Here is a 576,716-nt window from a genome sequence, read left to right as displayed (position 1 = left end):
GCACCAGAGCAGAGAGCGACACCCCAGGCAGGAAAGAGGAACTGCACAGGACTTGAAAGGTGCAGGGTGCTAGAATGAACACTAAATGTCATGTGACTGGAGTCTAACATGGCTGCCCCCATGAACACACACAGAAGGGGAATTAAGTACTGTGAAACATGTAGTAATGGCGGCGGAGGCCGCAACAGCAGTACTTCATGCGCCCAGACGCCACAGGGACAGGAGTGACAGCAGAGGCAGATGGATGACGTGCATCCAGAAGGGAAAATGGAGTCTCAGTACCCGGATCGTGACACATATAAGATACATATAAGCGGATTGTCCGGAACCTTCGGGACCCAAATGACATTAATGTGTTCTGAATGTGTATGACCATGTACTGAATGCCCCAGTTGTGGATCTGACAGGAAACCTTATAGTCGACAGAAAACCTAGCAATCGTCGACAGCAGGGAGTAGTAACCAGGCAAAATAACATTCTTACGACCCCGAGGGGTCCGAGGGAAGTATACATTTATCATTTTAACAACATTCCCCCACAAATACTACCATGTCTGTGCTCGAGCTACAGGCTCATGGAAGCGAATCATATTAAATACATATATATATATACATACATACATACAGGTATAAGTTAGTTACAGCATGTCAATTTACACCCAGTAATAACAGTTGGTGCCGACAGGGTCACCCACCTACTACTGTGTCTCCCATACCGTGTTACTATGAACAAGTATAGCACAACCGATCTGTTGACTCAGTATCTACAGTAACAAGCACCAAACAGGCGTCGACGATGCCGACAATGAACCCCAGAGGCGTTTGTGACAGAACATTCACACATGTCGACACAAGTGTATATCTGACAGGGAACACACAGAGTATACACAACCATGAGTACATGCCCATTTCCAAATCAAATAGTGTTATACATTCCTACACAACACTAACAGTATGTGCCCCCCCTTGTTTGTGCTATACACATGTGTTGGCGGGGACATTGAGGAAAAATGGCGCTGTATCTAGCTGTGATGGCTAAGCCACGCCCCTTATCGGGGCGCGGTTGCCCGTTATATTATAACCGTTATATGCAGGCAGGGGACCATATACAGTGGCTACCCACTGTATATGTGCTCTGGAAGTAAAACATACTGTCCAGGGCCCCCCCCCCGCGCCCTGCACCCGATACCAGCCAGCGGGACCGATGCGATATGCTGGCGGGGGTAGCGGACACGGTGCCCGAAACCGAAGAACATCTTAAGCCAGCCTAAAAAAGAGCCTCAGTAACTTGCTGCCCAGGGCGCACCCCCCCCCCCCCCCCCAGCGCCCTGCTCCCTGTGAGTGCGTTGGTGTGTGGGAGCACGGAGCGCAGCGCGACCTGTTACCTCCGTTACTGAAGTCTTCTGCCGTCACTGAAGTCTTCTGTTCTTCTCATACTCACCCGGCTTCTTTCTTCTGGCTTCTGTGAGGGGGGTGACGGCGCGGCTCCGGGAACAAGCAGCTAGGCGCACCAAGTGATCGAACCCTCTGGAGCTAATGGTGTCCAGTAGCCTAAGAAGCAGAGCCCTTGAACTAAGACGTAGGTCTGACTTCTCTCCCCTCACTCCCACGATGCAGGGAGCCTGTAGCCAGCTGGCCTGCCTGAAAATAAAAAACCTAACAAAAGTCTTTTTCCAGAGAAACTCAGTAGAGCTCCCCTAGTGTGTGTCCAGTCTCTCCTGGGCACAGAATCTAACTGAGGTCTGGAGGAGGGGCATAGAGGGAGGAGCCAGTTCACACCCAGTTTAAGTCTTTATAGTGTGCTCAAGCTCCTGCGGATCCGTCTATACCCCATGGTCCTTTTGGAGTCCCCAGCATCCTCTAGGACATAAGAGAAAATAATAATAATAATAATAATAATAATAACACGACACCACAGGCTCCTCCTCCTGTATAATAATAATAATAATAATAATGCTGCTTCCCCTGTATAATAATATTATTATTATTATTATTATTATTAATAATAATCTAATAATAATAATAATAATAATAATAATAATAATAAAGGACACCACAGGCTACTCCCCCTGAATAATAACAGGACACTACAGGCTGCTCCCCCTGTATTATAATAATAATAATAATAATAACAACAACAGGACACCACAGGTTTCTCCCGCTGTATTATAATAACAACAACATGACACTACAGGCTACTCCCCCTGTATAATAATAACGAGTTTTATGGTAAGAACTTACCTTTGTTAAAACTCTTTCTGCGAGGTACACTGGGCTCCACAAAGATAGACATAGGGGTGTAGAGTAGGATCTTGATCCGAGGCACCAACAGGCTGAAAAGATTTGACTGTTCCCAGAATGCACAGCGCTGCCTCTCTATAACTCCGCCTCCCTGCACAGGAGCCCAGTTTTTAGTTAACCAGCCCAATGCAGTAGCAGGAAAAGAGACGACAAAGGTTAGTAGCCACATACACCAAACTCGTTTTCTGCTGCGGGATACACTGGGCTCCACAAGGATAGACATAGGGGATGTCCTAAAGCAGTTCCTTATGGGAGGGGACGCACTGTAGCGGGCACAAGAACCCTGAACGTGTTCACTGAGGACCACGTAGCCGCCTTGCACAATTGTTCAAGGGTCGCACCACGGCGGGCCACCCAAGAAGGTCCAACAGACCGAGTAGAATGGGCCGTAATATGAGCAGGAGCTAACAGACCAGCCTTCACATAAGCATGTGCAATCACCATTCTAATCCATCTGGCCAAAGTTTGCTTGTGAGCAGGCCAGCCCTGTTTGTGAAATCCAAACAGCACAAAAAGAACATCAGATTTCCTAATAGAAGCAGTTCACTTCACATAGATACGGAGAGCCCATACCACATCCAAAGACCGCTATTTGGGAGACAGATCAGGAGAAACCCGTGCCGGAACCACAATCTCTTGGTTAAGGTGGAACGAAGAAAACACCTTAGGTAAATATCCGGGACGAGTCCTAAGAACCGCCCGATCACGGTGAAATATCAGTTATGGGGAACTACAAGACAGGGCACCCAAATCAGACACTCTTATAGCTGAAGCAATAGCCAGCAGAAACACCACCTTAAGGGAAAGCCCCTTAAGATCAGCTGAACCAAGAGGTTCAAAAGGAGACTCCTGTAGCGCCTCCAAAACCACTGACAAGTCCCAAGGAGCCACAGGCGGGACGTAGGGAGGTTGGATACGCAACACACCCTGAGTAAAGGTATGCACATAGGGTAAAGTTGCAATTTTTCTCTAAAACCACACCGACAAGGCAGAAATTTGAACCTCGAGGGAGGCCAGGCGCAGGCCTAAGTCCAGGCCCTGCTGAAAAAAAGCCAACAACTTGGCTATACTAAATTTGGAAGCGTCATAATCATTAGAAGTGCACCAAACAAAGTAATAATGCCAGACTCTATAGTAAACCGAGCCGAAGCCGGTTTCCGGGCCTGCAACATAGTTTGAATGATTGCCTCAGAAAACCCTTTAGCCCTTAAGACGGAAGCTTCAAGAGCCACGCCGTCAAAGACAGCCGGGCTAGGTCCTGGTAGACACAGGGGCCCTGAACGAGGAGATCTGGGTGTTGTGGAAGTAGAATTGGACGCTCTGACGATAAGCCCTGCAGGTCTGAGAACCAGTGCCATCTGGACCACGCTGGAGCTATGAGAAGCAGAATTCCTCTTTCTTGCTTGAACTTCCGAATTACCCTGGGCAGGAGTGACATCGGAGGGAACGCGTACGGCAGCCGAAACCTCCACGGCACCGCCAGCGCATCCACGAATGCTGCTTTAGGATCCCTTGTCCTTGCTCCGAAGACCGGAACCTTGTGATTGTGTCGAGACGCCATCAGATCCACGTCTGGAAGGCCCCACTTTTCCACTAGTAGTTGAAACACTTCTGGATGGAGACCCCACTCGCCGGCATGTACGTCCTGACGACTGAGAAAGTCTGCTTCCCAATTCAGGACCCCCGGAATGAATATTGCAGATATGGCCGGTATATGGCCGTTCTGCCCAATGTAGAATCCGTGAGACTTCCTTCATTGCCAAGCGGCTTCGAGTGCCGCCTTGATGATTTATGTAAGCCACTGTGGTGGCGTTGTCTGACTGAACTTGAACAGGACGGTTCTGAATTAAATGCTGGGCCAGGCTCAATGCATTGAAGACCGCCCGCAATTCCAGAATGTTGATCGAGAGGAGAGATTCCTCCTTGGTCCACCGACCCTGAAGGGAGTGTTGCTCCAGTACCGCGCCCCAACCCCTTAGCCTGGCATCTGTCGTCAACAAGACCCAGTTGGAGATCGAGAATGGACTTCCCCAGCACAATTTTTGGTCTTGGAGCCACCATAGCAGCAACAGACGGACCTCCGGAGTCAATGAGATCATGTGAGACCTGATCCAGTGAGGCAGGCCGTCCCACTTGGCTAGAATCAGCTTCTGGAGGACGTGAGAATGGAATTGAGCATACTCCACCATGTCAAATGCTGATACCATGAGGCCCAGCACCTGCATCGCCGAATGTATCGACACTTGCGGACGAGAAAGGAAGCAACGAATCCTGTCCTGAAGTTTCAGGACTTTCTCCTGAGATAAGAACAACCGCTGGTTGTGAGTGTCCAATAGCGCTCCCAGGTGCACCATGCTCTGAGCAGGGACCAGGGAGGATTTCTTCCAGTTGATGAGCCACCCATGGGCTTTTAGAAACTGGACAGTCATATCCAGATGACATAGGGTAATTTCTTGGGAATTTGCAAGGATTAACAAGTCGTCCAGATACGGCAGTATCCTGACCCCTTGACGTCGGAGTACCACCGTCATTACCGCCATAACTTTGGTGAAGACTTGCGGAGCCGTTGTTAAACCAAAAGGTAACGCCCGAAACTGGTAATGGAGGTTGCCAATCACAAACCTCAGGAATTGCTGATGTGATGCTGCTATAGGAATATGCAGGTAAGCATCCTGTTTATCCAGGGAGATCATGTAGCCCCCAGGTTCCAAGGCCAGAACTATAGAGCGAAGGGTTTCCATACGGAACTTGGAAACCGTCACAAACCTGTTCAATGCCTTGAGGTTGAGAATGGGCCGGGAGGACCCATTCGGTTTCGGGACTAGAAACAGCGGAGAATAGTATCCCCGGCACCTCTGCACAAGAGGCACCTGTACTACGACTCCTGTATCCAGGAGGGTCTGTACCACCCAATGTAGAGTGTATGCCTTTGTCTGGTCCAACGGGATGTCTGTCCAGCAAAATCGATGAGGGGGTCGGTTTTTGAAGGCTATGGCGTAACCTCGAGTGACGACTTCCCGTACCCAGGCATCTGAAGTGGTCTTCAACCATTCCTGGGTATAGCCTATAAGCCGGCCCCCCACCCTGGGATCCCCCAGGGGGAGCATCACGCGGCAGGCTTATCAGTCTTGGAAGCTGGCTGACGGGCCGCCCAGGCTCTTTTGGGCTTTGGCTTACCAGGTTTGGAAGTGCGGGCCTGCTTGTTGTACGCCTGACCTTTTGCTTTACCTGAAGGATGAAATGGGCAAAAGTAAGTACCCTTAGACTTCGAGACAGAAGAAGGAGCGGTACTTGGCAGACAGACGGTTTTGGCAGTAGCCAAGTCAGCCACAATCTTATTTAAGTCCTCCCCAAACAGAATATCTCCCTTAAAAGGCAGTACCTCCAGGGTTTTTCTAGAGTCCAGATCCACAGACCAGGATCTCAGCCACAAAATCCAGCGAGCCATGACTGATGTAGTAGAGGCCTTGGCTGCTAGGATACCGGCATCAGAAGCCGCCTCTTTGATATATCGAGAAGCTGTGACAATATATGACAAGCATTGTCTAGCATGGTCAGAGGAGATTTCAGCATCTAACTCCAAGGCCCATGCTTCAATAGCCTCTGCAGCCCATGTTGCTGCAATAGTGGGCCTTTGTGCAGCACCCATGAGGGAGTAAATAATCTTCAGACAACCCTCCACACGTTTATCCGTAGGCTCCTTTAGAGACGTGACAGTAGTGACAGGTAGAGCTGAGGAAACCACCATCCTAGCCACATGTGAGTCTACTGGAGGAGGCGTTTCCCAATTCTTAGACAGCTCTGGCGCGAGGGAATAGCGAGCCAGCATCTTCTTTTGAGGAACAAACTTCGTACCCGGGTTTTCACAGAATTCCTGATGTATATCCACACTGCTGCTGCCCTTGTAGTCTTCACTTTTTCTTCAAAAAAGCTCTTCTTTGGGCTGCCTTGAGCAGCCCCCCTGTAACGTGCCTGCTATCTGCAGAAGCAACTACAAAACTGAGCTCCTGTGCAGAGAGGCAGGAGGCGGCGCTGTGCATTCTGGGAACAGTCAAAGCTTTTCAGCCTGTTGGTGCATCGGATCAAGATCCTACTCTACACCCCTATGTCTATACTTGTGGAGCCCAGTGTACACCGCAGCAGAAAATAATAATAATAACAACAACAACAACAACAACAACAACAAGACACCACAGGATTCTCCCCCTGTATAATAATAACATGACACTACAGGCTACTCCCCCAGTATAATAATAATAATAATAATAATAATAAAAAGGACACCACAGGCTGCTCCCCCTGTATAATAATAAAAATAACAGGACACCAAAGGCTGCTTTTCCTGTATAAAAATAACAGGACACCACAGGATGATCCAGCTGTATAATAATAATAATAATAATACTAACCGCATGGACACCACTGGCTGCTCCCCCTGCATAATAACAGGACACAACAGGCTGCTCCACCTGTATAATAAAAATAACAGGACACTACAGGCTGCTCCCCCTGTATAATAGTAATAACAGGACACTACAGGCTGCTCCCCCTGTATAATAATAACAACAACAACAACAACAACAACAGGACACGGTTGCGTCTATATCGGAGTGGCAGAAGGGGACTTGTGACGTACCTAGACACATCACCAGGGGGAGGAGCTCCGGCCGAACAGGGTACCCTAAAAGAACGCTCGCCACACTTCGGGCTCGCTTCGCTCGCCTCCTGATTACTAAATGTAATACTATCCCGCTGGCCAAGCTCCTCCCCCTTGTGTCGTGACTCCTCCCCCAGACGGAAAAGGTCACTTAGCCCACTTGATTTTAGCATCTACCAACAGGACACCACAGTCTGCTCCCCCTGTATAATAATAATAACAGAACACCACAGGCTGCTCGTCCTGTATAATAATAATAACAGGACACCACAGGCTGCTCCTCCTGTATAATAATAATAACAGAACACCACAGGCTGCTCGTCCTGTATAATAATAATAATAATAATAATAATAATAACTGGACACCACAGGCTGCTCCTCCTGTATAATAACAATAACAGGACACCACAGGTTGCTCCCTCCGTATAATAATAATAATAACAACAGGACACCACAGGCTGCTCCCCCTGTATAGTAATAATAACAGGACACCACAGGCTGCTCCTCCTGTGTAATAATAATAATAGGACACCACATGCTGCTCCCCCTGTATAGTAAGACGCCATTACCTGATCTCCACGGACACTGGGAGGCTGCAGCAGTCGATGAAAACTCACTTCCTGTATGTGGAACGCACAGTACGGAAGTAAGTTGGAACGCACAGGCAGGAAGTAGGGCATGATTGGCAAAGGCGGCTTTCTAGTTACTGGCCCCTCCCCTACTACACCCCGCCCATAGCCCCGCCCTTTGCAATGAGTATTACAATACATGTACTCAGTGCAGGAGGCCGGCGGCCATTTTCTTGTAGACCAGTCCGGCAGCAGCAATAGGTTCCCTGGCAGTGTAGTGACGTCAGAAGCGGCGGCCATTTTCCCTGGTCTGAGCTCCGCCTTCCTTCTATCATTCCCACAAGGCAGCAGGAGCAGAGAGCAGCCATTGCTGTGTCGGTTGGTTCTATATCGGAGGGGCTGAAGGGACCTTGTGACGTTTGAGGGGAGGAGCTACGTCACCAGGGGGAGGAGCTACGGGCGAACAGGGTACCCGAAAAGTACCCTCGCGGGCTCGCTTCGCTCACCACCTAATTACTAAAGGTAATAGTTGGTGGCGTGGATAGTAGAGGAACTATCCCGCTGGCCTAGCTCCTCCCCCTTGCGTCGTAACTCCTCCCCCTTACGGAAAAGGTCCCTTAGCCCACTTGATTCTAGCATCTACCTTGCTGTGTCTGGCAGTAGGTAATGATATTATTATTATTATTATTCTATAGGCTGAGCAGCTCTGGTGTCAGGTTCTGTACTACAGGGGGAGCAGCCTCTGGTGCCTTGTTATAGTGCAGCTGGAGCAGCCTCTGGTGCTGCATTATCCCTGTACAGGTGGCTGACACTCTAGTGTCCTATTACTGTAATACAGGTAGCGCAGACCCCGGTATTACCGTAATACAGGTGGCGCAGACCCCGCCGTTACCGTAATACAGGTGGCGCAGACCCCGCCGTTACCGTAATACAGGTGGTGCAGACCCCGCCGTTACCGTAATACAGGTGGCGCAGACCCCGCCGTTACCGTAATACAGGTGGCGCAGACCCCGCCGTTACCGTAATACAGGTGGCGCAGACCCCGGTGTTACCGTAATACAGGTGGCGCAGACCCCGCCGTTACCGTAATACAGGTGGCGCAGACCCCGCCGTTACCGTAATTCTATACACCTGACATTACAGGTGTTCTGTCCTTTGTCATTGTGCTGTACAGGGGGAGCGGCCTGTGTTGTCATAATATACAGGAGGAGCAGCCTGTGTTGTCATAGTATACAGGAGGAGCAGCCTGTGTTGTCATAGTATACAGGGGTAGCATCCTGTGCTGTCATAATAGACAGGAGGAGCAGCCAGTGGTGTCCTATTATTATTATTATTATTATTATTATTATGCAGGGGGAGCAGCCAGTGGCATCCAGTTATTATTGTACAGGAGGAGCAGCCTGTGGTGTCCTGTTATTATAATACAAGGGAAGCATTATTTTTATTATTATACAGGGGGAGTAGCCTGTGGTGTGCAGTTGTTGTTGTTAATAATATTATTATTATTATTATTATTATTATACAGGTGAGCAGCCTGTGGTGTCCTGTTATTATTATTATTATTATTATTATTATTATTATTATACAGGAGGAGCAGCCTTTGTTGTCCTATTATTATTATAAAGAAGGAGTAGCTAGTGATGTCCACTTATTATTATTATACAGGGACAGCTGCATGTGGTGTCCTGTCATTATTATTATACAGGGGAAGCAGGCTGTGGTGTCCTGTTATTATCAGTATACAGTGGGAGCAGCCTGTGGTGTCCTGTTGTTGTTGTTATTGTTGTTATTATTATACAGAAGGGAGCAGCCTGTTCTGTCCTATTATTACTTTTATTATTATTATTATTATTTTGCAGAGGGAGCAGCCTGTGGTGTCATTTTATTATTACTATAAAGGGAGAGCAGAATGAGGTGTCCTGTTGTTATTAGTATTATACAGAGGGAGCAGGTTTTTGTGTATGGGTATTATTATACAGGGACAGCAGCTTGTGTCCTGGTATTATTATTATTCATTGGGAGTGGTGGTGATGTCACAGTGACATCACTTATATCTATATTAATAATACAGACATGACGAGATGTGAGGGGGGTCTGGGAGTGTCACAGTGAAATCACATATAGCTATAGTAATAATACAGGGACATGACTGGGGAGGTGAGGGGTTCTGGGAGCGTCACAGTGACATCACTTTTATCTATAGTAATAATACAGGGACATGACTTGGGAGGTGAGAGGATCTGGGAGTGTTACAGGGACATCACTTATATCTATAGTAATAATACAGGGACATGACTGGGGAGGTGAGGGGATCTGGGAGTGTCACAGTGAAATCACGAATATCTATAGTAATAATACAGGGACATGACTGGTGAGGGGATGTTGGAAGGACACAATGATTTCACTTATATCTACAGTAATAATACAGTGACATGACTGGGGAGATGAGGGGGTCTGGGAACATCACAGTTACATCACTTATATCTATAGTAATAATACAAGGACATGACTGGGAAGGTGAGGGGATCTGGGATTGTCACAGTGAAATCCCGAATATCTATAGTAATAATACAGGGACATGACTGGGGAGGTGAGAGGATCTGGGAGTGTCAGAGTGACATCACATTTCTTTTTCATCCACTAGGGGGCTCTGGTGTACTCTTGGGATATGGACGTTGCGATAGCAGGGATAGGCACATTTAAATATTTAAATGTGTAACCCACCTTCCCCTCCATACTCCCAAGATGCCTCAGTGTTTTTTGTGTCCTTCACCAGGGAAGGTTGCATCCTGGAGTAATTTCTGGGTTTACTATTAATTTTTCGAAAGATTTTTTCTTTCATCAATCACACTTCCCAGCTTATTAAGAAGCGTGGGTCCGGGAGTGTGTGCTGCTATTGTGCAGCAAAGGCTTGTTGGTGCTTAGACAGAGAAGACCCGCTATAGACCTTCATCAGCGGTAGCTGATTCAGCCATGGCTGCAGGAGCTGGACGGAGCTTAGAGAGAAGACCCGTTGGAGTCTCCACATTACACTGAGGTAAGGAGTGGGCGGTCAGCTTATGCCGCTCCATTGGGCCAGCTTGTTGCTGTGATAGTGGGGTAGTCAGATCCTTCTGCCGCCCCTCCGTCTGCGGGGAACGTGTTTTGCATGAGCTGCTTACTAAGGTATAGCTTTACTGGCTCAATCTCCCCCGCTTCCCGGCTCCCACCAGCGGTCAGACACATACTGCCACTGGGCACCTGTGTCTCTCCGCACCTGCCCGCTCCCCGGCACCCGGCAGCGCAGCTCCAAACAGCACTGCCGCTTGCCTCTACAATCTGCCCCTCTAGACAACTGGGAAGCGGCTTCCAGCAGAGGTCAAATAATGCTGCCGCTGGGCACCTGTCAGGCTACATCTCGTGGCTCCCAGCAGTGGACATATCACACTGCCGTTGCTGGGCACCCATCACATCTACCCCGCTCTCCAGCTTCCACAAGCGCACAGACCACGGTGGGTAGCTGCTGCTTCTGCAGGGCACCGTCACTCAGAGCCGGTGCTTGGTATATAATGCGGGGGGGGGGCATGGAAGAAGCTAGGCGCGGATTACTGCTTTAAGCATTGGGGGAGGTCATGGTGGTCCATAGTTCAGCGGTTCCCCTAAATATAAGGGATGGTGGCCAGGGCTATAAGGGACAGAACATGCTATTAAGCATATGTTATTAGTGCTTTTGGGGGTGCATAGGTTTTACATCTAGGGTATAGTCAGTTGTCTATAGGGTATAGTCAGTTCACACAAATGTTACACACCTACTTCCTGCTTCTTCCTACAGCAATATGTCCGTCCTACAACACACGGCCACTGGAGGGAGCAGGGGTGTTTAGTAGGTGGCACAGTGACCATCATAGATTTCCTCTATAACACAGTGTGGTGCACACGGTATTATAGACACTACAGTTATTTTCACTGAGTTGTGCGGACGTTGTCTCACTGTATTATTGTCTGTCTGTCTGCATGACAATATGAGAAACAGCAGCTTGTCTGTGATAACGGAGAGAATGCCTGATTTGCAGTCAGAGTTGTCCACTGCACAAAAAGACCGTGAGGCGGCTAAGTCTGATTCACGGGTAATACCGTGTGAGCAGCCAATGTGGGCTCAGGATGTTTCTAGAACTTTGCTGGGTTACAAAGTCCATGTATAGTTCAGTTTCTAAGAATGGTCATCGTTTGTCTCATAATTGTCACAATCCTGACTGTAGGTTTATATTTGGTGACTTACCCCTGCCATCTGTCCTGGATCCTGTGTCTTTTCACTCACGGAGTTAAACAGCTTGTCAGCACTATGAGTATTCCTGAGTTCTCTGCCTGAGAGGTAATCAGCTCCACCTGTGGTGGTCTCCTGTGTGAGGCTGAATTCAGTAATCTAAAAGCAAGCATCCTGTGTTTTGCAGAAGTCCAGGCTTCAGTGTTCTCTTGGCCTGCTAGGCCTCATTCTACATTACAGCCTTGGCTAGAGTAGTCACATGTCAGTGACATCACCTAATCCTGCCCACCAATCATCAAGGACCAGGAAGTATAAATCAGGAGGCTGAGTTACAATCTGGGCCAGTTCCTTGTGTCACATACAGCCTTGTGTGAGTCTGAAAAGCTGAGCTCCCTAAAGGTAACCTTTGTACCTAAGTTCCTGTGGAAACTCTGTTCCCTTGTTACCGTATGGTTTACCTTTGTGTTGCCATTGATTTCACCATTTCCCTGAGTCTCAATGTAAAGGCACAGCTGCAGTGTTTTGTCTTAAAGGCACAGTACAGAATTCCGTGTTCTCCACTAATACCACAGTTGTCGTGTTTCAGTTTTACTACTGTTGTAGTTGGGATCTCCAGAGCTCAGTACCTCCGTGCCTCAGCACCTCCGTGCCTCAGCACCTCCGTGCCTCAGTACCTCCGTGCCTCAGTACCTCCGTGCTTCCAGCACCTCCGTGCCTCAGTACCTCCGTGCTTCCAGCACCTCGTGCCTCAGTACCTCAGTACCTCCGTGCTTCCAGCACCTCCGTGCCTCAGCACTTCCGTGCCTCAGTACCTCCGTGCTTCCAGCACCTCGTGCCTCAGCATCTCCGTGCTTCCAGCATCTCCGTGCCTCAGTACCTCCGTGCTTCCAGCACCTCGTGCCTCAGTACCTCAGTACCTCCGTGCTTCCAGCATCTCCGTGCCTCAGTACCTCCGTGCTTCCAGCACCTCGTGCCTCAGTACCTCAGTACCTCCGTGCTTCCAGCACCTCCGTGCCTCAGCACTTCCGTACCTCAGTACCTCCGTGCTTCCAGCATCTCCGTGCCTCAGTACCTCCGTGCTTCCAGCACCTCGTGCCTCAGTACCTCAGTACCTCCGTGCTTCCAGCACCTCCGTGCCTCAGCACTTCCGTGCCTCAGTACCTCCGTGCTTCCAGCACCTCCGTGCCTCAGTACCTCCGTGCCTCAGTACCTCCGTGCTTCCAGCACCTCGTGCCTCAGCATCTCCGTGCTTCCAGCACCTCGTGCCTCAGCATCTCCGTGCTTCCAGCATCTCCGTGTTTCAGTACCTCCGTGCCTCCACGCACCTCAGTGTCTCCACGCACCTCAGTGCCTCCACGTACCTCCGTGCCTCCACGCACCTCAGTGTCTCCACGCACCTCAGTGTCTCCAAGCACCTCAGTGTCTCCAAGCACCTCAGTGTCTCCAAGCACCTCAGTGTCTCCAAGCACCTCAGTGTCCCCAAGCACCTCAGTGTCCGCAAGCACCTCAGTGTCCGCAAGCACCTCAGTGTCCGCAAGCACCTCAGTGTCTCCAAGCACCCCGTTAGCACAATTATACCTGGTATTCTTCACTGATTCATCAGTGCCTTTCCAGTTCTGTCTTTCAGGAGACCTTCAGCATGCCTCCTGTCTGCCGACCTAATCCTGCATGAGGAGAATCTAGATTCGGCCATCTCTGCTGCGGTTCCTCTTCCCAGTCACCGGAGGAAACCCTGAGTCCACAGCATTTCTGAACCAGGTCAGTGGTAGTATTCACATAATCCTCCAGTCGCCCGCACAGACTTCACTACACCGGGTTCACAAAAACCTCAGTCATGACAGTAGGAACTGGCCACATGGACCCGGCCGAAAGTGTTAGTCTGACGCATGACCTCCTAAGCAATATTGCAGGACGCTTGGAAGGTCTGGAGTCGACTCAGCATCGATTGGCACAGTGTCTGCAGCGGAATTCGTCCTCCAGTGATTCTATGACCTTCTGCTCTAAGACTCCTGACCAACTGCAGATTTTCTACCAGATGTTACTACAGTTACAAGAACTTTTGCCTAGTATTCTCTCTGTGATGCCTGATCTCTTCAGGAATACTACCAACGTTGTTGATCCTGTTTTGTCCCATCCAGTTAATAGAGTCTCTTCCTCTGCGCAAGGGAAAGTTTTTCATCAGAGCTATCCACGGCCCAAGCTCTCTGAAGCTGAACGTCAGCGGCGTAAGGAGCTACATCTCTGTCTTTACTGTGGAAATTCTGGTCATTTTGTTAAAGACTGCATTCTTCGCAAGCCAGGTAATAGTGACAAATCTCAGTATCATAGTGCTCATGTCTACAAGTCATCCACAGTATCCGATTCTTCTGCTGCTGACGGGGGTATCAAGAAGGCTACTCTTCTGAGAGAGACTCAAATTTATGACTGGGGTCCGGTGGTTAAAAGACCTTATCCCAAGTTGGGTGTCCAGAGAAGAATGTTCAAGCCATTTACAGTCACAGAGGAGTCCGTGTCCACAGCCCCAGGAGGGGCGTCTTCAGAGCGTCCAGCCCCAGGAGGGGCGTCTTCAGAGCGTCCAGCCCCAGAGAGTCTTCAGAGTGCTGCCCAGCCAGTGAGTCTACAGAGTGCTGCCCAGCCAGTGAGTCTACAGAGTGCTGCCCAGCCAGTGAGTCTACAGAGTGCTGCCCAGCCAGTGAGTCTACAGAGTGCTGCCCAGCCAGTGAGTCTACAGAGTGCTGCCCAGCCAGAGATTCTACAGAGTGCTGCCCAGCCAGAGATTCTACAGAGTGCTGCCCAGCCAGAGATTCTACAGAGTGCTGCCCAGCCAGAGATTCTACAGAGTGTTGCCCAGCCAGAGATTCTACAGAGTGCTGCCCAGCCAGAGATTCTACAGAGTGCTGCCCAGCCCCGTGAAGAGGGGGCTCTTGCCTCAGCCCAGCCCCGTGAAGAGGGGGCTCTTGCCTCAGCCCAGCCCCGTGAAGAGGGGGCTCTTGCCTCAGCCCAGCCCCGTGAAGAGGGGGCTCTTGCCTCAGCCCAGCCCCGTGAAGTGGGGGCTCTTGCCTCAGCCCAGCCCTGTGAAGAAAGGGCTCAGCCCGTCCCGGTTCCAGCCGGTCCAGCAATACTCCAGGCCCTGCCTGGTCAGTCCGTCCCGGTTCCAGCCGGTCCAGCAATACTCCAGGCCCTGCCTGGTCAGTCCGTCCCGGTTCCAGCCGGTCCAGCAATACTCCAGGCCCAGCCTGGTCAGTCCGTCCCGGTTCCGGCCGGTCCAGCAATACTCCAGGACCAGCCTGGTCCGTCTCCTTTGGCTCCAGCCAATCCAAGTATCCTCGGATCCAATCCAGTCCTACTCGTCCAGCCAAAGCTTTCTTCAGTTTCATCCTCTAAGCTTTCGTCTGATGGTTTTCCACCTATTTACTTTGATGGAGATTTATTGCAATATGCCGCTCTGGTTGAACAATTTCTCTCTCGGATGGAGTCTGATCCTTTAGGTGCAATAACTCCTTCCAACGTTACTCGATATCTGTTCCTGGCATTCAGAGGAAGAGCTTTGGAGTGGGCCAACATGCTCTTTGAGAGTAATGATCCTGTGTTCCATGACTTACAGACTTTTAGTAACGCTGTAGTTAAAGAATTTAGTCCTAAACCTTTGGAACCTTCTACAGTTTATTCCTCAGTCCTTTCGGATGAAGGAAATTCCAGTCTTGTCTATGATGGATGGTCTACCTGTTCTGAAGATGAAGATCAGGAAGACTTCTAAAGAATCCAGCTTAAGTTTTGTTCTGGACCCTCTGGTTTCCACTTTTTAGAAGCTTTGTGTACAAGTTATTCATCAAGTTCCTCTAAGATTCAAGATGGGTGTCCGGAGTCCACCCTTGAAGAGGGGGATACTGTCACAATCCTGACTGTAGGTTTATATTTGGTGACTTACCCCTGCCATCTGTCCTGGATCCTGTGTCTTTTCACTCACGGAGTTAAACAGCTTGTCAGCACTATGAGTATTCCTGAGTTCTCTGCCTGAGAGGTAATCAGCTCCACCTGTGGTGGTCTCCTGTGTGAGGCTGAATTCAGTAATCTAAAAGCAAGCATCCTGTGTTTTGCAGAAGTCCAGGCTTCAGTGTTCTCTTGGCCTGCTAGGCCTCATTCTACATTACAGCCTTGGCTAGAGTAGTCACATGTCAGTGACATCACCTAATCCTGCCCACCAATCATCAAGGACCAGGAAGTATAAATCAGGAGGCTGAGTTACAATCTGGGCCAGTTCCTTGTGTCACATACAGCCTTGTGTGAGTCTGAAAAGCTGAGCTCCCTAAAGGTAACCTTTGTACCTAAGTTCCTGTGGAAACTCTGTTCCCTTGTTACCGTATGGTTTACCTTTGTGTTGCCATTGATTTCACCATTTCCCTGAGTCTCAATGTAAAGGCACAGCTGCAGTGTTTTGTCTTAAAGGCACAGTACAGAATTCCGTGTTCTCCACTAATACCACAGTTGTCGTGTTTCAGTTTTACTACTGTTGTAGTTGGGATCTCCAGAGCTCAGTACCTCCGTGCCTCAGCACCTCCGTGCCTCAGCACCTCCGTGCCTCAGTACCTCCGTGCCTCAGTACCTCCGTGCTTCCAGCACCTCCGTGCCTCAGTACCTCCGTGCTTCCAGCACCTCGTGCCTCAGTACCTCAGTACCTCCGTGCTTCCAGCACCTCCGTGCCTCAGCACTTCCGTGCCTCAGTACCTCCGTGCTTCCAGCACCTCGTGCCTCAGCATCTCCGTGCTTCCAGCATCTCCGTGCCTCAGTACCTCCGTGCTTCCAGCACCTCGTGCCTCAGTACCTCAGTACCTCCGTGCTTCCAGCATCTCCGTGCCTCAGTACCTCCGTGCTTCCAGCACCTCGTGCCTCAGTACCTCAGTACCTCCGTGCTTCCAGCACCTCCGTGCCTCAGCACTTCCGTACCTCAGTACCTCCGTGCTTCCAGCATCTCCGTGCCTCAGTACCTCCGTGCTTCCAGCACCTCGTGCCTCAGTACCTCAGTACCTCCGTGCTTCCAGCACCTCCGTGCCTCAGCACTTCCGTGCCTCAGTACCTCCGTGCTTCCAGCACCTCCGTGCCTCAGTACCTCCGTGCCTCAGTACCTCCGTGCTTCCAGCACCTCGTGCCTCAGCATCTCCGTGCTTCCAGCACCTCGTGCCTCAGCATCTCCGTGCTTCCAGCATCTCCGTGTTTCAGTACCTCCGTGCCTCCACGCACCTCAGTGTCTCCACGCACCTCAGTGCCTCCACGTACCTCCGTGCCTCCACGCACCTCAGTGTCTCCACGCACCTCAGTGTCTCCAAGCACCTCAGTGTCTCCAAGCACCTCAGTGTCTCCAAGCACCTCAGTGTCTCCAAGCACCTCAGTGTCCCCAAGCACCTCAGTGTCCGCAAGCACCTCAGTGTCCGCAAGCACCTCAGTGTCCGCAAGCACCTCAGTGTCTCCAAGCACCCCGTTAGCACAATTATACCTGGTATTCTTCACTGATTCATCAGTGCCTTTCCAGTTCTGTCTTTCAGGAGACCTTCAGCATGCCTCCTGTCTGCCGACCTAATCCTGCATGAGGAGAATCTAGATTCGGCCATCTCTGCTGCGGTTCCTCTTCCCAGTCACCGGAGGAAACCCTGAGTCCACAGCATTTCTGAACCAGGTCAGTGGTAGTATTCACATAATCCTCCAGTCGCCCGCACAGACTTCACTACACCGGGTTCACAAAAACCTCAGTCATGACAATAATCACATTCTGACGATTCAGTGCCACATCTGATATCTCAGCATTGGGTCAGGGGTCAGATAGTGAGGTCACTAATAGCCCGAGCTATGATGATCTCATTAGAGCGGTACGCCAGCTGCTAGGTTGCACTGAAACATAGGAGGTTTTATTGCTAGCAGACTATGGGTGACTGTGTGTTTTTCTTATTCATATCTCTTACTAAGCAGTTAATAGAAGCATGGCTAAATCCAGTTAAACACTTTTCTGGGACAACACGATTTCTGTCTAAATATCTTTTCCCACAGGCTATGACAACTAAATCACCATCGGTGGAGTCTTCAGTTTCTAAACTTTCACTAAAATTGACTATTCCAGTCCCAGGTGCAGCTACGCTTAAAGACCCCTCGGAGAGTAAGCTGGAGGCCATGCTAAAGTCCATGTATACAGCAACAGGGGTGATGCTTACACCTGTTTGAGTTGGAGTTTGGGTTAACAAGGCTGTAGTTGCATGGGCGAAACAGCTCAGGTTAGGCCTACAACAGGGTTTTCCCTCAGACCAGCTTATATTTCTTACCGATCACATTTGTGAATTGGTTGAGTATTTAGGTACGGCCTCGTTGGATGTCGGACAAGTTTGTTCTCGGCTTGTGGCCCGACAGCCGCTGTGGTTGCGTTCTTGACAGGCCGAGGCAGAGTCAAAATGAGGAATAGGGGCGTTCCCTTCTACTGGTGTTATCTGGTCCTGAATAGGACAAATGGAACTCTCAGTCAACGGGAAAGGAAATACTCTGACCAGTGTTCAAATCTTTTAGACCTCAGTCCTTTTTTTAGATAAGAATAATTTATTGTCACTGTACATGGACATTACATACAGTTCATGTCATATACACAGAAGGGAAGAAGCGATTCCTTAACATAGTGGTACAACATCTTAAGCACCTCTAACGTCTCCCCGATGGCAAGAGGGAAAAAACACATTACAGGGATGACCCCAATCTTCAATCATATTTGTTGCCTTTGACAGATTCCTCGCGGTGAGTACATCCGCCAACCTAGGCAAGGGTTGGCCGATGATCCTCTCTGCGGATTTAATCACTCTTTCCAAGGCAACAAGATCCGAACACTTGGCATTACCATACTACACCGTGATCGCGTAGGTCAGCAAGCTCTCAATAACACAGCGATTAAAGTTAACAAGAGATGATTGCTGCAGACCTGCTACTCGGAGCTTTCGTAAGAAAAAAAGATGCTACTGAGCCTTCCCGACCACAGACGTGATATGCAAGGACCATGATAAATCCTCTGTGAACTTAATCCCCAAAAATGTCACATCGGTAACCCTTTCCGCCTCCGCACCATTCAAAAACAGCGGAAAGATGCTAATTTTTTTAGATTTCCTAAAGTCTATCACAACCTCCTTGGTTTTCTTACTGTTTAATAACAGGTTGTTTTTAACCCCCCACTCAGCGAGTCTTCTGTCACGTCTAGCAAGGTTTGAGAATCCAGCAGCTGAGACTTGCCCAAGGAAGTGGTTGTCTGCAGATGAATAAGACGAGGGGGTTGGATGTAGTTCCTTCTCATGGGACAAGGGGAAATGAGGAACGTAGGTGGTGCTAAGAGTCAGTAAGTTGTAGTTCTTGAGAATGAGGCTGAAGTAGGGAACTGTGGCTTGTGGACGATGACTTAAAGACATAGTTGTAGACAAAGAACTGCGGGTTGTGGTTTGAAAGACGAGACTGTAGATAATGAACTGTGGAACTGAATAGTAATAAAAGACGTGGCTGGAGACAAAGAACTGTGGACTGTTGATTGAAAGACGAGGTTGTAGATAATGAACTGTGGAACTGTGGACGGTAGTTTAAAGACGTGGCTGGAGACAAAGATCTGCGGACTGTGGCTTGAAAGATGAGGCAGAAAGACAGAGGCCGTCCATGCCCAAAGGGTTTAACTGGACCGGGTTTTCTTGGAGCGCTTCCACAGGCAGCAGTAGGTTTGGAATGGCAGGGCTGCAGCAGCAACTGAGAACCGGCTAAGCAGGGTTAGGAGAAACCAGAATACGGCAAGAATTCTGGGAGCACAGGGTTAAAACACCTACAACAGGGTTGTAACTTGAAGCACTGGCCTCCCTGTCATAAACCAGCCCCCTTTTATAAGGAGAACTCTCCCTGGATTGGCTGGAAGGAAACAGGAAGCCAAACTATGCCTCAGACTTGGTCTCCAACATGGCGGCGCCCAATAATGCAGACATCTCTGCATAGCCACACAGCTCACTGCCCCTTGTCTCCTAGCAACATTCCGGAAAGAGAGACCCGCTGCAGCGACATCCCGCTGCCATGAGCGAACCCCCTCACGCCGCTGCCCACGGACCCGCTGCGGCAGCCCTCCTCGGCTGCTGCCTATGAAGCCAGCCCCACGGCCCCAGCACACGAGTAAGACCTCGGGCGCTGACAGAACCCCCCCATTTGCGGGTGGACTCCGGACACCTATATGGTTTAGCTGGAAACTTGGCATGAAATGTCCGAAGAAGTCTTGAAGCATGGACATCTTCTGCTCCTACCCAAGACCTTTCCTCAAGTCCATATCCTTTCCAATCAACAAGGTACTGGATGCGACCATATCGTCTGCGGGAGTCGAAGATCTTGTGAATCTCAAATTCGTCTCTTTGTGCTGATGGGATCTTGGGAGATTTAGGTAGAGCAGCTCTAAATCGATTGAGTACCAATGGTTTTAAAATAGAAATATGAAACGCATTAGGGATTCTTAAAAGCGGAGGCAACTTCACCTTGTAAGCCACAGGATTTAATACTTTTTCAATTGGGTAGGGCCCAATAAATCTGGGAGCAAACTTTTTAGTAGGAATGTTCGACCTTAGGTTATGTGTGGAAACCCAAACCCGATCTCCCACCTTAAGACTTTTTACAGCTTTTTGCTTCAGATCTGCATAGGTCTTATACCTCTTGGATGTATTAAGCAGGGCCTTGTGGAGCTTTTGGATGATAACCATAATTTATGAAGAATGGAGAAGATTTTGTAGCAGAATGATAGAGATTGTTATGAGCAAATTCTGCAAATGGGAGAAAGTCCAGCCAGTTGTCTTGAGAGGAGGACATGAATAAACGTAGAAATGTCTCCAGGTCCTGGTTCACTCTCTCTGTTTGGGGATGATATCCTGAGGAGAAATTTAATTTCACACCGAGAGCAGAACATAGGGACCTCCAAAACTTGGCCACAAACTGAGGACCTCTATCAGATATGATTTCCTGCGGTAGACCATAGAGTCGGAAAATCTCTACTATGAATAATTTTGCCAACTGGGATGCTGATGGAAGACTAGCCAGGGGAACGAAGTGTGCCATTTTAGAGAACCGGTCAACTATGACCCACACGGTATTTCGTCTGCCAGACCATTAGTAATAAAGTCCATAGAAATATGCGTTCATGGTCTTTGTGGTACAGGTAACGGATGGAGTAACCCAGCTGGAGGACCTTTGGGACTTTTATGTTGGGCACACTTCGGACAAGCAGCCACGAATTCCTGAACATCAGTTCTGAGATGAGGCCACCAGTAGGAGCACTGAATAAATTTGAACGTTTTATGACCGCCCGCATGGCCCATGAAGGAGAAGTGAGCCCATGTAAGAAGTTTCTTGCGAAGATTTTGGTGCGACGAATATTTTCCCAGGATGAGGAAGTGGAGAAGTATTAGTTGTTGAGAAAGAGGTGGACTCCAAGATAAATTGCTCTTTTGAACGATCAGAGGGTTCTTCAGAACTTAGGGAACGAGATAACGCATCTGCTTTTTTGTTGAGGGAACCTGGTCGGTAACTAAGTTTAAAGTTAAAACGGGTAAAGAAGAGTGCCCATCTTGTTTGGCGTGGGTTCAAACATAGAGCAGATTGTAGATATAGGAGGTTCTTGTGATCTATGGTTACTGAGATTGGATGCTGAGCTCCCTCCAACAAATACCTCCACTCCTCGAAGGCTAACTTAATTGCTAGTAATTCTTGTTTCCCAATAGCGTAGTTCTGTTCAGCGGGAGAAAATCTTCGCGAGAAGAATGCACAGGGATGGACCTTCTTGTCCTCGAAGAGCTGGGACAATACTGCTCCTACTCCTACAGTGGAGGCATCAACCTCCACCAGGAATGGACGGCTGAGATCGGGTTGTCGAAGGACAGGGGCAGTCATGAAGGCTTCCTTTAAAGACAAAAAGTTTTCTAAAGCCTCCGGAGACCACTTGACCTGTTCTGCACCTTTCCTGGTTAATGCGGTAATGGGAGCTATGACAGAAGAATAATTCTGAATAAATCTTCGGTAGAAGTTAGCAAATCACAGAAAACGTTGAACCCCCTTAAGGGTAGCTGGAAGCGACCAATCCTGAATCGCCTGCACTTTAGCGGGGTCCATCGGTAACTTCTGTCCTGAGAGGATGTAACCGAGGAATGGAATTGTGGGTACTTTGAAGGTGCACTCCTCTAATTTACAGAATAATTGATTCCTCTGTAAACGAGTTAGAACCTCTTTGACTTGTTCTCGATGGGTCTTCAGATCCCTGGAAAAGATGAGGATGTCATCTAAATATACCACCAAGCAGTCATAGAGGAGATCTCTGAAAATTTTGTTAACGAATTCTTGAAAGATGTCTGGGGCATTACACAGGCTGAAAGGCATTACCAGGTATTCGTAATGCCCGTCGTGGGTATTAAATGCCGTCTTCCATTCGTCACCTGAGCGAATACGTATAAGATTGTAGGCCCCCCGTAAGTCCAATTTGGCGTAAACAGCTCCTTTAACACAGTCGAATAGTTCTGGAATTAGAGGCAACGGATATCTGTTCTTAATTGTTATGTCGTTGAGACCTCTATAGTCAATAAAGGGGCGCAGATCCCCATCCTTCTTCTTGACAAAAAATACCCCGGCCAGAGAGGTGGAAGACCTGATGAACCCTTTATCCAAATTCTCCCGGATATACTTCGACATGGCCTGTGTCTCAGGGAGTGAGAGAGGATAGGTTCGACCTCGGGGAAAAGTTTTGCCTGGTACCAGATCAATGGGACAATCCCAAGTGCAATGCGGAGGCAAGGTGTCCACCCCATGCTTACTGAAAACATCTTGAAAGGCCTGGTATTCCACAGGAAGGCTGGGAGAACAGAGGGGTCTTACTGAGGGCAAACAATTCTGGAAGCAGTTTCATCCCCAAGAGAGAACATCCATGGTCTGCCAGTGTATGTGGGGATTGTGTTTTATTAACCACGGAAATCCTAGGATCAGTTCGTGAGAGGCTTAAGGAATTACAAGAAAATAGATATTTTCTGAATGAAGAACTCGACCTAAAACTTGAGAGGGATAGAACGAAAGGATATGATTCCCTCAGTAATATGACTTCCATCCACCAAAGTAATTGAAATGGTACGATCCAAACGGACAGTTGGTATTCCTGATCATTTAACCAGAGCTGAGGTAATGAAGCTTTCAGCAGCTCCGGAGTCAAGTAGTGCAGGGATGAGTAGAGAGGAAGAAGGGAGCTCCAGGTGAGTTAACAAGACAGACTCTTTCTTGGCAAGTAATTCCGAGAATTCTCCTAGCTTGACCTCTCCAGCACAGGCTAGGAGCGGGCGTTTCCTGGTCGTTGACTGCAGGATTTAAGGAAATGATCTGACGCACCACAATACAGGCATAGGTTCCCTTGTCGCCGTCTCTGACGTTCTTCGTTGGAGAGACGGGAACGATTGATCTGCATGGGTTGTTCGGTAGTTGGTGATGATGATCTTGGCGGAAGAACGACTCGAGGCTTAGGATGATCAGACCGCGATCTCTCCATACAGCGTTCTCTGTACCTCAGGTCTAATTTATTACATAAGGAAATCAATTTATCCAACTTATCTGGAACGTCCTGAGTTGCAGGTCATCTTTGATCTTTTCGGAGAGACCGCTCCAGAAAGCTGCAACGAGAGCCTCCTCATTCCAGTTCAGTTCTGAGGAGAGAGTACGAAACTGGATCATGTGCTGACTAACCGTACATGTGCCCTGACGCAGGCGCAGGATCTCTAATGAGGCGGCAGAAGTCCTGCCCGGTTCATCGAAGATTCTTCTAAAGGTTGCTACGAACTCTGAATAGTTAGACAGGATGGGATCTGTCTTCTCCCACAAAGGTTAGACCCATTCCAATGCTTGCCCAGTAAGCAAAGAAATTATATAGGCTACCTTGGTTCGTGCTGATGGAAAGTTGGCCGACTGTAGTTCGAGCTGGATTTCGCACTGGTTGAGAAACCCACGGCATTGTTTTGGATTCTCATTGAACTTACTGGGTGATGGCAAATGTAACCGTGGAAGTGATACTGGTACAGACAGAAGCGGGACCGGAGGTGCTAATGTGGGAGCAGCCGTCGATACTTGAGGGGCCGTCATGGCAACACAGAGAGAATCGAGACGTTCGGACACATTCTGCATGAACTGCACATTTTGAGATTGTGTGGCCTCCTGCTTACTAAAGCGAGACCAGATATCTGCAGTTCTATCCCCTACTGAGGCCTGATCACCCTTCGTATTTATTGGGCCAATGCTTACTGTCACGTTTAGCAAGGTTTGAGAATCCGGCGCCTGAGACTTGCCCAAGGAAGTGGTTGCCTGCAGATGAATAAGAGGGGGTTGGATGTAGTTCCTTCTCATGGGACAAGGGGAAATGAGGAACGTAGGCGGGGCTAAGACTCAGTGAGTTGTAGTTCTTGAGAATGAGGCTGAAGTAGGGAATTGTGGCTTGTGGACGATGACTTAAAAACTTAGTTGTAGACAAAGAACTGCGGGTTGTGGTTTGAAAGATGAGACTGTAGATAATGAACTGTGGAACTTTGGTGATAAAAGATGTGGCTGGAGACAAAGAACGGTGGACTGTGACTTGAAAGACGAGCTTGTAGATAATGAACTGTGGATAGTGGTTCAAAGCCGTAGCTGGAGACAAAGATCTGCGGACTGTGGCTTGAAAGATGAGTCAGAAAGACAGAGGCCGTCCGTGCCCAAAGGATTTAACTGGACTGGGTTTTCCTGGAGCGCTTCCACAGGCAGCAGTAGGTTAGGAACGGCAGGGCTGCAGCATCAACTGAGAACCGGCTAAGCAGGGTTAGGAGAAACCAGAACACAGCAAGAATTCTGGGAGCACAGGGCTAAAGCACCTACAACAGGGTTGTAACTTGAAGCACTGGCCTCCCTGTCATAAACCAGCCCCCTTTTGTAAGGAGAACTCTCCCTGGATTGGCTGGAAGGAAACAGGAAGCCAAGCTGTGCCTCAGACTTGGTCTCCAACATGGTGTTGACCAGTAATGCAGACATCTCTGCATAACCTCACAGCTCACTGCCCCATGTCTCCTAGCAACATATCGGCAAGAGAGACCCACTGCAGCGAACCCCCTCACCGCCGCTACCACTGCCCACGGACCTGGTGCGGCAGCCCTCCTCTGCTGCTGCCCACAAGCCACCTGTGAAGCCGGCCCCAGCACATGGGTAAGACCTCGGGCGCTGACTTCTTCTCACTTCCTCTCTTTCACCACTCTCATCTCCACCGGTTATCAAACCCACCAGAATGGTATCATCCACAAACTTAATCACAGAGATTGTCTCCAAATTAGACTCACAGTCAGAGGTTTACAGGGAATATAAGAAGGGACTTAAAACACACCGCTGCGGAACTCCTACACTTAACACCAGTTCAGAAGACAGGTCAGAGCCCAGTCAAGAAATCCAACAGCCAATGACATATGGCCGCATCATATCCGATCCGCAAAAGCTTTTTTACTAACACCGCCGGCACTACCGTGTTAAAGGCGGAACTATAATCCACAAATAACAATCTAGCATAGGTGTCTCTATTTTCAAGATGACAAAGTACTCTACTAAGCACCATAAGAGCTGCGTCCTCAGTTGATCTGTTCGACCGATAGGCAAACTGATTAGGGTCAAATCCCAATGGATGGACCAAAACAATTCTCTCAAAACATTTCATAATCAATGAAGTGAAAGCAATCGGCCTATAGTCGTTCAGACCAATGACCGACGCAGACTTAGGAATTGGAACAATTATTGAAGTTTTGAAGCACCGTGGAACAGTGCATTGACTCAGGGAAAAGTTTTAAATCTTTGTAAAAATGCCTGCCAACTGCTCAGCACATGCCCCTAATACTCTGCCTGAAATACAATCCGGGCCAGGAGCCTTCCTTACGTTCGTTCTGGTGACACAATCCCTAACCTCAACTTCAGTCAGGGTCAAAAAACTATCTGAATGGAATCTAAAAGAGTTACCTGTAGAAGAGTCAACCTCTTCAAAACGTGCATAAAAGTGATTTAGCTCAGCAGACGAAGGACCGCCCATCCTGACAGAAGTAGAACTTTTATAATCAGAGATGTATTTAATTCCTCTCCACATCGTTCTTGCATCACCCGATTCTTTAAAATGGTTTTCAATCTTACTCGAGTAAGCTTCCTTAGCAAGACGAATACCCTTTTTTAAATTAAACCGGGAAATCATATAAGCTAATTTGTCTTTTACTCTAAACGCCCTATCCCTAGCTCTCAATAAGGTACGAACCTCACTGTTCATCCAAGGTTTGTCATTTGGGAAGGTACAAGCTAACTTCCTCTTAGTAACACTTTCTATGCAACAATTACTATACAATGACACCATTGATGCCCAACGATCGTTATCAACACCTAAATCCCCAGTAGCCTCCTCAATAAACTGATCCCAATCAATACACTCAAAGCAACCCTGCAAACTTAATAAAGGTCCCTCTGGCCAGACCTCAACTTCCTTAGTAATTGGTTGATCCCTCCCTAATACCGACAAATACCTGGGAATTAACCAGAGTGATGAGTGATCGGACTGCTCAACGTGACGACACAAAAGACATTTGTATGCATGCTCAACATTAGGGGTGGGGTGGGCTAGAGGAACAACCATGCAGAGGGACGTGGTTTTCAACAAACCACAAACCGTCGTCAGGACACAAAGGCCGTTGACAAGCCAGTGGCATGACGTGCTCCCAGCCCATCTTGGCTCTTCAGTTGTGGGAGCACACCTTCAGACGTTTCACTTCGCGTGGTTTCAGACATCACAGACGGGTGGATCGTCAATTTTGTTTTCAAAGGTTTCAAAATTTAGTTTGATTGTCTACCACCGATGCGGTTTTTCAAGACGGGTCTGCCTGTGTCAGCAAACAAGTGAGCAGGTCTGCAGGCCACTATTCAGTCTCTCGTACATTCAGCAGTTTTGGTTCAGGTTTCAGTACACCAACAAGGTTTTATTCCAATCTTTTTGTAGTGCCAAAGCCGGATGGCTCGGTCACACCGATATGGAACCTAAGGGGGTTCAATCGGTACGTCACTTACTACACATTCAAGATGGAATCCCTACGGTCAGTGATTGCAGGTTTAGGACCACAGCAATTCATGATTTTGCGGGATCTCAAGGATGCATACTTACACATTCCAATTTGGCCACCGCATCAGGCGTACTTAAGTTTGCAGTTCAACAAGCGCCTCGGTATTCACAAAGATGATGTCTGTGATGATAGTTCATCTCAGATCCCTGGGAGTGATAATCGTTCCATACTTAGATGACCTTCTCATCAAGGCTTCATCTCAACAAATACTTCATAAACATGCCTTACTGTTGTACAGTCTACTAGTTCAGTACGGATGGATTGTCAACTTTAAAAAAAAAATCGAGTCGATTCCTGTGTCAAAGAATTCCATTTTAGGAATGATTCTGATTACGGTGGATCAAGGCATTTATCTTCCACAACATTAAGTACATGCTATTCATCATCTAGTACTGCCAGTGCTCAAGCCATGGACAGTCTCTGTGCATTTGTGCATTCGACTGTTAAGACAGATGGGGGCATCTTTCAAAACACTCCAGTTCGGAAGATTTCACTCATGTCCCGTTCAACTGGATCTTCTCGCATAGTGATCCGGCTCTTGTCTACAAACTCATCAGATGGTGCGCTTGTCTCCAGGGCCAGAGTATCAATACTCTTGTGGCTCCACATACACAATCTCACTGCGGGAAAAAGGTTTGGAGTCTGGAATTGGATAATTCTGATGACGGACGCAAGTCTCAAAGGTTGGGGAGCAGTGGTCCAACATTGTCAGTTTCAGGGTCTATGTTCAGACCGAGACAGATTACCGTCAATCAGCGTCCTGGAACTCAGGGCAATTTACAACGCTCTGCGTCAGGCAGTTCACTTGCTCCTGTCTCAGACTGTTCAGGTTCAGTCGGACAACGCGACGGAAGTCGCATACATCAACAAACCAGGAGGGACTCAAAGTCGCATGGCCATGCAAGAAATTGCTCGAATCCTCAATTGGGCCAAACATCACCATGTGATATTGTTGGCGGTCTTCATTCCGGGAGTGCACAACTGGGAGGCAGATTATCTCAGTCATCAAGATTTTCCTCCAGAAGATGTTCCAGATGTTAGTCCAGCGCTGGAGTTACCCAAAGATGGATCTAATGGCTTCTCGCCATAATCATCAGACAGTTACGTGGCCATACAGCCTAGTGTATCTATTTCTGTTTCCGCTGCTTCCTCGGTTGCTAAAGCGGATCAAACGAGAGTCCACGACTGTCATACTAGTGGCGCCTCGTTGGCCTCGGAGAGTGTGGTTCTTGAATCTCCATGGTCTACTCGCAGACGATCCCTGGCTGATTCCGCTACGTCCAGACCTACTACAGCAGGGGTCGTTCCTTTACCCTGATTTAGCGTGGCTGCTTTTTACGGGGTGGCTGTTGAGACCACTCTCAAGACGAGAGGGCATTCCACAGTTGGTTATACCAACCACGTTACGTGCTAGGAAGCCAGTTTCAGCAGCTCATTATCACAGGATTTGGCGAGTGGTTGGTGTGAAGCTAGGATGTTTCTGACATATTCTTTCAAGTTATCCCATCTTTTGCTCTTTTTACAGACGGGGTTAGATGGAGGACTGCGTTTAGCGACACTAACGGTGCAGGTCTCTGCCTTGTCAGTTTTCTTTCAAAGGTGTTTGGCTCTTTGCCAACAGTTCACAATTTTCTGCAAGGTGTCCTCAGTATAACCTCCCCTCACACCACCTACGGCTCCATGGACGTGAATATAATTTTGCATGGTTTTGCAGTCACGTTTTGAACCCTTGCAACATGTGGATGTTAAGTTTAGAACTTGGAAAACCTTGTTTCTCCTAGCCTTAGCTTCGGCAAGGTGTGTTGCACAATTGGGTGCCTTGTCATGCAAGCCACTGTATCTGGTATTTCATACTGACAGACCGGACCTTTGGACAAATCCCGCTTTTCTACCGCAGGTTGTATCTTCTTTCACATCAATCAACCAATCGTAGTTCCTGTTTTTCAGAAAATTCAGGTACTCCGGCTACTTTGGATGTGGTACGCACACTCCGCGTTTATGTAGCCCGAACATTAAAAGTACGTATATCGGATACTTTGTTCTCTATGATGAAGTCAAGATAGGTTGGGCAGCTTCCAAACAGACCTTGGCCAGATGTTAGGCGCCGGGGTCCGCTCGTCGGTGCGGCCCGGCGCCTAGCAACCAGGGACGCCGTACGCGAACAGCCGCCGGCTCCCTGGCAACGCTGGACGCCGGGCGCGCTGAGCCGCACGGACCCTAGCAACGGGGACGCCACTGGCGGACCGAGTTCCCCGTTGCTAGGCTTTAAGGGTTAAGGTTTTCTCCTGCTCTCTGGCCGGGCAGCAAGGCAGCTGCATGGCATTTATTCTAATCAGCCTTTTGGCAGCTGATTGGAGGACTCCTTGTTTAATACACTCCCAGGGCTTCTCACAGACGCCGGTAATAGCTTCCTGCATGCTGTCTTTGTTTGCTGAGAGTCTGTTCCAGTCTTGCTGTATCCGGTCATTCCAGTATTGGAAGCTCTGAACTCGGAAGTTTGTCATCTAATTCCTGGAGTCCTGACTAATCACCTTATAACATCCAGTGGTGTTCGTGAGTCACGGCCTTGCCGTGTGTTGCGGCTTGTCCGCTTTATTATTTATTATTTATGTTTTGGTGCATTTTGCGGAGGGTTCCGCTTCCACAGGTCCACTCTGGTATCCGGTGGTGCCGGGTAGGAGTATTGGACAAGTGGATTTTGGTTGTTCTTTTCCCTGGCGGGTTTCCGCACATACTTTAGGTTTTGTCAGTTAGCTTGTAGCCCCTGGCCTGGTTGTTTAGTCAGAGGGCCCCTTGTTATCACCCTGTCTCGGATTTCCCTTTGTCTCCCATTAAGACCTGAGGGGGCATCGGAGTTGGGCAGACTTAATCCGCCCTTCAAACGCGGCTGCCATGGGCTCAAGCAACCATAGTCTCGCAGGGGATTTCTGACAGCACGGGCGAGACAACGGAGTTAGGGCGCCAGGGGCTATTTTCTATTCCCGCTCCCATAACCAGCATTCCCTTCCAGTACTCTGACCATTGCCATGAGATCTCCTCCGGTCAGGAGTACTGGAATCATAACATTATTACCGGCCAAACCAAAACCTAAAATTAAACTGGGTTTAATTTTTTCCTTATTCAGTTTTGTAAGAGTTATCGGCCTCATGAATCCCACAGGCTTAGGGCCAAATCCTGGTCAGCTCCTAGTCAGCCAGATTCAAGAACTTACTCAGATGTTTCAGGATCTTTCCCTTCGGGTGAAGTCGCAGGAAGATCTTTTACGAACTTCCCCGAGGGTAGTCCCTGAACCAAAAATGCACTTGCCTGACCGTTTTTCTGGTGATAGGAAGGAGTTTTTTAATTTTAAAGAATCCTGTAAACTTTATTTTCGGTTAAGACCGATCTCCTCAGGTACTGAATCTCAGCGGGTCGGAATTATTATTTCTTTGCTCAAGCGAGATCCTCAGACCTGGGCATTCGGTTTAAAAGTAGAGGATCCGGCGTTGTCATCAGTAGACGCCTTTTTTGGGTCTTTAGGGCTTTTGTATGATGACCCTGATAGAGAGGCATCCGCTGAGAGTCAGTTACGCACTCTCAGACAGGGTAGAAATCCTGCAGAAGTTTTTTGTACAGAGTTTCGCCGTTGGTCGAACGACTGTGGCTGGAATGACCCAGCCCTGCGCAGTCAGTTTCGCCTCGGCTTATCAGAGTCTATAAAAGACAGTCTCCTTCAGTATCCCGCTCCTGAGACTCTCGATAAACTCATGGAGCTTTCTATTAAGATTGATCGTCGTCTCAGAGAGCGGAGGGCTGAAAAAGGAGCACCTGTCAGGTCTACTCCATGTGTATTTTCCATTCCTGAGGACGTAGAGAAGCCCATGCAGATGGGTCTCTCCCGGCTGTCTCCAGAAGAAAGAGCCATAAGGCAAAGCTCTGGTCTTTGTTTGTACTGTGGGGGTAAGGGACATTTTGCCCGTAATTGTCCGATCAAGTCAGGAAAACGCCTCGACCAAGTGAATTGTGAGGGGGTTCACTTTGGTCTGCAGCTTATCTCCTCGAAGAACTCCCTTTTAGTCCCAGCTAAAGTTTCCTTTGGCAGCCTCTGTTCCTCGGTGTCGGCTTTTGTTGACAGTGGAGCTGCAGGGAACTTTATGGACTTAACGTGGGCCAAGGCCTTAGGTATTCCTCAGTTAGCCTTGGGTAGGTGTATCACCATGCATGGTTTAGATGGGAGTCCCTTGTCCAATGGGGTTATTTCCCTCTGTACACCCCCTGTACTACTTACGGTAGGAGCTCTTCATTCCGAAAAGATCGAGTTTTTCCTTACCCATTGCCCAGCAGTTCCAGTGGTTCTGGGTCACCCTTGGCTGGCCTTTCATAATCCCACCATTGATTGGCAGTCGGGGGAGATTTCACAATGGGGTACCATCTGTAATAAGGAATGTATTACGTTTTCCGTCAGAATAGCTGCTGCCATTCCCGAACTCATTCCCGTTGAATACCAGGACTTTGTTGATGTGTTTTCCAAGGGCAATGCGGACATTCTGCCTCCCCATCGGCCTTATGATTGTGCTATTGAGCTAATTCCTGGTGCCACATTGCCAAAGGGAAGGTTATATGCATTATCCGGGCCAGAAACTGCGGCCATGAATGAGTATGTTAAGGAGAGCCTAGGGAAAGGATTTATCAGGCCATCTAAATCCCCTTTAAGTGCAGGCTTCTTCTTTGTGGAGAAAAAAGACGGATCACTCAGACCTTGCATTGACTTTAGAGCCCTGAATAAGATCTCAGTTAAAAATACTTACCCTCTGCCGCTGATTTCTGTCCTCTTTGATCAGCTGCGTTCGGCTGTGATTTTTTCTAAAATTGACCTGAGGGGAGCGTATAACCTCATCCGAATCATGGCCCTCATTCCGAGTTGTTCGCTCGCAAGGCGATTTTAGCAGAGTTACACACGCTAAGCCTACGCCTACTAGGAGTGAATCTAAACTTCTTAAATGTGCGACCGATGTATGCGCAATATTGCGATTACAAACGAGTTAGCAGTTTCTGAGTAGCTTCAGACTTACTCTGCCTGTGCGATCAGTTCAGTGCTTTTCGGTCCCGGCTGACGTCAGAAACACACCCTTCGTCGTCACAAACACACCCAGCGTTCGCCCAAGCACTCCCACCGTTTCTCCAGACACGCCTGCGTTTTTTCCGGAAACGGTAGCGTTTTGAGTCACACGCCCCATAAACGCCGTGTTTCCGCCCAGTAACACCCATTTCCTGTCAATCACATTACGATCGCCGGAGCGATGAAAACACCGTGAGTAAAACTACTTTCTTCTTAGTAAAGTTACTTGGCGCAGTCGCAGTGCGAACATTGCGCATGCGCTCTAAGCTAAATTTCACTGCGATGCGATGAAAAACACCGAGCGAACAACTCGGAATGAGGGCCCAAGTCGGGAGATGAGTGGAAGACGGCTTTCAGTACTCAGTCGGGTCACTACGAGTATCTGGTGATGCCGTTCGGCTTGTCTAACGCTCCGGCAGTATTCCAGGATCTCATTAACGATGTGCTCCGTGATTTTCTAGGAAGATTCGTGGTCGTTTACTTAGACGACATCCTGATCTATTCTGAATCAATTGAACAACATGTTACCCAGGTGCGTCATGTTCTTCAAAAATTACGTGAAAATCATCTATATGCCAAGCTGGAGAAGTGTGAGTTTCATGTCACGGAGGTATCCTTTTTAGGGTACATTATTTCCCCTCGGGGATTCTGCATGGAACCTAAGAAGCTCCAAGCCATCCTTAGCTGGGCGCAACCCACCAACTTAAAAGCAATTCAGCGCTTTTTAGGGTTTGCGAATTATTATAGAAGATTTATTCATTCTTTTTCCGACCTGGGTGCTCCCATTGTTGCACTGACTAAGAAGGGAGCGGATCCTACCAACTGGTCACATGAAGCCGAGTTATCCTTTCAGGCCTTGAAACAAGCTTTTGTCTCAGCTCCAGTCCTCAGACATCCCAACCCAGAATTGCCCTTCATTGTTGAGGTTGATGCCTCGGAGGTTGGAGTGGGGGCTATCCTATCTCAGAAGGATCCGGACACTCTGGAACTACATCCTTGTGCCTTTTATGTCCAGGAAATTCTCATCCGCTGAATCCAACTACGATGTTGGTAACCGGGAGTTACTGGCTATTAAATGGGCTATCGAGGAGTGGAGGCATTGGCTTGAGGGAGCAACACATACCATTTCAGTATTGACTAACCATAAGAATCTGCAATACATCGAATCAGCTAAGCGGCTGAATGCCCGGCAGGCTCGTTGGGCTTTGTTCTTTACTCGTTTCAAATTTATTATAACTTTCAGGCCAGGTTCCAAGAATACCAAGGCAGATGCTCTGTCACGCAGTTTTCTTCCGGTTCATGATAACAGTCCTGTTACTCCCATACTTCCATCTTCAGTCATTTGGGCAGGCCTCACACAAGATTTATTTACCCAGTTAAAACAGCTTCAACACCAAGCTCCTGGAAATACTCCTGCTGGTCGTCTTTACGTCCCTGAGTTCTTGAGAGCTACTGTTTTGACTGAGTTCCATGATAACAAAGTTTCCGGGCATCCGGGGATCTCTAAGACATTGGAGTTAGTCTCCCGCTCAGTATGGTGGCCTGGTCTTTCTAAAGACGTTAAGGAGTTTGTTTCTTCATGTCAGGTTTGTGCACAGCATAAGGTTCCCCGTTCCTTGCCTATCGGGCAACTTATGCCCTTGAATGTCCCTCTCAGGCCATGGTCTCATATTTCCATGGATTTTGTGGTGGACCTTCCCCTTTCAGCTGGATGCAGAGTCATTTAGGTGGTAGTAGACCGTTTTAGCAAGATGGCTCATTTCATTGCCCTTCCCCGACTGCCATCTGCCCAAGGATTGGCAGTGTTGTTTCTCCGCCATGTTTTCAGACTTCATGGGTTGCCCACTGATATTGTTTCTGATCGGGGTCCACAATTCATTGCACAATTCTGGAAGTGTTTCTGTGCTTCATTAAAGATGAGATTATCATTAACATCTGGTTACCACCCACAGTCCAACGGGCAAACCGAGCGAGTTAACCAATCATTGAAACAGTATTTGCGTTTGTATTCAGCTAAACTCCAGAATGATTGGTCCGAGTTTCTTCCATTGGCGGAGTTTGCTTACAATAATTCTTGTCATTCCTCCACCAACGTGTCTCCATTCTTTTCAGTTTTTGGTTTTCACCCCAGAGCTAATTCTTTTTTTCAACATTCCTCAGTTTCCTCGCTAACCTTAACCTCCCATCTCAGGGCCATTTGGAAAAAAGTGCACCTTGCTCTCAGAAAAGCGGCCTTTCGAGAGAAATTTTTTTCTGACCGGCTCCGACGTCCTTGCAGTTTTAAGGTGGGAGATAGGGTATGGTTGTCGACTCGTAACATTAGACTTCGACAATCTTCAGCTAGGTTGGGACCCAAATTTATTGGACCATTTCATATCATTAAAAAAGTTAACCCAGTTGCTTTCCGGTTACGTTTACCAAAATCTCTTCGGATTGGTAATACGTTTCATTGCTCCCTGTTGAAGCCATACATTTCTTCCAATAAATTTCCTCGGAAGATCTCTCAGGGAAGATCTCCAGTGGATGTACAGGGGCAACAGGAGTTCCTGGTGGAGAAGGTTCTCGATTCCAAGTTGTCCAGGGGCCGGCTCTATTTTCTGGTTCACTGGAGAGGTTATGGTCCAGAGGAAAGGTCCTGGGTCCTGGATAAGGATCTTCATGCCCCAAGGCTCAAGAGGGCATTTTTTCGGGAGTTTCCTTGGAAGCCTGGCTTTAGGGGTTCCTTGACCCCTCCTCAAGGGGGGGTACTGTTAGGCGCCGGGGTCCGCTCGTCGGTGCGGCCCGGCGCCTAGCAACCAGGGACGCCGTACGCGAACAGCCGCCGGCTCCCTGGCAACGCTGGACGCCGGGCGCGCTGAGCCGCACGGACCCTAGCAACGGGGACGCCACTGGCGGACCGTGTTCCCCGTTGCTAGGCTTTAAGGGTTAATGTTTTCTCCTGCTCTCTGGCCGGGCAGCAAGGCAGCTGCACAGCATTTATTCTAATCAGCCTTTTGGCAGCTGATTGGAGGACTCCTTGTTTAATACACTCCCAGGGCTTCTCACAGACGCCGGTAATAGCTTCCTGCATGCTGTCTTTGTTTGCTGAGAGTCTGTTCCAGTCTTGCTGTATCCGGTCATTCCAGTATTGGAAGCTCTGAACTCGGAAGTTTGTCATCTAATTCCTGGAGTCCTGACTAATCACCTTATAACATCCAGTGGTGTTCGTGAGTCACGGCCTTGCCGTGTGTTGCGGCTTGTCCGCTTTATTATTTATTATTTATGTTTTGGTGCATTTTGCGGAGGGTTCCGCTTCCACAGGTCCACTCTGGTATCCGGCGGTGCCGGGTAGGAGTATTGGACAAGTGGATTTTGGTTGTTCTTTTCCCTGGCGGGTTTCCGCACATACTTTAGGTTTTGTCAGTTAGCTTGTAGCCCCTGGCCTGGTTGTTTAGTCAGAGGGCCCCTTGTTATCACCCTGTCTCGGATTTCCCTTTGTCTCCCATTAAGGCATCGGAGTTGGGCAGACTTAATTCGCCTTTCAAACGCGGCTGCCATGGGCTCAAGCAACCATAGTCTCGCAGGGGATTTCTGACAGCACGGGCAAGACAACGGAGTTAGGGCGCCAGGGGCTATTTTCTATTCCCGCTCCCATAACCAGCATTCCCTTCCAGTACTCTGACCATTGCCATGAGATCTCCTCCGGTCAGGAGTACTGGAATCATAACACCAGATAGATTAACCTGACCATTCATCAGGTGCACTTTCATGCTAGTCTAACACCGACTGCATCTGTTTTAGCACATTCCACGCGTTCTGTGGGAATGTCATGGGCAGCAGGTCGTGGAGCTTCTACGGCGCAACCTTGCTGTGCAGTTACATGGCCATCAGTGCACACATTTGTGCGCTTTTACAAGTTTGATAATTCTGTGGCATCAGCTTCTAGCTTTGGCCGTCTAGTGTTACAGGTGCCAAACCGCTGTCCCGCCGAAGGGGGAAACTTTTGTACGTCCCAAGAGTACTCCAGTGACCCCTAGTGGATGAAAAAGAAAACAAGATTTTGGTACTTGCCAGATAAATCCTTTTCTTTGCACCCACAGGAGGCACTGGACGCCCACCCAGAGCAGTTTCTCCTGGCTGGTGGTAAGTTCAATAGTTCTTATGGTAACACAATTTCACTGACTTATTCAAATGTAAGGTGATTGTTATCTATTGTTGTGTCACCTTTGTCCGTTATGTTATAATGTTATATGTAATTCTCCATTGTTCGTCCTCTCTGTCGCTCCTATTCGGCTCAGCAAAAAAACACTAAGGCATCTTGGGAGTATAGAAGGGGAAGGAGGGTTACACATTTACATTTTCAAATGTGCCTATCCCTGCTATCGCACCGTCCATATCCCAAGAGTACTCCAGTGCTCCCTGTGGATTCAAAGAAAAGGATTTATCTGGTAAGTACCAAAATCCTATTATCTACTGTAATAATACAGAGACATGACTGTGGAAGTGAGGGGATTTGGGCGTATTTACAGTGATATTTATGTCTCTTCCATTTCACAGAGGTGTGAAGAAGACATCTGGTGAGTGTGAGACACCCAGCAGCCATCCCCGTGTGTCAGGAGGACTGAGCAGGTCCCAGAGCCCCATCACGGTGCCTCCACCTCACTCACTGATACATGTGACACAGTGACCAGAAGATCCAGGAACTCACCAACAAGATCATTCAGGTGCTGATTGGAGAGGTGACTGCTGGGAATGGGACATTATACAGTAACACCAGGGGATGTGTCTGGGTGGTGACTGGAGAGGTGACTGCTGGGAATGGGACGTTATACAGTAACACCTGGGGATGTGTCTGGGTGATGACTGGAGAGGTGACTGCTGGGAATGGGACATTATACAGTAACACCAGGGGATGTGTCTGGGTGATGGCTGGAGAGGTGACTGCTGGGAAGGGGACATTATACAGTAACACCAGGAGATGTGTCTGGGTGATGACTGGAGAGGTGACTGCTGGGAATGGGACATTATACAGTAACACCAGGGGATGTGTCTAGGTGATGACTGGAGAGATGACTGCTGGGAATGGGACATTGTAAAGTAACACCAGGGGATGTGTCTGGGAGATGACTGGAGAGGTGACTGCTGGGAATGGGACGTTATACAGTAACACCAGGGGATGTGTCTGGGTGATGACTGGAGAGATGACTGCTGGGAATGGGACATTATACAGTAACACCAGGGGATGTGTCCGGGTGATGACTGGAGAGGTGACTGCTGGGAATGGGACATTATACAGTAACACCAGTGGACGTGTCTGGGTGAGGACTGGAGAGGTGACTGCTGGGAATGGGTCATTATAAAGTAACACCGTAGGACATGTCTGGGTGATGACTGGAGAGGTGGCTGTTGGGAATGGGACATTATACAGTAACACCATGGGACGTGTCTGGGTGATGACTGGAGAGGTGGCTGCTGGGAATGGGACATTATACAGTAACACCAGGGGACATGTCCAGGTGATGACTGGAGAGGTGATTGCTGGGAATGGGACATTATACAGTAACACCAGGGAACGTGTCTGGGTGATGACTGGAGAGGTGACTGCTGGCATTGGGACATTATACAGTAACACCAGGGGATGTGTCTGGTGATGACTGGAGAGGTGACTGCTGGGAATGGGACATTATACAGTAACGCCTGGGGACGTGTCTGGATGATGACTGGAGAGGTGACTGCTGGGAATGTGACATTATACAGTAACACCAGGGGAAGTGCCTGGGTGATGACTGGAGAGGTGACTGCTGGGAATGGGACATTATACAGTAACACCAGGAGACGTGTCTGGGTGATGAATGGAGAGGTGACTGCTGGGAATGGGACATTATACAATAACACCAGGGGACGTGTCCTGGTTATGACTGGAGTGGTGACAGCTGGGAATGGGGCATTATACAGTAACACCAGGGAACGTGTCTGGGTGGTGACTGCCGGGAATGGGACATTATACAGTAACGCCAGGGGATATGTCTGGGTGATGACTGGATAGGTGACTGCTGGGAAGGGGACATTATACAGTAACACCAGGGGACATGTCTGGGTGATGACTGGAGAGGTGACTGCTGGGAATGGGACATTATACAGTAACACCAGGGGATGTGTCTAGGTGATGACTGGAGAGATGACTGCTGGGAATGGGACATTGTAAAGTAACACCAGGGGATGTGTCTGGGAGATGACTGGAGAGATGACTGCTGGGAATGGGACATTATACAGTAACACCAGGGGATGTGTCCGGGTGATGACTGGAGAGGTGACTGCTGGGAATGGGACATTATACAGTAACACCAGTGGACGTGTCTGGGTGAGGACTGGAGAGGTGACTGCTGGGAATGGGTCATTATAAAGTAACACCGTAGGACATGTCTGGGTGATGACTGGAGAGGTGGCTGTTGGGAATGGGACATTATACAGTAACACCATGGGACGTGTCTGGGTGATGACTGGAGAGGTGGCTGCTGGGAATGGGACATTATACAGTAACACCAGGGGACATGTCCAGGTGATGACTGGAGAGGTGATTGCTGGGAATGGGACATTATACAGTAACACCAGGGAACGTGTCTGGGTGATGACTGGAGAGGTGACTGCTGGCATTGGGACATTATACAGTAACACCAGGGGATGTGTCTGGTGATGACTGGAGAGGTGACTGCTGGGAATGGGACATTATACAGTAACGCCTGGGGACGTGTCTGGATGATGACTGGAGAGGTGACTGCTGGGAATGTGACATTATACAGTAACACCAGGGGAAGTGCCTGGGTGATGACTGGAGAGGTGACTGCTGGGAATGGGACATTATACAGTAACACCAGGAGACGTGTCTGGGTGATGAATGGAGAGGTGACTGCTGGGAATGGGACATTATACAATAACACCAGGGGACGTGTCCTGGTTATGACTGGAGTGGTGACAGCTGGGAATGGGGCATTATACAGTAACACCAGGGAACGTGTCTGGGTGGTGACTGCCGGGAATGGGACATTATACAGTAACGCCAGGGGATATGTCTGGGTGATGACTGGATAGGTGACTGCTGGGAAGGGGACATTATACAGTAACACCAGGGGACATGTCTGGGTGATGACTGGAGAGGTGACTGCTTGGAATGGGACATTATACAGTAACACTATGGGATGTGACTGGGTGATGACTGGAAAGGTGACTTCTGGGAATGGGACATTATACAGTAACACCAGGAGACTTTTCCTGGTTATGACTGGAGAGGTGACTGCTGGGAATGGGGCATTATACAGTAACACCAGGGGACGTGTCTGGGTGATGACTGGAGAGGTGACTGCCGGGAATGAGACATTATACAGTAACACCAGGGGACGTGTCTGGGTGATGACTGGAGAGGTGACTGCTGGGAATGGGACATTATACAGTAACACCAGGGGTTGTGTCTGGGTGATGACTGGAGAGGTGACTGCTGGGAATGGGGCATTATACAGTAACACCAGGGGATGTGTCTGGGTGATGACCGTATCACTGTTTGTGTCCAGTGTCTATAAGGTGTCAGTATGTCACGGTCTATGTCTCCATGCAGGACGGGCAGTATATAGAGGAACACATGGGTCTGTACAAGGACATGATGATGGAGAATCACCGGCCCCTCACATCACTAGGTAAGAGGAGACTGTCATGTATTGTACAGGGGAGAGCAGGTATGGGGCCCCCTATATACACACATCACCTGATAATCACATATATACACTATACTCAGTCCCTGTGTGTCTCCTGCAGATGGGCCCAGTAACAGAGATACCCCAGAGAGATGTCCCCGTCCTCTGTATTCCCAGGAGGATCAGGTAGGTGGGATTTAGGGTCTCACCAATATACCAAAGTGACCATCACTATATGATCTGTAGAGAAGTTTTGTACCTTATACACTGATATTATACTGTTATTAATGTATATTGTTTTGTGGGCTATTTAGGATGAATGTCTCACTGACATTATGATAGAAGATACAGAGGGAGAAGAAGAGACGTATGTGACTGATATAAAGGCAGAAGATATAGAGGGAGAAAAAGAGACGTATGTGACTGATATAAAGGCAGAAGATATAGAGGGAGAAGAAGAGACGTATGTGACTGATATAAAGGCAGAAGATACAGAGGGAGAAGAAGACACGTATGTGACTGATATAAAGGCAGAAGATTCAGAGGGAGAAGAAGACACGTATGTGACTGATATAAAGGCAGAAGATATAGAGGGAGAAGAAGAGACGTATGTGACTGATATAAAGGCAGAAGATATAGAGGGAGAAGAAGAGACGTATGTGACTGATATAAAGGCAGAAGATATAGAGGGAGAAGAAGAGACGTATGTGAGGGGTGATCAGCAGTGTAAGGAGGAGGAGATCCCTACAGATATCAGCAAAGGTGAGTAATAATCATTTAATACAGAAAAGAGTCACATATTCTCCTTGCTCAGTCACTACAGCAATCTCTTATACTACACCCTCCTCTGTAAGTACAAACTAATGAGGAATATATATTTTCCCAGTGAGGAAGTCAGGAGCCATCAGTCCCTATTATACTCCTGCTCTCCCCCTTACATCATGTCACTGTGTGTTACTAGCCCAGAGATCTGACCAGTCTCCTCCCTAGACTCTCTGGTGTATCTCATACATGATGAGCTATCAGCCCCTATTATACTCCTGCTCTCCCCCTCACATCATGTCACTGTGTGTTACCAGTTCATAGATCTGACCAGTCTCCTCCCCACACTCTCTGGTGTATCTCATACTTCAGGAGGCATCAGCCCCTATTATACTCCTGCTCCCCCCTCACATCATGTCAGTGTGTGTTACCAGCCCAGAGATCTGACCAGTCTCCTCCCCACACTCTCTGGTGTATCTCATACATCAGGAGCCATCAGTCTCTATTATACTCCTGCTCTCCCCCTCACATCATGTCACTGTGTGTTACCAGCCCAGATATCTGACCAGTCTCCTTCCCACACTGTCTGGTGTATCTCATACTTCAGGAGCCATCAGCCCCTATTATAATAAAAGTTTAGTTTAGGTTTTTTTATTTTCAGTGAGTCCTGCTGGCAACAGGCTCACTGCATCGTGGGACTAAGGGGAGAAGAAGCGAACTTACCTGCGTGCAGAGTGGATTGGGCTTCTTAGGCTACTGGACATTAGCTCCAGAGGGACGATCACAGGTACAGCCTGGATGGGTCACCGGAGCCGCGCCGCCGTCCCCCTTACAGAGCCAGAAGAGACGAAGAGGTCCGGTGAAATCGGCGGCAGAAGACATCCTGTCTTCAGACTAAGGTAGCGCACAGCACCGCAGCTGTGCGCCATTGCTCTCAGCACACTTCACACTCCGGTCACTGAGGGTGCAGGGCGCTGGGGGGGGAGCGCCCTGAGACGCAATATAACAGTATATACCTTAGGTGGCAAAAAGAATACATCACATATAGCTCCTGGGCTATATGGATGTATTTTAACCCCTGCCATTTTTACACAAAAAAGCGGGAGATAAGGACGTCGTGAAGGGGCGGAGCCTATCTCCTCAGCACACAAGCGCCATTTTCCCTCACAGCTCCGCTGGAAGGACGGCTCCCTGACTCTCCCCTGCAGTCCTGCTTCAGAATCAGGGTAAAAAAGAGAAGGGGGGGCACTTTTGGCAGCAAATAACGATAAAACAGCAGCTATAAGGGAATAACACTTATATAAGGTTATCCCTGTATATATATATAGCGCTCTGGTGTGTGCTGGCAGACTCTCCCTCTGTCTCTCCAAAGGGCTAAGTGGGGTCCTGTCCTCTATCAGAGCATTCCCGGTGTGTGTGCTGTGTGTCGGTACGCGTGTGTCGACATGTATGAGGAGGAAAATGATGTGGAGGCGGAGCAGTTGCCTGTGTTAGTGATGTCACCCCCTAGGGAGTCGACACCTGACTGGATGATTGTATTTAAACAATTAAGTGATAATGTCAGCACTTTGCAAAAAACTGTTGACGACATGAGACAGCCGGCAAATCAATTAGTGCCTGTCCAGGCGTCTCAGACACCGTCAGGGGCCCTAAAACGCCCGTTACCTCAGTGGGTCGACACAGACCCAGACACAGATACTGTGTCTAGTGTCGACGGTGACGAGACAAACGTAATGTCCAGTAGGGCCACACGTTACATGATCACGGCAATGAAAGAAGCATTGAACCTTTCTGACACTACAAGTACCACAGAGAAGGGTATTATGTGGGGTGTGAAAAAACTACCAATAGTTTTTCCTGAGTCAGATGAAATAAATGAGGTGTGTGATAAAGTGTGGGTTTCCCCCGATAAAAAACAGCTAATTTCTAATAAATTATTAGCACTATACCCTTTCCCGCCAGAGGTTAGGGCGCGTTGGGAAACACCCCCTAGGGTAGATAAGGCGCTCACACGTTTATCTAAACAAGTAGCGTTACCGTCTCCTGATACGGCCACCCTCAAGGAACCAGCTGATAGGCTGGAAAATATCCTAAAAAGTATATACACACATACTGGTGTTATACTGCGACCAGCAATCGCCTCAGCCTGGATGTGCAGTGCTGGAGTCGCATGGTCGGATTCCCTGACTGAGAATATTGATACCCTGGATAGGGACAATATTTTGTTAACTATAGAACATTTAAAGGATGCATTGCTATATATGCGTGATGCACAGAGGGATATTTGCACCCTGGCATCAAGAGTAAGTGCTATGTGCATCTCTGCCAGAAGAGCGTTATGGACGCGACAGTGGTCAGGGGATGCGGATTCCAAACGGCACATGGAAGTATTGCCGTATAAAGGGGAGGAGTTATTTGGGGCTGGTCTATCGGACCTGGTGGCCACGGCAACGGCTGGGAAATCCACCTTTTTACCCCAGGTCACTTCACATCAGCAGAAAAAGACACCGTCTTTTCAAACTCAGTCCTTTCGTTCCCATAAGTACAAGCGAGCAAAAGGCCACTCCTTTCTGCCCCGGGGCAGAGGAAAAGGAAAAAGACTGCACCATGCAGCCGCTTCCCAGGAGCAGAAGCCCTCCCCTGCTTCTGCCAAGTCTTCAGCATGACGCTGGGGCTTTACAAGCAGACTAAGACATGGTGGGGGCCCGTCTCAAGAATTTCAACGCGCAGTGGGCTCACTCGCAAGTGGATCCCTGGATTCTACAGGTAGTATCGCAGGGGTACAAACTGGAATTCGAGGCGTTTCCCCCTCATCGGTTCCTGAAGTCTGCTTTACCAAAGTCTCCCTCCGACAGGGAGGCAGTTTTGGAAGCCATTCACAAGCTGTATTCCCAGCAGGTGATAATCAAGGTACCCCTCTTACAACAGGGAAAGGGGTATTATTCCACGCTGTTCGTGGTACCGAAGCCGGACGGCTCGGTGAGACCAATTTTAAATCTGAAATCCTTGAACACTTACATAAAAAGGTTCAAATTCAAGATGGAGTCACTCAGAGCAGTGATAGCGAACCTGGGAGAAGGGGACTATATGGTGTCTCTGGACATGAAAGATGCTTATCTCCACGTCCCAATATACCCTTCTCACCAAGGGTACCTCAGGTTTGTAGTACAAAACTGTCATTATCAGTTTCAGACGCTGCCGTTTGGATTGTCCACGGCACCTCGGGTCTTTACCAAGGTAATGGCCGAAATGATGATTCTTCTACGAAGAAAAGGCATCTTAATTATCCCTTACTTGGACGATCTCCTGATAAGGGCAAGGACCAGGGAACAGTTAGAAGTCGGAGTGGCACTATCTCAGGTAGTGTTACGTCAGCACGGGTGGATTCTAAATATTCCAAAATCGCAGCTGATTCCAACGACACGTCTACTGTTCCTAGGAATGATTCTGGACACAGTCCAGAAGAAGGTGTTTCTCCCAGAGGAGAAGGCCAGGGAGTTATCCGAGCTAGTCAGGAACCTCCTAAAACCAGGCCAGGTCTCAGTGCATCAGTGCACGAGGGTCCTGGGAAAAATGGTGGCTTCTTACGAAGCGATTCCATTCGGAAGATTCCATGCAAGAACATTTCAGTGGGATCTACTGGACAAATGGTCCGGTTCGCATCTTCAGATGCATCAGCGGATAACCCTGTCGCCAAGGACAAGGGTGTCTCTCCTGTGGTGGCTGCAGAGTGCTCATCTACTAGAGGGCCGCAGATTTGGCATTCAGGATTGGATCCTGGTAACCACGGATGCCAGCCTGAGAGGCTGGGGAGCAGTCACACAGGGAAGGAATTTCCAGGGCTTGTGATCACGCATGGAAACATCTCTTCATATAAACATTCTGGAACTAAGGGCCATTTACAATGCCCTAAGTCAAGCAAAACCTCTGCTTCAGGGTCAGGCGGTGTTGATCCAATCGGAAAACATCACGTCAGTCGCCCACGTAAACAGACAGGGCGGCACGAGAAGCAGGAGGGCAATGGCAGAAGCTGCAAGGATTCTTCGCTGGGCGGAAAATCATGTGATAGCACTGTCAGCAGTGTTCATTCCGGGAGTGGACAACTGGGAAGCAGACTTCCTGAGCAGACACGACCTTCACCCGGGAGAGTGGGGACTTCACCCAGAAGTCTTCCACCTGATTGTAAACCGTTGGGAAAAACCAAAGGTGGACATGATGGCGTCCCGTCTAAACAAAAAACTGGACAGATATTGCGCCAGGTCAAGGGACCCTCAGGCAATAGCGGTGGACGCTCTGGTAACGCCGTGGGTGTACCAGTCAGTGTATGTGTTCCCTCCTCTGCCTCTCATACCAAAAGTACTGAGAATCATAAGAAGGAGAGGAGTAAGAACTATACTCGTGGTTCCGGATTGGCCAAGAAGGACTTGGTACCCGGAACTTCAAGAGATGCTCACGGACGAACCGTGGCCTCTACCTCTAAGAAAGGACCTGCTACAGCAGGGGCCTTGTCTGTTCCAAGACTTACCGCGGCTGCGTTTGACGGCATGGCGGTTGAACGCCGGATCCTGAAGGAAAAAGGCATTCCAGAAGAAGTCATCCCTACCCTGGTCAAAGCCAGGAAGGACGTAACCGCAAAACATTATCACCGCATTTGGCGTAAATATGTTGCGTGGTGTGAGGCCAAGAAGGCCCCTACAGAGGAATTTCAACTGGGTCGTTTCCTTCATTTCCTGCAAACAGGACTGTCTATGGGCCTAAAATTAGGGTCCATTAAGGTTCAAATTTCAGCCCTGTCGATTTTCTTCCAGAAAGAACTGGCTTCAGTACCTGAAGTTCAGACATTTGTAAAAGGGGTGCTGCATATACAGCCTCCTTTTGTGCCTCCAGTGGCACCTTGGGATCTCAATGTTGTGTTGAGTTTTCTAAAGTCACATTGGTTTGAACCACTTACCACTGTGGACTTAAAATATCCCACATGGAAGGTGACGATGCTGTTAGCCTTGGCTTCAGCCAGGCGTGTGTCAGAATTGGCGGCTTTATCATATAAAAGCCCTTACTTAATTTTTCATTCTGACAGGGCAGAATTGAGAACTCGTCCTCAATTTCTACCTAAGGTGGTTTCTGCATTTCACATGAACCAACCTATTGTGGTACCTGCGGCTACTAGGGACTTAGAGGACTCTAAGTTGCTTGACGTTGTCAGGGCCTTGAAAATATATGTTTCCAGGACGGCTGGAGTCAGAAAATCTGACTCGCTGTTTATCCTGTATGCACCCAACAAACTGGGTGCTCCTGCTTCAAAGCAGACGATTGCTCGTTGGATTTGTAGTACAATTCAGCTTGCACATTCTGTGGCAGGCTTGCCACAGCCAAAATCAGTAAAAGCCCATTCCACAAGGAAAGTGGGCTCATCTTGGGCGGCTGCCCGAGGGGTCTCGGATTTACAACTTTGCCGAGCAGCTACTTGGTCAGCGGCAAACACGTTTGCTAAATTCTACAAATTTGATACCCTGGCTGAGGAGGACCTGGAGTTCTCTCATTCGGTGCTGCAGAGTCATCCGCACTCTCCCGCCCGTTTGGGAGCTTTGGTATAATCCCCATGGTCCTTACTGAGTCCCAGCATCCACTAGGACGTCAGAGAAAATAAGATTTTACTTACCGATAAATCTATTTCTCGTAGTCCGTAGTGGATGCTGGGCGCCCATCCCTAGTGCGGATTGTCTGCAATACTTGTATATAGTTATTGTTACAAAAATTCGGGTTATTATTGTTGTGAGCCATCTTTTCAGAGGTTCCTTTGTATTTATCATACTGTTAACTGGGTTCAGATCACGAGTTGTACGGTATGATTGGTGTGGCTGGTATGAGTCTTACCCGGGATTCAAAATCCTTCCTTATTGTGTACGCTCGTCCGGGCACAGTATCCTAACTGAGGCTTGGAGGAGGGTCATAGGGGGAGGAGCCAGTGCACACCACCTGATCCTTAAGCTTTTATTATTGTGCCCTGTCTCCTGCGGAGCCGCTATTCCCCATGGTCCTTACGGAGTCCCAGCATCCACTACGGACTACGATAAATAGATTTACCGGTAAGTAAAATCTTATTATTACCAGCCCAGAGATCTTACCAGTCTCCTCCCCACACTCTCTGGTGTATCTCATACATCAGGAGCCATCAGTCCCTATTATACTCCTGCTCTCCCCCTCATATCATGTCACTGTGTGTTACCAGCCCAGATATCTGACCAGTCTTCTTTCCACACTCTCTGGTGTATCTCATACATCAGGAGACATCAGCCTCTATTATACTCCTGCTCTCCTCACATCATGTCACTGTGTGTTACCAGCCCAGAGATCTGACCAGTCTCCTCCCCACTCTCTCTGGTGTATCTTATACATCAGGAGCCATCAGCCCCTATTATACTCCTGCTCTTCCCCTCACATCATGTCACTGTGTGTTACCAGCCCAGAGATCTGACCAGTCTCCTCCCCACACTCTCTGGTGTATCTCATACATCAGGAGCCATCAGCCCCTATTATACTCCTGCTCACCCCTCACATCATGTCACTGTGTTACCAGCCCAGAGATCTGACCAGTCTACTCCCCACACTCTCTGGTGTATCTCATACATCAGGAGCCATCAGCCCCTATTATACTCCTGCTCTCCCCTCACATCATGTCACTGTGTGTTACCAGCCCAGAGATCTGACCAGTCTCCTCCCCACACTCTCTGGTGTATCTCATACATCAGGAGCCATCAGCCCCTATTATACTCCTGCTCTCCTCCTCACATCATGTCACTGTGTGTTACCAGCCCAGAGATCTGACCAGTCTCCTCCCCACACTCTCTGGTGTATCTCATACATCAGGAGCCATCAGCCCCTATTATACTCCTGCTCTCCCCCTCACATCATGTCACTGTGTGTTACCAGCCCAGAGATCTGACCAGTCTCCTCCCCACACTCTCTGGTGTATCTCATACATCAGGAGCCATCAGCCCCTATTATACTCCTGCTCTCCCCCTCACATCATGTCACTGTGTGTTACCAGCCCAGAGATCTGACCAGTCTCCTCCCCACACTCTCTGGTGTATCTCATACATCAGGAGCCATCAGCCCCTATTATACTCCTGCTCTTCCCTCACATTCAGAATCCTGCACATTCTGTGTTTATTACCTGTCCCCTCGCACTTGATTGATGGCCTTTTCTCTCTAAGAAATCGGGGCTGTCTGGCATTGGGAGCATAGAGAGAAGTGAGGGTGACACATTTATAATGAATTTTCCTAACTAGAATCCAATATCTACCATTGCAATCCACCCACTTGCTTTCCAGGTGAAAGGGGCAGTATCTATGGGAAATGATGGCTACACCACAGGAGATAGAGCAGGTTGGGTAGTTATTGGTAAACTGAGGGGGAGAGTGCAATGGAACATGTGATTCCTGAGTGGCTACCACCGCCGCCTTCTGGTCAGCGAAATATTTTAATGCAAGACGTCTCTTACGGGGAGAATAAAGACCTTTTACATTAAGACTTAAAAACGTCGCCGTGATAGAGAGAGATCAGATCATGCTATGAAACATCTAGGACCATCTGTGTAAAGTCCAATAGAGTCTGTAGGGCGTGTGCATACTTCAAACTATCAACATAAGAAATAAAATAGGGAACAAATATGGGAGACAAACAGAAATAGCGTCCGTAAAGGAGCTATAGATTCCGTCACTAGGGTACCGTGACAGAAAGGTAGAAAAAGGTGGTGGTCGGGCCTAAAAGGGAAACCCACCGACTACCCCAAGTAGCCATACGAGAGTGCAAAATCTAGTCAGCATAGTAACAATTGTAGAAAGAAATATCAAATCTCAATGTAACCAATGTATCCAAAGGAGGTAAAGTCCAAGAGCCTGGCCTGATATCCAATGTAGGTTCTACCAACACAGTTATAAGGGCAACAGGAAGTTACATGAATCAGTCATGCTTTACCTGAACACCCAAACATTCTAGAAAGATATTATGAAACGTAACAGTGGAAAGAATGTCAGACCATATAGCAATTATATAGCACAGGAAATAAAGATAAAAATATACGTTTTATACCCATAACAAGAGCAAATAAATCTGGGCCAAAAATAGATCCATGCCCAGTAACTTAGTCCCAGTTGGCACATGTTACAGTAGGAAACAGACTCTGAGTGTCTGTAACAGTCTTACTCCTTTAGCATATTACTTCGAGATGAAAGACAACTCCTCCGGTAATGGTTTAGGTAAAGTGTCATGAAGGGCTGTCAACAGGAATGTCCCACTTTTTCAGAATAGCAGGGCCATCCTCGGGTGAAGGTATCACTGTGAAGGCGCCGTATCGCATTACAATAAGCTTAGTAGGAAAGCCCCATTTGTATTGCACATTTCCTTGGGTGGAATAGATGCCTTTTGGCCAGCGTCACAGGAGAAATATACGGAAATAGCGCAGATTATCCAGGCACTAAGCTGTGGATGAGGAAGACAAAGCGGCTTGTAGAATGCGTTCTTTAATGTGAAAAAGTGGACCCCGAGCAGAGTGTGCTTGGATAGAGGCCTGTTTGGACTTTGGGAGTCTATGGATCCTATCAATAAGATGGTCAGCAGCAGAAGCCTTCGGTGAAAGTTTCTGAAAAGAGTACCGTGGCATAATCATAAAGCTCTGCATTTGTAACAGAATCCGGAACGCCCATTATTCTGATATTATTTCTCCGAGACCAGTCTTCTAAATCAATGACTTTATCACGAATAGAGACCAGGTCTTCCTGAAGGGTGTCATGTGCTGAAATCAGATCTTTGTGAGACGCAACAATCTCTTTCATCTTAGTCTGTATGAGTGCCAATCTCACTGATACTGGACCTCAAAGCTTGAATATTAGAGTTAAGTTCTGAGGTTATTTCAGTCCTTAAATCTAGATAACATAGAATGTATAGAGCGTAGAGTAACAGGACCATCTAGAGTGTCTTAAGATGTCTTCAGCCATTACAGCTGGGCTGTGCGTCTGACAAGAAGAAGCAGATGATGTTGTATCAGTCTCAGAAGGACCAACTGAATTTGAGGTACCAAACAGATGCACAGGTGGGGCCGATTTGGTACCTTCTTAACCTTTTTTGAAGGCATGGTAAGCTATCAGGTAAGGTAGATAAGAAGCCCCTTAGTGAGGAGAGATCCAGAAAACACATCTAGATGGACTCAGGCCACGGACCTCTTATTTATTATTTTATATACTAACAAGTGTGGTACATCCCTGCAAAGGCAGATCCAATCTCTTTCTCATCAGACTCTGCTGTCTTCCCTGCACTCTCACTCAGATGTTTACTGTTGCCAGTAGCACACGTATGAGAAGCAGAAGTATGGCGGCAGCTGTATAGATTCTGATATGTCATTCTCTATATCATACTTATCGTACACACATCATCCTTATTACTATTGAGAGAATAGAGGTAAAACACTGATGATGGGGGTGTAAGAGTGGATTATAACCTAGAAGATGATGATGATTACAGGGTATCATATGGCGTATTGCATGTAAAGTACCTTGTTCCACACCTACTCTGCTGTAGCAATATACTTTATATAAGGGTTAGTAACACTTGTACAGGCTTACCAGCGTATGAGCACACACATAAAGGAATGCTTCCTTACCAATGCTTCCAGGAGTAACGTTAGGAGACATTTCTCTGACCCATTAGCTTATACGACTGATGTTATTGTTCAGCTAGAATCTCCAGTTCATACGATATGTTCCCCATCCATTGTTTTACATTGGTGCTGACATAGGACTTGCCGAGTGACTACATCTCCATTTATTCTTCATGGTTAGTTACCAGTACAAGAGAGAGATATATCTAAGTCTTGTTATAATATTACATTTGTTATTGTGAGTGTTCTCAGGAGGGTGGACACAATGATAGTCTGACACAATATTATAAAGCTTCATTAAAAGTTATGTTTTATTATATACACACATTTACAATTAAGTGTCCCAGAGAGTCGTCTTCTCCTATTGTTTACAAGATTAATATTGTTACAGAAAATGTCACATTTCCTTAATGTATTTTATTTCCAGCAGATGGACACACAAGCAGGAATATCACAGAAGGACATCTAATGTTATCCCCGGATTGTGACATAAATGATAATGACAGTAGACAGGATTCTCCAGGAGATAACCCCATTACCCCAATTATACATCCAGCTCTATCAGCTGATCCCTCTGATCCTGGGAAATGTTCTCCTGATCACTCTGATATTGGTGCATCTGTTACAGCTCTGACAGTAGATATGGAGTTTCCCTGTTCTATAGATGCCAAATGTTTTATACAGAACACAAAGCTTATTATCCATCAGCCAGCTAAGGCAGGTAAGAGGCCATTTCCATGTTCTGAGTGTGAGAAATGTTTTACACAGAAATCAGATCTTGTTAAACATCAGAGAAGTCACACCGGTGAGAGGCCATTTTCTTGCTCTGAGTGTGCGAAGTGTTTTATCCAGAAATCACATCTTGTTATACATCAGAGAAGTCACACAGGTGAGAGGCCATTTCCATGTTCTGAGTGTGGGAAATGTTTTATCCAGAAATCACATCTTGTTATACATAACAGAAGTCACACAGGTGAGAACCCATTTTCTTGCTCTGAGTGTGCGAAGTGTTTTATCCAGAAATCACATCTTGTTATACATCAGAGAAGTCACACAGGTGAGAGGCCATTTCCATGTTCTGAGTGTGGGAAATGTTTTGCACGGAAATCACATCTTGTTGCACGTCAGCAAAGTCACAAAGATGAGAAGCCATTTCCATGTTCTGAGTGTGGGAAATGTTTTACACGGATATCACATCTTGTTACACATCAGAGAAGTCACACAGGTGAGAAACCGTTTTCTTGCTCCGAGTGCGGGAAATGTTTTACACAGAAATCACATCTTGTTAATCATCAGCGAAGTCACACAGGTGAGAATACATTTCCATGTTCTGAGTGTGGGAAATGTTTTACACAGAAATCAGATCTTATTAAACATCAGAAAACTCACACAGGTGAGAAGCCATTTCCATGTTCTGAGTGTGGGAAATGTTTTGCACGCAAAGCAGATCTTGTTAAACATCAGAGAACTCACACAGGTGAGAAGCCATTTTCTTGCTCTGAATGCGGGAAATGTTTTACACAGAAATCAAATCTTGTTAAACATCAGCGAAGTCACACAGGTGAGAATCCATTTCCATGTTCTGAGTGTGGAAAATGTTTTGCATACAAATCAGATCTTGTTAAACATCAGAGAAGTCACACAGGTGAGAAGCCATTTTCTTGCTCTGAGTGTGGGAAATGTTTTACCTGGAAATCACAACTTTATACACATCTTCGAAGTCACACAGGTGAGAAGCCATTTCCATACTCTGAGAAGTAAATCAGCTCTTGTAGACATCAGTCAGGTGAGAAACCATTTTAATCTTCTGGGGTATACTTATTGCCATATGATGTTCTTCAAGATTCTTATCCTATCTCCTATGCTTTTTGCAATATACATGCTACCGCATGGTGAAATAATCAGACGTCATGTACTCATCTACCACTGCTATGAAGATGATCTGTCTTTTGCTCAGGGTACTGAGAACCCAGTACCAATCCTAAATGGTTGTCTAGTTGAGCTCCAGGTGTGGGTGATGCCAGTTGGCTGTGACTCAGTCCTGGTGAAACAGGTCTATCATAAGATAGAAGCTCACCAACAAAGGGCAGGGCTACAGTTCAGCTTTGCAAACCAACCAGACTTACGCTTGGAGGTTCAGAGTTACAAAATGCGGATCATGTGTGGAATCTTGGTGTCCTGGATTGTGGAGTGAAACTTAGACATCACGTATCAGCCACAATCAGATCCTCATCTGAGGAACAGAGCCAGACTCCAGCACTTATTTCCCTCAGAAGATCTACCTACAGTCATACATACACTTGTATCATCACACATAGACTACTGCAATGTCCTCTACCTGGATCTCCTAGCAATAGAATTGCACCGCTTGTAGCTTGTACAGATTGCAGCAGCCAGTCTGTTACCTAACCAGCCCGTTCCTGCCACATAACACCCATTCTCTACTCCCTTCACCGGCTGCCTGTAAGATGGTGACTCTATTACATAATCTTACTGACTCCCAATCCTACATGATCAGGATCCATGGTAACAGAAGCAGCTTCTGCCTCATTACTGCCCTGCTTTCTTACTTCCATCTGCAGATGAAGGACTCTTACCAGCAGTACCAAGAATCTCCAAGCAGTGCTGAGATGTCAGAGGGGGAGACAGAGTGGTGGCACTAGTGCTGTAGTGGGGCCTGCCGAAGGCACTGTCAGTGGGTAATATTGTCCTCAAGCAGTGCTGAGGTGTCGGGGGGAGACACAGTGGCTGGCAGTAGTGGGGGGAGACAGTGCGGGTGACAGTAGCCGTGGGGAGACAAGGTGGGTGGCAATAGTGGGGGGAGACAGGGTGGGCGGCAGTACTAGGGGGAGACAGGGCGGATGGCAATAGAGGAGGGAGACAGGGTGGTTAGTAGTAGTAGGGACTGCAGGAGGCAGTGACTCTGAGAATCTTGTCCCCAAGCAGAGCTAAGGTGTCAGGGAGGTGGGGCGGGTGGCAGTAGTGGGGGGGTGACAGTAGTGGGGGGAGACAGGGTGGGTTGCAGTAGTGGTGGGAGACTAGGTCGGTGGCAGTAGTGAGGGGAGACGGGACTGGCAGTAGTGGGAGAGACAGGACTGGCAGTAGTTGTGTGTGTTCTGTGTAATAATCCTGAAAGTAGTGCTGCTACCGATCTCATATCATTTGTAGTAACTTGGAAAAGATGAGATGTGAGGTGCACTCTGGAAGCTTATAGGGGGTTAATCAGAGATGATCGCAGATGTGACATCACAGCCCCCCGGAGAATGGTCCCGGCCCGCCCGCGTTCACACCTCAGGGATGCGACCGCAATGTGTGTGTCTGCGTGGCCGCTGCGCATGTGTATTTTGCCACCACCAGCAAACTGCTGCGGGCCGCTATTGCGGCTGGGTCTGAATGACCCCCATAGGCTTTTGGCTCCTGATATGTATCTGTTTTACTTACCTGCAATACTATAATGTAACTTGAATTGTTTCTGTGCTTTAAGGATATTTCTCTTATGTCCTAGAGGATACTGGGGTTCCATTTAGTACCGTGGGGGTATAGACTGGTTCACTAAGAGCCAAGGACACTTTAAGAGTTTAACACTGTGTGCTGGCTCCTCCCTCTATGCCCCTCCTACCAGACTCAGTTTAGTTTATGTGCCCGAAGGAGCCGGTCACAGCTAGGGGGGCTCCTAGGAGTTTTCTTAGTTTTATTGTGTTCTAGAGTTTGTTATTTTACAGGAGGCTGTTTGGCACCAGTCTGCCGGCTTCATGGGACTTAGGGGGGAGAATGGCCGAATTAATACAGAGTTAATGGCTCCATTACTCCACTGACAGGACACTGAGCTCCTGAGGGAAATGTCCGCAAGCCCCACCATGGCGACCGCACACTCCCGCAGCACGCCGCCACCCTTAACAGCCAGAAGACATGAAGAGTGGTAAGTACAGCGCCGGCGTCCCAGTTAGTGGGTCACCGGCGGGTATGGCAGCACAAGGGTGGGAGCGCAGCTCTGGTTGCAGGCTGCGCTCCTGCAAGGCTCAGCAACATATTTTTCTGCCCTATGAGGGGTGTTCGGAAGCCAATAAGACTACCCTACACTGGTCTGACTGGGGCTGTATCCCACTCTCAGACATAATACCACAAGGCCAGTATAAACAAAAGGGCGGGAAGCTGCGCGTCATTACAGGGGGGCGGGGCTTCCACTCAGGGCAGACCCAGCAGCTCACCAGCGCCATTTTCTCCTTGCAGATCTCACTACAGGATGCTGACAGAGAAGCGCTGCCCCTCCAGACAACTCCAGCAAACCTCTGCGGTACCAGGGGGTTATAGAGGGGGGAGTGTAATTAAATGGTACTAGCTACCCTATTGAGGGTAGCTGGTCAGCGCCGGGCTTTTATCATAATATTAGGCAGATAGGGCACTGTGTGGGTTGTCCCTCATACTCTGTGACACTCTGACGGTGCTGTGGGGGAAGCTGACATTTTCCTGTGTGTGTGTGCGCATATATCTCACATTACCATGGCAAGGGACTGTGGGGGTCATTCCGAGTTGATCGCTCGCTAGCTAGTTTTAGCAGCCGTGCAAACGCTATGCCTCCGCCCACTTGGGAGTGTATTTTAGCTTGGCAGAAGTGCGAACGCATGTGCAGCCGAGCGCTGCAAAAACAGTTTGTGCAGTTTCTGAGTAGCTCTGAACCTACTCAGCACTAGCGATCACTTCAGCCTATTCGTGTCTGGATTTGACGTCATACACCCGCCCAGCCATGCCTGCGATTTTTCAGACATGCCTGCGTTTTTGCAAACACTCCCTGAAAATGGTCAGTTGACACCCAGTAACGCCCCCTTTCTGGCAATCTTCTAGCAGCCTACTGTTAGGCGCCGGGGTCCGCTTGTCCGCGCGACCCGGTGCCTAGCAACTAGGGACGCCGTGCACGTACAGCCTCCTGCTCCCTAGCAACGCTAGACACCGGGCGCGCTGAAGCCGCACGGACCCTAGCAACGGGGACGCCACTGGCGGACCGCTTTCCCCGTTGCCGGGTTTTAGGATTTAATGCGTTCACCTGTTCTCTGGCCGTGCAGCAAGGCAGCTGCACGGCATTTAGTCCAATCAGCCTCTAAACAGCTGATTGGAGGACTCCCTGTTAAGTACACTCCCAGGGCTTCTCACAGACGCCGGTAATAGCTTCCTGCATGCTGCCTTTGTTTGCTGAGAGTCCGTTTCCAGTCCTGCTGTATCCGGTCATTCCAGTCCTCTGAAGTCCTGTACTCGGGAGTTATCATCTCGTCCCTGGAGTCCTGACTGATCACCGTTTAACATCCAGTGGTGTTCGTGAGTCGCGGCTCTGCAGTGTGTAGCGGCTCGGCCGCTTTACCCTTTATATTTTGTGTTTGGAGCATTTGCGGAGGGTTCCGCTTCCACAGGTCCACTCTGGTATTCGGCGGTGGCGGGTAGGAGTATTGGACAAGTGGATTTTGGTTGTCCTTTTCCCTGGCGGTTTCTCCGCACATACTTTAGATTTTTAGTTAGCTCGTAGCCCCTGGCCTGTTTGTTTAGTTAGAGGGCCTCTTGTTATCATCCTGTCTCGGATTTCCCTTTGTCTCTCACTAAGACCGGGGGGCATCGGAGTTGGGCAGACATAATCCGCCCTTCAAATGCGGCTGCCAAGGGCTCAAGAAACCATAGTCTCGCAAGGGATTTCTGACAGCACGGGTAAGACAACCGAGTTAGGGCGCCAGGGGCTATTCCCTTTTCCAGCATTCCGTTCCAGTGCTCCGGTCCTTGCCATAAGATCTCCTCTGACCAGGAGTGCTGGAATCATAACATTATTACCGGCCAAACCAAAAATTTAAATTAAACAGGGTTTAATTTTTTCATTTTCATTCAGTTTTATTAAGGTTTTTTGGCCTCATGAATCCGACTGGTTTAGGGCCGAATCCTGGTCAGCTCATAGTCAATCAGATTCAAGAACTTACTCAGATGGTTCAGAAACTTTCTCTTCGGGTGAAGTCGCAGGAAGATCTTTTGCGAGCCTCCCCAAGGGTAGTCCCTGAACCAAAGATGCATTTGCCTGACCGTTTTTCTGGTGATAGAAAAGATTTTTTAATTTTAAAGAATCCTGTAAACTTTATTTTCGTTTAAGACCAACTGCCTCTGGTACTGAATCTCAGCGGGTTGGGATTATTATTTCTTTACTCCAGGGGGATCCTCAGACCTGGGCATTTGGTTTAAAGGCAGAGGATCCTGCGTTGTTGTCAGTAGACTTTTTTTTAAGTCTTTAGGGCTTTTGTACGATGACCCAGATAGAGAGGCGTCTGCTGAAAGTCAGCTGCGCGCTCTCAAACAAGGTAGAAATCCTGCAGAGGTTTATTGTACTGAATTTCGCCGTTGGTCAAACGACTGTGGCTGGAATGACCCAGTCCTGCGCAGTCAGTTTCGCCTCGGCTTATCAGAGTCTATAAAAGACAGTCTCCTCCAGTACCCCGCTACTGAGACACTCGATAAACTCATGGAGCTTTCTATTAAGATTGATCGGCGTCTCAGAGAGCGGAGGGCTGAAAGAGGAGCACCTGTAAGATCAAGTCCGTGTTTATATTCCATTCCTGAAGACGTAGAGGAGCCCATGCAGATGGGTCTCTCTCTGCTGTCTCCTGAGGAAAGAGCCAGAAGGCAAAATTCTGGTCTTTGTCTGTACTGTGGGGGTAAGGGACATTTTGCTCCTAACTGTCCGAACAAGTCGGGAAACGCTTTGACCAGGTGAATTGTGAGGGGCTTCACCTAGGTCTGCAGCTTATCTCCTCGAATAACTCCCTTTTAGTCCCAGTTAAGGTTTCCTTTGGCAGCCTTAGTTCTTTGGTGTCGGCTTTTGTCGACAGTGGAGCTGCAGGAAACTTTATGGATTTAACTTGGGCTAAGGCCTTAGGCCAGTGGTTCCCAAACTGTGTGCCGTGGCACCCTGGGGTGCCGCGGGACACTTGCAGGGGTGCCTCAGGTTGGTGGTCAAGGACCAATTCAAACTATTTATTGTCATTTTAATAGGCAAAACCAGTGCTGATGGCTTCCAGTTATAAAATATGTGGACAAACAAAAGCAAATCTTGTCCCTCACCACATAACTGACCCTAAGGATGACATATAAACATAATTTACTTAATCTAATATTTTTTTCGAAATTTCTCAATAAGAAACTTGTGGCCTAGGGGTGCCGTGAAAAAAAATCTGACACTCCAGGGTGCCGTGACTCACAAAAGTTTGGGAACCACTGCCTTAGGCATTCCTCAGTTACCTTTGGGTAGGTGTGTCACCATGCATGGCTTAGATGGGAATCCACTGTCCAATGGGGTTATTTCTCTCCGTACACCCCCTGTATTACTTACAGAAGGAGCTCTACATTCTGAAAAAATCGAGTTCTAGCTTACTCATTGCCCAGCAGTTACAGTTGTTCTGGGTCACCCTTGGCTGGCCTTTCATAATCCCACCATTGATTGGCGGTCAGGGGAGATTTCACAATGGGGTACTTTTTGTGCTAAGGAATGTATTACGTTTCCAGTCAGAGTAGCAGCTATCATTCCAGAACTCATTCCTGTGGAATACCAGGAGTTTGCTGATGTCTTTTCCAAAGGCAATGTGGACATTCTGCCTCCCCATCGGCCTTATGATTGTGCTATTGAGCTAATTCCTGGTGCCGCTTTGCCAAAGAGAAGACTATATGCATTATCCGGGCCAGAAACTGCAGCTATAAATGATTATGTTAAGGAGAGCCTAGAGAAAGGATTTATTAGACCATCAAAATCTCCTTTAAGTGCAGGCTTCTTCTTTGTGGAGAAAAAGGATGGCTCGCTTAGACCTTGCATTGACTTTAGAGCCCTGAATAAGATCTCAGTTAAAAACACTTATCCTTTGCCGCTGATTTCTGTACTCTTTGATCAGTTACGTTCGGCTGTGATTTTTTCTAAAATTGACCTTAGAGGAGCGTACAACCTCATCCGAATTAAATCTGGAGATGAGTGGAAGACGGCCTTCAGTACTCAGTCGGGTCACTACGAGTACCTAATGATGCCGTTCGGCTTGTCTTATGCTCCAGCAGTTTTTCAAGACCTCATTAACGATGTGCTCCGTGACTTCCTAGGGAAATTCGTGGTCGTTTACTTAGACGACATCCTGATTTATTCTGAATCAATGGAACAACATGTTACCCAGGTGCGTCTGGTTCTTCAGAAGTTACGTGAGAATCATTTATATGCCAAACTGGAGAAGTGTGAGTTTCACGTCACGGAAGTATCTTTTTTAGGGTACATTATTTCCCCTCAGGGATTTTCCATGGAACCAAAGAAGCTCCAGGCCATCCTTAGTTGGGCGCAACCCACCAATTTAAAAGCAATTCAGCGCTTTTTAGGGTTTGCGAATTATTATAGGAGGTTCATTCATTCTTTTTCTGACCTGGTTGCTCCCATTGTAGCTTTGACAAAGAAAGGAGCGGATCCTACCAACTGGTCGCGTGAAGCTGAGTTGTCCTTCCGGGCCTTGAAACAAGCTTTTGTCTCGGCTCCAGTCCTCAGACATCCCAATCCGGAATTGCCCTTTGTTGTGGAGGTTGATGCCTCGGAGGTTGGAGTGGGGGCTATCCTTTCTCAAAAGGATCCGGAGTCTCTGGAGTTACATCCTTGTGCCTTTATGTCCAGTAAATTCTCCTCCGCTGAATCCAACTATGACGTTGGTAATCGGGAGTTACTGGCGGTAAAGTGGGCTTTCGAGGAGTGGAGGCATTGGCTGGAGGGAGCAAAACATACTATTTCAGTATTGACTGACCATAAAAACCTGCAATACATCGAATCGGCTAAGCGGCTTAATGCCCGGCAGGCACGTTGGGCTTTATTTTTTTACTCGTTTAAAATTTATAATCACTTTCAGGCCTGGTTCCAAGAATACTAAGGATGATGCCCTGTCACGCAGCTTTCTTCCGGTTCACAATAACAGTCCGGTTACTCCCATACTTCCATCTTCGGTCATCTGGGCAGGCCTCAAACAAGATTTATTTACCCAGTTAAAACAGCTTCAACACCAAGCTCCTGGAAATACTCCTGCTGGTCGTCTTTACGTTCCTGAGTTTTTGAGAGCTACTGTTTTAACGGAATTCCATGATAACAAAGTTTCCGTGCATCCGGGAATCTCTAAGACTTTGGAGTTAGTCTCTCGCTCAGTATGGTGGCCTGGTCTTTCTAAAGACGCTAAGGTGTTTGTTTATTCATGTCAGGTTTGTGCACAGCATAAGGTTCCCCGTTCCTTGCCTATCGGGCAACTTATGCCCTTAAATGTTCCTCTCAGGCCATGGTCTCATATTTCCATGGATTTTGTGGTTGACATTCCCCTTTCAGCCGGATTCCGAGTCATATGGGTGGTAGTGGACCGTTTTAGCAAGATGGCTCATTTTATTGCTCTTCCCCGATTGCCTTCTGCCCAAGGGTTGGCAGTTTTGTTTCTCCGCCATGTTTTCAGACTTCATGGGTTGCCTACTGATATTGTTTCTAATCGGGGTCCACAATTCATTGCACAATTCTGGAAATGTTTTTGTGCCTCATTAAAGATGAAATTGTCATTAACATCCGGTTACCACCCACAATCCAACGGGCAAACCGAGCGAGTTAACCAATCATTGAAACAGTATTTGCGCTTGTATTCAGCCAAACTCCAGAATGATTGGTCCGAGTTTCTTCCGTTGGCGGAGTTTGCTTACAATAATTCTTGTCATTCCTCCACTAAAGAGTCTCCATTCTTTTCAGTTTTTGGTTTTCACCCCAGAGCTAATTCTTTTTTTCATCATTCCTCAGTCTCCTCGCTAACCTTAACCTCCCATCTCAGAGCCATTTGGAAAAAAGTGCACCTTGCTCTCAGAAAAGCGACTTTCGAGAGAAGAAATTTTCTGACAGGCTCCGACGTCCTTGCACTTTTAAGGTGGGAGATAGGGTATGGTTGTCGACTCGTAACATCAGGCTTTGAAAATCCTCGGCTAGATTGGGACCCAAATTTATTGGGCCATTTCTTATTATTAAAAGAGTCAACCCAGTTGGCTTTCGGTTACGTTTACCAAGATCTCTCAGGATTGGAAATACGTTTCATTGTTCCCTGTTGAAACAATACGTTTCTTCCAGTAGATTTCCTCGGAGGATCTCTCAGGGTAGATCTCCGGTGGATGTACAGGGACAACAGGAGTTCTTGGTGGAGAAGGTTCTCGATTCCAAATTGTCCCGGGGCCGGCTTTATTTTCTGGTTCACTGAAGAGGCTATGGTCCGGAGGAAAGGTCTTGGGTCCTGGATAAGGATCTTCATGCCCCGAGGATCAAGAGGGCATATTTTCGGGAATTTCCTCGGAAACCTGGCTTTAGGGGTTCCTTGACCCCTCTTCAAGGGGGGGGTACTGTTAGGCGCCAGGGTCCGCTTGTCCGTGCGACCCGGCGCCTAGCAACTAGGGACGCCGTGCACGTACAGCCGCCGGCTCCCTAGCAACGCTAGATACCGGGCGCGCTGAAGCAGCACGGACCCTAGCAACGGGGACGCCACTGGCGGACCGCGTTCCCCGTTGCTGGGTTTTAGGATTTAATGCGTTCACCTGTTCTCTGGCCGTGCAGCAAGGCAGCTGCACGGCATTTAGTCCAATCAGCCTCTAAACAGCTGATTGGAGGACTCCCTGTTAAGTACACTCCCAGGGCTTCTCACAGACGCCGGTAATAGCTTCCTGCATGCTGCCTTTGTTTGCTGAGAGTCCGTTTCCAGTCCTGCTGTATCCGATCATTCCAGTCCTCTGAAGTCCTGTACTCGGGAGTTATCATCTCGTCCCTGGAGTCCTGACTGATCACCGTTTAACATCCAGTGGTGTTCGTGAGTCGCGGCTCTGCCGTGTGTAGCGGCTCGGCCGCTTTACCCTTTATATTTTGTGTTTGGAGCATTTGCGGAGGGTTCCGCTTCCACAGGTCCACTCTGGTATTCGGCGGTGGCGGGTAGGAGTATTGGACAAGTTGATTTTGGTTGTCCTTTTCCCTGGCAGTTTCTCCGCACATACTTTAGGTTTTTAGTTAGCTCGTAGCCCCTGGCCTGTTTGTTTAGTTAGAGGGCCTCTTGTTATCATCCTGTCTCGGATTTCCCTTTGTCTCTCACTAAGACCGGGGGGCATCGGAGTTGGGCAGACATAATCCGCCCTTCAAACGCGGCTGCCAAGGGCTCAAGAAACCATAGTCTCGCAAGGGATTTCTGACAGCACGGGTAAGACAACAGAGTTAGGGCGCCAGGGGCTATTGTTCTTTCCTGCTCCCTTTTCCAGCATTCCGTTCCAGTGCTCCGGTCCTTGCCATAAGATCTCCTCTGACCAGGAGTGCTGGAATCATAACACCGCCAGTGCAAAGAAAAACTTTGCAAGAACCTGAGCACAACCACAAAGGGCTTTGTACCCATACGTCACATGTGCACAATGTGGGGCATACGCATGCGCAGGAATGCAGTTTTTCACCTGATCGCTGCGCTGCGAAAATCGACAGTGAGCGATCAACTTGGAATGACCCCGTGTGTCTTGTACTGCAGAGTGTTTATCTTCTCCAGGGGAGTCCCTGCTATGTACTCAAAACAGTACACCTTCTCAGGCTTCTGGGTCTGAACCCGTTTGGGTGGACTCCATAAAGGGTATGATATAAAATATCTCTACCAGATTATCCCATACTGAGAAAGACGCGTCATTTTAGATAGAGTCTGTGGAGGATCTGATGAATAGGGATACAGCCCCCACAACTGCGCCTCTCACCCCACCCACGTATCCACAAAAGTGTACACTGGCCCAGATAATGCATGCTGACACTGATACCGATGCCTCAGATACAGGGGATGGTGAGGTGGATCTGGTGGGGAGATGCAACTCCTGCCCGAGGGGTACAAGCTATGATTGAGGCCATTAGGGATATTTTGCAGATAACCGAGAAGGTTTCTGTTCAGGAAGAGGAATCTTATTTTAATATAAAAAATAAATCCTCGGTTACCTTCCCTGCATCAAAGGAGTTAAACTCCCTATTTGAAGGAACCTGGGAAAACCCAGAGAAAAAAAATCCAATTCCCTAAAAGGCAACTCATTTCTTTCCCTTTCCCTCAGGAGTATAGGAAGAAGTGGGAAAACCCACCTATTGTGGATGCCTCTGTGTCTAGATTGTCAAAAAAGGTTGTTTTACCTGTCCCTGGTACAGCCTCCTTAAAGGAGCTGGCTGACCGCAAGATTGAGACTACGCTCAAATCACTATACACTGCTACAGAAGTGGTTTAGAGACCCACTATTGCTTGGGCGTGGATTTCTAGGGCCATAGTAAAGTGGTCAGGCACCTTACTAAATTATTTAGATTCCATGAATAGGAGTGACATTGACATGTTTTTACATCACATACAGGATTCTGCAGGCTTCATGGTGGAGGCCATGAAGGAAATTGGCCTGCTTAATGCAAGGGCCACAACTATGGCAGTTTCGGCATGCAGGGGACTGTGGCTTCGCCAATGGACTGTGGACACAGAATCCAAGAAAAGTGTGGAGATCCTGCCCTTCACAGGTGAGGCCCTGTCTGGGGACACACTGGATATGTGGATATCCAAGGCAGCTGCAGGTAAGTCGACATAGGTTAAAAGATTTCAGTCACATCTGGGCGACATCATGCCTAGACCCCTGGATAAAAGATATTATTGACCAGGGGTATAGACTGGAGTTTCAAGAACTCTCACCTCACAGATTCATCAAATCAGGCTTACCAGCTTCTCAGGAAGACAGTACAATCCTGCAGAAGGCTATTAAAAAATTGGTACAAACACAAGTCATTGTTCCAGTTCCACCACAACTACAGAACAGTGGTTATTACTCCAATCTGTTTGTGGTACCGAAACCGGACGGTTCATTCAGACCGATATTGAACCTAAAATCCTTGAACCCTTACTTGTGGGTATTCAAATTCAAGATGGAGTCTCTGAGAGCGGTAATCTCAGGTCTGGAGGAGAGGGAATTCCTAATATCCCTTGATATCAAGGATACACACCTTCACATTCCGATCTGGCCGCCTCACCAGACTTATCGAAGGTTTGCACTACAGGACTGTCACTATCAGTTCCAGGCACTGCCATTTGGCCTCTACAGCACTGAGGGTGTTCACCAAGGTCATGGAAGAGCTGATGCTCCTCCTCAAGCAGTGAGTGAACATAATTACATATCTGGATTGTCACAATCCGGGTATTTGGACGCCATTACTTACCCTTCAGATGCCTCCTGAGGCGGGCTCAGCGTTCCAGGACCGGATTCCGCTGTTCCTGAGTTTCCACATGCAGAGTGTCAGAGTGGTGTTTTCATCAGCCGCGGCCTCCGCTGTGCCCGCGTGGTTAAATGTGCATCTATCAGCCTGGCGTCTCCTGTCTCCGGTGGCCGGCGCCGCCATTACTGTTTCCCAGACCACATGGATTACAAACCAAACTTCCCTCCAAGTGTCTGCATGGGCGCAGCCATCTTGGATTATGTCATCTGATCATTTCCACCAATCTGCTGTCTGTATTATTGATTTGCATAATTGCCTAGCCAACCCCTTCCTTGCTGCAGGTATAAGTAAGCTGTGCCTGAGCAAGGAAGACGTCAGTGCTTTGGTTGTCAAACCTAGTTCCTGTTTGTCTCTCTTCTATGATTGTCTTCCAGGTTCCAGCTCCTGTCTCAAGACTTCCACCATAGAGACCCGCACCAGCATTCCACCTGCGGTGTAGCCTGACTCTCCAATCCATTGTGGATTCATCTGTTTCCAGCTACAACACTACCTGCTTCCAGCCTCAGCTTCCAGCAGAGTACAGCTTCCCTTAAAGGGCCGGTGTCCTTTCTACACTTTACCAATCTCCACCGGAATTATTATTTCTCCGCTCTCAAGTTCTACATTTCAGTTCACATTTCATCGCTCCCAAAGTTCATTTATTATTTAACTGGTTCCAGCCAGTATCCACTCCATGCTAACAACAGTCTGGTTCCAGCCAGTATCCACAGCAGCTGTTTTACCTTCAGCAACCCAGCTCTTCCTGGAACACCAGCTGGTACAATCCTGGATTATCTCCATTGCTACAGCCGGGCCTGGTAAGGACTTTCCATCTAGAAGATCATAAGAACTATCTCACACTACCAGTGCCCTGTGGCTCCTGCCATGCTGTAGTACTCAGGAACTGTATTTATTCTTTGCTGACTTTTACGTTTTCTTTTATTGCTGCTGTGATGCGGAGTTGTCATAATAAACATCATTGACTTTTATCCAAGTTGTCGTGGTCACGCCTTCGGGCAGTTATTATTCATGTTACTTACATGTCCAGGGGTCTGATACAACCTCCCAGGTTCCGGTACATCTCAGCCCCTACAACTGAGGCTGCCTCCCGTCAGCTCAGGCCCTCAGTTGTGACAGTAAGCACTGACCTAATGAATCCAGCCGGAGACCAGGATCAAGCGGCCAGGCCGATGCAAGAACTGGCAGCCCGACTAGAACATCAGGAGGCTGCACAGGGCCACATCATCCGCTGTCTCCAGGATCTCTCTACTCGGCTGGATGGGATTCAGACAACTCTCCGTGGATCAGGCGCGTCTGGTGCGTCAACCACAGTGACTCCAGCTATAACCCCACCCACCTTACCCATTTCTGCTCCACGTCTTCATCTTCCAACGCCAGCAAAATTTGACGGATCTCCAAGATTCTGCAGGGGATTTCTCAACCAGTGTGAGATTCAGTTTGAGCTACAACCTGGCAATTTTCCCAGTGACCGTACAAAAATTGCCTACATTATTTCTCTTCTCAGTGGCTCAGCCCTTGATTGGGCATCACCGTTATGGGAGAGGTCCGACACCCTGCTATCTTCTTACACTGCATTCGTGTCAACATTCAGGCGCATCTTCGACGAGCCAGGCCGGGTAACTTCAGCTTCGTCTGAGATTCTCCGTTTACGCCAGGGATCACGTACTGTAGGACAATATCTTATACAGTTCCAGATCCTGGCATCCGAACTGGCATGGAACGACGAGGCCCTGTATGCTGCATTCTGGCATGGTTTATCCGAGCGTATTAAAGATGAATTAGCTACCAGAGACTTACCCTCCAAGTTAGATGAGCTAATCTCACTTTGTACGAAAGTTGACTTAGTTTCAGAGAGAGAGCAACTGAGCGTGGAAGATCATCTGCTCCAAAATCTTCTGCTCCTCCTCCTCGTCAACTGTCACCATCTAAAGATGAGCCCATGCAACTTGGCCGTTCCCGTTTAACTCCTGCTGAGCGCCGAAGACGTCTCTCCGAGTTTCTCTGTCTGTATTGTGCAGCTCCGTCTCACACCATTAATGCCTGTCCCAAACGTCCGGGAAACTCCAAATCCTAGCTCGCCAAGGAGAGGGCCGGCTAGGAGTAATGATCTCCTCTCCATCTCCTCAAGATTGTAACCTCCCAGTCTCGCTTCAAGTTGCTCAACGTTATCAGAACGTCATTGCCCTCCTGGATTCCGGAGCAGCTGGGAACTTTATTACTGAGGCCTATGTTAAACGGTGGTCCCTACCCACCGAGAGACTTCCTTCGTCCTTTTCCTTAACTGCTGTGGATGGCAGTAAAATTTTTGATACAGTTATTTCTCTAAGGACTCTACCAGTTCGTCTGAGAGTGGGAGTTCTTCATTCCGAACTTATTTCACTTTTAGTGATTCCAAGAGCCACACATCCTGTGGTCCTGGGCCTTCCATGGCTCCGTCTTCACAATCCTACAATTGATTGGACGACTACGCAAATCCTGGCATGGGGTTCCTCCTGTACTAAGACATGTTTATTTAAAGTGTTGCCTGTCTGTTCTTCCTCCCCCAGGTCGTCTGATGTTCCACCTCCTCCATATCAAGATTTCACGGATGTGTTCAGTAAAGCTTCTGCTGATATCCTTCCTCCTCATAGAGAATGGGACTGCCCGATTGATCTCGTTCCAGGGAAGGTTCCACCTCGAGGCCGAACTTATCCGTTGTCTCTCCCCGAGACGCATTCTATGGAGGAATACATTAAAGAGAACCTAGCAAAGGGGTTCATTCGACCTTCTTCTTCTCCAGCCGGCGCAGGCTTCTTTTTTGTAAAGAAGAAAGATGGTGGTCTGCGGCCGTGCATCGACTACAGAGGTTTGAACGACATTACCATCAAGAACCGCTATCCTTTACCCCTGATTACTGAGCTCTTTGACAGAGTTAGCGGAGCTACCATCTTTACAAAGCTGGACCTGAGAGGTGCATACAATCTCATCCGGATCCGTGAGGGTGACGAGTGGAAGACCGCATTTAACACCCGTGACGGACATTATGAGTACCTCGTCATGCCCTTCGGATTGAGCAATGCTCCAGCTGTCTTCCAGCATTTCGTCAATGAGATCTTCAGAGACATTCTATACCGTCATGTCGTGGTCTATCTAGATGATATCCTCATTTTTGCCAACGATTTAGAGGAACATCGTTTCTGGGTAAAGGAGGTTCTGTCCCGTCTCCGTGTCAATCATCTCTACTGCAAATTAGAGAAATGCGTCTTTGAAGTCAAGTCCATTCCGTTTCTAGGGTACATTGTGTCCGGTTCCGGACTAGAGATGGATCCTGAGAAACTACAAGCAATCCAGAATTGGCCGGTACCCTTAACCCTCAAAGGGGTCCAGAGGTTCTTAGGGTTCGCCAATTATTACCGAAAGTTTATACGAGACTTTTCCACCATTGTGGCGCCTATTACTGCTTTCACCAAGAAGGGTGCTAACCCGTCCAAGTGGTCTGAAGAAGCCATGCAAGCTTTTCATCTTTTAAAACAGAGGTTCATCTCTGCACCTGTCCTGAAACAGCCTGACATCGACTCTCCTTTCATCTTAGAGGTGGATGCCTCCTCCGTTGGAGTAGGAGCGGTGTTATCTCAGAGGGCTAAAGATGGTCATTTACATCCTTGCAGTTTCTTTTCACGGAAATTCTCACCAGCGGAGCGCAACTATGCCATTGGCGACCAGGAGTTGCTAGCCATCAAGCTCGCTCTAGAGGAGTGGAGATATCTGTTGGAGGGAGCTTCTCATTCAATCACCATCCTTACAGACCACAAGAACCTTCTATATCTAAAAGGCGCACAATGTCTCAACCCTCGTCAGGCCAGATGGGCACTTTTCTTTTCCAGGTTCGACTTTAAACTCCAGTTCTGTCCGGGCTCTCAGAATCGCAAGGCCGATGCCCTTTCCCGCTCATGGGAGCAAGAAAATGAGTCAGAGTCTTCAGACAAGCATCCTATTATAAATCCGTTGGCATTCTCCACGGTAGGGATGGACTCTACGCCCCCATCAGGGAAAAGTTTTGTGAAGCCGACACTAAGGAAGAAGCTCATGCATTGGGCCCATGCTTCCCGTTTTGCCGGACATACAGGTATCCAAAAAACCCTGGAGTTTATCTCTAGGTCCTATTGGTGGCCAACTCTGAAAAAGGACGTTTTGGAGTTTATTGCATCTTGCCCAAAGTGTGCTCAACATAAAGTATCCCGCCAGTCGCCTGCGGGGCAACTGGTTCCACTATCTGTTCCCCGTCAACCATGGACCCATTTGTCGATGGATTTTATTACAGATTTGCCCATGTGCAACAAGTTCAATACCATCTGGGTGGTAGTTGACCGGTTCACCAAGATGGCACACTTCATTCCTCTCACCGGTCTTCCGTCAGCTTCCAAGTTGGCTCAAGTATTCATACAAGAGATCTTCCGACTCCACGGTCTTCCAGAAGAAATTATCTCAGGTCGAGGAGTTCAATTCACAGCCAAATTCTGGCGAAGTTTATGTCAAGTCCTCCAAGTCAAGTTAAAGTTTTCCACGGCTTACCATCCTCAGACCAATGGTCAAACTGAGAGGGTGAATCAGGACTTGGAGGCCTTCCTCCGCATCTATGTGTCCTCCTCTCAAGATGACTGGGTTCAATTACTTCCCTGGGCCGAGTTCTGTCATAACAACCAGTATCATTCTTCATCTTCTTCAACACCATTCTTCACCAACTTTGGATTCCACCCTAAAGTCCCTGAGTTCCAACCGCTTCCAGCAACTTCTGTTCCCGCAGTGGATATCACCTTGCATCAGTTTGCCAATATCTGGAAGAGCGTACGATCAGCTCTGCTCAAGGCATCGTTCAGGTACAAGAAGTTTGCGGATAAGAAGCGTCGAGCAGTTCCTGCTCTCAAGGTGGGTGATCGGGTATTATTATCCACGAAGAATTTGAGGTTAAGAGTTCCCAGTATGAAGTTTGCACCTCGCTACATCGGTCCTTTTAAAATTGATCAAGTCATCAATCCTGTTGCTTACAGACTCCAGTTACCTCCCTTCTTAAAAATACCCAGGACATTCCATGTTTCCCTGTTGAAACCGCTAATCTTGAATCGGTTTCATTCCTCACTTCCACCAACTCCGAAAGTCCAAACTCAACGAGGCGTTGAGTATGAAGTGGCCAAGATCCTGGACTCACGTCACCGTTACGGTCAACTTCAGTATCTCATTGACTGGAAGGGCTATGGTCCTGAAGAACGCTCTTGGACCAATGCCTCTGACGTCCATGCTCCTGCCTTGGTCCGAAATTTCCACGCAAAGTTTCCTTTAAAGCCTAAGAAGTGTCCTGGGGCCACTCCTAAAGGGGGGGGTGCTGTCACGATCCGGGTATTTGGACGCCATTACTTACCCTTCAGATGCCTCCTGAGGCGGGCTCAGCGTTCCAGGACCGGATTCCGCTGTTCCTGAGTTTCCACATGCAGAGTGTCAGAGTGGTGTTTTCATCAGCCGCGGCCTCCGCTGTGCCCGCGTGGTTAAATGTGCATCTATCAGCCTGGCGTCTCCTGTCTCCGGTGGCCGGCGCCGCCATTACTGTTTCCCAGACCACATGGATTACAAACCAAACTTCCCTCCAAGTGTCTGCATGGGCGCAGCCATCTTGGATTATGTCATCTGATCATTTCCACCAATCTGCTGTCTGTATTATTGATTTGCATAATTGCCTAGCCAACCCCTTCCTTGCTGCAGGTATAAGTAAGCTGTGCCTGAGCAAGGAAGACGTCAGTGCTTTGGTTGTCAAACCTAGTTCCTGTTTGTCTCTCTTCTATGATTGTCTTCCAGGTTCCAGCTCCTGTCTCAAGACTTCCACCATAGAGACCCGCACCAGCATTCCACCTGCGGTGTAGCCTGACTCTCCAATCCATTGTGGATTCATCTGTTTCCAGCTACAACACTACCTGCTTCCAGCCTCAGCTTCCAGCAGAGTACAGCTTCCCTTAAAGGGCCGGTGTCCTTTCTACACTTTACCACTCTCCACCGGAATTATTATTTCTCCGCTCTCAAGTTCTACATTTCAGTTCACATTTCATCGCTCCCAAAGTTCATTTATTATTTAACTGGTTCCAGCCAGTATCCACTCCATGCTAACAACAGTCTGGTTCCAGCCAGTATCCACAGCAGCTGTTTTACCTTCAGCAACCCAGCTCTTCCTGGAACACCAGCTGGTACAATCCTGGATTATCTCCATTGCTACAGCCGGGCCTGGTAAGGACTTTCCATCTAGAAGATCATAAGAACTATCTCACACTACCAGTGCCCTGTGGCTCCTGCCATGCTGTAGTACTCAGGAACTGTATTTATTCTTTGCTGACTTTTACGTTTTCTTTTATTGCTGCTGTGATGCGGAGTTGTCATAATAAACATCATTGACTTTTATCCAAGTTGTCGTGGTCACGCCTTCGGGCAGTTATTATTGTTACTTACATGTCCAGGGGTCTGATACAACCTCCCAGGTTCCGGTACATCTCAGCCCCTACAACTGAGGCTGCCTCCCGTCAGCTCAGGCCCTCAGTTGTGACATGGATGATTTACTGATAAAAGCATCTTCCAGGGAGTGGTTATTGCAGAGTACTACTCTCTCAACTCATCTACTTCAGGATCATGGATGGATTCTGAACCTTCCAAAATCACATTTGGAGCCGACAATGAGACTTCCCTTCTTGGGGATGATACTCGACATGGAAGTTCAGAGGGTGTTTCTTCCATTGGAAAAAGCGTTGGTGATCCAGTCAATGGTCCGGGATCTCCTGAATCCAGCCCGGGTATCGGTTCATTAGTGCATTTGCCTTCTGGTGGAAGATGGTAGCCTCCTATGAGTCACTGCAGTACGGAAGATTCCATGCAAGATTCTTCCAGCTGGATCTCCTGGACAAGTGGTCCAGATCAAATCTTCACATGCACCAGCAGATACGCCTGTCGCCAAAAGCCAGAATTTCTCTTCTCTGGTGGCTGCAGACTTCTCACCTGATCGAAGGCCGCAGGTTCGGGATTCAAAATTGGATTCTTCTACCCACAGATGCAAGTCTTAGAGGTTGGGGAGCAGTCACCCAGGGGGAAAACTTCTAAGGAAAGTGGTCAAGACAGGAAGCCATCCTTACAATAAACATTCTGGAACTAAGGGCCGTATACAATGCCCTTCTACAAGCGGCACATCTTCTGCGAGATCAAGCCATTCAGGTTCAGTCAGACAATGTAACAGCGGTGTCCTACATAAACAGACAGGGCGGAAAGAAGAGCAGAGCTGCACTGTCAGAGGTAGCAAGAATTATTCTCTAGGCAGAAAGACATGCATTGGCACTGTCGGCAATCTTCATTCTGGGAGTGGACTACTGGGAAGCAGACTTCCTCAGCAGACACGATCTCCATCCAGGAGAGTGGGACTTCCACCCGGAGGTCTTCGCGGAGGTAACAAGCAGGTGGGGAGTACCTCAGATAGACATGATGGCCTCTCGTCTCAACAAGAAGCTCAATAAAGGTCCACATTTCAGCCTTGTCCATTTTCTTCCAGAAACAATTGGCTGTTCTCCCTTAGGTTCAGACATAAGGGGTTCTGCACATCCAACCGCCTTTTGTGTTTCCTACGGCACCTGGGATTTTAGTGTGGTGCTACAGTTCCTGCAATCAGATTGGTTTGAGCCTTTACAGGAGGTAGACGTAAAGTTTCTTACGTGAAAGGCTGTCACACTGTTGGCCTTGGCATCAGCAAGACGTGTGTCAGAATTGGCGGCATTGTCGCACAAAAGCCCCTACTTGGTTTTTATGAGGATAGAGCTGAGCTCAGAACGCGTCAGAGGTTTCTTCCTAAGGTCATGCCTGCATTTCATATCAACCAACCTATTGTGGTGCCAGTGGCTACTGACACCTCAGCTTCTTCAAAGTCATTGGACGTTGTAAGAGCTTTGAAGATATATGTGAAGCGGACAGCTCGTCACAGGAAATCGGACGCGCTGTTTGTCCTTTATGATCCCAATAAGATTGGGTGTCCTGCTTCTAAGCAGACAATTGCTCACTGGATCAGGTTTACTATCCAGCATGCTTATTCCACGGCAGGATTGCCGGTTCCAAGATCTGTATAGGCCCACTCTACTCATTCAGTTCTTCGTTTCTTCCTGGGCAGCTGCCCTGGGTGTCTCGGCTCTACAGCTTTGCCGAGCAGCTACTTGGTCAGGTTCAAACACGTTTGCTAAGTTCTACAAGTTCGATACTTTGACCAAACGTTAGGTCCTCAGAGGCCAATCAGTTCTGCAGGACCCTCAGCATTCTCCCTCCCTTCCTCAAGGCACACTAACAGTCCAGGTTTTAGTGATATCCAGGCTTGAACACAGGTGACTTAATTAGCTCAGTTATTTTGATTTCTCTAACGTCCTAGAGGATGCTGGGGACTCCATAAGGACCATGGGGAATAGACAGGCTCCGCAGGAGATAGGGCACTTTAAGAAAGACTTTGGATACTGGGTGTGCACTGGCTCCTTCCTCTATGCCCCTCCTCCAGTTTTACACTGTGCCCAGAGGAGAATGGGTGCACTGCAGGGAGCTCTCCTGAGCTTCCTGCTTAGAAAGCATTTTTGTTAGGATTTTTTCTCTTTTTCAGGGAGCACTGCTGGCAACAGGCTCCCTGCATCGAGGGACTGGGGAGAGAGGAGCATACCTACTTAAATGATGGGCTCTGCTTCCTTGGCTACTGGACACCATTAGCTCCAGAGGGGGTGAACACAGGTTCGTCCTGGGCGTTCACTCCCAGAGCCGTGCCGCCGTTCTCTTTACAGAGCAGAAGAAACGAAGACAGAAGACGTCTCAGGCGGCAGAAGCCTTCGGTGCTTCACAGAGGTAACGCACAGCACTGCAGCTGTGCGTCATTGCTCCATACACCTCACACACTCCGGTCACTGTAAGGGTGCAGGGGGGCCACCTGGGCAGCAATATAACACCTCTCCTATGGCAAAAAGTATATATACATGTACATGTGGGCACTGTACATGTATATAAAAGAGCCCCCGCCATTGTTTCCTACGTTTGAGCGGGACTGAAGCCCGCAGCCGGGGGGGCGGGGCTTCTCAGTCAGCACTCACCAGCGCCATTTTCTCTCCACAGCACCTGCTTTACACGCGGTGAAAAGGGGTTTGAAAGTAGCGGGGGGGCACATTATTGGCGTTTTATACATTTCACAGCGCTACTGGGAAAAACATTCTGTGTTTGTCTCCAGGGGTATATTGCGCTGGGGTGTGTGCTGGCATACTCTCTCTCTGTCTCTCCAAAGAGCCTAATGGGGAACCTGTCTTCAGAAAAGAGATTCCCTGTGTGTGTGTGAAGTGTGTCGGTACGTGTGTGTCAACATGTTTGATGCGGAAGGCTCATCTAAAGAGGAGGGGGAGAGCATGATTGTCAGGTCGCCGTCGTCAACGCCGACACCGGACAGGGTGGATATGTGGAATGTCTTGAATGCAAATGTAAATTTACTGCATAAAAGATTAGACAAGGCTGAAGCTAGGGATCAGTCAGGTAGCCAGTCCATACCTGTCCTTGTGGCACCAGGTCCTTTGGGGTCTCAAAAACGCACCATATCCCAGATCACTGACACAGATACCGACACAGATACTGACTCTAGTGTCGACTATGAGGATGCAAAATGACAGCCAAAGGTGGCGAAAGGTATTCGTTACATGATTATGGCCATTAAAGAGGTTTTGCATATCACTGAGGAACCCCCTGTCCCTGACACAAGGATACACATGTAGAAAGGGAAAAAGTCTGAAGTCACCTTTCCGTCCTCATTTGAACTAAGCGACTTGTGCGAAAAGGCTTGGGAATTTCCAAATAGGAGACTACAAGTTTCCAAAAGGATTCTCATTGCGTATCCCTTTCCACAAAAGGACAGGATACGATGGGAATCTTCGCCGAAGGTAGACAAGGCGCTGACACGCTTATCCAAGAAGGTGGCACTGCCTTCTCAGGATACAGCTTCCCTCAAGGATCCTGCTGATCGTAAGCAGGAGGTTACCATGAAGCACATTTACACACATTCCGGTACTATCGTTAGACCGGCCATGGCATCGGCCTGGGTTTGTAGTGCTGTCGCAGCATGGACAGATTCCTTATCAACGGAACTTGACACCCTAGATAAGGATACCATTCTAATGACCCTAGAGCATATCAAAGATGCTGCTTTATATATGAGGGATGCTCAAAGAGACATTTGTTTACTAAGCTCCAGAATAAATGCTATGTCTATTTCTGCTAGGCGACTCTTGTGGACCCGACAGTGGATGGGGGATGCCGATTCAAAGCGGCATATGGAGTCGTTGCCTTACAAGGGGGAGGAGTTGTTTGGAGAAGGCCTCTCGGACCTTGTCTCTACTGCTACGGCCGGTAAATCGAATTTCTTACCTTATGTCCCCCCGCAGCATACTAAAAAGGCACCTCATTATCAAATGCAGTCCTATCGTTCCAATAAAAGCAAGAAGGTACGGGGATCGTCCTTCCTTGCTAGAGGAAAAGGCAAGGGAAAAAGCTGCATGCAGCTAGTTCCCAGGAGCAGAAGTCCTCCCCTACATCTGCAAAGTCCACCGCATGACGCTGGGGCTGCCCGGGGGGAGTCAGCTCAAGTGGGGGCACGTCTTTGATTTTTCAACAGGTCTGGGTTCACTCACAGGTGGCTCCCTGGGCTATAGAGCTTGTTTCTCAGGGATACAGGCTGGAATTCGAAGACGTGCCTCCTCGCCGGCTTTTCAAATCGGCTCTGCCAGCTTCCCCGTCAGAGAGGGAGTTAGTGTTGACTGCAATTCAAAAATTGTATCTTCAACAGGTGATAGTCAAAGTTCCTCTTCTCCAGCAAGGAAAGGGGTATTACTCAACCCTGTTTGTGGTCCCGAAACCGGACGGTTCGGTCAGGCCCATTTTTAATCTAAAATCCCTGAACTTGTACTTGAAAAAGTTAAAGTTCAAGATGGAATCGCTCAGAGCGGTCATCTCCAGCCTGGAGGGGGGGGGGGATTGGGTGGTGTCCCTGGACATAAAGGATGCATACCTTCATGTTCCGATTTTCCCTCCTCACCAGGCGTTCCTGAGATTTGCAGTACATGACTGTCATTACCAATTTCAGACGTTGCCATTTGGGCTTTCCACAGCCCCGAGAATTCCCTGGTCAGGAACCTATTAAAGCTAAAAAAGGTTTCAGTGCATCACTGCACGCATGTCCTGGGGAAGATGGTGGCATCATACGAGGCCATCCCCTTCGGAGGGTTCCATGCGAGGACCTTTCAATGGGATCTACTGGACAAATGGTCCGGGTCCCATTTACAAATGCAACAAAGGATCACCCTGTCTTCCAGAGCCAGAGTATCTCTCCTGTGGTGGCTGCACAGTGCTCACCTCCTAGAAGGCCGCAGGTTCGGAATTCAGGACTGGATCCTTGTGACCACGGACGCAAGCCTCCGAGGTTGGGGAGCAGTCACACTGGGAAGAAATTTCCAAGGTCTCTGGTCAAATCTAAAGACTTGTCTCCACATCAACGTCCTGGAGTTGAGGGCCATATACAACTCCCTACGCCAAGCGGAGGCATTGCTTTGGAACAAACCGGTCTGATTCAGTCGGACAATGTCACAGCTGTGGCTCATGTAAACCGCCAAGGTGGCACAAGGAGCAGAGTGGCCATGGCCAAAACGACCAGGATTCTTCGCTGGGCGGAAGGCCATGTAAGCACCCTAGCAGCAGTATTCATCCAAGGGGTGGACAACTGGGAAGCGGACTTCCTCAGCAGACATGACCTGCATCCGGGAGAGTGGGGACTTCATCCAGAAGTCTTCGCACAGATCGTGGGTCGGTGGGGACTGGCTCAGATAGACATGATGACGTCCCGTCTCAACAAAAAGCTAAAGCGGTATTGCGCCAGGTCAAGAGACCCTCAGGCGGTAGCGGTGGACGCTCTAGTGACACCTTGGGTGTTCAGGTCGGTCTATGTGTTCCCTCCTCTGCCTCTCATACACAAGGTGTTGAGAATAATAAGACTAAGCAGAGTCAGAACAATCCTCATTGTTCCAGATTTGCCACTAAGGACTTAGTATCCGGATCTGCAAGAGTTGCTCACAGAACATCCGTGGCCACTTCCTCTAAGACAGGGCCTGCTGCAGCAGGGGCCCTGTCTGTTCCAAGACTTACCGCGGCTGCGTTTGACGGCATGGCGGTTGAACGCCGAATCCTAGCGGAAAAAGGTATTCCGGAGGAGGTCATTCCTACGCTAATAAAGGCTAGGAAGGACGTGACATTGAAACATTATCACCGTATATGGCGTGTGCGAGGCCAGGGCTGCTCCTACGGAGGAGTTCCATTTGGGTCGTCTGCTTCACTTCCTGCAAACAGGAGTGGATTTGGGCCAAATTTCGACCTTGTCCATTTTCTTTCAAAAAGAATTGGCTTCTCTTCCTGAAGTACAGACATTCGTGAAGGGGGTGTTGCATATTCAGTCTCCTTTTGTACCTCCGGTGGTGCCGTGGGATCTTTCTGTGGTATTAAGTTTCCTCAGGTCACCTTGGTTTGAGCCACTCAAAACAGTGGAGTTGAAATATCTCACTTAGAAAGTGGTCATGTTGTTGGGCTTGGCTTCGGCAAGGCGTGTTTTGGAATTGGCAGCTTTATCACATAAAAGCCCCTATCTGGTTTTTCACGTGGATAGGGCAGAGTTGAGGACGCGTCCTCAGTTTCTGCCAAAAGTGGTCTCATCTTTTCATATGAACCAACCTATTGTCGTGCCTGTGGCTACACGGGACTTGGAGGATTCTGAGTCCCTGGATGTGGTCAGGGCTTTGAAGATTTATGTGACCAGAAAAGCTAGGATCAGGAAGACTGAATCTCTGTTTGTTCTGTATGCAGCCAACAAAGTTGGCGCTCCTGCTTCAAAGCAGACTATTGCTCGCTGGATCTGTAACACGATTCAGCAGGCGCATTCCACGGCAGGATTGACATTGCCTAAATCGGTTAGGGCCCATTCCACTAGGAAGGTGGGCTCTTCTTGGGCGGCTGCCCGAGGGGGTCTCGGCACTACAACTATGCCAAGCTGCTACTTGGTCGGGGTCAAACACCTTTGCAAAGTTCTATAAGTTTGATACCCTGGCTGAGAAGGACCTCCTGTTTGCTCAATCACTGCTGCAGAGTCATCCGCACTCTCCCGCCCATTTGGGAGCTTTGGTATAATCCCCATGGTCCTTACGGAGTCCCCAGCATCCTCTAGGACGTTAGAGAAAATAAGATTTTACTTACCGGTAAATCTATTTCTCGTAGTCCGTAGAGGATGCTGGGCGCCCGTCCCAAGTGCGGACTTCTTCTGCAAGACTTGTATATAGGTATTGCTTACATAAGGGTTATGTTATATTTTCATTGGTTTGAACCGGGACTATGTTGTTGTTCATGCTGTTAACTGGGTTGTTGTCACAGGTTATACGGTATGATTGGTGTGGCTGTTATGAATCTTGCCCTTGGATTAACTAAAATCCTTTCCTCGTACTGTCAGTCTCCTCTGGGCACAGTTTCCCTAACTGAGGTCTGGAGGAGGGGCATAGAGGGAGGAGCCAGTGCACACCCAGAATCCAAAGTCTTTCTTAAAGTGCCCTATCTCCTGCAGAGCCCGTCTATTCCCCTTGGTCCTTACGGAGTCCCAGCATCCTCTACGGACTACGAGAAATAGATTTACCGGTAAGTAAAATCTTATTTTAACCATCTGTGCTGAAGCCTGGATATCACTAAAACCTGCACTGTTGGTGTGCCTTGAGGGCCGCGGTTGGGAATGCCTGCTGTAGAGGATACTGGGCACCCGCCCAGTGCTTCATATTCCTGCATAGTTACTTGGTTAAGTATTGGTTCAGCTGTTGCTGTTCATGTTTCATGATTTGTTGGCATGGTTTTCCTTTGGTTATGTGTGTGCTGGTTCAAATCTCACCACTGTCTGTGTATATCCTGTTCTCGAAGTATGTCCGTCTCCTTGGGCACAGTTTCTAGACTGAGTCTGGTAGGAGGGGCATAGAGGGAGGAGCCAGCCCACACTATTAAACTCTTAAAGTGCCCATGGCTCCTAGTGGACACGTCTATACCCCATGGTACTAAATAGAACCCCAGTATCCTCTACGGACTACGAGAAAAGGATTTACCGGTAGGTAATTAAAATCGTATTTTTATCCATGTTGTGCAGAGTAAAGTATTTCAGTTTAAAATATAGAGAAAAATCTGTGTATTAAAGATATGAAATAAAGTCGTTTAAAAACAAAAGATTTCCGTTGAGTCTTTTTATGTGTCTGTGTATTATCTTATTTCCAGATAATTGTCGCTATGGTGACAGAAACAATTTCCTGTTAATGTGTCACTTGTATTGTTACTTTCTCTAACGTCCTAAGTGGATGCTGGGGACTCCGTAAGGACCATGGGGAATAGCGGCTCCGCAGGAGACTGGGCACAACTAAGAAAGATTTAGGACTATCTGGTGTGCACTGGCTCCTCCCTCTATGACCCTCCTCCAGACCTCAGTTGGAATTTTGTGCCCGGCCGAGCTGGATGCACACTAGGGGCTCTCCTGAGCTCCTAGAAAAGAAAGTATATATTTTTTTTTTTCAGTGAGATCTGCTGGCAACAGACTCACTGCTACGAGGGACTTAGGGGAGAGAAGTGAACCTACCTGCTTGCAGTTAGCTTGGGCTTCTTAGGCTACTGGACACCATTAGCTCCAGAGGGATCAAACACAGGCCCAGCCTCAGTCGTCCGGTCCCGTCGCCATCCCCCTTTCAGAGCCAGAAGCAAGAAGAACGTTCCTGGAAATCGGCGGTAGAAGACTTCGGTCTTTATTAAGGTAGCGCACAGCACTGCAGCTGTGCGCCATTGCTCCCCATGCACACCACATACTCCGGTCACTGATGGGTGCAGGGCGCTGGGGGGGGGGGGCACCCTGGGCTGCAATTAGAGTACCTTAAATTGGCTAAAAAACACATAATATAGTCAGCAAGACTATATATGTGTAAAATCCCCTGCCAAAATATCCATAAAAAAGTGTGAAAAGTCAGCTGAAAAAGGGGCGGGGCTATCTCCCTCAGCACACTGGCGCCATTTTCTCTTCACAGTGCAGCTGTAAGACAGCTCCCCAGGCTCTCCCCTGTAGTTTTCAGGCTCAAAGGGTTAAAAAGAGAGGGGGGGCACTAAATTTAGGCGCAAATTGTGTATTATAGCAGCTATAAGGGAAAAATCACTGTGGGTAGCAGTGATCGCAAAAACGCGCTATAGCGCGTTTTTTACCCCAAAATGAGAACTGGGGACTCACTTTGTAAGAATGGGCGGGTCCCCGGGGACGCGCTCCGTTAAAATTGCTCTCTTGCGCCTGATTGGTTACTAGCTGACTTTTCTCTGACCTTATTGGTCAGAAGTCAGCGACGGCTGCTGCTGCTGCTGGGCGGGAAGATGTGGCGCCGGGAGTCAGACAGTAACAAGCTGAGAGGACTGACGGGAAGCTGCAGCGCGGCGCTCCGGGGCTTGAGCCACACTTCTCACCCTCTCCCCAGCTGTACTAGTCCACGAGAGGGGAGAGGGGAGGCCCGCCAGATTAAAGATGATACGGGAGATGCCGGAGCCGCCGCAAGATGACATCAACCAGCAGAGTAATGAAGTCGGACCCGCCACCTGTGAAGAGATCCTGGCAGGGCAGAGGTAATTTAGCTGAGCCAGTGTGCGGCAGTGACGTGCGGTGATGCCTGTGGCTGGAGAGGCACACTTGGGGGTGTAAAGGGGAGGAGGGGGGGTTATGCACTTGCACTTCCAAACCCCTCCAACACTTACTGACAGCACAGCAGCACCTCTAGCACTTACCCCAATGATCCCTCCGGCACTGACTCTCAGTCTGCGGCTGTTAGTTTCGGGGAAGGAGGAAGAAATATCAGTGATCCCTGCTGCTCGCGGCTACAAACTCCATGAGGGGGGGGGGGGGGAGGAACAGGCACCAGCGGCTGCAAGCTCCTGCGGGAGGGGGGGTCGGGTATCAGTACCCGCGGCTGCAATCTCCATTGTGATTGGGGGGGGGGGGATCAGACAGCAGCACCCGGCGGGGGGGGACGCGGGTATCAGTACCCGCGGCAGTAAACTCTATTGTGATGGGGCGGGGGGGGGGAGAAATCAGGCACCAGCACCCGGCGGCTGCAAGCTCCTGCGGGAGGGGGGGTCGGGTATCAGTACCCGTGGCTACAATCTCCATTGTGATTGGGGGGGTGGGTCAGACACCAGCACCCGGCGGCTGCAAGCTCCTGCGGGAGGGGGAGTCGGGTATCAGTACCCGTGGCTGCAATCTCCATTGTGATTGGGGGGGTGGGTCAGACACCAGCACCCGGCGGCTGCAAGCTCCTGCGGGAGGGGGGGTCGGGTATCAGTACCCGTGGCTGCAATCTCCATTGTGATTGGGGGGGTGGGTCAGACACCAGCACCCGGCGGCTGCATGCTCCTGCGGGAGGGGGGGTCGGGTATCAGTACCCGTGGCTGCAATCTCCATTGTGATTGGGGGGGTGGGTCAGACACCAGCACCCGGCGGCTGCAAGCTCCTGCGGGAGGGGGAGTCGGGTATCAGTACCCGTGGCTGCAATCTCCATTGTGATTGGGGGGGTGGGTCAGACACCAGCACCCGGCGGCTGCAAGCTCCTGCGGGAGGGGGAGTCGGGTATCAGTACCCGTGGCTGCAATCTCCATTGTGATTGGGGGGGTGGGTCAGACACCAGCACCCGGCGGCTGCAAGCTCCTGCGGGAGGGGGGGTCGGGTATCAGTACCCGTGGCTGCAATCTCCATTGTGATTGGGGGGGTGGGTCAGACACCAGCACCCGGCGGCTGCAAGCTCCTGCGGGAGGGGGAGTCGGGTATCAGTACCCGTGGCTGCAATCTCCATTGTGATTGGGGGGGTGGGTCAGACACCAGCACCCGGCGGCTGCAAGCTCCTGCGGGAGGGGGGGTCGGGTATCAGTACCCGTGGCTGCAATCTCCATTGTGATTGGGGGGTGGGTCAGACACCAGCACCCGGCGGCTGCATGCTCCTGCGGGAGGGGGGGTCGGGTATCAGTACCCGTGGCTGCAATCTCCATTGTGATTGGGGGGATGGGTCAGACACCAGCACCCGGCGGCTGCAAGCTCCTGCGGGAGGGGGAGTCGGGTATCAGTACCCGTGGCTGCAATCTCCATTGTGATTGGGGGGGTGGGTCAGACACCAGCACCCGGCGGCTGCAAGCTCCTGCGGGAGGGGGAGTCGGGTATCAGTACCCGTGGCTGCAATCTCCATTGTGATTGGGGGGGTGGGTCAGACACCAGCACCCGGCGGCTGCAAGCTCCTGCGGGAGGGGGAGTCGGGTATCAGTACCTGCGGCTCGGCACAGTGAAGCTGGGCAGGAAATTAGCTGGTGCTCAGCACTGACAGACAGATTAGTGCTGTCCAATCAGGTCTGCCTGATTGACAGGGGCGTGCTTTCATGTGGGTTGAAGGCACGTCCCTGTCAATGAGGCAGATGTGCTGGTGCCGCTTCTCATAACTTTTTCTGCCCGCAGCTTGGCCCCGCCCCCTGTCCATCTTCAGACTTAAACACTTTACCATTGACAGTGGGAGGCAGAGTTCTCGCTGCCTCCCACTCACATTTGGCTCTTTTTTTCACATCAAGTAGGATTGGAAAAATACAGAGAAGATATTTAAAACACAGAACATGTGTAAATATCTTCTTTGTATTATATTAAACATTGACAGGTGAGGCACTGCCTCCCCTGACTGCACGTCCCTGGTGTGCGGGGCCAGGCAGAAACTGAACAGCAGCAGGCTAATGCTGCCTTAACAGTGTCTGCCAGCCCAGTGTTTCCACCTTCCCTCCCCAACCAGCCCACTGTGTTTTCTCACTGCCCTCCCATCTAGAACCACCCTGTCAGTCCAGACACACTGATTCCCCTCCCTAACTCAGCCCAGTGTTACCTCCTCACACCCCTATATCTCTGCCCCTCTACCTGGCGCAGTGTGTATAACGTGCTCTACCTGGCGCAGTGTGTATAACGTGCTCTACCTGGCGCAGTGTGTATAACGTGCTCTACCTGGCGCAGTGTGTGTAACGTGCTCTACCTGGCTCAGTGTGTGTAACGTGCTCTACCTGGCGCAATATGTATAATATGCTCTGCATGGCGCTAAGTATATTACGTGCTCTGCCTGGCGCTAATAACGTGCTCTACCTGGAGCAATATGTATAACGTGCTCTACCTGGTGCAGTGTGTATAGGAGTTTCTACCTGGTGCAATGTGTATAAGCGGCACTACTGTGTGGTATAATGTGAATTGGTACTATTATGTGGCCACGCCCCTTCTCCATTAAGCCACGGCCCTAATTTTTTTGCGCGCGCCTTCGGCGCGCACTGCCTATTCTTAAGGTTCTAGGAGATAGAGAACCAATTCACTTTCTGCCTAGGGGCACCAAAATGTCTAGTTACAGCTCTGGTACAGGGTGTCCTGCATGCTACACAGCCCAGCAGCACTGTCACCCCCATCCCCCCCCCCCCTGCAACAAGATTAATAAAAACCTTCATTCCGATGGGACCCAGAAAAGGACCGGTAGGACCCCAATTTTTAAAAGTGAGGGGTCCCTGGGACCCACTTTTTTTTTGGCTAAGCGCGATCACTGGGTAGTGTGAATCCCTGCATTATATAGCGCTCTGGTGTGTGCTGGCATACTCTCTCTCTGTCTCCCCAAAGGACTGAGAATGCTGATATTGATTACCTATTAACCTATACCGTATGAGTAAGAGACTAATACGCAATGGGCGTATGATATACCGTAAGGGTACGCACTATGCGTCACAGCCGTTCAGCCGTGGATGAGACGCACAAGCGGCACGTTCGCTTGCGTAGAGGCGAGCACGCTATAGGCTGCCGACTACCGTAATGATACGCTAACAGCGTAGCGGACGCTTGAGACCACGAGGAGATCACAAGCGGCGCATACGCTCACAAGATGACAATCAGTAAACCTTGTATGAAACACACAGAGAGGCTATTCTTATGCTGTAAACCTTGTACTAAAACACTGTAGCGATATAACGCTGTTTGAGCGATTGAGACGCTCCTATTACCCCTTGCAATATAATGAACACACGATACCGTGTTAAGGATCCAACACCTTTTACTAACAAGATTCTTAAGTTATTTTGAAAAGGGAAACAGTTCACAAGTCATACGCTACAAACTAACATATAATTCTAACAGAGTATCTAGACAGTAATATACACAAAAGAGAACGATCGCATTACAAATACATAGACTAAGTGTGAATGGCTAACAATATACGGGTAACAAAGTGGCAACAGAGAAACATACCATACGGGGAACACACGCTGGCGCAACCGGAATCCAGTCCTCCAATTATCAGCGATAACTGTTGAAGAGAGAGTACTGGTTGGCCTGGGGACGGTGACCCTTATATACACTGCACACAATACAGTACAATGGTCCCTATATTCTTATTGTTCATTGGACACAGGAATTCGTCTTCGCATTATAACAAAAGGTCATAGGTTGATTCATACAGGTGGGCTGTGACTATTTCCAACTGCTCAGGTGGGTGGGAAACTAGGTTTCCCGCCGCATGGATAATATAGTGCAAATAATAGTAAAAGTCCATAAACTTCTTATGTCCATAACTATTTGCACGAGCGATTAATCCGCTTCAAACCAACACTGGAATATTGCTAATTAAATACTCTTCCGATGGATACTAAACACCACTGTGTAACCCCTGTCTGACCCTTCGTATCAAACAAAGAGGGATCTCTTTGTCCATGAACATGCTATATTAACTAAACTTTCAGATTCTATCAAAGGGACCATAATCTACAAAATACATTATATGGCTAAAATATGTAACGATCGAGTCGCACGCTAGACGCGCACAAACTCTACCGTAAATGCGCATACCGTGCGCCTGCGGGTGCACGCAACAGCGAGTATGCGCACGCACGGGAGAGCGCATGTACGCGCAGCGGGGACACGCATGAGGTGCAAATATGGCAGTGTGCATCATGATATTTTTCTGACTTTGACAGTCCACCCTTTGGCAGTCACCAATAACTGCCACTTCCTAAAACATTTCAAAAAGAGAAAAATATATGTCATGTGTAAATACATTTCCATGGTCGGGTAGGGGAGGAGAGAAGAAGGTGTGAAAAGGGTATGACCTAGTGAGATAGCGGAAGCATGTGTGTATGAATCCATGTTTGGGGGGTCATGTATCATCGTGCCGTACGTGTTTTAAATCAAGCTTCGAGGTATTGCGAAGTATACATTTGAATTCCTTCTTATCCCGTATTAAGGGTCTGTGGATGGGCTGTCAAACTTTACCGAGCTCTTTTCGGCTTTTAGTTGCAACAAAATGGGGGAGCACATTTTAGTTGATGATACATGAATGGGGGGGATATGTGATTGCTGATATCTGTGCCTGTATTCCCTATCGACTATGTGTGTCATTACCTGAAGGTTGTAGAGATGAAGATAAGAAACAATTATGGTAAATGCAGTGGTATTCTATGTGAGGTTAATATGCATTTGTTGGTTTAAGTCTTGTCTGAAGTCTTGTCTGAAGTCTCCTTTGGGCTTTTGCTATTAACGGTATGCAAAAAGCTTTGTCAATGTCCATAGACTTACAAAAAAAGTTGGGCTAGCGTAAATTTAAAATTTCTAGGGAAACTGGGGGTCTATGGCATAGTCCATCAGTTGTCTGTGTACAAGGTTGTCAAACTTCTTCTTTAGTCCGTCCGTTGTCTGTATATAAGGCTGTCAAATTCTTCTTCCAAGCGGATGTTTTTTCACCTTGGAGAGAAACAAAGGAGAAACAGGTGAAAGAAACGGACCGTAGAATCACATTTTCATCACATCATTATCTCTATCGTTGGGTCATAAATCAAATCCATTGGAATTACAATTTCCTCACTCCTTAGACTCATTACCCTGGAACTACATTTACACTTCGTTAAAGCTTGACCGCATCTAAATATCAAGCCAATCGATATGACAACACCCAGGATACATAGAAGAAACTTCCCTACATTCATTATAACTCCTTGAGCCCATTCTCCTAAACCAGAGAACCAATTTCGCAGGTTCAACCATGACACCCAACCGGTCAGCTCAATACTCACAGCGGCAAGGGTGAGATTGTGTCTCCTGCGAAATTCCCACTTTAATTGGAGAATGTCGTCCATCTTTTGGTCTATGACCTCGGCCGGGTCCTCGGTGCTATTCGTAATATAAGTGCAGCATTTCACGCCGTACTGCGTTGCCAGTGTGACACAATATCCACCTGTCACTGCCGTGAGATAATTAAGAACCATCCTATGCTGAACCAGTTCTGTTTTATAAGCTTGGAGCTCTCTTCCAGTATACCTAAAAGTGTCGTCATACATTTCAGTGATATTGTCTAATAAATTTGCAAGCGCAGATATGTATCTATAGTTCAACACTCCTCTGGCGGTACGAGTGAAGTCTAACGCGAGTAGAACCTGAATCCCGGTGGATTCATGGATCAGATCAGAGGCCGGATGCTCTGTCCTTTCTGTCAGTTGCCTTTTAACTACGTGTTCGTAATGAGTGTGAGTATAAGGAGCTTGGGCACCACGGTAAATATCTTTCATTTTGATATGCGATACAGTCATTACCTCAGGCAGTACTTTTCCAATATAACACAATCCTTCAGAGTTTGGGGCAAGCCACTTATACGCCTTCCTCCCGCATATGAAATATGCATCATCGGGGAGAACATATGGGACTGAATATGTCATTACCATGTTACACATTTTCCATGTGAACTCTCCTAACCCTAATTCTCCCATCTGTCTAGTACACGTATCTGTTTGTATGATATGTGCACAGTATCCTGGTGATACCTCTCCAACTCTCATGATCCTACTTCCTAGGGTATACCTATATCGGAAAGATTTTCCACTACCGGCTATGTGGCGTATAAGCTCTGTATCTGTAGGCATTCTATCTGCTCTATATGAAAAGGTCATGGTTTGGTTACTCCATGACACTTCCCAATTTCCCGGCTTTCGGGGATTGGAAATGTTGAAACATATTAGGGATCTATCCACATGATATTGGTGGAGCTTCAAACTAGGAGGACTGGAGATATTAAACCTCCTGTCCACCGGCCTCCCACCCTTTAGCTCAAGTACCTCCCCTACCGTTAAAGGGAATGGTACTAATCCTGATTTGCTATGACCTTGAGGTACTTGAGAGCATACCCAACAATCTGTCTGATTTAACACATTACCCACTAAGGAGTGATAGTCACTCAATGGATGCCGGTCCATGTGGATATTAAAACTGGACTGACATTTCTTGATGCACCCATCCTCAACTACATTGTGTCTACAGATACAGTTCTTTTCTCAGCTAATCCTTCACAATATTTACAAATAACATGGCTGCTAGATTGTTTCCGGTACTCGCCTTTGCTTGGTGATTGTGTTGCTATTGGAAATTTACACCTCCGTCTCAGTCATCATAAACCCATTCTGGATCCTTTCTCGACCTCACTGGTACTCTCACCGAAACAGACTGCTCTGGTCAACATCATGGTCAACAGGAAAAATCCGTATCACAGTCTCTTGGGGCAAGTCCATCTTACAGGAGGAGAAAAGGAGAAATTTGTAATAGGGGTATAGGAAAACAGTTTGAGGGGGAGAGAAACTTGTTACGATAATTAGTTCTCTAGTCTTGTTGTTCTTCTTGTTCTGCTGTCATCTCAAAGGTGCTGTCTCTCAGTCTTCCAACCGAACACTCTGGTGATACAATATTTCTTCCAAACCAGCGATCTTTCTGTAAGGAGCAAAAATCTTGCATTACCATTTGTTTAACTGATGTGTGACATAGCATCTTTAAAACATGAAAACATGAGAAAGAAGAGGGAGGGAAAAAACAACAAGAGAGAGAGAACCGTTCATATATGCATATATCACATAAATCAACAATAACCAACAACAGAAAAAAAACATTTTTCAAACACTTTAAAACATTGTCAGATCTGTCGTTCAACATCAGGTTGTATCTACATGTCCAATGGTATCCTTACGCAGTCCCTCCCACCAGCATCTCCATATTCCACCCTTTGTATCTGGCCAGGATACATTGATGTGGGTAGGGCATGCTGGGGTTTGGTAGACTTTTGCAAAGACCAAATAGTCAGGTGATGTTGGAGCTGTTGCGGTGAACGTCAGAGATGGGGAAAGAAAACATTTCACATTTACAACGTTTCACCCGGTCATTCCTGTGTCTTCATGGAATGACCTCCCAATTTATTTACTGTTACCTCAGGCTTACCATCAGTCCTAATGATCACCTTTCCTGACTACATGTCATGGGTGTGGCCCAAAATTCTTCCTATATGATCCCTGGTTACAATTTGGTGTGTCATAACTTTTGCTCATTTTCATGTCTAGGGGGTCTGACTTTATGTGGGCTGTTGCAGTTGCTGGCATAATGCCCTTCTCTTTTACAATGATAACAAATCCTTGAGTTCCTCCATGTGCCGTCTCCTCTAATGCTTGGATGCCCATCGCCATCAACCGCTCTTCCTGTGTTTCTCTGGTTCTTTGACTATTATGGTCATGTCGTTGTCTAGAGGGTGTATGTACCTTATGTGTGTTTTTAGACCTACAATCTCGTGCAACATAACCTTCCCTTAAGCAGTTGTAACAGCTTTTCACCTTTGACTTACCCTCAGTAATCTGGGGCTTCTTATCTGTCTGTGCTTTGTTCAGTCTACAGTCTCGTGCAAAATGTCCCTCTTTATGACAACTGTAACAAACTACCACATTTGAATTTCTCGCAGGGGTTTGGGATTTAAGCTGGTGTGGCTTTGTTGCCAGGGCTTTTCTACTGGTAGTCATTTGCTTACTGCCTTGTGACTTCAGGTGTTTGCTAATGTTCAGATCATGATCAATAGCGGCCTCTTTTAATGCAGCCACCAAGATATTTCTCCAGTTTGGGTTGGTGGTCTATATCCTTGTTCTCAACACTTCCTTTAAACCATCCATTAGCACAGATACTAGCACTTCTCTGTGCGGTGCACTTGTTTCAATGTTTTCTATACTTGTATATCTAGTCATGTCGTGCAATGCCCGGTGGAAATAATTAGAAGTACTTTCACCTTTGCTTTGTCTTATGGAGAAGATTTTGTTCCACTCGACAATGGCTGGGAAATATATTTCTAACTGTCGGTTGATCTGCTTAATACATTCCTGATTGTTTTCCTCCGTAAGTGGTACCTCTGTGTTTAATTTACAATCAGCAATAAATTTCGCAGGGTCAACACTGGAGGGCAAACATGCCCTCAGCACTGTTCGCCAATCTTTGTTGGTGGGTTCTGTGGCGTTTCCTAATTCTTTAATAAATCTCTGACATGAAACTAGATCTTCCCTGGGATCAGGGAATTCAGACATGATTGATCTCCATTCTGTCCGGGACCAGGGACGGCGCATTGCACTGTCCTTGACGGGAATGATTCCCTGATCGTCAGTCTTCCCATTGGGGACTGTGATCACCCTGACAGGACTAAATTCAATTACATCACCTTGTGTTGGTCTTACAATATTGGGTACATTTGTTTGTGCGTGATATATAACTCCGTACGTACCTGTGGACACGACCTCACCTGACCCTCCGTTAGGGGGTTTGATTACAGTCTTTACCAATTTGGTCGCGTCCACCTGGATGTCTCGTAGGCTGGATGCTGGAAGAGGTGCCGATATCGTGCTGGGCTCACTTTCTTGCTGGTAATCCTGAGGGGAGTTTAACATGGGGTGCGACTTGCACAGGTTAACAGTTGTACATTTAACAGTTTTGCATTTATCATAGTTACAGGTGTTACTTTTATTATTGTTATATTTATTACAATTATTCTTTTCATTACTACATTGGTTAAGTGCACTCTTATTGTGCACCCGCAAGTCGTTCTCTGCAGCCACTTTGTCCCCCAATATATATGGTGGTGGTGCCGTTCCTATTAGATTTCTACCAGGATTTGAATTTGCTTTCTGAGCTAATTCCTTCTGTATTTCACTCTCCTGTTGCCATAACTGTAAACAATCATTTTGTCTAATCCTCTGCTTGGCAGATTTTATTAGACCTATCCTTTTTCGTGGGTTCTGCAATACCTCAGGGTTCAGACTGCCTGCCCGGGGAAACTGTTCCCCATCATCCTCTGTCATACGTTCCCATTCTTTGAATACCTGTGTGTGTGATCCTTCACACATTAACCTGTGCGGACCCTTTGGGCCAGCAACTACCAACGTGAACCCTTGTTGGACGTCCCTTCTTTGAACAACTGGCCCCCATCGTTTGTAGATATTGCTGTCTTAGCTAATTCTTACAAACAGACCAAATTTGCCCGCGGTAAGGCGACGGTGAAAGTTTAATCAGTGCCTTCACTCACTTCTGCTTTCCGGTAACCTCTATTTACTGGGGCGTGTGGGAGTATGCGATCCCTCCCCAGTAAGTATTGGTCGTTAGAGATTTCCTAAGTGAACAGCGAAACTCCCTTAAAATAACAAACACCTACACAAATCACGTTAGAATGTACAATTAGCGTTTATGATCCCACAGTAAATTGTTAATGGGTATCAAGGTAACAAACTAATGCACACAATTACGTGCGGTACAGTCGCACTGCGTATAAGTAACTATTACTTATCCGCCTTACGACCAGCGGAATCGGTTGTTTAGGCTGCGAAACCTTCAGCCGGAGCTTTTACCTTGACTATATGGGTGCTACGCCAACCCCCCCCCGGGGCTGCGCTTAAATACCTCGCAGTCCTTTTGTCTGCGGAAACTACTTGCTCCGTTACTTTATACAATGTTAACGCGGGCAAGCCAGTCTCACGCCACCAAGTGTCCACTCACCTGATGTGGTCTCCGACGGGATCCCGATTTGTGGGTTCACAAAAATAATACCTTAAGTTCCACACTCACTCCTATTCAATCATATACACTTTTAATCTTTCTGTACAGAAATTCCTTTCATACATGTAAGGGTCCAATCCCTGGGTTTGCAGTAGAAAAAGGTTTTCTTTTAACTAATACTTTTTGGAAAACTGAACTGAACAACCGTGTGCTATTTATCAGGTGGCTATACTATACCGCCCACCCTAAACAAGGTTATTGTGTGATTTGAGTCTCAATGGGCGTATCCGTACGCTCCGTTGCGTAAAACAAGCCACGTGCGTATGCCTTTGAGTCACGTGCGTGCTTTCGCACGTTGTCCGAGACACTTACGCACAAAGTTCAGATACGCCCACAGCGACGCAATCAACACGTTTCTATCAATGTAAACAATATTCAACAGAAATCGCTTACCGTACACCACACAGTATTTGCTATGCTGTGTGTGTGTCCTTTACACTTATACCCTTAACAATTTTCCTTTGTAATCTTAACTAAATAGAACTAGATTCCTCAGCACGTGTCTAATAATCAATTCTAATGGCAACAAGAAAGTGAGCTGCAACAATGTAGATGCGTGCGTGCATGCGTGTGTGCGTATGCAAAAGCAGAAATAAACAGTTTTAAAAGATAATAGCGTATTGTTCTTACCTCCAGTTCCGGGTTCCACCCCAGCACTCCTACAGCGTAGCGAAACAGACGCTCATCTAGCCAGCACTACTGTATCCCTCACCACCAATACGGATACGAAAGGATACTGCGTTCCCGCCCTTTGCTGACAGACAAAGTCTGTTTTCGCTAGTGCGGATGGATGTGTGGAGGACGGACGAGGCCCCAATTGAGAATGCTGATATTGATTACCTATTAACCTATACCGTATGAGTAAGAGACTAATACGCAATGGGCGTATGATATACCGTAAGGGTACGCACTATGCGTCACAGCCGTTCAGCCGTGGATGAGACGCACGAGCGGCACGTTCGCTTGCGTAGAGGCGAGCACGCTATAGGCTGCCGACTACCGTAATGATACGCTAACAGCGTAGCGGACGCTTGAGACCATGAGGAGATCACAAGCGGCGCATACGCTCACAAGATGACAATCAGTAAACCTTGTATGAAACACACAGAGAGGATATTCTTATGCTGTAAACCTTGTACTAAGACACTGTAGCGATATAACGCTGTTTGAGCGATTGAGACGCACCTATTACCCTTTGCAATATAATGAACACACGATACCGTGTTAAGGATCCAACACCTTTTACTACCAAGATTCTTAAGTTATTTTGAAAAGGGAAACAGTTCACAAGTCATACGCTACAAACTAACATATAATTCTAACCGAGTATCTAGACAGTAATATACACAAAAGAGAACGCTCGCATTACAAATACATAGACTAAGTGTGAATGGCTAACAATATACGGGTAACAAAGTGGCAACAGAGAAACATACCATACGGGGAACACACGCAGGCGCAACCGGAATCCAGTCCTCCAATTATCAGCGATAACTGTTGAAGAGAGAGTACTGGCTGGCCTGGGGACGGTGACCCTTATATACACTGCACACATTACAGTACAATGGTCCCTATATTCTTATTGTTCATTGGACACAGGAATTCGTCTTCGCATTATAACAAAAGGTCATAGGTTGATTCATACAGGTGGGCTGTGACTATTTCCAACTGCTCAGGTGGGAGGGGAACTCAGGTTTCCCGCCGCATGGATAATAAAGTGCAAATAATAGTAAAAGTCCATAAACTTCTTATGTCCATAACTATTCGCACGAGCGATTAATCCGCTTCAAACCAACACTGGAATATTGCTAATTAAATACTCTTCCGATGGATACTAAACACCACTGTGTAACCCCTGTCTGACCCTTCGTATCAAACAAAGAGGGATCTCTTTGTCCATGAACATGCTATATTAACTAAACTTTCAGATTCTATCAAAGGGACCATAATCTACAAAATACATTATATGGCTAAAATATGTAACGATCGAGTCACACGCTAGACGCGCACAAACTCTACCGTAAATGCGCATACCGTGCACCTGCGGGTGCACGCAACAGCGAGTATGCGCACGCACGGGAGAGCGCATGTACGCGCAGCAGGGACACGCATGAGGTGCAAATATGGCAGTGTGCATCATGATATTTTTCTGACTTTGACAGGACTTTGTGGGGTCCTGTCCTCAGTCAGAGCATTCCCTGTGTGTGTGCGGTGTGTCGGTACGGCTGAGTCGACATATTTGATGAGGAGGCTTATGTGGAGGCGGAGCAGATGCCGATAAATGTGATGTCACCCCCTGCGGAGTCGACACCTGAGTGGATGGATGGACATGTGGAAGGAATTACGCGACAGTGTCAACTCCTTGCATAAAAGGTTCGATGACAATACAGCTTCTCAGCCCGTGCCTGCCCAGGCGTCTCAAAAGCCATCAGGGGCCCTAAAACACCCACTACCTCAGATGGCAGACACGGATGTCGACACGGATACTGACTCCAGTGTCGACGACGATGAGACTAGTGTACATTCCAATAGAGCCACCCGTTACGTGATTACGGCAATGAAAAATGTGTTGCACATTTCTGATATTACCCCAGGTACCACAAAAAAGGGTATTATGTTTGGGGAGAAAAAACTACCAGTTGTTTTTCCTGCATCTGAGGAATTAAATGAAGTGTGTGAAGAAGCGTGGGCTTTCCCCGAAAAGAAACTGGTAATTTCTAAAAAGTTACTAATGGCGTACCCTTTCCCGCCAGAGGACAGGTCACGTTGGGAGACATCCCCTAGGGTGGATAAAGCGCTCACACGTCCGTCAAAGATGGTGGCACTACCATCTCCGGATACGGCCGCCCTAAAGGAGCCTGCAGATAGAAAGCAGGAGGCTATCCTGAAGTCTGTGTATACACACTCAGGTATTATACTGAGACCAGCTATTGCTTCAGCATGGATGTGCAGCGCTGCAGCTGCGTGGTCAGATTCCCTGTCAGATAACATTGATACCTTAGACAGGGACACTATGGCCCTCATTCCGAGTTGTTCGCTCGCAAGGCGAATTTAGCAGAGTTACACACGCTAAGCCGCCGCCTACTGGGAGTGAATCTAAACTTCTTAAATGTGCGACCGATGTATGCGCAATATTGCGATCAAAACCGAGTTAGCAGTTTTAGAGTAACTCCAGACTTACTCTGCCTGTGCGATCAATTCTGTGCTTTTCGGTCCCGGCTGACGTCATAAACACACCCAGCGTTCGCCCAAGCACTCCCACCGTTTCTCCAGACACGCCTGCGTTTTTACCGGAAACGGTAGCGTTTTCAGCCACACGCCCCTAAAACGCCGTGTTTCCGCCCAGTAACACCCATTTCCTGTCAATCACAATGCGATCGCCGGAGCGATGAAAAAGCCGTGAGTAAAAATACTTTCTTCATAGTAAAGTTACTTGGCCCATGCGCTGTGCGAACATTACGCATGCGCACTAAGAGAATTCTCACTGCGATGCGATGAAAAACACCGAGCGAACAACTCGGAATGAGGGCCTATATTGCTAACCATAAGAGCATATTAAAGACGCAGTCTTATATATGAGAGATGCACAGAGGGATATTTGCCGGCTGGCATCTAAAATAAACGCAATTTCCATTTCTGCCAGGAGAGGATTGTGGACTCGGCAGTGGACAGGTGATGCTGATTCTAAAAGGCACATGGAAGTTTTGCCTTACAAGGGTGAGGAGTTCTTTGGGGATGGTCTCTCGGACCTCGTTTCCACAGCTACAGCTGGGAAATCAACATTTTTACCCCATGTTCCCTCACAGCCAAAGAAAGCACCGTATTATCAGGTACAGTCCTTTCGGCCCCAGAAAGGCAAGCGGGTTAAAGGCGCGTCCTTTCTGCCCAGAGGCAGACGTAGAGGGAAAAAGCTGCAGCATACAGCCAGTTCCCAGGAACAAAAGTCCTCCCCCGCTTCCTCTAAGTCCAACGCATGACGCTGGGGCTCCACAGGCAGAGCCAGGTATGGTGGGGGCCCGTCTCAAGAACTTCAGCGACCAGTGGGCTCGCTCATGGGTGGATCCCTGGATTCTACAGGTAGTACCTCAGGGGTACAAGCTGGAATTCGAGACGTCTCCCCCTCGCCGTTTCCTCAAATCTGCCTTGCCGACAGCTCCCTCGGAGGGAGGCAGTGCTGGAGGCACTTCACAAGCTGGATTCGCAGCAGGTGATAGTCAAGGTACCCCTCCTTCTACAGGGACGGGGTTACTATTCCACAATGTTTGTGGTACCGAAACCGGACGGTTTGGTGAGACCCATTTTAAATTTGAAATCCTTGAACACTTATATACGAAGGTTCAAGTTCAAAATGGAATCGATCAGGGCGGTTATTGCAAGCCTGGACGAAGGGGATTACATGGTATCACTGGACATCAAGGATGCTTACCTGCATGTCCCCATTTACCCCCCTCACCAGGAGTACCTCAGATTTGTGGTACAGGACTGTCATTACCAATTCCAGACGTTGCCGTTTGGTCTGTCCACGGCACCGAGGGTATTTACCAAGGTAATGGCAGAGATGATGATACTCCTTCGAAAAAAGGGAGTTATAATTATCCCGTACTTGGACGATCTCCTTATAAAGGCGAGGTCCAGGGAACAGTTGTTGATCGGAGTAGCACTAGCTGGGGCAGTGCTAAAACAGCACGGCTGGATCCTGAACATTCCGAAGTCGCAGCTGGTTACTACAACATGTATACTGTTCCTGGGGATGGTTCTCAACAAAGGCCAAGGAGTTGTCATCTCTAGTCGGAGACCTCCTAAAACCAAAACAGGTGTTGGTGCACCACTGCACGCGAGTCCTGGGAAAGATGGTAGCTTCTTACGAAGCAATTCCATTTGGCAGGTTCCATGCAAGGATCTTTCAGTGGGATCTGTTGGAAAAGTGGTCTGGATCGCATCTTCAGATGCATCGGCTGATAACCCTGTCTCCAAGGGCCAGGGTGTTGCTGCCGTAGTGGCTGCAGAGTGCTCATCTTCTAGAGGGCCGCAGATTCGGCATACAGGACTGGGTCCTGGTGACCACGGATGCCAGCCTTCGAGGTTGGGGGGCAGTCACACAGGGAAGAAACTTCCAAGGACAATGGTCAAGTCAGGAGACTTCCCTTCACATAAATATTCTGGAACTAAGGGCCATTTCCAATGCCCTAAGTCAGGCAAGACCCCTGCTTCAACACCAGCCGGTACTGATCCAGTCAGACAACATCACGGCGGTCGCCCATGTAAACCGACAGGGCGGCACAAGAAGCAGGATGGCGATGGCAGAAGCCACAAGGATTCTCCGATGGGCGGAAAATCATGTGTTAGCACTGTCAGCAGTGTTCATTCCCGGAGTGGACAACTGGGAAGCAGACTTTCTCAGTGGACACGACCTCCACCCGGGAGAGTGGGGACTTAATCCAGAAGTCTTCCAAATGATTGTAAACCAGTGGGAAAGGCCACAGGTGGACATGATGGCGTCCCGCCTCAACAAAAAGCTAAAAATATATTGCGCCAGGTCAAGGGACCCTCAGGCGACAGCTGTGGATGCTCTGGTAACACCGTGGGTGTACCAGTCGGTGTATGTGTTACCTCCTCTGCCTCTCATACCCAAGGTACTGAGAATAATAAGAAGGAGAGGAGTAAGAACTATACTCGTAGTTCTGGATTGGCCAAGAAGATCTTGGTACCCAGAACTTCAAGAAATGATCTCAGAGGACCCATGGCCTCTGCCGCTCAGACAGGACCTGCTGCAGCAGGGGTCCTCTCTGTTCCAAGACTTACCGCGGCTGCGTTTGACGGCATGGCGGTTGAACACCGGATCCTAAAGGAAAAGGGCATTCCGGAGGAAGTCATTCCTATGCTGATTAAGGCTAGGAAAGATGTGACCGCAAAACATTATCACCGCATATGGCGGAAATATGTTGCTTGGTGTGAGGCCAGGAAGGCCCCAACGGAGGAATTTCAACTGGGTCGATTTCTGCACTTCCTACAGTCAGGAGTGACTATGGGCCTAAAATTGGGTTCCATTAAGGTCCAGATTTTAGCTCTGTCCATTTTCTTCCAAAAAGAACTGGCTTCACTGCCTGAAGTTCAGACTTTTGTAAAGGAGTGCTGCATATTCAGCCCCCGTTTGTGCCTCCAGTGGCACCGTGGGATCTCAACATGATGTTGGATTTCCTGAAGTCGCATTGGTTTGAGCCACTTAAAACCATGGAGCTAAAATATCTCACGTGGAAAGTGGTCATGCTGTTGGCCTTGGCGTCGGCCAGGCATGTATCAGAATTGGCGGCTTTGTCATGCAAAAGCCCTTATCTGATTTTTCATAAGGATAGGGCGGAATTGAGGACTCGTTCCCAATTCCTGCCTAAGGTGGTATCAGCTTTTCATGTGAACCAACCTATTGTGGTGCCTGCGGCTACTCGGGACTTGGAGGACTCCAAGTTGCTGGACGTAGTCAGGGCCCTGAAAATATATGTTTCCAGGACGGCTGGAGTAAACTGACTCGCTATTTATCCTGTATGGAGCCAACAAGCTGGGTGCTCCTGCTTCTAAGCAGACTATTGCTCACTGGATCTGTAGCACGATTCAACTTGCACATTCTGCGGCGGGACTGCCACATCCTAAATCTGTAAAAGCCAATTCCACGAGGAAAGTGGGCTCTTCTTGGGCGGCTGCCCGAGGGGTCTCGGCTTTACAACTTTGCCGAGCTGCTACTTGGTCGGGTTCAAACACTTTTGCAAGATTTTACAAGTTTGATACCCTGGCTGAGGAGGACCTTGAGTTCTCTCATTCGGTGCTTCAGAGTCATCCGCACTCTCCCGCCCGTTTGGGAGCTTTGGTATAATCCGCATGGTCCTTACGGAGTCCCCAGCATCCACTTAGGACGTTAGAGAAAATAAGATTTTACTCACCGGTAAATCTATTTCTCGTAGTCCGTAGTGGATGCTGGGCGCCCATCCCAAGTGCGGATTGTCTGCAATACTTGTATATAGTTATTGTTTAACTAAAGGGTTATTGTTGAGCCATCTGTTGAGAGGCTCAGTTATATTTCATACTGTTAACTGGGTATAGTATCACGAGTTATACGGTGTGATTGGTGTGGCTGGTATGAGTCTTACCCGGGATTCCAAATCCTTTCCTTATTGTGTCAGCTCTTCCGGGCACAGTATCCTAACTGAGGTCTGGAGGAGGGTCATAGAGGGAGGAGACAGTGCACTCCTAAATCTTTCTTAGTTGTGCCCAGTCTCTTGCGGAGCCGCTATTCTCCATGGTCCTTACGGAGTCCCCAGCATCCACTACGGACTACGAGAAATAGATTTACCGGTGAGTAAAATCTTATTTTTGTGTCCACATAATATCAGTGTTGCTGTGTATAAATATCCCGTCTGGTGTATAAAGGTGGGTACACGCGCTGCCATTGTGACTGTGTGATTTCCCTTGAACTGGCCGGAGCCCAGAACCACCAATAGTGACTGTATGTACTTGTGATTGTGGCTATATGCGATTGTGACATATTATGTGAATAGTGGGTGACATTACGGGGTGGAAGTCTCTTTCTGTGTAACTAAATAGTGGCAGACATTTTATATCAGTGCGTTTATGTGGAGTGAGGGCAGTGGCCTGGCAGGAAGCTGAAATTATATCATGTGACTTCCTCTGGTTTCCATATTCCGCAGCCCTTGGATGGGGGGAGCAGCCTCGGGCTTCACCCCTGGCCCTTGGGTGGCTGGAGGGGAGACCCCCTGATTGAAGGGGTCCCCACTCCTCCATGGGTGACTAGTTGGGGATTTTATGCCACGGCCGCAGGGACCGATATAAAAGTGTCCCCCGGCTGTGGCATTATCTCTCCAGCTAGTGGAGCCCGGCACTGGTGTTAAAAATACGGGGGACCCCTACGTCTTTTGTCCCCCATATTTTTTGCACCAGGACCAGACGCAGAGCCCGGTGCTGGTTGTAAAAATACGGGGAATCCCCTGTCAATTTCCCCCCCGTATTTTTACAACCAGGACCATTTCAAAGAGCCTGAAGCTGGTTATGCTTAGGAAGGGGGACCCCACGCATTTTTCTCTTGATTTTAACCCATTCCCACCCCTTCCCACCGAAAACCATGCTCTCTCTATTTTAATCAGTTAAAAAAAATTTTTTTTTAAAAATCTATAAATAATACTTGTGTCTTCTAATAGACAAACCAAGCACATAATCCCTTCTAATATAAATAAATATGCTATTAGCAATAAAAAAACACACAAAAAAAACATGTTTTTAATTTTTTTTATTAGATTCCGCCAGCAAAGTGAGGCGGAATGAAACTGACAAAATGACTGTCGAAAAGCACTGTTGTCGAATAGACATTCTTCAATTGAATATACTTTTGTCTAAAAGCCACATTTTTACCATTGCAGACATGTCGAATTTGACAACTGTCGAATTTCAAAAAGTCGAAACTGAAACGTTTTTTTGTCGAAAAGTACTGTATTGCATTGTCAAATTTTTTTTTGTGTTAAAAATGCCCCGTTTTTCGACATTTGCGGTAATTCGACCGCATTTGCATATACCCCAATGTATTTTTTTAAATATATTACATTACAATGAGTCACCGCTATTTTGTTAACACAGCTGTACAATGCAGAACAAATACAGTATGGGGTTCTCTAAAAACAAATACGACGGTGTGTATTATAGATGGATGATAACTAGTTGAATAATGCAGTGCATTTTTGTATTAAAAATATTTACAAATTGATTAAAATAATCATAATATAATAGATAATATAATCATAATATATCAAAATATAAGAGATATACCCTATTCAAACACAATCAGCAAAATAATATGTACAGCGTAGAAAACACATCACAACACCCATAAAAAGAGATACACATTCAACCTCCCACTGTGCTACAATTCTCTAAAAACAATTACTGCTGTATGTATTACAGAGAACACCCGTAACTTGTAGAACAATAATATAAAGCACTTGATGGCCGCATTTATTCATAATATTAATAATAGCGAGGCGCACACATATGTATCATTTTAAATCCCATAGTATGACACAGATTTATCCAATCGTGAATACAAAAACTTAACACTGGTATTTTAGGGCATGGTTTATCTGTTCCATTCCAGTCCAGATAAACAGACATAATGGGGGTAATTCTGAGATGATCGCAGCAGCAAGTTTGTTAGCAATTGGGCAAAACCATGTGCACTGCAGGGGGGCAGATATAACATGTGCAGAGAGAGTTAGATATGGGGGGTTATTTTATTTCTGTGCAAGGTAAATACTGGCTGCTTTATTTTTACACTGCAAATTAGATTGCAGATTGAACACACCCCACCCAAATCTAACTCTCTCTGCACATGTTATATCTGCCTCCCCTGCAGTGCACATGGTTTTGCCCAACTGCTAACAAATATCCTGCTGCGATCAACTTGGAATTACCCCCACTGTAAGAGAGGGCACTCGATCCATCACAGAAAAACGCTTACTTTTTATTCTCACCCATATTGGGCATTCAAGAAATGAACAAGTCACGGTGGCTCAGCATGGATTATCAAAAAACATCATACCCAACCAATGTGGCATCCATAATGCCTACACAGTACTTCCATAAATATACTTTAGGACAAAGAGGGTTCAGAAGGTAACTTCTCAGTCCGTCGACCTCGGTCACCGAATGACCGTTGAAGACAATTGCATCATGTCATTGCCCCTGCTTAGTGTGGAGCCATCTGTGAGTGAACAACCACAACACATCATCTAAATACCCATACAAATCACAATTACTTACAGGTGAATCGGCTGTCCGCCCCGCTCCCCCCAGCGTGCATTCCATCCCTCTGCACATGCCTCACCATCCAGGTAGTGCACTCTAGTTCAGCATATCTCATCCGCGTTCCACCGGGCTCTCTACTTCCTGGTTTTGCATCTCAGATGCCGCTACGTCACTTCCCGTGATGAGCACTGGGCACACCCAGACCAGTAGTTTATCCAAATCATCTCCATGGATACAGGGCGCCGTGAGCGTCAGACTACTGCCCGCACATTACTGCCCCGACTTCCATCATGTATTATAGCAGCAATATAATATGCCCACGTGGAATATATATAAACTAATTATTTTTCAATTATTGGTATTCACATTGAGGATCCATCTCGGAGTGTTATTCACCACAATCTAGTGCAGCACATTCAAGGGACACAACAACAACAACAATGGGGTTGCTGAGGACCACCCATGCCAGTATCAACTGAAGTTGTATTGCCTCAAGTTAATATCCAATATCAAAGTACATAAATATAAAAAAGTGCAAGTTGTAGTCATTACCAATTGATTGGTCTGGCGCTGATTATGATTATTAATACTAGGATTTTTATTAGATCTGAAGTAGTGAACTAATTCCTGAACTAGTTGGGCTTTAAGCATGGGATTAAGGAGGACCTTATCATTTAAGCGCCACGAGGGCTGGCGAGCGGAAACTAGAGGCTCAGTAACATCCACCGTAATTGGGCCATGGTCAGACCAAGTGCTGGGGTGTATGGAGGTATCCAGTATGCATTGGGCTAGTTCGGTACTCAAAAAGATCATGTCTAGCCTAGTATATATGTCATATATAGGTGTAATCTCTGGCAGTGGGTTCCTTCACTCTCCAAGCGTCAGAAGAGCAATTGCTCTTCACCAGGCTTAATAAATCTGCCTCTGAGTGTGCCTGTAGCTGCTGTGTGGTCTCCATTTCGTGTATCCCACCTCTTGCTATCACTATATTCTGTACCCTGGGGGGCTAGGTGCGTCAGGGTCCATTCGTTATATATTGCTACACAGCAAATATGATTTCTGGTATTTATTCTGTGTTTTCAGTCACCTCATATACTTAAATCCTCTGTTGTGCTCGTATTTACTAACGCATAACTCAGGGGGTTATTTGCTGGTATTATATTTGTCTGGCTATATTGTACTGTTACGTCCTAGGGCTACATTTATAATAATGTCTGCCACAGAGGATGGGAAATCCACGGACACTCCTGCATCATGCAGCGCTAGAGCCATGTATTTACCTGAGGGGGAATTTTTAATGGATGGTTCAGGCACTTGGTGCCATATGCCCTCCAGTCAACCCGCAACTGTTGTGGCCAATCAGGAACCACCGTGGGCAGCATTCTCAAGTATGCTGAATACACTAATGGCACGTCTTGCGCCCCCTGTTGGACCTCCTATGTCATTGCAGCCACATATTGTCCCTGTAGTTCAGATACCCTGTCTACCCAATTGCAACAATTAAATCAATCTCTGGTTAGACAAAAGCCTGCTCCACGCCCTACAGGGGCCACCTAAGCGGCCAAATTCCTCCTCACAATCCACAAATATTTCAGATAATTCTGATGAAGACGGGTAATGTACGGATCTATCAGACACCGATACAGTTGCTTCTGACGAGGATTCTACAACTCATATTGATGTTTCTGACCTAGTGGAGGCTATCAAGCTGATTTCCCAAATAGATGATGAGATTGAGCCCACTACTGTGTCTAAGAAACCTGATAAGTTCAAACATCAGAAGGTTGCTAAAGTAGTCTTACCACATTCTGACCATTTAATTGAAATACGTCAGGAACCCTGGTCATCTCCAGGTAAGAAATGTTCCCTGTCCAAGAATATGCTAGCTCGTTATCCTATCCCTGCAGAGTTGAGTAAAAAGTGGGAAACTCCACCGCTGGTGGACTCTCATGTTGCCCGTCTTGTGGTATCATCTACTCTGCCGGTCACCACCATCACCGCACTAAAGGAACAGACGGATAAGCGTGTGGAGTGTTGCCTGAAATCTATTTACACTCTTACTGGTGCTGTACATAGACCCACTATAGCAGCCTCCTGGGCCGCAAAAGGAATTGAAGCATGGGTTCAAGCAATTGAGGAGGAGCTACCTCAGGATATATCTGACACTGCCAGACAATACCTGTATTATATCACCACAGCCTCACACTATGTACAGGAGGTGGCCTCTGAGGCAGGTGTAATGGCCGCCACAGCGTATACTACGGCTATATTGGCTCACTGAATTTTGTGGTTAAGGTACTGGAAGGTGGACCTGGATTCCAAAAAGACTTTGGAGGTTCTCCCTTTTAAGGGAGACATCCTATTTGGGGAGGATCTAAACAAGATTGTCACTGACTTGGTGTCTGCTAAGACTGCATGTCTCCCAAGTACTAATCCTTCTGCTCTGAAGGGTAAGAGTACCATTTTTCGCTCCTTTTGACTTACAGGGAAAGCGAAGGGTCAGACGTACATGAGGCAGGCTTGTGCTTCCAAGAGCACTAAGCCCAAACCTAAACAATCCTGGGCCACCCGTCAGCCTGCTTACAAGCAAGATAAGCCTGCTGCATGACGGGGCGGGCCTCCCCCTGGGGGACCCCAGGGTGGGAGGCCGACTTCTGCAGTTCACCCAGGTCTGGTTAAAGACCACTTTGGACTCCTGGGTGCGGGAAGCTGTCTCTGATGGGTAAGCAATCTCTTTCCGGAGACGTTCCCCTCACCAGTTCTGCTCAACGGTTATCCCTTCGGATCCGCTGAAAGCGCAAGCTCTACACTTGCTTGTGCAATCCCTCCTGGATACAGGAGTGGTAGTACGGTTACCTCTGCCACAGAGAGGCAAGGGCTACTATTAGACCCTGTTTCTCGTTCCAAAGCCAAATGGGTCCTTCCAGCCTATACTCAACCTCAAATCTTTGAACAAATGTGTGAGAGTATCCAAATTCCGGATGGAAATGTTGTGCTCTGTTATACTGGCCATGGAACCCAAAGACTATATGGTATCCCTGGACATACACGATGCTTATCTGCACATACCTATTGCCATATCACATCAGCAATATCTGCAGTTTGCTATTGGCAACCTACATTACCAATTCCAGGCTCTGCCGTTTGGACTGATCACGGCTTCTTGGATCTTCACCAAGGTAATGGCCATGATGACGGCTCATCTCCGCCATCAGGGAGTCAGGATCCTACCGTATCTGGACAATTAACTGATCCTGGTGAACTCCCAAAATGTTCTCCTCAGTCATCTGGAACTGACGGTCCAATTCCTACAAGCCCATGGTTGGCTCATCAACTGGAAAAAGTCCTCTCTGGTCCCTGCTTGGAGCATGGTGCACCTGGCAGATCTACTGCACACACACAGAGATTGTTTCTGTCTCCAGAGAAAGTCCTGAAACTCCAGGACAAAATCAGATACATCCTCTCTCACCCAGGAGTGTCGATACACTCGGCGATATAAGTACTAGGCCTCATGGTGTCGGCTTTCGACATGGTGGAGTACGCTCAATTTCATTCACGCCCTCTACAGAGGTTAAGCCTCTCCAAGTGGTATGGCCAGCCTCACGGGTCAGGTCTCACATGATCTCCTTGACTCCGGAGGTCAGTCTGTCACTGAGCTGGTGGTTACAGGACCGACAGCTGAGCTAGGCCCGCCTTTTTTGGATCTCCAACTGGGTCCTGCTGATAATGGATGCCAGTCTGAGAGGTTGGGGCACTGTGTTGGAGCAACACTCTCTCCAGAGTCAGTGGACCAAGGAGGAATCTCTCCTCCCCATAAACATTCTAGAATTAAGGGTAGTGCGTTAACACTTGCCCTGCCTCTGGTACAGAACAGGCCTGTTCAGGTACAGTTGGACAACGCCACCATTGTGGCATACAGAAATCATTAAGTTGGTACTCGAAGCCGCATGGCAATGCTGGAAGTATCAAAAATCCTCCACTGGGCGGAACGCCATCATCCAGCAATATCAGCAGTGTTCATTCCCAGAGTCCTCAACAGGGAAGCGGATTTCCTCAGTTGTCAGGATGTTCATGCTGGAGAGTGGAGTCTTCATCCAGAGGTCTTTCAACTCCTAGTAGACAAGTGGGGCCTACAAGATGTGGACCTGATGGCGTCTTGACACAATCACAAGGTTTCGGTCTTCAGATCAAGGGATCCTCAAGCAGCGCTTGTGGACGCACTGGCAATTCCATGGAACTTTCAGCTGCCATACGTGTTCCCTCCAGTGTCACTCCTGCCCAGGGTACTATGGAAGTTCAAGCAAGAAAATAGGATTTTAATTACCTACCGGTATATCCTTTTCTCGCAGTCCGTAGAGGTTGCTGGGGTCCACATTAGTACCATGGGAATGTACCAAAGCTCCCAGAATGGGAGGGAGAGCGCGAAGGCTCCTGCAGAACTGATTGACCAAACTTGAGGTCCTCAGAGGCCAAAGTATTGATCTTGTAGAACTTAGCAAATGTGTTTGACCCCGACCAAGTAGCAGCACGGCAAAGCTGCAAAGCCATGACACCCCGGGCAGCCGCCCAGGAAGAACCCACGTTATGAGTAGAGTGGGCCTTAACAGATTTTGGGAACGGCAATCCTGCCGTAGAATATGCATGCGAGATAGTGAACCTAATCCAGCGAGAAATCGTCTGCTTAGAAGCAGGACACCTAATTTTCTTGGGATCATAAAGGACAAACAGAGAGTCCGATTTTCTGTGACGAGCAGTCCTCTTCACATAGATCTTCAAAGCCTGCACAACATCCAAGGACTTTGAAGCAATTGAGGAGTCCGTAGCCACTGGCACCACAATAGGTTGTTTGATTTGAAAAGCCGACACAACGTTAGGAAGGAACTGTTGACGCGTCCTGAGCTCCACTCTATCTTCATGGAAGATTAAGTAGGGGCTTTTACAGGACAAAGCCCCCAATTCTGACACACTACGCGCAGAAGCCAAGGCCAACAATGTGACAGCCTTCCACTTGAGAAACTTGACCTCAGCCTCCTATAAAGGGTCAAATAAATCCGATTGCAGGAAATGCAACACCACGTCAAGATCCCAGGGTGCCGTTGGTACCACAAAGGGAGGCTGGATATGCAGAACCCCTTTCAAAAAGGTCTGAACCTCAGGAAGGGCAGCCAATTTTTTTCTGGAAGAAAATGGATAAAGTCGAAATCTGGACCTTTATGGATCCCAACCGCAGGCCCATATCCACACCTGCTTGCAGGAAGAGGAGAAACCATCCAAGTTGAAACTCCACCGCAGGAAATTTCTTGTATTCACACCAAGACACATACCTTTTCCAAATTCGATGGTAATGTTTAGACGTTACTCCTTTCCTAGCCTGTATCAGGGTAGGAATAACCTCGTTCGGAATACCCTTCCGAGCTAAAATCTGCCGCTCAACCTGCATGCCGTCAAACGTAGCCGTGGTAAGTCTTGATAAGTGAACGGCCTCTGTTGCAGAAGATCCTCCCGAAGAGGACTTTTTCAGTAGTAGATCCAGCAGATCCGCGTAACAAGCCCTCCTTTTCCAGTCCGGAGCAATGAGGATCGCCTGAACTCTTGTTCTTCTTACAAGCTTTAGAATTCTTGGAATGAGTGGAAGTGGAGGGAACACATACGCTGTCTTGAACACCCACGGCGTTACCAGGGCATCCACCGCCACTGCCTGTGGGTCTCTCGAACTGGAACAGTACCTCCGAAGTTTCTTGTTGAGACGCGAGGCCATCATATCTATTTAAAGCACACCACAACGACTGGTCACCTCTGTGAACACCTCCGGATGGAGGCCCCCTACACCTGGATGGAGATCGTGCCTGCTGAGGAAGTCTGCTTCTCAGTTGTCCACTCCCAGAATGAAGATCGCTGACAGCGCCACTGCGTGCCTTTCTGCCCAGAGGAAGATTCTTGTCACCTCTGACATTGCAGCTCTGCTCTTCGTTCCGCCCTGTTGGTTTATGTAGGCCACTGTCATTTACATTGTCTGACTGTACCTGAATGGCCTGATCTTGCAGAAGTGGTGCTGCTTGTAAAAGACCATTGTACACGGCTCTTAGTTCTAGGATGTTTATTGGAAGAAGGGATTCCTGACTTGACCACCTTCCTTGGGAGGTTTCCCCTTGGGTGACTGCGCCCCAACCCCTGAGACTTGTATCCATGGTTAGAAGGATCCAGTTCTGAACCTCAAACCTGCGGCCCTCCAGAAGGTGAGGCAGTTGCAGACACCAGAGGAGTGAAATCCTTGCTTTCGGCGAAAGACGTATCCTCTGGTGCATGTGTAGGTGAGATCCCGACCATTTGTCTAGGAAATCCAGTTGGAATGACCGAGCATGAAATCTTCCATACTGTAGAGCCTCGTAAGAGGCAACTATCTTCCCCAGAAGGTGCATGCACTAATAAACTGATACCCTGGCAGGCTTCATGACATCCCAGACCATTGACTGTATCACCAACGCTTTCTCCACTGGTAGAAACACCATTTGCACTTCCGTGTCGAGGATCATCCCCAGGAAAGACAATCTCCTTGTCAGCTCCAAATGTGACTTTGGAAGGTTCAGGATCCAACCGTGTTCCCTGAGCAAATGAGTCGTGAGAGTAATGGACTGTAACAACTTCTCCCTGGACGATGCCTTTATCAACAGATCATCCAGATATGAAATTATGTTCACTCCCTGTCTGCGGAGAACCATCTTCTCTGCTATCACCTTGGTGAAGACCCTCGGTGCTATGAAGAAATGGTTTCTTCATAGAAGGCGGAGCTGAGCGAAGAAAAGGGGACTTACCCGCGGTTGCCGTGGAAATCCATGCATCCAACACTTCCACAAATAGAGCCTGACCTGTGTAGGGTAGGTTCTCCACACTTCTCCTGGATTCCGCGTCGGCAGACCATTGGCGTAGCCAGAGCCCCCCGCGAGCTGAGACAGACATGGAAGATAACCTTGCATTCAGCGTACCCAGATCCTTCATGGATTCCACCATGAACCCCGCAGAATCCTGTATGTTGCGTAAAAACAGTTCACTTCTATCCATTGTATCTAAGCCCTCTAGTACCATGCCTGAACACTTTACTATAGCTTTAGAGATCCATGCACAGGCAATAGTAGGCCTTAATGCCCCCTGAAGCAGTGTATATGGATTTGAGCGTAGTGTCAATCTTATGATCAGCCGGTTCTTTCAATGCAGTAGAACCCGGGACAGGTAAAACCACCTTTTTTGACAGTCTGGAAACAGAGGCGTCAACTTTGGGTGGGGTCTCCAAACTTTTCCTATCCTCTTCAGGGAAGGGAAAAGCAACCAGTTCCCTTTTGGGGATCTGGAATTTCTTCTCCGGGTTTTCCCAGGATTTAACTTTGGACACAGGGAAGTTGTAATGGCCTCAATCATCAGCTGCACCCCCTTTGCAAGGGATGCCGCCCCCCTCAGCACATCCCATCACTGTCTGCTGTGTCAGAGTCGGTATCTGTGTCATCTTGCATAATCTGGGCAAGCGCACGTTTCTTTGGGTATACGCTAGGGAATTTAGAAGGGATGTAAATGGAACCGGACCAAACTGCCATAGACTCCTTTAGTTTCAGTCTCAGTATGGTCTTCCCTTGTAGAGATCTGAGAGATCATTCCCTTAATAGAAGTCAGCCATTCTGGCTCAGAAACAGGAATCTGAGACAATACATTATATTCCTGGGTACATGGAATGGAGTCCTCTGTAGAAGCATCCTCTGCAGCATAAGATATGCCAGACATGGGTCAGTGAGCAAGCATACACCCACACTCACACAGTAAAAATGTCAGACACAGTTCCCCCCCAAAATCGTTCAGAGAAGCACAGAGGTTGGAGCCAGAGCACACAGCGCTTAATTAGGCAATATATCCCACCTGGCGCTGACTGTGTACCCTTCATAGACTACACAGCAATACACAGCCTCCCCCCCTTCTGCAACCCCTTGGTACCGCACAGGATAGCTGGAGTCGTGTGGAGGGACTGTCAGCGTCTCTGGAGCTACATCTGCAGGGAGAAAAATGGCGCTAAACGCTGCTGGGTCCACTCTGAGGAGAAGCTCCGTCCCCTGGAAATGATGCCTCTTCCCGCACTTTCAAAGGATTATACTGGCCTGAGGATTCTGCTAGCAGCGTTACCGAGGTCCCTGATAGCCTTGATGACCAATGAGGGTATCTGCGCTGGATCAAGGCGCCCCTCAGTGCCACACTGTGTACCACTGAGCTCTCCGGAGTGGTTAGTACTGCGCTCCTACGCTGTAGCCGCCATTCACATCAGCTCCCCTCCTGTCCAGGGAGCTGGTGACTCACTCGCCACTGGAAACTTCTGGCTTCATTAGGGGGTGGCGGTATGCTGCGGGAGTGAGCGGTTGTCTCGGGCGGCTAACGATCATCACCCTTAGGAGCTCAGTGTCCTGTCAATAGAGATAGTGGCCATTAACCTCTCAGGGTTGGACACTACTGCCCCCCTAAGTCCCACAAAGCAGGGAGGCTGTTGCCAGCAGCCTCCCTGTGCCTAACACTAAGAAGAAAAAAAACTTGAAAAATTCCTATGGAGCTCCCCTAGCTGTGACCGGCTCCTCCGGGCACATTTTCTAAACTGAGTCTGGTAGGAGAGGCATAGAGGGAGGAGCCAGCCTACACTATTAAACTCTTAAAGTGCCAGTGGCTCCTAGTGGATCTGTCTATACCCCATGGTACTAATATGGACCCCAGCATCCTCTAGGATGCAAGAGAAAATAAGATTTTAAATACCTACTGGTAAATCCTTTTCTCGTAGTCCATGAGGGATATTGGGGACAGGCAACAACAAGCCTGGTGCAGGACGCAAGCTCCCGGGGAAGTCTGGAACAAGACCAACCGAGGACGCAGGCACGGTAGACAGAGCGGAGTCAGCCCGGAGCCCCTGTGTTCATCCTGAACAATGTCCGAGTCCCACCGTCTGAGACAAACGGTCGCAACGGTAGCGCTGAAGACTACACAGACTTGTAGCCACTGTAGAAACACGGGTCTCTGGTCTCTAGCACCGATAGTGATCATTGGATATCTCATTCATCTCCGCATTAGATGCTGAGTGCACGGAACTTTCACATGAACTGAATGATTTTGCACCACGGTACTTTATATAATTGATTCATGTAATATTGATTTCTGCATTAATGCACTGTATATGTATGCATACTCCATCTCATATAATCATAAGTAAAGGTTCCAGAACCGGTTCAGGATATTGCATTTCATTGGCAGATGTCAATCATTACACAACAAAGGCTTTAACAAGCCAGACTACAGGCATCAGACACCGAGGGGCGATAGCGCAGGGAGGATAAACCAACCTTATCCCAAGTATTTATAAAGGGGAGTGGACATCCCCTATAACTGCAGCACACCCAGTTCACATTAACTCAGTGCGCAGACCTTTCCATCCCTTCACATGTGAGATAACGCCTCCTGTCAGGTGCTGTCTCCCAAATGTGCCCCCACCCACCTACCAACATCACCAACCCATGCAATATGCGACGGGAAACCCCCAACAGATGAGCTGTTTTCTGCCGGGACCCACACAGCCCGGGGTGGGCTGTGTGTGTCCCGGCAGAAAACAGCTCATTCCAGTGCGTCGTCCAGTGGTACGTACTTTAGCTGTGTACACACGGTGCGATATTTCTTTCGATTTTCACCATAGTCAAAATCATAAGAAAATATAGTGCATATCGCACCGTGTGTATAGTCCTTGTGGTGCCGATGCGCGGGATCAGCATCGCAAGGAATAATAGACTGTGCAGGCAGCCCAACATTGACTATATTTGCGCGCGCCATATGTACACAGTCTTAGACATGCTGAGTACACAGTCCTCTGTACTGGACGGTTCTCGATTTTTTAATTAATAATTCGTTTTTTTCAAACAGGATTTTCAGTTGTGTTTAAAAAAATTGTTGCTGCCCTTACCCTAGTCTCTTGCTCCTAGTGATCTGTATTGAGTTCATTAGTACCACAGCGTTGGTTTCTTGACCTCATTGTCCCGGACTTCTGATCATTGTGATCTATGCACTTCTTGTGTTCCTTCTAAAAGCACTGTTCAGAAATCTGCCCTTTATCTTCTCTCCCCCATGTATGGTGGCAGCACTGATATTCTGTGGGATACGCCTGGTTCCTCTACTGCAGGGCTGGCCAAACCGGTCCTTGAGATCTACCAACAGTTCATGTTTTCCAGGCCTCCTGGAGATCTGTAGAATTGTCAGTTAGGAATGAATGCAGCACATCTTAATTAGTAATGACTACACCTGTGCACCAGCTAGGTGGTCTGGAAAATGTCTACTGTTGGTAGATCTCGAGGACTGGTTTGGCCAGCCCTGCTCTACTGGTTACTGTTGGCATAGTCCTTGCTAAAAAGTCTCTTGTTCTCCTGATAGAGTCAAGTAGTCCAGGCAAGAATTGGTGAATTTCTTTAATTTTTTTGTATCTAAAGATTTTTTTTTTAAATTGTGTTGTGTTTTTCTAGCCTAATTAATAGTTGTTAATGCAAATGTCATTTTGTGTAACATATTTTTGCAAAAATCAGAATGTCAGCGAGACGTTATGGAGCCAATGTATCAGTTCATATTTGCTGCTAATTCCCCCAAAACAACCGTACTTCCCAAATGTAAGTAGGAGGGACTTCAGCAGGTATCTCCCATACCTTCATACATGGACATTTCCAGGAAAGGGTCAGGTAAGTTATTTTTTTAAATACAAAAAAACCTAATTCACCTATAAGTAAAATAAACAACATTTGAACAGACATAATTTATTTAAAACCAACAAATGATAAAACTATTTACACAGAGAGACCCCTCCATCCCCCGTAATATCATCCAACTATTTAGATGAGCTGTTAAAATCGGACACAGCCAAAATCACACCGGAAATCTTTTGTTTTTTAACGATTTTATTTCATATCTTTAATACACATATTGTTGTCTATATTTTAAACTTAAAAACTACTTTACCCCCTGCACAACAGCCTATGGGGGTCATTCATAGTGGCCCGCATCACAGTTTGCCACGGGTGGCAAAATGCACAGTGGCTGCGCGGACACACACATTGCGGTTCCATCCCCGAGGGATTAATTAGAAATAAGGAAGCATAATAATTAACTCTAATTATCAACTGGTTCTGTGTGGGACCCATACACCTCTTTACTACCTCCAGCAGCCCCTGGTACTGCACTGCGGCGTTCCACCCTGTGTCCCCCAACTACAGCCACCTACCCTGTCTCCTCCTACTACTGTCATCCACCTTGTCTCTCCCCCACTACTGCCACCCGCCCTATCTCCCACCCGCCCTGTCTCCCCCCACTACTGCCACCTACCCTGTCTCCCCCCACTACTGCCAACTGCCCTGTCTCCCCCCACTACTGCCACCCGCGCTGTCTCCCCCCACTACTGCCACCCGCGCTGTCTCCCCCCACTACTGCCACCCGCGCTGTCTCCCCTCACTACTGCCCTGTCTCCCCACACTGCCGACCGCCCTGTCTCCCCCCACTACTGCCACCACCAATACTGCCAGCCACCCTTTCTCCACTATTGACAGCAACTGGCATCACCAACACCTGGAGCTCAGCAACCATTTAGGATTGGTACTGGGTTCTCAGTACCCAGAGCAAGAGACAGGTCATCTGCATAGCAGTGGTAGATGAGGACATGACAGCTGATTATATCAAAAGAAATTGATGCGGCTATTGTGCCGATTTAAATTCCTGTTACCAATCAATAAATTCTGGCTGAATGAAGATGCAACACTTTAAGATGAACAATCAATATCTTAATTTTTACATTTTTTGTTTTCCACATAAAAAATTATTTTCAACACAATGGTCACACACATATATATACAGGTTGAGTATCCCTTATCCAAAATGCTTGGGACCAGAGGTATTTTGGATATGGGATTTTTTTCCGTATTTTGGAATAATTGCATATTATAATGAGATATTATGGTGATGGGACCTAAATCTAAGCACAAAATGCATTTATGTTTCATATACACCTTATACACAGCCTGTAGGTAATTTTAGACAATATTTTTCATAACTTTGTGCATGAAACAAAGTGTGTGTACATTCACACAAATCATTTATGTTTCATATACTCCTTACACACACAGCCTGAAGGTCATTTAATACAATATTTTTAATAAATTTGTGTATTAAACAAAGTGTGAGTACATTGAGCAACAGAAAACAAAGGTTTCACTATCTCGCTCTCACTCAAAAAAGTCCGTATTTCGGAATATTTGGATATGGGATACTCAACCTGTATATAAAAACAAGTAAATAGAATCACATGTAGAAGCACCCAATGTAAAAGTACCGTATATCTAATGAATTATGTTTAAGCAAGACTCTTTCAGAAAGCACCCTGAGGTGCGAAACCGGTTGAGGTTTATTCCTATCATCCAGCTCAGTCTGAGGACGTCCAGAGGCATCCACACCTATACTATTAGAGGCAAGTGACCCCTCCAGCATGAGACGTGGACCACCAAAAGGGAATCATCCCCTCTGCATTCCAGCAGCACCGCCTATGGTAAGACTACACTGGCTGCCGCAAAGTAGTGGCCCGTCCTATAGCAGAGGAACAGAGCCGCTACTCAAACACCTCCGGCTCAGGAGAGAGAGAGCCAGGAGGTGATCACATCCAGACAGGATACATGCAATTCATCAGATATACCGCACTTTTCCATTGGCTGCTTGTAAATGTCATTCTATTTGCTTTTTATATTTACGTGTGACCATTGTGTTTAAAATAATTTTTTATGTGGAAAACAAAAATGGAGATATTAATTTTTCACCTTAAAGTGTTGCATCTCCATCCAGCTAGAATGTATCACTTGGTAACAGTAATGTAAATCAGCGCAATATCCCCATTCATTTCTTTTGCATACATGGGAAGCTAGAGATCCGCTGAATTGGACCTTTGAGCTGCTACGTTGAAAATCAGTGTTCACACAGACACGACTGGGCTAATTGCTGCTACTAAAATAATCTAGAGATATAGTCATTTTTATGTATTAATATTAGCGCCTGAAAATTCCTTTTTAGTCTGTTTCACCCTGCGGCAGCATGTATATTGCAAAAAGCATAGGAGATAGGATAAGAACCTTGAAGAACAACACATGGCAGTGATAAGTATACTCCAGAAGATTAAAATGGTTTCTCACCTGAGTGATATCTATTGTGTGCAACAAGAGCTGATTTATTTCTCAGAGTATGGAAATGGCCTCTCACGTGTGTAACTTCTCTCATGTGTAACAAGATGTGATTTGTGTGCAAAACATTTCCCACACTCAGAACATGGAAATGGCTTCTCACCTGTGTGACTTCGCTGATGTGTAACAAGATGTGATTTGTGTGTAATACATTTTCCCCACTCAGAGCATGACATGAGGGAAGTCACATGTGTGACTTCTCATGTATAACAAGAGATGATTTGTATGGAAAACATTTCCCACACTCAGAACATGGAAATGAGTTCTCACTTGTGTGGCTTCTCTCATGTTTAATAAGAACTGATTTGTGTGCAAAACATTTCCCACACTCAGAACATAGAAATGGTTTCTCACCTGTGTGACTTCGCTGATGTCTAACAAGTTGTGATTTCTGTGTAAAACATTTCCCACACTCAAAGCAAGAAAATGGCTTCTCACCTGTATGACTTCTCTCATGTTTAATAAGATCTGATTTGAGTGCAAAACATTTCCCACACTCAGAACATGGAAATGGCTTCTCACCTGTGTGAGTTCGCTGATGTGTAGTAAGATCTGGTTTCCGTGCAAAACATTTCGCACACTCAGAGCAAGAAAATGGCTTCTCACCTGTGTGACCTCTCTGATGTATAACAAGATGTGAATTACTTACAAAACATTTACCACACTCAGAGCAAGAAAATGGATTCTCACCTGTGTGACTTCTCTGATGTGTAAGAAGATGTGATTTCCGTGCAAAACCTTTCTCACACTCAGAACATGGAAATGGCCTCTCACCTGTGTGACTTCTCTTATGTATAACAAGATATGAGTTGCATGTAAAACATTTCCCACACTCAGAACATGAAAATGGATTCTCACCTGTGTGACTTCGCTGATGTGTAACAAGTTGTGATTTCCGTGCAAAACATTTCCCGCACTCAGAGCAAGAAAATGGCTTCTCACCTGTGTGACTTCTCTGATGTCTAAGAAGATCTGATTTGAATGCAAAACATTTCCCACACTCAGAACATGAAAATGGCTTCACACCTGTGTGATTTCTCTGATGTGTAATAAGACCTGATTTATATGCAAAACATTTCCCACACTCAGAACATGAAAATGGCTTCACACCTGTGTGATTTCCCTGATGTGTAATAAGAGCCGATTTGTCTGTAAAACATTTCCCACACTCAGAACATATCAGTGACCTCTCACCTGCCTTAGCTGGATGATGGGTAATAATCTTTGTGTTCTGTGTAACATATTTGGCATCTATAGAACACGGAAACTCTGTATTTACTCTCAGAGCTGTAACAGATGCACCAATATCAGAGTGATCAGGAGAACATTTCCCAGGATCAGAGGGATCAGCTGATAGAGCTGGATGTATAATTGGGGTAATGGGATTATCTCCTGGAGAATACTGTCTACTGTCATTATCTTTTATGTCACAATCCGGGGATAACATTAGATGTCCTTCTGAGATATTCCTGCTTGTGTGTCCATCTGCTGGAAATAAAATACATTATGGAAATGTGACATTTTCTGTAACAATATTAATATTGTAAACAATAGGAGAAGACGACTTTCTGGGACACTTAATTGTAAATGTGTCTGTATAATAAAACATAACTTTTAATGAAGGCTTTATAATATTGTGTCTCAGAGTATCATTGTGTCCACCCTCCTGAGAACACTCACAATAACAAATGTAATATTATAATAAGACTTAGATATATCTCTCTCTTGTACTGGTAACTAACCATGAAGTATAAATGGAGATATAGTCACTCACCAAGTCCTATGTCAGCACCAATGTAAAACAATGGATGGGGAACATATCGTATGAATTGGAGATTCTAGATGAACAATAACATCAGTCATATGAGCTGATCGATCAGAGAAATGTCTCCTAACGGTACTCCTGGAAGCATTGCTAAGGTAGCATTCCTTTATGTGTGCGCTCATACGCTGGTAAGCCTGTACATGTGTTACTCACCCTTATATAAAGGTATATTGCTACAGCAGAGTAGGTGTGGAACAAGGTACTTTACATGCAATACACCACATGATACACTGCAATCATCATCATCATCATCTGCTAGGTTATAATCCACTTTTACACCTCAATCATCAGTGTTTTACCTCTATTCTCTCAATAGTAATAAGGATGATGTGTGTACGGTAATGCCACACAAACCCAAAGAAGATAAGTGCGTTGTGGTGGGTGCCCCGTGGAACCCAGTGTACCTCGCAGAAAGAGATTTAACCATAGGAAGTCTACCATAAATCTCCTTTTCTGCAGCAAGGTACACTGTGTTCTACAGGGAAACATTGAGGATGTCCTAAAGCAGTTCCTCAAGGGAGGGGACACACCTTAGCTGGCATGAGAACCTGGCGTCCAAAAACGGAAGGGAGGCGAAAGTATCAAACGCATAGAACCTAAGAAACATGTTCACTGAGAATCATGTAGCCGCCTTGCACAATTGTTCTGTGGACGCGCCACGGCGAGCTGCCCAAGAGGGTCCAACAGACCAAGTAGAATGGGCTTTAGTAGCAGCAGGACCTGGAAGTCCAACCTGCACATAAGCTTGTGCAATCACCATTCTAATCCATCTGCCAAAGTTTGCTTATTCGCAGGCCAGCCACGTTTGTGGAAACCAAACAGTATAAAAACGGAATCTGACCTCCTGATAGAGGCAGTCCTTTCCACATAAATACAGAGAGCCCTTACCACATCCAAAGAACGGTCTTTGGAAGACAAATCTGAAGAGATAAAGGCTGGAACCACAATCTCTTGGTTAAGGTCAAAAGATAACACCACCTTAGGCAAATAACCCGGTCTAGTTTGGAGAACTGCCCGGTCACTGTGAAAAATCAAATAGGCACTATGTCCTGTCGTCCACCCTAAGACCGATACCCTTCTTGCAGAGGCAATAGCCAGCAAAAACAGGACCTTGGCCGTGAGCTATTTAAGGTCCGTCAACTCAAAAGGTTCAAATGGAGACTCTTGCAGGACCTTTAGTACAACAGTCAAATCCCATGGAGCCACAGGAGGAACATGGGGAAGCTGTCTTCTAAGTACGCCCTGAGTGAAAATATAAAAGTTAGGTATGATGCAATTTTCCTCTGAAACCATACCGAATAGGCAGAGATGTGACCCTTGAGGGTGGCCAGACAAAGACCTAGGTCAAGGCCTCGTTGCAGAATAGCCAGGATTCTGGACGTTCCGAATTGACATGTCTCATAATTCTTGTCAGCACACCAGGTGAAGTAAGAATTCCAGACTCTGCAATAAATCTGGGCAGATGCCGGTTTAAAGGCTTTCAGCATAGTCTGAATAACTGCCTCGGAAAATCATTTGGCCCTCAGTAGTGAAGCTTCAAAAGCCACGCCGTCAAAGCCAGTCTAGCCAGGTCTGGGGCCCTGTAGGACAAGGTCCTGACACTGCGGAAGTAGAAGGGGTCTCTCTGTTGAGAGACCCTGCTTGTCTGAGAACCAATACCTTCGAGGCCACGCTGGAGCGACTAGAAGTAGTATTCCTCCTTCTTGTTTGAACCTCTGTAGTATCCTGGACAGGAGTGACACCAGAGGGAACACATAGGGCAGCCGAAAGTTCCATGGAATAGCCAGTGCATCCATGAATGCTGATTGAGGATCCCTGGTACTTGATCCGAAAATCGGTACCTTGTGATTGTGTCGAGATACCATGAGGTCTACGTCCAGTAGGCACCATCTGTCCACTAGGAGTTGAAAGACTTCCGGATGAAGATTCCACACACCGGCATGTACGTCCTGGCGACTGGGGAATTCTGCTTCCCAGTTTTGGACACCTGGAATGAACACTGCCGATATGGCTCGCAGATGGCGTTCCGCCCATCAAAGCATTTTTGGCACTTCTATCATTGCCATGTGGCTTTGAGTGCCGCCTTGATGGTTTATGTATACCACCGTGGTGGCGTTATCTGACCCTACTTGAACAGGCCTGTTCTGTACCAGAGACAGGGCGAGAGATAGTGCATTGAACACCGCCTTCAACACCAGAATATTTATTTGGAGGAGTTATTCCTCCTTGGTCCAGCAACCCTGAAACGAGTGTTGCTCCAACACCGCACACCATCCTCTCAGACTGGAATCTGTTGTCAGCATAACACAGTTGGAGATCCAGAAGGGACAGCCCTTGCTTAATCGCTGATCCTGTAGCCACCAGGTCAGCGACAAACGAACCTCCGGAGTTAACGCAATCATCTGAGATCTGATCCGATGAGGTCGGGCGTCCCATTTGGAAAGGATTAACTTCTCTAGTGGGCGGGAATGAAATTGAGCGTACTCTACCATGTCGAATGCCATCGCCATCAGGTCAAGTACTTACATTGCCGAGTGTATCGACACTCCGGGGCGATGACTAAAGCATTATACTGTCCTGAAGCTTCAAGACCTATTCTGTAGACAGAAACCGCCATTGACTGTGTGTATCCAGAAGTGCCCCTAGGTGCACCATGCTCTGAGCTGGGATCCGCAAGGATTTCTTCCAGTTGATGAGCCTCTTGTGGGCTTGTAGGAAGCCTACCATTAGTTGCAGATGACTGAGGAGGACATTGTGGGTGCCAGGATCAGCAGGTCGTCCTGATACGGCAGGATCCTGACTCCCTGGCGACGGAGAGGTGCCGTCATTACGGTCATGACCTTGGTGAAGATCTGAGGAGCCATAGCAAGTCCAAATGGCAGAGCCTTGAACTGATACTGTAGGTTGCCAATAGCAAACCGCAGAAACTGCTGGTGTGACCTGGCAATAGCTATATGCAGGTATGCATCCTCCGGGTTCCATAGCCAGTACAATTGAGCGCAGTGTTTCCACATGAAATCTGGGCACTCTCACAAACTTGTTCAGAGATTTGAGGTTAAGTATAAGCCTGAATGACCCATTTGGTTTTGGAACTAGAAACAGGGTGGAATAATAACCTCTACCTCTCTGGTGCTGAGGTATTGGCACGACCACTCCTGCACTCGGGAGAGAACTGACACTTGTTTGAAAAGCTTGCGCCTTTAACGGATCCCATGCGTCTGAAGTGGTCTTAAACCAGACCTGGGTGAACTGTAGAAGTCTGACTCCCACCCTAGTATCCCCCAGGGGGAGTCCCGCCTCATCATGCAGCAGGCTTGTCGTGTTCTGAAGCAGGCTGACGGGCATCCCAGGATTGTTTTGCCTTGGGCTTTGTGGTTTTGTGAGCACAAGATTGTCTCGGGTATGCCTGAACTTTTGCTTTCCCTTGAGGATGAAAGTGCAGAAGGATTAGTATTTGGGAGAAAAGCAGTCTTAGCAGCTGCTAATTCAGACACAATTTTATTCAGGTCTTCACCAAACAAAATGTCCGCAGTGAAGGAGTACCTCCAAGGTCTTTTTGGAGTCTATGTCCACCTTCCATGACCTCAACCACAGAATATGGGGACCCAGAACAGACGTAGTCGATGCCTTGGCTGCCAGTACTCCAGAATGTAACAGACGGCGGTGGTAATGTGAGACAGGTATTGTCTGGCAGTGTCAGATATATCCTCGGGCAGCTCTTCCTCTTATTGAAGATGTACAGTTCCGCACCAACTAAATACATAAATACATATAAAGAATTAGAAATATTCAAAAACTAATATAATCACTGCTGATTGCTGAATTCACAGAAGTAAATTATTGGTGGTGCTCCCAAATATTTTTTGTAGATCAAGCTACAGATTATTAGAAGAAAAAGACAAAAAAAGACCCTTTTGGGAGCACTCTTAGAAATCAATTATGGAAAAAGAATAACTTAAAATACAGAATTTTTTTGTTCTGGTGAGTCCTTTAAAACTTAACGTTTATTCTGTTTTCTAAACTAAAATACTGACCATAGGTCTAATTATTAAAATCTTGATTTACCTGGTGATTTAGAAGGATCAAGATAGTGGTGAAAATATAATTCAGGATGCTCAATCCAAGAATATTATATATTATGTTCTAATAGATCAAATATGTGTCGCGTCTGGAGAATTCAAGTATTCTTACATGTATAGTGTACATTAATCACACGTTATTCAAAAATTATATTATTTTACTTCCATTCACACAAAGGAACTGAATTTCCTAAAATAACAAAAAGGTCTCCAATTATGGTGGTAACGATGAGGATTCAAATAACTGGCATATAGAAAGTTCTATGCACCGTCTCCTTATAAATGTAGGGTATTAGATCTCACTCAATTTCACTTCATTTTTGATCATATTTAAGTCAATGCATAGTTTGTTGGAGATCAAGAGTCCTGTATATTGGAATAAATTCTTGCAGCTATTAGCTAGTATAGGTATATACCATTATGTAGAAGAAAAAGATATAAAGAAGGAAAAAACTCGCTACTACTCTCTGTTGTGACCGCAAATTGTACGCTGAAGGGGACAGAATGACCCTAATCCGTACCGCAGTCAGCCAGATGAGAGAGAGAGAGAGAGAGAGAGAGAGATACTTCTTCTGTCTGTTGTGGCAGCAAATTGTACACCGAGGAGGGCAATGCCCTGAACAGTACTGCTGTCAGCCAGATGAGAGAGTGAGAACGTGAGAAATGGTTCGGGGACTGAGTCTCTACTCAAACTCATCCACAGACTGTCTCAAGTATTGCGTCTCTTTCTCATTGCGAGAAAATGTAGAAATATTTGACATCATTTCTTTAATGGATTCCAGCCATACTGGTTCAGCCCCGCTATTCTGGGAAGGTGCACGGCCCCGAGTACACGCTAATGAGCCCCCTGGGGAAGAGGAACACTCTGCCGTACATGAAACACACTCTTTACCTGACATAATATAAATGTGACAGTACACACACACACACACACACACACACACACACACACACACACACACACACACACACACAGGAACAGGTTAAAGCACACTTAACCCACAAAGAGCCCTTCCAGGGAGACACAGATAAGATGGAGCCAGCACACAGCACCCTTATAACTAATGCCAAGCTTAGCCGGGTTGCAGACTAAGTAGCTAGATTAGGGACTAATAATCGTTCCCCACACTGCTATGACCCCCTGGTGCTGCTGAGGTAATCTGGAGTCTCTCCGGAGGAGCTGCACGTCCCTTTCTAGTCAGCGTCTGTGTCCACTGCAGAGGGAAAATGGCGCTGGTGAGCTGCTGGATCCTCTCATAGTGAAGCCCCGCCCCTCTATGGCGCGCAGTCTTCCCGCTTTTTTTATACTGGCTAAGGTATTTTAGGGCTTAAAGTCAGAGCCGTTTTAAGTCTGTGTTTGCCAGTGTGGGTACTGTGTACAGTGTACTGAGACTCGGTTCATACCCTTATAAGCGGTGCATCCGCACTGTGTACCGAGTCTGGAGACACAATCCGCCCCGGTTAGAAGCCGTGCGACTCCATACCCTCGTGCTGCCATAATGGCCGGCAACTCGCTAACTGGGACGCCGGCTTAGTACTCACCACTCTTCAGTCTTCTGGCTCTGTTAGGGGTGGCGGCGTGCTGCGTGAATGAACGCTTGCCGTGGCGGGGCTTACGATCAGTTCCCTAAGGAGCTCAGTGTCCTGTCAGCGGGGAACAAGACCATTAACTCTTCCAGAGGTTGGGCCGTTGCCCCCTAAGTCCCACGAAGCAGGCAGGCTGGTGCCAACCAGTCCTGCCTCAAAAAAACAAACAGATAAAGTAAATGCAGGAAACTCTTCAGGAGCATAAGCATGACCGGCTCCTCCGGGCACATTTTCTAAACTTAGTCTGGTAGGAGGGGCATAGAGGGAGGCGCCAGCACACACAGTCAAACTTGTTAAAGTGCCCATGGGTCCTAGTGGACCCATCTATACTCCATGGTACTGAATGGACCCCAGTATCCTCTAGGACATAAGATAAATATATTGGGATGTCCCAAAGCAAATTTAGTGGAGGGGACGCTCCTGACTGGACAGGAGAATCCTTCGCCCGAATGCAGCGTCCTGAGAGGCAAAGGTATCAAAGGTATAATGTCTAATGAATGTGTTGATGGAAGACCATGTGGCTGCCTTACATATCTGTTCAGCTGAGGCACCACGGCGTGCGGCCCAAGATGGACCTACAGTACCTTACGAGTAGAATGAGCAGAGACATTAGCCAGAATAGGGAGATCAGCACGAGAGTAAGCTTCTGAGACAGTCATTCGATGCCACCTCACCAGCGTTTGCTTGTCCACAGGCCATCCTCTTTTGTAGAATCCATAGAGCACAAAGAGTATCTGTCTTTCTGATGGCCCTGGTATGATCCACGTAGATCCTTAAAGCCCAGACTAAATCCAACGATGCATCTCCCACTGGAAGATCTGGTCCTTGGGAAGCCGGCGCTACAATTTCTTCGTTAAGGTGGAACTTAGACCACACCATAGGAAGATAACCAGATTTGGTTCTGAGAACCGCTCTGTCTTGGTGAAAGATCAGAAAAGGAGGGCGACATAACAATGCCCCTAAATCTGACTCTCTCCTGGCTGAGGCAAGAGCTAGCAAAAAGAGAGCCTTAGCTGTCAACCATTTAAGATCCACTTGCTTCAGTGGTTCAAATGGAGCAACTTGAAGCACCTTTAGGACTATATCTAGATCCCAAGGAGCTGTAGGAGGAACAGAAGGCGGTTGGATGTGAAGCACTCCCTGGACAAGAGTGCTAACAGCCTGCAGGTTGGCAATTTTCTTTTGAAACCAAACCGTTAATACTGACACGTGTACTCTCAAGGAGGCCACACGGAGACCTTTATCCATTCCTGCTTGAAGGAATGCTAAGACCCTAGAAACTCTATAAGACCTGGGGTCCAGCTTCTTGGCACTGCACCATTGGATATATGCTTGCCACACACAGTAATAAATACAATCAGAAGATGGTTTCCTTGCTCTAAGCACTGTGTGAATTACATATTGAGAAAATCCTCTAGCTTTAAGGATATACGTCTCAAGAACCACACCGTCAAAGATAGCCAATCCAGAGGCTTGTGATAACAAAGACCCTGCAACAGTAGATCTGGACGTTGATGCAGTAGCCATGGAGTGTCCACTGACAGCCTCTGTAGATCTTTGTACTGGTGCCTTCTGGGCCATGCCTGAGCAATTAGAATCACGGTGACCTTCCCTTGTTTGACCTTCCGAATCACTCTGGGCAACACATAGGCTAGCTGAAAGTCCCATCTTACAGAGCATCCACGAAGATCGCTTTGGGATCCTTTGTTCTTGACCCATATGCGGGTACTATGAAATTATGCCGAGAGGCAATGAGGTCCATCTCCGGCAGCCCCCACTTGTCTACCAGACTCTGGAAGACCTCGGGGTGTTAAGCCCATTCGCTTGCATGAATGGCGTGTCGACTAAGAAAACCTGCTTCACAGTTTAGGACTCCTGGAAGAAATTGTTATGCACACCAGTGCCTGCAGGAATGTACTGGTGTCTGAACAGAGAGGGATGGAAAACAAATGAACTAACAGACAGACTGGGAAATATGACATCACGTACACAGAAAGTGATAGGGTAACAAAACCAACACAAAGTGAACAGAGAAGCCCAGAGGCTAAGAAACTGGGTGTCTCCCTAGTATTACAAATGCTCAGATGGAAAAAGCAAGATGTTGTGTTTTAATACGTAGAGAACCCGAAATGCTGTTGCTAAGGGCAACAGCAAAACCCTAAAGGGTTACCAACGGGTGTGGCAGCAAACTCCTTGGTCAGAGATGGAATAGTAGACACAAGGAGAGTCTCCACAATCCTAATTCTCCCTTGCAGGGCCCAGGTTCAGCTTACTGACTAAACTGACACATGGACGCCCTGCACAGTGAGAGAGGATTAAGCATGCAGGTCTGAAAGTACAGCCACAAACCTGCTGGGTTCACAGAATAGCAAAAGTCACCTCAGAGGCTAAACGACTGACTCCAGTCTTACTGCTAGGTCTGGATTGGCAGAGTGTAGTACCAAATCCCCAGGCCTATTTGCAGTAAGCAATAACAAATACAAAGCTACACAGTACTGGCTAATTTTCAGGAACTGACTAACCAACAAAGATTCAGCAGCATCTGCTTAATCTGAGAAGAGGCCTTATAGAGCAGGTGCTGTCCACGCCCCACTCAGACCTCACAGACTGTGAGCACAAAAACCAGCACCGGATCCCCTGCTTGTAACCACTGCACAGCAAAAGACCCGAACCGGAGTATCAGCTGCGCTCAGGTTACTCCGCTAGCACTCGTCTCCCGGTTGCCATGACGACGTGGCAGCACAGGGCAGGAGACCCTAACAGTACCCCCCCTCTGACGAGGGGTCAAAGAACCCCTACCACCGGGTTTATCGGGGAACTGCGAGAAGAAAGAGCGTATCAGTCTGGGGGCATGAAGATCACAACTGCGCACCCACGACCGCTCCTCTGGGCCATACCCCTTCCAGTGCACCAAAAATGACAGCCGACCCCGAACCATCTTGGAGTCAAGAATCCTTTCAACAACAAACTCCCTCTGGCCACGTATCAGAAGAGGGGAAGGTCTTCCTCTGGAAGAAGGATTACTAATCGCCCGTTTTAAAAGGGAACAATGAAATGTTTTATTGATACCCAAAGAACGGGGCAGATCTAACTGAAATGCCACTGGATTGATAACCCTGGTGATCTTATAAGGGCCGATGAACCGGGGGCCTAACTTATGAGATGGCTGTCTCAACTTCAAATTCTTGGTAGACAACCAGACGAAGTCTCCTAATTTGAAGCTGCAGGGTCTTTTCCGCTTATCAAAAACCCTTTTGGTCACTAATGACACAGACACAAGGGCTTTCTTCACTTTCCTCCAAATACCTCTAAGGACCGAAACGACAGAGGAACCACCAGGCGTGGAGTCCAGGGGGTCAAAAGAATTGGCCTTAGGATGATGCCCATACACACAAAGGAAGGGAGATATCCCTGTAGCAGAGTGAGCCGCGTTGTTATAGGCAAACTCCGCCATGGACAGATGAGCAACCCAGTCAGTCTGACACTTGGAGACATAACACCTGAGGAACTGCTCCAAGGACTGGTTCACCCTTTCAGTCTGCCCATTAGACTGCGGATGGTAGCCTGACGACAAGCTGACAGAAATCTGGAGATCGGAACAAAATGCCCTCCAGAATTTGGCCACAAACTGGGATCCGCGGTCAGAGACCACATCAAGTGGCAACCCGTGGAGACGCACAACATGCAGCATAAATAATTCAGACAGGCGTCTGGCCGATGGCAGCCCAACCAGTGGAACGAAGTGCGCCATCTTCGAAAACCTGTCAACGACAACCCAGATGGCTGTCATCCCCGAGGATTTGGGCAAGTCCACCACAAAATCCATTGAAATGTGGGTCCATGGCTTAGATGGAATAGAGAGTGGATGTAATGGGCCAACAGGAACCCCTCTAGGAGTCTTATTTCGGGCACAGATGTCACATGCCTGAACCCACTGATCCACATCCTTAGCCACCGAGGGCCACCACACCGCCCTAGAAAGCAACTCCCGAGTTCTGGCAATACCCGGGTGACCTGCCGACTTCTTGGCATGGAATTCCAAGAACACTCGCTGTCTTAACCTAGGAGGCACAAACAAAAGACCTACCGGAAGGTCTGGAGGAGCCTGCTCCTGTGCTCTAAGGACTACTGACAAGAGGTCCTGGGTAATGCCCACTTTAATACATGATGGGGACACAATGGGCAACGGCTCCTCGGTGGTCTCTTGGATTGGAGCAAAACTCTGCGAGAGCGCATCAGCCTTGATGTTTTTTGACCCAGGGCGATATGTTATCAAAAAGTTAAAGCGAGCAAAAAACAAAGCCCATCGTGCCTGCCTGGCATTGAGACGCTTCGCTGACTCTAAATATGCCAAATTCTTATGGTCGGTGAGAATTGAGACCACAAACTTAGCCCCCTCAAGCCAGTGTCTCCACTCCTCGAGTGCATCCTTAATAGCCAACAATTCCCGGTTACCCACGTCATAATTCATCTCTGCAGGCGAAAATTTACGGGAAAAGTAAGCACAGGGATGAAGGCGATTATCAGACACTCCCATCTGAGAGAGCACTGCCCCAATACCCATCTCAGAGGCATCCACCTCCACCACAAAAGGACGCTCTGGATCTGGGTGTCGCAGCACTTTGGCCGAGACAAATGCCCTTTTGAGACGGGCAAAAGCCGATTTGGCCTCACGAGACCAGTGAGCAACATCCGCCCCTTTCTTAGTGAGTGCCACCAAGGGCGCCACTATAGACGAAAATCCAGCGATAAATCGTCTATAAAAATTTGCAAAGCCCAGGAAACGCTGAAGCGCCTTCAAACTAGTGGGCTGCACTGCCTGTACCTTGGAACCCTCCATTTGGAAACCTTCTGGGGAGATAATATATCTTAGAAATGCGATTTGCTGAACTTCAAATTCGCACTTCTCCAGCTTCGCCCCAAGCCGGTGGTCTCTGAGTTTCTGGAGGACTAAGCGTACATGCTTCCGATGTTCCTCCAGGGAATGGGAGAAGATTAGGATGTCATCTAAGTATACGACTAAGAATCTATCCAAATATTCCCTGAGCACATCGTTCATGAAATCCTGGAAGACTGCCGGGGCATTACAGAGCCCAAAAGGCATCACCAAATATTCATAATGCCCTGAGTGGGTATTAAAGGCAGTCTTCCATTCATCCCCATCTCTTATTCGGATTAGATTGTACGCACCGCGTAGGTCAATCTTAGAAAAGATGGTGGCAGTACGAAGCTGGTCAAACAAGACCGAAATGAGAGGCAGTGGGTATGAGTTTTTAATCGTGATACGGTTCAATTCCCTGAAGTCGATGCAGGGTCGCAACGAACCGTCCTTTTTACCCACGAAGAAGAACCCCGACCCAACTGGAGACTGTGAAGGTCTGATAAATCCCTTAGCCAAGTTCTCCTGAATGTACTCTGCCATAGCCTGAGTCTCAGGACGTGACAGGGAGTACAACCTGCTCTTGGGAAGCTTAGCATTCGGCAACAAATTAATGGCACAGTCATAAGGGCGATGGGGAGGTAGTACCTCTGCAACTTTTTTGGAGAACACGTCCGCAAAATCTGCATAACACCCTGGCAATCCTGGCAAACTTAGCTGCGAGAGCCTGACTGGAAGGCTCAAGCAACTCCTGAAACAATCAGTACCCCAACTAAGAATCTCCCCAGAGACCCAGTCAAATTGAGGATTGTGGGCCCTTAACCAGGGTAACCCCAACACCAATGGGGCAAAAGTACAGACAGTCACATAAAAGGACAGTTTTTCAGAGTGTGTGGCTCCAATAAACAAAGAAATCTGGCTAGTGCAAGAGGTAATTTTACCCTGGGATAATGGTTCCCCGTTTAACCCACAAATTTCAATTTCCGACGCCAAGGGTACTAAGGGAACAGAGTGTTTCAGGGCGAATTGGCGGTCCATAAAAACCCCGTCGGCCCCACTGTCCACAAAGGCCTCAGTCATGACAGTTTGACCGAGGATCTTCAAGGTCACCGGAATGATAAAAGTCTTCTTGGGAAATTCTGACTTCTGGCCTGACAGGATATTTCCCATCACCCTCAGGCCCTGAAGTTTTCCGGCTTTTCTGGGCATGATACTACCACATGACCCTTATTCCCACAGTACAAACACAACCCCTGCTGTCTCCTCCGCGTCTTCTCACGCGAGGAGAGGCGGGTAGCCCCAATCTGCATAGGCTCCTCGGAAAATTCCTCAGAGTCTGAGGTTCCCTTGGGAAAGAAGGAAACCTCGGTCTCCCTTTCAAGCCTACGCTCTCTCAGCCGTCTATCCACCCGGATGGATAACTGCATGAGCTGATCCAAGCTATCAGGCAAGGGATATTGTACCAGTTGGTCTTTTATCTGGTTAGAAAGACCTCTTCGGTACTGGTGTCTCAGGGCTGGGTCATTCCACTGGGTATCATGGGCCAACCTCCGAAACTCTGTACAGTAAACCTCAACTGGCCTTCGCCCTTGCTTAAGGATCGAAATCTGAGCCTCGGCTGAGGCCGTCTTGTCAGGGTCATCATACAACATGCCCAGTGCCGTAAAAAAAGCATCAACACTTTTAAGCGACGGACAGTCAGGCTGCAACCCATATGCCCAGACCTGTGGGTCTCCTTGTAGCAAGGAAATCACTATGCCCACCCGCTGAATCTCTGACCCAGAAGACTGAGGCCTAAGCAGGAAATATAGCTTGCAGCTCTCCTTGAAACAAAAGAACTGCGAGCGATCTCCAGAAAAACGATCCGGAAGATTTACTTTCGGCTCCTTAACCCCTGAAGGTGCTGCTGCTGCGGGAGCTCCGCCAGCGGCCTGGGAGGTGTGCATTTTAATGGACAAATCACTAAATTGGCGAGTCAGGACCTGCACCTGATCGGCCACCTGTTGCAACGTATTTTGAGGGGTATGCTCCATATTCCCACAAAATTTCAACAGGAGTATTGGGCTGCTGAATATGTTATGCACACCAGTGCCTGCAGGAATGTACTGGTGTCTGAACAGAGAGGGATGGAAAACAAATGAACTAACAGACAGACTGGGAAATATGACATCACGTACACAGAAAGTGATAGGGTAACAAAACCAACACAAAGTGAACAGAGAAGCCCAGAGGCTAAGAAACTGGGTGTCTCCCTAGTATTACAAATGCTCAGATGGAAAAAGCAAGATGTTGTGTTTTAATACGTAGAGAACCCGAAATGCTGTTGCTAAGGGCAACAGCAAAACCCTAAAGGGTTACCAACGGGTGTGGCAGCAAACTCCTTGGTCAGAGATGGAATAGTAGACACAAGGAGAGTCTCCACAATCCTAATTCTCCCTTGCAGGGCCCAGGTTCAGCTTACTGACTAAACTGACACATGGACGCCCTGCACAGTGAGAGAGGATTAAGCATGCAGGTCTGAAAGTACAGCCACAAACCTGCTGGGTTCACAGAATAGCAAAAGTCACCTCAGCAGGCTAAACGACTGACTCCAGTCTTACTGCTAGGTCTGGATTGGCATTGAGTGTAGTACCAAATCCCCAGGCCTATTTGCAGTAAGCAATAACAAATACAAAGCTACACAGTACTGGCTAATTTTCAGGAACTGACTAACCAACAAAGATTCAGCAGCATCTGCTTAATCTGAGAAGAGGCCTTATAGAGCAGGTGCTGTCCTCGCCCCACTCAGACATCACAGACTGTGAGCACAAAAACCAGCACCGGATCCCCTGCCTGTAACCACTGCACAGCAAAAGACCCGAACCGGAGTATCAGCTGCGCTCAGGTTACTCCGCTAGCACTCGTCTCCCGGTTGCCATGACGACGTGGCAGCACAGGGCAGGAGACCCTAACAGAAATACTGCAGACAACGCTGGATGATGAAGTTCTGCCCTTCTTAATGTGTGGCTTAACTCCTTCATTGCGCAATCCTCCTTGATGATTGAGGTATGCTACTGCCGTCGCATTGTCCGAATGAATTTGAACAGATTTCCCCTGAAGAATGTCCTATGCCTGAGTGAGTGCCATATATACGGCCCAAAGTTCCAATATATTTATCGGCAGGCAACTTTCTTCCTTGGTCCACAGCCCTTGGAAGCAACCAATTTCTGACACTGCTCCCCAGCCCTGAAGACAGGCATCCGTTGTCAGAACCTCCCAATCTGAGATCCAATAGGATCTCCCTTTGTCCAGATGGGATGTCTGTAGCCACCGGGCTAATGACCTCCATACTCCCAGAGGAAGAATCATAGGGGTACATTTACTAACATTCGTAATTCTCCCTATTTGGTGGGAGATTAATCACGAATGACATCGAAAGTGTAAAACTGCAACTTTTGGAATTTTTTACGGCTAATTTACTAAGTTGTCGTATTCTGCATTTTCGTTTTTTCCAATGTCGATGTCATTCGTTTTTTTCCCCCAGTGTTTTACGGGAGTGAATCGCAAAACAATGCTGACTTTAACACAATGGGGTATATTTACTAAGCTCCCGATTTTGACCGAGATGCCGTTTTTTCTTCAAAGTGTCATCTCGGTCAATCTCGGTCATTTACTAAACACTAATCACGGCAGTGATGAGGGCATTCGTAATTTTTTGCTAGTTCAGGTAAAAAATTACGAATGAATACACCATCGGTCAAATTACGCCTGTTTAGATACGAATCTCGGTCATTTACTAAGAAGTGCAAAGCAAAAAAACAGAAAACACTGCCGTGAAAAATTACAAATCGTAAAAAAGTCCTAAAAAAAAATAGACCTGCTTTTTTTATTCGTGATTTGAGATGCATGCAGGGATCCATGAGATCCGTGCATGTATATCAGTAGGAAGGGGTGGGAAAGTGTATTTTATGTGAAAAAAAAATTGCGTGGGGTCCCCCCTCCTAAGCATAACCAGCCTCGGGCTCTTTGAGCCGATCCTGGTTGCAGAAATATGGGGAAAAAAATGACAGGGGTTCCCCCATATTTAAGCAACCAGCATCGGGCTCTGCGCCTGGTCCTGGTCCCAAAAATACGGGGGACAAAAAGAGTAGGGGTCCCCCGTATTTTTAAAACCAGCACCGGGCTCCACTAGCTGGACAGATAATGCCACAGCCGGGGGTCACTTTTATACAGCGCCCTGCGGCCGTGGCATCAAAAATCCAACTAGTCACCCCTGGCCGGGGTACCCTGGGGGAGTGAGGACCCCTTCAATCAAGGGGTCCCCCCCCCCCAGCCACCCAAGGGCCAGGGGTGAAGCCCGAGGCTGTCCCCCCCCATCCAATGGGCTGCGGATGGGAGGGCTGATAGCCTTTGTTGTCAAATAAAATATATTGTTTTTAGTAGCAGTACTACAAGTCCCAGCAAGCCTCCCCCGCATGCTGGTACTTGGAGAACCACAAGTACCAGCATGCGGCGGAAAAACTGGCCCGCTGGTACCTGTAGTACTACCACTAAAAAAATACCCCAAAAAACACAAGACACACACACCGTGAAAGTATAATTTTATTACATACACACATACATACATACTTACCTTATGTTCTCACGCAGGTCGGTCCTCTTGTCCAGTAGAATCCAAGGGTACCTGTTGAAGAAATTCTACTCACCAGATCCATGGGTCCAGGCTCCACGGCAAACCCAGGGATAATCCACGTACTTGAATAAAACAAAAAAACGGATGCCCGACCACGAACTGAAAGGTGACCCATGTTTGCACATGGGTCACCTTTCCCCGAATGCCAGAAACCAACTTTGCCTTCTGGCTAAGTTGGTTTCTTCAGCCAATCAGGGAGTGCCACGTTGTAGCACTCTCCTGATCAGCTGTGTGCTCCTGTCTTCACTGACAGGCAGCACACGGCACTGTTACAATGTAGCGCCTATGCGCTACATTGTAACCAATGATGGGAACTTTCTGCCCTGCGGTTGACCTAAAGTGACGTCACCGCTGAGCAGAAAGATGCAAACATGGGTCACCTTTCAGTTCGTGGTCGGGCATCCGTTTTTTTGTTTTATTCAAGTACGTGGATTATCCCTGGGTTTGCCGTGGAGCCTGGACCCATGGATCTGGTGAGTAGAATTTCTTCAACAGGTACCCTTGGATTCTACTGGACAAGAGGACCGACCTGCGTGAGAACATAAGGTAAGTATGTATGTATGTGTGTATGTAATAAAATTATACTTTCACGGTGTGTGTGTCTTGTGTTTTTTTGGGTATTTTTTTAGTGGTAGTACTACAGGTACCAGCGGGCCAGTTTTTCCGCCGCATGCTTGTGGTTCTCCAAGTACCAGCATGCGGGGGAGGCTTGCTGGGACTTGTAGTACTGCTACTAAAAACAATATCTTTTATTTGACAACAAAGGCTATCAGCCCTCCCATCCGCAGCCCATTGGATGGGTGGGGACAGCCTCGGGCTTCACCCCTGGCCCTTGGGTGGCTGGGGGGGGACCCCTTGATTGAAGGGGTCCCCACTCCCCCAGGGTACCCCGGCCAGGGGTGACTAGTTGGATTTTTGATGCCACGGCCGCAGGGCGCTGTATAAAAGTGACCCCCGGCTGTGGCATTATCTGTCCAGCTAGTGGAGCCCGGTGCTGGTTTTAAAAATACGGGGGACCCCTACTCTTTTTGTCCCCCGTATTTTTGGGACCAGGACCAGGCGCAGAGCCCGATGCTGGTTGCTTAAATATGGGGGAACCCCTGTCATTTTTTTTCCCATATTTCTGCAACCAGGATCGGCTCAAAGAGCCCGAGGCTGGTTATGCTTAGGAGGGGGGACCCCACGCAATTTTTTTTTAAAATTTACATTGTTTAATTATAAAAAAAAAAAAAAAAGAACCTCAGCACGGATCACACAAATCCGGCCGAGATTGATTGTAAAAAAAAACGGTAGTGTTTTGCTAATCACTGCCGTAAAATTAGGTAAAAAAAACACGAATGACATCGACATCGGATGCAAAGAAAAACACGAATACGACAGCTTAGTAAATTAGTCGTAATCAATTCAAAAAGTTGCAGTTTTACACTGTCGATGTCATTCGTGATTGAACTTTGACCTTTTTTCGGAAATTACGAATCTTAGTAAATAAACCCCAATGAATCACGGCCGGATCTGTGAGATCCATGCTGGGGTTCATTGTGCATCTTTTTTTTTTTTTATAAAATAGTTTAAAATTAAAAAAAAATTGCGTGGAGTCCCCCCTCCTAAGCATAACCAGTCTCGGGCTCTTTGAGCCGGTCCTGGTTGAAAAAATATGGGGGAAAAATTGACAGGGGTTCCCCCATATTTAATCAACCAGAACCGGGCTCTGCGCCTGGTCCTGGTTCCAAAAATACGGGGGGACAAAAAACGTAGGGGTCCCCCGTATTTTTGAAACCAGCACCGGGTTCCACTAGTTGGACAGATAATGCCACAGCCGGGGGTCACTTTTATACAGTGCCCTGCGGCCGCGGCATTAAATACCCAACTAGTCACCCCTGGCCGGGGTACCCTGGGGGAGTGGGGACCCCTTCAATCAAGGGGTCCCCCCCCAGCCACCCAAGGGCCAGGGGTGAAGCCCAAGGCTATCCCCCCATCCAAGGGCTGCGGATGGGGGGCTGATAGCCTTTGGTAAAAGTGTTTGATATAGTTTTTAGTAGCAGTACTACAAGGCCCAGCAAGCCTCCCCCGCAAGCTGGTACTTGGAGAACCACAAGTACCAGCATGTGGCGGAAAAACAGGCCCGCTGGTACCTGTAGTACTACTACTACTAAAAAAATACCCCAATAAAGACATAACACACACACCTTGAAAGTATAACTTTAATACATACATGCACACCACCATATACACATACTTACCTATGTTCCCACGCAGGTCGGTCCTCTTCTCCATGTAGAATCCATGGTGTACCTGTTGAAAAAATTATACTCACATAATCCAGGGTAGAAGGCTCCTCTGCTGGTAATCCATTTGTAATCCATGTACTTGTTAAAATAAAAAAACGGATACCCGACCACGAACTGAAAGGGGCCCCATATTTTCACATGGGACCCCTTTCCCCGAATGCCAGGAACCCCCTCTGACTTAAGTCCAAGAAGGTTCCATCAGCCAATCATGGAGCGCCACGTTTGGCACCCTCCTGATTGGCTGTGTGCTCCTGTACTGTATGACAGGCGGCACACGGCAGTGTTACAATGTAGCGCCTATGCGATTGAAGGGGTCCCCACTCCCTTGATTGAAGGGGTCCCGACTCCCCCAGGGTACCCCGGCCAGGGGTGACTAGTTGGGTATTTAATGCCACGGCCGCAGGGCACTGTATAAAAGTGACCCCCGGCTGTGGCATTATCTGTCCAGGTAGTGGAGCCCGGTGCTGGTTTAAAAAATACGGGGGACCCCTACGCTTTTTGTCCCCCGTATTTTTGGAACCAGGACCAGGCGCAGAGCCCGGTGCTGGTTGATTAAATATGGGGGAACCCCTGTCACTTTTTCCCCCATATTTTTTCAACTAGGACCGGCTCAAAGAGCCCGAGGCTGGTTATGCTTAGGAGGGGGACCCCACGCAATTCTTTTTAAATAAAATTAACACTTTCCCACCCCTTCCCACTGATATACATGCACGGATCTCATGGATCTGTGCATGCCTATCCAATCACGGTTACATAAAAGCAGGTCTGTTTTTTTTTAAGCACTTTACTACGATTTGTAATTTTTCACGGCAGTGTTTGGTTATTTTGTGATTTGCACTTTTTAGTAAATTACCGAGTTCTACCAATTTGCTGGCATATTTGACCGATGGTGTATTCATTCGTATTTTTTTTGCAGGACTTCCAAAAAAGTACGAATGCCCTCATCAATGCCGTGATTTGAGTTTAGTAAATTCCCGAGATGACACTTTGAAGAAAAAACGGCATCTCGGTCAAAATCGGGACCTTAGTAAATATACCCCCCAGTCTGAGTTTTTATTGTCTGATGTAACCCATTACATTTGGAAAGGATCAGACGTTGAAGAGGCCTCTAGTGGAATTGAGCATACACTACCATGTCGAATGTCGACACCATATATCCCATCACACGCATAGCTGTGTGAATTGATGCCCTTTGACTGTATAGCAGCTCCTTAATCCTCGACTGTATTGTGGATATTTTGTTCAGAGGTAAAATTACTCTTGAAAGACTGAAATCCAATAAAGCCCCCAAGTGCGTCATCCGTTGTGATGGAACCAGGGACGACGTTGCTCAAGTTATGAGCAACCGTGTCTCTGTAAACAAGCTATTGTCTGTTGCAGATGACAATGAAGCAATTCCTGAGATTGCACCAGAATTAATAAATCGTCGTGGGATTGAAAAATCCTTATCCCCTGTAGACGGAGATAAGTCGCCATTACCACCATATTTTTGGTGAACACTCTCGGCCATTCCAAATGGTAGGGCCTGAAACTGAAAGTGTTGCTGGAGGATAGCAAACCTGAGATAGAACTGTTAGGACTGTGCTATAGGAACATGCAGGTAAGCATCCGGAATATCCAAGGATAACATAAAATCCTCCAGCTCCTTGGCCATAATAATGAACCAAACGTAAAGTCTCCATATGAAATGGAGGCACCCAAATGTACTTGTTCAGCACCTTGAGATTGAGTATGGGCCGGAACGACCCATTTGGCTTCTGAACTAGAAACAATTTTGAATAGAAACCTTGTCCTTCTTGAGCAGGAGGAACTGGGATTATCCCTCCTGACTGAAGCAACCTCTGAACTGCCTCTTGTAAGGCCCTGGCCTTTGTTTCTACTGAAGACGGGCTGGTACAAAAGAACCTTTGTGGAGAGTGTTTCTTGAAGGCAAACGCATAACCGTGAGATACCGCTTCTTGCACCCAGGCATCTGTGGTGGACTGCTGCCAGATCTGTGCAAAATGATGAAGTCTGCCTCCCACCCTGGGGTCCTTCTGGGAGCCCAGTGCTTTTAAGTCTTTGCAGACTTGTCTGAATGGGACGGTTTTCCGTAACCTTTTCCTTTCGCCTTTCCTTGGGTCCGAAAGAACCGAAAAATTAGGTTTAGACTTGTAAGTAGAAGGAAACTTCACTTTCTTAAGAGTCTTCTTCCGACTCCAAAATTCTTTACCAAAAAGAATATCTCCAGTAAAGGGCAACAGAACCTTCTTGGACTCTGAGCCCGCCTTCCATGTACGTAGCCAGACTGCTCTCCGAGCTGTTACTGCTGAGGCTTATGCTTGAGAGGCAATAGTATCCATGTCCAAGGCTGCTTCTTCCATAAACATAGCCGTCTGTTTAATATGTGCAATATGGGATTTTTGCTCTCTAGATGCCAATGAGAGATCATCCTCCAATGCATCAGCCCAAGCTGCCACTGCTATTGCCATCCAGGCTGAAGCCATGGCTGGTCTTACAATTGCCCCAGACAAGGAGAATGTTTTTTTTTAAAACGTCTATTTTTCAGTAACATAATTTAATGATGTTGAAGGCAGAGGTAATGTAGATTTTCGCACCAATCTAATGACGTGCATATCTACTTTGGGAGCCACCTCCCTTTTTAAACAGTCCCCAGCTGAAGGAGGATAATGAGAATTCCATTTCTTTGGAATTCTAAACTTCTTACTGGGTGTGACCCAAGCCTCTTGCATAATCTCCGCCAGCTGTTCTGACCCCAGAAACTCAGTTCTGACTGTTTTAGGATGTTTAAACACAGGAGCTTTGGATTTTAACAAATGCTCTGTTGCCTCCACTAAGGGTAGAATGGCTTTCACAGCACTAATTAGCTCAGGTATAACCACAGAGCTGGGACCTTCATCCTCGTCTCTGTATGCAGACTGTGAAAATGTAGTTTCATGTTACCTTCCACATGCCTTTCAGCCAGTTTTTCTTGAAAGACTGCAGATTCCTGGACTGGATGTGATAAAACCCAGGGGGAATGTTGCATGTAAGAGTTAATAGGGTAACCTATCCCTGGTATACGAGCTGGCATTATCCGCTCAGTAATACTGGATAATGTCTGTGCAAAAGAAGCCCATCGGGGTTCAATTTGAACCTGTGCCTGCCTTATGATCCCTGTGGCCTAGCGCTGGTGCACCCGAGGTGGCAGCCAAATCAGTAGCCTCCATCCCGAAAACAGTGCGTCTGTATCTCACGTCTCCTCCGTTAGGCAGAATTAACGCCTTACCTTCTTCCCGTGCTTCGGCCACAGCCTGGTAACGTCAGCTGGACTTGCTAGTACATCCTACACAGATGACCGCCAGAACAGCACTGTACCCGTGGGTAAGCGTTGTCGTGACCCAGCAAGTAGTTGTTGAAGCGACTCTTTCTAAGGTGGGGTGTAAGACGCTTTTTAGAAAACTCGCTCAAAAAAACCTAAGACTACAAATATAAATTAAACAAGCTTATGACTGTCAAAATCAGCAGCCTAAAGATCGTGGTCCGGCTCCTGTCTCACCAACAAAAAAACTGAATTGTCCGAGTCAGGAGACTGGCCTGTTGCATTCTGGGAGGCTGAAAAGCTTTTGATCATTGGTGCCAATCCGCTGACGATACCTCATATCCCAATGTATATCCTGTGGATACTACTGTGGACCCTGCAGGAGAAAACATAGGTACCACACAGTGACATGATGTGAGGGGGAGAAAAGGAGTATAATAGAGGCTGATGGCTCCTGATGTATGAGATATACCAGAGAGTGTGGGGAGGAGACTGGTCAGATCTCTGGTCTGGTAACACACAGTGACATGATGTGAGGAGGAGAGCAGGAGTATAATAGGGGCTGATGGCTCCTGATGTATGAGATATACCAGAGAGTGTGGGGAGGAGACTGGTCAGATCTCTGGGCTGGTAACACAGTGACATGATGTGAGGGGGAGAGCAGGAGTATAATAGGGGCTGATGGCTCCTGACTTCCCCACTGGAAAAAATAAGAATTTACTCACCGGTAATTCTATTTCTCGTAGTCCGTATTGGATGCTGGGGACTCCGTAAGGACCATGGGGAATAGATGGGCTCCGCAGGAGACTGGGCACTCTAAGAAATATTTAGGACTACCTGGTGTGCACTGGCTCCTCCCCCTATGACCCTCCTCCAAGCCTCAGTTAGGACACTGTGCCCGGAAGAGCTAACACAATAAGGAAGGATTTTGAATCCCGGGTAAGACTCATACCAGCCACACCAATCACACCATATAACTCGTGATAGGAACCCCGGTTAACAGTATGATAACAATGGAGCCTCTGAACAGATGGCTCGCAATAACAACCCGATTTGTGTAACAAAAACTATGTACAAGTATTGCAGACATTCCGCACTTGGGATGGGCGCCCAGCATCCACTACGGACTACGAGAAATAGGATTACCGGTGAGTAAATTCTTATTTTCTCTGACGTCCTAGTGGATGCTGGGGACTCCGTAAGGACCATGGGGATTATACCAAAGCTCCCAAACGGGCGGGAGAGTGCGGATGACTCTGCAGCACCGAGTGAGAGAACTCCAGGTCCTCCTCAGCCAGGGTATCAAATTTATAGAATTTTGCAAACGTGTTTGCCCCTGACCAAGTAGCAGCTCGGCAAAGTTGTAAAGCCGAGACCCCTCGGGCAGCTGCCCAAGATGAGCCCACCTTCCTTGTGATATGGGCTTTTACAGATTTAGGCTGCGGTAATCCCACCGCAGAATGCGCCAGCTGAATAGTGCTACAAATCCAGCGTGCGATAGTCTGCTTAGAAGCAGGTGCACCTAACTTGTTGGGTACATAGAGAATAAACAGCGAGTCAGTTTTTCTCACTCCAGCTGTCCTGGAAACATAAAGTTTCAGGGCCCTGACTACGTCCAGTAACTTGGAATCCTCCAAGTCCCTTGTAGCCGCAGGCACCACAATAGGTTGGTTCAAGTGAAAAGCTGAGACCACCTTCGGGAGAAACTGAGGACGAGTCCTCAACTCTGCCCTATCCATATGGAAAATCAGAAAGGGGCTTTTACAGGACAAAGCCGCCAATTCTGACAAACGTCTGGCAGAAGCCAGAGCCAACAACATAACCACTTTCCACGTGAGATATTTTAAATCCACAGTCTTAAGTGGCTCAAATCAATGTGATTTTAGAAACTCCAAAACCACATTGAGATCCCAAGGTGCCACTGGGGGCACAAAAGGAGGCTGAATATGCAGAACTCCCTTGACAAGGGTCTGAACTTCAGGCAGTGAAGCCAGTTCTTTCTGGAAGAAAATCGACAGGGCCGAGATCTGGACTTTAATAGACCCCAATTTGAGGCCCAAATTCACACCTGCTTGCAGGAAATGTAGGAATCGACCCAGCTGAAATTCCTCCGTTGGGGCCTTCTTGGCCTCACACCAAGCAACATATTTCCGCCTTGCGAAAGAGAATCATCATTTCGGCCATTACCTTGGTAAAGACCCTCGGTGCCGTGGACAACCCAAACGGCAGCGTCTGGAACCGATAGTGACAGTCCTGTACCACAAATCTGAGGTACTCCTGGTGAGGAGGGTAAATGGGGACATGCATGTATGCATCCTTGATGTCCAGGGAGACCATGTAATCCCCCTCGTCCAGGCTCGCAATAACCGCCCTGAGCGATTCCATCTTGAACTTGAACCTTTTGATATAAGTGTTCAAGGATTTTAGATTTAAGATGGGTCTCACCGAACAGTCCGGTTTCGGTACCACAAACATTGTGGAATAGTAACCCTTTCCTTGCTGAAGGAGGGGTACCTTGACAATCACTTGTTGTGAATACAGTTTTTGAATAGCCACCAACACTGCCTCCCTGGCAGAGGAAGTTGCCGGTAAGGCAGATTTTAGGAAACGGCGGGGGGGGGGGGGGGGGGGACACGTCTCGAATCCAGCCTGTACCCCGAAGTACTACCTGAAGGACCCAGGGATCCACCTGTGAGAGAGCCCACTGTGCGCTGAAATTTCTGAGACGGGCCCCACCGTACCCGGGTCCGCCTGAGCAGCCCCAGCGTCATGCTGTGGACTTACCGGACGCAGGGGAGGACTTCTGCTCTTGGGAACTAGCTGTGTGTTGCAGCTTTTTTCCTCTACCTCTGCCTCTCGGCAGAAAGGATGAGCCTCTAGCCCTCTTGCCTTTTTGTGGCCGAAAGGACTGTACCTGATAATACGGTGCTTTCTTTTGCTGTGGGGCAGCCTGTGGCAAAAAGGTCGATTTCCCAGCAGTAGCTGTGGACACGAGGTCCGAAAGACCATCCCCAAACAGTTTCACCCCCTTATAGGGTAAAACCTCCATGTGCCGCTTTGAGTCGGCATCGCCAGACCATTGCCGAGTCCATAACCCCCTTCTGGCGGCAATGGACATAGCGCTTATTCTTGATGCCAGCCGGCAAATATCCCTCTGTGCATCACGCATGTATAGGACTGCATCTTTTATATGCTCAATCGTCAGCAAAATATTGTCCCTATCCATGTTATCAATATTATCCGACAGGGAATCTGACCAAGCCGCAGCAGCACTGCACATCCAAGCTGATGCAATCGCTGGTCGCAATATAATGCCCGTGTGTGTGTATATAGCTTTTAGGGTAGCTTCCTGCTTTCTATCAGCAGGTTCCTTCAGGGTGGCCGTATCCGGAGACGGTAGTGCCACCTTCTTTGATAAGCGTGTCAGCGCTTTATCTACCCTAGGGGGTGTTTCCCAACGTGACCTATCCTCTAGCGGGAAAGGGTACGCTGCCAATAACCGTTTTGAAATGATCAATTTCTTATCTGGGGAAGTCCACGCTTCCTCACACACCTCATTTAATTCTTCAGATGCAGGAAAAACTACTGGTAGTTTTTTCTCACCAAACATAATACCCTTTTTTGTGGTACCTGGGGTATTATCAGAAATGTGTAAAACATTTTTCATTGCCTCAATCATGTAACGGGTGGACCTATTGGAGGGTACACTAGTCTCATCATCGTCGACACTGGAGTCGGTATCCGTGTCGACGTCTGTATCTGTCACCTGAGGTAGCGGGCGTTTTAAAGCCCCTGATGACATTTGAGACGCTGGAACAGGCACAAGCTGAGTAGCCGGCTGTCCTATGTCGTCAAACCTTTTGTGCAAGGAGTTGACACTTTCACGCAATTCCTTCCATAAGTCCAACCACACAGGTGTCGATCCCTCAGGGGGTGACATCACATTCACAGGCATTTGCTCCACCTCCATATCATTTTCCTCCTCATACATGTCGACACAGCAGTACCGACACCCAGCAGACACACAGGAAATGCTCTTACAGAGGACAGGACCCCACAAAGCCCTTTGGGGAGACAGAGGGAGAGTATGCCAGCACACACCAGAGCGCTATATATCACAGGGACCACCTTCTTGCTTCTCGCTCTGTAAGGGGGACGGTGGCGCGGCTCCAGGAATGGACAACGAGGTCGGGTCCTGTGTTCGATCCCTCTGGAGCTAATGGTGTCCAGTAGCCTAAGAAGCCCAAGCTACCACCACTTAGGTAGGTTCGCTTCTTCTCCCCTTAGTCCCTCGATGCAGTGAGCCTGTTGCCAGCAGGTCTCACTGAAAATAAAAAAACCTAACAAACACTTTCTTCCTAGGAGCTCAGTAGAGCCCCTATTGTGCATCCAGCTCGGCCGGGCACAGAAATCTAACTGAGGCTTGGAGGAGGGTCATAGGGGGAGGAGCCAGTGCACACCAGGTAGTCCTAAATCTTTCTTAGAGTGCCCAGTCTCCTGCGGAGCCCGTCTATTACCCATGGTCCTTACGGAGTCCCCAGCATCCACTAGGACGTCAGAGAAAATAAGAATTTACTTACCGATAATTCTATTTCTCGGAGTCCGTAGTGGATGCTGGGGTTCCTGAAAGGACCATGGGGAATAGCGGCTCCGCAGGAGACAGGGCACAAAAGTGAAGCTTTTCCAGATCAGGTGGTGTGCACTGGCTCCTCCCCCTATGACCCTCCTCCAGACTCCAGTTAGGTACTGTGCCCGGACGAGCGTACACAATAAGGGAGGATTTTGAATCCCGGTAAGACTCATACCAGCCACACCAATCACACCGTACAACTTGTGATCTAAACCCAGTTAACAGTATGATAACAGAGGAGCCTCTGAAAGATGGCTCCCTAAACAATAACCCGAATTAGTTAACAATAACTATGTACAAGTATTGCAGACAATCCGCACTTGGGATGGGCGCCCAGCATCCACTACGGACTACGAGAAATAGAATTATCGGTAAGTAAATTCTTATTTTCTCTATCGTCCTAGTGGATGCTGGGGTTCCTGAAAGGACCATGGGGATTATACCAAAGCTCCCAAACGGGCGGGAGAGTGCGGATGACTCTGCAGCACCGAATGAGAGAACTCCAGGTCCTCTTTTGCCAGGGTATCAAATTTGTAGAATTTTACAAACGTGTTTTCCCCCGACCACGTAGCTGCTTGGCAGAGTTGTAATGCCGAGACCCCTCGGGCAGCCGCCCAAGATGAGCCCACCTTCCTTGTGGAATGGGCCTTAACAGATTTAGGCTGTGGCAGGCCTGCCACAGAATGTGCAAGTTGAATTGTGCTACAAATCCAACGAGCAATCGACTGCTTAGAAGCAGGAGCACCCAACTTGTTGGGTGCATACAGAATAAACAGCGTATCAGATTTTCTGACTCCAGCCGTCCTTGAAATGTATATTTTTAAAGCTCTGACAACGTCCAACAACTTGGAATCCTCCAAGTCGCTTGTAGCCGCAGGCACTACAATAGGCTGGTTCAGGTGAAACGCTGATACCACCTTAGGAAGGAAGTGCGGACGCGTCCGCAGTTCTGCCCTATCCGAATGGAAAATTAGATAAGGGCTTTTATAAGATAAAGCCGCCAGTTCAGATACTCTCCTGGCTGAAGCCAGGGCCAGTAGCATGGTCACTTTCCATGTGAGATATTTCAAATCCACCTTTTTCAGTGGTTCAAACCAATGGGATTTGAGGAAATCTAAAACTACATTTAGATCCCACGGTGCCACCGGAGGCACCACAGGAGGCTGTATATGCAGTACTCCTTTAACAAAAGTCTGGACCTCAGGAACTGAGGCCCATTCTTTTTGGAAGAATATTGACAGGGCCGAAATTTGAACCTTAATAGATCCCAATTTGAGACCCATAGACAATCCTGATTGCAGGAAATGTAGGAATCGACCCAGTTGAAATTCCTCCGTCGGAGCACTCCGATCCTCGCACCACGCAACATATTTCCGCCAAATGCGGTGATAATGCTTCGCGGTAACTTCCTTTCTTGCTTTTATCAAAGTAGGAATGACTTCTTCCGGAATGCCTTTTCCCTTTAGGATCCGGCGTTCAACCGCCATGCCGTCAAACGCAGCCGCGGTAAGTCTTGAAATAGACAGGGACCCTGCTGCAGCAGGTCCCTTCTCAGAGGTAGAGGCCACGGATCGCCACTAGTATCGTTCTTACTCCTCTTCGCCGTATAATCCTCAATACCTTTGGTATGAGAGGCAGAGGAGGAAACACATACACCGACTGGTACACCCAAGGTGTTACCAGCGCGTCGACAGCTATTGCCTGCGGATCTCTTGACCTGGCGCAATACCTGTCCAGTTTTTTGTTGAGGCGAGACGCCATCATGTCCACCATAGGTCTTTCCCAATGGTTTACTAGCATGTGGAAAACTTCTGGATGAAGTCCCCACTCTCCCGGGTGAAGGTCGTGTCTGCTGAGGAAGTCTGCTTCCCAGTTGTCCACTCCCGGAATGAACACTGCTGACAGTGCTATCACATGATTCTCCGCCCAGCGAAGAATCCTCGCAGCTTCTGCCATTGCACTCCTGCTTCTTGTACCGCCCTGTCTGTTTACATGGGCGACTGCCGTGATGTTGTCTGACTGGATCAACACCGGTTTTCCTTGAAGCAGAGGTTCTGCCTGGCTTAGAGCATTGTAGATTGCTCTTAGTTCCAGAATGTTTATGTGAAGAGACTTTTCCAGGCTCGTCCACACACCCTGGAAGTTTCTTCCTTGGGTGACTGCTCCCCAGCCTCTGAGGCTGGCGTCCGTGGTCACCAGGATCCAATCCTGTATGCCGAATCTGCGGCCCTCCAATAGATGAGCACTCTGCAACCACCACAAAAGAGATACCCTTGTCCTTGGCGACAGGGTTATCCGCAGGTGCATCTGAAGATGCGACCCTGACCATTTGTCCAACAGATCCCTTTGGAAAATCCTTGCGTGGAATCTGCCGAATGGAATTGCTTCGTAAGAAGCCACCATTTTTCCCAGGACTCTTGTGTATTGATGTACAGACACCTTTCCTGGTTTTAAGAGGTTCCTGACCAGGTCGGATAACTCCTTGGCTTTTTCTTCGGGTAGAAAAACCTTTTTCTGAACCGTGTCCAGAATCATCCCCAGGAACAGCAGACGAGTCGTCGGCATTAACTGGGATTTTGGAATATTCAGAATCCATCCGTGCTGTTTTAGCACCTCTTGAGATAGTGCTAATGCCATCTCTAGCTGTTCTCTGGACTTTGCCCTTATTAGGAGATCGTCCAAGTATGGGATAATTAATACGCCTTTTCTTTGAAGAAGAATCATCATCTCGGCCATTACCTTTGTAAAGATCCGAGGTGCCGTGGACAAACCAAACGGCAGCGTCTGAAACTGATAGTGACAGTTTTGTACAACGAACCTGAGGTACCCCTGGTGTGAGGGGTAAATCGGAACGTGGAGATACGCATCCTTGATGTCCAAGGATACCATAAAATCCCCTTCTTCCAGGTTCGCTATCACTGCTCTGAGTGACTCCATCTTGAACTTGAACCTCTTTATGTACAGGTTCAAGGACTTCAGATTTAGAATAGGCCTTACCGAGCCATCCGGCTTCGGTACCACAAATAGAGTGGAATAATACCCCTTCCCTTGTTGTAGAAGAGGTACCTTGACTATCACCTGCTGAGAGTACAGCTTGTGAATGGCTTCCAAAACCGTCTCCCTTTCGGAGGGGGACGTTGGTAAAGCAGACTTCAGGAAACGGCGAGGTGGATCTGTCTCTAATTCCAACCTGTACCCCTGAGATATTATCTGCAGGATCCAGGGATCTACCTGCGAGTGAGCCCACTGCGCGCTGTAATTTTTGAGACGACCGCCCACCGCCCCCGAGTCCGCTTGAGAAGCCCCAGCGTCATGCTGAGGCTTTTGTAGAAGCCGGGGAGGGCTTCTGTTCCTGGGAAGGAGCTGCCTGTTGCTGTCTCTTCCCTCGTCCTCTGCCTCGTGGCAGATATGAATATCCCTTTGCTCTCTTATTTTTAAAGGAACGAAAGGGCTGCGGTTGAAAAGTCGGTGTCTTTTTCTGTTGGGGAGTGACTTGAGGTAAAAAGGTGGATTTCCCGGCTGTAGCCGTGGCCACCAAATCTGATAGACCGACTCCAAATAACTCCTCCCCTTTATACGGCGAAACTTCCATATGCCGTTTTGAATCCGCATCGCCTGTCCACTGTCGCGTCCATAAACCTCTTCTGGCCGAAATGGACATAGCACTTACCCGTGATGCCAGTGTGCAGATATCCCTCTGTGCATCACGCATATAAAGAAATGCATCCTTTATTTGTTCTAACGACAGTAAAATATTGTCCCTATCCAGGGTATCAATATTTTCGATCAGGGACTCTGACCAAACTACCCCAGCACTGCACATCCAGGCAGTCGCTATAGCTGGTCGTAGTATAACACCTGCATGTGTGTATATACTCTTTTGGATATTTTCCAGCCTCCTATCTGCTGGATCTTTAAGTGCGGCCGTCTCAGGAGAGGGTAACGCCACTTGTTTAGATAAGCGTGTGAGCGCCTTGTCCACCCTAGAAGGTGTTTCCCAGCGCGCCCTAACCTCTGGCGGGAAAGGGTATAATGCCAATAACTTCTTTGAAATTAGCACCTTTTTATCGGGGGCAACCCACGCTTCATCACACACGTCATTTAATTCTTCTGATTCAGGAAAAACTATAGGTAGTTTTTTCACACCCCACATAATACCCTGTTTAGTGGTACCTGTAGTATCAGCTAAGTGTAACGCCTCCTTCATTGCCAAAATCATATAACGTGTGGCCCTACTGGAAAATACGGTTGATTCGTCACCGTCACCACTGGAATCAGTGCCTGTGTCTGGGTCTGTGTCGACCGACTGAGGCAAAGGGCGTTTTACAGTCCCTGACGGTGTTTGAGGCGCCTGGACAGGCACTAATTGATTGTCCGGCCGCCTCATGTCGTCAAACGACTGCTTAAGCGAGTTGACGCTATCCCGTAATTCCACAAATAATGGCATCCATTCTGGTGTCGACCCCTAGGAGGTGACATCCCCATATTTGGCAATTGCTCCGCCTCCACACCAATATCGTCCTCATACATGTCGACACACACGTACCGACACACAGCAGACACACAGGGAATGCTCTTTAACGAAGACAGGACCCACTAGCCCTTTGGGGAGACAGAGGGAGAGTCTGCCAGCACACACCAAAAGCGCTATATATGACAGGGATAGCCTTATAATAAGTGCTCCCTTATAGCTGCTTTATATATCAAATATTGCCACTATATTTGCCCCCCCTCTCTGTTTTACCCTGTTTCTGTAGTGCAGTGCAGGGGAGAGACCTGGGAGCCGTCCTGACCAGCGGAGTTGTGAGAGGAAATGGCGCCGTGTGCTGAGGAGATAGGCCCCGCCCCTTTTTCGGCGGGCTCGTCTCCCGCTATTTAGTGAATCCAGGCAGGGGTTAAATATCTCCATATAGCCTCTGGGGGCTATATGTGAGGTATTTTTAGCCTTTATATATGTTTACATTTGCCTCCCAGAGCGCCCCCCCCCAGCGCCCTGCACCCTCAGTGACTGCGTGTGAAGTGTGCTGAGGGGAAAATGGCGCACAGCTGCAGTGCTGTGCGCTACCTTTAGAAGACTGCAAGAGTCTTCAGCCGCCGATTCTGGACCTCTTCTTACTTCAGCATCTGCAAGGGGGCCGGCGGCGCGGCTCCGGTGACCATCCAGGCTGTACCTGTGATCGTCCCTCTGGAGCTGATGTCCAGTAGCCAAGAAGCCAATCCATCCTGCACGCAGGTGAGTTCACTTCTTCTCCCCTCAGTCCCTCGTTGCAGTGATCCTGTTGCCAGCAGGACTCACTGTAAAATAAAAAACCTAAGCTAAACTTTTTCTAAGCAGCTCTTTAGGAGAGCCACCCAGATTGCACCCTTCTCGGCCGGGCACAAAAATCTAACTGGAGTCTAGAGGAGGGTCATAGGGGGAGGAGCCAGTGCACACCACCTGATCTGGAAAAGCTTTACTTTTGTGCCCTGTCTCCTGCGGAGCCGCTATTCCCCATGGTCCTTTCAGGAACCCCAGCATCCACTAGGACGATAGAGAAATAAATATTCAGCATTAGTTTGTACTGACAGAGGAGGGTGTAGTATAAGAGATTGCTGTAGTGACTGAGGAAGGAGAATATGTGACTCTTTTCTGTAATAAGTGTTTATTACTCACCTGTGCTGATATCTGTAGGGATTTCCTCCTCCTTACACTGCTGATCACCCCTCACATACGTCTCTTCTTCTCCCTCTATATCTTCTGCCTTCATATCAGTCACATACGTCTCTTCTTCTCCCTCTGTATCTTCTGCCTTTATATCAGTCACATACGTCTCTTCTTCTCCCTCTATATCTTCTGCCTTTATATCAGTCACATACGTCTCTTCTTCTCCCTCTATATCTTCTGCCTTTATATCAGACACATACGTCTCTTTTTCTCCCTCTGTATCTTCTGCCTTTATATCAGTCACATACGTCTCTTCTTCTCCCTCTATATCTTCTGCCTTCATATCAATCACATACGTCTCTTCTTCTCCCTCTGTATCTTCTGCCTTTATATCAGTCACATACGTCTCTTCTTCTCCCTCTATATCTTCTGCCTTTATATCAGTCACATACGTCTCTACTTCTCCCTCTGTATCTTCTGCCTTTATATCAGTCACATACGTCTCTTCTTCTCCCTCTATATCTTCTGCCTTTATATCAGACACATACGTCTCTTTTTCTCCCTCTATATCTTCTGCCTTCATATCAGTCACATACGTCTCTTCTTCTCCCTCTATATCTTCTGCCTTTATATCAGTCACATACGTCTCTTCTTCTCCCTCTGTATCTTCTGCCTTTATATCAGTCACATACGTCTCTTCTTCTCCGCCTATATCTTCTTCCTTTATATCAGACAGATGTTCTACCTAAAAAAACACCAAAAAACAAACATACAACACTATAATGACATTTGCATACAGTCTAATTAAACTGAGGTGAAACAGCATAATATCAGTGTATAAGACACACAGCTTCTCTACAGATCATACAGTGACAGTCACTTTGGTATATTGGGGAGACCCTAAATCCCACCTACCTGATCCTCCTGTGGGGTCCTGTGATTCTCCTCTGTACAGTCCTGGGAATACAGAGGACGGGGACATCTCTCTGGGGTATCTCTGTTACTGGGCCCATCTGTAGGAGACACACAGTGACTGAGTACAGTGTATATATGTGATTATCAGATGAGTGTATATAGGGGCCCCCATACCTGCTCTCCCCTGTACAATACATGACAGTCTCCTTTTACCCAGTGATGTGAGGGGCCGGTGATTCTCCATCATCACGTCCTTGTACAGACCCCTGTGTTCCTCTATATACTCCCCCTCCTGCATGGAGACATAGACAGTAACATCCTGACACCTTATAGGAACCTGAAACACACAGTGATACAGTCATCACCCAGGCACATCCCCTGGTGTTACTGTATAATGCCCCATTCCCAGCAGTTACCTCTCCAGTCATCACCCAGACACGTCCCCTGGTGTTACTGTATAATGTCCCATTCCCAGCAGTCACCTCTCCAGTCATCACTCAGACACATCCCCTGGTGGTACTGTACAATGTACCATTGCCAGTAGTCACCACCCAAACACATCACCTGGTGTTACTGTATAATGTACCATTCCCAGCAGTCACCTCTCCAGTCATCACCCAGACACGTCCCTTGGTGCTACTGTATAATGCCCCATTCCCAGCAGCCACCTCCCAAGTAATCACCCATACACATTCCCTGGTGGTACTGTATAATGCCCCATTCCCAGCAGTCACTTCTCCAGTCATCACCCAGACACATCCCCTGGTGTTACTGACTGTATAATGTCCCATTCCCAGCAGTCACCTGTGCAGTCATCACCCAGACACGTCCCTTGGTGCTACTGTATAATGCCCCATTCCCAGCAGTCACCTCTCCAGTCATCCCCCAGACACGGCCCCCGGTGTTACTGTATAATGCCCCATTCCCAGCAGTCACCTCCCAAGTCATCACCCATACACATTCCCTGGTGGTACTGTATAATGCCCCATTCCCAGCAGTCACTTCTCCAGTCATCACCCAGACACATCCCCTGGTGTTACTGTATAATGTCCCATTCCCAGCAGTCACTTCTCCAGTCATCACCCAGACACATCCCCTGGTGTTACTGTATAATGTCCCATTCCCAGCAGTCACTTCTCCAGTCATCACCCAGACACATCCCCTGGTGGTACTGTATAGTGCCCCATTCCCTGCAGTCACCTCTCCAGTCATCACCCAGACACATCCCCCGGTGTTACTGTATAATGCCCCATTCCCAAAAGTCACTACTCCAGTCATCACTCAGACACATCCCCTGGTGTTACTGTATAATGTCCCATTCCCAGCAGTCACCTCTCCAGTCATCACCCAGACACGTCCCCTGGTGTTACTGTATAATGCCCCATTCCCAGCAGTCACCTCTCCAGTCAGCAGCTGAATGATCTTGTTGGTGAATTCCAGGATCTGCTGGTCACTGTGTCTCTCATGTATCAGTGAGTGAGGTGGAGGCACCGTGATGGGGCCGTGGGTCCTGCTTAGTCCACCTGACATTCGAGGATGGCTGTTGGGTGTCTCACACTCACCAGATGTCTTCTTCACTACTGTGTAACCCAGCAAAATGGGGGAGACATCAATATCACTGTAAATACTCCCATATCCCCTCACCTCCCCAGTCACGACCCTGTATTATTACTATTGATATAAGTTATGTCACTGTGACACTCCCAGATCCCCTCTCCTCCCCAGTCATGTCCCTGTATTATTACTATAGATATAACTGATGACACTGTGACACTCCCAGATCCCCTCACCTCCCCAGTCCTGTCCATGTATTATTACTATAGATATAAGTGATGTCACTGTGACACTCCCAGATCCCCTCACCTCCCCAGTCAGGTCCCTGTATTATTACTATGGGTATAAGTAACATCTCTGTGACACACAAAGTTCCCCTCACCTCCCCAGTCATGTCATTGTAATTATACGATCATACTGTAATTCTTGGATACTAATGTTTCAACAATAAATGGATACAAAGTATTTAGAAGAAACAATAATGGTGAATTGTATCTGTTAAAGAAAACAATTTAGTATTATCCTTTATTTATATGGTGCCATAAGGGATCTGCAGCGCCCATTACACAGTACATAAACAAATGAGCAAAAATAAAAAAACACTTAAGAGTTTGAGACAATACAGGACAAATACAAGGTATATACAGAAAACTGGGGTTAGGTGCCATCAAAAGGAGTATGGAGTATAAGATAGTGTAAGTAAGAGTAGGCAAGGCACATGATGGAGAAGAACCTGCTCTTACGAGCTTACAATCTAAACAGTGAAGGGCTAACACACCAGGGTGACATAGAAGGGGAAGACTGTGGGCGTGGACAAGAGGGTTAAGGGGACAGTTGGCTGGGGTTGGTGAAGACGTGGGTCTTGAGAGCCCAATTGCGGTTTTGTAGAAAGGTGGAGAGTGGGATGGGGAGAGGTAGAGAATTCCAGAGACAGGGAGCAGCACGTGAGAAATCTTGTAAGTAGGAGTTGGAGGAGGTAATCAGTTGGCAGGAGAGTCGGCATGCAATAGCGGAGAGAAGAGGACAGGTGGGAGTGTACAAAGAGATGAGGTCACAGATGCAAGAGGGAGAAGAGTGGGTGAGGGCTTTCAATGTGAGAAGCTTGAATTGTATTCTGAATGTGAAGGGGAGCCAGTGAATGTCCTGCATGAGAGGGGAGGTGGATGTAGTACGTTTGGTGAGGAAGATGAGATGGGCAGCAGCACTGAGGATAGATTGGAGTGGAGAGGCGTATGTCAGAGTTGCCAGAAAGGAGATTACAGTAGCCCAATCTGGAGATGACCAGTGAGTGTATGAGAGTCTTACTAGTATTCTGGGTGAGAAAGGATGTGATCCTGGAAATGTTTTTGAGATGGAAAATAGGGTTTTAATTACCTATCGGTAAATCCTTTTCACATAGTCCGTAGAGGATGCTGGGGTCCACATTAGTACTATGGGGCATAGACGGGTCCACCAGGAGCCACGAGCACTTTAAAAGTTTAATAGTATGGGCTGGCTCTTCTCTCTATACCCCTCCTACCAGACTCAGGTGGTCATTCAGAGTTGTTCGCTCATTATTTTTCTTTCGCAACGGAGCGATTAGTCGCTAATGCGCATGCGCAATGTCCGCAGTGCGACTGCGCCAAGTAAATTTGCTATGCAGTTAGGTATTTTACTCACGGCATTACGAGGTTTTTTCTTTGTTCTGGTGATCGTAATGTGATTACCCGGCTAGCAACCAGGGTAGGATTCCCGGATCACTTGATCCGGGTTTACCCTTTTCCACTTGCAAAAACCACGGGTAAATGCGCCCCCCCCCCCCCCCCGTGCATTTACCCGTGTTTTTTGAGCTAGTGGAAAAGGGGTATCAGTGTGGAGCTACTCAGAAACTGCTAAGAAGTGTCTATTCGTATTTTGCTAATCTTTCGTTCGCAATTTTACTATGCTAAGATTCACTCCCAGTAGGCGGCGGCTTAGCGTGTGCAAAGCTGCCAAAAGCAGCTTGTGAGCGAACAACTCGGAATGAGGGTCTCAGTCTAGAAACTGTGCCCGAGAAGACGGACAACTTCGAGAGAAGTATTTTACACAGATAGTGGCGAGATTCACACCTACAAGGCAAACCAAGCTAACCAGCCTGAAAACTCAGCAACGGCTGAACAATATTACTTAGCCAAGTAAGAAAACCAGTACTTAACCAAGAAAAAAGCAGTACTGAACTAAACAATCCCTGCAGGATCACGAAGCACTGGGCGGGCGCCCAGCATCCTCTACGGACTACGAGAAAAGGATTTACCGGTAGCTAATTAAAATCCTATTTTCTCTTCCGTCCAAGAGCTCGGCAAAGCTGTAAAGCCGAAACACCCCGGGCAGCCGCTCAGGAAGAACCCACCTTATGAGTAGAGTGGGCCTTAACAGATTAAGGAAACAGCAATCCTACCATAGAATAAACATACTGGATAGTGAATCTGATCCAGCGAGAAATCGTCTGCTTAGAAGCAGGACACCCAATCTTACTGGGAGCATGTAGGACAAACAAAGAGTCCGGTTTTCTGTGACGAGAAGTTCTCTTCACATAAATCTTCAAAGCCCTCACAACATCCAAGGACTTTGAGGTAATTGAGGAGTCAGTAGCCACTGGCACCACAATAGGTTGGTTAATATGAAAAGCCGACACAACCTTATCAAGAAACTGCTGACACGTCCGGAGCTTCATAGAAAATTAAGTATGGGCTCTTGTAAGACAAGGCTCCCAGTTCAGACACACACCTAGCAGATGCCAATGCCAACAGTGTGATCACCTTCCAAGTGAGAGAGGCTTGAACCAATCTGATTGCAGGAACTGCAACACCATGTTAATATCCCAATGTGCTGTAGGAGGCACAAAGGGAGGCTGGATGTGAAGGACCCCTTTCAATAAAGTCTGAACCTCAGGGAGGGAAGCCAATTGTTTCTGGAAGAAAATGGACAAGGCCGAAATCTGGACCTTTATGGAGCCCAAATGCAGGCCCACATCCACCCCTGCTTGCAGGAATTGGAGAAACCGCCCAATTTGAAACTACACTGTAGGAAACTTATTGGATTCACACCAAGACACATACTTTTTCCAAATGCGATGGTAATATTTAGACGTTACTCCTTTCCTAGCCGTTCAGAATGCCTTTTCGAGCTAAGATCAGGCGGTCAACCTCCATGCCGTCATACGTAGCCGCGGTAAGTCTTGATAAGCGAATGGCCCCTGTTGTATAAGGTCTGGAGTAATGAGAATCACCTGAACTCTTGTTCTTTTTATAACTTTTTAAAACTTTGGGATGATTGGAAGTGGAGGAAACACATACCCTGACTGGAAGATCCACTGAGTTACCGATGCGTCCACCGCCACTGCATGTGGGTCTCTTGACCTGGAACAGTATCTGCAAAGCTTTTTGTTGAGGCAGAGGCCATCACGTCTATTTGAGGGATGACCCAAAGTCTTGTCACTTCTGCAAACACCTCGGGGTGGACTCCCCACTCTCCTGGATGGAGATTGTGCCTGCTGAGGAAGTCCGCTTCCCAGTTGTCCACTCCCGGAATAAAGATTGCTGACCGCACCATCGCGTGCCTTTCTGCCCAGAGGAGGATCTTTGATACCTCTGTCATTGCAGCTCTGCTCTTCGTTCCGCCTTGTCTGACTGCACCTGAATGGCCTGATCTTGCAGAACATGTGCCGCTTGTAGAAGACCGTTGTACACGGCCCTTAGTTCCAGAATGTTTATCGGAAGGACGGATTCCAGACTTGACCACCTTCCTTGGAAGTATTCCCCTTGGTTGATCGCGCCCCAGCCTCTGAGACTTGCATTTGTGGTTAGAAGGATCCAGCTCTGAATCCCGAACCTGTGGCCCTCGAGAAGGTGAGACATATGCAGCCACCAGAGGAGTGAAATCCTGGCTTTCGGTGACAAATTCTCTGGTGCATGTGTAGGTGAGATCCTAACCACTTGTCCAGGAGATCCAGTTGGAAGGACCGTGCATGAAATCTTTCATACTGTAGAGCCTCGTAGGAGGCCACCATCTTCCCCAGAAGGTAAATGCACTGATTAACCAATACCCGGCCAGGATTCAAGACCTCCAGGACCATTTTCTGTATCACCCACGCGTTACTCCACCGGTAGAAATACCCTCTGCACTTCTGTGTCGAGGATCATCCCTAGGAAAGACAATCTCCTTGTTGGCCCCAAATGTGACTTTGGAAGATTCAGGAACCACCTATGATCCCTGAGTAGTCGAGTTGTAAGAACAATGGACTCTAACAATTTATCCCTGGACGACGCTTTCATCAGCAGATCGTCCAGATATGGAATTATGTTCACTCCCTGCTTGCGGAGGAGGTGCATCATCTCTGCCATTACCATGGAGAACAACCTCGGTGCCGTGGGTAGGCCGAATGGCAGCGCCTGGAACGGATAGTGACAGTCCAACAGAGCACTTCTGAGATACGCCTGGTGTGGTGGCCAAATTGGAATGTGAAGGTACGCATCCTTGATATCCCGTGATACCAGGAATTCCCCCTCCTCTAGACTGGAGATCACTGCCCTCAGAGATTCCATCTTGAACTTGAATTCACTCAAATAAGGATTTAACGATTTGAGGTTCAATACTGGTCTGACCAAACCGTCCAGTTTCGGTACCATGAATAGGTTGGAGTAAAAACCCTTGTTTACCAGATGACGTGGAACTGGAACAATGACATTTGCCTTTTCCAATTTTTGATGGGCTTCCTGCAGGATAGCCCTTTCTGTCAGCAAATCTGGTAAGCCCAATTTGAAGAATCTGTGAGGTGGGAGATCTTGAAACTCCAGTCTGTACCCCTGGGATAAAATATCTTGCACCCAGGGGTCCAAGCCTGACGACACCCAGACCTGACTGAAATTCCGCAGACAAGCTCCCACCTGTCCGATCTCCAGGCTGGGAGGTCCACCGTCATGCTGAGGATTTTGAGGAAACAGAAGCCGGCTTCTGTTCCTGGGAACCTGTCGGTGCAGGTTTTCTGGATTTTCCCCGAACATTTCTGAAGAAGGTGGAAGAGGCTTTGGACTTCTTAACCTTTGCGGTCTGAAAGGACTGCATCGTAGAGGTAGAAAAGGACTTCTTTGACGTCGGAGTGGCTGAGGGAAGGAAGGTTAACTTACTCGCGGTTGCCGTGGAGATCCACGCATCCAAAGCCTCCCCAAATAGAGCCTGACCTGTGAAGGGTAGGTTCTCCACACTCTTCTTGGATTCCGCATCCACAGACCATTGGCGCAGCCAGAATACCGTGTCGAAACAGCCATGGAAGACGTCTGTGCATTCAGATCACCAAGGTCCTTCATGGCCTCCACCATGAAACCTGCAGAATCCTGTATGCAACGTAAAAACATTTCAATGTAATTTTTGTCCATAGTATCTAAATCCTCTAGTAAAGTGCCTGACCACTTTACTATGGCTTTAGAAATCAATGCACAAGCGATAGTGGGCCTTAGTGCCACTCCTGACGCAGTGTATATGGATTTGAGCATAGTCTCAATCTTGTGGTCTGCCGGCTCTTACAAAGCGGTAGACCCGGGGACAAGTAAAACCCCCTTTTTAGGCAATCTAGATACAGAAGCATCTACTATAGGGGGGGTTTCCCACTTTTTCCTATCCTCTTCAAGAAAAGTAAAGGCAACAAGAACCCTCTTTGGGATCTGGAATCTTTTGTCCGGGTTTTCCCAGGATTTCTCAAATAATGTGTTTAATTCCTTAAACATAGGGAAGGTAAGGGAGACTTTCTTATTGACAGTAAAAATAAGAATTTACTTACCGATAATTCTATTTCTCGTAGTCCGTAGTGGATGCTGGGAACTCCGTAAGGACCATGGGGAATAGCGGCTCCGCAGGAGACTGGGCACAAAAGTAAAGCTTTAGGACTACCTGGTGTGCACTGGCTCCTCCCCCTATGACCCTCCTCCAAGCCTCAGTTAGGATACTGTGCCCGGACGAGCGTACACAATAAGGAAGGATTTATGAATCCCGGTTAAGAATCATACCAGCCACACCAATCACACCGTACAACTTGTGATCTGAACCCAGTTAACAGCATGATAACAGAGGAGCCTCTGGATAGATGGCTCAAAACAACAATAACCCGATTTAGTTAACAATAACTATGTACAAGAATTGCAGACAATCCGCACTTGGGATGGGCGCCCAGCATCCACTACGGACTACGAGAAATAGAATTATCGGTAAGTAAATTCTTATTTTCTCTGACGTCCTAGTGGATGCTGGGAACTCCGTAAGGACCATGGGGATTATACCAAAGCTCCCAAACGGGCGGGAGAGTGCGGATGACTCTGCAGCACCGAATGAGAGAACTCCAGGTCCTCCTCAGCCAGGGTATCAAATTTGTAGAATTTAGCAAACGTGTTTGCCCCTGACCAAGTAGCTGCTCGGCAAAGTTGTAAAGCCGAGACCCCTCGGGCAGCCGCCCAAGATGAGCCCACCTACCTTGTGGAATGGGCTTTTACAGATTTTGGCTGTGGCAGGCCTGCCACAGAATGTGCAAGCTGAATTGTATTACAAATCCAACGAGCAATAGTCTGCTTAGAAGCAGGAGCACCCAGCTTGTTGGGTGCATACAGGATAAACAGCGAGTCAGATTTTCTGACTCCAGCCGTCCTGGAAACATATTTTCAGGGCCCTGACTACATCCAACAACTTGGAGTCCTCCAAGTCACTAGTAGCCGCAGGTACCACAATAGGTTGGTTCGGATGAAACGCTGAAACCACCTTAGGGAGAAAATGAGGACGAGTCCTCAATTCCGCCCTGTCTGAATGGAAGATCAGATAAGGGCTTTTACAGGATAAAGCCGCCAATTCTGACACGCGCCTGGCCGAGGCCAGGGCCAACAGCATGACCACTTTCCATGCGAGATATTTTAACTCCACAGATTCAAGTGGTTCAAACCAATGTGACTTTAGGAACCCCAAAACTACATTGAGATCCCAAGGTGCCACTGGAGGCACAAAAGGAGGCTGTATATGCAGTACCCCTTTTACAAACGTCTGAACTTCAGGAACTGAAGCTAGTTCTTTCTGGAAGAAAATTGACAGGGCTGAAATTTGAACCTTAATGGACCCCAATTTTAGGCCCATATACACTCCTGTTTGCAGGAAATGCAGGAATCGACCTAGTTGAAATTCCTCCATCGGGGCCTTACTGGCCTCGCACCACGCAACATATTTTCGCCAAATGCGGTGATAATGCTTTGCGGTTACATCCTTCCTGGCTTTGATCAGGGTAGGGATGACTTCATCCGGAATGCTTTTTTCCTTCAGGATCCGGCGTTCAACCGCCCTGCCGCCAAACGCAGCCGCGGTAAGTCTTGGAATAGACTGGGTCCTTGCTGGAGCAGGTCCCTTCTTAGAGGTAGAGGCCACTGGTCCTCCGTGAGCATCTCTTGAAGTTCCGGTTACCAAGTCCTTCTTGGCCAATCCGGAGCCACGGGTATAGTTCTTACTCCCCTCCATCTTATAATTCTCAGTACTTTTGGTATGAGAGGAAGAGGAGGGAACACATACACTGACTGGTACACCCATGGTGTTACCAGAGCGTCCACAGCTTTTGCCTGAGGGTCCCTTGACCTGGCGCAATACCTGTCCAATTTTTTGTTGAGGCGGGACGCCATCCTGTCCACCTTTGGTTTTTCCCAATGGTTTACAATCATGTGGAAGACTTCTGGGTGAAGTCCCCACTCTCCCGGGTGGAGGTCGTGCCTGCTGAGGAAGTCTGCTTCCCAGTTGTCCACGCCCGGAATGAACACTGCTGACAATGCTATCACATGATTTTCCGCCCAGCGAAAAATCCTTGCAGCTTCTGCCATTGCCCTCCTGCTTCTTGTGCCGCCCTGTCTGTTTTCGTGGGCTGACCTTGAAGCAGAGGCCTTGCTTGGCTTAGGGCATTGTAAATGGCCCTTAGCTCCAAGATATTTATGTGAAGTGATGTCTCCAGGCTTGACCACAAGCCCTGGAAATTTCTTCCCTGTGTGACTGCTCCCCAGCCTCGCAGGCTGGCATCCGTGGTCACCAGGACCCAGTCCTGAATGCCGAATCTGCGGCCCTCTAGAAGATGAGCACTCTGCAACCACCACAGGAGAAACACCCTTGTCTTTGGTTACAGGGTTATCCGCTGATGCATCTGAAGATGCGATCCGGACCATTTGTCCAGCAGGTCCCACTGGAAAGTTCTTGCGTGGAATCTGCCGAATGGAATTGCTTCGTAGGAAGCCACCATTTTTCCCAGGACCCTTGTGCACTGATGCACTGACACTTGGCCTGGTTTTAGGAGGTTTCTGACTAGTTCAGATAACTCCTTGGCTTTCTCCTCCGGGAGAAACACCTTTTTCTGGACTGTGTCCAGGATCATCCCTAGGAATAGAAGACGTGTCGTCGGGATCAGCTGCGATTTTGGAATATTGAGAATCCAACCGTGCTGCCGCAACACTACTTGAAATAGTGCTACCCCGACTACCAACTGTTCCCTGGATCTTGCCCTTATCAGGAGATCGTCCAAGTAAGGGATAATTAAAACTCCCTTCCTTCGAAGGAGTATCATCATTTCGGCCATTACTTTGGTAAAGACCCGGGGTGCCGTGGACAAACCAAACGGCAGCGTCTGAAACTGATAGTGACAGTTCTGTACCACAAACCTGAGGTACCCTTGGTGAGAAGGGTAAATTGGGACATGGAGATAAGCATCCTTGATGTCCAGAGACACCATATAATCCCCTTCTTCCAGGTTCGCAATCACCGCTCTGAGTGACTCCATCTTGAATTTGAACCTTTGTATGTAAGTGTTCAAGGATTTCAGATTTAAAATAGGTCTCCCGAGCCGTCCGGCTTCGGTACCACAAACAGCGTGGAATAATACCCCTTTCCCTGTTGTAGGAGGGGTACCTTGATTATCACCTGCTGGGAATACAGCTTGTGAATGGCTTCCAATACTGCCTCCCTGTCGGAGGGAGACGTCGGTAAAGCAGACTTTAGGAAACGGCGAAGGGGAGACATCTCGAATTCCAATTTGTACCCCTGAGATGCCACCTGAAGGATCCAGGGGTCCACCTGTGAGTGACCCACTGCACGCTGAAATTTTTGAGACGGGCCCCCACCGTGCCTGAGTCCGCTTGTAAAGCCCCAGCGTCATGCTGAGGACTTGGCAGAAACGGGAGAGGGCTTCTGTTCCTGGGAACTGGCTGTTTGCTGCAGCCTTTTTCCTCTCCCTCTGCCACGGGGCAGAAATGAGGAGCCTTTTGCCCTTATGGGGCCGAAAGGACTGCGCCTGATAATACGGCGTCTTCTTATGTTGAGAGGCTACCTGGGGTAAAAATGTGGATTTCCCAGCCGTTGCCGTGGCCACCAGGTCTGTTAGACCTACCCCAAATAACTCCTCCCTTTTATAAGGCAATACTTCCATATGCCTTTTGGAATCAGCATCACCTGACCACTGTCTTGTCCATAACCCTCTTCTGGCAGAAATGGACAGCGCACTTACTCTTGATGCCAGTCGGCAAATATCCCTCTGTGCATCACGCATATATAGAAATGCATCTTTTAAATGCTCTATAGTCAGTAATATACTATCCCTATCTAGGGTATCAATATTGTCAGTCAGGGAAACCGACCAAGCCACCCCAGCACTGCACATCCAGGCTGAGGCGATTGCTGGTCGCAGTATCACACCCGTGTGAGTGTATATACATTTTAGGATATTTTCCTGTTTTCTGTCAGCAGGTTCCTTAAGGGCGGCCGTATCCGGGGACGGTAATGCCACCTGTTTAGACAAGCGTGTGAGCGCTTTATCCACCCTAGGGGGTGTTTCCCAACGTGCCCTATCCTCTGGCGGGAAGGGGTATGATGCTAATAACTGTTTAGGAATTATCAGTTTTTTATCGGGGGGGAACCCACACATCATCACACACTTCATTAAATTCCTTAGATGCAGGAAAAACTACAGGCAGTTTTTTCTCACCCAACATAATACCCTTTTTAGTGGTACTTGTATTATCAGAAATATGTAAAACATTTTCCACAGCCTCAATCATGTAACGTGTGGCCCTACTGGAAGTCACATTCGTCTCTTAATCGTCGACACTGGAGTCAGTATCCGTGTCGGCGTCTGTATCTGCCATCTGCGGTAACTGGCGTTTTAGAGCCCCTGATTGCTTTTGAGACACCTGGACAGGCACAGGCTGAGTAACCGGCTGTCTCATGTCATCAATCTTTTGTAAAGAGCTGACACTGTCACGTAATTCCTTCCATAAGCTCAGCCACTCGGGTGTCGACTCCCTAGGGGGTGACATCTCCATTACAGGCAATTGCTCCGCCTCCACACCAATTTCCTCCTCATACATGTCGACACAATCGTACCGACACACCGCACACACACAGGGAATGCTCTGATAGAGGACAGGACCCCACTAGCCCTTTGGGGAGACAGAGGGAGAGTATGCCAGCACACACCAGAGCGCTATATATATACAGGGATAACCTTATAGAAGTGTTTTTCCCCTTATAGCTGCTGTTTATATTATACTGCGCCTAATTAGTGCCCCCCTCTCTTTTTTAACCCCTTTCTGTAGTGTAGTAACTGCAGGGGAGAGCCAGGGAGCTTCCCTCCAACGGAGCTGTGAGAGAAAATGGCGCCAGTGTGCTGAGGAGATAGGCTCCGCCCCTTTTTTGCAGACTTTTCTCCCGCATTTTTATGGATTCTGGCAGGGGTTAAAATACATCCATATAGCCCTGGGGGTTATATGTGATGTATGTTTGCCAGCCAAGGTGTTTTTATTGCTGCTCAGGGCGCCCCCCCCCCCCCAGCGCCCTGTACCCTCAGTGACCGCAGTGTGAGGTGTGTATGAGGAGCAATGGCGCACAGCTGCAGTGCTGTGCGCTACCTTGGTGAAGACTGATATCTTCTGCCGCCGATTTTCCGGACCTCTTCTTGCTTCTGGCTCTGTAAGGGGGCCGGCGGCGCGGCTCTGGGACCGGACTCCGAGGCTGGGCCTGTGTTCGGTCCCTCTGGAGCTAATGGTGTCCAGCAGTGGCGTGCGGTGAGGTCAGTGGCTGGTGAGGCACTACAGCCATAATGCCTGCCACATCCTGCCAATGACCCCTACCGCCGTCGAGCCAATGCCCGCTACTGTCTCTGAGCCGATGCCCGCTGCCACCGCCAATGGCTTACAAACTCGCCCACCATCAACTGACCCAGGCCTCCTAATTTGCATCTCAGTCCAATGCCGCCAATGCCTTCTGCCTGCCTGCTCATCATACTTGTTGTATATTGTACTTTTTTATAGAAATTTTTTTTTTTGTTTGGGACTGGGAAGGGAGTGAGAGGAGGACATGAATGCAATTTTGTTGTCCAGGGCTTCCATTAACTTAATGGAGAAGGGTCTGAATGGGTTCAAAAAAAAATGCGTGAGGTCCCCCCTCCTAAGTATAACCAGCTTCGGGCTCTTTGAGCCGGTCCTGGTTGTTTAAATACTGGGAAAAAAATTGGACAGGGGTTCCCCGTATTTTGACAACCAGCACCGGGCTCTTAGTCCGGTCCTGGTTCCAAAAATACGGGGGACAAAAGATGTAGGGGTCCCCCGTATTTTTGAAACCAGCACCGGGCTCCACTAGCCAGGGACATAATGCCACAGCCGGGGGACACATTTATGTAGGTCCCTGCGGCCGTGACATTACCCCCCCAACTAGTCACCACTGGCCGGGGTTCCCTGGAGGAGTGGGGACCCCTTAAATCAAGGGGTCACCCCCCCCTCCAGGCACCCAAGGGCTAGGGGTGAAGCCCGAGGCTGTCCCCAGCACCCCTGGGCGGTGGGTGCCGGGCTGATAGCCATGTGTGTAAAAAAAAGAATATTGTTTTTTGTTGTGGAACTACAAGGCCCAGCAAGCCTCCCCCGCTTGCTGGTACTTGGAGAACCTCAAGTACCAGCATGCGAGGAAATAACGGGCCCGCAGGTACCTGTAGTTCTACAACAAAAAAAATACCCAAATAAAAACACAACACACACACACCGTGAAAGTATAAATTTATTAAAACACACTTACACACTCACACATACTTACCTACATCCCACGTCGGTCACGTCCACTTGTCCAGTAGAATCCAATAGGGTAGGGGTACCTGTAAAAATGAACATTATACTTACAAACTGAGAGAGAGAGAGAGAGAGAGAGAGAGTGAGGGCGGGATGTACTAAGCGTAATATAGTGGTAAAACCTGTTACCGGCCCGATGTCTTTTCCCCGTATGTTCTATTAATCCTCAGCCTACTGCGCTGTCAGTTGCTTCCGCATCTCCTGTTACACATGACTTCTTCGTCACGGTACTTGCTGTCATAGGTAGCCTATTATTCCACCACAAGCACTGTATGTACGAACGTACAGGACCCGTCACCTCCAGGCATATGTGCCATTGTTTAATGATCGGAGGTGATGGGTCCTGTACATTCATACATACGGTGCCCGCGGTGGACCAATAGGCTACATATGAGAGCAGGTATCGTGCAGAAGTCACGTGTAACAGGTACAAGTGACAGCGTGGCAGGCTGGGGGTTAATTAAATACGGGGAAAAGGTGTTGGGGGGGGGGGGATGTGCAGCTTAAAAAATGTGTGAGGCCAGCTCAGTGATGTAAAATACAAAACAATTAGAGTCAGGGCGGACACACACACACACACACACACACTCTCTCTCTACTACTACCTGCTGAGAGGACACACACACACACACACACACATACACACTCTCTCTCTCTCTCTCTCTCTCTCTACTACTACCTGCTGAGAGACGCTGCCGGAGTAGAGGGAGAGAGAGTAGCTTCGATCAGCGGGACGGCGCAGGATGGTGAGAGCCGCACAGTAGCTCCGGTCAGCGGGAGGGCGCAGGATGGGGAGAGCCGCACAGCACACACCACCGCTTGGGAGCCGCACAGCACACACCACCGCTCGGGTCAGCGCTAGGACGGAGGAGAGCCGCACACACTCCAGCGGCACTGCTCCCTCCCGGCTACCTCCAGCTTCACTCACCGCCGGGACCCGCCGCTTCCAGCGCCGCATGTGTGTGATTGGACAGCGGATCCACCACTGGATCCGCTGTCCAATCACAGGTGCCTCGCTGACATGGGGGTGGTGTCCCTGTCAGCGAGGCACTTGTTTAAGTGCCGCTTTTCATATCTTTTTTAATGGGCTTTTACAGCCCTGTGCTTGGCCACGCCCCCCGCTCCATCCCGTTCCCATTATCCACGGGAGGCACTGCTATCAGTGCCTCCCAAAGTACTTGAAGGACCTACAATTATTTAAATAAAATAAAGAAGATACTTATGACACAGAAAATGTGTCATAAGGATCTTCTTTATATTATTTTAATAATTAATCACAGGGGAGGCACTGCCTCCCCTGCCTACCCTGACTGCACGTCCCTGGTGTCCAGTAGCCTAAGAAGCCCAAGCTGGCTGCAAGCAGGTAGGTTCGCTTCTTCTCCCCTTAGTCCCTCGATGCAGTGAGCCTGTTGCCAGCAGGTCTCACTGAAAATAAAAAACCTAAAACTAAACTTTCACTAAGAAGCTCAGGAGAGCCCCTAGTGTGCACCCTTCTCGGCCGGGCACAAAAATCTAACTGAGGCTTGGAGGAGGGTCATAGGGAGAGGAGCCAGTGCACACCAGGTAGTCCTAAAGCTTTACTTTTGTGCCCAGTCTCCTGCGGAGCCGCTATTCCCCATGGTCCTTACGGAGTTCCCAGCATCCACTAGGACGTCAGAGAAATAAGCCTCCTCGACCTGTTCAGGAACTTTGTCAGTAATGTGTAAAACATCCCTAATGGCATCATGGGCTGCACCCCCTTCGCAAGGGAGGCCTACCCCCCTCAGTATATCCCATCACCATCCCCTGTATCAGAGTCGGTATCTGTGTCGACTTGCATTATTTGATCGAGAGCACGCTTTTGGGGGCATATACCAGGGGATTTAGATTAGGTAGTGGGATTTGATTACGACAAAACCTCTACAGATTGTTTTAAAATCTGTGTTTCAGTCTCATAATGAGCTATCCTAGATGAAATCTAGGATATCATCCCTTTAATAGAAGCCACCCACTGGGGTTCGGATTCAGAAGGCTGAGACAGTACATTGCATTTCTGAGTACATGGAATAGACTCCTCTGGAGCACAGGATACAGAGGATACAGAGTCCCTGGACATTGTAATGTGAGATATATAACACACAGACACAGGAAAATGTCAGGCACAGTTTTCCCCAAGTACCTTCAGAGAGACACAGAGCTCAGGAGCCAGCACACACAGCGCCCCAGTAGGCAGCTGACTGAGAAACCTTAATAGATTACTCAGTTAATGTTGTAAATAAAACACTCTCCCCCCTTCTACACCCCCTGGTACCGTACAGGATAGCTGGAGTGATGTGGAGGGCAGCGCTCCCTGTCAGCGTGTCTGTGTTTGATCTGCAGGGAGAAAATGGAGCTGGAGAGGGCTGGATACACTCTGAGGAGAAGCTCCGCCCCTTGCGTCTTCTCGCACTTTTAAATCTTTATACTGGCCTGAGGTAATAAACGCTGGCAGTAGACAGTTACTGAGAGCTAGTGACCAGTTTGTAGGTTATAGCGCTGGCCCAGGCGCCCCTCACAGAGCCGCACTGTCTGCCTCTGAACCCTGCGGAGCGCAGCGTCAGCGCTGTGCTCCTACCCTGATGCCGCCATTCTCACCGGCTCCCCGCTTGTCGCGTCACCGGTGTCCTACTCACCACCACCATCTTCTGGCTCTGTTAGGGTGTGGCGGCATGCTGCGGGGGCGAGCGATCATTCCACTCAGGAGTTCAGTGTCCTGTCAGCGGAGATAGTGGCTCAGACACCGCAGCGCGGACACTACTCCCCTCTTAGTCCCACGAAGCAGGGAGGCTGTTGCCAGCAGCCCCCCTGTAAAATAATAAACTCTAAAATTAAACTTTACTGTAGAGCTCCCCTAGCAGTGACCCGCTCCTCCGGGCACATTTTCTACACTGAGTCTGGTAGGAGGGGCATAGAGGGAGGGGCCAGCCCACACTGTTAAACTCTAAAAGTACCCATGGCTCCTGGTGGACCCGTCTATACCCCACATGCTACTAATGTGGACCTCAGCATCCTCTAGGACGTAAGAGAAAATATACGTTATGTTAAGAACTTCTCTTATGTTCACAGGTATCCACAGGATAACATTGGGATATGCCGGAAATGACACCAAACAGGTTCACCATATAATGCCGCCCACTGACTAAGTCAAATCAGTTCTTTCCACAGCAATTAGGCAGGATCATCATGTGGAACCCTGTTCAGGCGATAAGAACACACATGCACACCCTTCCATGCAAGAGGGAAGAGGTTTAGTGATTGTAAAGATCCTCAAATCAGGTGCCTCAGGGTGGGAGTCCTGTGGATACCTGTGGACATAAGAGAAATCACGTTATCAATGGTAAGTTCTTACCATAACGTATATTTCTCTGGCTGGGTCCACAGGTTATCCACAGGATAACATTGGGATTCCCAAAGCCAGTTTTAGTGGTGGGGACACTCCTGATTAGACAGAAGAACCTTTCGTCCAAATTCTGCGTCATGAGAGGCAAAAGTATCCAAGGCATAATGTCTAATGAATGTGTTTATGGAAGACCATGTGGCTGCCCTACATATCTGTTCTGCTGAAGCACCATGTTGTGCTGCCCATGAAGGACCTACCTTACGTGTAGAGTGCGCAGAGACAATAGCCGGAGTAGGGAGATCAGCATGAGAATAAGCTTCTGAAATTGTCATTCGGAGCCATCTTGCCAGCATCTGTTTACTAGCAGGCCATCCTCTTCTATGAAATCTGTAGAAGATGAAGAGAGAATCTGTTTTTCTGATGGCACTAGTACGATCTATGTAGATTCTTAAAGCTCGGCCCACGTCCAGCAACGCTTCTCCCGCAGAAAGTCCCGATACCTGAAAAGCTGGGACTACAATCTCTTCGTTAAGGTGAAACTTTGAAAACACCTTCGGAAGATAACCAGATCTAGTTCTGAGAACTGCTTTATCTGGAAAAAAAACTTAGGAAAGGAGACTTACAAGACAGTGCTCCTAAATCTGACACTCTTCTAGCTGACGCCATTGCCAGTAGAAACAGTACTATAGCCATTAACCATTTAAGATCTGCTCACAAGTGGTTCAAACGGATATCCCTGAAGGAATTTAAGAACTAGATTCAAATCCCAGCGAGCTGCAGGAGGAACAAATGGAGGTTGAATGTGTACAACTCCCTGAAAGTAAGCACATCCTGTAAGTCAACAATCTTTCTCTGAAACCATAGAGTTAATGCTGATACTTGAACTCTCAAGGAAGCTACTTTCAAACCCTTATCCAATCCTGCTTGAAGGAAATCCAAAACCCTGGATACTTTAAAAGATCTTGGATTCAAACTTCTTTCACTACACCAATGAATATAGGCTTGCCATATTCGATGATAAATACGAGCTGAAGAAGGCTTTCTTACTCTAACCATAGTTTGAATTACTTGTTTTGAAAACCTTCTAGCTTCTAGGATAGAGGTTTCAACAGCCACGCCGTCAAAGACAGACGATCCAGATGGCTGTGACAACAAGGACCCTGCATTAGCAGATCTGGACGTTGAGGGAGCAGTACTGGTGCTTCCACAGACATCCTTAGTAGATCTGTGTACCAATGCATTCTTGGCCAAGATGGAGCTATCAAAATTATGACTCCCTTTGCTTGCTTTATTTTCCTCACTACTCAGAGAGATTGGAGGGAACAGATAAGCCATATGAAATTTCCATTTTTTGTTCTTTGTTCTTGATCTGTACTTCGGAACTTTGTTATTCAGACAAGACGCCATGAGGTCTCTCTCTGGCAGACCCCTTTTCACTATAGTCTGAAACACTTCTGGGTGTAATGCCCATTCGGTTTCCTGAATGGTTGTCGACTGAGAAAATCTGCTTCCCAGTTCAGCACTCCTGGAACAAACACTGCTGACAATGCTGGGAGATGGAGCTCTGCCCACCTTAGTATGTGAGTTACTTCCTCCATCAATCTTTTGCTGTGAGTTCCTCCCTGATGATTGAGGTATGCTACTGTTGTTGCATTGTCTGAGCGAATCTGGACTAGTCTTCCTTGCAGACTGTCCTTTGTCTGAAGTAGAGCCATGTATATGGCCCTTATTTCCAACAGATTTATTGGCAGGCGACTTTCCCTTATGGTCCATTTTCCCTGGAACCAAAGGCTTTCGAGCACCGCTCCCCGGCCCTGAAGACTGGCATCTGTTGTCAGGACTTGCCATTCCTTTATCCAAAAGGGTCTTCCCTTGTTTAAATGGTCTGTCTGTAGCCACCACACTAGAGACCTTTTTACGTTTACTGGAAACTTTATCATCTGTCTTTTTATTGTCTGATGATTTCCATTCCATTTGGTCAGAATAAGGTGCTATAGTGGTCTGGAGTAGAATTGCGCATATTCCACCATGTCGAAGGTTGACACCATCAGACCCAACAGTGGCATTGCTGCATGGACTGACATTGTCTGAGTGTACAACGCCTCCTGAGTCATGACCTGCACCTTGGCTATCTTTTTCTCTGGTAAGAAAATTCTCTGTAGACCTGAATCCAATATGGCCCCCAAATGAACCATCCGCTGTGACGGATTCAGAGACGACTTTTCCCAATTTATGAGCCACCCGTGTCTCTGTAGACAAACTACTGTCTGTTGAAGATGGCTCAAAAGTAATTCCTGTGAATGTGCCAGGATTAAAAGGTCGTCGAAATATGGAAATATTCTTATCCCCTGCTTGCGGAGATAAGCTGCCATCACCACCACAATTTTAAGAAACACCCTGGGTGCTGTTGCTAGCCCGAAGGGCAAGGCTTGGAACTGAAAATGTTGCTGGAGGATGGCAAACCTGAGGTAACACTGATGAGACCTTGCTATAGGCACATGTAGGCAAGCATCCTGTATATCCAGAGATACCATGTAATCTCCCGGTTCCATAGCCAACACTATGGAGCGTAATGTCTCCATGTGGGACCTTGGAATCCAAATGTATTTGTTTAACATTTTGAGATTGAGAATTGGGCGAAATGACCCATTTGGCTTCTGAATCAAAAATAGTTTGGAGTAAAAACCCCGTCCCCGTTGTGATAGGGGTACAGGGATAATCACACAAAACTGAAGCAATTTCTGCACTGCTTCTTGCAGGGCATTGGCCTTCGACTCTATACGAGACGAGCTTATGCAAAAAAAACCTTTGATGAGGTTGCCTCCTGTACGGGAAACCATAACCGAGAGATACCACCTTCTGCACCCAAGCATCTGTTGTCGACTGTTGCCATATGTGTGCAAAATGAAGGAGTCGGCCCCCAACCCTGGAATCCTACAGGCGGAGGCCCGTCTCTTCAGGCTGATGGCTTCTGTTCAGGCTTGGAAGCTGGCTTTCTACTAGCCTATTGCTTCCTACCATTGGCTGATCTATTGAACTGGGGTTGCTTAGACTCCTCTTTAGCTTTCGCTTTGCCTTGCCATCGAAATGGCCGAAATTTTGTACCCCTAGTCTTAGGGTTATAAGTAGCCGGAAATCTGACTTTAGATTCAGCTTCCGATTCCAGAGTATCTGACAATGGTTTGCCAAACAATATATTACCAATGAAAGGCAATGCTTCCAGAGCTTTCTTGGATTCTGCATCTGCTTTCCAAGTGCGTAGCCAAACTGCTCTACAAGCTGCTACTGTCAAGGCTGATGCTTTAGAAGCAATCGTATCCATATCAATTGCTGCTTCTTCCAAATATTGGGCAACTTGTCTTAAACGGCTTAAATGATACTCCTGCTCCCTATTAGGAGAGAGGCCATTCTCTAGTTCCTCTACCCATTCGCCCATTGCCTTTGCTATCAAGGCCGAAGCCATAGCAGGCCTTACCACCGCTCCTGAGAGAGAGACCCTTCTGTCTGTGACATCATTTAGTGAGGTAGATGACAATGGCAAAGCAGTACAGTACATGTGCATCTACTTTAGGAGGAACTTCTCTTTTTTAACAATCCGCAGCTGGAAATGGATAATAAGAATCCCATTTTTTCGGAATCTTATACTTTTTACTGGGTGTCGCCCAGGGTTCTTCCATTATCTCCGTCAGATCATCTGATGCTGGGAATTCAGTTTTAACTGATTTTGTTCATTTAAACACAGGTGCTTTAGATTTTGACACTGCTTTGGCTGATTCCTTCAAAGAAAGAATAGCCTTCATTGCATCAATAAGTTCAGCTACATCCTCTGAACTGAAACTCTGCGACTGATCATCATACGGTGTATTTGAATATACTGTATCATCATCTGTTGTATCATCTTGTGTAGTCTGCAACATAGACGTATCTGTCTTAGTCTTACCTGTCCCTTGGTTAATCGCCTGGTTACTTGTAGAGGCTACTGGAACCAAACCATAGGAAGTGAGCTGCATGTATGGGTTAATAGTGTAACCTATTCTCTGGGGTGGAACTGCAGGAGTTAATCTGTCCGCTATTGAAGACAAAGTCTGCGCGAACATACTCCATGGTGGCTCTGCTGGTTGTTGAACCAATTCTTCTTTTTTACTTTGCTGAAAAGCAAAACAGTTTGCACATAACCCCTCATAAGTGACCAACTGACCTATTTCTATTAACCCTTTCTTACAAGATAAACATGTTAAGTATGTAGGAGTGCCTGATAAATTCTCCTCGTCACTTTTGACGCTCACAGACATGGTAATATTCTGTTTATGACTACACAATTTGGGACTGAAAATCACCTATATATAAATATATAGAAGTGAGATCAATCTGACCACAACAGTGCACCTGAATTGAGGTTCAGAACAGGACTAACAACATATAAAAGTCAGCACACATACTAGCAGTCAGTCACATGTTAAAATATTAGACATTGTCATATGAGAATACAATCACCATCATAATAACTTACAAGTAAGTGGGTACAATTGTATTTCTGTTTTTAACCAGTTTTTTTCAAACATATCATGCAGAAAACAGTAATATACTGTATAACCCATTGCTCCATAGAGTGGGATAGAAGTAGACTCACCACACTTCCATATCCTTCAATACGCTCCCAAGACGCTGAGTGGAGTCAGACGCTACTAGTATACACAGCCGCTGTTGATGACTGATGAGAGGCACAGACGCTCTTTTGGACACAGACACTCATTGAACGATAAGTGTATGCAGACGCTCCTGCCTGCGACCGGGTCTAAGCGAAAAATCTAGTGTACACCATCGCAGCGTCTAAGCTGCGACCAAGTACCCTCGCGTTGGCGTCTGAGCCGGAAGTGAGGTCATCAGTTCATGGACGGGAGACGCACGGAAACTAGTCATGAACTTGGGGGAGGGGTGGCCAGGAGAGCGTCTAACTCCCTCTGTTGACTTAAACTCTAAGGACCGCGGCCTCACTTAGTCCTGGCGCCTATGATCCCTAAAGCGTAGCGCTGTTGCACTTAAGAGTGGCGGTGCATCAACCACTGTTTGTAGTCTCCTCCAATACAGTGAGGCTGTGTCCTGACCCCTCTAGTAAGGGGAAACCGATGCCTTACTTTCTCCCCATGCTCCGGCCACAGCCTGGTTACATCTCCTGGACCTGCTAGAATCATCCGACACAGACGCCCGTTGAGATAGCACTATACCGCGAAGGTAAGCATTGTTGCGACCCAGTGGAGAGTTGTTGGAGAGACTCTATCTAGTATGCGTTTAAGACGCTGTTAAGGAAAGTCGCTCAAAGGAAAAAAAACATATTAAGACTATAAAAATGGTCCGGCTCCTGCCGCAACAAACAAAAAACTGATTTGACTGAGTCAGTGGGCGGGATTATATGGAGAAGCCCCGATGCATTCTGGGAGGCCAGAATGCTTGTGACCATTTGGTGCCATTTCCGCTGTCGCTCCGGCATATCTCAATGTTATCCTGTGGATAACCTGTGGACCCAGCCGGAGAAAGATGGGATAACTTGAAAGAAGATGTCGGAAACATCCTAGCTTCACACCAACCTATATAAGCTCGCCAAATCCTGTGATAATGAGCTGCTGAAACTGGCTTCCTAGCACGTAACATGGTTGGTAGAACCAACTGTGGAATGCCCTCTCATCTGAGAGTGGTCTCAACAGCCACCCCATAAAATGCAGCCGCGCTAAATCGGGGTAAAGGAACGACCCCTGCTGTAGTAGGTCTGGACATAGCGGAATCAACCAGGGATCGTCTGCGAGTAGACCATGGAGATCCGAGAACCACACTCTCTGAGGCCAACGAGGCGCCACTAGTATGACGGTCTTGGGACTCTCGTTTGATCCACTTTAGCAACTGAGGAAGCAGCGGAAACGGAAATAGATACACGAGGCTGTACCTATGGTGAGAGCATCCACTGCCACTGTCTTTGGATCTCTTGTTCTGGACACATAACTGTCTGATAATTATGGCGAGAAGTCATTAGATCCACCTTTGGGTAACTCCACCGCTGGACTAACATCTGGAACACTTCTGGATGTAAGGCCCATTCTTCTGGAGGAAAATCTTGATGACTGAGAGAATCTGCTTCCCAGTTGTGCACTCCTGGAATGAAGACCACCAACGATATCACGTGGTGATGTTCGGCCTAATTGAGGATTCAAGCAACTTCTCGCATGGTCATGCAACTTTGAGTCCCTCCTTGTTTGTTGATGTACGCGACTTCCGTTGCGTTGTCCAACTGGACCTGAACACAAAACAATGGATGGTTGCAAACTAGCGCTGATTTAAAATAATAAAACTTTAAAGCTAAAAAGACTTGAGGTTTTTATCTTCATCCAAAACTTCTTTCAGATGTTCTCCCGTTTATCAGAAAGACACTCACTTTATAATTCTGTTTCGCTTTCACATAAAGGTATCTTTCTGTCACCAAACATCGGGGGTACATTCATTTAAAACGAGCTGAACTCTTGGAATAACACTTACCTTTGTGTGCACGCGAGACAGGACACTAATGTATCTTTTACATCCCTCACAGTGCGGGTGGCAGGAATCAGGCAGACCGGTGTTAAAAACACAAGATTTTTTTTCTTCATCCGATACAGCAAACAGATGGTCAGATGTAGTATATAGTAACAACTTCAACGCGTTTCGGGGATCCCCTCCCCTTCCTCAAGAAGTAAGGTGTCTGCTCTGGTTATCCCAGATATATTTAAACTTCAAAAGGTCACATGGTACATTCTGACCAATCATACACAGAGAAAAATGCACAGGTGTACATGTTAAACAATTAAGACTCCTATGACATGAATAACTTTCAAATAAGATATACAGTGTTTTTTTCAACAAGGATTAGAAACATAAAAGCACAGAAGCAAAAGCATTACTGATCACTTGAATCTAAAGTTCCTAATTCATAGATATAAATAGAAATGAACCTCACCCGGGTTCAAGAAAATTCAACATTCAGGGAACGAACAGCTCAGTGCCAAAAAGCAGAACTTAGTTTAATGCGCCCATATCGAGCGCTGAGGCACGGAAGGTACAAGTGCTGTCTGTTTATCTGCAGCGCCGGAGGACACGCTGCGTGATGAATGGAATAATACTACATGCCCATTAACGCGCTGTTGTACAGAGCTGAAATAATTAGTTCCTAATAGCGGGCTGTGCTGAAAGTGACGTGTCACATAGATAAAAAAATTATAAAGTCACCTTTTGGCAATTTGGCTATTCCATCCCTGAAAGGGGAAACAACTACACATGTTCACATATATAAATTATCATCCAACATGAAACAGTCTGAGACAGGAGCAAGTGAACTGCCTGACGCAGAGCGTTGTAAAGTGCCCTGAGTTCCAGGACACTGATTGACAGTAATCTTTCTTGGTCTGAACATAGACCCTGAAACTGACAATGTTGGAGCACTGCTCCCCAACCTCTGAGACTTGCATCCGTCATTAGAAATATCCAATTCCAGACTCTGAACCTTTTTCCCGCAGTGAGATTGTGTATGTGGAGATACAAGAGAAGTGATACTCTGGCCCTGGAGACAAGCGCACCATCTGATGAATTTGTAGATGAGGGCTGGATCACTATGCGAGAAGATCCAGCTGAAAGGGACCTGAGTGAAATCTTCTGAACTGGAGTGTGATGAAAGATGCCCCCATCTGTCTTAACAGTCGAATGCACAAATGCACCGAGACTGTCCGTGGTTTGAGCACTAGCAGTACTGGATGAGGAATAGCATGTACTTTCTGTTGTGGCAGGTAAATGCGTTGTTCCACCGTAATCAGAATCATTCCTAAAATTTAATTCTTTGACACGAGACACGACTTGATTTTTTTTTTTTTTAAAGTTGACAATCCATCCGTACTGAACTAGTACACTGTACAACAGTAAGGCATGTTTAAGAAGTATTTGTTGAGATGAAGCCTTGATGAGAAGGTCATCTAAGTACGGAACGATTATCACTCCCAGGGATCTGAGATTAACTATCATCACAGACATCACCTTTGTGAATACCCGAGGCGCTTGTTGTGCTGCAAACTTAAGTACGCCTGATGCGGTGGCCAAATTGGAATGTGTAAGTACGCATCCTTGAGATCCCGCAAAATCATGAATTGCTGTGGTTCTAAACCTGCAATCACTGACCGTAGGGATTCCATCTTGAATGTGTAGTAAGTGACGTACCGATTGAACCCCTTTAGGTTCCATATCTGTGTGACTGAGCCATCCGGCTTTGGTACGTCAAAAAAATTGGAATAAAACCCTTGACCTTGTTGGTGTACTGGAACCTGAACCAAAACTGCTGACTATATGAGAGACTGAATAGCGGTCTGCAGACCTGCTCACTTGTCTGCTGACACAGGCAGACCTGTCTTGAAAAACCGCATCGGTGATAGACAGTCAAACTCATTGAAAACTCTTAAAACAAAACTGCGGATCCACCCATCTGTGATGTTTGAAACCATGCGAAGGGAAACTTCTGAAGGTGTGCTCCCACAACTGAAGAGCCGAGATGGGCTGGAAGCCCGTCATGCCACTGGCTTGAGTCCTGTCAAGAACGCAACCACAGCAGCTGTTGGGCTGCAAGCCGAGAACAAACTTGTCCAACGAAGCCGTACCTAAATACTCAACCAATTCACAAATGTGATCGGTAAGAAATATAAGCTGGTCTGAGGGAAAACCCTGTTGTAGGCCTAACCTGAGCTGTTTCGCCCATGCAACTACAGCCTTGTTAACCCAAACTCCAACTCAAACAGGTATAAGCATCACCCCTGTTGCTGTATACATGGACTTTAGCATGGCCTCCAGCTTACTCTCCGAGGGGTCTTTAAGCGTAGCTGCACCTGGGACTGGAATAGTCAATTTTAGTGAAAGTTTAGAAACTGAAGACTCCACCGATGGTGATTTAGTTGTCATAGCCTGTGGGAAAAGATATTTAGACAGAAATCGCTTTGTCCCAGAAAAGTGTTTAACTGGATTTAGCCATGCTTCTATTAACTGCTTATTAAGAGATATGAAAAACACACAGTCGCCCATAGTCTGCTAGCAATAAAACCTCATATGTTTCAGTGCAACCTAGCAGCTGGCGTACCGCTCTAATGAGATCATCATAGCTCGGGCTATTAGTGACCTCACTATCTGACTCCTGACCCAATGCTGAGATATCAGATGTGGCATTGAATCCTCAGAATGTAATTATGAGACAAACAATGACCATTCTTAGAAACTGAATTATACATGGACTTTGTAACCCAGCAAAGTTCTAGAAACATCCTGAGCCCACATTGGCTGCTCACACGGTATTAACCGTGAATCAGACTTAGCCGCCTCACGGTCTTTTTGTGCAGAGGACAACTCTGACTGCAAATCAGGCATTCTCACAGTTATCACAGACAAGCTGCTGTTTCTCATATTGTCATGCAGACAGACAGACAATAATACAGTGAGACAACGTCCGCACAACTCAGTGAAAATAACTGTAGTGTCTATAATACCGCGTGTACCGCACTGTGTTATAGAGGAAATCTATGATGGTCACTGTGCCACCTACTAAACACCCCTGCCCCCTCTAGTGGCCGTGTGTTGTAGGACTGACATATTGCTGCAGGAAGAAGCAGGAAATAGGTGTGTAACCTTTGTGTGAAAACGGCGTCCCAGCATGTGCATCTGACTATAACCTATGACCCCCAAAAGTACTCATAACCTAGGCCTAATAGCCTGTTATGTCCCTTATAGCCCTGGCCACCATACCTTATATTTAGAGGAACCGCTGAACTAGGGACCGCCATGAACTCCCCTAATGCTTAAAGCAGTGAGCCGCGCCTAGCTTCTTCCACCCCCCCCCCCGCATTGTATACCGTGCGCCAGCTATGAGTGACGGCGCCCTGCAGCAGCCTCAGCTACCCACCGTGGTCTGTGTGCTGGTGGAAGCCGGAGAGCGGGGTAGATGTGTAATGTGGCGGGCGTCCAGCGGCGGCAGTGTGATCTGTCTGCTGCTGCGAGCCGCGCTGCCGGGAGCCGCTTCTCTGGAGCAGTGAGGTGTAGCCTGACAGGTGCCCAGCGGCAGCATTATGTGACCACTGCTGGAAGCCGCTTCCCAGTTGTCTAGAGGGGCAGATTGTAGAGGCCAGTGGTAGCACTGTTTGGAGCTGCGCTGCCGGGAGCCGCTTCTCTGGAGCAGTGAGGTGTAGCCTGACAGGTGCCCAGCGGCAGCATTATTTGACCACTGCTGGAAGCCGCTTCCCAGTTGTCTAGAGGGGCAGATTGTAGAGGCCAGTGGTAGCACTGTTTGGAGCTGCGCTGCCGGGAGCCGGGCAGGTGTGGAGCGACACAGGCGCCCAGTGGCAGTATGTGTCTGACCGCTGGTGGGAGCCGGGAAGCGGGGGAGTTTGATCCAGTAAAGCTATACCTTAGTAAGCAGCTTGTGGAAAACACGTTCCCCGCACATGGAGGGGCGGCAGCAGGAGCTGACTGCCCCACTATCACAGCAACAAACAGGCCCAATGGGGTGGCGGCATAAGCTGACTGCCCGCTCCTTACCTCAGTGTAATGGGGAGGCTCCGACGTGGCTTCTCTCTAAGCTCCGTCCAGCTCCTGCAGCCATGTCTGAATCAGCTAACGCTGATGAAGGTCTATAGCGGGTCTTCTCTGTCTAAGCACCAACAAGCCTTCACTGCACAACAGCAGCACACACTCACGGACCCACGCTTCTTAATAAGCTGGGGAGGGAGTGTGATTGATACAAGAAAAAATATTTAGAAAAATTAAAAGTAAACCCTGGAATGACTCCAGGATGCGACCTTCTCTGGTGAAGGCACAAAAAACACTGAGGCATCTTGGGAGTATGGAGGGGGAAGAGGGTTACACATTTAAATATTTAAATGTGCCTATCCCTGCTATCGCACCGTCCATATCCCAAGAGAACTACAGTGCCCCCTAGTGGATGAAAAATAAATAAGTGATGTCACTGTGACACTCCCAGATCCCCTAACCTCCCCAGTCATGTCCCTGTATTATTACTATAGATACAAGTGATTTCACTGTGAAGCTCCCAGATCTCCTCACCTCGCCCTCACGTCCCTGTATTATTACTATAGATATGTGATGTTACTGTGATGCTCCCAGATCACCCTCACCTCCCCAGTCATGTCCCTGTATTATTAATATAGATACAAGTGATTTCACTGTGAAGCTCCCAGATCTCCTCACCTCGCCCTCACGTCCCTGTATTATTACTATAGATATGTGATGTTACTGTGATGCTCCCAGATCACTCTCACCTCCCCAGTCATGTCCCTGTATTATTACTACAGATATAAGTGACGTCACTGTGACACCCCCAGATCCCCTCATCTCCCCAGTTATGTCCCTGTATTATTACTATAGCTATTAGTGATGTCACTGTGAAACTCCCAGATCCCCTCACTTCCCCAGTCATGTCCCTGTATTATTACTATAGATATTTGATGTCACTGTAACACTCCCAGACCCCCTCACCCCCCAGTCATGTCCCTGTATTATTATTATTATTATAATTATTATTTAAGAAATAAGTGATGTCACTATGATGCTCCCAGATCCCCTTACCTCTACAGTCATGTCCCTGTTTTATTAGTGGAGATATAAGTGATGTCACTGTGATGCTCTCAGATCCCCTCACCTTCCCAGTCATGTCCCTATATTCTTACTAGAGACATACGTGGTGTCACTGTGACGCTCCCAGATCCCCTTACTTCTCCAGTCACGTCCCTGTATTATTAGTAGAACTATAAGTGATGTCACTCTGATGCTCCCTGATCCCCTCACCTCCCCAGTCATGTCCCTATATTAATACTATAGATATAAGTGATGTCACTGTGACATTTCCAGATTCCCATACCTCCCCAGTCATGTCCCATTATTATTACTATAGATATAAGTGACGTCATTGTTATGCTCTCATATCCCCTCACCTCTCCAGTCATGTCCCTGTATTATTTTTATAGATATGTGAAATCACTGTGACATTCCAAGATCCCCTCATTTCCCAATCATGTCCCTTTATTATTACTATAGATGTAAGTGATGTCACTGATGTCCTCACCTTCCCAGTCATGTCCCAGTATTATTACTATAGATATAAGTGATGTCACTGTGAAGCTCCCAGATCCCCCGCACCTGCCCAGTCATGTCCCTGTATTATTACTATAGATATTAGTGATGTCACTGTGACACTACCAGATCCCCTCACTTCCCCAGTCATGTCCCTGTAATATTACTATAGATATGTAATGTAACTGTAACACTCCCAGACCCCATCACCCCCCAGTCATGTCCCTGTATTATTATTATTATTATTATTATTATTATTAAACAACATATAAATGATGTCACTGTGATGTTCTCATATCCCCTCACCCCCCCCAATCATGTCCCTGTATTATTACTATAGATATAAGTGATGTCACTGTGACTTTCCCAGACCTCCTCACCTCCCCATTCATGACCTTGTATAATTACTATAGCTATAAGTGATGTCACTGTGATGTTCCCAGACCCCTTCACCCCGCAGTCATGTCCCTGAATTATTATTACAATTATAAATATAAGTAATGTCACTATGATGCTCCCAGATCCCCTCACCTCCCCAGTCATGTCCCTGTATTATTAGTATAGATATAAGTAATGTAAATCTGACGCTTCCCCATCCCCTCACTTCCCCAGTCATGTCCCTTTATTATTGCTATAGATAAGTGATGTAACTGTGACGCTCCCAGACCACCTCACCTCCCCAGTCATGCCCCTGTATTATTACTATAGAAACATAGAATTTGACGGCAGATAAGAACCACTTGGCCCATCTAGTCTGCCCCTTTTTTTTAATCCTTTAGGTAATCTCAACCCTTTTTGAACCTTAATTCTTTGTAAGGATATCCTTATGTCTATCTCATGCATGTTTAAATTGCTCTACAGTCTTAGTCTCTACCACCTCTGATGGGAGACTATTCCACTTATCCACTACCCTTTCTGTGAAGTAATTTTTCCTTAAATTTCCCCTGAACTTTAAGGAAAAATTACTTATAGATATGAGTGATGTCACTGTGACATCATTACCACTCCCAATGTATAATAATAATAATAATAATAATAATAATAATAATAATACCAGGACACCACAAGCTGCTGTCCCTGTATAATAATAACCATACACAAAAACCTGCTCCCCCCCGTATTATACTAATTACAACAGGACACCCCATTCTGCTCTCCCTTTACAGTAATAATAAAATGACACCACAGGCTGCTCCCTCTGCAAAATAATAATAATAATAATAATAGGACACAACAGGCTGTTCCCAATGTATAATAATAATAATAATAATAAAAGGAAACCACAGGCTGCTTCTCCTGTATAATAATAATAATAATAACAACAACAACAGGACACCACAGGCCGCTCCCTTCTGTATACCTGTACTAATAATAACAGGACACCACAGCCTGCTGCCCCTGTATAATAATAATAATAAGTGGACACCAATAGCTACTCCTTTATAATATTAATAATAGGACAACAAAGGCTGCTCCTCCTGTATAATAATAATAATAATAATAATAATAACAACAACAACAGGACACCACAGGCTACTCCCCCTATTGAAAAAATAATAATTCTTCCTCTGTATAATATTAACAGGACACCACAGGCTGCTCCTACTGTATAATAATAATAACTGAACACCACAGGCTGCTCCCTCTGTATAACAATAACAGGACACGACAGGCTGCTCCTCCTGTATAATAATAATAATAACAGGACACCACAGGCTGCTCCCTCTGTATAACAATAACAGGACACGACAGGCTGCTCCTCCTGTATAATAATAATAATAACATCAGGACACCACAGGCTGCTCCCTCTGTATAACAACAGGACACGACAGGCTGCTCCTCCTGTATAATAATAATAATAATAACAACATCAGGACACCACAGGCTGCTCCACCTGTAGAGCAGGATGCCATAGGCTGCTCCTCCTGTCTATTATGACAACACATGATGCTACCCCTGTATATTATTGCAACACAGGCTGCTCCCCCTGTATATTATGACAACACAGGCCACTCCCCCTGTATACTATGACAGCACAAGATGTTACCCCTGTATATTATGACAACACAGGCTGCTCCCCCTGTATATTATGACAACACAGGCCACTCCCCCTGTATACTATGACAACACAGGCCACTCCCCTGTATACTATGACAACACAGGCCACTCTCCTGTATACTATGACAGCAGAGGATGCTACCTCTGTATACTATGACAACACAGGCCACTCCTCCTGTATACTATGACAACACAGGATGCTACCCCTGTATATTATGACAACACAGGCCGCTCCCCCTGTATACTATGACAGCACAGGATGCTATCCCTGTATATTATGACAACACAGGATGCTCCTCCTGTATATTATGACAACACAGGTTGCTCCTCCTGTATAATATGACAACACAGGTCGCTCCCCCTGTACAGCACAATGCCACAGGACACAACACCTGTAATGTCCCGGGTATAGAATTACGGTAAGGGTGGGTTCTGCGCCACCTGTATTACGGTAACAGCGGGGTCTGCGCCACATGTATTACTGTAATGGCGGGGTCTGCGCCACCTGTATTACGGTAACGGCGGGGTCTGCGTCACCTGTATTACGGTAACAGCGGGGTCTGCGCCACATGTATTACTGTAATGGCGGGGTCTGCGCCACCTGTATTACGGTAACGGCGGGGTCTGCGTCACCTGCATTACGGTAACGGCGGGGTCTGCACCACCTGTATTACGGTAACGGCGGGGTCTGCGCAACCTGTATTACGGTAACGGCGGGGTCTGCGCCCCCTGTATTACGGTAACGGCGGGGTCTGCGCCACCTGTATTACGGTAACGGCGGGGTCTGCGCCTCCTGTATTACGGTAACGGCGGGGTCTGCGACACCTGTATTACGGTAACGGTGGGGTCTGCGCCACCTGTATTACGGTAACGGCGGGGTCTGCTCCACCTGTATTACGGTAACGGCAGGGTCTGCGCCACCTGTATTACAGTAATAGGACACTAGAGTGTCAGCCACCTGTACAGGGATAATGCAGCACCAGAGGCTGCTCCAGCTGCACTATAACAAGGCACCAGAGGCTGCTCCCCCTGTAGTACAGAACCTGACACCAGAGCTGCTCAGCCTATAGAATAATAATAATAATATCATTACCTGCTGCCAGACACAGCAATGGCTGCTCTCTGCTCCTGCTGCCTTGTGGGAATGATAGAAGGAAGGCGGAGCTCAGACCAGGGGAAAATGGCCGCCGCTCCTGACGTCACTACACGGCCAGGGAACCTATTGCTGCTGCCGGACTGGTCTACAAGAAAATGGCCGCCGGCCTCCTGCACTGAGGACATGTATGTTAATATTCATTAGCAGAGAGCGTGGCTGTGGGCGGGTTGAAGGAGGGGAGGGGCCAGTAACCAATAAGCAGCCTGTTTCAATCATGCCCTACTTCCGAACTGTGAGTTCCAGCTTACTTCCGTATTGTGCGGTCCACATACAGGAAGTGAGTTTTCATCGACAGTTGCGTCCGTGGAGATCAGGTAATGGCGTCTTACTATACAGGGGGAGCAGCCTGTGGTGTCCTGTTATTAATATTATACAGGGAAGCAGCCTGTGGTGTCCTAATATTATTATTATACAGGGGGAGCAGCCTGTGGTGTCCTGTTATTATTATTATTATTATACAGGGGGAGCGGCCTAAGGTGTCCTATTATTATTATACAGAGGGAGCAGCCTGTGGTGTCCTGTTATTATTATTATTATTATTATTATTGTTATTATTATACAGGGGGAGCAGCCTGTGGTGTCCTGTTATTATTATTATTATACAGAGGGAGCAGCCTGTGGTGTCCAGTTATTATTATTATTATTATTATTATTATTATACAGGGGGAGCGGCCTAAGGTGTCCTGTTGTTGTTGTTGTTGTTGTTATTATTATTATACAGAGGGAGCGGCCTGTGGTGTCCTATTATTATTATTATTATTATTATTATTATTATACAGGGGGAGCGGCCTAAGGTGTCCTGTTGTTGTTGTTATTATTATTATTATTATTATACAGAGGGAGCAGCCTGTGGTGTCCTGCTATTGTTATTATACAGGGGGAGCAGCCTGTGGTGTCCTATTATTATTATTATTATTATTATTATTATTATTATTATACAGGGGGAGCGGCCTGTGGTGTCCTATTATTATTATTATTATTATTATTATTATTATTATTATTATTATACAGGGGGAGCGGCCTAAGGTGTCCTGTTGTTGTTGTTATTATTATTATTATTATACAGAGGGAGCAGCCTGTGGTGTCCTGCTATTGTTATTATACAGGGGGAGCAGCCTGTGGTGTCCTGTTGTTATTATTTTTATACATGGGGAGTGGCCTGTGGTGTCCTGTTGTTATTACTGTTATACAGAGGGAGCAGATGTTTGTGTACGGTTATTATTATTATCCAGGAACAGCAGCTTGTGGTGTCCTGGTATTATTATTATACATTGTGAGTGGTGGTGATGTCCTACAATACTGGATGAATGGCCAGAGGTGTCCTGCTTTTAAAGACATCTGTTATTATTTTTATACTGGGGTGCAGCCTTTAGTGTCATTATTATAAAATGTATTAAATGTAATTGTGGGGATTGAAAATATTGCTCAGTATGAAGCAAATGTATATCACACACCTGGGAGTGTCACAGTGACATCACTTATATCTATAGTTATAATACAGGTACATGACTGGGGAGGTGAGGGGATCTGGGAGCGTCACAGTGGCATTACTTATATCTGTAGTAATAATACAGAGACAAGACCGGGGAGGTGAGAGGATCTGCGGTTGTCACAGTGAGATCACTTATATCTATAGTAATAATATAGGGACATGACTGACGAGGTGAGGGGATCTCGGAGCGTCACAGTGACATCACATATCTTTAGTAATGTAACTCCTCTTTACCTGGAGGTACAGTGTATATGTGCAATGTGCCTCCACCCAAGCTATTTAGAGCCCAATACTCTAATCGCTTAGGAAATAACCTACCCCTACCTATAACATTAGTATGTGATGTAAGCAGATAGGACTATGCACATTTACCTATCGTACCTTTCCTTTGTGATTTCAGGCTCTTCCACAGATACGGAGACAGTTCCACCCTTAAGTATACTAGTTTTAATATGTAAGAAGTTATAGGCCACCTTATACAGTTATATCATATAATACTCAAACCATGAACCGTTCTTCTAATATACCCCACCTATACATAATATACCCCACCTATACATAATAATATACCCCACCTATACATAATAATATACCCCACCTATACATAAGGTAATGCATGCAATACAGAGCATACGATTCCACAAGAAAGTTGTGGGGCTGCGTTTGAAAAACCACCCGGGTTCTCTTACTATAATCGTGCACGGTTGGGGCCCTTTCGTGTCTGTGTATAAGAAGTACTCTGGGTTATATGGGTATCCACTTGGAGCAATTGTCCTCACGATTGTTGAGCAATCCCTACTTCACGGCAATGAATAGCATGGTTTCCATGGAAGATCTAATTGTAGCGCTCCTAGACAACCTGAAACAGGAAGGTAGTACATGGAGCTCTCCACCCTGGAATCCCTGACACCCGTGATCTACTCGTTACATATAGTGGGGTGATGATCTGTGTTACCTGTCCCAGTATAAGCGTAGCCCCACTGTAGATCCGTGGGGGTGGCTCCAGAACATACAGACGTCCCGGTTATTGGCACCTGTCTCTGATAGGTGGGGGGTGCTTAGTCTCTGTAATGTATAATTTCCAAGTTTAGGTGACCCTGCGCCCTCTCCGAGCTGCTTTCATCATTATACACCCCGCACTCTATGACTGCTCCCCGGCTGGTCATTATCTAATGGATATGGAGTCTCTAGAGGTGATATTTATACTCCTCAGATCCACCGATGCTGCTGGTCCCTGTGCTACTGTGCTGGGGGCTGGTACTTTAATAGTTAAAGGATGATAGGGAAGTATGCAGATTAGCAGGATTTATATGGGGGCATCCTGCACTTACAGTGATAGTGTGCCCGGTCTGGACCTCCCCCCGACTCCGCCTCCACCAGCAACCGGGCTCTTCCTGTCTTCCTGCGGGTTGGATGGGATGAGGGGCACAGCTCTGCCTCGGGGGGAGGGGGGGGGGGTGAACTGTCTGCTACTGCTGGACTCCTGGTAGCTGCTGCCCGAACTGCGATCTCCTTCCATGTACTAGCCTGCCCCGCCAGCGCTCCGCCTCCCAGCACTCTCGGTGACAACCAGGCAACGGGACGTCCCTGCTCGGCGTCCACCAGGGGAAATTAACACAGCGCTTCTCACCCACAGCGGAAGACATCCAATTCCTTTCCCCCACAGGGGCTCTCTCACTCGCAGGGAACCGCCTTCCTGTAAGCTCCCTCGTCTCAGCTGCCAGCCTTTTTCTCTCCCCTTAGTCAGCCCACCAACAAAACCGCCACTACACGCGCCCAGCCACCTCTCTCAGCACACGGGACTTCTGGAAGCTTCTCCATGATCTCCCCCCGCGCACTGCACGCTTACCAGAGTCCCCTCACCTTCAGCAGGCACAGAATAATAACATGCATAAACACTATACATTATTGGATCACTAGAAAGATCCAAGTTATTATCACATATATGGTATACATCAGTTGGCAGCATATCTATTACCTTATAGATCTACACATTCATTAATTGATTTGCCCCCTCATAGTGTCCCAAGGCCTTCAAATCACTAGAGTACTACAGTAATAATACAGGGACATGACTGGGGAGGTGAGGGGATCTGGGAGCGTCACAATAACGTCACTTCTATCTATAGTAATAATGCAGGGACATAACTGGGGAGGTGAGGGCTCTGGGAGCATCACAGTGACATCACTTATATCTATAGTAATAATACAGGGACATGACTCGGGAGGTGAGGGGATCTGGGAGCGTCACAATAACGTCACTTCTATCTATAGTAATAATACAGGGACATGACTGGGGTCTGAGGAGACTTGGGAGTACAGTAACACCAGGATATGTGTCTGGGTGATGACTGGAGAGGTGACTGCTGGGAATGGGACATAATACAGTAACACCAGGGGATGTGTCTGGGTGATGACTGTATCACTATGTGTGTCAGGTTCCTATAAGACAGAGCTGGCCAAACTAGTCCTCGATATCTACCAACAGTTCACATTTTCCAGACCACCTAGCTGGTGCACAGGTGTAGTCATTACTAATTAAGATGTGCTGAATTCATTCCTAACTGACAATTCTACAGATCTCCAGGAGGCCTGGAAAACATGAACTGTTGGTAGATCTCGAGGACCGGTTTGGCCAGCCCTGCTATAAGGTGTCAGGATGTCACTGTCTATGTCTCCATGCAGGAGGAGGAGTATATAGAGGAACACAGGGGTCTGTATGAGTACGTGATGATGGAGAATCACCGGCCCCTCACATCACTGGGTAAGAGAAGACTGTCATGTATTGTACAGGGGAGAGCAGGTATGGGGGCCCCTATATACACACATCATCTGATAATCACATATATACACTGTACTCAGTCACTGTGTGTCTCCTACAGATGGACCCAGTAACAGAGATACCCCAGAGAGATGTCCCCGTCCTCTGTATTCCCAGGATTGTACAGAGGAGAATCACAGGATCCCACAGGAGGATCAGGTAGGTGGGCTATAGGTTCTCCCCAATAAACTTAAGTGACTGTCACTATATGATCTGTAGAGGATTTGTGTGTCTTATACACTGATATTATACTGTTTCACCTCAGTTTAATCAAACAGTATGCAAATGTCATTGTATTTTTTGGGTTATTTAGGTAGAACGTCTTTCTCGTATAAAGGCAGAAGATATAGAGGAAGAAGAAGAGACATATGTGACTTATATGAAGACAGAAGATATAGAGGGAGAAGAAGAGACGTATGTGACTGATATAAAGGCAGAAGATATAGAGGGAGAAGAAGAGACGTATGTGACTGATATAAAGGCAGAAGATATAGAGGGAGAAGAAGAGACGTATGTGACTGATATAAAGGCAGAAGATATAGAGGGAGAAGAAGAGACGTATGTGACTGATATAAAGGCAGAAAGTATAGAGGGAGAAGAAGAGACGTATGTGAGGGGTGATCAGCAGTGTAAGGAAGAGGAGATCCCTACAGATATCAGCACAGGTGAGTAATAAACACTTATTACAGAAAAGAGTCACATATTCTCCCTGCTCAGTCACTACAGCAATCTCTTATACTACACCCTCCTCTGTCAGTACAAACTAATGAGGAATATGTATTTTCCCAGTGGGGGAGTCTGGAGCCATCAGCCCCTATTATACTCCTGCTCGCCCCCTCACATCATGTCACTGTGTGTTACCAGCCCAGAGATCTGACCAGTTTCCTCCCCACACTCTCTGGTGTATCTCATACATCAGGAGCCATCAGCCTCTATTATTCTCCTTCTCTCCCCCTCACATCATGTCACTGTGTGGTACCAGCCCAGAGATCTGACCAGTCTCCTCCCGACACTCTCTGGTGCATCTCATACATCAGGACCCATCAGTCCCTATTATTCTCCTGCTCTCCCCCTCACATCATGTCACTGTGTGGTACCTACGTTTTCTCCTGCAGGTTCCACAGTAGTATCCACAGGATATACATTGGGATATGAGGTATCGTCAGCGGATTGGCAGTAATGATCAAAAGGTTTCGGCCTCCCAGAATGCAACAGGCCAGTCTCCTATATCCCGCCTCCTGGCTCAGGGAATTCAGTTTTTTTGTTGGTGCGGCAGGAGCTGGACCACGATCTTTGGACTGCTGATTTTGGAATCCCTAAGCTCGTTATTAAATTTATTTTTGTAGTCTTAACTTTTTTGAGCGAGTTTTCTAAAAAGCGTCTTACACGCCACCTTAGAATGAGTCGCTCCAACAACTTCCCGCCCGGTCACGACAACGCTTACGCACGTGTTCAGTGCTGTTTCAGCGGGCACCTGTGTAGGATGTACTAGCAAGTCCAGCTGACGTTACCAGGCTGCGGCCGGAGAATGGGAAGAAGGTCAGGCGTCAGTTCTGCTTAGTGGGGGAGATGCGAGACACAGCCGCACTGTTCTCGGGGTGGGGACTACTGAACAGTCGCTGATGCGGCTGCCACCTCGGGTACACCAGCACTAGGCCCCAGGGATCATAGGCTCCAGGGATTAGTGTGAGGCCGTTCCCTGGGGTTGATGTCAGCAGTGGGGAGTAAGACGCTCCCCTGGTCACCCCTCCCCCCGCTTCATGACCAGTTTCCTCTGAGTTTCCCCTCATGAACTGATTTCCCGCTTCCGTCTGAGACGCTGTGTATCTAAAAGGACCCGGTCGCAGTATAGGCGGCTGTGTGACTGGAGCATATGTGTTCACTGTTGCGTTCACTGAGCATTGGTGTACACTATTTGCGTCTGGATCCCCTCAGCGTACCATTGGGTACGAGGAGTTAGATAAGTGCCTGATGCATATGAGTCTGTAAACTATTACTGCTGTTTCATTCACTTTGCGACTGAATACGTTAAATATCCTATACAAGGAAAGGCAGTAATATGTTTCTCCTACATACTTGAAATGTATCTGTAGTTGATTATGTGATCATATTGCTTATAATACTAATTAATAACCTGTGACTGATTGCTAGTGTGATTGCTGACTTTACTATTTCTGTCAGTTTTTTGGTATATTTCAATCCTCAATGCTGGTGCAAAGCAGGGAAGTATCAGATCGTATGTCACTTTATAGCTTGTTAAAGTGATTTCAGTCACAAATTGTGTAGTTAACACCGTACAGGTGTGTGATTTGTTTACCATTGTGATCGGACGGTGCTTACGAAAGCCCTCACCGCCTTGCGTCCCGGCCCCAGTCACAGAATGGAGTTTAGGTCACACGGGACCTAGCCAAATAGGGGATTCCCGCTTACCGTCAGTAACCGCCTGTTACTGATTCCACCCACTACGCAGTGGGCGGATTCTATGCAGCCACCACCAGACTCCTATTTAGTGGGGTCTGGAACCACTGCTCTGCTCTGTATGCGTCAACACGCTGTCTTACCACCCCTGTGTGGTATTGACGAATCTCCAATAGTTGCTTGACCAAGCACGGCACGGTAGCAGGTGGAAGGCGGAGCTTGGAGATGCTGGGTGTACCCTGGAGAGCCGAAAAACGGAGCTAAGTTTCGCTTAGCCCTGCAAGTCACAAGATGAAGCGGTCGTCTTGAGGCAGAAGATTTTTTATTTACCCAGTCTTAAAAAAGACTGTTCCCTATTGCTACCGGCAACTGCAATACAGCAAGTTGTTTACAGCAGAGTGAAAATGGTCTAATCCACCTCTGAAGCTCATAGGCCTCATCTTTTTATCTCAAACCAACATACAGTTCAACAGGGGGTAGTCCCACCCTGAGTCTTTTTAACCAATTGTTTTAGCTTTCACCAAAGCCTCCTTAATAATCCAAGGCAGGCACAGGTTCAAGTTGAACCCCCGTGGGCTTCTTTTGCACAGACATTATACAATATAGCTGAGTGGATAATGCCAGCTCCTATACTAGGGATAGGTTACCCTGTTAACCCTTACAAGAAAAACAGGCTGAAAGGTCTATGGAAAATAAATCACACAAACATGAAACAACATCCTCACAGTCTACACATGTTTCAGAAGGAGACACTTGGGAGGATGAGGATTCCTCACATTCTGGGTCTGCATACAGAGACGAGGATGAAGGTCCCAGCTCAGTGGTTATACCTGAGCTAATTAGTTCTATGAGCCATTCTATCCTTATAGGAGGCAGCAGAGCCTTTGTTAAAATCCAATGCTCCTGTGTTTAAACATCCCAAAACAGTCAGAACTGAATTTCTGGGGTCAGAACAGCTGACGGAGATTATGCAAGAGGCTTGGGTAACACCCAGTAAGAAGTTTAGAATTCCAAAGAAATGGAATTCCCATTATCCTCTTCCAGCTGGGGACTGTTTAAAAAGGGAGGTGGCTCCCAAAATAGATACGCACGTCATTCGATTAGTGTGAAAATATACATTACTTCTGCCTTCAACATCATGAAATGATGTTACGGATAGAAAAATAGATGTTTTTTTCAAAACTATTTTCTCCTTGTCTGGGGCAATTGTGAGACCAGCCATGGCTTCAGCCTGGATGGCAAAAGCAACGGCCGCTGGGCATTGGCATCTAGAGAGCAAAAATCCCATTTTGCACATATTAAACAGGCGGCTATTTTTATGGAAGAAGCAGCCTTGGACATGGGTACTATTGCCTCTCAAGCATAAGCCTCAGCAGTAGCCGCTCGCATGTCGGTTTGGCTACGTACATGGAAGTCTGACTCAGAGTCCAAGGAGTTTCTAGAGTCTTTGCCCTTTACTGGAGATATTCTTTTTGGTAAAGAATTACAGTATATTGGAGTCAGAAGCAGACTCTAAGAAAGCGAAGTTTCCTTCTACTTACAAGTCTAAACCTAATTTTTCAGCTTTTCGGTTCTTTCGGACCCAAGGAAAAGCGAAAGGAAAAGTTTACGGCAAACAGTCCCAATCAGACAAGTCTGGAAAGACTAAAAAGCACTGGGCTTACCAGAAGGCCTGCTTCCAAACCAGAAGATAAGCCATCAGGCTGATGGTGCGGGCCTCCACCTGGAGGACCCCAGGGTGGGAGGCCGACTTCTTCATTTTACACAGATTCTGGCAGCAGTCCACCACAGATGCCTGGGAGCAAGAAGCATTATCTCACAGTTATGCGTTTGCCTTCAAGAAGCACCCTCCACAAAGGTTTTTTTGTACCAGCCCATCTTCAGTAGAAACAAAGGCCAGGGCCTTACAAGAGGCAGTTCAGAGGTTGCTTCAGACAGGAGTGATAATTCCAGTTCCTCCTGTGCAACAAGGACAAGGTTTCTATTCCAACCTGTTTCTAGTTCAGAAACCAAATGGGTCGTTCCGGCCCATACTCAATCTCAAGGTGCTGAACAAGTACATTTGGGTGCCTCAATTTCATATGGAGACTTTACCTTCCATTATTTTGGCCAAGGAGCTGGAGGCTTTTATGGTATCCTTGGATATTCAGGATGCTTACCTGCATGTTCCTATAGCACTGTCCCATCAGTGCTAGCTCAGGTTTACCATCCTCGAGTAACACTTTCAGTTTCAGGCCCTACCATGTGGAATGGCCACAGCTCCAAAAGTGTTCACCAAAAATATGGTGGTAATGGTGGCTTATCTCTGTTGACAGGGGATAAGGATTTTTCCATACCTCGACGACTTATTAATTCTGGCGCAATCTCAGGAATTGCTTCAGTGTCATCTGCAACAGAAAATAGCTTGTTTACAGAGACACGGTTGGCTCAAAAATTGGGCAAAGTCGTCCCTGGGTCCGTCACAACGGATGATGCACTTAGGGGGCTGTATTGGATTCCAGTCTTCAGAGAGTGTTTTTACCTCTGAACAAAATATCCACAATACAGTTGAGGATTCAGGATTTGCTACAAAGTCAAAGGGTATCAATTTATGCAGCTATGTGTGTGATGGGATCAATGGTGTCGACATTCAACATGGTGGAGTATGCTCAATTCCACTCAAGTCCTCTTCAATGTCTGATCCTTTCCAAATGGAATGGGTTACATCAGACAATAAAAAAATAAGACTATGGTACTTCCTCTGGAAGTACGGAGGTCATTAGGCTGGTGTCCCATCTTACCAAAGTGAGTCCCTATTGGATCTCAGATTGGGAGGTGCTGATTACGGATGCAAGTTTTCAGGGCTGGGGAGCAGTGTCAGAAAAAGGTAGCTTCCAGGGGCTGTGGATCAAGGAAGAAAGTTGCCTGCCGATAAATTTATTGGAACTTTGGGTCATATATAGAACTTCCTTCAGGGGAAACCGATTCAAATTTGTTCGGACAATGCGACAGCAGTAACGTACCTCAATCATCCAGGAGGAACGCGCAGTCAAAAGGCAATGAAGGAGGTAAGACGCACATTAAGATGGGCAGAACTTCATCATCCAGCGTTGTCCACAGTATTTGTTCCAGGCGTCCTAAACTGGGAAGCGGATTTTCTTAGTCGACACGCCATTCATGCAAGTGAATAGGCTTTACACCCCGAGGTCTTCCAGAGTCTGGTAGACAAGTGGGGGCTGCCGGAGATGGACCTCAAGGCCTCTCAGCAGAATTTCAAAGTACCCGCATATGGGTCAAGAACAAAGGATCCCAAAGCGATCTTCGTGGATGCTCTGTCAGTTGATGGACTTTCAGCTAGCTATGTGTTTCCACCAATCGCCCTGTTACCCAGGGTGATTCGGAAGGTCAAACAAGGAAAGGGCACCAGGATTTTATTAGCTCCGGCATGGCCGGGAAGGCGCTGGTACACAGATCTATAGAGGCTATCAGTGGACACTCCGTGGCTACTGCATCAACGTCCAGATCTACTGTTGCAGGGTCCTTGTTGTCGCAGGCATTAGGATTTGCTGTCTTTGACGGTGTGGCTCTTGAGACGTCCATCCTTAAAGCTAAAGGATTTTCTCAGGTAATTCAAACAATGCTTAGAACAAGGAAACCATCTTCTGCTTCTATTTATTACAGTGTGTGGCAAGAATATATCCAACTCTCTTTGTGCTCTATGGATTCCACAAGAGGGTATTGTCTGCGGACAAGCAAACGCTGGCGAGGTGGCTTCAAAATACTATCCCGGAAGGTTACTCTCGTGCTGATCTCCCTATTTTGGGTAATGTCTCATTCTACTGGTATAGTAGGTCCATCTTGGGCAGCATGCCATGGTGCCTCAGCTGAACTGATCTGTAAGGCAGCCACATGGTCTTCCATCAACATATTCATTAGACATTATGCCTTTGATACTTTTGCCTCTCAGGATGCTACATTTGGGGCGAAGGATTCTCCTGTCTAATCAGGAGCGTCCTCTCCACTAAATTTGCTTTGGGACATCCCAATGTATATCCTGTGGATACTACTGTGGACCCTGCTGGAGAAATATGTAACTATGGTAGACTTACCATTGATAACTCTATTTCTCCTAAGTCCACATTATCTACATGGATTCTACCCTGACGCACCTGATTTGCTGATTCTTACACCTACTAACCTCTTCCTTCTTGTACGGAAGGGTGTGCATGTGTGTTCTCGCCTCGTTGGGGCTCTCTATGATGCTCTTGCCTTGAACTTTGGAAAATAACTGAATTGCCTGAGCCAGGAGGCGGGGATATAGAGGACTGGCCCATTGCATTCTCGGCGGTCAAAAGCTTTTGATCGTTGGTGCCAATCCTCTGATGCTACCTCATATCCCAATGTATATCCTGTGGTTACTGTGGACTTAAGAGTAATAGAGTTATTGACGGTATGTCTACTATAACTACGTATATTACATGCTATATTATGTACGCTATGGATGTGTATTATTTGTGGCATGTTGCGTCCACTTGCTGGGGTACAGGCTCTGGGTTCCTCATACCATGTGACACAATGCTTAGGAAATATCTGGCGCAGCCCCTGTCATGTAGCCACATGCTCCTGTAACAGCCGGCCTCAGGGAATTGGCTAATGAGCGGCTCCTGTTACTGAGTTGGCAGCATCTGAGTCTTGCTACCGTCGCGTTAGGTATATAATACATTTATTGAGCTTGTGTGTGGGAACCAGCATTCAGAATCCTGCACCTTCCCTGCTGATTACCTGTCCCCTGGCACTTGGATGACGGCCTTCTCTGGCTTCTGATCCATGGCCTTAAGGTCACACCAATGGTTAGTAATAGAAGTATCTTCAGGTGCGTTTACCTCTAAGTACAGGGCCTCTTGCAAAATTCTGTTGCCTTCAGCATCCATTAATATATAATCCTGCAATCTCCAAGGTGGTAAAGGAGGAATAGCGGGAAAAGGCGACCAGGACCCTATCAGAGGGGTGTGATCAGACCATGAAATTGTTGTTGGTAGAAAAATTCAAGCGACCAGGTTATGTGATACAATGTGATAAATATGGAGACTGACACAGGACATATTATAAAGGATATGCATTTATTTCTCTAAGTTACAACAATGAGAACCTGCAAATAACAAGTTATACTCAGTTACAGTAATAGCAAGAACAAATTAGAATACTCAGCTCTTATCTCAGATGTTTCATGATCTGTCCCAGATGATGGTCATCGATTAAGTAGTTTAAACAATATAGTTCAGTCGCCCTCAGGGACCCTCTTTAATAACTCTGTGTTATGCACACCAGTGCCTGCAGGAATGTACTGGTGTCTGAACTGTTATGCACACCAGTGCCTGCAGGAATGTGCTGGTATCTGAACGGATAGGGATGCAAAACAAATGAACTCACAGACAGACTGGGGAATATGACATTACGTACACAGAAGGTGATAGGGTAACGAAATAAACACAAAGTGAACAGAGAAGCCCTGAGGCTAAGAAACTGGGTGTCTCCCTGGTATTAGGAATGCTCAGATGGAAAAAGCAAGATGTTGTGTTTTAATACGTAGAGAACCCGAAATGCTGTTGCTAAGGGCAACAGCAAAACCCTAAAGGGTTACCAACGGGTGTGGCAGTAAACTCCTTGGTCAGAAATGGAATGATAGACACAAGGAGAGTCTCCACAATCCTAATCCTCACTTGCAGTGCACAGGTTCAGCTTACTGCCACTAAACTGACACCTGAACACCTTGCACAGTGAGACAGAATTTAGGCATGCAAGTCTGAGAATACAGCCGCAAACTTGCTAAGTTCACAGAGTAGTAAAAGAACCCCAGCAAGCTAAACGACTGACTCCAGTCTTACTGCTAGGTCTGGATTGGCAGAGTGTAGTACCAAATCCCCAGGCCTATTTGCAGTAAGCAACAACAAATACAAAGCTACACAGTACTGGCTAACTTTCAGGACCTGACTAACCAACAAAGATTCAGCAGCATCTGCTTAACCTGAGAAGAGGATTTATAAAGCAGGTGCTGTCCACGCCCCCCTCAGACCTCACAGACTGTGAGCACAAAAACCAGCACCGGATCCCCTGCCGTGCACAGAGCCTATAACCACTGCACAGCAAAAGACCCGAACCGGAGTATCAGCTGCTCTCAGGTTACTCCGTTAGCACTTGTCTCCCGGTTGCCATGACGACGTGGCAGCACAGGGCAGGAGACCCTAACACTCTGTCTGAATTTATTAAACTGATGTGGGTTAATAGAAGTCTATATCCGCTGCAGACAGAACTAGCTTCACTCGGAACTAACCTGTTATGTGTAAGTCTCTAGGCTTTATACCCTGCAAGGATACGCTGACATTGTCTTACCAGATATTACATTCAGGGTCTGTGATGCTGGGTGCAGTAGTCATTCAGTATAACATCATTTATCTTATCCTGGACAACTGTCCCCTTTCACCTACTTATGTATACAATACCCCAAACATCTTACTAGACAGTTTCCATCTGAGATACTGATAATAGGAACATATATTTATTATAATCAGCCAGCCTAAAAGCTGTGTATATTCTTACACTGTGTCCTTCACACTAGGTCAAAGGTGAGAGACAGCTGTGAATCTATATTTCTAACTGGTATCTAAAGCACTAATCCTAATAAAATGTACATATATAGAGCAATGAGGTCATACATATACAAAATGGAGTTACACATGGACAAAATGGCATCTAAAAAGTGGTTAAAAATATCACCCCATACAGAAATACACTGCTCAAAAAATAAAGGGAACACTAAAATAACACATCCTAGATCTGAATGAATGAAATATTCTTATTAAATACTTTGTTCTTTACATAGTTGAATGTGCTGACAACAAAATCACAAAAAAATGATCAATGGAAATCAAATTTATTAACCCATGGAGGTCTGGAATTGGAGTCACACTCAAAATTAAAGTGGAAAAACACACCTCAGGCTGATCCAACTTTGATGTAATGTCCTTAAAACAAGTAAAAATGAGGCTCGGTAGTGTGTGTGTAGTCTCCCTGTGCCTGTATGACCTCCCTACAACGCCTGGGCATGCTCCTGATGAGGTGGCGGATGGTCTCCTGAGGGATCTCCTCCCAGACCTGGACTAAAGCATCCGCCAACTCCTGAACAGTCTGTGGTGCAACGTGGTTGGTGGATGAAGCGAGACATAATGTCCCAGATGTGCTCAAATGGATTCAGGTCTGGAGAACGGGCAGGCCAGTCCATAGCATCAATGCCTTCGTCTTGCAGGAACTGCTGACACACTCCAGTCACATGAGGTCTAGCATTGTCTTGCATTGGGAGATACCCAGGGCCAACCGCACCAGCATATGGTCTCACAAGAGGTCTGAGGATCTCATCTCGGTACCTAAAATGGCAGTCAGGCTACCTGCGGCCCCCCAAAGAAATGCCATCCCATACCATTACTAACCCACTGCCAAACCGGTCATGCTGGAGGATGTTGCAGGCAGCAGAACGTTCTCCTTGGTGTCTCCAGACTCTCACGTCTGTCACATGTGCTCAGTGAGAACCTGCTTTCATCTGTGAAGAGCACAGGGCGCCAGTGGCGAATTTGCCAATCTTGGTGTTCTCTGGCAAATGCCAAACGTCCTGCACGGTGTGGGGCTGTAAGCACAACCCCCACCTGTGGACGTCGGGCCAATATCTACCATTGCAATCCACCCACTTGCTTTCCAGGTGAAAGGGGCAGCATCTATTAGAAAGGATGGCTACACCACAGGAGATAGAGCATGCTGGGTAGTTATTGGTAAACTGAGGGGGAGAGTGCAATGGAACATGTGATTCCTGAGTGGCTACCACCGCCGCCTTCTGGTCAGCTAAATATGTTAATGCAAGACGTCTCTTACGGGGAGAATTGAGACCTTTTACATTAAGACTTAAAAATGTCACCGTGATAGAGATCAGATCATGGTATGAAACATCTAGGATTATCTGTGTAAAGTCCAATAGAGTCTGTAGGACGTGTGCATACTACAAACTATCCAATCACAGATAGCAAAGGAAAGAAAAAATGGGAGCCAGAAATAGCGTCCATAAAGGAGCTAGAGATTCCGTCACTAGGGTACCGTGACAGAAAGGTGGGAAAAGGTGGCGGTCGGACCTAAAAGGGAAACCCACCGACTACCCCAAGTAGCCATATCACAGTGCAAAATCTAATCATCATAGTAACAATTGTACAAAGAAATATCAAATCTCAATGTAACCAAAGGAGGTAAAGACCAAGAACATGGCCTGATATCCAATGTAGGTTCTACCAACACCGTTATAAGGGCAACAGGATATTACATGGATCAGTCATGCTTTGCCTGAACACCCAAACATTCTAGAAAGGTATTATGAAACGTAACAGTGGAAAGAATATCAGACCATATAGCAATTATATAGCACAGGAAATAAAGATGAAAGGATACGTTTTATACCCATAACAAGAGCAAATAAATCTGGGCCAAAAATAGATCCATGCCCAGTAACTTAGTCCCAGTTGGCACATGTTACAGTAGAAAACAAACTCTGAGTGTCTGTAACAGTCTTACTCCTTTATCATATTACTTCGAGATGGAAGACAACTCCTCCGGGATTGGTTTAGGTAAAGTGTCATGAAGGACTGTCAACAGGAATGTCCCACTTTCTCTTACGTCCTAGAGAATGCTGGGGTCCATTTAGTACCATGGGGTATAGACGGGTCCACTAGGAGCCACTGGCACTATAAGAGTTTAATAGTGTGGGCTGGCTCCTCCCTCTATGCCCCTCCTACCAGACTCCGTTTAGAATATGTGCCCGGAGGAGCCGGTCACAGCTAGGGGAGCTCTCCTGAGCTTTTCTAGTGAAGTTTAATTTAGAGTTTATTTTTTTACAAGGAGGCTGCTGGTAACAGCCTCCCTGCAGCGAGGGACTAAGGGGGGGAGTAGTGTCCACCCTGCGGGGTCTGAGCCACTGTCTCCGCTGACTGGACACTGAGCTCCGGGGGGGTCTGATTGTTCTCTGCCACAGGGGACCGCTCGCCCCAGCAGCATGCCGCCGACCCCTTACAGAGCTGAAGAAGTGGTGAGTGAGTCACTGACAAGTGGGGGGCCGGTGTAAAGATGACGGCAGTGGGGAGGGCGCTCCTGGGAAGGCTCAGCGGCACATGGTATGACGCTGTGAGGGGCGCCCTGGGCCAGTGCTTACCCTTCCACTGGTCCAGCAGCCTGTCAGGGTTCACGGATCTCAGCCAGCACCTTTTCCTCAGGCCAGTATAATCCATGAAGAGCGGGAAGACGGCGCCATTACGGGGGTGGAGCTTTTCAGAACGGACCCAGCAGCGTTCCAGCGCCATTTTCCTTCCTGCACTGCACTAGAAGGAAGAACAGGTCCTCAACAGCAACTCCAGTTATCTATATACGGTACCAGGGGGCTGTAGAAGGGGGGGGGGGCTGTAATAAGACTGTGTGTCCTATTAAGGAGCAGTCAGCGCTGACAGGGGGTCTCCCTTGGCTAGCAAGCGCTGTGTGTGGGTTGGCTCCAATCTCTGTGTCTCTCTGCCATTCTTGGGGGGGGAACTCTGTCTGCCCCTACCTGTGTGTGTGTGGGGTATAGCAGCAAACATGTCTAGAGTCTCTGTCTCATATGCTGCAGAGGATATCTCTTCTCAGGAAGATTTCATCCCATGTAATCAGGATTGCCCTGTTGTAGCGCAGATCCCGGCTAGGTTACCGGAGTGGTTAGTTTCTCTTAGGGGGACTTTTTCTCAGATTTCTGAAAGGGTTGCTAGGACTGATACTGCCACTCAGGTATTACAGTCCTCTATGGCTGTATGTTCCGGTCCTGTTCCCTCGGGGTCCCCTGCGGTACATTCTCACAAACGTGATCTTGCCCACATTACGCAGGATGACACGGATACCGATTCTGACATGGCAGACGGTGATGGGGATGTGTTGAGGGGGAAGGCATCACTTGCTAAGGGGGTGCAGTTGATAACTGAGGCCATGTGGGATGTGTTGAACATTACTGACACAACCCCCTGAGCAGGTTGAGGAGGCTTTTTTCACGGATAGTAAGAAAGCCCCGCTCACCTGCATCTAAGGAATTAAATGCTATATTTTAAAAATCCTGGGAAAACCCAGAGAAAAAAATCCAGATTCCTAAAAGGGTTCTGGTAGCTTTTCCCTTTCCTGTGGAAGATAGAAAAAAATGGGAGACCCCGCCTATAGTTGACGCGTCTGTCTCCAGACTGTCGAAGCAGGTGGTCTTACCGATACCGGGATCCACCGCGTTGAAAGACCCGGCAGATCGCAGGGTTGATGCTACGCTCAAATATATTTACGCCTGTGCATGGCTTTCTAAAGCAAGAGCGAAGTGATCACTCTCTCTGCAGGAGGACTTGACTATAATGGATAAAGGTGACGTTGATTTGTTTTTACGTAACATACAGGATTCTGCAGGGTTCCTGGTAGAATCTAATGTATGAAGGATCTGGGTTCCATGGCTGTGGGGATCTCCGCCATGTCTGTCTCGGCTCGCAGCGGTCTCTGGCTGCACCAATGGTCTGCGGACGCGGAATCCAGGAAAAGTGTGGAGAACCTACCCTATACAGGTCAGGATCTTTTTAGGGATGCGCTGGATGTGTGAATTGCCGCGGCTACTGAGGGTAAGTCTCCTTTTCTTCCCTCAGCTGCACCGGCTATGAAGAAACCTTTTACTCCCAACACGTCACAGGCCTTTCGGCCCGCTTGGACTAGAAAGAACAAACCTTCTTCAGAGGTGGTCGAGCCGAATCCAAGAAATCTGCACCCGCAGGTTCCCAGGACAGGAAGCCTGCTTCTGGTGCCTCAGAGTCTACAGCATGACGGTGGACTGCCCAGCCTGGAGGTCAGTCAGGTGGGAGCAAGACTCGGACATTTCAGCCACGTCTGGGTGTCGTCCAGCCTGGATCCCTGGGTGCAGGATATTGTGTCCCGTGGGGTACAGGGTGGAGTTTCAAACTCTTCCACCTCACCGATTCTTCAAGCCAGGCTTGCTGGCTTTGCTGGCAGACAGGGAAATCCTTCTGCACACCATAAAAAAAATTGGTGTGTCAGAAGTCATTGTTCGAGTTCTGCCTCATCAGCTGAACAAGGGTTACTATTCAAACCTTTTTATGGTACTGAAGCCGGATGGTTCGGTCAGGCCAATCTTGAACTTGAAGTTGTTGAACCCTTATCTAAAGGAGTTCAAGTTCAAAATGGAGCCTCTGAGAGAAGTGATGTGCGGTCTGGTGGAGGGCGAGTTCCTGGTGTCCCTGGACATCAAGGATGCGTACCTCCACATTCCGAGTTGGTCGCCGCATCAGGCTTATCTCAGGTTTGCACTTTTAGACGATCACTATCAGTTTCAAGCACTACCATTCGGTCTCTCCTCAGCACCGAGGGTCTTCACCAAGGTGATGGCAGAGATGATGGTTCTCCTTCGCAAGCAGGGGTGAACAAAATTCCATATCTGGACGATCTGCTGATCAAGGCGTCATCCAGGGAGAAGTTGTTACGGTCCATTGCTCTCACGACGCATCTGCTCAGGGAGCACTGTTGGATCCTCAACCTTCCCAAGTCTCATCTGGAGCCGTCAAGCAGGCTGTCTTTCCTGGGGATGATCCACGACACGGAGGTGCAGATGGTGTTTCTCCCGGCGGAGATAGCGTGGGTGATACAAACAGTGATCCGGGATGTCTTGAAGCCTACCCGGGTATCAGTTCATCAGTGCATCCGCCTTCTGGGGAAGATGGTTGCCTCATACGAGGCTTTGCAGTACAGAAGGTTTCATGCTCAGTCCTTTCAACTGGATCTCCTGGACCAGTGGTCGGGATCTCGCCTACACATGCACCAGAGGATACGTCTGTCACCAAAAGCAAGGAGTTTGCTCCTCTGGTGGCTGCAACTGCCTCACCTTCTGGGGGGCCAAAGGTACGGGGTTCAGGACTGGATCCTTCTGACCACGGATGCAAGTCTCAGAGGTTGGGGAGCAGTCACTCAAGGGATAACCTTCCAAGGAATGTGGTCAAGTCAGGAATCCCTTCTTCCAATAAATATTCTGGAGCTAAGAGTGGCGATGTCAGCAATCTTAATTCCGGGAGTGGACAACTGGGAAGCAGACTTCCTTAGCAGACACAATCTCCATCCAGGAGCGTGGGGCCTCGACTCTGAGGTGTTTGACGAGGTAACCGGTTGGTGGGGGGTTCCTCACATAGACATGGTGGCCTCCCACCTCAACAAGAAGCTGCAGAGGTACTATTCCAGGTCGAGATACCCACAAGCAGTGGCGGTGGACGCACTGGTGACACCGTGGGTGTTTCCGTCAGTGTATGTGTTCCCACCACTTCCTCTCATTTCAAGAGTTCTACAGCTCGTAAAAAGAACAAAGGTTCTGGCAATCCTCATTGCTCCGGATTGGCCAAGGAAGGCTTGGTACGCGGACCTGCTGTTTCTACTACTGGAAGATCGAAGGCCTCTGCCTCTTCGGGAGGATCTTCTAATACAGGGGCCGTTCACTTATCAGGACTTACCACAGCTACGTTTAACGGCATGGCGGTTGAACGCCAGATCTTAGCTCGGAAGGGTATTCCTAGCACTGTTATTCCTACTCTAATACAGGCTAGGAAGGGGGTAATGTCTAAACATTACCATCGCATTTGGAACAAATGTGTCTTGGTGTGAATCCAAGAAGCTTCCTGTGGTGGAGTTTCAACTGGGACGTTTTCTCCTATTCCTGCAAGCAGGTGTGTATATGGGCCTGAGATTGGGATCCCTCAAGGTTCAGATTTCGGCTTTATCCATTTTCTTCCAGAAACAACTGGCTGTCCTCCCTGAGGTTCAGACATTTTTGAAAGTGGTTCTGCATATCCAGCTTCCCTTTGTGGCACCGACGGCACCCTGGGATTTGGATGTGGTGTTGCATTTCCTGCAATCAGATTGGTTTGAGCCTCTACAGGAAGTTGAGGTCAAGTTTCTCACATGGAAGGCTGTCACTTTGTTGGCCTTAGCTTCCGCGCGACGTGTGTCAGAATTGGGAGCCTTGTACTGTTAAAGTCCCTATTTGGTCTTACATGAGGATAGGGTGGAACTCAGGACACATCAACAGTTCCTTCCTAAGGTTGTGTCAGCTTTTCATATCAACCAACCTATAGTGGTGCCAATGGCTACTGTCTCCTCAATTGCTTCAAAGGCTTTGGATGTTGTGAGTGCTTTGAAGATCAATGTGAAGAAGACTGCTCATCACAGAAAGTCGGACTCTCTGTTTGTCCTGTATGATCCCAAGAAAATTGGATGTCCTGCTTCTAAGCAGACGATTTCTCGCTGGATCATGTTCACCATCCAGCATGCATATTCTACGGCAGTATTGCCGTGTCCAAAATCTGTTAAGGCCCACTCTACTCGTAAAGTGGGTTCTTCCTGGGCGGTTGCCCAGGGTGTCTCAGCTTTGCAACTTTGCCGAGCGGCTACTTGGTCTGGATTGAACACGTTTGCTAAGTTTTGCAAGTTCGATACCTTGGCCTCTGATGACCTCAAGTTTGGTCAAGCAGTTCTGCAGAAGCCTGCATGCTCTCCTGCCCGTTCTGGGTTCTTTGGTACCATAATATGGACACCAGCATCCTCTAGGACGTATGAGAAAATAGGATTTTATATACCTACCGGTAAATCCTTTTCTCGTAGCCCAGCGCGTCTTTATCCTGCAGTGGTTTAGTTCAGTACTGCCTGGTTCCTAGGTAAGTTCTGCATTCTTTACTGTTTCAGTATTGTTTCAGCTGTTGCTGAGTTTTCCGCCTGTTGCCGGATTTGCATTGTTGTGTGAGCTGGTATGAATCTTGCAACTATCTGTGTATTTCCTTCTCTCGATGATGTCCGTCTCCTCGGGCACAGTTTCTAGACTGAATCTGGTAGGAGGGGCATAGAGGGAGCCAATGGCTCCTGGTGAACTCGTCTTTACCCCCATGGTACTATTATGGACCCCAGCATCCTCTGCGGACTACAAGAAAAGGATTTACCGGTAGGTATGTAAAATCCTATTTTCTCTAACATCCTAGGAGATACTGGTATTGTCTTAGTACTATGGGGTATAGATGGGGTCCATTGGAGCCTGGCACTTTAAAACTTCTTCAGAGTGTGCTGGCTCCTCCCCTCTATGCCCCTCCTACCAGACTCAGTTTACAAAAATGTGCCCAAGGAGCCGGGTGCATTCTCTGGAGCTCCAGAGAGTTTTCTTCAAAATGTATTTTAATTTGTTATTTTCAGGCAGGACGGGTTGGCACCAGTCTGCCTGCGTCGTGAGCTCTTCCTCACAGCATGCCACCATCCCTAATTGAGTGGTGAGTACTAAACCGGGGTCCCCGGTACAGATGGCGACATTAGGGCAGCAGGCACACGGCTTAAGTGCTGCTGTTGTCCCTCTATGCAAGCCCACACTGGCACTGATGCTGAAAAGGGGTTTTAATCCCATTTTCTTTGCAATTATTACCTTGCCAGTATAAACTATTGCGGGAACACTGCACGCCATTAAGGGGGCAGGGCATTTCCGGAGAGTAGGGCCAGTGGCTCATTGCGCCATTTCCTACCTCCTAGGGACCCTCAGAAGCTCCTTGTTTGGTACAAGGGTGTTTGTGGTAGGGTGGAGCGATATACTGTATGTGTATATAATAATCTAGGTCCCTTATCTAAAGTTCCTAGTTACTGGCCGGCAAAGCACTGCTTTGGCTGTAGAGGCAAGGTGTGCTGGTTTCTCCCTCTCTCTCATTCCTAGCAGTCTCTCTGGGTTACTGTGTTATGTAACCTGTTCCTGTGTGTGTGTGTGTGTGTGTGTGTATTATGCTGTACAGTATGTCAGGTAAGAAGGTCATATGCCAGTCCTGCAGCACAAGGTTTTCCCCTCCCCCGGGGGGATCTCTTGTGTGCACAGTGCAGCCCTCCTTCACAAGGAAGCAGCTCTCAGGAGCCAGCGTGGCTGGACTCAATAAAAGGAATGATTACAGACATCTCATCTGTACTGGATACTGCCAGGCAGGAGAGGCCAGATATTAAAAGAAGTCTATGGCTGATTTTTATGATCAAGAATTCAGAACACAGACCATCCTCTCAGCCCCATATACTTATTTCCCAAAAAGGAACACTACCACCAGTTCTCCAGTCTGTCTGTCTGTGATGTCAAGATGCCAGATCTGGAAGAGGGGGGGTGAATGTAAAAAGGGGCACGCTAATGTCTCAGGGAGTCGAAGCTCTTATCTACTCTATTTGAGATGTAATGAATATCCCTGATAAGGAGACAGACACAGTTCAAAAAAATATGTTTAATTGTAAATCAGAAGCTACTGCTACTTTCCTATCTCAAAGAAATGAAACACACTCTTTAGAGTAATGTGGGTTAATCCTGACAAGAAATTTCAGATCCCTATGAGGTTGCTGTCATCCTTTCCTTTCCCCCCTGAGGATGGGAAGGTGTGGGTAAATCCACCTGCAGTGGATACTTCAATGTCCTGGCTGTCACGTAAACTTCTTGCTGCCAGTGCCAGGAGCTATTTCCTTAAAGACTCTGCTGATTATAACATTGAGACTACTTTTAAATACATTTACACAGCAGTGGGAGTTGCTCAGAGACCCATAATTGCATATGGATGTATTACAAGGGCCATTAGTAAATGGACAAGTAATATACTGAAAGGTTTTGACACGACTCAGGTTTAGCTTCTTACACTCCTGTGACATGTACAGGATTCTGCAGTGGGTAGCAATCTAGGAAATAGCCCTGATCAATGCTCGCTCAGTGGCTATGGCGGTGTCGGTGTGCAGAGCGTTATGGCTGCGGCAGTGGACAGCAAACGCTGATTCCAAGAGAGGTGTAGAGAGCCTTCTCTTTACGGGTGAGGCTTTGTTCGGTGATGAATTGGTCAAGTGGATTTCACATGCCACGACTGGTAAGTCCACATATCCCCCGTCTGCAGCTCCGCCGCCTGGACGTGCTTACCCAGGCACCTTTCTGCAGTCCTTTCAGGTTGCCAGATTTAAGGGCAAGGCCAGAGGTACCTCCAACGCCGCTAGAGGACCCAGAGGTAAACCGCTCAGAATACCGGCCGCTGGTTCACAGGAGCAGTGCTCAGGCTCAGCCTCTTCCATAACCTCAGCATGAGGGTTGGCCCCAGATTCTGGGGGCCTTACATGTGGGAGCTCGCCTCAAATGTTTCAGTCACATTTGGGCAAGCTCCTGCCAGGACCCCTGGGTGACAGACCTACTCTCCCAGAGCTACAGGTTAGAGTATCAAACGCTCCCACCTCAGATTCTTCAGCTTGGGCTTACCAGTTTCACACAAAACAGTAACCTTGCAGAAGACATACGAAGACTGTTACGGACGCAGGTCATTGTTCCAGTTCCGCCTCAACTCCAATACAGGGGTTATTTTTCCGGCCTGTTTGTGATGCCGAAACCGGGTGGTTCGGTAGGGACGATCTTAAATTCAAATCACTGATCCCGTTCTTCTGAGTTTTCCACTTCAAAATGGAGTCTCTGAGAGCGGTGGTCTCGGGTCTGGAATGTCAGCATCCGGAGTCTTGCCTCCGGTTCTGGTCCCTGCGGCCTTCCTGTTAGCTGGCTGGTGTCGCTGCGGCGGATAGGAGCTGCAGCAGCGAGGTCCTCCAGTGCAGCTTCCGGGCGTCTGGAGGCCAGGGTCCAGGTCCTGTGGAGTGGAGCATGTCAGCCGGAGGTGTCTGTTTTCAAGTGTCCTGTTGCTGGAGTGCTGCGTCTGGGAGGCTGAGGCCAGCGGTAGTGGCTGTGTGCTGGCTCCACATGTGTCCTCTGTGCAGGGAGCCACCATGTTGGAGGCCAAGCCAAGCCAAGCCAATAGGTATCCCAGTTCACGTGCAGTCTTCCCTTATAAAAAGGGGTTGATGCTTAGTCATGGTGCCAGTTCTTCAAGTTACTTGCTGCTGTAAGGTACCCAAGCTCCGCGCTCACAGGTTAACCCCTGGTATCCTGGTTCTCTTGAGTCCGCCCGGTGGTCGGTTCTGTTATTGCAGTCCTTTGCTCCTAGCCCACCTGCTCTTGCGGTTTAACCGCTGGGTCCTCATCTGGTAGAGGGTCTCCATGTTTTTTATGGTGCTCACAGCGATCTTCTCTTCAAAAGTAGACTCAAGGCATTATGGGCATCTAGTGATGCCATCGGTCTCTGCAATGCTCCAGCGGTCTTCCAGAACTTTGTGAACAAGATATTCAGAGATCTTCTTTACAGTTTTCTAGTGGTATACTTGGAAAATATTCTCATATTTTTTCTAAAGATCTGAAGGTCCATCGTAAGCAAGTCAAAGAGGTCTTAGGAAGAATTTTTTTTTGCAAGTTAGAAAAGTGCACCTTTTGAGGTACCCTCCATCTCCTTTCTCGGTTATGTCATCTCCAGACAGGAGCTACAGATGGATTCAACCAAGGTCCAAGCGATTCGTGATTGGACTCTTCCTACCACTCTAAAAGGGATCCAACGATTTTTTGGCTTTGCCAACTTTTACCGAAAAATGTATCAAGAACTACTCCACTGTCATCGCCCGAATTACCATATTAACCAGGATTAGAGCTAATCCTTCGATTTGGCCACCCGAGGCTCTGAAAGCCTTCATGTTCTTAAGAGGCCTTTATGTCTGCTCCAATTCTTTGCCAACCCGATCTCAGTCGCCCCTTTCAGGTGGAAGTTGATGCTTCTTCGGTGGGAGTCGGGCGGTTCTCTCTCAGCTCTTTGAAGATAAGAAAAGTCATCCTTGTGCATATTTTGCTCATAGATTCTCCCAAGCAGAGCAAAATGATGCTATTGGTGAACAAGAACTGTTGGCCATAAAATTAGCTTTTGAAGAGTGGCGATATTTATTAGAGGGTGCTCAACACCCTATTCCTGTTATCATGGATCACAAGAATATTCTGTACCTCCAGACAGCTTGTTGTTTAAACCCATGGCTAGCCAGGTGGGCTCTCTTCTTCTCTTGGTTCTCCTTCAAACTCTTTAACCACCCAGGAACTTTAAATCGAAGAGCAGATGCACTTTCTCGTTCTTTTCAAATGGATGATTCACTCAACTCCTCTGAGAAACAATTTATTCTGAATCCGGCTTCATTTGCTTCAACTCGTACTGTTCCTCTAGCTCGTCTGGGGAGAACTTTTGTGGCACCTTAACTTTGCAGGAAATTGCTTACGTGGTCTCATTCTTCATCTTTCATGAGTCATACCGGTGGTCTTAAGACTCTCAAGTTCATTCAGCGATTCTACTGGTGGCCTCATCTTAAAACGAATGTCTTTGAATTTGTAGCAGCCTGTTCCAAGTGTGCTCAACATACAAGTACACGAACATCTCCCTCGGATCATCTTCATCCACTTGCAACACCTCAAAAGCCTTGGCCTCACATCTCTATTGATTTCATAACCGATTTGCCAGTCTCCAGAGGGCACAACACCATTTGGGTCATTGTGTAATGATTTTTGAAGATGGCTCACTTCATACCCCTCACCGGTCTTACCCTCTGCTCCTCAGCTATCCAAATTGTTTTTCTCATAAAATTTTCATTTGCGTGGCCTTCCACAGGAAATAGTTTCTGATCAGGGTCCTCCAATTCGTCACCATGTTCTGGAAAGCTCTCAGCTCTGTCCTAGGAATCAAGTTGAACTTCTCTTCAGCCTACTATCCCCAGACTGACGGACAGACTGAAAGAGTCAACCAAGATCTGGAAACTTTGTTACGGATGTTCATGTCCCCTGCTCAGGAAGACTGGATGGATTACCTCCCATTTGCTGAGTTTGCATACAATAGCCTATATCATTCTTCTACCAATTCCACTCCTTTCTTCATTAACTGTACTTTTCATCCACGAGTTCCTTCTTTCTAATCTCTCCCACCTCTTGAGGTTCCTGCTGCTGAATCCACTCTTCGTCAGTTCACTAAGATTTGGAGACAAATTCATAAGGCGCTACTTAAGACTTCCCAGAAATAAAAGACCTACGCTGATTGGAAACATAGGGCTGTTACTAGTCTCAAAGTGGAAGATCGTGTTTGGATATCCACCAGAAACTTCAGACTCAAAGTTTCTACCAAAAAGTTTGCTCCAAGATTCATCGGTCTGTATCCTATTAAAAAAGTGTTGAATCCTGTTTCTTACAAGGTGAAACTGCCTCCCTATTTGAAAATTCCCAATACCTTTCACATTTCTCTGTTAAATCCTCTTGTACCAAATAATTTTTGGGCAGCCTTCCCTTAATCTCCCAAGGTTCAAGCTGCTCAAAATGATGAATTCGAAGTTCATAAGTTTCTTGACTTCCGCAAGAGGTATGGTCGTCTCCAGTATCTCATAGATTGGAGAGGATATGGTCCGGAGGAAAGATCTTGGGTGGCTGCAGAGGATGTTCATGCTCCAAGACTGAGTTGCGCCTTTCATGCCAAGAATCTCACTAAGCAGCGTGGGTGTTCGGAGACCACCCTAAAAAGGGGGATACTGTCAGCATCGGGAGTCTTGCCACGGGTTCTGGTCCCTGCAGCCTTCTCTTAGCTGGTTGGTTTTGCTGCGATCGATAAGAGCTACAGCAGCAAGGTCCTTCGGTGCGGCTGCCGGGTGTATAGAGGCCAGGGTCTGGGTCCTGGGGAGCGGAGCATGGCAGCCGGAGGTGTCTTTTTCCAAGTGTACTGTTGCTGGAGTGTGGCGTCTGGGAGGCTGAGGCCAGAGGTAGTGGCTGTGTGCTGGTTCCACATGTGTCCTCTGTGCAGGGAGCCACCATGTTGGAGACCAATCCAAGTCAATAGCTATCCCAGTTCATAACCAGCCAATCCGATACAGGCTTCCCTTATAAAAAGGGGTTGATGCTTAGCTATGTTGCCAGTACTTCAAGCTACTTGCTGCTGTAAGGTGCCCTGCAGAGCACTCTGCCAGGTTAACCCCTGGTATCCCAGGTCTGTTGTGTCCACCTGGTGGTCAGTTCTGTTATTGCAGTCCTTTGCTCCCAGTTCACCTGCTCTTGTGATTTAACCACTGGGCCCTCTGTCTGGTAGAGGGTCTCCGTTTACGGATGGTGCTCTCAGCGATCCTCTCTTCAGCATTGTTTAAAAATCACAAGTCATCTTTTCATTCAGTATTCTTCAGCATCGTTTACAAGTCACTAACCTTTCAGAATTCACTCAGGCTTCTCTCCTAGTCGTTGTGTATGATTGAGGTCTCATTAAAACTGAATTCCTCTTTATTCAGTGTATCATTCTCGGTCATTGTCCTCATTGCCTACTCCTCTACATATTCAGGCCCAAGTCTTCAATCCATGTGTAAGAACTACATTCAGCCACCTTGTCTCCTTCCTTTGCCGATAGCTGCTTCCCCAGTCAATGATCAGTCGTCAGATCCCCAACTCAAGCCAAGCGTGACATGGAAGAAGGGGAATTCCTGGTTCCTCTGGATATTAAGGATGCATATCTTCACATCCCAATATGGCTGCCTCTTCAGGCTTACCTCATGTTTGCACTGCAGGACAGTCACTACTAGATCCAGAAGGCAAAATATAAATGGAAGAGAGAATAGCGCTTAATAAAAATGGAGGCGGCCTGGGTGTATTCTGGTGACTCCCAATCACCCAAAATACTAAGGCGGCACTGCATAATCCACCTACCTGCATCTAAAGTACCAGGAGAACCCTACCAGGTCCTGCGGCCGGTGTTTTGCATGAGGGGAGGAGGAAGGAATTCCGTAACCTTCCAATTTTTTGCTCTTCTCATCGCTCCATGCTGGGAGCATGACACGGTACGGTTCCAATTTTACTATACAGTGAATCTGTCACTTTTATTGGATACGAGTATCTTATGAATTTTAACTAAATAAACCAACTTTTTTGAACTACTACACTATATGTGCTTTTCTCTTCTCTTTATGACAAATACCTCCATATAAGGAATAATTCTGAACTAGTTGTGGGAGAAGAATTGTCATCTAGAAAGAAGAAGAAGAAAAAAAGAATTTTCCAAGTGAAACACAGAATTTATTTTTTGAACTATCCATTAAGACTTTCACATAATTTTCTTAGAGTGGGAGCGCCAACGGTGTATTCAACAATTTACTGTTGACTACTAGATCCAGGCCTTGCCTTTCGGTCTCTCAATGACACTGAGGGTGTTATCAGGGGTGATGGCAGAGATGTTGCTACAACTCCACAAGCAGGAAGTGAACATCGTTCCATACTTGGACGATCTCCTCATAATGGCTATGTTCAGAGCACAGTTGATGGAAAAGATCAGCCTTCCAACACGACTACTCACGGATCATGGGTGGATTCTCAATCTGCAGAAATCCCACCTAGAACCTACGCAGAGGCTTCAGTTCCTAGTAAGGATACTGGACACGGTGTCTCAGAAGGTGTTCCTTCCTATGGACAAGGCAAAGATAATTCAGACGATGGTACGTTCCATTTTGAAGCTGAACAAAATCTCGGTACATCTTTGCATATGCTTACTGGGAAAGATAATGGCCTCCTACGACGCAATTCGGTACGGTAGAGACCATGCATGACCATTCCAGCTGGATCTGCTGGACAAATTGTCTGGGTCACATCTGCACATGCGCCAGGTGATATGCCTTTCACCAAAGGCCAGGATTTCCCTTTTATGGTGGTTGCTGATCTCCTCCTGGAGGGTCGACACTTCCGAATTCAGGATTGGATTCTGTTGACAATGGATGCAAGCCTCCATGGTTGGGGTGCAGTGACCCTAGGGGCTTGGTTCCAATGAAGGTGGTCTGATCAAGAGGCTTCCCTTTCAATAAATGTTTTGGAACTCAAGGCAATTTATAATGCCCTTTTGCTGACCTCTTTATATCCTTCATTATCAGGCCATACAGGTATGGTCGGAAAACGCACCAACTGTGGCATACATAAACCAACAATGAGGTCCAAACAGCAGTGCTGCAATAAGGGAGGTGTCACATATACTCCTCTGGGTGGAGCGTAATCCTAAGGCCATTTCCGCCATATTAATTCCGGGAGTAGACAATTGTGGAGCAGACTTCCTCGGTAGACACGATCTGCACCTGGGGGAATGGGGCCTCTACCCGCAAGTGTTTCAGAAGATATTTCATCAATGTGGGCTACCCGCAAATTGACTTGTTGGTTTCTCAGCTGACCAAGAAGCATCTGCGTTACTGTTCTGGTACAAGGGATCCACAGGCCACAGCAGTGGACTCTCTGGCGACACCGTGGATTTACTGGTTGGTGTACTTGTTCCCTCCAGTTCCTCTAATTCCAAGAGTTCTCAAAGGACTTAAAGGGACAGGGTTCAGGCAATTCTGAGTGCCCCAGACTGGCCCCGCAGGGATTGGTATGTAGACATTCTAGCCTTATTACTCGTAGGACCCTGGCCTCTGCCAATTCAGGATGATAGTCTTACGCAAGAGCCGTTCGTCTATCCAGACTTACCACGGCTACGTTTGATGCAATGGATGTATATTGGGAGGATTTTTGCCAGGAAAGAGATTCCGGGCTAGGTTATCTCGACTATGCTCCAAGCCGGCCAGATGGTCGCATTAAAACATTACCATTGCATATGGAAGAAATGTGTCTCTTGGTTTGAGGGTCAACAGTATTCTACTGTGGATTTTCATCTGGGACATATCTTGCACTTACTGCAGGCTGTTGTGGATGTGGGCCTACGTTTAGGCTCCATAAAATTTCAAATCTCAGCCTTGTCTTTTTTTCCATGAAACAATTGGCTGTTTTCCCAATGGTCCAGATGTTCTTGACAGGTGTCCTTCATATTCGACCACCCTTTGTGCCTCCCACAGCGCCGTGAGTTCTCAAGTTGATTCTGGCCTTTCTCCAATCGGTTTGATTGAATCTTTCCACAAGGTGGACATGGAGTATTTGACATGGCAGGCTGTCATGTTGTTGGCCTTGGCCTCAGTGAGGCGTGTTTTGGGATTAGGGGCCTTATCCTGTAAGAGTCCTTCTCTCGTGTTTCATGAGGATAGAGCGGTGCCTAAAATTCGCTAGAAGTTCTTGCCTAAGGTGGTATTAGCATTTCATATCAATTGGCCGATGATGGTTCTGGTTGTCACTGACACGTCTATTACACCAATGTCCTTGGACGTGGTTCGGGCTTTGGAGATTTATGTCAAGAGGCCAGCTCGACTCAGAAAATCAGACTGCTTTTTGTTCTCTATGATGCTTCAAAGATTGGTTGTCCTGTTTCGAAGCAGTCTATTGCGTGTTGGATCAGGCTTACGATCCAACAGGCTCACTCTTCGGCGGCTTTGCTGCTGCCTAGGTCTGTTCAAGCCCACTCACACAGTCAGTGGGTTCTTCCTAGGTGGCTTCCCGGGGTGTCTCGTCTTTGTAGTTATGCTGGGCAGCTACTTGGTTGGGTTTGAACACGCTGTAAAGTTTTAAAGGTTTAACACCTTGGCTACTGAGGATCTTCAGTTTGGTCAATCAGTTTTGATGGGGTCTCAGCACTCTCCCACCCAGTTTGGGATTTTGCAACTTCTCCATGGTACTAAGACCATCCCAGTATCCCCTTGAACATTAGGATTTTAATACCTACCGGTAAATCCTTTTCTCATAGTCCATAGGGGATACTGGGTGCCCACCTCTGTGCTTTGATATTTTTCAGCAAGAGTTGTTCTTGTGTGTTGTAGTTTGGGTCTGCTTTTGCTGTCCCTATGTTCAAGTTGTGGTTAGTGTTGCTATCCTCTTGTTATGTAGTGTGCTGGTTCGTTCTCTCACCACTTCCTTGTCTCTTTCCGCCTTTCAAAGTATGTCCGTCTCCTCGGGCACAGTTTTCCTAGACTATGTCTACAGGAGGGGCATAGAGGGGAGGAGCCATCACACTCTGAAGAAGTTTTAAAGTGCAGGCTCCAATGGACCCCATCTATACCCCATGGTACTAAAACCATCCCAGTATCCCCTACGCACTACAAGAAAAGGATTTTCCAGTAGGTATTAAAATCCTATTATTTCAGAATAGCAGGGCCATCCTCAGTTTAAGGTATCACTGCGAAGACGCCGTTTCGCATAACAATAACCTTAGTAGGAACTACCCATTTGTATTGTACATTTTCTTGGGTGGAATAGACGCCTTTTGGCCAGTGTCACAGGAGAAATATGTGGAAATATCTGCAGATTATCCAGGCACTCAGCTGTGGATGAGGAAGGCAAAGCAGCCTGTAGAATGCATTCTTTAATATGAAAAAAAGTGGAACCTGAGCAGAGTGTCCCTCTGTGCTTGGATAGGGGCCTGTTTGGAATTTGGGAGTCTATGGATCCTATCAATAAGAAGGTCCGCGGCAGAAGCCTTCAGTGGAAGTTTCTGAAAAGAGGACCGTGGCATAATCATAAAGCTCAGCATTTGTAACAGAATCCGGAATGCCCATTTTTGTGATATTATTTCTCCTAGACCTGTCTTCTAAATCAACGACTTTATCACGAATAGAGACCGGGTCATCCTGAAGGGTGTCATGTGCTGAAATCAGATCTTTGTGAGATGCAGCAATCTCATTCATCTTATTCTGTACGATGTATAGAGCGTAGAGTAACAGGACCATCTACAGTGTCTTAAGATGTCTTCAGCCATTACAGCTGGGCTGTGCGTCTGACAAGAAGAAGCAGATGATGTAGTGGTCTCAGAAGAACCACCTGAATTTAAGGTACCAAAGGGATGGACAGGTGGGGCCGATTTGGTACCTTTTAACCTTTTTTGGAGGCATGATAAGCCGGCTACAAAGAGACTGACCTCTCAGAGATAGGAAAATACAAACGATCTATAAATAAAAGGAGCAGTAGTAAGCTGTCAGGATGACTTCGTTCAAAATGACATTCTTAGTGTGACGGGGGCATCCGTGCCAAAATTTCAAGTAAACATGATTTATTGCAACTCAAATAACACAGTAATGACCGAGAAATTCCATTAGAGGTCAGCGTGATCACAGACGTAAAGTACTCAGTCCAGAGAGACACAAATGGCAAAATATATTCAGTGGATAAATCCACAAAATAATGGCACTCATTCCGAGTTGATCGCTCGCTAGCTGCTTTTAGCAGCAGTGCACATGCTAGGCTGCCGCCCTCTGGGAGCGTATCTTAGCTTAGCAGAAGTGCGAACGAAAGGTTAGCAGTTCTGCTACTAAATATGTTCCTGCAGTTTCAGAGTGGCTCGAGACTTACTCCTTCCTTGCGATCACTGCAGTCTGTTTAGTTCCTGGTTTGACGTCACAAACGCCCTGCGTTCGGCCAGCCACTCATGCGTTTTTACCTGGCACGCCTGCATTTTTAGCGCACTCCCGGAAAACGGTCAGTTTACGCCCAGAAACATCCTTTTCCTGTCAATCACACAACGATCACTTGAGCGATGAAAAAACGTCGGTCGGCCTTGTGTAAAACTGCATAGTTTTGTGTGAAAGTACTTAGTGCTGCGTACCATGCGCAGAATTGCCGATTTTTCACCTAATCGCAGCGCTGCGAAAAACGGCAATGAGCGATAAACTCGGAATGAGGGCCAATATACTGTGAGTTGTAATCAGAGTGTAATGAGCTGTACTCAGACGATACTTGATACTGGGCTCTGCATGTAGACTGAGAGGAAGTAGATGATAGTGGTACCATATAAATAGAAGGTAGTGTCACCTCCAGGCAAATGCTTCAATTTAATGTAGTGACCCCGGTCCAGCCATCAGGACACTTATTTATATTAAGCCTTATTGAAGGCAGAAGGCAAAGCATGCGATGGCCGACACCAGGATATAAAATGGCAGCCACCTTACTTCCCAATATCACCGCCGGGCGCCAGTGACTGTGGGCAGCCCGTTCTGTCCCCAGTAGTAGCGGGAGCTGAGCACCCGTGTTATATGGAGAGCAAGTACTCCCGCCTTAGCCAAAAGCGCCTCCAAGTCAGGTGTCTGGAGCGTGCAGGAAAGACCAGGCGTGCACAGCCCCAGAATACAGCCCATGGCTTCATAGGCGTCACTAGGCTGCGGCAGTGAACAGTGCCTAGAGTGAGCAGAGCAAGCGGCTTTAGGGCAGTAGGAGTGGTGGACTTAATAGATTGGGTCTTGGTCCCAGCAGCGACTGAGAGTTATCAGGTACGTTAGATAAGAAGCCACTTACTGAGGAGAGCTCCAGAAAGCACGTCTGGATGGACTCAGGCCATGCCCCTCTTATTTATTGTTTTATATACTAACATGGGTGACAGGTGTGGAATATCACTGCAAAGGCAGATCTAATCTCTCTCATCAGACTGCTGTGTTCCCTGCACTCTCACTCAGATGTTCACTGCTGCCAGTAGCACACGTGTGAGAAGCAGAAGTATGGCGGCAGCTGTATAGATTCTGATGTGTAATTCTCTATATCATACTTACTGTACACACAGCATCCTTATTACTATTGAGGATTTAGAGGTAAGACACTGATGATGGGGGTGTAAAAATAGAATTTTAAGTACCTATCAGTAAATCCTTTTCTCTTAGTCTGTAAAGGATGCTGGGTTCCATTTAGTACCCTTGGGTATAGATGGGTCCTTTGGGAGCCACTGGCACTTTAAGAGTTTAATAGTGTAAGCTGACCCTTCCCTCTAGAAACTGTGCCAGAGGAGACGTACATACTTCGAGAGAAGGAAATACACAGATGGTGAGATTCACACCAGCTCACGCATAACAAAAAGGAAAGCCAAGCTAACCAACTTGGAACAGTTCAGCAACAGCTGAACCAACAATACTGAACCAAATAACAATGCCGGAATACGAAGCACAGGGCGGCCGCCCAGCATCCTCTACGGACTACGAGAAAAGGATTTACTGGTAGGTAATTAAAATCCTATTTTTTCTTACGTCCTAGAGGATCCTGGGGTCCATTTAGTACCATGAGGATGTAGCAAAGCTCCCAGTACAGGCGGGAGAGTGCTAAGGTTCCTGCAGAAATGCTTGACCAAACATGAGGTACTTAGAGGCCAAAGTATAGAACTTTTAAAACTTAACAAACGTGTTCGACCCTGACGAAGTAGCTGCTCGACAAAGCTGAATAGACCGAGACACTCCGGGCAGCTGCCCAGGAAGAACCCACTTTACGGGTAGAGTGGGCCTGAACAGATTTTGGAATTGGCAGTCCTGCCAAGGAATAAGCATGCAGGATAGTGAGCCTGATCCAGCGTGAATTGTCTGCTTAGAATCAGGACACCCAATCTTGTTAGGATCATAAAATACAAATAGTGCATACGACTTCCTGGGACGAGTAGTTCTCTTCACATATATTTTCAAAGCCCGCACGACATCCAAGGACTTTGAGGTAATTGAGGTGTCAGTAGCCACTGGCACCACAATAGGTTGGTTGAAAAGCCGACACAACCTTAGGGAGAAATTGCTGACGCGTTCTGAGCTCAGCTCTATCCTCATGGAAAATCAAGTAGGAGCTCTTGTGCGACAATGCGCCCAATTCTGACACACGTCTGGCAGAAGCCAAGGCCAACAACATGACCGTCTTCCAAGTAAGAAACTTTATGTCAACCTCCTGTAAAGGATCGAACCAATCCGATTGCAGGGACTGCAGCACCACATTTAGATACGAAGGTGCCATAGGAGGCACAAATGGTGGTTGGATGTGCAGAACTCCTTTCAAGAAAGTCTGAACCTCAGGGATAGCAGTCAATTGTTTCTGGAAGAAAATAGACAATGCCGAAATCTGGACCTTGATGGAGCCCAAGCGTAGGCCAAGATCCACACCCGACTTCAGAAAGAGGAGAAAATGTCCCTGTTGAAACTCCACCATAGGAAACTTCTTGGATTCACACCAAGACACATACTTTTTCCAAATCCGATGGTAATGCGTAGACGTTACCCCCTTCCTAGCTTGGATCAGAGTAGGAATATCCTTATTCGGAATGCCCTTTCGAGCTAAGATCTGGTGTTCAACTTCTATGCCGTCAAACGTAGCTGCTGTAAGTCTTGATAGGCAAACAGCCCCTGCAGTAGAAGGTCCTCTTGAAGAGGAAGAGGCCTCAGATCCTCCAGCAGTAATGCTAGAAGATCCGCGTACCAAGCACGCCTTGGCCAGTTCAGAGCAATGACGGTCGCTGGAACTCTTAATCTTTTTATAAGTTTGAGAATCCTTGGGATGAGTGGAAGTGGAGGGAACACATACACTGACTGACACCACTTTACTTTCTTCTGGCTTTGTTAGGGGGTGGTGGCCATGCTGCGGGAGTGAGCAGTCGCCTCGTGGTCTTGCGATCAGCACCCTCAGGAGCTCAGTGTCCTGTCAGCGGACTAGGGAACCATTAACTCTTCAGGAAGTTGGTTCCTATTCCCGACCCCCCCCCCCCTAAGTCCCACGAAGCAGGGAGGTTGTTGCCAGCAGCCTTCCTGAAACCTAACTAACTCTAGAAAATAAAAAACTAATAAAACTTCTAGGAGCTCCCCTAGCTGTGACTGGCTCCCCCGGGTACATTTTCTAAACTTAGTCTGGCAGGAGTGGCATAGAGGGAGGGGCCAGCCCACACTATTAAACTCTTAAAGTGGCAGTGGCTCTCAAAGGACCCGTCTATACCCCATGGTACTAAATGGACCCCAGCATCCTCTAGGACGTCAGAGAAAGTAGATTATAACCTAGCAGGTGATGATGATGATTACAGGGTATCATATGGTGTATTGCATGTAAAGTACCTTGTTCCACACCTACTCTGCTGTAGCAATATACCTTATATAAGGGTGAGTAACACTTGTACAGGCTTACCAGCGTATGAGCACACACATAAAGGAATGCTACCTTACCAATGCTTCCAGGAGTAACGTTAGGAGACATTTCACTGATCCATCAGCTCATATGACTGATATTATTGTTCATCTAGAATCTCCAATTCATACGATATGTTCCCCATCCATTGTTTTACATTGGTGCTGACATAGGACTTGGCGAGTGACTACATCTCCATTTATACTTCATGGTTAGTTACCAGTACAAGAGAGAGATATATCTAAGTCTTATTATAATATTACATTTGTTATTGTGAGTGTTCTCAGGAGGGTGGACACAATGATCGTCTGAGACACAATATTATAAAGCCTTCATTAAAAGTTATGTTTTATTATACACACACATTTACAATTAAGTGTCCCAGAGAGTCGTCTTCTCCTATTGTTTACAAGATTAATATTGTTACAGAAAATGTCACATTTCCATAATGTATTTTATTTCCAGCAGATGGACACACAAGCAGGAATATCTCAGAAGGACATCAAATGTTATCCCCGGATTGTGACATAAAAGATAATGACAGTAGACAGGATTCTCCAGGAGATAACCCCATTACCCCAATTATACATCCAGCTCTATCAGCTGATCCCTCTGATCCTGGGAAATGTTCTCCTGATCACTCTGATATTGGAGCATCTGTTACAGCTCTGAGAGTAGATACAGAGTTTCCCTGTTCTATAGATGCCAAATGTTTTACACAGAACACAAAGCCTATTAACCCACGCACAGGTAAGGCAGGTGAAAGGCCACTGATATGTTCAGAGTTTGGGAAATGTTTTGCACACAAATCAGATCTTGTTACACATCACAGAAGTCACACAGGTGAGAAGCCATTTTCTTGCTCTGAGTGTGGGAAAAGTTTTACCTGGAAATCCCACCTTGTTATACATCAGAGAAGTCACACAGGTGAGAAGCCTTTTCCATGTTCTGAGTGTGGAAAATGTTTTGCACACAAATCAGGTCTTGTTATACATCACAGAAGTCACACAGGTGAGGAGCCATATCCATGTTCTGAGTGTGGGAAATGTTTTACCTGCAAATCACAACTTGTTACACATCAGCGAAGTCACACAGGTGAGAAGCCATTTTCTTGCTCTGAGTGTGGTAAATGTTGTGTAAGTAAATCACATCTTGTTATACATAACAGAAGTCACACAGGTGAGAAACCATTTTCTTGTTCTGAGTGTGGGAAATGTTTTACACGGAAATCACATCTTGTTACACATCAGCAAAGTCACGCAGGTGAGAAGGCATTTCCATGTTCTGAGTGTGGGAATTGTTTTGCAAACAAATCAGATCTTGTTAGACATAACAGAAGTCACACAGGTGAGAAGCTGTTTTCCTGCTCTGAGTGTGGGAAATGTTTTGTAAGTAAATCACATCTTGTTATACATCAGAGAAGTCACACAGGTGAGAAGCCATTTTCTTGCTCTGAGTGTGGGAAATGTTTTACACAAAAATTAAATCTTGTGAGACATAACAAAAGTCACACAGGTGAGAAGCCATTTCCATGCTCTGAGTGTGGGAAATGTTTTGCTCACAAATTACATCTTGTTAGACATCAGAGAACTCACACAGGTGAGAAACCATTTTCTTGCTCTGAGTGTAGAAAATGTTTTACACGGAAATCACAACTTGTTACACATCAGCAAAGTCACACAGGTGAGAGTCCATTTCCAAACTCTGAGAAATAAATAAGCTCTTGTTGCACACAATAGACATCACTCAGGTGAGGAACCATTTTAATCTTCTGGAGTATACTTATCATTGCCATGCGTTGTTCTTCAAGGTTCTTATCCTATCTCCTATGCTTTTTGCAATATACATGTTACCACTGGGTGAAATAATCAGATGTCATGCCCTCATCTACCACTGCTCTGCAGATGACCTGTGTTTTGCTCCAGGTACTGAGAACCCAGTACCAATCCTAAATGGTTGTCTAGCTGAGCTCCAGGTGTGGGTGATGCCAGTTGGCTGTGACACAGTCTTGGTGAAACAGGTCCATATGGTAGAAGCTCACCGACAAAGGGCAGGGCTACAGCTCAGCTTTGTTACCAACCAGACATACGCTTGTGGGTACAGAGTTACAAAATGCTGATCATGTACGAAATCTTGGTGTCCTGGATGGTGGAGTGACACTTAGACATCACGTATCAGCCACAATCAGATCCTCATCTGAGGAACATAGCCAAACTCCAGCACTTATTTCCCTCAGAATATCTTCCTACAGTCATACATGCACTTGTATCATCACACATAGACTACTGCAATGTCCTCTACCTGGGTCACCCAGCAAAATAATTGCACCGCTTGTAGCTTGTACAGAATGCAGCAACCAGGCTATTACCTAACCAGCCCGTTCCTGCCACATAACACCCAATCTCTGCTCCCTTCACCGGCTGCCTGTAAGATGGTGACTCTATTACATAATCTTACTGACTCTCCCAGCCCTACATGACCAGGGTCCATGGTAACAGAAGCAGCTTCTGCCTCCTTACTGCCCTGCTTGCTTACTTCCATCTGGAGACAAAGGACTGTTACCAGCAGTACCAAGAATCCCCAAGCAGTTCTGAGATGTCAGAGGGGCAGAGAGGGTGGTGGCAGTAGTGCTGTAGCGGGGGCTGTCTGTGAGTAATATTGTCCCCAAGCAGCGCTAAGGTGTCAGAGGGGAAGGCAGGGCAGTGGCAGTAGTGGGGGAGGATAAGGAGGGTGGCAGTAGTGACAGAGGACAAGGTGGGTGGCAGTTGTGGGGTGAGATGTGGCAGTAGTGGGGGGGGGAGACAGGGTGGATGGCTGCAGTGCAGTACCAGGGGCTGCTGGAGACAGTAAAGAGGTGTATGGGTCCCACACCGAATCAGTTGATAATTAGACTTAATGATGATTATTCTTCCTTATTTCTAATTAATCCCTTGTATGTGTTACTATTATTTGCTGTGTCAGCCTTTATGTGTGTTCTGTGTAATAATCCTGAAAGTAGTGCTGCTACCGATCTCGTATCATTTGTAGTAACTTTGAAAATATGAGATATGAGGTGCACTCTGGAAGCTTACAGGGGGTTAATCAGAGATGATCGCAGATGTGACATCATGCAGCCCCTGGAAAATGGTCCTGGCCCGCCCACGTTCACCCTTCAGGGATGCGGCCACAATGTGTGTGTCTGTGCGGCCACTGCGCACGTGCATTTTGTCACCACCAGTAAACTGCTGCGGGCCGCTATTGCGGTTGGGCCTGAATGACCCCCATAGGGTTTTGGCTCTCCTGATATCTATATCTATCTGTTATACTTACCTGCAATGCTATAATGTAACTTGAATTGTTTCTGTGCTTTAAGGATATTTTATCCATGTTGTGCAGAGTAAAGTATTTTTTAAATTTAAAATATAGAGAAAAATCTGTGTATTAAAGATATGAAATAAAGTTGTTTAAAAACAAAAGATTTCCGTTGAGTCTTTTTATGTGTCTGTGTATTATCTTATTTCCAGATAATTGTCGCTATGGTGACAGAAACAATTTCCTGTTAATGTGTCACTTGTAGTGTTACTTTTGTGTCCAGTGGGTGGGCTCGGAAATGTTATCCATTTCCTCACAACCCCAGTTGCTGGAGAAAATGAAGGAGGAGCTGTTGGCGGGTCACGTTCCGCTTGAGTTGACAATTTTCTTACCAGCAGGTCTTTCCACCTCTGCAGACTTGTGTCCGGAAAGAGAGATACAACGTAGGCTTTAAACCTAGGATCGAGCACGGTGGCCTAAATGTAGTGCTCTGATTTCAACAGATTGACCACCCTTGAATCCTGGCAAAGCGAATGAAGGGCTCCATCCACAAGTATTTCCAGGGAAGACGTTAAGTCTGAGGGACTATGCACAGGCCCAAATGATAATTGTTTTATGATCCTTATATGTATGAACCAACCGATAGAGGGAATAATCCAAAAGTGTTAATATCAAAGATTAGCTAATCTGGTTGGAGGTGTGCCATTAAGCAAATTGCAATGACTGGTTAGGGGGTTTAGAAAAAAACGCTAGTGGGCTTATATCTAAAGAAGCCTTAATGTGTGGCGCACTCTTTTTTCTTTATGTTTCATGAATTAAAACATAACTTATTTTTATTTAAGATAGATTTTTCAATATGCATGACATAAGGCAATGAATTGTCAGCCTGGAAACAGTTTTACAGCTGCGCCCTGCAGAGCGTTACTACTGCATACAACCTAATTGCTCCCTGCAGAACATCACTACTGCATACAACCTAAGTGCTCCCTGCAGAGCGTCACTACTGCATACAACCTAAGTGCTCCCTGCAGAGCATTATTACTGCATACAACCTAAGTGCTCCCTACAGAACATCACTACTGCATACAACCTAAGTCCTCCCTGCAGAGCGTTACTACTGCATACAACCTAAGTGCTCCCTGCAGAGCGTTACTACTGCATACAACCTAAGTGGCCTTTTCTGGTAACCACTATGTCTTACAATGACCACTTTGTTACTACCCATAGCGTATCACACGTTAAGACAGTGTTACTACCTATAACTTATAACAGTGGGATCGTTCTCAAAGGCACAAAGAAACATATATGTTCAATTCAGCACATATGTAATAATATTGGTATTGAGAGGGAATGTTTTCCTATAACCAACCACCTAACACCAAAAGCAGATCCACCACTTTCTCTCTCTGGGTATTTTCTGAGCTCTCATCAATCATTCAGGAAATGGTTGCATATAAATACTTATAACCTACTATCCTACCTCACTGCTCATGCCCAATACCGTCTGATCCTGGAAGCCAAACAGCTGAGAGCCAGGTCAGTAGCCGGTGGGGGACCACCAGGGAATACCTGGTGCAGTAGGTTCAGAACTAGGAAAAACTCCTGTCTAACATTGACAGCAGATTCACACTTTATCTATTATTCCAACTTTACTATCAGAGGCATCCCATAGAAAATCCATAAGGGTTGAGATATTGGAATATTTACATCAGCTCGTTACAGTATGAGAATGCTGATTTATATACAGGAATGAAAAACTATACCTTAAACACACTTTAAATACACTTTAACATGGAGCCGCTGCGGCCGCTACACTTAATCCTCAGCCTACGTACTTTTCACACCGTTAGTGTACAGAGTCCCGTACCGAGTACGGACTTTGTGTACAAACGTCGCACTGGCTGTACAAAGTACACACAGTGCATACACACCCAATGATACACAGTGAACCCTTAACAGTTATGCAATGTTATACTATTACACTTTAAACCTTAGCAGGGAAAGGAAGACACAACACCAGATTGCAATTAAACTACTGGGTACCGACACCACAGCATATTATTACGGAAAGGGGGTTACAATAACACAGCAATACAATACAAAAGAATAATGGCTACAGTCAATGATACATACTTGATTTGATTTCGCTGCGCTACCCAGTCTGGTCCTCAGTCATCTGGGTAGATAACTTTAAGAGTCTTGTGTGACCAGGCCTGCAGCAGGCATCTTTTATACAATCTTCCAAAACTTAACACAATGGACACTGTAATCTCTTTGTCCATTGGACACAGGGATGGTCATTTACAGTACAGGAGAGGTCATAGGTCGGTTTGAATAGGTGGGCGATGTCTGTTCAAGATGCACTTGTGGGTGGTCTCCTCTGGCTTCCCGCCGCATACATAATGTACAGTAAATACAGTTTATTTCTATATTCTGCTCCTGCACATAACTATTGGCAGGAACATGCGATCTTCAAACCAACACCGGAATATTACCCTTAGAATACCCTACAGCTGGATACCAAACACCACCTTATAACCTTGTTCTGTCCCCTCCTATCCTGTAAAGGTGAATCCCTTTGTTCTGTTACCATTTAAACTGCTGCAACTTACTAATGTGGTGCAGGGAGACTATGTGTACATTGTGCACTATTTGGACTAAATATGTAATGTGTTTTGATAGCTTTCCATGTGTTCACAAACTCTACTGTAAATACTCATACCACGCGCTAATGTGCAGGACCGCGGGAGCGACCATATGCAAATTGCAGATATGCGCATGCACGGCAGAACAAGTACATGCGCTGAGGCCATCTGTGTGTAGTTTGTACGTGATGTGTGTACTGCAATATTTTTCAGCTTTGACAGTCCACCCTTTGTCAGTCACTAATAACTGCCACTATCTAATCAATAAACAGAAAAATATCTACACAAAATATCCACACAATATCTACAGAAGTGTGGATGGTCGGGGGAGAGTTGTAGGTGGGAAATATATGACCTAGAGGGATAGTAAAAAGCATGTATGTATGAATCCATGTCTGGGGGCATGTATCATTGTGCTGTATATGTAATAAGCTTCGAGGTATTGCAAAGTACACATTAAATCCTTCTCATCCCATATTAAGGGTCTGTAAATGGGCCATTAAACACTACCGAGCTCTTTTTGGCTTCTGGTTCCAACAAATTGGGTGCACATTTAGTTGATGATACATGGAGGGGGAAACATAAGTGAGTGCTAGTATATGTGGATATCACCTGTCGACTATGTGTGACATTAACTGGAGGTTGCAGAGATGAAGATAAGACACATATATGAAATACATTCACATAAACATTTTGGGTAGTGCTGATGTCTTTTTCCGGATGTATGTATCTGGGCAGAGGGGGAAACAAAAGAAAAACGGGTGAAAGAAACAAGCCATGAAATTAATTTGCAATCCTTATCATATCACTGTCTCTATGGATGGGTCATAAATTAAATCTGCTGCTATAACAGCTCCTTAGACTCATCAGAGTTGTGCCATGCTTGCGCCGCATTAGAATTCGAACACACCTAAATATCGAACCAATTATTATGACGACTCCCAGGATACAAAGGAGAATCTTTCCTACTCTCATAATAACATTCTGAGCCCACTCTCCTAAACCTGAGAACCATTTGCGTGGGTTCAACCATGAGACCCAGCCGGTCAGTTCATTACTCACAGTCGCTAAGGTAAGGTTGTGCTTTCTCCTGAACTCCCACTTCAACTGCAAGATATCGTCCATCTTTCGATCTATAATCTCCGTGGGGTCGTCAGAGCTGTTCGTAATATATATACAGCACTTCACACCATATTGAGTTGCCAGAGTAACACAGTACCCACCTGACACGGCTGTGATATAATTAAGGACCATTCTGTGCTGAATCAGTTCCTTCTTGTAAGCTTGCAACTCCCTTCCCATATACCTGAAGGTGTCGTCATACATCTCAGTGATATTATCTATCAAGTTCGCTAGCGCATGGCTATACCTATAATTTTTAATTCCTCTGGCAGTGATGTCTAATGCAAGAAGGAATTGAATCCCAGTGGATTCGTGGATCAAATCAGAGGCTGCGTGGTCTGTCCTATCTATGAGGTGTCTCTTGATGATGTGTTCATAGTGAGTATGAGTATAAGGAGCCTGAGCACTGTGGTAAACGTCTTTTATCTTATTATGGGTTATGGTAATGACCTCTGGCAGTACTCTCCCAATATAACACAATCCCTCTGAGCTCGGGGCAAGCCACTTGTACGCCTTCCTCCCACATATGAAATAGGCATCATCTGGGAGAACATAGGGGACAAAATATAACATCACCATATTACAAATTTTCCAATTAAAGAAACCAATCCCTAGTTCTCCCATCTGCTCAGTACAAGTATTGGGCTGGATGATATGAGCACAATACCCTGGCGATACTTTTCCAACCCACATGGTCTTGCTTCCATGAGTATACCTATACCGAAAATACTTCCCACTGTTGGCTATTTGGCGTACAAGTTCAGAGTCTATGGGTATCCTATCAGCTCTGTTTGAAAAGGTCATTGTCTGGTTATTCCACATCACTTCCCAATTTCCCAGTTTTCAGTAATTCAGTAATTGGAAATATTAAAATATAATAAGGATCTGTCTACATGATACTGGTGGAGCTTCAAACTAGGGGGCCTAGAGATATTGAATTTCTTGTCCACCGGTCTCCCACTCCGTAATTCGAGTACCTCATCTATTGCTAAAGGGTACGGTACTAATCCTGACTTGCTCTGACCTTGAGGTACCTGTGAGCACACCCAGCATTGTGTCTGGTTTAAGACCTTACCCACTAGTGAGTGGTAATCACTCAACGGATGACGGTCCATGTCGATATTAAGGTTGCACTGACATCTCTGGATGCACCCATCCTCAACTATATTCTCACAATTCCTACAAATACAATATTCATCAGACAATAACCCCTCACAGTGCCACCGAGCTCCCTGACTACCAGAGCGCTTACTGATGCCAGCCTGTACTAGTGATGCGCTGATCCTGAGATCCTACAAATTCATACTTGCCATCAGAACCCATTCCTGATCCCGACTCGACCTCTCTGGGACCCTCACCAAAACAAACTGTCCTTATCAAAACCAGAATTACTAACAGAACCCGAAAAGTAGTCTCTTGTGATCGATCCATTTCGTTAGGGGAAAGGAGGAAAATAAGAAGGAGAATAGAAAGGAAAAATGCAGGGGGAGGTGAAAAAAGAAAGTGGTATGACAACCGTTCTAGGTCTTGTTACTCTTTGTGCTCAGATGCCATTCAACAGTCCTGCCTCTCAACTTTCCCGGAACAGACACTCCAGTGATACGAGATTCTCTACACTCTGCTCTTTGTCACGAGTTCTCTCTGGGTCAGCGACCTTCTTGCAGTGGGACGAGTGGACCCAAGTCTCTCTTTCGGGGACCTTCAATGCTGTTGTGCTGGTTAACAAGACTTGGTATGGTCCTTCCCACCTGTCTATGAGGCAACCTGAGCATAAGAAATTTCAAATCATCACATAATCCCCTGGCTCAATGTCATGACAATTACTGTTCGGTAGGTCAGGAATCACCAGCTTTAAATTTCTTTGTTGATTTCTTAGCTGCTGGCTCATCCCAACAAAATATTTCACAGTCACTTCATTATTACATTTCAAATCATCCTGGGGGTCTATCATTACATGAGGTTGTCGACCAAAAAGAATTTCAAAGGGTGATAGGTTAAGGGGAGACCTGGGATTGGTTCTGATGCTGTACAACACTAGTGGCAAAGCTTCTGGCCACGACAATCCAGTTTCAGCCATTAATTTGCTCAGCTTGTTCTTAATAGTGCTGTTCATTCTCTCCACCTTTGCACTCGCCTGTGGACGGTACGGAGTATGCAGCTTGCTATTAATTCCCATCAGTTTGCACATGACCCGAAAGACTTCACCTGGATACCATATCTACACACAAATTCCTGCACAATTTTCTTTGCAGTGAACGTAGCAGTATTTGTGGCAGCACGGAACGCTTCTACCCAGTTGGAAAATACATCAATACAAACTAACACATATTTTAAATTGCTACAGGGTGGTAACTGTATGAAATCGATTTGTATTACCTGAAAAGGTCTGTCTGTCGGAGGGATATGGGATGGCTCTGTTGGTATTGTCTTTCCAATATTCTTCCTCAAGCAGATAAGACATGTCATTGCTTTCTTACCTGCATGAGAAGAGAATCCTGGCGTACACCAGTAGGCTCTCACCAGCTTACACATACCCTATTTGCCCAGATGAGTCAGACCGTGTGCCGCATCAGCTAAGCTTGGAAGATATGCTCTGGGGGCCTCGGGCTTACCTTGTCCACCTGCTCACAGTCCTGAGGATTCCTAGCCATACCCCTTTGACCTCCAGACTGCCTTTTCCTGTAAAGAACACAAATCTTGCATTTCAATTAATTGTTGTGTGTTGATCGTGTTAAATGTCATCAGTGATGTGATGTTCATTTGTATAGGGGTGCTGGCTGCTGATTTAGCAGCTTAGTTTGCCCGGCTGTTACCAAGTGAAATTGGGTCTTGGTTGTATGTGCTTTGCACTTGATAACAGCCACTCTGTCTGGTTGTTGTATCGCTGTTAGAAGCCTTTTTATGTGGGACGCATGCGCTACAGGTGTGCACGCTGCCGTCATGGAATTTCTGAGGCACCATAGGGCCCCCGAAATCATGCACTACTCCAAAGGCATACCTAGAATCCGTGTATATATTAGCTGACTTACCCTTGGCCAATTCACACGCTCTGGTTAGGGCACAGCTCAACAACTTGTGCTGAGTGCGTTGGGCCCAGGTGTTCAGCTTCTATGATACCTCTGTCATCTACGACTGCGTATCCAGTACACAAGTCTCCCGATTCTGTCTGTCTGTGGCAGATACCGTCAGTGTAGAAGGTAAAGTCTACTCCTTCCAGTGGGTTGTCACTGATGTCAGGTCTCGCTGTAAAAGTCTGATTCAGGTTTCCATACAATCATGCGTATCAGTATCTGCACTAAATCCTCCTTCACCATTATTCTCCTCCACCCTCTGTGCCTGTCCAGGCACACTTGGCAAGTAAGTTACAGGATTTAGTGCGCTGCATCTCTTAATGGTAATGTTTACCGGGGCCATCAGTGATAATTCCCACTTTGTAAACTGAGCAGATGAGACATGTCTGGTTTGGGCAGAGTTCAGTAAGGCTGATACTGCATGAGGTGTATGGATGGTCAGGTCATGTCCTAACACTACGTCCTTACTTTTACTTACTAGCAAAGCTATCGCTGCAACACTTCACAAGCAAGTGGGGAGAGACCGCGCTACAGTGTCCAACTGTGCACTGTAGTAAGCTACCGGCCTGCTGGCATCACCATGTCTCTGGGTTAAAACTCCTGCCGCGCACCCTGCACTTTCTGTACCGTATAATTCAAAGGGCTTCCCATAATCTGGCATACCTAATGCAGGTGCCTGTCATAGGCACTGTTTGAGTCTCTCAAATGCCAGTTCGGACTCATCTGTGTGCGAGACCCGTTCTGGTTTGTTGGAAGAGACCATCTCTTGCAAAGGTAAAGCCAGTATAGAGAACCCTGGAATCCAGTTACGACAATACCCACACATTCCAAGGAAAGTGCAGATCTGTTGCTGGGTTTGTGGCAGAGTCATGTCGCGAATTGCCTGTATTCTATCAGCGGTGAGGTGTCTAAGTCCTTGAGTCAAGCAATGTCCCAAATATTTGATCCTGGTCCGGCACAACTGCAACTTATCCTTTGAAACCTTGTGTCCTGTTTGGGAAAGATGAAACAGAAGCTGTTTCGTGTCTTTCAAGGACGATTCGAGTGAGTCAGAACATAACAATAAGTCTTCGACATACTGAATTAGCACTGATCCACTCTCAGGTTGAAAGGATTGTAAACAGTCATGCAAGGCCTGAGAGAAAATACTCGGGCTGTCAATAAAACCTTTGGGGAGACGAGTCCAGGTGTACTTTATTCCCCTGTATGTAAAAGCAAAAAGGTACTGGCTGTCAGGGTGAAGAGGGACAGTAAAGAAAGCAGAACAGAGGTCCATGACAGTGAAAAATTTTGCAGTAGAGGGAATTTGCATAAGGAGGACAGCTGGATTGGGCACTACGGGGAATTGGCTCTCAACTATCTTGTTTATCCCCCTTAGATCCTGCACTAGCCTATAATCCCTCCCCCCACTCTTTTTCACAGGGAAGATGGGATTGGCGGTGCTGGACGTCCTGACTAGGATGCCCTGCTGTAGCAGCCGCTCTATGACAGGGTACACTCCAAATTCTACCTCTGGCTTCAGAGGATACTGGGGAATTTTTAGAGCTATCCTACCATCTTTTACTTGTACTACTACTGGAGCTACATTCGCCATCAATCCAGTGTCCTGTCCATCTCTGGTCTAAAGGGAACCTGGTATTTGCGAGATCATTTCCTCTACCTTTGATGGACACTCGTCTATAACAGTAGAATATGACATTAGCCTTTGAGGGGTGTATATTATATCTTGTACTTGATGAGCGTGGTTCCCAGGTATATCCAAGAAGACACCCTCAGGAGTATATGACACACCGCATTTTACACAATAAATCTCTGCCGAGTAGATTAGTCGGAGCTGATGCAGCCAGCAGAAAAGAATGTTTGGTTTGCAAAGGCCCTATCGTAATCTCTGCATGTCTACTCAAAGGGTATTGTTGCACAGTTCCTGTTACTCCCATTGCCAAAATAGTTTTACCCGTGGTTTTTATACCTACCATCGAATTTAACACTGACCTCGCCACCCCTGTATCTACAAGAAAAGGTAATGTTACACCAGCTACATCAACCGTTACCTCAGGTTCACTACCAAGGCTAGCAATCAACTTCACTGGCTGTAGACTACAGGTGTGGCCCAACCCCTATTGTGCGTTGAGACCCTCTTGCAGCGTATTGGCAGCTACAATATGTGAGGAGGGCAGCTGTGAGTTTTCGGAGGCCTGCCAGTCTCTCCTTCGTGGGTACCTGCTTGTTTTCCCTGCATGTGGCTCGTAATTTCTCCTAAGTGGTCCCTGATCCCAATTATGTGACTGTAGTGTGGTTCATATCCTGGTCTAGAGGGTCGGTATACATTAGTGTACCTTTATTCTTACATTTCCTCGAGTAATGTCCTACCTGGTGACAAGCATAGCATGTTACTATACGTGACTAACCATCAGGGATTCAGCTGATATGGCTTTTTGGTAAGTGCGTCTATACTCACTGTCATCAGCTTTTCCCCCTGAGACTCCCTGTGCTTACTGATGTTCCAGTCGTGTGTGATAGCAGACTCTCTCAATGCAGGCACCAAGATACCTCTCCAGTTCGGTAGAGAGGTTTGTACCCTTGCTCTTAATGCCTCTATTAACCCGTCCATTAATACAGTAACAGCTACCTCCCTGTGATGTACATTGTCCTTAATGTCCTCGATCCCAGTGTATCTAGCTATTTCCTGCAGTGCTCGATGGAAGTATTCCGCTGCCGTTTCACTTTCCTTTGGTCTTATGGAAAAGATTTTATTCCATTTGACAACAGTAGGGAAATATACTCCTAATTGCAGATTGATTTGCCGTACATTCTCCTGATTGTATTCATCAGTGAGAGGTACTTCTGCGTCTAACTTACAATCGGTTATGAATTTTGCGGAGTCAATATTTGAGGGTAAACACACCCGTAGCACTGTCCGCCAATCTTTGTTTGTGGGTTCGTTGGCATTACCTGACTATTTAATGAACCTCTGACATGCGACTAGATCTTTTCTGGGATCGGGAAATTCAGACATAATTGACCTGAACTCTGCCCGGGAACAAGGACAATGCATGGCAATGTTCCTGATGGGAGTGACTCCCTGAGCGTCAGTTCTCCTGTTGGGGACTGCAATCACCCTGACAGGACTTAATTCAATTACATCATTCTGGCTTGACTCTATAATGCGGTGAGCTATTGTCTCTGCATAATGTATGGTACCGTACTTACCTGTGGACACGACCTCACTTATCCCTCCGCTAGGGGGCCTGGCTACTGCTCTTGTTTGTTGGGCCATGCCCACCTGAGTGTCCTGTGTGGTGGCTGCTAGAAAGAGTACCGATATTGTGCTGGGCTCATCTTCCTGCTCACAATCCTGGGGAAAATTTAAAATGGGATACAACTGGCAAGGGCTAGCGTTAGTACATTTATCAATTACTCTCCTATCCTGTACCAATGTACCATTGTCTGTAGCCACTTTCTCCCCAACAATATATGGTGGTGGTGGTGCGGTCGCCATTTCTTTCCCGCTAGGTTTGGAACCTGCTGCGCGAGCTAATTCCCTTTGCACATACCCCTCCTATTGCCATAAATTTAAACAATCAGTATGTCTAATCGTTTGTTTCTTGGATTTTATCAGACATATCCTTATCCTTAAGTTCTGTAATACCTCTGGTTCAAAGCTGCCCACCCTAGGGAATGGTACCCTATCTTTGTCAGTCATACGTACCCATTCAGACAAAAAGTCTTCCGTGTGTGATCAATATTTACCACACATAACAAACCTTGCTGACCTCTTGGGCCTCGGCTCTTCAACCTGAACCCTGGCTACAAAACGTTCACCACTTGTGCAATTGGATCCCATCGCTGACTTTTTCCCTTTTTTTATGCAATCCCCAATGCACAATACGAATAGATGGTGAAAGTTCTTAGAGCGCTTTAACCCACTCCTTCTCCGCTGAGTACCATGACTCACTCCAATAGTGACTGTCACAACTGAGGGCCTGAGCTGACGGGAGGCAGCCTCAGTTGTAGGGGCTGAGATGTAGTGAAACCTGGGAGGTTGTATCAGACCCCTGGACATGTAAGTTACACGTAGGAAGATTGCCCGAAGGCGTGACCACGACAACCAAAGTAAAAGTCAATGGGGTATATGCAATTAGCGGCGAATCGCGGCAAATTTTCGCCTGTTTTTTTAATTCGACACAATTCGACCGTCCAATTTCGGAAAGTGGTTGGCGAAGTACACCATATTCAATAAAAAACGGATTCGACAGTCCCGCGGGCGAAAAACGGCCGATTAGGTGGATTTTGCCGCGATTTGAAAAAAACAGCGAAAAACTGGAAAAACCCGGAAAAAAATGGCGTGGGGTACCCCCTACAAACCATAACCAGCCTCGGGTTCTTCGAGCTGGTCCTGGTTCTAAAAATGCAGGGAAAAATTTGACAGGGGATCCCCCGTATTTTTAAAACCAGCACCGGGCTCTGCGCCTGGTGCTGGTGCAAAAATAAGGGGGACAAAAAGAGTAGGGGTTCCCCCGTATTTTTTACACCAGCATCGGGCTCCACTAGCTGGACAGATAATGCCACAGCCGGGGGTCACTTTTATACAGTGCCCTGCGGCCGTGGCATTAAATATCCAACTAGTCACCCCTGGCCGGGGTACCCTGGGGGAGTGGGGACCCCTTCAATCAAGGGGTCCCACCCAGCCACCAAAGGGCCAGGGGTGAAGCCCGAGGCTGCCCCCCCCCATCCAAGGGCTGCGGATGGGAGGCTGAGAGCCTTGAGAAAAATGTCAGAATATTGTTTTTTCCAGTAGTACTACAAGTCCCAGCAAACCTCCCCCGCAAGCTGGTACTTGGAGAACCACAAGTACTAGCATGCGGGAGAAAAACGGGCCCGCTGGTACCTGTAGTACTACTGGAAAAAAAAACCCAAATAAAAACAGGACACACACCGTGACAAGTACAACACACACATACTTACCTATGTTGACACGCCGACTGCCACAGTCTCCGACGATCCGAGGGTACCTGTGAAAAAATTATACTCACCTGATTCAGTGTCCAGAGATAAATCCACGTCCAGAGTATAATCCACGTACTTGGCAAAATAAAAAAACACAAAATCCCGACCAACGGACTGAAAGGGGTCCCATGTTGACACATGAGACCCCTTTCCCCGAATGTGCTGGGACCCCACGTGACTCCTGTCACTGAGGTCCCTTCAGCCAATCAGGAAGCGCTACTACGTGGCACTCACCTGATTGGCTGTGCGCTGTCTGTGCTGTGACAGCGCATCACACAGCTCTCTCCATTATATTCAATGGTGGGAACTTTGCCATCAGCGGGGGGTTACCCGCGGTCAGCGGCTGACCGCGGGTGACCTCACCGCTAGCCGCAAAGTTCCCACCATTGAATATAATGGAGGGAGCTGTGCGATGCGCTGTCTGCTCAGACGTGCAAAGTGCCAATCAGCAGAGTGCAAGGACGTTGCACTCGCTGATTGGCTGAAGAGACCTTTCAGTGACAGCTGTCATGGAGAGGTCTCTGCATTCGGGGAAAGGGGTCTCATGTGTCAACATGGGACCCCTTTCAGTCCGTTGGTCGGGTTTTTGCGGGTTTTTTTTTGCCAAGTACCTGGATTATACTCTGGACGTGGATTTCTCTGGACGCTGGCAGGTGAGTATAATTTTTTCAAATGAATCGGAAAAATTGATGAAACGGAAGAAAAGGGTAAAATGCAATTTGTCTAAAAAGGAATACGAGGCAGTAAGATCACTAAAGGATGATAAGAAGGTTGTTACTAAGCCAGCTGATATGGGTGGAGGGGTTGTCCTTATGGACAAATCAGATTATATAGAGGAAATCATGAAACAACTAAATAAAGGCAATACATATAAGAAATTAAGATTTGATCCAATCCAGAGGATCAGTGAGGCATTATTAACATTAACATCTAATGCATTAAAAGATGGAGTAATTAATGAGAAAGAACATGATTTCCTTAATATAAAAGAACCTTCTATACCAACAATTTATGTTCTACCGAAAATCCATAAGGACCCCCTCCACCCACTTGGTCTCCCAATAATATCAGGGACCAATAGTCTAACATCAAATTTGTCAGCACTAATTGACTTTTATTGCAGCCTATCGTCACAAAAACAAAGGTGTTTCTGAAAGACATGGGCGATGTATTGAGAAAACTTACCAACTTGCAATACACTAGCTCCACCATTTTATGCAGTGCAGATGTATGCACCCTGTATACTGTTATTAAGACTACAGTTGAAAAGGAGAGACAAGACAAAAAAACCCTTGTTTGGGAGCACTCTTTTGTATTAAATTAAATAATGTAGGTAAAGTAAATGATAAATGAGATAAAACTTAACCTTTAATTGTTTCTCAAATAAAAGGAAGAAAAAAGGGGGAATAATAAGACAATTAAAGGACTCGTGTCTGGTGTTTCAGCAAAAAGAAACTTGTTTGACCTTTTTAGCAAATGAGGTACAAGTTGCTAGGAGAAGGTGAAGATATTAGAAGTAATAAATTGGATGGATGTAAGTGTGTTCTAATAGGATGAATGTATCCAGGACAGTCACTATGCATGCCTCAAAACAAAGGTATCCAAATGGAGAGTGATATGGTAGCAAGGTTGAGTGAGTGAAACACATGCATGTTGGAATCACATAAATTCACTTGTGTGTTTAATTCACAGTTAGGTATCTGTATATAATAATAGAACCTTGGAGGCATGGGCGGGTGTGAGGACTGAGTACTACAGATTATCACTGAAATTAGAAAACTGTTGTGAAACAGAAGATATAGTGATTTGTTTACATTGCGATATCTGTGACAGAGGTAAATGTGGTGGTATATAGTGGTCTGATGACCGTTACCACTATCTTAGGGTAGACTGACACCTCTTTACAGACTAGTGGTAAATATAGACATAATTATAGACCCTGATGGTCTAGTGAAATTACCTAGTATAAGTCGTTTGCAAGAAGGGAACACACGGTAAGCGCTAGAGACAATGCACTGTATGATCAGTGTTGAGCAGGGGAAAGATTCCCTGGTGGTCTAGTGTTGATTACCCTGGCCGCACGATCTGCGGCTGATGTTTGCTGTAGAACTTACCTGTTCAAAGTCCTGCTGGTCCCGCTGTTAGTGACGAGCGCGGCCGCCCGCTTCCGGGTTGGGCGTCGCCATGATGACGTCACTGTTGACGATTCTCTCGACGTACGTTTCACCTTTTGGCTTGGTCACGAGAGCCCCATTTTAATTCTCCAAAACTGACTATACCTCTATGTCTGTTTCTGGAAAAACACTCCCGGACCACCTATGGTTGATTTGTACTCAGTACGGACAATAGAATCATCTTCCTATCTTCTTTCATTTCTTTCTTACCTCAGGCCCACGGCCATACTACCCTGAATGCGCCCGATCCTGTCCGATCTCGGAAGCTAAGCAGGTATGGCCTGGTCAGTATCAGGATGGGAAACCCCCTGAGAATACCAGGTGCAGTGGGCCCCCTTTTCTCTCTATCTCTCATACAAGATCAAATTCAGCTCACTCAACCTTGCTACCATATAACTCTCCATTTGGATACCTTTGTTTTGAGGCATGCATAGTGACTGTCCTGGATACATTCATCCTATTAGAACACACTTACATCCATCCAATTTATTACTTCTAATATCTTCACCTTCTCCTAGCAACTTGTACCTCATTTGCTAAAAAGGTCAAACAAGTTTCTTTTTGCTGAAACACCAGACACGAGTCCTTTAATTGTCTTATTATTCCCCCTTTTTTCTTCCTTTTATTTGAGAAACAATTAAAGGTTAAGTTTTATCTCATTTATCATTTACTTTACCTACATTATTTAATTTAATACAAAAGAGTGCTCCCAAACAAGGTTTTTTTGTCTTGTCTCTCCTTTTCAACTGTAGTCTAATCTACAAAATTCCTGGGAGCACCGCCAATCATTAGCAGTTCATAATCACATTTTTTCTAACTGCATTTATATTGGTTTTCCTATACTATTCATACATCTTGCTTAGATCATTAACACTAGTGCGGTTCCAAATTCAACTTTGTATACTGTTATTAAGAAACAGAAGGGTCTGGAAGCAATTTCCTATTTTTTAGACAAAAGTGATTATGATAATTTAACAAAAAAATCATCCTGGATGGTATAGGTTTAATTTTAGATAACAATTATTTCTATTTTGATGGCACTTATTATATCCAACAAGTGGGGACAGCCATGGGTACCAGATTTGCCCCCAGTTATGCCAATTTATACATGTCATATTGTGAAGATCATAACATCTTTAAGGTGGATGGATTGGGGGCAGATCTGGTATCCTGGCATCGATATATCGATGATGTCCTATTCCTTTGGAATGGACAGGAAGTGGACCTCCTAGCCTTCATGGATAGATTGAATCAGAATGATTTTAATCTTAAATTTGTAACAACTAGCAGTACAAAATTTTTTTCCTTTTTGGACTTATGTATATATGAAGAAGACACCCTTAAAACCAAAACCTTTAGGAAGGCAACAGATTCTAATGGATATATAGAAATGGGTAGTTTACATCACCCGAATTGGCTAGACGGTATTCCGTTTAGCCAATTTACACATATTAAGCGGAACTGTAGTGACCAAACTATCTGTAATGAACAAATAATAGAAACCACCAACAGATTTATCAATAAAGGTTATCCAGTAGATCTCTTAAATAAAGCACAAACTAAAGTAGAAAACATCAATAGGGATAACCTTTTAAAAGAAAAAGAGAAGAAATCTAAAGATGAGAGGAATAAGTGGTCTTTTATCAGCCAGTATAATCCTCTGCACAAAGATATTGAAAGAATTTTTAGAAAGAATTGGTATTTATTACAGAAAGATCCAGTTATAGAAAAAGAGATACCTGATAGACCTACTTTCATGTATAGGAAAGCGCCATCATTGAAGGATAAACTAGTAAGGAGTGTGATAGATGACAATACGAGAGCCAGCATCAGAACGAAGGGGTTCCATAGATGTGGCCAGTGTCTGATGTGTAGGACGGTTAAGAGTAAGTCCAGTAAAATCACTGAATTCACGGTTAATAATGACACGTACAGAATTAATGATTTTATTACGTGTTGTTATGCACACCAGTGCCTGCAGGAATGTACTGGTGTTTGAACTGTTATGCACACCAGTGCTTGCAGGAATGCACTGGTGCCTGAACAGAGAGGGATGCAAAACAAATGAACTCACAGACAGACTGGGAAATATGACATAACGTACACAGAAGGTGATAGGGTAACAAAACCAACACAGAGTGAACAGAGAAGCCCAGAGGCTAAGAAACTGGGTGTCTCTCTAGTATTAGAAATGCTCAGATGAAAAAAGCAAGATGTTGTGTTTTAATACGTAGAGAACCCAAAATGCTGTTGCTAAGGGCAACAGCAAAACCCTAAAGGGTTACCAACGGGTGTGGCAGTATACTCCTTGGTCAGAGATGGAATAATAGACACAAGGAGAGTCTCCACAATCCTAATTCTCACTTGCAGGGCCCAGGTTCAGCTTACTGCCACTAAACTGACACATGGACGCCCTGCACAGTGAGAGAGGATTATGCAGGCAGGTCTGAAAGTACAGCCACAAACCTGCTGGGTTCACAGAATAGCAAAAGAACCCCAGCAAGTTAAACGACTGACTCCAGTCTTACTGCTAGGTCTGGATTGGCAGAGTGTAGTACCAAATCCCCAGGCCTATTTGCAGTAAGCAACAACAAATACAAAGCTACACAGTACTGGCTAACTTTCAGGAACTGACTAACCAACAAAGATTCAGCAGCATCTGCTTAACCTGAGAAGAGGCCTTATATAGCAGGTGCTGTCCACGCCCCACTCAGACCTCACAGACTGTGAGCACAAAAACCAGCACCGGATCCCCTGCCTGTAACCACTGCACAGCAAAAGACCCGAACCGGAGTATCAGCTGCGCTCAGGTTACTCCGCTAGCACTTGTCTCCCGGTTGCCATGACGACGTGGCAGCACAGGGCAGGAGACTCTAACATGTGTCAATCAAAAAATTTAATCTACGGCATAGAATGTGCATGTGGGTTGAGCTATGTAGGCAGGACAAGCATAAATCTAAAGACCCGTCTCGCAGAACATGTGTATAACATTCGTAAAGGGCTGGAAACACTTTCTCTTTCAGCCCATTTTAAAACTCAACATGATAAGAAATAATATTTTGTAAAAAGGTTCTGGGGAATAGAACAGATTAAATCCACATGGCGGTCTAAAGATATAGAAAGTAGATTAGCGAAAAATGAGATGAAATGTATTATTAAATTAAGTACTCTGCAACATAAAGGATTAAATACCGATTTTGAGATGAAGTGGTTTTTAAAGTGATTTTTAAAGTGTTTTTGATATATTGATATTTATATTCATTCCTATGCCCTCATCCGTGTATATGTATTCAGAATTTTATTTATTTATATTTTTGTATCATGTATAAAATTAATCATCTATGTATTTTAATATCATAGTACTAACATTATTTATATCTTTCCTTTGGTTTTGCATATCTATGGGACTAATAATGGAAAACTATCAATGGCCGATTGCATAAAAGAACTTTTCTTTTTGAATGGGAACGGACTTATTTAATAAACATGGTGCCGATTTGGACCGCATGTGTAGACATGGAACGCATACTTCCGTATAAGAATGACGCCGGGGGACCTTGAAAGATGTTCGCCACGTCATATCCCGTCCATTTCCATTGACGACGGGAACAGGAAGTACTTGTTCAGTGGAAACCTCGGCACATGGAACGCATTAGACCAGATGGCACGCATGATGTCACTTCCTGTCCGCCGTCAGCTGCGGTGGGAGTGAGAAAGATATGCTCCTATTGGAGGATGGTTATGTCACCACCTCTCCCCGCGAGTTTTGAAAGCGGAAACGGGAGGTGTACTATTGGACACAGCTGACGGATATTATGGGGGTTAATTGGATGGGTATAAATGTAACATTCTGTTGTTTAGCCACAAACGCTTCTGAGGAAGAACCCAGCAGGGTTGTAAATGCATTAAGCGGTGTGGCTATTTCTAACCTGGTGAATAGAGGCATAGGACTGATCCTGGAAATAATCCTAGGAGTATCCGGAACTCTGTGGGCCTTTTGGATTGATGAGTACACAGTCATCTCTAACATCAGTGATATTACATGCTTTTAAAACTTGTTTGTGAGTGCATTTTTATTAAACTTCTTTCCTTTAAGTGGGAGTCTGCACTATTGCTTTATTTGTTTCAGCAAAGCACAGGAGGATATTAAAAGAATCCAGCAGGAACATCTACCTCCCTTCAATGCAGAGATTATTATACGCTTTCATCCCTTTGATATATTGTGAGTGTGGCGTGTAAATAAAATTATTGTTTTTGAATTGGATGTCTACACTATTGTGTGTATTATCTTTTTCAGTCTAAATATTTCAATATGTGGTGATACCTTAGAAGTTATTGCTCTCCCCACAAAGAAAGAGAAGGGAAGTAATGTTAATTTATTATATGTAACCATACAAACAGAATTTGCGCAATTAGTACACTTAATTTCTTGTAGTATTTGGTGTATGGAAAATTAGTGGATTTTTCTGAAGTGTATATGCTGCATTTTTTAACTGTTTATCTAGCGCAAAAAACACAATAATTTTTATCTAAATCAATTGCCTTATGTTATGCCTATTGAAAAATCTATCTTAAATAAAAATAATAAAAGTTATGTTTTAATTTATTCATGAAACATAAAAGGGGAAAAAAGAGTGCGCCACACATTAAGGCTTCTTTAGATATAAGCCCACTAGCGTTTTTTTCTAAACCCCTTAACCAGTCATTGCAATTTGCTTAATGGCGCACCTCCAACCAGATTAGCTAATCTTTGGTATTAACACTTTCGGATTATTCCCTCTATCGGTTGGTTCATACATAGAAGGATCATAAAACAATTATCATTTGGGCCTGTGCATAGTCTCTCAGACTTAACGTCTTCCCTGGAAATACTTGTGGATGGAGCCCTTCATTCGCTTTGCCAGGATTCAAGGGTGTTCAATCTGTTTAAATCAGAGCACTACATTTTGGCCACCATGCTCGATTCTAGGTTTAAAGCCTAGGTTGTATCTATGGACACAAGTCTGCAGAGGTGGAAAGACCTGCTGGTGAGAAAATTGTCAACTCAAGCGGAACGTGACTCGTCAACAGCTCCTCCTTCATTTTCTCCAGCAACTGGGGCTGCGAGGAAAAGGATAACATTTCCGAGTCCACTCGCTGGACAGAAAATATAATAATACAAGTGACACATTAACAGGAAATTGTTTCTGTCACCATAGCGACAATTATCTGGAAATAAGATAATACACACTTAAAAAGACTCAACGGAAATCTTTTGTTTTTAAACAACTTTATTTCATATCTTTAATACACAGATTTCTCCATATTTTAAATGTCAAAAATACTTTACTCTGCACATGGATAAAATGTCCTATAAAGCACATAAACAATTCAAGTTACATTATAGTATTGCAGGTAAGTAAAACAGATACATATTAGGAGCCAAAAGCCTATGGGGGTCATTCAGACCCAGCCGCAATAGCGGCCAGCAGCAATTTTCTGTTGGTGACAAAATGCACATGCGCAGCGACCGCGCAGACACACATTGCGGTTGCATTCCTGAGGGGTGAACGCGTGCGGGCCGATGCCATTTTCCTGGGGCTGCATGTCAAATCTGTGTTCATCTCTGATTAACCCCTCTATAAGCTTCCAGAGTGCACCTCATATCTCATCTTTTCCAAGTTACTACAAATTATATGAGATCGGTAGCAGCACTACTTTCAGGATTATTACACAGAACACACATAAAGGCTGACACAGCAAATAACAGTAACACATACAAGGGATTAATTAGAAATAAGGAAGCATAATCATCATTAAGTCTGATTATCAACTGATTCTGTGCGGAACCCATACACCTCTTTACTGCCTCCAGCATCCCCCGGTACTGCACTGTGACCATCCGCCCTGTCTCCCCCCTCTACCGCCACCACCGTCTCCCTCCACTACTGCCATCCGCCCTGTCTCCCCCACCCCTACTGCCACCCACCCTGTATTCCCCACTGCTGCCACCTGCCCCCCACTATTGCCACCCACCCTGTCTTCCCCCACTACTGCCACCCGCCCCATCTCCTTCCACTACTGTCACCCGCCCTGTCTCTTCCTCACTGCAACCTGCCCCATCTCCCCCACTACTGCCACCTGCCCCATCTCCCCCCACTACTGCCACCATGTCTCCTTCCACTACTGCCACCGCCGTCTCCTCCAACTACTGCCACCGCCCTGTCTACACCAACTGCCACCCACCCTGTCTCCCCTCACTACTGCTACCCGCCCTGTCTCCCCCATTACTGCCACTGCCCTGTCTTTCCCCCACAACTACATCCGCTCTGTCTCCCCGACTACTGCCACCCACTCTGTCTCCCCCACTACTGTCATCACCATCTCCCCCACTATTGCCACTGCCCCATCTCTCCCAACTGCCACCCGCCCCGCCCCCCCCACTACTGCCACCACTGTCTCCCCTCTGACACCTTAGCGCTGCTTGAGAACAAGATTCTCACAGACACTGCTTCCGGCAGCCCCTGCTACAGCACTAGTGCTACAACCCTGTCTCACCCCTGACATCTCAGAACTTCTTGGGGATTCTTGGTACTGCTGGTAACAGTCCTTCATCTGCAGATGGAAGCAAGCAGGGCAGTAAGGAGGCAGAAGCTGCTTCTGGTACCATGGACCCTGGTCATGTCGGGCTGAGAGAGTCAGTAAGATTATGTAATAGAGACACCATCTTACATGCAGCCAGTGGAGGGAGCAGAGAATGGGTGTTATGCGGCAGGAACGGGCTGGTTAGGTAACAGCCTGGCTGCTGCATTCTGTACAAGCTACAACTGGTGCAATTCTTTTGCTGGGAGACCCAGATAGAGGACATTGCAGTAGTCTATGCGTGATGATACAAGTAAATATATGACTGTAGGTAGATCTTCTGAGGGAAATAAGTGCTGGAGTCTGGCTATGTTCCTCAGATGAGGATCTGATTGTGGCAGATACCTGATGTCTAAGTGTCACTCCACCATCCAGGACACCAAGATTCCGCACATGATCAGCATTTTGTAACTCTGAACCCCCAAGCGTAAGTCTGGTTGGTTTGCAAAGCTGAACTGTAGCCCTGCCCTTTGGTGGTGAGCTTAAAGACATGTTTCACCAGGACTGAATCACAACCAACTGGCATCAGCCACACCTGGAGCTCAGCTAGACAACCATTTAGGATTGGTACTGGGTTCTCAGTACCTAGAGCAAAGACAGGTCATTTGTATAGCAGTGGCAGATGAGGGCATGACATCTGATTATTTCACCCAGTGGTAACATGCATATTGCAAAAAGCATAGGAGATAGGATAAGAACCTTGAAGAACAATGCATGGCAATGATAAGTATACTCCAGAAGATTAAAATGGTTCCTCACCTGAGTGATGTCTATTGTGTGCAACAAGAGATGATTTATTTCTCAGAGTATAGAAATGGCTTCTCACCTGTGTGACTTCTGTGATGTATAACAAGAACTGATTTCTGTGAAAAACATTTCCCGCACTCAGAGCAAGAAAATGGCTTCTCACCTGTGTGAGTTCTCTGATGTATAACAAGATGTGATTTGTGTGCAAAACCTTTCCAACACTCAGAACATGGAAATGCCTTCTCACCTGTGTGACTTTGCTGATGGGTAACGAGTCGTGATTTGTGTGTAAAACATTTCCCGCACTCAGAGCAAGAAAATGGCTTCTCACCTGTGTGACTTCTGTGATGTATAACAAGATCTGATTTACATGCAAAACATTTCCCACACTCAGAACATGGAAAAGGTTTCTCACCTGTGTGACTGCGCAGATGTGTAACAAGTTGTGATTTACTTACACAACATTTCCCACACTCAGAACATGGAAATGGCTTCTCACCTGTGTGCTCTCTCTGATGTCTAACAAGATTGGATTTCCAGGTAAAACTTTTCGTGCACTCAGAGCAAGAAAATGGCTTCTCACCTATGTGACTTCTGTGATGTATAACAAGATCTGATTTACATGCAAAACATTTCCCACACTCAGAACATGGAAAAGGTTTCTCACCTGTGTGACTGCGCAGATGTGTAACAAGTTGTGATTTACTTACACAACATTTCCCACACTCGGAACATGGAAATGGCTTCTCACCTGTGTGACTTCTGTGATGTATAACAAGATGTGATTTACATGCAAAACATTTCCCACACTCAGAACATGGAAAAGGTTTCTCACCTGTGTGACTGCGCAGATGTGTAACAAGTTGTGAGTTACTTACACAACATTTCCCACACTCAGAACATGGAAATGGCTTCTCACCTGTGTGCTCTCTCTGATGTCTAACAAGATTGGATTTCCAGGTAAAACTTTTCCCGCACTCAGAGCAAGAAAATGGCTTCTCACCTATGTGACTTCTGTGATGTATAACAAGATCTGATTTACATGCAAAACATTTCCCACACTCAGAACATGGAAAAGGTTTCTCACCTGTGTGACTGCGCAGATGTGTAACAAGTTGTGATTTACTTACACAACATTTCCCACACTCAGAACATGGAAATGGCTTCTCACCTGTGTGCTCTCTCTCATGTCTAACAAGAGCTGATTTCTGTGCAAAACATTTCCCACACTCGGAACAGAAAAATGGCTTCTCACCTGTGTGTCTTCTCTCATGTCTAACAAGATGTGATTTCTGTGTAAAACATTTCCCACACTCAGAACATGGAAATGGCTTCTCACCTGTGTGAATTCTGTGATGTATAACAAGATATGATTTCTTTGTAAAACATTTTCCACACTCTGAACATATCAGTGCCCTTCCACCTGCCTTACCTGTGTGTGGGTTAATAGGCTTTGTGTTCTGTGTAAAACATTTGGCATCTATAGAACAGGGAAACACTGTATCTACTGTCAGAGCTGTAACAGATGCACCAATATCAGAGTGATCAGGAGAACATTTCCCAGGATCAGAGGGACCAGCTGATAGAGCTGGATGTATAATTGTGGTAATGGGGTTATCTCCTGGAGAATCCTGTCTACTGTCATTATCTTTTATGTCACAATCCGGGGATAACATTAGATGTCCTTCTGAGATATTCCTGCTTGTGTGTCCACCTGCTGGAAATAAAATACATTATGGAAATACAAAAATGAGAACACACAATAACAAATGTAATATTATAATAAGACTTAGATATCTCTCTTGTACTGGTAACTAACCATGAAGTATAAATGGAGATATAGTCACTCGCCAAGTCCTATGTCAGCACCAATGTAAAACAATGGATGGGGAACATATCGTATGAATTGGAGATTCTAGATGAACAATAACATCAGACGTATGAGCTGATGGATCAGAGAAATGTCTCCTAACGTTACTCCTGGAAGCATTGGTAAGGTAGCATTCCTTTATGTGTGTGCTCATACGCTGGTAAGCCTGTACATGTGTTACTAACCCTTATATAAGGTATATTGCTACAGCAGAGTAGGTGTGGAACAAGGTACTTTACATGCAATACACCATATAATACCCTGCAATCATCATCATCTGCTAGGTTATAATCCACTCTTACACCCCCATCATCAGTGTCTTATCTCTATTCTCTCAATAGTAATAAGGATGATGTGTGTACGGTAAGTATGATACAGAGAATTACATATCAGGATCTATACAGCTGCCACCATACTTCTGCTTCTCATACGTGTGCTACTGGTAGCAGTGAACATCTGAGTGAGAGTGCAGGGAAGACAGAGTCTGATGAGAAAGAGATTGGATCTGCCTTTGCAGGGCTGTACCACACCTGTCACCCCTGTTAGTATATAAAATAATAAATAAGAGGGGCCTGAGTCCATCCAGACGTGCTTTCTGGAGCTTTCATTACTACGTGGCTTCTTATCTATTCTACCTGATAGCTGTCAGCCACCACTGGAACCAAGACCCAATCTATTAAGTCCCCCACTCCTACTGCCCTAAAGCCGCTCACTCCGCTCAGTCCGGGCACCGTTCACTGCTGCAGCCTAGTGACGCAGCTGAAGCCACGGGCTGTATTCTGGAGCTAAGTGTGCCCAGTCTTTCCTGCACACTCCGGATAGCTGACTTGGAGGCACTTTTGCCTCAGGTGGGAGCACTGGCTCTTCCGCTACTGCTGGGGGCAGAACAGGCTGCGCACAGTCACCGGAGCCCGGCAGTGATATTGGGAAGTGAGGTGATGATCAAGAACTCTTGCTCCGTTGCCCTTTCTCCGAATTCCACTAGCCGATCTGCTAAGATATCCGTGTCGCCCCACCTGGGACGTTGGACCTCCGGCCCTGCTAGGTATGAAACATGGCTGCTGCTAATAGAGAGGGTGGGGCTTGTGGGTCTCACCGGTTCTGTACAAAGGTCCACTGGTAGGCTGCCCTCTTCAATGCCAACACCCTTAGCACTCTACCTCCGCCCAGCAGGACTCCTCCAAGCTCACGAGTGCCGCCCTCATGACGCTTCTGGACGCACTGAAAGGGATATCCACACCCTTCTCCTGATGCACAATCTCCAAATTGTCCTTTGACATTCCACTGAAGACCGCCATCTTGTGCGTTCACCTGCGCTGCAGTTACTCCTCTCCTAACTCGGCTTCTCCAATCAGGTGACCGAAAAGCCACCTAGGATTATCCCACCGCTATGCCAGCAATTTCTGTGACTGGATGGTTCTGTACGAAAGCCCTCACCCTCCCTTGCGTCCTGCTCCAGTCACAGAATGGATGTTTAGGTCACATGGGATCTGGCCAATTAGGGGATTCACAATTACCATCAGTAACCGCCTATTACTGACTCCACCCACTGCGTAATGGGCGGGTACTACACTGCCACCACTAGACTCCTTGTCGCTATGGAGTCTGTAACCATGGTACTGCTCTGTATGTGTCTACACGCTATCTTACCACACCTGTGTGGTGTCGACGAATCACCACTAGTCGCTGGACTTGGCCTCTGCACAGTAGCTGGCGGGAGGCGAAGCTTGGAGACGCTGAGTGCACCCTGGACAGCCGGAAAATGGAACTATGTTTGGCATAGCACTGCAGGTCACAAGATGAAGCGGTCATCTTGAGGCAGATGTTTATTCACCCAGTCTTAAAAAAGACTGTTCCCTATTGCTAGTGGCAACAGCAATACAGCAAGATGTTTACAGCAGAGTGAAAATAAGAATTTACTTACCGATAATTCTATTTCTCGTAGTCCGTAGTGGATGCTGGGAACTCCGTAAGGACCATGGGGAATAGCGGCTCCGCAGGAGACTGGGCACAAATAGAAAGCTTTAGGACTACCCGGTGTGCACTGGCTCCTCCCCCTATGACCCTCCTCCAAGCCTCAGTTAGGATACTGTGCCCGGAAGAGCGTACACAATAAGGAAGGATTTTGAATCCCGGGTAAGACTCATACCAGCCACACCAATCACACTGTACAACTCGTGATACTATACCCAGTTAACAGCATGATAACAGAGGAGCCTCTGAATAGATTGCTCACAACAAGAACCCAATTAGTTAACAAGAACTATGTACAAGTATTGCAGACAATCCGCACTTGGGATGGGCGCCCAGCATCCACTACGGACTACGAGAAATAGAATTATCGGTAAGTAAATTCTTATTTTCTCTGACGTCCTAGTGGATGCTGGGAACTCCGTAAGGACCATGGGGATTATACCAAAGCTCCCAAACGGGCGGGAGAGTGCGGATGACTCTGCAGCACCGAATGAGTAAAACTCAAGGTCCTCCTCAGCCAGAATGTCAAATTTGTAAAATTTTACAAAGGTATTTGACCCTGACCAAGTAGCAGCTCAGCAAAGTTGTAAAGCCGAGACCCCTCGGGCAGCCGCCCAGGCCTGCCACAGAATGCGCAAGCTGAATTGTACTACAAATCCAGCGAGCAATAGTCTGCTTAGAAGCAGGAGCACCCAGCTTGTTGGGTGCGTACAGGATAAACAGCGAGTCAGATTTTGTGACTCCAGCCGTCCTGGAAATATATATTTTCAGGGCCCTGACAACGTCTAGCAACTTGAAGTCCTCCAAGTCCCTAGTAGCCGCAGGCACCACAATAGGCTGGTTCAGGTGAAATGCTGAAACCACCTTAGGGAGAAACTGAGGACGAGTCCTCAATTCCGCCCTGTCCGAATGGAAAATCAGATAAGGGCTTTTACAGGATAAAGCCGCCAATTCCGACACGCGCCTGGCCGAAGCCAGGGCCAACAGCATGACCACTTTCCACGTGAGATATTTTAAATCCACAGATTTAAGTGGTTCAAACCAATGTGATTTTAGGAACCCCAAAACTACATTGAGATCCCAAGGTGCCACTGGAGGCACAAAAGGAGGCTGTATATGCAGCACCCCCTTGACAAACGTCTGAACTTCAGGAACTGAAGACAGTTATTTCTGGAAGAAAATCGACAGGGCTGAAATCTGAACCTTAATGGATCCCAATTTTAGGCCAATAGACACCCCTGTTTGCAGGAAATGCAGGAATCGACCCAGTTGAAATTCCTCCATCGGGGCCTTCCTGGCCTCGCACCACGCAACATATTTTCGCCAAATGCAGTGATAATGCTTTGCGGTTACATCCATTCTGGCTTTTATCAAAGTAGGGATGACTTCTTCTGGAATGCCTTTTTCATTCAATATCCGGCGTTCAACCGCCATGCCGTCAAACGCAGCCGCGGTATGTCTTGGAACAGACAGGGTCCCTGCTGGAGCAGGTCCCTTCTTAGAGGTAGAGGCCACGGGTCCTCTGTGAGCATCTCTTGAAGTTCCGGGTACCAAGTCCTTCTTGGCCAATCCGGAGCCACGAGTATAGTTCTTACTCCTCTCCGTCTTATAATTCTCAGTACCTTGGGCATGAGCGGCAGAGGAGGGAACACATAAACCGACTGGTACACCCACGGCGTTACCAGGGCGTCCACAGCTATCGCCTGAGGGTCCCTTGACCTGGCGCAATAACTTTTTAGTTTTTTGTTGAGGCGGGACGCCATCATGTCCACCTTTGGTTTTTCCCAACGGCTTCCAATCATGTGGAAGACCTCCGGGTGAAGTCCCCACTCTCCCGGGTGGAGGTCGTGTCTGCTGAGGAAGTCTGCTTCCCAGTTGTCCACTCCCGGAATAAACACTGCTGACAGTGCTATCACATGATTTTCCGCCCATCGGAGAATCCTTGCAGCTTCTGCCATTGCCCTCCTGCTTCTTGTGCCGCCCTGTCTGTTTACGTGGGCGACCGCCGTGATGTTGTCCGACTGGATCAACACCGGCTGGTCCTGAAGCAGAGGTCTCGCTTGGCTTAGGGCATTGCAAATGGCCCTTAGCTCCAGGAGATTTATGTGAAGTGAGGTCTCCAGGTTTGACCACACTTCCTGGAAATTTCTTCCCTGTGTGACTGCTCCCAAGCCTCGAAGGCTGGCATCCGTGGTCCCAAGGACCCAGTCCTGAATGCCGAATCTGTGGCCCTCTAAAAGATGAGCACTCTATAACCACCACAGGAGAGACACCCTTGTCCTTGGTGACAGGGTTATCCTCTGATGCATCTGAAGATGCGATCCGGACTATTTGTCCAGCAGGTCCCACTGGAAAGTTCTTGCGTGGAATCTGCTGAATGGAATTGCTTCGTAAGAAGCCACCATTTTTCCCAGGACCCTTGTGCATTGATGCACCGATACTTGACCTGGTTTTAGGAGGTTTCTGACTAGATTGGATAACTCCCTGGCTTTCTCCTCCGGGAGAAATACCTTTTTCTGGACTGTGTCCAGAATCATCCCTAGGAACAGAAGACGTGTCGTCGGGATCAGCTGCGAATTTGGAATATTGAGAATCCAACCGTGCTGTCGTAACACTTCTTGATATAGTGCTAACCCGACTACCAACTGTTCCCTGGATCTCGCCCTTATCAGGAGATCGTCCAAGTACGGGATAATTAAAACTCCCTTCCTTCGAAGGAGTATCATCATTTCGGCCATTACTTTGGTAAAGACCCGCGGTGCCGTGGACAATCCAAACGGCAGCGTTTGGAACTGATAGTGGCAGTTCTGTACCACAAAACCTGAGGTACCCTTGGTGAGAAGGGTAAATTGGAACATGCAGGTAAGCATCCTTGATGTCCAGTGACACCATATAATCCCCTTCCTCCAGGCCCGAGATAACCGCTCTGAGTGACTCCATCTTGAATTTGAACTTCTTTATGTAAGTGTTCAATGACTTTAGATTTAAAATGGGTCTCACCGAGCCGTCTGGCTTCGGTACCACAAACATTGTGGAATAATACCCCTTTCCTTGTTGCAGGAGGGGTACCTTGATTATCACCTGCTGGGAATACAGCTTGTGAATAGCTTCTAATACCGCCTCCCTGTCGGAAGAAGACGTCGGTAAGGCAGACTTTAGGAAACGGCGAGGGGGAGACGTCTCGAACTCCAATTTGTACCCCTGAGATACTACCTGAAGGATCCAGGGATCTACTTGTGAGCGAGCCCACTGTGCGCTGAAATTCTTGAGACGGGCCCCCACCGTACCTGAGTCCGCCTGTAGAGCCCCAGCGTCATGCTGAGGACTTGGCGGAAGCGGGGGAGGACTTCTGTTCCTGGAAACTGGCTGTTTGCTGCAGCCTTTTTCCTCTCCCTCTGCCACGGGGCAGAAAGGAGGAGCCTTTTGCCCGCTTGCCCTTATGGGGCCGAAAGGACTGCGTATGATAATACGTTGTCTTCTTTTGCTGAGAGGCGACCTGGGGTAAAAACGTGGATTTCTCAGCAGTTGCTGTGAAAACCAGGTCCGACAGACCTACCCCAAATAACTCCTCCCCTTTATAAGGCAATACTTCCACATGACTTTTAGAATCGGCATCACCTGACCACTGCCGAGTCCATAACCCTCTCCTGGCGGAAATGGACATAGCACTTACTCTTGATGCCAGCCGGCAAATATCCCTCTGTGCAGCACGCATGTATAAAAATGCATCTTTTAAATGCTCTACAGTCAGTAATATACTGTCCCTATCCAGGGTAGGGAGTCTGACCAAGCCACCCCAGCACTGCACATCCAGGCTGATGGCGATCGCTGGTCACAGTATAACTCCCGTGTGAGTGTATATACACTTTAGGATAGTCTCCTGCTTTCTATCAGCAGGTTCCTTAAGGGTGGCCGTATCCGGAGACGGAAGTGCCACCTGTTTGGACAAGCGTGTGAGCGCCTTATCCACCCTAGGGGGTGTTTCCCAATGTGCCCTATCCTCTGGCGGGAAGGGGTATGATGCCAATAACTTCTTAGGAATTATCAGTTTTTTATCGGGAGAAGTCCACGCTTCATCACACACCTCATTTAATTCCTCAGATGCAGGAAAAACTACAGGTAGTTATTTCTCACCAACATAATACCCTTTTTAGTGGTACCTGTGGTATTATCAGAAATGTGTAAAACATTTTTCATTGCCTCAATCATGTAACATGTGGCCCTACTGGAAGTTACATTTGTCTCCTCGTCGTCGACACTGGAGTCAGTGTCCGTGTCGACGTCTGTATCTGCCATCTGAGGTAGCGGCCGTTTTAGAGCCCCTGATGGCCTTTGAGACGCCTGGACAGGCACAAGCTGTGTAGCCGGCTGTCCCATGTCATCAAACTTCTTATGTAAAGAGCTGACACTTTCACGTAATTCCTTCCATAAACCCATCCACTCAGGTGTCGACCCCCTAGGGGGTGACATCTCCACTACAGGCAATTGCTCAGCCTCCACCTCATTTTCCTCTTCATACATGTCGACACAGCCGTACCGACACACAGCACACACACCGGGAATGCTCTGAAAGAGGACAGGACCCCACTAGCCCTTTGGGGAGACAGAGGGAGAGTATGCCAGCACACACCAGAGCGCTATATATATACAGGGATATCACTATATAGAGTGTTTTCCCTTATAGCTGCTGTTATATGTAATACTGCGCCTAAATAGTGTCCCCCCCTCTCTTTTTTACCCTTTTCTGTAGTGCAGGACTGCAGGGGAGAGTCAGGGAGACGTCCTTCCAGCAGAGCTGTGAGGGAAAATGGCGCCAGTGTGCTGCAGGAGATAGCTCCGCCCCCTTTTCGGCAGACTTTTCTCCCGCTTTTTTGTAGAATCTGGCAGGGGTTAATGTACATCCATATAGCCCTGGGGGTTATATGTGATGTATTTTCGCCAGCCAAGGTGTTAATATTGCTGCTCAGGGCGGCGCCCCCCCCCCCCCCCCCAGCGCCCTGCACCCATCAGTGACCACAGTGTGAGGTGTGCATGAGGAGCAATGGCGCACAGCTGTAGTGCTGTGCGGTACCTTGATGAAGACTGATGTCTTCTGCCGCCGATTTTCCGGACCTCTTCTTGCTTCTGGCTCTGTAAGGGGGCCGGCGGCACGGCTCTGGGACCGGACTCCGAGGCTGGGCCTGTGTTCGATCCCTCTGGAGCTAATGGTGTCCAGCAGCCTAAGAAGCCCAAGCAGGCAGGTTCGCTTCTTCTCCCCTTAGTCCCTCGATGCAGTGAGCCTGTTGCCAGCAGGTCTCACTGAAAATAAAAAACCTAAAACTAACTTTTTTCTAAGAAGCTCAGGAGAGCCCCCTAGATTGCACCCAGCTCGGCCAGGCACAAAAATCTAACTGAGGCTTGGAGGAGGGTCATAGGGGGAGGAGCCAGTGCACACCAGGTAGTCCTAAAGCTTTCTATTTGTGCCCAGTCTCCCGCGGAGCCGCTATTCCCCATGGTCCTTACGGAGTTCCCAGCATCCACTAGGACGTCAGAGAAAATGGTATAATACCTCTGGAGGCTAACAGCCCTCCTCTTTTTATCTTACGCCAATACACATACCACAGGGGGTAAGTCCACCGTGCTGTTCTCAACCAATCATTGTTTACCCATGTGATGTGCATGCCTTGGCCACATGCACAGCTACCATTGTCCTCTATGGACGGTGGGGAGTAGTCACTCTCCTTTGACCGTCCCATCCTGGAGGGTTGGTATCCACCCTGGTGACGCTAAGTCTAGGCTGGGGGAAGTTTTCCCATCTAAACTACTTTCAGGAATCTGCCCAGGTACCTAGCTCACCATCTCCAGTCTAAAATTGGGCTCCAGAGATGGGCAGCCTAGATCCCATGTCAGGCTTTCCTGCCCACCAAAGGTGATCCCTAAGGAGCTCCAGAAAACCACTCAGCTTGTTTTAAAGCTGAGCTGCTCCGCTCTCTCCTCATGATACTTCCATGTGGGAGGCTAGAGAGGAAGGCATTCCATTTTGGGGGGAAAGTACTGGGGGAATCCACCAGCCTACACCAGGCATGTCCAAATTGCGGCCCTCCAGCTGTTGTGAAACTACATATCCCAGCATGCCCTGACAGTTTTGCTGTCAGAGAATACTAAAGCTGTGTCAGGGCATGCTGGGATGTTTAGTTTCTCAACAGCTGGAGGGCAGCAGTTTGGACATGCCTGGCCTACACAGTAATGGATTCCCCCCTCCTGGGACACAACCAAGTGCATTCCACCTTAAATACAATTCAAATACACTATACACATTGGCCCTCATTCCGAGTTGTTCATTCACTAGCTGTTTTTAGCAGCCGTGCAAACGCTAAGCCGCCACTCTCTGGGAGTTTATGTTAGCTTAGCAGAAGTGCGTTCGAAAGGAACGCAGCGCAGCTACAATATTTTTTTGTGCAGCTTCAGACACTACTCCTAGCTTGCGATCACTTCAGACTGTTCAGTTCCTGTTTTGATGTCACAAACACGCCCTGCGTTCGGCCAGCTACACCTGCATTTTTCCTGGCACGCCTGCGTTTTTTTGAACACTCCCTGAAAACGGTCAGTTGACACCCAGTAATGCCCTCTTCCTGTCAATCACTCTGCGGCCAGCAGTGCGACTGAAAAGTGTCGCTATACCTTGTGTGAAACTACATCAATCGTTGTAAAAGAACGCTGTGCGTGCGCATTGCACCGCATACGCATGCGCAGAAGTGCCGTTTTTTTTGCCTGATCGCTGTGCAGCTAACGAAAGCTGCTTGCAAACAACTCGGAATGACCCACATTATTGCTTAATATATATATATATATATATATATATATATATATATATATATATATACACACATACACACACACACAGTGTACGCAAATACGCGCTATAGCACGTATTTTACCCAGATCAGAGGACGGGGACTCACTTTTCAAAAACGTGTGGGTTTCCGAGGACGCGCTCCGCTGCAGCCAATTCCTGGCTCTCAATTGACTGCACTTCCTGCCTGTAAAAGAGGAGGTGGAGCCTTACCACTACCAGTCCTCTGGCGGTGCCTCCCCCTCCTAGTCACATGCAGCCGCGGATTCACACAGGGGCCGGGCAAAAAGTGAAGACGGCTCTACGGCTGCTCTACGCTGTGCTGTGGGCGGTAGGTGAGCGCCGGAGACAGCGTAAGTGCTGTGGGGTAGGGTAAGTAGCCTAGGAGCGGGTGGCTGAACTTGGGTGGTGGCTTTCCTTGCATGCCTTGTGTGTCTTCTGGGAGTGTCATGGGCTTGTAGCCCGACCTCAGTGGTTGTTTCAGGCATCCACTACAGTAAGTTTCCCTGATATTCCCAGCGCCATTCACAACTAGACCAAGCTAAGGATCTATGAGAATATAACATGAATCTAATGTGCAGGCACTGCTGCTACCTGTGGTGCACCCGCTACTTCTGGGATCATCCTGTCAAGCTGCCTAAAACGTCTGCTTCCGTCAAAAGTATTTATACAAGTGATCTGAGCCAGGGCTACATCATATAAGGCTAGAAATTAGAAACCACACCGGCATCCCAATCGCAGCACTGCCGACGCCTAAACCTCCCACTCACAGCCTAACCGTAACCTCCACACAGCAGTGCCAAAACCTAACCCCCCTTACCCACAGCCTAACCCTAACCTCCCCCCAGCAGTGCCTAAACCTAACCCCCCTTACCCACAGCCTAAACCTAACCTCCCCCCAGCAGTGCCTAAACCTAACCCCCTTACCCACAGCCTAACCCTAACCTCCCCCCAGCAGTGCCTAAACCTAACCCCCTTACCCACAGCCTAAACCTAACCTCCCCCCCAGCAGTGCATAAACATAACCCTCCTTACCCACAGCCTAAACCTAACCTACCCCAGCAGTGCCTAAACCTAACCCCCCTTACCCACAGCCTAAACCTAACCCCCCCTTACTCACAGCCTAAACCTAACCTCCCCCCGGCAGTGCCTAAACCTAACCCCCCTTATCCACAGCCTAAACCTAACCTCCCCCCAGCAGTGCCTAAACCTAACCCCTTACCCACACCTAACCTCCCCCCGGTAGTGCCTAAACCTAACCCCCCCTTACCCACAGCCTAACCCTAACCTCCCCCCAGCAGTGCCTAAACCTATCCCCCCTTACCCACAGCCTAAATCTAACCTCCCCCCAGCAGTGCCTAAACCTAACCCCTTACCCACAGCCTAAACCTAACCTCCCCCCAGCAGTGCCTAAACCTAAGCCCCCCTTACCCACAGCCTAACCCTAACCTCCACCCAACAGTGCCTAAACCTAACCACCATTACCCACAGCCTAACCCTAACCTCCATTAGAACACTAAAGTGATGGTTGCTAGAAATGGGCCTCTATACAACTCTGTAGATATTCCATTAAAAACCAGACGTTTGCAGTTAGTACAGTCATTTACCACATCAACAATGTATAGAGTATTTCTGATTCATTTAGTGTTATCTTCATTGAAAAAAAAAAAAGTGCTTTTCCTTAAAAAAAAAGGACATTTCTAAGTGACCCCAAACTTTTGAACGGTAGTGTATGATCCGGGGTATATGAAGATGTGAACCGGACCATTAGCTCAGGAGATCCAATTGAAATATTCTGGCATGGGACCTTCCATACTGGATAGGCTTGTATGCGGCTAACATCTTTCCCAACAATCTTATACAAAGGTGGATGGAGATCCGATTCGGTCGTAGAACCGCTCGGACCACATTCTGGAGCGTCCTTGCCTTGACCTCTAGGAGGAATACTTTCTGAGCCACTGCATTGAGAAACATTCCCAGTAATAGGAGCCGCTGAGTAGGCTCCAGGTAGGATCCACCCATGTTGTGACAGAAGCTGAATAGTGTGGCCTACATTGCGCAACAGAAGCTCCCTGTATCTCACTTTTATCAAGAGATCGTCTAGGTAAGGGACAATACTGATCCTCTAGACTCGGAGCTGGAACATCATCTCCGCCATCACCTTCGTGAAGACCCTCAGAGCTGTGGCCAGGCCGAAGGGTAGCGCCTGGAACTGGTAGTGATCGTTCAGCAGGGAAAACCGTAGGTAAGCCTGGTGAGGCGGCCAAATCGGGATATAGAGATAAGCGTCCTCTATATCCATGAACTCCTGTTCTTCCAGATCTGCAATCACTGCTCACAAGGATTCCATCTTGAACTTGAAAACCTTTAGGTAAGGGTTCAAGGATTTTAGATTCAAAATGGGCTTTACCGAACCATCCGGTTTTGGTACCACAAACAGGTTGGAGTAGTAACCCTTTCCCTGTTGTAGTGGCACTGGAACAATGACTTGGGACTGGGCCTACTTTAGTATGGCCTGTTGCAGCGTAACTCATGTATCCTCCTAAACTGGTAAGCTTGATTTGAAAAATCGTTGTGGAGGAGAACTGTTTAACTCCAGCTTGTAGTCCTGAGAAATGAGATCCTTTACCTAGGCATCCTGGCAGGAGCTTTCACAGATGCGGCTGAAGTAATGCATTCGAACTCCCACCTCCAGATCCCATCAGGATGGGGGGTCACCATCATGCTGAGGCCCTAGTGGAAACTGAACTGGTGCTTTGTTCCCAAGAACCTGCGGAAGCTGTTTTTTTTTTGTCTTGCCTCTAGTGCCTCTCGCCGCGTTTCAGGTGCATCTGGCTCTTGATCTGAACCTGGCAGTCCGAAAGGACTGGGTAGACAGCCCTGGGTAGAAACGCTTAGCCGGCAGAGCCCCAGAGGGGAGAAACGTGGATTTCCCCGCAGTAACCTTTGAAATTCACGTATCCAACTCAACCCCGAATGGCCACTCCCCTGAAAAAGGAAGAGACTCCACACTGCGCTTAGAATCTGCGTCCGCTATCCACTGACACAGCCACAAAGCTCTGCGCGTCGACACTGCCATGGCAGTAGTCCTAGTGTTAATAGCACCTATCTCCTTGAGAGAGTCACACAGGAAGCGTGCACTGTCCTGATTATGCTTTATGAGAGTCACTGTAGTTACCAGGGAAATATCTCCTGCAAGGACCTCTTGAATTTGACCCAGCCATGTGTGAATGGCATGTGTCATCCAGCAACCCGCTTTCACAGGTCTTTGTGATACACCAGCTGCTGTGTAAAATAGGATTTTAATTACCTACCGGTAAATCCTTTTCTCGTAGTCCGTAGAGGATGCTGGGGTCCATTTCATTCCATGGGGTAAAGACGGGTCCACTAGGAGCCAAGGGCACTTTAAGAATTTAATAGTGTGGGCTGGCTCCACCTTCTATGCCCCTCCTACCAGACTCAGTCTAGAAACTGTGCCCGGAGGAGACGGACATACTTCGAAAGAAGGATATACAAGGACAGTGGTGAGATTCGAACCAGCACACACATAACAAGAGGAAAGCCATGCTAAGCAAACCTGAACAGGAACAGCAACAGCTGAACCAACAATACTTAACCTAGTAAATATGCAAGAAAACACAAAGCACTGGGCGGGCGCCCAGCATCCTCTACGGACTACGAGAAAAGGATTTACCGGTAGGTAATTAAAATCCTATTTTCTCTTACATCCTAGAGGATACTGGGGTTCCATTTAGTACCATGGGGATGTACCAAAGCTCCCAAACCGGGTGAGAGAATGCTGAGGTTCCTGTAGAACACACTGACCAAACTGAAGGTCCTTAGAGGCCAAAGTATCGAACTTGTAGAACTTGGCAAACGTGTTCGAACCTGACCAGGTAGCCGCTCGACAAAGTTGTACAGTCAAGACACCCCAGGCAGCCGCCCAGGAAGAATCCACTGAATGAGTAGAGTGGGCCTGTACTGATCTTGGAACCGGCAATCCTGCCATGGAATAAGCATGCTGGATAGTAAGCCTGATCCAGCGAGCAATTGTCTGCTTAGACACCCAATCTTATTGGGATCATAAAGCACAAATAGCGCATCCGATTTCCTTTGATGAGCTGTCCGCTTTACATACACCTTCAAGGCCCTCACAACATCCAAGCCCCATGAAGTAGCCGAGGTGTCAGTAGCCACTGACAATAAGTTGGTTGATATGAAAAGCCGACACAACCTTAGGAATAAATTGCTGACGCGTTCTGAGTTTAGCTCTATCCTCATGGAATATTAAGTAGGGGCTCTTATGAGACAATGCCCCCAATTCCAAGACACCACTTGCTGACACGAAGGCCAACACCGCCTGTAAAGGCTCAAACCAATCTGATTGCAGGAACTGCAACACCACATTGAGATCCCAAGGTGTTGTAGGAGGCACAAAGAGCGGTTGGATGTGCAGAACCCCTTTTAAGAACGTCTGAACGTCAGAGAGGGCAGCCAATTGTTTCTGGAAGAAAATGGACAAGGCCGAAATCTGGACTTTTATAGAGCCCAGGTGAAAGACCACATCCACACCTGCTTCCAGAAAGAGAAGTAAACATCTCAGTTGAAACTCCACCGCAGGAAACTGCTTGGATTCACACCAAGACACATTTTTTCCAAATATGATGGTAATGCTTAGACATTACTCCCTTCCTGGGCTGGATCAGGGTTGGAATTACCTTGTCCGGGATCCTTTTTCCGGGCTACAATCTAACTCTCAACTTCCATGCCGTCAAACGTAGCTGTGGTAAGTCTTGGTAGATGAACGGCCCCTGTTGCAGAAGGTCCTCGCAAAGAGGCCACGGATCCTCTAGGAGCAACTCCTGAATCCTTGTCTTTTTGATTATTTTGAGAATTTTTGGGAAGAGCAGAAGTGGAGGGAACACATACACTGTCTGGTAAACCCACGGAGTCACCAGCGCGTCCACCGACACTGCTTGTGGGTCTCTCAACCTGGAACAATACCATCTGAGCTTCTTGCTGAGATGAGAGGCCATCATGTCGATCTGAGGAATTCCCCACCGACTTGTCACGTCACCGAACACCTCTGGGTGGAGTACCCACTGTCCTTGGTGGAGGTCACTTCTGCTGAGGAAGTCTGCTTTCCAGTTGTCTACTCCCAGAATGAAGATTGCCGACAATGCCACAGCGTGTTTTTCTGCCCAGAGGAGAATTCTTGTTACCTCTAACATTGCAGCTCTGCTCTTTTTTCGACCCTGTCGGTTTATGTACGACACCGCCGTCAAATTGTCCGACTGTACCTGAATGGCTTGATCTTGAAGAAGATGTGCCGCTTATTGAAGGGCATTGTATATGGCCCTAAGTTCCAGAATGTTTATTGGAAGAATGGATTCTTGATTTGACCATTTTCCCTGTAAATTTTCACTCTAGGTGACTGCTCCCCAACCTCTGAGGCTTGCATATGTGGTTAGTAGAATACAATTTTGAATCCCGAACCCGCGGCCTTCAATCAGGTGAGAAGTTTGTAGCCACCAGAGGAGTGAAATTCTGGCTTTCGTCGAGAGGCGTATCTTCTGGTGCATGTGAAGATGCGATCCGGACCACTTGTCCAAGAGATCCAGCTGGAAGGGCCTTGCGTGAAACCTTCTGCACTGCAGTGCCTCGTAGGAGGCTACCATATTCCATAGTAGGCAAATGCACTGATGTACCGATATCCAAGTTGGCTTCAGGACATCCTGGACCACTGACTAGATCACCAATGCCTTTTCCAATGGAAGGAACACCATCTGTACTTTTGTATCGAGTATCATTCCCAAGAAGGGTAGCCTATTTGTCGGTTCCAAGTGTGAATTTGGAAGGTTCAGAATCCACATGTGATCATGGAGTAGTTGAGTTGAGAGGGCAATGCTTTGTAACAACCTCTTCCTGGAGGATGCCTTTATCAGTAGATCGTCCAGGTATGAAATTATGTTCACTCCCTGTTTGTAGAGGAGAAGCATCATCATCTCTACCATGACCTTGGTGAACACCCTCGGTGCTGTGGAGAGGCCAAATGGCAGGGCCTGGAACTGGTAGTGACAGTCCTGTATTGCAAACCTTAGATAAGCCTGATGAGGTGGCCAGATCGGAATATGAAGGTATGCATCCTTGATATCCAGAGACACCAGGAATTTCCCTTCCTCCAGACCGGAGATCACCGCTTTTAGAGACTCCATCTTGAATTTGAATATCCATAAGTATGGGTTCAGGATGGGCCTTCCAAACAATCCGGCTTTGGTACTACGAACAGGTTGGAAAAATAACCCTTGTTCTGTAGCCGAGGTGGAACTGGGACAATGACCTGTGTCTGAACCAACTTTTGAATTGCCTGTTGCAGGATTGTACTTGCTTCCTGAGAAGCTGGTAAGCCTGATTTGAAGACTCTGCGAGGTGGGAGTTCTTGAAACTCCAATCTGTATCCATGGGCAATAAGATCTTTGACCCAGGGATTTAAGCATGATGTTGCCCAGATATGACTGAAATCCTTTAAACGTGCTCCCACCTGCCTGTTCTTCAGGCAGCGTGGTCCACCGTCATGCTGAAGACTTTCAGGAAGCAGAACCTGAGCTCTGTTCTTGAGAACCTGTAGGCAGTGGAGGAACCTTTGGATCTGTTTTTAAATTTTGCTGCCCGAAAGGACTGTAACGTAGGGGCAGAATATGATTTTCTAGCTGGGGTTGCTGCGGAAGGAAGATATGTCGACTTACCCGCAGTCGCCTTGAATATCCAGGTATCCAGTTCATCTCCGAACAAGGCCTCACCTGTGAAGGGCAGGCTCTCCACGCTTCTCCTGGAATCCGCATCCGTAGTCTATTGGCGTAGCCATAAGCCTCTGCGTGCGGACACTGACACGTGCGTTGAGCAGGCCAATTTCCTCCATGGCCTTCACCATAACGTTTGCAGAGTCCTGAATGTGATGCAAGAGTAATTCAATATCACTCCTATGTAGAGAATCTAAATCATCAATTAGGTTACCTGACCATTTTGCAATGGCCCTAGGTATCCATGCACAAGCAATAGTGGGTCTTTGGGCCACCCCAGCAGCTGTGTACAGAGATTTGAGTGTGGTCTCAATTCCGCGTATCCTTTAAGGAGGCTGCGCCTGGGACAGGTAAATAATTTTACTTGACAATTTAGATACAGAGGCGTCCACTATCGCTGGATTTTCCCATTTCTTCCTATCATCTTGAGGGAAAGGAAATGAGGCGAGCAATCTTTTAGGGATTTTAAACTTTTTCTCTGGATTTACCCAAGTTTCTGCAAAAAGAGAACGTAACTCTTCTGACGCAGGGAAAGTAACGGAGGATATTTTTTACATTAAAATAAGATTCTTCCTCTTCTACTGTTACTTTTTCTGAAATCTGCAATACATCCCTGATGGCCTCTGTCAGAGCGTGCACCTCTTGAGCAAGAGCTGCACCCCCCCCCCCCCCCCAGATCCACCTCACCGTCCCCTGTATCTGAGGCATCGTCATCAGTGTCAGCCTGCAATATCTGGGCCAGTGTACACTTCTGTGGATAAATGGGAGAGGTTAGAGGCGCAGGTGTGGGAGCTGACTCTTTATTCATCAGGTCATCCACAGACTCTCTCAAATACTGCGTCTCCTTCTCAGTATGGGAGAGTTTATTAGAAATATTAGTAATCATCCCCCTTATGGAGTCCAGCCAAGGCGGTTCAGACCCAGTAGCCTGAGAATGTGTACTGTCCTGAGTACACTGGGGAGGAAAAACATTCTGCTGTGCAGGAAACACACTCCTTGGACATTGTAATGTGAGGTACACACACACACACACACACACACACACACACACACACACGAGAATATGCAGTAAGCACAATTCCACACAGAGCCCCTTAGAGAGACACAGAGGAATGAGGACACCAGCCACACAGCGCCCCTTCAGCTAACAAATAACTTAGTCAGGTGCAGACTAAATTCCCTTAATAGGGTATTAGTAAGGACATAACTGTTGCCCCTCCCCCCTCTATAATCCCCTGGTACCTTTTAGTTAGTCTGGAGTTGATGTGGAGGGGCAGCGCTTCCCTGCCAGCGTTTTCTGTGTGAGCTGTAGAGAGAAAATTGCGCTGGTGAGCTGCTGAATACGCGCACGGTCTTCCCGCATTTTATAATGGCTTGAGGTACTTTTTATGCTTACACGATGGGTAAGAACCCTGTAAGGCTGTATCTGCCAGTGTCCTGAGTATTGTGACTATCAGCTCGCCCCGCAGCGCGATCACACCTCAGTGTGTACTGAAAGCCTCAGATTCTGAGAGTAAATCAGGCAGCCCACGCTTATGTGGCCCTGAACTAGGGAGAGGGGGCTGTGTATCATCTGCCCTTGCAGCTAGGTCTGCTACAGCCTGCTGCAGTAGTTGTGTCTTTTGCTTATTAGCAGTAAGCTGGGATGACATGTCTGTCATCATGATTTTTATGGCACTGAGCCAGGATGGCTCCTGACCCTCCCCCTCCAGTCTAACTAACTTGGGAAGACTGGCTGCATTGTTCACATGAGAGGGAACCCAACGCAGAGGGAGATAATCTGGTGTGACATACACTGCATAATTGGTGTTTTACCATGTTTACAGTAGACAACAATCAACCACACAAACAGACAAGTATATTCAATAGCAAGCCTGCCCAGACTGGTATGTGAGGAGACACAGAGAGAGGAACAACACACCCAAACCTGTCAGACTCGGTATAACACCGGAGTATTGTCCTTTTCAGGACACTATAGTGTGTATAATAGCGGCTCTCCCCCATATTTACACCCCTGTACCAGTTTCCTGTGTATCCTGAGTGTCTGGAGGAGCTGTGTGTCCTTGCTGCTGCAGCTGTAAGCAGAGGAAAGAGCCAAAACGCCACTGGTCCCGCTCTGAGGAAGCTCCGCCCCCTGTAATGGCGCTGGAGCTCTACAGATATTTATACTGGCAATGTCTCCTAACAGGTGTAAAAAGTAACATAAATGCCTGTTTCCAACAACGCTGCCAGTGTACACAGGGGGCTATAGCGGATCCCCCTGTAGAGCGTCCGTATGCCGCCCCTGCGATAGCGCCCTTGTGGGTCCCCCGGTTTGTACTCACCACTCTTCTCACCTCCCGGCATTGTTAGGGGGTGTGCGACGTGCTGCGATTGCGTTTGGTAATGCACAATGCCCTGCGGTACCAACAACCTCTCAGGACGGTGGTCCTGCAGCGGGGGAGCGGCTCTGACGTCTGAAGAGACCGGTAACCGCCCCCCCCCCCCCTACTCCCTCAGTGCAGGTATACTGTTATACTGTTGCCCAAACAGTATACCGACAATAACAACGTTTAAAATAAACGGAGGAAAAATTCTCTGGAGCTCCAGAGTGGCATCCTCTCCTGAGGGCACATTTTACTAAACTGGATGTAGGAGAGGGCATAGAGGGGAGGAGCCAGCACACCCAATGGAAGAACTTTAAAGTGCACCGGCTATACTCCATCGTACAAAGTCCCCAGTATCCCTTATGGATGTTAGAGAAAAAGGAGTGGTTTATATATAGACCGGCATGTGCTAATAGAGACACTCTCATTGAATACCTGGCATGTTATACTATAGACAGATGTACTGCTAGCACACAGTATGGCTGCTGGTGACACACAGTGACATGATGTGAGGGGAGAGCAGGAGAATAATAGGGGCTGATGGCTCCTGATGTATGAGATACACCAGAGAGTGTGGGGAGGAGACTGGTCAGATCTCTGGGCTGGTGACACACAGTGACATGATGTGAGAGGGAGAGCAGGAGTATAATAGGGGCTAATGGCTCCTGATGTATGAGATACACCAGAGAGTGTGGGGAGGAGACTGGTCAGATCTCTGGGCTGGTAACACACAGTGACATGATGTGAGGGGGAGAGCAGGAGTATAATAGGGGCTGATGGCTCCTGATGTATGAGATACACCAGAGAGTGTGGGGAGGAGACTGGTCAGATCTCTGGGCTGGTAACACACAGTGACATGATGTGAGAGGGAGAGCAGGAGTATAATAGGGGCTAATGGCTCCTGATGTATGAGATACACCAGAGAGTGTGGGGAGGAGACTGGTCAGATCTCTGGGCTGGTAACACACAGTGACATGATGTGAGGGGGAGAGCAGGAGTATAATAGGGGCTGATGGCTCCTGATGTATGAGATACACCAGAGAGTGTGGGGAGGAGACTGGTCAGATCTCTGGGCTGGTAACACAGTGACATGATGTGAGGGGGAGAGCAGGAGTATAATAGGGGCTGATGGCTCCTGATGTATGAGATACACCAGAGAGTGTGGGGAGGAGACTGGTCAGATCTCTGGGCTGGTAACACAGTGACATGATGTGAGGGGGAGAGCAGGAGTGTAATAGGGGCTGATGGCTCCTGATGTATGAGATACACCAGAGAGTGTGGGGAGGACACTGGTCAGATCTCTGGGCTGGTAACACACAGTGACATGATGTGAGGGGGAGAGCAGGAGTATAATAAGGGCTGATGGCTCCTGATGTATTAGATACAATGAAGAGTGTGGGGAGGAGACTGGTCAGATCTCTGGGCTGGTAACACACAGTGACATGATGTGAGGAGGAGAGCAGGAGTATAATAGGGGCTGATGTCTCCTGATGTATGAGATACACCAGAGAGTGTGGGGAGGAGACTGGTCAGATCTCTGGGCTGGTAACACAGTGACATGATGTGAGGGGAGAGCAGGAGTATAATAGGGGCTGATGTCTCCTGATGTATGAGAAACAACAGAGAGTGAGGGGAGAGCAGGAGTATAATAGGGGCTGATGGCTCCTGATGTATGAGATACACCAGAGAGTGTGGGGAGGAGACTGGTCAGATCTCTGGGCTGGTAACACAGTGATATGATGTGAGGGGGAGAGCAGGAGTATAATAGGGGCTGATGGCTCCTGATGTATTAGATACACCAGAGAGTGTGGGGAGGAGACTGGTCAGATCTCTGGGCTGGTAACACAGTGACATGATGTGAGGGGGAGAGCAGGAGTATAATAGGGGCTGATGTCTCCTGATGTATGAGAAACAACAGAGAGTGAGGGGAGAGCAGGAGTATAATAGGGGCTGATGGCTCCTGATATATGAGATACACCAGAGAGTGTGGGGAGGAGACTGGTCAGATCTCTGGGCTGGTAACACACAGTGACATGATGTGAGGGGGAGAGCAGGAGTATAATAGGGGCTGATGGCTCCTGATGTATGAGATACACCAGAGAGTGTGGGGAGGAGACTGGTCAGATCTCTGGGCTGGTAATACACAGTGACATGATGTGAGGGGGAGAGCAGGAGTATAATAGGGGCTGATGGCTCCTGATGTATGAGATACACCAGAGAGTGTGGGGAGGAGACTGGTCAGATCTCTGGGCTGGTAACACAGTGATATGATGTGAGGGGGAGAGCAGGAGTATAATAGGGGCTGATGGCTCCTGATGTATTAGATACACCAGAGAGTGTGGGGAGGAGACTGGTTAGATCTCTGGGCTGGTAACACACAGTGACATGATGTGAGGGGAGAGCAGGAGTATAATAGGGGCTGATGGCTCCTGATGTATGAGATACACCTGAGAGTGTGGGGAGGAGACTGGTCAGATCTCTGGGCTGGTGACACACAGTGACATGATGTGAGGGGGAGAGCAGGAGTATAATAGGGGCTGATGTCTCCTGATGTATGAGATACACCACAGAGTGTGTGGGGAGGACACTGGTCAGATCTCTGGGCTGGTGACACACAGTGACATGATGTGAGGAGGAGAGTAGGAGTATAATAGGGGCTGATGGCTCCTGATGTACGAGATACACCAGAGAGTGTGGGGAGGAGACTGGTCAGATCTCTGGGCTGGTAACACACAGTGACATGATGTGAGGGGAGAGCAGGAGTATAATAGGGGCTGATGGCTCCTGATGTATGAGATACACCAGAGAGTGTGGGGAGGACACTGGTCAGATCTCTGGGCTGGTAACACAGTGACATGATGTGAGGGGGAGAGCAGGAGTATAATAGGGGCTGATGGCTCCTGATGTATGAGAAACAACAGAGAGTGAGGGGAGAGCAGGAGTATAATAGGGGCTGATGGCTCCTGATGTATGAGATACACCAGAGAGTGTGGGGAGGAGACTGGTCAGATCTCTGGGCTGGTAACACAGTGATATGATGTGAGGGGGAGAGCAGGAGTATAATAGGGGCTGATGGCTCCTGATGTATTAGATACACCAGAGAGTGTGGGGAGGAGACTGGTCAGATCTCTGGGCTGGTAACACAGTGACATGATGTGAGGGGGAGAGCAGGAGTATAATAGGGGCTGATGTCTCCTGATGTATGAGAAACAACAGAGAGTGAGGGGAGAGCAGGAGTATAATAGGGGCTGATGGCTCCTGATGTATGAGATACACCAGAGAGTGTGGGGAGGACACTGGTCAGATCTCTGGGCTGGTAACACACAGTGACATGATGTGAGGGGGAGAGCAGGAGTATAATAGGGGCTGATGGCTCCTGATGTATGAGATACACCAGAGAGTGTGGGGAGGACACTGGTCAGATCTCTGGGCTGGTAACACACAGTGACATGATGTGAGGGGGAGAGCAGGAGTATAATAAGGGCTGATGGCTCCTGATGTATTAGATACAATGAAGAGTGTGGGGAGGAGACTGGTCAGATCTCTGGGCTGGTAACACACAGTGACATGATGTGAGGAGGAGAGCAGGAGTATAATAGGGGCTGATGTCTCCTGATGTATGAGATACACCAGAGAGTGTGGGGAGGAGACTGGTCAGATCTCTGGGCTGGTAACACACAGTGACATGATGTGAGGGGGAGAGCAGGAGTATAATAGGAGCTGATGGCTCCTGATGTATGAGATACACCAGAGAGTGTGGGGAGGAGACTGGTCGGATCTCTGGGCTGGTAACACACAGTGACATGATGCGAGAGGAGAGCAGGAGTACAATAGGGGCTGATGTCTCCTGATGTATGAGATACACCAGAGAGTGTGGGGAAGAGACTGGTCAGATCTCTGGGCTGGTAACACACAGTGACATGATGTGAGAGGAGAGCAGGAGTATAATAGGGGCTGATGGCTCCTGACTCCACCACTGGGAAATTACATTTTCCTCATTAGTTTGTACTGACAGAGGAGGCTGTAGGATAAGAGATTGCTGTAGTGACTGAGCAAGGAGAATATGTGACTCTTTTCTGTAGTAAGTGTTTATTACTCACCTGTGCTGATATATGTAGGGATCTCCTCCTCCTTACACTGCTGATCACCCCTCACATATGTCTCTTCTTCTCCCTCTATATCTTCTGCCTTTATATCAGTCACATACATCTCTTCTTCTCCCTCTATATCTTCTGCCTTTATATCGGTCACATACGTCTCTTCTTCTCCCTCTGTATCTTCTGCCTTCATATCAGTCACATACGTCTCTTCTTCTCCCTCTATATCTTCTGCCTTTATATCAGTCACATACATCTCTTCTTCTCCCTCTGTATCTTCTGCCTTTATATCAGTCACATACGTCTCTTCTTCTCCCTTTATATCTTCTGCCTTTATATCAGTCACATACGTCTCTTCTTCTAACTCTATATCTTCTGTCTTCATATCAGTCACATACGTCTCTTCTTCTCCCTCTGTATCTTCTGCCTTCATATCAGTCACATACGTCTCTTCTTCTCCCTCTATATCTTCTGCCTTTATATCAGTCACATACGTCTCTTCTTCTCCCTCTATATCTTCTGTCTTCATATCAGTCACATACGTCTCTTCTTCTCCCTCTATATCTTCTGCCTTCATATCAGTCATGTACTAGAATGACATTTGCAAACAGATTAAACTGAGGTGAAACAGTATAATATCAGTGTATAAGACACACAGCTTCTCTACAGATCATATAGTGACAGTGACTTTGGTATATTGGTGAGACCCTAAATCCCACCTACCTGATCCTCCTGTGGGGTCCTGTGATTCTCCTCTGTACAATCCTGGGAATACAGAGGACGGGGACATCTCTCTGGGGTATCTCTGTTACTGGGTCCATCTGTAGGAGACACACAGTGACTGAGTACAGTGTATATATGTGATTATCAGGTGATGTGAGTATATAGGGGCCCCCATACCTGCTCTCCCCTGTACAATACATGACAGTCTCCTCTTACCCAGTGATGTGAGGGGCTGGTGATTCTCCATCATCACGTCCTTGTACAGACCCCTGTGTTCCTCTATATACTCCCCCTCCTGCATGGAGACATAGACAGTGACATCCTGACACCTTGTAGGAACCTGACACACACAGTGATACAGTCATCACCCAGACACGTCCCCTGGTGTTACTGTATAATGCCCCATTCCCAGCAGTCACCTCTCCAGTCATCACCCACACACATCCTCTGGTGTTACTGTATAATGTCCCATTCACGGCAGTCACCCCTCCAGTCATCAACTAGATACATCCCCTGGTGTTACTGTATAGTGTCCCATTCCCAGCAGTCACCTCTCCAGTCATCACCCAGACACGTCCCCCTGGTGTTACTGTATAATGGCCCATTCCCAGCAGTCACCTCTCCGGTCATCACCCAGACACATTCCCTGGTGTTACTGTATAATGTCCCATTCCCAGCAGTCACCTCTCCAGTCATCACCCAGACACGTCCCCTGGTGTTACTGTATAATGCCCCATTCCCAGCAGTCACCTCTACAGTCATCACCCAGACACGTCCCCCGGTATTACTGTATAATGTCCCATTCCCAGCAGTCACCTCTCCAGTCATCACCCAGACACATCCCCTGGTGTTACTGTATAATGCTCCATTCCCAGCAGTCACCTCTACAGTCATCACCCAGACACATCCCCTGGTGTTACTGTATAATGTCCCATTCACGGCAGTCACCTCTCCAGTCATCAACTAGACACATCCCCTGGTGTTACTGTATAATGTCCCATTCCCAGCAGTCACCTCTCCAGTCATCACCCAGACACGTCCCCCTGGTGTTACTGTATAATGCCCCATTCCCAGCAGTCACCTCTCCAGTCATCACCCAGACACAACCCCTGGTGTTACTGTATAATGCCCCATACCCAGCAGTCACCTCTCCAGTCAGCAGCTAAATGATCTTGTTGGTGAGTTTCAGGATCTTCTGGTCATTGTGTCTCTTATGTATCAGTGAGTCAGTAAGTGAGGTGGAGGCACTGTGATGGGACTCTAGGTCCTGCTTAGTCCACCTGCAACACGAGGATGGTTGCTGGGGGTCTCATGCTCACTGAATGTCTTCTTCACTATGGTGTAATCCTGCTAAATGGGGGAGACATCAATATCACTGTAAATACTCCCAGATCCCCTCACCTCCCCAGTCACATCCCTGTATTATCACTATAGTTAAAAATGATGTAAATGTGATGCTCCCAGATCACCCTCACCCCCAGTCATGTCCCTGTATTATTACTATAGATGTAATTGATGTCACTGTGACATTCTCAGATCCCCTCACCTCCCAGTCATGTCCCTGTATTATTACTATAGATATAAGTGATGTCACTGAGATGCTCCCAGATCCCCCTCACCTCCCCAGTCATGTCCCTGTATTATTACTATAGATGTAATTGATGTCACTGTGACATTCCCAGATGTACTCACCTTCCCAGTCATGTCCCTGTATTATCACTATAGATATAAGTGATGTCACTGTGAAACTCCCAGACCCCCTCACCTCCCCAGTCATGTCCCTGTATTATCACTATAGATATAAGTGATGTCACTGTGAAGCTCCCAGACCCCCTCACCTCCTTATTCATGTCCCTGTATTATCACTATAGATATAAGTGATGTCACTGTGTCTCTCCCAGACCTCCTCACCTCCACAGTCGTGTCCTTGTATTATTACTATAGATATAAGTGGCGTCACTGTGAAGCTCCCAGATCCCCTCACCTCCCCAGTCACATCCCTGTATTATCACTATAGATATAAGTGATGTCACTGTGAAGCTCCCAGATCCCCTCACCTCCCCAGTCATGTCCCTGTATTATTACTATAGATATAAGTGATGTCACAATGATGCTCCCATATCCCCTCACCTCCCCAGTCATGTCCCTGTATTATTACTATAGATATAAGTGATGTCACAGTGATGCTCCCAGATCCCCTCACCTCCCCAGTCACATCCCTGTATTATTACTATAGATGTAATTGATGTCACTGAGACGCTCTCAGATCCCCTCACCTCCCCAGTCATATTCCTGTATTATTACTATAGCTATAAGTGATGTCACTGTGACATCACCACCACTCCAAATGTATAATAATAATAATAATAATAAGACGACACCACAAGCTGCTGTCCCTGTATAATAATAACCATACACAAAAACCTGCTCCCCCCGTATTATAATAATAACAACAGAACACACCATTCAGCTCTCCATTTATAGTTATAATAAAATGACACCACAGGCTGCTCCCTCTGCAAAAAAATAATAATAATAGAACACAACAGGCTACTACCTTCTGTATAATAATAACAACAGGACACCACAGCCTGCTTCCCCTGTATAATAATAATGACAGGACACCACAGGCTGCTGCTCCTGCATAATAATAATAATAATAATAATAATAATAATAATAATAATAATAAGTGGACACCACTAGCTACTCCTTCTTTATAATATTAATAATAGGACAACATAGGCTGCTACTCCTGTATAATAATAATAATAATAATAATAATAATAATAATAATAATAATAATAAGTGGACACCACTAGCTACTCCTTCTTTATAATATTAATAATAGGACAACATAGGCTGCTACTCCTGTATAATAATAATAATAATAATAATAATAATAATAATAATAATAACAGGATGCCACAGGCTGATCCACTGTATAAAAATAATAACAACAATATCAACAACTGCACACCACATGCTACTCCCCCTGTATAATAGGATTTTAATACCTACAGGTAAATCCTTTTCTCTTAGTTCGTAGAGGATGCTGGGGTCATCATTAGAACCATGGGGTATAGACGGGATCCGCAGGAGATTTGGGCACTTTAAGACTTTGAAAGGGTGTGAACTGGCTCCTCCCTCTATGCCCCTCCTCCAGATTCCCATTATAGGAACTGTGCCCAGGGAGACGGACATTTCGAAGAAAGGATTTATTGTTAAACTAAGGTGAGATCCATACCAGCTCACACCTCAACCATACCGCAGAACATGGCATTCAACAGAACACAGGCCAACGGCATGAACAATTGCAGCAACAGGCTGACAAGAAACGTAACACTATGCTGGGGGAAGAGAGATGCAGATGCACACTTTATTAATAGGATGTGCAATCCAGGTTCCCCCCTTTTTTCCACTATATTTGTGTATATATTGTACACTGGTAGGCCGGCTTCCTTCCTCTGGATTTGCACTCCTCCCATTCACCCTCAGGTGTTTTAATTGGCTGGGTTCCTGCATCTCAGATCACACATTGATAAGGCCCTATTTAGAGGTAAGTCCTGTATAAATTTATAGAATGTGATAATATTAGGGATGTTAGGGACCAATGTGATGAAGTCACCTGGCCGCGGTACATGGGCCCGCATATTTGCGCAAATGTGTGCTAAGAACTTCAATTATACTCCATGGTGGTCATTCCGAGTTGTTCGCTCTGTAAATTTCTTCGCATCGCAGCGATTTTCCGCTTAGTGCGCATGCGCAATGTCCGCACTGCGACTGCGAAAAGTAAATTTGCTAAGAAGTTTGGTATTTTACTCACGGTATTACGAGGCCGTTTTATGGGTGTGTGCGGAAAAACGCTACCGTTTCTGGGAAAAATGCTGGAGTGGCTGGAGAAACGGAGAAGTGTCTGGGCGAACGCTGGGTGTGTTTGTGACGTCAAACCAGGAACGACAAGCACTGAACTGATCGCAGATGCCGAGTAAGTCTGGAGCTACTCAGAAACTGCTGAGAAGTGTCTATTCGCAATTTTGAGAATCTTTCGTTCACAATTCAACTATGCTAAGATTCACTCCCAGTAGGCGGCGGCTTAGCGTGTGCAATGCTGCTAAAAGCAGCTTGCGAGCGAACAACTCAGAATGAGGGCCCATGTTAATTGTGAGGGTTTATTTAAATTATTTTTATTATCAGTGTTCTTAGTGCTAAGAGTGTGCATCTGCATCTCTCTTCCCCCAGCATAGTAGTAGAAGCCTCAGCATGATAGCACCTCTTGATATCTTTAGTAATAGGATGTGCAATCCAGGTTCCCCCCTTAAGAAACGTAACACAGCATATGTGTAACCATAACTATTAACTGCAGATACAGTACGCACTGGGACGGGCGCCAAGCATCCTCCACGGACTAAGAGAAAAGGATTTACCGGTAAGTATTAAAATCCTATTTTCTCATACGTCCTAGAGGATGCTGGGGTCACCATTAGAACCATGGGATTATACCAAAGCTCTAGAACGGATGGGAGAGTGCGGACGACTCTGCAGCCCCCATTGACCAAACTTAAGGTCTCCATCGGCCAAGGTGTCAAACTTATAGAACTGTGCAAAAGTGTTTGGCCCCGACCAAGTAGCTGCTCGGCAAAGTTGCAATGCCGAGACCCCCCGGGCAGCCACCCAGGATGAGCCCACCTTCCTAGTGGAATGGGCCTTCACTGATTCCGGTTATGGCAATCCAGCAGTGGAATAGGCCTGCTGAATCGTGTTACAGATACAGCGCGCAATGGTCTGCTTGAAAGCAGGACACCCAACCTTGTTGGGAGCATACAGGACAAATAGAGCTTCTGTTTTTCTGAAGTGAGCCGTTCTGGTGATATAAATCTTTAAAGCTCTGACCACATCCAGAGATTTTGAATCAACGAAGGCATCAGTAGCCACAGGTACCACGATAGGTTGGTTATGTGGAAAGAGGAAACCACCTTTGGGAAAAATTGCTGACGTGTCCTCAATTCAGCTCTATCTTCACGGAAGATCAAATAAGGGCTCTTGTGAGACAAGGCCGCCAACTCAGACACCCACCATGCAGATGCCAAGGCCAACAGGATGACCACTTTCCAAGTGAGGAATTTCAACACCACCTTCCATAAAGGTTCAAACCAATGTGATTGAAGGAACTGCAACACCACATTAAGATCCCATGGTGCCAATGGAGGTTGGATGTGCAATACGCCCTTCAGGAAAGTCTGAACTTCTGGAAGGGAGGCCAATTGTTTCTGAAAGAAAATCGATAAGGCTGAAATCTGAACCTTGATTGAGCCCAATTTTAGGCGCGCATCCACACCTGCTTGTAGAAAATGGGGAAACCTTCCTAGCTGAAACTCTTCCATAGGAGCCTTCTTGGATTCACACCAAGACACATATTTTCTCCAAATATGGTGGTAATGTATAGACGTTACCCCTTTTCTGGCCTGAATAAGTGTGGGAATGACTTCACTGAGAATAACCTTACGTGCTAGGATTTTGCGTTCAACTGCCATGCCGTCAAACGTAGCCGCGGTAAGTCCTAATACACGCACAGAGGCCAGGGATCTCCGATGAGTAAGTCCTGAAGATCTGGATACCAAGCCCTCCTTGGCCAGTCTGGAACTATGAGGATCGCTCGGATCTTTGTTCTTCTTATGATCTTTAGAACTTTTGGAATGAGAGGAAGTGAAGGCAATACATACACCGACTGAAACACCCACGGTGTCACGAGAGCATCCACTGCAATCGCTTGAGGGTCCCTTGACATGGAACAATATCTCTGAAGCTTCTTTTTGAGACGAGAAGCCATCATGTCTACTTGAGGAGTTCCCCAATGACCTGTCACCTCTGCGAAGACTTCTTGGTGGAGGCCCCACTCTCCTGGATGGAGATCGTGTCTGCTGAGGAAGTCTGCTTCCCAGATGTCCACTCCTGGAATGAAGATTGCTGACAGAGCACTTGTATGCTTTTCCGCCCAGCGAAAAAGCCTTGTGGCTTCTGCCATCGCCGCTCTGTTTTTCGTTCCGCCCTGACGGTTTATGTACGCTACTGCTGTTACATTGTCTGACTGGATCAGTACAGGTAGATCTCGAAGAAGATGTTCCACTTGTAGGAGGCCGTTGTAAATTTCCCTTAGCTCCAGAACATTTATGTGGAGACAAGTTTCCTGACTTGACCATCTTCCTTGGAAGTTTTCTCCCATGGTGACTGCCCCCCAGCCTCGGAGGCTTGCATCCGTGGTCACTAGGATCCAGTCCTGTATCCCGAACCTGTGCCTCTCTAGGAGGTGAGAGCTGTGCAGCCACCACAGGAGTGATACCCTCGTCTTGGAAGACAGGATTATCTTCTGGTGCATGTGTAGATGGGACCCGGACCACTTGTTCAAGAGGTCGCGCTGGAACACTCTAGCATGTAACCTGCCAAACTGAATGGCCTCGTAGGCCACAACCCTCTTCCCCAGCAACCGAATGCATTGATGGATTGACACTCTTGGTGGTTTCAGACCAGACTCTGAAGTTCCAGAGCCTTTTCCACAGGAAGAAAGACTCTCTGTAGTTCTGTGTCCAATATCATTCCCAAAAATGACAACCGCATCGTCTGAATCAACTGTGATTTTGGCAAGTTTAGGAGCCAACCATGTTGTTGAAGAACTGTCATGGAGAGTGCAACGTTCCGGACCAACTGGTCCCTGGATCTCACCTTTATCAGGAGATCATTCAAGTATGGGATAATTGTGACTCCTTGCTTGCGAAGGAGAACAATCATCTCCGCCATTCATTTGGTGAAAATCCTCGGAGCCGTGGATGGACCAAACGGCAACGTTTGAAATTGGTAATGACACTCCTGAATTGCAAATCTCAGGTAAGCCTGGTGTGGAGGATAAATGGGAACATGTAAGTAGGCATCTTTTATGTCCACCGACACCATAAAATCCCCTTCCTCCAGGCTGGAGATCACTGCTCGGTGATCACTGCTCGGTGAGACATCTTGAATTTGAATCTCATTAGGTAGAAATTCAGAGATTTCATGTTATAGGATTGGTCTGACCGAGACGTCCGGCTTCGGGACCACAAACAGGCTCGAAAAAAACCTTCTCCCTATTGTGACTGGGGAACCTTAATGATAACTTGATTTTGACACAATTTTTGTATTGCGTCACAAATTACCTCCCTGTCCGGAAGAAAAGCTGGTAAGGCCGATTTGAAAAAACGGCGAGGGGGGACGTCTTGAAACTCCAGCTAGTACCCTTGGGATACTATTTGTAAAATCCAAGGGTCTAGGTTCGAACGAACCCAAAACTGACTTAAAAATTTGAGACGGGCCCCCACCAGTGCGGACTCCCGCATAGGAGCCCCGACGTCATGCGGTGGAATTGGCAGAAGCCTGGGAGAACTTCTGCTCCTGGGAGCCTGACAAGGCTGGAGATCGTTTACCTCTTCCCCTTCCTCTAGTAGCAAGGAAGGAAGAACCTCGGCCATTTCTGAATTTATTGGGCCGAAAGGATTGCATCTGATAATGGTACGTTTTCTTTTGTTGTGGAGGAACATAAGGTAAAAAGAATGAATTACCCGCGGTAGCCTAGACTCCAAATCATCAAGGCCGTCTCCAAATAAGGCCTTACTTTTACATGGTAGAGATTCCGTACTTTTCTTGTAGTCAGCATCAGCATTCCATTGGTGAATCCACAACGCACGCCTAGCTGAGACAGCCATGGCATTGGCCTTTGATCCCAAAAGACCAATAACTCTCGCAGCTTCCTTAAGGTATGCTGCAGCGTCCTTGATATAACCCAGTGTCAAGAGGATACTATCCCTATCTAGGGTATCTATATAAGATGACAAATTATCTGCCCACTTTTCGATAGCACTACTTACCCACGCAGACTCAATGACAGGTCGGAGTAGTGTACCCGTGATCACATAAATGGACTTCAATGTAGTTTCTTATTTACGATCCGCAGGATCCTTATGGGCCGCCGTGTCAGGTGACGGGAGAGCCACCTTTTCAGACAAATGAGACAAGGCCTTGTCCACAGTGGGGGGTGACTCCCACTTTTCCCTATCCGTCGAGGGAAACGGATAAGCTGCCATAATTCTTTTGGGAATCTGAAACTTTTTGTCAGGACCGTCCCAAACTTTTTCAAATAGCGTGTTCAGTTCATGAGAGGGATGAAACGATATCTCAGGTTTCCTTTGTTTATACATACAGACCCTTTTATCAGGGACAGCCAGGTCCTCCGTGATATGTAATACATCTTTAACCACCACAATCATGTACTGAATGCTTTTTGCCAATTTTGGGTCTAACCTGGAATCGCTATACTCAACACTGGAATCAGTGTCCGTGTCGGTATCAGTGTCTGCCAACTGGGCCAACGTACGTTTTTTTGTGACCCTGAGGGGACCTGACTTTGGAATAACATATCCCCCACAGATTTCTTCCATGCCTGGGTCTGAGACTCAGACTTATCTAGCCTCTTACTAATAAGAGGAACACATTTACCCAATCAGGAGTCGGCGGTGCCGACAGGGTCACCCCCGCAGCCGTTTCTGTCCCTAATACAGCCTCCTCCAGGGAAGAGCCTTCAGCCTCAGACATGTCGACACACGTGCACCAAACACCCTCAGACACACTGGACATATAGGGGACAGACCCACAGTAGAGTCTGTCAGAGAGACACAGAGATTTGCCAGCTCACAACCCAGCGCCAAATCACCGGTTCTGAAACACTAAAGAATGCCCCAGACCTGCAGCGCTTTATATTAAATATATATATACACATATATTGCACCAATATTTCTGTGCCCCCCCTCCGTTTTGCACCCTGATACTTATTCAGAAGTGTGAGGAAGGACCAGCGTCTCTGCAGCCGTGTAGAGGAAAATGGCGCTGAGCGAGCTGTGAGGATGAAGCTCCACCCCTTAATGGCGCGGTTCAGTCCCGCTTTTTTTAAATATATATTTATACTGGCGGGGGTTAGGACAGTGCCTAGGCACTTATGTCCCCTTCTGCCAGTTTATTTTGAGGCTTTTCTGCTGCCCAGGGCACCCCCCTCCCGCACCCTGTAGTGTCGCTGTGTGTGTGTGGGTGCATGGCGCGCAGCGTGCGATCGCTGTGCTGTACCTCAGAATGCCGTCACTGAGGTCTTCTGATCTTCTTCTACTCATCTGACTTCTGGCTCTGTAAGGGGGGTGACGGCCGGCTCTGGGAACGAGCATCTAGGCGTACCTAGTGATCAGACCCTCAGGAGCTAATGGTGTCCTGTAGCCAGAAGCAGAGCCATTGAACTCACAGAAGTAGGTCCTGCTTCTCTCACCTCAGTCCCACGATGCAGGGAGACTATTGCCAGCAGTCCTCCCTGAAAATAAAAAACCTAACATAAGTTTTTCCGGGAAACTCAGTAGAGCTCCCTGTAGTGCGTCCAGTCTCACTGGGCACAATTCTAAAACTGGAGTCTGGAGGAGGGGCATAGAGGGAGGAGCCAGTTCACACCCTTTCAAAGTCTTAAAGTGCCCATGTATCCTGCGGATCCCGTCTATACCCCATGGTACTAATGGTGACCCCAGCATCCTCTAGGACGTATGAGAAAATAATAATAATAATGCTGCCACTATATAATAATAACAGGACACCACAGTCTGCTCCTCCTGTATAATACCAGGACACTACAGGCTGCTCCTACTGTATAATAACAGGACACCACAGGCTGCTCCCCCTGTATAATAATAATAATAATAATAATAATAATAATAATAGGACACCAATGGCCGCTCCGCCTGTTTAATAATAGCACACCACAGGCTGCTCCTCCTGTATAATAATAACAGGACACCACAGGCTGATCCTCCCATATTATAACAACAACAACAACAACAACAGGACACCACAGGCTGCTCCTCCTGTATAATACCAGGACACTACAGGCTGCTCCTACTGTATAATAATAATAATAATAATAATAGGACACCAATGGCCGCTCCCCCTGTTTAATAATAGCACACCACAGGCTGCTCCTCCTGTATAATAATAACAGGACACCACAGGCTGATCCTCCCGTATTATAACAACAACAACAACAACAGGACACCACAGGCTGCTCCTCCTGTCTATTATGACAACACAGGATGCTGCCCCTGTACATTATTGCAACACAGGCTGCTCCTCCTGTATACTATGACAACACAAGTTGTTACCCCTGTATATTATGACAACACAGGCCGCTCCTCCTGTATACTATGACAGCACAGGCCACTCTCCCTGTATATTATGACAACACAGGTCGATCCTCCTGTATACTATGATGGCACAGGCCACTCTCCCTGTATACTATGACAACACAGGCAGCTCCCCCTGTACAGCACAATGCCACAACACAAGTAATGTCCCGTGTATAGAATTACGGTAACGGCGGGGTCTGCACCACCTGTATTACGGTAACGGCGGGGTCTGCACCACCTGTATTACAGTAATAGGACACTAGAGTGTCAGCCACCTGTACAGGGATAATGCAGCACCAGAGGCTGCTCCAGCTGCACTATAACAAGGCACCAGAGGCTGCTCCCCCTGTAGTACAGAACCTGACACCAGAGCTGCTCAGCCTATAGAATAATAATAATAATATCATTACCTGCTGCCAGACACAGCAATGGCTGCTCTCTGCTCCTGCTGCCTTGTGGGAATGATAGAAGGAAGGCGGAGCTCAGACCAGGGGAAAATGGCCGCCGCTCCTGACGTCACTACACGGCCAGGGAACCTATTGCTGCTGCCGGACTGGTCTACAAGAAAATGGCCGCCGGCCTCTTCCACTGAGGACATGTATGGTAATAGTCATTACAGAGTGCTGGGCTTTGGGCGGGGTGGAGGAGGGGAGGTGCCAGTAACAAGGTAGCAACCGTTGCCAATCATACCCTACTTCCTGCCTGTGCGTTCCACCTTACTTCCGGACTGTGCGTTCCACATGCAGGAAGTGAGTTTTCATCGACTTGTGCAGCCTCCCAGTGTCCGTGGAGATCAGGTAATGGCGTCTTACTATACAGGGGGAGCAGCCTGTGGTGACCTGTTGTTGTTATTATTATTATACAGGGGGAGCAGCCTGTGGTGTCCTGTTATTATTATTATACAGGGGGAGCAGCCTGTGGTGTCCTGATATTAATATTATTATTATTATTATTATACAGCAGGAGCAGCCTGTGGTGTCTTGTTATTATTATACAGGATGAGCAGCCTGTGGTGTCCTATTTTTATTATTATTATTATTATTATTATTATTATTATTATTATTATTATTATTATTATACAGGGGGAGGAGCCTGTGGTGTCCTGATATTATTTGTATACAGGGCGAGCAGCCTGTGGTATCCTGTTATTATTATTATTATACAGGTGGAGGAGCCTGTGGTGTCCTGATATTATTTGTATACAGGGCGAGCAGCCTGTTGTCTCTTGTTGTTATTGTTATTATTACAATACAGGAGTAGCAGTGTGTGGTGTCCTGTTATTATTATTATTATTACTACTATTATTATTATTATACAGAGGGAGCAGCTTGTGGTGTCCTGTAATTATTATTATTATACAGGAGGAGCAGCTTGTGGTGTCCTGTTATTATTATACAGGGGGAGTAGCCTGTGGTGTCCTTTTATTATTATTATACTGGAGGAGCAACCTGTGGTGTCCTGTTAATAAAGACATATGTTATTATGTTTATGCTGGGGTGCAGCCTTTAGTGTCGTTGTTATTATTATTATTAATTTTATTATATGAAATTGTGGGGATTGAAAATATTGCTCAAATTCTCGGATATATTAAAGCAGAGACCATAATATCCCTGGCATGTGTAACAGATGATAATTGAAGCAGTATGAAGAAAATGTATATCACACACCTGGGAGTGTCACAGTGACATCATTTAGATCTATAGTAATAAAGGTACATGACTGGGGAGGTAAAGGGATCTGGGAGTGTCACTTTGACATCACTTATATCTATAGTAATAATACAGGGACATGACTGGGGAGGCGAGGGGATCTGGGAGTGTCACAGTGATGTCACTTATATCTATAGTAATAATACAGGGACATGACTGGGGAGGTGAGGGGATCTGGGAGCATCACTGTGACCTTATATCTATAGTAATAATACAGGGACATGACTGGGGAGGTGAGGGGGACCTGGGAGTGTCACAGTGACAAGAGAAAGAAAGTAGACTTCTTTGTGGGCGCACTCTTGTGAAGAAATAATGAGATATTCTCAAAGAGTAAAATATAACTTTTATTACAAATGATTAAGAAATTATTCAATCTCCTGAGAACAAATAATGTCTCCTGCCGCCTTTCCCCTGCCTGTCTCCTGCCGCCTTTCCCCTGCCTGTCTCCTGTTGCCTTTACCCCGTCTGTCTCCTGCCGCCTTTCCCCTGCCTGTCTCCTGCCACCTCCACCCTGCAGCCCACCTGCCTGTCTCCTGCCGCCTTTTTCCTGCCTGTCGCCTTTTCCCTGTCTCCTGCTCCCCCTGGCCGGTCTCCTGCCGCCTTTCCCCTGTCTCCTGCCACCCCCTCCCTGTCTCCTGCCACCTCCTTGCCTGTCTCCTGCAACCTTTCCCCTGCCTGTTTCCTGCAACCTTTCCCCTGCCTGTCTCCTGCAACCTTTTCCCTGCCTGTCTCCTGCCGCCTTTCCACCTCCTGTCTTCTGCCACCTCCTTGCCTGTCTCCTGCCACCTTTGCTACACCATCGGCTGGATGTGTGAAACCTGAGGTCACGGAGACTGTCGCCGCAGCTCCATGAATGAGGCCATGAAATTTCCCTCAGGAGACCCTGTCCCTTCACAACCAATTCTCACCCTTACACCACTTCATGGCTGCAGCCATACTCGTCTGACAACTCAGGACACATAGAGCACATGCTCCGTACGGGTTTTGCACATGAGCGGTGTACCGAACATCAGCTCATTGTGACTCCACCCACAATAGCGCTACATTCTAGATCAGTCCCACTATGCAGTACAGCCTTATGGGGCTGGGTCACAGGAACCTCGGAGACACTGACCAGGACTCTGTGGCTGTGAGCAAATAGGAGACTTAATGACCACTCTATTTTATATTTACTATGTTACATGTGCAATATGTTTTATGTATTATATTTATTCCAAGGAACTCCAGCTGTGGGGAACGGAGTCTTTATTACACATCACACGTTCTGTATTCTCTCTGATTCACAAAGGATGGACAAGGACAGGAGTCACAGGACTGAAAAGATAATAAATATCACCCTGGAGATCATCTACCTACTGACTGGGGAGGTGAGTGGATCTGGGAGCGTCTCAGTGACCTTATATCTATAGTAATAATACAGGGACATGACTGGGGAGGTGAGTGGATCTGGGAGCGTCACAGTGACCTTATATCTATAGTAATAATACAGGGATATGACTGGGGAGTTGAGTGGATCTGAGAGCATCAAAGTGACCTTATATCTATAGTAATAATACAGGGACATGACTGGGGAGGTGAGGGGATCTGGGAGCATCACTGTGACTTTATATCTATAGTAATAATACAGGGACATGACTGGGGAGGTGAGGGGATCTGGGAGCATCACTGTGACATCACTTATATCTATAGTAATAATACAGGGACATGATTGGAGAGGTAAGGGGAACTGGGAGTGTCACAGGGACCTTATATCTTTAGTAATGATACAGGAACATAACTGGGGAGGTGAGGGGATCTGGGAGCGTCACAGTGACCTTATATCTATAGTGATAATACAGGGACATGACTGGGAAGGTGAGGGGATCAGGGAGCATCACTGTGGCCTTATATCTATAGTAATAATAGAGGGACATGACTGGGGAGGTGAGGGGATCTGGGAGCATCACTGTGACCTTATATCTATAGTAATAATACAGGAACATGACTGGGGAGGTGAGGGGATCTAGGAGTGTCACAGTGACATCACTTATATCTATAGTAATAATACAGGGACATGACTGGGGAGGTGATAGGATCTGGAAGCATCACTGTGACCTTATATCTATAGTAATAATACAGGGACATGACTGGGGAGGTGAGGGGATCTGGGTGCGTCACTGTGACATCTCTAATATCTATAGTCATAATAGAGGAATATGACTGGGAATCAGAGCATCACAGTGAGGTCACATATCTATAGTAATAATACAGGGATGTCACTGGGGAGGTGAGGGGATCTGGGAGCATCACAGTGACATCACGTATATCTATAGTAATAATACAGGGACTTGACTTGGGAGGTGATGGGATCTTGGAGATTCATAGTGACGTCACTCATCTATAGTAATAATACAGGGACATGACTGGGGGGGTGAGAGGATTTTAAAGCGTTACTGATAAGTAACTTATATCTATAGTAAATACAGGGACTTGACTACGGAGGTGGGGGGATCTGGAAGCGGCGCAGTGATGTCACATATCTATAGCAATAACACAGGGGAATGACTGGGGAGGTGAGGTGATCTGGGATCGTCACAGTGGCATCACATATCTATAGTAAATACAGGGACATGACTGGGGAGGGAAGGGGATCTGGTAGTGACGCAGTGATGTCACATATCTATAGTAATAACACATGGACATGACAGGGGAGGTGAGGTGATCTGGGAGTGTCACAGTGACATCACTTATATCTATAGTAATCATACAAGGACATGACTGGGGAGGTGAAGGGATCTGGGAGCATCACTTTGACGTCACATATATCTATAGTATTAATACAGGGACATAACTGCATAGGTGAGGGGTTTGGGAGCGTCACAGTGATGTCACTTTTGTCTATAGTAATAAAACAGGGACATGACTGGGGAAGTGAGTGAATCTTGGAGTGTCACAGTGACATCACTTATATCTTTAGTAATAATTCAGGGACATGACTGGGGAGGTGAGGGGGTCTTGGAGCCTGACAGTGACATCACTAATATCTATAGTAATAATACAGGGACACGACTGAGGAGGTTAAGGGATCTTGCAGCTTCATAGTGACGTCACTTATATCTATAGTAATAATACAGGGACATGACTGGGGAGGTGAGTGGATCTGGGAGTGTATATATTGATATTTGATGTCTCCACCATTACACAGGATTACACAATAGTGAAGAAGACATCCAATGGGTGTGAGACACCCAGCAGCCATCCCCGTGTATCAGGAGGACTGAGTAGAACCCAAAGCCCAATCACGGTGCCTCCACCTCACTCACTGACACATGAGAGACACAATGACAAGAAGATCCTGGAACTCACCAACAAGATCATTCAACTGCTGACTGGAGAGGTGACTGCTGGGAATGGGGCATTATACAGTAACAACGGGGGATGTGTCTGGGTGATGACTGGAGAGGTGACTGCTGGGAAGGGGACATTATACAGTAACACCGGGGGATGTGTCTGGGTGATGACTGGAGAGGTGACTGCTGGGAATGGGACATTATACAGTAACACCAGGGGACGTGTCTGGGTGATGACTGGAGAGGTGACTGCCGGGAATGGAGCATTATACAGTAACACCGGGGAATGTGTCTGGGTGATGACTGGAGAGGTGACTGCCGGGAATGGGGCATTATACAGTAAAACCGGGGGATGTGTCTGGGTGATGACTGGAGAGGTGACTGCTGGGAATGGGACATTATACAGTAACACCAGGGGATGTGTCTGGGTGATGCCTGGAGAGGTTACTGCTTGGAATGGGACATTATACAGTAACACCAGGGGACGTGTCTGGGTGATGACTGGAGAGGTGACTGCTGGGAATGTAACATTATACAGTAACACCGGGGGATGTGTCTGGGTGATGACTGGAGAGGTGACTGCTGGGAAGGGGACATTATACAGTAACACCGGGGAATGTGTCTGGGTGATGACTGGAGAGGTGACTGCTGGGAATGGGGCATTATACAGTAACACCAGGGGACGTGTCTGGGTGATGACTGGAGAGGTGACTGCTGGGAATGGGGCATTATACAGTAACACCGGGGGATGTGTCTGGGTGATGACTGTATCACTGTGTGTGTCAGGTTCCTATAAGGTGTCAGGATGTCACTGTCTATGTCTCCATGCAGGAGGAGGAGTATATAGAGGAACACAGGGGTCTGTACAAGGACGTGATGATGGAGAATCACCGGCCCCTCACATCACCGGGTAAGAGGAGACTGTCATGTATTGTACAGGGGAGAGCAGGTATGGGGGCCCCTATATACACACATCATCTGATAATCACATATATACACTGTACTCAGTCACTGTGTGTCTCCTACAGATGGTCCCAGTAACAGAGATACCCCAGTGAGACGTCCCCGTCCTCTGTATTCCCAGGATTGTACAGAGGAGAATCACAGGATCCCACAGGAGGATCAGGTAGGTGGGATTTAGGGTCTCCCAAATATACCAAAGTGACTGTCACTATAGAAACATAGAATTTGTCGACAGATAAGAACCACTTGGCCCATCTAGTCTGCCCCTTATTTTTTTTTATTTTTTTTATCACTAACCTTATTTGATCCTTATTTCTTTGTAAGGATATCCTTATGTCTATCCCATGCATGTTTAAATTGCTCTACTGTCTTAGCCTCTACCACCTCTGATGGGAGGCTATTCCACTTGTCCACTACCCTTTCTGTGAAATAATTTTTCCGCAAATTTCCCCTGAACCTCCCCCCCTCCAGTCTCAGTGCATGTCCTCGTGTCCTATTGCTTCTCTTCATTTGGAGAATGTTTCCCTCCTGGACTTTGTTAAAAGCCTTCATATATTTGAAAGTTTCTATCATGTCCCCCCTTTCCCTTCTCTGCTCCAAACTATACATATTGAGATTTCTTAGTCTTTCTGGGTATGTTTTGTGATGTAAGCCATGCACCATTTTAGTTGCCCTCCTTTGTACAGTTTCTAATGTATTAATATCCTTTTGAAGATATGGCCTCCAGAACTGAATACAGTATTCTAGATGAGGCCGTACCAATGACCTATACAGTGGCATTATTACTTCTTTCTTTCTGTTACTGATTCCTCTCCCAATGCAGCCAAGCATCTGACTAGCCTTCCTCATTGCCTTGTTACATTGCTTACCTGCTTTTAAGTCATCTGAAATAGTGACTCCTAGATCCCTTTCCTCCTCAGTAGTTTCCAGTATAGTGCCATTAATACTATATTTAGCTTTAGGATTTTTGAGACCCAAGTGCATGATTTTGCATTTTTTGGCATTAAACTGTAATTGCCAGACTCTTGACCATTCCTCTAGTCTACCTAGATCCTCAATCATTTGTTTTGCCCCACCTGGTGTGTCTACCCTGTTGCATACCTTTGTGTCATCTGCAAAAAGGCATACTTTCCCTTTAATGCCATTTGCAATGTCGCCAATAAAGATATTAAAAAGCACTGGTCCAAGTACAGATCCCTGGGGTACTCCACTGGTAACATTTCCCTCCTGTGAATGCACTCCATTTACCACAACTCTCTGTGTTCTATCCTTCAACCAAGATCTTATCCATTCAATAATCCTAATATCCAATCCCAAACTTTCAAGTTTATTTAGCAGTCTGCGATGTGGACTGTGTCAAAAGCCTTACTAAAGTCTAGATAAGGTATATCCATGGCTCCACCTTTATCCATCACTTTAGTCACACAATCAAAAAAGTCAATAAGATTCGTTTGACATGATCTTCCCCCAGTGAATCCATGCTGTTTGGGATCCAGTAATTTGCCGGATTTGAGATAATCTACAACTCTTTCTTTTAAGAGTGTTTCCATCAATTTCCCTACTACTGATGTAAGACTCACTGGTCTGTAGTTGTTTGCCTCTTCCTTGCTTCCACTTTTGTGCAGTGGGACTACGTTTGCTCTTTTCCAGTCCCCTGGAATTTCTCCTGTAGCTAATGACTGGTTGAATAATTCTGTCAATGGTGCTACCAGCACCTCTTTAAGTTCTTTTAATATCCTTGGATCTAATGTGTAGAGAAGCTGTATGTGTCTTATACAATGATATTATACTGTTTCACCTCAATTTAAATTGTATTTCTCTTTCATCCACTAGGGGACACTGGAGTCTTATACAGTAGGGGTCTAAAGCTTGCAACCGGAGGTGTGGCACAATGTAAAATTAGCATTGTCTGCACAGCCGGCTCCTCCCCCTTCACATCCCTTCTCCCTCAGTTTGAAAAATTGTGCCTAGGAGGTAACATTACAGAAAACTCAGGCTGCGTCAACCTAATGAAAAGGGGCACAAAAGCCTTTGAATTAGAGAGACAATGATCCCATATAAAGGGATCTGCATCTCTCTATGGAAAATCCGGAGCACAGAGTCAGCATTTCCATGGGCAGTGAGTACTGGTGGGTAATATGGGCCTTAGATAGAAAGGCAGAGGCTATTAGCAGACTCCTTCCAATTCCCACAACTTAAAGTTTAAAAAATGATTATTATTATTATCTGGCCAGTGTGCACGCTGCTGCCTCCAGGCTTCCTGTAACTTATGTCCTGGCAGACTAGCAGCGCAGCTCCCCCGCCGCCCGACTTCTTTTATACGCACAGCGAATGCTCAAACACTCCCTGGCCGGCTTCTACTCCCGCTGCATGTCAGCTCCTCCCCCCCCCCCCTCTACATCGGAGGGAGACGCATCGCGGCTGTCAGCGGCGGCATCCTCACATACAGCGGGGACGCGCACTGACCTCCCGCCACACGCTGAAATGGTTTCTCGCCCTCTCCCACCGCCAGCGGAGGGATACACAGCGCTCCTGTCAGTAGCAGCATCACACACACTACGGGCGCTTGGGAAGTGCGTCCACCGCCCGCTCAGATGATCTCTCGTCCCTTCCCGCCGCCAGCGGAGGGCTGAGGGTGACGACAAAGGGGGAAATTAATAGAAACTGATCCTCTTGCTAGTAAGTCCGGCCTGGGGCAGCCGTTAAGGGGGTAGAGTGACCCTAGGAAGGACCCAGAGAGCCTTAGTAATATATATTTATTAAATAAATGGCGGCCATTTTTAAATGAATAGAGGCGCCAAAAGGACTCTCTCAGGCGTTATTACCTTTAGAATAGACGGGCTTCCTGGCCGGTCAGAGCAGAGGGACGGGTTATTATAATAGAGCAACTGCTCCCTCTACTGGACATTTGTATTTAGGACTCTCTCAGGCGTTATTACCATTAGAATAGACAGGCTTCCTGGCCGGTCAGAGCAGAGGGACGGGTTATTATAATAGAGCAACTGCTCCCTCTACTGGACATTTGTATTTAGGACTCTCTCAGGCGTTATTACCTTTAGAATAGACGGCTTCCTGGCCGGTCAGAGCAGAGGGACGGGTTATTATAATAGAGCAACTGCTCCCTCTACTGGACATTTGTGTTTAGGACTCTCTCAGGCGTTATTACCATTAGAATAGACAGGCTTCCTGGCCGGTCAGAGCAGAGGGACGGGTTATTATAATAGAGCAACTGCTCCCTCTACTGGACATTTGTATTTAGGACTCTCTCAGGCGTTATTACCTTTAGAATAGATGGGCTTCCTGGCCGGTCAGAGCAGAGGGACGGGTTATTATAATAGAGCAACTGCTCCCTCTACTGGACATTTGTATTTAGGACTCTCTCAGGCGTTATTACCATTAGAATAGACAGGCTTCCTGGCCGGTCAGAGCAGAGGGACGGGTTATTATAATAGAGCAACTGCTCCCTCTACTGGACATTTGTATTTAGGACTCTCTCAGGCGTTATTACCTTTAGAATAGATGGGCTTCCTGGCCGGTCAGAGCAGAGGGACGGGTTATTATAATAGAGCAACTGCTCCCTCTACTGGACATTTGTATTTAGGACTCTCTCAGGCGTTATTACCTTTAGAATAGATGGGCTTCCTGGCCGGTCAGAGCAGAGGGACGGGTTATTATAATAGAGCAACTACTCCCTCTACTGGACATTTGTATTTAGGACTCTGCTGCAATGGATTTTCAATGGATTCTGACAGGCATTTTTATGCTTTAGATTTTCAAGGAACTTCTAAACAAAAGATCCCGATAAAATGATGGGAACGACTGGATCACAACCCTGACCTCAGAACTGAAATACAGTTGGGTGTGTGAGGCTGGTGATATTATTATTCTAAATTGTTATTTTTTGTTTTGTGTGTAGTGTTTAGAAAGGTCCAGCTAGGGGGATCCAGAGTACCTTTACTCCCATCACCCGTTACCGTCTTTCTGTTCCTATTATAAAGGGGGGAAGCACTGAGGAGCGCTCTATGGGGTACGGCTTCAAATGTCAAAAGCACTAAGACTTATTATGTTTCCACAAAATGTAGTAAGATGAGCAAGGGTGAGCGGCTCCTGGGTATGCGTTGCCTGTCTTGTTAAGGGCGTCCAGCACGGGAGGAAGGCTCCGCCAAGGTCATGGGAGCAAGCCCTAACAGGTATTTCAAAGGAAATGTCAGAATCCTGCAAACAGCAGTCGGAAAGGACTGAGGGATTCTCAAAGACTATGGAGGAATTTCTGATTTAAATTAATCCCTCCTGCGCAAGCATAAAGAAATGCGAACAAGTCGATTAAGAGAACCATCCTCATCTTACACGAAGGAGGAAGAGGGTCTTATTATAGATAAAGTGGCAAGATACTTAAGTCTGCCTTAGATCAGGAGTTTAGATTCCCTTATAGAAGCGGATATAGAGACCCTAAACTTCAGGAAGTAAGAAGTTAAGGATACAGAGAGTTTTCGATTGATTCGTATCCCACAATCGTTGCCAGTAGTGCTCCCTATTCCTAGAACTCTCCAGACTCAGATGGCGAATTGTTAGGGTCTCCTGCCTCTATGCTGCCACGTCGTCATGGCAACCGGGAGACAAGTGCTAGCGGAGTGGCCTGAGCGCAGCTGATACTCCGGTTCGGGTCTTTTGCTGTGCAGTGGTTATAGGCTTTGTGCACGGCAGGGGATCCGGTGCTGGTTTTTGTGCTCACAGTCTGTGAGGTCTAAGTGGGGCGTGGACAGCACCTGCTATATAAGGCCTCTTCTCAGGTTAAGCAGATGCTGCTGAATCTTTGTTGGTTAGTCAGTTCCTGAAAGTTAGCCAGTACTGTTTAGCTTTGTATTTGTTTGTTGCTTACTGCAAATAGGCCTTGGGATTTGGTACTACAGTCTGCCAATCCAGACCTAGCAGTAAGACTGGAGTCAGTCGTTTAACTTGCTGGGGTTCTTTTGCTACTCTGTGAACTTAGCAAGTTTGCGGCTGTATTCTCAGACTTGCCTGCCAAAATCCTTTCTCACTGTGCAAGGTGTTCTGGTGTCAGTTTAGTGGCAGTAAGCTGAACCAGTGCACTGCAAGTGAGGACTAGGATTGTGGAGACTCTCCTTGTGTCTATTATTCCATCTCTGACCAAGGAGTTTACTGCCACACCCGTTGGTAACCCTTTAGGGTTTTGCTGTTGCCCTTAGCAACAGCATTTCGGGTTCTCTACGTATTAAAACACAACATCTTGCTTCTTTCCATCTGAGCACTCCTAATACTAGGGAGATACCCAGTTTCTTAGCCTCTGGGCTTCTCTGTTCACTTTGTGTTTATTTTGTTACACTATCACCTTCTGTGTACGTAATGTCATATTCCCCAGTCTGTCTGTGAGTTCATTTGTTTTGCATCCCTCTCCGTTCAGACACCAGTACATTCCTGCAGGCACTGGTGTGCATAACACGAATGCTTGGAAGCAGCCTGATAAACGCTTTCAAGTGCCAAGGAGGTTTGAATTTAAGAATCCTTTATCAAAAAGTGTAATGGTTAAATGGCCTACTGGGCATTTTCAAACAAGGCAATGTCACCTAGGCCTAGCGTGACCACCTTAAAGGATATGTCAGGTCGCACACTGCATCAAAAGCAATTTTTGTACCAGCACCTTGTCACATGGACTGGGCGTGAATAGGTAGCATGGAGGAGGTTTCTCAGTAGCAGAGCATATTGGAGAATTAGCTGCTTATCTGTGCCAGGCTTCAAAGGACGCTCATAAAATAACAGTCAGTTATTGCAGGTTTGGAACTAGGAGAGTTAATGGTATCCATGGACATAAGGGATGCATTCCTGCATATCCCGATTTGGACCCCCCACCAAGCTTACTTAAGATTTGCACTGGTGCAGGATCCTTTCCAAATGAAGGGTCCTACCATTCGGTCTATCATCAGCCCCAGGACTCTTTTACGAGGATCATGGCAGTAATGGTGGCAGGATTGAGACGATCTCCTGATCAAAGCCTTCTCTCAAGAACGGCTCATCAAGGATGCTCAGACATCTTATCAACTTCTCATTCAACATGGGTGGATGGTGAATTTCCAGAAACCTAACCTCAGACCAATGCAACGGATTCCATTCCTATATCTCATCTTGGACACAGTAAGGTTGAGGGCTTTCTTACCAGAGAATAAGATCCAGGACCTATAGAGGCTAGTGACTCAGGTACTGAGGACACAACTGTCTCCCTGCACCTCTCTGTGCAACTTCTCGGGATGATGGTGACGTCTTTCGAGGCTCTCCAGTACAGCTGACTTCACTTACGACCATTCCCAATGAACGTTACTGCTCAGGGACCAGGGTAACACTAGCTCCTGCATCGAAAGATCCGATTTTCTCTGACGTCCTAGTGGATGCTGGGACTCCGTAAGGACCATGGGGAATAGCGGCTCCGCAGGAGACAGGGCACAATACTAAAAGCTTTAGGATCAGGTGGTGTGTACTGGCTCCTCCCCCTATGACCCTCCTCCAAGCCTCAGTTAGGTTTTTGTGCCCGTCCGAGCAGGGTGCAATCTAGGTGGCTCTCCTAAAGAGCTGCTTAGAAAAAGTTTTTAGGTTTTTTATTTTCAGTGAGTCCTGCTGGCAACAGGCTCACTGCTACGAGGGACTTAGGGGAGAGAAGTGAACTCATCTGCATGCAGGATGGATTGACTTCTTAGGCTACTGGACACCATTAGCTCCAGAGGGATCGAACACAGGCCCAGCGGAGTCCGGTCCCGGAGCCGCGCCGCCGACCCCCCTTGCAGATGCCGAAGATGCAGAGGTCCAGAAACAGGCGGCAGAAGACTTTCAGTCTTCATAAGGTAGCGCACAGCACTGCAGCTGTGCGCCATTGTTGTCAGCACACTTCACACCAGCGGTCACTGAGGGTGCAGGGCGCTGGGGGGGGCGCCCTGGGCAGCAATGTATAATACCTTTTTTATGGCTAAAATACATCACATATAGCCCTTGAGGCTATATGGATGTATTTAACCCCTGCCAGATCTCACAAACTCCGGGAGAAGAGCCCGCCGTTTTAGGGGGCGGGGCCTATTCTCCTCAGCACACAGCGCCATTTTCCCTCACAGAAATGCTGGTGGGAAGGCTCCCAGCCTCTCCCCTGCACTGCACTACAGAAACAGGGTTAAAACAGAGAGGGGGGGGCACTTATTTGGCGATATGATTGCATATGTGAAAATGCTATAAGGGAAAACACTTGTATAAGGGGTTGTCCCTGTATAATTATAGCGTTTTTGGTGTGTGCTGGCAAACTCTCCCTCTGTCTCCCCAAAGGGCTAGTGGGGTCCTGTCCTCTATCAGAGCATTCCCTGTGTGTGTGCTGTGTGTCGGTACGTGTGTGTCGACATGTAGGAGGACGATGTTGGTGAGGAGGCGGAGAAATTGCCTGTATTGAGTCACTCTCTAGGGAGTCGACACCGGAATGGATGGCTTATTTAGGAATTACGTGATAATGTCAACACGCTGCAAGGTCGGTTGACGACATGAGACGGCCGGCAAACAAATTAGTACCTGTCCATGCGTCTCAGACACCGTCAGGGGCTTTAAAACGCCCATTTACCTCAGTCGGTCGACACAGACACAGACATGGACACTGACTCCAGTGTCGACGGTGAAGAAACAAACGTATTTTCCTTTAGGGCCACACGTTACATGTTAAGGGCAATGAAGGAGGTGTTACATATTTCTGATACTACAAGTACCACAAATAAGGGTATTATGTGGGGTGTGAAAAAACTACCTGTAGTTTTTCCTGAATCAGATAAATTAAATGAAGTGTGTGATGATACGTGGGTTTCCTCCGATAGAAAATTATTGGCGGTATACCCTTTACCGCCAGAAGTTAGGGCGAGTTGGGAAACACACCTTAGGGTGGATAAGGCGCTCACACGCTTATAAAAACAAGTGGCGTTACCGTCTCCAGATACGGCCGCCCTCAAGGAGCCAGCTGATAGAAGGCTGAAAAATATCCTTAAAAACGTATATATACACATACTGGTGTTATACTGCGACCAGCAATCGCCTCAGCCTGGATGTGCAGCGCTGGGGGGGCTTGGTTGGATTCTCTGACTGAAAATATTGATACCCTTGACAGGGACAGTATTTTATTGACTATAGAGCATTTAAAGGATGCATTTCTATATATGCGAGATGCGCAGAGGGATATTTGCATTCTGGCATCAAGAGTAAGTGTGATGTCCATATCTGCCAGACACGACAGTGGTCAGGTGATGCAGATTCCAGACGGCACATGGAAGTATTGCCGTATAAAGGGGCGGTCCATCGGACCTGGTGGCCATGGCAACAGCTGGAAAATCCACCTTTGTTACCCCAAGTCACATCTCAGCAAGAAAGGACACAGTCTTTTCAGCCTCAGTCCTTTCGCCCCCATAAGGGCAGGCGGGCAAAAGGCCAGTCATATCTGCCCAGGGGTAGAGGAAATGGAAGAAGACTGCAGCAGGCAGCCCATTCCCAGGAACAGAAGCCCTCCACAGCTTCTACCAAGTCCGCAGCATGACACTGGGGCCGTACAAGCGGACTCAGGTGCGGTGGGGGGTCATCTCAAGAGTTTCAGCACGCAGTGGGCTCACTCGCAAGTGGACTCCTGGATCCTACACGTAGTATCCCAGATGTACATTGGAAATTCGAGACATCTCCCCCTCACAAGTTCCCGAAGTCTGCTTTACCAACGTCTCCCTCCGACACGGAGGCAGTATTGGAAACAATTCACATGCTGTATTCCCAGCAGGTGATAATCAAAGTACCCCTCCTACAACAAGGAAAGGGGTATTATTCAACACTATATTGTGGTACTGAAGCCAGATGGCTCGATGAAATCTGAAATATTTGAACACTTACATACAAAGGTTCAAATCAAGATGGAATCACTCAGAGCAGTGATAGCGAACCAGGAAGAAGGGGACGATATGGTGTCACTGGATATCAGGGATGCTTACCTACATGTCCCAATTTGCCCTTCTCACCAAGGGTACCTCAGGTTCGTGGTACAGAACTGTCACTATCAGTTCAGACGCTGCCGTTTGCATTGTCCACGGCACCCCGGGTCTTTACCAAGGTAATGGCCGAAATGATGATTCTTCTTAAAAGAAATATGGACGATTTCCTGATAAGGGCAAGGTCCAGAGAACAGTTGGAGGTCGGAGTAGCACTATCTCAAGTAGTTCTACGACAGCACGAGTGGATTCTAAATATTCCAAAATCGCAGCTTTTTCCGACGACGCGTCTACTGTTCCTAGGGATGATTCTGGACACAGTTCAGAAAAAGATGTTTCTCCCGGAGAAGAAAGCCAGGGAGTTATCCGAGCTAGTCAGGAACCTCCTAAAACTAGGAAAAGTCCTGTGAAAAATGGTGGTTTCTTACAAAGCGATCCCATTCTGTAGATTTCACGCAAGAACCTTTCAGTGGGATCTGCTGGAAAAATGGTCCGGATCGCATCTTCAGATGCATCAGCGTATAACCCTGTCTCCAAGGACAAGGGTGTTTCTTCTGCGTTGGCTGCAGAGTGCTCATCTATGAAAGGGCCGCAGATTCGGCATTCAGGACTGGGTCCTGGTGACCACGGATGCCAGCCTGAGAGGCTGGGGAGCAGTCACACAAGGAAAAAATTTCCAGGGAGTTTGATCAAGTCTGGAGACTTCTCTCCACATAAATATACTGGAGCTAAGGGCAATTTACAATGCTCTAAGCTTAGCAAGACCTCTGCTTCAAGGTCAGCCGGTATTGATCCAGTGGGAAAACATCACGGCAGTCGCCCACGTAAACAGACAGGGCGGCACAAGAAGCAGAAGGGCAATGGCAGAAACGGCAAGGATTCTTCGCTGGGCGGAAAATCATGTGGTAGCACTGTCAGCAGTGTTCTTTCCGGGAGTGGAAAACTGGGAAGCAGTCTTCCTCAGCAGGCATGTCCTCCACCTGGGAGAGTGGGGACTTCATCGGGAAGTTTTCCACATGATTGTAAACCGTTGGGAAAAACCAAAGGTGGACATGATGGCGTCCCGCCTGAACAAAATTAGACAGATATTGCGCCAGGTCAAGGGACCCTCAGGCAATAGCGGTGGACGCTCTGGTAACACCGTGGGTGTACCAGTCAGTGTATATGTTCCCTCCTATGCCTCTCATACCAAAAGTACTGAGAATCATAAGAAGGAGAGGAGTAAGAACGATACTCGTGGTTCCGGATTGGCCAAGAGGGACTTGGTGCCCGGAACTTCAAGAGATGCTCACGGAAGACCCGTGGCCTCTACCTCTAAGAAAGGACCTGCTCCAGCAGGGGCCTTGTCTGTTCCAAGACTTACCGCGGCTGCGTTTGACGGCATGGCGGTTGAACGCCGGATCCTGAAGGAAAAAGGCATTCCAGATGAAGTCATCCCTACCCTGGTCGAAACCAGGAAGGATGTAACCGCAAAACATTTTCACCGCATTTGGCGAAAATATGTCGCGTGGTGCGAGGCCAAGAAGGCCCCTACAGAGGAATTCCAACTGGGTCGTTTCCTACATTTCCTGCAAACAGGACTGTCTATGGGCCTAAAATTAGGGTCCATTAAGGTTCAAAATTCGGCCCTGTCGAATTTCTTCCAGAAAGAACTGGTTTCAGTGCCTGAAGTTCAGACGTTTGTAAAAGGGGGTACTGCATATACAGCCTCCTTTTGTGCCTCCAGTGCACCTTGGGATCTCAATGTTGTTTTGAGTTTCCTAAAAGTCACAGTGGTTTGAACCACTCACCACTGTGGACTTAAAATATCTCACATGGAAGGTGACGATGCTGTTAGCCCTGGCTTCAGCCAGGCGTTTGTCAGAATTGGCGGCTTTATCATATAAAAGCCCTTACTAAATTTTTTCATTCTGACAGGGCAAAATTGAGGACTCGTCCTCAATTTCTCCTTTAGGTGGTTTCTGTTTTTCACATGAACCAACCTATTGTGGTACCTGCGGCTACTAGGGACTTGGAGGACTCCAAGTTACTTGACGTTGTCAGGGCCCTGAAAATATATGTTTCCAGGACGACTGGAGTCAGAAAATCTGACTCGCTGTTTAGCCTGTATGCACCCAACAAGATGGGTGCTCCTGCTTCTAAGCAGACGATTGCTCGCTGGATTTGTAATACAATTCAGCTTACACATTCTGTGGCAGGCCTGCCACAGTCAAAATCTGTTAAAGCCCATTCCACAAGGAAGTGGGCTCATCCTTGGGCGGCTGCCCCAGGGGTCTCGGCTTTGCAACTTTGCCGAGCAGTTACTTGGTCAGGGGCAAACGCGTTTGCTAAATTCTACAAATTTGATACCCTGGCTGAGGAGGACCTGGAATTCTCTCATTCGGTGCTGCAGAGTCATCCGCACTCTCCCGCCCGTTTGGGAGCTTTGGTATAATCCCCATGGTCCTTACGGAGTCCCAGCATCCACTAGGACGTCAGAGAAAATAAGATTCTACTTACCGATAAATCTATTTCTCGTAGTCCGTAGTGGATGCTGGGCGCCCATCCCAAGTGCGGATTGTCTGCAATACTTGTACATAGTTATTGTTACAAAAATTGGGTTATTCTTGTTGTGAGCCATCCTTTCAGAGGCTCCTTCGTTGTTATCATACTGTTAACTGGGTTCAGATCACAGGTTGTACGGTGTGATTGGTGTGGCTGGTATGAGTCTTACCCGGGATTCAATATCCTTCCTTATTATGCACGCTCGTCCGGGCACAGTATCCTAACTGAGGCTTGGAGGAGGGTCATAGGGGGAGGAGCCAGTACACACCACCTGATCCTAAAGCTTTTAGTATTGTGCCCTGTCTCCTGCGGAGCCGCTATTCCCCATGGTCCTTACGGAGTCCCAGCATCCACTACGGACTACGAGAAATAGATTTATCGGTAAGTAAAATCTTATTTTCACAAGAGATACGGATCTCCTTAATTGGGTGGTCGTTCCACTAAAACCTTGCAGCAGGCAAGAATTTTGAATTTAGGATTGGAGGATTCTCAGAACAAATGCCAGTCTCAGAGGTTGGGGAAGCGGTCCTAGAGACCCATCACTTTCAGGGCAAATGGACTTTACTGGAAAGCGGGTTACCCATAACCATTCTCGAACTGAGAAACAGTTTACAAATCGCTTCTCTTAGCCGAAGATATAGTTAGTGGTCAACAGTGAACCGGAAAGCAGATTATCACAGTCGCTAGGACTGCATCCAGGCGAGCGGTGTTTACACAGATCTTCGACATGAATGTGAGTAGATGGTGTCTACCTCAGGTGGACCTGATGGCGTCTCGACAAAATCATTAGCTGCCCAGATATGTGTCCAGAACAAGAGATCCAGCAGCAGAAGAACTGGACACGCTGACACTTCCTTGGTGTTACAGAAGGGTTTACATTTTTCCGCCTTTCCCACTCATACCCCGAATCCTCCAAAAAGGGGTAATACGAGAGCGAGTATGGGCAATTCTCATAGCACCAAGTTGGCCCCGTAGAGGTTGGTACTCGGACTTACGGGGGATACTAGCGGAGGACCCTTGGCGGTTACCTCGAAGGGAGGACAGGCTATATCAGGGGCCGTTCCTCCACTCAGACCTGAACAGGCTACGTTTAATGGCGTGGCTGTTGAGACCCGGATCTTAAGAGTGAGAGGTATACCAAGAATGGCTATTCCTAAAGATGATCGCTGCTCGAAAGCCGGTGACACCCATGTACGACTGCAGACATTAGAAGAAGTACATGGACTGGTGTTAGGAACATGGGTAGAATTAGACGAATGTCCACTTACCCAGACTTCTACTTTTCACTCCAGCTGGTCTAGATGAAGGACTAAGACTAGGTTCCTTGAAGGTTCAAGTTTCGTCTCTCTCCATCCTATTTCAACAGCGGTTAGCATCCTTACAAGAGGTTCAAACCTTTTTACAGGGGGTTCTGAGGATACAACCTCCTTTCCGTCCTCCCACTGCGCAGTGGGACTTAGATTTGTAGTTGGAATTTTTGAGATCACCATCTTTTGAGCCGTTGGAAAGAACAGACCTGCAATATCTCTCTTGGAAGGTCACCTTATTACTTGCCTTGGCTTCGGCTGGAAGGGTTTCGGTGTAAGGAGCCCTATCAGGTTAGAGTCCTTTGTTAATTTTCCAGAAGGATAAGGCCAAACTCCGTACATGAGCGGATTTCCTTCCTAAGGTCGTTTCGGGGTTTCAGGTAAACCAACCGATTGTGGTCCTATCCTTTCAGGGATTCGCAGATGGGGACGTGTCTTTGGATGTTGTCCGAGCTTACGAATATACTACAAGTTACGTCGTCCTTTAGAAGGTCGGACCATTGGTTTGGTCCAAAGAATGGTTGGCCAGCATCTAGGCAGTCTTTGTTTAGATGGAATAGCTTTGCCAATCGGCAAGCTAATATTTCCTGTGGTAAGCAGTTTCCGGTTCAGACTGGTGCTCATAATACCAGATCAGTGGGTGCCTCATGGGCGGCTATTTGAGGTGCTTCCACTACTCAATTTTGCAGAGCGACAACGTGGTCTCAGCCCACACATTCGCAAACTTTTACAGGTTTGATACCTTGGCGTCCGGAAATTCTAAGTTCGGACGTTTAGTTTTGCAGGCCATCGACAGCACTCCCTCCCTTGGGGATAACTTTGGGACGTCCCCTACTGTATAAGACTCCAGTGTCCCCTAGTGGATGAAAGATAAAAGAGGATTTTGGTACTTACCGATAAATCCATTGATAAAGCTAAATATTTATCTTACTTAAAACCCTTTAAGAGGTCTAAGAACACTGTACGCTATTGACGTATGGAATACCGTAAGGGTACGCACGTTGCATAACAATCGCTTAGCCGTAGTCGAGACGCTCAAGCGTCACGTTCGCTCACGGCCAAGAGATCACAGGCAGGCACGCTATTGGCTGCCGACTAACGTAATGGTTCGCTATTAGCGTAGCAGATGCTCGGGACCACAAGGAGATCACCAGCGGCGCAGACGCTCACAATGTTAAACCTTTATATCTAAACCATAAACAATGTAATATGCAGTAAAACTTTAGTGTAGTGATAGGGTGTAAATGCAACACAGTGTAACCTTATTAACTTAAAAGCTGTTTGAGCGTCACCGACGCTCTGAGAATACTTAGAGATATAAGAAATACACAGATACCGGGCTTAGGGTCTAACGCCTTATATGAATGTTATACTTGCAAAAAGAATAATACAATACAAGTCATACACTACAATATAACATAGACTAACTAACCAGATAACTACACAGGAAATACAATACAATACAATTACGTTTAAGGGAAAATGAGATAGAAAGAGGAGAGAGAGAGAGATATGGCTCACAATAACTTTAAAGACAATATGATTGCGGAAAAAACTTACGCACAAAGGGAATGATCGCATGCGCCTTTCTGAATATCCAGCTCCCGATTATCAGTGATGAGAACCGTTGAAGAGAATGAATAGAGCTGGATATGATCGGCTATTCTATTTATGCCCCACACACAATACAATTCAATGGTCCCTACAATCTCATTGTTCATTGGACACAGGAATTCGTCTTCGCATTATAACAAAAGGTCATAGGTTGATTCATACAGGTGGGCTGTGACTATTTCCAACTGCTCAGGTGGGTGGGAAACTAGTTTTCCCGCCGCATGACTAAGTAAGTGCAAATAATAGTAAATGGACATAAACTTCTTATGTCCATAACTATTCGCACGAGCGATTAATCCGCTTCAAACCAACACCGGAATATTGCTAATTAAATACTCTTCCGATGGATACTAAACACCACTGTATGACCCATGTCTGACCCTTCGTATCAAACAAAGAGGGATCTCTCTGTCCATGAACATGCTACATTAACTAAACTTTCAGAATCTATCAAAGGGACCATAATCTATAAAATACATTATATGTTAAAAATATGTAACGATTGAGTCGCACGCTGGGCACACAGAAACTCTTACCATAAATGCGCATACCGTGCGCCCGCGGGTGCACGCAACAGCGGGTATGCACACGCACGGGAGAGCGCACGCATGCGCAGCGCGGACCTGTATGAGGTGCAAATATGGTAGTGTGCATCATGATATTTTTCTGACTTTGACACCATTTCTCTGAATCCTCTAGGGGACACTGGATGCCCGCCTCGGTGCTCTCAACCTGCTGTGTTCAAAGTTCTTGTTCAAACAGTTCGTGCAAACAGCGTTGGTTTTTCTGTTAAGAGTTTCTTGGATGCTGTTTGCTTTGTTGTACGGTTTGGTTCCTCGCCAAGTGCTATAGTATCATGTCCTATTCTCTCAGTCACGTTTTCCAAACTGAGGGAGGAGGGATGTGAAGGGGGAGGAGCTGGCTGTGCAGACAATGCTAATTTTAGATTGTGCCACACCTCCGGTTGCAAGCTTCACACCCCTACTGTATAAGACTCCAGTGTCCCCTAGAGGATTCAGAGAAATGGATTTATCGGTAAGTACCAAAATCATCTTTTTTGGGGTTATTTAGGTAGAACGTCTTTCTTGTATAAAGGCAGAAGATATAAGGAGAGAAGAAGAGACATATGTGACTGATATAAAGGCAGAAGATATAGAGGAAGAAGAAGAGACATATGTGACTGATATAAAGGCAGAAGATATAGAGGGAGAAGAAGAGATGTATGTGACTGATATAAAGGCAAAAGATATAGAGGGAGAAGAGGAGACGTATGTGACTGATATGAAGGCAGAAGATATAGAGGGAGAAGAAAAGACATATGCGACTGATATGATGACAGAAGATACAGAGGGAGAAGAAGAGATGTATGTGAGGGGTCATCAGCAGTGTAAGGAGGAGGAGATCCCTACAGATATCAGCACAGGTGAGTAATAAACACTTATTACAGAAGTAACATATTCTCATTGCTCAGTCACTACAGCAATCTCTTATTCTACACCATCCTCTGCCATCATCCCAGTTCTCAGTTGGGTGTTTATAACACAAGGTTATCCATGACAAATATCAGATGAAGAGAGTTATTACACACATCACTATAGTGTTATTAAAAGTAACAAGCAGAAGTTTTTAGGGATCATATATAAGTAGTAGTGTGTAATTTGTATGGGATCTAAATTTCTCAGTTTAGCAACCATTTATTAAATAACCTTCATTTTGTTAGATGATGCAGGTATTAAATAACTCCTTGTATATAGTAGACCTATTTGGCCATTTGTGGTCATGTTTACTATATCTTTTCATTTAGTGAGGTGTAGTCGTGGTGTAAAGGACAGTTTGTGATTCCTGATTAGTTAAAAAAACAAATACCAAATACTGAACAACATCACCAAACAGGTAATTTCAACTTTAAACTTGTCATTTATTTTGTACTGTCTGGACATGGCTACTAATAACAGATGCACAGACATAATTCTTAAAGCTATGTGTGCAAATGCTAGGAGATTAGGAGACAAAATTCCAGAGCTAATTGTGATAATGACCAGGGATAACCTGGATATTGTGGCAATTACAGAGTCATAGTGCAATGAGAATCATGACTGGGACATAGCTATACCAGGATACAATTTATTTAGGAAGGATAGAATGGTCAGTGTAGGAGGAAGGGTAGCAATGTATGTGGGAAAAAAGCATAAATGCTACTTCAATTAATACAAAATATTGAAGACAAATCTGAGGCCCTTTTGGTCACCACAGAAACCGGGAAAAAGGACATTATTCGCATTGGGGTGATCTCTAGACCACGTGGCCTGGGGCAGGATTTGGACAGGAATCTATTGTTGGACATCACTAAAATGACTTTAAAGGGAGAAGTCATAATCATAGGAGACATTAATTTACCTGATGCAAGGGGTGGGGTCTTTTGCAATTTCAGCTGCAAGTGGTAAATTCCTTACAGGGAGCATCTCTCAATAAACAGCATATATTTCCCTTCTTCATAGAAGAGCGGTCCGGAAAGAAAGAAGTAAACTTCCTTTTTGGGAGCACTCTTGTTAACTTAATTGCAATTAAAATATAACCTTTAATAACTATTCACTAAAAATTCATATATATGGATCTTACTTACTTAAAAGAAAGATTACTATTGACTGAATTGTCTTACTATCAGTATTATATCAATCAGGGTGAAAAATATTTTATTTAGAAGAAATATATTCATATGTGTAATACTTTACCATCTAGAATACTGCCAGACAGCCGTGGGCTCTCCCTATTGTTTCCTGTAAATAGAATCAGTTACATGTGCATGGTATCCACACATACACCTTATTCATTATCATTTTCATAAGGGAGAGGCTGAGGCTTATATATACTGTCTATGTATGGTAGGTATCCCTTCCATACCTACCATACATAGACAGGAAAACTATGTATATAGGAAACTATAGGTCTGTAAGACAATACAGAAGGAAACTATAGGTCAGTAAAACAATACAGAAGGAAACTATAGGTCAGTAAGACAATACAGAAGAAACTATAGGTCAGTAAGACAATACAGAATAAACCATAGGTCAGTAAGACATTACAGAAGAAACTATAGGTCTGTAAGACAATACAGAAGGAAACTATAGGTCAGTAAGACAATACAGAAGAAACTATAGGTCAGTAAAACGATACAGAAAAAACTATAGGTCAGTAAGACAATACAGAAGAAACTATAGGTCAGTAAGACATTACAGTAGGAAACTGTAGGTCAGTAAGACATTACAGAAGAAACTATAGGTCAGCAAGACAATAAATAAGGAAACTATAGACCAGTAAGACTACAGTAAGCCACGATACGTCAGTAAGACCATACAGTAAAAAACTATAGGTCAGTAAGACAATACAGTAGGAAACTATAGGTCAGTAAGACAATACAGTCAGAAACTATAGGTCAGTAAAGGGCCCTACACACTTAAAGATTATCTGTCCAATCTGGCTGATTGGAAAGAAAATCTGGCGATGTCTGGGAGCAAATGACAATCAACCATTTGCTCCCAAAATCAAGAAAATGGACAAACACACTTCAGATAAATTGGTTTAATGAAACAAATGTAACCAATTTGTCTGAAAGTCCATTTTTGTCTGTTTTCCAATCTTTGAGAGCAAATAGTAAATTGCCATTTGCTCTCAGACATTGCCAGATTTTCTTTCCAATCAGCCAGATTGGACAGATAATCTTTTAGTGTGTAGGGCCCTAAGACAATACAGTAAGAAACTATAGGTCAGTAGGACAATACAGAAGAAACAATAGGTCAGTAAGACAATACAGAAGAAACAATAGGTCAGTAAGACAATACAGTAGGAAACTATAAGTCAGTAAGACAATACAGAAGAAACTTTAGGTTAGTAAGACAATACAGTAGGAAACTATAGGTCAGTAAGACAGGAAACTATAGGTCAGTAAGACAGTGATACAGTAGGAAGCTATAGGTCAGTAAGACAATACAGAAGAAACTTTAGGTCAGTAAGACAATACAGTAGGAAACTATAGGTCAGTAAGACAGGAAACTATAGGTCAGTAAGACAGTGATACAGTAGGAAACTATATAGGTCAGTAAGAAAATGTAGAAGGAAACTATAGGTCACTAAGACAATACAGAAGAAACAATAGGTCAGTAAGACAATACAGAAGAAACAATAGGTCAGTAAGACAATACAGTAGGAAACTATAGGTCAGTAAGACAGGAAACTATAGGTCAGTAAGACAGTGATACAGTAGGAAACTATAGGTCAATAAGACAATGTAGAAGGAAACTGTAGGTCCGTAAGACAATACAGAAGGAAACTATAGGTCAGTAAGACAATACAGTAGGAAACTATAGGTCAGTAAGACAATACAGTCAGAAACTATAGGTCAGTAAAGGGCCCTACACACTTAAAGATTATCTGTCCAATCTGGCTGATTGGAAAGAAAATCTGGCGATGTCTGGGAGCAAATGACAATCAACCATTTGCTCCCAAAATCAAGAAAATGGACAAACACACTTCAGATAAATTGGTTTAATGAAACAAATGTAACCAATTTGTCTGAAAGTCCATTTTTGTCTGTTTTCCAATCTTTGAGAGCAAATAGTAAATTGCCATTTGCTCTCAGACATTGCCAGATTTTCTTTCCAATCAGCCAGATTGGACAGATAATCTTTTAGTGTGTAGGGCCCTAAGACAATACAGTAAGAAACTATAGGTCAGTAGGACAATACAGAAGAAACAATAGGTCAGTAAGACAATACAGAAGAAACAATAGGTCAGTAAGACAATACAGTAGGAAACTATAGGTCAGTAAGACAATACAGAAGAAACTTTAGGTTAGTAAGACAATACAGTAGGAAACTATAGGTCAGTAAGACAGGAAACTATAGGTCAGTAAGACAGTGATACAGTAGGAAGCTATAGGTCAGTAAGACAATACAGAAGAAACTTTAGGTCAGTAAGACAATACAGTAGGAAACTATAGGTCAGTAAGACAGGAAACTATAGGTCAGTAAGACAGTGATACAGTAGGAAACTATATAGGTCAGTAAGACAATGTAGAAGGAAACTATAGGTCACTAAGACAATACAGAAGAAACAATAGGTCAGTAAGACAATACAGAAGAAACAATAGGTCAGTAAGACAATACAGTAGGAAACTATAGGTCAGTAAGACAGGAAACTATAGGTCAGTAAGACAGTGATACAGTAGGAAACTATAGGTCAATAAGACAATGTAGAAGGAAACTGTAGGTCAGTAAGACAATACAGAAGGAAACTATAGGTCAGTAAGACAATACAGTAGGAAACTATAGGTCAGTAAGACAATACAGTCAGAAACTATAGGTCAGTAAAGGGCCCTACACACTTAAAGATTATCTGTCCAATCTGGCTGATTGGAAAGAAAATCTGGCGATGTCTGGGAGCAAATGACAATCAACCATTTGCTCCCAAAATCAAGAAAATGGACAAACACACTTCAGATAAATTGGTTTAATGAAACAAATGTAACCAATTTGTCTGAAAGTCCATTTTTGTCTGTTTTCCAATCTTTGAGAGCAAATAGTAAATTGCCATTTGCTCTCAGACATTGCCAGATTTTCTTTCCAATCAGCCAGATTGGACAGATAATCTTTTAGTGTGTAGGGCCCTAAGACAATACAGTAAGAAACTATAGGTCAGTAGGACAATACAGAAGAAACAATAGGTCAGTAAGACAATACAGTAGGAAACTATAGGTCAGTAAGACAATACAGAAGAAACTTTAGGTTAGTAAGACAATACAGTAGGAAACTATAGGTCAGTAAGACAGGAAACTATAGGTCAGTAAGACAGTGATACAGTAGGAAGTTATAGGTCAGTAAGACAATACAGAAGAAACTTTAGGTCAGTAAGACAATACAGTAGGAAACTATAGGTCAGTAAGACAGGAAACTATAGGTCAGTAAGACAGTGATACAGTAGGAAACTATATAGGTCAGTAAGACAATGTAGAAGGAAACTATAGGTCACTAAGACAATACAGAAGAAACAATAGGTCAGTAAGACAATACAGAAGAAACAATAGGTCAGTAAGACAATACAGTAGGAAACTATAGGTCAGTAAGACAGGAAACTATAGGTCAGTAAGACAGTGATACAGTAGGAAACTATAGGTCAATAAGACAATGTAGAAGGAAACTAGATGAGTAAGACAATACAGAAGAAACTATAGGTCAGTAAGAATAGAGAAGGAAACTATAGGTCAGTAAAACAATGCAGAACAAACTATAGGTCAGTAAGACAATACAGTAGGAAACTGTAGGTCAGTAAGACAATACAAAAGGAAACTATAGGTCAGTAAGACAATACAAAAGGAAACTATAGGTCAGTAAGACAATACAGAAGGAAACTATAGGTCAGTAAGACAATACAGAAGCAACTATAGGTCAGTAAGACAATACAGAAGGAAACTGTAGGTCAGTAAGACAATACAAAAGGAAACTATAGGTCAGTAAGACAATACAAAAGGAAACTATAGGTCAGTAAGACAATACAGAAGGAAACTATAGGTCAGTAAGACAATACAGAAGGAAACTATAGGTCAGTAAGACAATACAGAAGGAAACTATAGGTCAGTAAGACAATACAGAAGAAACTATAGGTCAGTAAGACAATACAGTAAGAAACTATAGGTCAGTAAGACAATACAGTAGGAAACTATAGGTCAGTAAGACAATACAGTAAAACTATAGGTCAGTAAGACAATACAGTAGGAAACTATAGGTCAGTAAGACAATACAGTAGGAAACTATAGGTCAGTAAGACAATACAGAAGGAAACTATAGGTCAGTAAGACAATACAGTAGGAAACTATAGGTCAGTAAGACAATACAGTAAGAAACTATAGGTCAGTAAGACAATACAGAAGGAAACTATAGGTCAGTAAGACAATACAGTAGGAAACTATAGGTCAGTAAGACAATACAGTAGTAAACATCTACAAAGCCTTTTTCTCTTACATCCTAGAGGATGCTGGGGACTCCGTAAGGACCATGGGTTATAGACGGGCTCCGCAGGAGACATGGGCACCTAAAAAGAACTTTTCCTATGGGTGTGCACTGGCTCTTCCCTCTATACCCCTCCTCCAGACCTCAGTTAGATTCTGTGCCCAGAGGAGTATGGGTGCACTGCAGAGAGCTCTCCTGAGTTTTCTGTAGAAAAATAATTTTGTTAGGTTTTTTATTTTCAGGGAGCACTGCTGGCAACAGGCTCCCTGCATCGTGGGACTGAGGGGAGAGAAGCAGACCTACTTAACTGATAGGCTCTGCTTCTTAGGCTACTGGACACCATTAGCTCCAGAGGGATCGGAACGCAGGTCTCGCCCTGGGGTTCGTCCCGCAGCCGCGCCGCCGTCCTCCTCACAGATGCTGGAAGATAGAAGCCGGGCGAGTATGAGAAGATAGAAGACATCTCAGGCGGCAGAAGACTTCAGATCTTCTTGAGGTACCGCTGCGCGCCATTGCTCCCAGACACAACACACAGAGGCAGCACTGATGGGTGCAGGGCGCCCTGGGCAGCAATAATACTCAAAGTTTGATGCACAAAGAGTATGATTAGGCTGCGGAGGCAGTAAATCACAGATCCCCCGCCATTTTATTACAATTGCACTGGGACCGAAGCCCGCCGTCGGGTGGGCGGAGCTTGATCCTCACCACTAACCAGCGCCATTTTCTCCACAGAAGCTGCATGAGGACACTGGCTCCCCGGTCTCTCCCCTGCTGGGGGGCACATTGGTAACGCAGTGAGTGGGAATTGTATATATATATATATATAAAAGCGCTATCTGGTCATTTATTTTTTCCGGTGTTATTTGAGCGCTGGGTGTGTGCTGGCATACTCTCTCTCTGTCTCTCCTAAGGGCATGGTTGGGGTTTTGTCCCTTTATAGGTCTGCACCGGTGGGGGCACGTCTTCAACTTTTCAGCCAGGCCTGAGTCAGCTCAGACCTGAATCCTTGGGTGTTGGAAATAGTTTCCCAGGGTTACAAACTGGAATTCGAAGAGGTGCCCCCGCGCCAATTTTTCAAGTCGGCATTACCAGCTTCTACACCAGAACGGAATGTAGTGTTAGCTGCAATTCAAACGCTGGCTCCCCGGTCTCTCCCCTGCTGAACACTTTCACGGGCTGGAAAAAGAGGAGGGGGGCACATTGGTAACGCAGTGAGTGGGAATTGGATATATATATATATATATATATATATATATCTATCTATATATATATATATATATATATATATATATATATATAAAAGCGCTATCTGGTCATTTATTTTTTCCGGTGTTATTTAGGAGCTGGGTGTGTGCTGGCATACACACTCTCTGTCTCTCCTAAGGACCTGGTTGGGGTTTTGTCCCCTTATAGGTTAATCCCTGTGTGTGTGGGGTGTCGGTACGTGCGTGTCGACATGTCTGAGGCGGAACGCTTCTCCAAGGAGGAGGTGGAGCAAATGAGTGGTGTGTCCCCGTCGGTGGTGCCGACTCAGGAATGGATGGACATGTGGCATATGTTGAATGCAAGTGTGGCATCTTTACATTAAAGGCTTGATAAGGCTGAATCCAGGGAGGCATCAGGGGGTCAATCCTCGGATTGGACCGACTCACAGGGCCCGTCGGGGTCTCAAAAACGTCCCTTAGCACAAATTGTGGACACTACTACCGACACGGACTTTGATTCCAGTGTCGACTATGATGAAGTAAAATTGCAACCTAAGGTGACAAAAAGCATTCAGTGTATGATTGTGGCAATAAGGGATGTGTTGCATATTGAGGATGAACCCTCGGTCCCCGACACAAGGGTACACATGTTTAAGGGTAAGAAACAGATTATTTATTTTCCCACATCTCATGAACTAAATGAGTTCTTTGAAAAGGCTTGGGAGACTCCGGAGAAGAGACCGCAGATCCCAAAAATTATTTATATGGCATACCCCTTCCCTAAACAGGACAGGGGGCGTTGGGAATCACCTCCCACTGTGGACAAGGCCTTAACGCGCCTGTCCAAGAAAGTGGCGCTACTGTCTCCAGACACAGCGGCCCTCAAGGATCCTGCGGATCGCAGGCAGGAGACTACTTTAAAGTCTATTTCTCTGACGTCCTAAGTGGATGCTGGGACTCCGTATGGACCATGGGGATTAGCGGCTCCGCAGGAGACAGGGCACAAAAAGTAAAAGCTTTTGGACTAGCTGGTGTGCACTGGCTCCTCCCCCTATGACCCTCCTCCAAGCCTCAGTTAGATTTTTGTGCCCTGCCGAGAAGGGTGCACACTAGGTGGCTCTCCTGAGCTGCTTAGTGTAAAAGTTTAGACTTAGGTTTTTTTTTTATTTTCAGTGAGTCCTGCTGGCAACAAGCTCACTGCATCGAGGGACTAAGGGGAGAAGAAGCGAACTCACCTGCGTGCAGAGTGGATTGGGCTTCTTGGCTACTGGACATTAGCTCCAGAGGGACGATCACAGGCCCAGCCATGGATGGGTCCCGGAGCCGCGCCGCCGGCCCCCTTACAGAGCCAGAAGACAGAAGAGTTCCGGAAATCGGCGGCAGAAGACAGCTGTCTTCAGTAAAGGTAGCCCACAGCACTGCAGCTGTGCACCATTGCTCTCAGCACACTTCACACTGCGGTCACTGAGGGTGCAGGGCGCTGGGGGGGGGGTGCCCTGAGACGCAATGTAAACACTATATATGGCTAAAAATACATCACATATAGCTCCTGGGCTATATGGATGTATTTAACTCCTGCCAGTTTTTCCTAAAAAAGCGGGAGAAAAGGCAGCCGAGAAGGGGGCGGAGCCTATCTCCTCAGCACACAAGCGCCATTTTCCCTCACAGCTCCGCTGGAAGGACGTCTCCCTGACTCTCCCCTGCAGTCCTGCACTACAGAAACGGGGTAAAAAAGAGAGGGGGGGGGCACTAATTTGGCTAGAAAAACTACATAGCAGCTATAAGGGAGAAACACTTATTATAAGGTTGTCCCTATACATATTATAGCGCTTTGGTGTGTGCTGGCAAACTCTCCCTCTGTCTCCCCAAAGGGCTAGTGGGGTCCTGTCCTCTATCAGAGCATTCCCTGTGTGTGTGCTGTGTGTCGGTACGTGTGTGTCGACATGTATGAGGAGGAAAATGGTGTGGAGGCGGAGCAATTGCCTGTATTAGTGATGTCACCTCCTAGGGAGTCGACACCTGATTGGATGGTCTTATTTAAGGAAAAGACTGTTGACGACATGAGACAGCCGGCAAATCAGCTAGTGCCTGTCCAGGCGTCTCAAACACCGTCAGGGGCTCTAAAGCGCCCATTACCTCAGTCGGTCGACACAGACACAGACACGGACACTGACTCCAGTGTCGACGGTGAAGAAACAAACGTATTTTCCAGTAGGGCCACACGTTACATGATCACGGCAATGAAGGAGGTTTTGCATATTTTTGATACTACAAGTACCACAAAAAGGGGTATTATGTGGGGTGTGAAAAAACTACCCGTAGTTTTTCCTGAATCAGATGAATTAAATGAGGTGTGTGATGAAGCGTGGGTTTCCCCCGATAAAAAACTGCTAATTTCTAAAAAATTATTGGCATTGTACCCTTTCCCGCCAGAGGTTAGGGCGCGTTGGGAAACACCCCCTAGGGTGGATAAAGCGCTCACACGCTTATCAAAACAAGTGGCGTTACCGTCTCCTGATACGGCCGCCCTCAAGGAGCCAGCTGATAGGAAGCTGGAAAATATCCTAAAAAGTATATACACACATACTGGTGTTATACTACGACCAGCCATCGCCTCAGCCTGGATGTGCAGTGCTGGGGTGGCTTGGTCGGAGTCCCTGACTGAAAATATTGATACCCTGGACAGGGACAATATATTATTGACTATAGAGCATTTAATAGATGCATTTCTATATATGCGAGATGCACAGAGGGATATTTGCACTCTGGCATCAAGAAGAAGTGCGCTGTCCATTTCTGCCAGAAGAAGTTTATGGACACGACAGTGGTCAGGTGATGCGGATTCCAAACGGCACATGGAAGTATTGCCGTATAAAGGGGAGGAGTTATTTGGGGTCGGTCTATCGGACCTGGTGGCCACGGCAACAGCTGGAAAATCCACCTTTCTACCCCAAGTCACCCCTCAGCAGAAAAAGACACCGTCTTTTCAGCCTCAGTCCTCTCGTCCCCATAAGGGCAAGCGGGCAAAAGGCCACTCATATCTGCCCCGGGGTAGAGGAAGGGGGAAAAGACTGCAGCGGGCAGCCCCTCGTCTCAAGAGTTTCAGCGCGCAGTGGGCTCACTCGCAAGTGGACCCCTGGATCCTGTAGGTAGTATCTCAGGGGTACAGATTGGAATTCGAGACGTCTCCCCCTCGCCGGTTCCTGAAGTCTGCTTTACCAACGTCTCCCTCCGACAGGGAGGCGGTATTGGAAGCCATTCACAAGCTGTATTCCCAGCAGGTGATAATAAAAGTACCCCTCCTACAACAGGGAAAGGGGTATTATTCCACACTGTTTGTGGTACCGAAGCCGGACGGCTCGGTGAGACCTATTCTAAATCTGAAGTCCTTCAACACTTACATACAAAGGTTCAAATTCAAAATGGAGTCACTCAGAGCAGTGATAGCGAGCCTGGAAGAAGGGGACTATATGGTGTCTCTGGACATCAAGGATGCTTACCTCCATGTCCCAATTTGCCCTTCTCACCAAGGGTACCTCAGGTTCGTGGTACAGAACTGTCACTATCAGTTTCAAACGCTGCCGTTTGGATTGTCCACGGCACCCCGGGTCTTTACCAAGGTAATGGCCGAAATGATGATTCTTCTTCGAAGAAAAGGCGTCTTAATTATCCCTTACTTGGACGATCTCCTGATAAGGGCAAGGTCCAGAGAACAGTTAGAGGTCGGAGTAGCACTATCTCAAGTAGTACTACGACAGCACGGATGGATTCTAAATATTCCAAAATCGCAGCTGAATCCGACGACACGTCTGCTGTTCCTAGGGATGATTCTGGACACAGTCCAGAAAAAAGTGTTTCTCCCGGAGGAGAAAGCCAGGGAGTTATCCGAGCTTGTCAGGAACCTCCTAAAACCAGGCCAAGTGTCAGTGCATCAATGCACAAGGGTCCTGGGGAAAATGGTGGCTTCTTACGAAGCGATTCCATTCGGCAGATTCCACGCAAGAACTTTTCAGTGGGATCTGCTGGACAAATGGTCCGGATCGCATCTTCAGATGCATCAGCGGATAACCCTGTCTCCGAGGACAAGGGTGTCTCTTCTGTGGTGGTTGCAGAGTGCTCATCTTCTAGAGGGCCGCAGATTCAGCATTCAGGACTGGGTCCTGGTGACCACGGATGCCAGCCTGAGAGGCTGGGGAGCAGTCACACAGGGAAGAAATTTCCAGGGAGTGTGGTCAAGCCTGGAGACTTCACTTCACATAAATATACTGGAGCTAAGGGCAATTTACAATGCTCTAAGCCTAGCAAGACCTCTGCTTCAAGGGCAGCCGGTGTTGATCCGGTCGGACAACATCACAGCAGTCGCCCACATAAACAGGCAGGGCGGCACAAGAAGCAGGAGGGCAATGGCGGAAGCTGCAAGGATTCTTCGCTGGGCGGAAAATCATGTGATAGCACTGTCAGCAGTGTTCATTCCGGGAGTGGACAACTGGGAAGCAGACTTCCTCAGCAGGCACGACCTCCACCCGGGAGAGTGGGGACTTCATCCGGAAGTCTTCCACATGATTGTGAACTGTTGGGAAAAACCAAAGGTGGACATGATGGCGTCCCGCCTCAACAAAAAACTAGACAGGTATTGCGCCAGGTCAAGGGACCCTCAGGCAATAGCTGTGGACGCTCTGGTAACACCTTGGGTGTTCCAGTCAGTGTATGTGTTCCCTCCTCTGCCTCTCATACCCAAGGTACTGAGAATTATAAGACGGAGAGGAGTAAGAACTATACTCGTGGCTCCGGATTGGCCAAGAAGGACTTGGTACCCGGAACTTCAAGAGATGCTCACAGAGGACCCGTGGCCTCTGCCGTTAAGAAATGACCTGCTTCAGCAAGGACCCTGTCTGTTCCAAGACTTACCGCGGCTGCGTTTGACGGCATGGCGGTTGAACGCCGGATCCTGAAGGATAAAGGCATTCCGGAGGAAGTCATCCCTACCCTGATCAAAGCCAGGAAGGAGGTGACCGCACAACATTATCACCGTATTTGGCGAAAATATGTTGCGTGGTGTGAGGCCAGGAGGGCTCCGACGGAGGAATTTCAACTGGGTCGATTTCTGCATTTCCTGCAAACAGGAGTATCTATGGGCCTCAAATTGGGGTCCATTAAGGTTCAAATTTCGGCCCTGTCGATTTTCTTCCAGAAAGAATTGGCTTCAGTTCCTGAAGTCCAGACGTTTGTCAAGGGAGTACTGCATATACAGCCCCCTTTTGTGCCTCCAGTGGCACCGTGGGATCTCAATGTAGTTCTGAGATTCCTCAAATCACATTGGTTTGAACCGCTCAAATCTGTGGATTTGAAATATCTCACATGGAAAGTGACCATGCTGCTGGCCCTGGCCTCGGCCAGGCAAGTGTCAGAATTGGCGGCTTTATCTTACAAAAGCCCATATCTGATTTTCCATTCGGACAGGGCAGAACTGCGAACCCGTCCCCAGTTTCTCCCTAAGGTGGTGTTATCGTTTCACCTGAACCAACCTATTGTGGTGCCTGCGGCTACTAGGGACTTGGAGGACTCCATGTTGCTAGACGTTGTCAGAGCCCTGAAAATATATATTTCAAGGACGGCTGGAGTCTGAAAGTCTGACTCGCTGTTTATACTATATGCACCCAACAAGCTGGGTGCTCCTGCTTCTAAGCAGACAATTGCTCGTTGGATTTGTAGTACAATTCAGCTTGCACATTCTGTGGCAGGCCTGCCACAGCCAAAATCTGTAAATGCCCACTCCACAAGGAAGGTGGGCTCATCTTGGGCGGCTGCCCGAGGGGTCTCGGCTTTACAACTTTGCCGAGCAGCTACTTGGTCAGGGGCAAACACGTTTGCAAAATTTTACAAATTTGATACCCTGGCTGAGGAGGACCTGGAGTTCTCTCATTCGGTGCTGCAGAGTCATCCGCACTCTCCCGCCCGTTTGGGAGCTTTGGTATAATCCCCATGGTCCTTACGGAGTCCCAGCATCCACTTAGGACGTCAGAGAAAATAAGAATTTACTTACCGATAATTCTATTTCTCGTAGTCCGTAGTGGATGCTGGGCGCCCATCCCAAGTGCGGATTGTCTGCAATACTTGTACATAGTTATTGTTACAAAAATCGGGTTTTTATTGTTGAGAGCCATCTTTGCAGAGGCTCCTCTGTTATCATGCTGTTAACTGGGTTCAGATCACAGGTTGTACAGTGTGATTGGTGGGCTGGTATGAGTCTTACCCGGGATTCAAGATCCTTCCTTATTGTGTACGCTCGTCCGGGCACAGAATCCTAACTGAGGCTTGGAGGAGGGTCATAGGGGGAGGAGCCAGTGCACACCAGCTAGTCCAAAAGCTTTTACTTTTTGTGCCCTGTCTCCTGCGGAGCCGCTAATCCCCATGGTCCTTACGGAGTCCCAGCATCCACTACGGACTACGAGAAATAGAATTATCGGTAAGTAAATTCTTATTTTATTCGCATACTGGAGCTGTGCTAAGACCGACTATTGCGTCGGCATGGGTATGTAGCGCAATTTCAGCATGGACAGATGATCTGACGGCTGAATTTGATACCATGGATAGAGATACTATAGTGGCCCTCATTCCGAGTTGTTCGCTCGGTGTTTTTCATCGCATCGCAGTGAGAATCCGCTTAGTGCGCATGCGCAACAATGTTCGCACTGCGACTGCGCCAAGTAACTTTACTATGAAGAAAGTAATTTTACTCACGGCTTTTTCATCGCTCCGGCGATCGCATTGTGATTGACAGGAAATGGGTGTTACTGGGCGGAAACACGGCGTTTTAGGGGCGTGTGGCTGAAAACGCTACCGTTTCCGGAAAAAACGCAGGAGTGGCCGGAGAAACGGTGGGAGTGCCTGGGCGAACGCTGGGTGTGTTTGTGACGTCAACCAGGAACGAAAAGCACAGAACTGATCGCACAGGCAGAGTAAGTCTGAAGCTACTCTAAAACTGCTAAGTCGTTTGTGATCGCAATATTGCGCATACATCGGTCGCAATTTTAAGAAGCTAAGATTCACTCCCAGTAGGCGTAGGCTTAGCGTGTGTAACTCTGCTACATTCGCCTTGCGAGCGATCAACTCGGAATGAGGGCCTATATTGTTAATTCTAGCCCATATTAAAGACGCAGTCTTATTTATGAGAGATGCTCAAAGGGATATTGGATTGCTAGCTTCTAAGGCCAATGCCATGTCTATCTCAGCGAGACGATCCTTATAGACTCGCCAATGGACGGGTGATGCGGATTCCAAAAAACATATGGAAGTCCTACCCTATAAGGGAGACGTATTGTTTGGGGATGGGCTGACGGACCTGGTTTCCACAGCTACCGCCGGTAAATCAAATTTTCTCTTACCGTCCTAGTGGATGCTGGGGACTCCGTAAAGACCATGGGGAACAGATGCGCTCCGCAGGAGACTGGGCACTCTAAGAAAGAATCAGTACTACTGGTGTGCACTGGCTCCTCCATCTATGCCCCTCCTCCAGACCTCAGTTAGAATCTGTGCCCGGCCAGAGCTGGGTGCTTTTAGTGCGCTCTCCTGAGCTTGCTAATAAGAAAGTATTTATTAGGTTTTTTTATTTTCAGAGATCTTCTGCTGGCAACAGACTCTCTGCTACGTGGGACTGAGGGGAGAGAAGCAAACCTACTAACTGCGGCTAGGTTGCGCTTCTTAGGCTACTGGACACCATTAGCTCCAGAGGGATCGAACACAGGTACCTAACCTTGGTCGTACGTTCCCGGAGCCGCGCCGCCGTCCCCCTCGCAGAGCCAGAAGTCAGAAGCCGGCAGAAGCAAGAAGACATCGAAATCGGTGGCAGAAGACTACTGTCTTCACATGAGGTAGCGCACAGCACTGCAGCTGTGCGCCATTGCGCCCACACTACCCACACACTCTGGTCACTGTAGGGTGCAGGGCGCAGGGGGGGGGGGGGCGCCCTGGGCAGCAATTAGGATACCTCTTGGCAAAAAGACACATATATACAGCCGGGCACTGTATATATGTACGAGCCCCCGCCATTTTATTTACAAAGACCCGGGACAGAAGCCCGCCGCTGAGGGGGCGGGGCCTTCTTCCTCAGCACTCACCAGCGCCATTTTCTCTCCACAGCTCAGCTGAGAGGAAGCTCCCCAGGCTCTCCCCTGCAGTATCCAGGTAGAAAAAGGGTAAAAAGAGAGGGGGGCACATAAATTTAGGCGCAAATTGTCATAAACAGCAGCTACTGGGTAAACACTAAATTACTGTCTAATCCCTGGGTTATATAGCGCTGGGGTGTGTGCTGGCATACTCTCTGTGTCCCCAAAAGGCCTTTGTGGGGGTCCTGTCCTAAAGTGAGCATTCCCTGGGTGTGTGCAGTGTGTCGGTACGTTTGTGTCAACATGTTTGACGAGAAAGGATACGTGGAGGCAGAACAAGTGCAGATGAATGTGGGGTCGCCGCCGACGGCGCCGACAGCTGATTGGATGGATATGTGGAAGGTGTTTAATGATAACGTAAGCTCCTTGCATAAGAGGTTGTATAAAGCTGAAGCCTTGGGACAGTCAGGGTTTCAGCCCATGTCTGATCCTACAGCTCAGAGGCCGTCGGGGTCTCAAAAGCGCCCGCTATCCTAGATTGTTGACACAGATATCGACACGGATTCTGACTCCAGTGTCGATGACGATGATGCTAAGTTGCAGCCTAAATTGACTAAAGCCATCCGATACATGATTATAGCAATGAAGGATGTATTGCACATATCAGAGGAAAACCCTGTCCCTGACAAGAGGGTTTATATGTATGGGGAGAAAAAGCAAGAAGTGACTTTTCCCCCTTCACATGAATTAAATGAATTATGTGAAAAAGCGTGGTATTCCCCTGATAGGAAAGTAGTAATTTCCAAAAGATTGCTTATGGCTTACCCTTTTCCACCAACGGACAGATAACGCTGGGAATCCTCCCCTAGGGTAGATAAAGCTCTGACACGCTTATCTAAGAAGGTGGCCCTGCCGTCACAGGCCGCCCTAAAGGATCCTGCGGATAGAAAGCAGGAAGGTATCCTGAAGTCTGTTTATACACATTCTGGTACTCTCCTGAGGCCAGCAACTGCTTCGGCCTGGATGTGTAGTGCTGTAGCAGCATGGACAGATACTCTGTCTGAGGGGATAGATACCCTGGACAGGGAGACTATTTTACTGACCCTGGGACATATCAAAGACACTGTCTTATATATGAGGGATGCCCAGAGGGATATTTGCCTACTGGGCTCTAAGAGTAAACGCAATGTCGATTTCTGCCAGAAGGGTCCTGTGGACTCGGCAGTGGACTGGTGATGCCGACTCTAAAAAACACATGGAGGTTTTACCTTACAAGGGTGAGGAATTGTTTGGGGACGGTCTCTCGGACCTGGTTTCCACAGCAACGGCTGGGAAGTCGAATTTTTTGCCATATGTTCCCTCACAGCCTAAGCACCGTATTACCAAATGCAGTTCTTTCATTCAAAAAAAGCCTCCACTAAATCCACCGCGTGACGCTGGGGCTCCAAAGGCGGAGTCAGGAGCGGTGGGGGCACGTCTCCGAAATTTCAGCCACCAGTGGGTTCGCTCACGGGTGGATCCTTGGGCTATACAAATTGTGTCTCAGGGATACAAGCTGGAATTCGAAGTGACGCCCCCTCACCGTTACCTAAAATCGTCCCTGCCGGCTTCTCCCATGGAAAGGGAGGTAGTGTTGGCGGCAATTCACAAGTTATATCTCCAGCAGGTGGTGGTGAAGGTTCCCCTTCTTCAACAGGGATGGGACTACTATTCCACAATGTTTGTGGTGGCGAAACCGGACGGTTCGGTCAGACTCATTTTGAATTTAAAATCCCTGAACATTTATCTGAAGAAATTCAAGTTCAAAATGGAATCGCACAGAGCGGTCATTGCAAGCCTGGAAGAGGGGGATTTTATGGTGTCGCTGGACATCAAGGATGCTTACTTGCATGTCCCCATTTATCCACCTCATCAGGAGTACCTCAGGTTTGTGGTACAGGACTGTTATTTCCAATTCCAGACGTTGTCGTTTGGCCTGTCCACGGCACCGAGAATATTTACCAAGGTAATGGCGGAGATGATGGTACTCCTTCGAAAGAAAGGAGTTACAATTATCCCATACTTGGACAATCTCCTCATAAAGGCGAGGTCCAGGGAGCAGTTGCTGATCGGCTTAGCACACTCTCAGGAAGTGTTGCAACAACACGGGTGGATCCTGAATATTCCAAAGTCGCAGCTGATCCCTACGACGCGTCTGCCTTTCATGGGCATGATTCTGGACACAGGCCAGAAGAAGGTGTTTCTCCCGGCGGAGAAGGCTCAAGAGCTCGTGACTCTGGTCAGAGACCTCCTAAAACCGAAACAGGTATCGGTGCATCACTGCACGCGAGTCCTGGGAAAGATGGTGGCGTCATACGAAGCCATTCCCTTCGGCAGGTTCCATGCGAGGATCTTTCAGTGGGATCTGTTGGACAAGTGGTCCGGATCGCATCTTCAGATGCATCGGCTGATCCCCCTATCCCCCAGGGCCAGGGTGTCTCTTCTGTGGTGGCTGCAAAGTGCTCACCTCCTCGAAGGCCGCAGGTTCGGCATACAGGACTGGGTCCTGGTGACCACGGATGCAAGCCTCCGAGGATGGGGGGCAGTCACTCAGGGAAGAAACTTCCAAGGGCTGTGGTCAAGTCGGGAGTCTTGTCTGCACATCAATATCCTGGAACTAAGGGCCATATACAACGCCCTGAGTCAAACGGAGCCTCTGCTTTGAAACCAACCAGTGCTGATTCAGTCAGACAACATCACCGCAGTGGCCCATGTAAACCGCCAGGGCGGCACAAGAAGCAGGGTGCAATGGCGGAAGCCACCAGGATTCTTCGTTAGGCGGAGAATCACGTGCAAGCACTGTCAGCAGTGTTCATTCCGGGAGTGGACAACTGGGAAGCAGACTTCCTCAGCAGCACGACCTCCACCCGGGAGAGTGGGGACTTCATCAAGAAGTCTTCACGCAGATTGTAAATCGATGGGAACTGCCACAGGTGGACATGATGGCGTCCCGCCTCAACAAAAAGCTAAAAAGGTATTGCGCCAGGTCAAGGGACCCTCAGGCGATAGCTGTGGACGCACTAGTAACACCGTGGGTGTTCCAGTCGTTCTATGCGTTTCCTCCTTTTCCTCTCATACCAAAGGTGCTGAGAATTGTAAGAAAGAGGAGTGAGAACAATACTCATTGTTCCGGATTGACCAAGAAGGACTTGGTACCCGGAACTGCAAGAAATGCTCACAGAGGACCCATGGCCTCTGCCTCTCAGACAGGACCTGTTGCAACAGGGGCCCTGTCTGTTCCAAGACTTACCGCGGCTGCGTTTGACGGCATGGCGGTTGAACACCGGATCCTAGCGGAAAAAGGCATTCTGGAGAAGTTATTCCTACGCTGATAAAGGCTAGGAAGGACGTGACAGCAAAGCATTATCACCGTATATGGCGAAAATATGTTACTTGGTGTGAGGCCAGGAAGGCCCCTACAGAGGAATTCCAGCTCGGCCGGTTCCTGCACTTCCTACAGTCAGGAGTGTCTATGGGCCTAAAATTAGGGTCCATAAAGGTCCAGATTTTGGCCCTATCCATTATCTTTCAAAAAGAACTGGCTTCACTGCCTGAGGTTCAGACGTTTGTTAAGGGAGTGCTGCATATTTAGCCCCCTTTTGTGCCACCAGTGGCACCTTGGGATCTTAACGTGGTGTTGGGTTTCCTGAAATCCCACTGGTTTGAGCCACTTAAAACCGTGGAGCTAAAGTATCTCATGTGGAAAGTGGTCATGCTGTTGGCCTTAGCTTCGGCTAGGCGTGTGTCAGAATTGGCGGCTTTGTCATGTAAAAGCCCCTATCTGGTTTTCCATATGGACAGGGCAGAATTGCGGACTCGTCCGCAATTTCAGCCAAAGGTGGTGTCATCTTTTCATTTGAACTAACCTATTGTGGTGCCTGCGGCTACTCGTGACTTGGAGGATTCCAAGTTACTTGACGTAGTCTGGGCTTTGAAGATTTATGTAACCAGAATGGCTGGAGTCAGGAAGACTGACTCACTGTTTATCCTGTATGCATCCAACAAGCTAGGTGCTCCTGCTTCAAAGCAAACTATTGCTCGCTGGATCTGTAACACGATTCAGCAGGCTTATTCTGCGACTGGATTGCCGCATCCAAAATCAGTGAAAGGCCATTCCACAAGGAAGGTGGGCTCTTCTTGGGTGGCTGCCCGAGGGGTCTCGGCATTACAGCTTTGCCGAGCTGCTACTTGGTCGGGTTCAAACACATTTGCACAATTCTACAAGTTTGATACTCTGGCTGAGGAGGACCTTGTGTTTGCCCAGTCGGTGCTGCAGAGTCATCCGCACTCTCCCGCCCGTTTGGGAGCTTTGGTATAATCCCCATGGTCCTTACGGAGTCCCCAGCATCCACTAGGACGTTAGAGAAAATAAGATTGTACTCACCGGTAAATCTATTTCTCGTAGTCCGTAGTGGATGCTGTGCGCCCGTCCCAAGTGCGGACTTTCTGCAATACGTGTATATAGTTATTGCTTACTAAAGGGTTATGTTATGTGGCATCCGTTGAGTGATGCTCGTTTGTTGTTCATGCTGTTAACTGGGTATGGTTATCACAAGTTATACGGTGTGATTGGTGTGGCTGGTATGAGTCTTAACCTGGATTCCAGAAATCCTTTCCTTGTACTGTCAGCTCTTCCGGGCACAGTTTCCTTAACTGAGGTCTGGAGGAGGGGCATAGAGGGAGGAGCCAGTGCACACCAGATAGTACCTAATCTTTATTTAGAGTGCCCAGTCTCCTGCGGAGCCCGTCTATTCCCAATGGTCGACCGGTGCCCAGGAACAAAAGTCCTCCCCGGCTACTGCAAAACCCTCAGCATGGCGCTGGGGCTCCCCTGAGGGAGTCTGCACAGGTGGGGGCACGTCTTCGACTTTTCAGCCAGGCCTGGGTCATCTCAGACCTGAATCCTTGGGTGTTGGAAATAGTTTCCCAGGGTTACAAACTGGAATTCGAAGAGGTGCCCCCGCGCCGATTTTTTAAGTCGGCATTACCAGCTTCTACACCAGAACGGAATGTAGTGTTAGCTGCAATTCAAACACTGGGTCTACAGCAAGTAATTATCAGGGTTCCCTTGAACCAGCAGGGAAGAGGCTACTACTCGACCCTCTTTGTGGTCCCGAAACCGGACGGTTCGGTCAGACCTATTTTGATATACAAAAAAAGCAACTGAGGCTGCGCTAGATTATTACATAAAACAACAACAATATCTGATAATTCAATGTTTAGTTAAAAATAAATGTATTTAATATGGGAATATAAACCATCAATGGTAGTTCCAAATAATGACATTAAAAAGTACACATGGTAGAATAAATAAAACCAGGGTTACCCATAGGCCAGGAATATAGGTGGTATTGAATTAGGAAAGTCCGTTCCAGATTTGTTCCACCAATAGTTAATATGTCCAGCAACTACAGATTTAGGAGGTGTATATATCCAAAATTGTGGCTTTTACCGCTAGAGGATATGTTGCTCCAAGGTGGTAAATGGTGAGCTCCTCATGCAGTGCGGTGGACAAAGTTCAACAGCTCAGCCAAATAACAGACACCTTCCGGTATGGATCTTTTGCTGGAATGTAGTAGGGAATGGTCCGGACTTTTTAGCAAGGATGCTGGGCGCTCGTCCCAGTGCGGAAACTCTGCAAGACTTGTATATAGTTGTTGCTTCCGTAAGGGTTATGTTACAGTTGGAGTCGGTTTTGGACCGTCACTGTTGTTGTTCATACGGTTAACTGGTTATGTATGATCCAGGTTACATGGTATGATTGGTGTGGGCTGGTATGAATCTTGCCCTTGGATTTTTAAATCCTGCCTTGTAGTGTCCATCCCCTCTGGGCACAGTTCTCTAACTGAGGTCTGGAGGAGGGGCATAAATGGAGGAGCCAGTGCACACCCATAGGAAAAGTTATTTTTAGGTGCCCATGTCTCCTGCGGAGCCCGTCTATACCCCATGGTCCTTACGGAGTGCCCAGCATCCTCTACGGACTAGGACAAATAGATTTACCGGTAGGTTTAAAATCTTATTTAAATGAGTTCCTCCTAACACTGCACTGCAGACATTTGTGAGCAAAATAAAAAACCTATGGAGAATTATCACCAATAACTTTTTGCGGCTAATTGGTTAGGGAGTTTTTGCGATGAACTGAATCCCCCCCCATAAAATGTTTATACATACAGTATGATGTTACATTGAGATTACCGCTGGAGGAAACTCTGCCACAATATTATTAAATGTGTAATTTATCCCATCCTCGTATGGGTGTAATATATTAATATATTCTTACTGAACAGGATTACCAGCACTGAATCAATTATCCCCCAATATAATATACATGCCGATGTTTAACAACAAATACAATTGTCTTTTGATTACTTTATTCACCTTTATACATTTACCTTTGTGTTTTATATATCACTGATTTATCTTACATACTTTACTGTACTTAATAAAGGTTATATATTATTTATTAGTGCGCAAACAGGACAGCACTTTCTCTTCTTTGCTGTTTTATTATTGCAAAGCCCATGTCACCTCCAGTAATCCCACGTGAGCGTCCATGTCACCTTTAGTAATCCCACATGAGCGTCCGTGTCACCTCTAGTAATCCCACATGTGCGTCCGTGTCACCTCTAGTAATCCCACATGAGCGTCCGTGTCACCTCTAGTAATCCCACATGAGTGCCCATGTCACCTCTAGTAATCCCACATGAGCGCCCATGTCACCTCTAGTAATCCCACATGAGCGTCCATGTCACCTCTAGTAATCCCACATGAGCGTCTATGTCACCTCTAGTAATCCACATGAGCGTCCATGTCACCTCTACTAATCCCACATGAGCGTCCATGTCACCTCTAGTAATCCCACATGAGCGTCCATGTCACCTCTACTAATCCCACATGAGTGTCCATGTCACCTCTAGTAATCCCACATGAATGTCCATGTCACCTCTAGTAATCCCACGTTAGCGTCCATGTCAACTCTAGTAACCCCACATGAGCGTCCATGTCACCTCTAGTAACCCCACATGAGCGTCCATGTCACCTCTAGTGATCCCACATGAGCGTCCGTGTCACCTCTAGTGATCCCACTTGAGCATCCGTGTCACCTCTAGTGATCCCACATGAGCATCCGTGTCACCTCTAGTGATCCCACATGAGCGTCCGTGTCACCTCTAGTAATCCCACGTGAGCGTCCATGTCTCCTCTAGTAATCCCACGTGAGCGTCCATGTCTCCTCTAGTAATCCCACGTGAGCGTCCGTGTCACCTCTAGTAATCCCACGTGAGCGTCCATGTCTCCTCTAGTAATCCCACGTGAGCGTCCATGTCTCCTCTAGTAATCCCACGTGAGCATCCACGTCACCTCTAGTAATTCCACGTGAGCATCCACGTCACCTCTGGTGATCCCACGTGAGCGTCCGTGTCACCTCTAGTAATCCCACGTGAGCGTCCTTGTCTCCTCTAGTAATCCCACGTGAGCGTCCTTGTCTCCTCTAGTAATCCCACGTGAGCGTCCCTGTTTCCTCTAGTAATCCCACGTGAGCGTCCCTGTCTCCTCTAGTAATCCCACGTGAGCGTCCGTGTCACCTCTAGTAATCCCACGTGAGCACCCGTGTCACCTCTAGTAATCCCACGTGAGCGCCCGTGTCACCTCTAGTAATCCCACGTGAGCGTCCGTGTCACCTCTAGTAATCCCACGTGAGCGCCCGTGTAACCTCTAGTAATTCCACGTGAGCGTCCGTGTAACCTCTAGTAATTCCACGTGAGCGTCCGTGTAACCTCTAGTAATTCCACGTGAGCGTCCGTGTAACCTCTAGTAATTCCACGTGAGCGTCCACGTCACCTCTAGTAATTCCACGTGAGCGTCCACGTCACCTCTAGTGATCCCACAGGAGCGTCCACGTCCCCTCTAGTAATCCCACATGAGCATTCAGTGTTGATCAAGCTCCAGTCTAAGCATCCTAGCCGTTTTTTGTTTTTTAATAAACATAAAAGCAATGATTACAGGTAAAAATGTCTGTTATAGAATTATATATTGTATCCTGTAACACCCTGAGTCTTGTCTACTCATTTTATATATTAATGTATTTTATTTCCAGGAGATGGACACACAAGCAGGAATATCTCAGAAGGACATCTAATGTTATCCCTGGATTCTGAAATAACGGATAATGACCGTAGACTGGATTCTCCAGGAGCTAACCCCATTACCCCAATTATTCATCCAGCTCTATCAGATGATCCCTCTGATTCTGGGAAATGTTCTCCTGATCACTCTGATATTGGTGCATCTGTTACAGCTCTGACAGTAGATACAGTGTTTCCTTGTTATATAGATGCCAAATGTTTTACACAGAACACAAACCTTATTACTCATCAGCCAGCTAAGGCAGGTGAGAGGCCATTTCCATGTTCTGAGTGTGGGAAATGTTTCGCATATAAATCAGCTTTTGTTACACATCAGAGAAGTCACGCAGGTGAGAAGCCGTATTCCTGTTCTGAGTGTGGGAAATGTTTTGCACACAAATCACATTTAGTTGTACATCAGAGAAATCACACAGGTGAGATGCCATTTTCCTGTTCTGAGTGTGGGAAATGTTTTGCATGCAAATCATATTTTGTTATACATCAGAGAAGTCACACAGGTGAGAAGCCGTATTCCTGTTCTGAGTGTGGGAAATGTTTTGCACGCAAATCACGTTTAGTTATACATCAGATAAATCACACAGGTGAGAAGCCATTTTCCTGTTCTGAGTGTGGGAAATGTTTTGCACGCAAATCACATCTTGGTATACATCAGAGAAGTCACACAGGTGAGAAGCCATTTTCCTGTTCTGAGTGTGGGAAATGTTTTTCATCGACATCACATATTGTTAGACATCAGAGGAGTCACACAGGTGAGAAGCCGTTTTCCTGTTCTGAGTGTGGGAAATGTTTTGCATATAAATCAAATCTTGTTACACATCAGAGAAGTCACACAGGTGAGAAGCCATTTTCATGCTGTGAGAGAAATAAATCTGCTCTTGTTGAACATATTAGACATTACCCAAATACGGAACCATTTACATCTTCTGGAGTATAATTATCACTATCATGCAATGTTTCTCAAGGGTGAATCCTATCTCCTATGCTTTATAAAATATACATGCTACCACTGGGTGATATAATCAGACGTCATGGCCTGGTCTATCACTGATATGCAGATGACCTGCTTTTTGCTCCATGTACTGAGAACCTAATACCAATCCTAAATGGTTGTCTAGCTGAGCGCCAGGGGTGGATGATGCCAGTTGGCTGTGACTCAGTCTTTGTGAAACATAATAGAAGCTCACCAACAAAGGACAAGACTACAGCTTTACCAACCATCTGGATTTATGCTTTGGTGTTCAGAATTGCAAAATACTGAACATGTGCTGAATCTTTGTGATGTCCTGGTATGTGGCTGACACAGACATCAGGTATCTGCCACATACAAATCCTCATTCTTCCATCTGTGGACCATAGCCAGAATCAGGCACTTGATTCCCTCAGAAGTTCATAGACTACTGCAATGCCATCTACCTGGGTCACCCAGCAAAAGAATTACAGAGCTTGCAGCTAGTACAGAATGCAGCAGCCAAGCTGTTACCTAACAAGCTCATTCCTGCCACATAACACCCATTCTCTACTCCCTTCACTGGCTGCCTGTAAGATGACAAATCTATTTCATAATTGGCTAACTGACCTTCCCAGCCCAACATTACATGGTCCAAGGTACTAGAAGCAGCTTCTGCCTCCTTACTGCCCTGCTTGCTGGCTTCTACAGATGAAGGACTGTTACCAGCAGTACCAAGAATCTCCTGTCATTCATTTATGGGTTGAACTTTTAGCTTTGCAGCCCTGACCATGGAACTCACTGCCTTGCACAGTCCAAGAGGCCTCCACTCTAGAGACCTTCACAAGCAGACTGATGACTGTTACTCACGCTTTTCATTAATGTACCTCTATTTACTTCCTAAATAATACATCCCAAATGCTTAGGTCTTTTTTCTGCTGTTTATTTTGTATCTTGTGCTTTGTGTAAATGTGAATGTCTAATACCAGTTTCCACAGTCTGTATTGCTGCACGACAATATGGCGGCCATTGGAACGTGTTTTCACTTCTAGTTTGCCTAACTTGTTGCAGACACTCATCTTGATAAGGAGTGCTGAGTGTTTTCTGATACAAGATCCTGTCCATATATACCCTGTACATTACCATGTGCATTAGAGTCACCCGGGTTCCATCTGCGGTGGTTTGTTGTATGTTACATCTATATGGTGCGGAGACTCCCCTGTGTTTCATAATAAAAGCTTTTGTTTGCATCTAATTATTACATTAAAGCTTTTTTCTCTAACGTCCTCAGTGGATGCTGGGGACTCCGTAAGGACCATGGGGATTAGCGGCTCCGCAGGAGACTGGGCACATCTAAAGAAAGCTTTAGGACTACCTGGTGTGCACTGGCTCCTCCCCCTATGACCCTCCTCCAAGCCTCAGTTAGATCTCTGTGCCCGAACGAGAAGGGTGCACACTAGGGGCTCTCCTGAGCTTCTTAGTGAAAGTTTTAGTTTAGGTTTGTTATTTTCAGTGAGACCTGCTGGCAACAGGCTCACTGCATCGAGGGACTAAGGGGAGAAGAAGCGAACTCACCTGCGTGCAGAGTGGATTGGGCTTCTTAGGCTACTGGACATTAGCTCCAGAGGGACGATCACAGGCCCAGCCTGGATGGGTCCCAGAGCCGCGCCGCCGGCCCCCTTACAGAGCCAGAAGCAAGAAGAGGTCCGGAAAATCGGCGGCAGATGACATCCTGTCTTCACCAAGGTAGCGCACAGCACTGCAGCTGTGCGCCATTGCTCCTCAGCACACTTCACACTTCGGTCACTGAGGGTGCAGGGCGCTAGGGGGGGGCGCCCTGAGCAGCAATAAAAACACCTTGGCTGGCGAAAATACATCACATATAGCCCCCAGGGCTATATGGATGAATTTTAACCCCTGCCAGAATCCATAAAAAAAGCAGGAGAAAAGTCTGCGAAAAAGGGGTGGAGCCTATCTCCTCAGCACACTGGCACCATTTTCCCTCACAGCTCAGTTGGAGGGAAGCTCCCCTGGCTCTCCCCTGCAGTCACTACACTACAGAAAGGGTTAAAAAAGAGAGGGGGGCACTAATTAGGCGCAGTATTAACAATACAGCAGCTATAAGGGGAAAAACACTTATATAAGGTTATCCCTGTATATATATAGCGCTCTGGTGTGTGCTGGCAAACTCTCCCTCTGTCTCCCCAAAGGGCTAGTGGGGTCCTGTCCTCTATCAGAGCATTCCCTGTGTGTGTGCTGTGTGTCGGTACGTTTGTGTCGACATGTATGAGGAGAAAAATGATGTGGAGACGGAGCAGATTGCCTGTAATAGTGATGTCACCCCCTAGGGGGTCGACACCTGAGTGGATGAACTGTTGGAAGGAATACGTGACAGTGTCAGCTCTGTATAAAAGACAGTGGTTGACATGAGACAGCCGGCTACTCAGCTTGTGCCTGTCCAGACGTCTCATAGGCCGTCAGGGGCTCTAAAGCGCCCGTTACCTCAGATGGCAGATATAGACGCCGACACGGATACTGACTCCAGTGTCGACGGTGAAGAGACAAATGTGACTTCCAGTAGGGCCACACGTTACATGATTGAGGCAATGAAAAATGTTTTACACATTTCTGATAATACGAGTACCACCAAAAAGGGGTATTATGTTCGGTGAGGAAAAACTACCTGTAGTTTTCCTGAATCTGAGAAATTAAATGAGGTGTGTGAATGCGTGGTTTTCCCCCGATAACAACTGATAATTTCTAAAATGTTATTGGCATTATATCCTTTCCCGCCAGAGGTTAGGGTGCGTTGGGAAACACCCCCTAGGGGGGATAAAGCGCTCACACGCTTGTAAGGGCTCTACCCTCTCCTGAGATGGCCGCCCTTAAGGATCCTGCTGATAGAAAGCAGGAGGGTATCCTAAAATGTATTTACACACATACTGGTGTTATACTGCGACCAGCAATAGCCTCAGCCTGGATGTGCAGTGCTGGGTTGGCGTGGTCGGATTCCCTGACTGAAAATATTGATACCCTAGATAGGGACAGTATATTTTTGCCTATAGAGCATTTAAAAGATGCATTTCTATATATGCGTGATGCACAGCGGAATATTTGCCGACTGGCATCAAGTCTAAGTGCGTTGTCCATTTCTACCAGTAGAGGGTTATGGACACGTCAGTGGTCAGGTGATGCGTATTCCAAATGGCATTTGGAAGTATTGCCTTATTAAGGGGAGGAGTTAGTTGGGGTCGGTCTTTCAGACCTGGTGGCCACGGCAACAGCTGGGAAATCCACGTTTGTACCCCAGGTCGCCTCTCAACATGAGAGGACGCCGTATTATCAGGCACAGTCTTTTCGTGGACAAGGGGCAAAAGGTTCCTTTTCTTCCCCGTGACAGAGGGAGAGGAAAAAGGCTGCAGAAATCAGCCAGTTCCCAGGAACAGAAACCCTCTCCCGCCTCTGCCAAGCCCTCAGTATGACGCTGGGGCTTTACAAGCAGAATCAGGCACGGTGGGGGGCCCGTCTCAATGAATTTCAGCGCGCAGTGGGCTCACTCGCAAGTAGACCCCTGGATCCTTCAGGTGATATCTCGGGGGTACAAATTACAATTCGAGACGTCTCCCCCTCGCCGTTTCCTAAAGTCTGCTTTACCGATGTCTCCTTCTGACACGGAGACAGTTTTGGAAGCCATTCACAAGCTGTATTCCCAGCAGGTGATAATCAAGGTACCCCTCCTGCAACAGGGAACGGGGTATTATTCCACACTGTTGTGGTACCGAAGCCAGACGGCTCGGTGAGACCGATTCTAAATCTAAAATCTTTGAACACTTACATACAGAGGTTCAAATTCAAGATTGAGTCACTCAGAGCAGTGATTGCGAACCTGGAAGAAGGGGACTACATGATGTCTCGGGACATCAAGGATGCTTACCTTCATGTCAAAATGTACCCTTCTCACCAAGGGTACCTCAGGTTGATGGTACAGAACTGTCACTATCAGTTCAGACGCTGCCGTATGGATGGTCCACGGCACCCCGGGTCTTTACCAAGGTAATGGCCGAAATGATGATATTCCTTCGAAGGAAGGGAATTTTAGTTATCCCTTACTTGGACGATTCCCTGATAAGGGTAAGATCCAGGGAACAGTTGGAGGTCGGTGTAGCACTATCTCCGGTAGTGTTGCGGCAGCACGATTGGATTCTCAATATTCCAAAATCGCAGCTGGTTCCGACGACTTGTCTTCTGTTCCTAGGGATGATCCTGGACACAGTCCAGAAAAAAAGGTGTTTTCTCCCGGAAGAGAAAGCCAGGGAGTTATCCGAGCTAGTCAGGAACCTCCTAAAACCGAGCCAAGTCTCAGTGCATCAATGCACAAGGGTTCTGGGTAAAAATGGTGGCTTCCTACGAAGCAATCCCATTCGGCAGATTCCACGCAAGAACTTTCCAGTGGGACCTATTGGACAAATGGTCCGGGTCGCATCTTCAGATGCATCAGCGGATAACCCTGTCACCAAGGACAAGGGTATCCCTCCTGTGGTGGTTGCAGAGTGCTCATCTTCTAGAGGGCCGCAGATTCGGCATTCAGGACTGGGTCCTGGTGACCACGGATGCCAGCCTGCGAGGCTGGGGAGCAGTCACACAGGGAAGGAATATCCAGGGCTTATGGTCAAGCCTGGAGACATCACTTCACATAAATATCCTGAAGCTAAGGGCCATTTACAATGCTCTAAGCTTAGCTGTTAGGCGCCGAGGGTCCGCTCGTCAGTGCGGCCCGGCGCCTAGCAACCAGGGACGCCGTATGCGGACAGCCGCCGGCTCCCTGGCAACGCTAGACGCCGGGCGCACGGAGCCACACGGACCTTAGCAACGGGGACGCCACTTGCGGACTGCGTTCCCCGTTGCTAGGTTCTATTGTAATTAATCACTGATCTGTTTCCCTGGCCATGCAGCTTGGCAGCTGCATGGTATTTAATCCAATCAACCTCCAAACAGCTGATTGGAGGACTCTCTGTTAAGAACACTTCCTGGGCTTCTCACAGACGCCGGTAATAGCTTCCTGTTTGCTGTATCTGTTGCAGAGAGTGTTCCAGTCCTGCTCTATCCGGTCGTTCCTGTCCTCAGTGGTCCAAGTACTCGGAAGTTGTCATCTGTTCCTGGAGTCCTGACCGAGCACCTTTTAACATCCTGTGGTGTTCGTGAGTCGCGGCGTAGCCGTGTGTTGCGGCTTGACCGCTTACCATTTATTATTTGTTATATTGTGTTTCGGAGCTTTTGCGGAGGATTCCGCTCCCACAAATCCACTCTGGTATCCAGCGGTGCTGGGTAGGAGTAACGGACTAGTGGATTTTGGTTGTCCTTTTCCCTGGCGGTTTGTCCGCACATACTTCTGGTTTAAGTTTAGTTAGCTTGTAGCCCCTGGCCTGGTTGTTTAGTCAGAGGGTCCCTTGTTATCACCCTGTCTCGGATTTCCCTTTGTCTCCCATTAAGACCTGAGGGGGCATCGGAGTTGGGCAGACATAATCCGCCCTTCAAACGCGGCTGCCATGGGCTCAAGCAACCATAGTCTCGCAGGGGATTTCTGATAACACGGGCGAGACAACGGAGTTAGGGCGCCAGGGGTTACTAGGCTTTCCTGCTCCCGTAACCAGCATTCCCTTCCAGTACTCTGGCCTTTGTCATAAGATCTCCTCTGGTCAGAAGTACTGGAATCATAACATTAGCAAGACCTCTGCTTCAAGGTCAGCCGGTGTTGATCCAGTCGGACAACATCACGGCAGTCACCCACGTAAACAGACAGGGTGGCACAAGAAGCAGGAGGGCAATGGCAGAAGCTGCAAGGATTCTTCGCTGGGCGGAAAATCATGTGATAGCACTGTCAGCAGTATTCATTCCGGGAGTGGACAACTGGGAAGCAGATTTCCTCAGCACGACCTCCACCCGGGAGAGTGGGGACTTCACCCAGAAGTCTTCCACATGATTATAAACCGTTGGGAAAAACTCGACAGGTATTGCGCCAGGTCAAGGGACCCTCAGGCAATAGCTGTAGACGCTCTGGTAACACCGTGGGTGTACCAGTCAGTGTATGTGTTCCCTCCTCTGCCTCTCATACCCAAGGTACTGAGATTGATAAGATGGAGAAGAGTAAGCACTATATTCGTGGCGCCGGATTGGCCAAGAAGGACTTGGTAACCGGAACTTCAAGAGATGCTCACGGAGGATCCGTGGCCTCTACCTCTTAGAAGGGACCTGCTCCAGCAAGGACCCTGTCTGTTCCAAGACTTACCGCGGCTGCGTTTGACGGCATGGCGGTTGAACGCCGGATCCTGAAGGAAAAAAGGCATTCCGGATGAAGTCATCCCTATCCTGATCAAAGCCAGGAAGGATGTAACCGCAAAACATTATCACCGCATTTGGCGAAAATATGTTGCGTGGTGCGAGGCCAGTAAGGCCCGATGGAGGAAATTCAACTGGGTCGATTCCTACATTTCCTGCAAACAGGAGTGTCTATGGGCCTGAAATTGGGGTCCATTAAGGTTCAAATTTCGGCTCTGTCAGTTTTCTTCCAAAAAGAACTAGCTTCAGTCCCTGAAGTTCAGACGTTTGTAAAAGGGGGTACTGCATATACAGCCTCCCTTTGTGCCTCCAGTGGCACTTTAACATCTCAATGTAGTTTTTGGGTTCCAAAAGTCACATTGGTTTGACCCACTTAAATCTGTGGAGTTAAAATATCTCACAGGAAAAGTGGTCATGCTGTTGGCCCTGGCCTGGGCCGGGCGCGTGTCAGAATGGGCGGCTTTATCCTGTAAAAGCCCTTATCTGTTTTTCCATTCGGACAGGGCGGAATTGAGGACTCGTCCTCAGTTTCTCCCTAAGGTGGTTTCAGTGTTCACCTGAACCAACCTATTGTGGTGCCTGCGGCTACTAGGGACTTGGAGGACTCCAAGTTGCTAGACGTTGTCAGGGCCCTGAAAATATATGTTTCCAGGATGGCTGGAGTCAGGAAATCTGACTCGCTGTTTATCCTGTATGCACCCAACAAGCTGGGTGCTCCTGCTTCTAAGCAGACTATTGCTCATTGGATTTGTAGTACAAGTCAGCTTGCACATTCTGTGGCAGGCCTGCCACAGCCAAAAATCTGTAAATGCCCACTCCACAAGGAAGGTGGGCTCATCTTGGGCGGCTGCCCGAGGGGTCTCGGCTTTACAACTTTGCCGAGCAGCTACTTGGTCAGGAGCAAATACGTTTGTAAATTCTACAAAATTGATACCCTGGCTGAGGAGGACCTGGAGTTCTCTCATTTGGTGCTGCAGAGTCATCCGCACTCTCCCGCCCGTTTGGGAGCTTTGGTATAATCCCCATGGTCCTTACGGAGTCCCCAGCATCCACTTAGGACGTTAGAGAAAATAAGAATTTACTTACCGATAATTCTATTTCTCGTAGTCCGTAGTGGATGCTGGGCGCCCATCCCAAGTGCGGATTGTCTGCAATACTGGTACATAGTTATTGTTACCAAAAAATTTGGGTTATTGCTGTAGTGAGCTATCTTTTCTAGAGGCTCCTCTGTTATCATGCTGTTAACTGGGTTCAGATCACAGGTTGTACAGTGTGATTGGTGTGGCTGGTATGAGTCTTACCCGGGAATCAAAATCCTTCCTTATTGTGTACGCTCGTCCGGGCACAGTATCCTATCTGAGGCTTGGAGGAGGGTCATAGGGGGAGGAGCCAGTGCACACCAGGTAGTCCTAAAGCTTTCTTTAGATGTGCCCAGTCTCCTGCGGAGCCGCTAATCCCCATGGTCCTTACGGAGTCCCCAGCATCCACTACGGACTACGAGAAATAGAATTATCGGTAAGTAAAGTCTTATTATTTTTTATTCTGTTTTATATTCCCGTCTGAGTAATTACGCCATAATGTCTAATCTCGGAGTGGACCCCAGAAGATGTAAAGAAACCGTGTAAATTTTCCATCATTCTGTTTCGTGTAAGCATACAGGTAAGTGATGGCACGGTGGACACTGCAGAAATAAAAAACTCAGCCTTTATTCTACTTAAAAAAATTACAAAGCCCATAAATCAAGCTTGGTCGGACAAGACAGAATCCACATTAATGGTGGCACATCATATAGGCTGAGGACCCATGTTTCTGGGATATATGGCATAACTCCCTCTTTTCCCACAAAAACCTTCCCTTCACCATTCACAATGTCCACCATTGCCCCTTCAGAAGGGTCACAACTTTCCTTTGCTTGTTCCACCTACTCCACAGAGCCCAGGACCATCTCCATGACCATTTCATGTTTATCTGGAGGCCTGGCATCTGGGAGGTTTGTGGCCTGAGATAGCCACAGAACTGCCAGGTAGTGGGCAAAAAGGATCCACAGCCCCCTGAGGAACTGGAGAGTCCAAAGATCGACCCTGCATGAGGTAAAGAAGGGTCAAACACAGGGTCTGTCTTACCTATTTCCTTCCTAAAAGCTGCTCTTTACCCACTTTGGTACCTGTGGGATCCCACTCCAATTTTCCTTGAGAGTCCTTACCTTCACTAATCCCTTCTACACCTACCAGTTCCTTCCCCTTCCAACCACTCCTTTTTAAGCTTTTGACCACCTGCTGTGTGAGTCCCATCCAACTACTCCATTCCTTGACTCATTGGTGTAGCAACCCCCTTCTCCCCCCCACACCCACCACACTGCTACACTGCAGTTAAGCTGTGAGACTTGCTGCTAGCAGTACTCACTAAGCATACACACTCGCATCATGATTACACAGCTGTGCCATGTCACAACTGAGGGCCTGAGCTGACGGGAGGAAGCCTCAGTTGTAGGGGCTGAGATGTAGTGGAACCTGGGAGGTTGAATCAGACCCCTGGACATGTAAGTTACATGTAGGAAGATTGCCCGAAGGCGTGACCACGACAACCAAAGTAAAAGTCAATAATCATTTATTAAACAAGCTCCATGTGTCACAGCAGTGGTAAAATAAATACTATAATCAACAGTAAGTATATCACAGTTCCTGGGTACTACGGGTTGGCAATGGCCACAGGGCTCTGGTAGAATTAGGTACAGTTCTTATTGTCCTTGAGATGGAAAGTCCTTACCAGGCCCGACTGTAGTAGTGAGAATAGCCCAGGAACACACCAGCTGATGTTCCTTGGAAAGCTGGTCCGCTGTTGATGAAGTAGCTGCTGTGGGTACTGGTTGGAACCAGTCAGGTGTTAACACGGAGTGGATGCTGGATGGTACCAGCCAAATGATCGTATGAAGCTTGGGAGCGATGAAATACTGGTACCGGTGGTTTGTGGAAATCTGCAGGAAAAGCACCGGCACTTTAAGAGAAGCTGATCTCTGCTGGAAGCAGATGGATCTGTAGCTGGAAACTGGAGTAGTCACGGAGGACTGCAGAGTCAGGCTGCACCGCAGGTGGTAGGCTGGTGCGGGTCTCTTAGTGGAGACAGGAGCTGGAAACCTGGAAAAACAACCACAGGAGAGAGAGACTGGAAACAAGGTTTGACAACCAAAGCACTGACGATTTCCTGGTTCAGGCACAGGATATTTATACCTGCAGCAAGGCAGGCATTGGCTGAACAATTATGCAGATTCCAGTAGAGCAGCGGATTGGTGGAAACTGAGGCATATGATAGAAACCAACATGGCTGCGCCCATGTTAGCACTTGGAGGGAAAGCTAGTTTGAGAAACCATGTGGAGATTCAGTAGTAATGGCGGCGCAGGCCGAGGAGGGCAGGAGACGCCACACTGACAACTTGCATACTGGAACCACATGGATGACAGCGGAGGCCGCGGCAGGCATGAGACGCCACACTGATGAATCTGTATACTGGAAACAGGAACGGCGGCAGAGGCCACGGAGGGCTGGAGACGCCATTCTAAGACTTAACATGAAGCCGCTTGTGACATCGCTTTAGAGTGACAGGAGGGAGATGTACAGTATGGACATCAGCAACGCAGGCGAGATCCGGCCCTGGAACGCTGAGCCAGCCTCAGGAGACATCTGAATGGTAAATAATGGCGTCCAGATACCCGGATTGTGACATGCCAGAGACACTGTCTCACTGACAACCAGGATGAGACACTCCCAGAAAGGCATGTATGTATGAGTACGGAGAGAGTGGGTGCAGTGGGGCTTCATGACTGACAGCTGAGCCTGTCACGTCAGTGAGGTGGATGGGGCATCCCATTCCCAGCTGGAACAGCACACTATATGTAAGAGCCGGAGCGGTGCAGGGCTACTGGCTGACAGCCTATCATCTCGGTGCAGCGACAGAAGTCTGTAAATGATGGGAAATAACATCTGGCCCATGGCTACTGTGAGGAAATGAGAGGTCTGTGACAATATAGCTATGCCTCATTTCTCATGTCAGATATGTACTTTTTATCCCCATATCCCTATACATTCAATTCATCTGTTTCCTCATTCTCCATAACATGTCCATTACTGCTCACCCAATATTGTGTTTAAATCAACCTTAATATTGTTAATATATGCAATTGTGTTACGTTATCTGTTACCCTTTAGATAATGTATTCATGTTAGACCTAGTTTTCTATTGTTTACTACCACCACAGTGGACACTCAAAGGGTGAGTCATATAAGGTACCATTGCCCCTTTTTGTTTACTCCCTATTGTCCAACAGTGAGCTGACCAGACATGGTTGCTCTCTGGCTGATGTAATCACCTTGATTAGAATATGTATTGTATTCCAATGCTGTAAGATCCTTAGACAAATATGTCACACACACCCCTGCTATATGAAGCTACTGGTAGAAATAACCAGAGAGTTGAAAGGAAAGATTCTTTGCTCTCTGACTAAGAAGTGATGTTCTGTCAGGAGTTTGTGGTGGGAATTGTCATGTGGAATTGGATTACAGAGGTGTGCTGAGCTGTTTATAGCCCATTCTGTTCAATAAACCACCGTTGTTTTTTCATCTACCACTGTGCCTGAGTGATTTGGAACTCTGTATCGTCACAGCTACTATCAATGGCGGGTAACTTCCTTGATGGTAAAACTAGGTATTATCAGGTAGACCATCAATGGTTCCTGATCTTCAATGGTTGATGGCCAATCCTAGACCGGACCCTGAGAGACCACAGCCATCACCGGATCCACAATGTGTACCTGGAAGCTGCCACATCTGGCACTTTGTCACCTGCCAGCAGATCTACCCTCAACAGCTTTCCACATCTAGGCTGGAACTCTGCAGGTTTCCTTCACCACCTGCTTGGATCTCCTTTTGCATCAGCATCCCGGCCAGCCTCAGACAGGTCAATGAAAGCAGCATTATGATAACTTTTGACTCTATTTGCTGCAGCTGCTGTATAGTTCCTGTGATTTCCTCCAGCTTATTAACCAGCTCCTCATTTCATGTAACTCTATCCCAGCTGCTGCAAGTTTTTTCTCCTGCAGGGTCCACAGGTCATCCACAGGATAACATTGGGATATGATGACGCAACAGTGGATTTGCACCAAACGGTCAAAGCTTTTGGCCTCCCAGCATGCAGTGGGCCCGTCCATATGTCCCCACCTCCTGGCTCAGGCAAATCAGTTTTTTGTTTGGTGTAGCAGGAGCCAGACCATGGTCAAGAGGGCTTCTGGTTTTTAGCAGCCATAAGCTTTCTTATTTTATTTCTATAGTCTATTTTTCTTGAGTGATCTTTCTAAAAAGCATCTTATACGTACCTTAGAAAGAGTCGCTCCAACAATTCCCCGCCGGGTCGTGACAACGCTTACCCATGAGTACAGTGCTGTTTTGGCGGGAGTCTGCATCGGATATACTAGCAAGTCCAGCAGAAGTTATCAGGCTGTGGCTGGAGCATGGGGAGAAGGTAAGGCATCAGTTCTGCTTAGAGGGGGAACACGGACACAGCCGCACTGTTTTGGAGGAGACTACCAATCAGTCACTGACGCTGCTGCTGCCACCTAGGGTGCACCGTGCTAGGCCTTCAGGATCATAGGCTACTGAGGTAGTATGGGATTGATGTCACCAGTGGGGAGTCAGATGCTCCCCTGTTCACCCCTCCCCCCGGTTCATGACCAGTTCCATCCGAGTCTCCCGCCATGAACCATTTTCCCGCTTTCGCCTGAGACGCTGTGTATCTAAAAAGACCCAGTCGTAACATAGGCGTCTGTGTTCACTGTAGGTTCACGGGGCGAGTGTGTACACTATTAGAGTCTGGATCCACTCAGCGTTTGCTAATGTATTGTTCAGTCCTGGAAGCGGGATGAGTCTCCCTGTATCACATTCTACTGAGCACGGGTAACACAGCACTAAGTCTCTATCTACCTTTTGAGTATGAATAGTTGGATAAGTGCCGGATGCATAGGAGTCTAATAATTATTACTGTTGTTTCTTTTGCTATGCGTCTGAATACGGTTAAACTCCTATATAAGGTAATAGTTACATAATTAGTGAGATTGAAAAGAGGCAAAATGCCCATCGGGTTCAACCTGTATTCTGTGATCAGCTGATCATATTATAATGTACCTGCTGATGTAATGGCTTAGTACCAGTTGACAACAATGATTCTTACCACTCCCAGTTTAATGTCACTGTGGTAAATGCTATAACCCTGGATACTCTTTCCAGTTAGAAATTTGTCTAATCGGTTTTTAAATGCATTTACAGAGTCTGCCATTACTATCTTCTCCGGCAGGAAGTTCCAAATTTTTATTGCCCTTACCGTGAAGAACCCTTTCCTACTTTGTATACGCAATTTTCTCTCCTCTAGCCTCAGCAAGTGCCCACGTGTCCTATACAAAGTTCTTTTAATAAACAAATCCGCTGCTAGCTCCTTGTGCTGACCCTTTACATATTTGTAGATATTAATGTCTCCTCTTAGTTGCCGCTTTTCTAGTGTATACATATTTTTCTTACGTCCTAGAGGATTCTGGGGTCCATTTTAGTACTATGAGGTATAGACGGGTCCGCAGGAACCTTCACACTGTTAAAAAGTCTTAAAGTGCCTAACTGGCTCCTCCCTCTATGCCCCTCCTCCAGACCTCAGTTTAGAAAATGTGCCCGGTAGACTGGATGCACACTAGTGGAGCTCTACAGAGTTCTGCTAGAAAAAGACATTGTTAGGTTTATTATTTTCATGGAAGCTGCTGGCAACAGCTTCCCTGCTTCGTGGGACTTAGGGGAGGAAGTAGGAACCAACTTCTCATTTAGTTCAATGGCTCTGCTTCCGCGCACAGGACACCATTAGCTCCTGAAGGGTACTGAACACAGCCCAAGCCTGGCCAGCGCTCACTCCCACAGCACTGCCGCCACCCCCTAACAGCCAGAAGTCAGAAGACTGGTGAGTATATTACCGGAGTCCTACCAGAGAGGAGTCCTCCGGTCATCGTTGGAGGCTCACAGGTACAAGCGCAGTGGCTGGACGCTGCGCAGCCATGTCTCGGAGTGCAGAGCGCACAGAGAGGGTGCACTCTGGGCGACATGAAAAATCCTTACTCTCACTGGCCACATCGCAAATACATGTTAGCCGCTGGTTTGCATACCTCGGCCAGTATAAAAATATTCCATATTGTTGAGGCAAAATCGCGCCATTACAGGGGGCGGGACTTCTCAGCTTGCCAGGATACTCACTAGGCGCCATTTTCTCCTGCCACAGTGATGCTGCTGAACGCTGTCTTCTCATAACAACGCTGACACAAGTACCAGGTTGTTATAGGGGGGGGAGGGAGTGTTTTATTACATTAGGTCAGTGTACCTAATATTGGAAAAAGCGCTGTAGTTTTGTGTAGTTATTATACATATTCTACTTATTAGGCGCAGTGTGTGGACTGGCAAATCCCTCTGTTTCTCTGACAGACCTTAGTGTGAGTCTGTCTCCGATAGCTCCCCTGTGTGATAGTGGTGTGTGTGTACACGTGTGTAACATGTCAGACAATGGAGAGAGCTCTTCCCCAGAGGAACCCATTCTAGATGCACAGGAGGGTAATGTAGTGGCCCTTCCTTCTCAGAAGGAGCCGATGTGGATGAGAAAATTGCAAAGTAATATGTCAAAGCTTGCGAAAAAATTCTCTGAGTCTGAACAACAGACAAAGTATTGGAGAGTCTGTGGAGGACGTACTTTTTCCTGACCCATCCACGTCATCCACTTGGGACCCTTCCAGTTCCCAAAGAGGTCTCTGGCGCAGGTTATACAAGGGGACACAGACACAGATTCTGACACTGAAGTCGACACTGGGGAATTGAGAGGGGTAGACCCCAAATTAGCTAAAAGCATACAATGTATGATAATCGCTATTAAAGAGGTGTTAGAGATTACAGATGCAACACCTGAACCTGGGGCAAAGACTTATTTTCATTTGAAAAAAAAATAAAAAATAGGTGGTGACTTTTCCTCCTTCAAATGCATTGAATACATTCTTTGAAGATTCCTGGTCTAACACAGAAAATAAATTTAATTTCACTAACGTCCTAGAGGATGCTGGGGACTCCGTAAGGACCATGGGGATAGACAGGCTCTGCAGGAGACATGGGAACTAAGAAAGACTTTAGACTATGGGTGTGCACTGGCTCCTCCCTCTATGCCCCTCCTCCAGACCTCAGTTTATTACTGTGCCCAGAGGAGATGGGTGCAATTACAGGAGCTCCCCTGAGTTTCTGTTAAGAAAGTATTTTGTTAGGTTTTTTATGTTCAGGGAGCTCTGCTGGCAACAGACTCCCCGCATCGAGGGACTGAGGAGAGATAAACAGACCTACTTTAAGTAGCCTCTGTTTCTTAGGCTACTGGACACCATTACCTCCAGAGGAATCGGTACGCAGGTCTCACCCTCGCCGTCCGTCCCGGAGCCGCGCCACCATTCCTCCTCGCAGAGCCGGAAGATAGAAGCCGGGTGAGTATGAGAAGAAAAGACATTAGAGGCGGCAGAAGACTTCATGTTCTTCACTGAGGTAACGCACAGCAGCGCAGCTGTGCGCCATTGCTCCCATACACCTCACACAGAGCAGTCACTGTAACGGTGCAGGGGGGGCCCCTGGGCAGCAATAAAACACCTTTCTGGCAAAATAATCTTATATACAGCTAGGCACTGTATATAAGAAGAGCCCCCACCAGTTTTTATTAATTTTGAGCGGGACAGAAGCCCGCCGCTGAGGGGGCGTGGCTTCTCCCTCAGCACTTACCAGCGCCATTTTCTCCACAGCACAGCGCTGAGAGGAAGCTCCCGGACTCTCCCCTGCTTATCTACGGTCAGACGGTTTAAAGGAGGGAGGAGGGCACATAATTGGTGTTTTCCATATATGTAAACAGCGCTATCTGGGTAAACATTTTATTAGGTGTTTTTTCCTGGGTCTTATAGCGCTGGGTGTGTGCTGGCATACTCTCTCTCTGTCTCTCCAAAGGGGAGAACTATCTTCAGATAAGAGGATTCCCTGAGTGTGTGGTGTGTCGGTACACGTGTGTCGGCATGTCTGAGGTTGAAGGCTCTCCTAGGGAGGAGGTGGAACAAATTATTGTGGTGTCTCCATCGACAACGCCGACACCTGACTGGGTGGATATGTGGAATGTTTTAAGCGCTAGTGTAAATTTATTGCATAAAAGGTTGGACAAAACTGAGGCAAGGGTGCATGCAGGGTATCAACCCCAGCCTACCCCTATGTCACAGGGATCTTTGGGGTCTCAGAAGCGCCCACTATTACAACTAGTTGACACAAACACCGACACGGACTCTGATTCTAGTGTCGATTATGATGATGCAAAGTTACAGCCAAAATTGGCTAAAAGTATTCAATATATGATTATTGCCGTAAAAGATGTTTTGCATATCACAGAGGATTCCCCTGTCCCAGACACGAGGGTACTTATGTATAAGGGAAAGAAGCCTGAGGTAACCTTTCCCCCTTCTGTCGAGCTGAACGAGTTATTTGAAAAGGCTTGGGAGTCTCCAGACAAAAAACTACAGATTCCCAAGAGGATTCTTATGGCACATCCTTTCCCAGCTAAGGACAGGATACGGTGGGAATCTTCCCCACGCGTAGACAAAGCATTGACGCGCTTATCCAAAAAGATAGCGCTGCCATCCCAGGATATGGCTACCCTCAGGGATCCTGCTGAACGCAAACTGGAGGCTACTTTAAAGTCCATTTACACACATTCTGGTACCTTACTCAGACCGGCGATAGCGTCAGCTTGGACTGATACCTTGTCAACGTGTATTGATACCCTAGATAGGGATACAGTTGTATTGACCCTAGGACATATTAAAATTGCTGTCTTATATATGAGAGATGCTCAAAGGGACATTGGCCTACTGGGTTCTAGAGTCAACGCTATGTCGATCTCTGCTAGACGTGTCCTGTGGACCCGGCAATGGACTGGTGATGCTGACTCAAAGTGGCACATGGAGGTTTTACCCTACAAGGGTGAGGAATTATTTGGGGAGGGTCTCTCGGACCTGGTCTCCACAGCTACGGCGGGTAAATCAAATTTCTTGCCTTTTATTCCTTCACAGCCTAAGAAAGCACCACATTATCAGATGCAGTCCTTTCGGCCACCGAGAAACAAGAGAGTACGAGGTGCGTCCTTTCTTGCCAGAGGTAAGGGCAGAGGGAAAAAGCTGCCAACCACAGCTAGTTCCCAGGAACAGAAGTCCTCCCCGGCCTCTACTAAATCCACTGCATGACGCTGGGGCTCCACTACGGGAATCCGCCCCAGTGGGGGCACGTCTTCATCTTTTCAGCCACATCTGGGTTCACACACAGGTGGATCCCTGGGCAATAGAAATTGTTCCCCAGGGTTACAAGCTGGAATTCGAAGAGATGCCTCCTCTCCGTTTTTTCAAATCGGCTTTACCATCTTCCCTCCCGGAAAGGGAGATAGTCTTAAATACAATTCAAAAATTGTGTCTTCAACAGGTGGTGGTCAAGGTTCCACTACTCCAACAAGGGAAAGGTTATTACTCAACCCTGTTTGTAGTCCCGAAGCCAGACAGCTCGGTCAGACCCATTTTAAATTTAAAATCCCTGAACCTATACCTGCAAAGGTTCAAATTCAAGATGTAATCGCTCAGAGCGGTCATCGCCAGCCTGGAAGGGGGAAATTTTATGGTATCCATGGACATAAAGGATGCATACCTTCATGTCCCCATATATCCGCCTCATCAGGCATTCCTAAGATTTGAGGTACAGGATTGTCATTTCCAATTTCAGACGTTGCCGTTTGGGTTTTCCACGGCCCGAAGGATTTTCACCAAGGTAATGGCAGAAATGATGGTGCTCCTGCGGAAGCAAGGTGTCACAATTATCCCGTACTTGGACGATCTCCTCATAAAAGCAAGATCACAAGAACAGTTGTTGAACAGCGTGTCGCTTTCACTGAAGATGTTACAGCAACACGGCTGGATTCTCAATCTCCCGAAGTCGCAGTTAGTTACTACGACACGTCTACCCTTCTTGGGTATGATTCTGGATACAGACCAGAAAAAGGTCTATCTTCCGACAGAAAAGGCCCAGGAACTCATGACTCTGGTCAGGAATCTCTTAAAGCCGAAACAGGTGTCAGTTCATCACTGCACTCGGGTCCTAGGGAAGATGGTGGCGTCTTACGAGGCCATTCCCTTCGGCAGGTTCCATGCAAGAACCTACCAATGGGACCTACTAGACAAGTGGTCCAGGTCGCATCTACAGATGCGTCAGTTGATCTCGCTGTCACCCAGGACCAGGGTATCTCTACTGTGGTGGCTGCAAAGTGCTCATCTTCTGGAAGGTCGCAGGTTCGGCATCCAGGACTGGATTCTGGTGACCATGGACGCAAGCCTCCGAGGTTGGGGAGCAGTCACACAGGGAAAAAACTTCCAGAGTCTTTGGTCAAGTCAAGAGACTTGTCTTCACATCAACATTCTGGAGCTGAGGGCCATATACAACGCTCTTCGTCAAGCGGAGTCCTTGCTTCGCGATCTACCGGTTCTGATCCAGTCAGACAACAAAACCGCCAGGGCGGGACAAAGAGCCGAGCAGCAATGGCAGAAGCCACCAGGATTCTTCGCTGGGCGGAAAATCACGTAAGCGCTCTGTCAGCAGACTTCATCCCAGGAGTGGACAGCTGGGAAGCAGACTTCCTCAGCAGACATGACCTGCATCCAGTAGAGTGGGGACTTCATCAGGAAGTCTTCGCACAGATTGCAAGTCAGTGGGGACTGCCACAGATAGACATGATGGTGTCCCGCCTCAACAAAAAGCTACACAGGTATTGCGCCAAGTCAAGAGACCCTCAGGCGGTGGCTGTGGACGCCCTAGTGATACCGTGGGTGTTCCAGTCAGTCTATGTGTTTCCTCCTCTTCTCATTCCCAAGGTGTTGAGGATAAGAAGAAGAAGAGGAATGCGGACAATTCTCATTGTTCCAGATTGGCCACGAAGGGCCTGGTATCCGGATCTGCAGAAAATGCTCACAGAAGATCCGTGGCCTCTTCCTCTAAGACAGGACCTGTTACTACAGGGGCCCTGTCTGTTCCAAGACTTACTGCGGCTGCGTTTGACGGCATGGCGGTTGAATGCCAGATCCTAGTTGAAAAAGGCATTCCGGATGTTGTCATTCCTTTTCTAATTAAGGCTAGGAAGGATGTCACAGCTAAACATTATCACCGTATATGGTAAAAGTATGTTTCTTGGTGTGAGGCCAGGAATGCTCCTACGGAAGAATTCCATCTGGGCCGTTTCCTGCACTTTCTACAGACAGGAAGGAATTTGGGCCTAAAGTTAGGCTCCATTAAGGTTCAGATTTCGGCCCTATCCATTTTCTTTCAAAAAGAATTGGCTTCTCTCCCAGAAGTACAGACTTTTGTGAAGGGAGTGCTGCATATTCAGCCTCCTTTTGTACCTCCGGTGACACCTTGGGACCTTTAACATGGTGTTGAGTTTTCTTAAGTCGCACTGGTTTGAACCGCTGGAATCGGTGGAGTTAAAATATCTCACCTGGAAGGTGGTCATGTTGTTAGCCTTGGCTTCGGCTAGGCGAGTATCGGAATTGGCGGCTTTGTCTCATAAAAGACCCTATCTGGTTTTCCATGTCGATAGAGCGGAGTTGTGGACCCGTCCTCAATTCCTGCCTAAGGTGGTATCATCCTTTCATATGAACCAGCCTATTGTGGTGCCTGTGGCTACGCGTGACTTGGAAGATTCCAAGTCCCTTGATGTGGTCAAGGCTTTGAAGATTTACGTGGCCAGAACGGCTAGAGTCAGAAAAACAGAATCACTGTTTGTCCTGTATGATGCCAACAAGGTTGGCGCTCCTGTTTCAAAGCAGACTATTGCCCGCTGGATTTGTAACACCATTCAGCAGGCTCATTCTACGACTGGATTGCCGTTGCCTAAATCGGTTAAGGCCCATTCCACTAGGAAGGTGGGCTCTTCTTGGGCGGCTGCCCGAGGGGTCTCGGCATTACAGCTGTGCCAAGCTGCTACTTGGTCAGGTTCAAACACTTTTTGCAAAGTTCTACAAGTTTGATACCCTGGCTGAGGAGGACCTCTTGTTTGCTCAATCGGTGCTGCAGAGTCATCCGCACTCTCCCGCTCGTTTGGGAGCTTAAGTATAATCCCCATGGTCCTTACGGAGTCCCCAGCATCCTCTAGGATGTTAGTGAAAATAAGATTTTAAACCTACCGGTAAATCTTTTTCATGTAGTCCGTAGAGGATGCTGGGCGCCCGTCCAAAGTGCGGACTACTTCTGCGAGACTTGTATATAGTTTTGCTTACATAAGGGTTATGTTATGGTTTCATCGGTTTTGTGCCGATGCTATGTTGTTTCATACTGTTGACAGGTTCTTGTGTTCCTAGTTATACGGTGTGTTTGGTGTGTGCTGGTATGAATCTTGCACTTGGATTGCTAAAATCCTTTCCTCGTACTGTCCATCTCCTCTGGGCACAGTTTCTCTAACTGAGGTCTGGAGAAGGGGCATAGAGGGAGGAGCCAGTGCACACCCATAGTCTAAAGTCTTTCTTAGTGCCCATGTTTCCTGCGGAGCCCGTCTATCTCCTTGGTCCTTACGGAGTCCCCAGCATCCTCTACGGACTACGTGAAAAAGATTTACCGGTAGGTTTAAAATCTTATTATTCCTAGAAGGATACGTTTAGCGTACCCCTTCCCTGAAGAGGACAGGAACAGATGGGAATCACCCCCCATGGTAGACACTTCAATTTCTAGGCTGTTTTAAGAAAATTATTTTACCTGCCCCAGGGTTGGCTTCGTTAAAAGAACCTGCTGACCGTAAATTAGAAGTCCCTTTATATGGCTACCAGAACGTTACTTAGACCCACGATTGCTTGTGCATGGGTCGGTAACGCTGTGGAAAAATGGTCAGACAACGTGCTTGCAAATATAGACACAGTTGATAAAGATGAAATGGTCTTAACTCTAGATCACATAAAAGATTCTGCAGGTTACTTGGTGGAAGCTGTAACGGACGCAGCCACAGCTGGCTCTTGAGCAGTACTTTTTGCCAGCCTGTTTCTGGATTCAGTGTGTTAGTATAAAGGGACAGGACAGAACTTGGTTATCACCTATACAGCATGCTGCCTGGATTCCCAATAGAACTGGACATCACATATTATTGTGAAACATCATCCCTCTGTTATATGTGTTTGTGTTTATCAGGGACTAATATGTCTAGCCTGATGTTTTGTACAGAATGCATATGAAGATGTATATATATATATATGAATGTACTGGTTATTGTATTATAGTTTGTAAAATAATGCCCCCCCCATGTGACTGCTTTGACAACCTGTTTGTTTGCTGTTGGAGATACAGATAGTCTCAGATGTCAGTCCATACACCTCCCTCATTCTTCCCCACACAATGGATTCCAGGCCACACAATCAGATTAAGTAAGGTTCATTTAGTTAACATCTATTGTGTGCAAGAGGACATGCCTGGACATGTGAAAGTAGGTCTATCTGAAAGTGTTCTGTAGTCAGCCCCTTTAATGTAACCCACCCAATACAGAGCCAGAAGGTGTCGCCTTATGGTAGGACAGACAAAGGTTTGAGGATAACAGAGGCTATTTGAAACAGAGAGTGCACGGAAGTTCCTGGCCTGAGAGGAGTGATGTGTTTGGCTTCTGAAAGCTACTGGTAAGAGAGTGCTGCCAGTGTGCTGAGGCCTAGAAGCATTGTTGGAATCCACTGGTTTCAAGAGGCTACTGGACGTGCACTGAGGGAGAGATCTACACAGAAGGTCAGAGAGAGTGGATGTACCTCTGGAGTGGAAACACTGACTAGGCATTGCGGTGCCGTCAGTGGCAAAGGGCACTGTGTGAGCTGGTATCCCAGACCAGGGGACATGGAACTGCTGGCATGTGACATCAGGAGACTGTAATTCTAAACTACTGTGGGGACTTAGTAAGTAGGATACCATCCTGGCATGTAATAGTTACTGTTTTGTGTACTGTGTGTGTATATTTACAATAAAGGGCAGTTGCCACTTTACTAAACTGTTTACCTGAGTGATCAGAGAATCCGTATCCACACAATTGGTGGCAGCAGTGGGATTACTCAGTCCCAGTTTACCCTGGGTAAGGCTGCGAGTGGTGTCAGCGGAGGGCACCTAAGAGCCTTGTAAACAGTTTGGCACACAGTAGCCAGGTATCTTGCTGAAAAGTTGTTAGTACATTTTGAAAGTCAGCAGTATGGAGGCAGAAACAGAGGTGTACAAAAACCTCAACAAGAGATTCCTGCATATGGTCTGTCGAGCACGAGGTATTAAGGTGACCGTAACAGATGTAAAGGAATCATTAATTGTGAAATTGCTGAAATGGGATCAAGAACACCCTTGTGATGAGGAGGAGGACTCTGAGGAGTCAGACAATGAGGAACAAGTGACGGAATGGTAGAGACCTACAGCCGGGACATTCGATGCCAGTAACCGCAGGGAGAGCGGAGGATCGGAGGTGGGATCCCGAGGGTTAGTACAACCCCGTCTGAAAGCCCTTGGAGAAGGGAAGGTTGGAGAAACTTTTGAAAGGACACCGGAGGTATTACAGGCCCGTCTAGAAGCGCTGGGAGATGGCGCGACACCCGAGGATCGGATGCGGGTAATAAAGGAGGTCCTGGGATTACTAGACAACAGTCCTACAGTGTTCAATACTCTACAGACTCCCCTGTCTGATCAGGATGTGCTCCAGGAAATGAGCCAGCAAACCCAACCTGGTGTCTGAAGTTTTGCATGGAGGAGATTTGCTAAGCCAGCGACTGGGTCAGAGGATGGATAGCTCGAGCAGTCGGCTGATGGAATCCACTCTAAGGTGGAGTGAACAGACCAGGGAGCAAAGTGTGTTGGATCACTTCAGGAGGCAGTTATCCCCAGAAAGGCGTACATGGAGTCTGGACCATACAGTGTGGGTAAGTGCAGTGAATGCTACCCAGTGCTACCCTATGCAAGGAATATATCAGGAACAGCTGAGTTACAGCATTCCTTTACAAAGGACTAACCAGTCAGCTAAGGTACCTGTGGAGGGAGGGCTCAATGCACCACACACAGAGGACAAGACGCAGAGTCATGATCTGCTTGATACAGCAATAGACCTGGGAGAAATGCAGCTTCCAGGCTTTTCATTTTCAGAGATGGAAGATGAGGAACTGGTGAACGAATGCCAGTACCAAGAAGGTGTTGGTGTCAAGGGTACCAAGGAGCTGATAAGGGCTGAGGACTCACCGCTGCAGGTGAGGTCTAGTCTGTCAGTGGCACCTGAACCAGCTGTCCAGTTTGCTATGCTAGGGGAGGCCCAGAAATTATCAATTGAGGGCGTAGAAGACATTTCAGACCCAAGGGAGGGGGTAGAGGCTTTTGAGGGGGGAGCACGTGTAGAAGAATTACAGATACTCGCTGCTCCCCTGCAGCCAAATTCATCTCAGTGGTTAAGTGCAGAAGAAGGGCCCCAGCCACTGACTATCCCTGCCAGGTTTCCTGATGCAAGCCTGGTGATGCAGATTGTGCTACCCTGTGATATCTCAGAAGTAGAGGGAGTAATGTCACTCAAAATGGGGGAGGGGGAGGCAAACCACTGTCCAGATGCACCAGAGGTGATGGAGGTGGAGTTCCCAGGGAATATAGTGTTGGGGAGGGAGAGTGAGGACCCCAGAGACCAGATTTTGTTGATGCAGCTCACTCCCCACTCTTATGCGCCAAATATAAAGGGAGTGTTGTCACCTAAAAAGGAGGGTGGTGAGGGAAGCACCTCTGATGATAGGGGTTACCCACCACCAATCAGGCTGTTTAAACACAGTGCCTGGGATACTGGAGGGGGTCTTAAAAACTGTGAACTGCTGAGCCCAGACCCTCCACTGCCAGATGGAAATGTAAGCCCACACTTGTTTGACCCAGGCGGTCCAGATGTGATGTCTGCCCATCCCAAATGGGTTACTCTTGTCACTGAATCGCAGCAGCTGGAAAAAGTAGGGGAGGTTTGTAACGGACACAGCCCCAGCTGGCTCATGAGGAGTACTTTTTGCCAGCCTGTTTCTGGATTCAGTGCATTAGTGTAAAGAGACAGGAAATAACTTGGTTATCACCAATACAGCATGCTGCCTGGATTCCCAATAGAACTGGACATCACATATTATTGTGAAACATCATCCCTCTGTTATATGTGTTTGTGTTTATCAGGGAATAATATGTCTAGCCTGATGTTTTGTACAGAATGCATATGAAGATGTATATATATGAATGTATTGGTTATTGTATTATAGTTTGTAAAATAATGTCGTCGTTCCCCCCCCCCCCCATGTGACTGCTTTGATAACCTGTTTGTTTGCTATTGGAGATACAGCCAGTCTCAGATGTCAGTCCATACACCCCCCTCATTCTTCCCCACACAATGGATTCCAGGCCACACAATCAGATTAAGTAAGGTTAATTTAGTTAACATCTATTGTGTGCTAGAGGACATGCCTGGACATGTGAAAGTAGGTCTATCTGAAAGTGTTCTGTAGTCAGCCCCTTTAATGTAACCCACCCAATACAGAGCCAGAAGGTGTCGCCTTATGGTAGGACAGACAAAGGTTTGAGGATAACAGAGGCCATTGAAACAGAGAGTGCACGGAAGTTCCTGGCCTGAGAGGAGTGATGTGTTTGGCTTCTGAAAGCTACTGATAAGATAGTGCTGCCAGTGTGCTGAGGCCTAGAAGCATTGTTGGGATCTGCTGGTTTCAAGAGGCTACTGGACGTGCTCTGAGGGGGAGATCTACACAGAAGGACAGAGAGAGTGGCTGTAACTCTGGAGTGGAGACACTGACTAGGCATTGCGGTGCCGTCAGTGGCAAAGGGCACTGTGTGAGCTGGTATCCCAGACCAGGGGACACAGAACTACTGCTGGCATGTGACATCAGGAGACTGTAATTCTAAACTACTGTGGGGATTTAGTAAGTAGGATACCATCCTGGCATGTAATAGTTACTGTTTTGTGTACTGTGGGTGTATTTTTACAATAAAGGGCATTTGCCACTTTACTAAACTGTTTACCTGAGTGATCTGAGAATCCGTATCTTCACAGAAGCTATGAAGGATATTGGTTTGCTGGGTTCCAAATCCTCAGCTATGGCAATTTTGGCTCGTAGAGCACTGTGGATTCTCCAATGGAATGCAGATGCGGAATCAAAGAGAAATATTGAGGCGCTTCCCTACAATGGTGAGGTCCTCTTTGGCGACAAGCTGGATGCCATGATTTCAACAACTACCTCAGGCAAATCAGCAGTTCTCCCTTCTGCAGCAGCAACCGCTAAGAAAGCGTCTCATTCTCATACGATGCAGTCCTTTCGGCCCAACAGATACAAAAAGGCCAAAAATGCCCGCTTTTCCGCAGGAAGAGGGCGGGGAAGAGGTAGGAAGCCTACCACACCATCAGGCTTGCAGGAGCAGAAATCAACCGCTGCTTCTGCAAAAATCACAGCATGATGCTGGGACTCCCCTGCGGGACTACGATCAGGTGGGGGCGCGTCTAAAGATCTTCAATCAGGTCTGGGTGCACTCAGATCTGGATCCTTGGATAATACAAATATTATCTCAAGGTTACAAGTAAGAGTTTCAAGAGCTCCCCCATGCCGATTTTTCAAATCAGCCTTACCAGTTTCTGTTCAAGACAGAGGAAAGGTCCTGGACGCATTACACAAATTATGTCATGACAAAGTCATTTCCTTGGTTCCTGTACTACACCAGGAACAGGGATTTTATTCAAGCCTGTTTGTGGTACCAAAGCCGGACGGCTCGGTCAGACCGATTCTAAACCTAAAATCTCTGAACCTTTTATTTAAGAAGATTCAAATTCAAGATGGAATCCCTAAGAGCGGTGGTCTCCAGTTTGGAGGAGAAGGAATTTTTGGTGTAAGTGGACATCAAGGATGCTTATTTGCATGTTCCAATTTACCCTCCACACCAAGCATACCTGAGGTTTGCGGTTCAGGACTGCCACTATTAGTTCCAGATGTTACCTTTCAGGCTCTCCACGGCGCTAAGAATATTCCCGATCTTCAGGAGTTACTGGTAGAAGATCCTTGGCCCTGTTCCTCTTCGAGAGGACCTGCTTCAGCAAGGGCCATTGGTTTATCAAGACTTACCGAGGCTGCGTTTGATGGCATGGCTGTTGAGTGCCAGATCCTAACCCAAAAGGGTATTCCCAATGAAGTAATTCCCACACTTATTCAGGCCAGGAAAGGAGTAATGTCTAGACATTATCATCGCATTTGAAGAAAATGTCTCCTGGTGTGAATCCAAGGAGTTTCAATTAGGGCATCTTCTCCTATTTCTACAGGCTGGTGTGGATGCAGGTTTAAGATTGAAATCTATCAAGGTCCAGATTTCGGCCTTGTCCATTTTCTTTCAGAGGCAATTGGCTTCACTTACTGAGGTTCAGATGTTCATAAAGGGGGTTCTGCTCATCCAACTACCATTTGTGCCTCCTGCGGCACCATGGGATCTTAACGTGGTGTTGCAGTTCCTTAAATCTGATTGGTTTGAGCCTCTACAGGAGGTGGAGTTAAAGTTTCTCACTTGGAAAATGGTCATGCTGTTGGCCTGGGCATCAGGCAGAAGGGTGTCTGCGTTAGCGGCTTTGTCTCACAAGAGCCCTTATTTGATCTTTCGTGAAGATAGGGCTGAACTGCGGACGGGTCCTAAGGTTGTATCTTCCTTCTATGTGAACCAATCTATTGTGGAGCCAGTGGCTTCTGACACCTCAGCTGTTTCTAAGTCCTTGGATGCCGTCAAAGCTCTGAGGACTTATGTCACGAGAACAGCTCGTGTAAGGAAAACAGAAGCATTGTTTATCCTCTATGATCCCCACAAGATTGGGTGTCCTGCTTCTAAGCAGACTATTCCACACTGGATCAGAAGTACGATTCAGCATGCTCAGTCCACGGCAGGTTTGTGGTTACCGAGTGCCCAGGGGGTCTCGGCTTTACAGATTTGCCGAGCAGCTACTTGATCAGGGCCAAACACGTTTGCTAAGTTTTACAAGTTTGACACCTTGGCTGCTGACGACCTTCAATTTGTCAGTCAGTTCTGCAATAACTAACGCACCTTCCCACCCATCTGGGAGCTTTGTAACATCCCCATGGTACTAAAATGGACCCCAGCATCCTCTAGGACGTAAGAGAAAATAGGATTTTAATATACCTACCAGTAAATCCTTTTCTCGTAGTCCGTAGAGGATGCTGGGCGCCCGACCAGTGCTCCTTTTTCTTGCATTATGTTAACATGTGTTGAGTTGTTCTTCAGCAGTTGCTGTAATGTTATTCATGCTCGCTGGCATGTTTTCTGTTGTATGCCATGTTGTGCGGCATGGCTGAACGGTGTGAGCTGGTGTTAATCTCGCCACTCACTTAAATATATCCTTCTCTCGAAGTTGTCCGTCTCCTCGGGCACAGTTCCTATACTGAGGTCTGGAGGAGGGGCAAAGAGGGAGGTGCCAGTTCACACTGTTAAAAAGTCTTAAAGTGCCGAAGGCTCCTACGGACCCGTCTATACCCCATGGTACTAAAATGGACCCCAGCATCCTCTATGGACTATGAGAAAAGGATTTTCCGGTAGGTATATTAAAATCCTGTTTTAACTTAGCAAGCCTTTCCTTGTACTCGTGTCTCTAGCCCTTTAATCAATTTAGTAGCCCGCCTTTGAACCCTTTCTAGTTCTCCTATATCTGTTTTATAATATGGTGCCCAGAACTGAACACAATATTCCAGGTGCAGACACACCAATGATTTGTACAGCGGCAGGATTACATCCTCGTCCCTTGTCTCAATGCCCCGTTTTATGCATGCGAGCACTTTACTTGCCTTTTTTGCAGCATTTTGACATTGTGTACTGATAAGCCTATTATCCATGAGCACCCCAAATCTTTTTCCACCACAGTTACCCCTATAATTTCCCCATTTTGAGTGTACGATACTTGTGTGTTTTTTGTCCCAAAATGCATAATTTTGCATTTTTCTATATTGAACCTCATTCCCCATTTAGACGCCCAGGCTTCAAGTATAAATAAGTCATTTTGTAGAGACTCCACATCGCTATCTGAATTAATTACCTTACACAGCTTAGTATCATCCACAAAGATTGACACTGTGCTTTCCAGGCCTATTCCTAGATCGTTGATAAATTTATTGAACAGTAGCGCGCCAAGTACGGACCATTGTGGTATTCCACTGACTACTGGTGCCCAGCTGGAGAACATCCCGTTGACCACAACTCGTTGTACTCTGTTATCCAGCCAATTACATATCCATGTACAAATAGTATATCCTAGACCAAGTAATTCCTCCATTTTACCCGATAGGCTTCTTGCGTTCACAAGCATACATCTTAGCTTAGCCTCTCCATTGCCCGTTTGTTTTAGTGGTATCTTATCTATATTTACAAGAGCCTTTCTAGACTTACCCTTACTGACTGTTATTCTACTCCCTTCCTTTCCACCCCATCATGCTTAATACAGCCTTCCTCACTACTATCTCTATCTGACCTATAAGACTTTCTAAACCCCCCCCCTCCTGATGTTAGTATCCTCCCTTATGCTATGCACATTATTTTCTATATACCGTATTGCTGAGCCATATTCGTCATTAGGTAATACATTGGGAATATCTTGGGCAATACCTGTGTCAGTATTTCCGGTGTCAATACCCATGCAAATACCCATGCCATCTGCTTTTACGTTCCCCCCTTCTCCATCCCCAATTGTTCACTACCCCCATCCTTACTCCTCTCCCTAATTAACTTGCAGCTTCTAGCTAAACCCTCCCCCCAGGCTCCTAGTTTAAAAACTCCTCCAACCTTCTAACCATCCTACTCCCCAGCACCGCAGCCCCCTCTTCATTCAGGTGCAATCCATTGCAACAAAAAGATGGCGTCTGACTGAGAAGCCCACCTAGTGTTCCAGGAACACAAACCTTTCCTTCCTACACCAGTCTCTAAGCAACACATTTACCTCCCTAATCTCCCTGGACTAGCGCGTGGCACTTGTAATATTTCAGAGAATATTACCCTAGATGTCCTTGCCTTAAGTTTCTTGCCTAAGTCCCTATAGTCTTTCTTATGGACATCCCACCTACCACTAACTTTGTCATTGGAGCCAACATGCACCAAGACCACCGGGTCTTTATCAGCCCCGCCCAACAATCTATCTACCCTGTCCGCTATGTGCCGTACCTGAGCACCCGGAAGACAACAGACTACGGCGATCATGGTCCCGGTAGCAGATTGCCCTGTCATCCTGATAATAGAATGCCCTGCCACCACAATCTGACTAGTTACCTTACTATCTTTTTTCCCATCTGCATCGGAGGGACCGCTCCTCTGGTTGCCAGAGGAAATGGTCTCCTTTGGTTCCATTATTTCCACGCTGTAATCCTCAGGATCTTCGTCCAATTGGGCGAATTTATTGGGGTTTGGCAGATCTGAGGTGTCCTGTCTTCCCCTCCCCCTCTTCTTCTTCCTTCTAACCATGACCCAGCTGTCTACCTGATCTTCCTCATCTACCAGTGATCCCCCTGCAACTCCTCCAGTTTGATCCCCCTGCAAAGCTCCACTTTGCTTGAGATTGTGAATGCTCCTTAGTCGCGTAACGGTCCGCTCTAGATCAGTTACCTGGGCTTCCAGGGCGGCCGTATGCTCACATCTCGCACAGATGTACCCGCACTCGGACTGTTGTGCCAGGTGCGCATACATCATGCACGACATGCATTGCGTGAGATTACCAATCTCAGCCACCCCCATTTTTTAATTAGCGCTAACTCCCTGTTACCTTCAGAAAATCAAAACGAGTGGGACAATCAATATAAGGAGTATATACAGAACAATAAATAAATAAAATAAAAGGAATAAGGGACAATTAAAAAAATAAATAAATATATATATATATATATATATATATATAAATAAATGGATAGGATAAGGACACATTTAGTACAAATACAGGGACTCAACAATAAAATGCAGTAATGGACAAAGGAAGACAATCAGTTATACAACACAGTGGGAAAAGCTAATAGGGAAAGTTAATACTTATCTGCTCCACTGATCTGTGCACAGAAGTTGTTCTCCCCGGCTGCAGGCTCCCTTCCCCACCGGCTGCTGGCTCCCTCCGGCCACTGCTTCCTCCTGGCCGCTGGCTTCCCCCTTGCTGCCGGCTTCTGGCTCCCCCCGGCTTGCGGCTCTAGCACCTTGCCGCTCCGTCCTTGTGTGCGCCCTTATGTGTGCGCACCCAGCGTCACTTCCGGTTCCGGTCGCTCGATGCTCTGTCTCAGTAATAGGTTTCTCATACATACTTGAAATGTATTTGTAGTTGATTACGTGCTCCTATTACTTATTATACTAATGTATATTGCCTGTGATTGCTGCATTTACTATAATTCTATCAGTTTTTTCTGTCTATTCCGATCTTTAATGCTTGTACAAAGCAGGGTAGGGTCGGATTTTATGTCACTTTGACAACATTTAAAGTGATTACAGCACAATTTGTGTAGTACACTGTGCAAGTGTGTGATTATTTATCATGTCTAAGAGCAGCAAGGGTGAGGAAAATACACTCATAGCAGCACCAATACTCATATCATGTCTGTCATGCAAAACTGGGTTGAACTCTCAGGATCTAGTTCAGAATAGTTTGTGTGTAAATTTTTTAGCTTTCACCTAAGTATCTTGAAAAATCCAAGGAGGACACAGGTGCAGGTTGAATCACCATGGGCTACCTTTGTACAGGCATTATCCAGTATAGCTGAGTGGATAATTCCAACTCCTGTACCAGGGATAGGTTACACTATTAACCCTTACATGCAGCATTCCACCTGGGGTTTATCACATCCAGCAGGGGAAGCAGCAGCTTCTCAACAAAAACAGGCTGAAAGGCCAGTGGTAAGTAAAAGACATAGACATGAAACAACATCTTCACAGTCTACACATGTTTCAGATGAGGATTCGTTGGAGAATGAAGACTCATTACACTCCGGTTCTGCATACGAAGATGAGGAAGGAGGTCTCAGCTAAGTGGACATATCTGAGTTAATTTGTGATGAAAGCCATTCTATCCTTAGAAGAATCAGCAGAGCCTGTGTTAAAATCCAAGACATCTGTGTTTAAATGTCTCAAAACAGGACTGTGTTTTCTGGGTCAGAACAGCTGAAGGAAATTATAGAAGTGGCTTGGGCTACTCCCAGTAAGAAATGTAGAATTCCAGCAAAATGGAATTCCAATTATCCTCTTCAAGCTGAGGACTGTTTAAAGAGGGAGGTGTCCCCTAAAGTAGATACGCATGTCATTCTATTAGTGGGAATATCTATATTACCTCTGCCTTCAACATCATTAAATGTCATGGATAGGAGAGTTGATGGTTTTCTAAAAAAAACATTTTTTCCCTGTCTGGGGCAATCATAAGACCAGTTATGGCTTCAGCCTGGCTGTCAAAAGCAGTGGCTGCCTGGGCTGATGCATTGGAAGGGGATCTTTCAATTGCATCTAGAGAGCAAAACTCTCATGTAGCACATATTAAACAGGCGGCTATGTTTTTGGAAGAAGCAGCCTTGAATATGGTCACAATTGCCTCTCAGGCATCAGCTTCAGCAGTAGCCGCTCGCAGAGTGGTTTGGCTACGTACATGGAAACCTGATTCAGAATCCAAAAAAGGTTTTGGAGTCTTTACCTTTTACTGGAGATATTCTTTTTGGTAAAGAATGAATCAGTATCTTGGAGTCAGAAGCAGACTCCAAAAAAGTGAAGTTTCCTTCCAAATACAATTCAAGCCTAAAGTTCTGGCTTTTCAGCCCTTTCCATCTCAAGCAAAAACAAAAGGAGATGGCAAACAGTCCCAATACAAGAAGTCTGGTGTAAAAGCCGAATTATAATAAATAATAATAATATAGAGTTCTCCATTGTGATGATATTCAGCATATAGAATTTATTATCAAAGAGGGAACCACTCCCAATATTCTGCGCAGAGGAGCGTGGACCAAGACAGAATTCATCAATGAGCCTGTGTCTTTAGAACACTGACTTTACATTATTTATACCATAACATTATACAATTATTCAGAGCTTATTTACAAACAAGGCGTACATATAGATTAAATCATGGAGATATATTGGTTGATGAACAATAAGGGGAAATGCCAAATATGGTCAGATTAGCTAATTAAAGAGAGTGGTTTTATCCATAAGATGGCAGACTTGTCCATGAATCTTGAATCTCCTATATATAACAATTAGGTTCTCTAATAGGCTTCGTTGTCATAAAGGTCATTCTTGTTCATAATAACGTGTTGTTGTCCAAAGTGAAGGTCCATCAGATATTCCATGATATGTCCTTCTTGTTCTGCCACAAAGTCTCATACAATATCATTGAGCTCTCGTTATCTACACACAGGCCTTGCTACTAGCCACATAAACACCTAATCAAATGATGCTCAAGGGTTGAGGGAGAATATTACTCTGTGCATAGTAACTCTATACTAAAGGAAGACACTGTTTAAGGGAACATTAGAATATCAATAATCATAGCACAATTTAATGAGACAATACAGGATATTTGATATAACTTCAACATTCCACTGTTTTGTTTAATCTCTAAACAACTATCATATAATAAATCAAATACTCACCATGTGTAAATGATTTGTCTGGTGATGAGTGGAGTAGTGTGAGATGTAAGATAGAATAAGGAAAACCCGTTCTCTGGATACAATCGCTGGCACTAGTCCACTGAGTATCGATGCGAAAAGCCTCAACCCTCCAAAAAACTTGTGTAGATAAGAGAAATGGAAGAGGTAGCGACAGAACATGTGGTTTCTTTACCCTGGCTATAGGTTGAGGTTCTTCTTGCTATGTGTGTGTATGAAGCAAAAGCATGTAAGCACCTATTAAGTGTATATTTCTGTCAGTGTGATCATGTGTGGGCTACCGCAGTGTAGGTAACCAGGGTCATCACCATAAGATTAGTTTTTGGCTTTCTTTGGGGTGTTAGTATTTTGCAACATTGTTGACCAAGGGTCGGCAGACATTTGATGCTTACATAGAGTATGAGAATTATAAGAATTATCATCATGACATAATGTAACACTTGATATAGCTACTTAGAAATACTAGCTCCCATCCATCCAAAAAGATCCCAATCAGCCGATTGGTTCATGTGTTCCTGTAAATCTTGTAGTAATTTAAGCTTCTGTTCAATGGGATTGTAATTATCTGAGATATTAAAACACATTCCTTAAATTATTCCCAACCGCTACCTTCTCTGAGCAGCAACTAATGGATGGCTACTCGATATTGAATCACACCTTCTCTAATGTCTCTCAGTTCTTCATTAATGAGTCCTATAGAGGTGCTTGTAGCCTTTATATTTTTAGCTAGTCCATAAAAGTAAAACTTCCTAGGTCGATCACAAGTCTATATAGCAAGCCAAAAGGCATATCAGTAAGGGAATTTTTTATAGTAAATTAATTGTAAATCATAGTATTTTAGCTCTATAACCACGAGATATAAATAGATACTTTGGTAAGCGTGTCTCAATTGATAAGTGATATATTTCTTCTTCTGCTCAAGTACATATTCATCAGTATCTTATCAAAACATCATTTTGTACATATTCCTAGTGTCATTATATCTTCCTATGCCATGGTCAGTGTGGGGAACATACTATATGTTTATGTTATTTTCCTTAAGCCATTATGGCTCATGGTGTAGGGAAAGGCAAGAAAGAAGATTGTCTCTTTGTTGGCGCACTAAGAGAGAGAGAAAATTATTAATTTGTATAAAATATAACTTTTAATGTTAATCATCCCCAATCGTAGTATATCAACACTCTCAGGTAATACCACCTATACAATTCTAGGTCCAACACATTACTGTGGGATAGATCACAATATTGAGCAAGTTATTCGGATCCCACAATATGTCCTAAATCCCTTACAGTATGTCTGTAATCATTGTTATATAAGCTATAGTCGTATTAATGTACTGTAAGTCCAAACCCCTTGAGTAATGATCCCACAATCCCACACTTACTATATGAATTGACACAAGTAGTACCACCTATGCAGTTCTATGTTCAATAGAATATTGTGGGATGTGTCACAATACTACATTTACTGTTCTATCTCTTCCCTTAGGATTGGATTATAATATATCATTAGTCCTTTGTGGTATACCTGTGGTCATTGTTTTATATATACCAAGGGGTGACAGTCACATTCATGTATGGTGTTTTACAGTATTGAGTGATTAATCCAGCCAAGGAGTTATCTATAGTCTCCTAATATTGGGGTATATTACCATTTCTCATTATGGGGTTCTCAACCTAATTGGTTGTCTGAACTGTTTAAATAAACAGCTCATTAGTCATTCTTAACATATCATTTCATTTGTGGATGACTCAAATCGTGAGATAGTGTAAATATAAATGAAGTGGACTTCCGGTTCCGGGACGCATGGAGTAGGAAGCTCACCGCAGGAGCTCCGTCCCCGCCGCCTGCTTTTAAACACCTTTTCAAGGCTATTATAGCCTCTACACCGCCCGTGACACCCCCGCCGGCATTCGCAATCACAATGGACCGCTTTGTGACAGCCGTGACAGCAGCCCCACAGGATCCTGCAGCCGCGCCGAACAGGCAGGAGAAGCGCCGGACCTGAGGTGATTTCCCCAGCTTCCAAAAAAGCTGCAGCAGAGGGCGCAGACAACACAGGCTCCCAGGTATGCCGTGACCCCACAGCCCCTGTCACATACGGAGACGTAGTGGCTGCAATCACTGCTACAATGGCACCTCTCCTGTCCCAAGCAGTAAGTGACATATCCAATAATTGCAGCACCTGACACAGACGGTTACCCGCACTGAAACACAACTTCAAGCAGCTACCCATGACATAGAAGGGCTTCACCATTCAGTAAAAAATCTCACTACAGAAAATTACCAAATATGGAATAAATTAGACGATATTGAAAATCGTTCTAGAAGAAACAATATAAGATTAGTGTGACTGCCAGAATCTATTACAGGCACGGCACTGGCACAATTTGTACGCACTACTCTTCCCTCTCTATTGGGAATTGATCGGGACTGTAGTGATCTCGTGATCGAGAGAGTCCACCGAGTAGGACCAGTTCCCACCCCCAACAGACCGCACCCACGTGTGACTTTGTTCCGATGTCTGAACTACCTTCATAAAATGATATTTTGGTCTGCTTCCCGTAAAGTGAAAGATTTACAATGGGAGGGTTACAAGCTTTACATATTTCAGGATTACTCAGTGGAACTGACCCGGGCCCGCAAGGCTTTTTCACCAATTTGCACGCAACTCGTGTCTGAGGGACGCAAGTTTGGTCTGCTCTACCCCGCACGCTTGCGCATTTATGAGGTTACCTCCCACAAGGACTTTTTGTCACCCGCAGATACAGCAGCATATCTACGCAATGTTGCAAAAGAGGATAGCGTGGACATCACAGATCGCCCTTCACCGGCATTGTAATCTCATGATCTCACTCGGATACTCTCAAGCACCCCCCTCATGGGTAGTGCTCTCTTGACCCTGTCTGCAGACCGTTCAGTGACTGCCACTGCTGAACTCTGATTATACATATTCTCAGTTATATGCACCCATTTCTCTGTATTTTCTTCACACGATTGCATCTAGGAATATAGATAACTCAGCTCACTTAGATATGAGATTATCTCATACAGAGTGATGTACAATTTAGCTGGACATATTTCTAGTCTGCAGCGATAGCTGAAGTTATCTTTTGGTAATCCCCACTCCCTGATTGCCACTCGTGACATATTGCTCCTCACAGATTAGTTTATATATGGGGACTCTTCACTTTTCTTCTCGGCCGGGCATAGATAGTTATGAGAGGACGGTGGGGGGGGAATCCTACCTCACTATTGCTTTCATGTCCTCTAACGCTCATACACGTGGCCACTGTTATTGGTCCTTGTATATGACCGTTAGCCGGAGGTCGCTGGTCAATGCTAAAATGGTTATTAGTACGGTAATGTTTATCATATTGTACGACCTGTTGTTTACTTTTTTTCTTTTCTAATGCTCCCCCCCCCCCTATATTGTCTCTATCCTCCCCCCTCTCACCTACCCCCCTCCCAGGATGTGACTGTCATTATCTGGATAAAGCTGATAGTGGTTGGTGCATATGTTTAATCTTTGACACGACAACATGCCTGACTTAGTAGTGGGAACTTGGAATGTAGGGGGATTTAACTCCCCAGCGAAGAGACGGAAAATAATCCTTTATCTCAACAAACAACGGATAGATCTGGCTTTCCTGCAGGAAACGCACCTCACACAGGAGGAGACGGTGAAATTGAACACCTTAAACTGGCAGGTACTGGGTTTTAGCTCATATAATTCTAAAGCTAGGGGTGTTGTCGTATTGGTAAAAAGTAATATTCTCACAGAGGTGGTTTCCACTTTAACTGACCCAGATGGTCGTTATGTTATATTATCTGCAAAGATTAATGGTAAAATGTACACCATATGCAACGTTTACGCTCCTAATGTTTATAACAAGATGTTTTTTCAGTCTCTACTAGCTAAATTGACCCCCTTTTTAACAGAACCTTTGCTCCTAGGTGGTGATTTTAACCTTATCTCTTCCTCCTATCTAGATAGGTCTCATCTTCCCGCGAGACATCTCACACTGCCCAAACTTGGAGTTCCCTTTTTAGCAGAAAGATTGCAAGCAGTAGATATCTGGAGGGCTCTGCACCCCACAGAAAAAGAATACACATGCCTCTCCGCTGCACATCACACACTATCCAGGATAGATTACATTTTATTATCCCATTCTTTACTTCCTCATGTGTCTGACTCCCAAATTGAGACCATAGCCCTCTCGAATCATGCCCTGGTAACTGCGACCCTTCACTTTCCAAATGTCTCCTCCCCATCTCCTAAATTATGGCGGTTCCCGTCATATCTCGCAAACTCCCTAAAATTCCAACAGAAATTGGAATCCTCCTGGGAATCTTTTCTGACTAATAATGTATCCCATCTAGAAGAAGATCCTATATTGTTCTGGATGACTGCGAAATCAGTTCTCCGGGGTGATGATATATCATACGTCTCAGCTAATAATAAAAAATATGCCACTCAATATTTAGAGTTTCAGAGGCCCCTGTCAACAGCCTACCAGCAATACAAATCCTCCCCTACCCCACAAAACCGCCTCATTTATCTTAACTCTAAAACTCATTTTGACGAATTCATGTCATCTATGGGCAGTAGATTCTCCTTTTCCGTAAATTATAAATTCTTTAAATTTGGCAATAGAACTGGAAAATGATTGATGACTTTACTAAATGGTTCTCGTCCTCTTATGGTCACGCACCCACTTCGCACATCCACTGGTGCGCTAACCACTACTAACCAAGAAATCTCTGACATTATGAGATCCTTTTATGAAGGCCTATACTCCCCAATTCCACCTCCTTTGCCCGAATCTCCCCCTACAGTCTCCCCATGGCCCTCTACCTTTTGGGACACTCTTCCTGTTCCACGATTACTCCCCAATATGGTTCAATCATTGCTAGATCCCATCACACTTGAAGAAGTCAGAAATGTCATTGGACAATTCGGCAGGGACAAGGCACCGGGTCCTGATGGCTTCAGTGCTGATTTTTATAAGATTCGTCTACCACGTTTTGGTGAGACTTTGGTGTCGGTCCTGAATGCGGTTTTGACCACTGACACTCTTCCCAGACATTTTAATACAGCCATTCTCAAGGTTCTTCCTAAACCCGGGAAGGACCTCTCTCAGCCGGGATCATACCGCCCAATCTCTTTACTGAATCTCAATTACAAGTTACTTACCAAAATATTAGCGGATCGGATTAAACATTTACTCCCTCATATCATACATAAGGACCAAACAGGATTTATCTGGCGAAGACACTCTGAGGTCAACGTACGACGGGTCCTGTCAGCTATCTATGCTTCCTCCTCCTCTTTTTCTCTCGCCACTCACCCCGTTATCCTATCTCTTGACCCAGAAAAAGCGTTCGATCTAAGTGACTGGGATCACCTTTTCTCTTCTCTTTCACTTTTTGGCTTTCCTGCCCCTTTTGTAAATCTCCTGAAACTCCTTTACACTACTCCTCGGACGCAGGTCTGGTGTAATGGAGTTCTATCCCCAGCTTTTGAGATACATAGAGGAACCAGACAGGGATGCCCCCTGTCACCCTTACTCTTCGCCATAGCGCTGGAGCCTCTGGCGATAGCCTTACGACAATCCCCAAGATTTAAAGGAATCAAAATGGGGGACGTGGATCTCCGCCTGGCCCTTTTTGCTGATGACGTGCTCTTGTTTGTCTCAGACCCAGTGACCTCCATCCCAGAGATCCTGGACCTGATTCAGAAATTTGGAAATAGGGCAGTGTAAAGATATAGGGGAACTAATACTGTATTTATGGCATTTCAATCTTTATATCGTTTAATGTACTTTTTATTCCTTCTGTTCCCATGTCTCTCTGACTTGTGTCCCTATTACCCCATGTGTGTGATCATCCATTAGCCTATATATTCTGTACTATAATCTTACCCAGGTAAATACAGGTGGGCTGTGACCTGGCACCTAGTGCTGTCATGTATGTTATTGTAGGAGGATGCCAGTCTGGTATGAGGTTATTACAGGTTATCATTGTTATGCCTATTGAGTCCATCCTGTGATCCTTATATGGTCACACAGGAAATACATTTGAGGACCAGGTAATGTCTCTTTGAAGCTTCTCCTCCACAGGGGACAATCAGGACTTAAACCAATTTCCCTGTCATTGTTCCTTCTGTTTACTGTCTTCTGTTCCATCCTGGCCTCTCACAGACATCACGGTGCCTGACCCAGCATGTGGTCAGCAGGAGAAGGCCAGCTGTGGGAGGGAGTAGGGAAATACCTGAGGTGGGGTCCCACCAATCAGGAACCTGCGTCTCCTCCCCAGGTGAGCGCAGCAAGATGGGCATTTGGAAGGTTTTAAAAGAGGTTGCGCAGGTCAGCTCCTGATGTTAGTCGCAGGACTTTGGCTAAGGGGTGATTCTCTGCCAGGGTACCTTGTGGAACGCATCAACAGTGCTGTGTGGAGTTATATGTACTTACTACTGCAAGGACTAATCTGCTATTACTGCTGTGTGGACTCAGTGATAGTTCTGCTGTATGGACTTGTTTATCTGGAACTTCTGCACGGAATTGCTGTGGACCTAAATCCTCTACGGGGACTTACTATCTGGACTGCTACCTGTATACTGTTTCTGGGCTATATTTACGTCTGTTTCCTGTGAATTATCTATTCCTGTGTGCAGTGAGAAATAAACCATCACTTTGGTTTCATCGGCTCTGTGTCTGAGTGATTAGAAGAACCCCGTATCCTCACAGGCAGGATATAGGATTAATGTAGCTAAATCAGACATTTTACTCTTAAGCCCCACTACAAATGTCCTATCAGATCTCCTTTCATCGCTTTCTTTCAAAATTGCCCCCACAAAAATCACATACCTAGGGATCCAAATCCCGGCGGATTGGTCTAGATTGTACGAGGAGAATTACTCCCCTAGCCTGGCACGAGTAACAACACTTTTGGATAGTTGGAAATGACTTCCCTTGTCACTGTTGGGGAGGATAGCAGTGTTACAAAACATAATCTTCCCCAAACTGTTTTACCTTATGCAAATGCTCCCAATCCGACTTAATAATCGAGACATCCAATACCTACGGAAAATTATGTCAAAATTCTTGTGGAAAGGAAAAAAAATCATTCATAGCTTTAGACAAGCTGATGGCTCCTAAGTTGGAGGGTGGGGTCGGGGTCCCTGATTACGCGTCTTATTCAATGGCTTCGCTGTTTCGTTGCGCTGCTGGCTGGCTGTTTGATAGAGAACTCTTCACTGACTCCGCACTGGATGAGGCCTTGTTCACTCCTTATTCCCCGCGAGCTCTGCTACTTTGAAAACCTTCTTTGATCCCCTCATCGATTCGCAATAATCCCCTTTTCCATGATATCTATTATAACTGGCGCTCCCTACACAAAAAATTCAGGAGTAATCCAGAAATCTCACCATGCATCCCACTATGGGGCAACCCTGCATTTCCCCCATCTCTTATTAATCCTAATTACCGACTCTGGAAAGAGAAGGGTCCCTCTAACTCCTACAGGGTCTTTGATCCGGGAGGCTCAATGCGGTCTTTTTCCTTCCTCCAAGAGAAGTTCAACCTACCTCACACCCACTTTTACATGTACCTACAAGTCAGACACTATTTAAACCCCACAAATCCCAAACATAACCACCCCCAAGACAACTCTTCTCTTTCCACCCCACTGTCACTTTCACTTGCTGCACACAGAGTTGGACCCACACGCATCAGACAGATATATAACATCCTGACTTCTAGATCAACAGAACACAGATGGAATAGATTATTAGACCAATGGCGAAAAGATATACCCAGTCTAACTTCCCATCAGCAACTCAGTGAGCACTATATCTCCTCTCTGAAAGCCTTAGCCTCCCCGTACTTACAGGAGGTACATCTTCGCACCCTACAGAGGGCATATATTTCCCTCACACAACATGCCCGATTTAATCCCACGGAATCTGGGGAATGTCCCAAATGTCATGTCCGTGTAGCCTCGTTTTATCACATGTTTTGGGAGTGTGGTCTGATCCGCCGCTTCTGGCATAAAGTAATGGCCTTTATTAACCAGCTATTACACATCCATGTGGAAGCGACACCGCTATCTTGCCTGTGTGCAAATTTCTCAGAATGGGACTTAGGACCAGGGAGACAGAAAATACAACCATTTCTAACCATCCTAGTAACGGTATTAAAAAAAAATATCCTGTCTCACTGGCTCTTGTCCACATCCCCGACTCTGACGGAGGTGCACAGTAAACTTTTGCAGATCTTATACTATGACAGAAAATCGGCCCAAATTAATATTGAATCAGGGATTAAAACCTTTTATAAAAAATGGGGTCTATATATTGATTCACGGGATCAGACCACACAGACTCAAATATTTAAGGTTTTTGAACACACAGAATGGTTCTTGCATAGGAAATTATTGGAAGACACCTTGCCGTGACCCTCCACACTAATATCTACTAGTACCTTTGGGACAAGAACACCATGTTTCCTATAATTGCTAATGCATCAATTGCGATTCTTCTCACTATATATTTATAGATAGGACATCCTTATATTCCCCAATCATTATCCCTTATGTGTTACCCTCCTCTTCCCCTTCCCTCCTCTTTTGAGCACTCACTTTTTACTTCTCTTTCTTTTCTCTTTCCTCTGTTTAGGGTTATATATATGGCAGGATACCGAATTCCAAAAGAATCGAACCTCATTATTATGTTTATTGTTATTTAGGAAAAGGTAATCTGGTTATAGAGGTGTATACACCTTTCTTTATGATTCTGATGATAAAGCGTTGATGGAGACCCCTACGGTTTTGACCCCACGGTTTTGATGTACAAGACAGATTCACATAAACACTATATCCCTTGGTTAATGTTAGTGCAATAATCTTGTGACAAAATACGGATTTATGGTTTGGAGTCCACAAGTCTAGATTCTACGGATCTGAACTTTCCCTCTCTTAACAGACTATAATGTATTTGTCAACTTTAGCCTTAACTTCATAATCTCCATTGTCTGCTACTTCGTTGTTTCATATTGAATTTATATTATGTGAAAATCCTAATAAACAGATTTAAAAAAAATATATATATAAATGAAGTAGTAGAAGCACATATCATGTAAAAGCCTGTTATTGAAAGGTGGATTGAAAAGAACCTCACTCTAGAAGATTTCTTTATACATTGTTGCTTATCCAATTGCTACATACTCTGACATTGATTGTAGCTGATACGGCTTAAATCCTTCCCTTCACAGGGAGAGAAGGCTGCGGTGTAACACATTTGTTACAGTGTTGCTATGCAGTTCTCCTGCTGGCAGTACTGTAATGATGGGGTATATGTAATTGCGGTCGAATTGCCGCAAATGTCGAAAAACGGGGCATTTTAAATTCGACAATGCAATACAGTACTTTTCCACAAAAAAACGGACGTTTCAGATTTGACTTTTTGAAATTTGACAGTTGTTAAATTCGACATGTCTGCAGTGGTAAAAATGCGGCTTTTCAACAAAAGTATATTCAATTGAAGAAAGTCGATTCGACAACAGTCCTTTTCAACAGTAATTTTGTCAATTTCATTCCGCCTCACTTTGCTGGTGGAATCTAATAAAAAATGTAAAAACATGTTTTTTTTGTGTTTTTTTTTTTATTGCTAATAGCATATCTATTTATATTAGAATGGATTATGTACCTGGTTTGTCTATTAGGAGCCACAAGTATTATTTATATATTTTTTTAACTGACTAAAATAGAGAGAGCATGGTTTTCAGTGGGAAGGGGTGGGAATGGGTTAAAACCAAGAAAAAAAATGTGTGGGGTCCCCTCTCCTAAGCATAACCAGCCTCGGGCTCTTTGAGTCGGTCCTGGTTGTAAAAATACGGGGGGGAAATTGACAGGGGATCCCCCGTATTTTTAGAACCAGCACCGGGCTCTGCGTCCGGTCCTGGTGCAAAAAATACAGGGGACAAAAGATGTAGGGGCCCCCCGTATTTTTAACACCAGCACCGGGCTCCACTAGCTGGAGAGATAATGCCACAGCCAGGGGACACTTTTATATAGGTCCCTGCGGCCGTGGCATTAAATCCCCAACTAGTCACCCCTGGCTGGGGTACCCTGGAGGGTAAATCAAAGGTTCACCCCTCCACCCGAGGGCCAGGGGTGAAGCCCGAGGCTGTTCCCCCCATCCATGGGCTGTGGATGGGAAGCTGATAGCCAACTGACACAAAGAAAGAATATTGTTTTTTGTAGTAGAACTACAAGTCCTGGCAAGCCTCCCCCGCAAGCTGGTACTTGGAGAACCACAAGTACCAGCATGCGGGGGGGGGGGGGAATGGGCCCGCTGGTACCGGTAGTTCTACTACAAAAAAAATACCCAAACAAAAACAGTACACGCACACCGTGCAAGTAAAACTTTATTACATACATACTGACACACACATACTTACCTATGTTCACACGAGGCTCGGTCCACTTCTCCAAGTAGAATCCTCGGTGTACCTGAAAATAAAATTATACTCACCAAAATTCAGTGTAGCATCTGTCCTCTTCTTTTTTGTAATCTACGTACTTGGCAAAAAAACAAACCACATTTACCCGGACCACGCTCTGAAAGGGGTCCCATGTTTACACATGGGACCCCTTTCCCCGAATTCTGAGACCCGCTCCATTATCCTCAATGGTGGGAACTTTGCGGTCAGCAGTGAGGTTACTCGCGCCTTCGATACAGTGCCTCACAGGAGACTGATCAAATTAAGGGAACTTGGTCTAGGATATACTATTTGTACATGGATAGGTAATTGGCTGGATAACAGAGTACAACGAGTAATGGTGAACGGGATGTTCTCCAGCTGGGCACCAGTAGTCAGTGGAATACCACAATGGTCCGTACTTGGCCCGCTACTGTTCAATATATTTATCAACAATCTAGGAATAGTCCTTGAAAGCACAGTGTCAATCTTTATGGATGATACTAAACTGTGTAACGTAATTCATTCAGATAGCGATGTGGAGTCTCTACAGAATTACTTATTTATACTTGAAGCCTGGGCGTCTAAATGGGGAATGAGGTTCAATATAGAAAAATGCAAAATGATGCATTTTGGAAAAAAAACACACAAGTATCGTACACTCTAAATGGGGAAATAATAGGGGTGACTGTGGTGGAAAAATATTTGGGGGTGCTCATGGATAATAGGCTTACAGTACACAATGTAAAATGCTGCAAAAAGGCAAGTAAAGTGCTCGCATGCATAAAACGGGGCATTGAGACAAGGGACGAGGATGTAATCCTGCCACTGTACAAATCATTGGTACATCCGCACCTGGAATATTGTGTTCAGTTCTGGGCACCATATTATAAAACAGATATAGGAGAACTAGAAAGAGTTCAAAAGCGGGCTACTAAACTGATTAAAGGGTTAGAGACACTGGAGTACGAGGAAAGGCTTGCTAAATTATATATGTATACACTAGAAAAGCGGCCACTAAGAGGTGACATTATTAATATCTTCAAATATGTAAAGGGTCATTAGAAGGAGCTAGCAGCGGATTTGTTTATTAAAATAACCCTGTATAGGACATGTGGGCTCTCGCTGAGGCTGAGGAAATTCCATATACAACGTAGGAAAGGGTTATTCACGGTAAGAGCATTAAAAATTTGGAACTCCCTGCTGAAGCAGATAGTAATGGCAGACTCTGTAAATGTATTTAAAACTGATTAGACAAATTTCTAACTAGAAAGGGTATGCAGGGTTATAGCATTTACCACAGTGACATTAATCTGGGAGTGGTAAGAGTCATAGTTGTCAATTGGTACTAAACCATTACATCAGCAGGTACATTATAATATGATCAGCTGATCACAGAATACAGGTTGAACCCGATGGGCATTTTGCCTCTTTTCAACCTAACTAATTATGTAACTGTGTAACTATTACCTTATAATAAGAATTTACTTACCGATAATTCTATTTCTCGTAGTCCGTAGTGGATGCTGGGGACTCCGTCAGGACCATGGGGAATAGCGGCTCCGCAGGAGACAGGGCACAAAAGTAAAAGCTTTAGGATCAGGTGGTGTGCACTGGCTCCTCCCCCTATGACCCTCCTCCAAGCCTCAGTTAGGATACTGTGCCCGGACGAGCGTACACAATAAGGAAGGATTTTGAATCCCGGGTAAGACTCATACCAGCCACACCAATCACACTGTACAACCTGTGATCTGAACCCAGTTAACAGCATGATAACAGCGGAGCCTCTGAAAAGATGGCTCACAACAATAATAACCCGATTTTTGTAACAATAACTATGTACAAGTATTGCAGACAATCCGCACTTAGGATGGGCGCCCAGCATCCACTACGGACTACGAGAAATAGAATTATCGGTAAGTAAATTCTTATTTTCTCTGACGTCCTAGTGGATGCTGGGGACTCCGTCAGGACCATGGGGATTATACCAAAGCTCCCAAACGGGCGGGAGAGTGCGGATGACTCTGCAGCACCGAATGAGAGAACTCCAGGTCCTCCTCAGCCAGGGTGTGCCCCTGACCAAGTAGCAGCTCGGCAAAGTTGTAAATCCGAGACCCCTCGGGCAGCCGCCCAAGATGAGCCCACCTTCCTTGTGGAATGGGCATTTACATATTTTGGCTGTGGCAGGCCTGCCACAGAAATGTGCAAGCTGAATTGTACTACACATCCAACTAGCAATCGTCTGCTTAGAAGCAAGAGCACCCAGTTTTTTGGGTGCCTACAGGATAACAGCAAGTCAGTTTTCCTGACTCCAGCCGTCCTGGAAATCTATATTTTCAGGGCCCTGACAACATCTAGCAACTTGGAGTCCTCTAAGTCCCTAGTAGCCGCAGGTACCACAATAAGCTGGTGCAGGTGAAACGCTGACACCACCTTAGGGAGAAACTGGGGACGAGTCCGCAGCTCTGCCCTGTCCGACTGGACAAGCAGATATGGGCTTTGTGAGACAAAGCCGCCAATTCGGACACTCGCCTGGCCGAGGCCAGGACCAACAGCATGGTCACTTTTCATGTGAGATATTTCAAATCCACAGATTTGAGCGGTTTAAACCAATGTGATTTGAGGAATCCCAGAACTACGTTGAGATCCCACAGTGCCACTGGAGGCACAAAAGGGGGTTGTATATGCAGTACTCCCTTGACAAACTTCTGGACTTCAGGAACTGAAGCCAATTCTTTCTGGAAGAAAATTGACAGGGCTGAAATTTGAACCTTAATGGACCCCAATTTGAGGCCCATAGACACTCCTGTTTGCAGGAAATGCAGGAATCGACCGAGTTGAAATTTCTTCGTGGGGCCTTCCTGGCCTCACACCACGCAACATATTTTCGCCACATGTGGTGATAATGTTGTGCGGTCACCTCCTTCCTGGCTTTGACCAGGGTAGGAATGACCTCTTCCGGAATGCCTTTTTCCCTTAGGATCCGGCGTTCCACCGCCATGCCGTCAAACGCAGCCGCGGTAAGTCTTGGAACAGACATGGTACTTGCTGAATCAAGTCCCTTCTTAGCGGCAGAGGCCATGAGTCCTCTGTGAGCATTTCTTGAAGTTCCGGGTACCAAGTCCTTCTTGGCCAATCCGGAGCCACGAGTATAGTTCTTACTCCTCTACGTATTATAATTCTCAGTACCTTGGGTATGAGAAGCAGAGGAGGGAACACATACACCGACTGGTACACCCACGGTGTTACCAGAACGTCCACAGCTATTGCCTGAGGGTCTCTTGACCTGGCGCAATACCTGTCCAGTTTTTTGTTCAGGCGGGACGCCATCATGTCCACCTTTGGTCTTTCCCAACGGTTCACAATCATGTGGAAGACTTCCCGATGAAGTCCCCACTCTCCCGGGTGGAGGTCGTGCCTGCTGAGGAAGTCTGCTTCCCAGTTGTCCACTCCCGGAATGAACACTGCTGACAGTGCTATCACATGATTTTCCACCCAGCGAAGAATCCTTGCAGTTTCTGCCATTGCCCTCCTGCTTCTTGTGCCGCCCTGTCTGTTTACGTGGGCGACTGCCGTGATGTTGTCCCACTGGATCAATACCGGCTGACCTTGAAGCAGAGGTCTTGCTAAGCTTAGAGCATTGTAAATTGCCCTTAGCTCCAGTATATTTATGTGGAGAGAAGTCTCCAGACTTGATCACACTCCCTGGAAATTTTTTTCCCTGTGTGACTGCTCCCCAGCCTCTCAGGCTGGCATCCGTGGTCACCAGGACCCAGTCCTGAATGCCGAATCTGCGGCCCTTTAGTAGATGAGCACTCTGCAGCCACCGCAGAAGAAACACCCTTGTCCTTGGAGACAGGGTTATCCGCTGATGCATCTGAAGATGCTATCCGGACCATTTTTCCAGCAGATCCCACTTTCTTGCGTGAAATCTACCCGAATGGAATCGCTTCGTAAGAAGCCACCATTTTTCCCAGGACCCTTGTGCAATGATGCACTGACACTTTTCCTGGTTTTAGGAGGTTCCTGACTAGCTCGGATAACTCCCTGGCTTTCTTCTCCGGGAGAAACACCCTTTTCTGGACTGTGTCCAGAATCATCCCTAGGAACAGCAGACGTGTCGTCGGAAACAGCTGCGATTTTGGAATATTTAGAATCCACCCGTGCTGTCGTAGAACTACTTGAGATAGTGCTACTCCGACCTCCAACTGTTCTCTGGACCTTGCCCTTATCAGGAGATCGTCCATTTTCTTTGAAGAAGAATCATCATTTCGGCCATTACCTTGGTAAAGACCCGGGGTGCCGTGGACAATCCAAACGGCAGCGTCTGAAACTGATAGTGACAGTTCTGTACCACGAACCTGAGGTACCCTTGGTGAGAAGGGCAAATTGGGACATGGAGGTAAGCATCCCTGATGTCCAGGGACACCATATAGTCCCCTTCTTCCTGGTTCGCTATCACTGCTCTGAGTGACTCCATCTTGATTTGAACCTTTGTATGTAAGTGTTCAAATATTTCAGATTTAGAATAGGTCTCACCGAGCCGTCTGGCTTCAGTACCACAATATAGTGTGGAATAATACCCCTTTCCTTGTTGTAGGAGGGGTACTTTGATTATCACCTGCTGGGAATACAGCTTGTGAATTGTTTCCAATACTGCCCCCTTGTCGGAGGGAGACGTTGGTAAAGCAGACTTCAGGAACCTGCGAGGGGGAGACGTCTCGAATTTCCAATCTGTAGCCCTGGAATACTACTTGTAGGATCCAGGGGTCCACTTGCGAGTGAGCCCACTGCGTGCTGAAACTCTTGAGGCGACCCCCCACCGCACCTGAGTCCGCTTGTACGGCCCCAGCGTCATGCTGAGGACTTGGCAGAAGCGGTGGAGGGCTTCTGTTCCTGGGAATGGGCTGCCTGCTGCAGTCTTCTTCCCTTTCCTCTATCCCTGGGCAGATATGACTGGCCTTTTGCCGGCTTGCCCTTATGGGGACGAAAGGACTGAGGCTGAAAAGACGGTGTCTTTTTCTGCTGAGATGTGACTTGGGGTAAAAAAGGTGGATTTTCCAGCTGTTGCCGTGGCCACCAGGTCCGATGGACCGACCCCAAATAACTCCTCCCCTTTATACGGCAATACTTCCATGTGCCGTTTGGAATCTGCATCACCTGACCACTGTCGTGTCCATAAACATCTTCTGGCAGATATGGACATCGCACTTACTCTTGATGCCAGAGTGCAAATATCCCTCTGTGCATCTCACATATATAGAAATGCATCCTTTAAATGCTCTATAGTCAATAAAATACTGTCCCTGTCAAGGGTATCAATATTTTCAGTCAGGGAATCCGACCAAGCCACCCCAGCGCTGCACATCCAGGCTGAGGCGATCTCTGGTCGCAGTATAACACCAGTATGTGTGTATATACTTTTTAGGATATTTTCCAGCCTCCTATCAGCTGGCTCCTTGAGGGCGGCCATATCTGGAGACGGTAACGCCACTTGTTTTGATAAGCGTGTGAGCGCCTTATCCACCCTAAGGGGTGTTTCCCAACGCGCCCTAACTTCTGGCGGGAAAGGGTATACCACCAATAATTTTCTATTGGGGAAAACCCACGCATCATCACACACTTCATTTAATTTATCTGATTCAGGAAAAACTACAGGTAGTTTTTTCACACCCCACATAATACCCTTTTTTGTGGTACTTGTAGTATCAGAAATATGTAACACCTCCTTCATTGCCCTTAACATGTAACGTGTGGCCCTAAAGGAAAATACGTTTGTTTCTTCACCGTCGACACTGGAGTCAGTGTCCGTGTCTGTGTCGACCGACTGAGGTAAATGGGCGTTTTAAAGCCCCTGACGGTGTTTGAGACGCCTGGACAGGTACTAATTTGTTTGCCGGCCGTCTCATGTCGTCAACCGACCTTGCAGCGTGTTGACATTATCACGTAATTCCCTAAATAAGCCATCCATTCCGGTGTCGACTCCCTAGAGAGTGACATCACCATTACAGGCAATTGCTCCGCCTCCTCACCAACATCGTCCTCATACATGTCAACACACACGTACCGACACACAGCACACACACAGGGAATGCTCTGATAGAGGACAGGACCCCACTAGCCCTTTGGGGAGACAGAGGGAGAGTTTGCCAGCACACACCAAAACGCTATAATTATACAGGGACAACCTTTATATAAGTGTTTTCCCTTATAGCATCTTAATATATAATCATATCGCCAAATAAGTGCCCCCCCTCTCTGTTTTAACCCTGTTTCTGTAGTGCAGTGCAGGGGAGAGCCTGGGAGCCTTCCCACCAGCAGTTCTGTGAGGGAAAATGGCGCTGTGTGCTGAGCAGAATAGGCCCCGCCCCTTTTCGGTGGGCTTCTTCTCCCGTTTTTCTGACAACCTGGCAGGGGTTAAATACATCCATATAGCCCCAGAGGCTATATGTGATGTATTTTTAGCCAGTATAGGTACTTTCATTGCTGCCCAGGGCGCCCCCCCCAGCGCCCTGCACCCTCAGTGACCGTTGGTGTGAAGTGTGCTGAGAGCAATGGCGCACAGCTGCAGTGCTGTGCGCTACCTCATGAAGACTGAGAAGTCTTCAGCCGCCGATTTCTGGACCTCTTCTCTCTTCAGCATCTGCAAGGGGGTCGGCGGCGCGGCTCCGGTGACCCATCCAGGCTGTACCTGTGATCGTCCCTCTGGAGCTAGTGTCCAGTAGCCTAAGAAGCCAATCCATCCTGCACGCAGGTGAGTTCACTTCTTCTCCCCTAAGTCCCTCGTTGCAGTGAGCCTGTTGCCAGCAGGACTCACTGAAAATAAAAAACCTAACAAAACTTTTACTCTAAGCAGCTCTTTAGGAGAGCCACCTAGATTGCACCCTTCTCGGCCGGGCACAAAAACCTAACTGAGGCTTGGAGGAGGGTCATAGGGGGAGGAGCCAGTGCACACCACCTGATCCTAAAGCTTTTACTTTTGTGCCCTGTCTCCTGCGGAGCCGCTATTCCCCATGGTCCTGACGGAGTCCCCAGCATCCACTAGGACGTCAGAGAAATAGGAGTTTAACCGTATTCAGACGCATAGCAAAAGAAACAACAGTAATAATTATTAGACTCGTATGCATCCAGCACTTATTTGCACATGTTAAGCTGCCGCCTACTGGGAGTGAATCTTAGCTTCTTAGATTTGCGAATGACGGATTCGCAATATTGCGATTAGCACACTTAGCAGTTTCTGAGTAGCTTGAGACTTACTCTGCCATTGCGATCAGTTCAGTCAGTATCGTTCCTGTTTGACGTCACAAATACGCCCGGTGTTCGCCCAGGCACTCCCCCGTTTCTCCAACCACACCCGAATTTTTCCAAAATACGTCAGCGTTTTTTCACACACACCCATAAAACGCTCAGTTTCTGCCCAGTAACACCCACTTCCTGTCAATCACATTACGATCACCAGAACGGAGAAAAACCCTCGTAATGCCGTGAGTAAAATACCTAACTGCATAGCAAATTTACTTGGCGCAGTCGCACTGCGGACATTGTGCATGCGCAGTAAGCGGTAAATCGCAAAATAACGAAAATCGGCAACGAGCGAACAACTCGGAATGACCACCCATGTCTGGTCAGCTCACTGTTGGACAATAGGGAGTAAACAAAAAGGGACAATGGTACCTTATATGACTCATCCTTTGAGTGTCCACTGTGGTGGTAGTAAACAATAGAAAACTAGGTCTAACTTGAATACATTATCTAAAGGGTAACAGATAACGTAACACAATTGCATATATTAATATTAAGGTTGATTTAAACACAATATTGGGTGAGCAGTAATGGACATGTTATGGAGAATGAGGAAACAGATGAATGTATAGGGATATGGGGATAAAAAGTACATATCTGACATGAGAAATGAGGCATAGCTATATTGTCACAGACCTCTCATTTCCTCACAGTAGCCATGGGCCAGATGTTATTTCCCATCATTTACAGACTTCTGCAGCTGCACCGAGATGATAGGCTGTCAGCCAGTAGCCCTGCACCGCTCCGGCTCTTACATATAGTGTGCTGTTCCAGCTGGGAATGGGATGCCCCATCCACCTCACTGACGATCATAATTCTTATCATATAGAACTAAAGAATACTTCGATATAGTGGGCAATATAAACTGCCAGACAACATTTGTGGTTTATGTAATCTCCTGCATTTGCGGTTGCCAATATGTCGGTAGAACAATACGCTCTCTAGGTTTTTAGAACATAGAAGATTAATTCTTAAAAAGTCAACTAAACACAGTGTACCTAGACATGTTTTCTCACTCCATGGAGGTGATTGTGGGGTTCTGTCCATACAGGGAGTTGAACATATAAAACAGACATTCCCAGGTGGGGATAGATATAACCTCCTCTGTAAGAGGGAAGCATACTGGATTTGTATGATAGATACTTTGTTCCCTCTAGGTCTCAACGAAAACATTGAGCTGAATAATATATGAATCAATATCTGTATGTTATTCTATTTTATCCTATAGCTTCCTTTTTTTTCTTCTTTCCTCCCCCTTTTTTTCCCTGGCTGTTTTCTTATCCTTCTGTTAAGAAACTTAGGGGCAGATTTATTAAGCTCGGTGAAGTGATAAAGTGGAAGGTGATAAAGAACCAGCCAATCAGATCCTAGCTGTCATGTCACAGGCTGGCTTTTATTATTGGCATAACTGTTTTTATTGTGTTGAACTCTAATAACTATTAGAAATATTTGTATTTATATACCATCAGCGCTCTTTTATGTCTCTATTGAAACTTAAACAATTTATATCGTCTAAGGCATCCAGTTGCCGCATAGGAGCTGCTATCTAATAATCAATATATTTGCTGCTCATTTAATACATGTAACATTTCATTAGTGCCTGATTTAGCTAGGTGATTATGGGCCAGATGTACTAAGCCTTGAAAAGTGATAAATATCACAGTGATAAAGTACCAGCCAATCGACTCCTAACTGTCATTTTTCAAACACAGCCAGTGACATGGTAGTTAGGAGCTGATTGGCTGGTAGTTTATCACTGTGAAATTTATCACTTTTCAGGCTTAGTACATCTCCCCCTATATCTTGCATTTTGTCACCTCACTGTTGTGACAGGCTCAGCTGTCAGTGATGCAGCCCCACTGCGCCCACTCTCTCCGTACTCATACATACATGCCTTTCTGGGAGTGTCTCGTCCTGGGTGTCAGTGATGCAGCCCCACTGCGCCCACTCTCTCCGTACTCATACATACATGTCTTTCTGGGAGTGTCTCGTCCTGGGTGTCAGTGATGCAGCCCCACTGCGCCCACTCTCTCCGTACTCATACATACATGCCTTTCTGGGAGTGTCTCGTCCTGGTTGTCAGTGATGCAGCCCCACTGCTCCCACTCTCTCTGTACTCATACATACATGCCTTTCTGGGAGTGTCTCATCCTGGTTGTCAGTCATGCAGCCCCACTGCTCCCACTCTCTCCGTACTCATACATACATGCCTTTCTGGGAGTGTCTCATCCTGGTTGTCAGTCATGCAGCCCCACTGCTCCCACTCTCTCCGTACTCATACATGCCTTTCTGGGAGTGTCTCGTCCTGGTTGTCAGTGATGCAGCCCCACTGTGCCCACTCTCTCCATACTCATACATACATGTCTTTCTGGGAGTGTCTTGTCCTGGTTGTCAGTGAGACAGGGTCTCTGGCACAGCTGTGTAATCATGATGTGAGTGTGTGTGCTGAGTAGTGAGTACTGCTAGCAGCAAGTCTCACAGCTTAACTGCAGTGTAGCAGTGTGGTGGGGGTGGGGAGAAGGGGGTTGCTACACCAATGAGTCAAGGAGAGGAGGAGTGGTTGGATGGGACTCACACAGCAGGTGGTGAAAAGCTTAAAAAGGAGGAGTGGTTGGAAGGGGAAGGATCTGGTAGGTTCAGAAGGGATTAGTGAGGGTAAGGACTCTCAAGGGAAATTGGAGTGGGAGCACACAGGTTCCAAACTGGGTAAAGAGCAGCTTTTAGGAAGGAAATTGGTGAGCCAGACCCTGTGGTTGACCCTTCTCTGCCTCATGTGGGGTGGATCCTTGGACTCTCCAGTTCCTCAGGAGGCTGTGGATTCTTCTTGCCCACTACCTGGTGGTTCTGTGGTCATCTCATGCCATGAACCTCCCAGATGCCTGGCCTCCAGATAAACATGAAATGGTCATGGAGGTGGTCCTGGGCTCTGTACAGGAGGAGGTGGAAAAAGCAAAGGAAATTTGTGTCCCTTCTGAAGGGGCAATTGTGGACATTGTGAATGGTGAAGGGAAGGTTTTTGTGGGTGAAGAGGGAGTTATGCCATATATACCAGAAGCATGGGTCCTCAGCCTATATGATGTGCCACCATTAATGTGGCTTCTGTCTTGTCCTACCAAGCTTCATTAATGGGCTTTGTCATTTTTATAAGCAGGATAAAGGCTGAGTTTTTTTATTTCTGCAGTAGACTAGAATAAGCCCAGACAGTCCCACTTCCATTATACCACCTGAATGTGACGGTCAGTGACCACCGTGCCATCACTTACCTGTATGCTTACACGAAACAGAATGATGGAACACTTACACGGTTTCTGTACATCTTCTGGGGTCCACTCTGAGATTAGACATTATGGCGTAATTACTCAGACGGGAATATAAAACAGAATAAAAAATAAAAGCTATAATGTAATAATTAGATGCAAACAAAAGCTTTTATTATGAAATACAGGGGAGTATCCGCACCATATAGATGTAACATACAACAAACCACCGCAGATGGAACCCGGGTGACTCTAATGCACATGATAATGTACAGGGTATATATGGACAGGATCTTGTATCAGAAAACACTCGACACTCCTTATCAAGATGAGTGTCTGCAACAAGTTAGGCAAACTAGAAGTGAAAACACGTTCCAATGGCCGCCATATTGTCATGCAGCAATACAGATTGTGCAAACTGGTATTAGACATTCACATTTACACAAAGCACAAGATACAAAATAAACAGCAGAAAAAAGACCTAAGCATGTGGGATGTATTATTTAGGAAGTAAAATAGGATTTTGGTACCTACCGGTAAATCCGTTTCTCTTAGTCCGTAGAGGATGCTGGGGATTCCAAAAGGACCATGGGGTATAGACGGATCCGCAGGAGCTTGGGCACACTGTAAAGACTTAAACTTGGTGTGAACTGGCTCCTCCCTCTATGACCCTCCTCCAGACCTCAGTTAGAAAACTGTGCCCAGGAGAGATGGACAATTTCGAGGAAAGAATTTATTGTTATAAACACGGTGAGTGTCATACCAGCTCACACCTCAAACACACCGTAGAACGTGGCATTCAGTAGAATACCAGTCAACGGCATGAACAAAACCCAGCCACATGCTGAGAGAATATGTAACACAACCCGTGTGTCCACAGAAACAAAAATAGGACCCTGCATGCTATGTCATGAACAACGGTAGCAACCACCAGATAGAGAAGACAGGGTGTAACCAAAAAGCAATAACTGTAGACACCGTACGCACTGGGACGGGCGCCCAGCATCCTCTACGGACCAAGAGAAAAGGATTTACCGGTAGGTACCAAAATCCTATTTTCTCATACGTCCTAGAGGATGCTGGGGATTCCAAAAGGACCATGGGGTTTATACCAAAGCTCCAAAACGGGCGGGAGAGTGTGGACGACTCTGCAGCACCGAATGAGCAAACATAAGGTCCTCAACAATCCGGGTATCAAATTTGTAAAGCATGGCAAAAACTTTTGACCCCAACCAAGAATCCGCTCGGCAAAGTTGAACCGCTGAGACTCCTCGGGCATTCGCCCAAGAAAATCCCGTCTTCCCAAAAGAAGGAACCTTCACCGACTTCGGTGACGGCAAAGCAGCCGTAGAACAAACATGCCAGACCGCATCACAGATTCAGCATGTAACAAACTGCATAACGCAGTCTCCCAAAGTAAGCTGGGAACATACCACATAAACAGGGTCTCTGTTACTCCAAACTAAGCCAAATAGATGACTTGCATACTCAAAACCCTGGCTAGAGCAAGGGGGTTTGAACTAGCTAATGCCTAAGTAACCCCCTGCATCAACAAAAGCCTGATTTCTGCGAAACCCCTCTTGGTAGAACTATCAACCGAGTACTCAATTCCTCTCTAGCCACCTGAAAGATCAAACAAGGCTCTTGTGGGACAAGACCACCACTTCCGACACCCGCCTTGCGGACGTCGAAGTAAAAAACCTGACCACTTTCCAAACGAGAATTTCCGCAAAGAAACTTAATATAGTCTTGCCTTCACATCGGCTTGTAACGTATGGATAAGCAGGACCTAGCTGAAAGTCCTCCATAGGAGCCTTCCTGGATACACACCGAGACACATAATTACTCCAACAACGGTTGTAACGCTGTGCCGTGAGTTCTTTCCAAGCCAGAAGAATTGAAGAAACGACTTCACTGGGAACACCCATTCAGCTTAGGATACGACCTTCAACCGCCCCACCATTAGACGCAGCCGCGGTAAGTCCTGATACACGCCCTGATCCTGTTGTAACATTACGTCACGTAAAGGAAGAGGGCAGTAATTTTCTATGAGTAAACCATGAAAACTGGATAGCCAACCCTCTCTGGTTAGACCGGAGTTCAGAGGATCATCGATCATCTTACGCTTACCACTGCCAGAAAAGTGAAAGCGGAGAGGCCACCTCGACCGACTAAAAACAGTGTCACAAGAATGTCCGCTGCTATATCCTGAGTGTCTCTTAACCTGGAACCCTCTCCTCGAGGTCTCACGTTGAGGCGAAACGCCAACATGTCCAATTGCGACACTCCACAAAGACTTGGCACGTCTGGGAAAGCTTCTCAATAATGACAGTATTTTTCCCGGCTGAATATCATGTCGCAAAGGAAATCTATGTCTCCGTCGTTTACCTCCGGAATGAAGACTGCTAACATAGCGTTTACCAGACTTCCCCCTCAACTGCAAACAGCGCACCTTCTGCCATTTTCGTGTTTTTTTTTTGTTCCGCCCTAGCGGCTTACTTACGCCATTTCTGACAAGGCTTCTGGCAGAATTAACACGTCAGAGCATGAAGAACACGTTCGTCTAAAATAGCTCTTAATTCCAAAACTTACAGCAGACAAGTTTCCCAACCTGACCTCATCCTCTGGAAATACGTCCCTTGCAAAGGACTGCTCCCCAGCTTCGGAGATCTATATGCACGGACACCAAGATCTAAACCTTTATCCCTCTAGAAGGAAAAAAATCGAGCAGACACCACAGGAGCGATGTCCTGGCCGTTTTGATTATATTCCGGTGGATGCGCAGGTGAGACCCGGACCACATTTCCAACTGGTCCCATGAAAATCACTCTGGTATTAGACCTGCTCTCCGAAAAAAAACCTCTCATGCCGCATCCATCTGTCTTCTTAATGGAACCTATTGATGAGGTGTCACCTCAAAGTCGATCCAACTCTGGACCCTCAGACCTCTTTCCACAGGAAAACACCAAACCTTAACCGGTCAGTATCCACTCTGAAAACCACTTCTGACATCTGCGTCGTTGGGAACAACAGGCCCATTTCTGCGCCGAAGAACCGTCAGAGATAAACAAGGATATGCACCTTTTTACAGGGACAACCAGACAATGTCCTAAACGTGACGCACTTCTGTAAGGCGTCGCGTGTTACCTCCCCTTCCATAGGGGAGAGGCAAAATCTATTAGAAAAAACAGTAAGGGGAAACAACCGTAACTCAGAATGTTCCCCTTTGGCTTCTATAAATAACTCACATGTCGTAGTCTATTCCTAGACTAACTGAAAATTAGTGGACAAGTGGTCACCGAAGTGGGGACCAGCCAGATAGACTCAGCGACAAGTGGTGTATGTAGTGGAAACAGAAACTACGTCCACTTCTGCGAACCTAACCAGGTTGCAGAACACTTACCTTTTCACCTTCCACTGTCTACACAGAAAAGGAAAAAGAACGGTCTCGAACCGGTTAAACGACTGCATCCCACAAAAGAATGCGTCATCCACCGTTGTGAAGGAAGTTAACTCACAAATTCAGCCTTATCAGCGGATACCGCCGAGATTAACTGAAGAGAGGCCACACCAAACAGCTGTATACCTCCCACCAGCATCTCCCGGAGACCTCCTCCGCATTTTTCTGGTCACACCTCCTGCTGTCACTTGGCAGCCTGCTGTAATGTTATAAGGAAAAATACACATAGGCAAGCCCTACCCACTCTGGGCAGGATAATTCTATCGGATGCTTACCCAACTACCACACTCCCTCAAGTGCATACATTGCAAATAAGGTCAAAGTATAGAAATAAAATTTCACTTAGCTGCCTGTGTATGATCCTTTGCGACCGGGCTCTGCGTCGTCCAGGAGTTGACTGTCATAGATTTCTCTCCGCGTTGTGAAGAGATTAATTTTCGGACTCCTTGAGAGCATCGAAACCAACTCGTCCCGGCCAATCTAGAGCTTAATCAACAGAGCGACCAGCCCATGAGAAGAACACCATTATTTCAGCATTCATGTATATACATCATGTAATACACAATATAACACATATATCGTAATCATGCATATATAAAGTCATATCTACACATAAATACATATAGACATAACCTATACGCAAGTGGATTGTCCAGACCCGTCAGGTCCCTAGTGACAGTAATGTGTATGACCATGTACTGACATGCCCCCGATGTGGATCTACCAGGAACTTTACAGCCGACAGAAACTGAGGAAATGTCGACAGCCCGGAATAGTAAGCGGCAGAATAATCACAATCTTGGAAACCCCAAGGGGACTGAGGGAAGCATACCTCTACAATTGTAATAACACTCCCCCTACTTATATATAAACAAAATATATAAATACCAATACAGGCACCAGGCAATAACAGCTTGTTAATTCTTTTAGCCAGGCATTACCGTTGATGCCGACAGGGCATCGACCGACCGCCGTGTCTCCCCTAGTGTGTTTACTTGTTTTTTTAAGCACACAAAAGTAACCTGTCAATACTTAGTTGTTTGAATCAAGTACCGGCAAGCGTCGGCGAAACCGACAGTTATCCCCACAGGCGCCTTTGACAACGCCCTCACACCTGTCGACACACGTCGACTAACCAATAGTGGGTAAATAAAACAGGGAAACAGTGTATTTATGTATTACAACAAGGATTCTGCGTCCATTATCAATCCTAATGCTGTATGACACCCATACAGCATTAAAACACTCTATGCCCCCCTTCCTTCTTAGTATACAGCAAGTCCCCCCTCTGTGAGGTCTAAGCTCCGCCCCTTCCCGGAGCACTTAAGCCCGCTCGACAAAAAAAATAATTATATATATATATATATATATATATATATATATATATATATAAACAAGAAGATAAAGTACCCTTTTTTTTTGCGCTGAACTACAGTATAGCTCGTACCAATGAGAAATGCCTTCTGTCAGACAAGGCACTGCATAGGAAATAGCAAAAAAAGGGGAATTCTCATGGGAGCTTAACCACCTCAGAAATCACATAAAAATGTATTTATTTTATAAAATTTAACAGTAAATTCTGAAATGTTACATATAAAACATCAGTAAAACAAATAGGTAATCTTATACCATAGGTGAACAATACAGATTGAAAATCATCTGACGAATTCCGTTTGGAGATATCGACACTTAAACCGAATATCAATTCTTCCACCAAAGCGTTCAGTAGTATGTTCGAATTCACAAATATGTGAATTCCCAACGCGTTTCGTCCATACAGGACTTCATCAGGGGTCGTGATATTGCAATATTTGTGTATATCATATACAGTTCACCAATAAAGATACATAAAGAATAAAATTGCTGTGACAATGACCTTTTAGGTATAGAAAGGCAACTCCAATACTGAATGGGAACAATTTAATAGACTTAGAATAAGTCAAAAATCCCTAGTAATCTCTCAGGCTTCCTTTCACAGCTGAGAGATTACTAGGGATTTTTGACTTATTCTAAGTCTATTAAATTGTTCCCATTCAGTATTGGAGTTGCCTTTCTATACCTAAAAGGTCATTGTCACAGCAATTTTATTCTTTATGTATCTTTATTGGTGAACTGTATATGATATACACGAATATTGCAATATCACGACCCCTGATGAAGTCCTGTATGGACGAAACGCGTTGGGCATTCACATATTTGTGAATTCGAACATACTACTGAACGCTTTGGTGGAAGAATTGATATTCGGTTTAAGTGTCGATATCTCCAAACGGAATTCGTCAGATGATTTTCAATCTGTATTGTTCACCTATGGTATAAGATTACCTATTTGTTTTACTGATGTTTTATATGTAACATTGCAGAATTTACTGTTACATTTTATAAAATAAATACATTTTTATGTGATTTCTGAGGTGGTTAAGCTCCCATGAGAATTCCCCTTTTTTTGCTATATATATATATATATATATATATATATATATATATATATATATAGAAGAAATTATTGCGCCACTTGTGTTCATCAACGTTAAACTTGAATATAGATATAAGTAGTACCACTCTGACACTCCCTAAAAATTTAAAAGGGCGTCTGCTTACCCCTAACAGGGATGGCGGTTCCCTGTATGAGAGAATTTAAGATAGGGGGGGTGGGGGTTTAGCGACCAATGGTGTCTAAAATAATTTACAATTTCAGTTGAATAAATACGGTACAATTTATTATGTAAAACAATTTTTAAAAAGACAGAAACTTTTTCTAAAAAATGGGATAAAAACTATACATATAAATAGAATACCAGTTAAAAATGAATAAATAGTAAAAAGATTCCTTAACTTGGTATGTAGGTCACTGCCAGGTATCCCAACGCGTTTCGTCCTTAAGACTTCATCAAGGGGTGTTGGCAGACTGGGAACAGACCTCTATTTATACCAGTATTAGTCTGGTATCAATTATGACATCATTTCCTGTTGATGTCACATGGTCTTTTTTAACAGACTAAGAGCAAAGTATTTTACATAAGAGAGTTATATAGTAATAAAGTTTATAGGTCCTATACATAAGTTAGTTCATTTTCTAGTTGAATTGGGGTTTAGAAATGCTTTTAAAGTCTCTCAGAAGTTGCGCCGGTGTTTTCCGCCCCACTTCCGGTTTTTCGGCGTCGCGTCACTTCCGCCCCACTTCCGGTAGTCGGACTGCGCATGCGCCCGCGACCTTCAGTTCTTCTAATAGCAAGGGAGCTAGGTGTAAGGCGCTTTGTTTTCATAGCGGCGGCCATCTTTGTAGAGATTTATTGTTCATTTTCTCTATGCGGTGGCCATCTTATTGTAGAACAGCAGGATTGACATTTATGGTATTTCTTGCATAGAAATGAAATAGAAAAAGGGGAGATTAATAATGACAAATGTGCAGCGTTTCTTCTTTGAAATTAAACGACAACATGTGACCAAGATATGGGATCCATATATTTATATTAGATACATAAATAAATAAATAAATATATATAAAAAGATGAATAAATATAAATAAATAATGATAGTTGATTAATTGCTGCATGTTATAGTGCAGAGTATGGCAGTGCAATCAATGTTTATTGCATATTGCATATTTTAAATAGGAGCGTTAATAAAGTAAATAAATAAATATATAAATAGTGCAGCCATTAAATAGCATAGTGCTAAAGTGCTTATTGCAAATTAACAGGAGGGCAGTGAGGGACGGGGTGGTGTTAGAGTGCCTCGTGGAGAGTGATAAAGTAGTATATCTGTTAGCTGAATGGTCAAGGTAACCGGAATTGACATGCTCATGTAGGCTATATTTACTTAGTTTGGTTACAGTACCTGATCTTCCCAGGTGGTCTCCCTGTTCTGGTACTGATCAGGCCCAACACTGCTTCGCTTCCAAGATCGGACGGGATTGGGCATGTCCAGTGTGGTTTGACTGTACGATTCACTTACCATACATGTGTCTCCGTTATTTATGATACAGCTATACACGTTGGTAAAGGACTGTGGTGGTGTGGGGTGGGCTGGGTTGGGGTTGGGTGGGGTGAGTGGGGGTTAGGTGGGGGGGGGGGGTTTGGGTGTGTCGGGTCTGAAACCAAATTCTAAATTTTATCCATTAGAATCAAAAGGGAGTAATATTGATATTTTTTATGAGATGGTAAAGAAGGACCTATGCGACACCGATCTTGTGAAAATAAAGGAAAAGAACATCACGAATCGAGAACAAGAAGCTTTAAAAAAGCTACAGAAAAACCAGGAAATCTTTTAAAACAAGCTGATAAAGGGGGGGGTCTGGTCATAATGGACCGTGATAAATATATCACAGAAGCAGAGAGACTATTGGGGGACAATGCATCCTATATAAAATTGTCCAACGACCCTAAAGACGTTTTCATTGAAGAACTAAGAACACTACTAGTACGTGGTCTTCATACAAACATTCTCACAAAGGGAGAATTCCAATTCTTGTTCAAATCAGATCCCACTACCCCTATTTTCTATTTCCTGCCTAAAATTCACAAAAATTTGGAAAACCCGCCCGGAAGACCAATAGTGGCGGGTATCGATTCTCTTACATCAAACCTGTCAGAATACGTAGATGTCTTTTTAAAACCATACGTAAAAGACTTACCATCATTTTTAAAAGACACAACCTCCGTACTGAACTCCCTAAAAGACTTTGTGTGGAAAGACACCTTTAAGTGGGTAACAATAGATGTACAATCGTTATATACCTGTATAGATCATCAAAAAGGTGTAAACGCATGCAGAGAGTTTTTGGAAAATGATACGGCATTAACAACGATTCATAAAGATTTTATCTGTGATGTTATGCTTTTTATCCTTCAACACAATTATTTTAAATTTTTAGATGACTTTTATTTACAACGCTGTGGGACCGCGATGGGTACAATTTTTGCACCAAGTTTCGCAAATCTTTTTATGGGCAGTTGGGAGAAGAATTTTATATATGGCAAACATGATTTTAAGGAACATTTAACCTTTTATCGTCGCTACATAGATGACATTTTAATCATCTGGGATGGAACAGAAGAAAGTTTTTATGAATTCCTTAAATATCTAAGTGAAAATGATATGAACCTCATCTTTACATCCAAGATCAACCAAGAGTCTATTGAATTTCTTGATCTGGTTCTAATAGCAAAGGACAATAAAATTGAGACAAAAAACTTCATTAAACAAGTGGATACGAATAGCTACCTGCATTACAGAAGTAACCACTTAAAGAAATGGAAAAATAATATCCCCTTCTCTCAATTTAATAGAATAAAGAGAAATTGTACCAATCAAGAAGAATGTGAAGCCCAAATTGAGAAATACAAACACAGATTTAAAGATAAGGAGTACCCTACGAATATTCTGGAAGAAGCTGCCACAAAAGCAAAAGCCTTGGAAAGATCTACATTACTTGAATATAAGACCAAAGAAACAAAAAAGGACTCCATCTCTTTTATTACTACATATAACCGTCACGAAAAAAACATCAGGGACTCACTCAAGAACCATTGGGGAGTCCTACTAATGGACCCAATACTTAAAGAAATTCTACCTCCTCGCCCCGAGATTATCTTCAGAAAATCAAAAAACCTCAAAGATACACTAGCCCCCAGTATGTTGCGGAATGATACTAAAGTGGTTCCAAGAATGCCAAAATGCACTGGCTCCTACAAGTGCGGTCGATGTAATATCTGCAGGTACCTACACCCAGTAAGGAAGACCTTCACAGACACGGAAAAAAGGGAAATTCACAAAATTAAAGACTTCATAAATTGTAATACCCAATCAGTGATCTACCTGTTAGAATGTGGGTGCGGCAAGCAATATGTGGGAAAGACCAAAAGACCTCTTAAATTGAGAATCCAAGAACATGTCCGCAATATAAGGAATAAAATAGAAACACACGCCGTATCCAGACACTTTAACTCAACACATAACTCGAACCCAGAAGCATTGACTTTCAAAGCTATTGAACTTGTGAAACTGGGTGAAAGAGGGGGCGACCTGGCCAACAGACTATCACGAAGAGAAATGTACTGGATCTTCCAACTACAAACACTCCATCCAAAGGGATTCAACGATTACTATGAAATCGCGCTGTTCCTGTGACTCTCACTCCTGGCATCAGGACTATACGGTCGGATCTACATTTTGCAGTAGCCATTAATCACCCCCCCCCCTTCCTTACCCCCACACCCAAGCCCCCCCCCCACCTAACCCCCACTCACCCCACCCAACCCCAACCCAGCCCACCCCACACCACCACAGTCCTTTACCAACGTGTATAGCTGTATCATAAATAACGGAGACACATGTATGGTAAGTGAATCGTACAGTCAAACCACACTGGACATGCCCAATCCCGTCCGATCTTGGAAGCGAAGCAGTGTTGGGCCTGATCAGTACCAGAACAGGGAGACCACCTGGGAAGATCAGGTACTGTAACCAAACTAAGTAAATATAGCCTACATGAGCATGTCAATTCCGGTTACCTTGACCATTCAGCTAACAGATATACTACTTTATCACTCTCCACGAGGCACTCTAACACCACCCCGTCCCTCACTGCCCTCCTGTTAATTTGCAATAAGCACTTTAGCACTATGCTATTTAATGGCTGCACTATTTATATATTTATTTATTTACTTTATTAACGCTCCTATTTAAAATATGCAATATGCAATAAACATTGATTGCACTGCCATACTCTGCACTATAACATGCAGCAATTAATCAACTATCATTATTTATTTATATTTATTCATCTTTTTATATATATTTATTTATTTATTTATGTATCTAATATAAATATATGGATCCCATATCTTGGTCACATGTTGTCGTTTAATTTCAAAGAAGAAACGCTGCACATTTGTCATTATTAATCTCCCCTTTTTCTATTTCATTTCTATGCAAGAAATACCATAAATGTCAATCCTGCTGTTCTACAATAAGATGGCCACCGCATAGAGAAAATGAACAATAAATCTCTACAAAGATGGCCGCCGCTATGAAAACAAAGCGCCTTACACCTAGCTCCCTTGCTATTAGAAGAACTGAAGGTCGCGGGCGCATGCGCAGTCCGACTACCGGAAGTGGGGCGGAAGTGACGCGACGCCGAAAAACCGGAAGTGGGGCGGAAAACACCGGCGCAACTTCTGAGAGACTTTAAAAGCATTTCTAAACCCCAATTCAACTAGAAAATGAACTAACTTATGTATAGGACCTATAAACTTTATTACTATATAACTCTCTTATGTAAAATACTTTGCTCTTAGTCTGTTAAAAAAGACCATGTGACATCAACAGGAAATGATGTCATAATTGATACCAGACTAATACTGGTATAAATAGAGGTCTGTTCCCAGTCTGCCAACACCCCTTGATGAAGTCTTAAGGACGAAACGCGTTGGGATACCTGGCAGTGACCTACATACCAAGTTAAGGAATCTTTTTACTATTTATTCATTTTTAACTGGTATTCTATTTATATGTATAGTTTTTATCCCATTTTTTAGAAAAAGTTTCTGTCTTTTTAAAAATTGTTTTACATAATAAATTGTACCGTATTTATTCAACTGAAATTGTAAATTATTTTAGACACCATTGGTCGCTAAACCCCCACCCCCCCTATCATATATATATATATCCCTATATTGAGCCGGGGGACCCTATACACAGGGAGATTACACCTCTGGGAAGGCAACACAGTCCAAACATTGCGTTCCCCACTGTTTGTTCTTGGCGGGGCCAGCAGGGAAAAATGGCGCTGACTCAGTGTGTGAGGCTAAGCTCCGCCCCTCTCGGCGCGCTATAGCCCCCCTGGATCTGAAAACCAAATAGGCCGAGTACTAAATATAGGGTATATATATATACACTCAGCACCATGCTGCTCAGGGCGCCCCCCTGTGCGCCCTGCACCCCAGACAACGTTCGGGAAGCGGGAGTTCCGGGCGCACCCGCCGCTCTCATGGTGGGTCCCCGTGTGCGGCGCCCGGGAGCTCTAACTATCTATGCTGCCCCGGGCGCCACCACCTCCCGGCGCCCTGTACCCATGGCGCCCGACGGGGACCACGGCATAACGCGCCTGCGGGGGTCTGTATACGGAGCCCCCGGCAGCGCGAGTAAGAACTGTTAAAACTGACTCGCTGCCCAGGGCGCTCCCCCCCGCGTGCCCTGCACCCGTATAAGCGGTGGCAGGGAAATAATTAAAGTATACTGGCGGGGGATGAACCACGGTGCCTCGGCACCTAAATGCTTTTTTTTTTTTGCCAGTTGTTCACATTAAGCAGACCAGTAACATGCGCCCAGGGCGCTCCCCCCCACCCCCCCACCCCACCAGCGCCCTGCACCCTGTGAGTGCCGTTGGTGTGTGGGAGCATGAAGAGCAGCACTACCACTGTACCTCCGTTACTGAAGTCTTCTGCCGTCTGAAGTCTTCTTTTCTTCCAATACTCACCCGACTTCTTTCTTCTGTGAGGGGAATGACGGCGTGGCTCCGGGAACAAGCAGCTAGGCGCACCAAGTGATCGAACCCTCTGGAGCTAATGGTGTGCAGTAGCCGAGAAGCAGAGCCTTGAAACTCACAGAAGTAGGTCCTGCTTCTCCCCCCTCACTCCCACGCTGCAGGGAGCCTGTAGCCAGCAGGTCTCCCTGAAAATAAAAAACCTAACATAAAGTCTTTCAGAGAAACTCAGTAGAGCTCCCCTAGTGTGTGACCCATCACTCCTGGGCACAAAGTCTAACTGAGGTCTGGAGGAGGGGCATAGAGAGAGGAGCCAGTTCACACCCAGTTTAAGTCTTTAAAGTGTGCCCAAGCTCCTGCGGATGAGTCTATACCCCATGGTCCTTTTGGAATCCCCAGCATCCTCTAGGACGTATGAGAAATAGAGGTACATTAATGAAAAGCGTGAGTAACAGTCATCAGTCTGCTTGTGAAGGTCTCTAGAGTGGTGGCCTCTTGGACTGTGCAAGGCAGTGAGTTCCATGGTCAGGGCTACAAAGCTAAACATTCAACCCATAAATGAATGACAGGAGATTCTTGGTACTGCTGGTAACAGTCCATCTGTAGAAGCAAGCAAGCAGGGCAGTAAGGAGGCAGAAGCTGCTTCTAGTACCTTGGACCATGTAATGTTGAGCTGGGAAAGTCAGTTAGCCAATTATGAAATAGATTTGTCATCTTACAGGCAGCCAGTGAAGGGAGTAGAGAATGGGTGTTATGAGGCAGGAAGGGGCTGGTTAGGTAACAGCTTGGCTGCTGCATTCTGTACTAGCTGCAAGCTCTGTAATTCTTTTGCTGGGTGACCCAGGTAGATGGCATTGCAGTAGTCTATGAACTTCTGAGGGAATCAAGTGCTTGATTCTGGCTATGGTCCATAGATGGAAGAATGAGGATTTGTATGTGGCAGATACCTGATGTCTGTGTCAGCCACATACCAGGACAACACAAAGATTCAGCACATGTTCAGTATTTTCAATTCTGAACACCAAAGCATAAATCCAGATGGTTGGTAAAGCTGTAGTCTTGTCATTTGCTGGTGAGCTTCTATTATGTTTCACAAAGACTGAGTCACAGCCAACTGGCATCATCCACCCCTGGCGCTCAGCTAGACAACCATTTAGGATTGGTATTCGGTTCTCAATACATGGAGCAAAAAGCAGGTAATCAGCATAACAGTGGTAGACCAGGCCATGATGTCTGATTATAACACCCAGTGGTAGCATTTATATTGCATAAAGCATAGGAGATAAGGTTGACCCTTGAGGAACATTGCATGACAGTGATAATTATACTCCAGAAGATGTAAATAGTTCCGTATTTGGGTAATGTCTAATATGTTCAACAAGAGCGGATTTATTTCTCTCACAGCATGAAAATGGCTTCTCACCTGTGAAATCGCTGATGTGTAACAAGTTGTGATTTCCATGCAAAACATTTCCCACACTCAGAACAGGAAAACGGCTTCTCACCTGTGTGAGTATGCTGATGAATAACAAAATGTGATTTCTGTGCAAAACATTTACCACACTCAGAACAGGAAAATGGCTTCTCACCTGTGTGACTTCTCTGATGTGTAACAAGAGCTGATTTCTGTGTAAAACATTTCCCACACTCAGAACAGAAATACGGCTTCTCACCTGTGTGACTTCTCTGATGTCTAACAAGATTTGGTTTCTGTGCAAAACATTTACCACACTCAGAACAGGAATACGGCTTCTCACCTGTGTGACTTCTCTGATGTGTAACAAGAGCTGATTTCTGTGTAAAACATTTCCCACACTCAGAACAGGAAAACGGCTTCTCACCTGTGTGACTTCTCTGATGTGTAACAAGTTCTGATTTAACTGCGAAACATTTCCCACACTCAGAACAGAAATACGGCTTCTCACCTGTGTGACTTCTCTGATGTGTAACAAGAGCTGATTTCTGTGTAAAACATTTCCCACACTCAGAACAGGAATACGGCTTCTCACCTGTGTGAGTATGCTGATGAGTAACAAAATGTGATTTGAATGCAAAACATTTCCCACACTCAGAACAGGAAAACGGATTCTCACCTGAGTGACTTCTCTGATGTGTAGCAAGATTTGAGTTGCATGCAAAACATTTCCCACACTCAGAACATATCAGTGGCCTCTCACCTGCTTTAGCTGGATGATGGGTAATAAGCTTTGTGTTCTGTGTAAAACATTTGGTATCTATAGAACATGGAAACACTGTATCTACTCTCAGAGCTGTAACAGATGCACCAATATCAGAGTGATCAGGAGAACATTTCCCAGGATCAGAGGGATCAGCTGATAGAGCTGGATGTATAATTGGGGTAATGGGATTATCTCCTGGAGAATCCTGTATACTGTCATTATCTTTTATGTCACAATCCGGGGATAACATTAGATGTCCTTCTGAGATATTCCTGCTTGTGTGTCCATCTGCTGGAAATAAAATACATTAATATATATAATGAGTAGACAAGACCCAGGGTGTTACAGGATACAATATATCATTCTATAACTGACATGTTTTACCTGTAATCATTGCTTTTATGTGTATTAAAAAAAAAAAAAGATAGGATGCTTAGAATGGAGCTTGATCAACACTGAACGCTCATGTGGGATTACTAGAGGCGACATGGACGCTCATGTGGGATTACTAGAGGCGACATGGACGCTCATGTGGGATTACTAGAGGTGACATGGACGCTCATGTGGGATTACTAGAGGTGAAACTGATGCTCATGTGGGATTACTAGAAGTGACATGGACGCTCATGTGGGATTACTAGAGGTGACCTGGATGCTCATGTGGGATTACTAGAGGCAACATGGACGCTCATGTGGGATTAGTAGAGGTGAGATAGATGCTCATGTGGGATTACTGGAGGAGACATGGACGCTCGTGTGGGATTACTGGAGGAGACATGGACGCTCGTGTGGGATTACTGGAGGAGACATGGAAGCTCGTGTGGGATTACTGGAGGAGACATGGACGCTCATGTGGGATTACTAGAGGTGACATGGACGCTCATGTGGGATTGCTAGAGGTGACATGGACGCTCATGTTGGATTACTAGAGGTGACATGGATGCTCATGTGGGATTACTAGAGGTGACATGGATGCTCATGTGGGATTACTAGAGGTGACATGGACGCTCATGTGGAATTACTAGAGGTGACATGGACGCTCATGTGGGATTACTAGAGGTGACATGGACGCTCATGTGGGATTACTAGAGGTGACATGGACGCTCATGTGGGATTAGTAGAGGTGAGACAGATGCTCATGTGGGATTACTAGAGGTGACATGGCCGCTCATGTGGGATTACTAGAGGTGACATGGACGCTCATGTGGGATTACTAGAGGTGACATGGACGCTCATGTGGAATTACTAGAGGTGACATGGACGCTCATGTGGGATTACTAGAGGTGACATGGATGCTCATGTGGGATTACTAGAGGTGACATGGACGCTCATGTGGAATTACTAGAGGTGACATGGACGCTCATGTGGGATTACTAGAGGTGACATGGACGCTCATGTGGGATTACTAGAGGTGACATGGACGCTCATGTGGGATTAGTAGAGGTGAGACAGATGCTCATGTGGGATTACTAGAGGTGACATGGACGCTCATGTGGGATTACTAGAGGTGACACTGATGCTCGTGGGATTACTACAGGTGGCATGGACGCTCATGTGGGATTACTAGAGGTGACATGGCCGCTCATGTGGGATTAGTAGAGGTGAGACAGATGCTCATGTGGGATTACTAGAGGAGACATGGACGCTCGTGTGGGATTACTGGAGGAGACATGGACGCTCGTGTGGGATTACTAGAGGTGACATGGACGCTCATGTGGGATTACTAGAGGTGACATGGTTGTAATAATAAAACACCAAAGAAGAGAAAATGCTGTCCTGCTTGCGCACTAATAAATAATAGGATTTTAATACCTACCGGTAAATCCTTTTCTCTGAGTACCGTAGAGGATGCTGGGGTCATCAATAGAGCCATGGGGTATAGACAGGATCCACAGGAGAAATGGGCACTTTAAGACTTTAATAAGGGCGTGAACTGGCTCCTCCCTCTATGCCCCTCCACCAGACCTCAGTTATAGGAACTGTGCCGAGGGAGACGGACATTAGGTTGGTTTATATGAAAAGAAGAAACCGCCTTCGGCAAAAACTGTTGACGAGTTCTCAACTCTGCTCTATCTTCATGGAAGATCAAATAAGGGCTCTTGTGAGACTAGGCTGCCAATTCGGACACCCGCCGTGCAGATGCCAAGGCCAATAAAATGACCACTTTCCAAGTGAGGAATTTCAAATCCACCTTTTGAAAAAGGTTCAAACCAGTGAGATTGAAGGAACTATAACATCACGTTAAGGTCCCAAGGTGCCACAGGAGGCACAAAAGGAGGTTGGATGTGTAACACCCCCTTTACAAACGTTTGCACCTCAGGAAGTGAGGCCAATTGTTTCTGAAAGAAAACTGACCATGCAGAAATCTGTACTTTAATAGATCCTAATTTAAGGCCCGCATCCACTCCAGCTTGTAAAAAGTGGAGAAAACGTCCAAGTTAAAAAATTTCCACAGGAGCATGCTTGGACTCGCACCAGGAAATATATTTCCTCCAAATGTGGTGATAGTGTTTTGCCGTAACATCCTTTCTAGCCTGAATAAGAGTGGGAATGACTTCACTGGGAATACCCTTCTGGGCTAGAATCTGGCGTTCAACCGCCATGACGTCAAACGTAGCCGCAGTAAATCTTGATACTGACACGGCCCCTGCTGTAACAGGTCCTCTTGTAGAGGAAGCAGCCAGGGATTTCCTATGCGTAAATCCTGAAGATCGGGATACCAAGCCCTCCTTGGCCAATCTGGAACAATGAGGATCGTCGGAACCTTTCTTCTTCTTATAGTTTTTAACACTCTCGGAAGTGGAGGGAACACATACCGACTGAAACACCCACGGTGTCACCAGAGCGTCCACCGCTATGGCTTGAGGGTCCCTTGACCTGGCGCAATAATTTTGGAGTTTCTTGTTGAGAATAGACACCATCATGTCTACTTGGGGAGTACCCCAGTGACTTGTCACTTCTGTGAAGACTTCTGGATGAAGTCCCCACTCTCCTGGATGGAGATCGTGTCTGCTGAGGAAGTCTGCTTCCCAGTTGTCCACTCCTGGAATGAAGATAGCTGACAGAGCCCTTAGATGTTTCTCCGCCCAGCGGAGAATCCTTGTGGCTTCTGCCATTGCTGCTCTGCTTTTTGTTCCGCCCTGGCTGTTGATGTAAGCTACTGCTGTTACATTCTCCGACTGGATGAGGACGGGTCGACTTTGAAGAAGGCGTCCCGTTTGTAGAAGGCCGTTGTAAATGGCCCTTAATTCCAGAACGTTTATGTGGAGACAAGTCTCCTGACTTGACCATCTTCCTTGCACCCCAACCCCGGGGACTTGCATCCGTGGTCACTAGAATCCAATCCTGAATACCGAACCTGCGTCCCTCAAGGAGGTGAGAACTGTGCAGCCACCACAGCAGTGATATCCTTGTCTTTGAGGACAGGACTATCGTCCGTTGCATGTGTAGGTGGGAACCGGACCACTTGTCCAACAGGTCCCACTGGAATACTCTGGCATGGAATCTGCCAAACTGAATGACCTCGTAGGCCGCCACCATCTTTCCCATCAAGCGAGTGCATTGATGGATTGAACTCTGGTTGGTTTTAAGATTTGTTCCCGAGCTTTTTCTTCCGGAAGAAAAACTCTCTGTAGTTCTGTGTCCTGATTCATCCCCAGAAACGACAGGCGGGTCGTAGGGATCAACTGAGATTTCAGCAGGTTGAGGAGCCAGCCATGTTGTTGCAACACCTTCAGGGACAGTGCAATGTTCTGTAACAACTTGTCCCTGCATCTGGCTTTTATCAGGAGATCGTCCAAGTATAAGATAATCATAACACCTTGCATGCGAAGAAGAATCATCATCTCCGCCATCACTTTGGTGAAAATCCTCGGAGCCATGGACAGCCCAAACGGCAACGTCTGAAATTGGTAATGACAATCCTGAACCGCAAAGCGCAGGAAGGCCTGATGAGGAGGATAAATGGGAACATGTAGGTAGGCATCCTTTATGTCCAAGGAGACCATAAAGTCCCCTTCCTCCAGACTGGATATCACCGCTCGGAGAGACTCCATCTTGAATTTGAATTTCTGCAGAAAGAAATTTAGGTCTTTTAGGTTGAGGATCGGTCTGACCGAGCCATCCGGCTTCGGAACCACCAATAGGCTGGAATAAAAGCCTTCTCCCTGTTACGCAGGGGGAATCGTGATAATGACCTGGTTCTGACACAATGTTTGTATTGCGTCGCACACTACCTCTCTGCTGGGCAGAGAAGCTGGCACGGCTGATTTGAAAAATCGTCGAGGAGGAACATCTTGAAACTCTATTTTGTACCCTTGTGACAATTTTTTAAATCCAAGGGTCCAGGCCCGAGCGAACCCAGACCTGGCTGATGAGCTTGAGACGTGCCCCCACCGGCGAGGACTCCAGCAGGGGAGCCCCGGCGTCATGCGGTGGACTTGGCAGAAGCCGGGGAGGACTTCTGTTCTTGGGAGGCAGAGAAGCCTGGGTTTCTTTTACCTCTTTCCCTGCCTCTAGCAGCATGGAAGGCAGAGCCTCGTCCTCTTCGGTATCTACTGGGCCGAAAGGACTGCATTTGATAATGATGCGTTTTCTTATGTTTTGGGGGAACATAAGGTAAAAATGACGATTTTCCAGCGGTAGCTGTAGAGACGAGGTCTGTAAGGCCGTCCCCAAACAACGCACCTCCTTTATAAGGCATAGATTCCATATTTCTTTTGGAATCAGAATCCGCATTCCACTGGTGAATCCACAATGCTCGCCTAGCAGCTACCGCCATTGCATTGGCTTTTGCTCCCAGCGTCCTTGATGTAACCCAGCGTCAGCATTATGCTGTTTCTGTCTAGGGTATCTATATCCGTTAACAAGGAATCTGCCCATTTCTCAATAGCACTACTGACCCACGCAGAAGCAATGACCGGCCTGAGTTGTGTACCCGTGGTCGCATAGATGGATTTAAGAGTAGCTTCCTGCTTACGATCCGCAGGGTCTTTAAGGGTCGTTGTACCAGAGGACGGTAAAGCCACCTGTTTTGATAAACACGACAGGGCCTTATCGACCATGGGGACTGACTCCCATTTTTCCCGATTAGCAGTGGGGAACGGATATGCCACTGGAATTCTTTTGGGAATCTGAAATTTCTTGTCAGGAGTGTCCCATATATTCTCAAAAAGAGCGTTCAGTTCATGAGAAGGGGGAAACGTTACCTCAATTTTCTTCCCCTTATACATACAGACCCTAGTATCAGGAACAGTCGGGTCATCTTTTATATGTAAAATATCTCTAACAGCAACAATCATGTACTGAATGCTCTTAGCTAATTTTGGATCCAATCTGGAATCAGCATAATCGACACTGGAGTCAGTATCCGTGTCGGTATTGGTATCAGCTAACTGGTCAAATGAACGCTTATGTGACCCCGCAGAGTCCTGTACCTGAGATAAAACATAATCCACCGATTTTTATAAGCTTGGGACTGAGCCTCAGCCTTATCCAACCTCTTATTAATAAGAGCCATATTCACATTTAAAGCATTCATTACATTATTAGCCCAGTCAGGAGTCGGCTGTGTCGACGGGGCCACCCCCAATGTTATCTGTGCTCCCAGTACAGGCTCTTCCTGGGAAGAGCATTCAACCTCAGACATTTTTCACCACACATGTAAAAACACCTCCAAACACACTGAGCTATAGGGGACAGACCTATAGAAGTCAGTCAGAGAGACACAGTGGGAGTATGCCAGCTCACAGCCCCGCGCTGCTGAACAGCACTGAGACATCAGAAAACTGCCTCAGACTGTAGCGCTATGCATATAAATATCAACATATATCAAATAAGTGTGCCCCCACTGTTTTTTTAGCACCCTGATACTTGTATGCAGCGGTGTGGAGGGCCAGCGTCTCTACAGCCGTAGGAGAGGAAATGGCGCCGGGCAGAGAGTGAGCTGAGAAAAAGCTCCGCCCCCGTAATGGCGTGCTTCTTCCCGCTTTTTTACATATACTGGCGGGGGTATTTTGTGGACATAAATGTCCTATATTGCCAGTGTTCACTATAGAGGATAATAATATAATGCTGCCCAGGGCTCTCCCCCCCAGCGCCCTGCACCCGTAGTGCTGTCTGTGGGAGCATGGCCGCGTGGTACCTCTGTAATGCCGTCTGCCGAACTGAAGTCTTCTTGTCTTCGGTTACTCACCTGTCTTCTGGCTCTGAAAGGGGGTGACGGCAGGCTGTGGGAGCGAGCATCTGAGCTTACCCGGCGATCAACACCCTTTAGGTGCGGAGCGTCCTGTCAGCAGAAGCAGAGCCTTGGAACTCACAGAAGTGGGTCATGCTTCTCTCCCCTAAGTCCCACGAAGTAGGGAGGCTGTTACCAGCAGCCTTCCTGAAAATAAAAAACTTAACATAAGTCTTTTACCAGAGAGCTCTGTAGAGCTCCCAAGATACGTGACCAGTCTCCCTGGGCACATTTCTAAACTGAGGTCTGGAGGAGGGGCATAGAGGGAGGAGCCAGTTCACGCCCTGTTTAAAGTCTTAAAGTGCCCATGTCTCCTGCGGATCCCGTCTATACCACATGGTTCTATTGATGACCCCAGCATCCTCTAGGACAGTGATGGCTAACCTTGACACTGCAGTTGTTGTTGAACTACACATCCCAGCATGCCCTGCTACAGTTTTGCTATTTGGCCATGCTAAAACTGATGCACGGCATGCTGGGATGTGTAGTTCAACAACAGCTGGAGTGTCAAGGTTAGCCATCACTGCTCTAGGACGAAAGAGAAATCTTATTAGTCTTCTTTGCTGCACTCCTACTTTGGGTACTGCGGCTTAATTTGTTATCTCCTAAGTCTTTTTCCAGTACAGAATCCCCTAATATTACCCCATTTAGTATAGAGGTGTAATTTCTGGTCTTGCCCCCACAGTGCATTACCTTACACTTGTCTGTGTTGAATCTCATTCTCCATTTTGCTGCCCATGTTTCCAGTTTAGTTAAGTCGTTCTGAAGAGACTCAGCAGCCCCCTCCGTATTTATAACCTTACACAATTTGGTATCGTCTGCGAAAATTGATACCATGCTCCCTAGACCTACTGTTAGGTCATTAATGAAATTGTTGAATAAAAGTGGTCCTAGTACAGACCATTGTGGCACACCACTTAGTACTTTAGTCCAATTTGAAAATGATCCATTGACCACAATGCGCTGCTCCCTATTGTCTAACCAATTACTGACCCAAGTGCATATTGTGCTCCCTATCCCTATTTCTTGTAGCTTGTAGATAAGACGCATGTGAGGTACAGTGTCGAAAGCTTTGGCAAAGTCTAAAAATATTACATCCACCTCCTTACCCTGATCAAGGTTCGCACTTACTGTTTCATAAAAGCCAAGTAAGTTGGTTTGACATGATCTGTCCTTCACAAATCCATGTTGGTTCCTTTTAATGACCTTATTTGCTTCAAGGAGCTTTTGAATACCATCCCTTAGAATACCTTCCAATACTTTCCCCACTATAGATGTAAGACTAACTGGTCTATAATTACCTGGTTCAACTTTGCTCCCCTTTTTGAATATCGGCACTACCTCCGCTATAAGCCAGTTTTTGGGAACCATACCCGATGTAACCAAATCCATGAAGATCAAATATAGAGGTCTTGCTAGTTCAGCGTGCAACTCCATAAAAATTATCGGGTGAATTCCATCGGGACCCGGTGACTTATTAATCTTTATCTTTTCACAGACTACCTCCTCACATAAATAAGCATTTAGCAGTGGGACATTATCTTTGTTGAGATGTTGTGTTAGACTCAGCATTTGGTCCTCACTGGTAAATACCATTGAAAAAAACTTGTTTAGTTTGATTGCTATGTCATTATCATTTTTGATTAAGACTCAACTCTTGTCCTTTAAAGGGCCTATACTCTCTTTCTTTTGTCTCCTGTTGTTGGCGTACTTAAATTTTTTGGGGGGGATTCGCTTTGCTTTCCGTTGCTACTAGTTTTTCAGTTTCTAACTTAGCCGCTCTTATTCCTTTTTTGCATATTTTGTTAGAGTCCTTATAGTGCTGGAATGACTCCGCATCCCCCTCAGATTTGTATTTTTTTAAATGCTCGTCTTTTTTTGTCCATTAATTCCTTTATATTTGTGTTAAACCACATTGGTTTGGGATTTTTATTCATTTTTTTGCTGCTGGTGGGAATAAATTTACAAGTATTATTAATTAGCAGTGATTTTAATACATCCCATTTATCTGTAGGACAGAATTTCCCATTCAATGTCCTTTAACGCTTCCTTCATCATGTCAAAGTTGGCTTTGCTAAAGTTTAGAGTCCTAGTTGAGCCAGTATAGGACTGCTTATTAAAACGGATATTGAATGTGACCATATTGTGGTCGCTGTTACCTATGGGCTCCCCTACTATAATATTTGATACCAATTCCCTACTGTTAGTTAATACCAAGTCTAATATTGCATTGTACCTAGTTGGTTCTTTGATTAATTGAACTAAGTAATTATCATTTAGCGTGTAACCTTTGAAATTCACGTATCCAATGCAACCCCAAATAGCCACTCCCCTGAGAAAGGAAGAGACTCCACACTGCGCTTGGAATCTGCGTCTGCTATCCACTGACGCAACCATAAAGCTCTGCGTATCAACACTGCCGTGGCAGTAGTCCTAGCATTAATAGCGCCTATCTCCTTGAGAGAGTCACACAAGACGCGTGCACTGTCCCTGATGAGAGTCACCGTAGTCACCAGGGACGTATCTCCCACAAGGACCTCTTGAATTTGAGCCGCCCATGTGTGAATGGCATGTGTCATCCAACAACCCGCTATCACAGGTCTTTGTGATACACCAGCTATAGGATTTTTATTACCTACCGATAAATCCTTTTCTCGTAGTCCGTAGAGGATACTGGGGTTCCATTTTGTACCATGGGGTATAGACAGGTCCACTAGGAGCGAAGGGCACTTTAAGAATTTAATAGTGTGGGCTAGCTCCTCCCTCTATGCCCCTCCTACCAGACTCAGTCTAGAAAGTGTGCCCGAAGAGACAGACATACTTCGAGAGTAGGATATACAAGGACAGTGGTGAGATTCGAACCAGGACACACATAACAAGAGGAAAGCCCTAGTTTCTCTTACGTCCTAGAGGATACTGGGGTCCATTCAGTACCATGGGGATGTACCAAAGCTCCCAAACCGGGTGAGAGAGTGCTGAGGTTCCTGTAGAACAGAGTGACCAAAATGAAGGTCCTCGGAGGCCAAAGTATCAAACTTGTAGAACTTAGCAAACATGTTCGAACCTGACCAGGTAGCCGCTCAGCAAAGTTGTAAAGCTGAGACACCCCGGGCAGCCGCCCAGGAAGAACCCACTGAACGAGTAGAGTGGGCCTGTACAGATCTTGGAACCGGCAATCCTGCCATGGAATAAGCATGCTGGATAGTTAGCCTGATCCAGCGAGCAATTGTCTGCTTAGACACCCAATCTTATTGGGACCATAAAGCACAAACAGCGCATCCGATTTCCTGTGATGAGCTGTTCGCTTTACATACACCTTCAAGGCCCTCACAACATCCAAGGCCCTTGAAGTAGCCGAGGTGTTAGTAGCCACTGGCACCACAATAGGTTGGTTGATATGAAAAGGCGACACAACCTTAGGAATAAATTGCTGACGCGTTCTGAGTTCAGCTCTATCCTCATGGAATATTAAGTAGGGGCTCTTGTGAGACAACACCCTTAACTCCGACAGACGTCTTGCTGACGCGAAGGCCAACAGTGTGACGGTGTTTCACGTAAGAAACTTTACCTCCACCTCCTGTAAAGGCTCAAACCAATCTGATTGCAGGAACTGCAACACCATGTTGAGATCCCAAGGTGCCGTAGGAGGAACAAAGGGCGGTTGGAAGTGCAGAACCCCTTTTAAGAACGTCTTGGAGGGCAGCCAATTGTTTCTGGAAGAAAATGGACAAGGCTGAAATCTGGACTTTTATATAGCCCAGGCAAAGGCCCACATCCACACCTGCTTGCAGAAAGAGAAGTAAACATACCAGTTGAAACTCCACTGCGGGAAACTGCTTGGATTCACACCAAGACACATATTTTCCAAATAAGATGGTAATGCAAAGACGTTACTTCCTTCCTGGGTTGGAAAAATGCTGTACGGGATCACTTTCCGGGCTAGAATCTGATGCTCAACTTCCATGCCGTCAAACGTAGTCGTGGTAAGTCTTGATAGATGAATGGCCCCTGTTGCAGAAGGTCCGCGCAAAGAAGTAGAGGCCATAAATCCTCTAGGAGCAACTCCAGTAGATCCGCGTACCAAGCCCTTCTTTGCCAGTCTGGAGCAATGAGGATTGCCTGAATCCTTGTCTTTTTGATTGTTTTGAGAATTCTTGGGATGAGCAGAAGTGGAGGGAACACATACACTGTCTGGTAAACCCATGGAGTCACTAGCGCGTCCACCGCCACTGCTTGTGGGTCCCTCAACCTGGAACAATACCACCTGAGCTTCTTGTTGAGACGAGAGGCCATCAAGTCGATCTGAGGAATTCTCCACCGACTTGTCACATCTCCGAACACCTCAGGATGGAGGCCCCACTCTCCTGGGTGGAGGTCGTGTCTGCTGAGGAAGTCCGCTTCCCAGTTGTCTATTCCCGGAATGAAGATTGGCGACAATGCCACAGCGTGTTTTTCTGCCCAGAGGAGAATTCTTGTTACCTCTATCATTGCAGCTCTGCTCTTTGTTCCGCCCTGTCGGTTTATGTATGAAACCGCCATCACATTGTCCGACTGTACCTGAATGGCTTGATCTTGAAGAAGAAGATGTGCCGTTTGTTGAAGGGCACTGTATATGGCCCTTATTTCCAGAATGTTTATTGGAAGAATGGCTTCTTGATTTTACCATTTTCCCTGGAAGATTTCCCCCTGGGCGACTGCTCCCCAACTTCTGAGGCTTGCACATGTGGTTAGTAGAAACCAATTTTGAATCCCGAACCTGCAGCCTTCGATTAGGTGAGAAGTCTGTAGCCACCAGAGGAGCAAAATTCTGGCTTTCGGTGACAGCCGTATCCTCTGGTGCATGTGAAGATGCGATCCGGACCACTTGTGCAAGAGATCCAGCTGGAAGGGCCTTGCGTGAAACATTCCGTACTGCAGTGCCTCAGAGGAGGCTACCATCTTCCCCAGTAGGCGAATGCACTGATGTACCGATATCCGAGTTGGCTTCAGGACATCCCGGACTGTTGACTGGATCACCAATGCCTTTTCCAATGGAAGGAACACCCTCTGTACTTCTGTATCGAGTATCATTCCCAAGAAGGGAAGACTATTTGTCGGTTCCAAGTGTGAATTTGGAAGGTTCAGAATCCACACATGATCCTGGAGTAGTTGAGTTGAGAGGGCAATGCTTTGTAACAACCTCTCCATGGAGGATGCCTTTATCAGTAGATCATCCAGGTATGGAATTATGTTCACTCCCTGTTTGCGGAGGAGGAGCATCATCTCTGCCATGACCTTGGTGAACACCATCGGTGCTGTGGAGAGGCCAAATGGCAGTGCCTGGAACTGGTAGTGACAGTCCTGTATTGCAAACCTTAGATAAGCCTGATGAGGCGGCCAGATCGGAATATGAAGGTACGCATCCTTGGTATCCAGAGACACCAGGAATTCCCCTTCCTCCAGACTTGAGATCACCGCTCTCAGAGACTCCATCCTGAATTTGAATACCCGTAAATATGTGTTTAGAGATTTTAGGTCTAAGATGGGCCTTCCGAACCATCCAACTTCGGTACTATGAACAGGTTGGAATAATAACCATTGTACTGTTACTGAGGTGGAACTGGGACTATGATCTGTGTCTGTACCAACTTTTGAATTGCCTGTTGCAGGATTGTACTTGCTTCCTGAGAAGCTGGTAAGCCTGATTTGAAGAATCTGTGAGGTGGGAGTTCTTGAAAATCCAGTCTGTATCCCTGGGCAATAAGACCAGAGACCCAGGGATTTAAGCATGATGTTGCCCAGATATGACTGAAATCCTTTAAACGTGCTCCCACCTGCCTTTTCTTCAGGCAGAGTGGTCCACCATTATGCTGAAGGCTTTGAGGAAGCCGAACCTGAGCTCTATTCTTGAGAACCTGTAGTTGCAGGTTTTCTGGATTTTCCTCGACCACCTCTGAAGGCAGTGGAGGAACCTTTGGATCGGTTTTTAAATGTTGCTGCCCGAAAGGACTGCAACGTAGGGGCAGAATATGATTTTATAGCCGGGGTTGCTGCGGAAGGAAGATATGTCGACTTACCCGCAGTCGCCTTGGATATCCACGTATTCAGTTCATCTCCGAACAAGGCCTCACCTGTAAAGGGCAGGCCCTCCATGCCTTTCCTGGAATCCGCATCCGCAGTCCATTGGCGTAGCCATAAGCCTCTACGTGCTGACACTGCCATGGCCGTAACATGTGTGTTGAGCAGGCCAATTTCCTTCACAGCCTCCACCATAAAGTTTGCAGAGTCCTGAATGTAATGCAAGAGTAATTCAATTTCACTCCTATGCAGAGAATCTAAATAATCAATTAGGTTACCAGACTATTTTGCAATGGCCCTAGATATCCACGCACAAGCAATAGTGGGCCTTTGAGCCACCCCAGCAGCTGTGTACAGAGATTTGAGGCCCTCATTCCGAGTTGTTCGCTCGGTAAATTTCATTGCATCGCAGCGATTTTCCGCTTAGTGCGCATGCGCAATGTCCGCACTGCGACTGCGCCAAGTAAATTTGCTATGAAGTTAGGATTTTTATTCACGGCTTTTTCTTCGCTCAGGCGATCGTAGTGTGATTGACAGGAAATGGGTGTCACTGGGCGGAAACAGGCCGTTTTATGGGCGTGTGGGAAAAAACGCTACCGTTTCTGGAAAAAACGCAGGAGTGGCCGGAGAAACGGAGGAGTGTCTGGGCGAACGCTGGGTGTGTTTGTGACGTCAAACCAGGAACGACAAGCACTGAACTGATCGCAGATGCCGAGTAAGTCTGAAGCTATGCAAAAAATGGTGAACTGCTCAATCAGATAGTGATGTCACTCAGGTGCTAAAAGGGAGGGGTAATTCTGTGTAGGAAAAAACAATGGTTCCCTAATGCACACTGAGTGAATAATATTCCTACATAATAGTCAGATAATACGGAGATCTTGGTTGCGTATATCTGCAGATATAGGGTTAAGCCCCCAGGCCGATCGACAAGGCTTCTCCGTCACTGGGGGTCCCTAATACTAGGTATGGGTCCGGGGTACAGGACCCCATAACGTCGGCACAGGTCGGCTACCCCAGGTCAGCACACAGGTGAGAGTTAATAGGGTTAATAAGAAGCACAGAAGTGCTAGGTAAGTGGTGTGATTAAAATAATACAAAAATATATACAAAGTGATAGGGAAACTCATAAGTGTTAATAAAGTGTTAGGGTGTGCCGACCTGAAGCAGCCCAGCCATACCGACACAGGGGCCACCACACCCCACACCCACCCCATAAATAATTACAAATATGTCTGGGTTGAATTCCCAGTGTAAGGCCACATGGTAATGGCTCCTACAGCATCTGAGAGCCAGCTTACCTGGGGATACCCCTGACATCCCCCTATGGCAGTCTAGAGTCAGCAATCCCTCCTAATGCTGACCCATTCATGCCTCTCAATACAATGCAAAAAATGGTGAACTGCTCAATCAGATAGTGATGTCACTCAGGTGCTAAAAGGGAGGGGTAATTCTGTGTAGGAAAAAACAATGGTTCCCTAATGCACACCGAGTGAATAATATTCCTACATAATAGTCAGATAATACGGAGATCTTGGTTACGTATATCTGCAGATATAGGGTTAAGCCCCCAGGCCGATCGACAAGGCTTCTCCGTCACTGGGGGTCCCTAATACTAGGTATGGGTCCGGGGTACAGGACCCCATAACGTCGGCACAGGTCGGCTACCCCAGGTCAGCACACAGGTGAGAGTTAATAGGGTTAATAAGAAGCACAGAAGTGCTAGGTAAGTGGTGTGATTAAAATAATACAAAAATATATACAAAGTGATAGGGAAACTCATAAGTGTTAATAAAGTGTTAGGGTGTGCCGACCTGAAGCAGCCCAGCCATACCGAAACTGGTCCCGCTCTGAGGAAGCTCCGCCCCCTGTAATGGCGTCGGAGCTCTACAGATATTTATACTGGCAATGTCTCCAAACAGGTGTAAAAAGTAACATAAATGCCTGTTTCCAACAACGCTGCCAGTGTACACAGGGGCGCCATAGCGGATCCCTCCGTAGAGCATCCATATTCCGCCCCTGCGATCGCGCCCTTGCGGGTCCCCCGGTTTGTACTCACCACTCTTCTCACCTCCCGGCATTGTTAGGGGTGTGCGGCGTGCTGCGATTGCATTTGCAAATGCGCAATCCCCTGTGGTACCAACAACCTCTCAGGACTGTGGTCCTGCAGCGGGGAAGCGGCTCTGACGCCAGAAGAGACCAGTAACCATCCCCCCTAACTCCCTCAGAGCAGAAAAAAATAAATTTATGTGCCCCCCCCCTCTCTTTTGCACTTGTTGTACCTGTATACTGCAGGGGAGAGCCTGGGGAGCTGCTTCCAGCGGAGCTGTGAAGAAAAATGGCGCTGGTTAGTGCTGAGGAAGAAGCTTCGCCCCCTTGGCGGCTGGCTTCTGTCCCGCCGTTCTGTATAAAAAAAATGGCGGGGATTTTACATATATACAGTCTGGGACTGTATATATGCTAATTTTTGCCCAAACGGTATTGAAATTGCTGCCCAGGGCGCCCCCCCCCCCCCCCAGCGCCCTGCACCCTACAGTGACCGGAGTGTGTGGTGTGTAGTGGGAGCAATGGCGCACAGCTGCGGTGCTGTGCGCTACCTTATGTAAAGACAGGAGTATTCATGCCGCCGATTTCAATGTCTTCTTGCTTCTCCTGGTCTTAAGAACTTCTGGCTCTGCGAGGAGGACGGCGGCGCGGCTCCGGGAACGGACGATCGAGGTATGGTACCTGTGTTCGATCCCTCTGGTGCTAATGGTGTCCAGTAGCCTAAGAAGCGTAACCTAGCTGCAGTTAGGTAGGTTCGCTTCTCTCCCCTCAGTCCCACGTAGCAGTGAGTCCGTTGCCAGCAGAAGCTCACTGAAAATAAAAAAACCTAACAAATACTTTCTTTTTCTAGCAGGCTCAGGAGAGCCTCCTAGGAGCACCCAGCTCTGGCCGGGAACAGATTCTAACTGAGGTCTGGAGGAGGGGCATAGAGGGAGGAGCCAGTGCACACCACATAGTACCTAATCTTTCTTTAGAGTGCCCAGTCTCCTGCGGAGCCCGTCTATTCCCCATGGTCCTTACGGAGTCCCCAGCATCCACTAGGACGTTAGAGAAATAGAGGCTGATGGCTGCTGATGTAAGAGATACACCAGAGAGTGTGGGGAGGAGACTGGTCAGATCTCTGGGCTGGTAACACATAGTGACATGATGTGAGGGGGAGAGCAGGAGCATAATAGGGGCTGATGGCTCATGATGTATGATACACCAGAGAGTGTGGGGAGGAGACTGGTCAGATCTCTGAGCTGGTAACACATAGTGACATGATGTGAGGGGGAGAGCAGGAGCATAATAGGGGCTGATGGCTCATGATGTATGAGATACACCAGATAGTGTGGGGAGGAGACTGGTCAGATCTCTGGGCTTGGGACACAGTGACATGATGTATGAGGGAGAGCAGGAGTATAATAGGGGCTGATGGCTCATGATGTATGAGATACACCAGATAGTGTGGGGAGGAGATAAGTCAGATCTCAGGGCTTGTGACACAGTGACATGTTGTGAGAGGGAGAGCAGGAGTATAATAAGGGCTGATGGCTGCTGATGTATGAGATACACCAGAGAGTGTGGGGAGGAGACTGGTCAGATCTCTGGGCTGGTAACACAGTGACATGATGTGAGGGGGAGAGCAGGAGTATAATAGGGGCTGATGGCTCCTGATGTATGAGATACACCAGAGAGTGTGGGGAGGAGACTGGTCAGATCTCTGGGCTGGTAACACACAGTGACATGATGTGAGGGGAGAGCAGGAGTATAATAAGGGCTGATGGCTGCTGATGTATGAGATACACCAGAGAGTGTGGGGAGGAGACTGGTCAGATCTCTGGGCTGGTAACACACAGTGACATGATGTGAGGGGGAGAGCAGGAGTATAATAGGGGCTGATGGCTCCTGATGTATGAGATACACCAGAGAGTGTGGGGAGGAGACTGGTCAGATCTCTGGGCTGGTAACACACAGTGACATGATGTGAGGGGGAGAGCAGGAGTATAATAAGGGCTGATGGCTCCTGATGTCTGAGATACACCAGAGAGAGTGGGGAGGAGACTGGTCAGATCTCTGGGCTGGTAACACAGAGACATGATGTGAGGGGAGAGCAGGAGTTTAATAGGGGCTGATGGCTCCTGATGTATGAGATACACCAGAGAGTGTGGGAAGGAGACTGGTCAGATCTCTGAGCTGGTAACACAGTGACATGATGTGAGGGGGAGAGCAGGAGTATAATAGGGGCTGATGGCTCCTGATGTATGAGATACACCAGAGAGTGTGGGGAGGAGACTGGTCAGATCTCTGGGCTGGTAACACACAGTGACATGATGTGAGGGGGAGAGCAGGAGTATAATAGGGGCTGATGGCTACTGAAGTATGAGATACACCAGAGTGTGTGGGAAGGAGACTGGTCAGATATCTGGTCTGGTAACACACAGTGGCATGATGTGAAGGGGGGAGCAGGCGTATAATAGGAGCTGATGGCTCCTGATGTATGAGATACACCAGAGAGTGTGAGGAGGAGACTGGTCAGATCTCTGGGCTGGTAACACACAGTGACATGATGTGAGGGGGAGAGCAGGAGTATAATAGGTGCTGATGGATCCTGATGTATGAGATACACCAGAGAGAGTGGGGAGGAGACTGGTCAGATCTCTGGGCTGGTAACACAGTGACATGATGTGAGGGGAGAGCAGGAGTTTAATAGGGGCTGATGGCTCCTGATGTATGAGATACACCAGAGAGTGTGGGAAGGAGACTGGTCAGATCTCTGGGCTGGTAACACACAGTGACATGATGTGAGGGGGAGAGCAGGAGTATAATAGGGGCTGATGGCTACTGAAGTATGAGATACACCAGAGAGTGTGGGGAGGAGACTGGTCAGATCTCTGGGCTGGTAACACACAGTGACATGATGTGAGGGGGAGAGCAGGAGTATAATAGGGGCTGATGGCTCCTGATGTATGAGATACACCAGAGAGAGAGTGGGGAGGAGACTGTTCAGATCTCTGGGCTGGTAACACACAGTGACATGATGTGAGGGGGAGAGCAGGAGTATAATAGGGGCTGATGGCTCCTGATGTATGAGATACACCAGAGAGTGTGGGAAGAAGACTGTTCAGATCTCTGGGCTGGTAACACACAGTGACATGATGTGAGGGGGAGAGTAGGAGTATAATAGGGGCTTATGGCTCCTGATGTATGAGATACACCAGAGTGAGTGGGGAGGAGACTGTTCAGATCTCTGGGCTGGTAACACACAGTGACATGATGTGAGGGGGAGAGCAGGAGTTTAATAGGGGCTGATGGCTCCTGATGTATGAGATACACCAGAGAGTGTGAGGAGGAGACTGGTCAGATCTCTGGGCTGGTAACACACAGTGACATGATGTGAGGGGGAGAGCAGGAGTATAATAGGGGCTGATGGCTCCTGATGTATGAGATACACCAGAGAGTGTGGGGAGGAGACTGGTCAGATCTCTGGGCTGGAAACACAGAGTGACATGATGTGAGGGGGAGAGCAGGAGTATAATATGGGCTGATGGCTCCTGATGTATGAGATGCACCAGAGAGTGTGGGGAGGAAACTGGTCAGATCTCTGGGCTGGTAACACACAGTGACATGATGTGAGGGGGAGAGCAGGAGTATAATAGGGGCTGATGGCTCCTGATGTATGAGATACACCAGAGAGTGTGGGGAGGAGACTGGTCAGATTTCTGGGCTGGTAACACACAGTAACATGATGTGAGGGGGAGAGCAGGAGTATAATAGGAGCTGATGGCTACTGAAGTATGAGATACACCAGAGAGTGTAGGGAGGAGACTGGTCAGATCTCTGGGCTGGTAACACACAGTGACATGATGTGAGGGGGAGAGCAGGAGTATAATAGGGGCTGATGGCTCCTGATGTATGAGATACACCAGAGAGAGTGGGGAGGAGACTGTTCAGATCTCTGGGCTGGTAACACACAGTGACATGATGTGAGGGGGAGAGCAGGAGTATAATAGGGGCTGATGGCTCCTGATGTATGAGATACACCAGAGAGTGTGGGAAGGAGACTGGTCAGATCTCTGGGCTGGTAACACACAGTGACATGATGTGAGGGGGAGAGCAGGAGTATAATAGGGGCTGATGGCTCCTGATGTATGAGATACACCAGAGAGAGTGGGGAGGAGACTGTTCAGATCTCTGGGCTGGTAACACACAGTGACATGATGTGAGGGGGAGAGCAGGAGTATAATAGGGGCTGATGGCTCCTGATGTATGAGATACACCAAAGAGTGTGGGAAGGAGACTGGTCAGATCTCTGGGCTGGTAACACACAGTGACATGATGTGAGGGGGAGAGCAGGAGTATAATAGGGGCTGATGGCTCCTGATGTATGAGATACACCAGAGAGTGTGGGAAGGAGACTGGTCAGATCTCTGGGCTGGTAACACACAGTGACATGATGTAAGGGGGAGAGCAGGAGTATAATAGGGGCTGATGGCTCCTGATGTATGAGATACACCAGAGAGAGTGGGGAGAAGACTGGTCAGATCTCTGGGCTGGTAACACACAGTGACATGATGTGAGGGGGAGAGCAGGAATATAATAGGGGCTGATGGCTCCTGATGTATGAGATACACCAGAGAGTGTGGGGAGGAGACTGGTCAGATCTCTGGGCTGGTGACATACAGTGACATGATGTGAGGGAGAGAGCAGAAGTATAATAGGGGCTGATGGCTCCTGACTCCACCGCTGGGAATATGTGACTACTTTCTGTAATAAGTGTTTATTACTCACCTGTGCTGATATCTGTAGGGATCTCCTCCTTCTCACACTGCTGATCACCCCTCACATACGTCTCTTCTTCTCCCTCTATATCTTCTGCATTTATATCAGTCACATACGTCTCTTCTTCTCCCTCTATATCTTCTGCCTTTATATCAGTCACATACGTCTCTTCTTCTCCCTCTGTATCTTCTGCCTTTATATCAGTCACATACGTCTCTTCTTCTCCCTCTATATCTTCTGCATTTATATCAGTCACATACGTCTCTTCTTCTCCATCTATATCTTCTGCCTTTATATCAGTCACATACGTCTCTTCTTCTCCCTCTGTATCTTTGATTTTAATATTATTTAATTGGGCTTCACCCTATGTAAACAAGACAAATATAATGACACACAGCTCCTCTACACAACATATAGTGACAGTCACTTTGGTTTATTGGGAAGACCCTAAATGCCACCTACCTGATGCTCCTGAGGGATCCTGTGATTCTCCTCTGTACAGTCCTGGGAATACAGAGGACGGGGACATCTCTCTGGGGTATCTCTGTTACTGGGTCCATCTGTAGGAGACACACAGTGACTGAGTACAGTGTATATATGTGATTATCAGATGATATATGTATATAGTGTCAAAGTCAGAAAAATATCACGCTACACATTGCCATATATGCACCTCATGCGAGTGCCCGCTGCACGTGCATGAGCCCTCCCGTGCGTGCGTATACTCGCAGTCGCATGCACCCACAGGCGCACGATGTGCGCATTTACGGTAGACAACAAACAAAGTAGCAGCGCTATGAGGTGTAAATGTAAACATAAATTCAAATCATTCAAAAATAATGGTGGAGATAAACACACGTGGAGCTGTATGAACTGAAGGTGAAAAAATTGGGTTAATTTATTAAAATATCTCATACAATATGTCAATAAAATTGGTATAGGATTGTAAATAAAAAAATAATAAAATACAATGAGCAGGATCACTGTGGGGCTGCCTTAGTTAGACTATCCGTTTTCTTAATTAGTGTGGACTAAATGACGGTATTTTGAGTTAGGTGACAACTGGACTTTTTAACACAGTTCTGATGGCATCAGTGCCACATGATTTACCGCTGGAGGAGGGGGTTCTCTGGATAGCGTCCCTTATAGCGGGTGGAACCAATGACAATCTTGTATCCTCACCAGTATGCGGAGTCCTCAGTGCTGAATGGCAAAGGCTGTGTTGCCAGTTGACAGGTTATTCACCTTTTTCTCTGTGCGTGGTTCGTCAAAGTCCACTAAAGATCCGGATGTCGTGCGTGCAGCTCTCAATTGAAGATAGTGATCCTGAAGCATAAACACCTGACGCGTTTCGCTGCAGTGCCTGCAGCTTTCTCAAAGGTGATCTCATCAGTGTCAGGGCTTCTATATTTATACCCTAAGATGGCCACTGATTGGCCCCACCTGTTCAGTTCATACAGCTCCAAAAACGGTCAATCTCCTCCGCAAAACATATACAAACAATACATAAAAATAAAGTGCATAGCAGACTCAATCTTAATTCATAATTTAATTCAATATATATCTAGCAAATCAAAAAATTAAAAATAAAATTTCTCCATCGATACTTATTTCTTCCAGGTTACTATTGATCTTATACTCCCCCTTGTTTTAGTATCTCAGACTACTTCCGGGTCAGACAGTGCTGTTGCTTAGCAACCTCCCTTCTTTTGTTTTAAGGTAGATACTGTGTCCAAATCATCTGAAGTTTATTTAGCTGATGTTGGTCTAGTTATATGATCCCCACCTATTGGATGCTACCTGCTCTCATATAGATTCTAGAGCCGATCGCCACTCTACTACCGCGGCGCGTCCGTGTCTGTGTCAGATAAACAGACCTTCGGCACGGATCGCGTCACTTCCGTTCACGGACTCAATCCCCGGTCTGTTGCCTGGTGACCATATAAACAATTGGTCACCTGACCTCTAAGTTATACTGTCAGTGTGGTTATTTGACATGTAGGTGCCGTGTTAAGGGACATTGTGTATAATAGTTTAACTGGGAATTATTAGTAAACATAAGCCCGGAGTTTATTTTTATGTACATATGATTTTTCTACGTGATTTCATTTTATTATTCTGGTTCTGGCAATATTTATGTTGTTACCGTCGCCTGGTAACCAGATACACAATTGGTCACCTGACTTCTAGATTACAATGTCAGTGTGCTAAAAACAGGATAAGAGACATTGTGGATTACAGTTTATATGGACAGTTCATTACAAACATAATGCCCCAGTTTTATCCTCAGATACAAAAGATTTTTAAGATGGCTCTATTCTCCTGACATTATTTGGCAATGAGTGAGCACAATAATAAACATAATAAATGAGTTTTGAAAAACTTGATTTTTTCTTTTTTATATGTTCAAAAATTCTGACACATCATATATTTATCTGTTTCTTTTAAGTTATATATAGTTTTCATTGAGATCTGTGAGTGTATTTCTAAGTGGTCTAACATTTTAATTTTGTGGCGCATATCATGGTGCTGATGTTCTCACAGTATCTATAAGGATATATATATATATGCTGGTCTGAGATACTAAAACAAGGGGGAGTATAAGATCAATAGTAACCTGGAAGAAATAAGTATCGATGGAGAAATTTTATTTTTAATTTTTTGATTTGCTAGATATATATTGAATTAAATTATGAATTAAGATTGAGTCTGCTATGCACTTTATTTTTATGTATTGTTTGTATATGTTTTGCGGAGGAGATTGACCGTTTTTGGAGCTGTATGAACTGAACAGGTGGGGCCAATCAGTGGCCATCTTAGGGTATAAATATAGAAGCCCTGACACTGATGAGATCACCTTTGAGAAAGCTGCAGGCACTGCAGCGAAACGCGTCAGGTGTTTATGCTTCAGGATCACTATCTTCAATTGAGAGCTGCACGCACGACATCCGGATCTTTAGTGGACTTGGACGAACCACGCACAGAGAAAAAGGTGAATAACCTGTCAACTGGCAACACAGCCTTTGCCATTCAGCACTGAGGACTCCGCATACTGGTGAGGATACAAGATTGTCATTGGTTCCACCCGCTATAAGGGACGCTATCCAGAGAACCCCCTCCTCCAGCGGTAAATCATGTGGCACTGATGCCATCAGAACTGTGTTAAAAAGTCCAGTTGTCACCTAACTCAAAATACCGTCATTTAGTCCACACTAATTAAGAAAACGGATAGTCTAACTAAGGCAGCCCCACAGTGATCCTGCTCATTGTATTTTATTATTTTTTTATTTACAATCCTATACCAATTTTATTGACATATTGTATGAGATATTTTAATAAATTAACCCAATTTTTTCACCTTCAGTTCATACAGCTCCACGTGTGTTTATCTCCACCATTATTTTTGAATGATTTGAATTTATGTTTACATTTACACCTCATAGCGCTGCTACTTTGTTTGTTGTTTATTGTGTATAGTGTTTTCAGGACTGACTAGACCTGTCTTTTAGCAGCTGCTATAATTAGAACACCAGCCCACCTTGCGCCCGATTTTTAACCTTGGTTAAAAAAACTTTTTTGCATTTACGGTAGAGTTTGTGTGCGTCTAGCGGGCGACTCAATCGTTACATATTTTAGTCATATAATGTATTTTGTAGATTATGGTCCCTTTGATAGAATCTGAAAGTTTAGTTAATGTAGCATGTTCAGAGACAAAGAGATCCCTCTTTGTTTGATACGAAGGGTCAGACAGGGGTTACACAGTGGTGTTTAGTATCCATCGGAAGAGAATATAATTAGCAATATTCCGGTGTTGGTTTGAAACGGATTACTCGCTCATGCGTATAGTTATGACTATAAGACGTTTATGGACATTCACTATATTTGCAGTTTATTACCCATGCGGCGGGAAACCTGAGTTTCCCTCCCACCTGAGCAGTTTGAAATAGTCACAGCCCACCTGTATGAACCAACCTATGACCTTTTGTTATAATGCGGAGACGAATTCCTGTGTCCAATGAACAATAAGAATGTAGGGACCATTGTACTGTATTGTGTGTAGTGTATATAAAGACAAGCCGACCTGGGCCAGCTCCACTCTACTCTTCTCAACGGTTGTCATCACTGATAATCGGGAGCTGGATATCCAGGAAGGCGCATGCGATTGTTTCCCCTTGTGCGTAAGTTCTCTGCAACCATTTTTGTCTCTTATTAATGTTGTAAGCCATTCTCTCTCTCCTTCCCCTTAAATGTAATCGTGTCGTTATTGTATTTTATGTGTAGTACTTCGGTTAGGTATTTTATGTTCTTTTGGTAGTGTATAACTTGTATTGTGTATTCTTTTGCAATTGAACGTTCATTCTCTCCCTTAAAGGTGTTAGAACCTTAGACCGGTATTTGAGTGTTTATTATATTGCTAAAGGGTTCTCAGAGCGTCACAGACGCTCATACAGCTTTTAAACTAACAAGGTTGTGCATTTACACCTTATCACTGCACAAAGGTTTACAGTATAAGTACACTGTTTATGGTATAGTTATAAAGGTTTAACTCTGTGAGCGTCAGAGCCGCTTGTGATCTCCTCGTGGTCTCGAGCGTCCGCTACGCAGATAGCGTATCATTACGTTAGTTGGCAGCCTATAGCGTGCTTGCCTCTACGCATTAAGCCGTGAGCGAACGTGCCGCTCGTGCATCTCGTCCACGGCTAAGCGTTTGTTACGCTAAGTGCGTACTCTTACGGTATTCCATACGCCAATTGCGTACTGTGTTCATTAACCTTTTAGAGTGTTTTAAATAGGATAAATATATAGGCTTTATCAATTGGGGACTCATCCGCTCTTCACATATCTGCACTAGGTAACTTTAGCAGACATTATCGGTCAGCAAAGGGCGGGAGGTGTTATCCCTCGTAGTGCTGACCAGATAAGCGTCTGTTTCGCTTAGTAAGGAGTGCTGAAGGAATCCGGAACCGGAAGGTAGGAACAGTACGTTATTGTCTTTTAAAACCTGTTTAGTTTCTGTTTTGCGTACTTACGCATAAGCACACACACTTGTATTTCTTGTTTAGTATTATTTGTCCGTGCCTCATTCTCCTGATTGCCACACACTAGTGATAACGTGCTGAGACATTTGTTGTAATTAATAGTTAAAAGATAAAAAGTAATATTTAAGGGAATAATTGTAAAAGGCACGCACACAGTCTCGCCTAAGAATACAAGGGAGATTTGGGTGGTGTCCAGTGAATGATTACTGTTAAAGATCATTCACATTGATAAACGTGTAGTGTGTTACTGTGGACGTACTTGGTCTGTGTACACGTGTCCTTACAAGGGCAGGGCGTACGCAACAAGGGTCGACGCACGGAGCGTATATTACGCACTGGAGCGTACGGATACACCCACATAATACAAACCGCACGATAGTATTGTTTAGTAGGCGATAAGGAAATTAACGCGATAATAACACAAATCTATCTCAAATCCAAAAGTTTAAAGTTAAAAGAAAAACCTTCTCTGTTGCAATTCTTCTGGGTTAGGCTAATACCAAATGAAAGGAATTCTGTACAGAAATAAGAGTGTTCGAATGTAAGAGTGTGTATATATAAGATTTCTCTTTTATTACGGACGTGGGAACCGTAGGCCAGTAGAAAGAGGTACACCAGCGAGAGTGATAGCGTGGGGTGGCTTGGGAGGCGTCCCTTGTTAATCTCGACATTAATGAGCAGTAGAGTCTGCTGTACATAACAGACCAGGAGGTCACAGACCAGGAGGTTCAGGTACAGCAGACTAGAAGTAGAGAGCACAACCGAAGAGGGTTGGTGCGAGACCCATATAGGCCAAAGAAGCTCATTGCTGAAGGAATTTGCAGCCGAAATTTTAAATTCCGTTGATCGTTCCGCACATAAGATTAGTTGCTTGTGTGCAGATACGATTTTACCGCATGTGATTGTGTGCATTGTTAACGTGATTTGTGTCATTTTTTTATTTTAAGGGAAGTAGCCTGATCACTCAGGGACATTCCAACGACTGATACTTGCTGGGGAGGGTAAGACACTCCCACACGCCCGAGCAAGTAGACGTACTTAGGTGCCCTAGGTTGGGTACGGAACCTCTGGGAACTTTGGTCGCCGTATTGGCCAGCGTGGGCGGGAGTTAAGTGGGCGGACTTCGGAGCAAAACCCCCACCGCAGCCTTACCCCGAGCATCTTGGTTTTTGTAAGGGTTGCCGAAGACCCTGATTTGAAGTCAGAGGTAGTGAAAGCAGCACCTGCAGAGATGGGGGCCAGTTGTTCAGGTAAGGGGCGATCAACCGAGGTTCAGGTTGATTTGGTAAACCGACCAATCGGGACGGCAAGGTATATCATGTGTGAGAAATATGGTCATCACACAGAGACATTGTGCAATGAATGGGAAAGGATGACTGTGCACGATGGGGAGAAGTTTCCCCGGGTAGGTACTTTTAACCCAGAAGTGTTACAAAATTTAAAGAGAAGAGTTTGCCTGATTAAATCTTCAAAAAGGCGTATTAGACATTATGATTATTTAACATTGTGGCAACAGGAAGGTGAAATACAAAGGGGGTTGGCGCAAGCCGCTGGATCTAACCCTATCAGGAAACTGATAGCCACTGCACCCCCACCACCATACATACCTGGAGAGAAATTGGTTGCAGAGAATGGCACTCAGGGATATGTTAAATGTATAGAAGTTAAAGATAATGTAACCAAAGTAATTAATGCTAACACTAATCCGTGCAAGTTGTACCCTGTTTTGAACTTTCTCCAGGATTGTGACCAAGAGGATGAGCCCACAACAATATCAGCACTCTCCCTAGCAGCCACCATAGCAGAAACCACAGTGGGCACAAGCCAACCCGTAAGATTAGTATCAAAGGCCCCTAGCGGAGGGACAGGTGAGGTCGTATCGACTGGTAAGTACGGCACCACACACTATGCTGAAACCATTTCACCACATGTTGTAGAATCTACACAGAATGATGTTATTGGACTTAATCCCGTTAGGGTAATAGCAGTGCCAAATGGGAAAACTGACACTTCAGGAGCAACTCCTATCAGGAACATCGCCATGCACTGTCCCTTTTCCCGAACGGAATTAAGATCAACGATGTCTGAATTCCCTGATCCTAGGAAAGACTTAGCTGCATGTCAAAAGTATATTAGCGAGCTAGGAAATTCTGCAGAGCCAAATAACAAAGATTGGAGGACAGTTTTGAGGGCATGTTTATCCCCCAATGTTGATTCGTTAAAGTTTATCGCTGATTGCAAGTTAGATGAGGAAGTACCACTAACAGACGAGTATAATCAGGATAATGTAAAGAGAATCAACTTACAGTTAGGAGTATATTTTCCTGCAATAGTAAAGTGGAATAAAATCTTTACAATAAAACAAAAAGAAGGTGAATCCACACCAGAGTATTATCACCGGGCTCTGCAGGATATGGCTAGGTACACTGGTATAGATGACATTAAAACTAATGTACACCACAGGGAAGTAGCTGTTTCAGTATTAATGGACGGTCTAAAAGAGGTTTTAAGGAATAGAATACAAACCACTAGGCCTGATTGGAGAGGTATGTCGGTGGATGCATTGGGAGAGGCTGCTGCTGGGCATGATCGCAATATCTTCAGACACAGGGAGTCACAGAGTGATAAATTAATGGCTGTCAGCATACAGGCCCTTACTACCAGGCCACCTCAGCCCAGAACTGTGACCCCTGTGGGTAAGTCAAGAGGTATAAAATGTTATAATTGCCACAGAGAGGGACACATGGCACGTGATTGTAAGACAAAACAAATACAAAATTCATATCAACCCCCTAGACAACGACCTGATACGAGACATTGGGATCAAGGACCGCAGGGGCGGAGCTATGAGCCACATGCAGGGGAAATAAAAAGGTATCCCCCAAGAAGAGATTGGCAAATCCCTGATAGTTCCCATCTACCCCCACCACAAGTAATTGCTGCCAGTGCGATTCAGGGAGGCCACCATACCCAATAGGGGTGTGGCCACACCTGTAGTCTGCAGCCAGTGAAATTAATTGCGAGTCTTGGAAGTGAACCCGAGGTCACAATTGATGTAGCTGGTAAATCATTAAATTTCCTTGTAGATACGGGGGCGGCCAAGTCAGTGATAAATTCGACAGTGGGCATGAGAACCACTGGTAAGACAATTCCAGCCATGGGAGTAACGGAAATAGTACAGCACTACCCTGTTAGCAAACCAGCAGAGATTACAATAGGGCCTTTGCATACCAAGCATTCCTTTTTGCTGGCTGCATTGGCACCGACTAATCTCCTGGGAAGAGATTTATTGTGTAAAATGGGGTGCGTCATATATTGTACTCCTGAAGGTGTATTCTTAGACATACCTGAGAATCACGCTCAGGAAGTACGAGACATGCTAGACTCCCCATCAAAATTAATGTCACATACCGTTATGATAAATAGGAGTCCATCCCAAGTAGAAGAAATTACATCCCAAATACCAGAGTCACTTTGGACTAAAGATGGACAAGACACTGGATTAATGGCAAATGTAGCTCCAGTAGTTGTGCAAGTAAAAGATGGTAGGATAGCTCCAAAAATCCCACAATACCCTCTGAAGCCAGAGGTGGAGTTAGGAGTGTACCCCGTAATAGAGCGCTTGCTACAACAGGGCATTCTGGTAAGAACATCCAGCACTGCCAATAGTCCCATCTTCCCTGTGAAAAAGAGTGGGGGGAGGGGTTACAGGCTAGTGCAGGATCTAAGGGGGATTAACAAAACAGTTGAGAGTCAGTTCCCCGTACTGCCAAATCCAGCTGTCATCCTTATGCAGATCCCTCCCACTGCGAAATTTTTCACTGTAATTGACCTCTGCTCCGCCTTCTTCTCGGTACCTCTGCACCCTGACAGCCAATATTTGTTTGCGTTCACATACAGAGGAGTCCAATACACATGGACTCGATTACCACAAGGTTTCATAGACAGTCCAAGCATTTTCTCACAAGCCTTGCATGATTGTTTACAGTCTTTCCAACCAGAGAGTGGATCAATATTGATACAGTATGTGGATGATTTACTACTGTGTTCAGATTCACTGGAAGCGTCCCTGAGAGATTCGAAACAGCTCCTGTTTCATCTTTCAGACACAGGACACAAAGTTTCCAAAGACAAGTTGCAATTATGCCAGACTAAAGTAAAATATTTGGGACACTGTCTGACACAAGGACTGAGACACCTGACCGCTGATAGAATTCAAGCAATTCGAGACATGACTCTGCCACAAACCCAGCAACAGATTAGAACGTTTTTAGGAATGTGTGGGTATTGCCGTAACTGGATCCCAGGTTTTTCCATTCTAGCATTACCTTTGCAGGAGATGGTCTCATCAAACAAACCTGATCGGATTTCGCATGCAGACGAATCTGAGATGGCATTTGAGGAGACTTAAACAGTGCCTAACGCAGGCACCAGCATTAGGTATGCCAGACTATGGGAAACCCTTTGAGCTGTACGGAACAGAAAGTGCTGGTTGCGAGGCAGGCGTCCTAACCCAAAAGCACGGTGATGCCAGCAGGCCGGTAGCATACTACAGCGCTCAGCTAGATACGGTAGCGCGATCCCTCCCCACATGCTTGCGAAGTGTTGCTGCGATAGCATTGCTAGTAACGAAAAGCGAAGATGTAGTGCTAGGACACAACCTCACAATCCATACACCGCATGCAGTGTCAGCCTTGCTAAATTCGGCTCAAACTAGACACGTCTCATCAGCGCAGTTTACTAGATGGGAATTGGCATTAATGACCCCCGTAAACATCACCATAAAGAGATGCAGCGCATTAAATCCTGCAACGTATCTCCCAGGTGTGCCTGGAGAGGCACAAAGGGTGGAGGATGAGAGTAATAGTGAAGGAGGATTTAATACAGGGGATGACACGCATGATTGTATGGAATATTTGACCCAAAATTTCACGGCAAGGCCCGACATCAGTGACAACCCACTGGAAGATGTAGATTTTACTTTCTACACTGACGGTAGTTGTCACAGACAGACGGAATTGGGAGACTTGTGTACTGGATATGCAGTCGTAGATGACCAAGGCACCATAGAAGCAGAACCGCTAGGCCCACCTCACTCAGCCCAGGTTGCTGAACTGGTTGCCCTAACCAGAGCATGTGAATTGGCTAAGGGCAAGTCAGCCTATATCTACACCGATTCTAGATACGCCTTCGGGGTAGTCCATAATTTCGTAGCACTATGGCGCCTCAGAAATTTCATGACGGCAGCTGGTACACCGATAGCGCATGCAGCTCACATCAAAAGGCTTCTAACAGCGATACAGGAACCCGATTTAGCGGAAGCAGCACATGGGCTGACTCATCTAGGCAAGGAATGGATGTGCAAGTTGGTAAGAGCATATTGGTGCGCCCCAGGATTTTCTTCCCATGCGGGAAAAAGGGCAATGACATGCCTCACCTGCTTGAGGAAGAATATCGGAAAGGCAATACCAACAGAACCATCTTATATCCCACCTACAGACGGCCCTTTTCAGGTAATACAAATTGATTTCATACAATTACCCCCTTGTGGAAATTTGAAGTATGTACTAGTTTGTATAGATGTGTTTTCAAATTGGGTCAAAGCATTTCCTGTGGCCACAAATACCGCTATGTTTACTGCTAAGAAAATTGTGCAGGAATTTGTGTATAGATACGGTGTCCCTAGAATAATCAGAAGTGATAGGGGTACCCATTTTACAGGTGATGTCTTTCAAGGAATGTGTAAGTTGATGGGAATTGATAGTAAGCTGCACACTCCGTACCGCCCCCAGGCGAGTGCGAAGGTAGAAAGAGTGAACAGCACTATTAAAAATAAACTGAGCAAAGTTATGGCAGAAACAGGATTGACATGGCCAGAAGCTTTACCCATTGTATTATACAGCATCAGAACCACTCCCAGGTCCCCTCTTAATCTGCCCCCTTTGAAATTCTATTTGGTCGACAACCGCATGTTATGATTAACCCTCAGGATGATTTGAAGTGTAACAATGAAGTGACTGTAAATAACCTGGTTAACATGAGTAAACAGCTAAGGAATCAGAATGACAATTTGAAGTTGGTGATTCCTGATCTGCCAGATAGTAATTGTCATGACATTGAACATGGGGATTATGTAATGATACGGAATTTTCTATGCTCAGGTTGCCTTATTGACAGACGGGAAGGACCATACCAAGTCTTATTGATTAGCACGACAGCATTGAAGGTTGCCGAGAGGGAGACTTGGGTTCATTCGTCCCACTGTAAGAAGGTCACTGATCCAGAGAGGTCTCGTGATAAAGAACAGACGGTAGAGGAAGTTGTATCACTGGAGTGTCTGTTTCAGGAAGACTGAGATGGCACCTGAGCATTGAGAATAATAAGATCGGAGACAGTTGTCGATTCCCTGTTCCCTTTTATTGTTTTTCTCCAACTTCCCATCCCATCTCCCTCAATTATTTCTTTCCCCCTTCTCATTCTTCTCCGTTACCTCCTATAAGATGGACTTGCCCCAAGAGACTGTGATCCAGATTTTCCTGTTGACCATGATGTTGACCAGAGCAGTCTGTTCCGGCGAGAGTACCATGGAGGTCGAGAGAGGTTCTGGAATGGGTTCTGATGACAAAGATGGAGGCGTAGATTTCCAAGAACAACATAATCACCAAGCAAAGGCGAGTATCAGAAAACGATCTGATAGCATTGACAATAGAAGGAATTGTGAAGGATTGTTAGCTGAAGAGAACTGTATCTGTAGACACTGTGACAGTATAGTTGAGGATGGGTGCATGTAGAAATGTCAGTCCAGTTTTAATATCCACATGGACCGGCATCCATTGAGTGACTATCACTCCTTAGTGGGTAAAGTGTTAAACCAGACAGTCTGTTGGGTATGCTCTCAAGTACCTCAAGGCCATAGCAAATCAGGATTAGTACCATTCCCTTTAACTATAGGAGAGGTACTTGAGCTAAATGGTGGGAGGCCGGTGGACAGGAGGTTTAATATCTCCAGTCCTCCTAGTTTGAAGCTCCACTAATATCATGTGGATAGATCCCTAGTATGTTTTAATATTTCCAATCCCCGAAAGCCGGGAAATTGGGAAGTGTCATGGAATAACAAAACCATGACCTTTTCATATAGAGCCGATAGAATGCCTACAGATACAGAACTTATACGCCACATAGCCGGTAGTGGAAAATATTTCCGATATAGGTATACCCTAGGAAGTAGGACCATGAGAGTTGGAGAAGTATCACCAGGATACTGTGCACATATCATACAAACGGATACGTGTACTAGACAGATGGGAGAATTAGGGTTAGGAGATTTCATATGGAAAATTTGTAATATGGTTATGTCCTACTCCATCCCATATGTTCTCCCCGATGATGCATATTTCATATGCGGGAGGAAGGCATATAAGTGGCTTGCCCCAAACTCAGAAGGATTATGTTATATTGGAAAAAGTACTGCCTGAGGTAATGACTGTATCACATACCAAAATGAAAGATATTCACCGTGGTGCCCAAGCTCCTTATACTCACACTCATTACGAGCACGTAGTTAAAAGGCAACTGGTAGAAAGGACAGAGCATCATGCTTCTGACCTGATCCATGAATCCACCGGGATTCAGTTTCTACTCGCGTTAGATATCACTCGCACCGCCAGAGGAGTGTTGAATTATAAATATATATCTGCGCTTGCAAATTTATTAGACAATATCACTGAAATGTATGACAACACTTTTAGGTATACTAGAAGGGAGCTCCAAGCTTATAAAACAGAACTGGTTCAGCATAGGATGGTTCTCAATTATCTCACGGCAGTGACAGGTGGATATTGTGTCACACTAGCAACGCAGTACGGCGTAAAATGCTGCACTTATATTACTAATAGCACCGAGGACCCGGTCGAGGTCATAGACCAAAAGATGGACTACATTCTCCAATTAAAGTGGGAGTTCCGCAGGAGACACAATCTCACCCTTGCTGCTGTGGGTAATGAGCTGACCGGTTGGGTGTCATGGTTGAACCCGCGAAATTGGTTCTCCGGTTTAAGAGAATGGGCTCAAGGAATTATAATGGATGTAGGGAAATTTCTTCTGTGTATCTTGGGTATCGGCATATCGATTGGTTTGATATTTAGATGCGTTCAGGCTTTAACGAAGTGTAAACGAAGTACTAGGGTGATGAGTCTAAGGAGTGAGGACATTGTAATTCCAATGGATTTGATTTATGACCCAACGATAGAGACAATGTTATGATGAAAATGTGATTCCACGGTCCATTTCTTTCACCTGTTTCTCCTTTGTTTTCCTACAAGGTAAAAAGACATCCGCTTGGAAGAAGAATTTGACAACCTTTTACACAACAACTGATGGACTATGCCATAGACCCTCCATATCCCTAGTAACGTTAATTTTACGCTAGCCCAACACTTTTTGTAAGTCTATGGACATTGAGAAAGCTTTTTGCTCGCATTTTGGCAAAAGCCCAAAGAGACTACAGTCAACATGTACATCAAGACAAGACACCAGACAAGACTTCAATCAACAAATGTTTATTAAACTCACATAGTTTATGACTGCATTTACCTTTATTGTTCGTTATCTTCATTTCTACAACCTTCAGGTAATGACACACATAGTCGATAGGGAATACAGGCACTCACATATCCCCCCATTCATGTATCATCAACTAAAATGTGCTCCCCCATTTTGTTGCAACCAAAAGCCGAAAAGAGCTTGGTAAAGTTTGACAGCCCATCCACAGACCCTTAATACGGGATAAGAAGGAATTCAAATGTATACTTCGCAATACCTCGAAGCTTGATTTAAAACACGTACGGCACGATGATGCATGACCCCCCAAACGTGGATTCATACACACATACTTCTGCTATCTCACTAGGTCATACCCTTTTCCCACCTTCTTCTCTCCTCCCTTACCCAATCATAGAAATATATTTACATATGACATAAATTTTTCTCTTTTTGAACTGTTTTAGGAAGTGGCAGTTATTGGTGACTGCCAAAGGGTGGACTGTCAAAGTCAGAAAAATATCCCGCTACACATTGCCATATATGCACCTCATGCGAGTGCCCGCTGCACGTGCATGAGCCCTCCCGTGCGTGCGTATACTCGCAGTCGCGTGCACCCGCAGGCGCACGATATGCGCATTTACGGTAGAGTTTGTGTGCGTCTAGCGTGCGACTCAATCATGACATATTTTAGTCATATAATGTATTTTGTAGATTATGGTCCCTTTGATAGAATCTGAAAGTTTAGTTAATGTAGCATGTTCGGGGACAAAGAGATCCCTCTTTGTTTGATACGAAGGGTCAGACAGGGGTTACACAATGGTGTTTAGTATCCATCGGAAGAGAATATAATTAGCAATATTCCGGTGTTGGTTTGAAACGGATTACTCGCTCGTGCGCATAGTTATGACTATAAGAAGTTTATGGACATTTACTATATTTGCAGTTTATTTCCCATGCGGCGGGAAACCTGAGTTTCCCTCCCACCTGAGCAGTTTGAAATAGTCACAGCCCACCTGTATGAACCAACCTATGACCTTTTGTTATAATGCGGAGACGAATTCCTGTGTCCAATGAACAATCAGAATGTAGGGACCATTGTACTGTATTGTGTGTAGTGTATATAAAGACAAGCCGACCTGGGCCAGCTCCACTCTACTCTTCTCAACGGTTGTCATCACTGATAATCGGGAGCTGGATATCCAGGAAGGCGCATGCGATTGTTTTCCCTTGTGCGTAAGTTCTCTGCAACCATTTTGTCTCTTATTAATGTTGTAAGCCATTCTCTCTCTCCTTCCCCTTAAATGTAATTGTGCCGCTATTGTATCTTATGTGTAGTAATTCAGTTAGGTATTTTATGTTAGTTTGGTAGTGTATAACTTGTATTGTGTTTTCTTTTGCAATTGAACGTTCATTCTCTCCCTTAAAGGTGTTAGAACCTTAGACCGGTATTTGAGTGTTTATTATATTGCTAAAGTGTTCTCTGAGCGTCACATACGCTCATACAGCTTTGAAACTAATAAGGTTACACTGTGTTGCATTTACACCTTATCACTGCACAAAGGTTTACAGTATAAGTACATTATTTATGGTATAGTTATAAAGGTTTAACTCTGTGAGTGTCAGCGCCGCTTGTGATCTCCTCGTGGTCTCGAGCGTCCGCTACGCTGATAGCGTATCATTACGTTAGTCGGCAGCCTATAGCGTGCTTGCCTTTACGCTTTAAGCCATGAGCGAACGTGCGTCTCGTGCGTCTCGTCCACGGCTAAGAGTTTGTTACGCTAAGTGCGTACTCTTACGGTATTCCATACGCCAATTGCGTACTGTGTTCATTTAACCTTTTAGAGTGTTTTAAATAGGATAAATATATAGGCTTTATCACGGCCCACATGCATCTGGTATCAGAACAATGCATATGGGAAACCAGATATTAGATAAACTCTCTCAAATATTCTCGGTTAAGGAGCACCTACCTGTGAGAATATTCTAAATATGTATGTCTGGATAACTTATACATCCGTGTCACAAAAAAAGGGCGCTAAGGGTGCATAGAAAATGTATAAACACATATATCAACCTCTGTGGTAAATGTTATGCCAATTTGTTATTGTAGCCCACATGTATCTGGTATCAAAATATATATGTGTGAACACAGAGAGCAATTTTGTGTTCTGACAGAATTAAGACCTGAAATACCATAATAATTCTTTCCTATGGATGGTAAGGATTGTATTGCTAATAGTAATATTGTGCAGAACTATAGGAATTACTCTCCTTGGAAATTAGTCTCTTTGGTACAAGAGGTATCAGTGACAAATAATCAGCATTTGCAGTTATTTTCTGGATCTTAGAAATTAATGTCTTTGGTACAAGAAGTATCTTTGACAAATAATCAACAGTTGCAGTTATTCTCTGGCTTGTTTGAATTAAATATCAACACGCCAAATCTAACTCAATTATCCTTGATTGATAACTTCCAGCTTTATATAGGCACATTGGCTACAGAGTTCGATTTAAGCGTATTATGCTCTATCCTAACCAGACCACTGTAGTAATAAATCACATATATGACCATATAGTACTTCCTGAAGGATTTTGAGCTAAAGTGTAAAAGAGTCCCAGGTGTGGGAGAACGGATTCCCTTTCTACTTTCGTCCCATGTGCCACTATGGGCAGTGAATGGGAACGATGAGAGCAGGGAAGGACCGTCCACCTGGAACTGGAAGGAAAGAGCAGTGCGGGCTGCTTCTGCTGTCCACGTCTAACACCCTCCTCCCCTGTTGCATAGGTGCATTGCAGGGGGGCCTCCAGGTGTTATACAGTGGATGAGAGAGCGCCCTGAATACCTGGTTTTTGCCACTGGATGTGCCTTTTGAAAGATCAATTCTTCTGATGGTTTGGGCAAAGGAGAGATTCCAAGGGGCATCAGATGATAGAGTTCCTGTCCCTCTATATGCTCAATACAACTCGATCCAAGGAGGAGTCAATATTTGTATTTACAGGGAGCGGGAGCCGGACGCCGGGTATAATCCCCGTACCACTCTCACGTCCCTTTAATTGGTAAATGGTCCCCTCCGTGTGCTAGTTACGCCTCGATCCAAGCTGGAGTCAGATCTCTGTGTATTAGCAGGTAGCTACTGCAGGAGCCGGACGCTAGTAGAAGGGTGACGGATGATGACGTATGTTTCGCAATCGGCTTGTTCACATCAGTCAGATGTGAACAAGCCGATTGCGAAACGTACGTCAAACGTACGGGAATCAGACCCGGCGTCCGGCTCCTGCAGTAGCTCCCTGCTAATACACAGAGATCTGACTCCAGCTTGGATGGAGGCGCAACTAGCACATGGAGGGGACCATTTACCAATTAAAGGGACGTGAGCGTGGTACGGGGATTATACCCGGCGTCCGGCTCCCTGTAAACACAGTGTACCTAGACATGTTTCCATCACTCCATGGAGGTGATTGTGGGGTTCTGTCCATACAGGGAGTTGAACATATAAAACAGACATTCCCAGGTGGGGATAGATATAACCTCCTCTGTAAGAGGGAAGCATACTGGATTTGTATGATAGATACTTTGTTCCCTCTAGGTCTCAACGAAAACATTGAGCTGAATAATATATGAATCAATATCTGTATGTTATTCTATTTTATCCTATAGCTTCCTTTTTTTCCCTGGCTGTTTTCTTATCCTTCTGTTAAGAAACTTAGGGGCAGATTTATTAAGCTCGGTGAAGTGATAAAGTGCAAGGTGATAAAGAACCAGCCAATCAGATCCTAGCTGTCATGTCACAGGCTGGCTTTTATTATTGGCATAACTGTTTTTATTGTGTTGAACTCTAATAACTATTAGAAATATTTGTATTTATATACCATCAGTGCTCTTTTATGTCTCTATTGAAACTTAAACAATTTATATCGTCTAAGGCATCCAGTTGCCGCATAGGAGCTGCTATCTAATAATCAATATATTTGCTGCTCATTTAATACATGTAACATTGCATTAGCGCCTAATTTAGCTAGGTGATTATGGGCCAGATGTACTAAGCCTTGAAAAGTGATAAATATCACGGTGATAAAGTACCAGCCAATCGACTCCTAACTGTCATTTTTCAAACACAGCCAGTGACATGGTAGTTAGGAGCTGATTGGCTGGTAGTTTATCACTGTGAAATTTATCACTTTTCAGGCTTAGTACATCTCCCCCTATATCTTGCATTTTGTCACCTCACTGATGTGACAGGCTCAGCTGTCAGTCATGCAGCCCCACTGCGCCCACTCTCTCTTTACTCATACATACATGCCTTTCTGTGAGTGTCTCGTCCTGGCTGTCAGTGATGCAGCCCCACTGCTCCCACTCTCTCCGTACACATACATACATGCCTTTCTGGGAGTGTCTCGTCCTGGTCAGTGATGCAGTCCCACTGCGCCCACTCTCTCCGTACTCATACATACATGCCTTTCTGGGAGTGTCTCGTCCTGGTCAGTGATGCAGCCCCACTGCGCCCACTCTCCGTACTCATACATACATGCCTTTCTGGGAGTGTCTCGTCCTGGTTGTCAGTCATGCAGCCCCACTGCACCCACTCTCTCCGTACTCATACATACATGCCTTTCTGGGAGTGTCTCGTCCTGGCTGTCAGTGATGCAGCCCCACTTCGCCCACACTCTCCGTACACATACATACATGCCTTTCTGGGAGTGTCTCGTCCTGGTTGTCAGTGAGACAGTGTCTCTGGCACAGCTGTGTAATCATGATGTGAGTGTGTGTGCTGAGTAGTGAGTACTGCTAGCAGCTAGTCTTACAGCTTAACTGCAGTGTAGCAGTGTGGTGGGGGTGGGGAGAAGGGGGTTGCTACACCAATGAGTCAAGGAGAGGAGGAGTGGTTGGATGGAACTCACACAGCAGGTGGTGAAAAGCTTAAAGGAGGAGTGGTTGGAAGGGGAAGGAACTGGTAGGTTCAGAAGGGATTAGTGAGGGTAAGGACTCTCAAGGGAAATTGGAGTGGGATCCCACAGGTACCAAACTGGATAAACAGCAGCTCTTAGGAAGGAAATTGGTGAGCCAGACCCTGTGGTTGACCCTTCTCTGCCTCATGTGGGGTGGATCCTTGGACTCTCCAGGTCCTCAGGAGGCTGTGGATTCTTCTTGCCCACTACCTGGTGTTTCTGTGGTCATCCCAGGCCATGAACCTCGCAGATGCCAGGCCTCCAGATAAACATGAAATGGTCATGGAGGTGGTCCTGGGCTCTGTGAAGGAGGAGGTGGAACAAGCAAAGGAAAGTTGTGTCCCTTCTGAAGGGGCAATGGTGGACATTGTGAATGGTGAAGGGAAGGTTTTTGTGGGTGAAGAGGGAGTTATGCCATATATACCAGAAGCATGGGTCCTCAGCCTATATGATGTGCCACCATTAATGTGGCTTCTGTCTTGTCCTACCAAGCTTGATTTATGGGCTTTGTCATTCTTATAAGCAGGATAAAGGCTGAGTTTTTTATTTCTGCAGTAGACTAGAATAAGCCCAGATAGTCCACTTCCATTATACCACCTGAATGTGACGGTCAGTGACCACCGTGCCATCACTTACCTGTATGCTTACACAAAACAGAATGATGGAACACTTACACGGTTTCTTTACATCTTCTGGGGTCCACTCCGAGATTAGACATTATGGCATAATTACTCAGACGGGAATATAAAACAGAATAAAAAAATAAAAGCTTTAATGTAATAATTAGATGCAAACAAAAGCTTTTATTATGAAATACAGGGGAGTATCCGCACCATATAGATGTAACATACAACAAACCACTGCAGATGTAACCCGGGTGACTCTAATGCACATGATAATGTACAGGGTATATATGGACAGGATCTTGTATCAGAAAACACTCTACACTCCTTATCAAGATGAGTGTCTGCAACAAGTTAGGCAAACTAGAAGTGAAAATACGTTCCAATGGCCGCCATATTGTCGTGCAGCAATACAGATTGTGGAAACTGGTATTAGACATTCACATTTACACAAAGCACAAGATACAAAATAAACAGCAGAAAAAAGACCTAAGCCTTTGGGATGTATTATTTAGGAAGTAAAATAGGATTTTGGTACCTACCAGTAAATCCTTTTCTCTTAGTCCGTAGAGGTTGCTGGGGATTCCAAAAGGACCATGGGGTATAGACGGATCCGCAGGAGCTTGGGCACACTGTAAAGACTTAAACTGGGTGTGAACTGGCTCCTCCCTCTATGCCCCTCCTCCAGACCTCAGTTAGAAAACTGTGCCCAGGAGAGATGGACAATTTCAAGGAAAGAATTTATTGTTATAAACACGGTGAGTGTCATACCAGCTCAGACCTCAAACACACTGTAGAACGTGGCATTCAGTAGAATACCAGTCAACGGCATGAACAAAACCCTGAGAGAATATGTAACACAACCCGTGTGTCCACAGAAACAAAAATAGGACCCTGCATGCTATGTCATGAACAACGGTAGCAACCACCAGATAGAGAAGACACACCACCAGGGTGTAACCAAAAAGCAATAACTGTAGACACCGTACGCACTGGGACGGGCGCCCAGCATCCTCTACGGACCAAGAGAAAATGATTTACCAGTAGGTACCAAAATCCTATTTTCTCATACGTCCTAGAGGATGCTGGGGATTCCAAAAGGACCATGGGGTTTATACCAAAGCTCCAAAACGGGCCGGAGAGTGCGGATGACTCTGCAGCACCGAATGAGCAAACATAAGGTCCTCAACAATCCGGGTATCAAATTTGTAAAGCATGGCAAAAACTTTTGACCCCGACCAAGAATCCGCTCGGCAAAGTTGAACCGCCGAGACTCCTCGGGCATTCGCCCAAGAAAATCCCGTCTTCCCAAAAGAAGGAACCTTCACCGACTTCGGTGACGGCAAAGCAGCCGTAGAACAAACATGCCAGACCGCATCACAGATTCAGCATGTAACAAACTGCATAACGCAGTCTCCCAAAGTAAGCTGGGAACATACCACATAAACAGGGTCTCTGTTACTCCAAACTAAGCCAAATAGATGACTTGCATACTCAAAACCCTGGCTAGAGCAAGGGGGTTTGAACTAGCTAATGCCTAAGTAACCCCCTGCATCAACAAAAGCCTGATTTCTGCGAAACCCCTCTTGGTAGAAATATCAACCGAGTACTCAATTCCTCTCTATCCACCTGAAAGATCAAACAAGGCTCTTGTGGGACAAGACCACCACTTCCGACACCCACCTTGCGGACGTCGAAGTAAAAAACCTGACCACTTTCCAAACGAGAATTTCCGCAAAGAAACTTAATATAGTCTTGCCTTCACATCGGCTTGTAACGTATGGATAAGCAGGACCTAGCTGAAAGTCCTCCATAGGAGCCTTCCTGGATACACACCGAGACACATAATTACTCCAACAACGGTTGTAACGCTGTGCCGTGAGTTCTTTCCAAGCCGGAAGAATTGAAGAAACGACTTCACTGGGAACACCCATTCAGCTTAGGATACGACCTTCAACCGCCCCACCATTAGACGCAGCCGCGGTAAGTCCTGATACACGCCATGATCCTGTTGTAACATTACGTCACGTAAAGGAAGAGGGCAGTAATTTTCTAGGAGTAAACCATGAAAACTGGATAGCCAACCCTCTCTGGTTAGACCGGAGTTCAGAGGATCATCGATCATCTTACGCTTACCACTGCCAGAAAAGTGAAAGCGGAGAGGCCACCTAGACCGACTAAAAACAGTGTCACAAGGATGTCCGCTGCTATATCCTGAGTGTCTCTTAACCTGGAACCCTCTCCTCGAGGTCTCACGTTGAGGCGAAACGCCAACATGTCCAATTGCGACACTCCACAAAGACTTGGCACGTCTGGGAAAGCTTCTCAATAATGACAGTATTTTTCCCGGCTGAATATCATGTCGCAAAGGAAATCTATGTCTCCGTCGTTTACCTCCGGAATGAAGACTGCTAACATAGCGTTTACCAGACTTCCCCCTCAACTGCAAACAGCGCACCTTCTGCCATTTTCGTGTTTTTTTTTTTGTTCCGTCCTAGCGGCTTACTTACGCCATTTCTGACAAGGCTTCTGGCAGAATTAACACGGCAGAGCATGAAGAACACGTTCGTCTAAAATAGCTCTTAATTCCAAAACTTACAGCAGACAAGTTTCCCAACCTGACCTCATCCTCTGGAAATACGTCCCTTGCAAAGGACTGCTCCCCAGCTTCGGAGATCTATATGCACGGACACCAAGATCTAAACCTTTATCCCTCTAGAAGGAAAAAAATCGAGCAGACACCACAGGAGCGATGTCCTGGCCGTTTTGATTATATTCCAGTGGATGTGCAGGTGAGACCCGGACCACATTTCCAACTGGTCCCATGAAAATCACTCTGGTATTAGACCTGCTCTCCGAAAAAAAACCTCTCATGCCGCATCCATCTGTCTTCTTAATGGAACCTATTGATGAGGTGTCACCTCAAAGTCGATCCATCTCTGGATCCTCAGACCTCTTTCCACAGGAAAACACCAAACCTTAACCGGTCAGTATCCACTCTGAAAACCACTTCTGACATCTGCGTCGTTGGGAACAACAGGCCCATTTCTGCGCCGAAGAACCGTCAAATAAACAAGGATATGCACCTTTTTACAGGGACAACCAGACAATGTCCTGAACGTGACGCACCTCTGTAAGGCGTTGCGTGTTACCTCCCCTTCCATAGGGGAGAGGCAAAATCTATTAGAAAAAACAGTAAGGGGAAACAACCGTAACTCAGAATGTTCCCCTTTGGCTTCTATAAATAACTCACATGTCGTAGTCTATTCCTAGACTAACTGAAAATTAGTGGACAAGTGGTCACCGAAGTGGGGACCAGCCAGATAGACTCAGCGACAAGTGGTGTATATAGTGGAAACAGAAACTACGTCCACTTCTGCGAACCTAACCAGGTTGCAGAACACTTACCTTTTCACCTTCCACTGTCTACACAGAAAAGGAAAAAGAATGGTCTCGAACCGGTTAAACGACTGCATCCCACAAAAGAATGCGTCATCCACCGTTGTGAAGGAGGTTAACTCTCGAATTTAGCCTTATCAGCGGATACCGCCGAGATTAACTGAAGAGAGGCCACACCAAACAGCTGTATACCTCCCACCAGCATCTCCCGGAGACCTCCTCCGCATTTTTCCGGTCACACCACCTGCTGTCACTTGGCAGCCTGCTGTAATGTTATAAGGAAAAATAAACATAGGCAAGCCCTACCCACTCTGGGCAGGATAATTCTATCGGATGCTTACCCGACTACCACACTCCCTCAAGTGCATACATTGCAAATAAGGTCAAAGTATAGAAATAAAATTTCACTTAGCTGCCTGTGTATGATCCTTTGCGACCGGGCTCTGCGTCGACCAGGAGTTGACTGTCATAGATTTCTCTCCGCGTTGTGAAGAGATTAATATTCGGACTCCTTGAGAGCATCGAAACCAACTCGTCCCGGCCAATCTAGAGCTTAATCAACCGACAGTTATCCCCACAGACGCCTTTGACAAAGCCCTCACACCTGTCGACACACGTCGACTAACCAATAGTGAGTAAATAAAACAGGGAAACAGTGTATTTATGTATTACAACAAGGATTCTGCGTCCATTATCAATCCTAATGCTGTATGACACCCATACAGCATTAAAACACTCTGTGCCCCCCTTCCTTCTTAGTATACAGCAAGTCCCGGTGGGGAACTTTGGAAAATGGCGCTGACCCCTCTGTGAGGTCTAAGCTCCGCCCCTTCCCGGCGCACTTAAGCCCGCTCGACAAAAATAAATAAATATATATATATATATAAATATAAATAAAACCCTATATTGAGCCGGGGGACCCTATACACAGGGAGATTACACCTCTGGGAGGGCAACAGAGTCCAAACATTGCGTTCCCCACTGTTTGTTCTTGGCGGGGACAGCAGGGAAAAATGGCGCTGACTCAGTGTGTGAGGCTAAGCTCCGCCCCTCTCGGCCGAGTACTAAATATAGGGTAACGACACATATATATATATATATATATATACACACACACACACACACACACACACACATACATATACACACACACACACATACATATATATACACACACACACACACACACACACACACATATATATACACACACACACACACACACACACATACATACACACACACACATACATATATACACACACACACACACACTCAGCACCATGCTGCTCAGGACCCCCCCTGCGCGCCCTGCACCCCAGACAACGTTCGGGAAGCGGGAGTTCCGGCGCATCGCGCACCCGCCACTCTCATGGTGGGTCCCCGTGTGCGGCGCCCGGGAGCTCTAACTATCTATGCTGCCCCGGGCGCCACCACCTCCCGGCGCCCTGTACCCATGGTGGCCGACGGGGACCACGGCCTAACACGCCTGCGGGGGTCTGTATACGGAGCCCCCGGCAGTGCGAGGAAGAACTTTTAAAACTGACTCGCTGCTCAGGGCGCTCCCCCCCGCGCGCCCTGCACCCATATAAGCAGTGTCGGGGAAATAATTCAAGTATACTGGCGGGGGATGAACCACGGTGCCTCGGCACCTAAATGCTTTTTTTTTTTTGCCAATTGTTCACATTAAGCAGACCAGTAACATGCTGCCCAGGGCGCTCCACCCCCCCCCCCCCCCCCCCAGCGCCCTGCACCCTGTGAGTGCCTTTGGTGTGTGGGAGCATGAAGAGCAGCACTACCACTGTACCTCCGTTACTGAAGTCTTCTGCCGTCACTGAAGTCTTCTGATCTTCTCATACTCACATGACTTCTTTCTTCTGGCCTCTGTGAGGGGATTGACGCCGTGGCTCCGGGAACAAGAAGCTAGGCGTACCAAGTGATCGAACCCTCTGGAGCTAATGGTGTCCAGTAGCCGAGAAGCAGAGCCTTGAAACTCACAGAAGTAGGTCCTGCTTCTCTCCCCTCAGTCCCACACTGCAGGGAGCCTGTAGCCAGCAGGTCTCCCTGAAAATAAAAACCCTAACATAAAGTCTTTCAGAGAAACTCAGTAGAGCTCCCCTAGTGTGTGACCCATCACTCCTGGGCACAAAGTCTAACTGAGGTCTGGAGGAGGGGCATAGAGGGAGGAGCCAGTTCACACCCAGTTTAAGTCTTTACAGTGTGCCCAAGCTCCTGCGGATGCGTCTATACCCCATGGTCCTTTTGGAATCCCCAGCATCCTCTAGGACGTATGAGAAATAGAGGTACATTAATGAAAAGCGTGAGTAACAGTCATCAGTCTGCTTGTGAAGGTCTCTAGAGTGCAGGCCTCTTGGACTGTGCAAGGCAGTGAGTTCCATGGTCAGGGCTACAAAGCTAAAGTTCAACCCTTAAATGAATGACAGGAGATTCTTGGTACTGTCGGTAACAGTCCTTCATCTGTAGAAGCAAGCAAGCAGGGCAGTAAGGAGGCAGGAGCTGCTTCTAGTACCTTGGACCATGTAATGTTGAGCTGGGAAGGTCAGTTAGCCAATTATGAAATAGATTTGTCATCTTACAGGCAGCCGGTGAAGGGAGTAGAGAATTGGTGTTATGTGGCAGGAACGGGTTAGGTAACAGCTTGGCTGCTGCATTCTGTACTAGCTGCAAGCTCTGTAATTCTTTTGCTGGGTGACCCAGGTAGATGGCATTGCAGTAGTCTATGAACTTCTGAGGGAATCAAGAGCTTGATTCTGGCTATGGTCCACAGATGGAAGAATGAGGATTTGTATGTGGCAGATACCTGATGTATGTGTCAGCCACATACCAGGACAACACAAAGATTCAGCACATGTTCAGTATTTTCAATTCTGAGCACCAAAGCATAAATCCAGATGGTTGGTAAAGTCTTGTCCTTTGTTGGTGAGCTTCTATTATGTTTCACAAAGACTGAATCACAGCCAACTGGTATCATCCACCCATGGCGCTCAGCTAGACAACCATTTAGGATTGGTATTAGGTTCTCAGTACATGGAGCAAAAAGCAGGTAATCAGCATAGCAGTGATAGACCAGGCCATGATGTCTGATTATATCACCCAGTGGTAGCATGTATATTTTATAAAGCATAGGAGATAGGATTCATCCTTGAGGAACATTGCATGACAGTGATAATTATACTCCAGAAGATGTAAATGGTTCCGTACTTGGGTAATGTCTAATGTGTTCAACAAGAGCGGATTTATTTCTCTCACAGCATGAAAATGGCCTCTCACCTGTGTGACTCCTCTGATGTGTAACAAGATTTGATTTCTGTGCAAAACATTTCCCACACTCAGAACAGGAATACGGCTTCACGCCTGTGTGACTTCTCTGATGTAGAACAAGAGCTGATTTCTGTGCAAAACATTTCCCACACTCAGAACAGGAATATGGCCTCTCACCTGTGTGACTTCTCTGATGTGTGACAAGATCTGATTTCCGTACAAAACATTTCCCACACTCAGAACAGGAATACGGCTTCTCACCTGTGTGACTTCTCTGATGTGGAACAAGAACTGATTTAAATGCGAAACATTTCCCACACTCAGAACAGGAAAACGGCATCTTACCTGTATGACTTCTCTGATGTGTAAGAAGAACTGATTTAAATGCGAAACATTTCCCACACTCAGAACAGGAAAACGGCCTCTCACCTGTGTGACGTCTCTGATGTGTAACAAGAGCTGATTTCTGTGTAAAACATTTCCCACACTCAGAACAGGAAAACGGCTTCTCACCTGTATGACTTCTCTGATGTGTAACAAGATGTGATTTCCATGCAAAACATTTCCCACACTCAGAACAGGAAAACGGCTTCTCACCTGTGTGACTTCTCTGATGTTTAACAAGAACTGATTTAAATGCGAAACATTTCCCACACTCAGAACATGAAAATGGCTTCTCACCTGTGTGACTTCTCTGATGTGTAACAAGATCTGATTTCCATGCAAAACATTTCCCACACTCAGAACAGGAACACGGCGTCTCACCTGTGTGACTTCTCTGATGTGTAACAAGAGATGATTTCTGTGTAAAACATTTCCCACACTCAGAACAGGAATACGGCCTCTCACCTGAGTGACTTCTCTGATGTGTAACAAGAGCTGATTTCTTTGTAAAACATTTCCCACACTCAGAACATATCAGTGGCCTCTCACCTGCCTTAGCTGGATGATGGGTAATAAGCTTTGTGTTCTGTGTAAAACATTTGGCATCTATAGAACAGGGAAACACTGTATCTAATCTCAGAGCTGTAACAAATGCTCCAATATCAGAGTGATTAGGAGAACATTTCCCAGGATCAGAGGGATCAGCTGATAGAGCTGGATGTATAATTGGGGTAATGGGGTTATCTCCTGGAGAATCCTGTCTACTGTCATTATCTTTTATGTCACAATCCGGGGATAACATTAGATGTCCTTCTGAAATATTCCTGCTTGTGTGTCCACCTGCTGGAAATAAAATACATTATGGAAAATAAGATTTTACTCACCGGTAAATCTTCTCCTAGTCCGTAGTGGATGCTGGGAACTCCGTAAGGACCATGGGGAATAGCGGCTCCGCAGGAGACTGGGCACAACTAAAAGAAAGCTTTAGGACTAACTGGTGTGCACTGGCTCCTCCCCCTATGACCCTCCTCCAGACCTCAGTTAGGATACTGTGCCCGGAAGAGCTGACACAATAAGGAAGGATTTTTGAATCCCGGTTAAGACTCATACCAGCCACACCAATCACACCGTACAACTCGTGATTTTAAACCCAGTTAACAGTATGATAACAATGGAGCCTCTGAACAGATGGCTCTCAACAATAACCCGTTTTAGTTAACAGTAACTATGTTCAAGTAATGCAGACAATCCGCACTTGGGATGGGTGCCCAGCATCCACTACGGACTACGAGAAATAGATTTACCGGTGAGTAAAATCTTATTTTCTCTGACATCCTAGTGGATGCTGGGAACTCCGTAAGGACCATGGGGATTATACCAAAGCTCCCAAACGGGGGGGAGAGTGCGGGTGACTCTGCAGCACCGAATGAGCGAACTCCAGGTCCTCGTCAGCCAGGGTGTCAAACTTGTAAAACTTTGCAAAAGTATTTGACCCTGACCAAGTCGCGGCTCGGCAAAGTTGTAAAGCCGAGACCCCTCGGGCGGCCGCCCAAGATGAGCCCACCTTCCTCGTGGAATGGGCTTTCACTGATTTAGGATGCGGCAGTCCTGCCGCAGAATGCGCAAGCTGAATTGTGCTACAAATCCAGTGAGCAATGGTCTGCTTTGAAGCAGGAGCACCCAGCTTGTTGGGTGCATACAGGATAAACAGCGAGTCAATTTTCCTGACTCCAGCCGTCCTGTAAACATAAATTCTCAGGGCCCTGACCACGTCCAGTAACTTGGCATCCTCCAAGTCCCTAGTAGCCACAGGCACCACAATAGGTTGGTTCAAGTGAAAAGCAGATACCACCTTCAGGAGAAAATGAGGACGAGTCCTCAACTCTGCCCTATCCGTATGGAAAATCAGATAAGGGCTTTTACAAGATAAAGCCGCCAATTCTGACACACGCCTGGCCGAAGCCAGGGCCAACAGCATGACCACTTTCCACATGAGATATTTCAAATCCACGGTTTTAAGTGGCTCGAACCAATGTGATTTCAAGAACCCCAAAACCACATTGAGATCCCAAGGTGCCACTGGAGGCACAAAAGGGGGCTGAATATGCAGCACGCACTTCACAAATGTCTGAACTTCAGGCAGTGAAGCCAATTCTTTTTGGAAGAAAATTGACAGAGACGAAATCTGTACCTTAATGGATCCTAATTTTAGGCCCATATTCACTCCTGCTTGCAGGAAATGCAGAAAACGACCCAGTTGAAACTCCTCCGTTGGGGCCTTTTTGGCCTCACACCAAGCAACATATTTTCGCCAAATGCGGTGATAATGTTTTGCCGTGACATCCTTCCTGGCTTTGATCAGGGTAGGGATGACTTCCTCCGGAATACCCTTTTCCTTCAGGATCCGGTGTTCAACCGCCATGCCGTCAAACGCAGCCGCGGTAAGTCTTGGAATAGACAGGGCCCCTGCTGGAGCAGGTCCCATCTTAGCGGTAGAGGCCATGGGTCCTCTGTGAGCATCTCTTGAAGTTCCGGGTACCAAGCTCTTCTTGGCCAATCTGGAACCACGAGCATCGTTCTTACTCCGCTCCTTCGCACAATTCTCAGTACCTTTGGAATGAGAGGCAGAGGAGGGAACACATAAACCGACTGGTACACCCACGGTGTCACTAGAGCGTCCACAGCTATCGCCTGAGGGTCCCTTGACCTGGCGCAATACCTTTCTAGTTTTTTGTTGAGGCGGGACGCCATCATGTCCACCTTTGGTCGTTCCCAACGGTTTACAATCATTTGGAAAACTTCCGGATGAAGTCCCCATTCTCCCAGGTGGAGGTCGTGTCTGCTGAGGAAGTCTGCTTCCCAGTTGTCTACTCCCGGGATGAACACTGCTGTCAGTGCTGACACGTGATTTTCCGCCCATCGGAGAATCTTTGTGGCTTCTGCCATCGCGCTCCTGCTTCTTGTGCCGCCCTGTCTGTTTACATGGGCGACCGCCGTGATGTTGTCTGATTGTATCAGTACCGGCTGGTTTTGAAGCAGAAGTCTTGCCTGGCTTAGGGCGTTGTAGATGGCCCTTAGTTCCAGGATATTTATGTGAAGTGAAATTTCCTGGTTTGACCACAGTCCCTGGAAATTTCGTCCCTGTGTGACTGCCCCCCAGCCTCGAAGGCTGGCATCCGTAGTTACCAGGACCCAGTCCTGTATCCCGAATCTGCGGCCCTCTAGAAGATGAGCACTCTGCAGCCACCACAGTAGCGACACCCTGGTCCTTGGTGACAGGGTTATCCGCCGATGCATCTGAAGATGCGATCCGGACCACTTGTCCAACAGGTCCCACTGGAAGGTTCTTACGTGGAATCTGCCGAATGGAATTGCTTCGTACGAAGCTACCATCTTTCCCAGGACTTTCGTGCATTGATGCACTGACACCTGTCCTGGCTTTAGAAGGTTTCTTACTAGAGATGACAACCCCTTTTTTTTTTCCCTCTGGAAGAAACACTTTTTTCTGGTCTGTATCCAGAATCATCCCCAGGAACAGAAGACGTGTCATGGGGACCAGCTGTGACTTTGGGATGTTGAGAATCCAACCACGCTGTTGTAGCACTTCCCCACCAGCAACTGCTCTCTGGACCTCGCCTTTATCAGGAGATCGTCCAAGTACGGGATAATTGAAACCCCTTTCTTTCGAAGGAGAATCATCATTTCGGCCATTACCTTGGTAAAGACCCTCGGTGCCGGGATAACCCAAACGGCAGCGTCTGGAACTGGTAGTGACAGTCCTGTACCACAAACCTGAGGTACTCCTGGTGAGGAGGGTAAATGGGGACATGCAGGTAAGCATCCTTGATGTCCAGAGATACCATGTAATCCCCCTCCTCCAGGCTGGAGATAACCGCTCTGAGCGATTCCATCTTGAACTTGAACTTTTTGATATACTTGTTCAAGGATTTTAAATGGGTCTCACCGAACCGTCCGGTTTCGGTACCACAAACATTGTGGAATAATAACCCTTTCCTTGTTGAAGGAGAGGTACCCTGTTTATCACTTGCTGGGAATACAGCTTGTGAATTGCCTGTAACACCGCCTCTCTGTCAGAGAGTGTTGTTGGTAAGGCAGATTTTAGGAAACGGCGCGGGGGAGGCGTCTCGAATTCCAGCATGTACCCCTGAGATACTACCTGAAGGATCCAGGGATCCACCTGTGAGCGAGCCCACTGTGTGCTGAAATTCCTGAGACGTGCCCCCACCGTACCTAGATCCGCCTGTGAAGCCCCATCGTCATGCTGTGGACTTGGCGGAAGCGGGGGAGGACTCCTGGTCCTGGGAACTGGCTGTATGCTGCAGCTTTTTTCCCTTACCTCTGCCTTTTGGCAGAAAAGAGGCGCCTCTTGCTCGCTTGCCCTTATGGGGCCGAAAGGACTGTGCTTGATAATACGGTGCTTTCTTTTGCTGCGAGGTAACCTGGGGCAGAAAAGTTGATTTTCCAGCTGTTGCCGTGGAAACGAGGTCTGACAGACCTTCCCCAAACAACTCCACCCCTTTATAAGGCAAAATCTCCATGTGCCTTTTTGAATCGGCATCCCCTGACCACTGCCGAGTCCATAATCCAGTCTAGCGGAAATGGACATTGCACTTACTTTTGATGCCAGTCGGCAAATATCCCTCTGTGCATCACGCATGTATAAGAGAGCATCTTTTATATGCTCTAATGTCAGTAAAATATTGTCCCTATCCAGGGTCTCAATATTCTCTGTCAGGGAATCCGACCAAGCCAACCCAGCACTGCACATCCATGCTGAGGCTATAGCTGGTCGTAGTATAACACCAGTGTGTGTGTATATAGACTTTAGGATAGTCTCCTGCTTTCTGTCAGCAGGCTCTTTAAGGGCGGCCGTATCCGGAGACGGTAGTGCCACCTTCTTTGACAAACGTGTGAGCGCTTTATCAACCCTAGGGGGTGTTTCCCAACGTGACCTATCCTCTGGCGGGAAAGGGTACGCTGCCAATAGCCGTTTAGAAATTACTAATTTCTTATCGGGGGAAGTCCATGCTTCTTCACAAACTTCATTTAATTCCTCAGATGCAGGAAAAAAATAAGAATTTACTTACCAATAATTCTATTTCTCGTAGTCCGTAGTGGATGCTGGGAACTCCCTAAGGACCATGGGGAATAGCGGCTCCGCAGGAGACTGGGCACAAAGTAAAAGCTCTAGGACTAGCTGGTGTGCACTGGCTCCTCCCCCTATGACCCTCCTCCAAGCCTCAGTTAGGATACTGTGCCCGGACGAGCGTACACAATAAGGAAGGATTTTGAATCCCGGGTAAGACTCATACCAGCCACACCAATCACACCGTACAACCTGTGATCTGAACCCAGTTAACAGCATGATAACAGAGGAGCCTCTGAAAAGATGGCTCACAACAATAATAACCCGATTTTTGTAACAATAATTATGTACCAGTATTGCAGACAATCCGCACTTGGGATGGGCGCCCAGCATCCACTACGGACTACGAGAAATAGAATTATCGGTAAGTAAATTCTTATTTTCTCTGACGTCCTAGTGGATGCTGGGAACTCCGTAAGGACCATGGGGATTATACCAAAGCTCCCAAACGGGCGGGAGAGTGCGGATGACTCTGCAGCACCGAATGAGAGAACTCCAGGTCCTCCTCAGCCAGGGTATCAAATTTGTAGAATTTAGCAAACGTGTTTGCCCCTGACCAAGTAGCTGCTCGGCAAAGTTGTAAAGCCGAGACCCCTCGGGCAGCCGCCCAAGATGAGCCCACTTTCCTTGTGGAATGGGCTTTTACAGATTTTGGCTGTGGCAGGCCTGCCACAGAATGTGCAAGCTGAATTGTACTACAAATCCAACGACCAATAGTCTGCTTAGAAGCAGGAGCACCCAGCTTGTTGGATGCATACAGGATAAACAGCGAGTCAGATTTTCTGACTCCAGCCGTCATGGAAACATATATTCTCAGGGCCCCGACTACGTCCAGCAACTTGGGAGTCCTCCAAGTCCCTAGTAGCCGCAGGCACCACAATAGGCTGGTTCAAGTGAAATGCTGAAACCACCTTAGGGAGAAATTGAGGACGAGTCCTCAATTCTGCCCTGTCCGTATGGAAAATTAGGTAAGGGCTTTTATAAGATAAAGCCGCCAATTCTGAAACACGCCTGGCTGAAGCCAGGGCTAACAGCATTACCACTTTCCATGTGAGATATTTTAAGTCCACAGTGGTGAGTCGTTCAAACCAATGTGATTTTAGGAATCCCAAAACTACATTGAGATCCCAAGGTGCCACTGGAGGCACAAAAGGAGGCTGTATATGCAGTACCCCTTTGACAAACGTCTGAACTTCAGGAACTGAAGCTAGTTCTTTCTGGAAGAAAATCGACAGGGCCGAAATTTGAACCTTAATGGACCCTAATTTTAGGCCCATAGACAGTCCTGTTTGCAGGAAATGCAGGAAACGACCCAGTTGAAATTCCTCTGTAGGGGCCTTCCTGGCCTCACACCACGCAACATATTTACGCCAAATACGGTGATAATGTTGCACGGTTACATCCTTCCTGGCTTTGATCAGGGTAGGGATGACTTCATCCGGAATGCCTTTTTCCTTCAGGATCCGGCGTTCAACAGCCATGCCGTCAAACGCAGCCGCGGTAAGTCTTGGAACAGACAGGGTTCCTGCTGGAGCAGGTCCCTTCTTAGAGGTAGAGGCCACGGGTCCTCCGTGAGCATCTCTTGAAGTTCCGGGTACCAAGTCCTTCTTGGCCAATCCGGAGCCACGAGTATAGTTCTTACTCCTCTCCTTCTTATGATTTTCAGTACCTTGGGTATGAGAGGCAGAGGAGGGAACACATACACTGACTGGTACACCCACGGTGTTACCAGAGCGTCCACCGCTATTGCCTGAGGGTCCCTTGACCTGGCGCAATATCTGTCTAGTTTTATGTTGAGGCGGGACGCCATCATGTCCACCTTTGGTTTTTCCCAACGGTTCACAATCATGTGGAAGACTTCTGGGTGAAGTCCCCACTCCCCCGGGTGGAGGTCGTGTCTGCTGAGGAAGTCTGCTTCCCAGTTGTCCACTCCCGGAATGAACACTGCTGACAGTGCTATCACATGATTTTCCGCCCAGCGAAGAATCCTTGCAGCTTCTGCCATTGCCCTCCTGCTTCTTGTGCCGCCCTGTCTGTTTATGTGGGCGACTGCCGTGATGTTGTCCGATTGAATCAACACCGGCTGACCCTGAAGCAGAGGCCTTGCTTGACTTAGGGCATTGTAAATGGCCCTTAGTTCCAGGATATTTATGTGAAATGACGTTTCCATGCTTGACCACAAGCCCTGGAAATTTTTTCCCTGTGTGACTGCTCCCCAGCCTCTCAGGCTGGCATCCGTGGTCACCAGGACCCAGTCCTGAATGCCGAATCTGCGGCCCTCTAGAAGATGAGCACTCTGCAACCACCACAGGAGAGACACCCTTGTCCTTGGAGACAGGGTTATCCGCTGATGCATCTGAAGATGCGATCCGGACCATTTGTCCAGCAGATCCCACTGAAAAGTTCTTGCGTGGAATCTGCCGAATGGAATCGCTTCGTAAGAAGCCACCATTTTTCCCAGGACCCTTGTGCATTGATGCACTGACACTTGGCCTGGTTTTAGGAGGTTCCTGACTAGCTCCCTGGCTTTCTCCTCCGGGAGAAACACCTTTTTCTGGACTGTGTCCAGAATCATCCCTAGGAACAGCAGACGTGTCGTCGGAATCAGCTGCGAATTTGGAATATTTAGAATCCACCCGTGCTGTCGTAGTACTACTTGAGATAGTGCTACTCCGACCTCTAACTGTTCCCTGGACCTTGCCCTTATCAGGAGATCGTCCAAGTAAGGGATAATTAAGACGCCTTTTCTTCGAAGAAGAATCATCATTTCGGCCATTACCTTGGTAAAGACCCGGGGCGCCGTGGACAATCCAAACGGCAGCGTCTGAAACTGATAGTGACAGTTCTGTACCACAAACCTGAGGTACCCTTGGTGAGAAGGGCAAATTGGGACATGGAGGTAAGCATCCTTGATGTCCAGAGACACCATATAGTCCCCTTCTTCCAGGTTCGCTATCACTGCTCTGAGTGACTCCATCTTGAATTTGAACCTTTGTATGTAAGTGTTCAAAGATTTCAGATTTAGAATAGGTCTCACCGAGCCGTCTGGCTTCGGTACCACAAACAGCGTGGAATAATACCCCTTTCCCTGTTGTAGAAGGGGTACCTTGATTATCACCTGCTGGGAATACAGCTTGTGAATGGCTTCCAATACCGCCTCCCTGTCGGAGGGAGACGTTGGTAAAGCAGACTTCAGGAACCGGCGAGGGGGAGACGTCTCGAATTCCAATTTGTACCCCTGAGATACTACTTGCAGGATCCAGGGGTCCACTTGCGAGTGAGCCTACTGCGCACTGAATTTTTTGAGACGACCCCCCACCATACCTGAGTCCGCTTGTAAGGCCCCAGCGTCATGCTGAGGACTTGGCAGAAGCGGGGGAGGGCTTCTGTTCCTGGGAAGAGGCTGCCTGCTGCAGTCTTTTTCCCTTTCCTCTGCCCCGGGGCAGATATGAGTGGCCTTTTGCCCGCTTGCTCTTATGGGGACGAAAGGACTGAGGCTGAAAAGACGGAGTCTTTTTCTGCTGAGAGGTGACCTGGGGTAAAAATGTGGATTTCCCAGCCGTTGCCGTGGCCACCAGGTCCGATAGACCGACCCCAAATAACTCCTCCCCTTTATACGGCAATACTTCCATATGCCGTTTGGAATCCGCATCACCTGACCACTGTCGCGTCCATAACCCTCTTCTGGCAGAAATGGACAGCGCACTCACTCTTGATGCCAGGGTGCAAATATCCCTCTGTGCATCTCGCATATATAGAAATGCATCCTTTAAATGCTCTATAGTCAATAATATATTGTCCCTGTCCAGGGTATCAATATTTTCAGTCAGGGAATCTGACCAAGCCACCCCAGCACTGCACATCCAGGCTGAGGCGATTGCTGGTCGCAGTATAATACCAGTATGTGTGTATATACTTTTTAGGATATTTTCCAGCTTCCTATCAGCTGGTTCCTTGAGGGCGGCCGTATCAGGAGACGGTAACGCCACTTGTTTTGATAAGCGTGTGAGCGCCTTATCTACCCTAGGGGATGTTTCCCAACGTGCCCTAACCTCTGGCGGGAAAGGGTATAATGGCAATAATTTTTCAGAAATTAGCAGTTTTTTATCGGGGGAAACCCACGCTTCATCACCCACCTCATTTAATTCATCTGATTCAGGAAAAACTACGGGTAGTTTTTTCACACCCCACATAATACCCTTTTTTGTGGTACTTGTAGTATCAGAAATGTTCAAAACCTCCTTCATTGCCGTGATCATGTAACGTGTGGCCCTACTGGAAAATACGTTTGTTTCCTCACCGTCGACACTGGAGTCAGTGTCCGTATCGACCTGAGGTAACGGGCGCTTTAGAGCCCCTGACGGTGTTTGAGACGCCTGTACAGGTATTAACTGATTTGCCGGCTGTCTCATGTCGTCAACAGTCTTTTGTAAAGTGCGGACACTATCACGTAATTCTTTCCATAAGACCATCCAGTCAGGTGTCGACTCCCTAGGGGGTGACATCACTAACACAGGCAATTGCTCCGCCTCCACACCATTTTCCTCCTCATACATGTCGACACAACGTACCGACACATAGCACACACACACAGGGAATGCTCTAATAGAGGACAGGACCCCACTAGCCCTTTGGGGAGACAGAGAGAGAGTTTGCCAGCACACACCAGAGCGCTATATATATATATATATATATATATATATATATAGGGATAACCGTATATAAGTGTTTTTCCCTAATATAGCTGCTGTATATATTTATATGCCAATTTAGTGCCCCCCCTCTCTTGTTTTACCCTGTTTCTGTAGTGCAGGACTGCAGGGGAGAGTCAGGGAGCCTTCCTCCAACGGAGCTGTGAGGAAAAAATGGCGCCAGTGTGCTGAGAAGATAGGCTCCGCCCCCTTCTCGGCGGCCTTTCTCCCGCTTTATTATGGAAAAATTGGCAGGGGTTAAATGCATCCATATAGCCCAGGAGCTATATGTGATGTGTTTTTTGCCAAAAAAGGTGTTTTTATTGCGTCTCAGGGCGCCCCCACCCAGCGCCCTGCACCCTCAGTGACTGGAGTGTGAAGTGTGCTGAGAGCAATGGCGTACAGCTGCGGTGCTGTGCGCTACCTTATTGAAGACAGGACGTCTTCTGCCGCCGATTTTCCGGACCTCTTCAGTCTTCTGGCTCTGTAAGGGGGCCGGCGGCGCGACTCTGGGACTTATCCATGGCTGGGCCTGTGATCGTCCCTCTGGAGCTAATGTCCAGTAGCCTAAGAAGCCCAATCCACTCTGCACGCAGGTGAGTTCGCTTCTTCTCCCCTTAGTCCCTCGGTGCAGTGAGCCTGTTGCCAGCAGGTCTCACTGAAAATAAGATTTTACTTACCGATAAATCTATTTCTCGGAGTCCGTAGTGGATGCTGGGGTTCCTGAAAGGACCATGGGGAATAGCGGCTCCGCAGGAGACAGGGCACAAAAAGTAAAGCTTTTCCAGGTCAGGTGGTGTGCACTGGCTCCTCCCCCTATGACCCTCCTCCAGACTCCAGTTAGGTACTGTGCCCGGACGAGCGTACACAATAAGGGAGGATTTTGAATCCCGGGTAAGACTCATACCAGCCACACCAATCACACCGTACAACTTGTGATCTAAACCCAGTTAACAGTATGATAACAGCGGAGCCTCTGAAAGATGGCTTCCTTCAACAATAACCCGAATTAGTTAACAATAACTATGTACAATTATTGCAGATAATCCGCACTTGGGATGGGCGCCCAGCATCCACTACGGACTCCGAGAAATAGATTTATCGGTAAGTAAAATCTTATTTTCTCTATCGTCCTAGTGGATGCTGGGGTTCCTGAAAGGACCATGGGGATTATACCAAAGCTCCCAAACGGGCGGGAGAGTGCGGATGACTCTGCAGCACCGAATGAGAGAACTCCAGGTCCTCCTTAGCCAGAGTATCAAATTTGTAAAATTTTACAAACGTGTTCTCCCCTGACCACGTAGCTGCTCGGCAAAGTTGTAATGCCGAGACCCCTCGGGCAGCCGCCCAAGATGAGCCCACCTTCCTTGTGGAGTGGGCCTTTACAGATTTAGGCTGTGGCAGGCCTGCCACAGAATGTGCAAGTTGGATTGTGCTACAGATCCAACGAGCAATCGTCTGCTTAGACGCAGGAGCACCCATCTTGTTGGGTGCATACAATATAAACAACGAGTCAGATTTTCTGACTCCAGCTGTCCTTGCAATATATATTTTTAATGCTCTGACAACGTCCAGTAACTTGGAGTCCTCCAAGTCACATGTAGCCGCAGGCACTACAATAGGCTGGTTCAGATGAAATGCTGACACCACCTTAGGGAGAAAATGCGGACGAGTCCGCAGTTCTGCCCTGTCCGAATGGAAAATCAGATATGGGCTTTTGTAAGATAAAGCTGCCAGTTCTGATACTCTCCTGGCCGAAGCCAGGGCTAGAAGCATGGTCACTTTCCATGTGAGATATTTCAATTCCACCTTTTTTAGTGGTTCAAACCAATGAGATTTTAGAAAGTCCAAAACCACATTGAGATCCCACGGTGCCACTGGAGGCACCACAGGGGGCTGTATATGCAGCACTCCCTTAACAAAGGTCTGGACTTCAGGGACTGAAGCCAATTCTTTTTGAAAGAAAATCGACAGGGCCGAAATTTGAACCTTAATAGATCCCAATTTGAGACCCATAGACAATCCTGATTGCAGGAAATGTAGGAATCGACCCAGTTGAAATTCCTCCGTCGGAGCACTCCGATCTTCGCACCACGCAACATATTTTCGCCAAATTCGGTGATAATGTTGCACGGTTACTTCCTTCCTTGCTTTAATCAAAGTAGGAATGACTTCTTCCGGCATGCCTTTTTCCTTTAGGATCCGGCGTTCAACCGCCATGCCGTCAAACGCAGCCGCGGTAAGTCTTGAAACAGACAGGGACCCTGCTGAAGCAAGTCCCTCCTTAGAGGTAGAGGCCACGGATCTTCCGTGATCATCTCTTGAAGTTCCGGGTACCAAGTCCTTCTTGGCCAATCCGGAACCACTAGTATCGTTCTTACGCCTCTTTGCCGTATAATTCTCAATACTTTTGGTATGAGAGGCAGAGGAGGAAACACATACACCGACTGGTACACCCAAGGCGTTACCAGCGCGTCCACAGCTATTGCCTGCGGATCTCTTGACCTGGCGCAATACCTGTCCAGTTTTTTGTTGAGGCGAGACGCCATCATGTCCACCATTGGTCTTTCCCAACGGGTTACCAGCATGTGGAAAACTTCTGGATGAAGTCCCCACTCTCCCGGGTGAAGATCGTGTCTGCTGAGGAAGTCTGCTTCCCAGTTGTCCACTCCCGGGATGAACACTGCTGACAGTGCTATCACATGATTCTCTGCCCAGCGAAGAATCCTTGCAGCTTCTGCCATTGCACTCCTGCTTCTTGTGCCGCCCTGTCTGTTCACATGGGCGACTGCCGTGATGTTGTCCGACTGGATCAACACCGGTTTTCCCTGAAGCAGAGGTTCTGCCTGGCTTAGAGCATTGTATATTGCTCTTAGTTCCAGAATGTTTATGTGAAGAGACGTTTCCAGGCTCGTCCACACTCCCTGGAAGTTTCTTCCTTGTGTAACTGCTCCCCAGCCTCTCAGGCTGGCGTCCGTGGTCACCAGGAACCAATCCTGTATGCCGAATCTGCGGCCCTCCAATAGATGAGCACTCTGCAACCACCACAGAAGAGACACCCTTGTCCTTGGAGACAGGGTTATCCTCAGGTGCATCTGAAGATGCGACCCTGACCATTTGTCCAACAGATCCCTTTGGAAAATTCTTGCGTGGAATCTGCCGAATGGAATTGCTTCGTAAGAAGCCACCATTTTTCCCAGGACTCTTGTGCATTGATGTACAGACACCTTTCCTGGTTTTAGGAGGTTCCTGACAAGCTCGGATAACTCCTTGGCTTTTTCCTCCGGGAGAAAAACCTTTTTCTGAACCGTGTCCAGAATCATCCCTAGGAACAGCAGACGAGTTGTCGGCATTAACTGGGATTTTGGAATATTCAGAATCCACCCGTGCTGTTTTAGCACTTCTTGAGACAGTGCTAATCCCATCTCTAGCTGTTCTCTGGACCTTGCCCTTATTAGGAGATCGTCCAAGTATGGGATAATTAATATGCCTTTTCTTCGAAGAAGAATCATCATCTCGGCCATTACCTTTGTAAAGACCCGAGGTGCCGTGGACAATCCGAACGGCAGCGTCTGAAACTGATAGTGACAGTTTTGTACAACGAACCTGAGGTACCCCTGGTGTGAGGGGTAAATTGGAACGTGGAGATACGCATCCTTGATGTCCAAGGATACCATAAAGTCCCCCTCTTCCAGGTTCGCTATCACTGCTCTGAGTGACTCCATCTTGAACTTGAACTTCTTTATGTACAGGTTCAAGGACTTCAGATTTAGAATAGGCCTTACCGAGCCATCCGGCTTCGGTACCACAAAAAGAGTGGAATAATACCCCTTCCCTTGTTGTAGAAGAGGTACCTTGACTATCACCTGCTGAGAGTACAGCTTGTGAATGGCTTCCAAAACCGTCTCCCTTTCGGAGGGGGACGTTGGTAAAGCAGACTTCAGGAACCGGCGAGGTGGATCTGTCTCTAATTCCAACCTGTACCCCTGAGATATTATCTGCAGGATCCAGGGATCTACCTGCGAGTGAGCCCACTGCGCGCTGTAATTTTTGAGACGACCGCCCACCGTCCCCGAGTCCGCTTGAGAAGCCCCAGCGTCATGCTGAGGCTTTTGTAGAAGCCGGGGAGGGCTTCTGTTCCTGGGAAGGAGCTGCCTGTTGCTGTCTCTTCCCTCGACCTCTGCCTCGTGGCAGATACGAATAGCCCTTTGCTCTCTTATTTTTAAAGGAACGAAAGGGCTGCGGTTGAAAAGTCGGTGCCTTTTTCTGTTGGGGAGTGACTTGAGGTAGAAAGGTGGATTTCCCGGCTGTAGCCGTGGCCACCAAATCTGATAGACCGACTCCAAATAACTCCTCCCCTTTATACGGCAAAACTTTCATATGTCGTTTTGAATCCGCATCGCCTGTCCACTGTCGCGTCCATAAAGCTCTTCTGGCCGAAATGGACATAGCACTTACCCGTGATGCCAGTGTGCAGATATCCCTCTGTGCATCACGCATATAAAGAAATGCATCCTTTATTTGTTCTAACGACAGTAAAATATTGTCCCTGTCCAGGGTATCAATATTTTCAATCAGGGACTCTGACCAAACTACCCCAGCACTGCACATCCAGGCAGTCGCTATAGCTGGTCGTAGTATAACACCTGCATGTGTGTATATACTTTTTTGGATATTTTCCATCCTCCTATCTGATGGATCTTTAAGTGCGGCCGTCTCAGGAGAAGGTAACGCCACTTGTTTTGATAAGCGTGTTAGCGCTTTGTCCACCCTAGGAGGTGTTTCCCAGCGCTCCCTAACCTCTGGCGGGAAAGGGTATAATGCCAATAATTTCTTTGGAATTATCAGCTTTTTATCAGGGGCAACCCACGCTTCATTACACACGTCATTTAATTCTTCTGATTCAGGAAAAATTATAGGTAGTTTTTTCACACCCCACATAATACCCTGTTTAGTGGTACCTGTAGTATCAGCTAAATGTAACGCCTCCTTCATTGCCAAAATCATATAACGTGTGGCCCTACTGGAAAATACGGTTGATTCGTCACCGTCACCACTGGAGTCAGTGCCTGTGTCTGGGTCTGTGTCGACCGACTGAGGCAAAGGGCGTTTCACAGCCCCTGACGGTGTTTGAGTCGCCTGGACAGGCACTAATTGATTGTCCGGCCGTCTCATGTCGTCAAACGACTGCTTTAGCGTGTTGACACTATCCCGTAGTTCCATGAATAAAGGCATCCATTCAGGTGTCGACTCCCTAGGGGGTGACATCCTCATATTTGGCAATTGCTCCGCCTCCACACCAATATCGTCCTCATACATGTCGACACACACGTACCGACACACAGCAGACACACAGGGAATGCTCCTAACGAAGACAGGACCCACTAGCCCTTTGGGGAGACAGAGGGAGAGTTTGCCAGCACACACCAAAAGCGCTATATATATATCAGGGATAGCCTTATAATAAGTGCTCCCTTATAGCTGCTTTGTTATATCAAAAATATCGCCATAAATTTGCCCCCCCTCTCTGTTTTACCCTGTTTCTGTAGTGCAGTGCAGGGGAGAGACCTGGGAGCCTTCCTGACCAGCGGAGCTGTGAGAGGAAATGGCGCCGTGTGCTGAGGAGATAGGCCCCGCCCCTTTTTTGGCGGGCTCGTCTCCCGCTATTTAGAGAATTCAGGCAGGGGTTAAATATCTCCATATAGCCTCTGGGGGCTATATGTGAGGTATTTTTAGCCTTTATATAGGTTACATTTGCCTCCCAGGGCGCCCCCCCCCAGCGCCCTGCACCCTCAGTGACTGCGTGTGAAGTGTGCTGAGAGGAAAATGGCGCACAGCTGCAGTGCTGTGCGCTACCTTTAGAAGACTGCAGGAGTCTTCAGCCGCCGATTCTGGACCTCTTCTGACTTCAGCATCTGCAAGGGGGCCGGCGGTGCGGCTCCGGTGACCATCCAGGCTGTACCTGTGATCGTCCCTCTGGAGCTCGATGTCCAGTAGCCAAGAAGCCAATCCATCCTGCACGCAGGTGAGTTGACTCCTTCTCCCCTCTGTCCCTCGCTGCAGTGATCCTGTTGCCAGCAGGAATCACTGTAAAATAAAAAACCTAGCTAAACTTTTTCTAAGCAGCTCTTTAGGAGAGCCACCTAGATTGCACCCTTCTCGGCCGGGCACAAAAATCTAACTGGAGTCTGGAGGAGGGTCATAGGGGGAGGAGCCAGTGCACAGCACCTGACCTGGAAAAGCTTTACTTTTTGTGCCCTGTCTCCTGCGGAGCCGCTATTCCCCATGGTCCTTTCAGGAACCCCAGCATCCACTAGGACGATAGAGAAAATAGAAAACCTACTTTAAACTTTTACACTAAGCAGCTCGGGAGAGCCCCTTAGCCTGCACCCGTCTCGTTCGGGCACAAAAATCTAACAGAGGCTTGGAGGAGGGTCATAGGGGGAGGAGCCAGTGCACACCAGCTAGTCCTAAAGCTTTTACTTTGTGCCCAGTCTCCTGCGGAGCCGCTATTCCCCATGGTCCTTACGGAGTTCCCAGTATCCACTAGGACGTCAGAGAAACTACTGGTAGTTTTTTCTCACCAAACATAATACCCTTTTTTGTGGTACCTGGGGTAATATCAGTAATGTGTAATACATTTTTCATTGCCTCAATCATGTAACGTGTCGCCCTATTGGAAGTTACAGCCGTCTCCTCATCGTCGACACTGGAGTCGGTATCCGTGTCGACGTCTGTGTCTGCCATCTGAGGTAACGGGCGTTTTACAGCCCCTGATGGCCTTTGAGACGCCTGGACAGGCACAAGCTGAGTTGCCGGCTGTCCCATGTCGTCAAGCCTTTTATGTAAGGAGTTGACACTTTCCCGTAATTCCTTCCATAAATCCATCCACACAGGTGTCGACCCCGCAGGGGGTGACATCACATTTACCGGCATTTGCTCTGCCTCCACATAATTTTCCTCCTCATACATGTCGACACAGCCGTACCGACACACAGCACACACACAGGGAATGCTCTAAAAGAGGATAGGACGCCACAAAGCCCTTTGGAGAGACAGAGGGAGAGTATGCCAGCACACACCAGAGCACTATATACACTGGGGTGACACCTATACAGAGTGCTTTCCCCTATAGCTGCATAGAATAACTATAATGCGCCTAATAAGTGCCCCCCTCTCTTTTTTACCCTTTTCTGTAGTGCAGGACTGCAGGGGAGAGCCAAGGAGCCTTCCTTCCAGCGGAGCTGTGAGGGAAAATGGTGCCGGTATGCTGAGGGAGATAGCTCCGCCCCTTTTTCGGCGGACTTTAGGAAATCTGGCAGGGGTTAATTTACACCTATATAGCCCCTGGGGCTATATATGGTGTATATTTGCCAGCCAATGTGTTATTTATTGCTGCTCAGGGCGCCCCCCCCCAGCGCCCTGCACCCATCAGTGACCGGAGTGTGAGGTGTGCATGAGGAGCAATGGCGCACAGCTGCAGTGCTGTGCGCTACCTTGGTGAAGACTGATGTCTTCTGCCGCCGATTTTCTGGAACCTCTTCTTGCTTCTGGCTCTGTAAGGGGGACGGCGGCGCGGCTCCGGGAATGGACATCGAGGTCGGGTCCTGCGTTCAATCCCTCTGGAGCTAATGGTGTCCAGTAGCCTAAGAAGCCCAAGCTGGCTGCAAGCAGGCAGGTTTGCTTCTTCTCCCCTTAGTCCCTCGTAGCAGTGAGTCTGTTGTCAGCAGATCTCACTGAAAATAAAAAACCTAAACTATACTTTCTTTTCTAGGAGGCTCAGGAGAGCCCCTAGTGTGCATCCAGCTCGGCCGGGCACAAAGATCTAACTGTGGTCTGGAGGAGGGTCATAGGGGGAGGAGCCAGTGCACACCAGTTAGTCCTAAAGCTTTCTTTTAGTTGTGCCCAGTCTCCTGCGGAGCCCGCTATTCCCCATGGTCCTTACGGAGTTCCCAGCATCCACTAGGACGTCAGAGAAATATAAAATGAGTAGACAAGACCCAGGGTGTTACAGGATACAATATATAATTCTATAACTGACATGTTTTACCTGAAATCATTGCTTTTATGTGTATTAAAAAAAAAAAAAAGATAGGATGCATAGACTGGATCTTGATCAACACTGAACGCTCATGTGTGATTACTAGAGGCGACATGGATGCTCATGGTGGATTACTAGAGGTGACATGGACGCTCATGTGGGATTACTAGAGGTGACATGGACGCTCATGTGGGATTACTAGAGGTGACATGGACGCTCATGTGGGATTACTAGAGGCGACATGGATGCTCATGTGGGATTACTAGAGGTGACATGGACGCTCATGTGGGATTACTAGAGGTGACATGGACGCTCATGTGGGATTCCTAGAGGTGACATGGACGCTCATGGGGGATTACTAGAAGTGACATGGACGCTCATGGGGGATTACTAGAGGTGACATGGACGCTCATGTGGGATTACTAGAGGTGACATGGACGCTCATGTGGGATTACTAGAGGCGACATGGATGCTCATGTGGGATTACTAGAGGTGACATGGACGCTCATGTGGGATTACTAGAGGTGACATGGACGCTCATGTGGGATTACTAGAGGCGACATGGATGCTCATGTGGGATTACTAGAGGTGACATGGACGCTCATGTGGGATTACTAGAGGTGACATGGACGCTCATGTGGGATTCCTAGAGGTGACATGGACGCTCATGGGGGATTACTAGAAGTGACATGGACGCTCATGGGGGATTACTAGAGGTGACATGGACGCTCATGTGGGATTACTAGAGGTGACATGGACGCTCATGTGGGATTACTAGAGGCGACATGGATGCTCATGTGGGATTACTAGAGGTGACATGGACGCTCATGTGGGATTACTAGAGGTGACATGGACGCTCATGTGGGATTACTAGAGGTGACATGGACGCTCATGGGGGATTACTAGAGGTGACATGGACGCTCATGTGGGATTACTAGAGGTGACATGGACGCTCATGGGGGATTACTGGAGGTGACATGGACGCTCATGGGGGATTACTAGAGGTGACATGGACGCTCATGGGGGATTACTGGAGGTGACATGGACGCTCATGGGGGATTACTGGAGGTGACACTGATGCTCGTGGGATTACTAGAGGTGACAAGGACGCTCGTGTGGGATTAGTAGAGGTGAGACAGATGCTCATGTGGGATTACTGGAGGAGACATGGACGCTCATGTGGGATTACTGGAGGAGACATGGACGCTCATGTGGGATTACTAGAGGTGACATGGACGCTCGTGTGGGATTACTAGAGGTGACATGGATGCTCGTGTGGGATTACTGGAGGAGACATGGACGCTCATGTGGGATTACTAGAGGTGACATGGACGCTCATGTGGGATTACTAGAGGTGACATGGACGCTCATGTGGGATTACTAGAGGTGACATGGACGCTCATGTGGGATTACTAGAGGTGACATGTGCGCTCATGTGGGATTACTAGAGGTGACATGGATGCTCATGTGGGATTACTAGAGGTGACATGGACGCTCATGTGGGATTACTAGAGGTGACATGGACGCTCGTGTGGGATTACTGGAGGAGACATGGACGCTCGTGTGGGATTACTAGAGGAGACATGGACGCTCGTGTGGGATTACTAGAGGTGACATGGATGCTCGTGTGGGATTACTAGAGGTGACATGGATGCTCATGTGGGATTACTAGAGGTGACATGGACGCTCATGTGGGATTACTAGAGGTGACATGGATGCTCGTGTGGGATTACTAGAGGTGACATGGATGCTCGTGTGGGATTACTAGAGGTGACATGGATGCTCATGTGGGATTACTAGAGGTGACATGGACGCTCGTGTGGGATTACTGGAGGAGACATGGACGCTCATGTGGGATTAGTAGAGGTGAGACAGATGCTCATGTGGGATTACTAGAGGTGACACGGACCCTCATGTGGGATTACTGGAGGAGACATGGACGCTCATGTGGGATTACTAGAGGTGACATGGACGCTCATGTGGGATTACTAGAGGTGACATGGACGCTCATGTGGGATTACTGGAGGAGACATGGACGCTCGTGTGGGATTACTAGAGGTGACATGGACGCTCATGTGGGATTACTAGAGGTGACATGGTTGTAATAATAAAACACCAAAGAAGAGAAAATGCTGTCCTGCTTGCGCACTAATAATAGGATTTTAATACCTACCGGTAAATCCTTTTCTCTGAGTCCGTAGAGGATGCTGGGGTCATCAATAGAACCATGGGGTATAGACAGGATCCGAAGGAGAAATGGGCACTTTATAAGACTTTAATAAGGGCGTGAACTGGCTCCTCCCTCTATGCCCCTCCTCCAGACCTCAGTTATAGGAAGAGGGAGACGGACATTAGGTTGGTTTATATGAAAAGAAGAAACCACCTTCGGCAGAAACTGTTGACGAGTTCTCAACTCTGCTCTATCTTCATGGAAGATCAAATAAGGGCTCTTGTGAGACTAGGCCGCCAATTCGGACACCCGCCGTGCAGATGCCAAGGCCAATAAAATGACCACTTTCCAAGTGAGGAATTTCAAATCCACCTTTTGAAAAAGGTTCAAACCAGTGAGATTGAAGGAACTGTAACATCACGTTAAGGTCCCAAGGTGCCACAGGAGGCACAAAAGGTGGTTGGATGTGTAACACCCCCTTTACAAACGTTTGCACCTCAGGAAGTGAGGCCAATTGTTTCTGAAAGAAAACTGACAATGCAGAAATTTGTACTTTAATGGATCCTAATTTAAGGCCCGCATCCACTCCAGCTTGTAAAAAGTGGAGAATACGTCCAAGTTAAAAAATTTCCGCAGGAGCCTTCTTGGACTCGCACCAGGAAATATATTTCCTCCAAATGTGGTGATCGTGTTTTTTCCGTAACATCCTTTCTAGCCTGAATAAGAGTGGGAATGACTTCACTGGGAATACCCTTCTGGGCTAGAATCTGGCGTTCAACCGCCATGCCGTCAAACGTAGCCGCGATAAATCTTGATACTGACACGGCCCCTGCTGTAACAGGTCCTCTCGTAGGAGGAAGCAGCCAGGGATTTCCTATGCGTAAATCCTGAAGATCGGGATACCAAGCCCTCCTTGGCCAATCTGGAACAATGAGCATCGTTGGAACCTTTTTTCTTCTTATAATTTTTAACACTCTCGGAATGAGAGGAAGTGGAGGGAACACATACCGACTGAAACACCCACGGTGTCACCAGAGCGCCCACCGCTATGGCTTGAGGGTACCTTGACCTGGCGCAATCATTTTGGAGTTTCTTGTTGAGACGAGACGCCATCATGTCTACTTGGGGAGTACCCCAGCGACTTGTCACTTCTGTGAAGACTCCTGGATGGAGATCGTGTCTGCTGAGGAAGTCTGCTTCCCAGTTGTCCACTCCTGGAATGAAGATAGCTGACAGAGCGCTTAGATGTTTCTCCGCCCAGCGGAGAATCCTTGTGGCTTCTGCCATTGCTGCTCTGCTTTTTGTTCCGCCCTGGCTGTTGATGTAAGCTACTGCTGTTACATTCTCCGACTGGATGAGGACGGGTCGACTTTGAAAAAGGCGTTCAGTTTGTAGAAGGCCGTTGTAAATGGCCCTTAATTCCAGAACGTTTATGTGGAGACAAGTCTCCTGACTTGACCATCTTCCTTGCACCCCAACCCCGGGGACTTGCATCCGTGGTCACTAGAATCCAATCCTGAATACCGAACCTGCGTCCCTCGAGGAGGTGAGAACTGTGCAGCCACCACAGCAGTGATATTCTTGTCTTTGAGGACAGGACTATCGTCCGCTGCATGTGTAGGTGGGAACCGGACCACTTGTCCAACAGGTCCCACTGGAATACTCTGGCATGGAATCTGCCAAACTGAATGGCCTCGTAGGCCGCCACCATCTTTCCCAGCAAGCGAGTGCATTGATGGATCGACACTCTGGTTGGTTTTAAGATTTGTTCCAGAGCTTTTTCTTCCGGAAGAAAAACTCTCTGTAGTTCTGTGTCCAGATTCATCCCCAGAAACGACAGGTGGGTCGTAGGGATCAACTGAGATTTCAGCAGGTTGAGGAGCCAGCCATGTTGTTGCAACACCTTCAGGGACAGTGCAATGTTCTGTAACAACTTGTCCCTGCATCTGGCTTTCATCAGGAGATCGTCCAAGTATGGGATAATCATGACACCTTGCATGCGAAGAAAAATCATCATCTCCGCCATCACTTGGGTAAAAATCCTCGGAGCCGTGGACAGCCCAAATGGCAACGTCTGAAATTGGTAATGACAATCCTGAACCACAAAGCGCAGGAAGGCCTGATGAGGAGGATAAATGGGAACATGTAGGTAGGCATCCTTTATGTCTAAGGAGACCATAAAGTCCCCTTCCTCCAGACTGGAGATCACTGCTCTGAGAGACTCCATCTTGAATTTCTGCAGAAAGTAATTTAGGTTAAGGTTGAGGATCGGTCTGACCGAGCCGTCCGGCTTCGGAACCACGAATAAACTGGGATAAAAGCCTTGTCCCTGTTGCGCAGGGGGAACCGTGATAATGACCTGGTTCTGACACAATTTTTGTATTGCGTCGCACACTACCTCTCTGCCAGTCAGAGAAGCTGGCAAGGCTGATTTTAATAATCGGCGAGGGGGGAACGTCTTAAAATTTTAGTTTGTACCCTTGTGACACAATTTTTAAAATCCAAGGTTCCAGGCCCGAGCAAACCCAGACCTGGCTGAAGAGCTTGAGACGTGCCCCAACCGGCGAGGACTCCCGCAGGGAAACCCCAGCGTCATGCGGTGAACTTGGCAGAAGCTGGGGAGGACTTCTGTTCTTGGGAGGCAGAGAAGCCTGGGTTTCTTTTACCTCTTTCCCTGCCTCTAACAGCAAGGAAGGCAGAGTCTCTTCCTCTTCGGTATCTATTGGGCCGAAAGGACTGCATTTGATGAAGCGTTTTCTTATGTTTTGGGGGAACATAAGGTAAAAATTATGATTTTCCAGCAGTAGCTGTAGAGACTAGGTCTGTAACCAGTAGGTATTAAAATCCTATTTTTTCATACGTCCTAAAGGATGCTGGGGATGCTTCAAAACCATGGGGTTTATACCAATGCTCTAGAATGGGCGGGAGAGTGCAGATGACTCTGCAGCACCGACTGATCAAACATGAGGTCATCCTCAGCCAGGGTATCAAACTTGTAAAACTTCACAAAGGTGTTTGAACCCGATCAAGTAGCAGCTCGCCAAAGTTGTAATGCCGAAACCCCTCGGGCAGCCGCCCAGAATGAGTCCACCTTTCTGGTAGAATGAGCTTTCACCGATTTCGGTAACGGTAACCCTGCCGTAGAATGAGCCTGCTGAATCGTATTACAGATCCAGCGTGCAATAGTCTGCTTGGAAGCAGGAGCCCCAATCTTGTTGTGAGCACACAGGACAAACAGAGCCTCTGTTTTCCTAATCTGCACGGTTCTGGCGACATAGATTTTCAAAGCTCTGACCACATTGAGACTTCGATTCCGCCAAGGCATCAGTAGCCACTGGCACCACAATAGGCTGGTTTACGTGAAATGAGGAAACCACTTTTGGTAGAAATTGCTGATGAGTTCTCAACTCCGCTCTATCAGCATGGAAGATTAAATAGGGTCTTTTGTGAGACAAAGCCGCCAATTCAGAAACTCACCTTTATGACGCCAAGGCTAACAACATGACTACTTTCCAAGTAAGGAATTTTAACTCAACCTTATGTAAAGGTTCAAACCAAGGAGATTGCAGGAACTGCAACACCACATTAAGATCCCATGGTTTCACTGGGGGCCCAAATGGAGGTTGGATGTGCAGCACACCCGACGAAGGTCTGAACTTCCGGAAGGTAGGGCAATTCTTTCTGAAAGAAAATTGATAAGGCTGAAATTTGTTCCGCTCTGGCGGTTTACGTACGCCACTGCTGTTATGTTGTCTGATTGAATCAAGATGGGCAGACCGCGAAGATGTTCCGCTTGCAGAATGCCGTTGTAAATGGCCCTTAATTCTAGAATGTTTATGTGCAGACAAGCTTCCTGGCTTGACCATTTTCCCTGAAAGTTTCACCCCTGTGTGACTGCTCCCCAGCCTCGGAGACTTGCATCTGTGGTTACCAGGATCCAATCCTGAATCCCGAACCTGCGTCCCTCCAGAAGGTGAGAACTGTGCAGCCACCACAGAAAGAAGATCCTGGTCCTGGAAGATAGGATTATTTTCCGGTGCATGTCCAGGTGAGACCCGGACCACTTGTCCAGCAGGTCCCACTGAAGCACCCCTGGCATGGAACCTGCCATACAGAATGGCTTCGTAGGCCACCACCATCTTCCCCAGCAACCGAGTGCATGGAAGAACTGACACTTTTGCCGGTTTCAGAATCTGTTTTACCATGTTCTGTATTTCCAGAGCCTTTTCCACTGGAAGAAAAACTCTCCGTAATTCTGTATTCAGAATCATACCCAGGAACGACAGGCGTGTTGTCGGATCCAACTGCCGTCTTCTGCAGTCACTGAAGTCTTCTGATCTTTCTTTACTCATCCGGCTTCTGTCTTCTGGCTCTGTGAGGGGGGTGACGGCGCGGCTCTGGGAACAAGCAGCTAGGCGCACCAAGTGATCTGAACCTCTGGAGCTAATGGTGTCCAGTAGCCTAAGAAGCAGAGCCCTTAAACGCACAGAAGTAGGTCCTGCTTCTCCCCCCTCACTCCCACGATGCAGAGAGCCTGTAGCCAGCAGGTCTCTCTGAAAATTATAAACCTAAATAAAGTATTTTTTCTGAGAAACTGTGGAGAGCTCCTAAGTGTATCCAGTATCGCTGGGCACAGAATCTAACTGGAGTCTGGAGGAGGGGCATAGAGGGAGGAGCTAGTTCACACCCCTTTTAAAGTCTTAAAGTGCCCATGTCTCCTGCGGATCCCGTCTTTACCCCATGGTTCTCAAAGCGTCCCCAGCATCCTCTAGGACGTATGAGAAAACTCTCTACATGTGATATTTGTCATGGATAGCCTTGTGTTAGAAACACCCAACTGAGAACAGGGCTGATGGCAGAGGAGGCTGTAGGATAAGAGCTTGCTGTAGTGACTGAGCAATGAGAATATATGACTTCTGTAATAAGTGTTTATTACTCACCTATGCTGATATCTGTAGGGATCTCCTCCTCCTTACACTGCTGATCACCCCTCATATACGTCTCTTCTTCTCCCTCTATATCTTCTGCCTTCATATCAGTCACATATGTCTCTTCTTCTCCCTCTATATCTTCTGTCTTCATATCAGTCACATACGTCTCTTCTTCTCCCTCTATATCTTCTGCCTTTATATCAGTCACATACGTCTCTTCTTCTCCCTCTATATCTTCTGCCTTTATATCAGTCACATACGTCTCTTCTTCTCCTTCTGTATCTTCTGCCTTTATATCAGTCACATACGTCTCTTCTTCTCCCTCTATATCTTCTGCCTTTATATCAGTCACATACGTCTCTTCTTCTCCCTCTATATCTTCTGCCTTTATATCAGTCACATACGTCTCTTCTTCTCCCTCTATATCTTCTGCCTTCATATCAGTCACATACGTCTCTTCTTCTCCCTTTATATCTTCTGCCTTCATATCAGTCACATACGTCTCTTCTTCTACCTCTGTACCTTCTATTTTAATATCAGACAGACGTTGTGTCTAAAAAACAAACAAACACTCTAATGACATTTGCATACAGTCAGATTAAACTGAGGTGAAACAGTATAACATCAGTGTATAAGACACACATCTTCTCTACAGATCATATAGTGACAGTCACTTTAGTATATGGGTGAGACCCTAAATCCCACCTACCTGATCCTCCTGTGGGATCCTGTGATTCTCCTCTGTACAATCCTGGGAATACAGAGGACGGAGACATCTCTCTGGGGTATCTCTGTTACTGGGCCCATCTGTAGGAGACACACAGTGACTGAGTACAGTGTATATATGTGATTATCAGGTGATGTGTGTATATAGGGGGCCCCCATACCTGCTCTCCCCTGTACAATACATGACAGTCTCCTCTTACCCAGTGATGTGAGGGGCCGGTGATTCTCCATCATCACGTCCTTGTACAGACCCCTGTGTTCCTCTATATACTCCCCCTCCTGCATGGAGACATAGACAGTGACATCCTGACACCTTATAGGAACCTGACACACACAGTGATACAGTCATCACCCAGACACGTCCCCTGGTGTTACTGTATAATGCCCCATTCCCAGCAGTCACCTCTCCAGTCACCACCCAGACACGTCCCCTGGTGTTACTGTATAATGCACCATTCCCAGCAATCACCTCTCCAGTCATCACCCAGACACGTCCCCTGGTGTTACTGTATAATGTCCCATTCCCAGCAGTCACCTCTCCAGTCAGCAGCTGAATGATCTTGTTGGTGAGTTCCAGGATCTTCTGGTCAATGTGTCATGTGTCAGTGAGTGAGGTGGAGGCACCGAGATGAGGCTCTGGGTCCTTCTTCTTCCTGACACACGGGGATGGCTGCTCGGTGTCTCACACTCACCGGATATCTTCTTCACTACTGTGTAACCTTGCGAAAATAAGATTTTACTTACCGGTAAATCTATTTCTCGTAGTCCGTAGTGGATGCTGGGGACTCCGTGAGGACCATGGGGAATAGACGGGCTCCGCAGGAGACATGGGCACTTTAAGAAAGCTTTGGATTCTGAGTGTGCACTGGCTCCTCCCTCTATGTCCCTCCTCCAGACCTCAGTTAGAGAAACTGTGCCCGGAAGAGCTGACAGTACAAGGAAAGGATTTTGGAATCCAGGGCAAGACTCATCCAGCCACACCAATCATACCGTATCACTTGTGATAAACTTACCCAGTTAACAGTATGAACAACAATAGAGCATCAGATCAACCCTGATGCAACTATAACATAACCCTTATGTAAGCAATAACAATATACAAGCATTGCAGAAGAAGTCCGCACTTGGGACGGGCGCCCAGCATCCACTACTGACTACAAGAAATAGATTTACCGGTAAGTAAAATCTTATTTTCTCTAACGTCCTAGTGGATGCTGGGGACTCCGTAAGGACCATGGGGATTATACCAAAGCTCCCAAACAGGCGGGAGAGTGCGGATGACTTTGCAGCACCGAATGAGAGAACTCCAGGTCCTCCTCAGCCAGGATATCAAACTTGTAGAACTTTGCAAAAGTGTTTGCCCCTGACCAAGTAGCCGCTCGGCACAGCTGTAATGCCGAGACCCCTCGGACAGCCGCCCAAGAAGAGCCCACCTTCCTTGTGGAATGGGCTTTTACCGATTTTGGCATCGGCAATCCAGCCGCAGAATGAGCCTGCTGAATCGTGTTACAGATCCAGCGAGCAATAGTTTGCTTTGAAGCAGGAGCACCCAGCTTGTTGGATGCATACAGGATAAACAGCGACTCAGTTTTCCTGACTCTAGCCGTTCTGGCTACATAAACCTTCAAAGCCTGGACTACGTCAAGTAACTCGGAATCCTCCAAGTCACGAGTAGCCACAGGCACCACAATAGGTTGGTTTATATAAAAAGATGACACCACTTTTGGCAGGAATTGTGAACGTGTCTGCAATTCCGCTCTGTCCATATGGAAACCCAGATAGGGGCTTTTATGTGACAAAGCCGCTAATTCTGACACACGCCTAGCCGAAGCCAAGGCTAATAGCAAGACCACCTTCCACGTGAGATATTTTAACTCCACGGTTTTAAGTGGTTCAAACCAATGTAACTTTAGGAAACTCAACACCACGTTAAGATCCCAAGGTGCCACTGGTGGCACAAAAGGTGGCTGAATATGCAGCACTCCCTTTACAAATGTCTGAACTTCAGGCAGAGAAGCCAGTTCTTTTTTTAAAGAAAATAGACAGGGCCGAAAACTGGACCTTAATGGAACCCAATTTCAGGCCCAAGACACTCCTGACTGCAGGAAGTGAAGGAAACTGCCCAGCTGGAATTCCTCCGCGGGGGCCTTCCTAGCCTCACACCAAGCAACATATTTTCGCCATATACGGTGATAATGTTTCGCTGTCACGTCCTTCCTAGCCTTGATCAGCGTAGGAATGACTTTATCCGGAATGCCTTTTTCTGTTAGGAGCCGGCGTTCAACCGCCATGCTGTCAAACGCAGCCGCGGTAAGTCTTGGAACAGACAGGGCCCCTGTTGCAACAAGTCCTGTCTTAGAGGCAGAGGCCATGGGTCCTCTGTGAGCATCTCTTGCAGATCTGGATACCAAGTCCTTCTTGGCCCATCCGGAACAAAGAGTATTGTTCTCACTCGACTTTTCCTTATAATTCTCAGCACCTTGGGTATGAGAGGAAGAGGAGGAAATACATAGACCGACGGGAACACCCACAGTGTCACCAGTGCGACCACAGCTATCGACTGAGGGTCTCTTGACCTGGCGCAATATCTCTGCAGCTTTTTGTTGAGGCGGGATGCCATCATGTCCACCTGTGGCAGTTCCCACCGACTTGCAATCAGCGTGAAGACTTCTTGATGAAGTCCCCACTCTCCCGCGTGGAGGTCGTGCCTGCCGAGGAAGTCTGCTCCCCAGTTGTCCACTCCCGGAATGAACACTGCTGACAGTGCGCGTACGTGATTCTCCACCCAGCGAAGAATTCTGGTGGCTTCTACCATCGCCACCCTGCTCCTTGTGCCGCCTTGGCGGTTTACATGAGCCACTGCGGTGATATTGTCTGACTGAATCATAACCGGTTGGTCGCGAAGCAGGGACTCCGCTTGATGTAGGGCGGTGTATATGGCCCTTAGATCCAGGATATTGATGTGAAGGCAAGTCTCCTGACTTGACCACAGCCCTTGGAAATATCTTACCTGTGTGACTGCCCCCCCCCCCCCCCCTCGGAGGTTTGCATCCGTGGTCACCAGGACCCAGTCCTGAATGCCGAATCTGCACTCTACAGCCACCACAGGAGAGAGACCCTGGCCCTGGGGGATAGGGTGATTAACCGATGCATCTGAAGATGTGATCCGGACCACTTGTCCAGTAAGTCCCACTGGAAGGTCCTCGCATGGAACCTGCCAAAGGGAATGGCCTCTTATGATGCCACCATCCTTCCCAGGACTCGAGAGCAGTGATGCACTAACACCTGTTTCAGTTTTAATAGATTCCTGACCAGTGTCACGAGCTCCTGAGCTCCCTCTATCGGAAGATAAACCCTTTTCTGGTCTGTGTCTAGGATCATGCCTAGGAGAGGCAGATGAGCTGTAGAAACCAACTGCGACTTTGGAATATATAGACTCCAGCCGTGTTGCCGTTATACTTCCAGAGAAAGTGATACGCTGTTCAGCAACTGCTCTCTTGATCTCGCTTTTATGAGGAGATCGTCCAAGTACGTGATAATAGTGACACCTTGCTTCCGCAGAAGCACCATCATTTCCGCCATTACCTTGGTGAATATTCTCCAGGCCGTGGAGCGACCAAACGGCAACGTCTGAAATTGGTAATGACAATCCCGTACCGCAATTCTGAGGAGGTACGCCTGATGAGGTAGATAAATAGGGACCTGAAGGTATGCATTCTTTATGTCCCGAGTCACCTTTCAGGCTTACAACGACCGCTCTTAGCGATTCCATCTTGAACTTGCACATTTTCAGGTATATGTTCAGGGATTTTAAATTCAATATGGGTCTGACCGAACCGTCTGGTTTCGGGACTACAACATGGTCAAATAATAACCCCCTCCTTGTTGAAGGAGGGGAACCTTGACCACCACCTGCTGAAGATACTATTTGTGAATTGCAGTTAACACTGTTTCCCTCTCGTGGGGGGAAGCCAGCAGGGCCGTCGGTGAGGGGGCATCCTCTCAAAGTCCAGCTTGTATCCCTGAGACACAATATCTATTGCCCAGGGATCTAACAGGGAGTGAACCCACTTGTGGCTGAACTTTCGAAGGCGTGCCCCCATCGGGCCTAGCTCCGCCTGTGGAGCCCCAGCGACATGCGGTGGATTTTTGTAGAGGCCGGGGAGGACTTCTGTTCCTGGGAGCTAGCTGTGTTGTGCAGCTTCTTTTCTCTTCCCCCACCTCTGGCAAGAAAGGACGCACCTCGGACTTTCTTGTCTCTATTCGAAAGGCTGCATTTGATAATGTCGTGCTTTTCTAGGCTGTGCAGGGATATAAGGCAAAACATCAGAATTATCAGCTATAGCTGTGGAGACCAGGTCCGAGAACCCTTCTCCACACAATCCTCAGCCTTCCATATGCCTCTTAAGTCGGCATCATCTGTCCATTGCATATTGTGCAGGACACGTCAAGCAGAAATCGACATAGCTTTGACTCTAGGACCCAGTATACTCATGTCTCTATGGGCATGCTTTATATATACATATCTCTTAAGACAGCATCTTTAATATATATATATCTATATACATACTAGGGTCTCAATCTCTGCTGATAAGGTACCTGTCCACGCTGCCACAGCGCTATAAACCCATGCCGACACAATCGCCGGTCTGAGTAGTATACTAGAATGTGCACGCTATCTGCAGGATCCCTGAGAATAGCTGTAACATCAGGGCTGCCTTTTGTGACACCCTAGGGGAAGATTCCCATCGTATCCTGGCCCTAGTGGGGAAAGGATACTGCCTGAGAATTCTTTGTGGGAAGCTGCAGTCTCACGTCTGGAGATTCCCGCTCTTTTTCCTCATGAGAGGAGGGAAATTTACCTCAGCTTTCTTCCCCTTAGACATGTGTACCCTCGTGTCAGGGACAGATGAGTCATCAGTGATATGCAAATCATCTTTTATTACAATAATCATATATTGAATACTTTTCTGCCATTCTGGCTGTAACTTTGCATTATCGTAGTCGACACTGGAGTCAGGCTCCGTGTCGATATCAGTGTCTATTATTTTGGATAGTGATCATTGAGAGACTCTGAAGGTCTCTGCGACATAGGGACAGACATGGGTAGATTTCCTGTCTGTTCTCTAATCTTTTGTGCAATAAATTCACCTTAGCACTTAATTACACATATCCAAACAGGTGTCGGCGTTGTCGACGGAGACACCCTCTCACACACACATATTTGCTCCATCTCCTCCTTATGGGAGCCTCTTACCTCAGACATGTCGACACACACGTACCGACACACCGCACACTCAGGGAATGCTCATCTGAAGACAATTCCCCCACAAGGCCCTTTGGAGAGACAGAGAGAGAGTATGCCAGCACACACCCCAGCGCTATTAACCCAGGAATAACACAGTAACTTAATGTTAACCCAGTAGCTGCTGTTTATATTGATTTTTGCACCTAATTATGTGCCCCCCTCTCTTTTTACCCTCTTCTACCGTGTAACTGCAGGGGAGAGGCTGGGGAGCTTCCTCTCAGCGGTGCTGTGGAGAAAAAACATGGCGCTGGTGAGTGCTGAGGAAGAAGCCCCGCCCCCTCAGCGGCGGGCTTCTGTCCCGCAATTTTGTGTAAATAATGGCGGGGGCTCATGCATATATACAGTGCCCAACTGTATATAGGCCCACTTTGCCAGGAGGTACTCAATTGCTGCCCAGGGCGCCACCCCCTGCGCCCTGCACCCGACAGTGACCGGAGTCTGTGGGTGTAATGTGGGAGCAATGGCGCACAGCTGCAGTGCTGTGCGGTACCTCATCTGAAGACAGGAGTCTTCTGCCACCGATTTTGACGCCTTCTTGCTTTACTCGCCGGCTTCAGTCTTCTGGCTCTGCGAGGGGGACGGTGGCACGGCTCCGGCAACAGACGACCAAGGGTGAGTTCCTGTGTTCGATCCCTCTGGAGCTAATAGTGTCCAGTAGCCTAAGAAGCAGGACCTATCCACAGTGAGTAGGTCTGCTTTTCTCCCCTCAGTCCCACGATGCAGGGAGTCTGTTGCCAGCAGAGCTCCCTGAAAATAAAAAAACCCCTAACAAAATACTTTCTTATTAGCAAGCTCAGGAGAGCCCACTAAAATGCACCCAGCTCCGTCCGGGCACAGATTCTAACTGAGGTCTGGAGGAGGGACATAGAGGGAGGAGCCAGAGCACACCAGTATCCAAATTATTTCTTAAAGTGCCCTGTCTCCTGCGGAGCCCGTCTATTCCCCATGGTCCTTACGGAGTCCCCAGCATCCACTAGGACGTTAGAGAAATTTAGAAATAAAAATGAAGAAAAACTCTGGAGCTGCAGAGTGTGCATTCTCTCCTGAGGGCACTTTATCAAACTGAGCTGTAGGAGGGGCATAGTGGGGAGGAGCCAGCACACCCAGTGAATAATTGTTAAAGTGCACTTGCTCCTTTGGACCCGTCTACACCCCATGGTACTAATTCTGTCCCCAATATCCCTTGTGGATGCTAGAGAAAAGTAGTTGCAGGAGAGGGTGGTCCACAGTGTCCAATGCAGCAGAGAGGTGAAGGAGAATAAGCAGAGAGTAGTGACCATTGGGTTTGGCAGCATGGAGGTCTTTGCAGACTTTAGCGAGGGCAGTATCAGTGGAGTGGAGAGGACGGAAGCCAGGCTGGAATGGGACAAGCAGTGAGTGTGAGGAAAGACAGGCGGATGTAGACTATACGCTCAAGGAGTTAGGAGGAGAGAGATGGTCGATAGTTGGAGAGATTGGTTGGATGAAGGGAAGGTTTTATAAGAATAGGGGAGACAAGAGCATGATGGAAGGCAGAGGGGACAGTGTCCGATGAGAGGGAGAGAATGAGATGGGCAAGATGGGAACAGGCAGAAGAAGTGAGGTAGCGGAGGAGGTGGGAGGTGATAGGGTCACATGGGGAGGTGGAGGGGGTGAGGAACGGCTGAGGGCCATGACTTCCACACTAGATACAGAGAAGAGAGATGTTAGAGTTGGTAGGAGGTAAGGAGGGGGGGATGGGCAGAGGAGCGAGTTGACAGTGGAATAGGGGCGCCGGGGTTTGATGACTGGAAGATGAGGTTCTTGACAGAAAGTGGACAGTAGGAATGCATGTGGAGTGCCAGGGTTGTGGTGTCACATCAGGTGAGGGGGATAGAAGGGGACAGGCAGGGGGCGGCAGGTGAGAAGGATAGAAGAGGACAGGCAGGGGGCGGCAGGTGAGGGGGATAGAAGAGGACAGGCAGGGGGCGGCAGGTGAGGGGGATAGAAGGGGACAGGCAGGGGGCGGCAGGTGAGGGGGATAGAAGAGGACAGGCAGGAGGCGGCAGGTGAGGGGGATAGAAGAGGACAGGCAGGGGGCGGCAGGTGAGGGGGATAGAAGGGGACAGGCAGGGGGCGGCAGGTGAGGGGGATAGAAGAGGACAGGCAGGGGGCGGGAGGTGAGGGGGATAGAAGAGGACAGGCAGGGGGCGGCAGGTGAGGGGGATAGAAGGGGACAGGCAGGGGGCGGCAGGTGAGGGGGATAGAAGAGGACAGGCAGGGGGCCGCAGGTGAGGGGGATAGAAGAGGACAGGCAGGGGGCGGCAGGTGAGGGGGATAGAAGGGGACAGGCAGGGGGCGGCAGGTGAGGGGGATAGAAGGGGACAGGCAGGGGGCGGGAGGTGAGGGGGATAGAAGGGGACAGGCAGGGGGCGGGAGGTGAGGGGGATAGAAAGGGACAGGCAGGGGGCGGCAGGTGAGGGGGATAGAAGGGGACAGGCAGGGGGCGGCAGGTGAGGGGGATAGAAGGGGACAGGCAGGGGGCGGCAGGTGAGAAGGATAGAAGGGGACAGGCAGGGGGCGGCAGGTGAGGGGGATAGAAGAGGACAGGCAGGGGGCGGCAGGTGAGAGGGATAGAAGGGGACAGGCAGGGGGCGGCAGGTGAGGGGGATAGAAGGGGACAGGCAGGGGGCGGCAGGTGAGAAGGATAGAAGGGGACAGGCAGGGGGCGGCAGGTGAGGGGGATAGAAGGGGACAGGCAGGGGGCGGGAGGTGAGGGGGATAGAAGAGGACAGGCAGGGGGTGGCAGGTGAGGAGGATAGAAGGGGACAGGCAGGGGGCGGCAGGTGAAGGGGATAGAAGGGGACAGGCAGGGGGTGGCAGGTGAGGGGATAGAAGAGGACAGGCAGGGGGCAGAAGGTGAGGGGGATAGAAGAGGACAGGCAGGGGGCGGCAGGTGAGGGGGATAGAAGGGGACAGGCAGGGGGCGGCAGGTGAGGGGGATAGAAGGGGACAGGCAGGGGGCGGCAGGTGAGGAGGATAGAAGGGGACATGCAGGGGGCGGCAGGTGAAGGGGATAGAAGGGGACAGGCAGGGGGCGGCAGGTGAGGGGGATAGAAAGGGACAGGCAGGGGGCGGCAGGTGAGGGGGATAGAAGGGGACAGGCAGGGGGCGGCAGGTGAAGGGGATAGAAGGGGACAGGCAGGGGGCGACAGGTGAGGGGGATAGAAGGGGACAGGCAGGGGGCGGCAGGTGAGGGAGATAGAAGGACAGGCAGGGGGCGGCAGGTGAGGGGGATAGAAGAGGACAGGCAGGGCGCGACAGGTGAGGGGGATAGAAGGGGACAGGCAGGGGGCGGCAGGTGAGGGGGATAGAAGGGGATAGGCAGGGGGCGGCAGGTGAAGGGGATAGAAGGGGACAGGCAGGGGGCGGCAGGTGAGGGGGATAGAAGGGGACAGGCAGGGGGCGGCAGGTGAGGGGGATAGAAGGGGACAGGCAGGGGGCGGCAGGTGAGGGGGATAGAAGGGGACAGGCAGGGGGCGGCAGGTGAGGGGTTAGAAGGGGACAGGGAGGGGGAAGCAGGTGAGGGGGATAGAAGAGGACAGGCAGGGGGCGGCAGGTGAGGGAGATAGAAGGACAGGCAGGGGGCGGCAGGTGAAGGGGATAGAAGGGGACAGGCAGGGGGCGGCAGGTGAGGGGGATAGAAGAGGACAGGCAGGGGGCGGCAGGTGAGGGGGATAGAAGGGGACAGGCAGGGGGCGGCAGGTGAGGGGGATAGAAGGGGACAGGCAGGGGGCGGCAGGTGAAGGGGATAGAAGGGGACAGGCAGGGGGCGGCAGGTGAGGGGGATAGAAGGGGACAGGCAGGGGGCGGCAGGTGAGGGGGATAGAAAGGGACAGGCAGGGGGCGGCAGGTGAGGGAGGTAGAAGGGGACAGGCAGGGGGCGGCAGGTGAGGGGGATAGAAGAGGACAGGCAGGGGGCGGCAGGTGAGGGAGATAGAAGGACAGGCAGGGGGCGGCAGGTGAAGGGGATAGAAGGGGACAGGCAGGGGGCGGCAGGTGAGGGGGATAGAAGGGGACAGGCAGGGGACGGCAGGTGAGGGGGATAGAAAGGGACAGGCAGGGGCGGCAGGTGAGGAGGATAGAAGGGGACAGGCAGGGGGCGGCAGGTGAGGGGGATAGAAGGGGATAGGCAGGTGAGGGGGATAGAAGGGGACAGGCAGGGGGGGGGGCAGGTGAGGGGGATAGAAGGTGACAGGCAGGGGGCGGCAGGTGAGGGGGATAGAAGGGGACAGGCAGGGGGCGGCAGGTGAGGGGGATAGAAGGGGACAGGCAGGGGGCGGCAGGTGAGGGGGATAGAAGGGGACAGGCAGGGGGCGGCAGGTGAGGGGGATAGAAGGGGACAGGCAGGGGGCGGCAGGTGAGGGGGATAGAAGGGGACAGGCAGGGGGGCGGCAGATGAGGGGGACAGAACGGGACAGAGAGGGGGCGGCAGGTGAGGTGGATAGAAGGGGACAGGAAGGGAGCAGCAGGGGAGAGGCTATGGGAGGCAGGCATGGGGAAGCAAGGGAGAGAGTTTTGGGAGGCTGGCAGGGGGCAGCAGGGAAGGGGGGTATGGGAGACAGGCATGGGGCAGCAGGGGAGGGGAGTATGAGAAGCAGACAGGGGGCAGCAGGGGAGGGGGGTATGGGAGAATGAGGGCAGCATAGGAGGGGGGTATGGGAGGTAGGCAGGGGCAGCAGGGGAGGGAGATAGCAGAGGACAAGTAGGGGGCGGCAGGTGAGGGGGATAGAAGGGGACAGGCAGGGGGCAGCAGGGTAGGGGGGTATGGGAGGCAGGCAGGGGGCAGCAGGGGAGAGGAGTATGGGAGGCCGGCAGGGGGCAGCAGGGGAGGGAGGGGTATGGGAGAGTGGGGGCAGCATAAGAGGGGGGTATGGGAGGTAGGCAGGGGGCAGCAGGAGGGAGGGTTATGGGAGACAGGGTGTGTATACCGCTCCATATGTGTGTATACCGCCCTCCTGAGTGTATACTGCCCCCCTATGTGTCTATACTGCCCCCTATGTGTGTATACCGCCCCCCTATGTATGTATACCGCCCCCTATGCGTGTATACCGCCCCCTATGCGTGTATACCGCCCCCTATGTCTGCATACCGCCCTCCTGGGTGTATACCGCCCCCCTATGTGTGTATACCACCCCCTATGTGTGTATACCGCCCCCTATGTGTGTATACCGCCCCCTATGTGTGTATACCGCCCCCTATGTGTGTATCCCGCCCTCCTGTGTGTATACCGCCCCCTATGTGTGTATACCGCCCCCTATGTGTGTATCCCGCCCTCCTGTGTGTATACCGCCCCCTATGTGTGTATACCGCCCCCTATGTGTGTATCCCGCCCTCCTGTGTGTATACCGCCCCCCTATGTGTGTATACCGCCCCCTATGTGTGTATACCTCCCCCTATGTGTGTATACAGCCCCCAATGTGTGTATACAGCCCCCAATGTGTGTATACAGCCCCCAATGTGTGTATACAGCCCCCAATGTGTGTATAGCGCCCTTTATGTGTGTATACCGACCCCCTATATGTGTATACCGCCCCCAATGTGTGTATACCGCCCCCTATGTGTGTATACCGCCCCCTATATGTGTATACCGCCCCCTATATGTGTATACAGCCCACAATGTGTGTAAACCGCCCCCTATGTGTGCATACAGCCCCCAATGTGTGTATACCGCCCCCTATGTGTGTATACTGCCCGCACCCAATGTGTGTATACAGCCCCCAATGTGTGTATACTGTCCCCTATGTGTATATACCGCCTCCTATGTGTATATACTGCCCCCTATGTGTGTATAGCGCCCCCTATGTGTGTATACCGCCCCCTATGTGTGTATCCCGCCCCCTATGTGTGTATCCCGCCCTCCTGTGTGTATACCGCCCCCTATGTGTGTATACCTCTCCCCCTGTGTGTATACCGCCCCCTATGTGTGTATCCCGCCCTCCTGTGTGTATACCGCCCCCTATGTGTGTATACCGCCCCCTATGTGTGTATCCCGCCCTCCTGTGTGTATACCGCCCCCCTGTGTGTATACCGCCCCCTATGTGTGTATACCTCCCCCTATGTGTGTATACAGCCCCCAATGTGTGTATACAGCCCCCAATGTGTGTATAGCGCCCTTTATGTGTGTATACCGACCCCCTATATGTGTATACCGCCCCCAATGTGTGTATACCGCCCCCTATGTGTGTATACCGCCCCCTATGTGTGTATACCGCCCCCTATGTGTGTATACCGCCCCCTATATGTGTATACAGCCCACAATGTGTGTAAACCGCCCCCTATGTGTGCATACAGCCCGCACCCAATGTGTGTATACAGCCCCCAATGTGTGTATACTGTCCCCTATGTGTATATACCGCCTCCTATGTGTATATACTGCCCCCTATGTGTGTATACCGGCCCCCTATGTGTATATACCGCCCCCTATGTGTGTATACCGCCCCCCTATGTGTATATACTGCCCCCTATGTGTGTATACCGCCCCCCTATGTGTATATAGCGCCCCCTATGTGTAACACCCTGTATGAGCAGTGACAGCAGTGTGAGCAGCGCTGTGTGTGTGTATGACACGGGTAATATACTCTCCATGCACCACACACTGCAGCACATACACCCTGCCCGGCAGGAGAGGGGGCGGCGGCCATTACCTGGAGGAGACCGAAGGCGGAGCTCTGTGTACAGGAAGAGGCGGGGCACTGTTTCCGGCCCACCGTTTGCATAGCGCATAGGATTATGGGTAGGGACAGCCGCAGTCACTAAGCAACCAGGAGCAGTCCCGCCCACCCTCCCGGTCATAAGGCGCAGCGTCCCGTCACTCATCATCCAGCCCCGCCCACTCTACACGCCATTGGTCGGAAAGTCCCGTCACTCATCGTGACGTGTATGGGAAGGAGAGTGGGCGGGGCTGCGAGCAATGGGCGGGGGAAATGTGAATGAGTGATTGGACCCTGCGACCAATAGCTAGAGGCAGGGGCGGGGCTGGCTGAGTGACGGGTTGCTGCAGCCTATGAGAGAGTGGGCGGGGCTGGTGGCTGATCCCATGCGATGAGTTAGGCGCTGACCCCGAAATACTGTCCCTGGTAACATCCCCCCCCCCCTCCTGTCTCTTCTCCCTGCCCCCCATACCCCCCTACCCTGCTACCCCCTGCCTCCCATACCCCCCTACCCTGCTACCCCCTGCCTCCCATACCCCCCTACCCTGCTACCCCCTGCCCCCCATACCCCCCTCCCCTGCTGCCCCGTCTCCCATCCCCCCTCCCCTGCTTCCCATACCCCCCTCTCCTGCTGCCCCCTGCCTCCCATACCCCCCTCCCCTGCTGCCCCCTGCCTCCCATACCCCGCTCCCCTGCTGCCCCCTGCCTCTCATACCCCCCTCCCCTGCTGCCCCCTGCCTCTCATACCCCCCTCCCCTGCTGCCCCCTGCCTCCCATACCCCCCTCCTCTGCTGCCACCTGCCTCCCATACCCCCCTCCTCTCCTGACTCTTCCTCCTGCCCCCTGCCTACCATACCCCCCTCCCTTGCTGCCCCCTGCCTGCCTCCCATACCCCCCTCCCTTGCTGCCCGCTGCCTGCCTCCCATAACCCCCTGCCCTGCTGCCCCAGCCTCCCATACCCCCTCCCCTGCTGCTCCCTGCCTCCCATACCCCCCCCCTGCTGCCCCCTGCCTGCCTCACATACCCCCCTCCTCTGCCTGCCTCCCATACCCCCCTCCCCTGCTGCCTCCCATACCCACCTCCCCTGCTGCCTCCCATACCCCCCTCCCCTGCTGCCCCCTGCCTCCCATACCCCCCTCCCCTGCCTCCCATACCCCCTACCCTGCTGCCCCCTGCCTTCCATACCCCCCTCCCCTGCTGCCTCCCATACCCCTCTCCCCTGCTGCCCCCTGCCTCCCATACCCCCTCCCCTGCTGCCCCCTGCCTCCCATACCCCCCTCCCCTGCCTCCCATACCCCCCTCCCCTGCTGCCCCCTGCCTGCCTCCCATAACCCTCTCCTCTGCCTGCCTCCCATACCCCCATCCCCTGCTTCCCCCTGCTTCCCATACCCCCCTCCCCTGCTGCCTCCCATACCCACCTCCCCTGCTGCCCCCTGCCTGCCTCCCATACCCACCTCCCCTGCTGCCCCCTGCCTCCCATACTCCCTTGCCCTGCTGCTCCCTGCCTGCCTCCCATACCCCCTCATCTTCCTCCCATACCCCCCTCCCTTGCTGCCCCCTGCCTGCCTCCCATAACCCCCTCCCCTGCCTGCCTCCCATAACCACCTCCCCTGCTACCCCAGCCTCCCATACCCCCTCCCCTGCTGCTCCCTGCCTGCCATACCCCCTCCCCTGCTACCCCCTGCCTGCCTCCCTTACCCCCCTCCCCTGCTGCCTTCCATACCCCCTGCCCTGCGGCACCCAATACCCTGCTGCCCCTTGCCTGCCTCCCATACCACCCTCTCCTGCTTTCTCTGCCGGCCTCCCATACCCCCTCCCCTGCTGCCTCCTGCATCCCATACCCCCCTCCCCTGCTGCCCCCTGCCTCCCATACACCCTCTTCTGCTGCCCCCTGCCTCCCATACCCTCTCCACTGCCTGCCTCCCATACCCCCCTCCCCTGCTGCTCCTGCCTCCCATACCCCCCTGCCCTGCTGTCCCCTGTCTGCTTCCCATACCCTCCTGCCCCCTGACTGCCTCCCCTACCCACCTCCCCTGCTGCCCCCTGCCTGCCTCCCATACCCCCCTGTCCTGCTGCTCCCTGCCTCCCATACCCCCCTCCCCTGCTGCTCCTGCCTCCCATACCCCCCTCCCCTGCTGCCCCTTAAACCCCCCTGCCTCCCATACCCCCATCTCCTTCTGCCCCTGCCTCCCATACCCTGCTCCCCTGCCTGCCTCCCGTACCCCCTCCCCTGCCTGCCTCCCATACCCCCCTCCCCTGCTGCTCCTGCCTCCCATACCCCCCTGCCCTGCTGCTCCCTGCCGCCACAGTTGTCCCAGCCTCCCATACCCCCCTGCCCTGCTGCTCCCTGCCTGCCATATCCCCCTCCCCTGCTGCCCCCTGCCTCCCATACCCCTCTGCCCTGCTGCCCCTTATACCCCCTGCCCTGCTGCCCCCTGCCTCCCATACCCCCCTCCCCTGCCTGCCTCCCATACCCCCTCCCCTGCCTGCATCCCATACCTCCCTGCCCTGCTGCTCCCTGCCTCCCCTGTTGCCCCAGCCTCCCATACCCCCCTCCCCTGCTGCACCCTATAAACCCTGCCCTGCCTGTCTTACCCCCTTCCCCTTCTGCCCCCTATACCTTACTGCCTCCCATACCCACCTACTGCTCCCTGCCTGTCATATCCACCTCCCCTGCTGCCCCCTGCCTCACAAACCCCCCGCCCCTGCTGCCTCCCATACCCCCCTCTCCTTCTGCCCCTTCCTCCCATACCCTCATCCCCTGCCTGCCTCCTATGCCCTGCTGCCCCCTGCCTGCCTCCCATACCCTGCTGCTCCCTGCCTTCCATACCGCCCTGTTGCTCCCTGCCACCACAGTTGCCCCAGCCTCCCATAAACCCCTCTCCTGCTGCCCCCTATACCCCCTCCCCTGCTGCTCCCTGCCTGCCATACCCCCTCCCCTGCTGCCCCCTATACCCTGCTGCCTCCCATGCCATCTCTCCTGCTGCCCCCTGCTTCCCATACCCCCTCCCCTGCCTGCCTCCCATACCCCCCTCCCCTGCTGCCCCCTGCCTCCCATACCCCCTCCCCTGCCTGCCTCCCATATCCCCCTCATCTGCTGCCCCCTGCCTCCCATACCCCCCTGCCCTGCTGCCCCCTGCCTCCCATACCACCTCCCCTGCTGCCCTCTGCCTCCCATACCCCCCATCCCCTGCCTCCCATACCCCCTGTCCTGCTGCTCCCTGCCTCCCATACCCCCCTCCCCTGCTTCTCCTGCCTCCCATACCCCCCTGCCCTACTGCTCCCTGCCGCCCATACCTCCCTGCCCTGCTGCTCCCTGCCTGCCATATCCCCCTCCCCTGCTGCCCCCTGCCTCCCAAACCCCCCTGCCCTGCTGCCCCTTATACCCCCCTACCCTGCTGCCCCTGCCTCCCATACCCCCCTCCCCTGCTGTCCCCTGCCTGCCTCCCATACCCCCTCCCCTGCCTGCCTCCCATACCCCCCTGCCCTGCTGCTCCCTGCCTCCCCTGTTGCCCCAGCCTCCCATACCCCCCTCCCCTGCTGCCCCTATACGCCCTGCCTGCCTTACCCCCTCCCCTTCTGCCCCCTATACCCTGCTGCCTCCCATACCCATCTACTGCTCCCTGCCTGTCATACCCACCTCCCCTGCTGCCCCCTTCCTCACAAACCCCCCTCCCCTGCTGCCTCCCATACCCCCCTCTCCTTCTGCCCCTTCCTCCCATAGCCCCCTGTCCTGCTGCTCCCTGCCTCCCATACCCCCCTCCCCTGCTTCTCCGGCCTCCCATACCCCCCTGCCCTGCTGCTCCCTGCCGCCACAGTTGTCAGCCTCCCATACCTCCCTGCCCTGCTGCTCCCTGCCTCCCCTGCTGCCCCCTGCCTCCCATACCCCCCTGCCCTGCTGCTCCCTGCCTCCCATACCCCCATCTCATTCTGCCCCTGCCTCCCATACCCCGCTCCCCTACTGCCCCCTGCCTGCCTCCCATACCCCCTCCCCTGCCTGCCTCCCATACCCCCCTGCCCTGCTGCTCCCTGCCTCCCCTGTTGCCCCAGCCTTCCATACCCCCCTCCCCTGCTGCACCCTATACACCCTGCCCTGCCTGCCTTACCCCTCTCCCCTTCTGCCCCCTATACCTTGCTGCCTCCCATACTCACCTACTGCTCCCTGCCTGTCATACCCACCTCCCCTGCTGCCACCTGCCTACAAACCCCCCTCCCTTGCTGCCTCCCATACCCCCCTCTCCTTCTGCCCCTTCCTCCCATACCCTCCTCCCCTGCCCTGCTGCCCCCTGCCTGCCTCCCATACCCCCCTGCCCTACTGCTCCCTGCCTCCCATACCCCCCTCCCCTGCTGCTCAGGCCTCCCATACCGCCCTGTTGCTCCCTGCCACCACAGTTGCCCCAGCCTCCCATAACCCCCTCTCCTGCTGCCCCCTATACCCCCTACCCTGCTGCTCCCTGCCATATCCCCTCCCCTGCTGCCCCCTATACCCTGCTGCCTCCCATGCCATCTCTCCTGCTGCCCCCTGCTTCCCATACCCCCTCCCCTGCCTGCCTCCCATACCCCCCTCCCCTGCTGCCCCCTGCCTCCCATACCCCCTCCCCTGCCTGCCTCCCATCTTCCCCTCATCTGCTGCCCCCCTGCCTCCCATACCCCCCTGCCCTGCTGCCCCCTGCCTCCCATACCCCCTCCCCTGCTGCCCTCTGCCTCCCATACCCCCCATCCCCTGCTGCCCCCCTGCCTGCCTCCCATACCCCCCTGTCCTGCTGCTCCCTGCCTCCCATACCCCCCTCCCCTGCTTCTCCTGCCTCCCATACCCCCTGCCCTACTGCTCCCTGCCGCCACAGTTGTCCCAGCCTCCCATACCTCCCTGCCCTGCTGCTCCCTGCCTGCCATATCCCCCTCCCCTGCTGCCCCCTGCCTCCCAAACCCCCCTGCCCTGCTGCCCCTTATACCCCCCTACCCTGCTGCCCCTGCCTCCCATACCCCCATCTCCTTCTGCCCCTGCCTCCCATACCCCGCTCCCCTGCCTGCCTCCCATACCCCCTCCCCTGCCTGCCTCCCATACCCCCCTGCCCTGCTGCTCCCTGCCTCCCCTGTTGCCCCAGCCTCCCATACCCCCCTCCCCTGCTGCCCCTATACGCCCTGCCTGCCTTACCCCCTCCCCTTCTGCCCCCTATACCCTGCTGCCTCCCATACCCATCTACTGCTCCCTGCCTGTCATACCCACCTCCCCTGCTGCCCCCTTCCTCACAAACCCCCCTCCCCTGCTGCCTCCCATACTCCCCTCTCCTTCTGCCCCTTCCTCCCATACCCCCCTGTCCTGCTGCTCCCTGCCTCCCATACCCCCCTCCCCTGCTTCTCCTGCCTCCCATACCCCCCTGCCCTGCTGCTCCCTGTCGCCACAGTTGTCCCAGCCTCCCATACCTCCCTGCCCTGCTGCTCCCTGCCTGCCATATCCTGCTGCCCCCTGCCTCCCATACCCCCCTGCCCTGCTGCCCCCCTGCCTCCCATACCCCCATCTCATTCTGCCCCTGCCTCCCATACCCCGCTCCCCTGCTGCCCCCTGCCTGCCTCCCATACCCCCTCCCCTGCCTGCCTCCCATACCCCCCTGCCCTGTTGCCCCAGCCTCCCATACCCCGCTCCCCTGCTGCCCCTATACACCCTGCCCTGCCTTGCCTGCCTTACCCCCTCCCCTTCTGCCCCCTATACCCTACTGCCTCCCATACCACCTCTCCAGCTGCCCCCTGCTTCCCATACCCCCTCCCCTGCCTGCCTCCCATACCCCCTCCCCTGCTGCCCCCTACCTCCCATACCGCCCTCCCCTGCCTGCCTCCCATACCCCCCTCCTCTGCTGCCCCCTGCCTCCCATACCCCCCTCCCCTGCTGCCCTCTGCCTCCCATACCCCCATCCCCTGCTGCTCTGGCCTCCCATACCCCTCTGCCCTGCTGTTCCATGCCTGCCTCCCATACCCCCCACTCCTGCTGCTCCCTGCCTCCCATACCGCCCTCCCCTCCCTCCTCTTTTGCCCCAGCCTCCCATACCTCCCCGTGCTGCCCCCTATACCCCCTGCCCTGCTGCTCCCTTCCTGCCATACCCCCCTCCTCTGCTGCCCCCTATACCCTGCTGCCTCCCATACCACCCACTCCTGCTGCCCCGGCCTCCCATACCCCCCTCCCCTGCTGCCCCCTGCCTCCCATACCACCCTCCCCTGCTGCCCCCTGCCTCCCATACCCCCTCCCCTGCTGCCCCCTGCCTTCCTGTTTGTCACCTGCTGGGGTAAGACGGGCATATCCATGTCTGTGTGTGTAATTACCAAAGATATCAGTGATGACACTAGGACTGCTGGGAATGGGACATTATACAGTAACACCAGGGGACATGTCTGGGTGATGACTGCTGGGAATGGGACATTATACAGTAACACCGGGGGATGTGTCTGGATGATGACTGGAGAGGTGACTGCTGGGAATGGGACATTTTACAGTAACACCAGGGGATGTGTCTGGGTGATGACTGGAGAGGTGACTGCTGGGAATGGGACATTATACAGTAACACCAGGGGACGTGTCTGGGTGACGAGCGGAGAGGTGACTGCTGGGAATGGGACATTATACAGTAACACAGGGGGACGTGTAAGGGTGATGACCGGAGAGGTGATTGCTGGGAATGGGGCATTATACAGTAACAGCAGGGGACGTGTCTGGGTGATGACCGGAGAGGTGACTGCTGGGAATGGGTCACTATACAGTAACACCGGGGGACGTGTCTGGGTGGTGACTGGAGAGGTGACTGCTGGGAATGGGGCATTATACAGTAACACCAGGGGATGTGTCTGGATGGTGACTGCTGGAAATGGGTAATTATACAGTAACGCCAGGGGATGTGTACGGGTGATGACCGGAGAGGGGACTGCTGGGAATGGGACATTATACAGTAACGCAAGGGAATGTGTACGGGTGATGACCGGAGAGGGGACTGCTGGGAATGGGACATTATACAGGAACATCTGGGATGTATCTGGGTGATGACTGTAGAGGTGACTGCTGGGAATGGGACATTATACAGTAACACCAGGGGACGTGTCTGGGTGATGACTGGAGAGGTGACTGCTGGGAATGGGACATTATACAGGAACATCTGGGATGTATCTGGGTGATGACTGTAGAGGTGACTGCTGGGAATGGGACATTATACAGTAACACCAGGGGACGTGTCTGGGTGATGACTGGAGAGGTGACTGCTGGGAATGGGACATTATACAGTAACACCAGGGGATGTGTCTGGGTGGTGACTGCTGGGAATGGGACATTATACAGTAACGCCAGGGGATGTGTCTGGGTGGTGACTGGAGAGGTGACGGCAGGGTATGGGGCATTATACAGTAACACCAGGGGATGTGTCTGGGTGGTGACTGCTGGGAATGGGACATTATACAGTAACGCCAGGGGATGTGTCTGGGTGATGACTGGAGAGGTGACTGCTGGGAATGGGACATTATACAGTAACACCAGGGGACGTGTCTGGGTGTTGACCGGAGAGGTGATTGCTGGGAATGGGACATTATACAGTAACACCAGGGGACGTGTCTGGGTGATGACCGGAGAGGTGACTGCTGGGAATGGGTCACTATACAGTAACACCGGGGGACGTGTCTGGGTGGTGACTGGAGAGGTGACTGCTGGGAATGGGGCATTATACAGTAACGCCAGGGGATGTGTCTGGGTGGTGACTGCTGGGAATGGGACATTATACCGTAACGCCAGGGGATGTGTACGGGTGATGACTGGAGAGGTGACTGCTGGGAATGTAGCATTATACAGTAACACCAGGGGATGTGTCTGGGTGATGACTGGAGAGGTGACTGCTGGGAATGGAGCATTATACAGTAACACCAGGGGATGTGTCTGGGTGGTGAGTGGAGAGGTGACTGCTGGGAATGGGGCATTATACAGTAACGCCAGGGGATGTGTCTGGGTGATGACTGGAGAGGTGACTGCTGGGAATGGGACATTATACAGGAACATCTGGGATGTATCTGGGTGATGACTGTAGAGGTGACTGCTGGGAATGGGACATTATACAGTAACAACAGGGGACGTGTCTGGGTGATGACTGGAGAGGTAACTGCTGGGAATGGGACATTATACAGTAACACCAGGGGATGTGTCTGGGTGGTGACTGCTGGGAATGGGACATTATACAGTAACGCCAGGGGATGTGTCTGGGTGGTGACTGGAGAGGTGACTGCTGGGTATGGGGCATTATACAGTAACACCAGGGGATGTGTCTGGGTGGTGACTGCTGGGAATGGGACATTATACAGTAACGCCAGGGGATGTGTCTGGGTGATGACTGGAGAGGTGACTGCTGGGAATGGGACATTATACAGTAACACCAGGGGACGTGTCTGGGTGATGACCGGAGAGGTGATTGCTGGGAATGGGACATTATACAGTAACACCAGGGGACGTGTCTGGGTGATGACCGGAGAGGTGACTGCTGGGAATGGGTCACTATACAGTAACACCGGGGGACGTGTCTGGGTGGTGACTGGAGAGGTGACTGCTGGGAATGGGGCATTATACAGTAACGCCAGGGGATGTGTCTGGGTGGTGACTGCTGGGAATGGGACATTATACAGTAACACCGGGGGACGTGTCTGGGTGATGACTGGAGAGGTGACTGCTGGGAATGGAGCATTATACAGTAACACCAGGGGATGTGTCTGGGTGATGACTGGAGAGGTGACTGCTGGGAATGGAGCATTATACAGTAACACCAGGGGATGTGTCTGGGTGGTGACTGGAGAGGTGACTGCTGGGAATGGGGCATTATACAGTAACGCCAGGGGATGTGTCTGGATGGTGACTGCTGGAAATGGGGCATTATATAGTAACGCCAGGGATGTGTCTGGGTGGTGACTGCTGGAAATGGGTAATTATACAGTAACGCCAGGGGATGTGTACGGGTGATGACTGGAAAGGTGACTGCTGGGAATGGGACATTATACAGTAACACCAGGGGATGTGTCTGGGTGATGACTGGACAGGTGACTGCTGGGAATGGGACATTATACAGTAACACCAGGGGATGTGTACGGGTGATGACCGGAGAGGTAACTGCTGGGAATGGGACATTATACAGTAACACCAGGGGATGTGTACGGGTGATGACCGGAGAGGTAACTGCTGGGAATGGGACATTATACAGTAACGCCAGGGGATGTGTCTGGGTGGTGACTGCTGGGAATGGGACATTATACAGTAACACCGGGGGACGTGTCTGGGTGATGACTGGAGAGGTGACTGCTGGGAATGGGACATTATACAGTAACACCAGGGGATGTGTATGGGTGATGACTGGAGAGGTGACTGCTGGGAATGGGACATTATACAGTAACGCCAGGGGATGTGTCTGGGTGGTGACTGCTGGGAATGGGACATTATACAGTAACACCGGGGGACGTGTCTGGGTGATGACTGGAGAGGTGACTGCTGGGAATGGGACATTATACAGTAACACCAGGTGACGTGTCTGGGTGATGACTGGAGAGGTGACTGCTGGGAATGGGGCATTATACAGTAACACCAGGGGATGTGTCTGGGTGATGACTGGAGAGGTGACTGCTGAGAATGGGGCATTATACAGTAACACCAGGGGATGTGTCTGGGTGATGACTGGAGAGGTGACTGCTGGGATTGGGGCATTATACAGTAACACCGGGTGATGTGTCTGGGTGATGACTGTATCACTGTGTGTGTCAGGTTCCTATAAGGTGTCAGGATGTCACTGTCTATGTCTCCATGCAGGAGGGGGAGTATATAGAGGAACACAGGGGTCTGTACAAGGACGTGATGATGGAGAATAACCGGCCCCTCACATTACTGGGTAAGAGGAGACTGTCATGTATTGTACAGGGGAGAGCAGGTATGGGGCCTGATAATCACATATATACACTGTACTCAGTCTCTGTGTGTCTCCTACAGGTGGACCCAGTAACAGAGATACCCCAGAGAGATGTCCCCGTCCTCTGTATTCCCAGGACTGTACAGAGGAGAATCACAGGATCCCACAGGAGGATCAGGTAGGTTGGATTTAGGGTCTCACCAATATACCAAAGTGACCATCACTATATGATCTGTAGAGGAGCTGTGTGTTTTATACACTGATATTATACTGTTTCACCTCAGTTTAATCTGAATGTATGCAAATGTCATTATAGTGTTGTGGTTTTTTTTTCTGCTGCAGGGTACACTGGGTTCCACAGGGAGTAACGTTGGGGTGTAGAGTAGGATCTTGATCCGAGGCACCAACAGGCTAAAAGTTGTGACTGTTCCCAGAGTGCATAGCTCCGCCTGCTCTATAACCCCGCCTCTGTGCACAGGAGCTCAGTTTTGTAGTTGGTGCCATGCAGTGCAGGCATACAACAGACGGGCTGCTCCAGCAGTCCTCAGATGAGCTTTTTTAAGTGAAAAATGAAGACTTCAACGGCTGCACGCCGGAGAGTGGAGCCTCCATCCAGAAGTATTTCAACTCCTCGTGGACAAATGGGGCCTTCCAGATGTGGACCTGATGGCATCTCGACACAATCACAATTTTCCGGTCTTCAGAACAAGGACAAGGGATCCTCAAGCAGCGTTCGTGGATGCACTGGCAATTCCATGGAACTTTCGTCTGCAACACGTGTTCCCTCCGTTGTCACTCCTGCCCAGAGTAATAAGTTCAAGCAAGAAGGAGGAATCCTACTTCTGATCGCTCCAGCGTGGCCCAGACGGCATTGCTTCTCAGACCTTCAGGGTCTATTGATAGAGCGTCCCCTTCTTCTTCCACAGTGCCCAGATCTCCTCGTTCAGGGCCCCTGTGTATAACAGGATTTGGCCCGGTTAGCTTTGACGGCGTGGCTCTTGGAGCTTCCATTCTAAGGGCCAAAGGATTTTCTGAGGCGGTCATTCAAACTATGTTGAAGGCCTGGAAACTGGCTTCTGCTCTGGTTTATCATAGGGTCTGGAATTCTTACTTTGCTTGGTGCACCACTAACAATCATGATGCTTACAAATGAAGTACCGCCAAACTTTTGGCCTTTCTACAACAGGGCCTGGACTTGGGGCTTCGTCTAGCCGCCTCCAAGGTTTATATTTTTGCCTTGTCGGTTTGGTTGCAGAGGAAAATTGCGACTCTACCTGATGTTCATACATTCACTCAAGGTGTGTTGCAGAATCAACCTCCTTACGTCCCGCATGTGGCTCCTTGGGACTTGTCGGTTGTTCTGGAGGCGTTACAAGGGTCTCCCTTTGAGCCTCTTGAATCTGCAGACCTTAAGTGGCTTTCTCTTAAGGTATAGTTTTTGCTGGCTATTGCCACTGCTAGACGGGTTTCGGATTTGGGTCCCTTGTCTTGTAGGTCCCCCATATCTGATTTTTCACCGTGAACGGGCAGTTCTTAGAACACGTCCTGGGTACCTACCTAAGGTGGTTTTTCTTTCCACCTTAATCAGGAGATTGTGGTTCCTGCCTTTGCCTCTCCTGAATTGTCTTCCAAAGAGTGGTCTTTGGATGTGGTACGTATCCATGTGAAGAGAACTGCCTCCATTCGGAAGTCTGATTCTCTCTTTGTACTGTTTGGTTTTCACAAATGTGGTTGTCCTGCTCACAAGCGGACCTTGGCCAGATGGATTAGAATGGTGATTGCACATGCTTATGTACAGGCTGGTCGTCCAGCTCCTGCCACTATCAATGCCCATTCTATTCTGTTTGTTGGACCTTCTTGGGCGGCCCGCCGTGGTGCAACCCTTGAACAATTGTGCAAGGTGGCTACTTGGTCCTCAGTGAACACGTTCATAAGGTTCTATGCCTTCGATACTTCCGCCTCCCAGAATGCTTCCTTTGGACGTCGGGTTCTTGTGCCCGCTACAGTGCATCCCCTCCCATGAGGAACTGCTTTAGGACATCCCCGATGTTGTTCCCTGTGGAACCCAGTGTACCCCGCAGCAGAAAACAAGATTTATGGTAAGAACTTACAGTTGTTAAATCTTTCTGCAAGGTACACTGGGTTTCCCCAGGGCGCCCACCCTGACGCACTTGGCTTCTTTTGGTTGGTATGGCATTAGCCGCTGACACCTTCTCCTGTCGTGAGATGTGGTGTATGTGGCTATTAATGATTGTCATCTCTTTTACCTGCTACTGCATTGGACTGGTTAACAAAAACTGAACTCCTGTGTACGGAGGCGGGGTTATAGAGGAGGCGGCACTATGCATTCTGGGAACGGTCAAAGCTTTTATCCTGTTGGTGGCTCGGATCAAGATCATACTCTACACCCCAATGTTATTCCCTGTGGAACCCAGTGTACCTCGCAGAAAGATTTAACAGTAAAATCTCGTTTTTTTGCTTTTTTTTTTAGGTAGAACGTGTGTCTGATATTAAAACAGAAAATATAGAGGGAGAAGAAGAGACGTATCTAACTATTATAAAGGCAGAAGATACAGATGAAGAAGAAGAGATGTATCTAACTGTTATAAAGGTAGAAGATACAGAGGGAGAAGAAGAGACGTATGTGAGAGGTGATCAGCAGTGTAAGGAGGAGGAGATCCCTACAGATATCAGCACAGGTGAGTAATAAACACTTATTACAGAAGTCACATATTCTCCTTGCTCAGTCACTACAGCAATCTCTTATCCTACACCCTCCTCTGTCAGTACAGACTAATGAGGAATATGTATTTTCCCAGTGGGGGAGTCAGGAGCCATCAGCCCCTATTATACTCCTGCTCTCCCCCTCACATCATGTCACTGTGTGTTACCAGCCCAGAGATCTGACCAGTCTCCTCCCCACACTCTCTGATGTATCTCATACATCAGGAGCCATCAGCCCCTATTATACTCCTGCTCTCCCCCTCACATCATGCCACTGTGTGTTACCAGCCCAGAGATCTGACCAGTCTCCTCCCCACACTCTCTGGTGTATCTCATACATCAGGAGACATCAGCCCCTATTATACTTCTGCTCTCCTCCCCACACTCTCTGGTGTATCTCATACATCAGGAGACATCAGCCCCTATTATACTTCTGCTCTCCTCCCCACTCTCTCTGGTGTATCTCATACATCAGGAGCCATCAGCCCCTATTATACTCCTGCTCTCCCCCTCACATCATGTCACTGTGTGTTACCAGCCCAGAGATCTGACCAGTCTCCTCCCCACACTCTCTGGTGTATCTCATACATCAGGAGCCATCAGCCCCTATTATATTCCTGCTCTACCCCTCACATCATGTCACTGTGTGTTACCAGCCCAGAGATCTGACCAGTCTCCTCCCCACACTCTCTGGTGTATCTCATACATCAGGAGCCATCAACCCCTATTATACTCCTGCTCTCCCCCTCACATCATGTCACTGTGTTACCAGCCCAGAGATCTGACCAGTCTCCTCCCCACACTCTCTGGTGTATCTCATACATCAGGAGCCATCAGCCCCTATTATACTCCTGCTCTCCCCTCACATCATGTCACTGTGTGTTACCAGCCCAGAGATGTGACCAGTCTCCTCCCCACACTCTCTGTTGTATCTCATACATCAGGAGACATCAGCCCCTATTATACTCCTGCTCTCCTCCTCACATCATGTCACTGTGTGTTACCAGCCCAGAGTTCTGACCAGTCTCCTCCCCACACTCTCTGGTGTATCTCATACATCAGGAGCCATCAGCCCCTATTGTGCTCCAGCTCTCCCCCTCACATCATGTCACTGTGTGTTACCAGCCCAGAGTTCTGACCAGTCTCCTCCCCACTCTCTCTGGTGTATCTCATACATCAGGAGCCATCAGCCCCTATTATACTCCTGCTCTCCCCCTCACATCATGTCACTGTGTGTTACCAGCCCAGAGATCTGACCAGTCTCCTCCCCACACTCTCTGGTGTATCTCATACATCAGGAGCCATCAGCCCCTATTATATTCCTGCTCTACCCCTCACATCATGTCACTGTGTGTTACCAGCCCAGAGATCTGACCAGTCTCCTCCCCACACTCTCTGGTGTATCTCATACAGCCGGAGCCATCAGCCCCTATTATACTCCTGTTCTCCCCCTCACATCATGTCACTGGGTGTTACCAGCCCTGATATCTGACCAGTCTCCTCCCCACACTCTCTGGTGTATCTCATACATCAGGAGCCATCAGCCCCTATTATACTCCTGCTCCCCCCTCACATCATGTCACTGTGTGTTACCAGCCCAGAGACCTGACCAGTCTACTCCCCACACTCTCTGGTGTATCTCATATATCAGGAGCCATCAGCCCCTATTATATTCCTGCTCTCCTCTCACATCATGTCACTGTGTGTTACCAGCCCAGAGATCTGACCAGTCTCCTCACACTCTCTGGTGTATCTCATACATCAGGAGCCATCAGCCCCTATTATATTCCTGCTCTCCTCTCACATCATGTCACTGTGTGTTACCAGCCCAGAGATCTGACCAGTCTCCTCCCCACACTCTCTGGTGTATCTCATACATCAGGAGCCATCAGCCCCTATTATACTCCTGCTCTCCCCCTCACATCATGTCACTGTGTGTTACCAGCCCAGAGATCTGACCAGTCTCCTCCCCACACTCTCTGGTGTATCTCATACAGCCGGAGCCATCAGCCCCTATTATACTCCTGTTCTCCCCCTCACATCATGTCACTGGGTGTTACCAGCCCTGATATCTGACCAGTCTCCTCCCCACACTCTCTGGTGTATCTCATACATCAGGAGCCATCAGCCCCTATTATACTCCTGCTCCCCCCTCACATCATGTCACTGTGTGTTACCAGCCCAGAGATCTGACCAGTCTCCTCCCCACACTCTCTGGTGTATCTCATACAGCCGGAGCCATCAGCCCCTATTATACTCCTGTTCTCCCCCTCACATCATGTCACTGTGTGTTACCAGCCCTGATATCTGACCAGTCTCCTCCCCACACTCTCTCTGGTGTATCTCATACATGAGGAGCCATCAGCCCTTATTATATTCCTGCTCTCCTCTCACATCATGTCACTGTGTGTTACCAGCCCAGAGATCTGACCAGTCTCCTCCCCACACTCTCTGGTGTATCTCATACATCAGGAGCCATCAGCCCCTATTATACTCCTGCTCTCCCCTCACATCATGTCACTGTGTGTTACCAGCCCAGAGATCTGACCAGTCTCCTCCCCACACGCTCTGGTGTATCTCATACATCAGGAGCCATCAGCCCCTATTATATTCCTGCTCTCCTCTCACATCATGTCACTGTGTGTTACCAGCCTAGAGATCTGACCAGTCTTCTCCCCACTCTCTCTGGTGTATCTCATACATCAGGAGCCATCAGCCTCTATTATACTCCTGCTCTCCTCCTCACATCATGTCACTGTGTATTACCATCCCAGAGATCTGACCAGTCTCCTCCCCACACTCTCTGGTGTATCTCATACATCAGGAGCCATCAGCCCCTATTATACTCCTGCTCTCCCCCTCACATCATGTCACTGTGTGTTACCAGCCCAGAGATCTGACCAGTCTCCTCCCCACTCTCTCTGGTGTATCTCATACATCAGGAGCCATCAGCCCTTATTATACTCCTGCTCTCCCCCTCACATCATGTCACTGTGTGTTACCAGCCCAGAGATCTGACCAGTCTCCTCCCCACACTGTCTGGTGTACCTCATACTTCAGGAGCCATCAGCCCCTATTATACTCCTGCTCTCCTCCTCACATCATGTCACTGTGTATTACCATCCCAGAGATCTGACCAGTCTCCTCCCCACACTCTCTGGTGTATCTCATACATCAGGAGCCATCAGCCCCTATTATACTCCTGCTCTCCCCCCTCACATCATGTCACTGTGTGTTACCAGCCCAGAGATCTGACCAGTCTCCTCCCCACACTCTCTGGTGTATCTCATACATCAGGAGCCATCAGCCCCTATTACACTCTCACATCATGTCACTGTGTGTCACTAGCAGTACCTCTGTCTATGGTATTACATGCCCTGAGAGTGTCTCTATTAGCACACGCCGGTCTATATTTAAACCACTCTTTATTTATTTTTTCTCTAACATCCACAAGGGATATTGGGAACTTATTGCAATGGGGTATAGATGGGGTCCAAAGGAGCTGGTGCACTTTAAATATTTTCCACTGAGTGTGCTGGCTCCTCCCCTTTATGCCCCCTCCCGCAGCCAGTTTAGAAAAATGTGCCCTCAGGAGAGGATGCCACTCTGGAGCTCCAGAAGTTTTTATTTAGTTTATTTTAAACGTTATTGTCGGTATACTGTTTGGGTGACAGTATAACAGTATACCTGCACTGAGGGAGTTGGGGGAGGGGGGGTTACCGGTTTCTTCAGGTGTCAGAGCCGCTTCTCCGCTGCAGGACCACCGTCCTGAGAGGTTGTTGGTACCGCAGTGCATTCCGCCTTACCAAACACAATCGCAGCACGCCGCACACCCCTAACAATGCCGGGAGGGGAGAAGAGTGGTGAGTACAAACCAAGGGACCCACAAGGGGTCCCCCGGCTCTACGGAGGGATCCGCTATAGCCCCCCTGTGTACACGTTGGTGGAAACAGGGATTCATGTTACGTTTTATACCTGTTAGGAGACATTTGCCAGTATAAATAAATGTATAGCTCCGGCGCCATTACAGGGGGCGGAGCTTCCTTAGAGCGGGAGCAGTGGCGTTTTTGCGCTTTCCTCTGCTTACAGCTGCAGCAGCAAGTACACACAGCTCCTCCAGACACTCAGGATACACAGGAAACTGGTACAGGGGTGTAAATAAGGGGAGAGACGCTATTATACACACTATAGTGTCCTGAAAAGGACAAGACTCCGGTGTTATACTGTGATACAGACATCCTGCAGTCTCACTGAGTCTGACAGGCTTTTGGGTGTGCTGTTCCTCTCTCTGTGTCTCCTCACATACCAGTCTGGGCAGGCTTGCTATTATTATTTTCTCTGACGTCCTAGTGGATGCTGGGAACTCCGTAAGGACCATGGGGAATAGCGGCTCCGCAGGAGACAGGGCACATCTAAAGAAAGCTTTAGGATCACCTGGTGTGCACTGGCTCCTCCCCCTGTGACCCTCCTCCAAGCCTCAGTTAGATTTTCTGTGCCCGACGAGAAGGGTGCACACTAGGGGCTCTCCTGAGCTCTTTGTGAAAGTTTTAGTTTAGGTTTTTTATTTTCAGTGAGTCCTGCTGGCAACAGGCTCACTGCATCGAGGGACTAAGGGGAGAAGAAGCGAACTCACCTGCGTGCAGAGTGGATTGGGCTTCTTAGGCTACTGGACATTAGCTCCAGAGGGACGATCACAGGTTCAGCCTGGATGGGTCACCGGAGCCGCGCCGCCGGCCCCCTTACAGAGCCAGAAGAGCGAAGAGGTCCGGAAAAATCGGCGGCAGAAGACTTTCCTGTCTTCAGATAAAGGTAGGCGCACAGCACCGCAGCTGTGCGCCATTGCTCTCAGCACACTTCACACTCCGGTCACTGAGGGTGCAGGGCGCTGGGAGGGGCAGCGCCCTGAGACGCAATAAATCGTTAGAAAACCTTTTTATGGCTAAAATAAATGCATCACATATAACTCCTGGGCTATATGGATGCATTTAACCCCTGCCAAAACATACAAGAAATCGGATGATAAGGACGCCGAGAAAGGGGCGGAGCCTATCTCCTCAGCACACTGGCGCCATTTTCCCTCACAGCTCAGTTGGAGGGAAGCTCCCTGTCTCTCCCCTGCAGTCACTACACTACAGAAAGGGTTAAAAAAAGAGAGGGGGGCACTAATTAGGCGCAGTATTAACTATACAGCAGCTATAAGGGGAAAAACACTTATATAAGGTTATCCCTGTATATATATAGCGCTCTGGTGTGTGCTGGCAAACTCTCCCTCTGTCTCCCCAAAGGGCTAGTGGGGTCCTGTCCTCTATCAGAGCATTCCCTGTGTGTGTGCGGTGTGTCGGTACGTTGGTGTCGACATGTATGAGGAGAAAAATGATGAGGAGACGGAGCAGAGTGTCTGTAATAGTGTTGTCACCCCCTGGGGGGTCGACACCTGAGTGGATGTACTGTTGAAATTGCGTGACAGTGTCAGCTTTGTATAAAAGACAGTGGTTGACATGAGACAGCCGGCTACTCAGCTTGTGCATGTCCAGACGTCTCATACAGGGGCTCTAAAGCGCCCGTTACCTCAGATACAGACGCCGACACGGATACTGACTCCTGTGTCAACGGTGAAGAGACAACCGTGATTTCCAATAGGGCCACACATTGCATGATTGAGGCAATGGAAAAAGTTTACACTCTTCTGATAATATAAATACCACCAAAAAAAAGGGGTATTATGTTTGGTGAGGAAAAACTTCCTGTAGTTTTCCTGAATCTGAGAAATTAAATGAGGTGTGTGATGATGCGTGGGTTTCCCCCCGATAACAATTGATAATTTCTAAAAAGTTAATGGCAGTATACCTTTTCCCGCCAGAGGTTAGGGTGCGTTGGGAAACACCCCCTAGGGGGATAAGGCGCTCACACGCTTGTAAGCAAGGGCTCTACCCTCTCTTGAGATGGCCGCCCTTAAGGATCCTGCTGATAGAAAGCAGGAGCGTATCCTAAAATGTATTTGCACACATACTGGTGTTATACTGCGACCAGCAATCGCCTCAGCCTGGATGTGCAGTGCTGGGTTGGCGTGGTCGGATTCCCTGACTGGAAATATGATATCCTAGATAAGGACAGTATATTATTGCCTATAGAGCAATTAAAAGATGCATTTCTATATATGCATGATGCACAGCGGAATATTTGCCGACTGGCATCAAGTATAAGTGCGTTGTACAATTATTCCAGTAAAGTGGTCAGGTGATGCGGATTCCAAACGGCATTTGGAAGTATTGCCTTAAAAGAGGGGATGTACCCCAGGTCGCCTCTCAAAAATAAGACGCCGTATTATCAGGCGCAGTCCTGGTTGGCAAGCGGACAAAAGGGTTCCTCTTTTCTGCTCGTGACAGAGGGAGAGGAAAATGGCTGCAGAGATCAGCCAGTTCCAAGGAACAGAAACCCTTTTCCGCCTCTGACAAGCCCTCAGTATGACGCTAGGGCTTTACATGTTCAGGCACGGGGGGGTCCCGTTCTCAATGAATTTCAGTGCGCAGTGGGCTCACTCGCAAGTAGACCCCTGGATCCTTCAGATAATATTTCAGGGGTACAAATTGGAATTCGAGACGTATTCCCCTCGCCGTTTCCAAAAGTCTGTTTTACCGACGTCTCCCGCTGACAGGGAGGCAGTTTTGGAAGCCATTCACAAGCTGTATTCCCAGCGGGTGATAATCAAGGTACCCCTCCTGCAACAGGGAACGGGGTATTATTCCACACTATTGTGGTACCGAAGCCAGACGGCTCGGTGAGACCGATTTTAAAATCTAAAATCTTTGAACACTTGCATACAGAGGTTCAAATTCAAAATTGAGTCACTCAGAGCAGTGATTGCAAACCTGGAAGAAGGGGACTACATGATGTCTCGGGACATCAAGGATGCTTACCTTCATGTCAAAATTTACCCTTCTCACCAAGGGTATTTCAGGTTATGGTACAGAACTGTATCAGTTCGGACGCTGCCGTAGGGATGGTCCACGGCACCCCGGGTTTTTACTGAAGTAATGACCGTAATGATGATATTCCTTCGAAGGAAGGGAATTTTAGTTATCCTTTACTTGGACGATTCCCTGATAAGGGTAAGATCCAGGGAACAGTTGGAGATCGATGTAGCACTATATCAGGTAGTGTTGCGGCAGCACGATTGGATTCTCAATATTCAAAAATCGCAGCTGGTTCCGACGACTTGTCTTCTGTTCCTAGGGATGATCCTGGACACAGTCCAGAAAGAAGGTGTTTCTCCCGGAGGAGAAAGCCAGGGAGTTATCCGAGCTAGTCAGGAACCTCCTAAAACCGAACCAAGTTTCAGTGCATCAATGCACAAGGGTTCTGGGTAAAAATGGTGGCTTCCTACGAAGCAATCCCATTCGGCAGATTCCACGCACAGTGGAACCTACTGGACAAATGGTCCGGGTCGCATCTTCAGATGCTTCAGCGGATAACCCTGTCACCAGGGACAAGGGTATCCCTCCTGTGGTGGTTGCAGAGTGCTCATCTTCTAGAGGGCCGCAGATTCGGCATTCGGGACTGGGTCCTGGTGGCCACGGATGCCAGCCTGCGAGGCTGGGGAGCAGTCACACAGGGAAGGAATTTCCAGGGCTTATGGTCAAGCCTGGAGACATCTCTTCATATAAACATTCTAGAACTAAGGGCCATTTACAGTGCCCTAAGTCAAGCGAAACCCCTGCTTCAGGGTCAGGCGGTATTGATCCAATGGGACAACATCACGTCAGTCGCCCACGTAAACAGACAGGGCGGCACGAGAAGCAGGAGGGCAATGGCAGAAGCTGCAAGGATTTTCCCTGGGCGGAAAATCATGTGATAGCACTGTCAGCAGTGTTCATTCCGGGAGTGGACAACTGGGAAGCAGACTTCCTCAGCAGACACGTCCTTCACCCGGGAGAGTGGGGACTTCACCCAGAAGTCTTCCACCTGATTGTAAACCGTTGGGAAAAACCAAAGGTGGACATAATGGCGTCCCGTCTAAACAAAAAACTAGACAGATATTGCGCCAGGTCAAGGGACCCTCAGGCAATAGCGGTGGACGCTCTGGTAACACCGTGGGTGTACCAGTCAGTGTATGTATTCCCTCCTCTCTCTCTCATACCAAAAGTACTGAGAATCATAAGAAGGAGAGGAGTAAGAACTATACTCGTGGTTCCGGATTGGCCAAGAAGGGCTTGGTATCCGGAACTTCAAGAGATGCTCACGGACGAACCGTGGCCTCTACCTCCAAGAAAGGACCTGCTCCAGCAGGGGCCTTGTCTGTTCCAAGACTTACCGCGGCTGCGTTTTGACGGCATGGCGGTTGAACGCCGGATCCTGAAGGAAAAAGGCATTCCAGATGAAGTCATCCCTACCCTGGTCAAGGCCAGGAAGGACGTAACCGCAAAACATTATCACCGCATTTGGCGAAAATATGTTGCGTGGGGTGAGGCCAAGAAGGCCCCTACAGAGGAATTTCAACGGGGTCGTTTCCTCCATTTCCTGCAAACAGGACTGTCTATGGGCCTAAAATTAGGGTCCATTGAGGTTCAAATTTCGGCCCTGTCGATTTTCTTCCAAAAAGAACTGGCTTCAGTGCCTGAAGTTCAGACATTTGTAAAAGGGGTACTGCATATATACAGCCTCCTTTTGTGCCTCCAGTGGCACCTTGGGATCTCAATGTTGTGTTGAGTTTCCTAAAGTCACATTGGTTTGAACCACTCACCACTGTGGACTTAAAATATCTCACATGGAAGTGACGAGTTAGCCCTGGCTTCAGCCAGGCGTGTGTCAGAATTGGCGGCTTTATCATATAAAAGCCCTTACTTAATATTTCATTCTGACAGGGCAGAATTGAGGACTTGTCCTCAATTTCTACCTAAGGTGGTTTTCCGCATTTCACATGAACCAACCTATTGTGGTACCTGCGGCTACTAAGGACTTGGAGGGTTCCAAGTTGCTTGACGTGGTCAGGGCCCTGAAAATATGTTTCCAGGACGGCTGGAGTCAGAAAATCTGACTCGCTGTTTATCCTGTATGCACCCAACAAACTGGGTGCTCCTGCTTCTAAGCAGACGATTGCTCGTTGGATTTGTAGTACAATTCAGCTTGCACATTCTGTGGCAGGCCTGCCACAGCCAAAATCTTAAAATGCCCACTCCACAAGGAAGATGGGCTCATCTTGGGCAGCTGCCCGAGGGGTCTCGGCTTTACAACTTTGCCGAGCAGTTACTTGGTCAGGAGCAAATACGTTTGTAAAATTCTACAAATTTGATACCCTGGCTGAGGAGGACCTGGAGTTCTCTCATTCGGTGCTGCAGAGTCATCCGCACTCTCCCGCCCGTTTGGGAGCTTTGGTATAATCCCCATGGTCCTTACGGAGTTCCCAGCATCCACTAGGACGTCAGAGAAAATAAGAATTTACTTACCGATAATTCTATTTCTCGTAGTCCGTAGTGGATGCTGGGCGCCCATCCCAAGTGCGGATTGTCTGCAATACTGGTACATAATTATTGTTACCAAAAAATTCGGGTTATTGTTGTAGTGAGCCATCTTTTCTAGAGGCTCCTCTATTATCATGCTGTTAACTGGGTTCAGATCACAAGTTGTACAGTGTGATTGGTGTGGCTGGTATGAGTCTTACCCGGGATTCAAAATCCTTCCTTATTGTGTACGCTCGTCCGGGCACAGTATCCTAACTGAGGCTTGGAGGAGGGTCATAGGGGGAGGAGCCAGTGCACACCAGGTGATCCTAAAGCTTTCTTTAGATGTGCCCTGTCTCCTGCGGAGCCGCTATTCCCCATGGTCCTTACGGAGTTCCCAGCATCCACTACGGACTACGAGAAATAGAATTATCGGTAAGTAAATTCTTCTTATTATTATTATTATCCTTTATTTATATGGCGCCACAAGGGTTCCGCAGCGCCCAATTACAGAGTACAAATGCACATAAAAAAATAGGAAAACAGTGACTTACAGTTGAAGACAATATAGGACAAGTACAGGGCAACTAAGCATAACTACACCAGTAAACATAGAGATAATTTCCAGGTGGCCAAAAAACTGTGGGATCTGGGCAGTTGAGGATTATTAAAGTAAGAAAAGTATAAGCACATGAGGGAAGAGGGCCCTACTCGTGAGAGCTTACATTCAATATACTTGTCTGTGTGTGTGTGTTTGTCTACTGTAAACATGGTAAAACACCAATTATGCAGTGTATGTCACACCAGATTCTCTCCCTCTGCGGCTGGTTCCCTCTCGTGAACAATGCAGCCAATCCTCCCAAGTTAGTGAGGAGGGTCAGGAGCCATCCTGGCTCAGTGCCATAAAAACCATGATGACAGACATGTCATCCCAGCTCACTGCTAATAAGCAAAAGACACAACAACGGCAGCAGGCTGTAGCAGACCTAGCTGCAACGGCAGAGGATAAACTGCCCCTTCTCCCTAGTTCAGGGCCACATAAGCGTGGTCTGTCTGATTTACTCTCAGAATCTGAGGACGAGGTACAGGAGGGGGAGGAATGGGATCCTATTACAGAGGATTCACCTTCTGCACAGGGTATTGAGTCCCTTATACTTGCTATCAGGGATGTGATACAAGTCCCTTTGGAAGACGCTGCAGTACAGCAGTCGTTTTTCTTAGCACAGAAAAAGAAATTAGTGTCACTTTCCCTGATTCTAAGGAACTAGATGACATGTTTAAGTTAACCTGGAAAAATCCTGATAAAAATTACCAGGTGACAAAACGGTTTCTGCACACTTTCCCATTTACTCCAGAAGGCAGGAAACACTGGGAAGAGCCCCCGGCAGCAGACGTATCAGTCTCTCGCCTATCAAAGAAAGTGCTATTACCAGTCCCTGGCTCCTCTGCATTAAAGGACCCTGGGGATAGGAAAATAGAGACTACATTAAAGTCTATTTACACAGCGGCTGGTGTATCACAAAGACCTGTGATAGCGGGTTGCCGGATGACACATGCTATTCATACATGGGCGAGTCACATTCAAGAAAGCCTTGCTGGAGATACGTCCCTGGTGACTCTTATAAAGCACATTCAGGACACTGCACGCCTCCTGAGTGACTCTCTCAAGGGGATAGGCGCTATTAACGCTAGGACTACTGCCATGGCAGTGTCGGCACGCAGAACTTTGTGGCTGCGTCAGTGGATAGCGGATGCAGATTCCAAGCGCAGAGTGTGGAGTATCTTCCTTTCTCAGGGGAGTGGCTATTCGGGGTTGAGTTGGATACATGGATTTCAAAGGTTATTGCGGGTAAATCCACGTTTCTCCCCTCTGGGGCCCAGCTGGCTAGGCGTTCCTACCCAAGGAGGTCTACCAAATTCTTTCGGACTACCAGGTTCAGATCACGAGCCGGAGGCACCTCAAACGCGGCAAGAGGCACCAGAGACAAGACCAGCTGCCACAGGTTCTCGGTAACAAAGCACCAGTTCCGCTTCCACTAGGGCCTTAGCATGATGGTCCCCCCCCAACCCACCCCGAGCGGATCTCAAGGTGGGATCTCAACTGCATTGTCATGCTCAGCAAAGATTGGGGTTCCGACAATCGAGCTTGGGCTGGGAGGACAGCTGACTGTGTAGGAAGTAGACGAGTAGGTTGAATGTAGTTCTTCCTCATGAGGTGGAGGCCTAGTGGGTGTTAGAGTTGGCTGGAGGGCGTAAAAAGAATGAGAACTATGTAGAAGGATAACGGTGTTTCTAATGAAGAAACAACTGTACACCGATACTTGAGGAATTGAAAGACACGGAATAATGAACTGAAGTCTGTGATTAAACGAGGTGATGAATGGCGCTGAAGATCACCGTTGTTGAGGAACTGAAAGACTGGGGTTTGTGGTTGGTAGAGAAGGCTGAGAAACTCTGACTTTGAAGAAATGAAGACTGTGGCTTGGGCTTGGAAAGTGAGGCTGAAGAACTCCGATCTGGAAGAAGTGAAGACTGTTGGGTTGAGCTTGCGAGACGCTCGCAGGAACCACTGTTTAGCACCCAAAGCCCCTTAATGTCCGGGAGCCCCGTGATCGCCTCCATAAGTGGCGACGGGTTAAGCGACAGGACTGCAGCAGTGATAGGTCATGGACAGATGATAGCAACCAGAAATGGGGAACCAGGAGCAGCCTGAGGGCACAGAGCTGGAACACCTTTCACAGGAAAGTAACTTGGAGCACTGGCACTCTCTCCCTGAGCCAGCCCCCCTTTATAAGGGAAGACTACACTGGATTGGCTGGATACAGAGTGTGGATTTCATTGGCAGATCTCAGGTCTCCAACATGGCCACCCCCAGCACAGGGGACATTCTCAGCTGCAGCACTTTAGCTAACCCAGCTCCGGCCTCGACTTCCTGAGACAGAGTCACCACCAGAGGTCTCTGCTGCAGCAACTGCCTTCCGCAACACCCGGCCCCCGACCTCCGGAAGCCGCACACGCGCCCAAGGACCCACTGAAAGCAGCTCCCCGCCGCCGCAACTAAAGTAGGCCTAGTCCCAAGTCATTGTTCCAGTGCCACTACAACACCAGGGAAAGGGTTACTACTCCAACCTGTTTGTGGTACCAAAACCGGACGGTTCGGCAAAGCCCATTTTGAATCTAAAATACTTGAATCCTTAACTAAAGGTTTTCAAGTTCACAATGGAATCTTTGTGAGCAATGATTGCGGGTCTGGAAGAACAGGAGTTCATCGTTTTGTTGGATATAAAGGATGCTTATCTCCATATCTCGATTTGACCGCCTCACCAGGCTTACCTACGGTTTGCAATGCTTGAATGATCACTACTAGTTCCAGGTGCTACATTTCGGCCTGGCCACAGCTCCAAGGGTCTTCACAAACGTGTTCACGGAGATGATGTTCCAGCTCCGAGTCCAGGGGATCAATATTGTCCCTTACCTAGACGAGCTCTTGATAAAGGTGAGATCCAGGGAGCTTCTATTGCTCAATATAGGCCGCACTATTCAGCTTCTGTCACATCATAGGTGTATCCTCAATTTACAGAAGTCCCTACTTCTGAGAAATATTCCCAGGAACAGGAGCCTACTCAGTGGCTCCTGTTCCTGGGAATGTTTCTGGATTCAGTGGCTCAGAAAGTGTTCCTCCCAGTGGGCTTCGACCAAATCAGATCTCCATCCATCTTTGCATAAGATTGTTGGGAAAGATGTGGGCCTCATACGAGGCGATCCAGTACTGAAGGTTCCATTTCAATTGGATCTCCTGAGCTAGTGGTACGGTTCACATCTTCAGATGCACCAGATCATACACTACCATTCAAAAGTTTGGGGTCACTTAGACATTTATTTTTAAGGAAAAGCACTGTTTTTTTCAATGTAGATAACATTAAATTAATCAGAAATACTCTATACATTGTTGATGTGGTAAATGACTTTACTAGCTGCAAACATCTGGTTTTTAATGGAATATCTACAGAGGTGTATATAGGCCCATTTCCAGCAACCATCACTCCAGTGTTCTAATGGTACATTGTGTTTGCTAATAGCGGTAGAAGACTAATGGATGATTAGAAAACCCTTGTGCAGTTATGTTAGCACAGCTGAAAACGGGTTAGAGAAGCTATAAAACTGGGCTATCTTTCAGTTAGTTGAGTGTCTGGACCATCACATTTGTAGGTTTGATTATACTCTCAAAGTGGCAAAGAAAAGAGAACTTTCTTGTGAAACTCGACAGTCTATTCTTGTTCTTAGAAATGAAGGCTATTCCATGCGAGAACTTGCTGAGAAACTGAACATTTCCTACAACTGTGTGTACTACTCCCTTCAGAGAACAGCACAAACAGGCTCTAACCAGAGTAGAAAGAGAAGTGGGAGGCCCTGGTGCACAACTGAGCAAGAAGACAAGTACATTAGAGTCTCTAGTTTGATAAATAGATGCCTCACAGGTCCTCAACTGGCAGCTTCATTAAATGGTAACCACAAAGCGCCAGTGTCAATGTCTACAGCGAAGAGGCGACTCCGGGATGCTGGCCTTCTAGGCAGAGTGGCAAAGAAAACACCAATAAAAGGAAAAGATTAATATGGGCAAAAGAACACAGACATTGGACAGAGGAAGCTTGGAAAAAGTGTATTTGGCAGATGAATTGAAGTTTGAAGTGTTTGGATCACACAGAAGAACATTTGTGAGACTCTGAACAAGTGAAAAGATGCTGGAAGAGTGCCTGACGCCATCTGTCAAGCATGGTGGAGGTAATGTGATGGTCTGGGGCTGCTTTGGTGCTGGTAAAGTGGGAGATTTGTACAAGGTAAAAGGGATTTTCAATAAGGAAGGCTATCACACCATTTTGCAATGTCATGCCATACCCTGTGGACAGCGCTTGACTGGAGCCAGTTTCCTCCTACAACAGGACAATGACCCAAAGCACACCTCCAAATTATACAAGACCTATTTATGGAAGAAACGACAAATATTTGTGGTAACAGACTGTGCGCTATTAGCAGCCGTGTCCTATTGGTAATAAAGTGTCACCAACACTTCAATCAACAAGGAAAAAAGCAATTTTACCATACAGGTCAGGGCGCTTCAATGTCATAAATGAATCATTACATATGTCGATTCCGTTTACTTGGAAATCACTTTAAGACAACATTCCTCGATCCGCCGGAAGTGGGTCATACGTCAGGATACGTCCTTCAACAATTGGATAGAGATGCTGCTGATCTTCTTCCGCCGGAAGCGGAACAAATGCCGGACACTGTTTCACCCGGGAAATTAGAAGCTGTGCCTTGGGGGTGGGAATGAAGACACTGGAATGGACTTTTTCGGACTGGATTTTCATTACTGGGTATGGGGATCATAGACAGTAGTAGGTCTTTGTCTGGTATTAGGTTTTACACAAGTTTATTGATTGGAGTTCATCAAGTGGGGTATAAATATTCCCACCGCACAACAACCTCCTACACCTTGAAAGAGAGCCTAAAGCTATCGAAACGCGTTGGTGGAGGAAACGGGAGGACACTTAAGTCGCTCACTTGCCTGTATGACGGTTCCTGGGGATGCCTGGACCAGTTCGTTACATGCCTTTGTTTATTTACATCTGGTGAGAGTCCATTGTCTACCCAAGCTTGTTTTTATTGCATTTGTTTTAATAAAATAGTGTTACACTATCTGGAGCTTTTTTCATTTGCATATTGCAAACACCTCATTTGGGGGAAGAATTTTGATCCAGAAAGAGGATTGGGATTCACAACACTGCTGGCCCGCTCCCCTAACGAAGCGATACATGTCTACTATTAAGTAGACCATAAGTTGGGGTACGAGTCCAATACTTTTATGGTTTAATATAATCTTATGTTTTACAGTAGTACACTATGGGGTATATGCAATTTCGACACCAAAAAAAATAATTCGACAATGCAATACAGTACTTTTCGACAAAAAAATTGATGTTTCAGATTCAATTTTTTGAAATTCGACAGTTGTTAAATTCGACATGTCTGCAATGGTAAAAATGCGGCTTTTCGACAAAAGTATATTCAATGGAAGAATGTCGATTCGACAACAGTGCTTTTCGACAGTCATTTCGTCAATTTCAGTCCGCCTCATTTTGCTGGTGGAATCTAATAAAAACATTTAAAAACATGTTTTTTTTGTGGGGTTTTTTTTGTTGCTAATAGCATATCTATTTATATTAGAAGGGATTATGTACTTGGTTTGTCTATTAGGAGACACAAGTATTATTTATATATTTTTTAAAAGAATATAATTTTTTTACTGACTAAAATAATATGGAAAGAACAGAGCATGTTTTTCAGTGGGAATGGGTTAAAATCATGAAAAAAAAATGCTTGCCCCCCCCCCCCCTCCTAAGCATAACCAACCTCGGGCTCTTTGAGCCAGTCCTGGTTGTAATAATACGGGAAAAAATTGACAGAGGATCCCCCGTATTTTTACAGCCAGCACCGGGCTCTGCGTTCGGTCCTGGTGCAAAAAATACGGGGGACAAAAAGCGTAGGGGTCCCCCGTATTTTTAACACCAGCACCGGGCTCCACTAGTCAGAGAGAGAATGCCACAGCCGGGGGACACTTTTATATCTGTCCCTGCGGCCCTGGCATTAAATCACTAACTAGTCACCCCTGACCGGAGTACCCTGGGGGAGTGGGGACCCCTTAAATCAGTGTGTCATCCCCCCCCCCCTCCAGCCACCTAAGTGCCAGGGGTGAAGCCAAAGGCTACCCCCCCCCCCACCCCCCCATTCAAAGGCTGCGGATGGTGGGCTGATAGCCAAGTGACAAAATAAAGAGTATTGTTTTTTGTAGCAGAACTACAAGTCCCAGCAAGCCTCCCCCGCAAGCTGGTACTTGGAGAACCACAAGTACCAGCATGCGGGGGGGATGGGCCCGCTGGTACCTGTAGTTCTACTGCAGAAAAAATACCCAAATAAAAACAGTACACGCACACCGTGAAAGTAAAACTTTATTACATACATGCATGCCGACACACACCTACTTACCTATGTTCACACGCCGACTCTGTCCTCTTCTCCCAGTAGAATCCACGGTGTACCTGAAAATAAAATTATACTCGCCAAAATCCAGTGTAGCTGTCCTGTTCTTTTTTGTAATCCACGTACTTGGCAAAAAAAGAAAACACATTTACCCGGACCACGAACTGAAAGGGGTCCCATGTTTACACATGGGACCCCGAATGCCGGGACCCCCACGTGACTCCTGTCACAGAGGGTCCCTTCAGCCAATCAGGGAGCGCCACGTTGTGGCACTCTCCTGATTGGCTGTGCGCGTCTGAGCTGTCAGACGGCACATAGCATTGCGGTCACCGGTGAGGTTACTCATTACCAGTTTCAGAAGTTGCCGTTTGGGCTTTCCACGGCCCCGAGGATTTTCACCAAGGTGATGGCGGAAATGATGGTGCTCCTGCGCAGGAAGGGAGTCACAATTATCCCGTACTTGGACAATCTCCTGATAAAAGCAAGATCGAGAGATCAATTGCTGAAAAGCGTGTCGCTCTCGCTGAGAGTGCTACAACAGCACGGTTGGATTCTAAATCTGCCAAAGTCACAATTGATTCCAACGACTCCACTATCATTCCTAGGCATGATTCTGGACACGGAACAGAAGAGGGTTTTTCTCCCAATGGAAAAAGCCCAGGACCTCCAGTACATGGTCATAGACCTGCTAAAACCAAAAAGAGTGTCTGTTCATCAATGCACTCAAGTTCTCGGGTAAATGGTGGCAGCCTACGAGGCCATCCCCTTCGGCAGGTTCCATGCCAGGACATTTCAGTGGGACCTTCTAGACAAGTGATCCGGGTCCCTTCTACAAATATATCAGAAGATAAGCCTGTCCCCCAGGGCCAGGGTGTCTCTCCTGTGGTGGCTGCAGAGTGCTCACCTTCTAGAGGGTCGCAGGTTCGGCGTTCAAGACTGGGTTCTGATAACCACGGACGCGAGCCTCTGAGGATGGGGAGCAGTCACATAAAGGAATTTTCAGGGATTATGGTCAAGCCAGGACGCTTGTCTACACATCAACGTACTGGAATTGAGGGCCATATACAACGGCCTACGACAAGCGGAGAATCTTCTTCGCGACCTACCGGTTCTGATTCAATCAGACAACGTCACAGCCGTGGCTCATGTAAACCGCCAAGGCGGGACAAGGAGCAGAGTGGCAATGGCAGAAGCCACCAGGATTCTTCACTGGGTGGAAAATCACGTAAGCGCTCTGTCAGCACTCTTCATTCCAGGAGTGGACAACTGGGAAGCAGACTTCCTCAGCAGGCACGATCTCACTCCAGGAGAGTGGGGACTTCATCAAGAAGTTTTTGCAGAGATAACAAGTCATTGTGGACTTCCTCAAATAGACATGATGGCGTCACGCCTCAACAAAAAGCTTCGGAGGTATTGTGCCAGGTCAAGGGAACCTCAGGCAGTAGCGGTAGACGCCCTGGTGACACCATGGGTGTTTCAGTCGGTCTGTGTGTTCCCTCCTCTTCCTCTCATCTCAAAAATATTGAGAATCATAAGACGATAAAGAGTGCAGACAATACTCATTGTTCCAGATTGGCCTCGAAGGGCCTGGTATTCAGATCTTCAGGAAATGCTCACAGAAGATACGTGGCCTCTTCCTCTCAGGGAGGACCTGTTGCAGCAGGGTCCCTGCGTGTTCCAAGACTTACCACGGTTACGTTTGACAACATGGCGGTTGAACACCGAATCCTAGCTGGGAAAGGTATTCCGGAAGAAGTCATCCCTACTCTGATAAAGGCTAGGGAGGAGGTGACGGCGAAACATTATCACCGTATCTGGAGGAAGTATGTATCTTGGTGTGAAGCCAAGAATGCTCCTACGGAAGATTTCCATCTGGGCCATTTTTTCCACTTTCTACAGACAGAAGTGAATATGGGCCTGAAGTTAGGGCCGAAATCTGTACCTTAATGGAGCCTATCTATATTCTTTCAGAAGGAATTGGCTTCTCTCCAAGAAGTCCAGACTTTTGTAAAAGGAGTGCTGCACATCCAGCCTCCTTTTGTGCCCCCAGTGGCACCATGGGACCTTAACGTGGTGTTACGGTTCCTAAACTCTCACTGGTTTGAACCGCTTCAGACGGTTGAATTAAAATTTCTCACTTGGAAGGTGGTCATGTTGGCTTTGGCATCTGCAAGGCGGGTGTCCGAATTGGTGGCCTTGTCTCACAAGAACCCCTATTTGATTTTCCATGTGGATAGAGTGGAGTTGAGGACTCGTCCTCAATTTTTGCCCAAGGAGGTTTCATCATTTCATATGAACCAACCTATTGTGGTGCCTGTGGCTATGGGTGACCTGGAGGACTCAAAGTCCGTGGATGTAGTCAGGACCTTAAAAGTGTATGTAGCCAGGATGGCTCGGGTTAGGAAAACAGAAGCACTGTTTGTCCTGTATGCAGCCAACAAAGTTGGCGCTACTGCATCTAAGCAGACTATTGCCCGCTGGATCTGTAACACGATTCAGCAGGCTCATTCTACGGCTGGATTGCTGTTACCAAATTCGGTAAAGTCCCATTCCACTAGGAAGGGGGGTTCTTTTTGGGCGGCTGCCCAAGGCGTCTTGTCTTTACAGCTTTGCCGAGCAGCTACTTGGTCGGGTTCAAACACTTTTTTGCAAAGTTCTATAAGTTTGATACCCTGGCTGATGAGGACCTCGCGTTTGCTCAATCGGTGCTGCAGAGTCATCTGCACTCTCCCGCCCGGTCTGGAGCTTTGGTATAAACCCCATGGTCCTTACGGAGTCCCCAGCATCCTCTAGGACGTAAGAGAAAATAAGATTTTTAACCTACCTGTAAATCTTTTTCTCCTAGTCCGTAGAGGATGCCGGGCGCCCGTCCCAGTGCGGACATATTTCTGCAAGGCTTGTATATAGTTATTGCTTACATAAGGGTTATGTTACAGTTAAGATCAGTCTTTGCCTGATGTTGTTTTGTTCATACTGGTAACTGGTTGCGTATATTCCATGTTATACGGAGTGGATGGAGTGGGCTGGTATGAATCTTGCCCTTAGAATAACTAAAATCCTTTCATCGTACTGTCCGTCTCCTCTGGGCACAGTTTCTCTAACTGGGGTCTGGAGGAGGGGCATAGAGGGAGGAGCCAGTGCACAACCATTCTGAAGTTCTTTATAGTGCCCATGTCTCCTGCGGAGCCGTCTATACCCCATGGTCCTTACGAAGTCCCCAGCATCCTCTACGGACTAGGAGAAAAAGATTTACCAGTAGGTTTAAAATCTTTTATCTAATATAGATAGATAGATAGATATAGTATGGTGAGGCACTGCAGTGTTATATTTAAGCAACAATGTGTTAGTGTAGTTGAATTGTATTTAAAGTGAAATGCGCCTACGAGGTTGTGTGTCCCAGGAGGGAGGAATGCAGTACTGTTCAGGCTGGTGGATTCACCCAGTACTTTCCCCCCAAAATGGAATGCCTTCCTCTCTAGCCTCCCACATGGAAGTATCATGAGGAGAAAGAGGAGCAGCTCAGCTTTAAAACAAGCCGAGTGGTTTCTGAAGCTCCATAGGGATCACCCTCGGTGGGCAGGAAACCTTGACCGGGGATCTAGGCTGCCCATCTCTGGAGCCCAAGTTTAGGCTAGAGATGGTGAGCTGGGAACCCGGGCAGATTCCTGGAAGTAGTTTAGATGGGAAAACTTCCCCCAACCTAGACTGAGCGTCACCAGGGCGGATACCAACCATCCAGGATGGGACGGTCAAAGGAGAGTGACTACTCCCCACCGTCCATAGAGGACAATGTTAGCTGTGCATGTAGCCAAGGCACATCACATGGGTAAACAATGATTGGTTAAGAACTTACCCCCTGTGGTATGTGTATTGGAGTAAGATAAAAAAGAGGAGGCCTGTGAGCCTCCAGAGGTATTATACCATTTTCACTCTGCTGTAAACATCTTGCTGTATTCCTGTTGCCCCTAGCAATAGGGAACAGTCTTTCTTTTTTTTTTTTTAAGACTGGGTGAATAAACATTTGCTTCAAGATGACCACTTCATCTTGTGACCTGCAGAGCCATGCCAAACATAGTTACATTTTCCGACTGTCTAGCTACCGTGCAGAGGCCTAGTCCAGCGACTAGTGGTTAGACAGCGTGTTGACGCATACAGAGCAGTACCATGGTTCCAGGCTCCATGGCAACAAGGAGTCTGGTGGTGGCAGTGCAGTACCCGCCCACTGCGCAGTGGGTGGAGTCAGTAGTAGGCGGTTACTGACAGTAAGTGGGAATCCCCAAATTGGCCAGATCCCGTGTGACCTAAACATCCATTCTGTGACTGGGGCGGGACGCGAGGCAGGGCGAGGGCTTTCGTACAGAACCGTCCGGTCACAGAAATTGCTGGCATAGCGATGGGATAATCCTAGGTGGCTTTTTGGTCACCTGATTAGAGAAGCTGGGTTATTCAGGAGAAGAGTAACTGCGGCGCAGGAGAACGCACAAGATGTCTGACTTCAGCGGAATGTCCAAGGACGATCTGGAGATTGTGTATCAGGTGAAAGGTTGTGGATATCCCTTTCAACGTGTTCAGAAGCATCATGAGGGCAGCACTCGTGAGCTTGGAGGAGTCCCGCCGGGCGGAGGTAGAGAGTGCTAAGGGCGTTGGCATTGAAGATGGCGGCCTACCAGTGGACGTTTGTACAGAACCGGTGAGACCCACAAGCCCCACCCTCTTTACTAGCGGCAGCCATCTTTCACACCAAGCAGGGCCAGTGGTCAAACGTCGCAGGTGGGGCGACACGGATACCTTAGCAGATCGGCTAGTGGAATTCGGAGAAAGAGCAACGGAGCAAGAGTGCTTGATCATCACCTCACTTTCCAATATCACTGCCGGGCTCCAGTGACTGTGCACAGCCTGTTCTGTCCCCAGCAGTAGCGGAAGACCCAGTGCTCCCACCTGAGGCAAAAGTGCCTCCAAGTCAGCTATCCGGAGCGTGCAGGAAAGACTGGGCACACTTAGCCCCAGAATACAGCCCGTGGCTTCAGCTGGGTCACTAGGCTGCAGCAGTGAACGGTGCCCGGACTGAGTGGAGTGAGCGGCTTTAGGGCAGGAGGAGTGGGGGACTTAATAGTTTGGGTGTTTGTCCCAGCGGAGGTTGAGAGCTATCAGGTAGATAAGAAGCTACTTAGTAATGAGAGCTCTAGAAAGCACGTCTGGATAGTCCACACCCCTCTTATTTATTATTTTATATACTAACGGGTGACCGATGTGTTACATCCCTGCAAAGGCAGATCCAATCTCTTTCTCATCAGACTCTGCTGTCTTCCCTGCACTCTCACTCAGATGTTCACTGCTGCCAGTAGCACACGTATGAGAAGCAGAAATATGGCGGCAGCTGTATAGATTCTGATATGTAATTCTCTGTATCATACTTACCATACACACATCATCCTTATTACTATTGAGGGTATAGATGTAAGACACTGATGATGGGGGTGTAACACTGTATTATAACCTAGCATATGATGATGATTACAGGGTATTATATGGCGTATTGCATGTAAAATAACTTGTTCCACACCTACTCTGCTGTAGCAATATACCTTATATAAGGGTGAGTAACATCTACAGGCTTACCAGCGTATGAGCACACACATAAAGGAATGCTACCTTACCAATGCTTCCAGGAGTAACGTTAGGAGACATTTCTCTGATCCATCAGCTCATATGACTGATGTTATTGTTCATCTAGAATCTCCAATTCATACGATATGTTCCCCATCCATTGTTTTACATTGGTGCTGACATAGGACTTGGCGCGTGACTACATCTCCATTTATACTTCATGGTTAGTTACCAGTACAAGAGAGAGATATCTAAGTCTTATTATAATATTACATTTGTTATTGTGAGTGTTCTCAGGAGGGTGGACACAATGATAGTCTGAGACACAATATTATAAAGCCTTCAGTAAAAGTTATGTTTTATTATACACACACATTTATAATTAAGTGTCCCAGAGTCGTCTTCTCCTACTATTTATAAGATTAATATTGTTACAGAAAATGTCACATTTCCATAATGTATTTTATTTCCAGCAGGTGGACACACAAGCAGAAATATCTCAGAAGGACATCTAATGTTATCCCCGGATTGTGACATAAAAGATAATGACAGTAGACCGGATTCTCCAGGAGATAACCCCATTACCCCAATTATACATCCAGCTCTATCAGCTGATCCCTCTGATCCTGGGAAATGTTCTCCTGATCACTCTGATATTGGTGCATCTGTTACAGCTCTGACAGTAAATACAGAGTTTCCATGTGCTATAGATGCCAAATGTTTTACACAGAACACAAAGCTTATTAACCCACACACAGGTAAGGCAGGTGAGAGGCCACTGATATGCTCTGACTGTGGGAAATGTTTTACATACAAATCACATCTTGTTATACATCAGAGAAGGCACACAGGTGAGAGGCCATTTTCTTGCTCTGAGTGCGGGAAATGTTTTACATACAAATCACAACTTGTTAAACATCAGCGAAGTCACACAGGTGAGAATCTATTTCCATGTTCTGAGTGTGGGAAATGTTTTACATACGAATCACGTCTTGTAATACATAAGAGAATACATACAGGTGAGAAACCATATTCCTGTTCTGAGTGTGGGAAATGTTTTACATACAAAACAACTCTTGATGCTCATAAGAGAAGTCACACAGGTACATCACCTTTTCCATGTTCTGAGTGTGGGAAATATTTTGCTCAGAAATCACAACTTGCTAGACATCAGAGAAGTCACACAGGTGAGAGGCCATTTCCATGTGCAGACTGTGGAAAATGTTTTTCACGGAAATCACACCTTGTTACACATCGGCAAAGTCACACAGGTGAGAAGCCATTTCCATGTCCTGAGTGTGGGAAATGGTTTGCACAGAAATCAGGTCTTGTTAGACATCAGATAAGTCACACAGGTGAGAAGCCATTTCCATGTCCTGAGTGTAGGAAATGGTTTGCACGGAAATCAGATCTTGTTATACATCACAGAAGTCACACAGGGGAGAATCCAATTTCTTGCGCTGAGTGTGGGAAATGTTTTAAACGGAAATCACAACTTGTTATACATCAGAGAAGTCACACAGGTGAGAAGCCATTTCCATGTTCTGAGTGTGGGAAATGTTTTGCACGCAAATCAACTCTTGTTAGACATCAGCAAAGTCACACACATGAGAAGCCATTTTAATCTTCTGGAGTATACTTATCATTGCCATGTGTTGTTCTTCAAGGTTCTTATCCTATCTCCTATGCTTTTTGTAATATACATGCTACCGCAGGGTGAAATAATCAGATGTCATGTCCTCATCTACCACTGCTATACAGATGACCTGTCTTTTGTTCCAGGTAATGAGATTCCAGTACCAATCCTAAATGGTTGTCTAGCTGAGCTCCAGGTATGGGTGATGCCAGTTGGCTGTGACTCAGTCCTGATGAAACAGGTCCTTATGATAGAAGCACACCAACAAAGGGCAGGGCTACACCTCAGCTTTGTTACCAACCAGACTTATGCTTGTGGGTTCCGAGTTACAAAATGCTGATCATATGCGGAATCTTGGTGTCCTGGATTGTGGAGTGACACTTAGACATCAGGTATCAGCCACAATCAGGTCCTCATCTGAGGAACATAGCCAGACTCCAGCACTTAATTCCCTCAGATCTACCTACAGTCATACATGCACTTGTATCATCACACATAGACTACTGCAATGTCCTCTACCTGGGTCTCCCAGCAATAGAATTGCACCGCTTGTAGCTTGTACAGAATGCAGCAGCCAGGCTGTTACCTAACCAGCCCGTTCCTTCCACATAACACCCATTCTCTGCTCCCTTCACCAGCTGCCTGGAAGATGGTGACTTTGGACCTAATTCAGGTTGGATTGCAGTGTGCGATCTAAACGGAATTATTCAGAAAGTTGCGGGCACATCCGCTACGCCCATCCTGCGCCTGCATTTTCTGCGGAGGGGCCGCAGAAAATGCGATTGCCTGTCAGGCAGGCAGTCACAGGGGTGGGCGGGCAATGCTCCGTTTCCAGGGAGAAGGCGGTGCGGGGGCGGTGTGGAGTGAATGGAGGCCAGAGGCAGACAAACAGGAATTATCACGGTGGCTGTGTGACATCACATGCAGCCGCCATGATTAAGAAGAATGCGCCGGGCCTCCTGAAGGTGTAGCTAAGCTGCGGCAGCAGGAGGCTTCACTAACTTCTACGATGAAGCAGAAATTGTGAGGCAATCGCATTTTCTGCTTCATCAGGGGGTAGGCGGCGGTCAGCATGCTGGGTGGCCTTGCCCTGCGATGAACGGCCCCTAGAGCGCTCGGAAAAGGATTGCTAATTCTCCTAATTAGCAGCATCTGCTATCCTTACTGAATTAGACCGTCTATTGCAGGCCTGGCCAACCTGTGGCTCTCCGGCTGTTGTAAAACTACAAGTCCCATCATGCCTTGACATAGTTTTACTATTAGGGAATGCTAAAACTATGGCAGGGCATGCTGGGATGTGTAGTTTCACTACATCTGGAGAGCCACAGGTTGGCCAGGCCTGGTCTATTAAATAATCTTACTGACTCCCAGCCTTGCATGACCATGGTACCAGAAGCAGCTTCTGCCTCCGTACTGCCCGGGCTTCTTCCATCTGTTGATGAAGGACTGTTAGCAGTACCATAAGTTCCCAAGCAGTGCTTAGATGTCGGCGAGACAGGGTGGGTGGCAGTAGTGCAGTAGCGGGGGCTGCTGGAGGCGGTCTCTAAGTGGGTAATATTGTCCCCAAGCAGCGCTGAGGAGGGAGACAGGGCAGGGGGCAGTAGTTGGAGCTGCTGGAGGCAGTGTCTTTGTGGATAAATGTCCCCAAGCAGGGCTGAGGTGTTAGAGCGGGGAGACAGGGCAGGTGGCAGTAGTGGGGGAGACAGTGCAGGTGGCGGAGACACGGGGTGGATGGCAGTAGTGGAGGGAGACAGGATGGGTGGCAGTAGTGGGTGGGAGACAGGGCGGGTGGCAGTAGTGGGGTGAGATGGATGGCAGTGGGGGAGACAGGATGGGTGGCAGTAGGTGGTTAAACAAGATGGGTAGCAGTAGTGGGGGGAGACAGGACGGTGACAGTAGTGGGTGGGAGACAGGGCGGGTGGCAGTAGTGGGGTGAGATGGATGGCAGTGGGGGAGACAGGATGGGTGGCAGTAGGTGGTTAAACAAGATGGGGAAGACAGGACGGTGGCAGTAGTGGGTGGGAGACAGGGCGGGTGGCAGTAGTGGGTGGGAGACAGGGCGGGTGGCAGTAGGTGGTTAAACAAGATGGGGGAGACAGGATGGTGGCAGTAGTGGGGGGAGACAGGGCAGGTGGCCACAGTACTAGGGGCTGGAGGCAGTAAAGAGGTGTATGGGTCCCGCACAGAACCAGTTGATAATTAGACCTAATGATTATGCTTCCTTATTTCTAATGAATCCCTTGTATGTGTTACTGTTATTTGCTGTGTCAGCCTTTATGTGTGTTCTGTGTAATAATCCTGAAAGTAGTGCTGCTACCGATCTCATATCATTTGTAGTAACTTGGAAAAGATGAGATATGAGGTGCACTCTGGAAGCTTATAGGGGGTTAATCAGAGATGATCGCAGATGTGACATCACACAGCCCCCCCCCCCCCCCCCCCCAGAAAATGATCCTGCCCCGCCCGCATTCACCCCTCAGGGATGCGACCGCAATGCGTGTGTCTGCGCGGCTGCTACGCATATATATTTTGCCACCACCAGCAAACTGCTGCGGGTTGCTATAGCGGCTGGGTCTGAATGACCCCCATAGGCGTTGTACAGAGTGAAGTATTTTTTAAGTTTAAAATATAGACAAAAATATGTGTATTAAAGATATGAAAAAAAGTTGTTTAAAAACAAAAGATTTCCGGTGTCATTTTGGCTATGTCCCTATGACAGCTCATTTAAATATATTGGGATGATATTACAGGGGGAAGGGGGGGGGGTCTCTCTATGTAAAATAGTTTTATCATTTGTTGGTTTTAAATAAATAATGTCTATTCAAATGTTCTGTTTTTTTCTTTTACTTTGTGATAAACTGTTTTTAAAATAAACCGATGGACAATAAGTCAGTTGCGCAGTTTCTCAATGTTACGCTACGTGTAGCGCCACTTAGCGTACCTTTTGAGTGTTGTGACGCTCTCGTATTACCTTGGTGAATATATGTGGCTCCAGCAATATAACATACTTAAACCTTAGTATAGTGTCGGAAGTGTCATGACGCTTCACCAGATTAACAAAATAACTTAGTCGAGACAGATGGGTAAGTTTGGATTAAAGGTCCAACCCAATAACCATATATATTAGTCCCTAGCGGACACAAAGGGATAACAATGCTGCACTGTAGCAACACAATACAATTCAAAGATACAGTAATACGTACAATAATATACAACAGACGGGAAATAAATGCAAGTACAATTAGCAATACAACTATACCAATACAATAGGATCAGTTACCTTCATACATACGCTGCGCCACCAGATTCCAGGCCTCCGTCGTCTTACAAGATGACCTCTGAGAAAGGTGACTGAAATCTGGGCCAGGTGCGTCCTTTTATACAATGTTCCAATAACAGTACAATGGGGAATGTAAGGTCTTCCATTGGTCCAGGGGCGGGACATATTCAGTACACCATGTGTCATTGGTCAGCTGGAACACTGAGCGACACCTAATCTTGTGATGTGATTACAGGTTACTTCTGGGCTCCCAGCTAAAGACCAGTTCACACCGACCAAAGTATCATACAGTAATATACATGAATCTGGTATCGCTAATAACTTGTTGCCGTAATATGTGACAATATCCTCACCACCACCGAATTATTACTTATGTGACCCTGAACAATTTGATCCCACACACGGTATCCATACACGGTGTCCTTAATATTTAATGGAACAATACCTATATACATATATATATATATATATATATATATATACATACATACATACATACACACACACAGTTAACCAGTTGTGTAAAGGCTATGTATAACTCATTGTGTAGGGGACAGGTCAGTGCTGTGTAAACCATAAAGCCAGAATACATAATACATATGACATATCACTCTTAATACAAGTATAAATATCTGGTCTGTATTTTATTGAATGTAAATACACAGGATTCTGGTGTGCATGAATGTGTGTTAAGCACACAATGAAGAATCTGCGTATCTTTAGCTATTGTATCGTATCTGGCTTCTTGTTTGTCAGAGCAACACGGGACCAAGACGCAATTGTTCGTGTTAGCAATTGGGGCAAACATCGGTATTTACACATTCACTCAGTCCAAGGTCTATCTTCCATGGAAACAATGGCTGTTTGGACAGAGCAATCTGATACTGTATGTTACACACTATAGGAATTTGTATTTCTGGCTGTAATACATTGGAGTGTATGTAAGAAATATTTGCTATTTTGTTGCAGTATATTTATTAACAAATGCGTCTTCTACCGTAATGCGCACAGTAACTTGCCGTTACGGTCATTCTCACCCCCTACTGTATTAGCCATTAGCATGCGTATTTGAAACTGGTAAATTCCATAGTCACAGTATATTCTAAATATTGAAATGTGCAATTTGACTTTAACAACTTGTAGGTGAATTAGGGTTGTTGGATTTTTTATCAAAACAACTTACCTGACCCTTGCCTGGAAATGTCCATGTATGAAGGTATGGGAGATACCTGCTTCAGTTCCTTCTACTTACATTTGGGAGGTCCGGTTGTTTTGGGGGAATGAGAAGCAAATAGTAAATGATACATTGTCTCCATAACGTCTCGCTGACCCTCTGATTCTTACAAAAATATGTTACACAAAATGACATTTGCATTAACAACCATTAATTGAACAAGAAAAACAACACAATTTTAAAAACCCAAAACTTAATATATAAAAAATAGAAGAAGACCACCAATTCTGGTCTTCATTCTTCATTCTTTAACTCTATCAGGAGAACAAGAGCCTTTTCAGCAAGGACTATGCCAACAGTAACCAGTAGAGGAATCAGGCGTATCCCACAGAATATCAGTGCTGCCTCCATACATTGGGTATAGAAGATAAAGTGCAGATTTCTGAACAGTGCTTTTATAAGGAACATAAGAAGTGCTGTCAAAGTCAGAAAAATATCTCTACACACACTGCCATATTTGCACCTCATACAGGTCCGTGCTGCGCATGCGTACGCTCTCCCGTGTGTGCGCATACTCACAGTCGCGGGCACCCGCAGGCGCACGGTATGCGTATTTACGGTAGAGTTTATGTGATCGTAGCGTGCGACTCAATCGTTACATATTTTCACTATATAATGTATTTTGTAGATCATTGTCCTTTTGATAGATTCTGAAAGTTTAGGTAATATAGCATGTTCCTGAACAGAGAGATCCCTCTTTGTATTGTACGAAGGGTCTAACAGGGGTCATACAGTGGTGTTTGGTACCCATCGGAAGAGTATTTAAATAGCAATATTCCGGTGTTGGTTTGGAGCGGATTAATCGCTCGTGCGAATAGTTATGGACATAAGAAGTTTATGTCCATTTAGTATTATTTGTTCTTGCTTAGTCATGCGGCGGGAAACCCAGTATCCCACCCACCTGAACAGTTGGAAACAGTCACAGCCCACCTGTATGAATCAACCTATGACCTTTTGTTATAATACGAAGCCGAATTCCTGTGTCCAATGAACAATGAGATTGTAGGGACCATTGAATTGTATTGTGTGTGGGGCATAAATAGGCAGGCCGACCATATCCAGTTCACTTTCTTCAACGGTTCTCATTGCTGATAATCGGGAGCTGGATATCGAGGCGCATGCGATCGTTTCCCTTTGTGCGTAAGTGTTTCTCCGCAATCATATTGATCTTCTTGTTATTGTGAGCCAATCTTTCTCCCTCTCTCTCTTCTTCTCTTTCTCTCTTATTTTCCCTTAAATAGTAATTGTATTGTATTGTATTTCCTGTGTAGTTATCTGGTTAGGTAGTCTATGTTATATTGTAGTGTATGACTTGTATTGTGTTTAATTCTTTTGCAAGTATATCATTCATAATATATATATTAGGCGTTGGACCCTGAGCACGGTATCTGTGTATTTCTTATAGTGTTAAGTATTCTCAGAGCGTCGGTGACGCTCGAACAGCTTTAAAGGTAATAAGGTTATACTGTGTTGCATTTACACTCTATCATTACACTAAGGTTTTACTGCACAACACACTGTTTATGGTTTAGATAATAAGGTTTAATGTTGTGAGCGTCAGCGCCGCTGGTGATCTCCTCGTGGTCCCGAGCGTCCGCTACGCTATAGCGAATCATTACGTTAGTCGGCAGCCAATAAGCGTGCCTGCCTGTGATCTCTTGGCCGTGAGCGAACGTGACGCTTGAGCGTCTCGACTACGGCTAAGCGATTGTTACGCAACGTGCGTACCCTTACGGTACTTCATACGTAGATAGCGTACAGTGTTCTTAGACCTCATAAAGGGTATTATATACGATAAATATTCAGCTTTATCAATTGGCGGCTCGCCCGTCCTTCACATATCTGCACTAGGTAGATACAGCAGACATTATCCATCAGCAAAGGGCGGGAGGTTATATTCCTCGTAGTGCTGTCGGGATAAGCGTCTGCTTCTCTTAGTAAAGGGTGCTGAAGGAATCCGGGAACCGGAGGTAAGAACAAAACAATAGTGTCTTTTTAAAACTGTTTATTTTTCTGTCTTGCGTATACACACACGCACATATATATATCTGCATTTCCTTTTCATTTGTGTATTTTCGTATGTCACTCTCCTGTTTGCCAGTTTTATAATTGATAAACGTGCTAAAAGAGATTTGTCGCTATTTCATAATTTAAGAGTAAAGGCAACATAGTTAAAGTATAGACAAACACACAGTTTTGCCTGGGAGATAAGGCGAAGTCAGTGTGGTGTGCGGTAGATGATCAAGGATCATCTACATTGATAAACATATAAATTGTGTTACGGTGGATCTTTATTTTGCGGACGCGTGTCTTTAACAAAAGGACTGAGATTTGCGTACGCAAACTAAAGGCCGACGCACGCAGCGTATATCACGCAGCGGAGCGTCCGGGTACGCCCACGTAACTCAAATCACAAGTTTTTTTTCTCTCCTCTCAACGCGATAAGTAGCGCAACGCGGTAAATAACGCAAGGCGATAAATCGCGCAAATCTATTTTAACATTCGAAATTTAAATTAACAGATCCTTCTCCTAATTGGTAACACATCTGGTCTAAAGAAAAATTTCTGCGCAGAAATAAGAAATAGAAACAAAAGTGTATATGCAGTGAGTGAGTGTTTGTTTTTACAATTTTTAAGGTTGAACCACAAGAAAAGTCGAGTACTCGTGAGGTACATGCGTGTAAGTGACGTACATGGTGGCTAGGGAGGCATCCCTGGTTAAAACATACAATTTGAGCATCATACTGTAACAGACCAGGAGGTCATAGCAGACCAGCAGGTTCAGGTACAGCAGACAAGGAAGTCCGCTATACAGTCCACAGGCACAACACCAAGAAAGGGTTGGTGCAACACCCATATAGGCCATATAAGCTCTGGCTGAAGGAATTCGCAGCCGTAATTTTCGATTCCGTTGGTTGCTCAGTACATAATATTAGTTGCTTATGTACTGAACGATTGTACCGCACGTAATTGTGTACACTAGTTAGTAATCTGACCTAGTACCATTAGAGTAAAGGGGTCACAAACGCTATTTGTACATTCTAACGTGATTTGTGTAATTTTTTTTATTTTAAGGGAGGTTCGCTGCTCACTCAGGAACTATCCAACAACCAATAGTTACTGGAAAGAGTAAGTGTTCTTCGGATCACCCTCGCAGGTTCCAGTAAATAAAGGTTCAGGTCGCAGGGGCCCTGGGTCGAGTACACCAGCACCATATCGGTGTGATCAGGTCGTATTGGTCGGCGTGGGCGAGTGAGTGGGGTACTCGGTAAACCGCCACCGTCAGCCTATTTTGAACATTTGGTTTGCGTAAGGGTTGGCAGAATAAAGCAACACTTTCGAACTATGGGGGCCACTTGTTCAGGTAGGGGGCGATCAACCTCGGTTCGGGTTGATTCAGTGAACCGACCAATTGGGTCGGCAAGGTATGTAATGTGTGAGAAATACGGAAGTCACACAGAAGCTTTATGTGATGAATGGGAGAGAATGACAGTACATGACGGGGAGAAATTCCCAAGAGTAGGTAGCTTCAGCTCAGAAGTGTTACAAAATTTAAGGAGGAGGATATGTCTCATTAAATCAGCAAAGAGACGAATCAAACATTACGATTATTTGCAGTTGTGGCAACAGGAAGGTGACATACAGAGAGGATTGGCTCAGGCGGCGGGATCTGGCTCTATCAGAAAACTGATCGCCACGGCCCCACCGCCACCATATATATCGGGAGAAAAATTGGTTGCGGAGAATGACGCATTAAGGTGTAACAAACAACAAACACTTAGCAACTGTGTAAATGTTAAAGATAATGTTAACCAATTAACCAATGCAAGTATTAACCCGTGCAAGTTGTACCCTGTTTTGAACTTTCCTCAGGAGTGTGATCAAGAGGACGAATCGGCAACAATTTCAGCGCTCTCTCTAGCAGCCACCATAGCAGAGACCACAGTAGGCACAGCTCCACCCCCGAGATTAGTAACAAAGGCCCCTAGCGGAGGGATAGGTGAGGTCGTATCAACAGGTAAGTACGGCACCATACACTATGCTGAAACTATTTCACCACAGCCTGTAGAATCTACACAGAATGAGGTTGTTAGAATTACTCCTGTTAGGGTAATAGCAGTGCCAAATGGGAAAACGGACACATCAGGAGCCACTCCCATTAGGAACATTGCCATGTACAGCCCATTTTCCCGAATGGAATTAAGGACCATAGTGTCTGAATTCCCTGACCCTAGAAAAGACTTAGTTGCCAGCCAAAAATACATCAGAGACCTAGGTAACACTGTAGAACCCAACAATAAAGACTGGCAGATATTGCTGAGAGCATGTTTACCCTCCAATGTCGACGCAGCTCAATTTTTAGCTGACTGTGGATTAGATCAGGATGTACCTCTTACAGATGTGTACAACAAAGACAATGTAAAAAGAATAAGCTTACAGTTAAAAGAGTATTTCCCAGCGGTAGTTAAATGGAACAAAATATTCTCCATTAAACAGAAGGAGTCAGAAACAGCAGCAGAATATTTTCACAGAGCATTATCAGAAATGGCAAAATACACAGGCATAGAGGACATTAAAACAAACACAAACCATCGAGAAGTAGCAGTATCGGTACTGATGGATGGTTTAAAAGAGTCATTGAAGACTAGGGTACAGACCACACAACCATGTTGGCGAGGTCTGTCTGTGGCTACTTTGAGAGAGGCTGCTATTGATCACGATAGGAACATCACCAGACATAGGGAACAACAAGGTGATAAATTAATGTCAGTAAGTATACAGGCCCTGACCACAAGGCAGCCTTTGTTTGTATCACCAAACCCTGTGGGTAAGTCAAGTGTGGTTACTTGTTATTCTTGTCATAAACAGGGACACATGGCACGAGATTGTAGAGTAAAGAATTCACGAAACTCATACCAACCCCCTAGACAACGACACACGACATTGGGATCAGGGTCTTCAGAAACGGAGTTATGAGCCACATACAGGGGAAACAAAAAGATACCCCCCGAACAGAGACTGGCACGCCTCTGGTAGTTCCCAATTAACTCCATCACAAATAGTTGCTGCCAGCGGGATTCAGGGAGGTTACCATACCCAATAGGGGTGTGGCCATACCTGTAATCTGCAGCCAGTAAAATTGATTGCAAGCCTTGGAAGTGAACACAAAATTGCAATCAATGTAGCTGGTAAATCATTAAACTTTCTTGTAGATACGGGGGCGGCCAAATCAGTGATCAATTCGACAGTGGGCATGAGGACCACTGGTAGGACAATTCCAGCCGTGGGAGTGACAGGAGTAGTCCAGCATTACCCTGTTAGCAAACCAGCAGAGATTACAATAGGGCCTTTACATACCAAGCATTCCTTTTTGCTGGCTGCATCGGCACCGACCAATCTCCTGGGTAGAGACTTACTGTGCAAAATGGGGTGCGTCATTTATTGTACCCCTGAAGGTGTATTCTTGGACATACCTGAGAATCACGCTCAGGAAGTGCGAGACATGTTAGACTCCCCATCAAAATTAATGTCACATACCATTATGACAAATAGGACTCCATACCAAGTAGAAGAAATTACATCTCAGATACCAGAGTCACTTTGGACTAAAGATGGACAGGACACTGGATTAATGGCAAACGTAGCTCCGGTAGTTGTACAAGTAAAAGATGGTAGGATAGCTCCAAAAATCCCACAGTACCCTCTGAAGCCAGAGGTGGAGTTAGGAGTTTACCCAGTAATAGAGCGCTTGCTACAACAGGGCATTCTGGTAAGAACGTCCAGCACTGCTAATAGTCCCATCTTCCCTGTTAAAAAGAGTGGGGGGAGGGGTTACAGGTTAGTGCAGGATCTAAGGGGGATTAACAAAATAGTTGAGAGTCAGTTCCCCGTAGTGCCAAATCCAGCTGTCATCCTAATGCAAATCCCTCCCACTGCGAAATTTTTCACTGTTATTGACCTCTGCTCCGCTTTCTTTTCGGTACCTCTGCACCCTGACAGCCAATATTTGTTCGCATTTACATACAGAGGAGTCCAATACACATGGACTCGATTACCCCAAGGATTCATAGATAGTCCAAGTATATTTTCTCAGGCTTTGCATGATTGTTTACAGTCTTTCCAACCAGACAGTGGATCAGTATTGATACAGTATGTGGATGATTTACTGCTGTGTTCAGATTCACTGGAAGCGTCCCTGAAGGATACGAAACAGCTCCTGTTTCATCTTTCAGACACAGGACACAAGGTTTCCAAAGACAAGTTGCAATTATGCCAGACTAAGGTAAAATATTTGGGACACTGTCTAACACAAGGACTGAGACACCTGACCGCTGATAGAATTCAAGCAATTAGAGACATGACTCTGCCACAAACCCAGCAGCAGATCAGAACATTCTTAGGAATGTGTGGGTATTGCCGTAATTGGATCCCAGGATTTTCCATTTTAGCGTTACCTTTGCAGGAGATGGTCTCCTCAAACAAGCCTGATCGGATTTCGCATACAGACTAGTCTGAGGCAGCATTTGAGAGACTTAAACAGTGCCTAACGCAGGCACCAGCATTAGGTATGCCAGACTATGGGAAACCCTTTGAGCTATACGGAACAGAAAGTGCTGGTTGCGCGGCAGGCGTACTAACCCAAAAGCACGGTGATGCCAGCAGGCCAGTAGCATATTACAGCGCTCAGCTAGACACGGTAGCGCGATCCCTCCCCACATGCTTGCGAAGCGTTGCTGCGATAGCATTGCTAGTAACGAAAAGCGAAGACGTCGTGCTAGGTCACAACCTCACAATTCATACACCACATGCAGTGTCAACCTTGCTAAATTCTGCCCAAACCAGACACGTCTCATCAGCACGGTTTACAAGATGGGAATTGGCACTAATGGCCCCCGTAAACATCACCATAAGGAGATGCAGTGCCTTAAATCCTGCAACATATCTCCCAGGTGTGCCTGGACAGGCACAAAGGGTGGAGGATGAGAGTGGTGGGGAAGGAGGATTTAATACAAAGGAGGACACACATGATTGTATGGAATATTTGACCCAAAATTTCACCGCAAGGCCTGACATCAGTGACAACCCACTGGAAGAGGTAGATCTTACTTTCTACACGGACGGTAGTTGTCACAGACAGTCAGACGCGGGAGACTTGTGTACTGGATACGCAGTCGTAGATGACCAAGGCACCATAGAAGCAGAACCGTTAGGCCCACCTCATTCAGCCCAGATTGCTGAACTAGTCGCCCTAACCAGAGCATGTGAATTGGCTAAGGGCAAGTCAGCCAATATCTACACCGATTCTAGATACGCATTCGGGGTAGTCCATGATTTCGGAGCCCTATGGCGCCTCAGAAATTTCATGACGGCAGCTGGTACACCGGTAGCGCATGCAGCTCACATCAAAAGGCTTCTAACAGCGATACAGGAACCCGACAGAGTGGCTGTTATCAAGTGTAAAGCACACACATATAGCCAAGACCCAGTATCACTTGGTAACAGCCGAGCAGACGAAGCTGCTAAGTTAGCAGCTGGTACCCCCAGACAGACAGACACCACACAATTGATGGTATTTAATACCATCAACACACAGAAGTTGTGTGAAATGCAAAATTTGTGTTCCACACAGGAAAAGGCAGTCTGGAAGGCAAAAGGATATGGCCAGGAGTCCTCAGGACTCTGGACAAGGTAAACCAGTGGCCCCCAGAGCATATCTTCCATGTTTAGCTGAGGCAGCACACGGGCTGACTCATCTGGGCAAGGAGGGAATGTGTAAGTTGGTAAGAGCATATTGGTGCGCCCCAGGATTTTCATCTCATGCAGGTAAGAGAGCAATGTCATGCCTTACCTGTTTGAGAAAGAATATCGGAAAGGCAATACCAACAGAACCATCTCATATCCCACCTACAGGCGGCCCTTTCCAGGTAATACAGATTGACTTTATACAATTACCCCCTTGTCGAAATTTGAAATATGTACTTGTTTGTATAGATGTGTTCTCAAATTGGGTCGAAGCATTTCCTGCGGCCACAAATACCGCTATGTTTACTGCTAAGAAAATTGTGCAGGAATTTGTATGTAGATATGGTATCCCTAGAATAATTGAAAGTGATAGGGGTACCCATTTTACAGGTGATGTCTTTCAAGGAATGTGTAAGTTGATGGGAATTGATAGCAAGCTGCACACTGCATACCGTCCACAGGCGAGTGCGAAGGTGGAAAGAGTGAACAGCACTATTAAAAATAAACTGAGCAAAGTTATGGCAGAGACAGGATTGACATGGCCAGAAGCTTTACCCATTGTACTATACAGCATCAGAACCACTCCCAGGTCCCCTCTTAATCTGTCCCCCTTTGAAATCTTGTTTGGTCGACAACCGCATGTTATGATTAACCCTCAGGATGATTTGAAGTGTAACAATGAAGTGACTGTAAAATACTTGATTAACATGAGTAAACAGCTAAGGAATCAAAATGATAATTTGAAGTTGGTGATTCCTGATTTACCAGATAGTAATTGTCATGACATTGAACCTGGGGATTATGTAATGATACGGAATTTTCTACGCTCAGGTTGCCTTATTGACAGATGGGAAGGACCACACCAAGTCTTATTGACTAGCACTACAGCATTGAAAGCTGCCGAGAGAGAGACTTGGGTTCATTCGTCCCATTGTAAGAAGGTTGCTGATCCAGAGAGGTCCCGTGATAAGGAACAGACGGTAGAGGAAGTTGTATCACTGGAGTGTCTGTTCCAGGAGGACTGAGGCGGCACCTGAGCACTGAAAATCATAAGATCGAAAGCAGTTGTCGATTCCCTGTTCCCTTTTATTGTTTTTCTCCACTCCCCATCCCCTCTCCCTCAACTATTTTTTTTTCCCCTTCTCATTCTTCTCCGTTTCCTCCTATAAGATGGACTTGCCCCAAGAGACTGCGATCCGGATTTTCCTGTTGACCATGATGTTGACCAGAGCAGTCTGTTCCGGCGAGAGTACCATGGAGGTCGAGAGAGGTTCTGGAATGGGTTCTGATGATAAAGATGGAGGCGTAGTTTTCCAAGAACAACTTAACCAACAAGTAAAGGCGAGTATTAGAAAACGATCCGATAGCATTGACAATAGAAGGAATTGTGAAGGATTGTTAGCTGAAGAAAACTGTATCTGTAGGCTCTGTGACAATGTAGTTGAGGATGGGTGCATCAAGAAATGCCAATCCAGTTTTAATATCCACATGGACCGGCATCCATTGAGTGACTATCACTCCTTAGTGGGTAGTGTGTTAAATCAAACAGATTGTTGGGTATGCTCTCAATTACCTCAAGGTCATAGCAAATCAGGGCTAGTACCATTCCCTTTAACGGTAGGAGAGGTACTTGAGCTAAAGGGTGGGAGACCGGTGGACAGGAGGAGGAGGTTCACTATCTCCAGCCCTCCTAGTTTGAAGCTCCACCAATACCAAGTGGATAGATCCCTAATATGTTTTAACATTTCCAATCCCCGAAAGCCGGGAAATTGGGAAGTGTCATGGAGTAACCAAACCATGACCTTTTCATATAGAGCAGATAGAATGCCGACAGATACAGAACTTATACGTCACATAGCCAGTAGAGAAAAATCTTTCCGATATAGGTATACCCTAGGAAGTAGGATTACGAGAGTTGGAGAGGTATCACCAGGATACTGCGCACATATCGTACAAACTGATACGTGTACTAGACAGATGGGAGAATTAGGGTTAGGAGATTTCACATGGAAGATGTGTAATATGGTTATGTCCTACTGCGTCCCATATGTTCTCCCCGATGATGCATATTTCATATGCGGGAGGAAGGCGTATAAGTGGCTAGCCCCAAACTCTGAAGGATTGTGTTATATTGGAAAAGTACTGCCTGAGGTAATGACTGTATCACATGCCAAAATGAAAGATATACACCGTGGTGCCCAAGCTCGCACTCATTACGAGCACGTAGTTAAAAGGCAACTGACAGAAAGGACAGAGCATTCGGCCTCTGACATGATCCATGAATCCACCGGGATTCAGGTTCTACTTGCGTTAGATTTCACTCGCACAGCTAGAGGAGTGATGAACTATAGATATATATCTGCGCTTGCAAATTTATTAGATAATATCACAGAAATGTATGATGACACTTTTAGGTGTTAGGCGCCGAGGGTCCGCCCGTCAGTGCGGCCCGGCGCCTAGCAACTAGGGACGCCGCAGGCAGACAGCCGCCGGCTCCCTAGCAACGCTAGACGCCGGGCGCACGGATCCGCTCAGACCCTAGCAACGGGGACGCCACGGTCGGACCGCGTTCCCCGTTGCTGGGTCTTAATTAATCAGTTCAATTGTATCCTGGCCGTGCAGCATGCAGCTGCACGGCATGATTATGTGATTACCCTGTCTGGATCTTGATTGGAGGGCTCCCAAATTTAAGCACTCTCAGGACTTCTCACAGACGCCGGTGATAGCTTCCTGTTTGCTGTGTCAGTTACAGAGAGTTTCCAGTCCTGCTCAATCCGGTTGTTCCTGTCCTCAGTGGTCCAGTACTCGGAAGTTGTCATCTATTCCTGGAGTCCGACCGAGCACCTTTAACATCCTGTGGTGTTCGTGAGTCGCGGCGTAGCCGTGTGTTGCGGCTTGACCGCTTACTGTTTATTATTTCGTTTCTTTGTGTTCCGGAGCTTTTGCGGAGGATTCCGCTCCCACAAATCCACTCTGGTATCCAGCGGTGCTGGATAGGAGTAACGGATCAGTGGATCTTTGGTTGTCCTTTTCCCTGGCGGTTGGTCCGCACATACTTTTGGTTTAAGTTAGTTAGCTTGTAGCCCCTGGCCTGGTTGCTTAGTCAGAGGGCCCCTTGTTATCACCCTGTCTCGGATTTCCCTTTGTCTCCCATTAAGACCTGAGGGGGCATCGAAGTTGGGCAGACATAATCCGCCCTTCAAACGCGGCTGCCATGGGCTCAAGCAACCATAGTCTCGCAGGGGATTTCTGATAACACGGGCGAGACAACGGAGTTAGGGCGCCAGGGGTTACTAGGCTTTCCTGCTCCCGTAACCAGCATATCTTTCCAGTACTCAGACCTCTGCCATAAGATCTCCTCTGGTCTGGAGTACGGGAATCATAACATTATCACCGGCCAGACTAAAATTTAAAATTAAACAGGATTTAATTTTTTCCCTTATTCAGTTGGAAGATTTGTCGGCCTCATGAATCCCACCGGTGTTGGGCCAAATCCTGGCCAGCTTCTAGTTAGCCAGATTCAAGAACTTACTCAGATGGTTCAGGATCTGTCCCTTCGGGTGAGGTCACAGGAAGATCTGTTACGGACTTCCCCGAGGGTCATTCCTGAACCAAAAATGCATTTGCCTGACCGTTTTTCTGGGGATAGAAAGCAGTTTTTTAATTTTAAAGAGTCTTGTAAACTTTATTTTCGTTTAAGACCAGTCTCCTCAGGTACGGAATCTCAGCGGGTTGGAATTATTATTTCTTTACTTCAGGGGGATCCTCAGACCTGGGCTTTTGGTTTAAGAACAGACGATCCGGCTTTATTGTCTGTAGACGCCTTTCTGGGGTCTTTAGGGCTATTGTATGACGACCCTGATAGAGAGGCATCCGCCGAGAGTCAGTTGCGTGCTCTCAGACAGGGTAGGAATCCCGCAGAGATTTATTGTACGGAGTTTCGCCGTTGGTCGAACGACTGTGGATGGAATGACCCAGCCCTGCGCAGTCAGTTTCGCCTCGGCTTATCCGAGTCTATAAAAGACAGTCTCCTTCAGTATCCCGCTCCTGAGACTCTCGATAAACTCATGGAGCTCTCTATTAAGATTGATCGTCGTCTCAGAGAGCGGAGGGCTGAAAAAGGAGCATCTGTCGGGTCTACTCCTTGTGTTTTTTCCATTCCTGTGGACATAGAGGAGCCCATGCAGATAGGCCTCTCCAAACTGTCTCCTGAAGAAAGAACCAGAAGGCAAAATTCTGGTATTTGTTTATACTGTGGAGGTAAGGGACATTTTGCCCGTAATTGTCCGAACAAGTCGGGAAACGCCTCGACCAAGTGATTTGTGAGGGGGTTCACTTTGGTCTGCAGCTTATGTCCTCAAATAATTCACTGTTGGTCCCAGCTAAAGTTTCCTTTGGCAGCCTCTGTTCCTCGGTCTCGGCTTTTGTGGACAGTGGAGCTGCAGGGAACTTTATGGATTTAACATGGGCCAAGGCCTTAGGTATTCCTCAGTTAGCCTTGGGTAGGTGTATCACCATGCATGGTTTAGATGGGAGTCCCTTGTCCAATGGGGTATTTCTCTCTGTACACCTCCTGTTCTACTTTCGGTAGGAGCTCTGCATTCTGAAAAAATTGAGTTTTTCCTTACCCATTGCCCAGCAGTTCCAGTGGTTCTGGGTCACCCTTGGCTGGCCTTTCATAATCCCATCATTGATTGGCAGTCGGGGGAGATCTCACAATGGGGTACCATCTGTAATAAGGAATGTATTACGTTTCCCATCAGAATAGCTGCTGTCATTCCCGCACCCATTCCTGTGGAATACCAGGATTTTGTTGATGTATTTTCCAAGGGCAATGCGGACATTCTGCCTCCCCATAGGCCTTATGATTGTGCTATTGAGCTAATTCCTGGTGCCACTTTGCCTAAGGGAAGGTTATATGCATTGTCCGGACCTGAAACTGTGGCCATGAATGAGTATGTTAAAGAAAGCCTAGGGAAAGGATTTATCAGGCCATCTAAATCCCCTTTAAGTGCAGGCTTCTTCTTCGTGGAGAAGAAGGATGGATCACTCAGACCTTGCATTGACTTTAGAGCCTTGAATAAGATCTCAGTAAAAAATACTTACCCTTTGCCGCTGATTTCTGTCCTCTTTGATCAGCTACGTTCGGCTGTGATTTTTTCTAAGATTGACCTGAGAGGAGCATATAACCTCATCCGAATCAAGTCAGGGGATGAGTGGAAAACGGCATTCAGTACTCAGTCGGGTCACTATGAGTATCTGGTTATGCCATTCGGCCTGTCTAATGCTCCGGCAGTTTTCCAGGATCTCATTAACGATGTGCTCCGTGAATTTCTTGGAAGATTCGTTGTAGTCTACTTAGACGATATTTTGATATATTCTGACTCTATAGAACAACATGTTACCCAGGTGCGTCAGGTTCTAAAAAAATTACGTGAAAATCACCTATATGCCAAGCTGGAGAAGTGTGAATTTCATGTCACGGAGGTATCCTTTTTAGGGTACATCATTTCCCCTCGGGGATTCTGTATGGAACCAAAGAAGCTCCAAGCCATCCTTAGTTGGGCGCAACCCACCAACTTAAAAGCAATTCAGCGCTTTTTAGGGTTTGCGAATTACTATAGAAGATTTATTCACTCTTTCTCCGACCTAGTTGCTCCCATTGTGGCACTGACTAAGAAGGGAGCAGATCCTACCAACTGGTCACGTGAAGCTGAGTTATCTTTTCAGGCCTTGAAACAAGCCTTTGTCTCAGCCCCAGTCCTCAGACATCCCAACCCAGAATTGCCTTTCATTGTTGAGGTTGATGCCTCGGAGGTTGGAGTAGGGGCTATCCTATCTCAGAAGGATCCGGATTCTCTAGAATTACATCCTTGTGCCTTTATGTCCAGGAAATTCTCATCTGCTGAATCCAACTACGATGTTGGTAACCGGGAATTACTGGCTATTAAATGGGCTTTCGAGGAGTGGAGGCATTGGCTTGAAGGAGCCACTCATACCATTTCAGTTTTGACTGATCACAAAAATCTTCAATACATTGAATCAGCTAAACGGCTGAATGCCCGGCAAGCTCGTTGGGCTTTATTTTTTACTCGTTTCAAGTTCATTATCACCTTCAGGCCAGGTTCCAAGAATACCAAGGCAGATGCCCCTGTCACGCAGTTTTCTTCCAGTTCAAGACAACAGTCCTGTTACTCCCATACTTCCGTCTTCAGTCATTCGGGCAGGACTCACACAAGATTTATTTACCCAGTTAAAGCAGCTTCAACATCAAGCTCCTGGAAATACTCCTGCTGGTCGTCTTTATGTCCCCGAGTTTTTGAGAGCAACTGTTTTGACGGAGTTTCATGATAGCAAAGTTGCCGGGCATCCGGGGATCGCTAAAACTTTTGAATTAGTTTCCCGCTCAGTATGGTGGCCTGGTCTTTCCAAAGACATTAAGGAGTTTGTTTTTTCTTGTCAGGTCTGTGCACAGCATAAGGTTCCCCGTTCCTTGCCTATCGGTCAACTTATGCCCTTGAATGTTCCTCTTAGGCCATGGTCTCATATTTCCATGGATTTTGTGGTGGACCTCCCTCTGTCAGCCGGATGCCGAGTCATATGGGTGGTAGTGGACCGTTTTAGCAAAATGGCCCATTTCATTGCTCTTCCCCAATTGCCATCTGCCCAGGGATTGGCAGTCTTGTTCCTCCGCCATGTTTTCAGACTCCATGGGTTACCCACTGATATTGTTTCTGATCGGGGTCCACAATTCATTGCACAATTTTGGAAGTCTTTTTGTGCCTCATTAAAGATGAAATTATCTTTAACGTCTGGCTACCATCCCCAATCCAACGGGCAGACTGAGCAAGTTAATCAATCATTAAAACAATATTTGCGTTTGTACTCGGCCAAACTCCAAAATGACTGGTCTGAGTTTCTTCCGTTGGCGGAGTTTGCTTACAACAATGCCTGTCATTCCTCCACCAATGTGTCTCCATTTTTTACAGTTTTTGGTTTTCACCCCAGAGCTAATTCCTTTTTTCAACATTCCTCTGTCTCCTCGCTGACCTTGACCTCTCATCTCAAACTCATTTGGAGAAAAGTGCACCTGGCTCTCAGAAAAGCGGCATTTCGGGAGAAAAAATTTTCTGACAGGCTCCGGCGGCCGTGCACTTTTAAAGTAGGAGATAGGGTATGGTTGTCGACTCGCAACATTAAACTTCGACAAACCTCAGCCAGATTGGGTCCTAAATTTATTGGACCATTTCATATTATCAAAAAAGTCAATCCAGTTGCTTTCCGGTTACGTTTACCAAAAACTTTACGGATCGGAAATACCTTCCATTGCTCCTTGTTGAAACCATATGTTTCGTCCAGTAGATTTCCTCGCAAGATCTCTCAGGGGAAATCACCAATAGATGTACAGGGTCAGCAGGAGTTCTTGGTGGAGAAGGTTCTCGATTCCAAGTTGTCCCGGGGTCGGCTTTATTTTTTGGTACATTGGAGAGGTTATGGTCCAGAAGAAAGGTCTTGGGTCCTGGATGAGGATCTCCATGCCCCGAGGCTCAAAAGGGCATTTTTTCGAGAATTTCCTCAGAAACCTGGCCTTAGGGGTTCCTTGACCCCTCCTCAAGGAGGGGGTACTGTTAGGCGCCGAGGGTCCGCCCGTCAGTGCGGCCCGGCGCCTAGCAACTAGGGACGCCGCAGGCAGACAGCCGCCGGCTCCCTAGCAACGCTAGACGCCGGGCGCACGGAGCCGCTCAGACCCTAGCAACGGGACGCCACGGTCGGACCGCGTTCCCCGTTGCTGGGTCTTAATTAATCAGTTCAATTGTATCCTGGCCGTGCAGCATGCAGCTGCACGGCATGATTATGTGATTACCCTGTCTGGATCTTGATTGGAGGGCTCCCAAATTTAAGCACTCTCAGGACTTCTCACAGACGCCGGTGATAGCTTCCTGTTTGCTGTGTCAGTTACAGAGAGTTTCCAGTCCTGCTCAATCCGGTTGTTCCTGTCCTCAGTGGTCCAGTACTCGGAAGTTGTCATCTATTCCTGGAGTCCGACCGAGCACCTTTAACATCCTGTGGTGTTCGTGAGTCGCGGCGTAGCCGTGTGTTGCGGCTTGACCGCTTACTGTTTATTATTTAGTTTCTTTGTGTTCCGGAGCTTTTGCGGAGGATTCCACTCCCACAAATCCACTCTGGTATCCAGCGGTGCTGGATAGGAGTAACGGATCAGTGGATCTTTGGTTGTCCTTTTCCCTGGCGGTTTGTCCGCACATACTTTTGGTTTAAGTTAGTTAGCTTGTAGCCCCTGGCCTGGTTGCTTAGTCAGAGGGCCCCTTGTTATCACCCTGTCTCGGATTTCCCTTTGTCTCCCATTAAGACCTGAGGGGGCATCGAAGTTGGGCAGACATAATCCGCCCTTCAAACGCGGCTGCCATGGGCTCAAGCAACCATAGTCTCGCAGGGGATTTCTGATAACACGGGCGAGACAACGGAGTTAGGGCGCCAGGGGTTACTAGGCTTTCCTGCTCCCGTAACCAGCATATCTTTCCAGTACTCAGACCTCTGCCATAAGATCTCCTCTGGTCTGGAGTACGGGAATCATAACATTAGGTATACTGGAAGAGAGCTTCAAGCTTATAAAACAGAACTGGTCCAGCATAGAATGGTTCTTAATTATCTCACAGCAGTGACAGGTGGATATTGTGTCACACTGGCAACGCAGTACGGCGTGAAATGCTGCACATATATTACGAATAGTACAGAGGACCCGGTCGAGGTCATAGACCAAAAGTTGGACGTCATTCTCCAATTGAAGTGGGAATTTCGCAGGAGACACAATCTCACCCTTGCTGCTGTGGGTAATGAGTTGACTGGTTGGGTGTCATGGTTGAACCCGCGAAATTGGTTCTCTGGTTTAGGAGAATGGGCTCAAGGAGTCATAATGGATGTTGGGAAGTTTCTTCTATGTATCTTAGGTGTTGTCATATCGATTGGCTTGATATTTAGATGCGGTCAGGCTTTAATGAAGTGCAAACATAGTACCAGGGTAATGAGTCTAAGGAGTGAGGAAACTGTAATTCCAATGGATTTGATTTATGACCCAACGGTAGAGACAATGATGTGCTGAAAATGCGATTATACAGTCCGTTTCTTTCACCTGTTTTTCCGTTTTCTCCAAGGTAAAAAGACCCACTTGGACGAGGAATTTGACGAGCCTGTATACAGACAACTGATGGATTAAAGAAGAAGTTTTGACGACCTTATACACAGATATTTGATGAACTATGCCATAGACCCCCAGTTTCCCTAGAAATTTTAAAATTACGCTAGCCCAACACTTTTGTAAGTCTATGGACATTGACAAAGCTTTTTGCTCACACCTTTTGGCAAAAGCCCAAAGAAGACTGCATTCAACAGACACCGAACAAGACTTCAACCGACAAATGTTCATTAACCTGACATAGAATACCACTGCATTTACCATAATTGTGTCTTATCTTCATCTCTACAACCTTCAGGTAATGGCACACATAGTCGATAGGGAATACCAGCACAGATATCAGCAATCACATATTCCCCCATTCATGTATCATCAATTAAAATGTGCTCCCCCATTTTATTGCAACCAAAAGACGAAAGAGCTCGGTAGAGTTTGACAGCTCATCCACAGACCCTTAATACGGGATAAGAAGGAATTCAAATGTATACTTCGCAATACCTCGAAGCTTGATTTAAAACACGTACGGCACAATGATACATGACCCCCCAAACATGGATTCATACACACTAATATGTATCCCTAATATGTTTTAACATTTCCAATCCCCGAAAGCCGGGAAATTGGGAAGTGTCATGGAGTAACCAAACCATGACCTTTTCATATAGAGCAGATAGAATGCCTACAGATACAGAACTTATACGCCACATAGCCAGTAGAGAAAAATCTTTCCGATATAGGTATACCCTAGGAAGTAAGATTACGAGAGTTGGAGAGGTATCACCAGGATACTGTGCACACATCGTACAAACTGATACGTGTACTAAACAGATGGAAGAATTAGGGTTAGGAGATTTCACATGGAAGATGTGTAATATGGTTATGTCCTACTGCGTCCCATATGTTCTCCCCGATGATGCATATTTCATATGCGGGAGGAAGGCGTATAAGTGGCTAGCCCCAAACTCTGAAGGATTGTGTTATATTGGAAAAGTACTGCCTGAGGTAATGACTGTATCACATGCCAAAATGAAAGATATACACCGTGGTGCCCAAGCTCCTTATACTCACACTCATTACGAGCACGTAGTTAAAAGGCAACTGACAGAAAGGACAGAGCATTCGGCCTCTGACATGATCCATGAATCCACCGGGATTCAGGTTCTACTTGCGTTAGATTTCACTCGCACAGCTAGAGGAGTGATGAACTATAGATATATATCTGCGCTTGCAAATTTATTAGATAATATCACAGAAATGTATGATGACACTTTTAGGTGTTAGGCGCCGAGGGTCCGCCCGTCAGTGCGGCCCGGCGCCTAGCAACTAGGGACGCCGCAGGCAGACAGCCGCCGGCTCCCTAGCAACGCTAGACGCCGGGCCCACGGAGCCGCTCAGACCCTAGCAACGGGGACGCCACGGTCGGACCGCGTTCCCCGTTGCTGGGTCTTAATTAATCAGTTCAATTGTATCCTGGCCGTGCAGCATGCAGCTGCACGGCATGATTATGTGATTACCCTGTCTGGATCTTGATTGGAGGGCTCCCAAATTTAAGCACTCTCAGGACTTCTCACAGACGCCGGTGATAGCTTCCTGTTTGCTGTGTCAGTTACAGAGAGTTTCCAGTCCTGCTCAATCCGGTTGTTCCTGTCCTCAGTGGTCCAGTACTCGGAAGTTGTCATCTATTCCTGGAGTCCGACCGAGCACCTTTAACATCCTGTGGTGTTCGTGAGTCGCGGCGTAGCCGTGTGTTGCGGCTTGACCGCTTACTGTTTATTATTTCGTTTCTTTGTGTTCCGGAGCTTTTGCGGAGGATTCCACTCCCACAAATCCACTCTGGTATCCAGCGGTGCTGGATAGGAGTAACGGATCAGTGGATCTTTGGTTGTCCTTTTCCCTGGCGGTTGGTCCGCACATACTTTTGGTTTAAGTTAGTTAGCTTGTAGCCCCTGGCCTGGTTGCTTAGTCAGAGGGCCCCTTGTTATCACCCTGTCTCGGATTTCCCTTTGTCTCCCATTAAGACCTGAGGGGGCATCGAAGTTGGGCAGACATAATCCGCCCTTCAAACGCGGCTGCCATGGGCTCAAGGAACCATAGTCTCGCAGGGGATTTCTGATAACACGGGCGAGACAACGGAGTTAGGGCGCCAGGGGTTACTAGGCTTTCCTGCTCCCGTAACCAGCATATCTTTCCAGTACTCAGACCTCTGCCATAAGATCTCCTCTGGTCTGGAGTACGGGAATCATAACATTATCACCGGCCAGACTAAAATTTAAAATTAAACAGGATTTAATTTTTTCCCTTATTCAGTTGGAAGATTTGTCGGCCTCATGAATCCCACCGGTGTTTGGCCAAATCCTGGCCAGCTTCTAGTTAGCCAGATTCAAGAACTTACTCAGATGGTTCAGGATCTGTCCCTTCGGGTGAGGTCACAGGAAGATCTGTTACGGACTTCCCCGAGGGTCATTCCTGAACCAAAAATGCATTTGCCTGACCGTTTTTCTGGGGATAGAAAGCAGTTTTTTAATTTTAAAGAGTCTTGTAAACTTTATTTTCGTTTAAGACCAGTCTCCTCAGGTACGGAATCTCAGCGGGTTGGAATTATTATTTCTTTACTTCAGGGGGATCCTCAGACCTAGGCTTTTGGTTTAAGAACAGACGATCCGGCTTTATTGTCTGTAGACGCCTTTCTGGGGTCTTTAGGGCTATTGTATGACGACCCTGATAGAGAGGCATCCGCCGAGAGTCAGTTGCGTGCTCTCAGACAGGGTAGGAATCCCGCAGAGATTTATTGTACGGAGTTTCGCCGTTGGTCGAACGACTGTGGATGGAATGACCCAGCCCTGCGCAGTCAGTTTCGCCTCGGCTTATCTGAGTCTATAAAAGACAGTCTCCTTCAGTATCCCGCTCCTGAGACTCTCGATAAACTCATGGAGCTCTCTATTAAGATTGATCGTCGTCTCAGAGAGCGGAGGGCTGAAAAAGGAGCATCTGTCGGGTCTACTCCTTGTGTTTTTTCCATTCCTGTGGACATAGAGGAGCCCATGCAGATAGGCCTCTCCAAACTGTCTCCTGAAGAAAGAACCAGAAGGCAAAATTCTGGTCTTTGTTTATACTGTGGAGGTAAGGGACATTTTGCCCGTAATTGTCCGAACAAGTCGGGAAACGCCTCGACCAAGTGATTTGTGAGGGGGTTCACTTTGGTCTGCAGCTTATCTCCTCAAATAATTCACTGTTGGTCCCAGCTAAAGTTTCCTTTGGCAGCCTCTGTTCCTCGGTCTCGGCTTTTGTGGACAGTGGAGCTGCAGGGAACTTTATGGATTTAACATGGGCCAAGGCCTTAGGTATTCCTCAGTTAGCCTTGGGTAGGTGTATCACCATGCATGGTTTAGATGGGAGTCCCTTGTCCAATGGGGTTATTTCTCTCTGTACACCTCCTGTTCTACTTTCGGTAGGAGCTCTGCATTCTGAAAAAATTGAGTTTTTCCTTACCCATTGCCCAGCAGTTCCAGTGGTTCTGGGTCACCCTTGGCTGGCCTTTCATAATCCCATCATTGATTGGCAGTCGGGGGAGATCTCACAATGGGGTACCATCTGTAATAAGGAATGTATTACGTTTCCCATCAGAATAGCTGCTGTCATTCCCGCACCCATTCCTGTGGAATACCAGGATTTTGTTGATGTATTTTCCAAGGGCAATGCGGACATTCTGCCTCTCCATAGGCCTTATGATTGTGCTATTGAGCTAATTCCTGGTGCCACTTTGCCTAAGGGAAGGTTATATGCATTGTCCGGACCTGAAACTGTGGCCATGAATGAGTATGTTAAAGAAAGCCTAGGGAAAGGATTTATCAGGCCATCTAAATCCCCTTTAAGTGCAGGCTTCTTCTTCGTGGAGAAGAAGGATGGATCACTCAGACCTTGCATTGACTTTAGAGCCTTGAATAAGATCTCAGTAAAAAATACTTACCCTTTGCCGCTGATTTCTGTCCTCTTTGATCAGCTACGTTCGGCTGTGATTTTTTCAAAGATTGACCTGAGAGGAGCATATAACCTCATCCGAATCAAGTCAGGGGATGAGTGGAAAACGGCATTCAGTACTCAGTCGGGTCACTATGAGTATCTGGTTATGCCATTCGGCCTGTCTAATGCTCCGGCAGTTTTCCAGGATCTCATTAACGATGTGCTCCGTGAATTTCTTGGAAGATTCGTTGTAGTCTACTTAGACGATATTTTTATATATTCTGACTCTATAGAACAACATGTTACCCAGGTGCGTCAGGTTCTAAAAAAATTACGTGAAAATCACCTATATGCCAAGCTGGAGAAGTGTGAATTTCATGTCACGGAGGTATCCTTTTTAGGGTACATCATTTCCCCTCGGGGATTCTGTATGGAACCAAAGAAGCTCCAAGCCATCCTTAGTTGGGCGCAACCCACCAACTTAAAAGCAATTCAGCGCTTTTTAGGGTTTGCGAATTACTATAGAAGATTTATTCACTCTCTTTCTCCGACCTAGTTGCTCCCATTGTGGCACTGACTAAGAAGGGAGCAGATCCTACCAACTGGTCACGTGAAGCTGAGTTATCTTTTCAGGCCTTGAAACAAGCCTTTGTCTCAGCCCCAGTCCTCAGACATCCCAACCCAGAATTGCCTTTCATTGTTGAGGTTGATGCCTCGGAGGTTGGAGTAGGGGCTATCCTATCTCAGAAGGATCCGGATTCTCTAGAATTACATCCTTGTGCCTTTATGTCCAGGAAATTCTCATCTGCTGAATCCAACTACGATGTTGGTAACCGGGAATTATTGGCTATTAAATGGGCTTTCGAGGAGTGGAGGCATTGGCTTGAAGGAGCCACTCATACCATTTCAGTTTTGACTGATCACAAAAATCTTCAATACATTGAATCAGCTAAACGGCTGAATGCCCGGCAAGCTCGTTGGGCTTTATTTTTTACTCGTTTCAAGTTCATTATCACCTTCAGGCCAGGTTCCAAGAATACCAAGGCAGATGCCCTGTCACGCAGTTTTCTTCCAGTTCAAGACAACAGTCCTGTTACTCCCATACTTCCGTCTTCAGTCATTCGGGCAGGCCTCACACAAGATTTATTTACCCAGTTAAAGCAGCTTCAACATCAAGCTCCTGGAAATACTCCTGCTGGTCGTCTTTATGTCCCCGAGTTTTTGAGAGCAACTGTTTTGACGGAGTTTCATGATAGCAAAGTTGCCGGGCATCCGGGGATCGCTAAAACTTTTGAATTAGTTTCCCGCTCAGTATGGTGGCCTGGTCTTTCCAAAGACATTAAGGAGTTTGTTTTTTCTTGTCAGGTCTGTGCACAGCATAAGGTTCCCCGTTCCTTGCCTATCGGTCAACTTATGCCCTTGAATGTTCCTCTTAGGCCATGGTCTCATATTTCCATGGATTTTGTGGTGGACCTCCCTCTGTCAGCCGGATGCCGAGTCATATGGGTGGTAGTGGACCGTTTTAGCAAAATGGCCCATTTCATTGCTCTTCCCCAATTGCCATCTGCCCAGGGATTGGCAGTCTTGTTCCTCCGCCATGTTTTCAGACTCCATGGGTTACCCACTGATATTGTTTCTGATCGGGGTCCACAATTCATTGCACAATTTTGGAAGTCTTTTTGTGCCTCATTAAAGATGAAATTATCTTTAACGCCTGGCTACCATCCCCAATCCAACGGGCAGACTGAGCGAGTTAATCAATCATTAAAACAATATTTGCGTTTGTACTCGGCCAAACTCCAAAATGACTGGTCTGAGTTTCTTCCGTTGGCGGAGTTTGCTTACAACAATGCCTGTCATTCCTCCACCAATGTGTCTCCATTTTTTACAGTTTTTGGTTTTCACCCCAGAGCTAATTCCTTTTTTCAACATTCCTCTGTCTCCTCGCTTACCTTGACCTCTCATCTCAAACTCATTTGGAGAAAAGTGCACCTGGCTCTCAGAAAAGCGGCATTTCGGGAGAAAAATTTTTCTGACAGGCTCCGGCGGCCGTGCACTTTTAAAGTAGGAGATAGGGTATGGTTGTCGACTCGCAACATTAAACTTCGACAAACCTCAGCCAGATTGGGTCCTAAATTTATTGGACCATTTCATATTATCAAAAAAGTCAATCCAGTTGCTTTCCGGTTACGTTTACCAAAAACTTTACGGATCGGAAATACCTTCCATTGCTCCTTGTTGAAACCATATGTTTCGTCCAGTAGATTTCCTCGCAAGATCTCTCAGGGGAAATCACCAATAGATGTACAGGGTCAGCAGGAGTTCTTGGTGGAGAAGGTTCTCGATTCCAAGTTGTCCCGGGGTCGGCTTTATTTTTTGGTACATTGGAGAGGTTATGGTCCAGAAGAAAGGTCTTGGGTCCTGGATGAGGATCTCCATGCCCCGAGGCTCAAAAGGGCATTTTTTCGAGAATTTCCTCAGAAACCTGGCCTTAGGGGTTCCTTGACCCCTCCTCAAGGGGGGGGGGGTACTGTTAGGCGCCGAGGGTCCGCCCGTCAGTGCGGCCCGGCGCCTAGCAACTAGGGACGCCGCAGGCAGACAGCCGCCGGCTCCCTAGCAACGCTAGACGCCGGGCGCACGGTGCCGCTCAGACCCTAGCAATGGGGACGCCACGGTCGGACCGCGTTCCCCGTTGCTGGGTCTTAATTAATCAGTTCAATTGTATCCTGGCCGTGCAGCATGCAGCTGCACGGCATGATTATGTGATTACCCTGTCTGGATCTTGATTGGAGGGCTCCCAAATTTAAGCACTCTCAGGACTTCTCACAGACGCCGGTGATAGCTTCCTGTTTGCTGTGTCAGTTACAGAGAGTTTCCAGTCCTGCTCAATCCGGTTGTTCCTGTCCTCAGTGGTCCAGTACTCGGAAGTTGTCATCTATTCCTGGAGTCCGACCGAGCACCTTTAACATCCTGTGGTGTTCGTGAGTCGCGGCGTAGCCGTGTGTTGCGGCTTGACCGCTTACTGTTTATTATTTTGTTTCTTTGTGTTCCGGAGCTTTTGCGGAGGATTCCGCTCCCACAAATCCACTCTGGTATCCAGCGGTGCTGGATAGGAGTAACGGATCAGTGGATCTTTGGTTGTCCTTTTCCCTGGCGGTTTGTCCGCACATACTTTTGGTTTAAGTTAGTTAGCTTGTAGCCCCTGGCCTGGTTGCTTAGTCAGAGGGCCCCTTGTTATCACCCTGTCTCGGATTTCCCTTTGTCTCCCATTAAGACCTGAGGGGGCATCGAAGTTGGGCAGACATAATCCGCCCTTCAAACGCGGCTGCCATGGGCTCAAGCAACCATAGTCTCGCAGGGGATTTCTGATAACACGGGCGAGACAACGGAGTTAGGGCGCCAGGGGTTACTAGGCTTTCCTGCTCCCGTAACCAGCATATCTTTCCAGTACTCAGACCTCTGCCATAAGATCTCCTCTGGTCTGGAGTACGGGAATCATAACATTAGGTATACTGGAAGAGAGCTTCAAGCTTATAAAACAGAACTGGTCCAGCATAGAATGGTTCTTAATTATCTCACAGCAGTGACAGGTGGATATTGTGTCACACTGGCAACGCAGTACGGCGTGAAATGCTGCACATATATTACGAATAGTACAGAGGACCCGGTCGAGGTCATAGACCAAAAGATGGACGTCATTCTCCAATTGAAGTGGGAATTTCGCAGGAGACACAATCTCACCCTTGCTGCTGTGGGTAATGAGTTGACTGGTTGGGTGTCATGGTTGAACCCGCGAAATTGGTTCTCTGGTTTAGGAGAATGGGCTCAAGGAGTCATAATGGATGTTGGGAAGTTTCTTCTATGTATCTTAGGTGTTGTCATATCGATTGGCTTGATATTTAGATGCGGTCAGGCTTTAATGAAGTGCAAACATAGTACCAGGGTAATGAGTCTAAGGAGTGAGGAAACTGTAATTCCAATGGATTTGATTTATGACCCAACGGTAGAGACAATGATGTGATGAAAATGCGATTATACAGTCCGTTTCTTTCACCTGTTTTTCCGTTTTCTCCAAGGTAAAAAGACCCACTTGGACGAGGAATTTGACGAGCCTGTATACAGACAACTGATGGATTAAAGAAGAAGTTTTGACGACCTTATACACAGATATTTGATGAACTATGCCATAGACCCCCAGTTTCCCTAGAAATTTTTAAATTACGCTAGCCCAACACTTTTGTAAGTCTATGGACATTGACAAAGCTTTTTGCTCACACCTTTTGGCAAAAGCCCAAAGAAGACTGCATTCAACAGACACCGAACAAGACTTCAACCGACAAATGTTCATTAACCTGACATAGAATACCACTGCATTTACCATAATTGTGTCTTATCTTCATCTCTACAACCTTCAGGTAATGGCACACATAGTCGATAGGGAATACCAGCACAGATATCAGCAATCACATATTCCCCCATTCATGTATCATCAATTAAAATGTGCTCCCCCATTTTATTGCAACCAAAAGCCGAAAGAGCTAGGTAGAGTTTGACAGCTCATCCACAGACCCTTAATACGGGATAAGAAGGAATTCAAATGTATACTTCGCAATACCTTGAAGCTTGATTTAAAACACGTACGGCACAATGATACATGACCCCCCAAACATGGATTCATACACACATGCTTCTGCTATCTCACTAGGTCATACCCTTTTCACACCTTCTTCTCTCCTCCCTTACCCAACCATGGAAATGTATTTACACCTGACATATATTTTTCTCTTTTTGAAATGTTTTAGGAAGTTGCAGTTATTGTTGACTGCCAAAGGGTGGACTGTCAAAGTCAGAAAAATATCACTATGCACACTGCCATATTTGCACCCCATGCGAGCTCCCGCTGCGCGTGCAAGAGCTCTCCCGTGCGTGCGCATACTCGCAGTCGCGTGCACCCGCAAGCGCACGATATGCGGATTTACGGTAGAGTTTGTATGCGTCTAGCGGGCGACTAAATCGTTACATATTTTAACTATATAATGTATTTTGTAGATTATGGTCCCTTTAATAAATTCTGAAAGTTTAGTTAATGTAGCATGTTCATGGACAAAGAGATCCCTCTTTGTTTGATACGAAGGGTCAGACAAGGGTTATACAGTGGTGTTTAGTATCCATCGGAAGAGTATTTAATTAGCAATATTCCGGTGTTGGTTTGAAGCGGATTAATCGCTTGTGCGAATAGTTATGGACATAAGAAGTTTATGTCCATTTACTATTATTTGCACTCACTTATCCATGCGGCGGGAAACCTAGTTTCCCACCCACCTGAGCAGTTGGAAATAGTCACAGCCCACCTGTATGAATCAACCTATGACCTTTTGTTATAATGCGAAGACGAATTCCTGTGTCCAATGAACAATGAGATTGTAGGGACCATTGTATTGTACTGTGTGTGGGGCATAAATAGACAAGCCGATCGTATCCAGCTCCCTCTCTTCAACGGTTCTCATCACTGATAATCGGGAGCTGGATATTCAGAAAGGCGCATGCGATCGTTCCCTTTGTGCGTAAGTTTTCTCCGCAATCATATTGTCTTTATTGTTATTGTGAGCCATATCTCTCTCTCTCTCTTCTCCTCTTTTCTCTCATTTTCCCCTAAACGTAATTGTATTGTATTGTATTTCCTGTGTAGTTATCTGGTTAGTTAGTCTATGTTATATTGGTAGTGTATGACTTGTATTGTATTATACTTTTGCAAATATAACGTTCATATAAAGGTGTTAGAACTTAAGGTCGGTATCTGTGTATTTCTTATATTTTTAAGTATTCTCAGAGCGTCGGAGACGCTCGAACAGCTTTTAAGTTAATAAGGTTACACTGTGTTACATTTACACTCTATCACTACACCAAGGTTTACTGCATAATACACTGTTTTATGGTATAGTTATAAAGGTTTAACATTGTGAGCGTCTGCGCCGCTGGTGATCTCCTCGTGGTCCCGAGCGTCCGCTACGCTAATAGCGAACCATTACGTTAGTCGGCAGCCAATAGCGTGCCTGCCTGTGATCTCTTGGCCGTGAGCGAACGTGACGCTTGAGCGTCTCGACTATGGCTAAGTGATTGTTACGCAACGTGCGTACCCTTACGGTACTCCATACGTCAATAGCGTACAGTGTTCTTAGACCTCTTAAAGGGTTTTAAGTAAGATAAATATTTAGCTTTATCAGTTCCTTCACAGGTCCAGGATATTTAAACTTTGTAGTTAAAGGGCACTCAAACTTCTTAATTAATATATGAAAGTTTATTGTTTCCAAAAAAAGACACTTTTTAAAAAAAAATCCATATCAAATGGCAATGGTGAAGGAAAAATGCTTATATATCAATAAATATTCCAGCCAAAAAAGCAAATGTTTCTCTCCAATCCAAGAGATTTTCAACATCAATGCAGCACTTAGAAATATATGATTGAAAGTCAAACTTATACGTTAGTCGTCCTCGGTCATCTAGTGACCGTCAAAGACTCCGGCATCCCAGCACAGATCACCCTGTTGCCACTGCCATCCACACACACTTCTCTGGGAACATACCCTATATACCAAATGTACCAAGATGATTCAATTACCGTAATTCACACCTGCCTATTCCGGGGACAGTGTGTTGTCATCTTCCCCCTCCAGCTCCACATCCTCTGGTAGTTCAGTGTCAGACTGGAGCACCTGTGGGAGTGTACGTTTATGAGAGACCACCAGAGGGGGCTGAGTTGGCTGTCTGTGAGCAGCAGTCTTAATAATGAACTCTTCTACAGACTGTTTCAGGGTTTGTCTCTCCTGCTTTGCAGCAGGTGACTTTATATCTGTAATCATTGTTTTGAATGAGTCCAACCATGCAGGTTCCTGCAAAGCACTACCCTGTGAAGGTAGAGAACACTGGGTACAGAGCAGGGACCCCTGGGAAGAGGGTGTAAACTTGGTGTTGCAAGAAGGACACAAAGATTTTTTCTCGGACAAGCTTTCAGCAGAAAACACAGATATTTATATCACAGTGCAGTGACACACAATAGAGAACAGCACAGTAACCCAGACAACCCTGATTGGAGGAACACAGAGAGGACTGGGACCAGCACACAATACCTCAGCTCAGGGCAGGACTACACTGGGTATATTTTACACATGTTATGTGTCCAGCGGTGTAACCACTATATATGCGCTCCCCCCCTTTCTATCAGACCCTCTGGTACCAGTACAAAACGTGGTGCAGTGGCCTCTGTGGAGGAGCAGATTGAGCGTGCAGTCTGTAACCAGCAGCAGGAAATGGCACCTTTCCAGTCTCTGGACCCGCTCTCTGGGAAGCCCCGCCCCTTACATGGCATGCGGACCCTAGCAGATTATACTGACATAAATAGTAAAACCACCTTGTAATACATGTGTATATAAAGAGAGTAACCCTATGTTCAGTGTGCCAGTGTGGGGTCCACAGCAGGCACCGCAGCTCGAGGCCTGTGACTGCCGCACCCTTTTGACGCCATTTGCACCAGGGACCTGCTTACTGGGACCCCTGCGTATTACTCAATGCATCTACTTCGGCATGTTAGGGGTGGCGGCATGCTACTGGCGTGGGCTCACACCCGAGTGTCCTGTCAGCGGGGATATGAACCATTAACTCTTTATTAAGTTGGTTCGGTTCCCACCCTAAGTGTCACAATGCAGGCAGACTGGTGCCAACCAGCGCTGCCTGAAAATAATAAACTAACATAAATTTTGATGAAAACTCTCTGGAGCTCCAGAGAATGCACCCGGCTCCTTGGGCACATTTTTCTAAACTGAGTCTGCTTGAAGGGGCATAGAGGGGAGGAGCCAGCACACACTAATGGACTCGATATATACCCCATGGTACGAATACCACCCCAGTATCCACTAGGATGTTATTGAAAGACAGGTTACTTGCATAGCAGTGGTAGACCAGGGATGATATGATTGTTTCACCCAGTAGCAGCATGCATATTGCAAAAAGCAAAGGAGATAGGACAGGAACTTGAGAAACAATGCATGGCAATTGTGATGATGAGATTAAAAAGGTTCCTCACTTGTGTGATGTCTATTGTGTGAAACAAAGCTGACTTACTTCTCACACTCAGAACATGGAAATGGTTTCTCACATGTGTGAGTTCTTTGATGTCTAACAAGAGCTGATTTCCCTGTGAAACATTCTCCACACTCAGAACATGGAAATGGTTTCTCACCTGTGTGACTTCGATGATGTATAACAAGTTTTGATTTTCGGGTAAAACATTTCCCACACTCAGAGCATGGAAATGGTTTCTCACCTGTATGAGTTCTCTGATGTGTAAAAAGATTTGATTTCTGTATAAAACATTTCCCACACTCAGAGCATGGAAATGGCCTCTCACCTGTGTGACTTCTTTGATGTGCAACAAGATCTGATTTCTGTGCAAAACATTTCTGACACTCAGAACATAGAAATGGACTCTCACCTGTGTGAGTTCTTTGATGTCTAACAAGAGCTGATTTCCCTGTGAAACATTTTCCACACTCAGAACATGGAAATGGTTTCTCACCTGTGTGACTTCGATGATGTGTAACAAGTTCTGATTTTCGGGTAAAACATTTCCCACACTCAGAACATGGAATTAGTTTCTCACCTGTGTGAGTTCTCTGATGTGTAAAAAGATTTGATTTCTGTGCAAAACATTTCCCACACTCAGAACATGGAAATGGCCTCTCACCTGTGTGAGTTCTTTGATGTATAACAAGAGCTGATTTATGTGTAAAAAATTTTACACACTCAGAACATGGAAATGGCTTCTCACCTGTGTGAGTTTCCTGATGTGAAACTAGATGTGCTTTACTTAAAAAACATTTTCCACACTCAGAACATAGAAATGGTTTCTCACCTGTGTGCCTTCTCTGATGTGTAACAAGAACTGATTTGTATGTAAAACATTTCCCACACTCAGAACATGGAAATGGCCTTTTGCCTGCTTTATCTGTCTGATGGGTAATAAGCTTTGTTTTCTGTGTAAAACATATGGCATCTATAGAACAGGGAAACACTGTGTCTACTGTCAGAGCTGTTACCGATGTACCAATATCAGAGTGATCAGGAGAACATTTCCCTGGATCAGAAGGACCAGCTGATAGAGCTGGATGTATAATTGGGATAATGGGGTTATCTCCTGGAGAATCCTGTCTACTGTCATTATCTTTTATGTCACAATCCGGGGATAACATAAGATGTCCTTCTGAGATATTCCTGCTTGTGTGTCCATCTGCTGGAAATAAAATACATTATGCACATATGAATTTTCATGAAACAAAATAAATATTGTATAGGTTATGTTCAAAAATGGCAAAAAACTGTAAATGAGTAGAAAACACCCAGGATGTGTCAAAGTCGAAAAATATTGTAATGCATATACCATGTACTAACCCCATGCACATGCCCGCTGCGCGTGCACTCAGTCCGCCGTGCGTTCACATATCCGCAATTTGCGTAGGATCGCTCCTGCGATCATGCGCGTGGTATGGGTAATTACGGTGGAGTTTGTGAGCGCGTAGAGGGTTATTAGAACATTACATATTTAACCCAAATAGTGCATTTTGTACCCATAGTTCCCCTGCACCACATCAGTGAGTATCAACAGTTTAAACAGTTCCAGGACTAAGGGATTCGCCTTTGCATGATAGGAAGGGTCAGATAAAGGTTGGAAGGTGATGTCTAGTATCCAGCTGTAGGGTATTTTAAGGGTAACATTCCGATGTTGGTTAGAGAAAGATCGTATGTACCAGCGTATAGTTATGTGCAAAAGTAGAATATAGATATTAACTGTATTTAATGTATATTATGTATGCGGCGGGAATCCAGAGGATACCACCCACAAGAGCAGTTGGGGAAAGACATCGCCCACATTTTCAAATCAACCTATGACCTCTCCTGTGATGTAAAGACACATCTCTGTGTCCAATGGACAATGAGATTACAGTGACCATTGAATTGTGTATGTAAGTTGTGTATAAAAAGCACATTGTTGCCTGGCCGGTCAGAAGACTCTGAACGCTTTCTACCTGACAAGTGGAGGACCGGCCGGGTTGCGCTTGCGAACATTCTCACGTATGTACATTCTCTGTAGCCATTATTCTGTTGTAGATTTATCTTGTTAGCCTGTAGTGTATAATTTATACTGTTTTACCTTTTGAAATAATCCACTGTGGCCTTAGAACCCTGTGGTTTCACTACATATCGGTGTTGTGTCCTCACTTTCCTGCTAGGGTTTAAAGCGGATTTTACTGTATAAGGTTATAGAGTGTATTGATAAGGTGTATGCACTGCGGGTACTTTATACCGCCAGCGCTACTTAAGGTTTAAAGTATAAACATCATTACAGTGCTTCGCGGCACATGGTTTAGAGTGTAACATTACATTGCATTACTAATAAGGTTTAAAGGTTATCAATTGTGTGTGCGCGCGCTGTGCGAACTCTGTACAATCAGCAAATAGCAAATAGCGTACAAAGTGCGTATCGCGTGTATTCAGTATAACGGACATAGCGGCTCCACGGTAAAAGTGTATCTAGAAGTATAGCTTTATGGTTTAAGATGATATCAACATTATCAGATGTTACATTGTACATTATATAATTCTGTAACTGAAATTAACCAGTACTATAGTTCTGCCATTCCTTTTATGCTTAATTAAAAATACTAGGAAGCTTGGACTGAAGTATAATATGCACTCAAAGAGTGTGAGGAGACTGGTCAGATCTCTAGGCTGGTAAAATACAGTGACATGATGTGAGGAGGAGAGCAGGAGTATAATAGGGGCTGATGGCTCCTGCTGTATGAGATACACCAGAGAGTGTGGGGAGGAGACTGGTCAGATCTCTGGGCTGGTAACACACAGTGACATGATGTAAGGGGGGAGAGCAGGAGTATAATAGGGCTGATGGCTCCGGCTGTATGAGATACACCAGAGAGTGTGGGGAGCAGACTGGTCAGGTCTCTGGGCTGGTAACACAGAGGGACATGATGTAAGGAAGAGAGCAGGAGTATAATAGGGGCTGATGGCTCCTGACTCCACACTGGGAAAATACATATTCCTCCTTAGTTTGTACTGACAGAGGAGGGTGTAGAATTAGAGATTGCTGTAGTCACTCAGCAAGAATATGTGACTCTTATCTGTAATAAGTGTTTATTACTCACCTGTGCTGATATCTGTAGGGATTTCCTCCTCCTTACACTGTTGATCACCCCTCACATACGTCTCTTCTTCTCCCTCTGTATCTTCTGCCTTTATATCAGTCACATACGTCTCTTCTTCTCCCTCTATATCTTCTGCCTTTATATCATTCACATACGTCTCTTCTTCTCCCTCTATATCTTCTGCCTTCATATCAGTCACATACGTCTCTTCTTCTCCCTTTATATCTTCTGCCTTTATATCAGTCACATACGTCTCTTCTCCCTCTATATCTTCTGTTTTAATATCAGACAGATGTTCTACCTAAAAAGACAAACAAACACTATAATGACATTTGCACACAGTCAGATTAAACTGAGGTGAAACAGTATAATATCAAGACACACACAGCTCCTCTACAGATCATATAGTGCAGTAACTTTGGGTGAGACCCTAAATCCCACCTACCTGATCCTCCTGTGGGGTCCTGTGATTCTCCTCTGTACAATCCTGGGAATACAGAGGACGGGGACATCTCTCTGGGGTATCTCTGTTACTGGGCCCATCTGTAGGAGACACGCAGTGACTGAGTACAGTGTATATATGTGATTATCAGGTAATGTGTGTATATATGGGTCCCCATACCTGCTCTCCCCTGTACAATACATGACAGTCTTCTCTTACCCAGTGATGTGAGGGGCCGGTGATTCTCCATCATCACATCCTTGTACAGACCCCTGTGTTCCTCTATATACTCCCCCCTCCTGCATGGAGACATAGACAGTGACATCATGACACCTTATAGGAACCTGACACACACACAGTGATACAGTCATCACCCAGACACATCCCCTGGTGTTACTGTATAATGTCCCATTCCCTGTAGTCACCTCTCCAGTCATCACCCAGACACGTCCCCTGGTGTTACTGTATAATGCCCCATTCCCAGCAGTCACCTCTCCAGTCATCACCCACACAAGTTCCCTGGTGTTACTGTATAATGTCCCATTCCCAGCAGTCACCTCTCCAGTCATCACACAGACACATCCCCCGGTGTTACTGTATAATGCCCCATTCCCAGCAGTCAGCTCTCCAGTCATCACCCAGACACATCCCCCGGAGTTACTGTATAATGCCCCATTCCCAGCAGTCACCTCCCCAGTCATCACCCAGACACATCCCCTGGTGTTACTGTATAATGCCCCATTCCCAGCAGTCACCTCCCCAGTCATCACCCAGACACATCCCCTGGTGTTACTGTATATTGCCCCATTCCCAGCGGTCACCTCTCCGGTCATCACCCAGACATCCGCTGGTGTTACTGTATAATGTCCCATTCCCTGCAGTCACCTCTCCAGTCATCACCCAGACACATCTCCCGGTGTTACTGTATAATGCCCCATTCCCAGCAGTCACCTCCCCAGTCATCACCCAGACACATCTGCATGTTACTGTATAATTTCCCTTTCCCAGCAGTCACCTCTCCAGTCACCACCCAGACACGTCCCCCAGTATTACTGTACAATGCCTCATTCCCGGCAGTCACCTCCCCAGTCAGAACCCAGACACGTCCCCCGGTGTTACTGTATAATGTCCCATTCCCAGCAGTCACCTCTCCAGTCATCACCCAGACACATCCCCTGGTGTTACTGTATAATGTCCCATTCCCAGCAGTCACCTCTCCAGTCATCATCCAGACACATCCCCTGGTGTTACTGTATAATGCCCCATTCCCAGCAGTCACCTCCTCAGTCATCACCCAGACACATCCCCTGGTGTTACGGTATAATGCCTCATTCCCGGCAGTCACCTCCGCGTTCATCATCCAGACACGTCCACCGGTGTTACTGTATTATGCCTCATTCCCAGCAGTCACCTCTCCAGTCATCATCCAGACACGTCCCTCGGTGTTACTGTATAATGCCCCATTCCTGGCAGTCACCTCCGCAGTCATCATTCAGACACGTCTACCAGTATTACTGTATTATGCCCCATTCCCAGCAGTCACCTCTCCAATCATCACCCAGACACATCCCCCGGTGTTACTGTATAATGCCTCATTCCCAGCAGTCACCTCTCCAGTCATCATCCAGACACATCCCCTGGTGTTACTGTATATTGCCCCATTCCCAGCGGTCACCTCTCCAGTCATCACCCATACACATCCCCCGGTGTTACTGTATAATGCCCCATTCCCAGCAGTCTTTTTTCCAGTCATCACCCAGACACATCCCCTGGTGTTACTGTATAATGCCCCATTACCAGCAGTCACCTCCCCAGTCATCACCCAGACACATCCCCTGGTGTTACTGTATATTGCCCCATTCCCAGCGGTCACCTCTCCAGTCATCACCCAGACATCCGCTGGTGTTACTGTATAATGTCCCATTCCCAGCAGTCACCTCTTCAGTCATCACCCAGACACATCTCCCGGTGTTACTGTATAATGCCCCATTCCCAGCAGTCACCTCCCCAGTCATCACCCAGACACATCTGCATGTTACTGTATAATTTCCCTTTCCCAGCAGTCACCTCTCCAGTCACCACCCAGACACGTCCCCCGGTATTACTGTACAATGCCTCATTCCCGGCAGTCACCTCCCCAGTCAGAACCCAGACACGTCCCCCGGTGTTACTGTATAATGCCTCATTCCCAGCAGTCACCTCTCCAGTCATCATCCAGACACATCCCCTGGTGTTACTGTATATTGCCCCATTCCCAGCGGTCACCTCTCCAGTCATCACCCAGACACATCCCCCAGTGTTACTGTATAATGCCCCATTCCCAGCAGTCACCTCCCCAGTCATCACCCAGACACATCTGCATGTTACTGTATAATTTCCCTTTCCCAGCAGTCACCTCTCCAGCCATCACTCAGACACATCCCCTGGTGTTACTGTATAATGTCCCATTCCCAGCAGTCACCTCTCCAGTCATCATCCAGACACATCCCCTGGTGTTACTGTATAATGCCCCATTCCCAGCAGTCACCTCCTCAGTCATCACCCAGACACATCCCCTGGTGTTACGGTATAATGCCTCATTCCCGGCAGTCATCTCCGCGTTCATCATCCAGACACGTCCACCGGTGTTACTGTATAATGCCTCATTCCCAGCAGTCACCTCTCCAGTCATCATCCAGACACGTCCCTCGGTGTTACTGTATAATGCCCCATTCCTGGCAGTCACCTCCGCAGTCATCATCCAGACACGTCTACCAGTATTACTGTATTATGCCCCATTCCCAGCAGTCACCTCTCCAATCATCACCCAGACACATCCCCCGGTGTTACTGTATAATGCCTCATTCCCAGCAGTCACCTCTCCAGTCATCATCCAGACACATCCCCTGGTGTTACTGTATATTGCCCCATTCCCAGCGGTCACCTCTCCAGTCATCACCCATACACATCCCCCGGTGTTACTGTATAATGCCCCATTCCCAGCAGTCTTTTTTCCAGTCATCACCCAGACACATCCCCTGGTGTTACTGTATAATGCCCCATTCCCAGCAGTCACCTCCCCAGTCATCACCCAGACAAGTCCGCTAGTGTTACTGTATAATGCCCCAGTCCCAGCAATCACACTTCCAGTCATCACCCAGACACGTTCCCGAGTGTTACTGTATAATGCCCCATTCCCAGCAGTCACCTCTCAAGTCATCACCCAGACACATTCACTGGTGTTACTGTATAATGTCCGATTCCCGGCGGTCACATCTTCAGTCATCACCCAGACACATCTCCCGGTGTTACTGTATAATGCCCCATTCCCAGCAGTCACCTCCCCAGTCATCACCCAGACACATCTGCATGTTACTGTATAATTTCCCTTTCCCAGCAGTCACCTCTCCAGTCACCACCCAGACACGTCCCCCGGTATTACTGTACAATGCCTCATTCCCGGCAGTCACCTCCCCAGTCAGAACCCAGACACGTCCCCCGGTGTTACTGTATAATGCCTCATTCCCAGCAGTCACCTCTCCAGTCATCATCCAGACACATCCCCTGGTGTTACTGTATATTGCCCCATTCCCAGCGGTCACCTCTCCAGTCATCACCCAGACACATCCCCCAGTGTTACTGTATAATGCCCCATTCCCAGCAGTCACCTCCCCAGTCATCACCCAGACACATCTGCATGTTACTGTATAATTTCCCTTTCCCAGCAGTCACCTCTCCAGCCATCACTCAGACACATCCCCTGGTGTTACTGTATAATGTCCCATTCCCAGCAGTCACCTCTCCAGTCATCATCCAGACACATCCCCTGGTGTTACTGTATAATGCCCCATTCCCAGCAGTCACCTCCTCAGTCATCACCCAGACACATCCCCTGGTGTTACGGTATAATGCCTCATTCCCGGCAGTCATCTCCGCGTTCATCATCCAGACACGTCCACCGGTGTTACTGTATAATGCCTCATTCCCAGCAGTCACCTCTCCAGTCATCATCCAGACACGTCCCTCGGTGTTACTGTATAATGCCCCATTCCTGGCAGTCACCTCCGCAGTCATCATCCAGACACGTCTACCAGTATTACTGTATTATGCCCCATTCCCAGCAGTCACCTCTCCAATCATCACCCAGACACATCCCCCGGTGTTACTGTATAATGCCTCATTCCCAGCAGTCACCTCTCCAGTCATCATCCAGACACATCCCCTGGTGTTACTGTATATTGCCCCATTCCCAGCGGTCACCTCTCCAGTCATCACCCATACACATCCCCCGGTGTTACTGTATAATGCCCCATTCCCAGCAGTCTTTTTTCCAGTCATCACCCAGACACATCCCCTGGTGTTACTGTATAATGCCCCATTCCCAGCAGTCACCTCCCCAGTCATCACCCAGACAAGTCCGCTAGTGTTACTGTATAATGCCCCAGTCCCAGCAATCACACTTCCAGTCATCACCCAGACACGTTCCCGAGTGTTACTGTATAATGCCCCATTCCCAGCAGTCACCTCTCAAGTCATCACCCAGACACATTCACTGGTGTTACTGTATAATGTCCCATTCCCGGCGGTCACATCTTCAGTCATCACCGAGACACGTCCACTGGTGTTACTGTATAATGCCCCATTCCCAGCAGTCACCTCTCCAGTCATCAACCGGATATGTCCTCTGGTTTTACTGTATAATGTCCCATTCCCAGCAGTCCCTTCTCCAGTTATCACCAAGACACATCCCCTGGTGTTACTGTATAATGTCCCATTCCCAGCAGTCACCTCTCCAGTCATCACTCAGGCACGTCCCCTGGTGTTATTGTATAATGCCCTATTTCCAGCAGTCACCTCTCCAGTCAGCAGCTGAATGATCTTGTTGGTGAGTTTCAGGAACTTCTGGTCACTGTTTCAGTGAGTGAGGTGGAGGCACCGTGATGGGGCTCTGGGTAATGCTTAGTCCGCCTGACACACAAAGATGGCTGCTGGGTGTCTCATGCTCACCGGATGTCTTCCAAACTACTGTGTAATCCTGCGAAATGGGGGAGACATCACTATCACTGTAAATACTCCCAGATCCCCTCATCTCCTCAATTATGTCCCCGTATTATTACTAGACATATAAGTAATGTCACTGTGACATTCCCAGATCTCCTAACCTCCCCAGTCATGTCCCTGTATTATTACTATAGATACAAGTGATGTCACAGTGTTGTTCCCAGATCCCTTTACCTCCCCAGTCATACCCATGTATTATAACTATAGATTTAAGTGATGTAACTGTGATGCTTCCAGATCCACTCACCTTACCAGTCATGTCCCTGTATTATTACTACAGATATGTGATGTTACTGTGACACTCTCAGACCCCCTCACCTCCCCAGTCATGTACCTGTATTATTACTACAGATATAAGTGATGTCACTGTGACGCTCCCAGATCCCCTCACCTCTTCAGTCATGTCCCTGTATTATTACTATAGATTTAAGTGACGTCACAGTGACATTCCCAGATCCCCTCACCTCCCCAGTCACGTCTCTGTATTATTACTATAGATATAAGTAAAGTCATTGTGACATTCCCAGATCCCCTCACCTCTCCAGTCATGTGCCTGTATTATTACTATATATATATAAGTGATGTCACTGTGTTGCTCCCAGATACCCTCACCTCCCCAGTCATGTCCCTGTATTATTACTATAGATATAAGTGTTGTCACTGTGATGCTCCCAGATCCCCTCACCTCCCCAGTCATGTCCCTTTATTACAATAGATATAAGTGATGTCGCAGTGATGCTCCCAGGAGTCTGATATACATTTGATTCACACTGCTGCAATTATCATCTGTTACTCATGCCAGGGATATTATGGTCTCTGCTTTAATATAACCTGGAATTTGAGCAATATTTTCAATTCCCACAACTACATATAATAAAATTAATAATAATAGTTATAATATTAACAATAACGACACAGTATAAAAATAATAACAGATGTCTTTAAATCAGGACACCTCAGACCATTCCTCCTGTATTGTAGGACATCACCAACACTCCCAATGTATAATAATAATACCAGGACACCACAAGCCGCTGTCCCTGTACAATAATAACCATACACAAAAACCTGCTCCCTCTGTATAACACTAATAACAACAGGACAACCCATTCTGCTCTCCCTTTATAGTAATAATAAAATTACACCACAGGCTGCTCCCTCAGCAAAAAAATAATAATAATAGGACACAACGTGCTGCTCCCTTCTGTATAATAACAACAACAACAACAACAACAACAACAGGACATCACAGGCTGCTTCCCCCCTGTATAATAATAACAACAACAACAACAACAACAACAACAGGACACCACAGCCTGCTTCCCCTGTATAATAATAACAACAGGACCCCATAGGCTCCTCCCTCTGTATAATAACAATAATAATAATAACAACAACAACAGGACCCCATAGGCTGATCCCCCTGTATAGTAATATTAACAGGTTACCACAGGCTGCTCCCCCTGTATAATAATAAATAATAATAATAATAATAATAATAATAACATACACCACAGGCTGCTCCCCCTGTATAATAATAATAACAGGACATCACAGGCTGCTCCCCCTGTATAATAATAATAATAAATAAGATTTTACTTACCGATAAATCTATTTCTCGTAGTCCGTAGTGGATGCTGGGACTCCGTAAGGACCAGGGGGATAGCGGTTCCGCAGGAGACAGGGCACAAGAATAAAAGCTTTAGGATCAGGTGGTGTGCACTGGCTCCTCCCCCTATGACCCTCCTCCAAGCCTCAGTTAGGATACTGTGCCCGGACGAGCGTACATAATAAGGAAGGATATTGAATCCCGGGTAAGACTCATACCAGCCACACCAATCACACCGTACAACTTGTGATCTGAACCCAGTTAACAGCATGATAAAACGAAGGAGCCTCTGAAAAGATGGCTCACAACAATAATAACCCGAATTTTTGTAACAATAACTATATACAAGTATTGCAGACAATCCGCACTAGGGATGGGCGCCCAGCATCCACTACAGACTACGAGAAATAGATTTATCGGTAAGTAAAATCTTATTTTCTCTGACGTCCTAGTGGATGCTGGGACTCCGTAAGGACCATGGGGATTATACCAAAGCTCCCAAACGGGCGGGAGAGTGCGGATGACTCTGCAGCACCGAATGAGAGAACTCCAGGTCCTCATCAGCCAGGGTATCAAATTTATAGAATTTAGCAAACGTGTTTGCCCCTGACCAAGTAGCTGCTCGGCAAAGTTGAAAAGCCGAGACCCCTCGGGCAGCCGCCCAAGATGAACCCACTTTCCTTGTGGAATGGGCTTTTACCGATTTTGGCTGTGGCAGGCCTGCCACAGAATGAGCAAGTTGAATTGTACTACAAATCCAACGAGCAATCGTCTGCTTAGAAGCAGGAGCACCCAGTTTGTTGGGTGCATACAGGATAAACAGCGAGTCAGATTTCCTGACTCCAGCCGTCCTGGAAACATATATTTTCAGGGCCCTGACCACGTCAAGCAACTTGGAGTCCTCCAAGTCCCTAGTAGCCGCAGGTACCACAATAGGTAGGTTCATGTGAAAAGCAGAAAACACCTTAGGTAGAAATTGAGGACGAGTCCTCAATTCTGCCCTGTCAGAATGAAATATTAAGTAAGGGCTTTTATACGATAAAGCCGCCAATTCTGACACACGCCTAGCTGAAGCCAGGGCTAACAGCATCGTCACCTTCCATGTGAGATATTTTAAGTCCACAGTGGTGAGTGGTTCGAACCAATGTGACTTTAGGAACCTCAACACAACATTGAGATCCCAAGGTGCCACTGGAGGCACAAAAGGAGGCTGTATATGCAGTACCCCTTTTACAAATGTCTGAACTTCAGGTACTGAAGCCAGTTCTTTTTGGAAGAAAATCGACAGGGCCGAAATTTGAACCTTAATGGACCCTAATTTTAGGCCCATAGACAGTCCTGTTTGCAGGAAATGGAGGAAACGACCCAGTTGAAATTCCTCTGTAGGGGCCTTCCTGGCCTCACACCACGCAACATATTTTCGCCAAATGCGGTGATAATGTTTTGCGGTTACATCCTTCCTGGCCTTGACCAGGGTAGGGATGACTTCATCTGGAATGCCTTTTTCCTTCAGGATCCGGCGTTCAACCGCCATGCCGTCAAACGCAGCCGCGGTAAGTCTTGGAACAGACAGGGACCTTGCTGGAGCAAGTCCCTTCTTAGAGGTAGAGGCCACGGGTCCTCCGTGATCATCTCTTGAAGTTCCGGGTACCGAGTCCTCCTTGGCCAATCCGGAGCCACGAGTATAGTTCTTACTCCTCTCCTTCTTATGATTCTCAGTACTTTTGGTATGAGAGGCAGAGGAGGGAACACATACACTGACTGGTACACCCACGGTGTTACCAGAGCGTCCACCGCTATTGCCTGAGGGTCCCTTGACCTGGCGCAATACCTGTCTAGTTTTTTTGTTTAGACGGGACGCCATCATTTACGTGGGCGACTGACGTGATGTTGTCCGATTGGATCAACACCGCCTGACCCTGAAGCAGGGGTTTCGCTTGACTTAGGGCATTGTAAATGGCCCTTAGTTCCAGAATGTTTATATGAAGAGATGTTTCCATGCTTGACCACAAGCCCTGGAAATTTCTTCCCTGTGTGACTGCTCCCCAGCCTCTCAGGCTTGCATCCGTGGTCACCAGGATCCAATCCTGAATGCCAAATCTGCGGCCCTCTAGTAGATGAGCACTCTGCAGCCACCACAGAAGAGACACCCTTGTCCTTGGTGACAGGGTTATCCGCTGATGCATCTGAAGATGCGATCCGGACCATTTGTCCAGTAGATCCCACTGAAATGTTCTTGCATGGAATCTTCCGAATGGAATCGCTTCGTAAGAAGCCACCATTTTTCCCAGGACCCTCGTGCACTGATGCACTGACACCTGGGCAGGTTTTAGGAGGTTCCTGACTAGCTCGGATAACTCCCTGGCCTTCTCCTCCGGGAGAAACACCTTCTTCTGGACTGTGTCCAGAATCATTCCTAGGAACAGAAGACGCGTCGTTGGAATCAGCTGCGATTTTGGAATATTTAGGATCCACCCGTGCTGACGTAACACTACCTGAGATAGTGCTACTGCGACTTCTAACTGTTCCCTGGACCTTGCCCTTATCAGGAGATCGTCCAAGTAAGGGATAATTAAGATGCCTTTTCTTCGAAGAAGAATCATCATTTCGGCCATTACCTTGGTAAAGACCCGAGGTGCCGTGGACAACCCAAACGGCAGCGTCTGAAACTGATAATGACAGTTTTGTACTACAAACCTGAGATACCCTTGGTGAGAAGGGTAGATTGGGACGTGGAGATAAGCATCCTTGATGTCCAGAGACACCATATAGTCCCCTTCTTCCAGGTTCGCTATCACCGCTCTGAGTGACTCCATCTTGAATTTGAACCTTTTTATGTAAGTGTTCAAGGATTTCAGATTTAAAATTGGTCTCACCGAGCCGTCCGGCTTCGGTACCACAAACAGCGTGGAATAATACCCCTTTCCCTGTTGTAAGAGGGGTACCTTGATTATCACCTGCTGGGAATACAGCTTGTGAATGGCTTCCAAAACTGCCTCCCTGTCTGAGGGAGACTTTGGTAGAGCAGACTTCAGGAACCGGCGAGGGGGAGACGCCTCGAATTCCAGTTTGTACCCCTGCGACACTACCTGTAGAATCCAGGGGTCCACTTGCGAGTGAGCCCACTGCGCGTTGAAATTCTTGAGACGGGCCCCCACCATGTCTGAGTCTGCTTGTAAAGCCCCAGCGTCATGCTGAAGACTTGGCAGAAGCAGGGGAGGGCTTCTGCTCCTGGGAAGCGGCTGCATGGTGCAGTCTTTTTCCCCTTCCTCTGCCGCGGGGCAGAAAAGAGTGGCCTTTTGCTCGCTTGTATTTATGGGAACAAAAGGACTGGGTTTGGAAAGACGGTGTCTTTTTCTGCTGATGTGAAGTGACCTGGGGTAAAAAGGTGGACTTTCCAGCCGTTGCCGCGGCCACCAGGTCCGATAGACCAGCCCCAAATAACTCCTCCCCTCTATACGGCAATACTTCCATATGTCGTTTGGAATCCGCATCCCCTGACCACTGTCGCGTCCATAACGCTCTTCTGGCAGAAATGGACATAGCACTTACTCTTGATGCCAGGGTGCAAATATCCCTCTGTGCATCACGCATATATAGTAATGCATCCTTCAAATGCTCTATAGTTAACAATATATTGTCCCTATCCAGGGTATCAATATTTTCAGTCAGGGAATCCGACCACGCTACTCCAGCACTGCACATCCAGGCTGAAGCGATTGCTGGTCGCAGTATAACACCAGTATGTGTGTATATACTTTTTAGGATATTTTCCAGCCTTCTATCAGCTGGTTCTTTGAGGGTGGCCGTATCAGGAGACGGTAACGCTACTTGTTTAGATAAACGTGTGATCGCCTTATCTACCCTAGGGGGTGTTTCCCAACGCGTCATAACCTCAGGCGGGAAAGGATATAGTGCCAATAATTTATTGGAAATTAGCAGTTTTTTGTCGGGGGAAACCCACGCTTTATCACACACCTCATTCGATTCATCTGACTCAGGAAAACCTATTGGTAGTTTTTTCACACCCCACATAATACCCTTCTTAGTGGTACTTGTAGTGTCAGAAATGTTCAATGCCTCTTTCATTGCCGTGATCATGTAACGTGTGGCCCTACTGGACATTACGTTTGACTCATCACCGTCGACACTAGACTCAGTATCTGTGTCTGGGTCTGTGTCGACCCACTGAGGTAACGGGCGTTTTAGGGCCCCTGACGGTGTCTGAGACGCCTGGACAGGCACTAATTGATTTGCCGGCTGTCTCAGTTTTTTGTAAAGTGCTGACATTATCACTTAACTGTTTAAATACGATCATCCAGTCAGGTGTCGACTCCCTAGGGGGTGACATCACTAACGCAGGCAATTGCTCCGCCTCCACATCATTTTCCTCCTCATACATGTCGACACCCACGTACCGACACACAGCACACACACCGGGAATGCTCTGATAGAGGACAGGACCCCACGAGCCCTTTGGAGAGACAGAGGGAGAGTCTGCCAGCACACACCCAGCGCTATATATATATATACAGGGATAACCTTATATAAGTGTTATTCCCTTATAGCTGCTGATTATTGTTATTTGCTGCCAAAAATGCCCCCCCTTCTCTTTTTTACCTTGATTCTGAAGCAGGACTGCAGGGGAGAGTCAGGGAGCCCGTCCTTCCAGCGGAGCTGTGAGGGAAAATGGCGCTTGTGTGCTGAGGAGATAGGCTCCGCCCCTTCACGACGTCCTTATCTCCCGCTTTTTTGTGTAAAAATGGCAGGGGTTAAAATACATCCATATAGCCCAGGAGCTATATGTGATGTATTCTTTTGCCACCTAAGGTAATATCTCTTATATTGCGTCTCAGGGCGCTCCCCCCCAAGCGCCCTGCACCCTCAGTGACCGGAGTGTGAAGTGTGCTGAGAGCAATGGCGCACAGCTGCGGTGCTGTGCGCTACCTTAGTCTGAAGACAGGATCGTCTTCTGCCGCCGATTTCACCGGACCTCTTCGTCTCTTCTGGCTCTGTAAGGGGGACGGCGGCGCGGCTCCGGTGACCCATCCAGGCTGTACCTGTGATCGTCCCTCTGGAGCTAATGTCCAGTAGCCTAAGAAGCCCAATCCACTCTGCACGCAGGTGAGTTCGCTTCTTCTCCCCTTAGTCCCACGATGCAGTGAGCCTGTTGCCAGCAGGACTCACTGAAAATAAGAAAACCTAAATTTAAACTTTTATTCTAAGCAGCTCTTTAGGAGAGCCACCTAGCCTGCACCCTTCTCGGCCGGGCACAAAAATCTAACTGAGGCTTGGAGGAGGGTCATAGGGGGAGGAGCCAGTGCACACCACCTGATCCTAAAGCTTTTATTCTTGTGCCCTGTCTCCTGCGGAGCCGCTATCCCCCTGGTCCTTACGGAGTCCCAGCATCCACTAGGACGTCAGAGAAATAATAATAGTAATAACAGGTTACCACCGGCTGCTCCCCCTGTATAATAATAATAATAATAATAATAATAGTAATAACAGGACACCCCAGGCTACTCCCTCTGTATAATAATAATAATAACAACAACAACAACAACAGGACACCACACCACAGGCTGCTACCCCTGTATAGTAATATTAATAGGTTACCACAGGCTGCTCTCCCTGTATAATAATAATAATAATAATAACCTTGATGGGATCACAAAGGACAAACAGAGCGTCCGACTTCCTGTGACGAGAAGTTCTCTTCACATATATTTTCAAAGCCCTCCCACTGGCATCACAATAGGTTGGTTGATATGAAAAGCTGTAAAAATCAAGTAGGGACTCTTGCATGACAATGCACCCAATTCTGACACACGTCTAGCAGATGCCAATGCCAACAGTGTGACCGCCTTCCAAGTAAGAAACTTAATGTCCATCTCCTGTAAAGGCTCAAACCAATCCGATTGCAGGTACTGCAGCACCACATTAAGATTCCAAGATGCCGTAGGAGGCACAAAGGGTGGTTGGATGTGCAGAACCCCTTTCAAGAAAGTCTGAACCTCAGCGAGAGCAGTCAATTGTTTCTGGAAGAAAACGGACAAGGCTAAAATCTGGACCTTTATGGAGCCCAAGCGTAGGCCCACATCCACACCTGCTTGCAGAAAGAGGAGAAACCGTCCCAGTTGAAACTCCACCGTAGGAAACTTCTTGGATTCACACCAAGACACATACTTTTTCCAAATCCGATGGTAATGTTTAGATGTTACTCCCTTCCTAGTCTGTATCAGGGTAGGAATGACCTTGTTCGGAATGCCTTTCCGAGCTAAGATCTGTTGTTCAACCTCCATGCCGTCAAACGTAGCCCCGGTAAGTCTTGAAAGGTGAACGGCCCCTGTTGCAGAAGGTCCTTTCGAAGAGGAAGAGGCCTTGGATCATCCAGTAGTAATTCCAGTAGATCCGCGTACCAAGCCCTTCTTGGCCAGTCCGGAGCAATGAGGATCGCCAGAACTCTTGTTCTTTTTTATTAGTTTGAGAATCCTTGGGATGAGTGAAAGTGGAGGGAACACCTACACTGACTGGAATGACCACGGAGTTACCAGTGCGTCCACCGACACTGCTTGTGGGCCTCTCGACCTCCGAAGCTTCTTGTTGAGGCGAGAGGTCATCATGTCTATCTGAGGTACACCCCATCGGCTTGTCACCTCTGTGAACACCTCCGGGTGGAGGCCCCATTCTCCTGGATGGAGATTGTGTCTGCTGAGGAAGTACGCTTCCCAGTTGTCTACTCCTGGAATGAAGATTGCTGACAGTGCCACTTTTCTGCCCAGAGGAGGATTCTTGTTACCTCTGACATTGCTGCTCTGCTCTTCGTTCCACCCTGTCGGTTTATGTAGGACACTGCCGTTACATTGTCAGACTGAACCTGAATGGCCTGATCTTGCAGTAGATGTGCCACATGTAGAAGGCCGTTGTATATGGCCCTTAGTTCCAGAATGTTTATCAGAAGGATGGATTACAGACTTGACCACTTTCCTTGTAAGTTTTCCCCTTGGGTGACTGCTCCCCAACCTCTGAGACTTGCATCCGTGGTTAGAAGGATCCAATTCTGAATTCCGAACCTGCAGCCCTCGAGTAGGTGAGAAGTTTGCAGCCACCAGAGGAGTGAAATTCTGGCTTTTAGCGACAGGCGTATCAGCTGGTGCATGTGAAGATGTGATCCCAACCATGTGTCCAGGAGATCCAGCTGGAAGGACTGCGCATGGAATCTTCCGTACTGTAAAGCCTAGTAGGCGGCTACCATCTTCCCCAGAAGGCGAATGCACTGATGAACCGATACCCGGTCTGGCTTCAGGACATCCCATACCATTGATTGGATCACCAGCGCTTTTTCCACCAGTAGAAACACCCTCTGCACTTCCGTGTCAAGTATCATCCCCAGGAAGGGCAGTCTCCTTGTCGGCTCCAAATGTGACTTTGGAAGGTTCAGGATCCACCCATGATCCTGGAGTAGTCGAGTTGAGAGAGCAATACTCCGTAACATCCTCTTCCTGGAAGATGCTTTTATCAGCAGATCGTCCAGATATGGAATTATGTTCACTCCCTGCTTGCGGAGGAGTAGCATCATCTCTGCCATGACCTTGGTGAACACCCTCGGTTCTGTGGAGAGGCAAATGGCAATGCCTGGAACTGATAGTGACAGTCCAGCACCACAAATCTTAGATAAGCCTGGTGAGGTGGCCAGATCGGAATGTGAAGGTATGCATCCTTGATATCATGGGATGCCAGGAATTCCCCCTCCTCCAGACCTGAGATCACCGCTCTCAGAGACTCCATCTTGAATTTGAATTCCCTCAAGTAGGGGTTTAATGACTTTAGGTTTAATATCGGCCTTACCAAACCATCTGGTTTAGTTACCATAAACAGGTTTGAGTAATAACCCTTGTGTTGTAGGTGAAGTGGCACTGGATTAATGACATTTGTTTGAACCAATTCTTGAATGGCTTCCTGTAAGATAGCACTTTCTATCAGCGAAGCTGGTAAGCCTGATTTGAAGAATCTGTGAGGTGGGAACACTTGAATCTCCAGTCTGTACCCCCGGGCAAGAATATCCTTTACCCATGGGTCTAGGCATGATGACGTCTAGATGTGACTGAAATCCTTTAGTCTTGCTCCCACCTGTACTATCTCCAGGCTGGGAGGTCCACCATCATGCTGAAGACTTTGAGGAAGCAGAAACTGGTTTCTGTTCCTTAGAACCTGTTGTTGCAGGTTTTTGGATTTTCCCCCACCTCCTATAAAGACAGTGGAAAGGGGTTTGGAATTTTTAACTTTTGCGGTCCATAAGGACTGCAGTGAAGACGTAGGATAAGATTTCCTAGCCGGTGGTGCTGCTGAGGGAAGAAAGGTTAACTTGCTTGCAGTTGCCGTGGAGATCCACGCATCCAATGTGTCCCCAAACAGAGCCAGACCTGTGAAGGGTAGGTTCTCCACACTTTTATTGGATTCTGCATCTGCAGACCATTGGCATAGCCAGAGCCCTATGCGTGCCGAGACTGCCATGGAAGTAGCCCTTGTGTTCAGCATGCCAAGGTCCTTCATGGCCTCCACCATGAAACCTGCAGAATCCTGTATGTGACGCAAAAACAAGTCAATGTCACTCCTATCCATAGTGTCTAAGTCCTCTAGTATGGTGCCTGACCACTTTACTATGGCTTTAGAAATCCACGCACAAGTAATAGTGGGCCTTAAAGCCACGCCTGTAGCAGTGTATATTGATTTGAGCGTAGTCTCAATCTTGCGATCAGCCTGCTCTTTTAAAGCGGTTGAACCAGAGACAGGTAAAACCACCTTTTTAGACAGCCTAGATACAGAAGCGTCTACTATAGGTGGGTTTTCCCACTTCTTCCTATCCTCTTCAGGGGAAGGGAAAGCAATGAGAACCCTTTTGGGGATCTGGAATTTTTTCTCTGTTTTTTTCCCAGGATTTTTCAAACAAAGAAGTTAACTCCTTAGAAGCCAGGAAGGTAAGCGAGGATTTCTTACTTTCTGTAAAATAAGATTCCTCTACCTGCTCAGGAACCTTCTCAGTAATATGTAAAATGTCCGTAATGGCTTCAATCATTAGCTGCACCCCTTTAGCAATGGATGCATCCCCCCCTGCATATCCCCATCACCGTCCCCTGTATCAGAGTCGGTATCAGTGTCAGCTTGCATTATCTGGGCAAGTGTACGTTTTTGTGGGTATGTAGGTGGGGTTTTAGATGAAGATGAAGTAGTGAGAGCTGAATACTTCAAACCCACTACAGATTGTCTCAAAACCTGCGTCTCTTTCTCAGTATGTGACATCCTTGTTGAAATCTGGGATATCATTCCCCTTAAAGAATCCACCCATGGGGGTTTGGAGTCAGAAGGGTGAGACAGCACATTGCAGTCCTGAGTACATGGAATAGACTCCTCAGGAGAAGATACACACTCTGCAGCACAGGACACAGAGTCCTTAGACATGGTAATGTGGATACACACACACACACACACACACACACACACACACACACGTCAGACACAGTTTCCCCCAGAGTACCTTCAGAAAGACACAGAGAATAAGGAGCCAGCCACACAGCGCCCCGGTAGGCAGTTATTATACACTCCCCCCCCCCCCCCCCCCCGGTACCGCAGAGGTATGCTGGAGTTATGTGGAGGGCAGCGCTCCCTGTCAGCGTCTCTTACTATGATCTGCAGGGAGAAAATGGCGCTGGTGAGTCCTCTGAAAAGCCCCGCCCCCTGTGTAATGGCGCGTCTTCCCTCACTAATTGTTTATACTGGCCTGAGGATTTTAGTGATAACAGGAGGATTAGCCCCTGTTAGCTGCGTGACCAGTGTAGGGTATCCGGTGCTGGCTCAGGACGCTCCTCAAAGTCCCTACACTGTGTGTTGCTGAGCCTTCCTGGAGCGCAGCCTGTCAGAGCTGCACTCCCACCCTTGTGCTGCCATACCCGCTGGTGACCCGCTAACCGGGCCGCCGGCGCTATAATCACCACTCTTCTTTCTTCTGGCTTTGTTAGGGGGTGGCGGCCGTGCTCCAGGAGTGAGCGGTCGCCTCATGGGCTTGCGATCAGCACCCTCAGGAGCTCAGTGTCCTGTCAGCGGAGTAGAGAACCATTAACTTCTAGAGTTGGTTCCTACTCCCCCCCCCATAGCCCCACGAAGTCCTAACTAACTATGACAGCACAGGATGCTCCCCCTGTATACTATGACAACACAGGATGCTACCCCTGTATACTATGACAACACAGGTCGCTCCCCCTGTATATTATGACAACACAGGGTGCTCCCCCTGTATATTATGACAACACAGGATGCTACCCCTGTATATTATGACAACACAGGGTGCTCCCCCTGTATATTATGACAACCAAGGATGCTCCCCCTGTATATTATGACAACACAGGCCGCTCTCCCTGTATACTATGACAGTACAGGATGCTACCGCTGTATATTATGACAACACAGGCCACTCCCCCTGTATACTATGACAGCACAGGATGCTCCTCCTTTATATTATGACAGCACAGGATGCTACCCCTGTGTATTATGATAACACAGGCCGCTCTCCCTGTAAATTAGGACAACACAGGCCACTCCCCCTGTATGTTACGACAACACAGGCCACTCCCACTGTGTATTATGACAGCACAGGATGCTACCCCTGTATATTATGACAACACAGGCCGCTCCCCCTGTATACTATGACAACACAGGCCGCTCCCCCTGTATACTATGACAACACAGGCCGCTCCCCCTGTATTCTATGACAGCACAGGCTGATCCCTCTGTATACTATGACAGCACAGGATGTTACCCCTTTATATTAAGAGAACACAGGTCGCTCCCTCTGTATACTATGACAGCACAGGATGCTACCCCTGTATATTATGACAACACAGGCCGCTCCCCCTGTATACTATGACAACACAGGCCGCTCCCCCTGTATTCTATGACAGCACAGGCTGATCCCTCTGTATACTATGACAGCACAGGATGTTACCCCTTTATATTAAGAGAACACAGGTCGCTCCCTCTGTATACTATGACAGCACAGGATGCTACCACTGTATATTATGACAACACAGGCCATGCCTATTATGACAACACAGGCTGCTCTACCTGTATACTAAGACAACACAGGAAGCTACCACTGTATATTATGACAACACAGGAAGCTACCACTGTATATTATGACAACACAGGAAGCTACCCCTGTATATTATGACAACACAGGTCGCTCTCCCAGTATATTATGACAACACAGGCCACTCTTTCTGTATAGAAAGACAATACATGCAGCTCACCCTATATAATAATAGTAACAAGGCACCACAGGCCCCTCCCCCTGTAGAGTAGGACAACACATGCCGCTCCCCTGTATAGTACAATGCCACAGGACACAACAGCTGTAATGTCCTGTGTATAGAATTACGGTAACAGCGGGGTCTGCGCCGCTTGTATTACGGTAATGGCGGGGTCTGCACCACATGTATTACGGTAACGGCGAGGTCTGCGCCACCTGTATTACGGTAATGGCGGGGTCTGCGCCACCTGTATTACGGTAACGGCGGGCTCTGCGTCACCTGTATTATGGTAACGGCGGGGTGTGCGCCACCTGTATTACGGTAACGGCGGGGTGTGCGCCACCTGTATTACGGTATCGGCGGGGTCTGCTCCACCTGTATTACGGTAACTGCGGAGTCTGCGCCACCTGTATTACAGTAATAGGACACTAGAGTGTCAGCCACCTGCACAGGGATAATGCAGCACCAGAGGCTGCTCCAGCTGCACTATAACAAGGCACCAGAGGCTGCTCCCCCTGTAGTACAGAACCTGACACCAGAGCTGCTCAGCCTATAGAATAATAATAATAATATCATTACCTGCTGCCAGACACAGCAATGGCTGCTCTCTGCTCCTGCTGCCTTGTGGGAATGATAGAAGGAAGGCGGAGCTCAGACCAGGGGAAAATGGCCGCCGCTCCTGACGTCACTACACGGCCAGGGAACCTATTGCTGCTGCCGGACTGGTCTACAAGAAAATGGCCGCCGGCCTCCTGCACTGAGCACATGTATTGTATTAGTCATTACAGGTGAGGGGTGGAGGAGGGGAGGGGCCAGTAACCAGGAAGCAGCCTGTGCCAATCATACCTTACTTCCGGCCTGTGCGGTCCACCTTTCTCTTGCTTCCGGCCTGCGTGTTCCACCTTGCTTCCGGCCTGTGCGTTCCACCTTACTTCCGGTCACTGCATTCCATGCCACACAAAGGAAGCCTCAGTATCCGTAGAGATCAGGTAATGGCGTCTTAATATACAGGGGGAGCAGCCTGTAGTGTCCTGTTATTATTATTATATTGGAGTATCAGCCTGTGGTGTCCTGTTATTATTACTATACAGGGGGAGCAGCCTGTAGTGTCATGTTATTGTTGTTGTTATTATTATTATACAGGAGGAGCAGCCTGTGGTGTCCTGTTATTATTACTGTACAGGGGGAGCAGCCTGTGGTGTCCTGTAATTATTACTATACAGGGGGAGCAGCCTGTGGTGTCCTGTTGTTATTATTATTATACAGGAGAAGCAGCCTGTGGTGTCCTGTTGTTATTATTATTATTATTATTGTTATTATTATTATTATTATTATTATACAGGAGAAGCAGCCTGTGGTGTCCTGTTTATTATTATTATTATTATTATTATTATTATTATTATTATTGTTATTACTATACAGGGAGAGCAGCTTGTATAGTTAGTATACAAGGGGAGCAGCCTGTGGTGTCCTGTAGTATTATTATTATTATTATTATTATTATTATTATTAAAATTATTATTAGCCAAGGGGAGCAGCCTGTGGTGTCCTGTTGTTGTTGTTATAATAATAATAATAATAATACAGGAGGAGCTGCCTGTGGTGTCCTGTTGTTGTTATTATTATTATTATTATTATTATTATTATTATTATACAGGAGAAGCAGCCTGTGGTGTCCTGTTATTATTATTATTAATTATTATTATTATTATTATTATTATTGTTGTTATTATTATTATACAGGAGAAGCAGCCTGTGGTGTCCTGTTATTATTATTATTATTATTGTTATTATTACTATACAGGGAGAGCAGCTTGTATAGTTATTATACAAGGGGAGCAGCCTGTGGTGTCCTGTAGTATTATTATTATTATTATTATTAAAATTATTATTAGCCAAGGGGAGCAGCCTGTGGTGTCCTGTTGTTGTTGTTGTTATAATAATAATAATACAGGAGGAGCTGCCTGTGGTGTCCTGTTATTATTATTATACAGGGGGAGCAGCCTGTGGTTTCATGTTATTATTATACTGGAGGAGCAGCCTGTGGTGTCCAGGTATTATTAATATTATTTTTATTATTATTATGTCAGCTGCAGAGCATTACTACACCACTGGCAGTGTGACATTACTCACTGTGTGACACGTCAGCTGCAGAGCATTACTACACCACTGGCAGTGTGACAGCTGCAGAGCATTACTACACCACTGGCAGTGTGACAGCTGCAGAGCATTACTACACCACTGGCAGTGTGACAGCTGCAGGCTGAGCCCCTCATTCCCGTCCCCCCAGCAGTCACGTCACTATAATGGTGCAAAATGTGAAATGCCCGCAAGAAGGGCGCCACACGTATAACGACGGCCATCTGCTGTAGAGACGCCAGGCTGTATTATATAATGCCAGTATCAGAAGAGACTGACGTCACGTATGTAACAAGAGTTTCTGCAGCAGCTGTGCCTGGCGTTTACTATTATTCTATAGGCAACCTATTATTTTGTATGCGTGCCGGCAGCCGGGCCTTTACTGTGCCCCATGCTGTGTGCGATGCCAACATCTGCACCCATGCAGCAAGTAGGGGAGGGCAGCATCTAGAAGCAGGCACAGAGAGCGGCACTTACTCCTCCAGTCGGCTTCCTCGCTCATCCGCCTCAGGGGGCTCCCAGCAGCTCATCCTTCCTAGGCTGCAGAGGGTGTGGGTAGGAGGCAGGGGGCTGCGGGTCTAGCATGGCAGGAGCCTCTGGTATGGGGGGCCGGGTTATAGCTTGCAGGCAGCTGGCACTGTACCCCGCTCGTGGCTGCTGCTGCTGACCCCGTCCGAGCCCCATCTCATGTTACTACATGCAGCTGCTACCCTGTCTGTCTCCTGCCGCCTTTCCCCTGCCTGTCTCCTGCCGCCTTTCCCCTGTCTGTCTCCAGCCGCATTTCCCCTGCCTGTCTCCTGCCGCCTTTCCCTTGCCTGTCTCCTGCCACCTTTCCCTTGCCTGTCTCCTGCCACCTTTCCCTTGCCTGTCTCCTGCCGCCTTTCCCCTGTCTGTCTCCAGCCGCCTTTCCCCTGTCTGTCTCCTTCCGCCTTTCCCTTGCCTGTCTCCTGCCGCCTTTCCCTTGCCTGTCTCCTGCAGCTTTTCCCCTGACTGGCTCCTGCCGCCTTTCCAAGAGACCCTGTCCCTTCACAGTGTAGAGAACATCAGTTCATTGTGACTCCACCCACAATAGCGCTACAATCTAGATCAGGCCCACTATGCAGTGCAGCCTTATAGGGCTGGGTCATAGGAACCTCGGAGACACTGACCAGGACCATATGGCTGTGGGTAAATAGGAGACTTAATGGCCACTCTGTTCCATATTTACTATGTTACATGTGCAATATGTTTTATGAATTATATTTATTCCAAGGAACTCCAGCTGTGAGGAACGGAGTCTTTATTACACATCACACGTACAGTATTCTCTCTGATTCACCGAGGATGGACAAGGACAGGCGTCACAGAACTGAGAGGATAATAAAAATCACCCTGGAGATCATCTACCTGCTGACTGGGGAGGTGAGTGAATATGGGAGCGTCACAGTGACCTTATATCTATAGTAATAATACAGGGACATGACTGGGAAGGTGAGTGTATCTGGGAGCATCGCAGTTACATCACTTTTATCTATAGTAATAATACAGGGACATGACTGGGGAGGTGAGAGGATCTGGGAGCATCACTGTGACCTTATATTTCTAGTAATAATACAGGGACATGACTGGGGAGGTGAGGGGATCTGGGAGTATCACTGTGACCTTATATCTATAGTAATAATACAGGGACATGATTGGGGAGGTGAGTGTATCTGGGAGCGTCGCAGTGACATCACTTATATCTATAGTAATAATACAGGGACATGACTGGGGAGGTGAGGGGATCTGGGTGCATCACTGTGACCTTATATTTCTAGTAATAATACAGGGACATGACTGGGGAGGTGAGGGGATCTGGGAGTATCACTGTGACCTTATATCTATAGTAATAATACAGGGACATGATTGGGGAGGTGAGTGTATCTGGGAGCGTCGCAGTGACATCACTTATATCTATAGTAATAATACAGGGACATGGCTGGGTTGGTGTGGGGATCTGGGAGTGTCACAGTGACCTTATATCTATAGTAATAATACAGGAACATGACTGGGGAGGTGAGGAGATCTGGGAGCATCACTGTGACCTTATATCTATAGTACTAATACAGGGACATTACTGGGGAGGTGAGGGGATCTGGGAGCATCACTGTGACCTTATATCTATAGTACTAATACAGGGACATTACTGGGGAGGTGAGGGGATCTGGGAGCATCACTGTGACCTTATATTTCTAGTAATAATACAGGGACATAACTGGGGAGGTGAGGGGATCTTTGAGCATCATTGTGCCTTATATCTATAGTGATAATACAGGGACATGAATGGGGAGGTGAGGGGGTCTGGGAGTGTCACAGTGACATCTCTTAAATCTATAGTAATAAAACAGAGACATGACTGGGGACGTGAGGGGATCTGGGGGTGTCACAGTGACATCACTTATATCTATAGTAATAATACAGGGACATGACTGAGGAGTTGAGGGGATCTGGGGGTGTCACAGTGACATCACTTATATCTATAGTAATAATACAGGTATATGACTGGGGAGGTGAGGGGATCTGGGAGTGTCACAGTGACATCACTTATATCTATAGTAATAATAAAGGGACATGACTGGGGAGGTGAGTGAATCTAGGAGCGTCACTGTGACCTTATATCTATATTAATTGTTATGATCCTGATACTAAGGTCAGGGGAGATCTTATACGGTGGGACCTGAGTACCAGGACATAATGCTGGGAAAGGGAAATGGAATGGAAATAGCCCCTGGCACCCTATCTCCGTTGTCTCACCCGTGCTGTCAGTACACTCTTGCGGGACTATGGTTTCTTGGGCCCATGGCAGCCGTGTTTGAAGGGCGGATTACGTCTGCCCAACTCCGATGCCCCCTCAGGTCTTAATGAGAGACAAAGAGTGAACTGAGACAGGGTGATAACAAGGGGCCCTCTACCTAAACAACAAGGCCAGGGGCTACTGGCAAACCTGAAACTAAAAGTATGCGCGGATTACCGCCAGGGAAAAGAGCAACCAAAATATTCCACTTGTCCACTCTCCTACACGGCACCGCCGAGTACTGGAGATGACTATGGAAGCGGAAACCTCAGCAAATGCACCTGTACAATGAAACAATACTAAAGTCCGCCACTCACGAAACCAAGAGAGAACCTCAATCGACTGCCACAGGTAACTTAGGACCAGAAGAACTTCTTGGGACCAGGTGACTAACTCCAAGATACAGGAACTCAGAGAACTGGAGGGACCGGACACAGCTAACCAGGAACAGACGTTCACCAAACATGAGCAGCATGCAGGAAGCTATCACCGGCGTCTGTGTGAGGCTCTGAGGAGGCATTTAACAGGGAACCCTCCAATCAGAGTACAGAGCCTAATTACAGTAAATGTCGTGCAGCTGCCTTGCTGCACGACCAGAGAAACATGTGTGAATACTTTAATTAATCAACCCTGCAACGGGGAATGGGGTCCGCCTGTGGCGTCCCCATTGCTAAGGTCCCGGCGGCTCGGCGCGCCCGGCATCCTAGCGTTGCTAGGAACCCGGCGGCTCAGCGCGCACTGCGTTCCTAGTTGCTAAGCGCCGGGCAAGGAGGAAGCCCCGGACCGCGGCGCCTAACAGTACCCCCCGTTGAGGAGGGGTCAACGAACCCCTAAAGCCAGGTTTCTGAGGAAATTCCTGAAAGAATTATCTCTTGAGTTTAGGGACATGTAGATCCTTATCCAGGACCCAAGACCTTTCCTCCGGACCATAGCCTTTCCAGTGAACCAAAAAATAAAGCCGGCCCCGGGAAACTTTTGAATCTAAAACCTTCTCTACCAAGAACTCCTGTTGTCCCTGCACATCCACCGGAGACCTACCCTGGGGAGACCTCCGAGGAAATCTCCTGGAAGAAAAATACTGTTTCTAAAGGGAACAGTGAAAGGTATTTCCAATTCTGAGAGATCTTGGCAAGCGTAGCCGAAAAGCAACTGGATTGACCTTCTTAATGATAAGGAATGGTCCAATAAATTTGGGTCCCAATCTAGCCGAGGGTTGTCGGAGCTTGATGTTGCGAGTTGACAACCACACCTTATCTCCCACCTTAAAAGTGCAAGGACGTCGGAGCCTATCAGAAAAAAAAAAATTCTCGGAAGGCAGCTTTTTTTAGGGCAAGGTGCACTCTTCTCCAAATAGTTCTGAGATTGGAGGTTACGGTCAAGGTGGAGACTGGAGAATGATGAAAAAAAGAGTTGGCTCTAGGATGAAATCCAAAGACTGAAAAGAATGGGGACTCCTTGGTGGAGGAATGACAGGAGTTATTATAAGCAAATTCGGCTAAAGGAAGAAATTCAGACCAATCATTCTGGAGTTTGGCCGAATACAAGCGTAAATATTGTTTTAATGACTGGTTGACTCGTTCGGTTTGCCCGTTAGACTGTGGATGGTAACCAGATGTTAAAGACTGTTTCATATTCAATGAGGCACAAAAACGTTTCCAGAATCGTGCGATAAATTGCGGCCCCCGATCAGAGACCACATCAGTGGGCAAACCATGGAGCCTGAACACATGGCGGAGGAACAAAACTGCCAACCCTTGAGCAGAGGGTAACCGGGGAAGAGCAATGAAATGAGCCATTTTACTAAAACGGTCCACTACCACCCAAATGACTCGACATCTGGCTGAAAGGGGAAGGTCCACCACGAAATCCATGGATATATGAGACCATGGCCTGAAAGGAACGGCTAAAGGTATGAGTTGCCCGATCGGCAACGAACGAGGGACCTTATGCTGTGCACAAACCTGACAGGAGTGGACAAATTCTTTTACGTCTTTAGAAAGAATAGGCCACCACACCGAGCGAGAGACCAGCTCCAAGGTCTTAGTGATACCTGGATGACCAGAGACCTTGATGTCCTGAAACTCTGTTAAAACAGTGCCTCTCAAAAATTCAGGTACAAAATGACGACCAGCAGGAGTAAGTCAAGGAGCCTGGTGTTGAAGCTGGTTTAACTGAGTAAATAAATCCTGTGTGAGGCCTGCCCGGATGACTGAAGATGGAACTATGGGGGTAGTAACAGGATTGCTATTGTGAACTGGAAGGTGGCAACGTGACAGGGCATCAGCTTTCGTATTCTTGGAACCAGGCCTGAAGGTGATAATAAACCTGAAACGAGTAAAAAACAATGCCCAACGTGCCTGCCGAGCATTAAGCCGTTTAGCTGACTCAATATATTGCAGATTTTTATGGTCAGTAAATACTGTAATAGTATGCCTAGCTCCCTCCAGCCAATGCCTCCACTCCTCGAAAGCCCATTTTACTGCCAGTAATTCTCGATTACCAACGTCATAGTTGGATTCTGCGGAGGAGAATATCCTGGACATGAAGGCACAAGGATGTAACTCCTGAGACTCCGGATCTTCCTGAGAAAGGATAGCCCCCACTCCAACCTCTGAGGCATCAACCTCAACAATAAAGGGGAGCTCCGGATTAGGGTGTCTGAGGACAGGAGCCGAGACAAAGGCATGCATCAAGGCCCGAAAGGCAGACTCAGCTTCAGGCGACCAATTGGAAGGATCCGCTCCTTTTTTAGTCAAAGCTATTATAGGAGCGACCAGGTCAGAAAAGGTATGAATGAAGCGCCTATAATAATTTGCAAACCCTAAAAAGCGCTGAATTGCTTTTAAATTAGTGGGTTGCGCCCAATTAAGGATGGCCTGAAGTTTTTTCAGTTCCATAAAAAATCCCTGGCGAGAAATAATATACCCCAAGAAGGACACTTCTGTGATGTGAAAATCACACTTCTCAAGCTTAGCGTATAAATGATTCTCTCGTAATTTTTGAAGAACCTGACGCACCTGGGCAACATGTTGTTCCATAGACTCAGAGTATATCAAAATGTCATCTAAATAAACGACCATGAACTTCCCAAGGAAGTCACGGAGAACATCGTTGATGAGGTCTTGAAATACCGCAGGAGCATTTGACAGCCCAAACGGCATCACCAGGTATTCATAGTGACCCGACTGAGTGCTGAAAGCCGTCTTCCACTCATCCGCAGATCTTATTCGGATGAGGTTGTAAGCTCCCCTAAGATCGATTTTTGAAAATATCACGGCGGAGCGTAACTGATCAAAAAGCACTGAAATCAATGGTAAAGGATAGGTGTTCTTAACAGAAATTTTATTCAGTGCCCGAAAATCAATACATGGTCTGAGTGACCCATCTTTTTTCTCAACAAAGAAAAAACCTGCACTCAACGGAGATTTCGAAGGCCTAATAAAGCCTTTTTTCAGGCTTTCCTGAATGTAATTATTCATGGCCGTGGTTTCTGGCCCGGACAGGGCATATAATCTCCCCTTGGGCAAAGTGGCACCTGGTACTAACTCTATCGCACAGTCATAGGACCGATGGGGAGGCAGAATGTCCGCATTGCCTTTTGAGGACACTTCGGCAAAATCCTGATATTCCACAGGAATAAGTTCTGGGACGACTGCCGCAACCCGGACTGGATGGGAAATACATTCCTTAACACAAAAAGGACCCCATTGGGAAATCTCCACAGACCGCCAATCTATGGTGGGAATATGATAGGCAAGCCAGGGGTGACCCAAAACTACAGGAACTGCCGGACAATGTGTAAGGTAAAATTCTGTCTTCTGAATGTAAGGCAACAATACTGGAGGTGTGCGGTGAGTGATTATCCCATTGGAAAGTGGACCCCCATCCAAGCTGTGCATGGTAATACGTTTTTCCAATGGTATCTGTGGAATGCCTAAAGCCTTAGCCCAAGCTAAGTCCATAAAATTTCCTGCAGCTCCACTGTCGATGAAGGCCGACACCAATGAACTGAGGCTGCCAAAGGAAATCTTAACAGGAACTAAAAGAGAATCATTTGAGGAGATAAGCTACAGACCCAAGTGAACCCCCTCACAATTCACTTGGTCAGAGCGTTTCCCGACTTATTCGGGCAGTTACGAGCAATATGTCCTTTACCACCACAATACAAACAAAGACCAGACGTTAATCTTCTGGTTCTTTCCTCTGGGGACAGCCAGGAGAGACCCATCTGCATGGGCTCCTCGACGTCCTCAGGAAAGGTATAAACACAAGGATTAGGTCTAAAAGTTGTTCCTCTTTCAGCCCTCCACTCTTGGAGACGACAATCTATTTTAATAGCAAGCTCCATGAGTTTGTCGAGAGTCTCAGGAGCGGGGTACTGAAGGAGACTGTCTTTAATAAGTTCAGACAAACCGAGGCGAAACTGACTGCGCAGGGCCGGGTCATTCCAGCCACAGTCGTTCGACCAACGGCGAAATTCGGTACAATACACCTCTGCTGGATTTTTGCCTTGTTTAAGGGCACGCAGGTGACTCTCAGCTGAAGCCTCTCTATCTGGGTCATCATATAACAGGCCTAAAGATTTAAAAAAGGCGTCTACTGACAACAAGACAGGATCATCTGTTCTTAACCCAAACGCCCAGATCTGAGGATCACCCTGGAGCAATGACATAACTATCCCAACCCGCTGAGACTCAGTACCAGAGGAACGAGGCCTTAAACGAAAATAAAGCTTACAAGCTTCCTTAGAATTAAAGAAATCATTTCGGTTACCCAAAAAATGGTCAGGTAAATGCATTTTTGGTTCTGGGACCACACTCGGGGAGGCTCGCAAAAGATCTCCTGCGATTTCACCCGAAGAGTAAGGTCCTGAACCATCTGAGTTAGTTCTTGAATTTGGTTGACCAAAAGCTGACTGGGATTCGGCCCTAAAACTGCCGGATTCATGAAGCCGAATTTTTAGACTAACCAAAACAAAGAATGGAAAAAATTAAAGTAATAATACAGGTATATGACTGGGGAGGTGAGGGGATCTGGGAGTGTCACAGTGACATCACTTATATCTATAGTAATAATAAAGGGACATTACTGTGGAGGTGAGTGAATCTAGGAGCGTCACTGTGACCTTATATCTATATTAATTGTTATGATCCTGATACTCAGGTCAGGGGAGATCTTATACGGTGGGACCTGAGTACCAGGACGTAATGCTGGAAAGGGGAAATGGAATGGGAATAGCCCCTGGCACCCTATCTCCGTTGTCTCACCCGTGCTGTCAGTACACTCTTGTGAGACTATGGTTTCTTGGGCCCATGGCAGCCGCGTTTGAAGGGCGGATTACATCTGCCCAACTCTGATGCCCCCTCAGGTCTTAATGAGAGACAAAGAGTGAACTGAGACAGGGTGATAACAAGGGGCCCTCTACCTAAACAACAAGGCCATGGGCTACTGGCAAACCTGAAACTAAAAGTATGCGCGGATTACCGCCAGGGAAAAGAGCAACCAAAATATTCCACTTGTCCACTCTCCTACACGGCACCGCCGAGTACCGGAGATGACTATGGAAGCAGAAACCTCCGCAAATGCACCTGTACAATGAAACAATACTAAAGTGGCCTAGGCCGCAACATGCGGCAGGGCCGCCACTCACGAAACAAAGAGAGAACCTCAATCGACTGCCACAGGTAACTTAGGACCAGAAGAACTCCTTGAGACCAGGTGACTAACTCCAAGATTCAGGAACTCAGAGAACTGGAGGGACCGGGCACAGCAGACCAGGAACAGACGTTCACCAAACATGAGCAGCATGCAGGAAGCTATCACCGGCGTCTGTGCGAGGCTCTGAGGAGGCATTTAACAGGGAACCCTCCCATCAGAGTACAGAGCCTAATTACAATAAATGTCGTGCAGCTGCCTTGCTGCATGACCAGAGAAACGTGTGAATACTTTAATTAATCAACCTTACAACGGGGAATGCGGTCCGCCTGTGGCGTCCCCGTTGCTAAGGTCCCGGCGGCTCGCCGCGCCCGGCGTCCTGGCATTGCTAGGGACCCGGCGGCTCAGCGCGCACGGCGTCCTAGCGTTGCTAGGGACCTGGCGGCTCAGCGCGCATGGCGTCCCTAGTTGCTAGGCCCCGGGCAAGGAGGAAGCCCCGGACCGCGGCGCCTAACAATTGATAATACGTATATGACTAGAGGTGAGGGGATCTGGGAGTGTCACAGTGACATCACTTATATCTATAGTAATAATACAGGGACATGACTGGGGAGGTGAGGGGATTTAGAAGCGTCACTGTGAAGTCACTTATATCTATAGTAATAATACAGGGACATGACACGGGAGGTAAGGGGATCTGGGAACATCACATTGACTTCACTTATATCTATAATAATAATACAGGGTCATGACTGGGGAGGTGAGGGGGTCTGGGAGTGTCAAAGTGACATCACTTATATCTATAGTAATAATACAGGGACATGACTGGGGAGGTGAGGGGATTTAGAAGCGTCACTGTGAAGTCACTTATATCTATAGTAATAATACAGGGACATGACAGGGGAGGTAAGGGGATCTGGGAACATCACATTGACTTCACTTATATCTATAATAATAATACAGGGACATGACTGAGGAGGTGAGGGGGTCTGGGAGTGTATATATTGATATTTGATGTCTCCTCCATTACACAGGATTACACAGTAGTGAAGAAGACATCCAATGAGTGTGAGATACTCAACAGCCATCCCCGTGTGTCAGGAGGACTAAGTAGAACCCAGAACCCCATCCCAGTGCCTCCACCTCACTCACTAATACATAAGAGACACAATGACCAGAAGATCCTGGAACTCACCAACAAGATCATTCAGCTAATGACTGGAGAGGTGACTGCTGGGAATGGGGCATTATACAGTAACACCAGGGGAAGTGTCCGAGTGATGACTGGAGAGGTGACTGCTGGGAATGGGGCATTATATAGTAATACCAGGGGACGTGTCTGGGTGATGACCTTGAGAAGTGACTTCTGGGAATGGGGTATTATACAGTAACACCAGGGGACGTGTCTGGGTGATGACTGGAGAGGTGACTGCTGGTAATGGGGTATTATACAGTAACACCAGGGGATGTGTCTCGGTGATGATTGGAGAGGTGATTGCTGGGAATGGGACATTATACAGTAACACCAGGGGATGTGTCTGGGTGATGACTGGAGAGGTGACTGCTGGGAATGGGGCATTATACAGTAACACCAGGGGAAGTGTCTGGGTGATGACTGGAGAGGTGACTGCTGGGAATGGGGCATTATACAGTAACACCAGGGGATGTGTCTGGGTGATGTTTGGAGAGGTGACTGCTGGGAATGGGAATTATACAGTAACACCAGGGGATGTGTCTGGGTGATGACTGGAGAGATGACTAGTAGGAATGGGGCATTATACAGTAACACCAGGGAACATGTCTGGGTGATGACTGGAGAGATGACGGCTGGGAATGAGGCATTATACAGTAACACCGGGGGATGTGTCTGGGTGATGATTGGAGAGGTGACTGCTGGGAATGGGGCATAATACAGTAATACTGGTAGACGTGTCTGGATGATGACTGCGGAGGTGACTGCCAGGAATGGGGCATTATACAGTAACACCGAGGGACGTGTCTGGATGATGACTGGAGAGGTGACTGCTGGGAATGAGGCATTATACAGTAACACCGGTGGACGTGTCTGGATGATGAACGCGGAGATGACTGCCGGGAATGAGGCATTATACCGTAACACCAGGGGATGTGTCTGGGTGATGACTGAGGAGGTGACTGCTGGGAATGGGGCATTATACAGTCACACCAGGGGAAGTGTCCGAGTGATGACTGGAGAGGTGACTGCTGGGAATGGGGCATTATATAGTAATACCAGGGGACGTGTCTGGGTGATGACCTTGAGAAGTGACTTCTGGGAATGGGGTATTATACAGTAACACCAGGGGACGTGTCTGGGTGATGACTGGAGAGGTGACTGCTGGTAATGGGGTATTATACAGTAACACCAGGGGATGTGTCTCGGTGATGATTGGAGAGGTGATTGCTGGGAATGGGACATTATACAGTAACACCAGGGGATGTGTCTGGGTGATGACTGGAGAGGTGACTGCTGGGAATGGGGCATTATACAGTAACACCAGGGGAAGTGTCTGGGTGATGACTGGAGAGGTGACTGCTGGGAATGGGGCATTATACAGTAACACCAGGGGATGTGTCTGGGTGATGTTTGGAGAGGTGACTGCTGGGAATGGGAATTATACAGTAACACCAGGGGATGTGTCTGGGTGATGACTGGAGAGATGACTAGTAGGAATGGGGCATTATACAGTAACACCAGGGAACATGTCTGGGTGATGACTGGAGAGATGACTGCTGGGAATGGGACATTATACAGTAACACCGGGGGATGTGTCTGGGTGAGGACTGGAGGGGTGACTGCTGGGAATGGAGCATTATACAGTAACACCAGGGGATGTGTCTGGGTGATGACTGGAGAGATGACTGCTAGGAATGGGACATTATACAGTAACACCAGGGGAAGTGTCTGGGTGATGACTGAAGAAATGAATGCTGGGAATGGGACATTACACAGTAACACCAGGGGATGTGTCTGGGTGATGACTGGAGAGGTGACTGCTGGGAATGGGACATTTTACAGTAACACCAGGGGATGTGTCTGGGTGATGACTTGAGAGGTGACTGCTGGGAATGGGACATTATACAGTAACACCGGGGGACGTGTCTGGGTGATGAATGTATCATTGTGGGTGTCAGGTGTCTATAAGGTGTCAGGTTGTCACTGTCTATGTCTCCATGCAGGAGGGGGAGTATATAGAGGAACACAGGGGTCTGTACAAGGACGTGATGATGGAGAATCACTGGCACCTCACATCACTGGGTAACAGGAGACTGTCATGTATTGTACAGGGGAGAGCAAGTATGGGGACCCCCTATATACATACATCACCTGATAATCACATATATACACTGTACTCAGTCACTGTGTGTCTCCTACAGATGGGCTCAGTAACAGAGATACCCCAGAGAGATGTCCCCGTCCTCTGTATTCTCAGGAGTGTACAGAGGAGAATCACAGGATCCCACAGGAGGATCAGGTAGGTGGGCTATAGGGTCTCCCCAATAAACCAAAGTGACTGTCACTATATGTTGTGTAGAGGAGCTGTGTGTCATTATATTTGTCTTGTTTACATAGGGTGAAGCCCAATTAAATAATATTAAAATAAAAGATATAGAGGGAGAAGGAGAGATGTATGTGACTGATATAAGGGCAGAAGATATAGAGGGAGAAGAAGAGACGTATGTGACTGATATAAAGGCAGAAGATATAGAGGGAGAAGAAGAGACGTATGTGACTGATATGAAGGCAGAAGAAGAGACTTATGTGACTGATATGAAGTTAGAAGGTACAGAGGGAGAAGAAGAGACGTATGTGGCTGATATAAAGGCAGAAGATTCAGAGGGAGAAGAAGAGACGTATGTGACTGATATGAAGGCAGAAGATATAGAGGGAGAAGAAGAGACGTGTGTGACTGATATAAAGGCAGAAGATATAGAGGGAGAAGAAGAGACGTATGTGACTGATATAAAGGCAGAAGATACAGAGGGAGAAGAGACGTATGTGACTGATATAAAGGCAGAAGATACAGAGGGAGAAGAAGAGACGTATGTGACTGATATAAAGGCAGAAGTTATAGAGGGAGAAGAAGAGATATGTGACTGATATAAAGGCAGAAGATACAGAGGGAGAAGAAGAGACGTATGTGACTGATACAAAGGCAGAAGATATAGAGGGAGAAGAAGACACGTATGTCAGGGGTGATCAGCAGTGTAAGGAGGAGATCCCTACAGATATCAGCACAGGTGAGTAATAAACACTTATTACAGAAGTCACATATTCTCATTGCTCAGTCACTACAGCAATCTCTTATCCTACACCCTCCTCCGCCATCAGCCCTGTTCTCAGTTGGGTGTTTATAACAGAAGGTTATCCATGACAAATATCACATGGAGAGTAATAAACAGTTTTCTGCAGCGGGGTACACTGTGATTCCACAGGGAATTACATTGGGGTGTAGAGTTGGAACTTGATCCAAGGCACCAACAGGCTAAAAGCTTTGACGGTTCCCAGGATGCATAGCGCCGCCTCCTCTATAACCCCGCCTCCTGGCACTGGAGCTCAGTTTGTAAGTTGGTGCCTACAGTGCAGGGAGGTAACAGGGGGGGCTGCGCTAGGCAGCCCTGAAAAGAGCTTTCTAAGAAGAAAGAAGACTTCAAGGGCCGCTGCACAGACACTAGATGCTGTGTATGTCATCCTGACATATCATGCTGC

At 47.3% G+C, this 576,716-nt stretch overlaps 6 protein-coding genes, 1 long non-coding RNA gene and 3 pseudogenes across 10 annotated transcripts in view; 6 read left to right on the top strand and 4 right to left on the bottom strand.

Moving 5' to 3' along the window:
• The window catches only part of LOC134984216 (oocyte zinc finger protein XlCOF6-like), a 196,217-nt gene extending 143,360 nt beyond the window's left edge, over window positions 1-52,857 (top strand). The window contains exon 3 of the mRNA XM_063949846.1: window positions 50,834-52,857. Within this exon, the coding sequence (XP_063805916.1) occupies window positions 50,834-51,873 (1,040 nt within the window). The 3' untranslated portion in view covers window positions 51,874-52,857. The remainder of the gene's footprint in view (window positions 1-50,833) is intronic.
• Window positions 52,858-110,711: 57,854 nt separating this feature from the next.
• On the bottom strand, window positions 110,712-178,702 carry LOC134984222 (zinc finger protein ZFP2-like). The gene is made up of 6 exons (XM_063949853.1): window positions 178,660-178,702; window positions 147,729-147,910; window positions 146,505-146,667; window positions 146,331-146,428; window positions 145,425-146,160; window positions 110,712-113,995 (listed from the first exon to the last, which is right to left on the bottom strand). Exons 2-6 carry the CDS (start codon window positions 147,858-147,860, stop codon window positions 112,695-112,697), a joined length of 2,430 nt encoding a protein of 809 aa, XP_063805923.1. The 5' UTR covers window positions 147,861-147,910; window positions 178,660-178,702; the 3' UTR covers window positions 110,712-112,694.
• A 252-nt stretch (window positions 178,703-178,954) lies between these two features.
• LOC134984221 (oocyte zinc finger protein XlCOF22-like) lies at window positions 178,955-217,664 on the top strand. 3 transcript variants are annotated; one of them, XM_063949852.1, is made up of 5 exons: window positions 178,955-179,036; window positions 182,900-182,978; window positions 183,097-183,198; window positions 183,353-183,700; window positions 214,678-217,664. In XM_063949852.1, exons 2-5 carry the CDS (start codon window positions 182,945-182,947, stop codon window positions 215,922-215,924), a joined length of 1,731 nt encoding a protein of 576 aa, XP_063805922.1. In that variant the 5' UTR covers window positions 178,955-179,036; window positions 182,900-182,944; the 3' UTR covers window positions 215,925-217,664. The 3 variants fall into 3 exon arrangements, with proteins under 3 accessions (XP_063805922.1, XP_063805920.1, XP_063805921.1); XM_063949850.1 differs by having other exon boundaries at window positions 214,675-217,664; XM_063949851.1 differs by lacking the exon at window positions 178,955-179,036 and adding an exon at window positions 179,841-180,668 and having other exon boundaries at window positions 214,675-217,664.
• Window positions 217,665-231,734: 14,070 nt separating this feature from the next.
• LOC134984226 (5S ribosomal RNA) lies at window positions 231,735-231,852 on the top strand (annotated as a pseudogene).
• A 6,584-nt stretch (window positions 231,853-238,436) lies between these two features.
• On the bottom strand, window positions 238,437-433,188 carry LOC134984215 (oocyte zinc finger protein XlCOF7.1-like). Its single transcript, XM_063949845.1, has 7 exons — window positions 431,914-433,188; window positions 386,257-386,975; window positions 348,455-348,733; window positions 263,766-263,838; window positions 263,550-263,647; window positions 262,830-263,415; window positions 238,437-240,604 (listed from the first exon to the last, which is right to left on the bottom strand). The coding sequence occupies exons 1-7, from the start codon at window positions 433,088-433,090 to the stop codon at window positions 238,935-238,937; spliced, it is 4,602 nt and encodes a 1,533-aa protein (XP_063805915.1). The 5' UTR covers window positions 433,091-433,188; the 3' UTR covers window positions 238,437-238,934.
• On the top strand, window positions 274,606-321,033 carry LOC134984218 (oocyte zinc finger protein XlCOF7.1-like). Its single transcript, XM_063949847.1, has 7 exons — window positions 274,606-275,496; window positions 276,713-276,861; window positions 278,679-278,870; window positions 279,655-279,733; window positions 279,852-279,953; window positions 295,326-295,673; window positions 318,696-321,033. The coding sequence occupies exons 2-7, from the start codon at window positions 276,784-276,786 to the stop codon at window positions 319,676-319,678; spliced, it is 1,782 nt and encodes a 593-aa protein (XP_063805917.1). The 5' UTR covers window positions 274,606-275,496; window positions 276,713-276,783; the 3' UTR covers window positions 319,679-321,033.
• On the bottom strand, window positions 380,139-380,258 carry LOC134984228 (5S ribosomal RNA; annotated as a pseudogene).
• LOC134984227 (5S ribosomal RNA) lies at window positions 382,662-382,781 on the top strand (annotated as a pseudogene).
• Window positions 433,189-470,331: 37,143 nt separating the features above from the next.
• LOC134984220 (uncharacterized) lies at window positions 470,332-480,077 on the top strand. Its single transcript, XR_010191720.1, has 3 exons — window positions 470,332-470,419; window positions 479,805-479,883; window positions 479,982-480,077. It is a non-coding gene; the product is annotated as an uncharacterized LOC134984220 (long non-coding RNA).
• A 58,058-nt stretch (window positions 480,078-538,135) lies between these two features.
• LOC134984219 (zinc finger protein OZF-like) lies at window positions 538,136-562,011 on the bottom strand. 2 transcript variants are annotated; one of them, XM_063949849.1, is made up of 6 exons: window positions 561,961-562,011; window positions 548,263-548,443; window positions 543,649-543,728; window positions 543,433-543,530; window positions 542,988-543,288; window positions 538,136-541,057 (listed from the first exon to the last, which is right to left on the bottom strand). In XM_063949849.1, exons 3-6 carry the CDS (start codon window positions 543,680-543,682, stop codon window positions 539,889-539,891), a joined length of 1,602 nt encoding a protein of 533 aa, XP_063805919.1. In that variant the 5' UTR covers window positions 543,683-543,728; window positions 548,263-548,443; window positions 561,961-562,011; the 3' UTR covers window positions 538,136-539,888. The 2 variants fall into 2 exon arrangements, with proteins under 2 accessions (XP_063805919.1, XP_063805918.1); XM_063949848.1 differs by having other exon boundaries at window positions 538,137-541,060.
• Between the last annotated feature and the right edge of the window lie 14,705 nt (window positions 562,012-576,716).

This window comes from Pseudophryne corroboree (assembly GCF_028390025.1).
Source record: "Pseudophryne corroboree isolate aPseCor3 chromosome 3 unlocalized genomic scaffold, aPseCor3.hap2 SUPER_3_unloc_40, whole genome shotgun sequence".
Taxonomy (NCBI): domain Eukaryota; kingdom Metazoa; phylum Chordata; class Amphibia; order Anura; family Myobatrachidae; genus Pseudophryne; species Pseudophryne corroboree.
This window is presented reverse-complemented; position numbering and strand designations above follow the sequence as displayed.

Bases quoted from the DNA above. Each gene is read 5' to 3' on its own strand.
- LOC134984219 (XM_063949848.1), bottom strand. From the start codon at position 543,682: ATGATGGAGAATCACCGGCCCCTCACATCACTGG. The intron at 543,531-543,648 runs GTAAGAGAAGAC...TGTCTCCTACAG, and splicing joins CCGGCCCCTCACATCACTGG to ATGGGCCCAGTAACAGAGAT. The intron at 543,289-543,432 runs GTAGGTGGGATT...TTGTCTTTTTAG, and splicing joins GGACCCCACAGGAGGATCAG to GTAGAACATCTGTCTGATAT.
- LOC134984218 (XM_063949847.1), top strand. From the start codon at position 276,784: ATGGACAAGGACAGGAGTCACAGGACTGAAAAGATAATAAATATCACC. The intron at 278,871-279,654 runs GTGACTGCTGGG...GTCTCCATGCAG, and splicing joins TTCAACTGCTGACTGGAGAG to GAGGAGGAGTATATAGAGGA. The intron at 279,954-295,325 runs GTGGGATTTAGG...TTATTTAGGTAG, and splicing joins CCCACAGGAGGATCAGGTAG to AACGTCTTTCTTGTATAAAG.
- LOC134984221 (XM_063949850.1), top strand. From the start codon at position 182,945: ATGATGGAGAATCACCGGCCCCTCACATCACTGG. The intron at 182,979-183,096 runs GTAAGAGAAGAC...TGTCTCCTACAG, and splicing joins CCGGCCCCTCACATCACTGG to ATGGACCCAGTAACAGAGAT. The intron at 183,199-183,352 runs GTGGGCTATAGG...TTATTTAGGTAG, and splicing joins CCCACAGGAGGATCAGGTAG to AACGTCTTTCTCGTATAAAG.
- LOC134984222 (XM_063949853.1), bottom strand. From the start codon at position 147,860: ATGTCAGGTGGACTAAGCAGGACCCACGGCCCCATCACGGTGCCTCCA. The intron at 146,429-146,504 runs GTATGGGGGCCC...TGTCTCCTACAG, and splicing joins TATTGTACAGGGGAGAGCAG to ATGGGCCCAGTAACAGAGAT. The intron at 113,996-145,424 runs GTGAGTAATAAA...TATTTCCAGCAG, and splicing joins CCCTACAGATATCAGCACAG to ATGGACACACAAGCAGGAAT.
- LOC134984215 (XM_063949845.1), bottom strand. From the start codon at position 433,090: ATGTTATCCCCGGATTGTGACATAAAAGATAATGACAGTAGACAGGAT. The intron at 263,416-263,549 runs GTAGGTGGGATT...ATGTCATTCTAG, and splicing joins GGACCCCACAGGAGGATCAG to TACATGACTGATATGAAGGC. The intron at 240,605-262,829 runs GTGAGTAATAAA...TTTTATTTCCAG, and splicing joins CCCTACATATATCAGCACAG to CAGGTGGACACACAAGCAGG.